Genomic DNA, 469,184 nt, shown 5'->3' with positions numbered 1-469,184 from the left:
CATTTTTATCAGCTCAGAAAGGAAAAGGTAAGAGGATTACAAATTTCCATATTTTAACACTTTTTAGATACTGACTTTGTCAGTATGTCATAATTATTCATTTACCTGAATTCAGTTATCCTTCATTTTATGCTTTCTATGAAAAATTTAATGCAGTTAAATATTTGTAATAGATTAAGTTTCTTTTACTGGAGAAATAAAAATATGTTAAACTTGATGTACATTTTTAAAGAACAACTTAGCTCTTTCTCCAAGATTGGAATTATGTAAGAGCTTCTATTTTTCTTCATGCCACCATATATATACCTACTATAAACCAATATGTCTGTTCTGTTTCTTTGTGATTTGAAGAAAAATATTAGATTTACATTTACATAAAACTTGCAGGTGAGTTAAACAAAACTAAGACCTCAGAGCTAGAATTTGGGAGACCTATAGTCTGGAAACCGCCTTCTTTAACATTTAAATTCCATTGTTTTTCAGTTTCTTCATTGATAACATTGGTAATAGCTACTACATCTACCAACATGAGAGCACTTTAAAAAAAAAGCACAATCAAAAGTATAATTTTTCAGCAATTACATGTTTTATAAGTTTTTCCATGTTTACTTAACCTTCTTAAATCCTGTAAAATTGTCAGTATTTCTGTCCGTCTAGAATTTCAGATTTACAGATACTTAACTAAAAGTTAAAATTACCTCTTCATACTTTAACTCTGCCCAGTTTATAATATAAAATTATTTTACAGGGGTGAGCATTTGGCCTAGCAGTTAAGATACCCACACCCCATTTCAGGGTGCCTGGCTCCCAATCCCAGCTCCCTGCCAGTGCAGACCCTCGGAGGCAGCAGGTGACCACTCAAATAGTTGTGTCCATGCCACCTACTCAGGAGTTGGGCTGAATTCCTGGCATGCTTTCGCTCTCACTCTCTGCAGATATCTCTGCCTCTCAAATAAATTGATAAATAAGTAAAATTATTTGGTGAATACAGGAGAGTCTAACTTAGAAAAACACAGAGGACTATTTGTTCAACACAACAAATTTCATTTTCTCATTATTGCCTTGAAATGCCCTTTCATACTCTATAGTTTTGTATTTACCTTTATTTGGGAGACAGAATTGTTCCTTTTAAGGTTAACTAGTCATGAATCCATGTGTCACTTTACTATATTATGCCCCATGTATAGTTTTTCACATTTCAAAAATTAATGTTGAATTAATCTGACTTAAGTCTTTGAAGTATTTGTTCATGTAAAATAAGTGTTTTGTTTTTTAAGGACCTCAAGGGCTCAGAATTGAATCAGTCATTGACCATACTCTTCATTAAAGACATCAATATCATTGATCAGAAAGGGCACACTTGTTCTGTTTTATTTTACCTTAAAGCTTTTATTCATCCCTGCCTATATTTCCAGTGCTCCTCGTTCCCTTACTGTATTTAATGTTTGTTCTCCATCTTCTATATTTTCTTGAAAACTTTGTAATGATATTTATTTTCTATAAGTTTTTAAAATGTTATATAAGTGATTGTGGGAATGGATTTCATTCTGTTTCCTAAACTATTAGGTTTTTAATACCTATCCATCTTACTTATACTAAGGTACTTCTAAAAAGCTTGTGGAAAAAGTGGAATTAAAATTAAGTTTATTTCAATGAAGAAGAAATTGAAATCCAGGCATACTTTTTTGTACCATGCGTTTACCATGAACTTTTTGAAGAACCCTTAATAGGCTGATTGGTGTATATTCTGCTGTATTCATATGCTGTAGCTTACAGTTTCCTCTCATTATAAATCCTTAGGTTGTTCCCACTTGTGTAAATTTGTACGTTTCCCTATGAACCGTCCCTGTAGTTTCTCTAATATGTATGTCCTGGAGGAGAATGGCTAGAGGTCTGAGGATATACGTATTTAACTTCAGTAAGGATGGTGGATTGTTCTCAGGAATGGTTTACCAGTTTTTTCCAACATGACAGTTTTATTTTCTTTACATCTTCAGTAGCACTTGTCATTTCGTGATTTTTGCTGATCTGGGTAAAAAATTGTATTCTTTCTTAATCTGTATTATCTGATTAATAATCAGAGTAGGTATATGCGTTTTAATCATTCTGGTTTTCTGTATATTGCCCAGACTTAAAATTTGTCTGTTTTTCTATTGAGTTTTTCTTTCTTGCTGATTACAGTATAAGAGTATACCAGATTATTCACTTGTCAGGTTCAGATGTTGGAAATAGTTTAGTCTCATAATTTCTGTTTTTTGTTTTTTGTTTTTTTTTTGTTTTTTTGTTTTTTTTTTTTTTGACAGGCAGAGTGGACAGTGAGAGAGAGAGACAGAGAGAGAAAGGTCTTCCTTTGCCGTTGGTTCACCCTCCAATGGCCGCCGCTGCAGCCGGCGCACCGCGCTGATCCTGGCAGGAGCCAGGAGCCAGGTGCTTTTTCCTGGTCTCCCATGGGGTGCAGGGCCCAAGCACCTGGGCCATCCTCCACTGCACTCCCTGGCCATAGCAGAGAGCTGGCCTGGAAGAGGGGCAACCGGGACAGAATCCGGCGCCCCGACCGGGACTAGAACCCGGTGTGCCGGCGCCGCAAGGTGGAGGATTAGCCTATTGAGCCACGGCGCCGGCTAGTCTCATAATTTCTTAATTCATATCTTTGGTGCCCTCCACAGACTAGAAATTCTCCATAGTTTTGTGTGTTTTTTATGTCTTGTTCTTTTTTTTTTTTTTTAAGATTTATTTATTTATTTGAGAAGCAGAGTTATAGACAGACAGGAGGGACAGAGATAGAAGTATTCCACCCACTGGTTCATTCCCCAGATGGCTGCAATGGCCAGAGCTGGACCTATCCAAAGCCAAGAGCCAGGAGCTTATTCCAGGTTCTCCCATGTGAGTGCAGGGGCCTAAGCACTTGGACCATCTTCTATTGCTTTCCTAGGCCATTAGCAGAGAGCTGGACCAGAAGTGGAGCAGCCAGGCCTTGAACTGGCGCCCATATGGGATGCCAGCGCTTCAGGCCGGGGCATCAACCCGCTGCACCACAGCTCCGGCCCTAATGTAGGTCTTTAATTGAGGTTAATTTTTGGATATAGTATGAGTTGTGAATGCAACATTTTCTCCATCTAGCCATTAATGGCAGGGGCGGGGGTCATGAGCAGAACCTTTTCCTTCTCTCTGTGGAAAAATGATCATGAGTTACACTCTCCTTAGCACTGTTTCTTTGGAGATCTACAGGGTTAATTTAATTAAGGAATGTTAGCTAATTACTAGGCAGTATTTTTTTTTTATTGTTAAAAAGAGCATAAGTTTTAAGACTTGTCCGAGTAAGGGATGTCTGTGGTGAATGAACTTGTGGGATCTGGGAGCCTACATTTAAAAGGGTTTTCATTAAGATGATGCCTTTTTTTTTTTTTTTTTTTTTTTTTTTTTTTTTTTTTGACAGGCAGAGTTAGATAGAGAAAGAGAGAAAGGTCTTCCCTCCAATGGTTCGCCCCATAATGGCTGCTGCGGCCAACACACCATGCTGATCCAAAGCCAGGTGCTTCTCCTGGTCTCCCATGCAGGTGCAGGGCCCAAGTACTTGGGCCATCCTCCACTGCCTTTCCGGACCACAGCAGAGAGCTGGCCTGCAAGAGGAGCTACTGGGACAGAACTAGCACCCCAACCAGGACTAGAACCTGGAGTACCGGCGCCACAGGCAGAGGATTAGCCAAGTGAGCCGCGGCGCCGGCCAAGATGATGCTTCCTGTAGCACAGAGGCCTTAGCTAAGGAAGACGTCCTTTGCATGTCATTTTTTACTGGGCTAGATCCTTTTAACACTCAAAGTACCCTTAGTGCCAAGTTACTTCCTTTTGGGTTTCGTGAGTATGAATGCCTGCTGAGCTTTCCAAGTAGAACTGCTGTCAATCTTCCTAACATCATCTGCTAAATAATCCATATTTTCTCCATTTTATTATATACCAAATGCCCATAAATATGAAATGGGGGGCCTCTGTTCTGTAATATTGATGTACGTCAGTTCCTTTCCCATTGCAACACCTGTCACTTTGAAAGATGTCTTCTCATCTGATAGTTAAACAACCTGCCTTTGTTCTGCTCTGTTAAAAATGTCTTAGCTGTTTGTAGAGTTTATTCTTCTGTGTAAATTTCAGTATCAGCTTATCACATGCCTTAAAATAAGCTGCTGAGGTTTTTGGTTATTTTTTTTTTAAGATTTATTTATTTATTTGAAAGTCAGAGTTACACAGAGAGAGAAGGAGAGGCAGAGAGAGAGAGAGGTCCCCCATCCACTGGTTCACTCCCCATTGGGCCATAATGGCCGGAGCTGTGCTGATCTGAAGCCAGGAGCTTCTTCCGGGTCTCCCATGCAGGTGTAGGGGCCCAAGGACTTGAGCGATCTTCTACTGCTTTCCCAGGCCATAGTGAAGAGCTGGATTGGAAGTGGAGGTCTCGAACCGGTGCCCATATGGAATGCTGGCATTGCAAGCAGCGGCTTTACCCATTACACCACAGCGCCGGCCCCTGCTAAGTTTTTTATTAGAATTGTGCTCAACTTATAATTTAGAAAGAATTGATATATATTTACATGGTAAAGTCATCCCATTTATATTAATTTGTCTTAATTTTTATGAATGCTGTGTTCTAATATTTTCTTGGGTTGTCTGTATGCAAACACATATAATGACACTTTATCTCTGTTTTTTAAAAAGGTTGATTATTTATTTGGAAGTCAGAAATATTCTGTCCACTATTTCATTCCTCAGGTGGCTGCAACAGCCAGGGTGGGGCCAGGCTGAAGCCAGGAGCTTCTTCCAGGTCTCTCACCTGGGTGGCAGGAGCCCAGGCACTTGGGCCATCTTCCACTGCTTTTCCCAGGTGCATTAGCAGGGAGCTGGATCGGAAATGGAGGAATGATGCCAGCTTTGTAGATGGTGGCTTAATCCACTACACCACAATGCTGCCCTGACAGCTTATCAATTCCTTTTCAGTCATACTTCATGTTCGCCTTTATTGATATGGCCAGGTTTTCATTCTACATTTGACATAACTGTGGTAGCAGTCATTTTATCTCATTTCTTCTTCAGAGTCTACAGCTTCTCTATTAAAATATGTTTGCTGTGAGTTTTATGCTAGTTAGTTTTCATCAACAGAAGATCCCTTTTAGTAATTTAAATCTACATTTGTTTAAGTGACCTGGTTTTTCACCTTCAGTAATGGTAATGTGGTAACATTTAATTTTTATTTGCCATGTTTATTTGAAAGACAGAGGGACAGAAAGATGGAGTGAGATCTCCTACCTGCTAATTTAATCCCCATATGCATGCAACAGCCAGTTCTGGTCCAGGCTGAAGCCAGGAGCCTAAAACTCAATCTGGATCTCCCACATGGATCACTTGTACCACCTATTGCCCTCCAGAGTATGCACTAGCAGGAAACTGTATTGGAAGTAGACTCAAACCAGGCACTCCAACACTGATTTTATTTTTATTGTTTTGTTTTGTTTTGTTTTTTGTTTTAAATGGCTGCTATGGCCAGCGCACTACGCTGATCCGAAGCCAGGAGCCAGGTGCCTCCTCCTGGTCTCCCATGTGGGTGCAGGGCCCAAGCACCTGGGCCATCCCTCCCCTGCCCTCCCGGGCCACAGCAGAGAGCTGGACCAGAAGAGGAGCAACCGGGACAGAATCCGGTGCCCCAATTGGGACCAGAACCCGGGGTGCCAGCGCCACAGGTGGAGGTCCAGCCCAGCAAGCAGCAAGCCGCCTCGCCAACCGATTTTATTATATTGAACCATTCTTGCATTTTTGATATATTGAACCATTGCTTGCATTTTTGATATGATTTTTTCAGTGAAATAATTTACTTTTCAAATATATAAATGACTGTAAAGATTATTAAATATATTATGCAGAAACCTGGCTATATACAGAAAAGACAGTATTGCCACATTTTGATGAATTTTCCCAGGAGAAAATAACTTAAAAAGAGGTACTGCATCGGCCGGCGCCACGGCTCACTAGGCTAATCCTCCACCTACGGCGCCAGCACACCGGGTTCTAGCCCTGGTCGGGGTGCCGGATTCTGTCCTGGTTGCCCCTCTTCCAGGCCAGCCCTCTGCTGTGGCCCAGGAGTGCAGTGGAGGATGGCCCAAGTGCTTGGGCCCTGCACCTGCATGAGAAACCAGGATAAGCACCTGGCTCCTGCCTTCGGATCAGTGCGGTGCGCCGGCTGCAGTGCGGCGGCCATTGGAGGGTGAACCAACGGCAAAGGAAGACCTTTCTCTCTGTCTCTCTCTCACTGTCCACTCTGCCTGTTTAAAAAAAAAAAAAAAAAAGGTACTGCATCATAGTCAGTTCTCAGTGTCTTGGAGAATTTAGAAGAACCTTTTCTGGGGGTTATCTGCAGTTAGTGTACTGTGAAAGGTGTCTGGCCATGAGAACTAAGTACCTATGTAACACAGCTGGAGGGAGTGGGCTGCTTGGGCTTTGCCACCTTGAAGCTCCCTGTGGCCATCCTCCAGCTCTTAGGAATAGGTCAAAACAGAACATCTATGTGTTCCTGTGATCCAGGGAACCAGACTTGAAAGAGCAAGGACTTAATCAGCACATGGTTCAGCAAACCACATACAGATTAAAAACTAGGCCAGCCATTTGTAAAATAAAAATAAGGTACAACAGGAGGCACTATGTTGAAGACAGCCTCAGGATGCCTCGTGTCCTTGTGCACAAGTGTGAACTGGTTGCTCCCGAAGAGTCCCTTGGAGAGGCAAGCACATTTCCTAGGAATTTCCTGGGAAAGACTACATGTGAAGTAAACTCTAAGATCTTGAGTGTCTCAGTTGAATATTTTTTGTATATAGAATTCCAGGTTGGCTGTTGTTTTTAAGAATGTGCACAAATTTCTCTGTAGTGTTTAGCTTCCATTGTGACTAAGAATTCTGTCTGAAGCCAGTTTGACTTTAACTTTTGCATGAGGCCTACTTTTTTTGTTTTGTTTTTTCCTCTTTCCAAAGAAAGTCTTCTTTGACCTCAGCATTTGTAAATTGTATAATAAGCCCATGTGAGTACATTTTCATACATTGTGCTGAACTCTTAAGTCCATTTAATTTGGAAATTCATATTCTTCAATTATAGAAACTTAATAATTTAATTTTTAACTCTGGAGGCCAGCATTATGACATAGTAGGTTAACCCTGTGCCTGCAACTCAGGCATCCCATATGGGTGCCAATTCAAGACCTGGCTGCTCCACTAACAATCCAGTTCCCTGCTAATGCACCTGATAAAGCATCAGAAGATGGCCCAAGTGCTTGGGCCCTGCCACCCACATGGGAGACCCAGAAGAATTTCTGGGCTCTTAGCCATTGCTGCCATCTGGGGAATGAACCAGCAGATGGAAGATAACTCTTTCTATGACTCTGCCTTTCAAGTAAATACATAATTTTTACATCTGAACATTACTTTTTAACATCTTTTGCTAGTTGAATCTTCCATTATCTAAGGACATCAATGATTATAAATCGTTTTGTTTTGAAGTTTCCATTTTCTTGATAATCTCCCCCAACCAGGGGTAGTGTGTGTGTGTGTGTGTTTTATCTGTCTTTCATGAGAGGCTTACCTTGGTCTTTTACCTGTTTAAGAACAAAAGACTGGCCGAAGCATTTGAGCTGGCATGTGGGGCTTGTTGACTGTGAATTTTATTAGGGTAAAAACTAGTTTGGAGATCATGGTACTAGGTTTGCTAATATTTCCCTGTGCTGAATATCCTGCCAGCCCCAGGCAGAATGAGCCACGAAGCCTACAGACTGGCCAGGAACACAAACCAGAGCCCCTTCACCTCAAGTAAGCAGATAGAGTGAAAAAGGGGAGAGGCACTGAGGACCACATTCTGGAGTTTCTTACCAATCAACTCACTCCTCCTCTGAGAAGCAGTTAGATGCCAGGAGTGCTATTGTAGGGAAAGTCTTTCATGTACCAGTGGATGGAGGATATTTTCTCTCTCCCTCTCTCCCTCTCCCTCTCCCTCTCCCTCTCCCTCTCCCTCTCCCTCTCCCTCTCCCTCTCCCTCTCCCTCCCTCATCCTCCTTCCCTCCCTCTATAGCTTTGCCTTTCAAATAAGTAAAATAAATCTTTAAAAAATAATTATTATACACTTAAGAGTATCTGGCATATAGTAAGGGCTCAGTGTACATGAACTGCTGTTAAGTGATAGGCACTTGTTAATTACTTTACCAAGATGTATTTTTAAAATAAAGATTTTATTTATTTTAAAGGCAGAGTGACAGAGAGAGGGAGAGACAGAAAAATCTTCCATTTGCTGGTTCACTCCCCAAATGGCCACAATGGTCAAGGCTAGACCAGGCTGAAGCCAGGAACCTGCAACTCCATCTGGGTCTCCTACGTGGATGCAGGGGCCCCAGCATGGGGCTTTTGCCAAAGCATCTGCTGCTGCTTTCCCAGACAAATAATAGGGAACTGGATTGGAAGTGGAGCAGCCAGGACTCAAACAGGTACCCATATGGGATGGCAGTATTGCAGGCAGCAGCTTAACTGCCAGCGCAAGATGTTTGCGTTAGGTGCTGTCTTTAAGAACTAACATACTGGCCGGCACCGCGGCTCACTTGGCTAATCCTCCGCCTGCGGCACCGGCCCCCCCGGTTCTAGTCCTGGTTGGGGCGCTGGATTCTGTCCCGGTTGCTCCTCTTCCAGTCCAGCTCTCTGCTGTGGCCCAGGAAGGCAGTGGAAGATGGCCCAAGCACTGCACCCGCATGGGAGACCAGGAAGAAGCACCTGGCTCCTGGCTTCGGATAGTGGCCATTTGGGGGGGTGAACCAACGGAAGGAAGACCTTTCTCCTCTCTGTCAGGAGACAGTGCAATACAGATCTCTCACATGGCTAGCAAGAAACCCAATTACTTCATCACTACTGCCTCCCAAGGTCTGCATTAGCAGAAAGCTCGAGTCAGGTTCCAGAGCCAGGAATCGAACCCAGGTACTCCAATATTGGATAGCACATGACTGTCGACCTCTCAGCCAAATACCCACCCTAGAATTTCTTTTTAGTGTTTACATTAGTAAATTAGTTGAAAATGTTTTACATATATTTTATTCTAATGACGTCAGTGGAGGTATAGTGATCCTTCAATTAAACTTTTGATTGACCACAAATATTCTCTTCTGTAATTTGAAAGTGGAATGCCCACATTTTAGTTACCTACACAACTGCTCAGAGCCCACATTTTCTAGCTGCCTGTTTCATAACTAAATTCTAGCCAACAGAATTAAGTGGAAGTGATGCATGTGACTTCTGGATGATGCCCTTAAAAGTACTAGGTCGTACCACAGGAATATAAAAAAATGTTCAACATCCGGGAAATGCACATTAACACCACAATCAGAGGCAAGTGTGTGGTGCAATGAATTAAGCAGCTGTCTGGGACCACTGTGTTCCATATCAGAGTGCCAATTCAAGTCCAACTTACTCCACTTTGATTCAGCTTCCTTCTAAATGCACCTGGATAGCAGATGTTAGCTCAAGGACCTGAGTCTGCCACCCATTTGGAAGACCCTGTTTTCTGGCTTTAGCCTGGCCCAGCCACAGCTATTGCAGGCATTTGGGGAGTGAACCAGAGCATAGAGAATCTGTCTCTATTACTCTGCCTTTCAAATCCTTTTTTTTTTTTTTTTTAAGCCACAATGAGTTGTCGCCTCCACCTATCAAAAAGACAAAAGATAGGGGCAGGTATTTGGTGCAGCAGCTGTGACCTGCTTTGGATGTCTGCTTCCCATATCAGAGTGCCTGGTTTGAATCTTGGCTCTTCTGCTTCCAATCCAGCTTCCTGCTCATGTGCACCCCAGGAGGCAGCAAGATGTTGGTTCAAGTAGTTGGATCCCTGCCACAGACATGGGAGACACAGGTTGAGTTCTAGACTCCTGGCTTTCAGCTGGTCTAGTGGAGCTGTTGGAAACAACTGGAGAGTGAACCAGCATATATATATTTGTCTCAAATTAAAAAAATGAAAATAGATAATAAGAAAGAACCTGCAGGGCAGGTGTTGTGGTATAGCCAATTAAGCCACCTGTACCAGAGTGCTTGGGATCACGTCCTGCCTTTGACTTCCAATCCAGCTTCCTGCTGATATGTCTAAGAGGCAGCAGATGATGGCTGAAGTACTTGGGTGCTTACCACCCACTTGAGGGACCTAGATGGAGTTCCTGGCTCTGGGCTTCCGACTGGCCCAGCCCTGGTTGTGTGGGCATTGGGGGGAATGAACCAGTAAATGGAAGATCTTACCCTCTGTCATGCTTGACTTTCAAATAAATCAAAATGAACAAGTAAACATTTTTAAAAATGGAGCTACTCTCTGATCCAGCAGTGTCACTACCGGGTATATACTCTAAAGAAATGAAATCACTCTGTCAAAGAGGTGTCTGCACCCCCATGTTCATTGCAGCACTATTCACAATAGTCATGATATACAGTCAAACTAAATGTTCATCAACAGATGAGTGGATAAAGAAAACATGATATATATATGCATATATACATATATATGTCTACACATATGATACACACAAAAAATAGAATACTCTTCAGGCTTTGAAAAGAAGGAAATCTGTCATTTGCAACAATGTGGAGGATATTATGTTGAGTGAAATAAGCCAGGCACAGAAAAACAAATACTGCACGATCTCAGTCGTGAGAGTACTTCAGAAAGTTCATGAAAAGGTGGACATTGGTACGGCAGGAAAGATGCCTCTTGGGATACGAACGCACCCCATAAAGAGTGCCTGGGTTCTTCCGTCCACTGGTGTACTCCCCCAAATGCCCGGCCAGGCTGAAGCCAGGAACCAAGAACTCCATTTGGGTGTCCCACATGGGTGGCAGGAATCCAAGCACTTGAGCCATCTGCTGCCTCCCAGGCGCATTAGCAGGGAGCAGAGGAGATGGAAGATGGATCAGCACAACCCCAAGTGGTGGTTTAACCCACCACCCCACAACACTCCCCCAAACTGGTCAATTCTTAACTGACTTCATCTCTGCTGAACTTAGCTAAAAGCAAGTATTGGTAGCCAACACTAACTCATACTCTGACCTGTCCTAAACCACCTCCCTGAGAACCACAGACATGATAATCTTCCAAGTTAACACAGGGACAGTTTCCCCATTACATTCAGGACGAGTCACCAGTCTTCCAGCCTGCAGAATGTTTACCTGCCCACCAATGCCATCCTCGTCTTGGATCTTCCTTAGTGTAGCACACCACTTTCCAGGACCCACTTTCTCCCTCAGGGCACACTCAAAGCTGCTAAAACAAAGAGATCAAGAAATACAGCAACAAAATCAAGGTGAACACTTTTCTGTGGCCTGACAGTGAGAGGCTTGCATGCTTGCAAGCTCGTCTTGTCCTCATGGGTTCACACAGCTTACTACCATTACAGCTGAGTACCAGCCGATGTGCAGGCAGAAGGGGAGGAAATCGCAGAAAGCAAGCAGCTTCTCTTAGGAATCTACCTAACCTAATACCTGTGTGGCACACAACTTGCCTAACTACAATGTCTTTGTGGAACAAAAATAGTCAAGGATACACCCAACGTGGCTGGCACTGTGGCATAGTAGCTTAAGCTTCCGCCTGCTGTGCCAGCATCCTGTATGGTTTGTGTCCCAGCTGCTCCACTTATGATCCAGCTCCCTGCTAATGCACCTGGAAAAGCAGCAGAGAATGGCCCAAGTGCTTGGGTCCCTGCACCCACACGGGAGACCCAAAAGAAGATCCTGGCTCCTGGCTTCGGATTGGCCCACCCTTGGCCTTTGTGGCCAGTTAGGAAGTGAACCAGCAGGTAGAAGACCTCTCTCTCTGTCTCTCCCTTGCTGTCTGCAACTCTCCCTCTCAAATAAGTAAATTTTTTTTAAAGATTTATTTATTTATTTGAAAGAGCTACACAGAGAGAGGAGAGGCAGAGAAAGAGTCTTCCATCCAATGGTTCACTCCCCAGATGGCCGCAATGGCTGGAGCAGCGCTGATCAGAAGCCAGGAGCCTCCTCCAGGTCTCCCACTCGGGTACAGGGGCCTAAGGACCTGGGTCATCTTCTACTGCTTTCCCAGGCCATAGCAGAGAGCTGGGTCAGAAGTGGAGCAGCCAGGTCTAGAACCAGTGCCCAAATAGGATGCCGGCGCTTTCAGGCCAGGGCATTAACCCACTGCGCCACAGCGCCGACCCCAAATAAGTAAATCGGTAAAAAAACAAACAAAAAAAACCAGGTGATACAATTACATAAACTCCCAACATTCTGTACAGTGAGCCACTTAATCTCTACCTACTGTTCAGATCTCATTATATTTATTACTTTTTCTGTTCTGTCTGATCCTAACATTTAATTTTGGTTCTCAAATGCTGTCCAAGTGGAAATCAGAATATTGATAGCATTTACCTTACAATATTGAGCCTTATACATTTTACTAAATTCCCAATAGCACCTCAATAACACACACATGCTGAACCTATTCATGTATAAACCGAATTTGTAGTCTAGAGCTATTTACATTTTGCAGAGATACCTCCTTGTAGACTAGGCTACATCCAAGATACTGTCGAGGCCGTCAGATCATACAGTTTTTCTGTTCTACTTAAGCTGTTCATATCCAAATGATCTGCGCCGCCACCTTCCCAAGCTCCTTTATCTGCCTGTATCCTCCTCCTCACTCCCGTGGACTCAGCGTTGGTCACCTAAGACCAGGCGCCGAGGGTTGGTTGCTAAGAGACAAGACGCTAGGAGGGTGGAGACGCTGCATTGCGACAAGTCTGGGAGCGAAAGCCAAAGGGGGCAGGCGAAGGCACAGGCGAGGCGAGGCGAGGCGGCTGCCCGTCGCTGCCGCGCCCGCGGCTCCCTCCCGCCGCGCAGGAGCTCGGCGCTCATTGGCTCCGCCGCTGTGGCGCTGGCCCGCGATTGGCGGAGCGCCCTCTGGCCGGCGCTCTCCCACCCCTCGGCGCTGGTTCCCGGCCGCTGCTACCAGCGCTCTAAGGTGGCGTGTGAGTGCGCCGCGCCGCCGGGGTGCGGGCTGGCTTGCGGGAGAGATTCAGGGTGTGAACGCGGGCGGTGCCGGCAACTGCAGGTGACAAAGGCGCAGCGAGGGCCGCCGCAGCCCTGTGGAGGTGAGCAAGACGCCGACGGAGCAGGAAGTGGAGCGAGGGGCGGTACCGCTCGCAGCCAGCCCGTCCCGCCGCGGCCGCTCGGCCACCACGGGGCAGGCTGGGCCGAAGGCGTGCTCCCCAAACGCCCCCTGACGCCCTGTCGCGCAGCCCGCAGCCCGCCGCGCTCCGGAAGCCCTCCGGCTCGCCAGCCCGGCAGCCAGTCCCGGCCGGAGGACCAGCGGAGGGCGTTCCGGGCCTGTGCCCCGTATCTGTGCTGCTTGGCCCCGCTGCCCCGCGCCTTTGTCTGCCCCTCGCCCGCTCCGCGCCCGCAGGGTGTCTGCGCCCACATGGGGAGGGGGTGGGAGCACCGCGAGGGGCTCGGGGTGCCCTGAGGACGCGCCGCGCACTTTGCCGCTGGGCCCAAGGTGTCAAGGGCTTTGATCGACTCATCCTGGGTTTGGGATGTGGTTTTACTTTGTTCTTCCCAAAACCCGCTGCCGCGGTCGTCGTTTGCGGTCAAGGTCGGGAAGCCTGCGCACAGGGCTTCTCTCCGGTCCAGGATGGCCCCGTGTTACCGTCACCCTCTGTTATGCCAAAGGCCTGTCACCTGCCCCTCTGGCCGGCTTCTCTTCCCTTGGCCACTGCCTAGGGGGAAAGTCTCTGTCCACAACAGCCTTTCTGTATTTGAAAAAAGAAAATAAAATTCAGATGTTGCGGACTTGTGTTGCAGGAGTGACTTGGCTTTATCAATACATACATAAGCCTATAAAGAATAGTTTATTAAACAAGTGCAATTTTATCGTTGTTAAATAGCATTTTACTTTAAGATTTTAAAACTTTATAACGTGAATGTGAGATTGATGAATAGTAGTAGTGTGATTTGAGCTTCGAACTTTTTCATATTGTCATTGTTTTTGATAAATTGATACCTTTTCCAGAATGAGGTGCACTGTGACAGCTCTTTCAAGGGAATTTTATTAGAGATTATCCGTCAGTACTATGCCTGTCATACTTACATTCAGACTGTAATGGAAGCTTGCTTTTTTTTGTTTTTTGTTTTGTTTTGGGTTTTGAAAGGAAGAGAGAGAGAGAGAGAAATCTCCCACCTACTGGTTTACTCCCCAGATGCCCTAACCAGCCAGGGCTGGGCCAAGCAGAAGCTTAGATCCAGGAATTCCACTTTGGCTTTCTACGGAGGCCCAACAAAATGATAGTAAAAGCACCTCATGTCCTAACACGCCTCCCAAATTGTGTAGAATGGAAAGTCATGCGCATACGAGGTAAGTAAGTGCAGAGTAGTGCTTTCTTCATTAGTAAGGATCCGGGTGTTTCAACAGTGCTGTTGATTTCTGTTAGGCATATTGATTAAATTGCCACTTGGGACACCCAGGTTTCATATTGGAGTGCCTGGTTTGGTTTTGGGTACCTGCTACTCAGTTCTGATCCAGCATTCCTGCTAATGCCCACCCTGCGAGGCAGTAGGTTATGGCTCGAATGCTTGGGTCTCTGCCACCTATGTGGGAGACCTGGATTGAGATCCCAGCTCCTGGTTTTGGCCTGGCCTAGCCCTGGCAATTGGAGACTTTGGGAAGTGAACCAGTGCGTGGAAGATCCTCCCCCAAATAGGATGAAAATAAATAAATAAAAACTTTGTTTTAAAAGTGTTGCAGGGGCGAGAGTTATGGCATAGTGGGTAAAGCTGCCGCCTAGAACGCTGGCATCCCATGTGGTGCTTGTTTGAGTCCCGTCCGCTTGTTTCTGATTCAGCTTCCTGCTGTTGCACCTGAGAGGCTGCAGATGATGGCTCAAATCCTTGGGTTTCTGGCTCCTGGCTTCAGCCTGGCCTAGCCCTGGCTATTTTGGGCCTTTGGGGGGAGTAGCCCAGCTGATGGAACATCTCTCTTCGTCTATCCCTTCCACCCAATCACCCTGCCTTTTAAAAACGTGGGTCTTATTTTCCTTATACTATCACTGCGATAATTGAAGCTCAGGTTGCACCATTCAAAGTGATAGAGCTGGCTCAATGGCTGACTCTTTGTACTCTTTGTTGGCAGCATACTGCATTGGAATGCTGCTGTCTTATCTATCGTGTTAATGAATCTGTTATTCTAGGACCTCTGGAATGGTAATCTGCTACAAACATGTAGTCCTTACTGTGTGCAAGGTAGCGCTTCCCACTTCTCCACAGCAGTCTGTAAGTAAGCAACTATTGGTTTTACAGATGAGGAAATCGAGGCACAGAGATTAACAAATTGGAACCAGATAATACTGTAAGTGATTGAACCAGCATTCAAAGTTGAACAGTCTGGCTACATAGTCTATATTTGGAACCACTATACTACGTTGGTGCTTCAAGGTATGTCTCTGGTTGAAAGCTATGGTTTTTAGAGTACTTAAGGATTCTCCTTTCTGTTTATTTTTTTTTTTTAAAGATTTATTTGAAAGGCAGAGCGACTGAGAGAGGGAGGGAGAAAGAAATCTTCCATCTGCTGGTTTACTCCCCAAATGACTGCAACAGCTGGGTTTGGGCCACCCTGAAGCTAGGAGCCAAGAACTCCTTCCTGGCTTCCCACATGAGTGGAAGAAGCCCAAGTACTGAGGCTGTCTTCCACTGCCTTCCCATTAATAGCAAGCTGAATCAAAAAATAGTACGCAGTACTTGAACCAGCACTTTGATATGGGATGCAAGCATCATAAGCAGCAGCCTAACTTGCTGTGCCACAATGTGGCCCCGTCATTCTTTGTTCCTTTTTAATGTTCACGCATAGACGTGTAGAATATCTTATTCCTACCTGATATCCCAGAGCAGTGTCCTATGTAAACAATTATATAATGTTAACCCGTTAAATCCTAAGTTTTAATTCTGAGACTATTTCAGCAACATTTATTTTGAAGTTACCATTAAGTGGTATATTTATTGCTCAAGCCTTTGTAGGTGTCCTGTGTTTAGGACAATGGGACATAATGAGTTAATCATAGTTAATTTTTATTGAGAGCTTACTACATTCCAACACCTGTGCTGTATTTTAACTATCTCAATCCTCAGAAGTAAATGCTATTATTTTATGCTACATCTAATTTTGAGGTGCCTTGTTGTCTTCAGAGTGCGTTCACATAGTAATCTCTGTTTCTCTCTCTGTCAGAGGTATAACCTTTGACTAATTTTTTTTTTAAATACTTATTTATTTGAAAGGCAGAGTCACACACACACACACACACACATCTGCCATCTTCCTGGTACACTCCCTAAATGGTCTTCGTGGCCAGGGCTGCACCAGACTGAAACCAGGAACCTGGAACTCTGCCTGGGTCTCCTACGTGACAGGGGCCCAAGTACTTGGGCCATCTTCCATTGCTTTTCCAGGTTCATTAGCCAGGATCTGGATTGGAAGCTGAGCTGTAGGGACTAGAACCAGCCCTCCAGTGTGGAATGTTGGCATCCTAAGGGGCAGCTTAACCCACAGTATCACAACACTGGCCCCATCACCTAATTCTATAGCTGCAGCTCAGTAAGGTTAGGTGACTTACCCTGACTAGCATGTGATAGAGCTAAAACTCAAACCAGAGCTTCAAGCTTTGTACATTGCCTTTTCCACTGTATTGGTTTTCAGTGTATCTTTGCTTTGTATGTCACATCTTAAAACAGATAATATTTTCCGATAAGAGCAGCTTATATTTGGAGGTTGTATTTCCAACCCAGAACCCAGTGTTACTTTTATCATAGATATGACTAGCCACAAACCTTTGGCTTTCTTTTCATTGGTCAATTTATGTTTCAACTGTAGGTACAATGCCTGCCACGTAGTGGAGTTTCAGTATATGTTTGAATAAAATAAGAAGTGTCTGATATAAACATTAGTATTAAAAGGTTGCTGAAATGTTCTAAATTTGAGTGAATACTTTATTTTCTCTCCTATAACTCAGCTTTCCCCTCCTTCATCTCAGAGTCAGAATTTTGTCCAAATGGTTTCACTGAATTATAACTAACTTAAAATGTATTAGGCTTGGCCAGTGCCGTGGCTCACTAGGCTAATCCTCTGCCTGCGGCGCCAGCACACCAGGTTATAGTCCGGGTCGGGGCGCCAGATTCTGTCCCGGTTGCCCCTCTTCCAGGCCAGCTCTCTGCTGTGGCCCGGGAGTGCAGTGGAGGATGGCCCAAGTGCTTGGACCCTGCACCCCATGGGAGACCAGGATAAGTACCTGGCTCCTGGCTTTGGATCAGCGCAATGCGCCAGCCGCAGCGGCCATTGGGGGATGAACCAACGGCAAAGGAAGACCTTTCTCTCTGTCTCCCTCTCTCTCACTGTCCACTCTGCTTGTCAAAAAAAAAAAAAAATGCATTAGGCTGTGTCCCTCCCAACCATAAACCATTATTCCCAACTCACTATCTCCCCAGTATTTCACTTCTATTGAATAGAAAGAGCATAGGTTTGAGAGTCAGTTTACTTGGGTTTGAATCCTTGCTTTGCCTCCTACTCTCTCTCACCTTGTACAAAACACATAACTTCTCTGAACCTCTTTCCTTGTCTTGTAAAATTGGGAGGCCACCTGTTTTATGGGGGTGTAATGAGAACTTCTTGAAATAACTTTTGAAAGACTTTGCACAGTTCCAGGCTCTTAGTAGATAATCAGTCAATAACAGCTGTTCTGTGTCCTTCCTCTGCCTCTCTCTGGCTCCTCTTTGCTTTGACTCTTAACCAAAATTATATTAATATGATAAAATCAGAGACCACATGGCCTGGCCATGCGTTTGTACATAGTTGAGGCTCACTAAATGTTGAACTGCGCCTATTTGGAATGTTATCAACGATGTATGTATGTATGTGAGAGAAAAAGAGAGAGCGAAAAGTCTTGGCCACCCTTGCTAAGATGAGGAGCACTAGTTATGTAACTCAAGGGCTCCTGGATTAAATTAAAGGTTGTGATGGGGAGCCAGGTGAAGAAGTATGGGAGGCCTCCGCTCTGCAGGAGTGAGTGAGTGAGTGAGTGTGTGTGTGTGTGTGTGTGTGTGTGAGGGCCTTTCTATATGAGTGTCAGCATGAGTGTATTTGAAGGTTGTAAAGATTAAAGTTCATCAAGCCAGTCATCACATTGCTTCTTTTTTTTGTTTTGTGGTTTTTTTGTTGTTTTTGTTTTTTGACAGGCAGAGTGGACAGTGAGAGAGAGAGACAGAGAGAAAGGTCTTCCTTTGCCGTTGGTTCACCCTCCAATGGCCGCCGCGGCTGGCGCGCTGCGGCTGGCGCGCCATGCTGATCCGAAGGCAGGAGCCAGGTACTTCTCCTGGTCTCCCATGGGGTGCAGGGCCCAAGCACTTGGGCCATCCTCCACTGCACTCCCTGGCCACAGCAGAGAGCTGGCCTGGAAGAGGGGCAACCGGGACAAAATCCGGCGCCCCGACCGGGACTAGAACCCAGTGTGCTGGCGCCGCAAGGTGGAGGATTAGCCTAGTGAGCCGCGGCGCCGGCCATCACATTGCTTCTAAAGACAAGGAAGAAGAGAAGAACTTCCCAAAGAAAAGTTATTTCAATTGACAGTTGTTATATAATCATCCCCACCTTTTATAACTAGGAATTCTACAGCACAGTAACAATGAATACGCTTTACCTAAAATGTCAGATTAACTTGATTTTTTAAATTTATTTATTTATTTATTTATTTATTTTTATTTTTTGACAGGCAGAGTGGACAGTGAGAGAGAGAGACAGAGAGAAAGGTCTTCCTTTGCCGTTGGTTCACCCTCCAATGGCCGCCGCGGCTGGCGCGCTGCGGCCGGCACACCGCGCTGATCCGATGGCAGGAGCCAGGAGCCAGGTGCTTTTCCTGGTCTCCCATGGGGTGCAGGGCCCAAGCACCTGGGCCATCCTCCACTGCACTCCCTGGCCACAGCAGAGAGCTGGCCTGGAAGAGGGGCAACCGGGATAGAATCCGGCGCCCCAACTGGGACTAGAACCCGGTGTGCCGGCGCCGCTAGGCGGAAGATTAGCCTAGTGAACCGCGGCGCTGGCAACTTGATTTTTTTAAACAAAAGATTTATTTATTTGAAAGGTAGTTACAAAAAGAGGGAGAAGCAGAAAGAGAGATCTTCCATCTGCTGGTTCGCTCCTCAAATGGCCACAACAGCTGGGGCTGGGCCTGGGCCTGGGCCTGGGCCTGGCCAAAGACAGGAGCTGGTAGCTTCATCCATGTTCTTCCACATGGGTGCAGGGGCCCAAGCGCTTGGACTGTCCTCCACTGCTTTCCCAGGCACAACAGCAGGGAGCCAGATTGGAAGTGGAGCAGCCAGGACTTAAAACAATCTATTTGGAATTTCGGCACTGCAGGCAGTAGCTTAATCTGCTGTAGCACAGTACCAGGCCCATGATTTTAAATTTCATTTTATTCCATCAGTAAAAAATCAATATGCTCAGCTTTCGCTGTAGCATCGACATTCACTAACAGACGAAAAGGGGAATATTGCTTAGGAATTGAATGAAATAATGATTCTTTTTATAACTAGCTATGTTTTAGGAGGCTTCTTTTTTTTTCTTGTAAGATTTATCTATTTATTTGAGAAGCAAAGTTACAGAGAGGGAGAGACAGAGTTCTTCCATTTGCTGGTTCACTTCCCAAATGGCCACAACAGTTGGAGCTAGGCTGATCCAAAGCCAGGAGCTTCTTTCTTGAGTGCAGGGGCCCAAGGACATGGGCCATCTTCCACTGCTTTCCCGTGCTATTAGTAAGGAGCTGGATTAGAAGTTTTAGCAGCTGGGATTCGAAATGGTATCCATATGGGTTACTGGTACTGCAGGCAGAGGCTTAGCCTACTACGCCACAGCACCAGCTCCAAAGAAGAATTTTTTACTTTTTTTATTCCATTATCTATGAATTGCTAATCAGCATATCAATCAAAAACACATAAGCAAGATAAATTGTATTCAGTCTTTTCCCCCCAATATTTTTTCTTTCCTTGTCCCTTTCTCTCTCTTTCTTTCTCTGTCGTTTCTCTCCCTCCCTCCCTCCCCCTCTCACTTTCTCTCTTCCTTCCTCCCTTTCTTATTTATTTAAAAGACTAAAGGGGCGAGGGCAGGGATCTTCCATTTTCTGGTTCACACCCCAAATGCTTGCAATAACCAGGTCTGAACCAGTCCAAAGCCACGAGCCAGGAACTCCATCCTGATTCCCACCATGGGTTGCAGGGACCCAAGCACTTGGGCCATCCTCTGCTGCCCTTCCAGGTACATTAGCGAGGAACTGGATCAGAAGTAGGAATAGCCAGCACACAAACCAGCACCCTGATAATGGCATGCCAGCAGCAGTAGCTTAATCTGCTACACCACAATAAAATGCTGCCTCTGCCTCTGTCTCTCTCTCTGTCTCTCTCTCTCTCTCTCTCTCTCCCCCTCTTAATTTGAAAGGCTAAGAGAAATAGATAGGGAGAAGAGAAAGATCTTCCATCTGCTGGTTTACTCTCCAGATGCCCACAACAGCCAGGACGGGGCCAAACTGAAGCCAGGAGCTTCAGTCTGGGTCTCCCATGTGGATGGCAGGGACCCATAAGCTTCAGCCATCACCTGCTGCCTCCCAGAGTACACTTTAGCAGGAAGCTGGAATTGGAAGTGGAGCTGGGACTGAATCCAGGCACTCCAATAAGGGATGCAGGTGTCCCATCCAGTTTCTTAACCACTGTGCCAAGTGCGTATCCCTCCTCCCCAGTATTTTATTACAAAATATTTGAACATCTAGCAGATTGTCAGAAATAATTTTACAGTGTACACCTATAAGCCCATCATCTAGATTCTGCCATTAATATATTTTTTCTTTTTTTTTTAAATTTTTTGACAGGCAGAATGGACAGTGAGAGAGAGACAGAGAGAAAGGTCTTCTTCCTTTGCCGTTGGTTCACCCTCCAATGGCTGCCACGGCCAGCGCGCTGCGGCCGGCGCACCGCGCTGATCCAAAGCCAGGAGCCAGGTGCTTCTCCTGGTCCTCCCATGTGGGTGGGTGCAGGGCCCAAGCACTTGGGCCATCCTCCACTGCACTCCCGGGCCACAGCAGAGAGCTGGACAGGAAGAGGAGCAACCGGGACAGAATCTGGCACCCTGACCGGGACTGGAACCCCGTGCGCTGGCGCCACAGGTGGAGGATTAGCCTTAGTGAGCCGTGGCGCTGGCCCCATTAATGTATTTTTCAAAGATTTATTTACTTATTTATTTGAAAGAGAGGGAGAAAATCTTCCATCTACTAGTTCACTGGAATAACTGGGGCTGGGCCAGGCTGAAGCCAGGATCTCTGTCAGCATCTCCCACATTGGTGGCAGGGACCCATAACCCAGGCCATTCTGTGCTGATTTCCCTGGTGCATTAGTAGGAAGCTGGATTGGGAAGCAGAGAAGCCAAGACTCAAACCAGCTGTCTGATGTGGAATACTGATGTCAAAAGTAGTGGCCTAACCTGCTGCACCACAATGCCAGCCCTTAGCGTTAATATTTTATTCTGCTTGTTTTTTTTTTTTTAATCACCTGTGTGTCTGTATCATTCTATACATCCATGTATTGATGTATGCTCAAATGTTTTTGTACTTGAAGGGATTTGGACTGTTAATTTTTGTTTATTTTAGGTTAGTTTTATTTTTCTTTTACTAGTTGCAAATAATTCTTAGGAATAAATTGTAACTGATTTATAATGCTCTAAAAACATTGGGATTTCCAGTGTAAATAAAGCTGTTTGTCTTCCTTACCCATAGTTTCTAAAGATGAGTCGTGAATATTCAGAGAACAACAATTTCCTGAACAATAACAACCAAATGGTGTTGGACATGATCCTTTATCCATTAATTGGCATCCCTCAGACCATCAACTGGGAAAGTGTGGCAAGGCTTGTGCCTGGATTAACACCCAAAGAGGTAAAGAATAGTTCCCCAGGTACCTTCTGCAAAAAACTTAGAAAAAGTGATCAATTTAAAGAAAGAACTAAGAGAGAAAGCAGTTGGACTGTTTATATATGCATATATGAATGTATATATGTATCTATGGTTTGACAAATGCAAAGTTTATAAATTATGTTACCCACCTGGTTTATTTAAATTCAACTTCATCTTGCATGTTAACAACAGCTGAAAAGTCATTAATATCTTTATTTAAGCATTTGGAGTTTTAGCAAAAAAAATCATTATTTATTCCACTGTATTGAAATGTTTCTCCTGTGTTTTCTAGTAATTTCATAGTTTTCAGGTGTTACATTAAGGTTTTTGATCCATTTTGAGTTGATTCTGGTATGGGTAGGGGGTTTGGCAAATTGTTTGCGCATTGCCATGAGCTTTTCAAAGCCTTCTTTTGCCACTTTTCCCCCCTTAGCCTCCTCTGAAGCTTACGTGGCACTGCACCATCAGTCACCTTCATTCAGTGCCTGTGCGTCTCTCCTCTGCCCTGTCCCTCTCCCACCTGCTATTGCTTGGTGCTGATTGAATTGTAAACAGAAAGCAGATGAGCACTGAAATTATGCTTTCATTTTGATGATGTATATGATTTTACTAAGGTGGGCCTCACAATCAAAATTTAAAATTTAAAAATCCTGATAGGGAATAATCCTGCAGTTCATCCCTGGACACTGTTGGAGAAGCATCTCAGGATTTCTGCTGTTAAAAGGAACCCTGAAGTGCTTGAATCACCTCAGTTCTAGAAGTAGAAATGACCAATTTACCTTCTTAGGAAGCTTAAGCATACTCAGAGCAAGTTACAAATTCAACAAAATCCCCATCAAATACTTCAGTGACATTCTCCGTAGGACTGGGCGGGGGGGAATCCCAAAATTCATATGATAGAAGCACAAAAGACCCCTAAATAGACAAAGCAGCCTTGAGCAAGAAGAACAAAGCTGGAGGCATCACAATACCTGATTTCAAAAAATGCTACAGAGCTATTGTAACAAATGCAGCATGGTACTGGCTTGAAAATAGGTAGACCAGTGGAACAGAATAGGTACCAAGGAATGAATCTGTGCCTCCATAGCCAACTGATTCTCAACAAAAGAGCCAAAAACATACATTGGAGAAATGACCCTCAATAAATGGTTCTGAGAAAACTGGATGTCCATATGTAGAAAATTGAAGATTGACCCCTCCCCACTGCCCTGCCCATCACAGACACTGAGGAAGTATGTGTTGAATAGTGAATGAATCAAGTTCTGTCTTCTGCTTTTACAGCTGAGAAAACTGGGACCCACAGAGACTACTTGCACTCAGACTCTTTTCTACTTAGTGCTTATATAAAAACTATTTTCTCTGTGCCTCACCATTTTTTAAATTTAATTTTAAAATTTTATTTAAACAGGCATACTGATTATATAATATTTAAGTCTGCGTGTAGACCTCTTTTAAATGCCTTTTTTACAAGGGTTACTTCATTTTCAAAGACCTAAACCTTGTGTAAACATATCTTTGTATTAACAGTAACCATGTAAATAATAATTACCTAAAATAGTGCTTGATATCTAGCAGGTACTTGGTAAGTATCTGTTTAATAAATGCATGCTTTGCACTTTCCTGATAGCTAATGCATGTTATTCATTGAATATATACACATGCACAGTCTATATTTCTCATTTTACACCCTTTAGATTACTTGGTCTGCTGTGTAACTTGCTGTCTACATTGATGTTGATAGAGATTTAAAATTGGATGCTATTGCAGTGTTGTTTGACTTAAGATCTACAGCAAAGAAGGCTCTTTTATATCATGACCTAGTAAACATGTAGAAATATTTTTGTAAGAGTGCTTATTTGTACTGTGCTTACTGTAGTCTTGATATTTTCTAATTATTTTTTAAAAATTTTTACTTATTTATATTTTATTTGAAAGGTAGACAGGCAGAGATCTGCCATCTACTCATGTATAACCCAAATGTCCTCAACAGGCAGGGCTGGGCCAGCCTAAAACCAAGAGCCGAGAACTCAGTCTGGGTCTCCCACATGGGTGACAGGGACCCAAGTATTTTAACACGACTCCCAGGATGTGCATTCTCAAGAAGCTAGAATGGAGAACATAGACAGGGCTGAAACCCAGACACTCAAATAGGGCATGTGGGCATCCCAAGCAGTGTTTTAACTGCTATACTAAATATGCCCTCCCCACTTTGAGAAAGAGAGAAATCTTCCATCTGGTGATTCTCCCCCCAAATGGAGGCAACAGCCAAGGATGGGCCAGACTGAAGCTAGGAGCCAGGAACTCCATCCTGGTCTCCCACATAGGCCTAAGGACTTGGGCCATCTTCCACTACTTTCTTAGGTGCATTAGCAGGGAGCTGGATTGGAATTGAAGCATCCTGGAATCATACCAGTGCTCATATGGGGTGCTGGCATCATTGTTACTCTGGGTTTTATAAACTGATTTCATGATCAACTAATAGGTTAAGGTAAAACTCTCCTAGAGCAAACTGTGATGAAATACTAACATATATGACTCTGAAGTGTTACCACAGTACATATTTTTTTAAAGATTTTATTTTTTACTTGAGAGTCAGAGTTACACAGAGAGAAGAGAGGCAGAGAGAGAGGTCTTACATCCAATGGTTCACTCCCCAGTTGGCCGCAGCGGCCGGAACTGCGCCGATCCGAAGCCTGGAGCCAGGAGCTTCTTCCGGATTTCCCACGTGGGTGCAGGGGCCCAAGGACTTGGACCATCTTCTACTGCTTTCTCAGGCCATAGCAGAGAGCTGGATCGGAAGTGGAGCAGCCAGGACTAGAACCGGCACCCATATGGGATGCTGGCGCTTCAAGCCAGGGCATTAACCCACTGCGCCACAGTGCCGGCCCCACCACAGTATATTTTGTATAAGGTCAATCTCACTGTTCGTGAAAACAGAGACTTTATTAGTAATTTTATTAAAGAAAATCTGATGTCATAAATCAGACACTTTTTTTTATTTTTTTATTTTTTGACAGGCAGAGTTAGACAGTGAGTGAGAGAGAGAGAAAGGTCTTCCTTCCATTGGTTCACCCCCTAAATGGCCACTACGGCCGGTGCACTGCGCCAATCCGAAGCCAGGAGCCAGGTACTTCCTCCTGGTCTCCCATGTGGGTGCAGGGCCCAAGCACTTGGGCCATCCTCCACTGCCTTCCCAGGCCACAGCAGAGAGCTGGCCTGGAAGAGGGGCAACCGGGACAGAATCCGGCGCCCCAACCGTGACTAGAACCCGGTGTGCCGGCGCCACAGGCGGAGGATTAGCCAAGTGAGCTGCGGCGCCGGCCAATCAGACACTTTTTAGTTTGCTTCCTATCAAAGTTTAGAATTTGGTTTTATTCTTAGTGTATATTCAGTTAATGTAAAAGTTTTTAGCAGAATTTTAGTATTATCAGCTAGTGATACATGTAGACTAAAAAGAAATATGATTGTCAAGAGTCTTTTTCTACAAGAAATTGAATATGTTATGCCTTTGGGTTAAAGCATATTTTTAAAAATTCTACCCTGAATAGATAAAAAATTCAGTTGTTACCAAATTAATATTTACTTAGAAAGTAATGATCGTAGAAAAGTGTCTTCAGATAGAAAGCAAGGGGGCTGGCGCTGTGATGTAGTAGGCTAAGCCTCTGCCTGCAGCGCCAGCATCCCATATGGGCCCCAGTTCAAGTCCCAGCTGCTCCTCTTCTGATCCAGGTCTCTGCTGATGGCCTGGGAAACCAGTAGAAGATATCCCAAGTGTGGGCCCCTGTACCCATGTAGGAGACCAGGAAGTAGCTCCTGGCTCCTGGCTTTGGATCACACAATTTTGGCCGTTGCAGCTATTTGGGGAGTGAAACAGCAGATGGAAAACTTTTCTCTCTGTGTCTCACTCTGTCTGTAACTCTACCTTTCAAATAAACAAATAAAATATTTTTTAGAAAAAGAAAATATGTTATCTCTCTTTTTTAAAAAGATTTATTTATTTAAAAGGTAGAATTAGAGAGAGGGGGAGGGACAGGGAGATAGAGCTCTTACATCCTCTGGTTGACTCTCCAAATGGCTATAATAGCGGGGAGCTGGGCCAGGCTGATGCCAGGAACCACGAGCTTATTCTGGGTCTGCCATGTGGGTGGCAGGGGCCCAAGCATTTGCGCCATCTTCTACTGCTTTCCCAGGTACATTAGCAGGGAATTGAATTCTTAGTGAAGCACCTGGGACATGAAACAGCACCCATGTGGGATGCTGGCATTATAGGTGGCAACTTCACCCACTGTACCACATTGGCCCCTGTTTTTTTTTTTTTTATTTAAAATGTTCATATTTTTTATTTAAAAAAATCCTGAATGGGTGAGCATTTGTACTAGTGGTCAAGACACCAGTTGAAATGCCTGCATCCCAGATCAGAGTGCCTGGGTTCAAGTCCCAACTGCTCCCTGCTAATACACACCGTTATAATAGAAAGCAGTGGTGAAGGCTCAAGTAGCTGGGTTCCTGCCAGCCACATAGGAGATCCAGATTGAGCTCCCAGCTTCTGCCAGGCCCAGCCCCAGCTGTTGAGGGCATTTTGGGAATGAACCTGCAGATGGAGGATAGCTCTGTCTCTCTGCTGCTGCTCAAATATAAATAGATAATAAAAATTTTAAAATCCTCCAAACCTCTTTATTTTTTTTTTCATGTTATGTCATAACAGTGTGCAAAACGGTTTGATGAGCTGAAAAGCAGTGGAAACTCGCCTGTTGACAACCAGTATAGTCCCCTCATGGCTGCTGGAGAGAGTCCCGTTGAAACCTTAGCCACATACATCAAATCCTCTCTTTTGGATACACAGGGAGACGTTCAGGAGACTGCAGTTGATCAGGATGCAGTTTCTAAGTCAGGTAAAATTTCAAAGTAAAATGTAGTACTTGGCCTATAATTCCATGGGATTTTATACATTCCTCTCAGCTTTTCTTTTTTTAAAGGCTAATATGACATTAATATTAGTTTTTGAATCTTCTTGAAAAACATTTAAAGTGTTATTATATAGGTCAGACACTATTACCAAAGCAAAGTGTTTACTGTATCAAAGTTTCCTACTCCAGTCTGTTGCCCTGGTTATCCTGTTTATCATTTACTATAAATATTCTTTTACTTTAAAGGAATTTCTAAAATGATTTATTTATTTGAAAGGCAGAGTGACAGAGAAAGAGATCTTCCATTCATTGCTCCAGTCCCTAAATGCCCATGACAGCAGGGTCTGAGTCAGACTGAAGCTAGGAGCAGGAATTCCATCCAGGTCTCCTGCATGGGTGGCAATAACCCAAGTACTTGGGCCATCATCTGCTGTATCCCAGGTGCATGAGTAGGAAGCTGGATTAGAAGCGGAGGCAGGACTCGATCCCAGGCACTTAGACGTGGGATGCAGGCATCCCAAGTGGCAGCTTAACCCACTGCTCCATAAGACCTTTCCTCTTTTAAAGGAATTTGACATATACTTTGTACTTCATTATCTTTTTCTTACTGAGAGTCTTGCTTATCTCTCATATAATCTTTTTTTTTAAGATTTATTTATTTATCATTTGAAAGGCAGAGTTACAGAGAAAAAGAGGGAAGAGATTTCCATCCTGTGGTTCACTCCTTCAAATGATTGCAGCAGCTGGAGTCAGGAGCTTCTTTGGGGTCTCTCACTTGGGTGGCAGGGGCCCAACTACTTGGACCATATTCTGCTGCTTTCTCAGGCATTTCCAGGGTGCTCAATCAGAAGTGGAGCAGCCAGGACTCGAACCAGTGCCCATACGGGATACCAGTGTTGCAGGCAGTGGCTTAACCTACTGTGTCACAGCGCCAGCCCTTCTCATGTAATCTTTTTTAAAGTTACTCTTTATTACAGTTAACAAGAGCTTCAAATGACACTGGCAGGGAGAAGAGAAATTTTCTGCAGTTTTATTAGAAATAATTGGTTTTAGAAAACCTTAATATGAATTATTTTATTCTCAGCAGCAGCAGAGTTTTGATATAAATATATTTGCTTCAGGAAGAGAAAACTGTGCCATTGGCTTCTGAACATTTGGTCCCTATTTGTACACGTCGCCTCAGTATTTGAAATCTGCTCTATAACATTAGCAATTTGTGATCCACTTTTTGATGCTATTTTTCAATATACTTTTAGAAATAGTAAGGGAAATGCCACCTGACAAATACAGTCTTTAAGTAGCCTTGAAATCATGCGTTTATAGTATTACCATTCAATAAGTAAAACCCATAATCAGCTAGAAATGCTAACCGGCACCCCTCCCTTTTTCTTTTTCTTTTTCTTTTTCCTTTCTTTGTATGTGTTTGTTTCTGTATTTAAGGAAGACATAGTATAGCTTCCACAAGGAATTGTTCTTCAGAAAGTGAAAATTGTACTACTCATAATGGTGGAGAAAAGACTGAAGAATCTGAAGGGTAGGAGGCTGGCTGTTTGCTAGATAAGATTTAATGTTCATATCAATGTTATAAAATATATTGTGATTTATTCATCAGTTACCATAATTTAGGAATTTCACATTACACAATGCTAAAACAATTGGAATCAGCTTAGTTCACATTTAGAACTGTAAATAGCTGCTTAAAACCTAAACATATGACTTACTCATGCTGTTGTTTAGTTGGACTATAGATTTACATGTTTACAAATTCACTTTCATATTTTGTCAGTACTAGCGATAACATCTATACATTAAATTTTGAAAAGTAAAGTATAACATCCCCCAAAAATCTGTTACTAGTTTTCCAATTTTACTACAGACTAGAAGTGTATTTTAGAACTATTTGAATATAATTACTCATAATTGAAACAGAATGTGTTTTTCAGTATGTTATTTTGATAGTTTTGTACTGTTCGTATATTGTAAACAAGTGTTTGCTTTGATGAGTTTTGATAAATGAGTACACCATATAACCATTGCCCAAATCAAGGGACAGAACATTTTCATCATCCCCTGAAAGTTTCTTTGTATACCTTTACTTTTGATAGATTTTTTTTAAATAGTAGGTTTACTAATACGTAATTCACATGTCATGAAATGTACTCTTGAAAAAGTCTGAAGATAGATAGTGGTGATGGTTGTGCAACAGTGTGACTATGCTTAATTCCCTGACCTGGACACTTAAAAATGGTTAAAATGGCAAATTTTACATTATGTATATTTTACTATAATAAAAAAGAATTACATCTTTATATAGTTCAGTGATTTTTAACTGGTAGGTTTGTGTGGCACTAAAATTTGCTAGTTTTTTTTTTAATTGGAATTATCTACTATTCCATATTTTCATCCAAAAAGCCATAGAAATTTTATGCTTTATTTTACCAGAAATTACCTGTTTATATTTGACCATAATTACCTTTAAAGAACAGTTTGTGAGAAGTTATTTGAATTATTTTCTGGTAGCCCAATTTTATTTCAAAAGTAATTTTTTATTAGACATTTGTGAAATTCAGTTAAACAAAATAAATTCACACTGTAGGCTAGTGTCTCTTTATTGTTTTCCTTTTGTGGTGGCGTGAAGGCAAATATGGGTCACACTGGTGATTCTTTTTGAGGTGATGCAATTTTCAAAAAAAGTAAATTCAAGCAGTATATGGTTTTTGAAGAAAACTTTCTAGTGCATCATCTAAACTAGTTCTTAAATTATTTTTAAATATGCAAATATATTGTCCTAGCAATTTTTAAGTGTATTTTTTATTTATACTTTTTGAATACATACCTAAAAGCAAAATTTCTTGCTATTAAAAATAAGCCATGCTAACTTTTAATTGGATTTGTCAATAAACCATTTAAACTGTTTTTCCTTTTTGTGAGTATGAAAATGTAGTATTTAACCATTATTTTCCTCTTACTCATAATCACTTAAAAATGCCATTTTATGTTCCTTGCAAAAATCAGAATGTATTAATTTATCTTGGTTAATTGGCATTGTTTTTATATATATTACATTTAATATATAACTGAAAAATAAATTTTAAACTGAAAATTAGTCCTTTAATAACAATATTTTTGTCTTATTAAGTCAGTAGCTTAGCAAAATTATTCTTAATCTTAGATACAAACAGGCTATCAAAATAATTTTGAAAAATTCTGAATGTCAAACTCTATAAAATTGTTGTTGGTCAGAATTTTCAAGAACTTCTTACTACCACTAACTGTTAATATTCGTGGCTCCTCTTCTGAAACTAATGATTTCATTTCTGTGTAATATTTTTTATGAAGGCCAAACATGGTGATCCATGTATGTGATGAAGCAAAAAACTTAAAAGAAGATTTTATTTGCCCACGAGATCTTTTGATATCAGAAATGAAGTACTTTGCTGAATATTTATCAATGGATGCCCAGCGCTGGGAAGAGGTGGACATTTCAGTTCATTGTGACGTTCATATTTTCAACTGGTTGATAAAATACGTTAAAAGGAACACTGAGGAGAATAAAGATTGTGAGATGCCCACTTTAGGTAAAAGACAATCTGTTGCTTATTTTGTAGCAAAATTTGTTTGTCACCTGATAGCTGTTTCAGGCCATAAGTGAAATGTAGAAAACTATTTGAACATTAGTATTTATGCTTATATCAGTAACAGCCTTTTAGGAAGCTGGTATCTCATTTTGTAAATTTACTTAAGAGTAAATTATGGCAAAGGTCTGTAGATTGGCTGTTCTCAACAACTGAGGTCCTGGAGACTCTTTTAGAAGGTCTGTAGGTCAAGACAGTTTGAGTAATGATTCCAGCATGTTATCGACATATGCTCAGGTGGTGCAGAAGCAATGATGAGTAAAACTGTTGGAGCTTTCTCCAGATCAAGGCAGGGAACTGGAGTCATTGTGGTCTTCAACATTAGGCACTCATAGTTAAAAAGGAAAAAAAAGAAAAGAAAACATCCAGTTTTGTTTAGGAATGTCCTTGATGAAACAGTAAAAAGTTACTAATTGTATTAATCTTGACCCTTGTATAGGCATTCTTGTAATACTCTGTGTGGTGGAAGGGGAAACTCACTTCTGCTGTATACCACTGTATCATGGTTGTCTCGAGGAATTGTTTGAGTCATGAGCTAACCTAGCCGCTTTTTTTTTAAGATTTATTTATTTATTTGAATGTCAGAGTTACAGAGAGAGGGCAGGAGAGACAGAGAAGAGATCTTCCATCTGCTGATTGACTCTCCAAAAGGCCACAATGGCCAGGGCTGGACCAGGCCAAAGTCAGGAGCCAGGAGTTTCCTCTAGGTCTCCCATGTGGGTGCAGGGGCCCAAACGCTTGGGCCATCCTCTGCTGTTTTCCCAGGCCACCAGCAGAGAGCTGGATTAGAAATAAAGCAGCTGGGACATGAGCTGGCACCAAATATAATGCCAGTGTCACAGGTGGTGGCTTTACCTACCACACCACAGTGCCAGCCCCCACCTAGCCACTTTTTAAGGACTAGAAAACCATTTTTACTTGAGAGAAATTGTGCTTATTCAAACACTTTCTTGAAAATAAATTAGTCATTTAAGTGAAAACAGTTGGCTGGTTATTTTTGTCAGTGGTAAAATTCTAGCTTTCAAGCCGGCACCGCGGCTCACTAGGCTAATCCTCCCCCTTGCGGCACCAGCACACCGGGTTCTAGTCCCGGTCGGGGCGCCGGATTCTGTCCCGGTTGCTCCTCTTCCAGGCCAGCTCTCTGCTGTGGCCCGGGAGTGCAGTGGAGGATGGCCCAAGTGCTTGGGCCCTGCACCCCATGGGAGACCAGGATAAGTACCTGGCTCCTGCCATCGGATCAGCGCGGTGCGGCGGCCATTGGAGGGTGAACCAACGGCAAAGGAAGACCTTTCTCTCTGCTCTCTCTCTCTGTCCACTCTGCCTGTCAAAAAAAAAAAAAAAAAAAAAAAAAAAAAAAAAAAAAAAAATTCTAGCTTTCAAATGAGAAATTAAAGTTTGCAGAACTTACCTGCTTCCAAGATCTGTCTACAGCTTCTCAGTAGTTTTCTGATGAGATTGGTGATCGTGTTAACAAATGAGATTATTTAAAGATAGATAGATAGAGTACAATGAAATGTCTTTTTAAAGATTTATTTTTCATTTATTTGAAAGACAGAGTTAGAGAGGAGGAGGGAAGAGAGAGAAAGGAGTGAGCGGCTGGGCCATTGTGAAGTCAGGGGCCAAGAGGTTCTTCCAGGTCTCCCCCATGGGTGCAGGGGCCTCAGGACTTGGGCCATCTGCCACTGCTTTCCCACCATAGCAGAGAGCTGAATCAGAAGTAGAGCAGCCAGGTCTCGAACCAGTGCCCATATGGGATGCCGGCACTGCAGATTGCGTTTTAACCACAACACTGGCCCTGCCAGCTGCCTTTTCCCTGAGTTCACCATTCCTATTTTGAGAAGGTTTAATCTAAAATTGTTATTTAGTGAAAGATTGGGATCACTTATTTTAAACATTGTCTTCCTAGTACAGGAAAAATTGCTAGTACTAAGCATTTAGAAGAATTGTTATTGTGTTGTAGTGGTGGAAACATTACAATATTTCCTTTTTCTTAAATATGCCTCATGGGAGATGACAGGTATACTCACACTACCATATCAGGCGTCACCCTCTTTCCTGCTCTGTGTGCCTGAAGGCTGACATTTCTGCAGGGGGAAATTTTTTACCTCTCAGGATCTTTTTAAATTAACTATTCATGGTGCCGGCGCTGTGGTGCAGTAGGTTAATCCTCCGCCTGCGGCATCCCATATGGGCACTGGGTTCAAGTCCCAGTTGCTCCTCTTCCAGTCCAGCTGTCTGCTGTGGCCTGGGAAAGCAGTAGAAGATGGCCCAAGTGCTTGGGCCCCTGCACCCACATGGGAGACCAGGAGGAAGCACCTGGCTCCTGGCTTCAGATCGGCGTAGCTCCGGCCGTTGCAGCCATTTGGGGAGTGAACAAACGGAAGGAAGACCTTTCTTTGCCTCTCTCACTGTCTGTAACTCTACCTGCCAAATAAATAAAAATCTTTAAAAATAATTTTAAAAAATAACTAAACTATTCTGTAACAAACGTTGAACTCCTTTTTAAATAACTTCACTTACAAGTGTGCTCATTAATCATTTTTTTAAATTTCTTTACTTTGACTTTTGCATGTGTTTATGGGCATTGCAAACCTAGACACCCTCCCCCACCCCGTCCCCTGTGTCCTGAATTCTATTACTTGATATGAATCCCATTTCAGGACAAATTTACTATGTGTATTCTTTATACTCTTAGTTTTAACACTGAATTTTCTTTTTTGTAACTATTTGTAAGCTATATGGCTTATAAAGTTTATATTAAATTGTCTTTATGAAAGTACATTCGCTTTAACGTGAAAAGGAGCCTGTTCTCAGGAGACTGAAATACAAATCAAAAGAAAATTTTTATTTTTTTCTCTCTTGTTTTTTAGAGCCAGGAAATGTCATTTCAATTCTTATATCTTCAGAGTTTTTGAAAATGGATTCATTGGTAAGTACTTATTAAATTTTTTTTTATTTTATTTTATTTATTTATTTATTTTTTTGACAGGCAGAGTGGACAGTGAGAGAAAGAGACAGAGAGAAAGGTCTTCCTTTTGCCATTGGTTCACCCTCCAAGGGTCGCCGCGGCCGGCGCACCGCACTGATCCGATGGCAGGAGCCAGGTACTCATCCTGGTCTCCTATGCGGGTGCAGGGCCCAAGTACTTGGGCCATCCTCCACTGCACTCCCGGGCCACAGCAGAGAGCTGGCCTGGAAGAGGGGCAACCGGGACAGAATCTGGCGCCCCGACCGGAACTAGAACCCGGTGTGCTGGCGCCGCAAGGCAGAGGATTAGCCTACTGAGTCGCAGCGCCGGCCAAATTTTATTTCTTTATTTATTTTGAGAGGCAGGGAGAGCCCCCATCCATTGGTTCACTCCCCAAATGTCCACAACGGCTAGGGCCAAGCCATGCTGAAACCAGGAACTGGGAACCCAAGCTGAATCTTCCATGTGGATGACAGGGATCCAGCTGCTTGAGCCATCACCTGCTGCCTCCCAGGATGCTCATTAGCAAGAAGCTGGAATCAGAAGCAGAGCTAAAACTTAACCTAGGCACTCCGAAGTGGGATGTGACCTTCCTGACTGGCAGTTTAACCCCTAGGCCAAGCACCTGCTTTGTTAGTATTAATAGAAAAGTAATGCTCGTCTATTCACTTGATTTTTTTTCTTCAAGTGTCTAGAAAATTCTAAAAATCTTAATAAAGTGGTTATTAATTCAAGAATATAATGTCATTAGAATAAATTTCTGCTTAGGGAGTACTTTGTTTTGTTGGTAAGAGGTTAAGACTAGTATAGTAGTATGTATTATTTGTTTGTTGTGCCTATAAAGTGAACAGTGCTCAAGGAGTATACAGAATTGACTTTGCCCCAAAAGAGGTTTTGCCCTACAACGAAATTAAATGAAAATTAATTGGAATATATTTGTTTTGCTATTTAAATAACTTCTTCAAGCATGTTTATATCTGTCTTTCATATAGTTCAGTGAATAAAGACCAAATATCCAACTATTAAACAACATAATTTTGTGTATCACAGAAGTAGATGTCTGTTGCTTAAGTGTATTGGATGAAACAAAGTTCAGTATACACATATATATTTCAAGCTCTAACATTTTTATTTTTATTTTTTGTTTCTTCATCATTCACATGATGTTTTATGATTTTGTGGTTAATACTTAAATATCTGCTTTTAGCTCCTGGTAAAATTCTACAGGGAAGAATATTCCTTTGCTATATTGGCAGATATGAAGTTTTCCTATTTGATTATTTGGAGCTTTTCTTTCCACTCCCTAACCCTGCTCATTTAGCCATCTGGTACGACTTGCTTTAGGGAATGGCTACAGAAGAAAAACAGAAACTGAAAGAGTCCTTACCCTTTGAGGATCTTTTTAAAGTTTTAAAATTTAAGCCCTAAAAATAACTTTTATGCCAAAAGTAAAACATTTTGGGAGAATACATGATTTATCCTCTTTACTGTTAAAGTAAATGTACCTCAGTTTGAAGAGAGAAGGAGAAAATCAGAGAGCAAACCCAGTAAAACTGAGAAAACCCTTAGTTGACTGAAATTTTACTTGGACTATCCAGAGAAATGGAGGCTTAAAATTATAACTAAGTTTGGCCAGCGCCGCGGCTCACTAGGCTAATCCTCCTCCTTGCGGCGCCGGCACACCAGGTTCTAGTCCCAGTCGGGGCGCCGGATTCTGTCCCGGTTGCCCCTCTTCCAGGCCAGCTCTCTGCTGTGGCCAGCGAGTGCAGTGGAGGATGGCCCAAGTCCTTGGGCCCTGCACCCGCATGGGAGACCAGGATAAGTACCTGGCTCCTGCCATCGGATCAGCGCGGTGCGCCGGCCGCAGCACTCCGGCCGCGGGGGCCATTGGAGGGTGAACCAACGGCAAAGGAAGACCTTTCTCTCTGTCTCTCTCTCTCATTGTCCACTTTGCCTGTCAAAAAAAAAAAAAAAAAAATTATAACTAAGTTTAATTACAGGAAATCACCTAGCCTTTCCACCTGAGTGTGTAGACCAAGATTCGTACCTGTCAAAACCATGAAAGATGAATTATTGTTGCACATATTTATAAAAGATTTATTTATTTGAAAGGCAGAGTTAGAGAGGGAGAGACAGAGAGAGAGGGAAATTTTCCATCTGCTGGTTCACTCCCCAAATCTGTATGTATGTTTTCACAGATTGGACCAGCTGCACCAGTTTGAACAGTGTAGATTAACCAAGTAGGTAAAACCTAGTTAGCTAGCAATATGTGGATTAGGCTGCTAATGAATTTAATGTTCAAAAGTATTGCTGTGACATTACCCTTGGTGCTACTTTTTTCAACATTATTTTGTGTTCTCTTTTTTTAGGTTGAACAATGTATTGAATATTGCCACAAAAATATGAATGCTATAGTAGCTACCCCATGCAACATGAACTGTATTAATGCAAATCTTCTTACACGTATAGCAGATCTGTTCACACACAATGAAGTTGATGATTTAAAGGATAAAAAAGATAAGTTTAGGAGGTAACTTTTAAAATTTAATTTTGAACCTACTGTTACTGTTTTAAGAAATTTATTCCTATTTTATTTTCTTGAAATTCTATTGTTAGAATATATTTAGAAATGTATTTCTATTTTATTTCAGTAAAGTGCAATTTACAGAGCCAACAGCTCAAGATAAAAAGTATTTTGTATAGTGACTATATGAGCAGATGACAGTAGTAAGTTACATTAGAACTTACTTAGAAGGGCCAGTGCTGTGGTATAGCAGGTAAAGCAGCCGCCTGCAGTGCCAGCATCCCATATGGGTGCTGGTTCGAGTCCCAGCCACTCCACTTGCGATCCAACTCTCCACTATGGCCAGGGAAAATAGTGGAAGATGGCCCAAGTGCTTAGGCCCCTGCACCCACATGAAAGACCCAAAAGAAGCCCCTGGCTCCTGGCTTCGGGTCAGATTGGCTTCAGCCATTGTGGCCATTTAGGGAGTGAGCCAGCAGTTAGAAGACCACACTTTCTGTCTCTCCCTCTCTCTGTCTGTAACACTACCTCTCAAATGAATAAATCCTTAAAAAATAAAAAGAAATAAATTTAAACATGGGTGAGGTTTGAAACCATGGAATTGGATGGGATTTCCTAGGGGAGTCGATAGTTAGTGTTTGCTGTGTCCTGTTCAAGAAATCTTTGTCTACCTTAAAATAGTGAAGATATTTTCCTGGCTTTTTAAAAAATTATTATTCATCTTTAGTGAATGTTTTTGTGTGGTATGAGGTAAGGTTCAACATTCATTTTTTCCCCCAAATAGATATGTGCTTAGCACAGCACCATATGAGTATGGTCAGAAGACCATCCTTTCCCTAAAAGCAGGTGACTACATGTGAAGTCCATTTCTGCATTCCCCATTTTGTTGTTGATTTCTCTGTTCTATCAGTAATATAATAGTTTTATATAATCTAATTGTTGTAGCTTTGCCTTTCTTCAAGACTGCTGTCCTGGCCATTATATGTCTTTTGCATTTCGTATAAATTTAAAATTTTTTAAAAATTTCATTTCTTTGCAAGGCAGAAAATTTTATTTCTTTGCAAGAGCTCCCATTTGCTGATTCATTTCTAAAATGCCTACAGCAGCCAGGGCTGGTCCAGGGCCAAATTTGGGTACTAGGAACTCAGTCTATATCTCCCACCTAGGTGGCAGGAACCTAACTACTTGAACCATTGCTGCTTCCTCGCTGGGTCCATATTAGCAGGAAGCTGGAACTGAAGCCAGGCACTCTTGTGTGGGACACGGGGTATCTTAATCGCTAGGCTAAACACCTACCCCTCTATGTAAATTTTACAATCAACTTGCCTATTCTCTTTCCCAGACACAAACCTACTGGAATTTGAGTTAAACATTGAATGTGTAGATTAATATAGGAAGATTTAACTTGTTCCTAAAAAGTATGTCCCTCCGCTTACTGCTTTCCTAGGCCATAGCAGAGAGCTGGATTGGAAGTGGAGCAGCCGGGTCTTGAACTGGCGTCCATATGGGATGCCCACAATGCAGGTGGTGGCTTTACCCACTATGCCGCAGCGCCGGCCCCTCTTTAATGTTTTTTAAAGATTTATGTATTTATATGAAAGATAGAGTTACAGAGAGAGAGATGGAGAGAGATTGATTCCATACACTGGTTCACTCCTGAAATGGCTGCAACCATTACGGCCTCAGTTGAAACCGCCTGGAACTCTATCCGGGTCACCCATGTGGGAGGTGGGGACCCAGGCACTCAGCCTTCTGCTGCTGCTTGTCCAGGTGCATTAGCAGAGAGCGGGATTAGAAGTGGAACAGCTGGAGCTGGAACCAGCACTCTTCTGGGATGCTGACATCACAAGTGGCAGCTTAAACTGCTGCACCACAATTGCCTGCTCCTAGTCTTTAAATTTTTAAAAAAGATTTATTTATTTATTTGAAAGAGTACAGAGAAAGAGAGAGATCCTCCATCCACTGGCTCATTCCCCCAAATGGCCACAATGACTTGCACTGGCCCAGGCTGAAGCCAGGAGCTTCCAGGTATCTGAAGTGGGTGAGGGGCCCAAGCACTTGGGCCATCTTCCACTGCTTCCCAGGTGTATTAGCAGGGAGCTGGATCAGAAGTGGAGCAGCCAGGACTTGAACTGGGATGCCATTTCACAGGTGGTGGCTTCACCTGCTCACTATACACAATGCCAGTCCCAAATTTTTTTCAGCAATATTTTAGAGTTTTTGGTGCAAAAGCTTTTATCTTTTTTTAAAAAATAAAATTTATTCCTAGGCATTTAATTTTTAAGGTTATAGTGCTAGTCTCACTTCATTTTCTAATTGTTAGCAAGAGAGTGTTGATAAAGGTTACCCAATATTTAGAGGTTCAACAGAGAAACAGCTTTTGAGGGACCTGAAGAGGAAGAGGAGCTGAAAGTAGAAGGGAGAGAAAAGGATGGAGTATTTCCAGGGAGGGAAAGCAATTAGGTGACCAAGTGTGTGGAACACTGGGGATGGAGATATAGCCAGTTGGCATTTAGTAAACATTTTTCCAGATATTTAGTCTGCTGAAAATTTTAGCAGTCACTATTGGGGATAGGTGGGGAGGGTTTTTTTTTTTTTGTGTGTGTGTGTGTGTGTGTTTTAAGGAGGTACTGTGAAACTGATGTAGTACAATAGGTTAAGCTGTTGCTTGTGAGGCTGGCATCCCATCTGAACACTGATTCGAGTCCTGGCTGCTCCACTTCCAATCCAGCTCCCTGCTGTTGTGCCTCGGAAAGCAGCAGAAGATGGCCCAAGTGCTTGGGCCCCTGTACCACGTGGGAGACCCTGATGGAGTTCCAGGCTCCCATATTTGGCCTGGCTCAGTCCTGACCATCAAGGTCATTTAGGGGATGGGGATGAATCAACTGATGGATGATCTCTCTCTGTTTCTCCCTCCCTTCCTCCCTCCCTCCCTCCCTCCATCTCTCTCTCTCTCTCTCTGTAACTCTGCCTTTCAAATAAATAAATCTTTCCCAAAAAATGGGGAAGTACTAGATTATATTTATATGCTAATCAGGATGATCCATTAGAGAAAGACATTGGTAATGCAGGGGATTATCTAAGAATTTAGTCCTTAATGGGAATGAGATAGAAAGGAATTATTCAAGAGCTAGCCACTTGAAAATGAGAATAGAACCATAAACCCAGACTTGGCCTTTAATAGCAGCAAACATCTAGGAAAAATGAAGGTAGTCAGGATGTACATTTGGAATTAATAATATATGTATAAGACTTCAAGTTCAGTTATATGAATAGTATACATAATAATATGGTTAATACTTTTTGACTGCTTAACCCTGTGCCCTATGCCTGGCACCCTGTAGAACCATATAATTTACCCCTCATAGACATTTAAGAGTTTGGAATCATTAGTCATATTTTGTAAAGGAGAAAACAGGTTCGGGGCTGACGCTGTGGCGCAGCAAGTTAACGCCCTGGCCTGAAGCGCCAGCATCCCATGTGGGCACCGGTTTGAGACCCAGCTGCTCCTCTTCCGATCCAGCTCTCTGCTGTGGCCTAAGATAGCAGTAGAAGATGGCCTAAGTCCTTGAGCCCCTGCACCCACGTGGGCGACCCAGAAGAAACTCCTGGCTCCTGGCTTCGGCTCGGCGCAGCTCCAGCTCTCTGCTGTGGCCTAAGATAGCAGTTGAAGATGGCCTAAGTCCTTGAGCCCCTGCACCCACGTGGGCGACCCAGAAGAAACTCCTGGCTCCTGGCTTCGGCTTGGCGCAGCTCCAGCCGTTGCAGCCATCTAGGGAGTGAACCAGCGGATGGAAGTCCTCTCCCTCTCTCCCTCTACCTCTCTCTGTAACTCTTTCAAATAAATAAAATAAATCTTTTTAAAAAAAGAAAGAAAACAGGTTCAGAGATGATAAATAAGATGTTAAAAATCACATACCTAGTTTTTGGTAGTCCCAGATTGTTAAATTCTCGAAATCTTTAATTTTGAATATTGTGGTTTAAGAACCGAGGGAAAGGTAGATATTTATCAATAATATTTCTGTTAGAAATAGATCAGGCAGCTCTCACTAGTAAGTTTGTTTTCTTAAAATATCAAAAATGTATTATAAGCCCCAAGAGTTCGTCTCTTTAAGGATTAGTTCATTTTACTGTATGCAGGTACAAATAGGTCAGTGTTTATTTTCATCACTGTAAAGTAAGTTTAATAAAGTACATACAGAGAATTAATTTGTTTTTTATTTGTTGGTAATAGTAAACTTTTTTGTAAGAAGATTGAAAGATTATTTGACACTGACTACTTGAATCCAGATTCGCGGAGTAATGCAGCAACTTTATATAGGTACAGTAATGTAATTTTTCTCCAGCATGTTCTATAAAATAGCTAGATTTTTAAATTCAATGCATTCAAAATTTTCTTCTTGGATTTTTGTATCTTCTTTGTGTTATAGATGCTGTTTGTGTAAGAAACTTTTAACAAAAGAAACAGAAAGAAGAATTCCTTGCATTCCTGGAAAAATCAATGTGGATCGACATGGAAATATCATCTATATTCACATAAGGTGTAGTAAAGATTAAAATATTGCTTTTTAATGTGAATTTCTAGTGTATTTATAAAAGCGTCACTACTCTTCTAAGGAATAAGATAAAATCTTTTAGTAAGGTGCTACTTTTTTTTTTTTTTTTTTTTTTTGATTTAACAGATAGAGTTAGACAGTGAGAGAGACAGAAAGGTCTTCCTTCCATTGGTTCACCCCCCAAAATGGTCGCTATGGCGGAGCTACGTCGATCCGAAGCCAGGAGCCAGGTGCTTCCTCCTGGTCTCCCATGCAGGTGCAGGGGCCCAAGCACTTGGGCCATCCTCCACTGCCAGCTGGACTGGAAGAGGAGCAACCAGGACTAGAACCCAAAACCTATATGGGATGCCGGCGCCGCAGGTGGAGAATTAACCAAGTGAGCCATGGCGCCGCCCTCGCAAAGTGCTACTTTTAAAACAAAGTGAGGGGTCAGCGCTGAGCCTTGGCTAATCCTCCGCCTGCGGCGCCGGTACCTCGGGTTCTAATCCCGGTCGGGGTGCCAGATTCTGTCCCGGTGGCTCCTCTTCCAGTCCAGCTCTCTGCTGTGGCCCGGGAAGGCAGTGGAGGATGGCCCAATATTAGTCTTGAAAGATGTTGTGATCAGTACCATTAAAACTTTTTGTTCATTAACAGATTTTAGTTATCTACATAAATTTTTTAAAGGTTTATTTATTTGAAAGGCAGTTACATAGAGAGACAGAAACATCCATTGGTTCAGTTCACAAATGGTCTCAACAGCTAGAACTGGGCCAGGCTGAAACCAGGAGTCTGGAATTCCATCTAGATCTCCCACATGGCAGACAGAGGCCCAGGCAAGGAGGTGAACTAGAAGTGGAACAACTAGAACTTGAACTTGCACTCATGTGGGATGCTGGCGTTGCTGGCAACAATTTAACCTGCACAATACTAACACCCCCTGCATAAATATATTGAATTCTACAAGAGAACCAAAATTACTTTCAGGAGAATTTTAGTGATTGAAGAAAATTGTTTTTGATATTAGATTTTTCCATTATGTAGTTTTTAAAAAGCTTTGTTTATTTGTTTGAAGGGCAGAGCATCTAAGAGAGGGAGAAGGAAATTTTTCTGTCTGTTGGTTCACACCTACATGGCTGCAACAGGCAGGTCTGGGCCAGGCTGAAGCTAGGAGCCAAGAACTGCCATGGGTAACAGGGGCCCAAGGACTTGGACCATCTTCTGCTACCTTCCTAGGCACCTTAGTAGGAAGCTAGATTAGAAGCTGAGTAGCTTGGACTCGACTGTCACTTTATGGGTAGCAAGCATCACAAGCAATGGCTTAACCCACTGTGCCTTGCCAGCCCCTCCATAATTTAATTTTTCCTTATACTTGGATACTATTAATATTCCATTCATATATAATATATATAATAATTCCCATATATGTTTAAAGCAAGTAAGTTGGCATAATGTCTCAGGAAAGCAGAAACCTGAATGATTAAGTGGACTAAAATATATCCAGTATATCTGTAGCAGTAGTATATTTCTATAAAACACCTGTAGTCAACTCTTAATATACAGCCTTTACGAATTATGTTGTAGGAGCAGGCATCTGACAAATAGTAAAGATACTGTGTGGGATCCCCACATTCCATTGGGTTCAAGTACTGGCTCTACTTTGGATTCCCGCCTCCTGTAAATGCACACTCTGGGAGGCAGTAGGTGATGATTCAAGTATTTGGATTCCTGCCGCCCACATAGGAGACCCAGATTGAGTTCCAGGCTCCTGGCTTCAGTCCAGCCCATTCCTGGCTGTTGCAAGCATTTGGGGAATGAACCAGCTGATAGGAAATCTCTATCTCCTTCTCTCTCTTCTCTGTGTCTCTCTGCCTTTCAAATAAAATGAAAAATAAATAAAAAGCATATGTATATATGTATATACTTACATAGAAAGTAGTAAAATAAGTGAAAAATATAGTATATAAATCAAAACTGGAAACAAGCTCCCTAAAATGTTAATTTTGGTGTTACCTTTGAATGATAGTATTGTGTGATAGTTTTAAGTTTTTTTGCTTGTTCTTTTTTCTGTATTAGAAATATATAGCATTTTTGGCTGGCGCCATGGCTCAATAGGCTAATCCTCTGCCTTGCGACGCCGGCACACTGGGTTCTAGTCCCGGTCGGGGCGCCGGATTCTGTCCCAGTTGCCCCTCTTCCAGGCCAGCTCTCTGCTGTGGCCAGGGAGTGCAGTGGAGGATGGCCCAAGTGCTTGGGCCCTGCACCCCATGGGAGACCAGGAGAAGCACCTGGCTCCTGCCATCGGATCAGCGCGGTGCACCGGGGGCGGCGGCCATTGGAGGGTGAACCAATGGCAAAGGAGGACCTTTCTCTCTGTCTCTCTCTCTCACTGTCCACTCTGCCTGTCAAAAATAAATAAATAAATAAATAAATAAAATTTAAAAAAAAGAAATATATAACATTTTTATTACAATATATAAGTGATATTTCATAAGTGAAACATTAAAAACAAATACAAGGAAATTTTTAATTGCCCTTAGTGTTAATAGTACAGTCAACCTTAATATGTTGTGTTTTTTCTATCAGTACAATAATTACACAATCTTCACTAGTTACTGTAAGCACCTGTAATTTCATACTTTTTTGTCATGATTTTTTTGAAAACTACTTTCATTCTGACAACAATAAGCATGAATATTAGTATGTGAAAAAAGTAATGGATATTAACGTGAACATCTATTTTTGTTGTTTTTTTCAAAGTATTTTCCTATAAGTCAGCAGTTGATGCAAACAAAAATTTGTCTTTAAATAACTTTAGTTAAATGTGCCTAATTTGTAATAAACATGATGACATTTTGTTACATGTTGAGCTAAGCATGATAGTAAAACTTAGAAAAGATTAAAACAGGGGTTTGAATAGAAATTGGAATTATTTTGATCATAGCAAATGTAGTTTTAAACCTTTATTTTTTTAACTTTATATTGTTATTTAAAATCTGGATTATCAAAGCCTGATTGTATAATATTATATCACTCAATTACTAGAAAACATGATTTGCAAATAATGCAAAGAAGTAATATACTAATTAAATGCTTAGAATCACCAATAATTAATAATGACCTGTCTTATATACAGTTAGAATAAAGTTTCCATTTAATGGCGTATGTGTAAGTCCCAACTGATGGTCCAATCAAGCTATGTTTAATTAATAATCCTTTTACTAGCTTAGCAAAATAGTTTGGCATTCAGCTTTTCATACCTTGTTCATTTGTCCACATAGTAAACAAACCCCCAAGTAAATTTTATTTACCTTTCTGTGTGGTCCACACCACACATGTATTTGGGGAATGTTCTTGAGAAAAAGTCACAAAGTTTAGAACATTTCTTCATATTGTTTGTTTGTAAAATAATGTAACATTGAGACTCTTTTCCCAGAGATAAGAGTTGGGATGTTCACGAGTATTTGAATAGTCTTTTTGAAGAATTAAAATCTTGGAGAGATGTATATTGGCGCTTGTGGGGAACAGTCAACTGGCTGACTTGTTCACGATGTTGTCAGGTAAGTTTTTTTAATTCAGTATCCTTCCCTGCAAACATTAAGAGCAAGTCTCTCAGATCTTCTGTTTAATAAATATGTTTGGATAATATCCAGCGTCTTTTTGAGAAACTAGTAGCAAAAGCAAGTGTCCTGTAAAATTTGCTTGCCTCGAGCTCCATTTATCTTGCCATGTTTCTTTTTTATGTTTCATTGCAGAAGTAGTCAATGCTTTGTCGAATTTTTAGAAAAGCAACAAGTCTTGGGGCATGTGCTATTGCACAGCTGTTTAAACTGCTGCCTATAGTGCTGGCATCCCTTATAGGTGCCAGTTCAAGTCCCACCTGCTTCGCTTCTGATCCAGCTGATTGCTAATGCACCTCCCTTCTTCTCTCTCTCTGTAGCTCTACATTTCAAATAAATAAATAACTCTTTAAAAAAAAAAGAAAGAAAAGCAACAAGTCTTAAATGACCAGATCCATTTTTTCAAAGGTTAAAAAGTAAAGAATCATTATTGCCTTTAATTTTTTCTAGCCAGACCTTATCTCCATTGCTCATAAAATTCTGTGGTAATTCAGAAGCACCTTTGCAGATAGGATGCTGTTGACTTGCACGCTTTTTGTTGTAACAATTGTAATCCCAAAAATATTTGTTAATTTTCTAATTAGGAAGTTTATATTAAAAAGCACAAGAAAGCTGTCTATTTAAAAGAATACAGAATAAATCCTTTTATAAGAATGGATGTCTATTATGTCAAAATCATTCCAATCAATCTTATGTATAAATCCAAAATTTTCTACATATGATTTTTTTTTTTATTTTGACAAGCAGAGTTAGTGAGAGAGAGAGACAGAAAGGTCTTCCTTTTCCATTGGTTCACCCCCAAAATGGCCGCTAAAGCCGGTGCGCTGCGCTGATCAGAAGCCAGGAGCCAGGTGCTTCCTCCTGGTCTCCCATGCGGGTGCAGGGCCCAAGTACTTGAGCCATCCTCCACTGCCTTCCCGGGCCACAGCAGAGAGCTGGACTGGAAGAGGAGCAATCGGGACTAGAACCCTGCGATCATATGGGATGCTGGCACCGCAGGTGGAGGATTAACCAAGTGAGCCACGGCGCCGGCCCTACATATGATTTCTTAAGTCTTCCTCCCCCTGTGTAATCTTTCCTCTTCTTTTCCTCTTCCTCCTCCTGCTCCCCCTCTTCATCAAGAAAGATTTATTTATTTGTTCGAAAAGTAGAGTTAACACAAAGGGAGAGATAGAGGGATGTCTTCTATCCACCGGTTCACTCTCCAAATGACCATAACAGCAGGGATGGGCCAAGCTGAAGCCAAGAACCTGAAACACCATCTGGGTTTCCCACACTTGTTCAGGGTCCCAAGGTCTTAGACCATTTTCCACTGCTTTCCCAGATGTTAGCACAGAGCTGGATTGGAAGTGGAGCAGCCAGGACTTGGACTGGCACTAAATGGGATGCCAGTGTTCGCAGCTGGCAGCTTAACCATGCCAGCCCCAGTAATTGTCTTCTTTCACTTGGGTAATTACTTACAGTAGAAAGAAGAAAGAATAGTTTATCAGAACTATCAGACTAACATTTCAAGCTACAAAGTCCCACCATAGACTGTCTGCACTCCCTCAGATTTAAAAAATCAGGTTTAGGGAGGCCAATATTGTGGAGTCACAGGTAAAGCCACTGCCTGTGATGCTGGCATCCCATATGGGCACCAGTTTGAATCCTAGCTGCTCTACTTCCGATCCTGCTAGTGCACCTGGGAAAGCAGCAGGTACTGCCATCCACGTGGGAGACCTGGAGGAAGCTCCTAGTCTTTCAAACAAGTAAATAAATCTCTGAAAAGAAAAGGCATGCTTATTGAAATTTAATTATGTTATATACATTAAAATTGATCTTTTTTATAAGATTTGCTAAATGCATACCCTGATGTAACTACTACCATCTTCAAAGCATATAGCATTTCCATCACCCTAAAACGTTTCCTTGTACTCCCTTAATCAATTCTTCCTGCCATGCCAGTCTGGCAACAACTGATCTTTTCCTGTCTCATAGTCTTGATTTTTCCAGAATGTCGCATAGATTCAGTCATGCAGCAGTTACCCTCTTGAGTGTAGCATCTTTCATTTAGCAAAATTGATCTGAATTGATCCATGTTGTTGCATGTCTCAGTTCTTTTTTATTGCTAAGTAGTAGACTATTATATATTCTTTTTTATTGCTAAGTAGTAGACTATATCACTGCTTATTCATTCACCGGTTGAAGGCCTTTGCAATGTTTCTTATTTGCGGCCATTATGAAGAGAACTTCTGTAAACAACTCCAGACAAGTTTTCCAGTGAACAGAGATTTTTTGTTTCTCTTGGATAATTATTTAGGAATAGGATGGCTGGGTTATATGGCAGATGTAATGTAAGTTTGCCATTCATCATGCCTAACGGTTTTCTTAAGTCACTGAACCATGCTGTATTGCTGCCAACAGTCTCTAACAGTTCTGGTTGTCCCATATCTCACTAGCACTTGATGTGGTCGGGCTGGTTTTTTTGCTGTTAATATAATCGTCAATTTTGTTTTTGTACTTGAATTTTTTACCAACTTACATACAGTTCTGAAACTGGACTATTTTATAATTATGCTTTGATAGGTGTTTTCACTCAAAATTCAAAAGTCATGCTGCAGCTGGTGCTGTGGCTCAATAGGCTAATCCTGCGCCTGCGGCAAAGGAAGACCTTTCTCTCTCTCTTTCTCCCACTGTCCACTCTGCCTGTCAAAAAAAAAAAAAAAAAAAAAAAAAAAAGTCATGCTGAAGTTTTCATTAATACTGATGATGAAGATTTACCTTACTGACTTTCTAAAATATGTTTTTATTTTTCATTGACAAATAGTGATTGTATATATTTACAGAGTTATAATGTGGCATTTCAGCACACATACACAGTGTGTAATGATCAGTCAGAATAATTGGTGTATTTGTTGCTTCAGGTATTTATTTCTTGTGTTGGGAATGTTCAAAATCCTCTGTACTTATTATTTTAAAATATTCAATTATTGTCAACATTAATATAATTAATATCATAATTATATTACTATGTAGCCTAATGTGATTAATATATATTTTTTAAAGATTTGTTTATTTTATTTGAAAGGCAGAGTTATAGAGAGAGGAGAGGGAGAGACAGAGAGAGATTTTCCATTTGCTGGTTCATTCCCCAAATGGCCACAACAGCTGGAGCTGGGCCAGACCAAAGCCAGGAGCCAGGAGCTTCATCCGGGTCTCCCACGTGGGTGCAGGGGCCCAAGCACTTGGTCCATCATCTGCTGCCTTTCCAGGTTAATTAGCAGGGAGCTGGATTGGAAGTGGAACAACCGGGACTCAAACCAGCGCCCATAGGGGATGCTGGTGCTCCATGTGGAGGCTTTACCTGCTACACCACAGTACCAACCCAAATATAATTAATATTAATATTGTTGTCAACCATAGTTATCCTGTGCTATAGAACATTAGTTGTTACTCCTCCCTATCTAGCTTCTGCCCTGCACCCATTAACTGTCCTGTCTGTAATCAGTCCCCCATACCCTTACTAGACTCTGATAAATAACCACTATTCTATATCCTCTACTTCTGTGAGATCAGTTTTTTGCTCCCATATGTAAGTGAGAACATGCACTATTTGTCTTTCTGTGCCTGACTTATTTCACTTAACATAATGTTGTCTGGCTTCGTCTACATTATTGCAAATGACAGGATTTCCTCCTCTTTTTAAGTTTGAATAATATTCTGATTGTGTATGTATCATATATTCTTTTTTTTTTTTTTTTAATTTTTTTTTACAGGCAGAGTGGACAGTGAGAGAGAGAGACAGAGAGAAAGGTCTTCCTTTGCCGTTGGTTCACCCTCCAATGGCCGCCGCGGCCGGCGTGCTGCAGCCGGCGCACCGCGCTGATCCGATGACAGGAGCCAGGTGCTTTTCCTGGTCTCCCATGGGGTGCAGGGCCCAAGCACCTGGGCCATCCTCCACTGCACTCCCTGGCCACAGCAGAGGGCTGGCCTGGAAGAGGGGCAACCGGGACAGAATCCGGTGCCCCGACCGGGACTAGAACCCGGTGTGCCGGCGCCGCTAGGCGGAGGATTAGCCTAGTGAGCCGCGGCGCCGGCTGTATCATATATTCTTTATCCATTCACTCATTGATTGACACTTAGGTTGATTCCATATTCTGGCTAGTGTGAATAATACTGCAGTGAAATGTCAGGGAATAATCAACCTAAGCAAATTTTATTTCATTTTTATTGGAAAAATTTTTAAGTGATTAGCTAATTATAAAAGTGAATATAGGCCGGCGCCGCGGCTCACTAGGCTAATCCTCCGCCTAGCGGCGCCGGCACACCAGGTTCTAGTCCTGGTCAGGGCGCCGGATTCTGTCCCGGTTGCCCCACTTCCAGGCCAGCTCTCTGCTGTGGCCAGGGAGTGCAGTGGAGGATGGCCCAAGTGCTTGGGCCCTGCACCCCATGGGAGACCAGGAAAAGCACCTGGCTCCTGGCTCCTGCCATCGGATCAGAGTAAACCAACGGCAAAGGAAGACCTTTCTCTCTGTCTCTCTCTCTCTCACTGTCCACTCTGCCTGTCAAAAAAAAAAAAAAAAAAAAAAAGTGAATATATATCAAGATCAGCTTAATTCATCTGAGTTTTTCTAAAAGTAGTTTTTGTTTCACTTTAAATATCTTTATTGAAGTATAATTACATGCCATAAATTCATATATTAAAGGTACACTGATTTTTTAATAAGTTTACAGAGGTGTGCAACAGTCATCACCATTCAATTTTAGTACATTTCCATCACTCCAAAAAGATTCTTTGTCATTCTTACTTCCACTTCATTCTCACCCCTAATCCATGGCAACCACTAATTTACTTTGAGTCTTAATGATTGCACATTTTCTGTACATTTCATCTAAATGAGACACACAGTACATGGTCTTCAGTAAAATAGTTGTTTTTTGTTTTTTGTTTTTAAGATTTTGTTTATTTATTTGAGAGGGAGAGACAGAAAGGTCTTCCCTCTGTTGGATCACCCCCAACTGCAACGGAGCTGCAACGGCCATAGCTGTGCCGATCCAAAGCTAGGAGCCAGGTGCCTCCTACTAGTCTTCCATGTGGGTGCAGGGGCCCAAGCACCTGGGCCACAGCAGAGAGCTGGATTGGAAGAGGGGCAGCCAGGACTAGAACTGCTGCCCATATGGGATGCCAGAGCCTCAGGCGGAGGATTGATCTACCGTGCCACAGCATCGGCCCCTGGTAAAATAGTTTTGAGATGTAATGATTTTGTTCTGTGAATAAAAATTGATTTTGTATGTTTGCTTTCTTCAGGATTTCCTCTGTATTGAGTTCTCACACTGTCAGTACCACTCAGAAACAGTGGTTTACCCTACGGCTTCAAGTTCGCTGAGCACAGTGGGCACCGGAATTTATCCCTGCTGTAACCAAAAGGTTCTTCGGTTTGACCCTACTCAGCTTACAAAGGTGAAGTTTACAGGTTGCCTTTTTGTAACTATATCTTCACTAACATTTTATTAAATCCTTTTCCCATTTTATTGTTTTTAAAGTATACATTTTATGTATCCACATAGAAAAGACTTCTAACAGTACATAAATAAGTATAGGGAAAAGTGGAAGTCCCTTGTTATACCTCTTCTCCATTCTCCATCTTGTCTTCAAAGTAAGGATGGTTAAATTCCTTCAGACCTTATTTTATACATTTTAGGAAAAAATTATTTCTAGGCTTTCGTGTTGGATAAGGGATCATATGACTCATATTATTCTGTAACTTTTCTTTCTTACACAACACACTTAGGTTATCCTTCTGTGTCATTCTTTTTAACTAATGTGAACTATTCCAAGCTGTGCATATATCATAAATGTAGTCATTCTGTTGATGAAAATTTAGGTTGTTTCCAGATTGATGAAATTATAGTGTTGCAGTAGTCATTATGGCACATATATCTTTTTTGAATTATTTTATTTGAAGGGCAGACAGAGACAGATAGATAGAGATCTCCCATCTGCCGGTTAATTCCCTAAATGCGCACAACAGCTGAAGATGGGCCAGGCCAAAGCCAGGAGCTGGAAACTCAATCCAGATCTCCCAGGTGGGTGGCAGGGACTCCAATTCTTGAGCCATCACTTGGCTGCCTCATAGGATGTACATTAGCTGGAAGCTGGAATTGGGCACAGAAGAGCCAGGACTCCTAAATGGGAAGTGGCATCCCAAGCAGCTTTTAAGTACTACACCAATTGCCCACCCTTTAAAATTTTTTTTTCTTTTTTTTTTTTTTTAGATTTTATTAATTTATTTGACAGGTAGAGTTATAGACAGTGAGAGAGAGAAAGAGACAGAGAAAAAGGTCTTCTTTCCATTGGTTCACTCCCCACATGGCTGCAATGGCCGGAGCTACAGCAATCCGAAGCCAGGATCCAGGTCTCCCATGCGGGTGCAGGGGTCCAAGCACTTGGGCCATCCTCCACTGCTTTCTCAGGCCACAGCAGAGAGCTGGACTGGAAGAGGAGCAACTGGGACTAGAACTGGCGCCCATATGGGATGCTGGCGCCAAAGGCGGAGGATTAACCTAGTGCACCACTGCGCTGGCCCCCACCCTTTAAAATTTTAAGCACCAAAGATGAGCCACACACTACAAGGAGGAGGATGGCATGTAACATTAGATAGTTTCTGCCTTCATGTAGATGACAGTTCAAGAAATAATCCAAATACCACAAAGGGGAAAAAAATGCACACGAAGAAATATTTGAAGACATATACATGGCCATAAATGTCAATTTTAGGCTGGTATGACCTGACTTGTAAAGTCAGAGAAAGCCTCAAGGGCCATTATAGAAAATCTGCATAGTTCAGGAAAAGGCTGGAGAGATAAGCAGATGTCAGGCTATGCAGGGACAGCACCTTGTAGCCCATGTTAAAATTTTTATCTCAAGCTCAAAATATTAGTTGCAGTGAAGAGAATGGCTTGTTGATGGGAGCCAGATATAAGAAGAAGTTATCACAGTAGTCATAGATGATGGGAGCTTCGAGTAAAGTAGTAGAGGTGAAGAAAAGTAGATGAATTCAGTACTTAAAGGTCAAATGGAAATGACTTGAATGGAGGGAGCAATCAAGCTTGACTCACTTTCTTGCTGGTGCTGCTGGAGAGATGGACAAACTACAGGTGAGAATTGGGTTTGGAGAGAAGCTTGTGAGTTCTGTTTTGGTGACTGAGTTAAGGTGCTTTCTGAAATAACGAGGCAGAGACTGTAAAAAGTGCCTTGGCCGGAGATTTATAAGTCTTGCAAACAAGTGATAATTAAAGGTAGCAGGTACAGTTGAGCATACGCACATACACAGACACACACAAATATAAATACGCAGGGCCTAAGTATGCAGCCTAGCAAAACTACATCTAGTGCCTGGATAAAGGTGCATGAACCTGTAAAGGAGAGTGAATGGTTGGAATCAACCAGAATAATGAGAGGAGAGCCATGGGTGTTGTCATGCAAGTAAAGAGAAAAATACTGAAAGAGGAAGTGTACCTGGTCTACAGTGCCGAATAGTGCTGAGAGATCAAACAGAATAGTGGGGAGGGCTGGCACTGTGGTATAGAAGGTTAAGTTCAGTGCCAGCATCCCATATAGGCACTGGTTCAAGTCTCAGCTGCTCCACTTTTTTTTTTAAAGCAACATAGTTTTCTTTCTTTTTCTTTTCTTTTTTTTTTTTTTTTTTTTTTTAAGATGTATTCTTTTATTTGAAAGTCAGAGTTACGCAGAGAAGGAGAGACAGAAAGAGAGAGGTCTTCCATCCGCTGGTTCACTTCCCAACTGGCTGCAATGGCCAGAGCTGTGCCGATCTGAACCCAGGAGCCAGGAGCTTCCTCTGGGTCTCCCACATGGGTACAGGGGCCCAAGGACCTGGGCCATCTTCCACCGCCTTCCCAGGGCACACCAGAGAGTCGGATTGGAAGTGGAGCAGCATCCATATGGGATGCCTGCTATGCCACAGCACTGGCCCCAGCTACTCCACTTCTAATCCACTTCCCTGCTGATGCATGTGGGACAGCAGATGACCCAAGTCCTTGGGCTCTTGCCACCCATGTGGGAGACCCAGGCGAAGCTCCAGGCTTCTGATGTCAGCTTGGCCCAGCCCCAGCCATTGTGGCCACTTGGGGAGTGAACCAGCAGATGGAAAATCTCTTTTTTTCTCTCCCTCCTTTTCTCTCTTTGTGTCTCTGCCTTTCAAATAAATACATCTTCAAAAAAATAATGGGGAAAATTTTGTTCTTTGGCTTTAGTAACCTGGAATACACAAACACGAAGAGCTGTTTAAGTGGAGTGCTAGACCCAAAAGTCAGGTTAATTTGGGTTGAAAAGTGAGTGGGAAGTGAGCAAATGGACACAGGGCAAACGAGAACTCTGAGAAAATTTGAGAAAGGAAGATGATAGATAGTAATGAGATTATGGGTATCTGTTTATAATTATGTTTCTGCTTTGTTCTGATGGGGAGACCTTCATGTTAGTGGGAAGGAGCCAGTTGAAAGGAAAGGTTGATAGTATAAGTTTATGAGAAGCCAGGGTAGAGTGGGATCCTAAGTGTGTGTTGCAGCATGAGTTTAGACAGGAGGAAGAAAAACACCTTCCTTAGAACAGGAGAGGAGAGGAGAATGGTTGCAGATCTTAGTAAAAACTGTTTTTGTTGTTTGAATGATAAGTCCTCTGTAATGCCTTTTCTGTTCTCTGTGAAGTAGAAAGTAAAGCCATCTGCTAAGAATGAGGGGGAAAGGAGAGTTTCAAGATTGGGGAAAGTATCAAAGGCCTAAAATAGGCTTTTGGTAAATAGGAGAGTAAATTTCCCAGAGAAAGGTTATGAATTACCAGGCAGTTTGAGAGAACCCATCAGAGGTTGGTAATCATAAATTTATAGTGGAGTCCAATATGCATTTTTATGTCACTCTGTCCAGCAGCCTTTGGGGGTGTCTTTGAATGCAGACAAAGAAAATGGATAGTTGAGTTCATTCAGAGTTGAGGGTTAGCCACATGGAAATGATGAAAGATGGGGGCAAAGAATTTGGGATGTTGGCAAAAATGTTACTGAATGATGGATCATGGAAATTTCTTTAAAATATTTATTTGAAAGGCAGAGTTACAGATAGAAAGGAAGAGAGAGAGAGAGCGATCCTCTCTCTGTTAGTTCACTCCCCAAATGCTGCAGTAACCAGGACTGAGCCAGGCTGAAGCCAGGAGCCAAGAACTACCTGGGTCTCCCACTTGGGTGGCAGGGATCCAAGTATTTGGACCATCTGCTGCTGCTTTTCCAGGTGCATTAGCAGGGATCTGAATTGGAAACAGAGCAGCCAAGTCTCAACTGGCGCTCCTGTAGGTTTCCAGCATTGCAGCTGACCTAACCCACTGTGCCACAACACTGACCCCTTGATCATGGAATTTAGGTGGACTAGGCTTTTTCATATCAATTAGCAATTGATATGTAATCAACAACTTTGATTAGTCAGGAATTTTATTGGTGAGGTAGTAGGTTATTCATGTAATGTTCATATTTAAAGTTTTGGTTACATGTTTTGCATATAAAGGTATTTAAGCTGAGCATGAGAATTTAAGCAAAATGTGATTCATTTTAATAAGCCTGATGTTAATTCATCTTTATTACTAATTTATCATTGCTGTATTTTTTCATAACATGATTTTTAGTTGTTGCATTTCTTTCAATCAAGTTGTTTCCATTTTGATTATCACATTTCCACATTGTTTTGAGCAAAATATAATCTTAAGTGTTGTAACATTTGGCTTGTTATTATCTCTTTATTACTTGTGTTAATTACATATACTCCATTTGTTGTGAAGCAATTCAGGAATAAATAGTAAACTGATAAGTCGTATATGACTTCATGGGTGTAGACTGAGATGTTGTCTTGGGCTACCTGAAAATCTACATAGCTCATATGGTGATTTATATTTCCAGCAAAGGCAGGCTAAGTAATTCAGACTGATCCTCCCATCAGGTGCAACTTAGAAAAAAGACTGAAATATAAAGACCATGTTAAAAGCATAAAACAAATAAGATAATGAAATAGTGTTAAGATACAGTAGGATACAGGAAGAGTAGGTATTTAGCATTTCAGTTAACCTACGAGTTGGGACACCCACATCCCATGTTGGAATACCTAGATTTTAGCCCCAACTGCAATCCCCATTTTAGCTTCTAACTAATGCACACTGTGGGAGGTAGCAGGTAATGGCCCAAGTATCTAGACCCCCTGCTACCTACATAGGATACTTGGATTGATTGTGTTCCTGGCTCTTAGGTTCTTGGCAGTTGAGGGTATTTGGAGAATGAGCCGATAAATGGGAGCTCTTGCCCTCTCTTCATGCCGCTGTCTTTGTTTCTTTTTCTTCCTTTCCCTTCCTCTCTCTCTTTCTCTCCTTTTCTTTTCTCTCCCTTTCTTTTCTTTTCTCTCCCTTTATTTTATTTTCTTTTCTTTTCTCTCCCTTTCTTTTCTTTTCTTTTCTTTTGACAGGCAGTTAGACAGTGAGAGAGAGACAGAGAGAAAGGTCTTCCTTCTGTTGGTTCCCTACCCCCCAAATGGCCACTACAGCCGGTGCACTGTGCTGATCTGAAGCCAGGAGCCAGGTGCTTCCTCCTGGTCTCCCATGCGGGTGCAGGGCCCAAGCACTTGGGCCATCCTCCACTGCCTTCCCGGGCCACAGCAGAGAGCTGGACTGGAAGAGGAGCAACTGGGACTAGAACCCAGCACCCATATGGGATGCCGGCGCTGCAGGTGGAGGATTAACCAAGTGAGCCACGGCGCCGGCCCATTTCTCTCCCTCTTTTCTTCTCTCTCTCCCTCAAGCTCAAATAAGCAAAGATCCAGGGGAGGATGGGAAACACAAAGAACTGAGCCAGTGTTCAGGGCCATTTTTGTTCTGGGGTTGGTTACCAATCTGAAAGGTAGCTTAGAGGATGGGTAAGCTTTTGGTGCCCTACCAGGATTTTTAGGTGTGGTTAGGGTCCAGAATCTGCCAAGAGTAGACTTTAATGAATAACATGCCCTCCCTTATACTTTGAGTAGGAATTCCAAATAAAAATGAATCAGAAGTGTGCCATCCCTTACCTCAAAAGCAGCCTGGTTTTAATTTATTTGAGTAATCTAGAAAATTTCAGATCTTGGGGGACCGGAGTTGTGACTCAGCAAGTTAAACAACTATTTGCAATACCAGCATCCCATTTAAGAGTGCTGGTTTGAGTCCTGGCTGCTCTACTTCCAGTCCAGCTCCCTGCTAATGCACCTGAGAAAGCAGTGGAAGATGTACTGCCTCTCAAATACTTGGGCCCCTGCCACCGAGGTGACAGACCCTAATGGAGGTCCTGGCTCCTGACTTCAGCGTGGTCCAGTCCCAGCTATAGCAGCCATTTGGGGAGTGAGACAGTGGATGGAAGATCTCTGTCTCTCCCTCTCTTCTCTGTCATTCTTCTTTTCAAATAAATAATTAAATTCTTTTTAAAAATTCAGGTCATGAATTTGGATTAAAGTAATCCTGGACTGCCACTATTTGCAGGTACCTGGCAGAAGCAGTAAATCCTCTTTGGAGAAATATAACATTATATTAAGCCTCAAATTATCTCTGCAAACAGTTTTTCTAACAAAATATTCAGCACACAAAAATAAGCTGGCATGGATGGAAACAGCTGAATTAGACAACAACAAAAAAACTATAGCTATTTGAATTATTGACATAGATTATAAAATAGCTTAAACTGATAGAAGCTAAACTCTGAAATTTTTGGCAGGGAATTATAAACTATAAAAAGTGACATAAAGAGTATCGATAAAAGTACTGTTAGAACTGAGGAATTCAGTGAGGAAGTTTAATCTTAGAGGCAAATTTAACAATGTAGGTGTGGCTGAAGAATTAATGAACTGAAAATAGGGCCAAAGGTAGGCATTTGACCTAGCAGTTAAGACGCCATTTGAGACACCCACATATCACAGGACCTGGGTTCAGTTCCCAGCTTTGGCTTCAGATTCCAGCTTCCTGCCTATGTGGACCCTGGGAGACAGCAGGTGACAATAGCACAAGTAGTTGGGTCCCTGCCACCCACACGAAAGACAAGGATTAGTTTCCACGTTCCATGCTTTGTTGTGGACATGTGGGGGATAAACTAGTGTGTGGGAACTCCACCTGACTCTTGTCTCTGCCTCTCAAATAATAAAAACAAAGTCAGAAGACACCATTCAAATTGAAGCACAAAGAAAGACTGATGAGAAAATGTGTGTTTGTGTGTGTATATATGTACATATAGATATAAAAACCAAGAAAGTACATGTCCAATTTTTTTCTTTAATGGTGTGTATATATATGTATATATGTATGTATACACAGACACACACACACACACATACATAACATGGAAATTACCCTCCTGCCATTTTAAATGTATAGTTCAGCATTAAGTAAATTCACGTTGTTATATACCCAATCTCCAGCACTCTTTTCGTTCTACAATACTGAAACTCTACCTGTTCAGCAATTCCCTGTTCTCCCTTCCTCCAGCCCCTAACATCCACCCTTGTATTTTTTGTCTCTATATATCTGATTACTCTAGGTACCTCATATAGTGGAATTTGCAATACTTGCCTTTTTGTGTAGAAGGGTCTGACCTTTTCATTGAATCCCCAACAGAAAAGAAAGAGAATGAATCAAAGGCCATTGTAGAAAGAATAGCTGAGACTACAGAATTATTGAAAGACATTAACTTTTATAGTTTCAAGTACTCCAGCAACTCTCAATATAAGAAATCTGTACCTACACATATCATAGTGAAAGTAGAGAAAACAAAAAAGAACATTTTATTTTATTTTTAGAAGGCTTTTATTTAATGAATACAAATTTCATATGTATAACTTTTAGGAATATAGTGGTTCTTCCCCCCATTCCCGCCTTCCTACCCCCACTCCCATCCCACCTCCTACACCCTCTCCCATCCCATTTTTCATTAAGTTTTGTTTTTCATTTACTTTATATGCAGAAGACCAATTCTATACTAAGTAAAGATTTCAACAGTTTGTACCCACACAGACACACAAAGTATAAATTACAGTTTGAAGACTAGTTTTACTGTTAATTCTCATAGTACGTCTCATTAAGGACAGTGGTCCTACATGGGGAGTAAGTGCACAGTGACTCCTGTTGTTGATTTAACAATTAACACTATTATTTTTGACGTCAGTGACCCCCGAAGCTCTTGACATGAACTCCCAAGGCTATGGAAGCCTTTTGTGACCACAGACTCCATCACTATTTAGACAGGGCTGTATGCAAAGTAGAAGCTCTCCCTTCAGAGAAAAATACATCCTTTTTTAATGGCCCCTTCTTTCCACTGGGGTCTCACAAAGATCCTTCATGTAGAACAGTTTTTACCACTGTGTCTTGGCTTTCCATGCCTGAAATGCTCTCATGGGATTTTCAGCCAGATCCAAATGCCTTAGAGGCTGATTCTGAGGTCAGAGTGCTATTTAGGGTGTTTGTCATTCTATGTGTCTGCTGTGTGGACTACATCCCATGTTGGAACTTTCTCTCCTTTTTTAATTCTATCGTTATTACCAGACACTGGTCTTATTTATATGATCCATTTGACACTTAAGCCTATCTATATGATCAATTCCAGACTGAATATGATCACTTTATCACAAAAGATGGGATTAGTACCACACAGCTTAATGGGATTTGGAGTCCCATGGCAAGTTTTTAGCTTCACTCTTAGGGTAAGTCCATGGGAGTGTGTTTCAAACTGTACAGCTCCTCCCTCTGTCATTCCCACTCTTACTTTTACCTGGGATCTATTTTTTTTTTTTTTTTTGACAGGCAGAGTGGACAGTGAGAGAGAGAGAGAGAGAGAGAAGTAGCAAAGAATGTTATTAAGATGTAGAGTTACATATCAATTATTTAATAATATAGAAAAATTTAAAGAATTGATATGAATATATGCTTTATAACTTTTAAAAATACCTGTTTATTTGAAGGCAACAGAGGAAGAGGTGGAGGGGAGAGAGATCGTCCATCCTTTGGTTCATTCCCCAAATGCCTACAACAGCCAAGGCTGGGCCAGTCCAAAACCAAGAGCGAGGAACTCTATTCAAGTTGCCCATGTGGCTATCCCACATGGATGGCAGAGACCCAAGTGTTAGAGCCATCATCTGCTGCCTTCCAGGCACATTAGCATGAATCTGTATTAGAAGCAGAGGAGCCAAGACTCAGACTGGCACTCCAGTATGGCATGTGGGCATCCCAAGCTACAGCTTAACCCACTGCACCAAAACGCCTATATAATTTTATAACCTTGATGTATAATTTTAAAACCTGTAACAATATAAGCAGGATGGTACAATGGAATTTAAAAGATCTTGCATTATCTCAGAAGGAGTTTTTTTTTTTTAAGATTTTATTTAGTTATTTAGTTATTTATTTAAATGACAGAGTTACAGAAAGAGGTAAACAGAGAGAAGAGAGATGGCGAACTTCCAGCCTCTGGTTCATTCCCTAAATTGCTGCAACTGCCAAGGCTATGCCAGGCTGAAGCTAGGAGCCTGGAACTCCATCTAGGTCTGCCATGAGGGTACCAGAGACCTAAGCCCTTGGGTCCCACTGCCACTGCTTTCCAGGTGCATTAGCAGGGAGCTGGATTGAAAGTGGAACAGCTGTGACTGTAACTAGTGCTCATATGGGATGCTGGTGTCACAGGTGGCTTAACCCATTCCACCACAATCAGAAGGGGAATATTAACTTAGACTTTGGTAAACCTGAAGGCTATGCATTGTAAGTTCTATAGTAACTACTTAAAAGAAGAATATATAAATTAATGTGTGGGGGGACGGGGTGGAAGTGGCGTTTTGGCACAGCAGTTTAAGCTACCACTTGTGACGCTGGAATTCCTTATTGGAATGCAAGCCTCAAGTTCTAGATTGGAGTGCAAGTCTCAAGTTCTAGCTTTCAGTCTGTTAATTCACCTGGGAAGGCAACACAAGATGGCCCAAGTACTTGGGCCACAGCCCCCCAACTTGGGAGACTAGGATGAAGCTCCTGGCTCTTGGCCCAGACCTGGCTGTATGGGGAGTAAACCAAGGATTGGAAGATGTCTCTATCTGTCTCTCTCTGTCCTCTCTTATCTCTGCCTTTCAAATAAATATTTTTTATAAATAAGTTAATGTGTATTATGGTAAGGAATGCAGTGATTTTTAAAAACCCAAAAGAAGAAAAAGAATACTGAATGATGCATTATGAGGTCAGATATGTGAACCCAAATATACCGGCTATTACATTAAATGTAAACAGTTAAAATAGTCCAGTAAAAAGACAATCAAAGTATGATGGGGAAATAGAAGAAAAACCTTACTATTTGGTGTTTCTAAGAGGTATATCTAAAACATAAGGATATAGAAAGATCTAAAAGAAAAGAAAAAGGTAGATCACACAACTTTATTAAAATAAAGCAAGGATAGCTTTGTTAGTATCAAACAAATAGATTTCAAGGCAAAAACAGTGCATGAGATAAAGAGGGTTATTTTATAATCACAAAAGGTTAATTTACCAAGAAAATACTTCTAAATTTGTACCTATTAATATGACCTTAAAATGCATAAAGCAGAAAATTAAGCCTACAAGAAGAGAACAATTTACAATAATAGTGGGAGATTTAAACATGCCTTAGTCAGTAATAGGTAACCCAAGCCAATAATGACAAAGTAAGCATATAGAAAATTAAACAAGTTGTATGTTTGTTAGATTAAGTTTGTCTATTAAAATAAGCAACATTACAGGATAAATTATTTTCAAGCATGAATAGAACATTTATAAAATTTATCCACTGGCCGGCGCCGTGGCTCAATAGGCTAATCTTCCACCTTGCGGCGCCAGCACACTGGGTTCTAGTCCCGGTCGGGGCACCAGATTCTGTCCCGGTTGCCCCTCTTCCAGGCCAGCTCTCTGCTGTGGCCAGGTAGTGCAGTGGAGGATGGCCCAGGTGCTTGGGCCCTGCACCCCATGGGAGACCAGGATAAGTACCTGGCTCCTGCCATCGGATCAGCGCGGTGCGCCAGCCGCAGCGTGCCGGCCGCAGCGGCCATTGGAGGGTGAACCAACGGCAAAAGGAAGACCTTTCTCTCTCTGTCTCTCTCTCTCACTGTCCACTCTGCCTGTCAAAATAAATAAATAAATAAATAAATTTAATCACACGCTGGATCATAAAACATAAGGTCTCAACAACTTTCAAAAGAGTAAGATCAATCATGTTGAATGTTTTTGTCTGCAGTCCATTTACGCTAGAAATCAATAAGGAAAGTAACTAGAAAACACCCATATGTTTTCCAGTTAGAAAATATATTTCCAAACTAATGTATCAGAGAGGAAATAAAATGAAATTGGGGCTGGTGCTGTGGTGTAGTGGGTAAAGCCTACAGTGCCGGCATCCCATATGGGCGCTAGTTTGAGTCCCGGCTGCTCCACTTCCTTTTTTTTTTTTTAAGATTTTACTTATTTTATTTGAGAGGTAGAGTTACAGACAGTGATAAGGAGAGGCAGAGAGAAAGATCTTCCTTCCATTGGCTCACCCCACAAATGGCTGCAACAGCCGGATCTGTGCCAATCCGAAACCAGGAGCCAGGCGCTTCTGGTCTCCCACATGGGTGCAAGGGCCCAAGCACCTGGGCCATCTTCTACTTTCCCACGCCATAGCAGAGAGCTGGATTGGAAGTAGAGCAGCCAGGACTAGAACCGGCACCCATATGGGATGCCAGCGCCACAGGCAGAGGATTAACCTATTGCGCCACAGCATCGGCCCTGCAGCTGCTCCACTTCCAATCCAGCTCTCTGCTAAGACCTGGGAAAGCAGTGGAAGATGGCCCCAGTCCTTGGGCCCCTGCACCCGCGTGGGAGACCTGGAAGAAGCTCCTGGCTCCTGGCTTCAGATTGGCGCAGCCCCGGCCATTGTGGCCAACTAGGGAATGAACCAGTGGGTAGACCTACCTACCTCTCTCTCTCTCTCTCTCTCTGCCTCTCCTTCTCTCTGTAACTCTGCCTTTCAAATAAATAAATCTTTAAATAAAAGCAAGTGGTATTTATTCGTATGATGGAATACTATACATTAAAGCAATGTTAATGTTACATGCAGTGGCATGGGTGAGTCATTTAATATGGAACAAAACAGGTAAGGCAAAACTAAATTAAATAGTGTTTGGGGATACATCATTATAAAAGGGTAAAAGCAAGGAAGTCATTACCATAAAAGTCAAGACAAAGTTTATCTTCTTGGGAGAAAAGAAGTGGAGTTGTGATGGGAAACGGGCCCATGGGCACTCCTGGAGTGTTCTGTTTCTCAGTGAGAGTGATTTTATGGATATTTGGATATTTGTTAAGTTTAATGCTTATGTTTAGTCTCCTTTCTGTATGAGGAGCACTTTTTCCTCAGGAGAAGTTACAGAGTAGTTTATTTGTAATAGACCAGGCAAAAACTAAAGGTTATAGTCATCTTGAAAAGTATTAGTAGGGGCAGGTGCTTGGCACATGGTTAAGATGCTACTTGGCATACCTGTGTCCCTTTTTGGAGTACCTGGGTTTCAGTCCCAGCTCTACTTCCAGTTCAGCTCTCTAATGATGTGCACCTTGGGAGGCAGCAGGTGATTGCTCAGGTGTTTGGGTCTCTACCACCCTCATGGAAGATCTGAACTGAATTCCAGTCTCTCAGCTTCAACTTGGCCCATCCCCAGCTGTTGAGGGCATCTGGGGAACCAGGAGATGAGAGATCTCTGTGTCTCTGTCTCTCTGCCTTTCAAGTAAATAAATTTTTTAAATAAATGAGTGTCTCTGTAGTAATCCAACCTCTCTAATTCAGTGTTTCTTATCTCGCAGGGCTGTAAAGTGAGGGACCACGTAGTTGCTCTTCGAGATCAAGGTGAAAGTGGGGATTTGCCGCCCTGTCTGACTACTAGAATACTGGACGATCTGCACGAGCACAAAGATGTCATTGTGGTGCCTTTTTCTAAAGATACAGTTAGGTGAGGGGAAATAAAAACAACAGCTACCAACACTATTGCAGCTTTACCCCGTGGCTCCCACTTCAGAATCTCCTAACCCCAAATGAATAGTGTCAGTCCTCAGAGGTTTCCATTATCTCGGACAGCCTAACTGAAATTACACGTTGGCTGATGGTAAGAGTCACAGATATTTGATAGGCAAAACACTTAAAAATGTTGGAGTTCTGGGGGAGGAAAAACTGGTGAAGAGTACTTGATTAGAAAGATTAAGACCTTAAATCCAGTTTTTGAGGGTTTGGGGCTTTTTCCCTCAAGTTGCTTAAACCTATCCAAAATGCTTGATTGATACAACTAGAAAAAAAGTCAAAGGTTGAGATCTTCTTTCCATAATTTTGAACCCCTTGAATTCTGTAAGTTCAGAATTCATTTCCATCGTTTTGAAGTCGCAGCAGGCTGTCAGTCTTGGGTGACTGGAGTCTTGAAAACTGCTGTTTTCAGAGCAGTACCCAATCAGGATGGTCCAGTCCATCACCTAGCAAATACAGTGTTTAGTGCAGTAGTGCTCCCCTATATGCAGTGACTTTTACTAGGGGAATCAGTGGATGAGTTAAGAAATGCAAATGTTGGAGTGGACATTTAGCCTAGTGATTAGTATGCCCACATCACATACTAGAGCTTCCTGGCTTGATCTGGCTCTGGCTCTTGACGTTGGCTTCCTACTCATGCAGACCCTGGAAGGCAGTGGAGATGGCTTAAGTAATTGGGTTTTCTGCTATGCATGTGGAAGACCTGGATTGAGTTCCTGGCTTCCATCTGGTCCTGCCACAACCATTGCAGGCATTGGGGGAGTGAAGCAGCAGATGGGAACACACTCTGTACGTGTGTGTGTGTGTGTGTATGGCTCACTCACTCTTTGCCTCTCAAATTTTTTTTTTTTTTTTTTTTTTTTTGCTAAGAGGGATAATGTATTAAGTTGTTCATTAACAGTCAGGGCTATGCTGATCAAGTCACCGTTTCCCATAGTGTCCATTTCACTTCAGGAGGTTTCCTTTTTGGTGTTCAGTCAGTTGTCACCAATCAGGGAAAACATATGGTATTTGTCCCTTTGGGACTGGCTTATTTCACTCAGCATGATGTGTTCCAGATTCCTCCATTTTGTTGCAAATGACTGGATTTCGTTGTTTCTTACTGCGGTATAGTATTCTAAAGAGTACATATCCCATAATTTCTTTATCCAGTCTACCGTTGATGGGCATTTAGGTTGGTTCCAGGTCTTAGCTATTGTGAATTGAGCTGCAATAAACATTAGGCTGCAGACCGCTTTTTTGTTTGCCAATTTATTTGCCTCTCAAATTTAACAAAAAAAAATTTAAATGTTGAGATGACATTGTTTGACATAGGAACTGTATTCTAAAGAGTAATTTATAAAACGTGTAGTAAAAAGATACATGTAAATTTTTAAGAAATTTAACACTTTTCCATAAATATGTCTTTGTTTCCAGTGATCCAGCAGTTGGCCCCTGTGATGAAAAGGGTTTAGAATGTGATGTTCTGCTGGAGCCAAGTACACCATGGGGCCCCAAAACTGGGGAGCTCAACGCTGTGAGTAACTTACTACATTTATTTTTGCTCTAATTGATGACATTTTCAGAAGCTGGGTCAGTTTAAGTTGAACTGTCAGGGCCAGCGCCGTGGCTCACTAGGTTAATCCTCCGCCTGTGGTGCCAGCATCCTAAATGGGCGCTGGGTTCTAGTCCCGGTTTCTCCTCTTCCAGTCCAGCTCTCTGCTGTGGCCTGGGATAGCAGTGGAAGATGGCCCAAGTCCTTGGGCCCCTGCACCTGCATGGGAGACCAAGAAGAAACTCCTGGCTCTTGGCTTCGGATCGGTGTAGCTCTGGCTGTTGCAGCCATTTTGAAAGTGAACCAGTAGAAGGAAGACCTTTCTCTCTGTCTCTCTCTCTCACTGTCTGTAAACTCTACCTGTCAATTAAATTTTAAAAAAAATGGAGCTGTCAGTCATAACAAGGTATCATGATAAGTTAATAGAACTGATGTAAAGGGCTGGTGCTATGGTGCAGGGTGTTAAACCACCACCTGCAGTGCCAGCATCCCATGTGGGCGCCAGTTTGAGTTCTGGCTGCTCCACTTTTTTTTTTTTTTTTTTTTTTTTTTTTTAAGATTTATTTATCTATTTGAGTCAGAGGCAGAGAGAGAGGGAAAGAGAGAAGTCTCCCATCCACTGGATCACTCCCCAGGTGGCTGCAATGGCCAGATCTGTGCCAAACTGAAGCCAGGAGTTAGGAGCTTCTTCCTGGTCTCTCATGCGGTGCAGGGGCCCAAGGACTTGCACCATCCTCCACTGCTTTCCCAGGTCACAGCAGAGAGCTGGATCAGAAGTGGAGCAGCTAAGACTTGAACCAGCGCCTTTATGGGATGCCGACACTGCAGGCGGCTTTACTTGCTACACCACAGCGCCGGCCCCTGCTCCGCTTCTGAACCAACTCCCTGCTAATGGCCTGGGAAAAACAGTGGAAGATGGCCCAAATGCTTGGACCCATGCTAACCATGTGGGAGATAAGATGAAGCTCCTGCCTTCTGCCTGGCTCAGCTCCAGCTGATGTAGTCATTTGGGGAGTGAACCAGCAGATGAAGATCTCTGTTTCTCCCTCTCTCTCCGAAACTCTGCCTTTCAAACAAATAAATAAATAAATCTTTTTAAAAAGAAGAGAGAGGGGGTGGGGATTGCTTAAAAAAAATGCAGGACTTTTGTGGTAATAGAACATATTCCTGGTCCTCAAGGAATTAATAACTAATAGATTTTTAACTTTTGCAAAATAAATATAACATAGTCTTAAGCATTTTTCTTATGGATAAATAATAACTTGTAGATTGACAATGTGATATAAAGGCTATTTTATTTCCTCCACGTTCTATAAACATTTCTCAATGTGAAATTCTTGTTTTTTTTTTTTTTATAGCAATCAGGATTATAGATAGATTTTTTTTTTTTTTTTTTTGGACAGGCAGAGTGGATAGTGAGAGAGAGAGACAGAGAGAAAGGTCTTCCTTTTGCCATTGGTTCACCCTCCAATGGCTGCCACGGCTGGCGCGCTGCAGCTGGCACACCACGCCTATCCGAAGGCAGGAGCCAGGCACTTCTCCTGGTCTCCCATGGGGTGCAGGGCCCAAGCACTTGGGCCATCCTCCACTGCCTTCCCGGGCCACAGCAGAGAGCTGGCCTGGAAGAGGGGCAACCGGGACAGAATCTGGAGCCCTGACCGGGACTAGAACCTGGTGTGCCGGCACCGCTAGGTGGATTAGCCTATTGAGCCGTGGCGCCAGCTAGATAGATTTTTCAAAAGATTATAAACAAAATTTTTAGAAGGACTTAATTTATTTATTTTGAAAGAGTATAACAGAGAGGGAGAGACAAAGACTCTTTGATCTGCTGGTTCATTCCCCAGATAGCCACATAGCCAGTGCTGGATCAGGCCAAATCAAGGAGCCAGGAGTTTCATCTGGTTCTCTCACATGAGTGGCATGGGCCCAAACACTTAGGCATCTTCTCCATGCTTTTCCCAGGCCATTAGCAGGGAGCTGGAATGGAAGTGACACACCAGTACACAAACCAGCACCCACATGGGATGCCGGTGCCGAAGACGGCAGCTTTACCTGCTATGCCCAGTGCCAGCCCCTCAAAACAAATATTTTTGAGGTGACCAAAAAGCTTTTATTCCTTTGACTCTTTTTGAGTCAAATTATAAAGAAAAATAAACATGTGAAAATAGTTTAAAAATAGGAGCAGACGTCTGTTGTAGTTATTAAGACACCTCTTTGTATACCCAAAGTCTTAAAGAGTGCCTGGTTTCAAGTACTCATTCCTTTTCCTGCATCTGGCTTCCTGCTAATGTGCACCCTGGGAGGCAACACATGATGGTTTAAGTGGTTGGGTTCCTGCCACCCGTGTGGGAGATCCAGATTGAGTTCCTAGCTCCCAGCTTTAGCCTGGCTCAAGGCCCCAGCTGTCGCAGGCATTTGGGGAATGAAGCAGCATATGAGAGATCTCTTGTCTGTTTCTTTCTCTCTCCCTGTGTCTCCCCCCTACTTCAAATTATATTATCTTTATATGTGATTTACTTATCCATTGGAAAGTGTTAATTGCTTTTTTCTTTTCTTTTCTTTTTTTAACTTCTACATCCTACTCCAGGCAGGGGATTTGGAGACTATACATTAGTTTCAACAAAGTTTTAAATTATATTTTTCTTTTTTAAAAAGATTTTTTTATTTATTTGAAAGGCAGAGTTACAGATAGGCAGAGGTACAGAGATAGAGAGAGGTCTTCCATCCACTGATTCACTCCCCAGATAGCAGCAACATCTGCAGCTGGGCTGATCTAAAGCCAGGAGCCAGGAGCTTCTTTTGATTCTCCCACGTGAATGCAGGGGCCCAAGAATTTGGGCCATATTCCACTGCTTTCCCGGGCCATGGCAGAGAGCTGGATCAGAAGCAGAGCAGCCGGGACTTGAACCAGGACCCATATGAGATGCTGGCAATGAAAGCAGCCACTTTACTCACTACACCACAGTGCCAGCCCCTTTAAATTATATTTCATCCTGGGAAGGAAGTATATTTGTAACTTTTGTAAACTCTTATACAACATCCATATGAAAATAAAAGGCTGCAGTCTGGGTAGGTGTTGATCTATTAATCTCCTATTTGTCTTATAGTTCTTGTCACTGAAAAACTGGACTCTGCAACTGGTAAGTGAGCAGTTGTATTAAACTTTCATGGATCTCTTTTTTCCTAAATTAAAGTTCAATTTCATAGAGTCATATCAATTTCTTATTTTAGTTTGGTTAAAGTCTATCTTCCTTTTCAGCTTCTCCAGTTTTCTACTTACTGAAAATGTCTTTGAATTGTTTAAAATAGAAACATGCTCCACTGTCTGCTGCTTAAACCACAGGTTTTTAAAGTCACTTTTGAATCACATTTAAGACATTGAACAAAGAAGCAAATCTGTTGAATTTTAACTATTTAGTTGTTTCATTAATTGATTGAGTGTTTTTCCTGTCTGCCTATACTATGCCATCTGCCATCAGTATTTGTAAGACTGGAATCCAAATTTGTATCACTGATGACAGACAATAGGGGGTAGATGGAGGAAACTATCTCACTATCAAGGAAAATACAGTTGAGTGACAGAGGTGCAGTTCAGCAAATACTGAGTACCTACTGTGCTAAGGTTCTGAGAAGGCAATAAATCAAAGTTGTTGTAGTATAATTGTGTCCTGACTAGAAATTCCTGCGATCATTTCCCAGATGCTGTACTACATAGGCAGTGCTGAGTTTAACAGCTTTTTGACTCATTGTCCAAAATAAATTTATATAGTATGTTTGGAATAATTCACAAGGGATGTGATAATGCATCTATAATCAATGTGTTCTGTTGTGGATATTTTTAAATTTAGAAACAACAGTCATTGTTTTCAGAAGAAGAAGAATATACCACTGGGTCTGAGGTCACCGAAGATGAAGTTGGTGATGAGGAAGAAGTAACCAGGAAACAAAGTACTGGCTTCTAAGGGAAACTCGAGTCTGTCGGTGAAGGGGTGGCTTTCTGAAGCCTGTAATGGGGAATTGGCTTTATATATGTACAAGATAAGGTACAACATAGACAGAAAGAGGAGAGGCTTCGTCAGGATTCCCTAACCATGTTACCAGCGTGAAATACTCACAAAGTTATAAAGAAAGTGCAGTGTACTGAGAAATAATCCTTCAGATTTGCACTTCAGGTGTAACCTAATGTTTCTCAGAATGTGTGACTCACATCAGATGAAATGTGACGTAAGTTTACCTGAGGTGATCAGGACTACACTCAAATGAACCATTAAGTAACATTCATAAAAATCCAGTTTCTAAAATATTAAAATCCTGATTATTATATAACTATGGTGAACTTCTATTATGATTTATCAACTTGTTAGCTCCAAGAATGGTTCAGAAGCCTTTGGCAATGACTCAGGTATTCATAGGCATTTGAGAATGTTAAGAGAAGATTGCAAAGATAGAAAACTGCTTAATGTCCTACAAGGCAGTAAGCCTATAATTAGAGTTGTCTTTTCCACTAGTCAGAATTAATTTGCCTTTCTGTTGGACATAAAAATCTGCAAGTTAACTTCACAGTGTCTGTATGTCAATTAGTAGTAAATAGCAAAATCAGGTACAAGGACATTTCCTTACAGAATTAAATAATTCTTGGGTAAGTCAATAAAACAATCCTCCAAATGCCATTGAAACAACACACTTCCCTCCCTTTATCTTCTATAATTTATTAAAGATTTATTTATTTATTTGAAAGGCAGAGTTACAGAGAGGCAGAGGCAGAGAGAGATCATCCATCCGCTGGTTCACTCCCCAAATGGCCGCAATGGCTAGAGCTGGGCCAGTCTGAAGCCAGGAGCTAGAAGCTTCCTCTGGGTCTCCCACACAGGTGCAGGAACCCAAACACTTGGGCCATTTTCTGCTGCTTTCCCAGGCCATAGCAGATAGCTAGATCGGAAGTGGAGCGGGGCCAGCACCATGGTGCAGTAGGTTAATCTTCCACCTGCGGCGCCAGCATCCCATATGGGTGCTGGTTCTACTCCTGGCTGTTCCACTTCCTATCCAGCTCTCAGCAGTGGCCTGGGAAAGCAGTAGAAGATGGCCAAAGTCCTTGGGCCCCTGCACCCAAGTGGGAGACCCAGAAGAAGCTTATGGAGGCTTTGGATTGGCGCAGCTCCAGCCGTTACAGCCATCTGGGGAGTGAACCAACGGATGGAAGACCTTTCTCTCTGTTTCTCCCTCTCACTGTCTGTAACTCTACCGCTCAAATAAAAAATAAAATAAAATCTTTATAAAAGATTCATTTAAAAAAAAAAGGAAGTGGAGCAGCCAGGTCTAGAACCAGCACCTATATGGTGTGCCGGCACTGCAGGGTACAGCTTTACCCACCACGCCACTGCTCCAGCCCCTATGCATACTTTAGATACAAGTTCTGTGTCAGTGATGTTTTGCAGATATTTTCTCCTAGTCTGTGACTTGCTTCAAATTTTTAAAAAGAGAGGCCGGTGCCGCGGCTCACAAGGCTAATCCTCCGCCTTGCGGCACTGGCACACCAGGTTCTAGTCCCGGTTGGGGTGCCGGATCTGTCCTGGTTGCCCCTCTTCCAGGCCAGCTCTCTGCTGTGGCATGGGAAGGCAGTGGAGGATGGCCCAAGTACTTGGGCCCTGCACCCCATGGGAGACCAGGATGAGTACCTGGCTCCTGCCATCGGATCAGCACAGTGCACCGGCTGCAGCGTGCCAGCCGTGCCAGCCATTTGAGGGTGAACCAACGGCAAAGGAAGATTTTTATTATTTTATTTTATTTTTTTACAGGCAGAGTGGACAGTGAGAGAGAGAGACAGAGAGAAAGGTCTTCCTTTGCCGTTGGTTCACCCTCTAATGGCCGCTGCGGCGGGTGTGCTATGGCCGGCGCACCGCACTGATCCGATGGCAGGAGCCAGGTGCTTCTCCTGGTCTCCCATGGGGTGCAGGGCCCAAGCACTTGGGCCATCCTCCACTGTACTCCCTGTGCCACAGCAGAGAGCTGGCCTGGAAGAGGGGCAACCGGGACAGAATCCGGCGCCCCGACCGGGACTAGAACCCGGTGGCAAAGGAAGATCTTTCTCTCTGTCTCTCTCTCTCACTGTCTACTCTGCCTATCAAAAAAAAAATTTTTTTTTTCAAAGATTGACTAATTTGAAAGGTAGAGCAACAGAGAGAGAGGGAGAAGCAAAAGAAGATCTTCCACCCACTGGTTCACTCCCCACATGGCTATAGTCAGCCAAATCTGGGCCAGGAAAAAGCCAGGAACCAGAAACTCCATCCTGGTCTCCCAGATAGGTAACAGGGGCCCAAGTGCTTGAACCATCTTCCACTGCCTTCCCGGGTGCCTTAGCTGGAAGTTGGATTGGAAGTAGAGTAGCCAGGGCTCAAACTAGTGCTCTAACAGAGGATTCCAGCCTCACAAATGACAGCTTAACACCCTGCACTCAACACGGGCCCCAAGCCTCTTAATTTTTTAGTAGTGTCTTCTGGAGAGAGAAAGTCTATAATCTTCTGTACTCCAATTTTTATTTTTTCCTTTTACGGTTCATGTTTTATAGCTCAGGCATCTTTGCCTGCCTCAAGGTAACGAAGATGTTCTGTGTGTTTTTCTAGAATTTCCTTGATTTTAGCTTTTTATATTTAAATCTGATCCCTTCCCAGTGAGTTTTTGTGTATTATGTGATTTAAGGGTCAAGCTTCCTATTTTCCCCACTTTGGTTGTCCTAATACCATTTATTAAAAAAATTGTTCTTTGCCTATTGGATTACTTTAGCACTTTTTCAAAAATCAGTTTACCATTTATATGTGGGACTATTCTGAACCTTGTTCTGTTCCACTGATTTTTTTAAAGATTTATTTATTTATTATTTGAAAGGCAGAGTTAAACAGAGGCAGAGAGAGAGAGAGAGGACTTCCATCCTCTGGTTCACTCCCCAGATGTCCGCAGTGGCTGGAGCTGTGCCAATCCAAAGCCAGGAGCCAAGAGATTCTTCCAGGTCTCCCACACCAATGCAGGGGTTCAAGGACTTGGGCCATCCTCCATTGCTTTCCCAGGCCATAGCAGAGAGCTAGATCAGAAGTGGAGCAGCTGGGTCTTGAACCAGCGACCGTATAGGATGCCGACACTGCAGGCGGCAATTTTACCTGCCAGGCCACATTGCCAGCCCCAATATAGTCCTTTGGAATGAATTTCTTTGGTTTAAAAAAAAAAATGTACTTCATTTATTTGGAAGTCAGAGTTAGAGAGGTATTCCATCCACTGGTTCACTATCCAGTGGCCACAGTGGCCACAGTGGCAGGGCCGAGTCAAGCTGAAGCCAGGAGCTTCATCCATGTCTCTCATGTGGGTGCAGGGGCCCAAGCACTATCTTCCGCTGCTTTCCCAGGCTCATTAACAGGGAGCTAGATCAGAAGTGGAGCAGCTGGGACTCTAATCTGCACCAATATGGATGCCAGTGTCACAGGTAGCAGCTTCACCCACTATGCCACAACACCAGCCCCTTTTGTAGTCTCTTAAAATGGAAGCTTAGGTTGTAGGCTTTTTACTTTTCTTATTTTATAATATAAGCATATAAAGCTGTCAGTTTTACTCTAACCATTGCTTTAACTGTTTTCCATGGATTATAATACAGCTTGTTACAGTTATTATTCACAAGAGAGAAAGAGATTTCTGTCTGCTGGTTCACTCGCAAAATGACTGCAGCAGCCAGGACTGGGCCAGGCTTAAGCCAGACCCAGAACTCAGTTGTGTCTCCCATGTGGATGCCAGGGACTCAAGCACTTGAACCACCACCTGCTGCCTTCCACGGTGTGCATTAGCTAGATTCAGAAGCAGAGCCAAGACTTAAACCCACGTGTGTGGCATCTCAAGTGGCATCTTAACCATTGCACATAGCACCCACCCCTGGATCTTTTATTGTTTCTATTTCTCTGTGTGAGTTTCTCTGTGTGCTTACTCTGTATGCCATTTTTCATTTAAACATATTTATAACTAGACCAGCACACAACCCCTCTTAGAATCAGTTTCTGTTGATTGCTTTTTGAGTGGGCCACACGTTTTGTTATCTATCTCATAACTTTTGATTGAAAAATTGGACATTGTGTGTTATCCTAATGTAGTCTGAAATGTCTTGTTCTTTGAAGCATTCTTGAGCTTCTTGTTCTGTTAGTTAGTTTATTTGGATAATTCAAACTGCAAAATCTGTCTCGCCCGTGTTGTACAGTAAGTGTCTCTACGCAATTGTTTTTGGGTTTCCTGATGTTGCTATGTAGCCTATGCCCAGGAGTCACTGCAGACTGTATAGTTTGGGACTCAGCCAAGCATTTGGACAGAATTTACATCCTGATTTTGGGGCTCACATTCCTAGTGGTTCCCCCTAGATTTCTAGTCGTTTTTGAAGTCCCAAGTCTGTCCTGTCCCACCTAAAGCCAGTAAGGTTCCTACTGTCTGAAACTTGAGCTGTGTGCAGGTGGAAAATTTTAGTCAAAGACACAAGCAGTTATCATATTTCACACCATGAACAGTTGAGTCTTACAAACATAGGCACCCTATACTACTTTACAATAAAAAGGCAGGCTTCCTAGGGTCTCCCATACACTTGTATAGCTTAATACTCCACTAGGAGACTAGATGGTTTATACTCACATTTTAGATTTCAGGTCTTCTGTGACCTTCTCGCTTTCAAAAATTTTCCCCTTTGTATTCGCAGCTTGTCTGTTGCTTTGAATTCTGTCATTTTGTCCCTGAAATGGCTAAGGCTGTGATTTCCTCCCTGAGTCAGGGAGGCTTGGGGAGTGCCTCTGGACCAGAGAGCTCCAGACTCACCCCTCTGACCTCAGGTGTCTCAACCACATACATACAACCTTCTGCCTGCCTTTGCTTCTCTGCCAGTATCTTCAGAGAGTTGTTTATAATATTTTTGTTCCACCTTGTAGTTTTTTCCTTTGGAAGGAATTGTCCAGCCTTTTTACAGCGCCATTATCAGATGTTCCACCAAATCATGTCTTTTAGCGATTTTATAACATATTAGGGGGTTCCAGGCTTGCCAGGCAGCAAATACATCTGTCTGGATTAGTAATTTTGCTTTTTTTTTAAAAAAAAAAGATTTATTTATTTATTTGAGAGGCAGAGTTACAGATAGAGGGAGAGATAGAGAGAGAGGTCTTCCATCCACTGGTTCACTCCCCAAATGGCCGCAACGGCCAGAGCTGGCCATTCCGAAGCCAGGAGCCAGGAACTTCTTCTGGGTTGTAGGGACCCAAGGACCTGGGCCAGCTTTTACTGCTTTCCCAGGCCATAAGCAGAGCTGGACTGGAAGAGGAGCAGCCTGGACTCGAATCAGTGCCCATGTGGGATGCTGATGCCACAGACTGTGGCTTTACCCACTACACCATAGTCAGCCCCAAAAGTTTCCCTTTTAAATGATATAGCAAAAATTGTGAAGGTGACTGCAAATAATTGATGTTTAGGGCATAGTTATCCAGGGTAGTATTCTTAGTATCTTACATTGTTTTTAGAGACATGCTTTGTCCTGCTTTTCTCCCCTTCTCTATTTTCCCTAAACTGTCTAAATTGTCAGCCAGAACAGTTTGGGAATATTGGCTCTAGGAATGCTTTAGTCCATCATATAATTCCTCCTAAGACTACTACTTCAGAGATCATTCCTGTCCTATCTCCTACTTAAGCAAAAGCCATTTAAAAAAAAATTTTTTTTTTGAAAGGCAGAGTGGACAGTGAGAGAGAGAGACAGGGAGAAAGGTCTTCCTTTTGCCGTTGGTTCACCCTCCAATGGCCACCGCGGCCGGCGTGCCACGCTGATCCGATGGCAGGAGCCAGGTACTTATCCTGGTCTCCCATGGGGTGCAGGGCCCAAGGACTTGGGCCATCCTCCACTGCCTTCCCATGCCACAGCAGAGAGCTGGCCTGGAAGAGGGGCAACCGGGACAGAATCCGGTGCCCTGACCGGGACTAGAACCCAGTGTGCCGACGCTGCAAGATGGAGGATTAGCCTAGTGAGCCGCGGCGCCAAAAATTTTTTATGTGAATTCTTTCTCCACCCATTCTCAAATTTTGTTTTTCTAGGCTATATTATTTTATATAAAACATTTTGGGATTAGAAAGCAATTCTACTGTTAACTTCAGAAAAATAAATATGAAGTTTTTTATTTATTTGAAAGTCAGAGTCACAGAGAGAGGGAGAGAGAGAATGTGCATGCAAGAGAGAGAAGCATAGAGAGAAAGCTTCCATCTGCTGGTTCACTCCCCAAAAGGCTGCAGTGGCAAGGGGCTGGCCAGGCTGAAGCCAGCAGCCGAGAGCTTCTCTAAGTCTCCCACATGGGTGCAGGGACCCAAGGACTTGGGCCATCTTCCACTGCTTTCCTAGGCCATAGCAGTGAGCTAGGTTGGAAGTGGAGTAGCCAGGACATGAACCGGTGCCCATATGGGATGCCGACACTGCACACGGCAGCTTTACCTGCTATGTCACAGCACTGACACCTAAAGCAATTTCAGTTTGACTTCTCCATATATTTTTATGCCCTGGGGCAATTTGTTAGTTTAAAAAAACAGTATTATCATAATGATTTTTTAGAGATTTTATTTATTTATTTGAAAGAGTTACAAAGAAAAAGAAGGAAAAGCAGAGGCAGAGAGGGAGAGCAAGCTTCCATCCACTGGTTCCCTCTCTCTCCAAATGGCTGCAGTGGCTGGGGCTGGGCCAGGCCAAAGCCAGGAGCCAGGAGCTTCTGGGATTCCCACAGGTACAGGGGCCTAAGGACTTGGGCCATCTTCTGCTTTTCCAGGCACATGAGAGCTGGATCAGAAGTGAAGCAGCGGGGACCCAAACTGTTGCCCATGTGGGATGCCTACACAGCAGATGGCGGCTTTACAAGCTGTGCCTTAGCACTGGCCCCTATTGTAATATTTTTGTTATTTAAAGGTAGCAAGTGAATTGAAGCAGTATGTGGGATCCATACTCATAACATTGACCTTCCATTATCAGGGAAAAAGGAGAAGCCAAAGAAGTTCACCAAACAACCAAAAAAACAAATATCTTCACCCTGTACTCAAAAGAAGGAAAAGGCATCAGAGAAGGTAACTAGAAATTATCCATTATTTTTCTAAAGCTTATAGGAAGAAATAGGCAAGCAAGTATAGCCAGGAAAAATCTGAAAAAGAATAATGAATACCACACTGAAAAGCCAGCAATGTAAAAATCAACCAAGTTTTTATAGACTGAGATTGAATGTCCATAAGATACACTGGCAGGTAAGAAAAGGAAGGTGAAGAACAATGTGTGGTGGCACAGTGTGCTACGGTTTGTGTAAAAGGGTAAGGGAATATACTTACGTATGAATTTTTTTTTTTTAACAGGCAGAGTGGACAGTGAGAGAGACAGAGAGAAAGGTCTTCCTTTGCCATTGGTTCACTCCCCAATGGCCGCCGCGGCCAGCGCGCTGCGGCCGGCGCACCGCGCTGATCCGATGGCAGGAGCCAGGTGCTTCTCCTGGTCTCCCATGGGGTGCAGGGCCCAAGTACTTGGGCCATCCTCCACTGCACTCCCTGGCCACAGCAGAGAGCTGGCCTGGAAGAGGGGCAACCGGGACAGAATCCAGTGCCCCGACCAGGACTAGAACCCGGTGTGCTGGCGCCGCAGGCGAAGAATTAGCCTATTGAGCCGCGGCACCAGCCCTTATGTATGAATTTTCATGTGTATATAGGAAATATCTCTGCAAAGCTACCTAAGAAATTGATAACATTGACTGCCTCTAAGGAAGGGAAATGAATGTGTATAAGACAGCAGTAAGAGGCTTTATATTATATCTACTATTTGAATCTTTTGAATTTTAAACCAGTGTTACTAAAAAAAATTATAAAAAGTAAATAAGTAGATTTTTAAGGTTAAGACAAATTCTGGTTTTGATGTTTAAAAATAATTATTTCCCTGGGGTTTTGAGGAAGGGTGAAATCCAGAAGGGACTAAGAGGGCAGTAGCCACCACAGCTGGCTCAAAGAGAGCCATGGGTTCTGAAAATGTGTGAAAGGCTGGTGCTGAGACTAGACCCACACAGTCACACTGGACAGGCTGTATATTCACCTTGTGTTAAGTATCACAGGCACACAAGTGGGTTAATTGTGAAAGAATGCATAAGCGTGAGACTCCCAGGTTGACAAATCGAATGGAGTTCAAATTCTAGGTCTGTATCTCCTTGGAGAAGTTTTTTAACTTCTCTGAACCTCTTTTATTATGGAAATAATAACAGTGCCTGTCTCAACTGATTGTTACAAAGTTTTAATGAAATAATACTTATAAATACTGCTGGTATTGTGTCTTGCACTCAGTAAATATAAATGCTATTATTAACTATAATACCAATCAGTAGGAATTTTCTAATTGGGCTTATTGTTGTCTGTTTTCTTCTAGTCATCTTCTAGAGATGCGTCTCCTTTTGTGTAAGTAATTACTCTGGAATCCAGCTGGATGTTCACTCTTAATGCAGCAGAATGCTGATATTTGTTCAATTTTTTTAATAGTGTGAGTATGCAGAAGAATAAGTGGGATGCCTCAAGATCCTTGAGATTCAACCAGGATGCACAAAGAGAAGATGGTGAGCCTTATTATTTGGGTAATGTACAAATGAGGTCTAAATAATATTGCATTTCATGAAGCACAAAGTCTTCCAAAAGTTCATTGAAAATGCAGAGTATGAAAAAACTGGGGCTGGTGTTGGGGCAAAATGGGTAAAACCGCTGCCTGCGGAGCCAATGCCATTATCACATATGGGCATCGGTTCAAGTCCTGGCTGCTCCCTTTCTGATCCAGCTCTCAGCTTATGGCCTGGGAAAGCAGTGGAAGATGGCCCAAATACTTGGGCCCCTACACCCTGTGGGAGACCAGGATGAAGATCCTGGTTCCTGGCTTCAGCCTGGCTAGCCCTAGTCATTGCAGCCATTTGGGGAGTGAACCAGCAGATGGAAGACCTCTCTCTCTCTCTCTCTCTCTCTCTCTAATTCTGACTTTCAAATAAATAAAATAAATGTTTAAAAAAAAGAGAAAAAAACTATGCATGAATTTCCAAATTTTTTGTAACAGAATGATCTTTTGTAAATTTTTTAAAAGATTTATTTATTTGAAAGGCAGAGTTACAGATAGAGGAGGATCTTCCATTCACTAGTTCATTCTCCAAATGGCTACAATGGAATCCAAGGGTCTGGAACTCAGTCTGGGTCTCCCGGTGGGTGGCAGGACCCCAAACGTTTGTGCCATCTTTCTCTGCCTTCCCAGGCGCAGTAACAGGTGCTGGATCAGAACTGGAGCAGCCAAGACTCAGATTGGCACCCATATGGAATGCCAGCATCACAGGCAGCAGTTTAACCCACTGCACCATAATGCCAGCCCCATAAATTAATCTTTTAATTCCATTTTCCCACAAAGTTTTTGAAGCCCCCTCATGCTGAATAACTTCAAAGATTCCATCTGGGATAGGCTCAAAATTTGCACTTTTCTTTTTGGAACCGACCAATTTCATTATTAGATAGTTCCAATGGATATAATGTATCAACGCATGCATCTGTGGTTTTGAAGTCTAAGACTGACTTTTGCCATTACTTTCATGTAAAGATGTCTGAATATGTTTTAGGCTCCTTTACAGCAATCAAGATTTCTCACAGTTAGCCACATATGAGTCATTTTGTCACTTGCTGCCTTAAATTATTCACAGATGCAAGTATATGTATGTGTCTGTAAAATAATATCAAGATATTTTCCAAAACCCTTGATGATTGCAGTCTTCCTAGTAAATAAATAAAAAGTAAAGTTTATTATTTTTTGCCTTCAGATCAGCGACGGATGTCTGAAATTACAGGGCACTTAATAAAAATGAGGTTGGGTGATCTGGACCGAGTCAAGTCGAAGGAAACAAAAGAGGTAATAGTGTACTGCACTTATGTAAGATATGCTTTCCTGCTGTTATTCTCAACAAGAAGAGTATAAAGATATTTTAGCAGAATTTAAGAGGAGTAATTTATTCATTTTCATATTATGTTTGGGTTAACCAGTTCATTTACATAAAAGTTTTCCACCATCTCTAATTTTCTTTTAAGGTTTACTTTATTTACTTGGAATTCAGAGTTATAGGATGGGGAAGGGAGAGAGAGAGATCTTCTATCTGCTTATTTACTCCCCAAGTGGCCACGACAGCTAGGGCAGGGCTAGGCCAAAGCCAGGAGCTAAGAGCTTCCTCCAGGTCTTCCATGTGGGTGTAGGAGCCCAAGTATTCAGGCCATCCTCTGCTGCCTTCCCAGGTGCATGAGCAGGGAGCTGGATCAGAAGTGGAGCAGCCAGGACTTGAACCAGTGCCCACATGGAAGCTGGCATTCCAGGCAGTGGCTTCACCTGCCATGCCATAACACCACCCCCTCCAACTCCTCTTACTATCCATGTCTATAGGTCCTCTATAACACATAATAAAGTATATCATATTAGATAGTGTGAGGTCACACAAACTTAGTTTAACTCTGCTTTGATGACTAAATGCTGGATATCCAGAGGGTGACTTTCTGAAAATGCTGATTTTAACCAACTGCATGTGGTGCTTGGAAGTCATCTCTAAGGTAAAATGCTACCCTGCTGAAAAAGGCTAGAAATACCTAAATTCTTACTAGAATTACATGTTAGTCATAATGTATTATCATTGTATTGGATTCATATATGCATCATAGTTCTTGCCCTAATTCTGTTATTTAAACAGTTATTACCCTATAACACTTTTAAAAGAAAACAGGAGAAAATCTTTGTAAGCTTGATTTAGGCAAGTATTTCTTATCTATAACACCAAAACCATGATCCATTAGAGGAAAAATGGACAAATTGAACTTCATCAAAATTTTTAAGTTCTTTTTGAGAATCACTACAAAGAGAATGAAGAGAATGGATATGCCATAAACTGAGAAGATATGCATAAAATACTTATTGAGAAAGACTTGTATCTGTAATATGTAAAGAACTCTTCCATACTCCATAATAAATAATCCAATAAAATATGTGGGGAAAAATAAACCAGATACCATGAAAAAATATTTAGATGACAAATATGCACAAAACATTAGGGAAATATAAATTAAACTTTAATAAGATACCATAATATAATAACTGTAATGTCTAAAGTTAAAAAAAAAATGGCATCAGCACTGTGCCATAGCAGGTAAAGCCACCGCCTGCAGTGCCAGTATCCCATATGGGCGCTGGTTCAAGTCCCGGCTGCTCTGCTTCCAATCCAGCTCTCTGCTGTGGCCTGGGAAAGTAGTAGAAGATGGCCCAAGTCCTTGGGTCCCTGTACCCATGTGGAGACCCAGAAGAAGCTCCTGGCTCCTGGCTTGGGATCAGCACAGCTCCACCCATTGCGGCCAATTAAGGAGTGAACCAGCAGATGGGAGACCTCTCTCTCCCTCTCCCTCTCCCTTTCCCTCCCTCCCTCCCTCTCCCTCCCTTCCCCCCGCCTCTCCTATCTCTGTGTAACTGTGACTTTCAAATAAATAAATAAATATTTTAAAAAATAAATAAATAAACTTAAAAAAATACTGGGGTGGGGTATTGTGGTACAGCAGGTTAAGCTACTGCTTGGAACACTCACATCCCATATCAGAGAGCCAGTTCAAGTCCTAGCTCCTCTTGTTCTGATCCAGCATCCTGACAATGCCCCTAGAAGGCAATAGATAAAGGCCAAAATAATTGGACCTCTGCCATCCATGTGGGATACCTGGAGACCCCATCCATGTGGGGTACCTGGCTCCTGGTTTTGACTGGCCCAACTTTAGCTTTTGGGGATATTTGGGAAATAACCAGCAGATGGAAGGTATCTATCTTTCTCCCTCTTGTCTCTCTTCCTCACCTCTTCCCTGTCCCACTCTCCCTCTCTGTTACTCTGCCTTTCGAATAAATATTTTTTAAAGATGCATGAAAAGGGCTGGCATTGTGGCAGTGAGTTAAGCCTCTGCCTACAACACTAGCGTCCCATATGAATACCAGTTTGAGGTCCTGGCTGCTCGACTTCCAATCCAGCTCCCTGCTGATGCACATGGGAAAGCAGTAGGAAATGGCCCCAGGACTTGGGCTCCTGCACCCACATGGGAGACAGGGAAGAAGCTCCTGGCTCTTGGCTTCTGCACCGCTAGCTGCAGCTATTGCAGCCATCTGAGGAGTGAGCCAGCGGGTGGAAGATCTCTCTCTGTGTTAAATAGTTGGTAAGGATGTGGCGCAAGTGGAATTCTCATATATAGCTACTAGGAATGCAAAAAATAGTTGCTTTGGAAAATAATTTGACAGTTTATTTTTCTATGTACTATGTATTTAATGCACACAATGGCCAGGGCTGGGCTGGGGCTGGAGCCAGGACCTGAAAATGCAAGCCAGGTGCCCTACATGGGTGGCAGGGACCCAATTACTTGAGCCATCATCCCTGCCTCCGAGGGTCTGCATTGCAGGAATTTGGAGTTAGGAGCTAGAACCAGGAGCTGAACCCAGGCATACCCCTATGGGAGACAGGTATCTCAACTACCAGGCTAAATAGCTGCTCTGGCAGTTTCTTGTATACATTTGGCATACAGGTCAGTTCTCACATGTTTCTAGTGGTTTTATTCATAATGACCAAAAACTAGAAACACTCTAGATGATATCATTTACCTGGTAAATAGGTAAACAATCTATACATATAAAAAAGAACAAACTCCTGATTCTTGCAGCAGCGTGAATGAATCTCCTCAACATTATGCTAAGTAGAAAAAAATCAAAAGGTTACATCTGTATGATTCCATTTATATAATGCTCTAACTGCAAAATTAGAGAGACTAGAAATAGTTCATTGGTTACAAGGAATTGATAGTAGTGGAAGGACTGACTGACAGGGGCATAAAGGGGTTTTCTTTTGTTAATAGAACTGTTCTTTGTCTTCATTATGGCAGTGGTCGCACAACTGTATGCATCTGTCGAAACCCAAAACTCTACACTAAAATGATGAATTTTACTATCTGTAAATCCTGCTAAAGCCTGAGTCTAAAAGATCAAAATAGAATTCTAAATTTAAAAATATGTAATTAAATAAATTATTGCTTCTATCAGTTCTGTGAGTGTAACTTTGCTTCTTTGTTCTACAGTTTGCAGGAGGTATTTATTCCAGGCTCGAAGCACAAATCAAGGCCTCAGTACCAGTCAGTGCACGGCAAAGCAGCTCAGAGAAAAGCACAAGGTAAAGCAGCATAAAATTCAGGACACCACTGGCTTTGTAGTTACATTTTTCATTTTTTTAGGGTAATTTATATGAACATTAGAAGCACATAATTTGATTTTTTAAATAAGATTTATATATTTATTTGAAAGGCAGCGCTACAGAGAGAGAGGGAAGGAGAGATGGAGAGAAAGAGGTCTTCCATCCACTGGTTCACTCCAAAAATGGTGTCTGAACCAGGCTATAAAGCCACGAGCCAGGAACTCTGTCCAGGTCCCCTGTGTGGGTGGCAAGGGCCCAAGCACTAGGGCCATCTTCCACCACTTTCCCAGGCATATTAGCAAAGAGCTGGATTGAATGTAGAGCAGCGAGGTCCTGAACTGGAGCTCATATGGGATGCTGGCATCTCAGGCAGCAGCTTAAGATGACACTGGCCTCCCTGAATTTGGTTTTATATGTTGATTCAGTGCATTTATCACAAACAAATTTTAACTTAAAAGTTAAGATTTTAAAAAGTTACATGCAGTGCTCGCTTCAGCAGCACATATACTAAAATTGGAATGATACAGAGATTAGAATGGCCCCTGCACAAGGATGACACGCAAATTCATGAAGCATTCCATATTTAAAAAAAAAAAAGTTATACGCATAAAATTTAATGAAAGTGTAGGGTTTAAATATTTTTTTACTGCTTATTGAGCTGTCTCCATTCTGAGTCAGCTACTGATGAAAATGTAAGCTGTAGGGGTGGACATTTAACTTATCAGTTAAGATGGCCATGTCCTACATCAGAATACCTGGGTTCAGTTCTTGGCTCTACCTCCTGAGTCCTACTTCCTGCTAATGCAGACCCTCAGTGGTAGCAGTGATGGCTCAGGTAATTGGGTTCCTACCACCCACATGGACAACCTGGCTCCTGGCTTCTATGCTGCCCAGCCCCAGCTATTGTGGGCATTTAGGCAATAGACCAGTAGATGGGAACTGCATATCTGTTTTCTGTCTCTCTGTCTAACTTCTCTCTGTCTCTATCTCCCCTTTCCTGTCTCTGCCTCTCAGCCACTCAAATAAATAAATATTTTAATTTTTATTTATTTATTTATTTATTTTTTGACAGGCAGAGTGGACAGTGAGAGAGAGAGAGATAGAGAGAAAGGTCTTCCTTTGCCGTTGGTTCACCCTCCAGTGGCCGGCACGGCCGGTGCACCACGCTGATCCGATGGCAGGAGCCAGGTACTTATCCTGGTCTCCCATGGGGTGCAGGGCCCAAGGACTTGGGCCATCCTCCACTGCACTCCCTGGCCACAGCAGAGAGCTGGCCTGGAAGAGGGGCAACCGGGACAGAATCCGGCGCCCTCAAATAAATAAATATTTTAAAAATATAAGCTTTAATGCTACTATAAATTAGTAGAATTTTTGTTCTATTTGTAGAATATATAATATAGCTGTATATAAATCACTGAAGTCTTTCCTGTCTGTGCCTTTATGATTTTTCTTAATAAAATTTAACTGGTGGCTCTGTGTCACTTTACATCACAAAAAAAATTTTTAGAGATTAACAGTTATTGAGACATGAGCATTATTATTAACAGATCCTAATCCCTTACCTGTAATTCAGAAATCCAGACACTTCAGCCATCAAAAAGTGTTGTTTTTTTTTTTTTCATTAATTTGTGGCATTGAGCTGCTGTGATGCCTTCTGTAATGTTTGTGTATCCCATTTAATGTAAATGTTCACTTGTTTCACTGGAGAAACTACAGCGTACACACTGTAGTATTGTCTCTCAAAAAAAAACCTCTAGATTCCAAAATAATAAAACTTACTCCAAAGGTTTTAGAAAATGCATGTTGAACTACATAAAGATCCATTGCACTTTGAATATACCAGGTAAACACAATCTGAAGCCATAACAACTTCCTGTTGTTTTAGAAGCAACTTTGACCTTCTTTTCTGTTTGAAAAAATCCAGGTCCAGAAGCCGTTTTGGTCAAGGACGTCCAGCATAAAGCACTTGAGATGACAGAAGGCATATTCCTAGACATCTGACACTGCTCCCCTCTTGAATGTCTTCAGAACAATGACTTCTAAATGTTTTTAAGTTATTTATGAATAATTATTCTTACAAGTCACGCAAATCATAATACGAAGAGAAATAGTTAAATTTTATGAAAATTGAATTGTAAATATGATACTTCTTAAATTTGATTTTCTTTTAGTATGATTCTAGACTATATAGGAAACAACTATTTATAAATTTACATAGTTAAGACTCCTAACATTTGTTATCCTTTATTTATTTCCGGGAGAAGAGGCCTAAACTAAGTGTTTGTGAAACCTTTATAAATTAAGGAACACAGCTGATAGTGTGTGCACTGGTGGTAGTGTGTCTTTGGGGCTGTCAGTCTTGGGATAGCTTTGAGACCTGCACTTTGTAGGATGAAATATCCAAGGATGCTGAGTTTGCATGAATATTAAGGAGTGATAGATCTTAAAACTGCATTAAAGTTTCAAGGATTAGGTATTTCAGTACTATGTTGGACAAAAGAGTTAATTTTACAATATTAGTTCAATTTTTATTCTTTTGGTTTTTAACATTTATATTGATCATCTGAGCTGGATTATTATCTTTCTTCTGTGATTAGTGCCATTCTGAATTTGTTAAAGTAACTGTTGATAGTTTCAAGTAAATCATTTCAGTCATATGAGCCACTCACCATACAGTTCTCAGGGCTCTTAAGACCCAACAGTATTTCTATAGCCATTCAAATAGCCCTTTAAGCAGTATGATTGCTAGTTACTTTAGAGATGTCTAAAAAAAATTCCCCAATACATTAAATGGGTAAAAAAATTCCATATATTTGAGAAGAATAAAAATGAAATTCTATTTTCTAGAGCATGTTTTAATTTTTCTAACCAGGCAGAAAGAGTGCTCAGGGAAAATTTTTTTCCAAATCATAAGCATATAATAAATTACATGTTTGGAATTTACTTGTGTAGGTCTGAAAAACCTTAAGATGCACTGTTTCTATTTTTAAATTTTCATTTACATCATAATTGAAATTTCTTAAAATGATCCAAAGAACATGCTTTGATAATGTGTAGCAATTTCTGTTACAACATTGAAATGTTACACTCAGTTTACATGTACAGAAATCATTACTTTCAGTGAGTATTTTAGTTGATAAATGAAGCTGAATGTTACATGTATGGCTTTGCCAAGGTTTTTGAGCTTCTGTTTGGAAGTTTTGTTCCAGTTTATGTTTGCTTCAGCTGTTTGATGCTTTGGAAATAGATTATACTGTTTTTATTTTCAAAAGAAAATGTTTTATAGTATATTTTATGTAAGCCCTGTAAAGTGCCACGTGTTGTTTTAGTTCACTGTTTCTCTAAGAATTCAGGTCTGTACATGTAAACAGTGCTGGGATGGTCACAACTAGAAGAGGAAAATATGCTCTTTTGATTTATAACTATTGATAAAAAGGCAAATTGCCTCACCCTGGGGGATGCTGTACCACTGAATGGAGTTTTACAAACTAGAACTTATCAAATTCTGATTCTTTTCAGAATGTGCTTTTTATTTTTATTTCTGTCTGTCTGCAACACATTGCACAGGTATCACATATATTTCTTGCAAACTCTTTATAGCATTTATTTTGCTAAATACTTTGAGGTTTTACCTTACATTCATTCTGAATTCACATTTCTTTAATTGAAATAAATGTTACTGACAAAATTGTTGGAAACGTCCTTGAACAGAATCATTCCATCTTCTCAGAAGAGGTCTGGGTTGGCTCTCGATTCTGCAAGTTTTGATGGAAAAGTGGCTGCATTACAAGATGAAACTTCTAGGATTGTTTCATTAGGCTGTTCTGGTAAAAATTCAGCAGGACGTTTCAGGTAAAACGCAGCAGAATAAAAGTAATCATATAACAGAGCTGATGCACACTGCACCTTGCTCTCCTTCCTCAGAGTGCTCAGCTGGGCGTTGGAACTGCACTAATTGCCATAGAAGCTGAGGCCGAAGCTCTGTCATGCTCATCTACTAAAGACAAATTTTAACATACAAACCCCAAAATGCCACTTTTGTGCTGTGTTTGGGATTATTTCCTCTGTCAGCCTTTATCTGTCCATTGAGTCACTACTTCACACCTGCAGGACAAAGGCCCTGGGGTACCTGGCCAGTCCAGTTCTAGTAGGCTGCTTCTTGCACTCTCATTTAAAGCTGACCCAGTAACAGCGAAAGAAAATAACAGGATTAATATTCATGCCCTCATGTTAGAGGGATTGAGTTGATTTTACCTTAAAATTCTTCTAAGATGAGAATTTGACATCACTTTTTCTGAAACGTGTGTTGCTACAACTAGTGTGTGTGTGTTGACAAAGATTCTTTGCTTGCCAACTTTTAGTTAGCTTCTGAACCTTCTCTTTTTCCCATTTGTGCACTTCCTTATAAAACCCAGTTAGCAAAGAACCCTACTAAATCAGTTGAACAAGAACCCCACTCCATTTTTGATACTTGGTCAAGTTCATCCTCCACTATTTGCTGGGTGGTAGCTGATTGCCCTTGGCCTGTCTTCAGCAGGCATACTGTTAGGTCAGTTTAGCCAGAATCCTCCACCCCTGATGTTTCCTCTTAGTAATTTTCCATCCACTATTGCCCACCCTGTTCTGTGGCTATAAATTCCCTCTTGCCTGTGTGTATTCAGACCTGAGCACAATCTTTCTGCCACTCAAGACCCCATTTGCAGTGGGCCCTATTCCTAGCACAGTGGTCCTACATAAAGTCATCCTTGCCATGCCTTAACAAGTATTGAATAGCCTTTTTCCTTAACTCTGTGTGTCTGTGTTTAGATAGGAGGCACCTAATATTTTGGTGGTTTCTATGGCATCATCTGAGACTTTTTTAAAAATCATTAAGTGTCTTGCCTTATTTAGACAGAAGAAGTGGCATTTGTAGAAAGAGCAAGACAGAAAAATGCTATTTGCTGAAATGTGGTAGTGACCCATGGCCTTTACACACAGGCTTTGTGAAGGACAGTGCATATGGCACAGTTTTCTAGCAGCTCTCCTTCCAAATTTGAGAAATTGTAAGTATCTTGGCTCTTACTATTTTTCTGTGATAAAAGCAGCTGTTATCAAACCAGAGGTAGTTATAGTTCAAATAGTTGCTATTTGTTGAATACTTAGTTTATGCTGAGGATGGTGCTATTTCTTTGAATGTGTTTTATGTCTTGTGGCCTCATAGTAAAAATCCAGAATTGGGTTATTATTGCAAGGTGTCCGGCGCATAACAAATCTTCCCAGGCAGACGAATCAATTAATTCACAGGCTTTTATTGGGATTCCGCTCCCAGGCGAGGTTCCCCGGTCCCAACAGAGGTGGGGGGCCAGGGAAATTGCGTGTCAGAGATTGGGAGGGCTCCATTTACAGATTCAGGGCATGGGGGTTAAAGGTTGAGGCGGGTCTGATCCTCATTGGTTGACCTTTAGACACCCGCAGGGACCTTGACAAGGACTTTTCTTCCCAGGAAGTACAGGTAGAGACTTCTCCATTCCCGGAAGTATAGGCCTTCCTTCTATGCAGATCCCAAAGCTACCAATTATTCTTATTTTATCTTAACTTTATTTTCACTTTACTTGAAAAGCAGAAAGATAGAGACAGAGATCTCCCATCTGCTGTCACTCCCCAAGTGCCTGCAACAGATGGGGCTAGGCCAGGCTGAAGCCAGAAGCCAGGACTCAGTCAGGGTCACCCACAAGGGTGACAGGGACTCTACCACTCAAGCCATCACCTGCTGCCTCCAAGTGTACCCACTAGCAGGAAGCTGAATTGGAAGCGGAGCCAGGACTTGAACCAGGTACTCTGATAAGGGATGTAAGTGTCCTAAGCAGCCCCTTAACCACTGAGGCAGACACCTGCCCCTATATAATTCTTGTAGGGAGAGAAGAAAATTTGGAAAGGTGAAGTAAGCCACACAGGGGGATTAGAAGCTGGGCCTGTCAGCACACTCTAACACCTTCATGAAACAATTTTTCCTTGAATTGTCTGAAACGTTCTCTGTAGAGTGCCTCTCAGCATACTGGCAGCTCCTTCAGACTCAAAGCAAGTGGCCCCCGCTTATTTCCTGCATCCCAGACCTGTTTGTTCAACTACCTGCTTGACATTTGTACTTGGAATACCCTAGGTATCTCTAACTTACCATGATCAAAATAGAACTTGAAAAATATCTTCCCATCTCCCCTCAATCCCAGCTTATTCAAGCCTGTTATTCCCCAGTTCAGTAAATGGTATTACTGCCCACCAAATGTACAATGCAAATATCTAAAAAATATTTCTATTCCTCTCTTTCCTTTACTTCCTACCTCCAGTTCATCAGCAAGTCCCGTACCTACTCGTCATCATTCACTTCTCTGTCACTACTGTCCCCACTCCTGGTACTAACATATTTTACATAATGCTACAAAAGCCTCCTAAGTAATTTTCCAACTTTCACTCTACCCTCTAATTTGTTAGGCACTAAGCAACTGTCATGCTTTTAAAAAGTAAATCACACTAATAGCATCCCATCAAAAAAAAAAAAAAAATAGCATCCCAGAAAAAAAAATCCAGTCCCTGTAATGGGTTTTCAAAATCCCACACCTAGCTGCCTCTTGCTTACTGTATTCCAGCCACGGCCTACACATTTCTCTAGTAAGCTAATTCCTGCCTGGCAGTTCCTTCACACTGGCTATCTCCCTCTCTCAAAGACTGTTCTAATTCAGTTTAGTTTGGATGCCTCTTCCTCACCAGAGGCTGTTCCTGTATGCCCAGTATAAAATAGCTACGCCAGTCATTCTTATCACATCGCCATAGTTTATTTCTGCCCACAGCTGACTTTCTTACTCTGACATTTCCCTTTCTCCCTTTGTTGGTTTGCAGTTTGTTTCCCACGCTAGAACAGGAGCTCCGCAAGAGCAGAGGCCTGGTCTTCTTGACCACACTGTGTCCCCCACCCCTAGAACAGCAATTAGAGCACCAGGAAACATGCCTCTGCAAGGTCATACTTGTGGGTGCTATCACCAAGATCGGGACCGTCCTCAGCCTAGAATCACTTTAATCTGCACTTCTTAGAGCCTTGACAGCTGTCAGCCTTGTCACGCCCAGTCTGTCTCGCACTATAGGAAGATGTGCCAGGTAAGTCTGGTGAGTGTGAAACAGGTGAGTTCTGCTGAAATCTGGGTTGAATAGAAAAATAAACTGGCCTCATGACCACCCTTTATTTTATTTATTTATTTATTTATTTATTTATTTTTTGACAGGCAGAGTGGACAGTGAGAGAGAGAGACAGAGAGAAAGGTCTTCCTTTGCCGTTGGTTCACCTTCCAATGGCCGGCGCACCGCGCTGATCCGAAGGCAGGAGCCAGGTGCTTCTCCTGGTCTCCCATGCGGGTGCAGGGCCCAAGCACTTGGGCCATCCTCCACTGCACTCCCGGGCCACAGCAGAGGGCTGGCCTGGAAGAGGGGCAACCGGGACTAGAACCCAGGGTGCCGGCGCCGCAAGGTGGAGGATTAGCCTAGTGAGCTGCGGCGCCGGCCTATTTATTTTTTTAAAAAGATTTTTTTTATTTGAAAGAGTTACAGAGAAAGGTAGAAACAGAGAGAGAGGTCTTCCATCCGCTGGTTCACTCCCCAGATGGCTGCAACAGCTGGAGCTGTGCCGATCAGGAGCCAGGAGCCTCTTCTGGGTCTCCAACACAGGTGCAGGGGCCCAAGGACATGGGCCATCTTCTGCTTTCCCAGGCCATAGCAGAGAGCTGGATCAGAAGAGGAGCAGCCAGGGGGCTGGCGCTGTGGCGCAGCAGGTTAACGCCCTGGCCTGAAGCGCCAGCATCCCATATGGGCACCGGTTCGAGACCCGGCTGCTCCACTTCCTGTCCAGCTCTCTGCTATGGCCCAGGATAGCAGTAGAAGATGGCCCAAGTCCTTGGGCCCCTGCACCCCCATGGGAGACCTGGAAGAAGCTCCTGGTTTTGGATCCACCCAACTCTGGCCATTTCAGCCATTTGGGGAGTGAACCAGGGGATGGAAGACCTCTCTCTCTGTCTCTCTCTCTCTCTCTCTCTACCTCTGCCTCTCCATAACTCTGCTTTTGAAATAAATAAATCTTAAAAAAAAAAAAAAAAGGCAATGCAAGTTGGATGGTGGTGATGGTTGCACGACAATGTGGATGTCACTGAATTGGACAAGAAGCTCAATTAACTCCAAGAGGATAAATGCAAAGAGATCCATAAACACACATATTGTAATAAAAATGCTGAAATCAAAGACAAGGAAAATCTTTGAAAGAGCAAGAGAAAGGTGTAATGAGACAGTGTATCCATGGAAACAGAATTCCAGTACAATCAATGGTTAACTTCTCATTAGGAGGAGGACAAGAAAACAGTGGAATAGCATTCAAAGTGCTTAAAGAAAACTGTCAGCTAAGAATTCTGTATTCAGGGGGTGGGTGCTATGGCATAACAGGTAAATCTGTCACCTGCAGTGCCGGCATCCCATATGGGCACCAGTTCGAGTCCTGGCTGCTCCACTTCCGATCCAGCTCTCTGCTATGGCCTGGGAAAGCAGTAGATGATGGCCCAAGTCCTTGGGCCTCTGCACCTGCATGGGAGACCCAGAAGAAGCTCCTGGCTCCTGGCTTCAGATCGGCGCAGCTCTGGCCATTGTGGCCATCTGGGGAGTGAACCAGCAGATGGAAGACCTCTCTCTCTCTGCCTCTCCTCTCTGTGTGTAACACTGACTTTCAAATAAATAAATAAATCTTTAAAAAATATTCAGGAGAACACATTTAGCCTAGTGCTTAGGATGTCAGAAATTCTACATCAGAATAATTGGGTTCAGTTCTCAGCTTCAGATCCTGATTCCAGCTTCTCACCAATGCAGACCCTGGAAGGCAACACGGATGGCTCAAGTAGCTGGGTTCCTGCCACGCATATAGGAGACCTGGATTGTGTGTTCCCAGCGCCTGGTTCTGGCCCCAGCCCGGCACTGGCCATTGTGGGCATTTGGGGGGTAAACCAGCAGATGGGAGTTTTATCTGAAGGTGTGTCTCTGTCTCCCGGTCCCTGCCCACCCTGTTTATTCGTATCTTCCTGAAAAAAAAATTTAAAAGAATACAAGATCTCAACTTTATGCAGTATATAGAAACACACTTTAGATTCAGAGACACAAATGAATTAAAAGATGGGAAAAATTTATCTTATAAACAGCCACCATTAGAAATCTGAAGTGACTATTCCAATACCAAAGTAGGCTGCAGAACAAACCAAAAATGTACTAAAGAGAAGTATTTTAGGGGCTTGCTGTTGTTTAAGCTGCCATCTGCAGCTCTGGCATCCTATATGGACACTGGTTCAAGTCCCAGCTGTACCTCTTCTGATCCAGCTCCCTGCTAATTTTGCCTAGAAAAGTAGTGGAAGATGGTCCAAGTTCTTGGGCCCCTGCACCCACATGAAAGTCCTGGAAGAAGCTCCTGGACCCTGGCTTGGGATCAGCACAGCTCTGGCCGTTGCAGCCATTTGGGGAGTAAACTGCAGATGGAAGACTTTTCTCTTTCTGTTTTTCCTTTTCTCTGTAACTCTGCCTTTTGAATGAATAAATAAATTTTTAAAAAAGAGCAACATTTTATAAAGATAAAAGTCAATCCATAAGGAAGATAGAACAATTATGTGTGACCCTAACAACAAGGCACCAATATTCATGAAGTATAAACTGTATGGGATGAAAGGAGAAAAACATATCAATAGTGGCTACAGGCTTTGATACTAAAGTTTCAGGAATGGATAGACCAGTATGCCAAAATGTAGACAAAGGTTACTTTAACAACACTGAAAAGCAATTAGACCTAATATACCTATAGAACACTCAACAAAGCAGAGTACCCATTCTTCAGGATAGAGCATATGCTAAGTCATAAAATAAACCTTAGTAAACTACAGGTTGGAAATAATGCAGTTCTCCACCCACAATGAAGTTAGAAATAAGAAAATTTTGGAAATACAGATATATAGAAATTGACACAGAGCCTATCAGGGGACATGAAAGAAATCACAAGAGAAATTAGAAAAGATTTTGAAATGAGTGAAAAATGAAGACATACCAAAATGTGTGGAATAGGCGAAAGCAGTGCCTACAGAGAAATTTGTAACTGTAAATAACTGTATAAAAAGAATTTCTTAAGAAAGGCTATAGGATGAGCAAGTCAGAAGACCTCAAGTATAACATGAGGACTACATTTAATAGTGTATTATATTGGCCGGCACCATGGCTAATCCTCTGCCTGCGGCACCGGCACCCTGAGTTCTAGTCCCGGTTGCCCCTCTTCCAGTCCAGCTCTCTGCTGTGGTCTGGAAGGGCAGTGGAGGATGGGCCAAGTGCTTGGGCCCTGCTCCCGCATGGGAGACCAGGAGGAAGCACCTGGTTCCTGGCTTTGGATCAGCACGGTGTGCCGGCCACAACAGCCATTGAGGGTGAACCAATGGAAAAGGAAGACCTTTCTCTCTGTCTCTGTCTCACACTGTCCACTCTGCTTGTCAAAAATTAAAAAAAAAAAAAAAAAAAAAAAAAAAAAAAAAAAGTAGTGTATTCAGAATCTTTGCTGAATGAGTAGATTATAGTCCTTCTTCCCACGGGGGTCAAAGAGGAATGGGTATCTATGTCAAATGGTGGATGATTTTGATTTGTTCCACCGTAGTAACCATTTAAAACATAAAGGGGCTGGCACTGTGGTGTAGCGGGTTAAGTCAGTGCAGTGCCGGCATCCTATATGGGCTGTTCTAGTCCCGGCTGCTCCACTGTTTTTTTTTTTTTTTTTTTAATCTGACAAAGAAAATACAGTGTTGTGGGGCCAGCATTAAGTCTCTGCCTACAGTGCTGGCATCCCATATGGATACCAGTTTGTATCCTGGCTGCTGCTCTTCTGATCCAGCTCCCTGCTAATGGACTGCTAATTTCCCTGCTGGGAAAGCAGCAGAAGATGGCCCAAATACTTGGACCCCTGCCACCCATGCGGGAGACCAAGTTGGAGCTCCTGGCTCCTGACTTGGCTTTGGCCTGGCCCAGTCCTGGCTGCTGCAGCCTTTTGAGGAGTAAACCGGAGCATGGATGATTGTCTCTCTTTCTTTCCCTTTCTGTAACTCTGCTTTTCAAGTAAATAAATTGATTTTTAAGAATAGTGTATAAAAGCACACAGAAGGAGAATAATAAATATAGGAATATAAGTGCATGACTAAGGGGATAGAAAAATAGAGAAAATCAACAAAACCAAAGGTTCTTTCCCTAAAAGATTTAAAAAATTTACAACTGTTTTAGCTCCACAAAGCAAAAAGTCTCAAATTACTAGAGCAATAGTGAAAGAAGGAAAGTTACAGAAATAAAAAGGCTTATGAAAGGGCACTGTAAACAAATGTATGCTGATAAATTAGATAATTTAGATGAAATAAGTTCCTTGAAAACACAAACTACTGAAACTGACTTAAAAAGAAAATTTGAATAGATCCATAACAAGTAAAGATATTGAATTATCTATGCACAAAAGAAAGCCCAGACACAAATAACTTCACAGGAGAATTCTGCTAAGCATTTGGGGAAAGTTAATACTAATTTTTCACAAACTCTTCCAAAATTTAGAAGAGAGAACTTAATCTATAAATTCAGTGTTACCTTAATAATAAAACTAGACAAAGATATTACAAGAAAAGGAAGCTGACAGAGCAATTTTAATTAACATGAATGCTAAAGTCCTCAACAAACACTAGCAAGCAGCATCCAGCAGCATAAAAAATTATACCATAACCAAGAGGGGTTTGTTCCAGAAATGTAAAGCTGATGTAACATCTGAAAATCAATTAATGTACCATATCAGTAGTATTTTCTTTAGCGCCTCCCAGTCATCTCAGTGGATGCAGGAAAGGTATTTGACAAAACCCAACACTCTTATGATTAAAAACTCAACAAAGTAGAGCAGAAGGGAATTTTCTCAACTTGATAAATAGTTTCTACAGAAAAATTGACAGCATTTATAATCCATGGTGAAACAATAGATGCTTTCCTGCTAAGATCAGGAGCAAGGCACTCAATATTTCCATTCAACTTTGTGCTAGAAGTTCTACCCAGGGCAATTAGGCCAGAAAATGACATAAAATGTGGCTAGATTGGAAAGGAAGTAAAGTGTATCTATTCAGAGATCATGTCCTATATATAGAACATTCTAAAAATCACTAAAAACTATTAGAGCAAGTAGAGTGCAGCAAGATTTCAGGATACCAACTCAATATGCAATTTATTTCTATATACATTAATGAAAAATTTAAAAATAAAATCCATTTACAGTAAAATTTTTAAATTAAAAATAGATTTAACAAAAGAAATATAAAACATTGTGAAAAATACACAAGATTGGTGAAAGAAATTAAAGATCTAAATAAACAGAAAGACGCCCCTATGTTCATAGATCAGAAGACTTAATACCATTGAGATGGTGACCTCAACTTGCTCCACAGATTCATCACAGTGCCTCTCAGGATCCTAGTTTACTTCTTTGTGGATACTAACAAACTGATCCTAAAATTCATATGGAGACTCACAGGAGCAAAAATAGCCAAAACAATTTTGAAAAAGAACAAAGAGGGGGCCAGCATTATGGCACAGCAGGTTAAATTGCTGCTTGCAATGCCAGCATCCCATATGGAACGCCAGTTGAGCCCCAGCTGCTCCACTTCCAATCCAGCTCACTGCTAATATGCCTAGGAAGGCATGGAAGATGGCCCAGGTGCTTAGGCCCTTGTCACCCAAGTGGAAGACTCTGATGGAGTTCCTGGTTCCTGGTTCGTAGTTTTGGCCTGGCCCAGCCCCAGCTGTTGTGGCCATTTGGGAAGTATGAACCAGCAATGAACCAGCAGATGGAACATCTCTCTCTTCACCACTCTGCCTTTCAAATAAGTAAATCTCTTAAAAAAAAAAAAAAAGATTTGCATTTTCTAATTTCCAGCCTTACTACAAAACTATAGTAATCAAGACAGTGTATTACTGACATAAAGACAGACAAATAGATCAGTGGAACTGACTAGAGAGTCCAGAAATAAAAAGTCAACTGATTTTCACCACAGATGCCAAGACCATCCACTAGGGGAAGAATGTGCTACAGATGGTGCTAGGAGAAGCAGACAGGCTCATGCAAAAGAATCAAGTTGGGGCCGGCCTGGAGGCTCACTAGGCTAATCCTCCACCTTCGGCGCTGGCACACCAGGTTCTAGTCCCAGTCGGGGCACTGGATTCTGTCCCGGTTGCCCCTCTTCCAGGCCAGCTCTCTGCTGTGGCCAGGGAGTGCAGTGGAGGATGGCCCAAGTGCTTGGGCCCTGCACCCCATGGGAGACCAGGAGGAAGTACCTGGCTCCTGGTTATTTGGTGGGTGAACCAACGGGAGGAAGACCTGTCTCTCTCTCACTGTCTAACTCTGCCTGTCCAAAAAAAAAAATTTTTTTTTAAATCAAGTTGGATTCTTACCTCATACCATATACTAAAATTAACATAAAATGGATCAAAGGGCACCACATTGTGACACACCGTATCCCATATCAGCGTGCCTATTTCAAGTCCCAGCCACTCTTTGGATCCACTTTCCTGCTAATGTGCCTGGAAAGGCAGCAGAAGATAGTTCAAATACTTGTGCCCCTGCACCGATGTAGGAGACATGATGGCGTTCCTGGCTCCTGGCTTCAGCGTGGGCCAGATCTGGTTATTGCCATTTGGGAGAATGAACCAGCAGATAGAAGCTAATCTCATCTCTCTCTCTGTCTCTCTGGCTTTCAAATATATAAATCAATCTTTTCAAAAAATGGAAAAAGAGGGACTATGTTGAGGTACAGCTAGGTATCCCATATGGGCACCAGTTATGTCCCAGGTGCTCCACTTCCATTCCAGCTCCCTGATCATGGAAAAGCAGCAGAATATGGCCCAAGAACTTGGGCCCCTGACACCAACATGGGAGACCCAGATGAAGCTCCTGGCTCCTGGCTTCAGCCTGCCCCAGCCCTGACTATTATGGCCAATTGGGGAGTGAACTAGCCGATAGAATATTTCTCTTTCCCTCTCTCTCTCTGGCTCTGACTTTCAAATAAAATCAATCTTTAAAAAAAAAATGGATAAAGACCCAAATGTAAGACTCAAAATTCTAAAACTTTCATACGAGGCCGGCGGTGCCTTGTGGCGCCGGCACACCGGGTTCTAGTCCTGGTCGGGGTGCCAGATTCTGTCCCGGTTACCCCTCTTCCAGGCCAGCTCTCTGTTGTGGCCTAGGAGTGCAGTGGAGGATGGCCCAAGTCCTTGGGCCCTGCACCCCATGGGAGACCAGGAGAAGCACGTGGCTCCTGCCATTGGATCAGCGTGGTGCGCCAGCCGCAGCGCGCCAGCCGCGGCGGCCATTGGAGGGTGAACCAACGACAAAGGAAGACCTTTCTCTCTGTCTCTCTCTCTCACTGTCCAATCTGCCTGTCAAAAAAAAAAAAAAAAAAAAAAAAAAAAAAAAAAAAAAAAAAACAAACAAAAAAAAAACTTTCATAGGAAAATCTTCATTACCTTGGGGTTGGCAATGAATTCTTCAACACTAAAAGCACAAGCAACAACAACAAAAAAGATAAATTGGACTTCAGCAAAGTAAAAACTTCTATACTTCAAGAGATGCTATCAGGGCCGGCATTATGGTGTAGTGGGTTAAGCTACCACCTGCAGCACTGGCATCCCATATGGGCGGTCAGTTCTAGTCCCAGCTGCTGCACTTCCAATCCAGCTCCCTGCTAACATGCCTCAGAAAGCAGTGAAGGATGGCTCAAGTGCTTGGAGCCCTGCACTCAAGAAGAAGCTCCTGGCTCCCAGCTTCAGCCTGGCCCAGCTAGCCATTGTGGCCATTTGGGGAGTGAAACAGCAGATGGGCCAACTTCCACTGCTTTTCCCAGGCTATTATCAAGGGTCAAGGGAGCTTGATCGGAAATGGAACAACCAGAATTTGAACCAGTGCCCATGTGGGATGCCACATCACAGACGGTGGCTTAACTCACTATGCCACAATACTGGCCCTGCTCAAATACTTTTACACAGATCTTCACAGCAGCACTATTCACAATGGCCAAAATGCGGAAAGAACCCAAATACCCATCGACTGAGAAGTGGATAAACAAAATGTGATGTCTTTGTACAGTGGAATATTCATCAGTCACACAAAGAAATGAAATACTGACACATGATATAACACAGATGAACCCTGAAAGCTTTATGCTAAGTGAAAGCAGCCAAGCCCAGAAAGTCACATACTGATGACTGTTTATAGGAAGTGTCCAGAATAGTTAAACCCCCAGCAACAGAAAGCAGGTAATAGATTCCTAGGGACTGGAAAGAGGGGGGATGGAGAATGACTGCTTGATGGATGTGAGGTTTGCTTTTTTTTTAGTTTTTTTTTTTTTTTTTTTTTTTTTTGAAAGACAAAATTACAGAGAGAGGTAGAGACAGAGAGAGAGGTCTTCCATCCACTGGTTCACTCCCTAGATGGTCACAACGGCCGGAGCCACGCCAATCCGAAGCCAGGAGCCAGGAGCTTCTTCCAGGTCTCCCACATGGGTGCAGGGGCCCAAGGACTTGGGCCATCCTCTACTGCTTTCCCAGGTCACAGCAGAGAACTGTGGATTGGAAGAGGAGCAGCTGGGACTAGAACCGGTGCCCATATGGAATGCTGGCGCTTCAGGCCAGGACTTTAACCTGCTGTGCCACAGCACTGGCCCCAGATGTGAGGTTTTCATTTGAGATGACCGAAGTGGTTTTTGAATCTGATAGAGGTGTTTGGTTGCACATTGTGAATGTATGAAATGCCACTGAATCGTGCACTTAAAATAGTTAGTTTTGTGTCATATGTATTTCACCACAGTTAATGGAGTGAAGGAGATACAGGCTGTAATGTGGATGAACCTTAAAAACATTTTGCTAAGTGAAGGAAGCCAGTCACAGAAATTCACATAGGATTCTACTTCTATGAAATGTACAGAAAGGGAAAATACATAGAGATAGAAAGTAGATTGATGGTTGCTTAGGCAGAAGAGGGGAGAACAAAGCAGGTGTTAGGGTGGTAGCTAAGGGGTACAGAATTTCTCTTTGAGGTGATGAAAATGTTCAAAGTTGACTGTGACCAAAGTTGCACAGCCCTGGGAATAAACGAGGGTACTCCAAGGAGTTCAAGGAAAAGTGGAATTAAAGGTATACGTTCACTTTGGTGCAAACATGTGTTTTCCATAGGACATGGGAGATGCATGTCATGGAAAAATTGCATAGATTTCAAAATTTCTTCCACCAAAATAAACTCATATGTTCCATTCCATTTTTCCAAAAACTCCATGAGGTTTTTTCATACTCAAAACCATTGGGTTGTATCACTTAAATGGGTGAATTGTAAGGTATGTGAATTACATCTCAACAAAACCATTTAAAATATTGCATTTTATTGTACTTGGGAAATAGAAATATAACCTGTAGTCTTACTAACTTATTGTAAGAGCTGTCATTTTTGTTATATTCTTGTGTTTACTTGTATATATCTATTCATCATGTCCAGTACAGAATTATCTGCTTTTTTTTTTAATAGATGGATAAACTGGCATGGCAACTTGTCTAAGGACAACAGAAAAAGTGATTTCATCAGCATACCCTTGAGGCCAGTAGGGCTGTATTAAACAAGTCGACACGTGCCTGGAAATCACTGGAATAGTGCCTAGCAAATAGTAAGTGCTTAAAAAATGTTAGCAAAGATGATGAGACCACATGAAAGACTTTTAGAAATAACTGTGTTGTGCTCATTCCCATTTTTGGCCTTGACTTGTGTTATTCCCCGACCAAGGTTGTTGTCCTGTTTCGCTGCTCGAGTGCCCCCTCAGCCTTACCTCCTTTGTGAGCCCGCTGACCGCCCCTTCTATGAACTGTACAGCACCACTGGGTTCCGAGGTTCTCGTTGCTTTCTTGTTGGTCTTGGCTCCCTGACCAGCTGTTATACACTATTAGAAATATTTGATTCCAATGACAAACATGGCAAATGTGACAGTGGTTCACATTTATTTTGAGTGGTGCGTTCATCTGTTAGTTGTTTTAGGCTACACACTTTATGTGGTTAATATACTTTCCAAAATTAAAAAAGAGAGAAAAAGTGAAATTTCAGTAAGGAAATATAGATAACTGTCAGAATTATTTTACATCAGAAACAAATACTTGAAGGGATCTCCCAAGTGGATGCGTTCCTAGCTATAATGCTCATTATGTGTGTAGTCACAGCCTCAGGGAAAGAAATCATATACTCTTCCCGTTAAGTAATGAACTGAATATTTTTTAAATGACACCTGGTTTTGTTCAATGACAGGTATTAATGCCTCTCAGTCAATGGCTCTGGAGGTGGGTCTAGCATTGGTATTTTTTAGAAGTTACCATGTGGCTCTATTGCACAGATGGGTTAAAAACCATTCTGTTGGGGCCAGTGTTGTGGCACAGCAGGTTAAGGCTCCACCGGCAAGCCAGTGTTCTAGTCCCGGCTGCTCCACTTCCAGTCCAGCTCTCTGCTAATGCACCTGGGAAAGCAGTGGGAGATGGTGTGAGTGTCTGGGCCCCTGCGCCCATGTGGGACACCTGGATGGAGTTCCAGGCTCATAGCCTTGGCCTGGCCCAGCGCTGGCTGAACTTAGGAAGTGAACCAGCGACTGGAAGATATCTCTCTCTCTCTCTCTCTCTCTCTCTCTCTCTCTCTCTCCATGTCTCTCCCTCTCTCTAACATTGCTTTTCAAATAAAATAAATCTTTAAAAAAAGAAAAAGAGGGGGCCAACACTGTAAAACAGTAGTTAAATGACCACCTGCAGTGCTGGCATCCCATATGGGCACTGGTTTGAGTCCCAGCTGCTCCTCTTCTGATCCATCTCTCTGCTAATAGCCTAGGAAAGCAGTGGAAGATGGTCTAAGTCCTTGCGCCTTGCGGTGCGAGATGTAGAAGAAGCTCATGGCCATTTGGGCTCCAAAGCTAGGAGCCAGGAGCTTCCTACAGGTCTTCCCAGGTGGGTGCAGGGGCCCAAGGACTTGAGCCATCTTCCACTGCTTTCCCAGGCCATAGCAGAGAGCTCGATCGGGAGTGGAGTAGCCGAGACTTAAACCGGTGCTCATATGGGATACAGGTACTGCAGGCTGGGGCTTTAATCCACTGCGCCACAGTGCCAGCCCCTCACTGATTTTTTTTTTCTTTTGATAGAAGACAAAACATTCCCAATACCTTCATCCTATCAGAGGTAATTCTGTATCCTTCTCTTTTTCTTCTTAGTATTTATTTGTCTGTCTATATTTGAAAATTGAGAGACAGGAACCGCCCATCTACTGGTTCACTCCCCAAATGTCCACAACAGCCAGAGCTGGGTCAGACTGAAATCAGGAGCTCCATCAGGGTCTCCCATGTGAGTGGCAGGAACTCAAGTACTTGAACCATTGCCTGATGCTTCCCAGGAAGTGTGCTAGCAGAAGGCTAGAGTCAGGAGTCACCAGGAGGGCTGCGCTGTGGCTCAGCGGGTTAAGTGACTGTTCAGGTCCTGGCTGCTCTGCTTCCAGTCCAGCTCCCTGCTAATGCACCTGGGAATGCTGCAGAGGATGACCCAAGTGCCTGGGCCCCTTCCAGCCACATGGGAGACCCAGAAGAAACTCCTGGCTTTTGGCTTCGACCTGGCCCAGCCCTGGCCACCCATTGCAGCCAGTTAGGGAGTGAACCAGCAGATGGAAGATCTCTGTCTCTCCCTCTCTCTCTCTGTAACTTTGACTTTCAAATAAATAAATAAATAAATAAATAAATCTTGGAAAAAAAAAAAAAGGAGTCGCCAGGATTCAAACCCAGGTACTCTGATATGGGATGCAGGGGTCTGAACTTCTGGGCCAAATGTCTACCCTCAGGCTATGGCATTTCTTTCCAATTTTTTAAAGTGTCTTTATTTATGGAAATTACTTTTGTAAAAAGGTTTATTTGTTTATTTGAAAGGCAGAATGACAGTTCATTCCTCAAATGGCTGCAACAACCAGAGCTGGGCCAATGTGAAGTCAGGAGCCTGGAACTGAATCTGGGTTTCCCGTATGAGTGGTAGGAACTCAAGTACTTGAGCCAACATGCACTGCTTCCCAGGCGCATTAGCAGGAATCTGGATTGGAAGCAAAGTAGCCAGGACTTGAACTGGTACTCAGATATGGGATGCAGGTGTCCCAAGCAGCACCTTAACCCACTGTACCACCCCTTAGTGAGCTTAACCTTGAGAATAAGGAGGAAAAGAGAGCAGAGAAAGATTTTTTAAATCTGTAAAAGATTTTTTAAAATCTGGCCAAAGGAAGGAAGAAAGGAAAAGCTTGTTTGAGACAGGAAAGTGAGGTGGAAAAGCTACTTGCTCAAGAGTAGCACAGGTAGGGGCTGGTGCCATGGCGCAGTAGGCTAATCCTCCGCCTGTGGCGCTGGCATCCCATATGGGCTCCGGTTCTAGTCCTGGCTGCTCCTCTTCCAATCCAGCTCTCTGCTGTGGCCTGGGAAAGCAGAAGATGGCCCAAGAGCTTGGGCCCCTGCACCCGCGAGGGAGACCCAGAAGAAGCACCTGGCTCCTGGCTTCGGATCGGCACAGCTCCAGCTGTTGCGGCCATCTGGGGAGTGAACCAACAGAAGGAAGACCTTTCTCTCTGTCTCTCCCTTTCACTGTCTGTTACTCTACCTCTTAAATAAATAAATAAAATCTTAAAAAAAAAAAAAAAAAAGAGTAGCACAGGTAAAAGGAAGCTGTATGCTGACAACAAGAGCAGACTTGTAAAGGCATTTCAGAGAGCTTTGAGACTGCTCCTCCCACCACAGGCCCAGAGGCCTAGAACAACATATTTCCATGGAAGCCCACAGTTCTTTTCATAGTTGGCCCAGACCTCCTTGGCATTTCCCTGTGTCTAGCTGGCAAGGCATTCTGGGACTTGAGCATTCAGGTGGGCCCGGGTGCAGCTGGTCCTGGCAGCAGACCTCGGCATGGTGCTGGTTTTGTAGGCATGCTGAATGAAAGAGTTATGGGGTTGTAGAAGCTTTCACAGAGATTCCAAAGAACGCCTAGGAGGTCAGGTGGGAGGGGTGTGCCACAGGCTGAGAGCCCCTGATAGCATGATTGCTAGTGATGCTGTGGAAGTGAGACCACAGCAGAGACCGCAGAAAGCTAGAGGCGCAAACGACATGAGACACCACCACGGAGAGCTGCAAGCAGTGCATCGGGAAGGCGTCGGAAGCCGCAGACAGCAGCGTGCAGCCTCAGAGAGCAGCCATGTGACCAGAGACCAGGGAAGCCATGGAGGTGTGGAGGCCTCCACCTAGCTTTCAAAGACTGTTTCAGGCATCCTGGGGGCCCGTGGAGAGACCTGTTGCAGGGGTGGAGCATGGCAGAAAGCACCCCCTAGGGCAACGCCAAGCAGAAATGTGGGGTTTGAGCTGCTGCAGAGTGTCCCCGCCAGGACAGCGCCCAGTGGACCTGCAGAGTTGAGATGCCAGCTGTGGGACTAAAGCATGGCCTGTGTCCACGAGAGCCACAGGGGCAAGACTGCCCCGACACAGTGGAGCCAGGATGCTGAGCGTGGAACTTTAGGATTGAATACTTCCCCTGCTCCTGGTCAGGCTTGCTTTTGTCCAGATAGTCCTTTCTTGTCTTTTTCTTTTTTTAAAAAAAAAGATTTATTTATTTATTTGAAAGGTAGAGTTACAGAGAGAGGGAGGGAAAGATAGAGAGCAAACTTCCATCCTTGGTCTACTCCCCAGATCGCCACAACAGCCCAAGCTGGGCCAGCCTGAAGCCAGTGGGTCTCCCACGTGGGGGGCAGGGGCCCAAGCACTTAAGCCATCTTCCTCTGCCTCCCCAGGTGCATTAGCAGGGAGCTGGATCAGAAATGGAGCAGCCAGGACTTAAACTGGCACCTATATGGGATGCTGGCACTGCAGGTGGGGGCTTTACTTGACATGCCACAGCACCAGCCCCCAGGCCTCACTCTTAAGTATGACAAATAACCAGGGAATATGAGAAAGAAACAGCATGACAGAGATATAAACAAGATGAACAAAAAAATGATCCAAAAGGGAAAAAAATTCAAGTAACGAAAGAAAACAAAAGATAGTTTTAAGAAGGGCCCTTAAGGGCTGGCACTGTGGGGTAGAAGGTTAAACTGCTGCCTGCAGTGCTGGTGTCCCATATGGGTGCCAGTGGGAGTCCTAGCTGCTCCACTTCCAATCCAGCTCCTTCCCAGTGAGCCTGGGAAAGCAGCAAAAGATGGCCCAAGTCCATGGGCCCCTGCACCCACATGGAAGACCCAGAAGAAAGTCCTGCCTCCTGGCTTCAGATCGGCCCAGTTCTGGCCACTGAGGCCATTTGGGAAGTGAACCAGTGGACGGGAGATCTTTGTTTTCTTTCTCTCCTTCTCTCCAGCCCTGCCTTTCAAATAAATAAGTAAATCTTTAAAAAATGTATTCTCAGAAAAATTCAAGATTTGTATTCATAAAATAAGTACAAGATGACATTTTTAAAAAATATTAGGAAAAAGCCCTTTTACTTACTGAGAAAATGCAATAATGGGCAAAATTGAGGAAATAACTGAAAATGTAAAAGAAAAATGATGGCAGGGATCTTTGGTTATTCACATGGAGGTTCAACTCAGGATGTTGAACATCCAACTAACAGGAGTTTCAGAAAATCAGAAGGGAAGATGTCATCAGTGAAATGATTCAAGGAAAATTCTAGAACCAAGAAACACAGATTTCTAGCTTGAGAGGAGCCCTCCAAACGCTCCGTCCATTGAATGGAGGGGGAGGGGCAGCCACAGACAGCTGAAAAAGGAATTTCAGTGAGTGAAACATTCCATGAAGACTTAGTTAATAACCTGTGGACATACTTGCCACTGATCTGCATCAGCCTGCAAAAATCACTTTTCTACTTTTTTTTTCAAAAGGCCTTACATATTTATTACGGAAACAACCCACTAGTCACAGCCGTGATCAAACAGGTCCAGCTGTCCAGACACTGGTGGCATTTCAGGTTGATGTGATTAGGGAGACAGTGACGCGGATCCAGCATAAAGCCGTGTGCCATCCATTCAAGCACCGTTCCTTTTAGAGCCAGCTTGGTTCTTCTCCAGTGTCTCCTCTTGGAGGTACACCTGACTTTATTACCAGTTTTCATCCGAATTCATGGGGGGAATGGAATGTCCTTGCTCATCTATCACCCTTCTTACCCACTCCCTTCGAACTAGACCTTGGGCCTTCACTGGACCACCCAGCTGGCCATCAGCTGAAGATGTGAATACATCTCTGTGAGTGCTGAGTCTGGGAAGACTGAAGACCAGACGGAATGAAATGCATGTTACAGGAAGCCAGCACTGACGGTCTATGTGAATCAGAGAGGCCAGGGACTGTGAGTGGTGTTTTGAATTGGTTATAGTTGAATTTAGAAAAACAAAATACAAATTTTTAAGTAGATTTATAAACCTACTATATATATAAATATATAAACACAATATAGAAAAAACATTCTTTTAACTTTCACCTACGCTTAAAAATGGAGACACTTAAAGAAATCTTTAAATATGGGTTCAGTTATATTTCAAGAAGCACTGTGTGCAGACGTTGTTGATTGTTGCCCAGCAATCATTCTCTTCTTTCTTTGCTAATGTAACTCCAGTTCTGTTCAGGTATTAAGTGGTCAAGTGCTTTTAAGGAAAGCTGGCCTTTCCCCAGCCCCAGGAGGCTGCTGCAATAAGTCACAGTGATGGAGAGAAATAGATCCAAGTGAATAGGTATAACCTTTCAGGACTCAAGTTGCTTAGGGGGATGAGAGAAGAGGAAAGAACAGGATAATGCACCTGTTTCTGGTAGATGATACATGTGAGTATTTACAATAACATTGTGCATAAGTAAGTACACGGAGAAGAATATTCAAGGCATCCCTTGCTGTCCAAACTCAAGACCCAAGAGAACCTCCACTTTGACTATGACCTTGTCTAAACAAGATAAGAGTTGGAGAACTCAGAGAGCTTCCATAGCCTTGGAAACTCATGACTGGAGCATAGGGAGATTACTGATGCCATAAACAGGAGTGTCAATTTGTAAAGTCAACAACAGGAGTCACTGTGCACTTACTCCTCATGTAGGATCTCTGTCTTTAATGTGCTGTACATTGAGATTTAATGCTATAACGAGTACTCAAACAGTATATTTCACTTGGTGTTTCTATGGGGGTGCAAACTTGAAATCTTTACTTAATGTATACTAAACTGATCTTCTGTAAAATAAAAAAGAAATTATCAATTCCCAACTTGACTCTCACTGGGATTAAACATGACAATAGGTCTGATCTGATTTCATCATCATTTAAAAAATCATCTATTATTTTTCACTTTATGTTTCTGTGTGGGAGCAAACTGTTGAAATCTTTACTTAATGTATGCTAAACTGATCTTCTGTAGATAAAGAGAATCGAAAATGAATCTTGATGTGAATGGAAGGGGAGAGGGAGTGGGAAAGGGGAGGGTTGCAGGTGGGAGGGACGTTATGGGGGGGAAACCATTGTAATCCATAAGCTGTACTTTGGAAATTTATATTAAATAAAAGTTTAAAAAAAAGAAAAGAAAAAAAAAGACCCAAAGAAATTCAGATTAATTTTCAGATTTGCTATTCAAACTCCTGCTATAGTCTAGTTGGAACTCAGTAACAAGTAGATTTGAATACAAGATCTCTTTAGATTCTTTACCTAAATGCAGAAACTGAAACTCAGCACTGGAGAGTAAGGGTATTTGTAGTATATTGTTGTTTTAAAAAACTTTTGTTTTGAGGCCAGCACTGTGGTATAGCAGGTAAAGCTGCTGCATGCCATGCTGGCATCCCATATGGGCACTGGTTCAAGTCCCAGCTGCTCCTCTTCCGATCCAGCTCTCTGCTATGGCCTGGGAAAGCAATAGAAGATGGCCTAAGTGCTTGGGCCCCTGCACCTGCGTGGGAGACATGGAAGAAGCTCCTGGCTCCTGGCTTCAGATCGGCCCAGCTCCAGCCATTGCAGCCATTTGGGGAGTAAACCAGCAGATGGAAGACCTCTCTCTGTCTCTCTGCCTCTCCCTCTGACTTTCAAATAAATAATAAATAAAAATTTTAACAACCTTTTGCTTTAACCTGTTTCCTTATAATATTTTAGGTTAAAATATTCTTTATTATTATATATGAATTTTATACATATGTCTATTTTAAATTATTCGAGTGGGTAACAGAGAGAGAGAAAAAAAGAGAGAGAAGAAGCAAGAGCTCCCATCTGCCGGATTACTCTCTAAATCCCTGCAGTGGTTGGGGCTGGGTGGCAGGAACCCAATTACCTGAGCCATTATCTCTGCCTCCCGGAGTCCGCATCAGCAGGAGACTGGCATGAGCAGCTGGAGCCAGCTGTTGAACCTGTGTGGGTCATGGTGTCTTCACTGCTAAGCTAAATGCATTCTGGTTTTTAGGGGGGGGGGGGGGGAGAACTGTTGATGCTGAAATCTGACCGCATGTTGATATTAATAATGTTAATAAAAGATCAAGACTCAGGGTATATCAGTTTAGGGGTCAAGTCTCCTGTTCCAGCTGACTCCAAGAGGTGACAGTTGTTCAGGTTGCATTTAAGCAGACACTGCTGGTCCATCTTCTGAAATTCCACTAGAGCTTTTTTTTTAAGATTTATTTATATAGCATAGCGGGCAAAGCCTCTGCCTGCAGTTCTGGCATCCCTTAGGAGCACCGGTTCATGTCTGGGCTGCTCCACTTTTTAAAAATATATATTATATTATATTATATTATATTATACTAATTAATAATTATATTAATTAATAATATAATATATTAATATATAAATATATTTTTAATATATATTTTTTGACAGGCAGAGTGGACAGTGAGAGAGAGAAAGAGAGAGAAAGGTCTTCCTTCCGTTGGTTCACCCCCCAAATGGCTGCTATGGCCTGCTTGCCAATCCGAAGGCAGGAGCCAGGTGCTTCTCCTGGTCTCCCATGGGGTGCAGGGCCCAAGGACTTGGGCCATCCTCCACTGCCTTCCCATGCCACAGCAGAGAGCTGGCCTGGAAGAGGGGCAACTGGGACAGAATCCGGCGCCCCGACCAGGGCTAGAACCTGGGGTGCCAGTGCCACAGGCGGAGGATTAGCCTAGTGAGCAGCGGTGCCGGCCTGCTCCACTTTTGATCCAGCTCTCTGCTAATGGCCTGGGAAAGCAGTGGAAGACGGCCCAAGTGCTTGGGCCCCTGCACCTGCATGGGAGACCCGGAAGAAGCTCCTGGCTCCTGGCTCTTGACTTTGGATTGGCCCAGCTCCATCTATTGAAGCCATCTGGGGAGTGGAACCAGTGGATGGAAGACCTCTCTGTAACTCTGCCTTTCAGATAAATAAATCTTAAAAAAAAATCACAAAATGCAGAAATAAACCCTTCAAGGAATCAATTGATGACTGAAGCACCTGGATCCCTGCCAGTCACCTGTGAGGTGGAGTTTGGGCTCCTGACTTTGGCCTGGCCCAGGGCCTAGTGGTTGTAGGTATTTGGGGAATGAACCAGCAGATGGGAGATCTCTCTCCATTTGTGTAGCTCTCCCTCTCCCTCAGGCTTTCAGATGAAAAACATTTTTTTCAGTGCAGAAACATGACTGTATCCTTTTCAGTGATGGGTTTCTGTAAGCCTTTAAAAAAATGTTTTCTTTCATCTATTTGAAAAGTGGTGGGGGAAAGAGGGAGGGAGAGAGAGAGAGAATGACTATGAATGAATCTCTTCCACCTGCTAATTCACTTCCCAAATGTCCATAGTCAGGGCTGGGCCAGGACAACACCAGGAGCCAGGAACTCCATCCTGGTCTCCTGTGCAGGTGGCACCTGCTGCCTCCAAGACACATTAACAGGGAGCTGGATCAGAAGCAGAGTAGCCAGGACTGCACCAGGTACTCTGATATGGGATATAACCCACTGGGCCTCCATGCCCTCCCCTGTAAAATTTCTTTTTTTTTTTCTCTTAAGATTGTAGTTATTTAAAAGGCAGAGTTACAGAAGGGGAGGGGGAGGGAGAATCATTCATCGGCTGGTTCATTCCTCAAATGGCCGCCAACAGCCAGGGCTGCTCCAGGCGGAAGCCAGGAGCTTCTTCCAGGACTTCCACATGGGTCTCCCACTTGGGCCATCCTCTGTTGATTTTCCAGGGAGCTGGATCGAAAGTGGAGCAGCCAGGATTCGAACTGGCGCCCATGTGGGTTGCCAGCACTGCAGACAGTGGCTTAACTGGCTGTGCAACAGTGCCAGTCCCAAGATTTAATTATGTATGGCATCAACCAAATGGGGAAAGTCAGGGCATGTTTCTCTTTGCGAATGGCAGGTGGTTTTCTCAAGCTTTTCTGTCTGGCTTTCTCTGAAGTGTGGCCCATGGAGCTTTTAAAAATACAGAGCTAACTATTAATCTGTCGACACTCTTGAAGGTCTTTTTTTTTTTTTTAATTTCTTATCTAATTCAGTGTGGGTTTTTTTTTAAGATTTATTTATTTATTTGAAAGAGTTACAGAGAGAGAAGGAGAGGCGCAGAGAGAGAGAGAGAGAGAGAGAGAGAGAGGTCCTCCATATGCTAGTTCACTCCCCAAATGGCCGTAACAGCCAGAGCTGGGCGCATCCTATCCCAGGAGCCAGGAGCTTCTTCTGGTCTCCCACATGCGTGCAGGGGCCCAAGGACTTGGGCCATCTTCTACTGCTTTCCCAGACAGCAGAGAGCTGGATCAGAAGAGGAGCAGCCAGGACTAGAACCGGAGCCTATATGGGATGCAGGCGCTGCAGGTGGCGGCTTTCCTGTCTGAAGGTCCTTTAAAATCAGCTTCCAACTCAATGTCAAACATTAATTTAAAAAGCTCGCTTTAGACACCTTTGTTGAAGGCCAGCTGATAAATACCCACTGGCGTAATGCGGTGGATTTTGTGAGTTGAGGGCCTCAGGAAGATGCCTTGTTTTTCACCAGAATTCCTCCATTTCAGAACTAGTGCTTCAGGACATTTTCCGACAGCAGGGGGCGCAGCTGCACCCACCTTCTGTGGCGTCTCCTAGGAGCGCAGGCTAACGAGCATGCGCAGCAGATTTCCATGAGGAATCAGCCGAGGCGCGAGCTCTTTGGCGCATGCGTACGCAGTTTCCGAAGAAATCAAGTGAGCCGCTTACAGACGCGAGGTTCGGGCGAGGCTTTTCGGAGCATGCGCTGTGGCGTCCGAACGCGCGTGAAGTCAGAATCTTAGATCTTTCCTTGGATTCCAGACTCCTGGAGGGCAGGCTTGGGTGTTCGTTTTATTGCAGGAGTTTTGGCATCTTTTTTCCGAGTATTTTTTCCAAATACGAACATAAAATATTTATTGACAGCAACCCACTAGCAAAGTAGACAAGGACTGGGCAATGAGTTCCCTGGAAACTAATTACAGACCTTAAACATTTGAAAAGATTAGCTTCAGTTTTAATAAGAAATGCAAAGTAGAACTACGATTTTTGCTCATCAGTTTGGCAGTGTGCGCTACATGGGAGGAGGTAAGAGCCGTAGGCTCTGAGTTATTCTGGTGGTGAGAGAGCCAAACGTGGCAACCCTTTGTGATTACCAAAATTAGCCTACATTTACACTTTTTTTTTAAGGGAAAGAGTTTACTGGGGGAAACCCAAAAGACCGGAGGGAAGGGTCGAAGAAGGAAGAAGAGGGAGATGGGGAGCGAGCCACGCCAATCCGAAGCCAGGAGCCAGGTGCTTCTCCTGGTCTCCCATGCGGGTGCAGGGCCCAAGCACTTGGGCCATCCTCCTCTGCACTCCTGGGCCACAGCAGAGAGCTGGCCTGGAAGAGGGGCAACCGGGACAGAATCCAGGAACCAGTCCTCTTGAAACTGCCAGGGGGTGGGCAGGGAAGTAGGAGCAGCAAACCCTATTAGGGTGGGGATGCAGCTGACACTGGTGGTTGGGCCATGTGGTCTCCTGGCTTCCAGCAGTGGTGGCAGGGGTCAGAGCCTAGGGTCGTGTCTGGGGTGTAGATAAGACTGCGCCATTTTCCTGGCATTCATCCCTTGTGTTTTTATAAAGCAGGAGTTGTATGGGATTACATTAACCCCAAAAGTCCAGGAGAGGTAGAGGGATAATGATCAGTCTTTAGAGCTAGTTCTTGCTGACATGGGGTGACGAAGTACTCTCTGCTGTCATGGGGCGATGTCTCAAGCCGCTGTCTCCTGGGGGGGAGCCGAGTATATCCCTGTAGCAGCATTTGATTGACTGCCTGGTTGGTGAAGGCCTTGGTTCATTCCATTATCACCTGCTGTAAACACTTAAACAGACACAGTAGTAAAAAAGTCAGGGTGAGAATAGTATCCAATGATCCTATGAGTGGCATTAACCAGGTAATGAGAGGATTGGAAATGTGGGGGGTCTCTGGACCCTTGTGAGGACTGTTTGATGGACATGGTCCAAAGCTAATCCCAACCAAGATGGGGAGAAAAGCCACTCATCTTTTGCAGGTAGAGAAATTCTGAAATCATACAGCATTAAGTGGGGGAGAGGACCATCCATACACACAGGTTGGGAGTAGAGCCATTGATGTTAGAGTAGAGGCTATGATTACAAAGGAATCAGGCCTCAGATGGGCTAGAACAAAAGACAGAGTCATCATTGGAAAACCTAAGAAAGCTGCTGTCTAAACCACAACTAAATCTGGTTGAGAGGCAAATAGAAACTGACGGAAGGGGCTGATAACAATCAGATGGGCTTTAAGGACTTGTCTGTTAGGGGGCCCAGACCTATCTATCTCTTCACATGGGGTACATCTTAAGGGGGGGTGTGAACCTCCTTGGGGAAGGCACCTGTTGACTGGCCTGGGAGGAGAGCTGGCCAGGTGAAGGCAGGTGGCAACTCTAACAGGAAATCTACAGCTCTGCCTGCAATGTTACTCACCCTACTTGGCCACCCCCTCAGCAGTGGTGGTCACTTTGGAAGCTGGGCTGAATGAAGGGCTTTTCAGCTTAGAGCCAGCAAGATCTGCGGCTCTGACCTGGGCGTCCTCCGACGCCAGGGCAATTCAGTTTCCAGTGATCCAGCTCCTAACTGGTGCAGCTGCAGGGCTCTTCATAAGCTGACTTCCGCTGAAACCTGGGCTTTCCACATTGAAAACCAATGCAGTGGCCTGGCCTGTTGGGTCTCCTGGAGGGCAGATCACTGTACAGAGTTCTTCTACACTTTGAGTGAACAACCTGCTTTTGGGAATTTTTCCTACAGATACACTTGATTGCATGTGAAATGAGGTGGTAAGAGATTATTGTTTGTAACAGCAAAATATGGGAAACTACCCAGGTATCCATCAGAGGACTGCTCTTTTTTTAAAATGGTGGTATGTATGCATGACGGAGCATTATAAAGCAATGAAAAACAAGGAGGTTCCCTATGTATTTCTATGGAAAGAACTCAGGATTTCTTGCTAAGATGAAAAGCCATGGTGCGAACAGTGTTGTAAGGTGTGCCTTTTGTGTGGGGTAGGAGAAGCGAGAGGGTTTGTTCTCTTGTGCCCACATTCTTTCTGGAAATGTGATTGGGCAAGTTCCCCAGCTCGTGCACACTGTGACTGCTGTGGAAACACTGGACTCACCGTCTGAGAAAGAACATTCATGATTAACTACAGGCTTGTAGAAAAAGGGACAAGTCATACTGAAGCCCAAATCCATCTCCCTGAACAGAAAGGGGTTGGGTATCTATGGAGTTTTGGCAAAGCAAAGAGACAGAAGACACTAGGTGCAGAGGCAAAGCCTGGGGTAGTCCTCTGAGCGTGTGCCATGCCCAGTCGTGTCATCTTTGAACACTGTGTGATGTGTCATCGCAGGTGCGCCAGTGTGCTTTACAACGACCCATAAGGTAACTGCTTACACGGAGTCCATCTGTGCAGGCTCCGTGACAAGGTTGGCTGCAGCCAGCTAGGTCGAGTTTTATCAGGGGTGCTGGAAAGAGAGCTCAGCATTTTTTTTTTTCAAAAGCAGCAGCTGTTGCAAGTTACTATGCAACAGGTGCAACAGGTAGGCAAAGAACTGTTACGGGCTGTTAGTATGTGAGGTACCCACAGGCATCTTGCTGGCAAGCATGGGGAGGAGGATCCTTTCCTCTTCCCAGTTTCAGAAATAACACATGAACCGAATTAATAATCATGGTTTCCTATGGGGTGGGCAGGATGGCAGAGGTAGTGTGAGAGACAGCTCTATTTTTGAATCACGTGAATGTTACCATTTAAAAACAAAAATAAGTAAAACTACAATAACTTTAAAAATTCAGAAATATAGTGTAAAAAGTGAAAAGTCTCCCATAAATCCACCTTGTAAAGGTAACCACACCTCGGGCCGGCGCCGCGGAGCCGGCACACCGGGTTCTAGTCCCGGTCGGGGCGCCAGATTCTGTCCCGGTTGCCCCTCTTCCAGGCCAGCCCTCTGCTGTGGCCAGGGAGTGCAGTGGAGGAAGGCCCAGGTGCTTGGGCCCTGCACCCCATGGGAGACCAGGAAAAGCACCTGGCTCCTGGCTCCTGCCACCGGATCAGCGCAGTGCGCCGGCCGCAGCGCGCCGGCCGCGGCGGCCATTGGAGGGTGAACCAACGGCAAAGGAAGACCTTTCTCTCTGTCTCTCTCACTGTCCACTCTGCCTGTCAAAAAAAAAAAAAAAAAAAAAAGGTAACCACACCTCTAACAGGTATATGTTCTCCCAATATCTTACTTGCTTTAGTCCTGAAAGTATTTTTTTAAAAATTACATTACTCACAGAAAACTATGCAATTTATGAGGGGACATAATAGTAAACTTAATCCCTTTGAAGCCATAATCCACATTAAGAAATATAGCATCATTAGTAATATGTATGAAACTCACAATTGCTTCTCTCCCATTCTCCAGTTTTTCCCTTACAGAATTCAGGAAAATTCTGAAAATATTTTTATTGTCTTTATCATTTCACTACTCAAATAATTCTGTTCATGGTTCAGTGGAACTTGATAAAAAATGGTATTGTAGGGGCCGGTGCTGTGGCACAGCGGGGTAGTGCCCTGACCTGAAGTGCCGGCATCCCATATGGGCACTGGTTCTAATCCCGGCAGCTCCACTTCCGATCCAGCTCTCTGCGATGCCCTGGGAAAGCAGTAGAAGATGGCCCAAGTCCTTAGGCCCCTGCACCCACGTGGGAGACCCAGAAGAAACTCCTGGCTTCAGATCGGTGCACTTAGACCATCCTTCACTGCTTTTCATGGGCACATTAGCAGGGAGCTGGGTTGGAAGAGGAGCCGCTGGGACATGAACCAGCGCGAATGAGATGTCAGCGTTGCAATCCGTGAATTGACCCACTATGCTACAACCCCAGCCCTAAGCACTATTTTATAAACTACTGAATTTTCTTTAACATGTTTTTACACAGTTTTCTTGGAATATTACGTTTAATTCACACTCCTACTTGCAGCATGTTTTCATCAGTACTTAAAACTGAAAGACTATATTTTGGGGCCAGTGCTGTGGCACAGCGGGTGAAGCCGCTGCCTGCAGTGCCAGCAATCCATATGGGCACCACTTCAAGTCCTGGCTGCTCCACTTCCGATCCAGCTCTCTGCTATGGCCTGGGAAAGTGGTAGAAGATGGCCCAAGTCCTTGGGTCCCTGCATCTACGTGAGAGACTTGGAGGAGGCTCCTGGCTCCTGGCTTTGGATCTGTGCAGTTCTGGCTGTTGCGGCCAACTGAGGAGTGAACCAGCAGATGGAAGCTCTCTCTCTCTCTCTGCCTCTCCTTCTCTATGTAACTCTGACTTTCAAATAAATTTTTAAAAAAAGACATATAAATGATAACAGTACAAATGATCAGAAGAAATTATGTTTAGAAGGTAGTAGAAGCACCAAATTTATATGTTGAGAAAAATTATCAAAAAGGAAACTCCACCTGCTACCAACTTGTTACTGGTGGATGAACCACTGAGTGGGGGCTTGGCCTCGCTTCCCACAGCAGAACCCCCGGCAGAGACAACGTTCGCAGCCTCTAAGGCTCAAGTTTCCAAAATAAAACCCCCAAAGAAGTCTCCCATCTGCCCCTTGAAAGTGGTTCCTACTGCCCGGTCCGGGATGTGGGTTGTTATAGGGATGGGAAGTGAGGAGGGGCCTTGAGAGGACGTGTAAAAGGCTCAGCCAAGAAACCCCGGGGGAAACTCGCCCCCTTGAGATGAGCTGCAGTGTCGCAGCACCGCTCCCTGGGTCGGAAGCACAAGGTCAGGAATTCCCCCAGGAACAGAAGAGCTAGGTCAGCCTTAATGTTTCCCAGGTGTCTCCGGAAGGGGTGGCATCAAGGCCAGTGTGTTTTTTGAAGTCCTTGGAATTTGGTCTTCAGATGTCCAAGAAGAGGTTTGTCCTCTCCCTGCAGCCCAGATACGCCCTTCCCAGAGCAGAAGAGGGGAGCAGGACCTCTGGAATGATGGCTCAGTGGTGGCCGAATCCTCAGCCGATCCTCCATCCGTAGGATCCTGTGGTAGAGCGCAGGAGGAGGTGACCTCAGAGTGTGCTGGCAGCTAAGATGCTGCGTCCCATCTTGTTTGCCTCTGGCTCTGGCCTCTGTCCAGCTTCCTGCTACTACAGATCTTGGGAGGCAACAAGGTGATGGCTCAAGTAATAGGGTTCCTACCACCGATGTGGGAGCCCTGACCGGAGTTCTCAGCTCCATGCTTCAGCCTGATCCAGCCCCAATCATTGTGGCCATTTGGGGAGTGAACCAGCAGACGGGAGATTCATTTTCTCTCTCTCTCTCTCTGCCTCCATCTCTCTCTCAAATAAAGTTTAAATAAATAAATAAATAAAATGTACCCTGGGGTGGGGGTGTGTGTGTGGATGTCGTGGCTAGTGTGGTTCAAGCAAGGAATTATTCACCCAGTTCTGGGAGGTTCTGATGTAGCATTGTTAGTACTCCCCTTCTGACACACTCTCTCAAAGCCGTTTTGGTCCCAGATAAATAGCGCGAGGTGGGTGGGTTTGCAAGTTTTTTGCAGTGGTTTCCAGGCTCTTCCTCTGAACGAAGGCGTCTGCGAGTTAGCGCCTGCTTCCTCCCTGGCATCAGTCTCCCAGATGAGGGCAGCGTTTCCGCTTCTGTAGCTCAGGGTTGCTCGTTCCATGGAAACCATCAGGTCATGAACCGATTACCTGGAAACCTTGCAGGCTGCAATGGCTCGCTAAGGTTCTAAATGCTGGCTTCATAAAAAGGCTAGCTGTAGGGGCCAGTGCTATGGCATAGCAGATAAAGCCAACGCCTGTGGTGCCAGCATCCCATATGGGCGCCAGCTCTAGTCCCGGCTGCTCCATTTCTGATCCAGCTCTCTGCTGTGGCCTGGGAAAGCAGTAGAAGATGGCCCAAGTCCTTGGGCTCCTGCAACCACGTGGGAGACCCAGAAGAAGCTCCTGACTTCGGATCGGCACATCTCCAGCCATGGTGGTCATCTGGGGAGTGAACCAGTGGATGGAAGACCTCTCTCTCTCTCTGCTTCTGCCTCTCTGTAACTGCCTTTCAAATAAATAAATAAATCTTTTTTTTTTTTTAAGGCTAACTGTAGATCATAAAACAAAGGTCTTTCATCAGAGCAGGCTTTCTTTTCTGTGGGCATTGCAATGAAGTAGTAGCCATTTATCATGGTGTTTTCTCCTTTCATCATCTGGTAAAAACAGGTGTTGACCATTAATGAAGAAAAAAAATTTCCATCCAGGCATGCTGTTACATATTATGGCTAGATGTTGATAAGTTTTGGTAATTTCTACTTTCTAAAGCGTGAAACAAAGTCTCCAGGCAGCCCTTCTAGCCAAACTGGGGAATAGCTCATCTCTAATCTGACAGCAGAGGCTGGAGAGAGCCTACTTAATGCCAGCAAGTCAGGTGGCTCTCATGTCCATGGCTCAGAAAAGGGGCAGTACGATGCTGGTGACAGCACTGTGTTGCCAGAGACCTAAGCCCAGTCAAACTGGCTGAAGCCAAAGAGGAAAGGGGTTGGCCCGCGGCTGCAAGCCCAGCTCCCAGCCTGCTCTGTGCACCAGGGGCTCCATAGAGCAGTCATTTGTTTTGCCCCTGCCTCTCAGCCCTGCTCTCTTCTGTGCTGTGTCTTGATCCTAATACCAATTGACCTGATTTTTTATTATTATTATTTATTTTATCTGAAAGAACGGGGGAGAGGCAGACAGATGGAAAGAGAGCTTCCATCTGCTGGTCCACTTCCCAAAATGCCCACAACAAGCCAGGGCTGGGCCAGGTTGAAGCCAGAAGCCCAGAACTCCATCCAGGGTCTCCACATGGGTGGCAGGATCCCAGGCTCTTGGGCCATCATCTGTGGCCTCCCAGGGTGTGCATCAGCCAGAAGCTGGATTAGAAGCAGTGCCGCCAGGACTTGAAGCCAGGCTCTCTGACACGAGGGATGCAGGTTGTGTCTGTTGACCCTTAAACTGTGGACTGTCTTGATCAGCAGGCCTGTGTCCCAAATCTACCCCTGGTTTCCCAATTCTGGTAGCTGTGACTAAGTCTTCTGGGTGTCCTCACCTCTCTTGTCATTCAGGGATCAGGTTTTCATCACTGGATTCCACCAGATCCCTTGGATCAAGGTCTTGAGAGCTAGGTGGGGATTCACGTGCATGCCCTGGCCCCCTCTGGAGCCCGTGTACTGTGGACACTCACCACGAGTACACACCCCCTGGCCACCACAGCAAAGGAGCCCAGAGGCAGGCAATGGGAGGTGAGGCAGGACTGCTAATCCTAGGAGAACTGAGGTCTGACCCAGCACGGCAGACGTCAGGAGCCTTACCCGCAAAGGGAACGCTCCATTCCTCCCTGGATGTCTCGTCTTCCCCTTAAGGCCATGTTAAGATGCAGATATTGGAGCGGGGCTGGGGTGCACCTGCACAGTGTGTGGACGGGCACCACTTCCCACAGATCTTGCCTAGTGCACCTCTTCATCTGGCTGTGACTCTGTAGCCTTTACCATAAACCTGTAATTTGAAGAAACAAAAAAGACACAGATAACTCTGAGGGTAGAAACACTTTAAGTTAAAATAAGGCATTCTTGTGAAGAATTTGAAAAGAAGTTTTGATAACAGAAGGAAATAAAAATTTCAGTGTTCTGGGGACACGAACAAGTGAACAAGTGGGTACAATTTTTTTTTATTTAAAGATTTTATTTTATTTGAGAGGTAGAGTTACAGATAGTGAGAGGGAGAGACAGAGATCTTCCTGCTGTTGGTTCACTCCCCAGTTGGCTGCAACGGTCGGAGCTGGGCTCATCTGAAGCCAGGAGCTTCTTCTGATCTCCCAAGTGGATTTAGGGGCCCAAAGACTTGGCCATCTTCTGCTGCTTTCCCAGGCCATAGCAGAGAGCTGGATTGGAAGTGGAGCAGCCGGGACTAGAACTGGTGCCCATATGGGATGCTGGTGCCATGGCGCTGGCCCCAGGTGGGTAAAAATTGAAAAGAGATTTCTGTGCTGGTTTTGTTTTTCCAGGACCTGCCATGTTCCTGGCCATTTTGCACATGAGTTTCCTTTCCTTTGTTCCATAAGCTTGGTTTTACCCCCCACCCCCAATGATTTATTTTATTTTGTTTTATTTGAAAGGCAGAGACAGAGAGAGAGACACAGAGATATCTTTCATCCACTGGTTCATCCCCAAATGGCCATAACAGGCAGGGCTGGGCTAGGCCAAAGCCAAGAGCTTGGAACTCCATTCAGGTCTTCCACGTGGGTGCAGGGGCCCAAACCCTTGGGCCATATTCTGCTGCTTTCCCAGGCCATTGGCAGAGAGCTGGATCAGAAGCAGAGCATCAGGGTCTTGAACCAGTGCTCCCATCTTGATGGCACTGGAGACGGTGGCCTAACCTGCTGTACCACGATGATGGCCCCCATAAATAATTTTTTAATTGTGATAACATATACATAAAATTTACCATTTTTACCATAAAATGTAATTGAGTAGTAGTAAGTGTATTCACATTATTGTGCAGCCATCACCATTCTCCATGTCTGGAATGTTTTCATCATCCCAGACTGAAACTCTGTAGCCATCACTGGTGGAGTCCCCACTTTCCCACGCCCTCCAGCCCCTGGGAACCAGCATTCTCTCCTGTGAGTTCGACTTCTAGGTACCACATGTAAGTGGAACTAGGCAGTATGTGCTCTTTTGTCTGTGGGTTACTTCACTTATCATAATGCCTACAGGATTTGCCCATGTTGTAGCATGAATCACAATCTCATTCTTTTTTTTTATTTTTTGACAGGTAGAGTTATAGACATGAGAGAGAGTTCACTTCCCAAATGACCATTATGGCTGGCACTGCGCCAGTCTGAAGCCAGGAGCCAGGTGCTTCCTCCTGGTCTCCCATGGGGGTACAGGGGCCCAAGCACCTGGGCCATCCTCCACTGCCTTCCTGGGCCACAGCAGAGAGCTGGACTGGAAGAGGAGCAACTGGGACTAGAACCTGGCACACATATGGGATGCTGGCACCACAGGTGGAGGATTAACCAAGTGAGCCACGGCGCTGGCACAATTTCATTCTTTTTAAGCCTGAGTAGTATTCATTGCGTGTACACACCCCATTTTATCTTTTCATCCACTGATGGACATTTGTGTTGTCTCCACCCTTTGATTACTATGAATAATCCTGCTATGAATGGGGGTGCACAATAGCTGTTTGGGTCCCTGCTTTCATTTCCTTTGTGTGCATGCCCAGAAGGGGAATTGCTGCATCACGGGGTAACTCTATAATTTTTTGAGGAGCTGCCAAGCTGTTTTTCCCAGCAACTGCACTATTTTACCCACCACCAATGCACAAAGCTTCCAATTTTTCCACATCTTCATCAATACTTGACTTTTCATTTTTTTCTAACCATCAGAATGGATGTGAAGTAATGTAACAATGTGGTTTTGATTTGTACTTCCCTAATCATCAGTGATATTGAACACTTTGGTGGTCATTTGTGTAATGTCTTGACAAATATCTATTGAAATCCTTTTCTCATTTAAGAATAATTATTTATCTTCACTTCAGTTGAAGGGCAGAGAGAGATCTTTCATCTCATGGTTCATTCCCCAAAAGCTCACTACAGCCTGGGCTGGCCTGGCTGAAGCCAGGAACCAGGAGCTCAGTCCAGAGCTCCCACTGAGCCATCATCTGCTGTCTCCCAGGGCACACATTAGCAGCAGGCTGGATATGTGCAAGAGCCGGGACACAAAGTAGCTTCTCTGACGGCATGCAGGGGTCCCAAGCGGCCTCTTAACCCTGAGGCCAGTTTGTATCCTGAGAGGCAGCAGACATGGCTCAAGTACTCGAGTCCCTGCACCCCATGAGGGAGACCTGGGTTGAATTCCCGGCTTCAGCCTGGCCCAGCAGCCTGCCCTGTGGCGTGCATTTGGGGAGTAAAGCAGGAAATGGAAGCTCTCTTTCTGTGTGCCACTCTACCTTTTAAATAAATGAATAAATAGGGAGTGAACCAGCAGGCAGAAAGTATCTCTCTCTGTCACTTTGCCTTTCAAATAAAGAAAATAAAACTAAGCTAAAATGAGGTTTGTTGTTGAGAAGGATGTTAACTGTGAGATTTTCATATGTGACCATTATTATGTTGAAGTAGTTTACTTCTGTTCTTCATTTGTTGAATGATTTATTTATTTATTTTAAAAGTTTTATTTATTTATTTTGAAAATTTGAGTTACAGAGAGAGGAAGTAATCTTACATCTGCTGGTTCACAACAGCCTACACTGGGCCAGGCCAAAGCCAGGAGCTGGAGCTCCATCCAGGTCACGCATGTGGGTGTCAGGGACCCGAACACTTGGGCCATCTTCCACTGCTTTCCCAGGCCATTAGCAGGGAGCTGGATCAGAAGAGGAGCAGCTGGGACACAAACCAGCACGTGTATGGGATGCCAGTGTCACACACAGTAACTTTACCTGGTATGTCACAACGCCAGCCCTGGTGATTGGCTTGATCAGGAAACAGTGTTCAATATTTCAAAATCTTTTTTATGCAACACTTGATAATGATATATGTGGTGGTTTTTAAAAATCTTCATTCTGTTAATGTGATGATGTGGTTGAGTTTTGTAAATTGAATCGTCCTCATATTCTAGGAGTAAATCTCACTTGGTCATGGAGTATAATCGTTTTCATTTGCTGCTAAATTTGTTAATGCTTTGTTGAGGATTTTTCGCATCAATATTCACAAGGAATATAGGCCTTTAGTCTTCTTGTAGTGCCTGTTTTAGTACCAGTGTAATGCCAATTTCATAGAGTGATTAATTTTTTGGAACAACCTGAGAAAGATTGTTCTTCTTTAAATGTTTGCTAGAGATCCCAGATGAAACCATCTCAGCCAGGGCTCTTCTTCTGTGGGAGCTTTTTCATTATCGATTCAATCTCACCAGAGGTCTATTTGGATTTTTCCTTTTCTTTATGATTTAATCCTGGTAGGTTCTGTGTTTTCAGGAATTCCTCCATTTCATCTAGGTAACACAGTCTTTTGGCATACAATTCCTGCTTTAGGATCTTCTTATATCTTTGTAGAATTGGTAGCGATGTCCCACTGCACATAATTTTTGAGCAGACATCTGTGGACACACACTGTGCTGGCCTGGAGACTCATCTGCATGAGACCCCACCGCCTCACAACGCTGACAGTCTACTGCATTTCAAATGTGATTTAGAGACCCAAGATGGATAACCCTTCACTTTCCAGAATCACATTAACTGTGCTTAGCAATTTAAGATGTTGATTCTCGAAGCTGAATTCAGTGGAAGCCCATATGATGCAGTGTGGACAGCATTCGGTGCTGCTGCTGCGTGGCCTCGCGCAGATCCCGGAGTCAGGAAGAGCGCAGGCAGCGCACTCGAGCCCAGCACTCCTCCCGCCCCACACTCGCACTCTGGCTCGGCCGGAGCCTTCCTTGCCTTTTTATCCCGGCGTGATGCACTGTTCTTAACGAGGCAGTTGATGGGACTTTACCTTTGTGAGTGCCCTTGTAACCGCCAGCAGTTCAACGTGGAATATCTCCTTCTCCCCCAAAATAGCCTGTGTGTAGACAAGGCCTAGGAACAAATTTGGGCTTTTAAAGTTTCGTTCTGGCAGCAGGAAAGAAGCAGTGGGAGGTGCACTCCGAGTTTTCACACGGGAGCCTTGGCTAGAGGAATCGTGCTGGCATCAACTGACTTCCGCCAGAAGTGGCTCAGTTGGTCAGATTTTCTGCGAAGCTGGCCTTGGCCTGAGCCCTCCCACAACTCTCTCTCTCTCTCTCTCAGACACACACACACACACACACACACACACACACAACTCACACTCATTCAACATGTATGGAATACATAAGTCCTGACTTTATGGGACAACCAAAGACAGAAGATGCTGCAGCCCCTCTTTGTGGGGAGAGCCAGTGTCGCTGCTGGGGCCCGCTTGTGGCCCATCCAGCATTCCCGTGTCCCCAGTGCACGGCGTAAGGAAGTGGGCATCTGAGCCGGATCGATGTCCTGGGGGTGGGGAGGGGGCAGCTGTCATGCGTGCGCTCGCTCTTGCCCGCTCTTCTGCCCAGCGTGCACGCAGCCTTCCTCCCTACCGGGCAGTTCCAGGCCCCGTCTTGGCAGCAGGGAAGCTGGGCCCCAACCTGCTGGCGCCCTGATCTTGGGCTTCCCAGCCCCCCAGTGTAAGAAATAAGTGTCTGTTCTTTGTGAATTACTCACTCTGTGGTCTTTTGTTACAGCAGCACAACAGAGGCCAAGATGCCTGCCCCCAGGCTCGCCCTGACTGCCGTGGTTGCAGCTGGCAGCAGCTGCTGTTGTCTTTTGTACCAATTTTTCTTCTCAGAAAAGCCTGACTCTACCCTCTCTGGGCCCTGGGTATCACTCACTCTTTTTTTTTTTTTTTTTTTTTTTTGGACAGGCAGAGTGGATAGTGAGGAGACAGAGGCAGAGAGAAAGGTCTTCCTTTTCCACTGGTTCACCCCACAATGGCCGCTGTGGCCGGCGCACCGTGCTGATCCGAAGCCAGGAGCCAGGTGCTTCCTCCTGGTCTCCCATGGGGTGCAGGGCCCAAGCACTTGGGCCATCCTCCATTGCCTTCCCGGGCCACAGCAGAGAGCTGGACTGGAAGAGGAGCAACCGGGACAGAATCCGGAGCCTGGACCGGGACTAGAACCCTGTGTGCCGGCGCCACAGGCAGAGGATTAACCTGGCGAGCCTCAGTGCCGGCCACTCACTCTTACCTGAAGTTAGGTCGGGGCAGGGGTCATCCTCACTCTGATCGTCTCCTCCCACTCCTGCTTCTTCAGCCATGGGGTAAGAACTTTCAGTTTGCTTGTGTGCCCAGGAAGTAGGTCCAAGAAGCAGCCTGGGGCACCCTCAGGAAGGGAGCTGGCTACTGACCCCAGGGCTCCTGGGAGAGAGTTTGTAAGAAGGAAGTAGAGGGGCCAGCACTGTGGCATAGTGGGTTAAAGCCCCAGCATGCAGCATTGGCATCCCATATGGGTACTGGTTCAAGTCCTAGCTGCTCCACTTCCAATACAGTTCCTTGCTAATGAGCCTGGGAAAACAGTGGAGGATGGCCCAAGTCCTTGGGCTCCTGCACTTACATGGAGACCTGGACAGAACACTCGGGACGCTGCCTCGTGGCTGCTCCCTACGCCTCTCAGAGGAGAAGCCAGACGAGTAGCAGCCTGGAGAGAAGTCAGTGGTTCCCCTGCCTCTGTGATGGGCTGGCAGGGGGCGCTCTGGTCTCCAGCCCCGCAGTTCCGTGGTTCTGTGATGTCACCGAAGAGAGAAGAATGGGGAGTTGGGCTCGGCTCCAGCTGCTCCGATTCCTCCCTCCTCTGGGTTTTGGTAGTTTTTGGGGTGAGGGGAGGTGAGCTGAGTGATCCACGTGTGTCCCAGCTCAGTCTCCCCTCTGGCCACCTCAGCCCCCACCACATTTATGGAGAGAAATTAGCCAGTGTGAGTCGACTCCACTGACAAGAGTATCTGTTAAGAAGCTGAACTGATCACAAGAGCAACAGTGAAAACAGCCTTTTACTCCCGTGTTTCTAGAAAAGCTAAGCAACAAGAAACTGCGTTCGAACTGGGCTGGAGAAGAGTATTTGGACAGTCTGCTGGCTGTGAGAGTGGACGCGTCTTCTAGCTAACCCTATGAGCTTTGAAACCACGGCATTCTCTTTCTTCGTCCTGCTTCTGATTTGCCTCATTTGCATCCTCCTTTTATTGGTGGTTTTTTTATATAAATGGTATAAGTCCATGCTGATAAATTGGGATCAGATTTCAAGTCACACTAGCAAATGTATCTAGAAGTAATGTACGAGGATTTGAGATAGAACGAGTAATAGCGCCATGGCTATCTATCTCCTCTCTCCGGGTCAGGGAGTAGAAATGCTGATGATCTCCTGTTTCACAGGGAAATCCTGACTCCCAGAACGCTCATGACGGTTCTGCTCCTTTGCTTGCAGTTTCCGAAGCAAGAAACGTGAAGAGACAGACAAAGTTCCGTGCGCAGATGCTAACGGAGGGGAAGATTGCTCAGCTGCCAATGTGGGGCCGATCGCCCCGGGAGACCAGGAGAAGTGAGTCTGTCCCTTCAGCCGCCCCTGGAAACGCACCTTGCCGCGTGGTGGTAGTGCCCGAGATGCATGCATTTTTAAAACGCTCATTGATTTCCCAGGATCCTGAGGCAAATGGTGGACTTGAACCCACCAGTGAGGCCCGGCATTCTTGTTCAGAGACGGAGCAGGGAAGTGGTGAACTTTGAAAACAGAGACGATGTGGAGGCAGAGGAGGAGGACAAAGCCAAAGACCCTGAGAATGCCGAGGAAGCCAGTCAAGAGGTGATTGCTCTCCTGCTGCCGGGGCACTTTGGGATTTCTGTTCCATTGGAAACGCGGTGTAACTTAGGCTTGCACCTGGAGTGAGTCCAGGGTCGGTGAGTCATTGAAACCCTTCTCCTCCTTAGCCTATCGGTTCGTGTCATTAAACCCACGACACCTGCCGGGCCTGGAGGCTTGCTAGTTCTTCATTCTTTTTGTTTTCCTGGCATCCCAGATCTTAGAGCTTGTAAAAGACCTTGGAGATCCTCTGGGGACCCAGCCCTGTCAGGTTACACGTGAGAAGTGGAAGCGAATTGCTGGCTTCTCACAGAGGCGGAGCGCGGGAGCAGACCCCAGGTCCCTGCTCCGGCTCCAGGCTTCTCAGCAGCTCAGTCCTTGGCAGGCCTGCTGAGCGCGCATCCATGGCTCCCGACAGGAACAACTCCTAGGCCCGCCCGCTGCTCTTGGGTTTCACTGCTGCATGGTGTCACGGGTGTCACCGCGGGTTATTTGAATATTGTCACTGTGGGCTTTTATAACCATAGAAATGTGAAACTGGGATCCTGATGGATGGTCGATGCTTTCCTATGTCATTAGAGTTGCAGTTTCTGTTCTTCCTTAAGAATGGACGTTTAACCCGTATTTTTGAAAAGCAGGGCTTGCTAGGTTCGTGAGTTGATCATTTGCACACTTTGTCCCATTCCGTTGCAGAAAACACACTTAACTGTCAGCAGAACTCCCTCAGCTTTGGAAAATCACAAGAGACCTCTAAAAGGGGTGACCTTCTCTAGGGAGGTGATTGTTGTGGATCTCGGGAACGAATACCCTGCGCCCCGAAGCTATACTCGGGAGCACAAGGAGAGAAAATGACGCAGGGGAAGGAAACGTAACCTTTGACAAACTTTGCAATGACTGAAGGTTCTAAGTCGTTCGGAAGTAGCAACATGAGAGGAATTAACAAATACAGATGGTGTTTTACCTTTGTGTACACAGTGGGCTGCGTGCAAAATTCTGTAAGGAAAGTGCTCAGAACTTGAATATAGTTTTTTAAAAACTCAAATCTGAGGTCAAGAAATTGATTATATTAAATGTCCTTAAAATTCTCTCTGCTCAAACACTGTTCTCATTTGTGAATGAAATCTTTGGCGTTTGCACCGACACCTGTTAGCCCCTATTCAAGGGCGCCTGTGAAGCAGTACGTGTTGTGGATGCTCTGACGCCAGGCATTCATGACCAAACAACGTTGTAGCTGCCATTCTGGAAGCTTCTGGAAGCTAGGTCCAGGGTCTCTCCTGCAGAATCCCCGCTGAACTGAGTCCTGCTTTTCACAGATGATGCAGCATACAGTGCACCGCCACCAACAGAGCATCCCGTCACTTTAGGCAAGCCCTGCACTGTTTTTTTTTTTTTTTTTCTTTTTTTGACAGGCAGAGTGGACAGTGAGAGAGAGTAACAGACAGAAAGGTCTTCCTTTGCCGTTGGTTCACCCTCCAATGGCTGCTGCGGCCGGCGCACCGCGCTGATCCGATGGCAGGAGCCAGGTACTTATCCTGGTCTCCCATGGGGTGCAGGGCCCAAAGACTCGGGCCATCCTCCACTGCACTCCCGGGCCACAGCAGAGAGCTGGCCTGGAAGAGGGGCAACCGGGACAGAATCCGGCGCCCCGACTGGGACTAGAACCCGGTGTGGCGGCGCTGCAAGGCGGAGGATTAGCCTAGTGAGCCGCGTCGCCGGCCCCTGCACTATTCTTGATTTCGGTAGTTCAACATTGGCTGTGCATCTGTGTGGATCCCCAGTAGAGAACATTACAGTAAACATTTGTACAACATGTAAGGGTCTGTGACAGACATAAAAAGCAGACAGTGCAGCACTGGGTTCCGGGAGCCAGCGCTCTGTCGCCTATATGCTAAGTTCCCAGGCAGTTGATGAGCAGTGGGGATGACTCCTGATATATGCCTCCTGCTAAGCACGGGGCACTGATGCCCTTGGGTGGGAGGGGCTCCCTGAGGACTGTGCCCTCTGCTGTGAGGAGGAGGAAAAAGGACGCAGCCCAACAAACAGGTAATAAAAGCAGATGGGGAAAGGCCTGAGCCGAGGCAAAGAGGTGAGGTTGGTGTTGCGGATGCTCGGGGTCAGGTTGGCGTGGAGAGTTGGGCGGCGGCGGGAGGGAGGGCAGCGGGAGGGTTCCTGTGAGCGCTGCAGGCTGGCGCTGCAGGGTGGCCCCGGGCGAGAGGGTTAGCCTCCAGCGGTTCTCTGTAAACATGTGGAATTTGGCCTTCCATTTGGTGATACATGTTAAATTTTCACTTTTTGTTGTAAAATGCACATAAAATTTATCATCTGCGATGCTTTGAGTGTACCCTCCAAGGGTCTGTTGCCGAAGGCCTGGGCCCCGGTGTGGCGATGCTAGGGCAGCAGAACCCTTAAGACGTGGGGCCTGGTGGGATGTGGTGAGGTCACAGGGTGCCGCCTCAGAAGGGATGCTCGCTGGTCTTGGGAGCTGGTCAAGAGAGCGGGTTGTTACAGAGAGAGGCCGCTGCTCCGCTTGGCCCCACAGGCGATTCCCTTCTGCTTCCCCACCAGATTATTATACAGCCAGGGGTCCCTCACCCGGGTGCTAGTGCTGTGCTGCTTGGGCCTTCCAGCTGCCAGAACTGTGAGCCAAACCAACCTCCTTGGAAGGCTCCCGGTCTCGGGTACCTTGTCCTAGCGCCAAAGGCGGCCTAAGACGCCACGGACACTGTCTGTAGGTGTGCAGGTCCATAGAATGACAGACGTTCACGCTGTGGTGCAGCCGTCCTCACAGCCACCCACAGGATGCTTCTCGTCTTGCACAACAAAACCCTGGACCCGCTAAGCACTGAGCTCCCCGCTCCTGCCTCTGTGTCCCTGGAGACCACGCTTCTGCTTTGCATGAACTTGACTCCTTCAGGAAACTCATGTAAGTGGATTCATACATGCAGGAGGGCTTCAAAACGTTTGTGGAAAATGGAATTAAAATTTAGTTTATTCTGGTGCAAAAAAAGGGAGGTCCATGCACATGTTTTCGTAGTATGTGTTTTTCATAAACTTTTCGACCTATGCGTGTGTCCTCCTGTGGCTGGCTTGTTTCACTTAGCATAACGTCCTCCAGGTTCACCCATGTGCCAGGTTAGTCTTTCCTTTTAAACTGGCATAGAGTTCCATTTGCATGGAGGTGTTACCACTTGTGTATAGCCCGTCATCTGTTGATGGACGCCTCGGTTGCTTCTGTCATTTGGTTATTATAAATGCTGCTATGAATATTTGAAATTTTAATCAAAGAAAGTTCAGACTTACTAGATAACAATTTATAGCTGTGTGTTCCTGTATGGTTTCCTGGTTTCATAACACATATCTGCATTTGTGTTTATGGAACTATATCACTTTGTCACAGCTGATGAGAAAAGAATAGAGGAGGAGTTAACACCTCAATGGTGCCTCTGTGTCAAGGTGAAGGTCAGTTTCCTGGTGACTGATTATACTCACCACGGATTTATAATAGAAAATGGTGGGAAAATTGACCATCAGTGCCCAGAATGCTATAGGCTCATGGAATTCCAGAAAGTGGTCAGTATCAAGACTATAATGTGAGGGGCTGGCGCTATGGCGCAGCGGGTTAGAGCCCCAGCCTGCAGTGCCGGCATCCCATATGGGTACCAGTTCAAGTCCCAGCTGCTCCACTTCCCATCCAGCTCTCTGCTATGGCCTGGGGAAGGAGTGCAAGATGGCCCAAGTCCTTGGGCTCTTAAACTCACGTGGAAGACCCAGAAGAAGCTCCTGGCTCCTGGCTTCAGATCAGCTCAGCTCTGGCCGTTGATGTCATTTGGGAAGTAAAGCAGCAAAGGGAAGACCTCTCTCCCTCTCTCTCTGGCTCTACCTCTCTCTGTAACTCTTTCAAATAAATAAAATAAATATTAAAAAAAGACTATAATATAAGCAGCAGTGCAGTCAAGTGGAATAGTAGCTTCTGTTACTAAATTTTTGTTTTTGTTTTGTTTAAGATGTATTTATGTTACTTGAAAGAGTAACAGAGAGGCGGAGGCAGAGACGGATAGAGAGGTGTCTTCCACCCACCTTGTCATTTATCCCCTAACTGGTAATGTTCATTTTAATTTTTAGCATTTTGTTAAGATGGTGTCAGATTTCTCTGCTGGGTAAAGTTAGTATTTTTTACTTTCTAAATTAATAACAAAGTTGGCATTCTACTGAAAGGTAGTGTTTTCCTTCTATTTATTTGTTCATTCATTCAAGCTATCAGAATGAATTCTTAGAGTCTTGTTTTATTCAGTGGATTGTGACCCTACCTACTACTGTGATTATTTATTTTTTCATGAATGGATTTTGATCTTATTTAATGAGTGGTATTTTTATGCAGGAATATACAAGCGTACTTGAAAAGGTTCATGGGTAATGGAATTAAATGATAAGTTTGTTTTAGTGCAAAACAATTTGAAATCATGAGTAATTTTTTTCATAACATGCATTTTCCAAAAATTTTTGAAGCAGCCATGTATAAAGTCATTTTCATCATAGGCATTCTCAGGATAGCACGTCGGGGAACAGGTCGGCGGGGCTGCAGGCGTGTCTTGTAGGTAGCCTCTAGATGCCCAGGAGCGCTGGTCACAGCCGTGTGCCGAGCCTCCCAGCGGACAGCACGGCCTCCTCAGGGCGGACCTGTGCGGCACAGCCGGCTGCCACACACAGGCCAGTCGTCGGCATGCGCAGCCGCCCATGTGCTAGCAAAACAAGCACCGAGTTTCCAACAAGAAGAGGACAGACAATTCAGTCTTTCAAAGCTATCTACAACTGAAGCCCCCGAGGTGAAGCAGCCTTGACGTTTCCACTTAGGATTCCAGCGGGTCCCGTACTGTGTCTCTCCAGGGCTGCTGTCATCCTGCACATGTTCACAGATCCTCAGACACTCAGTCCACAGGCTGCTGCCGTACACCCTCGTCTGCCGTGATCAAAACAGGCGCCAGCGCAGGACCCTGAGCGGCATCCAAAGATGCGGCAAACATGAACACTGTCCAAGTCAGTAAGCGTCTTTCCGTAGTGAATGTGTGACGGGGCTGGCAGTAATTACTTTTTGATGCTCCGATGTCCCAAATACAGGGTACACTCAAGTTAATGGCAGGGGCCGGCGCTGTGGTGAAGCGGGTTAACACCTCGGCCTGAAGCGCCGGCATCCCATAAGGGTGCCAGTTCTAGTCCCGGCTGCTCCACTTCCTATCCAGATCTCTGCTATGGCCTGGGAAAGCAGTAGAGGATGGCCCAAGTCCTTGGGCCCCTGTACCCACATGGAAGACCCAGAAGAAGCTCCTGGCTCCTGGCTTCAGATTGGTGCGGCTCCGGCCATTGTGGCCAATTGGAGAGTGAACCAGCAGATAGAAGACCTCTCTCTCTCTCTCTCTCTCTCTCTCTCTCTCTGCCTCTCCTCTCTCTGTGTAACTCTGACTTTCAAATAAATAAATATTTTTTAAAAAAGTTAATGGCAAATGCATATAAATAAAAAATACATGCATTTCAACATTTCTTGCACCAAAGTGCAAGAAAATACTTATTTCCATTTCCCATGATCTTTCTGAAGTTCCCGTGTCCTTAAGATTTATTGTCATTATTCCTTGAGCCTTTTCTTATTTTCTTTTTAAAGATGTTCCAGGTTCCTCTTGTACCTTCTTTGTCTCAGCCTTGGAATCAGACATTTCTCGGTGGAAAATGGTATTCAGAACCCAAGGCCTGTGCACAAGCTATGCCCACTGCTCCTAGATTGTCACTGTTTCTAGGTTGTCAGTTGACAGAGGTAGAAAATGCAGGTATGTATAATTACAGGTATGTACAAACACACACCTATCTACAGATGTAGATGTATGTATTAAGTATCTATTGTGAAATCAATTATTCCAGAACTTAGTAACTTAGATAATAATTTTGCATCATCCCTCATGGCTTATGTGGGCCAGCAATTCCACCTGGGCACAGTAGGGATGGCTTGTCTCTGCTTCGCAATGGTTGTGTCTTTAGAGTTAGAGGATGGAGTGGGGTCACCAGCTTGTTCCTCTGGTCAGGAGCCATGGCCTGGGCACCTGCCATGGCCCGTCCACTTGACTTGCTCTTCCTCGTGAAGTGACTGAGTTCAAGGGGAAGTATTGAGAGACAGAAACAGACCAGAGAACAAGGGGCATGCTGCATCCTTTTCACAGCCTAGCCTTGGAAGTCACCCAGCATCCTGTGATGTAGGGGTTAGAAGCAGTTCACCAAGGCCAGCCCACATGCAGGATCAGGAGATTATGCTTTACCTTATGAGGGGAAATGTGTTGTTAAAAAAAGCTGTGGACTACAATATCCACCTTGGTAGCTATCCTTATAAAAGACCATGAGCTCTTGCCATCGGGGTCTTACTGTTGGGTTAAAATTCCACCCAATAGAATTTAGTCCAGCTGCACCCCCTTCATATTTGCCACACTCTTCCATAATGAGAAACCGGGCTTCCCTGAGGCTCACCTTATGTGCTGCTCTGTTGAGACCCTTGTGTCACAATTCCAACAAACACAGGGCCAGGTATCCCTGGCTCCAGCACCACCAATTTCAGAGACTGAAATTGAAAATTGAAACTGAGTTGCGGACATCATGACACTTTACCCATACATATTTCCACATGCATCTCCAGAGAATGAGAACATTGTCCTTTGTAACCAAAAATACTGTGATCAGAAAGTCAAAGATTAATGCATTATCTTTTTTTAAAAAAATATTTATTTGAAAGAGTTACTCAGAGAGAGGAAGAGCGGCAGAGAGAGGGAGAGAAAGGTCTTCCATCCACTGGTTCATTCCCCAGATGGCCGCAATGGCTGGAGCTACACCCATCCAAAGCCAGGAGCCAGGAGCTTCTTCTGGGTCTCCAAAGGGTGCAGGGGCCCAAAGAATTGGGCCATCCTCTACTGCTTTCCCGGGTCATAGCAGAGAGCTGGATTGGAAGTAGAGCAGCCAGGACTTGAACCGGCACCCCATGGATGCCAGCGCTGCAGGTAGAGGCTCTACCCATTACGCCACAGCACTGGCCTGATGCCCTATCTAATATGGAGTTATGTCATTTTTATTTATTTTTTGACAGGGGAGCTAATGTTAGAACATTGTATTGCATTTCGTAGTCACATCTCTTCAGTCTTCATTTGCCACACATAAGATGGATTTTTAAGTGTCCAGGCCAGACCCGGTTTGCAGAATTTGCCTCAATTAGGTTTTTTCTGGCTGTTTTCTCTTGCTTAGGTTCAGTGGAAGCATGTGGGGTGGAACATTACACAGGTGTACTATTCACAGCGAAGTACACGCTTCTCTGTGCCATTGTGGGTGATGCTGTGTGTAGTCACATGGTTAAGGTGATCACTCACCAGACTGCTCCACTAGCAAGGTAACTTTGACCTTTTGTTATTAGTAAGTAAACTTAGGGGAAGTGGCCGGCGCCGTGGCTCAACAGGCTAATCCTCCGCCTTGCGGCGCCGGCACACCGGGTTCTAGTCCTGGTTGGGGTGCCGGATTCTGTCCCGGTTGCCCCTCTTCCAGGCCAGCTCTCTGCTATGGCCCGGGAGTGCAGTGGAGGATGGCCCAAGTGCTTGGGCCCTGCACCCCATGGGAGACCAGGATGGGTACCTGGCTCCGGGCTTCAGATCAGCGCAATGCGCCGCCCGCAGCGCGCTGGCCGCGGCGGCCATTGGAGGGTGAACCAACAGCAAAGGAAGACCTTTCTCTCTGTCTCTCTCTCTCACTGTCCACTCTGTCAAAAAAAAAAAAAAAAAAGAAAGAAAGAAAGAAACTTAGGGGAAGGATGATACCTTGAAGCTGTTGTGTGTGGGTGATTCTGTACCTGGCTGCACATTTCCTCCACCCCCCCCCCCTTCTGTTAAAGGGCCCTATAATTGCCTATCAGGTAAACAGCTCCCAGGCCCATAAGGACCACCAGGAAGGCCAGCCTACCTGACCTACATGACCTTCAAGCTGATTGGAGAGATTGGAGAAGCCTAACAGCGCCAATATCGGCTCTATCCTATAGAATTAGTGTTGCCTTGAATCAGCTATGCCTCCTCTGCCTGCCCTTTAAAAGGTGTGCTTGTAATTAGTCATGCGCACTGAAACCTGTCTCCGGTGCAGAACGCCGCGGCCCCACCCCCTACAGTGTGGACTTCCCACGACGAGTCCGCATGTGTGAATCTCTCTTCCCTAAAAACCATTTATCTATTGACTCAGTTTTTTAAGACAAATATTTTAATGAGAATTATATTAATGCTGGCGATTTTCATTATGAAATTACTTTGCTGATCAAATTATTTAGGCCGATTTAATTCTTTATTATCTATGTAAGGTATTTTCCACTTACCTGTTACTGAAATCATTTCCATTGGGGTCACTTTCTGTGTGTAAATACAACATTTTGGTGATTATAGCGTCTGCCTTTGAAGATTCCCTCTTCTCCTCTAGGTCCTAGTTGCACACCTGCAAGCCCGAACATGTCATGTTCTATCAGTAATATTCTTTAGGACTCTGCTAGAAGGTGAAGAACGGATTCACAAGAAAACGGTGCCCCAACTGCCATCCCAGTTCTGTGATACGGTGCAGTGTGAAAGGTGAGATCAAAAGGTCGCCTTGTTTCGGGGTCACTTGGAAGCAATCCGTTCACACAGCGTTGTCGCTCTGTGGAAGAGGACACTGGAATGAGCAGCTCCAGAAAGCAAAAGGAGGAAGTGCGCACGTTAGTCTATTGTTACTTATTTTTCAAAATTTAGTTGAAAGCTGACAGTGCGAGGGAGACACAGAAAGAGGCAAACAGCGCAAGACAAAGATCTTTCATCCACTGGTTTACTCCTCAAACTAACGGCCAGGGCTCCCACGTGGATGCAGGGGCCCAAGCACATGGGCTCTCCGAGGTGCATTAGCAAGGAGCTGGAGCGGAGCGGAGCGGCGGGGACTCAGGCTGCGCTGCGACATGGGATGCCAGTACAGCCAGCCTAACCTGCTGCACCGGAAAACACCGGGCCTGGTCGTCTCCTGGGTGAGCACAGCCCACAGGCAAAGGCAAAGCCCGGGTCACCAGCGGGGACCAGCCGCCCAGTACTCTTCCACGGTCCCAACCACTTTCGCTGCTAGATAAGCAACCACATCAACCTGACGAACGTTTTCAAACGGTTGGCGCAGGTTTAGCCAGAACGTGAGCCCTTGAAAGCACGCGTTAATACCCAGCTGAAGATGGTAAAGTCCGCCCAGCTCCAGAACAAGTGCTTGCAATCGCGTTCTTTCGTTACCTCCAAAGGATGGTTACATGCCCCAAAAATGTCCACGCTGCTGAAATAACCAGGCACGTAGTGCTACCTGGCCAGGTGTTGAGCGACTGTGCAAAATCGGCACTTTGCCAGAGGGCGGGCTGTGCATCGCGACCCGCGTGGCGAGGCGCGCGCACGGCGAACGGGATTCACCCGTTGGGGCTGTATCCCCGCGTTCCAGGTGCGCGGCCGCGGGCGACCCGGACCCGGACCCGGACCCGGATCCGCTCCTGAGCTCCTGTGACGGAGCCCGACAGCCCTCGGATGCCTGACGCAGGCCTCAGCGCCTCCTTCACCCAACCCCCGGAGCCCCCGGCCGGCCCAGGCGCCCTCCCGAGCCCGCCTCTCGGCACCCGGCCGCGGCCCGGGGCGCAGCGCCGCCGAGCGGGCGGGGCGGGCGGGGCGGGGCCGGGGGCGGGGATTTCTGGTACTTTCTGGGCACCGCGAACGCGCCGCTCCCGGATGCGCTGCAGCCGGCGCTGCAGCTGCCGCCGCGGGCCTCCCTTGTAGTGCGCCGAGGCCGCGCCGCCATGGCCAAGTGGGGCCAGGGGGATCCACGCTGGATCGTGGAGGAGCGGGAGGACGGGACCAACGTGAACAACTGGCACTGGTGCGGGCGCGCGGCCTCCTTGGCGAGCCGCGAGCGCGCGGGCTGGCGGGCTGGTGGGCGGGCTGGCGGGCGGGAGCCGAGCGCGGCGCCCTTGGGGGAGGGCGTGGGCCTCGCGGGTGCCTCCGGGGCCCGGCGGTGTCGCCTGCGCTGCTGTCGCCCGCCTCCCAAAGTTGTGTGGGCAGAGCGAGCGACTTCGGACATCCCCTTGGGTGCCGGCAGTCGGAGGCCCTCGGCTGTGCCCGCCGCCTTGCACGCCCGCTCGCCCGGTGCTTGTGCAGGGCCTGGGGCCGCCTTGGCCTGCCGTGCGCGAGCCTTTCTCGGCCTCCTCGAGCTCCGGGAAGGGATGCTCCCCGGCCCGGGCTGTGGGCCTAACAGGCCGCCGAGGCGGCGCGGGGCGGGTTCTCCGGGCAGGGCCGGGCCGTGCGTGTGCCTGGGCGGGGACCGGGAGCGCGGGCCCCACTCGCCCGGCCCTGGCACCATGGACAGGGCGCTGACTTCTCTCAGCTGGCCTCCGTCCCCTCAGGCGGGACCTTGGGGAAGAGTGCGTGTGTGTGGAAACGCTGGGTGATGGGTGCGGTGACTCCAGTTACTTAGCGGCAGCCACCCTGGCAGATGGCCCGGGCTTTGCCCATCCCGTTCCATGGGTGAGGCTGGAAGGGCCCGGCGCTTTACGTCGTGGGTCAGTAACACCCGGGGGAAGGTGCAGCGGGCTCCGGAGAGGGTAGTGGCCTGCGGGCTGGTGGCCGGCCCCCGGAGCGTCCCCTCAGGTCTGTGCCCATCTGGTCCCCGCAGGACGGAGCGCGACGCCACTCTGTGGTCCCGAGGGAAGCTTCGGGAGCTGCTGGTGGGCATCGTGGTGGAGAACGAGGCCGGCCGCTGCGAGGTCAGCGAGCTGAAGCAGGTGGACGGCGAGGCGTCGTGCAGCAGCCGCAAGGGAAGGCTGATTTTCTTCTACGAGTGGAACATCAAGCTGGGCTGGCGAGGTAAGCTGGCCCCGGGGGCCGGCAGGCGGTTCCCCAGCACTTGCTTGCTTTCTTTCTTTTTTTTTTTTTTTTTAATTTTTTGACAGGCAGAGTGGACAGTGAGAGAGAGAGAGAAAGGTCTTCCTTTGCTGTTGGTTCACCCTCCAGTGGTCGCCGCGGCTGGCGCGCTGCGGCCAGCGCACCGCGCTGATCCGATAGCAGGAGCCAGGAGCCAGGTGCTTTTCCTGGTCTCCCATGGGGTGCAGGGCCCAAGCACCTGGGCCATCCTCCACTGCACTCCCTGGCCACAGCAGAGAGCTGGCCTGGAAGAGGGGCAACCGGGACAGAATCCGGTGCCCCGACCGGGACTAGAACCCGGTGTGCCAGCGCTGCAAGGCGGAGGATTAGCCTAGTGAGCCGCGGCGCCGGCCCAGCACTTGCTTTCAGAACTGCTCCGGGCGCTCTGACCACAGCTGAGGGTGCTTGATCTGAGGCCCTGGCGTGCCGTTCTCTTGGCCCCCGGGCTGGACCCTTCTCTGCCTCACACCTGGGAACCCCGAGGCCCACCTGCCCGCCGCCTCCCGCAGGTCCTTGTCCCCAGGGAGGGAAGCCATCTCTCTCTCTCTCTCTCTCTCTCTCTCCCCCTCTCTCTCCCCCTCTCTCTCCCCCTCTCTCTCCCCCCCCTCCCCTGGGAAAGATGGCAACGTCTCCCCGGCCGTTCTTCCAAGGGCGCTGAGGCTGCTTGGGAGCCCTGTGGGAAATGGCGCCCTCTCTTCGGTATCTCTTTTTTTCCAAGAACTTCTTGGAGTCCCCTCATTCATGATTACTAAGGAGGGTAGGATATCGAAAAGGTCATGGAAAATGGTAATTATGGAAACACTAAAGACTGCAACATTGCACAAAGTATCAACACCTTTTTTTTAAAAAAGAAGTTATTGGGGCCGGCGCTGTGGCACCGTGGGTTAAAGTCCCAGCCTGCAGCACTGGCATCCCATATGGGTGCCGGTTCGAGTCCCAGCTGCTCCACTTCCAATCATGCTCCCTGCTAATATGTATGGGAAAGCAGCGGAGGATGGACCAAGTCCTTGGGCCCCTGCATCCACGTAGGAGATCTGGAAGAAGCCTCTGGCTTTGGATTGGCGCAGCTCAGCCATTGTGGCCAGTGGGGAGTGAACCAGTGGATGGAAGAGCTTTCTTTCTGTCTCTACCTCTCTGTGACTCTGTCTTTCAAATAAATTTAAAAAAAAAAGTTTTTTGAGAGACGCTTTCATGCTGTATGCAGTATTCTGATGTGGAACACTAGGGTGTTTTTTTAAGATTTATTTGAAAGAGTTTTTTAATTTTATTGTCCTTGAACTTTTGGGAGCCCTGCTGTTTTGTATCCTGGCCTCCCCCTCCTTTTCCTCATTCATCAGGGCAAGATTTTTTAATTTTTTTTGTAATGTTGCTTTATTGGGAGAGAATTGGCATAGCCTACATTCTTCTGGTTTTTTTTTTTTTTTTTTTTTTTTTTTTTTTTTTTTTTTTACAGAGTTATAGACAGAGAAAGGTCCTCTTCCATTGGTTCACTCCCCTAATGGCCACTACGGCCGGCACTATGCCAATCCGAAGCCAGGAGCCAGCTGCTTCCTCTCGGTCCCCCATTCGGGTGCAGGGACCCAAGCACTTGGGCCATCCTCTTTAAAGAATTACTTATTTGATAGAGAGAGAGGGGGAGAGAGAGGTCTTTTCATCGCTGGTTCACTCCCCAGATGACCGCAATGGCCAGAGCTGTGCCAATCTGAAGCCAGGATCCAGGAGTTTCTTCTAGGTCTCCCACGTGGGTACAGGGACCCAAGGACTTGAGCCATCTTCCACTGCTTTCCCAGGCCATAGCAGAGAGCTGGATAGGAAGTGGAACAACCAGGACTGGAACTGGTGCCCATATGGGAAGCCGGCGCAGCAGGTGGTGGCTTTACCCGCTGCACCACAGTGCTGGTCCCTGCATTCTGATGTTGAAAGAACCCACGGGCCGGCGCCGTGGCTTACTTGGCTAATCTTCCGCCTGCGGCGCCAGCACACCGGGTTCTAGTCCCAGTCGGGGCGCCAGATTCTGTCCCGGTTGCCCCTCTTCCAGGCCAACTCTCTGCTGTGGCCCGGGAGTGCAGTGGAGGATGGCCCCAGTATTTGGGCCCTGCACCCCATGGGAGACCAGGAGAAGCACCTGGCTCCTGGCTTCAGATCTGAAGCACACCAGCCGTTGCGGCCATTTGGGGGGTGAACCAACGGAAAAGGAAGACCTTTCTCTCAGTCTCTCTCACTCACTGTCCACTCTGCCTGTCAAAAAACCACGGTTCCCAGTATGTTTGCGTGTGCTCCAGCACTGCTGCCACTTTGAGAACATTTCAGCTGCAGAGGAAACCCTGTACCATTCGCAGGCACTCACTCCCCTCTTCCCCAGGCCCTGGCGGTGATGAATCTCTGCCATGGGTCTGCACTGAGCTTTTTCCTGTGCGGTAGGCCTGTCTGGGCCTGGCTGCCTTCTCTGCAGGGGTCTAGGGGTCACCACGGGTGGGGCAGCCTCCTGCTGGTCTGTGGATCTGCTGCATTTCCTTTGTCTATTGATGAGCCTCTGGGCATTCTAGTTGCTCCCACTTTGTGGTCTTTTGGCTAAATTTCTTCCCAAGGTGCTTAGCACCGGGCTGGACACATAGTGTAGGCCCCATAAATGTTGAAGTAGCTGAGGATATAGGGACCCAGGGAAGGGAGAGGAGAGGGGCACAGAGCTGGAGCACTGGGCTGTCTCGGAGTTTAGGCCTCAGCCTGCGCTCTGCGGCTTCCCTGCGGGGCTGCTAGCCCGCAGCCCGCCAAGGCTGCCTTGAGCCAGGCCGCAGCTGGGGAGGTGGTCAGCGAGCGGCAGCAGCCCGCCCTGCCCTCCGGCTGCGAGACACCTCCCGGCTGGGTCTTGGCAGGATCCGGTACCCACTGCCTCCCCACGGTAGGGAACCTTTGGCCTTGTGTGTCCTCCATGTCTCTTGGCCCAAAGCCCCAGGGAGCTCCTTTGGAGATAAGACCCAGGCACAGCCTGGAGGCAGGCAGAGGGCTTGGCTGCCCCTGGTGCCAGCCAGGAGCAGAAATCATTGTGCCTTCTGCCCTCCCCTCCCTTTGTGACCCTGCCCCTTCACGGGATCTGGTCCTCCTGCTTTGAGAACTCTGGGCCGGGAAGAGCGGCTGGAGCGGATGGGAGGGGCGCAGCCGGGCGGGGCAGCCTGGCCGGCAGCCAGTCGTGGCTTTGTCATGGAAGACCCCATTGGTTGCAGGTACAATTAAGGAATCTGGGGCCAAGCACAAGGGGTTGATTGAAATCCCCAACCTCTCCGAGGAGAATGAAGTCGACGACACTGAGGTATGCTGTGGACTTTGCTTCTTGAACGAGCTTGGGCGGTGGGCTCGGGCAGTCCCGGTGGGCTTCAGAGGAGCGCGGTTTGTGGGGAAGGGCTGCTCCCAAAGAAGCAGCGTGGGGCGGGACCAGGTGTGGTGCGGGGACAGGACACCACCTCCGGGAGGTCAGGGGAGCCTGTGTGCCCTGTAGTGTGCCCGCAGCCTGCGTGGCCGGCTATTGTCCTGTTGTCTCCCGGCTCAGCCTGTGGGTGGCGCCTGCGCACCGGGGCAGCGGCCGCCGTGTCCTCACCGAATGGTGTGACAGTGTTGTTGATTGTTGACCGTGTGTCCTGCAAAGGAGAAGTAGACCGTGGCCAGTGGCGGGGTCGGGGTTCAGCCTGCTGGAGGTCCCAGGGCCCTGGCTGGCTGTGGCCGGTTTCGCGCCTACTCTGGGTCTGGCACGCTCAGAGGCTCTCCGTCCTCTCCGGAGCGGGGCCATGGCTCGCCTCCCAGAACCCCAGAGCGCAGAGGCGCCCCAGGCTCAGATCTGGGCTTGAGTTTCCCGGCCACCACGGCTGCGGGCGCCTAGGCCAGCGCTGAGCTGGATCAGTGTGATGCAGGTCACGTGGGCGGTTTCCGAGTCTCACCTTGCAAGAAACAGGCGACGTTAATTGTACCACGTGGGAGGAATCCACCCACCCAGTCTCCCCTCCGGTGTGTGTGCTCTGCTTTGTAGGTGAACGTGAGTAAAAAGAAAGGCGATGGCGATGTCCTGAAGGAGCTCATGCGAACCGCAGGCACCGCCAGGGTCAGGGAGGCCCTTGGAGACTACCTGAAGGCGCTTAAGACGGGTAAAGGCGGCATCCCCGGAGGTGCACAGGGGCCCTGGCTGCTCACCCAGGGTGAGCTCGGGGCGGGGGCTGGGTTCCCGGGTTACAGTGAGAGCAGGGCAGGGCTCCAGAAACAACTCGCGCTGCAGGCACAGTGCTGGACTGGAAGGTGGGAGCTGGTTGGGGGTGGGGGCGATGGCGACTGAGCAGCAGTGCTGTGCGCGGCCCGCAGGGGTGAGAGCAGTCAGTCGCCTCTGGAATTACTGTTTCACGCCTGTCTGGAGGGGCTGCCCGCCTGTATGCTCCGTGCACTGCCGTATCTCCAGCACAAGGCCGGGGACGCAGTAGGTGCTTAATAAATCTTTGAGTAAGTGAATGAGTGGAAGTGCCCGCAGGGATTACAGGTACAGCTGAGGTAGACCTCGAAGTGAAGTCACCATTAGCCTCCACATTGCAGAGGCTGCCAGCGGGTACAATGGCTGCAGGGCCCATGGTGCCGTGCCTTCTCCTTGCTGGTGCTGCCCCTGTGGGTTGGAGTTGCCACCCTGCCTGCCGTGAGGCCGTGCTTGTGGCCAGCTAGCTTATGGGCTCGGCTGCCCTGCGGCCAGGCTTGGTGAGGCAGCGGTGACGCGACAGAGCGCCTGGCTTTGACAGTGAGCGGGACCACAGGGGAGTGGTTGCCTATGTGAAACTTAGCTTTTTGGAAAAGAACTTCTGGAAATTTGCTTTTTTTCTTTAAGATTTTGTTTATTTGAGAGGTAGAGTTAGAGACAGAATTGTCTTCCATCCGCTGGTTCATTCCCCAAATGGCTGCAGTGGCCAGAGCTGGGCCGATCCAGAGGCAGGAGCTTCTTCTGGGTCTCCTACACAGGTACAGGGGCCCAAGGCTTTGGGCCGTCTTCTACTGCTTTTCCAGGCCATAGCAGAGAGCTGGATCAAAAGCGGAGCAGCCGGGACTCGAACCAGCGCCCATATGGGATGCTGGCACTGCAGGTGGAGGATTAACCTGTGCCATGCTGCTGGCCCTTTGGCTGCTTTTTAAGAATTTGGTAAAAGTGAGGCATTTGGGCCGGCCCCGTGGCTTACTTGGCTAATCCTCTGCCTGTGGCACTAGCATCCCTCGTTCTAGTCCCGGTCAGGGCGCCGGATTCTGTCCCGGTTGCCCCTCTTCCAGTCCAGCTCTCTGCTGTGGTCCGGGAGGCAGTGGAGGATGGCCCAAGTCCTTGGGCCCTGCACCTGCATGGGAGACCAGGAGAAGCACCTGGCTCCTGGCTTTGGATCGGTGCAGCACCGGCCGTAGCGGCCATTTGGGGGGGTGAACCAGCAGAAGGAAGACCTCTCTCTCTGTCTAACTCTACCTAATAAAAAAAAAGTGAGGTATTTGAAAAAAGATACGGAAAAGACATTTATGGCCTTAGGACCTTTGTTGTTAATCATCAGTGGCTTTCTATATAAAAACACACAATGGTCTTAAAATTAGCAAAATGCTGTGGGAACTCAGTAAATACCAGTTCTGTCTTTGCACATGCTGCTCTGGGTTTCCTACTTTCCTCTGCTTGCCAGGGAGAAGGCCGTGACACAGCATTTCCTGTGTTTTTTGTAGAATTTACAATGGGAATGATTTTACCAACGAAAGCTCTGGCGACCCAGGAGGTGACAGTTAAGCGGAAACTGAGTGAGGATGCCATGCAGGTGGGACCTCGGGGCCCGAGCAGAGGGAGGGGGAGAGGAGGTGCTTAGCTGCCCAGCAGCGCTGGGGTGCCCTTAGTGAGGAGCGTGGGGCTGTATGAGTGGCAGGAGGCTTTGGTTCTTGATAGGAACGTGTGAACAGCCTTGTGGGATAGACAGCATCTGCCCACCCACCCAGCAGTGACACAGGCTGTCAGTCTTCCTCCTGTCCTGGAGGCTGGGACAGATGGACACTCTTTAGCCTCAAGTGTACTTGTCTTCCATACGCTTACCCGTGTGCCCCCCTGGGCCACATTTCCAGGTCCTGCTGGAATTAGGGGTGTGCGGCCATACACTGGGTGGGAGTGGATGGAGCTAACAGCTCCTGGCAACAGGGAGCCGTGTCCCAGGGCAGCAGCAGGACCTGGTGGTGCCAGGGAGGCTTTGCGTGCCCGTCCTGGTGTCTGGAAGGGACGGCAGGCAGCTGAGGCTGCTTTGCGGTTTGGTTGGGAAGACTGTAAAACCCGAGCAGCTCTTCGTGGGTGTGCTAACCCCCCCTCTAAACCTTTTTCCTTGGTGAGGCGCAGGCTTCGTCGCCGGCAGCGCTGGGAGTCAGGATCCCCACCGTGGCACTGCACATGACGGAGCTGTTTGATGCCACAGTGGAGCAGCTGTACAGCATCTTCACCGTCAAGGACGTAAGCACCACGGGCTGGCGGCGGGGGAAGCGTGCCGAGAGCAGAAAGCTGGGATGGTAGCGACAGAAATGCCTGAGGGCTTTGGAGTGATTTGAGGAGACAAAGGCAGATTTGGGGACTGTAGTGGCAGTGTGGGGGATACAGTGACTCCTCTCTGAGAGGAGGAAGCTTTTGTGTTTTCTGTACGTAAAGGCTACTATTCAGGATTTTTAAAAAAAACCCATCACTCAACCATAGCGATTGTTGCATTATTTCCACTTATTCTTACAGCATGTGGCTCAGTAACCTGTCTGCTGTGTTTTGTTTCATTAGTTGGTGCAACAATTTTCTAAATCTTCTGCTGTCTTAGAAGCTGAAAAGGGAGGGAAATTCCAAATGTTCGATGGGAACATCACTGGGGAGTATGTGGAACTGGTGAGTAGCCCGGGCAAAAGCCAGGAAGCTTTCTAACCTGCTCTGGTTTTATCTGAGTTCACAGAACCTTGAACCGTATTTGCTCTCAGGATAACGTAGACTGTAGTCTACACAGTATCTGTACCAAGTAAGGATGAAGGGGAAGCCTCAGCTTGCCAGTGCCTGTGCAATGCTTGTGCCTGTACAAGAGTGGGCCTTCTCCTGCCCAGGTCTGGCAGTTTCAGGCTCTGCTGACATCAGCACCCAGGTCACTTGTCTGTCACCTCACCCTGGACCCGAGCTATGTCCTGTTGCCAGTGTCCCTATACTCTGTGGTCCTTGATCTTACTGCTGTTAGCACACATTTGGTGGTTAAGACGAATCATCAGTGGTGCTGGAATGTAAAGAAAATGGAACTATGTTGTTCACTGATTGTTCGGGTACTATTTTTTTTAAAGCTATGTTTATTTGAAAGGCAGAGTTACAGAGAGGCAGAAGCAGAGGTTGGTCGGTCTTCCCCCACTGGTTCACCCCCAAGATGGCCGCAACGGCATCGATCCAAAGCCAGGAGCTTCATCTTCCTGGTTCTCCACGCAGGTGCAGAGGCCCAAGGACTTGGGCCATCCTCTGCAGCTTGCCCAGGAATAGAAGTGGAACAGCCGGGACTCGAACCAGTGCCCAAAAGGGATGCTGGCACTGCAGGCAGCAGTGGCTTTACCTGCTTTGCCACAGCACTGGCACTTTAAGATTTGAAAGGGAGAGAGAGTGTCTCCATCTGCTGGTTCACCCCCACAATATCCAGGGCCGGTACAGGAGCTTCTGGGGTTCCCACATGGGTGGCAAGGGCCCAAGTACTTGAGCCATATTGTACTGCTTTCCCCAGGCCATTAGCTGGGAACTGGAACAGCCAGGACAGAAACCTGTGCCCATATGGGATGCCTGCACTGTAGGCAGTGGCTCTATCTGCTATACCACAATGTCAGCTCCTACTTTGGGGTTTTAATGAAAGGGTGTATTTTATTGTGGATAGTATTTTAAAGTATGTTTTCAGTGGAATTTCTTGTTTGTTTTCAGTTAACAAATAGAAAGATCATCATGAAATGGAGATGTAGGAACTGGCCAGAAGGTATGTGAAGTGTCTTGTATGCATGAAGGTCCAACTCTAAGCTGGGTTTTTCTTCCCCTGCGAAAACCAGGTGTTGCAGTCTAAGCTTCCCTTTTCCTAATGCAGTGATCCGCTTCCTGTTTCTTTTCCAGAACACTATGCAACAGTTGCACTGAATTTTGTGCCTACTCTAGGACAAACAGAACTGCAACTGCACTGTAAAGGAGTTCCTGTCTGTAAAGAAGAGAACATGAAAATTTGTTGGCAGAAGCAGCATTTTGAAGAAATAAAAGGTTTACTGCAGCTGGCCACCCTGCATGGTTGATTAGCTTTTACGAGGGCATTACTTTTTGTAAGCAAAAAGTGTCATGTTTACCTCTTCCTTCAATATTAAGAAAGCAAACAAAACCTCTTAATTTATTTTATATTGGATGAAAATCTATGAACTTACATAGCATTTCGGGCATTGTCTGACTCTTTCTACTAAAACTAGGCCCCACAGTGAGTTTTCAGTAGCAAGCAGCCTGAGCCAAGGTGGTCGCCTCACCTTTTCCCTATCCTGTTTCTTCTGGAAATGCAATCCTAGCCTGAGCACAGGTGGTTGACGTTTCCCGAACTGCAGGTTGTCCTAGAACGCTCGCTTTCAGCTGTAGGCTAACTTGAAGGAGACAGAGAATAAATGGCATGTTGATGTTCTTCCTTTATTTGTAGGGTGTATGAGTTGTGTAGCTCTTCCTTAGTGAAACAGGGGTATGTTGACGGGAGGCCTGCTGGCGGTCTGTCCCCTTCTCCTTGCTGTGCTGGGTGGTCCTGCAGCAGTTACGGCTTTGGGGTGGACAAGACTGAAAAGGCAGAGGGTAAGTTACTCTGTTGGACTGCTGCAAACACTTGTCGGGAAGTACCAGATGGGTGGATCAGTGTTGCCCCTCCTCCACAGGTTACTCATTCTGAGCGGACTGAAGCAACATGTAAACAAATGAAAAGTCATCACAATCAGTTTTAATTAAGTGCACAGAATAGCAATCAGTCATGTCAATAAAAATAAAACAATTATTTTTACATCAAGTGTGCTTTATTTCCTCCACAGGTATTCTGTTAAATAAAGCACCATTTATATACTGCCAGGCCACAGCTAAAGAGGATTCTTTACAGAATCAAATTTCTTGTGGTTTTTCCGTATACAAGTAAACTTAATTTTGATAATAAGAACCACAGCGATCGGAGGCAATCTGCCTCTATTATAAGGTACAAAACTGGCACAGAGGACACCATATTATACACAGTAAAAATGCTGTAAGTTTAAATTACAACGTACAGGGCTAGGGAACCCTGCTCCTCCCGGACAGCCGTATTAAATGAAAGCCACTACAGTGAACTCTTAATTACATAAAACATCCATTATCTGATTGCCCTTTAGAAAGTATACTGAAGATGCAAGGTTTTCCATCTGGAGTTCTGCCTGACCAAGGATTAAGCCTATAAATCTATCTTGCCATTCAAGCAGAGAGCACTGGACAAATTGAAGCACAAAAACGAATAAGCAAAACTTATACAAACAGCATTGGGGGTGGGGAAGGGGCCTTAAAAGTAGACATGCTACATCTAATGTCAAGAAGCAGCTTGGTTGCCTTTGCTAGATATCCTTGTGACCACGTGGATTGTAGATTCAATGGTCCTGCACAGGGTATCTAAGATGTCCTGTTGCTGCATGTGACTAAAGAGTCCTCTGGAATGGCCACAACTGAGTGACAAAGCCGCCTCAGGGTCCTGAGAGGGCAGAGCCTGACCATCACAGCTTCTCAAGTCAGCTAAGTCAGACAGTACGGCAGAGATGGAAGTAGACGGGAACTCGGCGTCTTCCTCAGGTAGGGCAGAATCCTTGGAACAGTGGAGGTCTTTGAATTCTTTACAGTCTTCAAATCTACTGGTGTTGGACTGGTCTGCATGCTGGGACCTGATATTTGACATGTCTTCTGAAAACGAAGATGGAACTTCCATTCGGTATTCTTTAACAGAACTATTTTCAGGGGAAGGGAGATCTTGCTCAGTTCCGGGGTCGATAATGGAGGAGTCTCTTGTCTCATTGTCTGAAGTGCTAGTTGGGGTCAGCACCTCCCTGGCCTCTGTTTTCACGTCGCCCATGCAGCTGTCGACGGTGTGTTCCTCATCACTGCTTACTCGCCGCCTCTTCACAGGAGTGGCCCCTTCATCATCTGAAAACAAGATCACAAGGGGGAGTTCTCTGAAAGGGGTCATTACGATCACATGGGGGGAGGAGCAGTTTTGAGCACTTAAAGGTTGAGAGGTTCAACTGTTACACCAACTGTTTTCTTACCACCCCCCACCCTAAAGGTAACATCAATCTATAAAGTTAACCTTTAGTTTTTCTTTCTTTGGCTTCTTGCTCTTGGAGCGAGTTCCTCTGTTGTAGACAAGTCCTGCATTTGCTTAAAAGCTCTTGCAGAGTTGGAATGAGCGCGGGATTTAAGTGCTGGGGAGTGTGTACTGACAGGAGCAAGGCCAGCGCCCTCAGGTCCTACAAAAACCCAGACAGGACGTTGAAATGCTGAAGCCACCATTTTGACAGAACTGTTTTAAAATGTTAACTTTCATAAGCAGCCAGCCAGATCTCGCTGGCATTTTTAGGTGATGCTGTTTTACTTGACACAGGTATATAACCATGGTGGTAATGTCACAGTGAATGCTCAAGTAGTGCTTTTTGAAAATGGAACAGAAAAAATCAGTATGAGAAGGCAGACTTACAAATGCTATTTCTTAAAGACCTTTGCTTCACGAGAAACAGCCTTACGGAAATTAGTTTAAGTTCAATTCTGGTGGTCGTCAATAGTGCCGTTCTTCCCCATCTGGCCCTGTGACGTGTTCTGGCTGTACTTACCCTTATCCCTGAATTTCCACGGGGGTTCCACTCTGAGATGGCTGTCAGGGGAACCTATGGAGGGCACGGAATGCCCTAGGTTTAACCACTTTTAGGTCATTAATCTGTTTTGGTTATTCTGGAACTATGAGCAGTAATAGCAACATCACAGGTCATGTAACCCAAACACAGAACAAATGGAGATATGAGGGGTTTCTTAGTGCTTGTGTTGCCAAACATTTAATGACATTAGCTCATGTCTCAAAGTGAGAGAGAACGTGTGCTACGAGTATACAGAACACACAGGGAACATGTGCTTCTAAAAACTTGAATAGTGATAGCCGGCACCGTGGCTCACTTGACTAATCCTCTGCCTGTGGCACTGGCACTCTGGGTTCTAGTCCCAGTTGCCAGTCCAGCTCTCTGCTGTGGCCCGGGAGGGCAGTGGAGGATGGCCCACCTGCACGGGAGACCAGGAGGAAGCACCTGGCTCCTGATCGGCGCAGGGCGCCGGCTGTAGTTGGGAGTGAACCAACGGAAAAGGAAGACCTTTCTCTCTGTCTCTAACTCTGTCCAAAAAAAAAAAAAAAAAAACAACCAAAAAAAAACCTGAATAGTGAAAGTTTTGACAGTAAAATCATGAAAGCCAAATACAGGTTTAATTTAAGGAAAGTTCTGAACAAGTACAAGCCTACACCTCTATAGCCTTACCCCATTTAACGAAGCACTTGCTTTGGAAATTTCAACTCGGTTGGTGAAATCAGACTGTAAGTTCTGGTACTGATTGATCAAGTTTGTAATAAGGGTGCTGATCAAATTGGCACAATTTGCTTCAGAAAACACTTGACTTTGAACCTGAAAAAGATCAGAGACAAAACATTCTCCAAACGACCAATATGATCAAAGTGCAAACATAAGCAAGGGGCAGTGCCACATACCTTTAGAAGGAAATGTGTCATGAATGTGTAGACAATATTGTTGTTTAGAAAAGTTCTTTCATCCATTAGGATACATTTAATATATTCTGCAAAAACAGGATCTTCACACAAAAGCTTGATGCAGTTTTTTGACATGGCGGACTAAAGTGGGGAGAAGAAGCACTGATGGTTGAAGATGGAAGTAGCCAAGGACTTAGCACATTGCATATAGTGGATATCTGAAGTCACTTCAAATTCTGTTGGAAAAGCCACTTCTAACCCAGCTATTCAACTTTTGGTTTCAGCAAGTGTCCTCTCAGTACACTGAGCGGTTGCTAATTTGGACTGTGTAGGTGAGTGCTAGGGAAGACCCTGGATGGCAAGATTGAACAAAGATGCTTCCAGAGAAATGGCGGCTTTCTTACCCAGCACTGACACAGGTAACGAGGACTGGAAAAATGTGGCTATTGAATGAGAATGTTTTTTAGGGGCTCGATTAATGTACAAAAAGCAAATAACAGGAAAGACACAAATTTTAAGAATTAAAATCAACTTCTCAACCAGATGGTCAAACTTTATGAGCTCATTATCTATGGTAATTTGATTATTTGCAATACTTACAAGGGGAGAAGTAAAGGTATAAGACAAAGCTCTTTCATAATTACTTCCCTGCAGATTAGCAGGTCTGAATGTGAGGATTTTTTGCTGAAATGAGTTTTCCTGTTTTCAAATGGTCATGGCTCTTACAAGTAGTATATGTTTTTAAGGAGACAGCCTCCTTAGATTTGTATGTGTGCTTTAATCATGGATTATTTATATGAAAAAACTTTTTAAAAACAGAACAAAATGTTAAGACACTATGCCATGTGTATACTTAGATATTTCACTAGAGTTAGCTCATTAGAGTTAGTAAGTGAAGTAAACTGCTCACGGTCACCCAAGGAATCAGGAAATCGAGTGGGACCAAGCCCCAGACCTTCAGCTCTTAGTTCTGGGAAAATTCCATCCTAGGTACCAACAGCAGCAGCAGACAGGAAAGCAGAGAGCTTCTCCACTTTCCTGAATGCACTATTTAGCTACACATCAATGAGCAAGCTCTTTTCTGAATGCCTGCCATGTCCTAGGTCATGTAAGGTAAAACGCCTTGCAAAGATGTGATTCAAGAGGAGCTTACAGCTTGAGAACAGGAGACAGAAACAACCACAGGGCGAGACCTCTGCCTGCTGGGCAGCCGCACTACACTCACAGCCCTTGACAAACTATCATGTCAAGGAAGGTCAGCAAACCCACCTCTTCCTCTGGAGAAGGGGAGATAAACCAGACAGAAAACCAATGGCTTTCTTCAGGATTTTTTAAAAGAGTAGGGGATTCTCTGTCTCATCCAACAGATCCAATCTAGTTTCTCCCTCTCCCAGCCGTTCACCCTTCACAATTAAGCGAGCATTATTTCTATGCCCATTTGAGCTTAAGGAGCTGACTCTTTGGACACTCAAGGTAGAAGGGTAGTCTTCCTTGTGCTCAAAGAAACATGAAAAGACAAGTATATCACACCCTTGGAAAGTGACGGGTCAGGAAGAGATCAGAAACAGAAGGCTGTCACGGTTTCTGCTGGAACTTGTGCAATGGTGGGGAGGAGACAGAGCCAGAAGTAGCACAAGCCACCTTGCCCCAATAATCCCTCTTGGATTTTTCCCACAACTAGTGGCACTGACCTATAAATGAGAAATCCAATTATGAACTTACTTGAAATACCCTCTGTGATACAAGTCTACCAAAAGAATAATTTAAAAAAAACCTTGAAACTAGATGCCTACTGTCTGACAGTATTTCTATTCATCATATTTTACCTATCGAGATTCTAAAACCTAAAGCATACCCAGATTCCATGCAGTTAGCTTTCAACCCACTGCTCCCTAGATGAGTAGAAAGAGCACTTAAATGAGCAGACAGACCAAATCATCTGTAATTCATTTTCATTACCTGAGTCTGGCATAGCTCAGTCCAAAGTTTGGGGAACAGTGCAAGATGCAGTGGCAAACCTTCATAGGCAACTAGGACACCTAATATTTGAAAAGAAATCAGAATAGGTTATGATTATAAATTATACTACTGAGGTATTAAACTGCAGGTATTTATTTTAGCTATTTCTGGTCATAACTATGCATATTTTCTGCATTTTAAAGAAATGAATATAAACTAACTATAGGGGAAGAATTCATTCCAATGTTTTAGCCAGTGAAATAATCTAGAATGCACTTTCTTGACTGTCCTATACCCTCATTCCCAGGAGGACCTGAAGCAACTTAAACTCCCTCTTCCTTCTGGAGTATCAGAACTTTATCTGGGAAAATCAGTCACTGCAAGTGGCTCCAAAGCTGTTTTGGATTAAGGCACCACCCTGCACACTAGAAAGTTTTCACAGAGCAGCTAGACTTCAAGACTGAAAATGTGAAGAATTAGCAAACTTATCATTCCTTTTACCTTGTTTCTGCAAAGACAGGGAAAACTATCTTTGTGGTACATTTCTATAAACACTGCTCTGAGCCTACCAATTTCTAGCCTTGTCTCCAGGATCATTTGGGTGGACTGCACTTGACACTGAGTCCTATGTGGAACCACTATGCTTTTAAGTTCCCCTCCTATTTCAGATGTCAGCTCTGTCTCAAGGAGATCTGCTCCCTATCCTCAACCACCCCAACCTTCACTGTACGGAAGTGTCAGTACCACAGCCCTGAATACATTTCCGCGGCTCCTCATTCCCAGGGATAGATTATGATCAGGAAAACAGCAAAACACGAGCTATGCTCCTCCAGTTAAGAAATTAAGATCAAAAGTTCACAAACATTTTTGGGCCAATCAGTATTTTTAACTCTGAGGCTATAAAATCTGTTGCAACTGCTCAACTCTGCGGAGGCAGTGGGAGAAGCCATAAACAGATGCTAAATGAACGGCTGCAGCTGACTTCCAACAAAACCTTACATATGAAGACAAATTTCAATCTCAAAAATTTCATGTCACAAAATACTACTCCAGGTTTAAAAAAAAATCGGAAACCTGTTCTTAGCTGGCAGATAGCTGCTGATTTTATAAAAATAGGCAGCATGTGGACTATAGTCTGCGTGAGATCAAGCATTAGGGAACATCTTAAAAGGCAAGTCAGATCAGTATTCAGTTCTTTAGGATCCCTTTTGTGGGTAAGCCTGTATTTTATTGTCAAGATTTGTGAAGGCCAAAGGAAACATTACCGTTTCTCCCCTTTATCCTGACTGAATATGGTTGAGGTTGGAAGCATTTACACATCGTAATATCAGAATACACAGGAGCAAAATAGACATGCCAATCCAATCTGTGGCTATAGGAAGAGGGGGTTTGTGTTCCTGTATCGTAATTTCCCATAAAACTAGAGGAGGGGTAGGCAACTGTGGGCCTTAGGCCAAGTCTGACCCACAGCCTGTTTTTATTTGAGCCTATTAGCTAAAATAATGTGACAGCGACCACTTGTGGACTGTGAAGTCTACAATTTTTTGTGTCCCACTCATCACAGTCTGTCAACCCCTGAACTGATGCTGTTCTGACCTAATCTCTCTCAAGGAAAGCTAGCCCTATACTGTCATTTCCACTTCTCTGGTCTTTATTCTTTTCACCCCAAAATGACATATCCTTTACACTTGTACTCCACAAGTGCCAGCATGCCAACAATAGCAACACAGAAACCACTGCCACCACAGAGGCCTTCATGATCCCAAATCGTTTCTAAGTGGCATTCTGATCCAAGCAGCCATTGACTGACATCTACTGGGTCAATCACATTTCCCATCAACTTTAGGAGGTATTTTACCCTGACCCCTCCCGCACCCCTTCTGATGATGAAATTGGCTTAAGAGAGATGATGTCAAGTGTTCAGATTTATCTTGAAACAGTCAACAATGTGGTTCAGAGTCCATCCCAGGTTTATCAGATTCTAAAGCTCTTAATCCTTTGAATAATCAATGTGTAGCCAAACTTCAGTCATCTGTGTCTTATCTCCATGATTTTCTGTACATCTGCCCATCACCTGCACTACTGTTACTAGCATAGGAGATTAGCATGGTGTACCTGCTTATGATGCAGCATGAACCATACCTATTTACTAATACAGATAAGCGTCCCCTGGACCCTCCTGTATAACACATTCTAGAAACCCCCGGGCCACCCTGTGGAAGGCTAAACACACCCCCTTATAGTCCTGCCCCCCCCCTCTCAGAGCTACACCTTCTTTGGAAGGCTACCCCTTCACAGCAACAGCTTTATTCCCCCACAGCACCTTCCAAAGCACTGGGGACGAAGAACCCTTTGCCTCTGATTCAAGTTAGAAGCTAATACCTTTAACTCCACACACTCCTCCTCCATCTAAGGCAGCTTACTTCCTGGGTGTAAGGCAAAGGGAAATGGAATCACCTAAGTTCTCAGGCACATATCTAAGCCTTGCTCCAAGGAACAGGATGGACATGCCTAAAACATCCTGGCTTATGCACCCCTGACTTCAGGCATCCTCAACAAGGCATGGCCCACCCTGCCCTGTTCCCACCAATGAAGGAATACACAAAAATAAAAAATGTTCCAAATACATCCTTTTTCACTACTAACACCTCATACTGTAGAAAATGCTACATGTGTTGAAAGAGGTAAAAAAGTGTGTCAGATTATTTTGTATTGCCCATAGCTGCTATGAGAAAAAAATGTTTCATGTATATCTTTACTAGTTATGGTTTTTCCTGTCCAAATTGTGTTAAGGTTCTGTCCAATTGTCTACTAATGTGTTAAGCCCCTCCAAACATTATCCAGCAGAGGCAGAGGCCTTAGCCAGTGGATGAAAGCCATGACTAATGCACTCATAGGAGATGTGCGACATTTTAGCTCAAGAACAGGACTTTTTTGATCTGCCTAATTCCCCTTGTTTTGACTTCACACCAACTAAGCAACTGACTGTTGCTCATTCAGCTTCCCACATAGGTTATTGAAAGAAAACCATCTGATGGCCCAGCCATGGACTATTCAGATCCCTATGCCAGTTCTTTCTCCTGTATATTAACATATTAGTGACCAACCTCAGAACTATAAATGTCTCTTTGATGTGATTACCATGTGTTAACCTAGCATAACTGTGTTTGCTTTGGGTGAGCTGAAAAAGATGGCCTCTCATCTGTACCAGATACCATGACTAGTCAGTGCTGAGATCTATTAACCCCAAGAAGGCTTCTGAAAGAGTGAAGCAGTCACTCTTCCAGGCTGTACCACCCTGATACCACACAGAGGAAACATGGATCCAAGCAGTCCTTCCTGCAGACCTGAATTGTTACATTTGCTATTTGTACTAAATTTTTCATTTGAGAGATTTTGAAGACTTCAGATTTTCTAGATTCTTTATTACGTTATACGGAAAACGTCACTTTCTGTTAGTTCCATTAAGAAAAATTTCAAAACCAGTGTAACAAAAAGATGATAAAAGGAATTCCTGTTTTGTGGTTGAAAATGAAAAGTACTTAACTAAAATGATAGAAACCAAGGGATTTATTTTGTTTTGAGCATAACACTGTAGAGTTTGCACATAAAATATAGTACCCCCCAAAAAAACCCTGGTGTAATTAAAGAGTTTGCTCTACATACCACTATTCTATATTAAAGCCTTTCTTCCAATTACAAAACCAAAGTATAGTCATTACAAATAACTTAAACCTTAGTTAACAGAGAGCATCTCCTAAGTTCATCCTTAAATGATTAGTCTCTATCTTTTTCTGTATGCGTACTAACTGTGATCTCCCCTGTTTCTAAGAATCTGCCTGCTGTTTTCCAATTTTCTTCTTTTCATGTAACTGAAAGGCTGTTCCTGGCTTCTTGTTTTAATAGATCGGGTACTGCTGGGTCAGAGGTGTGAACATTCTGGCAATGTCAAATTTTCCCCCAATCAACTCTGACTAGTTCTCCATTATATCTCCTTTCCTCCAGACTGTTTTAAGTGGGGGCAATCTCTAAACTTTACTGAGTTTGAAATAAAAATAAATAAATAAAAGGTCAAGAGAGATAAATCATTGATGCTTTCTTTATAAATGCATGCGGCCAGCTTCTCCTTTGGTCACCAGACATTCACTGTGTGTGTAAACAGTCTGTTTATGTACTTTGTACATTTTGCTTGATGTTCTGCAATGTTTTACCAAAAGACTAAAAAAAGCTTTGTATACTGGCAATGTTAGTTATCTGTTAGATATGTATTTTTTCCATTCACCATTGTTTTATTTCAACTTATGGCACTTTTCACAATGTAGTATTTTCAATTTTTATGTAGTCAACATTTTTCACTTTCTTACTTATTTCTGGGATTTTTTGTTTGTTTTTGACAGGCAGAGTTAGACAGTGAGACAGAGAGAGACAGAGAGAAAGGTCTCCTTTTGCCGTTGGTTCACCCTCCAATGGCCGCTGTGGCAAGCACACCGCACTGATCCGTAGCCAGGAGCCAGGTACTTCCTCCTGGTCTCCCATGTGGGTGCAGTGCCCAAGCACTTGGGCCATCCTCCACTGCCTTCCCGGGACACAGCAGAGAGCTGGACTGGAAGAGGGACAAATGGGACAGAATCTGGTGCCCCAACTGGGACTAGAACCCTGGTGTGCTGGTGCCGCAGGCGGAGGATTAGCCTAATGAGCCGCGGCGCCGGCCTTATTTCTGGGATTTGAGTCCTATTCGACAGGGTCTTTTGTAAGGAGGTATCTATATGATCCCAAGTTTTTCTTTAGTATTTTACAGATATTTTTCCAAAATTAAATCTTTAGCCATCCTCTAATTAATTCTTATCAAAGGAATTAATTATAGGTACTAAAGATTTGTGTTTCCCCCACAGAAAGCTAGCCAATGATCTTAGTACCACCTCTTCTGCACTCATAGGATAGATCATTAATAGCATCTACCAAATTCTAGTGTATCCATATGTTTGCTGGGACTTTTTCTATTGTCTACCTAGGCATTTCTTTTCTAAATTAAATAGTGCTTTATTTTCCACTACAAATTGCTTTGTTCATTTTCATTTCATTTTGTTACTGTTGTTGGCTTTCATTTTTCCTATCATTATTTATGGCAAATCTATCCTTTTTTTCCCCCTGAAGATCTATTTATTTAAAAAAGAGGAAAATTTAAAGAGGAAAAAAGAGGGGAGACACACAGAGATCTCTTTGATCTGTTGGTTTACTCCTCAAATGCCCCAACAGCTGGGGCTAGCCCAGGCCCCAGCCAGGAGTCAGGAATTCTATCCAGGTCTCTTACATGAGTAGCAGGAATCCAAGTACTTGGATCATCATTAACTACTTCCCAGGGGCCTTAGGAGGAAGCCGGATTGGAGGCCCGAGTAGCTGGGACTCAAAACAGGCACAATGACACGGGATGTCGGTGTCCCAAGTGGCAGCTAAGCCTGTTGCATCCCATTACCTGGCCCTGTTGATGTTATTTCTACACCTGCACTACATGGTCTGAACCATCGTAGTTTACTTTTATGTAAGAAAGGGGAGAAAACACACCTATTTTTGCAAAAAGGATAAACCAAAAAATGAGCAACAGTGTTAGTTAAGGACAGTCTGTGAGAGTTATCAGTGTGTACCTGACACCGTTTTGAACTGCAAACTATATACAGGAATTCTAAAACAGTTTTTTATCTTTAATAAGTCTTCTAGAATGAGTGGTGTCACATCCTCCTTTTTTCTTTTTCCTGATTTTTTTCTGGAAACCTTGGCTATTTTAAAATATAAAAATACCGTGGCTTCAGTGCCACTGTGACTACAGATGGCAATGAGCAGTTTCAGTCACCCTCCCTGAACACACTCCACTTCTTCCCATCTCCTCTAACCACATCTCTGCCCCTCCTCCCTTCAACCCTAGCCATTTAGTTCTTGGTAACTCTGCAGTTGTTAATTGACAGTTATTACGTAATTCCCTGTTAGTGCCTAACAAATGGTAAGAAACCACTCAGTTACCTATAAAAACTTTTCCCCAACGCACTGGAAATAACTTAAATCCAGTGTAGCTCTTTGGACAATCTCCCTATTGGTCACAATATTCTAATTTCTGGACTTTGGACCAGCTATCCTCAAGGTTCAGATGATTCAGGAAGGATATAACTGATTTTAGCCTATCCCTTGGGCTTTCTGTTGCAAAGCAATCTCTTGGAAAAATTAAAGAAATTAAAACCCTTAACTCTTTTCCCCATTGTGGTTATTGGTGTGGATTTTGTTTTTTCCAGCCCTTTCCTGGGTGCCTCACTTTGGAAACAGTTCAGCTGAAAGAGTTCAACTTCGAATCCTGGGCCATAACCTATCTACTTTATAGGAAGGCATAAAGATGGCACTGCTCTTAGGTCTTTGTCTGACTTCTTACCTAAGACAATGTCTGTACTGGCTAGGATAAAACCAAGAATAATTTCTTTCTCCATTCCATTTGTGAAGTTTTTGATTTCTATCTAGGGCAGTGCCATCAGCTGTATTTGGCTATTTAGAATTTATTTATTTAAAAGATTTAGTTATTTATTTGAAAGGCAGAGGAGAGAATGAGCGAGCGACCGCAACAAAGGTGTGTTCCATCTACTGGTTCACTCCCCAAATGGCCACAAGGGCCAAGACTGGGCCAGACAAAAGCCTGAAATTGAAATTCCATCTGGGTCTCCCATATGAGTGCAGGGGCCCAGTTCTTGGGTCATCCTTCGGCTGCTTTCCCAGGCAAATTTGCAGGGAGCTGGATCAGAATGGAGCAGCTGGGATAAAAATTGGCACTGATATGGGATACTGATGTTGCAGGTGGCAGCTTAATCCACTGTGTCACCACGCTGGCCCTTGGCTATTTAAAATTTAATTAAAATAAACAAATTCCAATTTCCTTTGTTCTCAACACATACACCATATTGCAGATAGATAGTGGTGCACAGAAGACTTCCATCTTTGTAGAAAGTAATATAAAGTAGTGTGTTTTCAGAGAACTAAACTTTAAGAGGCAGCACCATAGGAGTGATGTGATATAAAACCTCATGAAAGGGGACTCAGCATGTTGGGTGGCTGGGTACCATGTCCTTTTCCTTCCTTCCATGTTTAATTTCCCTGAAAGTACACATTTGTGTTGACAGACAGTATCCCAAAGAGTAGAATATTAGGTGGTCAAAGCTGTTCAAGTAGCTAGAATAGCTCTTCATGTAACTTAGTCTACATCACATGAACTCAATCACCAAGAGCTTTTCCTAAGGTCTGCACACTTAATTCTAAGTCCTTCTCCTTATCTGGGAGCAACACTGCATTACTAGAATTCCTGGATATTTCCTCACACCTGATCACTGCCAATGACATGTTTTAGCTTTCTACCAAGTGCCATGAGTCAGGTGCACAGTCCTGTCTGAGGGTATCCTTATCCCTGCGGTGTTTGGACACCCTGAGTGTGCTCCTCAAAGGAGTATGTGTTAGTGGAACCTGTAAGAGGTGGTGTCTAGTGCAAGGTGGTTATTCCCCGGGACGACAGGGGAAAAGAGCAAGCCTGGTTCCTGCATCTCTCTGGCTTCCTGTCTTGCTGTATGCTACTCCTTCACTCTCATGGCTCTCATCTCATGATGCCATCTGTTAGGTTATGTTACGTCATCACCAGAAGGCCTTCAACAGAGGCCAAACCAATGGGGGCTCCCTCATCTTGGACTGCCAGCCTCCAAATGTGTGAGTTAAGCAAACCTCTTTTCTGTAAAAATTACCAGCTCGGGTACTTTATTACAACAGAAAACAAACTAACATACCTCCCACATCTTGGCATTTCAGCCACACATACATAAAACCAGCTGATTTTCACAGGTGCAAGGAACAACCTTTCAAATCTGAATATGCTCTCACCACTTACCAATAAGATGGTTTTTCTGAAGATTAATTTTCCCTGAAAGCTGTTACAACTTCCTCCTCCTTGGATAATGAGATCTAAGGTAGGGTCCCTTCTTTTGCCCTACCTGGAATGAACCAAAAACCTTTTCCATTTGAAGGCCAGGGGGTTGTGACTTGAGAAGGGGCGTATAGAGGGACTTTCAGAATATGTTAATACTTTCTGTCTTGATCTGGATGGTGGGTCCAGGGACGAATATTTAACTTCCTACCCTCTACAACAAAACAATGATATCAGGAGGGGGGATACACAGAGCCCTGGAAACTCTAGGGGTCCTAAGATATGGATGTTGGGAGTAGAGCTACATGTCTTCTAAAGATGTAGCAGCAAGAGGAAAATAACCCAACAGGAGGAGTTCTCTACCAACACTCAGGCACACCCTTGGAGATACAATATTAAGGAAGATGAGTTCTTTCTCCCCCTATATAATTTGTTGATGCTTTTGCTTGCTCTTTCTCAAACAGCCCCTTTGAAACTTTTCTTCTTTTTAGTCATCTATTGTATGAGACTTACCTCCTAATTACTCATATATGCACCTCTGCTTCACGCTGGCAAGCCTACCTGGCTTGCTCTTGTAATTGCCAGCTCCAAAGCACAGCTGGCGCTATAGAGCTCATCTCATCTTTAAGATCAGGGCTGGGGAAGTCCATCACTAAGCCTGCCTTCCTAAGCAGAGCAGTTTTTTTGGTTTTTTTTTTTTTTTTTTTTTTTTAAGCTTTGTTTTTCAAATTCTGCTGGGCATATGGTGGACTTGGGCTTCTACATACAGAAGTGATCAGCCCTACTCCACACTGCATTATAGGCCAGCTGAAACTCTGGGCAGAACTGTTCAATGGAAACCAGTAAGTTGGTGTTTTCTTAAGAAAAGTTAAAATGTTCCCAAGAATACTAATATTTTTAAACATCACTTTAAAAAAGAAAAAAAAAGGATTGTCTCATATTTTTTCTCCCCTTCCTGAATGTCTAGGGACTTAAAATAATTCAGTGGAATTTACTGCTCATCTTTTATACTTACTCAGCTTAACTAATGTTTCAGTAAATTTTTCACAGTTGATTGCAACTCGGCATAATAGATGGATGAATTGATGATAAGAAAAGAAGTAGTCTAGCAGCATACGATCATAAACGTCATCTTTGCCCTGAAGGTTAAAGATGATAAAATGGTTGCACTTAAATCGTATAATAAATTAAATAGCATATTTTGTGCAAATGTAATAAAATTTAACTAAAAAGCTGATTAAATCTTTAAATTCTATAAGAATCTAGTTTTAAATTCAAAATTTCTAGTAATGTTAAGATCTTAATTGTTATAAGTTTATTTGCAGTGTGCAAATGGCTATAAATTAATATTACCCATAATTTCTATATACTTGAATAACGTAAAATTACTGTAGGAATTTAAAATGTGACACTTTAGCTCTATAGACATATCATTAAGAAGAATGAATTAAATCTGATTTTGGAAATAGATTCAAAATTATTTCTAAAATGGTTACTATAGTGTTAATTAATTAATTATTTTCCATATTTTCTCTTATAAGAGCTTCTCAAGTATATGCAAGATAAAAGATGGTGGGCAAGAGAGTAAGAATGACATGTGGGTAAAGAAAGGGGAAAAAATTATTTATTAAAAAAAGTTGAAACTAATTATCGTGTCAATGTACCTTGTCTCTATAATTTAGAATTATCATTATTTTAGAGTAAGTGTTAGAAGACAGGAACCAGATTAAAAATGATTATAAATCTATCATTCAGTGATATTATGCTTAGGTCAAAAGAATATGATTTAAGGGCAGTAAAAGAGTCATTGATTATATGACCAAATTTAAAAATAGTAAGTACCTGACAACTTTTCAGATTTAGATATATGACCCATTTATAATTTAGCCTAGTGACAAAAACTAAGGCTGACTATTAAAGGATTTATTGAGGGGTGGAATATGAACTTACTACTTGTGCTTATTTTTGATTTTGTAAATAATCAACCAACATTTCAGAGCACTAAAAGGATAAAGTCCAAATGAGTCTAATCTTCTTAGGAGCCACAAAATGGTCACTTAAGTCTAATATACTGGTAACTGCCAGGGGGCGGATTTTAAATTACTTTGCACTACAGAACCATGATTTTCCTGGCACCCCAACATACCTTACTGGTTTCCACCATTGTGGGCAAGAGGCACATATTGAGTTCAGGGCGCGGAGGCCGAATATTGCTTTTCCCTCCTATTAGCTTGATATTTTCTCGACAAGGGAAATAAGGTCCAAGAGACACTAAGACATTAAAAGTGTACAGTAAGAATAAATGGAAAAAATAAATCTCCATGCTTCAGAGTGCAGAATGATTAAATGCCAACCATATTCAAGTACTGACGAGATGAATACGTACTTGGTATGTTACTGTGATGGTAAGTGCAATGGTTGTGCTGTAGAAATGGAACCAGAGTATGAAGAAAATCATGGGGACTCAAGAGAACAAGTTCCTTAAGGACATCTGAAAATTAAAACACAATTTGAGTTAAAAACCTGAAGTTATGTTCTACACGGTACTTTCAAACTCCAAACTGCTGTCAGAGTGGTATTATGGCAACCAGTTTTCATGATTCTAAAATTGCTTTATAGCTCCTGACACTGGGACAAATCCTGTCTAATGCTCAATCACACCTGGATCAGCAGTTACTAGCCACCACTTAGAAGTTTAAAATACTATTTTATCTCAACAGGATAAGTTTCATGGAGAAAGTAGTACAGTGAGAGAAACAGTTAATGCATACGCACTATGTGTTCTCATAAATTCAATCACAACTGTTTAGAAAGAAACCTAGGTTCACAGTTCTTTGGATCTGAGGGAGATAACCTACTTTAATTAATTCTGTTTTACGGGACAGGTGGATGGATTCTCATTGTCTCACCATACAGCATTTTTTTTTTTTTTTTTTTTGACAGAGTTAGACAGTGAGAGAGAGACAGACAGAGAGAAAGGTCTTCCTTTTTCTGTTGGTACACTCCCGAAATGGCCACCATGGTTGATGTGCTGTGGCCGGCGTGCTGCGCCGATCCAAAGCCAGGAGCCAGGTGCTTCCTCCTGGTCTCCCATGAGGATGCAGGGCCCAAGCACTTGGGCCATCCTCCACTGCCTTCCGGGGCCGCAGCAGAGAGCTGGCCTGGAAGAGGAGCAACCGGGACAGAATCCAGCACCCCGACCTGGACTAGAACCTGGGGTGCCGGCGCACAGGCGGAGGATTAGCCTAGTGAGCTGCGGTGCCAGCTCCTGGCATAATTTCTGGTGATTGGAGGTTATTGCTTGATGCCTGTCCTCTCTTACTGGGAAAGGGCAAAGAATGGAGGCCAGCAGTTCCACAGAACACCACGGCTGACTGCTGGCACAAGTTATTTGAGAAATCATCAACAATTATTGTTGCTTTAAAAGGTTTCTAATGTGGTAAAAAACTCATTATAAATTTAATATGGAGGGGTTGTATTTTAAAAGCCACAAATTATTTAAATAAATGTTCACTCAATAAAAAGGTAAAATGCTCAGAACCTAAGGACAGCTACTCAGAATTCTTTTTGGGCACAAAAACCTCAGTGAAATAATCACTTCAGTCCTTTACAATGTCAGTTCTACCTTGTAAACATTTATATGATTTTACCTTGCACTCAGAGCACTGTAAGATTTTAGTTTCAAGAAACCTATGGATAACCTAAGGTCAAAGGGCTCAGCCATAATATTAAGTGACCTTCCCACGACACCACTGATAGCTACTAGTGAGTTAAGAAACAGAACTTGATTTTCTTAGGAGTTGGTAAGCCAATGTGAATTACTCATAAAAAAATAAAATGTTTTCAAAACCCTGTAGATCTAATATCACATCTTACCAAAAAGGTCTCCACTAGAGTCATACACAAGTGCATGTTTAAGTAACTTACCTATGCAGGCGTTTCTAAGTTCTGGAGGGCTATAGGAATTAAGAAGAGTTAACAGTTTATGGGCAAATTCAATTCGTTCCTGCCACTGGATTAATGCTTGTTTCACATCTGCAAATATAAAACATGCATAAAAATATTTTAGAAATTAATCGTCACAATTTTTTTTCTTTTTCTATTATAAAATACAGAATGCTAAGCACTAAGAAATTCAAATTAATGTCATAAACAATTTTGGTCAAAGATAAATGACTATTTTCATGAGATGGCTATTACTATTAAACCTGCTTTACTTATTTAAGTTTCCTTTATTTGAAAGGCAAAGAGACAGACAGGAAGAGACAGAGACAGAGAGAAGGAGTGAAAGATCTTCCACATGCTAGTTCACTCCTCACATGCCCAAAACGGCTACAAATGGGCCAAGTTGTAACCAGGAGCCTGGAACTCCACCCTAGTCTCCTGTGTGGGCAGCAGGGGTCCAAGTACAGGGACCATCTTCAGCTGCTTTCTCATGCACATGAGCAGGAAGCTGGATCGGAAGTGGAGTATTTGGAACTCTAACTGATGCTTACATGGGATCAGGTGTCCAAGGCAGTGGCGTTAAGATGCTACACTACAACACCAGCCCATGATTTCTTAAAGCATTTATTTCAGCGTCACTAGAAATGCATGTAAATTCAGAAATCACACCTTATTACAAGGACATAAGCGTGCTACATATTATAGCTATTTCTTTTGAAACTAAAAATGATATAATCCAAGCCAGGGAAGTTTCCACTTGGAGAATCTTCACAAAACGCCCACCCAGTCACTGCTTGGCAACCTTTCCTAATCTTCCAAAAATTGCCATGTCCCAAAATCCTAATGGATGGCTTATTTTTCAGTACAGCATAAAGAAAACACACAAGAGCATTCCAGCTTTGCAGAAGTCATGAAGAACACTTCCTGCTGGCTACACAGCTTCACTCTCACCTTCCACACATAAATGAGAGAAAGAATCTTTCTTTCTTTAACAGGAGTATTAACAAAAATAAGTAGTATGGATGACCAAACCTTTTCTCTGAAGATATGGGCGTGTGGACTTCAAAACTGAAAGGAAAATTGACAGAAGTTCTACTAAGTCTCCAGTCACATGGCAAGCCGTAGCTTCATGATACATCATGTGTAATGTGTTGAAAGACTAGAAGGGATTTAAAAAAATGGAAAAGTTAATTTCACTTTTACTTCACTGAGCCACACAGTGGTTGTGTTCCTCTTCTATGATGTATGTGTTTAGAATCACCATGTGTATATATGTGTGTGCAATCCTATGTGCTTTCCATACACAAGCCATTCCCCCATCCAATTCATCTTCAGAGCTCGAATACTTTAGATTACTTAGACCCTGAGTTTTTCTATTGCATTTTACAAAGAAACATCCTTTCTCTAATCCTATTAAAGCAGTTCATCAATCTATAAATAATCAGTCACAATTAATTCCAAAATGCCTCACCTAGATGCTGTGACATCACCACATCTGAACAATGCACCTGCACAGTACTTAACCTGTAAGCTGTGAGGACAGTAACTCAATGCTGTGTCCCAGTTTCCAGCACAGCCTAACAACAGTAGACAGTCAAGAAGCTCTTCAGTGAAATGTTCACTGCTTCTCTTCATGGCCACAGCCAAGTTATTTGGCATTCCTCAAATACAACCAATTCTTCCTGGCCTCTGTGCTCATGAAGGCATTTACCTACTCTCCCACTTGCCCTTTCAACCCCAAATTCTTCAAAGTGTGATTTCAAAGATGTCTTCTTCCTATTCTATGTATTAGCTTAACAAACTATACTACTCCTTAATTCTTAAGGTACTCTTAGCATGTACTCTTATGTTTTACCTGCATGATGCTTTAAAACCATTTCGCACTATGGGAAGAAGGAACAGCAGATTTTAATCACCCGTGACAGTCTCACTGGATTCATCTGATAAAGCTAATCTCAGTGCTGTACTGTGTCAAATAACTGCCCTGTTTGGAAATTATATGTGCCCTTAGTTAAATCCCATGGGCTTCATATCTATCCTTACAACTGAAGAAAAAAAAAAAGTCTATTTCAAATGATTCTTGATGAAAATATTACAATGAGATAAACCCACAGTAAAACGCAGTAAATATTTACCTCAGTCATCAGGATTAACCCACGATTAAATACAACAAGAAGTCTGTCTTCATCAGATTCTAATAGTATTCTGAAGGCACTAGAAGAATAAAGTTCAGTTTGAGAACTCTGAATTAGAACAGAACAATTGGCTGATGAAAACACAGAAGTAAAACTTCAGTTTAAGCTCTCTGCTCTCTTAACTCCAGAAAAAGAAACTGCTACATTTGTTTTTTGGTAGTGCAGTACAGTTGAGAATCCCAGATATGAAAGTTGGAAATCAAAAATGCTCTAAAATTTGAAAACTTAATGGAGCATTTCAGATTTCCAGATTAGGGATGTTCAACTGGTAAAGCCTGTGCAAACATTCTAAAATCTAAAAAACTTGGAAAACTAACACTTATGGTCGTAAGCATTTGGGATAAGAGATATCTATCAGTATTTATCAAAGGAAGTAACACTGAGGGGCCAGCTGGCCCTGTGGCATAGAGTAGGTTAAGCTTCTGCCTGTAGTGCTGGCATCCCATACGGACACTAGTTCAAGTTCCAGCTGCTCCACTTTCAATCCAGCTTTATGCTAATGTGCCAAGGAAAACAGTGAAAGATAGCCCAAGTGCTTAGACCCCTGCATCTACTTGGGAAACACAAAAGAAGCTCCTGGTTCTGGATAGGCCCAGCTCTGGCTGTTGCAGCCATTTGGGGAGTGAACCAGTGGATCAAAGATCTCTCTGTCTCTCCCTCTGTGTCTTTAACTTTGCCTCTCAAATAAATACATAAATCTTAAAAAAAAAAGAAAAGAAAAAGGAAGTAACAATGCACACGCAAACTTTGTTCAAAAAAGGCAGAAAGGCCGCCCTTTGAGTAACTTAAAGAAACACTAGTTAGTATCTAGTCAACTTTAAAAAAAAAAAAAAAGATTTACTTATTTCTTTGGAATGCAGTTACAGAGAGGCAGTGGGAGAGAGAGAAAGAAATCTTTCTTCTGCCGGGTCACTCTCCAAATGGCCAGTATGACTGGAGCTGGTCCGAACTGAACCGAGGAGACAGGAGCCTCTTCTGGGTTTCCCATGCAGATGCAGGGGCCCAAGGACTTTGGCCATCTTATGCTGCTTTCTCAGACCATAGCAAAGAGCTGGATCGGAAGTGGAGCAGCTGGGACTCGAACCAGCACCCAATTGGGATGCCAGCACTGCAGGTGGCAGTTTTACCCCTGTACCACAGCGTCAGCCCCCTCTACTCAACTCCATGATGGTAGAAGACAGTTATGACAGGAATATTTTCAAAGTTTCAGTGTAAACAGTGTTGATTTTTGTAATGGATTTGTTTTTCTACATTGTTAAGTTCTGGCTAATAATACAATATATTATCAAAGCACCTATCAGGAAAGAAAGAACAACATAGGAGGAAAAATGAGAAAAAAAATAAAGGAGGAAAAAACGACAAAAAAAAATGTTGATCTTGAAAATAACTTATTAACCATTACCAAAGTAGTTCTATAAATGTTGTTTTACAAACCTTATTTTTTAATGAGCTTTAACTAGCAAACCTTGGGAAAAGAATACATAAAATTGATGCCAAAAATTTTAAATGATTCCTTTTAAAGAGTTCTGGCAAAGGCATAGTTAATTTCACTTGTGTACTTAGTGAAGATTCAAATTTAAAAGCTTTCTGAAGAAAATCATCGAAGATAACCTTATCTTGTGTTGATTAGTTTAAGATATCCCAGTGAGGTATATGATAAGGTATTGTTTAAAAAGTTCTGAGAATTACGACAGTCCTCCCATTGCAGAGAAGTAAGTTACTATATGAACCCCACGTGGCTTTACTACATTAAGATGTGTGCTTTACTACATTAGAATGTGTTTGGAGGCCAGTGCCGCGGCTTAATAGGCTAATCCTCCCTACTTGCGGCGCCAGCACACTAGGTCTAGTCCTGGTTGGGGCACCAGATTCTGTCCCGGTCACTCCTCTTCCTGTCCAGCTCTCTGCTGTGGCTCGGGAGTGCAGTGGAGGATGGCCCAAGTCCTTGGGCCCTGCACCCACATGGGAGACCAGGAGAAGCACCTGGCTCCTGGCTTCGGATCAGCGTGGTGCGCCGGCCACAGTGGCCACTGGGGGGTAAACCAATGGAAAAGGAAAACCTTTCTCTCTCTCTCTCTCTCACTGTCCATGCTGCCTGTTAAAAAAAAAAAAAATAGTGTGGCTGGTGCTGTAGCTTAGCGGGTAAAGCCACTGTCTGCAATGTTGGCATCCCCTATGGACGCCGGGAGAGTATCAGCTGCTCCACTTCCCATCCAGATCTCTGCTATGGCCTGGGAAAGCAGTAGAAGATGGCCCAAGTACTTGGGTCCCTGCATCCATGTGGGAGACCCAGAAGAAACTCTTGGTTCCTGGCTTTGGATCAGCACAGCTCCAGCCGTTGCGGCCATTTGGAGAGTGAACCGGTGGATGGAACTCTCTTTCTGCCTCTGCCTCTGCCTCTCTGTAACTCTGCATTTCAAATAATTTTTTTTTTAAAGTGTGCCTAAGAAAGGACATAATCTCTAAGTCTTAGACCTAATACAGAGAGGCATTTTAAGAAATTAGCCTGAGGGGCTGACACCATGGCACAGTGAGTAAAACTGATGCCAGCACTGTCGGCATCCCATATGGGCACCAATTCAAGTCCCAGCTGTTCCACTTCCGATCCAGCTCTCTGCTATGGCCTGGGAAAGCAGTGGAAGATGGTCCAAGTGCTTGGGCCCCTGCACCAGCAGGGGAGACTCAGAGAAAGCTCCTGGCTCCAGATTGGCCCAGCTCTGGCTGTTGTGGCCATTTGGGAGTGAAACAGCAGATGGAAGACTTCTCTCTTTTTCTCTACCTCTGATTCTCTGTAAATCTGCCTTTCAAATCAAGAAAGGAAGAGGAAGAGGAAGGGGAAGGGGAGGAGGAGGAAAAAGAAATTAGCCTGAACAAATTTCTACAGGTGAAGGGAATTAAGTGTAATCTATAGCAGTTCCTTTGCAGCCATTCAGTAACTTCTGTAGCTATGAACAATTAATTGTAAAATATACGTTTTGTTATTCTGGCCAATTCCTACAGAAAATAAAGCCAAACCCATAGATATGGGCAAACAAGAAGGAAAACCTAACAACAGATTTGACTAAAGATGGAGAACTCAGTTTCTGGAGGCCTCTACAACTGAACTACTCAAGTGTTAAGTTAGGATGAGCTGCCATAGAAAAGATAGTTCAAAGTTTGGGAAGATTGTACAGTAAGGGTCCCTGGAGCCCTAGGATCGTGATAAAACGACACAAAAATACAAACCAAAAGAAAAACTGCAAAAATTGCTCAAAATATGACTTCTTCCAATGTGTCTAAATGCACAGGCACTTCCCCAATAACCTTAATATGAAATTACTAAACTGTTATTAATAATATAAATTATTTCTCTTTTAATGTCAAAAGGATGGTCTCCATCTCCTCACTTGGAAAAACGAAACAAATGGCACACACAAAAAAACAACAGAAAACATTGTTATTACCTTATTAAAGTTGTCCAGCAGGAGCGGCCATCTAGGCAACGTAAGTAACAACTTATGGTTGTTTTCTTAAACTGCTTAATATCTTCTAGTTCTTCTTCTCTCATATCTGGTCTCTGAGCTATAAAGAGCTGCATCAGATTAAATAGTTCTTCCACTGCCTAAAAAAGGTAAATAAACATGATGAGGTTCTTTTAATCCTATAATACTGTAAAGCATCCACTTCTTACTTTTGAATGTTATACTCACTAGCCACTACTTAAAACTGCACTAATTACTAATTCTATTTTAAAGAAAAAAAAAAAAAAAAAAAAAAACCATAGGAGGATCTTTCAAAATCCATGGAAAATGCCCATTATAAAAATATGTGTGGATTTCAGAATTTTTTGCAGCAAAATACTTAGTTTCTTCTTACATTTTCCATGGAACTTTTTAAAAAACCCTCCCATTGTACACTAAAAAAAATCAAGAAATTTTAAAATCAAAGATTAGATGTTAAAAACTACAAGTAAATATAATTTTTAGTTTTAACATCATTTAAAGCACTAGTTCAAATCTGTATCCAGAGACAGGCTAGGCCAATTCTCTGTCCCTTTATATTTAATAAGGAGAAATCATTACTTTGTTAGAAAGATTTACATGTCTAAGTTATACTTGATTTAAAAGTGTTTCTGAGATAACTCTTTGTGATGAATGCTTAGTTGACATTCCTGATAGATGACATATAATAACTAATATTTTAGTAAAATCAATAGTTGTGATTTTCTAAATTCACTTATGTGCAGTTAGGTAAGGACTGCTTTTCAAACACGTATCTATGAACTGAAATCTTCAATTTTATACTTTATAGCAAAAACAGATGTAAGCACCATTTCTGTCAAAATCTATTAAGATTCTACCACAAAATGCATTACACGTCACTGACATCAAGGGCAAGCAACAACACAGGGAATAAGCATTCTAACTCACTTAACACTTGTCAGAGGTATATTCTATTCTAGCTATCATATTTAGTAATTAAAGTAGTATCCAGGAATAAAGGTTTTATATATGGAAAAAATCTAATATTAAATCTACAAATAGTCTGCAGAGCAAAAGGATCAGATTTAGACTGCATCCTTGTACCCTGACACTTCTTGGGCATTTCATTTACTTGGTTGTAGCTTCAGAAACAATAGGTACAGGCTTAGGATAAAATAGTGTCTAGCACATAGCCTAACAAAGCATGTAGATCTTCATAATGAATACCTATTAAAGTACTCAATTTTCCTAAACTGTACCACAGGGCAGACTTTTTTCATTTGGTACACATGAAAGTTATCTTTTCAAAACCACAAATTGAAAAAGGTAAATTCCATTATAGAAAACATTTTAACTTCAACCTAAGAAATATCTTCTACAAACATATGTGTATTCAAGAAAGCAAATATATATTAAGTACTAACTTAAAACCATTCTTCTATATTTTGTCACCATTTCCCACAAGGGGAAAACAGATTATTTCCAATCAGTTTTAGGATACAGATACAAGAGTAACAATTTTACTCACTCCAGGGTATTGGCTGGCATGTGGCGTAAGATTCTTAAAGGCCCACTGGATATTCTGGTGAGAAGCCAGTTGTCGAGTGAATGCAGGAGACTGCTCACAGCAGAGCCTCAGAATGCCGTAGTAGGCGGGCAGCATCCCACGGTTAAAAAGCACCACATCCTGATCATCATGGTCAGCAAGGATGTAATTGAAGGCAATGTTCTTGGTTACCACTGGGTTCTGAACAATAAGGCGGATATTCTCTGGACAGTCAGCACACACATTGTACCAAAATGAAAGCAAAGCCTGTTTATTGTGATTTGTAGCTATTGCTGGCTCAGAAAGTTTAGGCTGGAAAAGGTTCCACAAATCCATGAAATATGTGGAAAACATCAGCTTCTCAGTTTTGGAAATTAAACAGTAAGTCATAAAGCTAAAATAGGGCACTAGCTTTGTAGTGCCATGAACAGCAGCATCAACATAAAGTTTGGCTCTTGAGAGCAAACCAAGGAGCACGTTGTAGACCTGATGTAGGACTACTGTTGTGTCTGGACTGAGTGGAAGGTCACGGGTTGGGATGTGCAAAGACCTTGTTGACCGGAACATCTGGCGGAATGAATTGCTTGGTATAAGGGACACCAGAAGATAAGCTGCAGCTATAAAATGTAAAACAAAACTGTCAGATCCTTATAAGATATAAATAGACTGAAGAGCAGTCATTAAACACAAAGCCACTCTTCCCTTTAATAATTAAAATGAATATAAATTAAGGGACATGAACATCACTCTTAATATCTTTCTGCTTTACCCTTGGCCCTCAAAAACACTCCAAGGTGCGACAGAAACCACCAATACCTTTCATTCTGCCATCATTGTTTAAGTGGCAACTAATGCCATTAACACTTTTTTTTTTTACTTTGAGACATAGAGAGAGGTAGAGAGTTGCCCGTGCACAAAGCCATTGATGCACCCCTACCCCCACCACCAAATGCCTGTGATTACAGACTAGGCCAAGACCAAAACCAGGAGCCAGGAACTCAATTTGAGTCTTCTATGTGGGTAGCAGATACCTGTTACACATGAGCCATCATCCCTACCTCCCAGATTCTGCATTAGGAGGAAGCTGGCATCAGAAACTGGAGTCAGGTACTTGCATATGAGATGCTGGCATCTTAAACACAGGGTCAAATGCCCACCCTCAAACAGGCTTTTTAAAATTTTTTTTGAATTGTTTTTATTTATTTGAAAGGCAGAGAGAGAGAGAGAGACCTATCCACTGGTTCACTCCCCAAGTGCCTCCAACAACTGGGGCTGGGCCAGGCTGAAACCAGGAACCTGGAACTCAGAGTCACCCATATTGGTGGCAGGGGCACGAGTACTTGAGGCCATCACCTGCTACCTTCCAGTATTCACATTAGCAGGAAGCTAAAGGCAGCATCTTAACCTCTGTGCCAAATGCCTGGCTCCTCAGAAAGTTTTAAAATCTCTTGTTTGGCTTCCCCAAGATGTAGAATTGTAGTGGTTAATGTAATCTTTTATTTATTCTGAGCAAAGAATATGATTTCTAGAATAAAACAGCCCATGGAGACAGAAGATCCACCCAAAACTGCCTAGCATAGTTAAATTATTTAACATTTTATGGTCTTACATTTCTTCTTACTTGAAAGACTTTATCTTTCAATATACCTGAAAGCCATCATTAAGACTATTATAATTCTGAGCAGCTAATGACTTAACAGAATCCACTTCTAAAAGCAGATACTATGTGCAAGGTACTGAGATAGGTACTTTATAAAAATCTAATTTAGTCCTCATAATCAGCCTGGATATAAGTGATGGTAAATGGAAAAACCTGAATCTTACAGAGGCAAAGACAGATAAAGAAGAAGGGCCCAGATCAGGCTTTAAAAAACAATGGTAAAATACAATGAAGATAAAGACAATGGTAAAAACAAACATTAACAGTATTAACAAGAATTGCTAATGTTTATACAGTGTACACTACTGGACAGAATAACTATGTGGTAGGCAATGCTTTTACTATCCTAACCTTCATTCAGGCTTAATCTAGGACTACCCCAGATGTACACAGTTAGTGGCAGAGCTGGGATTCAAACCCATTCTGATGGGCTAAACCCAGAAACAACATCTGTCACAGATCCTTTCTAAGACTCTCATGCCTGAGACTTTTGGCTCTTTTCAAAACACCCACTACTAGTTCTATCTCCTGCCATTCTACCATAATTTGATACTTTCTCTATCATGCTGTCAAAGCAAATAAGTCATGGTTTCAAAAATCAATTATATTTTATTTTATAAATTAATTTCTTTTTTTTTTTTTTAATTTTTGACAGGCAGAGTGACAGTGAGAGACAGAGACAGAGAGAAAGGTCTTCCTTTTGCCATTGGTTCACCCTCCAATGGCCGCCCCACCGCGCTGATCCGATGGCAGGAGCCAGGTGCTTCTCCTGGTCTCCCATGGGGTGCAGGGCCCAAGCACTTGGGACATCCTCCACCGCACTCCAGGGCCATAGCAGAGACCTGGCCTCGAAGAGGGGCAACCGGGACAGAATCTGGCGCCCCGACTGGGACTAGAACCCGGTGTGCTGGCGCCGCAAGGCGGAGGATTAGCCTAGTGAGCCACGGCGCCGGCCATAAATTAATTTCAAATTAAAACTGTGCACAAACTCCATTTTTTGCATATGTCTTTATTTATATACTACTCTGGTTAGTTTGATATTTTTAGGCTTACTTTGGTATTGTTTCAAATGTAAGAATTTGGCATGTGGATATCACCCTGCTCAATTTCTGCAGAAAATAGCAATTGAGAAAAGTAACTTATAATTTTAAAAAGTTGGTTTAAGTTATACAGTATTACTTCAACAATTTAATAAGAATATTTTCCAACATACTAAAAAGTTGAAAAAAAAAAAGCTACTCAATGACATTTCGGCTTTGCTTCATCACATACCTAAGTGTGCCTTCATTTATATAAATAGCTGTATGCTTTTAAGCAAAAATAAATTCTGCTAGGGAGAAAAACACAATTTTGAAATTATGTTTGTGTTTGAGAACTGTTAAGAAAGTTAAACTGGAAAAAGAGACAATCTGTTAAAAACTGCTTTGTTATAATTTAAGAATACCTGCATCTATCTTTTTTATTATTATTATACAATGTTAACAATCATATGAGGCTACTAAAAAAGTTTATGGAAAAATGGAACTCAACTCAAAGTTAAAATTTATTTTGATGCAAAAAATTTTGAAATCCATGCATTTTTTCATGATATGTTTTCTATAAACTCTTTGAAGAACTTATAATTTTAAAATGATGAAATTTAGCAACTTTTTTCATAACTGAATTTTTAATTTTTCACAATTATAAATAATGCAATATGGTATTCATATACTGAATGACTTAAACCACAATCGATGAAATGGTTTTATCATGTTAAAGAGGCATCTGAATCCATAGTGTTGAACTTCAGTCTGTTGCATAATATTATGATGTCACTACAGTGCACAAGAATGCCATTTCCTCAGAATTGCAGGAGTAACTACATGCCTGGATTTCAAATTTTGGAGGAACAAAATAAAACTATTATTTTGATTCCATTTTCCATCAACTTTCTGAAATACTTTTGTATCAGGTGTAACAGTTGACTAAAAAGTTCTTTTTGGTTCAGCACAGACTTTTTTTTTTAATTGTTTTATGCTCAGGTTTCAGGACCAGCTGTTAAAAATATCCTGTTATGGGGTTAACTAAACTGGAAAGAAAAATAAGCCCATAAGCAGACTGCCAATGCCAACTCATGTGTCCTTTTTACTGATACATATTTCTCTCAATAAATGTTTTATTTTAGAACAGGTAATATCTGTACATCTCTCATCCAGTTTCTCCTACTGGTAACATATAGTCTCACTATAGTACATTTGTTGTAACTAAAGAACCAGCACTGGTATATTACTGTTAATGAAATTTCATACTGTATTTAAATTTCACTAGCTTTGCTTTAATGGTCTTTTAAAAAAAATTCTCCCAGAATCCCACCTAGGATATGTTCCTTTAGTCATATTGTCCTTTGAAATTTCCCTTTGCTATGACAGTTCCTCAGACCTTCCTTGCTTATGATGGCCTTGACAGCTTGCAAGCATTTCACAGAATGTCCCTCAAACTGCGTTTGTCTGACATTTACCATGGTTAAGACTTAGGTTGTGGGCTTTTGTAAAAATGTCCACAAAGATGAACTGATGAATAGCCCTTTTCATCACATTGTGTCAGGGGCACATGTTATCAACTTATCTGTGATGATGTTAACCTTAATCACTTGGCTGAGTGTTAATAACTATGAAGTTATTTGTTATGTTCTATAAAGTTACCCTGTGTTCTATTCTTTGGAAACTCATACTCAAGGACTTAGGAGTTAAAGCTACATTCTCTGGCAGGTGGAGGTGGGGAGGCACAGGGAAGTGTGTTACACTAAGTTATTTGCCATAATTTTTATCTGGGATATTCATTTCATCTGCATTTATTTTTACACATCATTTATTTTTATCAGTACAGGTTCATGGCACCTATTTTATACTCTGGGCTGTATGCCATGTTATTTAATTACTCTCCTTGTTCTAGCTTTAGCCATCGAAAGGTACTTTCAGGTTAGGTTCTGGGTTCCTTGGACATGCTCCCATGATTTTGTGTTTTGAGTACTCCCTTACTTTCTTCCACTACAAGATTCACTAAGTTCTTCTGGTATATACCTTGCTCTAGCCCTAAAATTATTTCTCCAAGGAACTGTGAATCCTTTTATTGGAGAATGATGTTCAGAATCCAACATCTGGGTTATGGGATTTGTTTTTTTTATTTTTTTTTTAAATTTTTTTATTTTTGACAGGCAGAGTGGACAGTGAGAGAGAGAGAGAGAGAGAGAGAGAGAGAGAGAGAGAAAGGTCTTCCTTTTGCCGTTGGTTCACCCTCCAGTGGCTGCCGCGACCGGCGCACCACGCTGATCCGATGGCAGGAGCCAGGTGTTTATCCTGGTCTCCCTTGGGGTGCAGGGCCCAAGTACTTGGGCCATCCTCCACTGCACTCCCTGGCCACAGCAAAGAGCTGGCCTGGAAGAGGGGCAACCGGGACAGAATCCGGCGCCCCGACCGGGACTAGAACCCGGTGTGCTGGCGCTGCAAGGCGGAGGATTAACCTGTTGAGCCACGGCGCCGGCCGTATGGAATTTGTTGATACCAGATTGTCAATGACTGTAGGCCCTTCTCAGCGGACAGCTTGAAAACACATTTTCAAAGATCAGAAAAATTTCAAAACTTAATAATTCTGATTTATTTTCTTTGAACTATCAAGATGAACATATTCTATTTATATACAAATAAGTTTAAATCCTGCAAAATAACTGCTTTTGATATTTGTCCATCTGTCTTCTAAGATCTTTATTCTTTACTGACTTGTGTACAATGGTGTTTAATATTTAACTCAAAATTTCAGTTAATATTATCTCTCAGATTATTTTATGCCCTTATTAGTATTTTACTCTTAGCTTCCTCAATAGTTACTTTTAAGGTAAAAGTTTCTGATATTTTACTCCCTTTCCTAATGTTGATTGTGCTTTGTCATTCTCTGAAAGAAACAAAAATGGAAGTGGTGATGTCACCCAAAGGATGCATGTTTTTCTCTCCTTTATGAAACAAAACACTGCAAATATTTGTAAAACAATGTTACATGTTTCAAAATACTGATAGAACTTTGGCCTTTGATAACGGATCTAAGAGCATAGCAAATGGGAATATCAGTTGTCTTAAAACAAAAACAAAAACCCTAAACTTGGAACAATAAACGGCTTGTTAAATTCTGAACATTTGACTTACAAGTCCTGACTCTAGGATAATTGTGAGCCAAAAGAAACCGCTCGACCCAGTTTTCCATATTCTGTAGGACCCAGCTGTGTGCCAGTTTATTTCGGGGTGTCTGTACTGCCAACCAATCCAGACACTGAGAAGGATTGTATTCAATCACCTACAAATAAAAATGACAAGAACAGAATATGAGGCCAACTGAATGAGCAGTTACTTTTTATACTTCTTTTTGGTATATGCCATTAAACACTTATAGCTGAAGTCATTTTTTGAAAACTAGAGTCTCAGTGAAGTTTTCTCTTTTTCCCATTTTCAAAGCTACTTTTTCTTACCAAAAGGAAATGTTCAGGAAAATCTATTCTCAAAATAAATTTAAAATAACCAAGGACTTCATAGGACAAACATGAGAACTCAATGACTAAGATCTCTTTACTTATAATTACTTTTTTTTTGACAGGCAGAGTGGACAGTGAGAGAGAGAGACAGAGAGAAAGGTCTTCCTTTTCCATTGGTTCACCCCCTCAATGGCCACTGCGGCCGGTGTGCTGTGGCTGGTGCACCAAACTGATCCGAAGCCAGGAGCCAGGTGCTTCCTCCTGTTCTCCCATGTGGGTGCAGAACCCAAGCACTTGGGCCATCCTCCACTGCACTCCTAGGCCACAGCAGAGAGCTGGACTGGAAGAGGGGCAACCAGGACAGAATCCGGCACCCAGACTGGGACTAGAACCCGGGGTGCCGGCGGTGCAGGAGGAGGAGGATTAGCCTAGTGAACCGTGGTGCCCGCCTAAACTTACAATTATTTAAAAGTTCTTTTAATTCTCTGAAGTTTTTCATCTTTATGTTTCTTATTTCATACTCAACTTACTACTCTTAAGTGAGAATGTGAGGTAGCTCACTGCACTTTTGGGGAGATTTTTTTTCATAGCAAAGGGGAATCTCAGGATCTGGAAAAGAGCAAAACATGGCCAACAGGCCCAATTCAACAGCTGCTTGTGTTTGCTGCTTTATGAGAATACAGCCATACCCACTCATTTACTTATTGTCTGGGGTTATTTTTAGGCTAAAACAGCAGACTTGAAGAGTTTCACAGAGGATGCATGGCTCATTAAAGCCTTAAGTATTTGCTGTTTGGCCCTTCAGAAAAAGGGTTGGCTGACCTTGGTCTAGAGTTTTTCCAACATTCTTTAAGGAGAAATTTTGTGATCACAGCAGTTAACTTGAAAGAAAGGAAGGGAGTGGTTGGTGCTTGCTCTATCATTTTTGTCAACTACTGGAAACATTTGTTACTTTTAGGGTTCCTACTTGCTTTCCAGAATCTTTTTTGAGGGCAGGGAAATGAGACCTTCACACTGGCTGAACTATTAGTTTTTAATATGGGAGACTGGCTAAAAACCTTCCTCCCTTCCCCAGCCCTTGTGACTAAAGCTCCTCTTTTTCCTTGAAACTGTGACTTACTAAAACCTTTTTGGGGGTACACAAATAAGAAGGTATTGATGCTTAAAATGGCAGTGGCTGCATTATAAAATGAAAAGGCTGCAGACATCCTGCAAAACTCACCTCCCAAATCCTTTGCAGAATGTAAGATGCGAAGGGAGGCATTCCTGGAGGTCCACCAGCAAATTCCATCAGCATCGTCAACAATTTAAAGAAAGGATTGGCGGCCTGTAAGACAGATGTGACTGTGTATTTAGATACACTGACAAACATGTATATATTAACTGCATACAGACATACACAGACATACACACCATGGAATGACTAAATTGGAAGAATTACCAGTTTGCATTACTTCAATGCTTATTTTTTTGTGGTAATTTCACTAAAAATCTACTCTCCTACTGATTTTCAAGTACACAATAATACATTGTTAACTAGTCACTGTGTTATACAACTGACCTCTTGAAATTAATCCATATCTAATAAAATATTGCACCCTTTGATCAATACCCCCTAACCTCCAAAATAAATCTTGTTAATTAGACAATCATATTCTATTAAAAACTTCCTGTATTGAGGCTGATGTGGCATACTCAGTATAAACTGCTACCTGCAACACCAGCATCAAGCAGGGACACCAGTTCATGTCCTGGATGCTCCCCTCCCCTGCTCCAGCTCACTGTTAAAAAGATCTGGGAAAGGCCCGTGCCACGGCTCACTAGGCTAATCCTCCGCCTGCGGCGCTGGCACCCCAGGTTCTAGTCCCGGTCGGGGTGCCGAATTCTGTTCCGGTTGCTCCTCTTCCAGTCCAGCTCTCTGCTGTGGCCTGGGAAGGCAGTGGAGGATGGCCCAAATGCTTGGGTTCTGCACCCGCATGGGAGAACAGGAGGAAGCACCTGACTCCTGGCCTTGAATCAGTGCAGCGCGCCAGCCGTAGCGGCCATTTGGGGGGTGAACCAATGGAAGGAAGACCTTTCTCTCTGTCTGTCTCTGTCTAACTCTGCCTGTCAAAAAAAAGAAAAAAAAAAAAAAAAAAAAAAAAGAAAAGAAAAAAAAAAATCTGGGAAAGCAGATGACCTAAATGGTTGGGCGCCTGCACCAGGGTGGCTGACCACGATGCAGCTCTAGCCTTTGGCATGGCCCAGCCCTGGTTATTGTCGCCATTTGGGGGATGAACCAAAGATGGAAGATTGATCTTTCTCTCTCCCTGTAACTCTGACTTTGAAATAAATATATAGATATTTTATTTTTTATTTTTTTTATTTTTATTTTTTTTGACAGGCAGAGTGGACAGTGAGAGAGAGAGACAGAGAGAAAGGTCTTCCTTTGCCGTTGGTTCACCCTCCAATGGCCGCCGCGGCCGGCGCGCTGCGGCCGGCGCACCGCGCTGATCCGATGGCAGGAGCCAGGAGCCAGGTGCTTTTCCTGGTCTCCCATGGGGTGCAGGGCCCAAGCACCTGGGCCATCCTCCACTGCACTCCTGGGCCACAGCAGAGGGCTGGCCTGGAAGAGGGGCAACCGGGACAGAATCCGGCGCCCCAACCGGGACTAGAACCCGGTGTGCCGGCGCCGCTAGGCGGAGGATTAGCCTAGTGAGCCGCGGCGCCGGCCTGAAATAAATATATAGATATTTTAAAAAAATTCTTGCATCAATCTTTGACCAAGAGCCAGGACTGCACCACACCCAATCTGAGTATCCAAAGTGGGTGCCAGAGATCCAAGTACTAGAGCCATCATCTGCAACCTCCCAGGGGTACACATTAGCAGGAAGCTAGAGTGGAAGTGGGAGAGATGGCACCTGAACCATGCACTTGGATATGGCATATGGGCAGCCTAAGTAGAGATTTAACTACTACAGCAAATGTATCTTGAAGGATACATGCACTGCTAAAGTAGTGGTGACATTCTCATATTCTACAAATACTTTCAAGGGCTGGTGTTGTGGCATAGTGGGTAAGGCCACCACATCCCATATGGGTACTGGTTTGAATCCCAGCTACTTCGCATCCCATCCAGCTCCTTGCTAATGGCCTGGTAGAGGATGGCCCAAGCGTCTACAGCCTTGCCACTCACATGGCAGGCCTGGAAGAACCCCTGGCCTCAGCCTGGCCCAGTGTTGGATGTTGGAGCCATCTGGAGACTGAACCAGCAGATCGAAGATTGTGTGTGTGTGTGTGTGTATGTGTGTGTCTGTCTCTCTCTCTTTGTAGCTCCTTCAATTTATAAACACTTATTTATTTATTTGAAAGGCAGAGTTACAAAGAGGTAGAGGCAGAGAGAGAGAGAGGGAGAGATCTTCCATTCACTGGTTCATTCCCCAATTAGGTATAATGGCTGGAGCTAGGCTGATCCAAAGCCAGGAGCCAGGAGCTTCTTCTGGGTCTCCCACATGGGTGCAGGGACCCAGGACTTGGGCCATCTTCTACTGCTTTCCCAGGCCATAACAGAGAGCTGTATCTGAAGAGGAGCAGCCAGGACTCAAACAGGCACCCATATGGGATGCCTGCATTGCAGATGGCAGCTTTACCGGCTACGCCACAGTGCCAGCCCTCTAAATAATTAAAAAAAAAAAAAAAAAGAAAAAGAAAAAAAACTTTCATGGGACTGGAGCTGTGGCACAAGCATCCCAAATGGGTGCTGGTTCAAGTCCTGGCTGTTCTGTTTCTGATCCAGATCCCTGCTAATGTGCCTTAGAAGACAGCAGAGGATGGCCTAAGTCCTTGGGCCCCGGTATTCATGGAGAGACCTGGAGGGAGCTCCTGGTTCCTGGCTTCGGCCTGGTCCAGCCCTAGCCATTATAGCCATTTGGGGAGTGAACCAGCAATGAAAGACCTCTCCTTGTCTCTCACACTCTCTTTGTAGCTCTGCTTTCTTAAATAATTAAAAAAGAGAGAGAGAGAGAGAATACTTTCATATGGTATTGCATTCTATTTTCCACAGAGTCCTAGAGTTAGTCTACTGTTTGAACTGGGCAGTGATGATGCATGATTCAAATCAAACATCTTCTAAGTTTAGCAGGTAAGAGCTGGTATTTCAGGTAAAGCCACCACCTGTGACACCAGCATCCCATAAAGGCGTTGGTTCCTGTCCTAGCTGCTCTGTTTTCCATCCAATCTCATTCTAATGGCCTGGGAAAAGCAGCAAAATGTAGCCCAAGTGTTCTGGGCCTGACACCCACATGGGAGACCCATATGAAACTCCTGGCTTTGGCCTGGGGCAGCCCTGGCCATTGCAGCCATCTGGGGAGTGACTCAACAGATGGAAGATCTCTGAATTCAAAATAAATAAATAAGTCTTAAAAAAAAAGAGCATTTAGATGGCACTCAGATATATTAAATTTATATGTATATATTTTATTAGGAAAACTGTATTACAGGAAGACATAATTCCATTTATTCAAATGACATACTAAAAAATAAGAAAGGCCCATTTCAAAATACTAACAGTGCTGACAATAGAGGGTTAAAGCCCTGGAAAGAAGCACCAGCATCTCATACAGGCGCTGGTTTAGTGCCGGCTGCTGCTTTTCCAATCCAGCTCTCTGCTATGGCCTGAGATAGCAGTAGAAGACGGCCCCAAAGCCTTGGGCCCCTGCACCTGAGTGGAAGACGCACCTGGCTCCTGACTTCAGATCGGCTCAGCTTTGGCTGTTGCAGCCATCTGGGGAGCGAACCAGTGGATGGAAGACCTCTCTCTGTCTCTACCTCTCTCTGTAACTCTTTCAAATAAATAAATCTTTAAAAGAAAAACATGAATAAATGTTTACCTACCTCAGGAGTCAACTTTGCTATTGATGTGAAGAGCATAGATACAATCTGGAAAAGAAAAAGGATTTCAGAATATTCTTTGCAAAATTAGTAAAAAATTTTAAAACTGTTTCTTAGAACTTACATGTTCTGCAAGTCGATTATTGTATCGACACAGGCTGAAAATCAGATTACAAGTTTGTCTTATATTGATGCCATCACGAATGTGTTGAAACAAGAAGGGAAATCCCTGTTAAAAGCAAAAGTTTTTCATTTAAGAACTGTTATTATTTTTACAATACCCAATTTGTCTAAAACTGGAGAAGTTATTACCTTGCCTCCTGTAAGTGCTGCCATATCAGTCTGTGATAATGTCAAATGCCTAAAAGAAAATATTAGTGGAAATAAATTTTTCTTCCCTCTGTATTACTTTATAGCTACTTATATTATGACATGCATCAAAATCATTGATTCAATTACATCTGTACCAACCCACTATTTTTAACGCTAATTTTGTTATTTTTTGCTATACTTCCTTGCTAAACATCTTCCAGGCAATTTCTCAAGATTGCAGGATTGGTAAATGGAAACCCAAATCCACTTTATCTCAATTTCAGTATCTCAATATTTTAATAAATTAAAACACCAGGATGGGTTTAATTTTATGTAGAGAACTGTTTGTTGTTGTTTTGACATAAGATCCTTCAAAACCAAGTGGAGTTTTAAGAAATACTACAGCTTTACTTCCCAGTTTAAAATTATTGCATACTTCAACATATTATAAAAATTCAGATACACAAAAATGGAACGGTGCAAGTATCCATCCCTTCACTTAGATTCAAATATACCAAAATCATAGCCATACTCTTATTTCATTTGTACCACCAACCACTCAGTATGTATTATTCTGAGACAAACTCCAGGTATTTTATCATTTAATCCATAAATCTCAGTACAAGTCTTAACAGATAAATCTTAAAAACAACCACAGTATTATCAGTCACACCTGAAATAAATTAACAATTCCTTACTATCATATAATATCCAGTGTACGAATCTCAAGTTCCTAAAAAAAATTTTATATAGTTACTTTGTTTGAACTCAAATAGTCCTTTGTTGTAAATGGTTGAAATGTCTTCTAAATCTTTTTATCTACTGGTTTCTCCTCCAACTGTTTTTCTGTTGCAATTTATCTGTTGAGGAAAGCAGGTAGTTTGTCCTGCAGTTTCCTGCAATTGTATTTTGCTGATTGTATCTTTGTAGTATGCTCTTAACATGTTCCTCTGTTCCCATGTATCTTGTAAAGTGGTAAGTAGATCTAGAGACTTGATCAAATCTAGATTTGACTTTTTAATCAAGGTTGTTTGTAGGTGGTGGTGCATACATTTAACCAGGAGGCACACAATCATTGTAACATTTTCAATCAATGATGATCACTGTTTAGATCCATTACTTTATTTGGTGTCACAAAACAGTGATACTCTAATTCCAACAGTCCTTGCTCATTTATTCACTTCAGTATATTTATCATAACAAACTTTTCTTGAGTCAACATTTGGTTGTCGTGAGGTATACTTCTTACAGGTAGGACAGATGCTTGATAGTCTTTATTTCTCAGTTTTCAAAATAATGATTTGATTTCCTAGTACATTTCAAAGGATGTCAACAAGTTTTTCAGATTTTCTTGTTAGGTACCATTATGAACTGATAGATAAAAATATCTGTTATGCTTTACAATCCTCTGTGATTCTTTCTCATCTATGGCAAGCAGAAACCTCCCTACAAGGGTTCACATTCCTTTACAATGACCTCAGACGTCTGAAACAGCCTCCTGGTTTTCCAAAATGAAGAAAACACTCCGAAATTCTCATTAATTTCATGTCCAAGACCCGGAACTGGCCATTTTCCCATGGAACGCAAATTCTTTCAGTAAGTAATGAGATTTATAGACTACTATCTACATGCTGGGGTACTTATTGATTCTGGGTTAGACAAGGTTACCAGGCCTTTTCAGAAAACAAAGGTAGGTAACATTTTCTGTTTAAGACAAAATACACCATGAACTCATACTGTATTTCCAATTCAAATGTAGTTTTAAAGAAATGATATAAATGATATAAAATCCCACAACTCTATTTATATCTATTTTCTTCCATTGCTGAAAATCTTGGCTGCTAATGACCTTAACAGTTACACATACTAATAGATGAGAATAATTCCAATTATATTAACAATATAACTACTCAAAAGGCTTACGATAGTTTTGTAATTCTTTTTGCCCTTCATGTATATCCCATTAGAAAATTACAGTTAATATGTTCTAAAGTCACTTTAGTACCTCTCCAGTGGCTATATTCCTTGTTTAATGTACCAATAGTTGCATTTATTTCACTGTGCTTTTGGCTTTTAGGGACTGTTTCTTATCCATTTATTTATTTATACAAAACATTTACAGGGTTCCAAAGTTAAGTTTATAAAACATTTTGGCAGGATTCCATTTCTGTCCCCTCCCCCTTGTTTTGCCTCCCACCACCAGCAGAAACCATTTTTCAAGATGTTTTTGATTTACAGTCAATTTTTGAGAGCTGGTAGATATGTTCTGTAAAGTGCTATAAACACTCAATCAGCAAATACCAAATCATTACTCCTAGGGGAATACAAAGTTAGCTTCCTGTGAGCCTCTAGTCACAATGTTTTCATCTACCAGTAATCCATTACTTTGTGTATGTATGTCTCTATTGAAGGATGCCTCATTTAACATATACTACTCAATACTGAATTCATGCCCACAGTATTATAATTCACACCTGTATGGAAATGATTTCACACACATATTTTCACTCTAAGGCACATTACAGCCTTCCTGAGCTCAAATGCTAGCCAGCACTTTAGCAATGCCCTTGGGGCCTTTTTAAACAGCAACATCAACATAGAAAAGCACAGCAAACATTATGAAAATTTCATTTGTTTACAATATGAAAACTGAAATGAGAAGGCAGATAATCAGTTTCTTTGACCTCAGTTGGGAAAATATATCAGGCAACTCAAGTTTCATCAATCTGCATAAACACAGGTTTAAATGACTACAATAGCTCCTCAAGTTCTGATTTTGGCATGACAAATGTTACCAAGAAGGTGAATTCACAAATAAGAAATCCACAAATAATGACATTGGCTGCTTACACATATGTGTTCTCCCATTGCCTTCCCTTACTTGAAATGCAGATACAACAGGCACTTTTCTCCACCTGGCTTTTTTCACTTAGTAATATAGAAATTTCTCCACAGCAGCAGAGTTAAATTCTGTTTTTCCTTCCTTTAGCTACAGAGCACTCAACTGAGTAGATAACAACTTTTCAACTAGCTTCCTTTTTGTGAATATTTGGCTGCTTCTAATCTTTTGTTATTAGAAACAGCTTTGCATATACATCTTTCCCTATTTTTGGGATAGGTCTCTAGAAGTAGAGTTGCTAGGTTAAGAGATAAATGTCCATATAATTTTGCTAGCTATTTTACTGTGTATTTTTCTTTAATGATTGTATCTAATATAACTCAGAGACGAAGTAAAAGTTAAGCTGAAAGGACTGAAATTCTTATACCACAAGAGTTGATGAACAGTATTATTATTCAAAAGAAATTATGTAATAACTGAATTAACAGTGACCAAACAATTAAGTAAAAGAATAAAATCAGACATGCTTTAAGCATTTTGAATGTTGAAGCATTTCACCTTTCTGAGCGAGACTGTTCAACCAAAAGAGCAACTAAAGCTATCATCTTTTCAAGGGCAGCGGGCCTGTATTTTTCTTCTGCCAGAGAGAGAATATCTTCTTCCTCTTCTTCTTCCTCCCCTTCTTCCTCTGACAACACTTCAACTTGAGGCTAAGTGAAACAAAGCTCAATTTCAATATGGTATTAGTTTGAACATCATATAGAGAATACAGGTATTCTTTTATATAACTACCAAGCAGATGGTGACAGGAGCATGGATCATGACAAATAATCACTGAAAGGCCTAATTCTAACATGAACAATCTAATCCACACTCAGGACACGTTTAGATTGAACTGGTAGAACTGGAAAGAACAATGTCATAAGGGATAAATCCTTGCAGTGCCTGGTTCCCATATGGGTGCCGGTTCGAGTCCTGGCTGCTCCACTTCTGATACAGCTCTTTGTGATAGCCTGGGAAAGCAGTGGAAGATAGCCAATTGCTTGGGCCCCTGTACCCACGTGGGAGACCCAGAAGAAGCTCCTGGCTTTGGATTGGCGCAGCTCCGGCCACAACTGGGGAGTGAACCAGTGGATGAAAGACCTCTCTCTCTCTGCCTCTCCTTCTCTCTGTGTAACTCTGACTTTCAAATAAATAAATAAATCTTAAAAAAAAAAAGAAAGAAAACACCAGCTCACATTTTCTGAAGCATTATAAGTTTATAAGGTTCAGCTCAGTGATCTGCCTGAAGATCAAAGCCCAACTCACTGTGATTTAAAATAAATTTCCCTAAGGTGCAAGTACCTTGTCTGTCAAATGTAGATAAAAACAGTACTCAGGGTTAAGAGAAAATTAACTTAGTGCAAACAGATCATGCAATCCAATGTGACTGTCATGGACAATATAAACTTCATGTGATACTTTAATATTACTAATAGAATGACCAGCTATCTAAATGTTTGGAACATTCTGGCAAACTCAATACAAAAGGCACACAAAATAAGACCACCAAAAACATTCACCAAATAACATACTGTTGGTAAGACCTCAAAGTAGTGGTGGCATGTTGCTGAAGTACATTTACTTTGTTCTAGGGCCTTACCAGTGAACTGGATTATTTGATTCTTCTCTTGCTATACTCATTTAAATGTGAAAAATATCAACCAGTTCTAGTATCTCATGACTTTGCATGATGCAAACTACTGAAAACATGGACTCTAAATCTCTAATTTAACAGAGAATTATACTTACATTTTCAGGTCCTTTGGTTCCCATGTAAAAATGTACCATTGTAGATATGGCTTGCAATGAAAGCAAAAACTGGCTCTAAAAATATTCAAATATAAAAAATTAATTCTAAGCACTGAAAACAAGTATGTAATCCCAGAAATAAACAAGATATAGTCTCACCTCTTCTTCACCCATTTTCGCAAATTCATAAAGGAAGGCAAAATACTCTGTAAGATGTTTACTGTGAGGTTTTACACCATGTTCCATAATTAATAACAGAGTTCTCACAAATCGAGTGACACATGAACGACCACCAATATCTTCTACTGAGGCGTCCATATCATCTGATCTAGAAAAAGAATCAAATGTGTCTTTTTAAAATTTTATTTTCATTTTATTTCAAAAGCACACACAGAAGAGAGTGATAGAGACAGGAAATTTGCACTAACGGTCCACTCCTCGGACGCCTACAACCATTAGAGTAGGACAGGCCAAAGCCAGGAACCAGAACACCATCCAGTTCTGCCATGTGGGTGGCAGAGGCCCAAATACTTGAGTCATTGTCCACTGCCTCCCAGGATGCACAACAGCAGAAAAGTTGGGTTAGAAGCAGAGTCAGGACACCAGGCACTCTGATATGGGATATGGGTATCCCAAGTAGTGACCTAACCTTTGTGCTAAATGCCTATCTACCACATTAAATATATCTCAGAGAACACATTAAGCCTAAGGATAGATATAATCTGGGAGGCAAAATATTTTTAAAGCCTAAATCTATCTCATTTATATTGTTTTGATGTTGAACACCCATTATAATAATATTAAGTACCTGCATTCCAATTATTGTGACTAGCAAAAATCAATCCAATTAAAAAGACTGATCCATATAGTTACTGTAGCGGATTTTACAGATACCCTTAAGTAAAAATAAAATTAAAAAAATAATTTTTAAAAGGATTTATTTATTTGAAAGTCAAGAGTTCCAGAGAGATCTTCTGTCTGCTGGTTTATTCTCCAGATGGCCTCACTGGTCAAAGCTGGGCAAGGCCGAAGTTAGGAGACAGTAGCTTCTTCCAGGTCTCCCACGTGTGTGGCAGGGGTCCAAGCACTTGGGCCATCTTCCACTGATTTTGCAGACCATTAGCAGGGAGCTGGATCGGAAATGGAGCAGCTGGGACATGAACTGGTGCCTACATGTGATGCTGGCATTGCAGGTAGCACTTTTACCAGATATACCACAATGCTGGCTCCATGTTTTCTCTTAACTTTTGTTTTTTAGATTTTTCAACACAAGAAATTAAATATTCCTGTGCTGACATTCAAAACTACTTTGTAGGCAGATCATCAAAAAATTTAGAAACATTTAACATTTGTTAGCAAAGCACTTCTTACCCATCTTCCATTCCTGGCTGCAGATACAGATGAGCATGCACAGGTCTCAGTCTCTGAATCACATGGATACATAAACGCTGAAACATCTGTGAAGATGTAACAACCCGAGAGTCAAGTACCAGCAGGTTTCAAAGACACTGATAACAAGATTCAAAGCTCTCTGCAACATTCTAAAGTTTTCTTGGAATCTCAACTACTGAAGAAGATGAGGCAAAGTCAGCACTAAACACAACATACAGTTTTATAATGGCAGGGGAAACCCAACAAATTACAGTTTCAGTAACACGGGTCACCAAAAACAAAGCTTTATAAAATCCTCTTAGCTAATGAAGATCCAGAGAAAGCAGTATTCAACATCTACCTCTTTGAGAAGAAAGGAATGGGGTATGGAAGCTAATTAGAGGGTCAAAAGCCAGGAGAAAGAAGTATGTTTTAAGTTTATTCAAAAGATGTATGGATTAAAAATGGCTGGAGAGTTTCTAAAAAAGACATACAAAAACTGAGGCATTGTGGCACCAAAAGTAAGACTGCCTCCTGCTATGCCAGCATCCCTTATGGGTACTGGTTTCAGTCCTGGTTGCTCCACTTCTGATCCAGCTCCCTGCTAATACACCTGCGAAAGCAGCAGCAGATAGCCCAAATGCTTGGGCTTCTGCAGTCATGTGGGAGACTCGAAAGAAGCTCCTGGCTCATGGTTTCAATCTGGCCAGAACGGGCCATTGCAGCTATCTGGAGAGTAAACCAGCAGATAAAGATTCTAATTGTGCCTTTCAAAAAAATAAAATAAACCTTAAAAAAAAAAAAAGACGAATGGCCAACATGTACATGGAAAGATATTCAATGTCATTACCAAAACCACTGTTCAGATAAACTTCATTTCCATTAGGATGATTAAAAAAGACAACAGCAAAATGGAATCCTCATATATTCATAGGAGGAATGTAACATGGTCCAGCTGCTGTGAAAACAGTTTAGTAAACCTGAATATGTTAAATGTAAGAGTGACTGACCATATTAACCAGCAAGTCCACTTTTAAGTAGGTACCCAAAGGAAAAGAAAGCATATGTCTGAAGAAATACTTGTAACACAAATGGTCACAGAGCTCAAAAAGTAGAAACATCTCAAATGTTCATCAACTGATGACTGGATAAACAAAATGTGGTATACCCATTCTATGAAATACTATTTGGCAAAAAAGGAAGTAAAGAAACATGCTGTAACAGATTACCCAGAAGAGAATGCAAAATTAAAGCAGCAAGTCATAAAAGATCACATACGGTATGATTCTACTTATATGTAAAGGTCAAAATAGGCAAGTTCATAGTGACAGAAAGTAGGTTACTGTCGAGCAATGAGGAGAAAAGAAGGGAAAAAAACAGACTGCTAATAGGTTAGGGGCTTCTTTTTGAGTTGATTAAAACTCTAAAACTAGATAGTTGGTAATGGCTCCAAGACTCTAAATATACTTAAAACCAATCAATTTTTTTTTTTTTGACAGGCAGAGTGGACAGTGAGAGAGAGAGACAGACAGAGAGAAAGGTCTTCCTTTTGCCGTTGGTTCACCCTCCAATGGCCGCTGCGGCCGGCGCACCGCGCTGATCCGAAGCCAGGAGCCAGGTGCTTCTGGTCTCCACGCGGGTGCAGGGCCCAAGGATTTGGGCCATCCTCCACTGCACTCCCGGGCCACAGCAGAGAGCTGGCCTGGAAGAGGGGCAACCGGGACAGAATCCGGCGCCCCGACCGGGACTAGAACCCAGTGTGCTGGCGCTGCAAGGCAGAGGATTAGCCTAGTGAGCCGTGGCGCTGGCAAAACCAATCAATTTTACACTTTGAAAGTTTAGGTGAATCTTAAAATGAAAGAATTGTATTCTCAGTAACATCTACAAAGTGAAATAATTCAAATTCAGTTTGGTTTCTGTATTATAAATGATTATACATTTTATTTTCACTGTCCAATTTTTTCAATGATGTAGGGAAAACAATGGATTCATTTGACCATTCAGATCTTGTTACAGAAATGAGTCACTTCCTATTCATTTATCTTTTGAGGCCCTTGTAGAGTACCCTGCCACAGTTAAAACATCTAAAGATCTCAGAAAGAATCAGTACAATTAATAAAGCATCCAAATAAGGAGAAGAACAGAAGTTTATAACTTATCTTCCTATGTCTAGGAAATGGTATTATAGAGAAATGTTGATGCTAAAAGAGGCTAGTAAAAACAATACTATAAAATGACTTCTATCATACGAGACCTTTTGGAATTATTTTCAATGTTAGTTAAAACAAAACATATTCGCAGGTAAACTTAGAATAATATAGTTCCTTCTCAAAATCATTCTTTCTTACCTGTCTCACAATTTGGTTAGGGCACTTAATTAGTATCTGCATTGGCCACCAGTCATCATCAGCCATGCGATCCAAAAACCACTGTAAGAAAATAAAGGATGATTTTAACAATCAACCAGCACTTGTAAATTAGGATAAAAATCCCATCAAGACTATTTCTAGGTGGTGTTCCAATTAATAAGGTCTTACCAGAAAAGTTTCTCTAATTGTTAGAAAGAAACCTTACTAACCAACTCCATGGATACCACTTATATCACAACACACTACTTGCTCAATAGCAACCTAGATCCTTATCATAATAAAATGGAGTACCCTTTTCCTCTTAGTCCTCATAAAAATCACACTTTGGAATCTATATGTCAGTGTAATTCATTTTCACTCTGTTAAAACAAATTTTTATCTAATTATGTTGAACCTCTGTATCTATCAAACAGCCATGAGGGGAAGAAGGGAAAGTAGAGGAACTTGCTGGATAACAAGATGATATAATCAGTTAAAGTCAGCATGTGGAAAATCCCATAGAACAGATGATATAAAAATGCCAAGGACAGGGCCGGCGCCGCGGCTCACTAGGCTAATCCTCCGCCTAGCGGCGCCGGCACACCGGGTTCTAGTCCCGGTTGGGGCGCCGGATTCTGTCCCGGTTGCCCCTCTTCCAGGCCAGCCCTCTGCTGTGGCCAGGGAGTGCAGTGGAGGATGGCCCAGGTGCTTGGACCCTGCACCCCATGGGAGACCAGGAAAAGCACCTGGCTCCTGGCTCCTGGCTCCTGCCATCGGATCAGCGCGGTGCGCCGGCCGCAGCACGCTGGCCGCGGCGGCCATTGGAGGGTGAACCAACGGCAAAGGAAGACCTTTCTGTCTGTCTCTCTCTCTCACTATCCACTCTGCCTGTCAAAAAAAAAAAAAAAAAAAAAAAAAAAAAAAAAAAAAAACAACAACAACAACAACAAAAAAAATGCCAAGGACAGAAAAATCAAAGTGCTATTATAGATGACAAATTCCTAAGACAAATGCAGAATGTGGACCTTGCTGGAATCCTAATTCAAACAAACCAACTGGTAAAAAGTATTTTTTTAGATAATTAGATAAATCTGAATGTAGAATAGGCATTAGATATAGGCAATCACTTCTAATTTCACTGGGAGTGAATGGAATTGTAGTACACATTTTTAAAAGGTGTCATTTGTTAATACAAACTGTGCTTATGGATACATAATATGATATTCAGGCTTGCTTTAAAACATTTCAGCTTGGGCCAGCACTGTAGTGCAGCAGGTTGTGGCACAGGAGGCTTAGCTATACGTGTGACAACAGTATTCCATATGGGCATGGGTTCTAGTCCCAGCTGCTCCACTTCCTAGCTTGCTCCTGGCTAATGTGCCTACAAAAGCAGTGAAAGATGGCCCAAGTATTCAGGCCCCTGAATCCATGTGGGGGACTTGGATGGAGCTCCAGGCTTCTGGCTAAGCCTGGCCCAGCATCAGCTATTGTGGCCATTTCGGGGTGAACCAGCAGATGGAAGATGTCTAACTCTGCTTTTCAAATAAAAAACTGTAAGTCTTTAAAAGAAAAAAAAAAAAAAAACACTGAAAACAAACAAACTTCAGTTGGTGGGGAGGCATTCTGGCCTACTGGTTAAGATGCTGAATGGGCCAGCATTGTAGTACTGTGGGTTAAGCCCCTGCCTGAGACATAAACATCCTATTTAGGCATGTCTGAGTCCCAGATACTCCATGTCAAACCTCAATTTGTTGTAAAATGGGCCTGAGAAAACAGTGGAAGATGGCCAAAGTACTTAGGCCCCTGCACTCACGTGGGAGACCTGAGGAAGTTCCAGGCTCTTGGCTTTGGCCTGGCCCCGCCCTGGCTGTTGTGGTCATTTGAAAAGTAAATCAGCAATGGAAGACCTCTCTGTATACCTCTCTCTTACTGTTATTCTGCCTGTCCAATAAATAAAGAAAGCTTCAAACAGACCCAAAAAAAAAAAAAAAAAAAGATGCTAAATGGGAAGCCTGTATCCCATAGATGAGTGCTTGGCTTTGAGTCACTGCCCTGTTCCTGATTCCAGCTTCCTGCTGGTACACACTCTGGAAGCCAGCAAATCATTAATCAAATAACTTTGAATCCACAAAACCACCTAGAAGACTTGGATTGAGTTCCTAGCCCAGAGCGAGCTGTGTGGGCATCTGGGGAGCAAACAAGCAGACAGGAATTCTTTTTGCTTATCTGTCTCTCAAATTCAGTAACAAAACAAACCAAGTATGGCAGGAAAGCAATGTGTGAAACCAGAATGAAAGAATATTATCTTCCCAAGTTGGGAAATAGGTGTACCTCAGTACAATATGACTTCCTACTTTTGTTCATGTTTCCAAATGTTCATTATAAAGTCTCAAAAAGTTACAGCATTGTATTTGAAATTTCTGCTAACATTCTATTATTTTATTATTATGAGGTATAACTAATTTTATTGACCATACAATATACTTCTATGTCCACTTCTGAAAAACCCTAACACCTATATTCCTGGGAAGGTTTTCATCTCTTTGGTTATGAATCAAAATTTACAATATTAGGATAGCAATATGGGTATGCTGGTGTTATTTGTGAGATTATCCCTTGAGATGCCATCTCTCTTAAAATGAGGGGAAATATAATTGGATATATATCTGAGACAGTAGCTTTATAGTTTTTTTTTTTTTTTTTTTTTTTTTAACAGGCAGAGTGGACAGCGAGAGAGAGAGAGAGACAGAGAGAAAGGTCTTCCTTTTGCCGTTGGTTCACCCTCCAATGGCCGCCGCGGCCAGCGCGCTGCGGCCGGCGCACCGCGCTGATCCGATGGCAGGAGCCAGGAGCCAGGTGCTTTTCCTGGTCTCCCATGGGGTGCAGGGCCCAAGCACCTGGGCCATCCTCCACTGCACTCCCTGGCCACAGCAGAGGGCTGGCCTGGAAGAGGGGCAACCGGGACAGAATCCGGCGCCCCGACCGGGACTAGAACCCGGTGTGCCGGCGCCGCTAGGTGGAGGATTAGCCTAGTGAGCTGCGGCGCTGGCCGCTTTATAGGTATTTTTTAAAGGAAGAGAGGGATAGAGGAAATGGGAAGATGCTGGCCAAGGTGAACACAGTTGCAGTTATAAAATGAAAAATGCTAATGATTTTACATAATGGCAGTGTGACAATAGTTACTACACTGTTTTTAAAATATGTTTTAATATTTATTTATTTGAAAGTCAAAGTTACACAAAAAGAGAAGGAGAGGCAGAGAGAAAGAGAAAGAGGTCTTCCATCTACTGGTTCAGTCCTCAGATGACCACAATGGCCAGAGCTATGCTGATCCGAAGCCAGGAGCCAGGAGCTTTTTCCAGATCTCTAAAGTGGGTGCAGAGGCCCAAGGACTTAGGCCACCTTCTACTGCTTTCCCAGGCCATAGCGGAGGGTTAGATCAAAAGTGGAGCAGCCAGGACTCGAACCAGCACCCATATGAGATGCCTGCACTGCAGGCAGCGGCTATATCAGCTATGCCACAGCACTAGCCCCATATTGTATTGTTTACTTGAAATTTACTGGGGAGATTTTTAAGTGTCCAAACACATGCATACACATACAGAGACATATGCAAAATAACGAAGCAGTGATGGATATGTTAATTTGATTCTGGCAAAAATTTCACAATGTGCATGTATAGCAAATCATCGCATACACTTTAAATACACACAATTTTTATTATACCTCAACAAAGCAGAAAAAAATCTTAAAAAAAATTTTTTTTTTGACAGGCAGAGTGGACAGTGAGAGAGAGAGACAGAGAGAAAGGTCTTCCTTTTCCAGTGGTTCACCCGTCAATGGCCACTGGCACGCTGCACTGATCCGAGGCCAGGAGCCAGGTGCTTCTCCTGGTCTCCCATGCGGGTGCAGGGCCCAAGCACTTGGGCCATCCTCCACTGCACTCCTGGGCCACAGCAGAGAGCTGGCCTGGAAGAGGAGCAACCAGGACAGAATCCGGCGCCCCGACCGGGGCTAGACCTAGTGTGCTGGCGCCGCAAGCAGGGAGGATTAGCCTATTAAGCCGCGGTGCTGGCCAAATCTTAAAAATTTAAATGTCCTATAATTTTTCCTTCCATGAGAAAAAAAACACAAAAATTTTTAAATAACTTAAAAAGCAATTCGATAATTAACATAACTGATTTAGTAGGTAAGATTTTAAGCTATGAATTATTTGTTGAATTTGTCATCTCACCTCACAAGCTGCTTGACTATTATTAAACTGTTTGGTCAATAATTCAATCCACTGAAGCATTGTGGGCTAAAAAACAAAAACAAAGTCAATCAAGGCCTAAGTACTTTTGAGTGAAAGATAAGAAACCCAAAACATAACTGATATTACAAGAAGATCCAGAAAATAAAACACATACCTTTTCTTTTGAATGAATAAATGTCTCTAGAACAAAGGAAGTACTTAACTGTAAGAAAGCAGAAAATCACACAAAAGTGACTTAGTTATTTTAAAGTAACAAAGTTTGACAACACGATCTAGAGTTTATATATTACCTTTGCTGTCATTAGTGACACAGCTTTGGGATCTGGTAACGTACTGGGAATACAACTACACAACTGCCACATAAACCTAGAAATAAAGAATAACAACTTGAGATCCTTACAGTGTGAGATTAAAAAACTAATTTAAAAAATCTACTACTGAATTTACCTAACTTACCCAAAATATGTGTGCTCAAAAATGTTTTTGTCTTGAAGAAACTGCATGTTATCATGCCAAATCCACTGAAGAAAAAAATTTTTAACATTAGATATCAGAATGCATACTTTACATTTCACCAATTTATTAGACAAGATTATCCTCTTAAAAAAAAACCAGAAAATAATCAAAAAATCTAGCTTATTTTGTTAAAATGATAAAGATTAACAGGTGTAATCACATTAAAATTTATAGTAAAAGTCAACTTTCTCACAGTTCTCAGTACCTAAATACATTTTCTTTATTTATTTGGGAAGCAAAGAGACAGAGATCTTGTCCACTAGTTCACTCCACAAATGCCCACAATGGCTGCAGCTGGGCCAAGCTGAGACTAGGAAATGGAAACTAAATCAGAGTTTCCCATGGGGTGGCAGGGACCCAACTATGTAAACCATCACATGCTGCCTCCCATGTAGCAGAAAGTTGGAACTGGGAGCAGGGCCAGGATTTGAATCCATGCCCTCTGATATGAGAGTAGATGTCCCAACCAGTAGCTTAACCACTAGACTACTAAACCCTCAATCCCTCAATAAATTTTAAGAATTTAAAACAGTCTAGCTTAAGAAACACTAAAGAAATAAACAAATATACATTTTGAAAGTTTTACTGAAAATTTTATAGGTTGTACACTGTGGTACAGCAGGTTAAACTGCTGTGTGAGATGCCCGCATCCTGAATCCAAGGGCCTCGGCCATCCTCCACTGCCTTCCTGGGCCACAGCAGAGAGCTGGACTGGAAGAGAGCTAGACAGAACCAGTGCCCCGACCGGGACTAGAACCCGGGGTGTTGGTGCTGCAGGCAGAGGATTAGCCTAGTGAGCCGCAGCGCCAGCCCACTTTTACCTGTCTTATGTCCATCTTACTAAGGATATTTGTAAGTACTCTTAAAGTCGACTTTGCAGTATAGGTCTTCATGTTGGGTAGAATGTATTTATATTGATTTTTTGTTGACACCCTGTTTTTTAGAGAAATAACAGACTTTGAAACTGTTGCTATAACAAAATTAACATACCTCTAGTAATTCTGATGAAACATCAAATTTGTATTCCCTGCCATTTTCTTCCTCTGGTTCCATGCGTTTATAAAACAGCATATATGCACTGTGGGTCTTTAAGAGCAAGACAAAATAAAAAGCATATTTTCATTTAGGATTTTAATTGTCAAGAAGACAACATAGAAGGAAAAATTATCATAGATAAAAAAGATTACCTTTTCAAAGGAGAAATCCATAAATTTATCTGTAACAGAATCATATGTCTTGGTCTGTTTAAAAGAACAAAAATTTTCCTTTTTTAAAAAGAATGCAGTATATTCAGCTATTATTGACATATAAATTAATAAACAGTACTTCATACTTCACAGTACCTTTGTAAAAATAGTTTTCAAGTAACACTGAATTTGTAAAAGTCCTATGTGCTTCACAAATTTGTATTCTAACACCACAATGGGTATATATCTTTTTGAGAACTGAATACCATCAAATTGAGACAGAATTATAACATTACTATCATAAAAGAAAACAAAAGAAGGTGTGGCAAAGAAATAGTTCGTCTGCTCGTAATTTCAATAAAAGTGGAAGTATAAATAAAAAATCTAATTTGAACTGTGTATCTTCAATGACATTATATATGATAAAAAAAGATTCCTAAATTACTCACAGGCTTCATAATTTATTTTGAGATCCCAAAATACTATCCATAAGAACCTCAACCAATGCCTCAAAAATTCTATGTTGTGCCTGAAAGCTAAAACTTTTTACAGAAATGGATTTGTCAGTATACACACTAAGCAGTTTAACTGATGGATGATAAGGAAAGAAGCATCAAAAAATCTGAGTTGACCAAAGACATCAGAAAAATGATTGAAACAGTAAAAAAGCAATAGAAAGCCAAAGAGAAAAGACAGTGCAACACGGGAAACATTCAGCATGCGTCTGGAATTTGAGTCAGGCAAGACATTAAGACCAACAGAAGGTGTAGAAGGAAGTGATACAAGAAATTTCAGTAGTGGGGTTTCTGGTGTCCTAAGGGCTGCCTTCTAAATGAGAAAAGATCATAATACTGGCAATCCTGGAGAATTCGAGATATGTTGTAAAAGAAAAGATGGCAAAAAAAAAAAAAAAAAAAAACCAGAAAAGCATCATCACAGACAGCATAATGTTAAGGAGGGACAGAGGTAGAAATTTTTGACAACCAAGATTCAAAATATTTTTTCCCAAGGTACTTTACCATAAAATGTTAAAAATTAAGAAAATAAAATGGACCTACAATTTGAAAAACTGCCTTTTAAGAGAAGAGCCTTGCAAAGTTTACTTGTTTCTTTTCTTTCTTGCTTTTTTTTCTAAAGGAAATGTCCTAGGAATAACACCTAGAGGTGCAAATGGTTTAGTGATCACTTGAATTGGTAACCAAATATTCACTTCCTCCCTCAATCCATTTCCAAGTTGTTAGCAGTTGGACTACTTTTCCCTGTCCACTTAAGATAGTAGACAAAAATACCAAGAAATAATAAGGAAGTCCTTCATTAAAATCCAGAAAGTTTATATATAGAAAAGTTGTTTTACAATGAACATGGTAATTAAGATTTAAAAAGAAAAGACTATCTGGTCTTCCCTGTGAAATGCACATGACAAATACTTGAGTTGTGAGATGCCAATAGGGTGTTTTTAATTATTTGAGAGGCAAGAGACAGAAGGAGAAAAAAGCTCCTATCTGATGGTTCACTTCCCTTTCTGCTTTGGGAAAAGCCAGAAATTCAATCCAGGTCTCCCACACGAATGGTAGGAACCCAATCACTTGAGCCATCATTGTTGTCTCCCAGGAGCTGCATTAACAGGAAACTGAAGTCAGAAACAGAAGCCTGGTATGGAAGACAGGTACTCTGATATGGAACAGGGGTGGGTATTTAACCACCAAGCCCAATGCCTACTACCAACAGGGTACTTTAAAACTCTTCAGAAAACTGGTGCGATGCAAGGATCAACTGTCTACTGAAAAGTGGAAGTATTACAGTCATGGTACAACCTAATTTTCTTTTTTTAACACCCTCGTTATGTAACGCAGATGTTCTTTTGCTACTCCATAACTACTATTCTTCAGGTTGCTGCTTCAATTACAGGAAAGTACTAAAAGGGGGCCCATATTGTGGCACAGCAGGTTAAAGCCCTGGCCTGAAGCAGCGGCATCCCATATGGGTGGCCGGTTCTAGTCCCATCTGTTCTTCCCAATCCAGCTCTCTGCTGTGGCCTGGAAAAGCAGTAGAAGATGGCCCAAGTCCATAGGCCCCTGCACCAACGTGGGAGACCCAGAAGAAGCTCTTGGCTCCTGGCTTTGTATTGGCAAAGCTCCAGCTGTTGCAGCTATCAGGGGAGTGAATCAGTGGATAGAAGACCTCTCTGTCTCTACCTCTCTCTGTAACTCTTTCAAATAAATAAAAAATAAATCTTAAGAAAAAAAAGTACTAAAAGGAACAATCTTTAAATTTTGGCTCAAGTCAAGTTTGTGGTTAAAAGTGTTCAGATTATCAGTAGAGAGTAATTTCTTTTTAGTTCTACAAAATTCATTGAGGAAACAATTTATTCGATTATAATTCTCACAGCGTAACTAAATTCCTGTTATCACTTTTTATTTAAACAGAAATAGCAATTTTTATACTTTCTAGTATATTCTGTGAATATATTCAACTTCTACAGAGTAAATACATTTTTATAATTAATCATAGCAAAGAAAGTTAAGTGATTCTGCTATTCGATTTTATGAGATGACAAAGCACTTAAAAAATAACAAATCACTTATACTTTCTGAATAAAACTTACCGTCATCTCTCCACCAAAACATTCAGAGGCAAGCTGAGCAGAATCAAAAGGTTTTACCTCAGCATCATTAAAAAGATACCTAAAATAGAGCATATAGTATTAATAAAGAAAATATACACTAAATACCTATAAATTATATCTAATACTTTAAAAACACTTAGAATACATACTGATGTGTTACAATTACAGATCAAATTACTTCAGGAGGTAATTCTAAGTTCTTCTTTGTATAACTCGAAATTACTAGAAACTGGACATAAGTTGTTTTAAGATTTATTTATTTGAAAAGCAGAGTTACAGAGAGCAAGAGTCAGAGAGAGAGAGAAAGGTCTTCTAGCTGCCGGTTCACTCCCCAGATGGCCTCAAGGGATCCAAAGCCAGGAGCCTGAGCCTCCTCTGAGCAAGACCATCTTCTACTGCTTTCGCAGGCCATAGCAGAGACCTGTATCAGGAGTGGAGCAGCTGGGACTCAAACTGGCATCCATATGGGATGCTGGCACTACAGGCGGCCATAGTGCCAGCCCCTGGACATGTAATTTTATAACATGGTCATAACCATCTTAAAATCATTTAGAACCTAGGACTAACAAACACAGGGGAAAAGAAAAGTTTGCCTTGTGACACAGCAGGTCTGCCATATCGACATTCCATATGGGCACTGCTTTGAGTCCCAGCTGTTCCACTTCTGATCCAGATCCCCACTAATGACCTGAGAAAAGCAGATAAGGATCACCCAAGTCCTTGGACCCCTGCACCCATGTGGGAGACATGGAGAAAGCTCCGGGTTCCTGGTTTCCGTCTGGCCAAGCCCAAGCCTTTGTGGCAATTCAGGAGTAAACTAGCAAATGGAAGACTTGTCTCTCTTTCTCTCTGTAAAGTTGCCTTTGAAATAAATAAATAAATCTTTAAAAAAAAACCTAGCATGTGAAATTTTTAGACATGAGAAATTTCGGAGATAAAGATGGAAGACCTCTCTCTCTCTTTGCCTCTCCTTCTCTCTCTGTGTAACTCTGACTTTCAAATATATAAATAAATCTTTAAAACAAAAAATAGTCACAGGAATATTCTCAAACACATAAGAAAAGCAAAAATACATCATGGACATGATGGCTGAAAGACTGAGAAATAACTGAATGAAACTATCCTAACTGCAGATCAAATATCAATTATACATTTTGTTCAAAGTGATATCCCACACTTAGAGTGCTATCTAGCAAACATATAGTTCCTACACCTAACAGCATCTGAAGAACAAAAACATCGTATTAGGGACTGATTTAATAACCTCTAACCATTAACCTGATAAAAGATGATAAAAACAGAGTGTGTGAGGGAGGCAGGCATTTAGACTATTGATTAAGATGCCTCTAATAATGCCTGTATTCTATATTGGAGTACCTGAGTTGATTTTTTTTTTTTTTTCCCAAAAAAAGATTGATTGATTTGAAAGGCAGAGTTACAGAAAGCAGAGGAAAAAAGAGAGAGAGAGAGAGAGAGAGAGAGAGAGAGAGAGAGAGAGAGAGAGGTCTTCCATCCAGTGACTCACTCCCCAGATAGCTGCAACAGCTGGAGCTGTGACAATACGAAGCCAGGAGCTTCTTCTGGGTCTCCCACATGGGTGCAGGGGCCCAAGAATTTGAGCCATCTTCTACTGCTTTTCCAGGCCATAGCAGAGAGCTGGATCAGAAGTGAAGCAGCTGGGATTCAAACTGCCACCCATATGGGATGCTGGCACTGTAGGCAACACCTTTACCTACTGCGCCACAGCTCCAGCCCAATGGGTACCTGAGTTATTTACCTGCTGCTGCCTCCTAACTCCAGGTCCTTGCTGGCTCAAGTAATTGGGTTTCTGCTACCACATGGAAGACCTAGATTGAGTTCCCAGCTCCTAGCATCTGCAGATCAATTGAGGCATTTGGGAAGTAAACTACCAGGTAATAGTTTTCTAAGTATGGGTCTCTCTCTCTCAAACAAACTTGAAGGGGGGAAAAAAACCTGCATAAGATAGCATGGTGAACAGAGCAGAGCAAAAAAGGAGGGAACTTCTAATGAGCACACATAAAAACTCTGTCGTCACCCTAGAGAAGGCAATTAATACAGACCTCACAGATAAGATTCAAGAGGCATTATACTGCCCATGAATCTCAAGTTGTATGCAAAACTTGGTGTGTGTTTCATTTTCCAGGAAAAGCATTCATCAAACTTGTAAGAGTCCAGACATCCACTTGAAAACTGCATCACTTTTCCTAATTTTACAAGAAGTTTCACAGAACTAAAATGTAGCAAATCTAAAAACTATCATAAATTTATACCTTGGAGTCAGAAAAAAGTTTTGAAAAATCTCAAGAAAAAGATTTTACACTCACCATTTATTGTTTTTATAAGCATGTGGATTAACGATATCTCGGATGAAGCTGTAATAGTGTCCACCATCTGCAGTTCCTGTGTGAACAGTCACTCCTATCAAGTCGTACTCATAGCTCTCTGTGTCTTTTGAGTGATCACTGACTTCCTTAAAACCTGAAATGATGTAAATAAAATGGCAGTAATTCTGCAAATTGCACACAGTGACTTCTTAGAATTTTTTTGTAATATATTTTATGTACAGAAATAGATAACTTTATATATAGATATAATATATATTAAACAGGTACAAAACAAATCTAACAGTCATCCACCACCCACAGTCTACCACTTTAAGAAACATGGCGTACAAATTGCTGGGAAACCAAATAGGTATAAAATTATGAACAAATTCAGTATAATTTATAAATATAGTAATCTGATTAATCTGACTGGTCTTTTTGAAATAGTATGATGTGCTTAATTTAACTCTTACTCTATTAGGAAATGGTCAAGCTAGCATTGTGGCATAGTGGGTAAACTGCTGCCTGTAATGCCAGCATCCAATATGGGTGCCAGTTCGTCACCTGGCTGCTCCAATTCCAATACAACTCCTTGTTAATGGCCTGGGAAAGTACTTGGGCCCTGCAATCAATGTGGAAAGTGAGGATGAAGCTTCTGATTCCTGCCTTTGGCCTGGCTGTTGCAGCCATCTGGGATGTAAACCAGTGGATGGAAGATCTATCTCTGCCTATCAAATAAATAAATAAAACTTAAGGGAAGAAAAAAGGAAAACGCATTTTTTTTTTTTTGACAGGCAGAGTTAGACAGTGAGAGAGAAACAGAGAGAAAGGTCTTCCTTTCTGCTGTTTTACCCCCAAATGGCTGCCTCGGCTGGCGTGCTGCACCGATCCAAAGCCACGCGCCAGGCGCTTCTTCCTGGTCTCCCATGTGGGTGTAGGGCCCAAGGACCTGGGCCATCCTGCACTGCACTCCCGGGCCACAGCAGAGAGCTGGACTGAAAGAGGAGCAACCGGGACACACCCCGGCGCTCCAACCGGGACTAGAACCTGGGGTGCCGGCGCCACAGGCAGAAGATTAGCTTAGTGAGCCATGTTGGTGGCCAGGGAACTGCATTCTTAAGTCCTGGTTTTAGGGGCTGGCATTATGGCATAGCAGGCTAAGATTCCTTCCTGTGGCGCCGGCCATCCCATAATGGCATTGTTGCTCCTCTTCTGATGCAGCTCTCTGCCATGGCCTGGGAAAGCAGTGGAAGAAAGCCCAAGTGCTTGGGCCCTGGCACCCATATGGAAGACCCAGAAGAAGCTCCTGGCTCTGGATTGGCTCAGCTCTGGCTGCTGTGGCCATCTGGGGAGTGAACCAGCAGATGGAAGACCTTTCTCTGTCTCTCTCTCTCTCACTATCTGTAACTCTGCCTCTCAAATAAATAAATAAAATCTTAAAAAAAAAAAACCAGATTATATTTAGGAACTACGAGAAGAAACAACAAATAAAAAACAGATTTCCCATCCTCAAAGATTTAAAATCTAAAAACTAATAAAAAAATAAGAAAAAAATAACAGAATAGGCTAGTAAATTTGAAGTTGTATGATTACTGATCTGCATCCCCATCATCATCATCACAAAGAAAGGAAAATGTACAATCAGTAGCAAAGAAATGAGAGCAGATTTTGTCAACTTGAGTGCACAGACTGAGGAGGCAAGAGAAGTGACAACTAGGTAAAGTGGTTGAGAAGTACAGGTGTGCTAATAATGACAGTACTGGGATCTGAATACATCACCTGACAGCTAACAGATTCTTTTATCTTTGCCTAAGTATCTGTCAGCTCCATGCAGGGGATCAAAATGAAAAAAAAGGCAGCAACTTGGGACAGCTGCATCCTCTTCTAGAGTGCTGGTCCAAGTCCTGGCTAGTCTGCCTCCTATACAACTCCCTGCTAATGCACCTGAGAAGCAGCACATGCAGGGAAGTCCCACAGGAGACCCACTTGGAGTTGCAGGCTCCTGGCTTCAGCCTGGCCCAGACCTGGCTGATGTGGCCATTTGGAGGTGAACCAGCAGATGTAAGACCTCCCTCTGTCTGTGTCTTTCAGAAAGAGAGAGGAGTCTACACTGTGGACCAGTGAGTCAAGCCACCACTTGCAAAGCCAGCATCCCATGAGTGCCAATCCAGAGTGCAATGCAGGATGGCCCAAGTGCTTGGAGGGCTCCTTCCACCCACATGGGAGACCCATGGCGTCCCAGGCTCCTAGCTTTGGCCTGGCCTAACCCCATCAATGCAATCATTTAGGGAGTAAACCAGCAGATGAAGATTTCTTTCTCTCCCTCTGTCTTTCAAATAAATAAACTATATCTTTAAAATAAAGTGAGAGGTCTAAAACATAGGCTGTACATATACACCAGTACTTTTAAATGTTTATTTTCATGCAAAGCAAAGTTTGAAATTCATGCATGGCTTTTTTTATAAATATTTACAAGACTCCTATATGTGTGGATTTCTGTTGTTTGTAAAAAAAAAAAAAGTATCTAGGGTCAGTGTGTGGCACAGCGAGTAAAGCAGCCACCTATAATGCCTGCACCCCATATAGGTGCCAGTTCAAATCCCAGTTGCTCTACTTCCAGTCCAGCTCCTTGCTGACGTGCCTGGTGAAGTAGTAGAGGATGGCTCAAGGGGCCACCCATGTAGGAGATGTGGCCCAGCCCCAAATATTGTGGTCTTTTGGGGAGGGAACCAGTGGATGGAAAATCAATCAATCTCTCTCCTCTCTCTAACTCCGCTTTTCAAATAATTAATCCTAAAAACAAAAAAGTCAACTGCTTTCCTGTATATCAGTATTAAAAAACTGGATATGAATTAAAAAATACAATACTAAAATTACAATATAAAATCTTTTAATTCTATGTTTCCACCAACATCTGTAATGCCTACTTAACTTGCACCCGTATATGTTTATGTGATTACAAACAGTCATACACACATACACAGTTTTTTAATGTATTCAATGATTGAATGATGTGGCATAGCAAGTTAAGCTGCTGCTTGTCTCTCTCACCCTGTCTCTAATTTTGCCTTTCAAATAAATAAGTCTTTTTTTTTTTTTTTTTTTTTTTTTTTTTTTTTTTTTTTTAAAGGCAGAGTGCACAGTGAGAGAGAGAGACAGAGAGAAAGCTCTTCCTTTTGCCGTTGGTTCACCCTCCAATGGTCGCCGCGCTGCGGCCAGCGCACCGCGCTGATGTGATGGCAGGAGCCAGGTACTTCTCCTGGTCTCCCATGGGGTGCAGGGCCCAAGCACTTGGGCCATCCTCCACTGCACTCCCTGGCCACAGCAGAGAGCTGGCCTGGAAGAGGGGCAACCAGGACAGAATCTGGCGCCCCAACCAGAACTGGAACCCAGTGTGCCGGCGCCGGAAGGCCGAGGATTAGCCTAGTGAGCTGCATCACCAGCCTCAAATAAATAAGACTTAAAAAAACAAAAATAATCAAGAGACAGAGACAGACTGACAACTCCTATCTGCTGGTTCACTACCAAAATACCTATAAAGGCCAAGGCTGAAGCTAAGAGTCATAACTAAATCCAGGTCTTCCATGTGAGTGGAAGGAACCAACTACTTGAGCCATCACCTGCTATCTCCCAGGGTCTGGAGTGGCAGGAAGCTGGAACTGTCAGCTTCCCAGATACCCTGAGACAGGAGCATCTTTACTAGGCCAACTGAATGTCTCCCTTTACTTGTAGTTTCAAGCTTACCTTGTCTACTGTGATATTTTCTGCAACTTTTTTTTTACAGGCAGAGTGGACAGTGAGAGAGACAGACAGAAAGGTCTTCCTTCCATTGGTTCACCCCCCCAAAATGGCTGATACAGCTGGCGTGCTGTGCCGATCCGAAGCCAGGAGCCAGGTGTTTTTCCTGGTCTCCCATGTAGGTGCAGGGCCCAAGGACTTGGGCCATCCTCCACTGCCTTCCCGGGTCACAGCAGAGAGCTGGACTGGAAGAGGAGCAACCGGGACAGAACCAGCGCACCAACCGGGACTAGAACCGAAGTACCAGCGCCGCAGGCGGAAGATTAGCCTAGTGAGCCAGGGCGCCAGCCTGAAACTTCTAAATATACTCAAATCCCAACCATAGCAGCAGATGTTTATCCTAGTGGGTAAGACGTCAGCTTTCTACATCAGAGTACCTGGGTTAAAATTCCTGGCTCAGGTTCTTGACTGCACAGTTTCCTGGTAAAGGCAGACTCTAAGACAGTGGTAATGGCTCAAGTCACTGGGGCCCTGCCATGTGCATGAACACTGCACGCTTGGCTCTAGGCTTCAGCCACAGCCAAGCCCTGTCTTTTCCTGGTATTCTGTGGGGGTGAACCAGCAAATCTATCTCAAATTAAAAAAAGTAAAATCCTTACTGTAAAAATTCCTTCCTTTAATGCTGTATGCCTTCATAGGTATCATTGCCAGTTCTCTCCTCTCGTCAAGGAAATATATTCTTCTCTTGAAACCATAATTGACATTCATTGTTTATACCTCTTCTCCCATTTAGTGAAAGGAAAACTTTTCAAGTGCTCAGTAAGTGCTAGGTATTAGAATTAAAGGTTAACACATAGTTCTCTTTCCTAAATCTTAGAATGGCTTCTTCAAATCTTTATAATTTAAATGAGAATTTTTTGTTCTAGATTTATTTATGAAGATTTCTTTACTTGAAAGGCAGAGTGCCACAGACGGCCACCAAACACCAGGATTGGACCAGACTGAAGCCAGGAGCCAGGAACTCCGTCCCGGTCTCCAACATGGGCAGCAGGGGCCCAAATATTTGGGCCATCCATCCTCTGCTGCCTTCCCGAGTACATTAGTCGGAAGATGGATTAGAAGCAGAGTTTCTGGGACTTGAACCAAAACTCTGATATGGGATGCCAGCATTGAAACTGGTGGCTTAATCTCTTGTGCCACAACACTGGCCCTCAGAAGTTTTTATTTATTTTTTTTTAAGATTTTATTTATTTATTTGAGAGGCAGAGTGGTTCACTCCTCAGTTGGCCACAACACTCTAAGCTGCACCCATCTGAAGTAAGGAGCCAGGAGCCTCTTCCACTCTCCCACATGGGTGCAGGGGCCCAAAGACTTGAGCCATCTTCCACTGCTTTCCCAGGCCACAGCAGAGAGCTGAATTGGAAGAGGAGCAGCCGGAACTAGAATCAGTGCCCATATGCGATGTCAGAGCTGCAGGCAGACGATTAACCTACTGCGCCATAATGCCGGCCCCAGCATAGTTTTTATACAAATAAAACATTGCCAGGACCCTTACTATGTAAAAAAGGACTTGTAATCAAGATCAAAAGAAAAAACTAGATCCATTGTTTTCTTCTCTTGCCAATTTCCATTCTTCTCCTTGTGATCCTTGAGGCACACATGCAAAAATTTGAAAACCACTTGTTTTAAGGAAGTTCATGAGGTAAGCCTCATCTTAAACTTGCTACAATCTGCCTTCATATTGCAACACCCAAATTAAACTGCCCTGATAATTCAAAAGACTTTCTTAGCATTATATTAGTTTCAGTTCCACTCTTACACAAACTGTTCTTTTCCTTTAATATTCAGTATTTATGATCATACTCTTGAGATCTTGAAATACTGACCCCACTGCTTACTCATCTGGCTTGCTGCTCAAGTCAGAAATGAGTCATTTGTGACTCCTCCTCCTTTCTCTCTAGTAGCAGACCAACTACAACATAAGCTTCAAGGGGACAGAGATTTCCAACAATGTATTCCCACTACTATGTGAATAGGATAAGTTATAGAGTGGATAGATGCTCATTAAAACATTCACCTTATTTATTTAAAAGAGAGTCACAGAGTGAGGGAGGGAGACAGACACAAAGAATTGATTGACTGAGTCCTTCCACCTGTTGGTTCATTCCCTCCCCCAAACTCTTTAACAGCCAAGAGGCAGGCCAGGTTGATGCCAAAAACTCCATCTAGGTCTCTCTCCCTTGTGCGTGGTAGTGGCCTAAGTACTAGGGACATCTTCTGATTCTTTCCCAAGTACATTAGCAGGGAGCTGGGTCAGAAGCGGATTAGCCCAGCCTCAAACCTGTGCTCTGATATGGGATGCCAGCATTGTAGGTGGTGGCTTACTTCACTGTGACATAACACCAGCCCTGGACACTAGCTTTGCATTCATTTATCCACTCATTCATTCAGTCATCGAGTCATATTAACTTTATATACTTCCCCCCATCCCTGCTGGCACCCTTTCTTGTGTAATTCTCTGTGGTTTACAGGACTGGCTTCCTCACACCTGCTTCATCATTCTCTAGCCTATTTTAGAATAACTTTTCCCAAATGGTCACCTAATCATGTTGTCTCCCTGTTTAAAAATCTTCAAATGCTTACATATTTGTGCAGGATTGACCTATTCCATCACAGTACCCGTCCCTATGACACACTGCTTTTACAAAATTCTCCTTTGTAAGATTCAGCGTAGCTTTGTTAACTGTCAAGTTGCGGAAACTTTAAGACCTTGTTATGGAGACTTTAAGAATAACCACAGATAAGGGGAAGAGATAGAAAATTACCTTCTTTCCTGTCACTCTTTCCCATAAGAAAATCTTCTGTGTAGGGTGTCATATCCAAACGTAACGGGAAGGAAAAGTGTGTATTCACTTTTTCTTTCATCATTGTGACCATATTAAATGTATACCTCATAGTATTGAAACTGAGAATGCGAGGTAATTTCTTAAAACATGCCCTGAAAGGCAAAAAAAAATTAAAAAACTGTCTTTAACTCTGTTCTACTTTTATTTACATTATACCTATTTCAATAATCGACTTAACTTTTATTCTAAATTGTAACTTTTATTAACATGACTTTTTCTATTCTTAATGGGCTTCTTATTAAAAATTAGTTTTAAATTGGACTGCAGTCAGTTATGACAAAGACATGCAAAGGGTGCTACAGAGGCACAAAAAGGAGAACATTACATATCGGATCCAAGGAGGGCTTTGGTTCAGTGTTTTCATTTCATCTTTAAATAACATATATCAAACTATTTGTAAGTACTTTATAAATTCCTATAAATAATGCTTCAATATTACTTATTTTTGTTAACTAGAAATGCAAAGTCTGGCTGTATCAGTTGCCAGATAAATGACCCTAAAGAATTTATTTAATCTCTTTGAGCTTAACTCCTGATTTGTAAAATGGACATTGAAGTTCTTACTTCACTATATTTGAAACATTGCCTAGCAAACAGATAGCATTCTCTAAGTGCCACCTCACATTACTCCTTGCAACAGTAGCAACAGCAATCAACTGGTCATCTAAATCTTATCATAACATATTGCAAGTTAAAAATGAAAAAAGTTGTTTAAACAAACTACATATAATCTTAGGTTTACAAAAATGTGAATTTCAAGGAACAGTTCCTCACTGTACACGGAAATTAAAAGAGGGTATGTTTAAATCAAGAGCTTAGTTTAAAAAAAAAATCAAATGTGTATAATGGTAAAGCATGAACTTTATCCTGAGAGTTTTGAGGAGCAATGAAAGAACTTATGGTAGTGAAAAAGCACGCATTGTGCCAGAGGATAAGAGAGAAACCAATCTGTCCAGACTGGAGTGTACATGACAAAGTCTGAGATATAAGTAAGACAGCAAAGCATTCTGAATCAAGTTAAGATATTTGGAAATCAATGTCAGTATAAACTGTTTGGGAGGCAGACAAAAGTACTAAGAATAATTTGGTTGATAAACAGAAATCTGAAGAACATGATCCTGTTGAAGATAATACCTACTTTGTTTACTTCTTCAATCAGCCTACTTCTGTTTTATTACAGGCATATGAAAGTACAGAGAGAGAGCACTAAGGACAGAATAGGTACTTCGCCTGGGAGAAATCAGGCAGATATTTTAGAAAAACAGCAAAATCCTAATAGTCTAAAGAAAGGAATGTTTAAAGATGCAGGGGATTTTCAAAAAGTATAGATTTGTTAAATAATTTATGCTCACTAGAGATTCTCTAGAAACCCTGACTCAGTCCTTTGATTATCTATTATACACAAAATATTCTTCTATAGTAGCTAACTTTTGACTGAATCTACTTTTAATTCTTAACTCAAACTCTATACCAATTTTCATGAAATGAATGTCTTTTTAATAACTGTGAAGTTATTCTTTCATTTGATTATGTCTATCTACAGTTTATCTGTCTTGCAATGACTTAATTAAGACCAAGCAAAATGCACAGCTTCTCGAAAAGCAGTTTTAGTATCTTATTGTGTCATGATTTTTCATTGTCTGCTTTCAAAATGCTCAGATCTTTTATCTAGAAAAAAAGTTTGATCCCAAAGCTTTTTCTACCTTCCATATTCTTTGCTCCCTTCAAAATTACCATTATTCTATAACAAATTCTAGTCTATACTCAATGCATGCACCCTTACAACTCAATCCACTCCTTTAACATGAAAAAACATACCACCAAATTAGCTTGTTGAAAAATCTCACGCTTTTATTCACCTGAAATTGTCTTTCACCTCTGCAAGCTATGTCAACTGAATATACTCTTGAGATTCTCTTTCCAATTTTGGGCTTACAATCCTACCCTGATTTTCTTTCTTTTTGCTTTTCTTCTGTCACCTTTTCCACTGAGTTTTAAGGAGGTTAGGTTTTTGCAATAGTTCTATCCCTGTCAGGAAGATATTCTGATGGCTTCAATCAATTATTCAGTTAATCCCAAAACTTAGAGGTCAATCATTGTATGTTAGCAATCTTCTTTTATTACTGGTTGATGAGAACTTTCTATTTCATGCAGGCAGCCCTTACCCTGGATTGCTTGTGTAAACAGGTTATTTCTATTCTCTACTTTTGTTCTTAAGTTACTCACTACATACACTTGTCTCTAAATCCAATTTCTACTTGTCATTCAATGTTCATCCATAGAACTGAAATCCTTACTCATGTCTTTAGTCTCATGCCTCCCATCTTATGGGTCTTAAGGGCCTCTCACTAGAGAGATTAAGAGGAGGGTGTTTTCGTTTGCAGGTAGACTCCACTGAGTGCACACAGAGTGGTAAACAACCAGAAGAACTTTGGTACACATATGATAAGTTACAAGGACACAAAAAAATTCAAGAACAAAATGTAAGGCTGCCTGAAAGTATACCGGAAAGTTTTGTATCAACCAATCTGCTGGGTTTTGTATCAATCTATAGAATTCTTTTTTCTTCATAAGGATATTGTCTGAAAAGAGAATTTCAGAGATTAAGACTGAAAAAAAAAAAGTAAATGTAAATCGTAACAAAATAAAAATAGGGGCTGGCACTGTGGTATGATGGGTTAAGTTGCTGCCAGAGACGCTGGCATCCAACATGGGTGCTGATTCAAGTCCCCACTGCTTCAATTCTGATCCAGCTCTCTGCTAATGTGCCTGGGAAAGCAGTATATGGGCCCTTCTGCCTAAGTGGGAGATCTGGAAGAAAATTTGTGGCTCCTGGCTTCGACCTGGTCCAGTCCCAGCAATTGCAACCATTTGGGGAGCGAACCCCCCTGCAAATTCTGACTTATAAATAAATAAAATAAATCTTTAAAAAAATAAATTTTTAAAAATAAAATGAAAAAATATTATAAAATGTTTGGTAAGCATTAGTAAAGCTAATAAGGCAATTTTACTTGAAGATAGCTTAACTATTATTCCTCAATAAATTCTCTGAAATATTTAAATTTTCAATCAATCTGCCAAACCACAAATAACCAAAACTAACATCAATATACACAGTGGAAGGCAAAGAAGAACTACCTTGAACATAATATCAAAAAACATGTCACCTTAACACCCTTCTATCAATATTTAACTGTGTTCCAAATCCTGGATCTCCTTCTGAATAGTCAAATATCTGGAGTATTCTTCTACCCAGATGCCTTAGAAAGAACTCAAATTCAGCCGGATTAACATTTGTATTCTTTTTGCATTCTATTTGTATTCTTTATCTTAAGAACCAGTATTGGCAAAATTTCATTATCCTTTCTGTGCCTCTAAGTCTCCATCTGTAAACCAGGGATGACAATATTATCTACTGCAAAGGAATGTGTTATCAGAATTAATTTAACTAAATTCTGTAAGTTCTGAGTATTTATTAAGTAATTTTTATGTAAGAATTAGCTATCATTACCTGAAAACAGATCACGAAACCTTGATACTTGAAAATCAATACAGATGATAAAAATGACCAATATCCTTATCTTCCATGTTTCTACTCCTAAAAATCTAGACTTTAAGTTCAGTGATTCCCATTTTCTTTTTATCAAGTATACAATAAAATAAATCACAATTCACTGAATAAGTGAAAAGCTACTACGTCAAACTGAGTTTCAAGCAGCTAATTTTACCTTAATCACATAATTTTCTTAAAAGCTTAATCTCAATTTATCCTTATTCTTTGATTTACTGGGCTGATTTATCAAAATGATACAAATTATATCTTCCAAAAGCATACCTTTTTTCAGCTCGTACTTTCTTTCCACAATGAGAACAAGTATACATGTTGTCACCCTCTAAAGTGTCCTTAATAGTAACTTCATCAAGAGATTCCTGTGTATAAAACCCATATTTAAAAGTTTCACATTACTGTTTACAGCATGAAACATTCAAAAGGCAGTAATCACAAGTTGGGAAGAATGCACATAGGAAAATAGATGTTTTAAAAAAGTGAATTCCTAACTTCAGTAAAAAATTGTCTTCCTTCACATTGAGAAAATACTTTATGAAATGCACTAGGGGCTGGTACAGTGGTGTAGTGGGTTAAGCCGCCACCTGCATCGCTGGCATCCCACAGGGGCACTGGTTCGAATTCTAGCTGCTCTACTTCTGATCCAGCTCCCTGCTAACGTGCCAGGGAAAGTTTTCCAAGATGCGCCCAGAGCATGGGCCCCTGCACCTGTGCAGGAGAGCCAGAAGAGGCTCTTGGCTCCTGACTTCAGTCTGATTCAGCTCTAGCCACGGTGGCCATTTGGTCAGTGAACCAGTAGATGGAAGACCTCTCTGTTTCTCCCTCGCTCTCTATATATATCTCTACCTTTCAAATAAAATAAGTCTTAAAAAAAATAAAGAAACTCACTAAACTTTTAAAATGAGTAAGTAAATTTTCACTGAGCAAAATTGAGCTTGGTGGCCTACCTTTAAATATTAGGTGAACAGCATATAAAAAAAAAACTACATGAAAATATTAAAAAATTCTTTCAGTATGAAAAAAATACCTGCTATGAAAAAAGGGTTGAAAGCATAAAGTCTAAAAACTATGAACACTTTTACTCACATAAATGTTCTTCATATCAGCGACCTGGCACCTCACAGTATAAAACTCTTCAGCAGTTTGACTAACGTGCTCACAATCCTGAACAATCAACAGTCAAAAATTATTAAGTTATAAATAATGTAAATTATAATAAATTTATAATAAACATATATTACGATTTCTAACAATCAAGAACAGGAATAATACTTACCAAGGACACAACATTGTTTGTAATTACACCTCCAAACAAGCTCTTGACAGTATTTTTCTTTAATGTAAAACAAACAAAAGTCAGTAACTAAAATGTAGGCAACTCTGCACAATTTCCAAAGAAACTTAAGTATTCACACACTAACCAGTTCTGGAGACATTTCTTCAATTTTGGTAATCAAATCAGTAAAAAATTCTGTCATATCCTTCTGCTCTCCAGTATTCAGAGGCTGCTTATCCATGGTGTACGTCTTACAGAAAGGCCTAGGATTATATGCTTTGCATTCACTCTCCTATAAAGAAAAACAAAAAAGGCGCAGGGGTGGGGTGGGGTATGATTCTGTCAAATAAAAATCTAAAAGTAACGACAAGATTCCTAAATGAATGAATAACAAAAACAAAACAGGTAGCAAATTTACAAAGGTTGGAAAATGCTCTCTTCTATTTCATTTTTATTTGCTGTTCATAACATTTTCAATTTAATGGTTTTGGTACCAGAAGATGCTTACACTGACCTCATGTATCTTTTTTGTGTGTGTGCTTGATATACCTTCCTGATTTTTATTTTTATTTCCAAGTAAGTAAGTTTGTATTGTTAACATTTGCAACAGACATAGGTAAGTGTGAAACATCCTTGTGCCAGTCTTGCAACAGTTCACCTTCTAAAAGTCTTTGTGAATGTGATCATGCACAGCTAAAACAGTACTTTGCCATTTTTCTCTTTTTCTTATTTTTGAAAGTAGAAAGCCATTTTCCTTCTTTCCTTTTCCCTCTCCTTCTCTCTCAGCTTCTTATGAAGATTTTCAGTATAAATTCAACAGTTTGTATCTATCCATGGGGTCTTCCTGCTGCAGCTGACTCTCTCCCATGGTCTGATACTCTTTCTCATATTTCTTCAGCTTCCTGGTTGGGACTTTAATATTGCAAGCTTGTTCCATCAATCTCCTTGCAATTTCCTCTGCCCTATATCTCTTCTGAAGCTGAACTCTGAAGAACTTCAAAGCACCTTCAAAATCAGCCTGCAAAAGGTCTTCCTTTGAGGTCTTTAGGAGAGCCAGGGCTATATGAAAGATGATATTCAAACCCTCACACAGAGCAGTAGGTCAATGTTGTGGAACACCATGCAGAGCAGGACTTGGCAGTGAAAAGGGTGAGAAACCACTGGAATGCATACATGTGAGCTTCCAGGTTCAGATCACAAAAATGGCTGTGCAGGTCTGGTAGCTGCTCCTGCATTAGTCTCTCAAACTGATAGAATTTGCAATGAAGATCTTTAAAGCTGTTTTTGCAGAGGTCTTGCAAACCAGTCATATATGACTTTCACCAAAACACAAAATGCTTGTTCCTCTGGCATATATAACAGCAACAGAGCAGTAAAAAATGACTGTCCTTGATAGTACCCAATGTCTTCATCACATACAGAGTACGCCTTGCAGATTTTGTACAGGGATTCTTCACCATCTCCTCCAGTATCTATCTTTCTTTCTTTATTTATTTTTTTGACAGGCAGAGTGGACAGTGAGAGAGAGAGACAAAAGTCTTTCTTTTGCTGTTGGTTCACCCTCCAATGGCTGCCACGCTGCGGCTAGCGCACCGCGCTGATCCGAAGGCAGGAGCCAGGTGCTTCTCCTGGTCTCCCATGCGGGTGCAGGGCCCAAGCACTTGGGCCATCCTCCACTGCACTCCCAGGCCACAGCAGAGAGCTGGCCTGGAAGAGGGGCAACCGGGACAGAATCCGGCGCCCTGACCGGGACTAGAACCCAGGGTGCCAGCGCCGCAGGCGGAGGATTAGCCTATTGAGCCGCGGCACCGGCCTCCAATAACTTTAAAGTAATCATGTGCAGGAAGCATATGGTGAATATCTCAAGTAATGACACTCTCCTGGGCTGAGTCCTTCATGATAAGAATTTGGTATCTATCCAGCATCATCGGATTGTCAGGACAGTCAGCTAATAACTGCCACCTATCTGCCCTTAATGCTTTAGGAACACCACTCTGCACCAGAGCAGACAGCCCTTTTGGCCGTGCACCAAGGTTACTATGCCATCTTCCTACCAATTCTCCCTAAAAATACAGGATATTCTCAGGACAATCCTTAGACACATCACCTGTTCCACTTGAGAGTTCATTATCACTCTCCTCATCTGCTTCATCCTCCTGGGGTGACATTGGTCCCCTTCCACTAGTATGAGTGACTGGCTCTTCCTTGTCAGACTCTCATTGTAGACTTACACCTCATATATTGCAGCTCCAGCACTGGTATGGCTGTTCCCCTCACACGAGCACCAGGAGCCAGCCATGTGGAGGAGCATGCAGGCCAGGAAGCATGAAGTGGGCGGCCCAAAGGCCATGCACCCTTGGAGGCACAGGGGCAGCAAGTGCCCGCATGGTTAAAGGCCAAAAAAAAGCTCATCTACTTTTAAGTCTAAGAATTGCTAGGATGGAATTTGGGACGAAAATAATTCAGATTTGTACTGTAAAGTATGAAACCTCCGCAGATAGTGTTTTTCCACAGAATGCTCTTAAAAATATTTTTTTAATTTTTATTTGAAAGGCAGAGACAAAGAAATCACTCATCAGATAATTCATTACTCAAGTCAGTAATGCCAAGGCTGGGCCAGGCAGAAGCCAGGAACTCAGATCTTAATCTGGGCCCCCCATATAAGTGACAGGGAACCAAGTACTTGAGCCATCACCTACTACCCCCCAGGGTGTACATTAGCAGGAAGTCAGAATCAGTAGCAGAACCAGGACTTGAACCCACATAGTCTGACAATGGATGCATGTGTCACAAGCAGCACTTAAATCACTATATCAAATGCTTGCTCCTAGTTTGTTTTTTATTGTTTTTTTTTTTTTTTTTTTTTTTTTGACAGGCAGAGTAGACAGTGAGAGAGACACAGAGAAAGGTCTTCCCTTTGCCGTTGGTTCACCCTCCAATGGCCACCGCGCTGATCCGATGGCAGGAGCCAGGTGCTTCTCCTGGTCTCCCATGGGGTGCAGGGCCCAAGCACTTGGGCCATCCTCCACTGCACTCCCGGGCCACAGCAGAGAGCTGGCCTGGAAGAGGGGCAACCGGGACAGAATCCGGTGCCCCGACCAGGACTAGAACCCGGTGTGCTGGCGCCGCAAGGTGGAGGATTAGCCTAGTGAACCGTGGCGCCGGCCACTCCTAGTTTTTTTTAAATAGTAACTTAACAATTTTCTGTCCCATCAAATGGTATATTCCAGCTCTGTAAAAAGGAGATTAAACATAGAATCAAGGGCTCACTAGGCAAATTTTTAAATTTTATTGGCAAGATCATTTACTGAGTACTTATTATCAGAAGCTGAAAACCAGTAATAAGTGACATAATCTCTATCACCAAGATTATAAGACAGATAACTCCATAAAAGAGGCGAAAACAGCAAAGGCATGGAGACTTGGAGACTTAGGTGAGGTTTGGAATCATCTCTTGGAGGAGATGAAAATGGAGCTGAAGGGTGACAATAGGAAGAGAATGAAGAAAAGTACTAAGAGAAGATTGAAGCAGGCAGAAAGAGCAACAGAACCAGCTGCACAAGTGGAAAAGCAGCAGTGACAGGCTCCAAATGGCTTTATAGTAATTACAGGTGAAGCTCGATATGCTGAGGAATAAGGGAAGAGGTTAAAGGGGACAGGCAAAAATCACAGAGGATATATACCACATTGATGAGCTTGAGTATCATTCTGTTTATAATGAGGAACCACCAGGTACTTTAATATTTTTTTAAAGCTTTATTTATTTGAAAGACAGAGTGACAGAGAGAAACAAAGAGATAGAAAGAGATCTTCCATCCGTTGGTTTACTTTTCAAATGACTATAACAGGTAGGGCTAGGCCAAGCAGAAGCCGGGAGTCAAGAACTCCATCTAGGTCTCCCACACAGCAGGGCCTCAAGTAGCAAAGCTGTCTTTGGCTGCTTTCCCAAGTACATTAGCAGGGAGAAGAATTGGAAATTGAGCAGCTGGGACTCAAACCAAAGCTTGGAAATGGGATGCTGGAGTTGTGGGTGGTGGTTTAACCAGCAGTGCCTCAATGCTCATACTAAACATCCGTTTCCCCTACCCCCCAGCCCACCCACTGGGAATTTTTAAACAGGGAAAGAGTAAGATTTGCAATTTAACCTTTTTTAGGATTTTAAGCTGGAATTAAGAGAGACAAAGAGAAATAAGAAATCTTCAGCCACAAAAGCAAGTAACTCTGTGATGGGAAAAGGTTCCGAAACAAGGAATACTGTAAAGGACAAATTAACAGAAAGTAGGGAACAGAGAGAAGTAATTGTGAAGTCATTAACAATAGAGGGCGACAAAGTTAATACAAAAAGTGAGAGTTTATAGTCAGGACAAAATCAGTACAGATGAATTTCACGTAACATTTTTAGCTTTTGTCATAGTTTTTGTCATTAGTTTTCACCAAATAATTCTTAAACATACCATTAAATAAGTGAACATTTTCTGAAGCTCCAGAAGAGTGGTTTTGTGCTTCATGTCTTCAGAATACTGGAAATCAAGAGAAAACTTTCTGTCAAAATACACTGATGGTATTAAATTAGACAAATTAGCAAAGTCTTACAATATGCCTAGAACTGTATTTTCATTATTTTAGCTATATGTAAGAAAAACAATGATACATTTCATTCTTATTTTAGGATTATGGCACGAAAAACTAAAATATATTATATAACCAGGATACTGAAGATTAAAAAACAATGCTTTCTAGATAAATACACATTTGGTACAGTGCTGATTTACAAGAATGAAAAACATGTCAGGTAGGCAAGAAACTGTTTCCCACAAATAAATACACACATTAAAAAAAATACATTTAATCGAGGTAGGTGTTTGGCACAGTGGTTAAGTTGCCAGTTTGGAGGCCCACATCCAGTATCAGTACCTGCGGTGCCCATATTCAGCTTCCTGATAACACGTACCCTGGAAGGCAGCTGATAGGCAGTTATGTCCCTGCCATTCTGTGGGAAATCCAGTTTGAGTTCCAGGCTCCTGGTTTTTGCCTGGCCCAGACTAAGCTGCTGTAGGTATTTGAGGGAATAAACCAGAGGATAAAGATCGCTGTTTTTCTGCCTTTCGAAACACTAGCATCTTTTCCTGAAATAGTGTTATCTTTTATGCTAAAAGGAAGAATACTAGGCAAGATCTCTGAAAACTGCCTAAATTTGAAATGTCGGTAACTGAACTTTAGCAATCTGGCTAGACTCACTGACCAGAGACTTAACTCTAAATACCAGGTTTCTAGCAAAGATCCATACTCAGGCCATACTATCTAGATATACAGTGTAAAATTAAAGTATTAGAAGAGACCTAGGAGCCAGCTTTGTGGTATGTAGGGGTAACATGCTGCCGTGGATGCTGGCATCCCATAAGCGCTGGTTCGAGTCCTGCCTGTTACATTTCCAATTCAGCTCCTTGATAACACACCTGGGAAAGCAGAAGGTAGTCTGAGTGCTTGGGCCCCTGCCACCTATGTGGGAGACAGAGATGGAGTTCCAAGCTCCTGGCTCTGACCTGGCCCAGCCCTGGCTACGTGGCCATTTCAGGAGTGAACCAGCAGATGGAAGATCTCTCTTTGTGTACTTCTGCCTTTCAAATAAAAGATTTACTTATTTATTTGAGAGGCAAAGATACAGAGAGAGAGAGAGAGAATCTTCTATCTGCTGGTTCACTACCCAAATGGCTGCATGGCTAGGGCTGGACTGGTCCAAAGCTGGAAACCAGGAGCTTCCTCTGGGTCTTCCACATGGGTGCAGGGACCCAAGCACTTGGACCATCTTTCACCAGTTCCTAGGTGTATTAGCAGGGAGCTGGATGGGTAATGGACTTGAACCAGTGCACGAATGGGACGCCAGTATTGCAGGCAGCAGCTTTACCTGCTATGCCACAATGCTGGCCCCCAAAAATAAGTGTTGGGGGAAAAAAAAAAAAAGAGAAAGAGGGAGAGGGAGAGAGAGAGGAGGAAGGAAGGAGGGAGAGGGAGATGGGGGCTGGTGCTAGGGCATAGAAGCTTAAGCCTCCACCTGTAGTGCCGATATCCCATATGGGCACAGGTTCCAGTCCCAGCTACTCCACTTCCAATCTAGCTCCCTGCTAATAAGCCCAGGAAAGCAACAGAAGAAGGCCCAAGTACTTGGGCCCCTGCACCCACATGGGAGATCTGGAGGAAGTTCCTGGCTCTGGCTTGGCCCAGCTCTAGCAGTTGCGGTCATGTGGGGAGTGAACCAGTGGATGGAAGATTCTCTCTCACTTTCTTTCTCCTTCTATCTCTGCCTTTCAAATAAATAAATAAATCTTTAAAAAGAGACTGACAAAGGTGTTAGCCCCATTATAAAATACTGTTAAACATCTGAATGACTGGTATTTCTATGGAATAATAAATCTCTAATAAGCCAGTTTTGTTAGGCTCTGCTGGTTAGAAGCTTATACTCCAACTGAAGACACAAGAACTAAAATAGAGATCTGTACAGAGCATAGTTGCCACAAATTTACTAATATTCAAACAAACTGCTAAAAGTAACTGCTAAATGTTCCTGGCTCATGAGAGGCTCAATTTCCCATGAGACTATTCAAGAATACTCATATGACAATTTTTAAACATATAACATGTGATATAGGCAAGTGTTAATTCAGACTATAAAAGGATATATAAAGCATTAGTAAGCTAAGAAAAGAAGTGCACAAATTCCTTAAAATCAAGCAGAAACAAGGAAAATTATTTAATGTGCAATTTTGAATAATATGAAAAATAAAAATATGTTTTCACTACTAAAAGAACCCTTGTGCATTGCTGTTAGGAACATAAAATGGTATAGCCCTTGTGGAAAATGTATGATAGCTCCCTAAAACACTAAACACAGAACTACAGTATAATCCAGCAATTCCACTTCTAAGTACAAATCCAAAAGCAGTGGAAGTAGAAACTTCGGTGTATTTATATGCACATGTTTATAACAGTCGTATCCACAATAGCCATACAATTGACCCAGTGTTCATGAACAAACAAATAGAGAAATAAAACATGCTGTAGTTGAAAGAATGTCAAGAAGTATGTGGAAAATCAAAGTAACAGATAAATTTAATTCTGGTATTAAAAAATGAAATCAATTCATACAAAAAATCTTTTACAAGTTCATGAAAGTGAGTATTATGAAAAAACTATGTGTCTATAGCCATACAACCCTAAACCCAACCGACCTGGTCTGAAAAAACTGCATAGATTTCAAAAAATTTTTATCAAAATAAACTTACATTTTAAAGATTTATTTATTTATTTGAAAGGCAGAGTTAACAGAGGAGAGACAGAGAAAGAGGTCTTCTATCGGCTGGTTTGTTCCCCCAAAGGCCAGAGCTGGGCTGATGTGAAGCCAGGAGCCAGGAGATTCTTCCAGGTCTCCTACATGGGTGCAGGAGCCTAAGGACTTGGGCCATTCTCCATTGCCTTACCGGGCGCAGGGAGCTGGATTGAAAGTGGAGCAGCTGACATCCATATGGGATGCCAGCGCCATAGTGTAATAGGCTTAACCTATTACACTGGCCCCTATGCTTACATTTTAATTTCATTTTTCCTTCAAACATTTAGAAGTACCCTCTTATATACAATAAATATTCAGCCTGAAAAAAAAAAATTCTGATACGTGCTACAGTGTAGGTAAACTTTAAGACATTATGCTACATGAAATACATTACTCATAAAAGGATTAATACTCTATGATTCTATTAAGATGAGATACCTAGATTAGTCAAATTCAAAGAAATGGAAAGCAGAATGGGCTGTGGAGAGGGGTAATGGGAAGTTAAGTGTGAGTACAGAGGTTCAGCTGCAGATTGAAACACAAATTGATGGTTCTAAAGCAATGTGAATGTACTTAATGTTACTTAAATATAAACATAAAAATAGTTAAAATGGCATATTTTATGCTGTGTAAATATTATCACAATTATTAAATACAGATAGCTTTCTGTCAGCATCAGAAAATAAAAATCTGTCAAGATTTTTCATTTAAAGAATCAAGTGCCCTCAAATCATATAATTCTATTCCTTAAGGATTTTCCATGTAGATCTAAGTCTGAATTTAGTTTTTCACCAAAAATATCATTTGTGAGACTATCTCTCAATTAGCCCATCTGAATGTTCTTTCTATTGATACTAATTCCTGCTGGTGCTACTAGTATCTTAAAGGTGGTCATTAATAAGAAAGAGAAATAAAGAATTATTACCGTCATTCCTATCCAGAAAGAAAATCACTGAAAACATGTTTTTTGTTTGCTACTGGTTTTATAAAACTATGCAGATAGGTTCACCATGGTTAGTCAAAAAATATTCCTTTAAATTAAATTAACCAGGCCGGCGCCGTGGCTCAATAGGCTAATCCTCCACCTTGCGGCGCCGGCACACCGGGTTCTAGTCCCGGTCGGGGCGCCGGATTCTGTCCCGGTTGCCCCTCTTCCAGGCCAGCTCTCTGCTATGGCCAGGGAGTGCAGTGGAGGATGGCCCAGGTGCTTGGGCCCTGCACCCCATGGGAGACCAGGAAAAGCACCTGGATCCTGGCTCCTGCCATCGGATCAGCGCGGTGCGCCGGCTGCAGCGGCGGCCATTGGAGGGTGAACCAACGGCAAAGGAAGACCTTTCTCTCTCTGTCTCTCTCTCTCACTGTCCACTCTGCCTGTCAAAAATAAAATAAAAAAAAAAAAAAAAAAAAAAAAAAATTTAAATTAAATTAACCAATTACTAATCTACCTTTTTCATCAATCTCCTGAGTTAATAAACCTAAAAATGTCAATATAACTGAAAACAAAATTCACAAACCTACTAGAGCACACTGTAAATTGGAGACTTTGAAGAGTAATTTAAACACATTAAAAGATTCAATGACAGTATAGAAAGCATTAGTACTTTGTTAGGGAAAAAAAAGCCCGGACATAAAAAGACACTATTGAGGAAAGTCAAAATCAGTACAAGCATAACTGCAGTTCACCAAAAAGGTATAAAACCAGTGCAGAGGGCAAACTGCAAAACAATCCATGCAAACAAAGATTAACCAAAGAAGAGGTAAACAAAAATAATATGGCACAGAGGTTACCCAATCTAGGTCCACAATCTCATTTACTGTGGGATATATAAAAAAGAAACAAGCTCTGTGATTCCAGGTATAACTTTACTTTTACCTCTTGCTGACTTTTCCGTATTATTAAAATCCATATTTTTACTGAAATAAATTAATTATATACAGTACTATGAGCAATCTACTAAAATGTAAAAGCAATTCAAATACATGTTAGCTAGCTTTGTAATCAGTGTTTCCTCTTTAATACATCAATTCTTTTCACAGACAATAGTTTACACAAGATATAATCAAGGTCTATAAACAAAATTTTAAAATTTGTTTTCACAATTTTGGTTTAGAAGTGAAGATGAATACCTTTGCAGTGAAGACGGCCTGCCTTGCCTCAGGTATCATATAAAGTTGCTGTATTGTGGAAGCCAAGTAACAAGTAGCTCCAAGGTTTGTCAGGCCAACAAACCTACATTCTGCACGGACATCTTCATGAGGCCAGTAGTCCCACTTGTAAGGTGCATGGGCTGCTGAAGAAAGAGGGAGGAAAGATGACCCCCCCAAAAAAAACTATTAGATAATGTACTTTTGCTTTTATTAACAGCCACTACTGTCATCAGTTGTCTGGATAATATATACAGAAAATTATATATGATAAATTTTCAAATTAGGTGTAAGAATGCATACAATTAATTTCCTAAAAATTCAAAGAATCATCCAAATTTAATTTCACTTCGAACTAAATCAATTATCTAAAAATTACCAAAGTATTTAAAATACTTATTAAAAAGTCCTTTCAGCTGGATTTTTTAAAAAATCAGTGTTTTTTAAAATTTGAATACAATCCAGCCAACAAAAGTTCATAATATGAAAGTGGCTGAAGAAAGAAAAGACTGCTTACACTGCATATGCTGGGCCATAACCCAGTTATGTATTAGCCTGTAGTTTTCAACTGATCCCTTCACCATCTCTACTAACAAATCATAAGCAGCAGCTCTTGAAGAATGTGATTTGCACTTTGGCTGTTGTCGATCTTTCAGACTAGGCAACAGAAACAGCAGATTGAAGATATCTCTCAAAAACTCCTGAGACAGGGGAAGAAAATACAAAAATTAATTATGTTACTACAACATAATAGTATATTCCAAATACAAAAAATAACTTAAACAGAGTAAACTGGATTATATACAAAACTACAATTTACTAAAATCATTCAAAAACTTAACAGCAGGGATGATATTGTGGCCCAGCAGATAAAGCCACCACCTGTGACAGAAGCATCCCACATGGGTATCAGTTTGAGTCTTGGCATTCCACTTCTGATGCAGTTCCTTGCTAATGCACCTGGGAAAGCAGAAGATGGCCCAAGTGCTTGGAGCCCTGTGCCCATTTGGGAGACCAAGAAGAATCTCCTGGATTCAGCTTAGAGCATCTCTGGTTTTTGTAGCCATTTAGAGCATGAACCAGCAGATGCAAGATTTCTATTTGTGTGTCTCTCTCTAAAGCTCTGCCTTTCAGATAATAAATCATAAAGACAAAAAAAAAAACAAAAAAACAAAAAAAAACCCTTACCAGTGACATCATATACATTATGTGAAATTCTTCCTAACATTTATTTCTCTTAGAAAAAGTGAGTGCCTAGCGATTACCTTTAATCTTTCCCTCTTAATATCCAACAGCTCATTGTTACAGATTATCCACATATAATGTTATTACTTTCCACTATTAAGTGACCAAAGATTTTAAGGCCTGAAAATCCTCATCTTAACTCCAGTACATGCTATAAAATGTCTCTGTATTTACTTTTCTCCTGATTTCACTATACTAACTTGCACTAAAGCAGCAAAAGAAGCAATGTTCGCACACTGAAGACTTACTAAGTGCCAGGCAGTGTTAAAAGGCTCTTAAATAAAATGCAGTAGAGGTTGAGAATTTGCCAGTCATTTCTCATAGAGTTAAGAGATGCCAGATCAGGAAGACACCAAGCCTTAACATCTTTACTACTGATGTTCAGACTGAATAGGTTTATCATACAACTTCAATATTTTAAGGGTATCAACCTCCAGATCTTCATTTTTAAATTTTTTTTTTTTTTTTTTTTACAGGCAGAGTGGACAGTGAGAGAGAGAGACAGAGAGAAAGGTCTTCCTTTGCCGTTGGTTCACCCTCCAATGGCCGGCGCACCGCGCTGATCCGAAGGCAGGAGCCAGGTACTTATCCTGGTCTCCCATGGGGTGCAGGGCCCAAGTACTTGGGCCATCCTCCACTGCACTCCCTGGCCACAGCAGAGAGCTGGCCTGGAAGAGAGGCAACCGGGACAGAATCTGGCGCCCCGACCGGGACTAGAACCCGGTGTGCCGGCGCCACAAGGTGGAGGATTAGCCTAGTGAGCTGCGGCGCCGGCCCAGATCTTCATTTTAAATATACTTTTCCATCAACTCACTCTGCCTGAGAAAGTGGGTGCAGGGTTATCTGTGCTACTTGCTCTTCCTTAATTGGCATTTCTTCCTGGATTTTTTACCATTTCCCTATACAACCCAAAAATTATGATCCAATGCCATGAAGTATAAATAAATCTTCCTGGGGTGCTGTGCAGAATAAAGACCAGACAATAAGAAAGAAACTTCATTACATTTTTAAATTTTTTTTTAATAAAAGTGAATTTACAAAGTGCAACTTTTGTATTGTTGTGGCTTCCCCCACAACCTCCCTCCCTCCCGGGGCCCTCCCCTCTCCCATCCCGCCCTTCATCGAGTTTCATTTTCAATTACCTTCATATACAGAAGATCAACTTAGTAAACACTAAGCAAGGATTTCAATAGGCTGCACTCACACAACCGCACAAGGTATAGGGTATTGTTCGACTAGTAGTGTTGTCTTTAAGTTTCATAGTAAAACACATTAAGGACAGAGATCCTATGTGGGGAGCCTGTACCCAGTGACTCCCGTTGTTGATTTAACAATTGGCACTCTTATTTATGATGTCAGCAAGCACCCGAGACTCTTGCTATGAGCTGTCTAGGATATGGAAGCCCCTTGAGTTCACCAACTCTGAACTTGTTCAGTCAAGGCCGTATCACAGTGGAGGTTCCTTCCTCCCTTCAGAGAAAGGCACCTCTCGCCTTGATGGCCTGTTCCTTCTGCTGGGGTCTTGTTCACCAGGATCTTTCATTTAGATTGTTTTTTCCCACCGTGTCATGGCTTTCCATGCCTGTGAGACTCTCATGGACCTTATAGCCAGATCCGAATGTCCCAAGGGTTGATTCTGAGGCAGGAGTGCTGTTTTGGGCGTTTGCCATTCTAGGAGTCTGCTTCCCCCGCAGGATCATTCTCTCCCTTTTAATTCTATCCTTCATTATTTCCTTACACTGGTCTTATTTGTGAGATCTCTTCGACACTTACCCTATCTTTTTGATCAGTTGTGTACTTATACTTATCACTTTACCAAGTGCCCTGGCATTGGTACCTGCCTCCTTGGTAAGACTGAGTTGAAATCCCCTGGCACATTTCTAGTTCCACCATTGGAGGTAAGTCTGAGTGAGCATGTGCCAAACTATATATCTCTTTCCTCTCTTATTCCCACTCCTATGTTTCACAGAGGTCACTTTTCTGTTAATTTTAAATGCCTAAGAATGATTGTGCATTGATTACAGAGTTCAACCAGTGGTCTTATGTAGAACAAACACAGCAACAACAACAATACTAAAAGGAATAAAATAGTAAGTTGTTCCTCAACAGTCTAGACAAGGGCTGATCATGTCATTGTCTCTCAAAGTGTCCATTTCCCTTCAATGGGTATCATTTTAGATGCTCGTTTAGTTGCCATCAATCAGGGAGAACATGATATTTGTCCCTTTTACACTGGCTTATTTCATTCGGCATGATGTTTTCCAGCTTCCTCCATTTTGTTGTAAATGCCCGGATTTCATTGTTTTTTTACTACTGTATAGTGTTCCATAGAGTACATATCCCATAGTTTCTTTATCCAGTCATCCGTTGATGGACATTTAGGTTGATTCCATGTCTTAGCTATTGTGAATTGAGCTGCAACAAATATTGAGGTGCAAATGGCTCTTTTCTTCTCCCCTTTAATTCCATTTGGGTATATTCCAAGGAGTGGGATGGCTGGGCCCTATGGTAGTACTATATTCAGGTTTCTGAGGACTCTCCAAACTGTCTTCGACAGTGGCTTTACCAGTTTGCATCCCTACCAACAGTGGATTAGTGTCCCTTTTTCGCACATCCTCGCCAGCATCTGTTGTTGGTTGATTTCTGTATGTAAGCCAATCTAACTGGAGTGTGGTGAAACCTCATTGTGGTTTTGATCTGCATTTCCCTGATGGCTAGGGATCCTGAGCAATTTTTCATGTGTCTGTTGGCCATTTGGATTTCCTCTTTTGAAAAATGTCTGTTAAGGTCCTTGGCCCATTTTTTTATGGGGTTGTTTTGATTCTGTGGTGTTTTTTTATCATTTTATAGATTCTAGTTGTTAATCCTTTATCTGTTGTGTAGTTTGCGAATAACGTCTCCCATTCTGTTGGTTGCACCTCTTCACTTTCCTCTTTCCTTTGCTGTTAAGAAACTCTTCAATTTGAGGTAATCCCATTTGTTTATTTTATCTTTGATTACTCGTGCCTCTGGGGTCTTCTCCAGGAGTTCTTCACCTGTTCCAACATCTTGAAGGGTTTCCCCTATGCTCTCAATAAGTTTCATGGTGTCGTGGCGCATTTCTAGTTCTTTGATCCATGTTGAGTGGATTTTTGTATAAGGTGTAAGGTAGGGGTCTTGCTTCATACTGTGACATGTAGACATCCAGTTTTCCCAGCACCATTTTCTGAAGAGGCTGTCCTTGTTCCAGGGGTTGGTTTTAGGTCATATGTCGAATATGAGTTGGTTATAGACGTTTGGATTGATCTCTGGTGTTTCTATTCTGTTCCATTGGTCTATCCATCTGTTTTTGTACCAGTACCAGGTTGTTTTGATTATAACTGCCCTGTAGTATGTCTTGAAGTCTGGAATTGTGATGCCTCCGGCCTGTTTTCACTGTAAAGGATTGCATTAGCTATTCTCGGTCTCCTGTTTCTCCATATTAAATTCAGCATCATTTTTTCTAAGTCTTTGAAGAATGACTTTGGTATTTTGATTGGTATTGCATTGAACTTGTAGATTGCTTTTGGGAGAATGGACATTTTGATGATATTGATTCTTCCAATCCATGAGCATGGCAGGTTTTTCCAATTTATTGTGTCGTCTTCTATTTCTTTCTTTAGTGTTTTGTAATTTTCATCATAGAGGTCTTTGACATCCTGGGTTAAATTTATTCCAAGGTACTTTATTGTTTTTGTGGCTATCATGAATGGGATTGATCATAGAAGTTCTTCCTCGGCCCTGGCATTATCTGTGTATACAAAGGCTGTTAATTTCTGAGCGTTGACTCTACTTTACCAAACTCTTCTATGAGTTCCAATAGTCTCTTATAGGAGTTTATCGGGTCCCCTATATATAGTATCATGTCATCTGCAAATAGGGATAGATTAACTTCCTCCTTTCCCATTTGTATCCCTTTAATTTCTTTTTCTTGCCTGATGGCCCTGGCTAACACTTCTAGGACCATATTAAATAGCAATGGTGAGAGTGGGCATCCCTGTCTGGTGCCAGTTTTCAGTGGAAATGCCTCCAACTTTTCCCCATTCAATATGATGCTGGCCAATGGTTTATCATAAACTGCCTTAATTGTGTTGAGGAATGTTCCTTCTTAGGAACATGCTTAGGGTTTTCATCATGAAAGGGTGTTGTATTTTGTCAAATGCTTTCTCTGCATCTATTGAGATAATCATATGATTTTTGTTTCTCAATTTATTAATGTGATGTATTACATTGATTGACTTTCGAATACTGAACCATCCCTGCATAACCAGGGATAAATCCCACTTGGTCCGGGTGAATGATCTTTCTGATGTGCAGTTGGATTCGGTTTGCCAGAATTTTGTTGAGTATTTTTGCATCTATGTTCATCAGGGAGATAGGTCTGTAGTTTTCTTTCTCTGTTGTGTCTTTTCCAGGCTTAGGAATTAAGGTGATATTGGCTTCATAGAAAGAATTTGGGAGGATTCCCTCCCTTTCAATCGTTTTGAATAATTTGAGAAGAACGGGGGTTAGTTGTTCTCTAAAGGTCTGGTAAAATTCAGCGGTGAAGCCATCCAGTCCTGGGCTCTTCTTTTTCGGTAGTGCGTTTATTACTGCTTCAATTTCTTCCATGGTTATGGGTCTGTTTAGATTTTCTATATCTTCACGGCTCAGTTTAGAAAGGTTGTATGTGTCCAGGAATCTATCCATTTCTTCCAGGTTCCCCAATTTGTTAGCATACAAATCTCTGTAGTGGTTTCTGATGATTCTTTTTATTTCTGTTGTGTCTGTTGTTACATTTCCATTACTATCTTTGATTTTACAGATTTGGGCCTTCTCGCTCCTTTTTTTGGTTAGTTGGGCCAATGGTGTGTCGATTTTGTTTATTTTTTCAAAGAACCAGCTCCTGGTTTTGTTGATCTTTTGTATTTTTTTTTGTTTCAATTCTGTTTATTTCTTCTCTGATCTTTAGTATTTCTTTCCTCCTTCTGGATTTGGGCTTGATTTGCTGCTGTTTTTCTAAATCCTTGAGGTGCATGGAGAGTTCATTTGTTTGGTTCCTTTCCAGCTTCTTGATGTAGGCACCAATTGCTATAAACTTTCCTCTTAGCACTGCTTTTGCTGTGTCCCACAGGTTTTGATAGGTTGTTACCATTTTCATTTGTTTCTAGAAATCTTTTGATTTCTCTTTTAATTTCTTCGATGACCCACTGTTCGTTTAGGATCATGTTATCCATTCTCCATGTTTGCATATGGTGTAGAGATTCTTGGGTTGTTGATTTCGAGTTTCACTGCGCTATGATCTGAGAAGCTGCATGGTATAGTTTCAATTTTTTGAATTTGTTGAGGCTCCCTTTATGCTCTAGCATATGCTCAATCCTAGAGAACATTCCATGTACTGGGGAAAAATATGTGAACTCTGTGTCTGTGGGGTGGAAGGTTCTGAAGATATCTATTAGGTCTATTTGGTCTATAGCGTCACTTAGCTCTGTTGTTCCCTTGTTGAATTTGTCTGGTTGATCTGTCCATTGGTGAGAGTGGGGTGTTGAAGTCCCCTGTTACTATTGTATTTGAATCTATATCTCCCTTCAAATCCTTTAGTAATTCTTTTGGGTAGCCAGACGCCCTGTAATTAGGTGCGTATACATTTATAATAGTAATGTCCTCCTGTTGGATAGATCCTTTAAACATTATATAGTGCCCTTGTCTCTTTTAATAGTTTTTATGTTAAAGTCTATTTTGTCTGATATCAGGATGGCCACACCAGCTCTTTTTTGATTTCTGTTACCTTGGAGTGTCTTTTTCCATCCTTTCACTTTCAGTCTGTGTGCATCTTTGCTGATAAGGTGTGTCTCCTGAAGGCAGCATATAGATAGATTCTCTTTCTTGATCCAATCAGCTAGTATATGTCTCTTGGTAGTAGAATAAAGACCATTCACATTCAGTGTGATTACTGTTAAGTACTGTCTTTTCCCCTTCATGTTTCCCGAAATGAGCTGTCTATGCATTTTGAACTTTGCTTGTAGGTTACTCTACATTTTTTTTTTTTGTAGTGAAGTTCTTGTTTTTCTATTTCTGTGTGCAGCATGTCTTTGAGCAAGTGTTGTAGGGTTGGACGCGTGGTTACAAATTCTTTCAGTTTCTGTTTGTCTTGGAAGATCTTTATTTCCTCTTCATTCATAAATGATAGCTTTGCCGGGTATAGTATTCAAGGTTGGCATTGTTTGTCTTTTAAAACTTGAAATATATCATGCCATTGTCTCCTTGCCTGTAGTGTTTATGATGAGAAGTCTGGGGTGAGTCTGATTAACTTACCCCTGAATGAGATTTGTCATTTTCCCTGGCACATTTTAGGATTTGTTCTTTGTGTGTCACTGAGCTGAGTGTTGCCACAATGTGGCGCGGTGAATTTCTCTTCTGGTCTACCCTGTTTGGAGTCCTGGCTATCTGTTGAATTTGCCTGTTGTTATCCAGCTGCCTTTGTTTGAAGTTTTCTGATATTATTTCATTGAAAACACCTTCCAATCCATTCTCTCTTTCCACACCCTCAGGGACTCCTATTATCCGAACATTACACTGTTTGATTGAATCTTGTAGTTCTCCAACCGTATTTTTTAATTTTTAATTTCTTCTTGTGTTTGAACGGATTATTTTATTATCTGGAAGTTTGTCTTCGAATTCTGATATTTGGTCTTCTATTTCATCTATATGATTTGCGAGTGATTCCATGGTATTTTTTTATACGGTCAACTGAGTTTTTCATTTCCAGTATTTCATTCTGGCTTCTCTCTAGGATCTCTAATCCTTGGGCTTGTTTTTCGTTCAGCTCTCAACACTGTTTCTCATTATTTCTAAGTAATCTGATTAATAATTTTCTGAATTCTTTTTCTGGCATGGTTTCAAATTCTTCTTCTTCAGCCTCTGTAATGGTTGGTTTGGCCTGCTCCATTGGCGAGTTTATGTGTTCTTCTATATTCTTATTGTGGCTTTTTGTTTTTTGGCATTCCATCTGGGTGGTTTTTCAGGTTGATTTCCCTCTGCTATAGGCTGCTGTGAGTCTGTATCAATATCCAGTGTAAGCAGGCTGCTCTGCCTTCCAGAGTGAGTTTGTTTATTTTTTACTTATTTATTTATTTATTTTTGTAACTTGAGTGGGCTGGTGTCAGGGCTTTGAGGTGCCAATCTCTGCCCCTTGGGGGCTGGTTTCCTTGTTCCTATGTTCACCCTTATGTGTCTGTGCCTGGGGTTCGTTGGTCAGCCACTCTCTCACTGCACCTCCTTTGTGAAGAGTGTCAAGTAGCTCCAGACCACCTTTGGACTCCGCCCCTGCTGCTTCCTGTTTTGGAGCAGAGGCCAGCCCCCTTTAAGCCTGAATGTAAACAAACAGGATGGCTGCACTCTGCCCACTGTAGCTCTGATTGTGGGTTGGGCAGCTCCTAAGGATCCTGGCATTTTTGATCCCTCAGTTCGTCCCCCTGGATCCTGCCCTCTTCCCACGGGCGCTATTCAAATTTTTTTTTCTGGTAACTTGAGTAGACTGGTATCAGGGCTTTGAACTGCCCTCCCTCGCTGCCCGCCCCTGCACGAGTGTCGTGTCGCTCCACTCCACCTTTGGGCGCTGCCTCCGAAGGTTAGTGCAGAGGCAGAGGCAGTTCTCCGTTAAGCCCAAATGTAAACACACACAAGATGGCTGCTTCCCGCCTGCTGCAGCTCCGACTTGGGGGAGGGTGGAGGCACCAAGGGATCCTGGCTTGTTTAGTCCCTCAATTAGTCCCTCTGAATCGCGCACTCTTTCTGCAGGTGCTACTCACTCTGTTCCGTTTTCGATTTCCTCCCCCTTTCAGTCGTGCGTGTCTCAGTGTCCATCCCAGGGTGGGTTGGGGGTGGGGAGGCGACACCTGTTGCAGCGGTGCTGGGCGAGCGCCCTGTATCACCTTGACTTCCAGCGCTGGTGCATACACACTCCTGCTGGCGTCCTGCACTTCAGGCTTCCGCGTCCTCCTCGCAGGCCCACCCTGTCTCCCCAGTTCCAGAAGGGCTTCCCTTTCCCCAAAACTACAAATTCTCACCCCTCTTTGGACCTTCCCTTCCCGGACCATCGGTGTGCTCCCTCCCTATTCCGCCATCTTCCCAAACTCCTCTTCATTACTTTTTTTTTTTTTTTTTTTTTTTTGACAGGCAGAGTGGATAGTGAGAGAGAGAGACAGAGAGAAAGGTCTTCCTTTTGCCGTTGGTTCACCCTCCAATGGCCGCCGCGGCCGGCATGCTGTGGCCGGCGCACTGCGCTGATCCGAAGGCAGGAGCCAGGTACTTATCCTGGTCTTCCAATGGGTGCAGGGCCCAAGGACTTGGGCCATCCTCCACTGCACTCCCTGGCCACAGCAGAGAGCTGGCCTGGAAGAGGGGCAACCAGGACAGAATCCGGTGCCCCGACCGGGACTAGAACCCGGTGTGCCGGCGCCGCAAGGCGGAGGATTAGCCTAGTGAGCCACGGCGCCGGCCTCTCTTCATTACCTTTAAAAAGGCTGGAATGTAAGGCTGGTCCGTGGCTACACTGTGGGAACTTAAGTACTAAGCAGTTCCCTACCCTGGCATAAATCTTTCCCACAGTGATAAAAAAGGCTCACTGCACCTAAGTATATATAGTTTATGCTGAACGCTTGTTTCCTCTAAAGCTTGGAGCTTCGGAGACTGTGGTCAGTTATGCAATATCATATGCCTATATAATACAAACCATGAAAAAAATCCACACTACTAGACTCAAGACTGCTCCCTTTGTAGGTACAACTTCACAAATGTGGCCAAACTCTTGGCTAGGGAAATTAATCATGTCCTGTGCAATGCCACTGGAAGAAATCTCTTTGAAAGCCTGAAGCTAGTTCTCTCCAGACTTTGTCCCATAAATCTCTTTTCCTTAATTTTCCTGAGTCATTCTGCTTTCATAAATCTTAGCCATGAATACAACTATAAGGTAAGCCTGTTTGTCCTAGTAAATCATCAAAACTGGGAGGTAGTCTTGGAAACTCAAGACAAACACACACACACACACACACACACACACTCTAAAAGATACCTAAGTATTTTTCCTCTTCCATTTTACTAGTATTAAAGAATGTGCATAATTTTGAGTTTGCAAAGAAAACTTTATTCAGTCAAGAAATCTGGAAAATTAAAGGGTTTATTTCATAGAGGTGACCCACTGAAAACATTATTTTAGAATTCAGAATTAAAATTATTTCCATGCAAACACAAAACAACGCATTTACTTGAAAAGGAAAATAAAGCCAAACTCATTCAAATATAATGAAATGGCTACTAAATTAAAAATGAACTACCTTTGACAAGCAGTTTAGATCTAGAAACTAAATGAATTCAACACCTGTAACTTCAATATTTTGATGAAAATATATTTATAGCCTGTGATAAAAACATTTTACTAGGAATACTAGGTTGGTAAGAGCATACTAAAATGAACAATAAATTAGTTTACCATTTTAGTTCATCAGGAAAGCAGTTGTCTTTTTTTTTTTTTTTTTGCAGTTGTCTCTTAAGAATAATATATATATAAGCTAACGAAAAAGTGTAGCAGATTAAGACACCTCCTGCAACACTGGCATCACCTATGGGCGCCAGTTCATGTTCCAGCTACTCTAATCCAGCTTCATACTAATGTGCCTGGAAAACCAGCATAAGATGCCTAAAGGACACGGGCCCCTGTCATTGCTGTGGGAAACCTGGACCAAGCTTCTAGTTTCTGGCTCTGGCCTGGCCCAGTCCCAGATGTTAAAGCCATTTGGAGAGTTAATCAGCAGATGGAAGACCCCTCTGACTCTTTCACTCTAAGTCTGTCTTTGAAATAACTGAATCCTTAAAAAAAAAAAGATATGTATGTAAACATACCCACTTGATGAATCATGTTAAAATCATTTGAAACTAAATAATACAATGTGCTCAAACTGCTGCTAAGAGAAAATTAAAAAATTTTAATGATAGGTCATAGAACTATTTTTTGACATGTAATTATAAAGAAGTTCAGAGAACTAAAAAGCATTCTTGAATGGAAGGTGCTTTGTTTATGATGGTTATAGAGGTTAGAAAACATAAGACTAGACACCTTGACTGACGGGAGTTCACCTTTAAGTTTATAGATTGTACCTTCTCTGTGTCCTCTTGTCATCCAAGGAGTGAGGGTCTGGCTCTCTATAGCACTCTTAAAGGGCATGAAACTATAAACACCTCCCAAAGGCCAAAGAATAGCCCTGATCAGACAACAAATATGCTAATAACTTAATCCTTTATATATATATTTTTTATTTATTTGAAAGAGTTAGATAGAGAGATAGAGACAGAGAGAGGGGTCTTCCATCCACTGGTTCACTCCCCGACATGGCCAAAACAACCATAGCTGCACTGACCCAAAGCCAGGAGCTTCTCCGGGTCTCCCACATGGGTGCAGGGACACAAGGACTTGAGCCATCTTATACTGCTTTCACAGGCCATAGCAGAGAGCTGGATCGGAAGAGGAGAAGCTGGGACTCAAACCTGTGCCCATTTGGGATGCTGGCACTTCAGGCCAGGACTTTAACCCATTGTGCCAAGCACCAGTCCCAATCCTGTATTTTTTTTTAACTTCTGTAACTTGAGAAAACAAAACTATGTCCAGTCCGATTTGTAAATGTTATATAAACAAGGTTTCTCAGAATCTGAATCGATACAAACAAGGCAAGAAGAGGATTAATGAACACTGTCACTTAGCTTAATAAGAGTCACCCAAAACTAGGTAAGACAAATCCTTCTCATTAATGCATACATTTTCAATGGTTTCATTTTAATATTTCATACTAATTTGGCAAACTCTGAAGTATCTTTCTTTTTTTTTAAGAGTTAGACAGTGAGAAAGGTCTTCCCTCCGTTGGTTCATTCCCCAAATGGCCGCCACAGCTGGAGCTACGCCAATCCAAAGCCAGAAGCCAGGTGCTTCCTCCTGGTGCTTTCCATGGGCAGGGGCCCATGGACTTGGGCCATCCTCCACAGGTCACAGCAGAGAGCTGGATCGGAAGAGGAGCAACTGGGACTAGAACCCGGCACCCATATGGGATACCAGCGCTGCAGGCGGAAGACTATCCAAGTGAGCCATGGCGCCGGCCACCAAACCAAAATCTTTATGGTGCTTGCAATGTTCTGTCGAAATAATCAATGTAACCATAACTAAATATGAGAAATTTAAGACAATATCACGTGACCACAGTAAAGCATATTTTATAAATTTACGTATTTTTATTGCACAGAAATTCAAGTGCAAAATAAAAAAAGTTTAAGAGAAATACATTTCGGCTGGCGCCGTGGCTCAATATGCTAATCCTCCCTGCCTGCGGCGCTGGCACACCAGGAGATAGTCCCGGTCAGGGTGCCGGATTCTGTACCAGTTGCTCCTCTTCCAGTCCAGCTCTCTGCTGTGACCCAGGAGTGCAGTGGAGGATGGCCCAGGAGCTTGGGCTCTGCACCCGCATGGGAGACCAGGAGAAACACGTGGCTCCTGGATTCAGATCAGCGCGATGCGCGGCTGCAGCAGCCATTGGGGGATGAACCAACGGCAAAGGAAGACCTTTCTCTCTTTTTTTTTTTTTTAATTTTTTGACAGGCAGAGTGGACAGTGAAAGAAAAGGAAGACCTTTCTCTCTCTCTCTCTCTCTCACTGTCCACTCTACCTGTCAAAAAATAAAAGAATAAAAAAAATACATTTCAATAATATGCTGTGAAAGAGTCAAAAAGAAATATTATGAGGGTATTAAGACAATGTAGGCCAGCGCCGCGGCTCAATAGGCTAATCTTCCGCCTAGTGGCGCCGGCATACCGGGTTCTAGTCCCGGTCGGGGCGCCGGATTCTGTCCCGGTTGCCCCTCTTCCAGGCCAGCTCTCTGCTGTGGCCAGGGAGTGCAGTGGAGGATGGCCCAAGTCCTTGGGCCCTGCACCCCATGGGAGACCAGGAGAAGTACCTGGCTCCTGGCTCCTGCCATCGGATCAGCGCGGTGCGCCGGCCGCGGCGGCCATTGGAGGGTGAACCAACGGCAAAGGAAGACCTTTCTCTCTGTCTCTCTCTCTCACTGTCCACTCTACCTGTCAAAAAAAAAAAAAAGAAAAAAAAAAAAAAAAAAGACAATGTAGCAGAGGCTGGTGCTGTGGCTTGGAGGGTAAAGCCGCTGCCTGCAGTGCCTGCATCCCATATGTGTGGTTCGAGACCTGGCTGCTCCACTTCCAATCCAGCTTTCTGCTATGGCCTGGAAAAGCGGTGGAAGATGACCCAATCCCTTGGGCCTCTGCACCTGCATGGGAGACCTGGAAGAAGCTCCTGGCTTCATATCAGCCCAGCTCCAACCGTTGCAGCCAATAGGGAAGTGAACCAGTGGATTGAAGTCCTCTCTTTCTCTGCCTCTACTTCTCCCTCTGTAACTCTGACTTTAAAATGAACAAACAACTCTTAAAGAAAAAGAAAACAATGTAGCAAAGTAAAATTTCAGGAAAAAGCGTTTTTATATTTAAAATGATGGTGATAAGGGGCTGGTGCTTGGCCTGGGGGATAAAGCTGCCGCCTGCAATGCTGTCATCCCGTATGGGCACCGGTTCAACTTCCACCTGCTCTACTTCTGATCCAGCTCTCTGCTAATGCACCTTAGAAAGCAGCAGAGGATGGCCCAAGTGATTGGGTCCCTACTTCTCTCCTACGTGGGAGACCCAGATGAAGTTCCTGGCTCCTAGCATCAGCCTGGTGCAGCCACTTTAGGAATGAACCAGTGGATGAAGATTTCTCTCTTTGTATCTCCCTCTCCCTCTGTGTAACTCTGCCTTTCAAATAAAATAAATCTTTGGAAAAAAAAAAAAAGAGAAAAGAAAATGACGGTGACAAATAAAAAATTGTGACAGCACTTAGATTTCATTATTTAACTTAAAAGAGCAACATAATTTTACCTTTCAAAATAACAGTTTCAGGGGCCAGTGCTGTGGCGCAGTGGGTTAATGCCCTGGCCTGAAGCATCGGCATCCCATATGGGCGCCGGTTAGAGGCCAGGCTGCTCCACTTCCAACCAGGCACTCTGCTATGGCCTGGGAAAGCAGCAGAAGATGGCCTGAGTCCTTGGGTCCCTGCAACAACATGGGAGAACCAGAGGAAGCTCCTGACTCCTGGCTTCAGATTGGTGCAGCTCCAACCGTTGCGGCCAATAGGGGAGTGAACCATTGGATGGAAGACCTCTCTCTCTCTGACTCTCTTCTCTCTGTGTAACTGACTTGCAAATTAATAAATGAATCTTTAAAAAGTTTCCAAAAACCCTGGATATATGTAATTTATAAATAGTTAAACTTGAAAAATTTAGAAATTTAAAATGGGGTAGGGGCAGTTAAGCTGCAGCCTGCAAAACTGTCATTCCACATGATTACTGGGTTAAGTCCCAGCTGCTCCACTTCCAATCCAGTTCCTTTCTAATGCACTTGAGAAATGAGCACAAGATGGCCAGGGTATTTGAGCTCCTGCCACATATACTCAAGAACCGGATGCTGCGCCATTTGGGGAGTGTACCAGCAAACAGAAGATCTCTTTTCTCTCTCTCTCCCTAAATAAATCAATCTGGGGGAAAAAAAAAATCCATGAAAAGATACCTAGATTAACTCAACAACCTGGAAGGAATCCGTAAACAATTCTAGTTCAAAGATCAATGTACTCTATTGCTTTTCCATCTCTTACCACACTAATTTTGCTAAGGCACATTCCTGACACTATTTCATCAAAAAACTTACCAAAGTTTAACTATCACAATGTTTTTGGCCCCCAAATTTCATACACTAAAATCTAAGCACTAACATGATGGTATTGGTAACTGAAGCCTTTGGGAGGTAATTAGGTCATGAGGGCTGTGCCTCAAGAATGAGATTAACGCCCATTAAAGACTTTAATCTTGTATTTCTCAACCTCTAAATTGTAAGAATATCTTCCCAGGGGCCAGCACTGTGCTGTAACAGGTAAAGACGCCACCTGCAGTGAGCATCCCATTTGGGTGCCGGTTCCAGTCCCGGATGCTCCTCTTCTGATCCAGCTCCCTGCTATGGCCTGTGAAAGCAGTAAAAGATGGCCCAAGTATTTGGGTCCCTGCACCTGTGTGGCAGACCCGGAGGAAACTCCTGGCTCCTGGCCTCGGATTGGCTCAGCTACAGCATTGTGTCCATCGGGGGAGTGAACCAGCAGACAGAAGACCTGTCTCTGTCTCCCTCTGTCTGTTTTTCTCTGCCTCTGCCTTTCAAATAAAATAATTAAATCTTTAAAAAAGAAAAATCTTTCTGTTCATAAGCTATCTAGTTTACAGCAGCCTAAACATAGACAGCAATATTTTTACAAAGAAAAATAATTTCCAGTGCTCAACATCTGGATTCATAGGTTCCCAAATTTACCTCCCAAATTTTCTCAAGCCAAATTGAATCACTCAATTTCCTGCACAAACTGAGTGCTTTCCTATGACTTAATTTTTACTCACATTCTTTCCTTAAATGCTATGGTTTCCTTTACTTTTCCACCTAAGAAAAACTACCCATTACAAATGTAGTACCTTATTCAAAGTTTTTCCTAATCATGTCAGTGTAATCCCTGAGGATATCTCTTAAAGAGCTCTTATTTTCTCCTGTGAATTACAAATATCATGAGCAGCTATTATTTGTGAAGGTACATACAAATTGTGGAAAATTGTAGATAAAGCAGGTTCTCAATCATTACAACAGATGCACTACTCAATTTTCAGTTCAAGAATCAGGAGCAGGTATTCATTCTAGTGGTTAACACTTCTTTGGTTCCATACTGGAGTACCTGGGTTCAATATCAGATTCCAGGTTCTAACTTCAGTTTCCTACTAGTGCACATCCTAGAAGGCAGTGATGATGGCTCTAATTACTGGTACCTGTCACCCATGTGGGAGACCTGGACTGAGTTCCTGACTCCTGGCTTTGGCTTGGCCCAGTCCAGCCATTGCAGGCACCAAGGAGGAACCAGTCAGCAGATAGCAGTGTATGTGAACTAACTCTCTGCCTCTCAAGGAAATAAAATTTAAAATTTCAAAGTGTCAGACGTGATACTTCAATCATCCATTCATTCAACAAATCTTTTATTAGATAATAGGCAGGGTATTAAAGAACAGTGTCTATATTTTCAAAGGGGAAAAAGAAGAAATCAGGAATTGAGGAAGGAGGAGGGAAGAAAGAAGTAATAACAGTTGTGGTGAAGTTGGTGGCAGAGACTGTTACAAACCTATAAAACCTAAAAAACTTACTATAAGGCTCTCTACAGAAAATTTCAGTGACTCCTGCACTAAGGTAAATTCTAGAAGAAAAATTCTAAAAGTTCTATTTGAGTAAGTGCCAGCTTTGTGGATCAGCAGATTAAACAACTGCCTGTAAAACCAGCATCCTTTATGAGCACCAGTTCAAGTCCCGGCTGTTCCCTATTAATGAACCTTGGATAGCAGCAGAGGATGGGCCAGGTCCTTGGGCCCCTGTACACGCATGGGAGATGTGAATATAATTCCAGACACTCAGCTTTTGTCTAATCCAGCCCTGGCCATTAAGGTCATTTCAGGAGTGAACCAGCAGATGAAAGCGCTCTCTCCCACTCGGTAACACTGCCTTTCAAATAAACAAACAAACCTCGGGGGAGCGCTGTGGCCCAGTGGGTTAACGCCCTGGCCCAAAGCACCAGCATCCCATATAGGCGCCGATTCTAGTCCCGGCTGCTCCTCTTCTGATCCAGCTCTCTGCTGTGGCCTGGGAAAGCAGTAGAAGATGGTCCAAGCCCTTGGGCCCCTGAACCTGCGTGGGAGACCCGGAAGAAGCTCTTGGCTCCTGGTTTTGGATCAGTCCAGCTCTGGCTGTTGTGGTCATTTGAAGAGTGAACTAGCAGAGGAAGACCTCTCTCTCTCTCTCTCTCTCTCTCTCTCTCTCTGCCTCTCTGTAACTCTGCCTTTCAAATAAATAAATAAATCTTAAAAAAAAAGGAACAAGTACTATATAAAAAGGACTATATATTAATTCCATTGTTTATGTCAGGATATTAATTAACAATATGGTATTAATTTGAAACATTCCATCTTATAGAAATACTACCAGCAAAGCAGTGATTTTTTTAAACAGATACTGTCAGAAAAATAAAAATTTGCTTTCACATTCTAAAAGCAGACCCAAGTTTTATATTTACAGGATTTAGTAAAAGTTCACTTTTCCTGGAGTGGTAAGTTTTGGCAAAATTTATAACCGTATGTTTTTAAAACTTAAGAAAATTCCACACACAATGCAATAATAACATTTTAGTTGTATTTCATATAGCTATCTGGATACCTTAACACATACCTGTCCTTCCCTTGAAAATTTGAATGGAGGTTTGTGTTTAATAACACTTGTTGCAAGCCTTAGGAGTCCTGTAAGCCCATCATCTTCTGTATTACCGTCTTGATGATCAAGGATCTCTCTACTATAAAAATAAATAAATAAAATACAAGTAAGACAGTAATTCATATAATTATGTCCTTCATCTTTACTCAACTACACAAATGTCAAATTTCACATCAAATTTTACCTTCGAATACAGTCAGCCAAATGTCTTGCCAAAGCATCTAAGTCAAGGAGCGTTGTCTTAATACAAAAGAAAACACCAAAGTCAAATAAAGAATAAATTTAGTAATATACAGATTATTAAAACAACAACAAAAATATTCTTCATAGATAACAAGGGCTTAGTCTCTGAAAACTGATTTAACATACATAGTTTTACATATTCCAATTAATATATATATGTCTGTGTGTATATATATCTGGTCTTACATATTTCAATAAATAAAATTATAGTTTTAAATGTGACAGTCCAAAAAAAGTCATTAATAAATTATGATAGTCAAAGTAATCTGAGAAGACAGTTTTTAAAAAATTTTTTTTCAAATATAATTCACACAGAATTCACTAAAATATGATTTTTTAAACTTTTATTTAATAAATATTAATTTACAAACTACAACTTTTGGATTATAGCGGCTTTTCCCCTCATAACCTCCCTCCCACAAAATATGCTTTTAAAACCACCTTTAAACTAGGCTTTAACAATAAACTAAAATCTACAATTTCTGAAAGCTTTAATTCTCATTAAAATGGCAACAAAATTAATAGAGACTCCACAAAATAGAACGTAGTCCAAGGTATTCTTAAATAAAATCTATCGCTATGTAGGATGAGCAATAAAGATCTCCTTAAATGGGCAAAAACAGAATTAAAAGTCAGTATCTTATCAATAACGTAAAATAAGTGAAGTGTTTTCAACATTTTACTAATTTTCCTCAAATTAAAAGAATATTTTAGGAATTCAAGTGTAAACTAGAAAGTAGAAAGTACAAACACTATAGGATTCTTCAATGTAATTGTATATACTGCACTTTTATTTGAATACATGAAAAAAATAAAGAGAAATGTTTCTTAAATATTGAACTTCATGTGTTGCTCATTTCTTCTGAATTATCTTGGATGTATTTTAGCTTGACTAAATTGATAAATGGGGAAAAAACAAGTATTTATAAAGTTTGTCTTTCAAATTGTTTTGGTTTAATGGAAATTCATATTAATCTAGTATAAATACATTGGATCACCAAAAACTGAGAATGTTTCCTTATTTATTTGAAAAGAAGAGTTACAGAGAGGGAGAGAGATATACCATCCACTAATTCACTACCCAGATTGTAGCACTAGCTGATGTTAGTCCAGTTCAAAGCCAGGTGCTTGAACTCCTGAGTCTCCTGCATGGGTACAGGGGCCCAAACACTTGGGCCATCTGTTGTTGCTTTTCCAAGTATATTAGCATGGAGCTGGATCAGAAGTCCAGCAGCTGTGCCTCACATGGGTGTTCATATGGGATGCCAGCATTCCAAGCAGCAGCTTAACCTACAGTACCACAACGTTGGTGCCTGACAATATTTCTTTAGCATAAAATAACTTCTATTTAACTCATATTTTACAGATTCAGGACTCCATATCCATACTTACTACAAAGAGCTATATATTTAAATCTAAAATCAAATTTTCATTTCCCATATAAGATTTTCAAACAAAAAATCTTACTCAGAAGAGATGAGCAACTACTTATAGGTACCAGATGTTTCAACTAAGATCAAAGTGAACACAAGAAAGGAATTAGAAAACAGAAAGGTACAAATAATTGAAAATTTATGACAGTACCAATTAGGTATACAGTAGAAAAATTCCCTTAAAAATAAGGATCAATAAAGTCATGAACATACAAGTGTATTATTCACATCTATTAACAAGTTGTATAATTTTTAGAACATACCTGACTAGCATCCTTTATATGAATGTTGTCTACTAATTTGCATAACAACCAAAAATACTCTTTACATCCAGGTTTTAACATTGGTTCCTCCTCATAGTCATCTGTCTATTAAAAAAATTATACATTGTAAAAACATTTAAAAAAATTTATATTTTGAAAATTATTTGCTTTATGAAATCAATCAATCCCTATAGATAGTATTCAAAAATCCAGGTGTCTGTTAATGATTGACATGAGAACTCTTAAGAAAACATCAGTCTCAAATTACTCACACTTAAGAAAGGAAGATGGAAGAAAATATAAATCCTATAATGTATCTTAGTTTTAGAATTGAACTTTTTCTATAAATGGGCTCTGAAATTTATAACGTGTAACAAGATTTGTGTAAATACTTGGGCAGTAAAGAAAATAAAATCTCAGAACACCGTAAGGCTAAAAAATACTGAATGGACAAGGAGTTACATTTTATGATGTTTCTGTCATTCAATTTATCAAAGGGTCCAGAACCCATTAAGAACAAATGTCATCGCCAAAACAGACCAACCAAAGGAGTCTAAATAGCTAAAATCAAAACAGACAACTTCTCCTACTAGTTTTAGCATGAACACTGTGTCACAAAGCTGTTACTTTAAATACTATATACTTCCTATCTTCTTCTTGGTAAATACTATATACAGTAACTGAGTACTCAAAAATACTACAATGATATATATGAGTACAGTGATAAACTTGAGGTAACAGAAATTATCAACACAGAAATCATACCTAAACACAGTAAAATCTTACCCTGATAGGTTTGAGTGCTTGAGCATCAGGAAGAAATTTCAACAATGTTGAGGCAGCCAGAAGCAGAAAAGAGCGATGGATTGAGTCTCCTCCATCTAGGCCTGACAGAGATAACTTATAGAGACCATTGCAAGATTCATGGCGAACGGCAGTCTAAATGAAAAAACAAGTTCCAGAGATAGTCTGAATTTGTATTAAAAAAATAATGTTAATATGCAACCAGAAATAACTGGGTGAATTCTTCACTAACATATTTTTATAATAACGCTTTAATCATATACACAAAAATGTAAAACAATATGATCAAATGAAGAACTTCAATGCATGCACTGATACATAAATTTTGCTTGGCAATTCCTAATTCTAGCCATAAAAATAAATCCAAAACCAAATAAACACAACAACAAACAGAAACAATAGGGATAGAAAGGAGGATATTATTAACTGTTCAAGTACTTGACAGGATAAAATACTGTCAGAAGTATAAACGACTTAGGAAGAACTTAATCAGATCACTTTACTGAATCAAAGGGAATTGCTCAACTATTACAAAGGTTACCTGGTACAGAGCCAGAACATATAGAGCATTCAACATGTGACTTTGCAAGATAAGTATGTCAGCATGAATTTAGGCTATTTCACCTGGGAATATGTGTGAACAAAATGAAGATGTGCCTACTGAAAATCATACTGGCCTCAGTATCAACATGGGAAGCAAAATATATTTGGCTTATTTATTTTTAGTCTCTCTTGCCTCTATTTGTAGTTAAATAGAAAAAGTAGCAGAACTTTTCTAAAACACAATGAACAAAATAAATGCTCAACCCTTCCAACCCACTGGGAACAAAAAGTTAAAAGCAAAATAATCACTCGCTAAGCATTTCAGAAAGACAAACACGAATGCTACAGAATATGTAACATTCAAATTTCTGTAATGTTCACAAGTCAAAAAACACTAGACTTTAAAGAATTAAACTGTGGTTTCTTTATGGAATCGCACATATTTGTTTCTTTTAGTTCTTTTGTTATTATCAATGCCAATAATCTGAAACATGTGAAGCATATTACATTTCAACTTCGATCTTTCTTACCTCAGGTATAAGGAGAGTCAATTTCTTTAGCCAATCTTGTAAATGATCACTATCAGCAAGGCTAGATTTCACCAAAGAACAGCAATGTGCCCAACTCACCAAGAGCCACATTGAATAATGTGACACTAAAGAAAAATAATAAGCATGACATTAAGAGATTATACTAAAAAAAGGCAATACAATGCTCATTATCTACACATATATTTGATATGTTTATTAAAAATTGACTTTATGAAACACTTACCTTCATGTCTAGACCTGTGATCAGACTGAGCTTTCAAAACTCTGTAAAAGTACAAATAAAACACCACTGATTAAATTCAGCAAAAAATTTTTCAAAAAAAATTTAAAAAACAACTGAATTTATCACCACATATGCCTTAACAATTATAACTTCTCTCTTAAAAACAGGTAACAAAGCTACATATAAGGTTTCAAAACATTCTGGAAAATGCATACTACAGAAGAACTATGCATGAATTTTAAAAAATTTACGCATTAAAACAAACATCTCTTAATTTTACTTTGCACTGAACTTCCTTTTTTTTTTTTTTTTTTTTTTTTTGACAGGCGAAGTGGACAGTGAAAGAGAGAGAGAGACAGAGAGAAAGGTCTTCCTTTGCCGTTGGTTCACCCTCCAACGGCCGCCGGGCTGGGCCATCATCCACTGCACTCCTGGGCCATAGCAGAGAGCTGGCCTGGAAGAGAGGCAACCAGGACAGAATCTGGCACCCCGACTGGGACTAGAACCCGGTGCGCTGGCGCCGCAGGCAGAGGATTAGCCTACTGAGCGGCAGCGCCAGCCTGCCGTGAACTTCTGAAGTAACCTACTAATCTATTCTATGGTCTTCATCATTTACTTAAAGTATCTACACCAAGTCAAATTAGTTAGTTACAGATAGATCTATTACACAGCATGGTGACTACACTCAATTAAAATGACTGTACATTTCAGCTGGTGCCGTGGATCACTAGGCTAATCCTCTGCCTGCGGTGCCCACACACTGGGTTCTAGTCCCGGTTGGGGCGCCAGTTCTGTCTGGGTTGCTCCTCTTCCAGTCCAGCTCTCTGCTATGGCCCAGAAGGCGGTGGAGGATGGCCCAGATCCTTGGGCCCTGCACCCGCATGGGAGACCAGGAGGAAGCATCTGGCTCCTGGCTTTGGATTGGCACAGTGCCGGCCATAGTGGCCATTTGGGGAGGCAACCAATGGAAGGAAGACCTTTCTCTCTGTCTAACTCTGCCTGTCCAAAAAAAAAAAAAAAAAAAAAAAGTGTGCATTTCAAAATGAAAGCAAAAGAATCATGAAATTTGATACAATAAACGCCAAATTATTTCAAACATAACAAAATTTGATAATAACATTAATTTAAATAAGTGAACTCTAGGGGCCAGCACTGTGGCGTAGCGGATAAAGCTGCCGCTTGCAGTGCCAGCATCCCATATAGGCACCGGATCCAGTCCTGGCTGCTGCCCGACTTCCCATCCAGGTCTCTGCTATGGCCTGGGAAAGCAGTAGAAGATGGCCCAAGTCTTTGGGCCCCTGCACCCCTGTGGGAGCCCCAGAAGAAGCTCCTGGCTTCGGATTGGTGCAGCTCCAGCAGTTGCGGCTAATTGGAGAGTGAACCAGCAGACCAGCAGATGGAAGACACCTCTCTCTCTCTCTCTCTCCGTAACTCCGACTTTCAAATAAATAAATAAATCTTTAAAAAAACATAAGTGAACTCTCCAAAAGGGCCCATGATTCATTTATTAAAAGAATGTATTAGAAAGACCAACTTTGCAGGTTCTAATGGTATAAAGTCTAAACTTTAATACCATAAAAATGTTGACATAAAATGCCCTTCTTTTGTATCTATCATGCCATTTTCTATAAGGAATGGTTAAAATTACATTAGTAGGGCTGGCGCATCTAACAACAAACAAATATATGAGAAGAAGCCTAAAAAATACTGTGTAGACTAAACTGTAAAACTTTAGGGCACAGTAAAATAATTTTTCTTATTGTCAAGAAATATCTTTAAAAGTCTTAAATAAATGTAACTAATACTGGCTGGCTCCGCGGCTCACTTGGCTAATCCTCCTCCTGTATTTAAAAATAAGCTAGTAGAGAAAACTGAAAAGTTTATATTATTTCACCAACATTTTTCCTTACGATATTTTTGTAAGTTAAATGGAAAATTTATTGCCTCAATTAAAGAAAAAATATATTGAAAGACTACAGTTTTTTGTTTTGTTTTTTTTTTTTTTGACAGCCAGAGTTAGACAGTGAGAGAGAGAGAGAGAAAGGTCTTCCTTTTCCATTGGATCACCCCCAAGTGGCCACTACAGCTGGTGTATTGTGGCCAGCGCACTGTGCCGATCTGAAGCCAGGAGCCAGGTGCTTCCTCCTGGTCTCCCATGCGGGTGCAGGGCCCAAGGATCTGGGCCATCCTCCACTGGACTCCCAGGCCACAGCAGAGAGCTGGACTGGAAGAGGAGCAACCGGGACAGAACCAGCACCCCCAACCAGGACTAGAACCCAGGGTGAAGGCGCCGCAGGCGGAGGATTAGCCTAGTGAGACGCGACTACAATTTAAGAAAACCAATGCATAATGATTATTTGCCTTAGAAATAAACCTTATTTTAGTAAGGAGTCCTAGGGGCCGGCAATGTGGCCTGGCACCTGTATAGTACCAGTATCCCACACACGCACCCAGAGTCCCGGCTGCTCCACTTCCAATCCAGCTCTCTTTCTATGGCATGGGAAAGCAGTGGAAGATGGCCCAAGTCCTCCCACATGCTAGAACCAGAAGAAGCTCCTATCTTCAAATTGGCCCAGCTCCAGCCATTGTGGCCACTGGGGGAGTAACCAGAGGACAGAAGACCTCTGTATCTACCTCTGCCTGTAACTCTGCCTTTCAAAGAAAGAAATATAAAGAGACAGGAAGAAAGGAAGGCAGGCAGGCAGAAAAGAAGGGAGAGAGGGAGGAAGGGAGGGAAAGGAAGAGAAAGAACGGAATAAAGGAAGATAAAGGAGCCCTAATCTCAACCATACCTACTTCATACAATTACTTTTTTTTTTTTTTGACAGGCAGAGTGGACAGTGAGAGAGAGACAGAGAGAAAGGTCTTTCTTTGCCATTGGATCACTCTCGAAGTGGCCGCTACAGCTGGCATATTGCAGCCGGCGCACTGCACCAATCCGAAGCCAGGAGCCAGGTGCCTCTCCTGGTCTCCCCTGCGGGTGCAGGGCCCAAGCACTTGGGCCATCCTCCACTGCACTCCCGGGCCACAGCAGAGAGCTGGACTGGAAGAGGAGCAACCGGGACTGAATCCGGCACCCGACTAGAACCTGGGGTGCCGGCGCCGCAGGTGGAGTAATTAGACTATTGAGCCGTGGTGCCGGCCTATAACAATTACCTCTCAAAAAGCAGCCAGCACCTCAGCTCACTTGGGAGACCAGGAGGAAACACCTGGCTCTTGGCTTCAGATAGGCGCAGTGCACCGGCTGTAGCGGCCATTTGGGGGATGAACCAACGGAAAGAAGACCTTTTTTTCTGTCTCTCTCTCACTAACTCTGCCTGTCCAAAAAAAAAAAAAAAAAAAAAAATCTCAAAAAGCAAGACTCACTCAGTTTAATGATATGAAGTAAGAGTTCCTGAGAGGTTAAAACCCATCAAACAAACATTTGGCCATGTTTCAGGTTTAGTTTGTATTGTGTCCGTATAATATATTTAATTTTAAGAACCAAGGGCAACCTTCTAATCTACCTGTCAAATCTGTATCAATTAGACCATTTTTATTAACACAGGTTGACTTCCTAGCAGTATATGAACGGAAGGGAAGGGCCTACGACAAGATTATGATGCAGGAACAAGGCCCGAGAAACTAGCAGGGATTGAGGGGGGCAAATTAATATTGCAAAGACTGTAATGAACACTATAGAAATGAAGTTGAGTTTACTTATTTACATAAGCAACATAAGTCTTCTGTGTACAATGGCAGATGTTACCCCACCATAATACCTACAGAATCTTAGAAGTATCACAATATATGTGACTATTTTAAGGCAGCGGTGGAGTTCCTTCCTCTGCCAAGAGCCATTTGATATTTACAACATTCATGGGCCACACAAAATAACTTGAAAATTAGCCTGCTGCAGATTTACTGAATTTAGAGTCCTGCCTGTGGTTGCCTGAGTAGGGCCAGACCAAATGATTTTGTGGGCCTTAACTGGCCCACAAGCTGGACATTCTCCATCCTGATAACTGGGCAAACAGTTAAGTTCCTGTGTATTATTCAGTAATTATCATACTTGGGTTTCTAGATTACCACAGTTGAATTATTGAATTTTTCTATAAGTAAAATCCCTTAAGATAGTACAAATTTAACTAAGCGGGAACATATTATATATGAAACTAAAATTTTCTTCCTTTTTCTATTTAGTTTGTAAAGTCTGAAGAAACCATATTATTATAAATATAGCCATGTATTATATATATAACACACATATATTATTATATATGTATTTCTGGCTCTGTTCACTGAGGGTCCCAGGTAATGACATACCAGTGCCAATGAATATATTAAGCACCCACATTTTCAACGTTCTCCACCAGTAAAAATTATTACTTCATAAAGAAGTGGCTAATGTCAGCAGTAAGGCAGAAAAGCTACAAGATGAGCTCAGCAGATATTGTACTGACATTTAAAAAAAGTATTCCCCAATGTCTTAAATAATGGAAGTCTGCCAAATGGATGTATGGACAAGCCTGAAATGTTCTCAATTGCTAACTGTTTCAATCTGAATGGAAGGAATAATGACATTAATGAACTGTAATATATTGAATGAAAAAAAAAATCCGTGCATCCAAATTAACAAAAATCCTTAAACAGGGCGCAAGACAAAAAGGTTCCTGCATAATAGGATGGTTGCTTAGGTTTGGGGCTGGCGCGATGCATAGCGAGTAAAGCCCACCTGCAGTGCAGGCATCCCATGTGGGCACCAGTACAAGTCCCGGCTGCTCCTCTTTCGATCCAGCTCTCTGCTATGGCCTGGGAAAGCCGTAGAAGATGGCCCAAGTCCTTGAGGCCCTGCACCCAGGTGGGAGACCCAGAGGAAGCTCCTGGCTTCAGATAGGTGCAGCCTCTGCTGTAGCAGCCAACTGGGGAGTGAAGCAGCGAATGGAAGACCTCTCTATCTCTGCCTCTGCCTCTCTGTGATTCTGCCTTTCCAATAAATAAATCTTAAAAAAAAATAGGATGTCAACTAATATATACAAAGGGAATACTAAGAGTTAGAAAACCACTTTTTGGAAAACATTATTAATTTTTTAAAGATTTATTTATTTATTCAGAAGGCAGAGAGATGAAGAGGAGAAAGAGAGATCTTCCAACCTCTGCTTCACTCCTCAAATGACCATCTGTAAAGGCCAGGGCTCCATCACACTGAACCAGAAGAAACTCTATCCTGGTCTCCTACATGCACACCAATGTCTCAAGTACTTAGGACATCTGGTGCTTTTCCCAGATGTATTAGCAGGAAGCTGGATGAGAAGCAGAGTAGCACCGTATCACGGAACACAGGTGTCACAAATGGTGGGTTGGCCCACCATGATGTAATACTGGCTCCTGTATTAATATTTAAATCAGACATCAATCATTAGTGAAATCTAAAACCAATGAATAAAAGTTTGACAGGGATCAGCTAATATACACAGCTGCAAACTTACCTTCCTACCGATTTTATTAACTGAAGAAAAACCTGAAAACTTACATAAGTCTGGAGGAAACTACATTAAATGATCAAAATTAACTTCATCATTAATGGTACAAATTGACACCATCAGGATGTACTAGGAATGACAACACATTATTACTAGGGACAGGTGTCTGACCTAGTGGTTAAGATGTCCACAACCCATATCACAGTGCCTGGGTTTGATTGCTGGCTCTGGATTCCAGTTCTTGTAATTTCAGTTTCCCGCCAGGGCAGACTGTGGACGGCAGCAGGTGGTGGCTCAAGCAATTGAGTCCCTGCCACCCACATGGATACTAGGGATTCAGTGTTTACCTCTGGGCTTCAGACCAGCATAGGCCTGGCCCTTTTGGGCATTCTGTGTGTAAAACACTACACCCTACATGTTGGAGTGCACATGTGCTCTTTTTCTCTCTACACACACACACACACACACACACACACACATTTCTACCTCTTGAATGAAAAAAAAAATTCACTAAATTAGGAAAACCCAAACTGAAAAACACTGTATAAATACTAGCCTATACGGGACCGCAGCTGAATATGCTAATCCTCCGCCTTGCGGCGCTGGCACACTGGGTTCTAGTCCCGGTAGGGGCGCCGGATTCTGTCCTGGTTGCTCCTCTTCCAGTCCAGCTCTTTGCTGTGGCCTGGGAGTGTAGTGGAGGATGGCCCAGGTCCTTGGGCCCCGTACCCGCATGAGACACCAGGAGAAGCACCTGGCTCCTTCCTTCGGATCAGTGCAGTGTGCCTGCCGCAGTGTGCCGGCCGCAGCGGCCATTGGAGGGTGAACCAACGGCAAAGGAAGACCTTTCTCTTTCTCTCTGTCTCTTTCTCTCACTGTCTAACTCTGCCTGTCAAAAATAAATAAATAAATAAAAAACACTGGCCTATATACCAGCACTGTGGCACAGCAGGTAAAGCTGCTGCCTGCAATGCCGGCATCCCATACAGACGCAGGTTCAAGTCCCAGCTACTCCACTTCCGATCCAGCTCTCTGCTATGGCATGGGAAAGTAGTACAAAATGGCTCAAGTCCTTGGGCCCCTGCATCCATGTAGGAGACCTGGAAAAAGATCAGCACAACTCCAACTGCTGCAGCCATCTGGGGAGTGAACCAGTAGATGGAAGGCCTCTCTAACTCTGTAACTCTTTCAAATAAATCTTTTTGTCACTCAATCTTTCTAATAAATTAATCTTAAAAAAAGTGTCTCTCATGGAAGGAAACTGAAGATATATGGCAACTAAATGAGATACATGATCCTGGACCAGGAAAAATACTGTTACGAAGACAATTAACGTAACACTTTGAATAAAGACTACGTATTAGTATCACTACTAAATGTTGTAAATTTGAAAATTTTTACTCCAGTTATTAAGATGATGGCTTTGATAGCCTGCATTGCGGTGCAGCAAGTTAAGCCACCACCTGTGATACCAGCATCCTGTATCAGAGCTCCAATTCAACTCCCAGCTGCTCCACTTCTGGTCCAGCTCCCTGCTAATACACCTGGAAAAGTAGCAAATGACAGGCTAAATACTTGGGCTCCTGCCACCACATGAGACACCAGGATCAAATTCCAGACTCCTGGATTCTGCTAGGCCCAGCCTCGAGAACTGTAGTTATTTGAGGGGGTAAAAAGACAGATGGAACATCTCTTATACTGCCTGTCACTTGGTCTTTCAAATAAATAACTTTTTTTTTAAATGAAGAAATTTGGGGGCTGGCACTGCGGTGTAGTGGTAAAGCTGCTGTCTGTGATGCTAACATCTCATTTGGGTGCCGGTTTGAGTCCCAGCTGCTCTACTTCCAATCTAGCTTCCTACTAACATGCCTAGAAAGCAGCAGAAGATGGCTCAAGTGTTGGGTCCCTGCATCCACATAGGAGGCCAGGAAGAAGCTCCTGGCCCCAGACTGAACCAGTTCCAGCTGTTTCAGCCATTTAGGGAATGAATCAGCAGACAGAAGATCTCTCTGCCTCTCCCTCTCTAACTCTGCCTTTCAAATAAAAATATAAAGGTTAAAAGAAAAAAAAGATGATGTCTTTGGTCTGAAAAGATAGATAATACATACAGAAAGCCTATGTTCATGAATGCTTCACAAATTTGGCAAAATGTTGACACTACAAAAATTTAGATGAAAATATGTAGGTTCCTTTTAATGTCTTAATTTTTGTTTAAAATTTTTCCAAAACAAAGCTTTAAAACACAATTTTCTTACTACAATATATACATACATTAAAAAAAGAAAATACATACCTAGGGGCCAGATTATCATATGTATAAGCAACAGACATAAGTCGCTGAATTAAACTGGTTCCTTGCACAAGAACGAGAAAAACCTTTAAAGAAAAAACATTTAAAGACATCTTTAAATAACAACCACATTTTAACCCACAATTCCAAATTACTTTAAGAATATCCTAAGAAATATTATTTATAAAATGCTGTGAAAACATCAAATATTAGAAAATCAGAATTGTATAACCACACTTAAGAACAGTAATTTTGGAGCTGGCACTGTGGCATAATGGGTTGAGTTGCTCTACCAGCAGGCCATTTGGGCACCAGTTCAAGACCAGCTGCTCCTCTTTTGATCCAGCTCTCTATTACCGTGCCTGGGAAAGTAGAGGAAGATGATCCAAGTACTTGGGCCCCTGCATCCATGTGGGAGACCGAAATGAAGCACCTGGTTCCTGGCTTTGGTTTGGCACAGCCCTAGCCATGGCAGCCATTTGGAGAATGAACCAGTGGAAGAATGGTTTCTCTTTCCCTGTCACTTTCTCTCCCTCTCTGCATCTCTACCTTTCAAATAAATACATACATCCTAAAAAATAATTTTACAAAGAAAATCCTGAAAATTTAAAAATAGATACAAAAATATTCTTTATATTTGTTCCATAGAATCTGATATTAAATTGGGCATAAAAATATTATATATTACATATGTCAGTGATTTTGGGGGGAATGAAGAAAACTTTTTGACTTTTGGATTAAGAATACATAAAAATAAAGCAGTGGCAGATTCCTCCATCACTTTTCAATAAACATATAAAATATAACAGGGATATAAGTATTCTAGATTCAAAATCCTATGGTTCAAGCAAATTAGCTGACTACGTTTCAAACTGCATGATGCTGATGAAAACTTGTCTGTTCTAGCTGTTTTTATCATAAAATTGAACAAAAGTAATTCATTAGTATATAATATCTGAGTCCCTTTCCACAGGTTTGAAACCATTCAGGATACATACTTGTAAGATACTGCTCCTAAGAGTTACTGCAGCAGAGCAAACAACTGCAGAAAGCCTGTAACACATATGTGTGTGTGTGTGTGTGTGTGTGTGTGTGTGTGTGTATATATGCGCAGATACTTCAAAATGCTAGTGGAAAAATGCAACTAAATTTATTTTGGTGTAAAAGTCTGAAATCCAATTTTTTAAATATTCCACATTTTTTCACCAACTTTCTAAAGACCCTTTCCACAATGTACTAAACAAGGAAAAAGCAGAGTAGCAGCTAACCATGTATCAGCACAATCAAGAAAGCTGCCAAAAAAGCAAATGTTTAGGCTACAAACTGAAATAAACTTTCTAAAAGGCTATTAAGAAAACAAATGGAGAACCAGTACTGTGGCTCAGCGTATTAGGCTGCCATTTGCCATGCCAACATTCCATATGGGTGCTGGTCCAAGTCCTAGTTGCTCCATTTCCAATCCAGCTCTCAGCTAATGAACCTGGGAAAGTAATTGAAGACGGCCCAAGTACATGAGCTTCTGACAACCAAGGGGGAGACCCAGATAAAGCACCTGGCTTCAGCCTGGCCCAGCCTTGTACACTGAAGCCATTTGTGGAGTGAACCAGTGGATGGAAGACAGATCTTTCCCTCTCTCTGTTCTCCACCCTCCCCTGCACCCATAATACCACCTTTCAAATAAAAAATAAATACATCTTAAAAATAAACACCTGGGGCCGACACTGTAGTGTAGTGGCTAAAGCCATGGCCTGCCTATTTAGGCAACAGTTCCACTCCTGGCTGCTCCATTTCCAATCCAACTCCCTGCTAATGTGCCTGGAAAAGCATTAGAGAACTACCCAAGTTCTTGGGCCCCTGTACCCATGTGGGAGTCCTGGATGAAGCTCCTGGCTCCAGGCTTCAGCCTGGCCCAGCCCTGGTTGCTACAGCTAATTGGTGAGTGAACCAGCAGAAGGAAGACACTCTCTGTCTCTCCCTCTCTAGTAAATATTAAAAAAAAAAAAAAAAAAAAAATCTAAATTTGTATATACAGGGCTGGCGCCATGGCTCACTCGGTTAATCCTCTGCCTGTGGTGCCGGCATCCCACATGGGCGTCGGTTCTAGCCCTGGTTGCTCTTCTTCCACTCCAGCTCTTTGCTGTGGCCCAGGAAGGCAGTGGAGGACTACCCAAGTGATTGGGCCTTGCGCCCGAATGGGAGATGAGGAGGAGGGACCTGGCTCCTGGCTTTGGTCAGCGTAGCTTTGGCCGTGGTGGCCATTTGGGGGGTGAAGCAACGGAAGGAAGACCTGTCTGTTTCTCTCTCTCAAAGGTTTCTAGGAAAGAAAGAAAGAAAGAAGGAAAGAAGGAAGGAAAGAAGGAAGGAAAGAAGGAAGGAAAGAAGGAAGGAAAGAAGGAAGGAAAGAAGGAAGGAAAGAAGGAAGGAAAGAAGGAAGGAAAGAAGGAAGGAAGGAAGGAAGGAAGGAAGGAAGGAAGGAAGGAAAGAAGGAAAGAAGGAAAGAAGGAAAGAAGGAAAGAAGGAAAGGAAAGGAAAGGAACCCCAAAATGGAATAATGCATGATTATAAATGCCTTAAACAACTAGTATTCTTCCTTATTACCTGCATGGTATCAAAATTAGATCATTTTGTCTCCAGAACTAATTCACCAAAAATTTTCACTTCAGAAGAACTTAGAAGGATGTATACACTGAGTGATGTATGATATGCACCTTTTCTGAACTACAAATATTGGCATGTGCACAGAAAAAAACCTCTGAAAAGGCAACATATAGATATTAATGGTAGTAACCCATGAATAGGGAGGAAGGTTTGACTATATATTCTGAAATCATTTTCAATTTGAAGGTAACTGCATATACTTTTAAAAAAATATTTATTTATTTGAAAGGCAGAGTTATAGAGAGGCGGGGGGAGGAGGTCTTCCATCCACTGGTTCATGCCCCAAATGCCCCAACAGCTGGAACTGCGCCGATCCAAAGCCAGGAGCCAGGAACTTCTTCCAGGTCTCCCACATGGGTGCAGGGGCCCAAGGACTTGGGCCATCTTCTGCTGCTTTCCCAGGCCATAGCAGAGAGCTGGGCTTGAACCAGCACCCATATGGAATGCCAGCACTGTAGGCGGTGGCTTTATCCACTATACCACAGTGCCGGACTCTGCATCTACTTTTAAAACAAGCCAAAACTGTGAAAACTCCATAAATGTCTGGATATATTTTATACGTATACTTACATGCATTTATCTAAAATCTCAAAAGAAAACCATAAACAGAGGTCAGTAAATACTGAAATTATTTAGTGAGTAAACAAAGTATTATACTTCACTTTAGCATTTATACTATAAACTTGAAAATTTATTCTGGAAAAACCTAACTGAAATCTCACTACAATGTAGGTTACTCAAGCAGTAATTCACAATAAACAACGTATAGAATTTGTTTAGATATTTTATTTCCCATAAATGTATTAGATATAAATAATCTGTAACACTGACAGAGATCACTTTTCCCATTTAACCCCACCAAATCCAAAAACAAAAGCATTTTCCAGGTTTCCATTTTTCAGATACACTATTTACAATTTATACTCCTAAATTCACAGTATTCCTCTATCAGTAACAATTCATTAACCTTGTGCAGGTATATGCTATTCTTAAAAAGTTACAGAATGAGAAAAAGATTACACTAGGAGCTCATTTTGACCTTTGTACTTTCTACTTCACCTACAAGATGTTGGAAAGGCAAATATTTGATTACATGAACAAAACCCATAGACAAAAAGAATTCTATTTTTATTCCTGGCTATTACACTACTTACTTTCAACTGTAAACCCACTCTGTCACACACAATTTCTATGAGGCCAGTGATAATATATTACAAACTAAATTCATCCTCTGCCAGCTGGCTTCCTAATAGGTTCTGTCAATCTGGGACAAGAGAAACTGTTCCCTTGCTTTTTCTGTCAGTACTGTTCCAGAAGTATTTTGTCCAGAAGAGGCAGGTGATTTCAGGCTTCAGCATTTTGGAGGCATTCCTTGGACTAACTTTGTAAGGTCCTCATTGAGAATCTCACAGCAACAGAGCAAACATCCTTTTTCTGAGAGTCTAAACCCCAGTTTAAGAGGATCCCTCACAAACTTCTACTCCCTGATAAACCTAACTATTTCATTCTATTTCCCAGTCTCTAGGCATGGTGGATGGCTCCTTCCTCCTTGTTTGAGTGACTTTACCATTCTCTTTTTATTTTTTTGGTCCTCCAACAAAATGCAAAATACATTCATATCATAAAATATCAAATGTCTATTTTAAATTTCTGATGCTGAAATAAATAACTAATATGGCTTCTGGTTTCCTGAATGAACCCTGACACTCTTGGTACATAAATTATCATATCTATGAATTCAATCCAAGTTTGATAACATTAAAATGAACCCTAATTCATTCCTGTATTTTGAATGATGACTGAAAAGCAATACTTTTTGATTGTTAATATTGTTAATTTTTTAGGAGTTGAATTGAGTGGAGATTCTGTGATAACTTAGTGAACAACATTTAACAGTAGTAAACCCAGTACACTGTAATCCAAAATTAAGCTGCCGTTCTAAAAAAGGATTTTATCTTTAGCATGAAATCTTAACACAATGTTTTAAATACTGCTTCCATTTTACAATTTGAGGTGTTGCATGGAAATTCTAAACTGATATATCATGTTGTACCATTCACAATATGCTTCAAATATAACAGTGCAGATTTGAATAGAGTCATGCATCACTTTCCTCTTAGAAATTGGGAGGTGCTGTGACCTCACCATTTCTGTACAATTAGATTATCATAATGCAAAGTAAAAAAAAAAAGAGAAGAAAGAAAAGCACTACTTTTCACGAATTAATACCATTTTAAAATGGGGACATCACTGCAGATACTCAGTCATAACTTAGTAACTTAGTATAACATTTCTTAAACATTACTATATTTCTTTGTGAGGACACAAGTAAAATTTGTCACTGTAATTTAGTACTAAAGCTTCTGCATTTTACCTCTGTTAATCGTGGTATATGAAGACCCTTGGCATGATCACCAGCAGCTTTCCTTGATTTGCTAGGCCAGGTCCTTTTTCTATGGCTTTCAGCTATACCAGACCAGGCAAAGACATCATGATAAGCTAAATCCAGATCAGATGGATCTACTGCAAACTGGCATATTAACTTCAGCAAGCAAGCAAGACAGTCTAGCTGCCACTGTGGATGAGAAGAAAAGGTCATTACCCCAATTTATTTTAATATGGTTATTATACACCCTTAAAATTGAAAGAAAATAAACATTATTGCTAGTACTTAATCCATGCATTCCATACAAATTTCACTACTCAAAGATTACAGTTACTAACAATGTAATCTTATCAACACAAAAAAAATTTATATACTGAAATGGTACATTTAATAAAACGGAAATGACTCCTTACTTTTGTAAAAGCATCATAAAAATGCACATAATACAGTTACTGAACTTTTGGAAAAATATACTACTCACGGTGTATAATTCTTTTTTTTTTTTGACAGGCTGAGTGGACAGTGAGAGAGAGAGACAGAGAGAAAGGCATTCCTTTGCCGTTGGTTCAACCTGCAATGGCCAACGCGGCTGGCGCACCGCGGCTGGCGCATCGCGCTGATCCGGTGGCAGGAGCCAGGTACTTATCCTGGTCTCCCATGGGGTGCAGGGCCCAAGCACATGGGCCATCCTCCACTGCACTCCCTGGCCACAGCAGAGAGCTGGCCTGGAAGAAGGGCAACCGGTAAAGAATCTGGCGCGCCGACTGGGACTAGAACCCGTGCCGGCGCCGGCCAGGGTGTATAATTCTAAAATAATTAAAATTAATAACTAATTTAATAAATAGATTGAACAATGAAATGATCAATTAAGATAAATTCTACAATTATTAGAGTAATTAAAATACTGACAAAGATACAGTTTAATCACAAATAAAATCACTCAAGAGACGAAGTATTATATGTTGTTTTTCCACACAAGTGGCACATACTCTTAGTTATTTTGGGACTCCAGGAAATTCTCAATTCTAGAAAATAATTCAGCTGAAAATCTTCCCATATGCTCATTAAAAATAAAGGAAATATCTCCTTAAAAATTAGTATAAAAATAAAATTTACAAATGACTTCAAGTTCAATATGAAAAGCTAAAAAATTTCTGCTAATTTAATTAGATTATCACTTATATGCAATATAAGAATTTCAGAGATTTCTCTACAATAATCTTGGATCACCTGTTCTGTTTCTAATATCAAGTGGTACACAGTATCCACAAACCAGGAAAGCATATTCCCCTCAATAACAGCAATACTATATTACTGAATTTTAAGAAAAGCACCGAGATAATTCGGAGAGGTAAGAACAGTCTTTACAAAAATGGTGATAGAGAAATTGGATAGGTATATGAAAGCAGAAACAAAAAACTTCAATCTTATTCTACACAAATAAAGTTAATATTAAATGCATTATAAACCTATAAGACAAACATATATAAAACACAAAGAAAACAGAGGAAGAGAATAATTTTTGCTCTTGGCAAAAAAATATTTCTTAGACTATGTAACAGTTTTATTAAAATTAAAAACTTCTCCCATTAAAAGACAATGTGGAGCCGGCGCCGCGGCTCACTAGGCTAATCCTCCGCCTTGCGGCGCCAGCACACCGGGTTCTAGTCCCGGTCGGGGCGCCGGATTCTGTCCTGGTTGCCCCTCTTCCAGGCCAGCTCTCTGCTGTGGACAGGGAAGGCAGTGGAGGATGGCCCAAGTGCTTGGGCCCTGCACCCCATGGGAGACCAGGAAAAGCACCTGGCTCCTTCCTTCGGATCAGCGCTGTGCGCTGGCCACAGCACGCTGGCCACGGTGGCCATTGGAGGGTGAACCAACGGCAAAGGAAGACCTTTCTCTCTGTCTCTATCTCTCACTGTCCACTCTGCCTGTCAAAAACAAAACAAAACAAAACAAAAAACAAAACATGTTTAATCTCATATGTCATTAGAAAAATACAAATCAAGGGCCATAACTGTGGAGCAGTGGGTTAACACCCTGGCCTGAAGCACTGACTTTTCCTAGCTGCTCCACTTCCTGTCCAGCTCTCTGCTATGGCCTGGGAAAGCAGTAGAAGATGCCCCAAGTCCTTGGGCCCCTGCACCCACGTGGGAGACCTGGAAGAAGCTCCTGGCTTTGGATCGGCACAGCTCTGGCCTTTGTGGCCAACTGGGGAGTGAACCATCAGATGGAAGTCCCCTCTCTCTGCCTCTCCTCTCTCTGTGCAACTCTGCCTCTCAAATAAATAAATAAATCTTCAAAAAAAAAAAAAAAAAGGAAAATTCAAATCAAAACTACAGATTACCACTTCACACCAACTACAATGGCTAAAATCAAAAGAAACAGGAACAGGCCTTAGCAAGAATCTGAAGAAACTAACTCTCACAAATCCCAGGTAGAAATATAAAATGATATAGCAGCTTTGTAAAAATGCTGTACAATTTCTTCAAAAGTTAAACAGAATTAATCAAGAACTAAGCATAGCACTCCTAGGTATACACTCAAAATATGACTGTTTGTAACAACATTATTGATAATAGTCCTGACAGAAGGACTGTTACTGTTAATCAACTGATCCATCACTCCCTCGCTAGATTCAACTGTGACTGAAGAGACATTTCACCAAATTAGATATATGAATGTACCTTTATTACTGGTTTATCCATGCTCAAAAAAGAACATGTAAAGATGCTCAAATTCAGCAGTATTAAAAAAATGGAAATCCAAAAATCAAAGACAGACACAGCTTAGCATCATGTAGACTACCATTAAAAAGAGTCAGCAAGGGAAAGTCAGGTATACCTCTTCTAGAAGGCATGCCCAAAAGAAGTGAAAACTTCCACGAGCACAAAAACTTACTACAGAAATGTTCACAACAGCCAAAAAGTAGAAAACAACTCAAACCCCTCCAGTACATGAATGATTAAACAAACCGCACCATATTCATAAAAAGGAATGAAATAACTAATAAATTAATGCTACTATGAAGAATGAACCTGGAAAGCATTATGCTAAATCAAAAAAGCTAGCCACAACCACATATTATACAGTATATAACGTCCAAATTAGGAAACAGCTTGGTGAAGCATTTTGGAGGTAATAAAGAGTGACTATGGGAGGTATGAAGATGCTTTCTGGCATTAGTGCTAATGGCTGTACAACTTTGTGAATACACTAAAATCCACTGAACTATACATGTAAGAAGACAATTTTTTATAATGAAATTATACCGAGGAAAATTTAAGAACTGCATTTCAGCTAAAGTTGTTTTAAATGAAAAAAATAAAGCTGCTTAAGCACAAGAATGATCTTGAATGAATAAATACTTCATAATATTAGGTTGCCCCTCTTCCAGCCCAGCTCTCTGCTGTGGCCCGGGAAGGCAGTGGAGGATGGCCCAAGTGCTTGGGCCCTGCACCCCATGGGAGACCAGGAGAAGCACCTGGCTCCTGGCTTCGGATCAGCGCGGTGCGCCGGCCGCAGCGTGCCAGCCGTGGCAGCCATTGGAGGGTAAACAAACGGCAAAAGGAAGACCTTTCTCTCTGTCTCTCTCTCTCTCTCTCACTGTCCACTCTGTCAAAAAAAAAAAAAAAAAAAAAAAAAAAAAAAAAAAAAAAAAAAAAAAACAAACTTTATTCATAAGCTTAAAAGCAGCATATAAGCAAAATTCCTATAGATGTTTCATACTTTTCCCACTTTGCCACAAAACTAAAGGTACCAAATCCATCTCAGATACTGATGGGATAATGAAGACATGATTAACAGAAAAACACTAGAAGAAATATGGGACGGAATTACAATGATTATTGTAATAGAGGTATATACTTCAAAAAAGAATCTGATGTAAAATTCATAAAAAATATTTAAAGAAAGTAATGGTAAGATTAACAAAATCTCACTAGTTAGCAATGATTTCTAAATATGTTCTCTCTCTCTGGACATTCAGCATCACATCACTGACCCATGATCCCTAACGTTACAAAGTAATTATAAAAAAAAAAGTAAGAAATTAAAACATGAATGCAATATTTGATAAGGCTAATAGGCAGTATCAAAAGTCAGGAAATAGACTTTTATATATAGTGCAAATTTGAACTGGGCTGCTTTGCATAAAGTTATGAAGTTTTCAGTTATAAAATAAGTTTTATCTTCCTGATGTTATGAACCTAAAGAATGGTGAAGTACTATTTTCAAAACATTTCCATTTGGTTGAGAACCAATACTTCTGCAAAGTATTTATTACCAATGTTCAACTGTCATAAACCTTTCAGAGGCTTACTTTTTTTTTTTTTAAAAAAAGATTTATTTATTTGAAAGAGTTACACAGAGAGAGGAGAGGCAGAGAGAGAGAGCGAGAGAGAGAGCGGTCTTCCATTGGATGGTTCACTCCCCAGTTGGCCACAACGGATGGAGCTGCACCGGTCCGAAGCCCCACACAGATACAGGGGCCCAAGCACTTGGGCCACCTTGTACTATTTCCTCAGGCCATAGGAGAGCTGGATCAGAAGTGGAGCAGCCAGGCCAGCGCCGCGGCTCACTAGGCTAATCCTCCGCCTGCGGCGCCGGCACCCCAGGTTCTAGTCCTGGTCGGGGTGCTGGATTCTGTCCCGGTTGCTCCTCTTCCAGTCCAGTTCTCCGCTGTGGCCCGGGAAGGCAGTGGAGGATGGCCCAAGTCACTGGGCCCTGCACCCACATGGGAGACCAGGAGGAAGCAACTGGTCTTCACTGGCCATAGTGGCCATCTGGGGGGTGAACCAATGGAAGGAAGACCTTTCTCTCTCTTATTGTCTAACTCTGCCTGTCAAAAAACAAAAACAAAAACAAAAGTGGAGCAGCCAGGACCAGAACCTGCACCCAAATGGGATGCTGGCGCTTTAGGCCAGGGCATTAACCCGTTGCACCACAGCGCCGTCCCCCAGAGGCTTACTTTCAACTGATGTATTTGTATTGATCTCACTGCAGATCAGAAATAAGGGTCTGGAAACATTTTTTAAACATCATCACTATAAAGGAAGAAAGGGTCAAAACAAAATGAAACAAGTAAAACAAAGAATGTTTCTGGGGCCAAAACTGTCGCCAGTGGGTTTAGTCTTATGTTGCAATGCCATTATTCCACACAGGAGCACTGAATTGAATCCCAGTGTACCCACTTCCAAACCAGCTCCCTGCTAATACATCCAGAAAAGCCCATGTACTAGGGCCCTTGCCACCCATGTGGAGAGACTCAAATGCTGGTCTGAGCTCCTGGCTTCAGCCTGGCCCAACCCTGGCTGTTGCAGCCATTTGGGAGTAAACCTGTGGATGGGAGATATCTCTTTCTGCCTTCCCCTTTCAAATAAAATAAATCTTTAAAAAATGTTTTCAAAAAGTTAGAGCATAAACCAATTTCTAGCTGCAAGCAAGATATAAGACTACAAAAGTAATAAATAATTTATCTATAGGAGAAAAATTTAATAAAATTACCCATGGTTCAGAATAACAAATCACAGCAATTCAGAATTTTTACAATTGGCATAAAGAAATTTCATTCCATAATATTTATCAAACTCTATTTTATTTTCTCTCTATTATATGCTATTCTCTATTAAAATGAATATATAATAGAAAGGTACTCTTGCTAATAGAAATGAAGAGCAGGGCTGGGGCTGTGGCACAGCAGGTTAAAACCCCTGGCTGTAGCGTCAGGATCCCATATGGGTCTGGTTCTAGTTCTAGCTGCTCCACTTCCAATCTAGCTCCCTATCAATGCGCCTGGGAAGCAGCAGAGGATGGCCCAAGTCCTTGGACCCCTACATCCATGTGGGATACCTGGAAGAAGCTCCTGGCTCTTGGCTTAAGATCAGCTCAGCCGCAGCCACTCCAGACATTTGAGGAGTGGATCAGCAGATAAAAGACCTCTCTCTTTCTCTGTCTCTACCTCTCTCTAACTCTTTCAAATAAAGTAAATCTTTCAAAAAAAAGTTCACAAAAACATATACTTTGTAAATGTCAACAAAAATTTTTTTAAAAAATGGAAGGGCTTGCAACTAATAAACATAGCAATCAGTTGGCATAGTGAATATTCACTTACCACAGTCCAAGATTCCTGCTCTTTAGGCTCTAGAATTCCAGAATTAAAGATTTCTAGTAACTGTTGAAGCCCTCCAGCAGCAACAAACTGTCAACAATTGTGAGATTAATGGTGAGAGAAAAGCAGCAGTAAAATGCAATGATAATCTGCTTCTTGATTTGGTATCTGATTATATGTAAAATACCAGATCTTTCATCTAGAAAATCATTCTGATTCAATTATTGAAATAGCATAAAAAAAACAAAGCCTACTTTTAATTATTTTTTAAAAATACTTGTATAAGTCCATAAACATATGCTTATATTCCATTAGGAATCCCAGACACCAGGATACTCTAACACCTTTCAATTGGGGACTAGGGAAGATCAGTATTAGAAACAGAAGTGTCAAAGCATTCCAGAAGCTCAGTTTACATTACTGTGATTTAGGGGCCCACGTTCTGGCACAGCACGTTAAGCCAACGCCTGTGATGCTGGCATTCCATATGAGTGCCACTTTGAGCCCCAGCTCCTCTGCTTCTGATCAACCACCCTGATAATGTACACCTGGGAAAGCAGGAGAAAACGGGCGAGTACTTAAAACCCTTCCATTCACACAGGAGACCCTGATGGAGTTCTTGGCTTCTGACCTCCATCAGGCCACTGTGGCTATTTGGGGAGGTAAACAGCAGATGGAAAATCTGTCTGTACCACCTTCTCTCCTTTTCTCTACACCACCCTCTCTGTAACTCTGCTTTTCAAATAAATAAATCTTAAAAAAAATTACTGTGATTTTGAGTAAAATGGAATTTTTAAACTATAATTTATTTTCATATAAAGAACAGTGGTATGAATTCTGGAAAACTAGAAAAATTATTTTTATCAATACATGGAAAAACAAATATAATCAAACCTTGCAACTCCAGGAATTTTTACTATTTTCTACTTGATCCTCACTTGAATCATCGGAATCTGGATAAAGATCACTGTAACTTCCCTGTGGGAAGGGCAAAAAATAAGTGCGGCAGAAAGAAAATTATAGAATGAAAAGACAATATACTTTTTATGTATTCTCCAGAGAGAATACAAACATTTAATGATAATAAAAAGGAAATTACCGTTGACTCTCTCCTTATTCGTCTGTTAGGTTTTCCCAGTGCTTCAATAATTTCCAGAGCATACAACAGCTTGTGGGCACTCTTAATTTTGAGAAGTTCTTTCCAATTAAGTCCATCATTACTCTTAATAAAAGAAAAACACCAAGTTTCACTGACACTACACAAAAAATATATGATTTGTACTACTGGTATGTTTAAAATACCAATTACTCATCAAATTTTAATAAAATAAATATACAAACAGTAGCATTGATGTATAATTTATTAACTTTCAAAACAGATGAAGGCATTTACCACCGTTCCCAATGAAATAATCACAGTCTAACCGTACTTTTAAAATATGGATTAACTAGTTAAATGTCTATATTTAATATATTAATACGCTACATATTAAAAACTTATATGGAAATGAACAGATTTAGAACCACTGCTATTTTCTACTGTAAACTTATGAAACATAATTGACAACACTCATCTTTGAAATGTTACAAGAATTACTCTGAGTCATCGTTAATCATTTTCTAGAGTCCATCTTTTATCACTTTTAAGTCATGAGATATAGAACCTTCTGTAATTTAATGGTAGTGCTCTAAATCATAAATGATAATTAGCATATTAGGACATTTGTTTTTCCATTCATTCTATAGGAGTTTTACTGGATTACTCCACAAAACACATACACACACACACCTTATCACATGTAAGGAAGAGAGTGCAGATTGGTACCTCCTCACATGGGGCACCAAATGTGAGAAAAAGAGGGCAACAATGAGGAGGCAGGGTACTCAGTCCCACCCCATTCCACCTAAGATATAAAAAAGCCCAGTCCCTGGAGGCTGGGTCCTCTGCCAGGTGTTCGGTCGTGTATGCTAGCAGTTGGTCGACCTCTGTGAGTTTATTTTCTCTGAATAAATTCAGTCTGGCTGCAAATTCGCACACTGCCTCCTCTCTATGCTGCCTTCTTTTCCTTACATTTGGTGCCTGGTATGAGGAGGCTCCACTCTGCAATATTTTCCTTGCATTACATGGCTTTAAAAGAAGTTTTTACTTTTATAGATGCCTTTACAAATGTATCCAACACTTATTGATATGAGAGGATGTCCCTATGGAAAAATTATCAAAAATGAGAATAGAATAGTTTTAAAAGTTAATGGAAAAATGGAACTAGAAGTTGATTGTGGGGCCAGCACTGTGGATTAGTAAGTTAAGCCTTCCCCTGCAGCGAGAGCATCCCATATGGGCACTGGTTCGTGTCCTCGCTACTCTTCTTCTGATTCAGCTCTCCGTTAATGGCCTGGGAAAGTAGTGGGCTCCTGCACCCACATGGGAGACCCAGAAGAAGCTCCAGGCTTCGGATCAACCCAGGTCTGGCCATTGTGGCCATTTGGAGAGTGAACCAGCAGATTGAAGACTTCTGTGTCTCTCCCTCTCTATATTTGGAAAAAGAAAAAAGTTTTGGTATAAAAATTTTTGGAAATCTAGCTTCTTTATAATATATATTTTTCATTGACTTTTTGGAGATCCATTGTATATTAAATTTTTTGCCTCATTTCCCCCATATTAAGTCAGTTTTCACTTAATTTTAAGCATCCCAACCAAGAACTGACACATCATTTCATCTCAGTGTATTTTCTCATATTACTTTTTCTAATAGAAAGTAGAGAAATACTCAAAACATAAAGTAATTTGAACAAACTATTATAAAAACAAATCCTATGTGAAATCTCAGTATCTTCTTTAAAAACAAATGCAAATTCTAATTTTCTAAAGATAATTTTAGAAAACACTTGCCTTGTATTTTGCCAATATTTTTATTCAACCTTACTATAAACAAATGATTATGATAAAATGGTACATTTCAAATTTATTGAAGGTATATGGGAAATATATAAGAAGAAGGTCAATAGGCAATTTCATTTACTGCCAATAGGAATGTCAACCAGCAACACACTCCAGGAGACTAAATGGCCTTATGGGCTCACCTGTTCATCTGAGATGTTCTGGAATGCCATCAACATGTTAGGACACGTAGGAAGAAGCATCAGTAGCTCCCAGACACGCCTAGACAAATTTTCTGCATGAAGATGAAGTTCTTCACATCTTAAACTCTACACAAATAAGAACAACTACTTTACCAATACAGATCAGAATAAAAAAGTTTAACTTAAAAGTTCGACATTTTTGCATAAAATCCTTTTACTTAACTTTACTTAATTTTTAGGTTTCCTTTGTGACAAAACATATCACATGTTAATAGAATTTATTCAACAAAAGAGAAATTTTATTATTAACATTTCTGAAATAAACTTTTCTCTGGGGAAGTTCACTTTCCTCAGAAAACTGTTCAGAGAGATGTGGAAAAATCTGTTTCATATGGACACTTAAATAAATCTCAGCACAACTGTCATCTACTTCCTATATATAGGTCACTTGGTTTTTGTTTTTGTTTTTGACAGGCAGAGTGGACAGTGAGAGAGAGAGACAGAGAGAAAGGTCTTCCTTTGCCGTTGGTTCACCCTCCAATGGCCGCTACACTGCGCTGATCCAAAAGAAGGAGCCAGGTGCTTCTCCTGGTCTCCCATGGGGTGCAGGGCCCAAGCACTTGGGCCATCCTCCACTGCCTTCCCGGGCCACAGTAGAGAGCCGGACTGGAAGAGGAGCAACCGGGACTAGAACCCAGTGCCCAAATGGAATGCTGGTGCCACAGGTGGAGGATTAACCGAGTGAGCCACGGCGCCAGCCCCAATACCCATCTTTTTTAAAAGACTAAGCTCCACAAAAAAAAATGGATTTTGATGGGGAAAAAAAGTCCTACTAGTTTGCATCACTAGGCTCTATTGTTAACTGAAAGGCACTTCAGAAGGACATACACAGTAAAGGTCCTTTATTATTATTATTATCATTATTATTATTTGAAAACTCCCATCAGGAGTTATCTTGTTCAAAATCTTGTTCAAGAAATTCCCATTTTCAGCCACAGTACTGCTATAAAAAAAGATTCAATAAAATGCTAAATTAATGAAATGTTTCCCCTCTGGTTTAGGGTTCACTCAGTCTAGGGCTTATTAACTGGTCTCCTTATCTCAGTCTTTGTTTCCTGTAATACATTCTCCATACTACCATCTAAACCTTGTTGCTAAAACCATGAAAAAGATCTTACACTGTTGTTCATATCATGATGACATCAATCCATTTTACAAAGAATAAAAATCATATAACGTTCCTTTGTGCTACAAGTTTAAAACTCCCTTTATCTGTTTTTTTTTTTTTTTTTTAAGATCTATTTATTTAAAAAGAGTAGTGACAAGGGAGATCTTCTACATGCTATTTTATGTCCCAAACGGTAGAAACAGCTAGGTAAGGACCAAATGGTAGCCAGGAGCCAGGAACTCCATCTTGGTCTCCCACATGGGTGACAGCAACTCAAGTACTTGGGCCATCTAACATTGCCTTCCCAGGAGCATTAGCAGAAAGCTGGATAAGAAGCCAAGTAACTAGAACTTAAACCAGCAATTTGATATGGGATATTGGTGTCACAAGAGCAGCTGAACCCACTGTACCACAAGACTGGTCCCTTGTCTGTGATTTTTAATTACAATGAGCTCAAAGCCCCATGAAACATGCCATTCACTTTTCTGTATTCTGAAACATTATCAGAACTGGATCTAATTTAAGCAATTTCCCTTTCACAAAATATTCTCCAAGTATTTGTTCACTCCCCCATGTCCTCTTAACACTGCACAGAAAAACAACATCCTCATGATAACCAGGGAGTTTTCTTTTTAAAATGCCAACAGAGTGCTGATGTGAAGGAAAAGCTCAGATAGTACATGTGGCATGAAATAAAAGAGGTGAGCAAACAGAGTTTCATGGGTACCTCTTAACGATTACACTACTTGGAAACTATGCTATAGGACAGAGGACTCAAACAACAGCTATCATGATTATAAGTGATCAAAAACACAATCAAAGAAATGGAAAATACACCTACTCTTCTAAAGGAAAAAAAAAAGAACAGCAGCTTAACAAAGAAAAAAAGACATGAAAGCACGATCATTTTATATGTCATGCAATCTCCAAACTGTGCTTCACTGGATAAGATATATGAACAAACAAGATTTTTTAAAGGCATTTTTTAAAAAGCCAGTGGACTGAAAATGACTCCTTTAGATAACGTTAAGCATTCTTGACTTTAAGTACCAACATTCTAATGGAAACCCATCAACTTTCTTCTCTAAAACAAACCACTTTCCTCAGCTCCAAATTTATATAGCCAACTGTTTCTTGACATCTATACTTGAGGTCCCTTTAACACCTAGAAAGATGTCCTTCATCTGAGATGGAGCTACCCAGCTGTTCAAGCCATCTCTGTGTTTGTCTTCCCCTCTTTGAATACCCCTAATTCAATCCACTAGACCAATTAACACTATTCCAACCTGGTACCCACTTTATTTCCACAGCTACTACTCTAGTACTCTAGGGCACTGTGACCTCCTTCCTGGACTAGTACATTACTTTCTCTACTGCTTTTGTTACTTTTGCCAAACAAATTTACCAGGTATGGTAGATTAAATGCTGTACACTTTCAGTAAAACGGAAATGGCTCTCCAGTCCACAAGTCTTACATCTTTTCACTCTACCTTTTTTTTGATAGGCAGAGTTAGAGAAAGAGAGAGAGAGAGAATGAATCTTCCTTCCATTGGTTCACCCCCCCAAATGGCCACTACAGTTGGAGCTACACTGATCCAAAGCCAGGAGCCAGATGCTTCCTCCTGATCTCCCAAGTGGGTGCAGTGCCCAAGCACTTGGGCCATCCTCCACTGCCTTCCTGGGCCACAGCAGAGAGCTGGACTGGAAGAGGAGCAACCGGGACAGAATTTGGCGCCCCAACCGGGACTAGAACCTGGGGTGCTGGTGCCACCGGCAGAGGATTAGCCAAGTGAACTGTGGCACCGGACACTCTACCTTTCTAACACCTCAGTGCTACATTCTACACTCCCATCAGCTTCCTTATTCTACCCACTAATTCTCTAACAATTTCTAGATCTGCCAAACACCTTTTATCCAGGGCTTCAAGAACCAAATTACTATATCCAAGACATTATTCATTCTTTTAACTGACTGTTCTTCATACTTCTGGATCAGACTGCATGTATGTAGACCCAGATAACCTCTAGACAAACGAAGATAGAAATGGGTCTCTTGTCAACCTATAATCCTCCAATAATATAGCAGGGCATGTTTCAAAGGTAGCACTTGCCTTATATGAAGCTACTTCTCTGTTACTTAACTTAAAACTTTCATCTGTTAATTACCTGTCTCCTACACTAGATTCAATAAAGGCTGAAACTGTATTTAATCATCCTTGTAAAACAATACTTGACTAAAACCATATGTATAGATCATATTAGGCATTTAAATAGGTAATAAATGAATAAATGAGTGCCTAAGTTTTATTCTTCTTAAGAGGTTACTGAGAAAATTCCCCACTCAACAAAAAGACAAATAAGATGTTTAAAATGAAATCTGATATAGTCACCTCACTATTTTCCACTGCAACTTTCCCTGATGGTGGTTTAAATGATGCAAGCATCTCTAATAAGTCAAACAGAGTAGTTAAATGAGGTTCTTGTAAAAGCAAAAGCATCGGAATGTTATCCTTCTGGGGAGGTGGCAAGCAAGATGCTGGCAGCTGAACACCTTCCCCTTTCCGTTCTCTCCTGGGTGCACCCAAAGATACAAACACCATCTGTAAAAATACCACAAACAGGAACAACGACAACAAATTACATATATTTAGTTTAGTTCAATAAAACAATAAATACACTTTAGATGAATTCACTTATAATTTTTATCTAACAGCAAAATAGAAATGAAACCATAATTTAAGTATGTACCTGCATATCCTTAAAACCAAGCTCATGAAGTGCTTTTTCATCATAATCGGTTGTTAACTCATGTCCAGATGAAATCATCCTAACAGGTCCCATGAGGCCTCCTGAAAGACAGCAAAATACAAGTCAACTTGTTTTAAGAGTTAACATACTAGCTGACAAGAACAATTAAGTCCATTGTATGTTGAACTTAAATGTAAATCTCAAAAGAGAGGTAGAGACAGAACTAAGCACACTTCCTGCTTACTTTCTATGGTCTAAGGTTAGCTTTAGGAAGAAAACATTACAAGAAAATTCTCTTTCAGTACAATTTTTTTTTAAAGTCAGAGTTACACACAGAGAGAAGGAGAAGCAGAGAGAGGGAGGGAGAAGGAAAAGGAGGGAGGGAGGGAGAGGGAGAGAGAGAGAGAGAGTGAGTGAGTCTTCCATCTGCTGGTTCACTCCGCAACTGGCCTCAACGGCCAGAGCTGTGCTAATCCTAAGCCGGAAGCCAGGAGCTTCTTCCGGGTCTCCCATATGGGTGCAGGGGCCAAAGGACTTGGGCCATCTTCTACCGCTTTCCCAGGCCATAGCAGGGAGCAGGATGGGAAGTGGAGCAGCTGAGACTCGAACCACCACACATAGAGGATGTCAGCACAGGAGGCGGCAGCTTTCCCGCTATGCCACATTATTGGCCCCCTTTCAGTACAATTATAACTAGATCAATTCTAGTTAACAAGATGAAAAATGCTGTAAGTGAAAAACATTCTAGGAGCTTTCTAAGAACTTACTGTGTTACCCCAGCAGTATACAATCTTTAATGCCCAAGCTACACAAGAAAAGCACTGTTTTTGGGAGCTAGCAATGAGACATAGAAGAAGCTCCTGGCTTTGGATCAGCCTAAATGTGCCTTAGCACCGATTTGGGTAGTGAACCAGCAGATGGGAGATTCTCTCTCGTTCTCTCTCTATATCTCTGCTTTTAAAATAAATAAATGAATCTTAAAAATGTATTCATAATGATTGATTTCCTTCTCCCCTAGTATTATCCACCAAAACAAAATAAAATATGGAAATTAGGAGCAGGGAGAGGGAACTTAACCTAGAGACATAAATCAGCTATAACCTTATACATCTATTAGCTCAATGAATAAACAATTATAATTTTAAAATGTTAAACAGCTAGCATAAATATTCCACTTATTACACTTTTCAGCATTCTACCCCAAAATTTTAATAATACTCATTCATACAGATAACTTCAGAATAATTTTACAAATTTTAAACAAAAATTCCATTGGAATATTGAAATATCGGCTGGCGCCACGGTTCACTAGGCTAATCCTCCGCCTGCAGCGCCGACAGTTCTAGTCCCCGTTGGAGCGCCACGATCTGTCCCGGTTGCTCCTCTTCCAGTCCAGCTCTCTGCTGTGGCCCAGGAGTGCAGTGGAGGATGGCCCAAGTGCTTGGGCCCTGCACCCACATGGGAGACCAGGAGGAAGCACCTGGCTCCTGGCGTTGGATTGGCGCAGTGCACCACACCAACCGTAGTAGCAGCCATTTGGGAGGTGAACCAATGGAAAGGAAGACCTTTCTCTCTGTTTCTCTCTATCACACTCTCTCACACTATCTCTGTCAAAAAAAAAAATATATATATATAAATTTACTTAATTTCTCTACAATATTTTATACACAGACACGATGCCAATCTCCATTTATTAGGCTGCTCATTTACATCTCAAAAAATTTTTCATATACTCATATTTGAAAAAGAGCCCACATGTTCATATTAACTATAATCGTGTTCTCTCGTCTAAGAGTTATACTTCATATATTTATTAAAATTGCTTTGTACAATACAATAGTAAATGAAAAACTCTTGGAGAGAATTCATATTATACTTCAAAAACTCCATGTAAAAATAGAATTAAAGTGTGAGGCTTTTTTTGCTTCATAGTTGACTCTGTACACTAATTGAGTATGCATGATTCTTTTTTTTTTTTCAACAGGGAACTGAGACAATCAGTTGCATACTGAGGATTATGAACTCCATCCGAAGTGAGATAGGCCTATACTTTTGAGTGTTTAATATGCACTACAATCTGTGTGCTAAACACTTCACACTGATTCCTAATCACCAAGAGTATAGTTATCAGGAGCTGGAACCTTTGGGGAGAGTGGGTGATGATGGCTCAGCCTCGATGAATGGGATTAGTGGCCTTATAAAAGAGGTTTAAGGGAGTATGAGGACAAAATAAGGAAGTATCAACACTTCAAACTCAATCTGCTGGCACCTTAAGTGGTAGACTTCTCAACCTCCAAAACTCTGATAAATGAACTTCTGTCTCATAAACAAAAGACAGTTTTTGATTTTCTGTTACAGCAGCCTGAATGGACTGTGACAACAAGTTAATGTTGATTAAAATGGTTGACAAGGATTGCACACAATAAATTGATCTAATTTCTTTTCCATTTTTTTTAAAACAAAGATTTATTTATTTGTTTGAAAGGCAGAGTTTTGCAGAAGAGAAGAGACAGAATAAAAGAGATCTTCCATTAGCTGGTCCACAAAAAAGACAGCAGCAATGGGTGGGGCTGGGCCAGATTAAGGCCAGGAGTAAGGAGCTTCTTCCGGGTCTTCCATATGGATGGCAGGGGCCCAAGCACCTGGGCTATCTCCTGCTGCTTTTCCCAGACCACCAGGAGGGAGTTGGATAGGAAGTAGAGCAGCCTACACACAAACCAGCACCCATACAGAATGTCAGCATTGTAAGCCAGTTTTACCCCACTATGATACAACCTAAGCCCCTCATTTACATTTTTTAAAGTTTCTTGTTTAATCTTTTCTTTTTCTTTTTCTTTTTTTGGCAGGCAGAGTGGACGGTGAGAGAGAGAGACAGAGAGAAAGGTCTTCCTTTGCTGTTGGTTCACCCTCCAATGGCCGCCGCAGCCAGCGCACTGCGCTGATCCGATGGCAGGAGCCAGGTGCTTCTCCTGGTCTCCCATGGGGTGCAGGGCCCAAGCACATGGGCCATCCTCCACTGCACTCCCTGGCCACAGCAGAGAGCTAGCCTGGAAGAGGGGCAACCGGGACAGAATCCGGCGCCCCGACCGGGACTAGAATCCGGTGTGCCGGCACCGCAAGGCGGAGAATTAGCCTAGTGAGCCCCAGCGCCGGCCTCTTGTTTAATCTTAAAAACTGACTATTCCTGGGGCCAGCCCTGGCTTGAAGTACTGGCATCCCATATGGGTGCTGCTTCTAGTCCTGGCTGATCCTCTTCCAATCCAGCTCTCTACTAATGAGCCTAGGAAAGCAGTGGAGGATGGCCCAACTTCTTGGGCCCCTGTGCCCACGGGGGAGACCAGGAAGAAGCTCCTGGCTCCTGGTTTCCAATCAGCCCAGCTCCAGCCATTGCGGTCATCTGGGAGTGAGCCAGCGGATGGAAGACTTTCCTATTTGTCTCTACCTCTCTCTGTAACTGTCTTTCAAATTAATAAAATACATCTTTAAAAAAAAATAAAACCTGGGCCGTTGCCGTGGCTCACTAGTCTAATCCTCCACCTGCAGCGCTGGCACCCCGAGTTCAAAGTCCTGGTTGGGGCGCCAGGTACTAGTCCCGGTTGCTCTTCTTCCAGTCCAGGTCAGCTCTCTGCTGTGGCCTGGGAGGGCAGCAGAGGATGGCCCAAGTACTTGGGTCCCTGCACCCACATGGGAGACCAGGAGAAGTACCCGGTTCCTGGCTTCAGATTGGCGCAGCGCTAGCCATAGCGGCCATTAGAGGAGTGAACCAACTGAAGGAGGACCTTTCTCTCTGTCTCTCAGTGTCTATAACTCTGTCTGGCTAAATAAATACATAAATAAAGACTATTCCTTCACAGTAATGAAAAGAATTCTTGTCTGTTAAAAAAAAATGACAACTTTAACATATCAAATGCTTCAAAATAAAAACAGGGAAATCAATTTTAAAATTCTTGGGTTATAATGTCATACTGAACAAAACACACATTTTGTTTCTACTCTTGAGAAATCCAAACCCATGAGTTACATAAACCTTTGATCTTCATAAAGTTAGTTGCCTCAGGTATTCACTGCCGTAATAAAAAACTGATAATACACTTAAAATTCTACATCCAGTGCAATTCTTCAAAAATGAACACAGAATATTTGTCCAGATACACACATACACATGGACAAAATCCATCACCTGACCATCTGCAGTACAAAGCTGGCGCTTTTAACATTTTTTTTTTTAATTTATCTGAGAGCAAGAACACACACACCTCTTCATTCACCAGATACATCTAACAGCTAGTCCTCAACCAAGCCAAAGCCAGGATCCCAGAATACATTTAAAATTTCCAGGTGTATAGCAGATCCAAGTACTTGAGCCATCATCAGCTGTTTTCCAGAGTGCACATCAGCAGGAAGCTGGAATCAGGAGTAGAGCCGGGACTCCTGGATTCAGCCTGGCCTAGCAATGGCAATTGCAGGCATGTGGGGGAGTGAACCAGTGGATGGAAGATCTCAGTCTCTGCCTTTCAAATAAAGTGAAAATAATAAATATGTATTTCTTAAAAAGATAAATTTATTGAAGCTGGTATTGTGGCACACACCAAGCTGCCACATGCAACACTGTCATCCCACAGTAGAATGAGATTTTGAGACCTAGCTTTTTTGTTTCCAATGCAGATTCCTGCTAACATACCTAGGAAAGCAGTGAAAGATGACGCACTCACTTGGGTCCCTAACACCCATATGGGAAACCTGGTTGGAGTTCTGGCTCCTGGCTTCAGCCTGGTATAGACCTGGCTATTGTGACCATTTGGGGAGTGAGCCACTGGATCAAGATTTCTCTTTGTCACTCCCTCTTTCTCTGTAGCTATGCCTTTCAAAATAAATAAATTGGAAAAAAAGGGGGGGGATTTATTTCAGTGCAAAAAAGCTGAAAAAAAAAAACCCACATGTATATGAGGTATCTTCAAAAAGTTTATGAAAAATGTATATTAGAAAAAAACATACACAGGTTTAAAGAAATTTTGCACCAAAATAAACATCTTTTAAGGCCATTCTCCATTAACTTTTTAAAGTACCTTCATGTGTGGCAGAAGAGATAAAGGAAGATAGGGCAAACAGAAAAAAATTATTTAATATAATCAAATGTATGTAACTGGGGGTAGGCATTTTGCACAGAATTAAAACATCTCTATGGGAGCCAAAAACAAATCCAAGCACTCCATTTTATACTTCAGATTCCTGCTAATGTGCACACTGTGCTACAGCAGATAATGGATCAAGTAGTCAGTTAGGTCACTGCCACCAATGTGGGTGACCTGAACTTGAGTTACATGCTTCTGCTTTTGCCTGGCCCAGCCACAGTTGTTAGATGCATCTAGAGAGTGAAAGTGGATAGAAAAGTTCTGTCTCACTCTCTCTGCATTTCAGATAAATTTTTTTTTAATTTTCTTTAAGCAATCTTTTTTTTTTTTTTTAATTTGATGGAATTGGACAGTGAGAGAGAGAGAGAGAGAGAGAGAGAGAAACAGAAAGGTCTTCCTTCTGTCGGTTCACCCCCAAATGGCCGCTACGGCCAGTGCTACGCCAATCCGAAGCCAGGAGTCAGGTGCTTCCTCCTGGTCTTCCATGTGAGTGCAGGCACCCAAGCACTTGGGCCATCCTCCACTGCCTTCCCAGGCCACAGCAGAGAGCTGGACTGGAAGAGGTGCAACCGGGACTAGAACCCGGACCCATATGGGATGCCGGCACCGCAGGTAGAGAGGATTAACCAAGTGAGCCACGGCGCCGGCTCCTTTTTTTTTTAAAATCAGATAAATTTTTTCACAAAAATTTGTTTTATTTATTTAAAAGGCAGAATTTACAGAGATGGAAGGCAGACAGAAATCTTCCATCTGCTAGTTTACTCCCCATTTAAAAGGCCACAATGGCCAGGGTTGGGCCAGATGGAGCTTAGGAGTCAGGAGCTTCCTCCAGGTCTCCCAGGCACATCAGCAGGGTGCTGGATTGGAAGTGGAGCAGCCAGGACTCAAACTGGTGTCCGTGTGGGATGCCAGCAAGGCAGGCAGCAGCTTTACCTTCTATGCCACAACACCAGCCCCAAAAATAAATTCTTAAAAAAGTAAGATTCTAAAGCAAAACTGCCTAAACAAGAATTAAAAAATGAAGCTGGCGCTGTGGCTCAATAGGCTAATCCTCTGCCTTGCGGCGCCGGCACACCGGGTTCTAGTCCCGGTCGGGGCACCGGATTCTGTCACGGTTGCTCCTCTTCCAGGCCAGCTCTCTGCTGTGGCCAGGGAGTGCAGTGGAGGATGGCCCAAGTCCTTGGGCCCTGCACCCGCATGGGAGACCAGGAGAAGCACCTGGCTCCTGCCTTCGGATCAGCGCAATGTGCCGGCCGCAGCGCGCCGGCAGCGGTGGCCATTGGAGGGTGAACCAACAGCAAAGGAAGACCTTTCTCTCTGTCTCTCTCACTGTCCACTCTGCCTGTCAAAAAATAAAAAATAAACATAAAAAGAATAAAAAAATGAACATCAAACTAGCTTTTCAAAAGATTTCGCATCATTTTGTACCAAAAATATTAATCATCCATATTTCATCTCAAGCATTTACAGTCATAACATTAGTCCCTTAGTAAAGGACACTGAAGATTATCGCTCTTAATACAGGAGGACCAAGGTCATAAAAAGTACATTTAAGAACTTTTAACATTTTTTTTTTGTTTCTAAACATATTTAAACCAAGCATTCAACATCTGTAATGCTTAGAATTAAAAGTGTTTCCGATTTTGGACATTTTTGGATTTTGGAGTATTTGTATACTCATTATCAGTTCAGCATCCCTAATCTGAATGTCATGGTACAAATCAAGAACTTCTGGACACTGGAGCACCCTGGATTTCAGAGTCACAAAATTCATCCTATTATTACTTCAGACCATTAAATTAGAGTGAAAATTAACAGCTTTCATGATTCTTCAATGGTTGTTTCTCTGATAAGTTCTTACTTTATGTACTGTGAAAATCCATTAGTCCTAACAAGCATGGAGGACTCCAACATATATTTTAGGCCCATATGAAAATTTTCCTAATATGATACTATTCTGGAAGAATGGAAAGACAGAGAAGTGGTTGAGGGCATACTATTTTCATGTGTTCAGGGAAAACATATCAAAATGGTAGAAATATAGTTTAAAAATAGGATAAACAGTGTATGTGAATATAATATACATAAAATATATTATTATATATATACTCATCAGTAACTCTAAAATTGCTTATGAAATAACTCCACAAAGTTTTTTGATGGCAATATCAAAAGTGTATAAACACAATTTTATGAGAAACAAATGAAGAATGTTTTCAAATAACATCTGAAACAATTCTTAGAAACTTTTTACCTTAAAAAAGAAAAAACAAACAAACAAACAAATAACAACAATGGTAACAGATGGAGAGGTGGGAGGGGGAAACCATAAATATGGTTTGTGAAACTTTAAAGTCACAGTTCAAAGTTGTTACTATCATTTCAATGTTTCTGAATCCTCTAAAAATTCATGTTGAAACTGAATTCCAAATAAAATACTATTTACACGTAGGTCAATAGGGCCTTTTGGGAAGTATTTAGGCCAATGGGGTTTTCCCCACATAAATAGGATCCTGCTTTTAATAATTAGTTTTACAGAAGAAAACTTGTCCCTTTACACCCTTCTGCCACTTGACGGCACTATCCTGGAAGTAGAGAGCTGGCCTCAACAGATGCCAATGCCATGTGCTTGTATTTCTCAGTCTCCCTAATTGTGACAAGTTTCTGTTTTTAAATTGCTCTGTGGTACTATTATAGCAACACAAAAAGACTAACAGAGTTGTTAGACAACAGGTTCTAGGAAACAAAAAATTTGAACTGTTGGACTTACCAGGAAACTCTCCCTTTCGGCTGCTTTGACCGAACTCCTGAAGTTGAGCTTGTTGATTTATTTGTTCTTTCTGTAAATTTTCATACCAATGAGTTACTTCAGCCCTAAGATCTGCTACCTGGTCACTAGGATACATTTCAATAGTCATCTGAAACATGAGATGCAACCAATTTAAAAATACAAAAAGAACAGATATTTGAACTGGGAAATGTTTTCAATTTGAAAATTAAAACTGTGTAATGAACTACCTTGTCAGGAAGTCCAGCTGGTTGGCATACAACCCGTAGCGGCAGAGACTGTTTATCGCTCAGCGCTTTCAAATGACTACTAATACCAGTGCCTTCAATTTGCCACTGTCTCAGATGATAGGCAAACCTAAAACACAGCAAAGAACACATACAGGAAGGGCATACTTTTAAACCATTTTAATTTACAGAAGGCTTTAATGTTTTACAAATTGGAAAGGTCCCCAAAAGGTACTAGCAACCTTCCATATTACTCTAAAGCATTAATCTAAATTTAGGTCCATTAGATTGACTCAAACTCAAATGTGTAAATATCGTTAAGAGGACCTGACAAAACAATCTCCAGGAAAAACTTCTGAGGAGCTGCAGGAAGGGGAACCATTAACAATAGTTTTTTAAAAGAGGAGGGGTAGAATAGAAGCAGCAGGAGGAATTTCAAAAAATCAATCTGGTAAATGAAATGTACAGCTATCATTCAGAAGAACAAAAAGACAGAAATCTCTTTCAGAGACAGCAATATATTCTAGTAAAAACATGATCCAGCCCAACAACATCTGAGAGTTGGTTTCATTCTGCTAAAGTCATAAATTAAAGAGAGTCCTACTACAAAGAAAGGAGGCATCTAGTAGGATTCTAAATACTTTTCAATTTTCTAACTTGTTTTCAACTGTTGAAGACAGGATCCAGGGTACCTGAATTTAATCAAGCAAAAACTCATGTCTACAACAAAACTCAATTCTGGAACAAAAGGATGAAAAATAAAGAAGTGAATGAGGTATGTCTTATTTCCTAGAAGTGATCCAGTTTCCAGGTTCTATGACGGAAGAAATGGTAGTCTTAAACAAGCTATTGAGTATTTCAAGACAACAGTTTTCCAATCCCAGAACTATCAACATTTTGAGCCCCAATAATTTGTTACTACCAGGCAGCAGCAAGGATGTTTACCATTACCCCTGGTCTCTACCCACCAAGACCAACAACATTCCTCATCCCAAGATGGGATCACCAAAAATTTCTCCGGACATTATCTACGGTGCCCTGGGACGACAATCACTTATGGCTGAGAACCACTATTTTTATAACCTTTAAGTTTTTATACCTTCCCCTTTTTAAAAAGAAAATCTTTTATGACATTATTTACTCTCATAATATAAGAAATGAACAAACACATGAAATACTTATTTTGTTTTTCAGGCTATAAATGTTAGGCAATTTTAAATTAGGAGCAGCATTAAGCACATAAAGCACGTAAGACTGTACAATGATATTGGACAAGAATTTGCACGAGATTACCTAGAGGAATTTTTCAAAACTACTGTTTTACTGTTTAGCTTTTTAAATATTCATTTTTATCCATTTCCTAGTTTCTCTACTAGTCACTGACAAAGTAGTTATTTATATACATTATTTAACATCAACATGAACAAATACAAAGATTTATTTCAAGTAGTCTACAATAAATATTTTAAATAAGCTAGAACAAAATTTATATACCTGAGAAGGGACTTTTAGACTTAAGTTCATTAAACTTACTGAACCCTCAGAAACTAATAAATTTTTAAAGATTTTTTAAATAAGCATTTATTTTAAAATCACTAGTAATAAAATGAAAGGATAAAGGGTCTGAGCCAACAGGATCAGTGTAGATTTTGGGAGCATATGTACCTTATCATTAACAGTAACTGTCTAACAGGAAGACAGCGATTAGAGGAGACTTTCATTTTCTATGCAGTGTTAATGCATAATCTGAATTTTATACTAAACATGTACTGATTTTCTGTTAACTTGAATAAGACATCAAATTTTTCTAACTTTTTTAAGGCAGTAAGAAGTTTCCATATGAAAACTTCAAGAGTTCCCTTACACATTCTTTAAAAAAAAAACACAAAGAATTATTTAAGAAGAACTGCAACAAATTACAATCAAAATCAAAGAATTTTGCAATGCCCAAATGTTTACAATCATGGAACCATGCTATTTATAAGGAATGTGGAGGATATCTTTATAAATTGGTATTTCCGGATATTTAAATAAAATACCTATAAGTTTCAACTGAATTACTGTTCAATATCAAACTAAGATCTGAAGTTGAAAGAAGTTATTAACAAATTTTTCAACACAGTTCTTAGTACTTTTACAATTACTCATAGTTAATGATCTTTAACAAACAGAATGTCTTAAAACTATCTACTCACCTTTCATATCAGTTGATATATTCATAAATGTTAATTTGCTTTATTTCTGTATTACACAGGGTATGTCTAAATTAATTATACAGATATTCATTAACACAGAATTTTTTGGTCATGTTTCCATGGTAAATGGAAATTCAAAATTAAAATACTGTCTCCTAGTCCAGGAAGAAAAAAAAACAGCAAATGAAACAAATGACTCAACTCGATTCAACTATGAAAGTTATTTGATGTTCTTGGTGAGAATTTTAGTGAAACTTTTTTTAGTGGTGATGTTCTGCCTTTTCAATCATAACTCAAACTTTCTTAGGGATTGAATTCTGTTCAGAGATTTGTATGCTTATTCATGCACATCTGCTGTCTGAGTCTAATGAGTTTTAAAGCTCTGCGATATCTACCAGGAACTTATATTGCCTATTCCAACATTGAAACGGGACATTTTCTAAACAAAAATCATGTCCATTACGGACGGTCCAACTTTGAAAAACTACATTTTCCTTGCCCCCAACAAAAACTTCAATTTAATTTTAAGAATACAGTTGAACATGTCAGCAATAAAATTGAAATTCATTTTAATGATAAACTATAAAAAAATTACCTTCTTCGAAATGCTTCCAGATGTGTCTTCAGCATAAGTAGTCCTCTTTCTATAACTGTAAGACTTGAGTGTGATTCCTGTTCAAGACTACTAGAAGCTATCATAAGACTTTCCATGCATTTACTAATAAATTCTTGTTCCTTCTCCAAACCTGTTTTCCCTGAAAGTCAGATGTTTACACATGTATATTAATCTGATGTTCTTGCTTAGCTAAATTAAATTTGAACTGTAACAAAATGTCCTCCCATAGAAACAGTCATCCATTAGATAATATTTCAAATCACTTACCATTAATATAATAGGAGTTAATATACTGGATAGCTGCTCGGCTGACATCACCAGATTGTGCTCTTAAAGCAATACCCCAAAATTGGTCCATACCACATAGCTAAGGAAGAAAAATATGACACCTCTAAGTTTTGTCTGTCATATGATACAACTCATCAGAGAATGTAAGAAGTGGCAGGAACCTAATTAATTTAGCCATCACTGTTACCTCCCAACGTCTACTTTAGCAGGAAGCTGAAGTTGGGACCCAGAGCTGGGATCTGAATCCAAAAATTCTGGGCATCTTAAGCAGCAAATGATGAATGCTTGCTCTTCAATTCTAATAATTTTTTAAAATATTTATTTATTTGAAAGGCAGAGTTACAGAGAGAGAGGCACGGACAGAGGGAAATCTTCCATCCATTAGTTCACTCCCCAGATGTCCACAACAGCCAACACTGGGCTAGGCTGAAGCCAGGAGCCAAGAGCTTCCTCCAAGTCTTCCATGTGGGTAAAGGGGTGCAAGCATTTGTGCATCTTTTGCTGCTTTTCCCAGTACATTATTAGGGAGCTGGATTGGAAGTGGTACAGCTGAGACAAGAACCAGCACCACAATGCTAGCCCCCTTAGTTTCAATCTTGAAAAACACATATTCACAAGGAGCTGACTATATATATAAGTATGCTTAACCCAAAAGTTTTATCTATGTAGTATGAAAAATTCATGTTCCCAAAACACACTACAAGGAATAAAACTAACACACATCTAATACTTCAGACAACAGTCTTTAAATACTTTCACATTCACCTTCATGTATTCACAGAAAATTAAAAAGACAGGCTAACCCAAGTTCTCACTCATATTTATGTTAACAATAAAATGCCAAAAATGGTTCCATTAAAAGCTACAGAAAAAGCAAGGAATGAAAACTCTCAAAAGATGAGCAAAGTGAAGATAACTGTCCAATAGGTGACTCAACAGTTTTAACATTAATATAGTCTACTTAAATACCAGTACTATCCGCTAATTAGAGCATGACTACTTCTTAACTAAATCAACATCTGTCTAATTTCAAATGTCTGCTTGCCAAACTGAGGCTTTCCACAATGACGATGAAAAATCAGCACCAAAAAGTTAAAATTTAAGGGCCAGCACTGTGGCATAGCGAGTAAAGCCACCGCTTGCAGTGCTGGCAACCCATGTGGGTGCCGGTTCAGGTCCCAGTTCCTACACTTCTGATTCAGCTCTGTTATGGCCTGGGAAAGTGGTGGAGAGTGGCCCAGGTCCTTGGGCCCCTGCACTCACATGGGAGACGCAGTGGAGGCTACTGGCTCCCAGCTTCTGATTGGCCCAGCTCCAGCTGTTGTGACCATCTGGCGAGTCAACCAGCAGATGGAAGACCTCTCTCTCCCTCCCTTCCCCTCCACCCTGCCTCTGCCTCTGCTTCTCTGCCTTTCAAGTAATTAAATAAGATCTTAGGAAAAAAAGCTATGAAAATATAAATTTATATTACAAAACATAAAAACTACTAATAACTAAGTGAAATGTAAAATGAGCAACATTTTCAAATCATAATTTGCATTTGTGTGTGTGTATGTGTGTAGGAGGTGGTCCAAGGATAAAGTATTCAATGATATCTGGCAGCCACCAAACCAGACAAATGTAACTCTAAGCCAAAGACCAGCAATTTGTAAAAGCATTCAGTTAATGAACTCATCCTCATGTCTCAAGGACAAAGATGACTTAGGTACATCCTAATCCAGAACTGAAATTAATAAGGAGAACTCTGGAGCTCAACTGCTAAGATCAACTTAAATGATTCCACAAACCAGTGGTGGGCATTTACCCTAGTGGTGAAGATACCAAATAAGATGTCCACATTCCACATTTGAGTAGCTGGGTTCAATCTCCAGCTCAAATTCTTGACTCAGTTTCTTGCTAATATTGACCCACACAAGCAGCAGTGGTGGCTCAAGTAATTGGGTTCCTGACACTCACAAGGGAGACCCAGAATGACGTCCCAGCTCCAGGCTTCCAACCTACTCAGCTCCACATGCTCTGGGCATTTAGAGAGTGAACCAGCAGGTGGGAACTAGTTTGCTTTTATTCTGTTTTTATCTCTCAAATACAGTTGAGTTTTTCTAAATAAGAGCATGGCCACACCAAATCGCATAAAAATCAAATTTGTGAAAAATCAACTGTTTTATATGTTTGATTTTGTTATATCGGAACTTCTAAGAGACTAAAAGAATACTCAGAGGACTCTTCTTTATAAATAAAAGGACAAGTAATAGGTTTATATTGAGTACAACTAAGAATATATTTGGGTAATAAAAAAAAAGTTTCGCCAAATTTGCTTTATAGAAGCTTTTGGGAGCTGTCATTGTGTCACAAGACGTTAAGTCACTGCCTGCAATGCCAGCATCCCATATGGACGTTGGTTTCAGTCTTGGCTGCTCCACTTCTGATCCAGCTCCCTGCTAGTGTGCCTGGGAAAGCAGAAGAGAATGGACCAAGTCCTAGGTCCCCTGCACCCACACTGCAGACCAGGACCTAGCTCCTGGCTTTAGCTTAGCCCAGCCCAGACATTACAGCCATTTGAGAAGTAAACCAGTAGATCGAAGTCTGATCTCTTGCTCTCCCCTCTTCCCTAGTGTAACTGCCTTTCAAGTAAATAAAAACATCTTTAAAAAAAAACAAAACTTCTAAAAATAAATGTTTTTAAAAACCTAACAAGCTGGGGCCGGCGCTATGGTGCAGTGGGTTAACGCCCTGGCCTAAAGCACCTGCATCCCATATGGGCACCAGTTCGAGACCCAGCTTCTCCTCTTCTAATCCAGCTCTCTGCTATGGCCTGGAAAGGCAGTAGAAGATGGTCCAAGACTTTGGGCCCCTGCATTTGCGTGGGAGACCCGGAGGAGGCTCCTGGCTTCGGATCAGTGCAGCTCCATCGGTTGCAGCCATTTGGGGAGTGAACCATCAAATGGAGGACCTCTCTCTCTCTCTCTGCCTCTTCTCTCTCTGTGTAACTAACTCTGACTTTCAAATAAATAAATAAATCTAAAAAAAAAAAAAAAAAAACCACTAACAAGCTAGGAAATGACGCTTGGTAGATGTTCTGAATACAAAACAGCAAATTCCACAAAATAATCAAATTAAACAAGCCCATACCTCAGAGTTTGAACCACCATCATAGGCACTGGTAGCCAATCGGGCCAAGTTACAAAGATGCTGAAATAGGTTTAAGCCAGTCATGCTAATCGTCTCAGGTTTTAGCTGGGGCATCTTGGAAAAAAAATGTAAATGTTAGTTTAGTGCGATAATTAAGTTAACGATTTTATTTTATTGAAGGTAGCAGATTTAATCTTATGGAAAACACCACAGAAGGAAAAGTATAAGTTTTAATGAAAATATTTTACATGGGCCGGTGCTTTGGTGTAGCAAGTAAAGCCGCTGCCTGCAGTGCCGGCATCCCATATGGACACCAGTTCGAGACCTGGCTCCTTTACTTCCTATCCAGCTCTCTGCTATGGCCTGGGAAATCAGAAGAAGATGGCCCAAGTCCTTGGGCCCCTGCACCCATGCCGGAGACCCAGAAGAAGCTCCTGGCTCCTGGCTTCGGACCGGGGCAGCTCTGGCCATTGAGGCCAATTGGGGAGTGAAACAATGGATGGAAGACCTCTCTCTTTCTCTCTTTGTGTAATCCTGACTTTCAAATAAATAAATCAATTTTTAAAAATTTATTTTACATTAAAATAATTACTGAAAATTCTTTTAATGCACTGTTGAAATTTGTCTGATACACGTTTCAGCTTTTAAAGTGTACAAACATAATTCAGAGGAAGTAGATATTTTATTATCTATTATATATTTATAATGTACATATCTATGAGATATTCAGCTACATACAGTTTGTTAAAATCAAGGCTTGAAATTTAAGAACCTGAAGTTCTATTTGTAGTTTGGTCTTGAAATAAACCTCCGTCACATACACTCAATTCCACCACAGAGACAATGTGAAAGCTCCTAGAGAGTCTGTATATTCTCAAAATAAAGCATGAAAATCATAAAGCCTATTGCTTTACTTTCACCGACTTTCAAATTTCATCTGTAATAGTTCACCTAGGAAAATTACCATCTTAACTAACTGTGGCCATCTGGTAAAGGGGAACAGTAAGTAGATCACCTTTACTACCCTGAGGACGCTTCCAAAAACACCATTCCAGGGATCCACAAATATGGAGACTGGCTTAAACACGTCCAAAGACTGACTCAAATCACAGCTATTTAACTAAGGAAGTCACAGAATATAGCTTTGCATATTTGTAGGTATGGGCACTACCACTGAAAATTGAATAATTATTAATTATTTTATTTAAAAAATAAACAAAAATCCCTTATCTTTAGTGCTGACATTTAAAGTGCAAAACTACAGCAAAATGCAAGTGGCAAAAATATTATGTAAAGACTGCTGAAAACAAGTAGATACGTCTACTTTTTCAAAAAGCTGTAAAAAAAATTAGCAACAAATGAACATAACAGAATCTGCATTAAAGGGAATGCAAAAACAAAAAAAGAAGAAGAAGAAATACAACTGAAAGAAATGTAATTACCTTCTCCAGGAAAAGATGCTTGTAGGTTTCCATTCCCATAGCATGCTGATCTTTACTTCGAACTTGGTTTAAAAACCAGTGGAGTGCGTCATCATAACACTCAGAATCTTCTACTAAACAATGCCATAAAATGTCGACTTGCTCTAAACTTAACCCTAGATTAAAATTAAAATTTTACTTTACTAAGCAAAAATCAATTATGTATCTTCTCTTAGGTGTATATGTTTATGCAATCATGGAAATTCATTTATTTATATTAAATATGTATAAAAGACTTTTATGTTAAGAATAATTCTTATAGTTTCCTATTTGGGAAACTGATTCCAGTACAAAGTTTTGTCTTAATTCATTACACTAGGAGCACCAATATAGTCAGAAATATAAAGGAGACATCTTACAGTATTTCAGAAAAAACACTGTCTAAAAATTTCACATAATTTATGCTTTCAAAATATATACATACATAACTTACCTGAAAGCATACAACCTGTAAGTAATTCTAAGAGTCATTTGGTCTAAAAACTCATCCTCTCTAAAATTTGAATTCTAGTAAAAATGGTTAGTATAGGTAATTACAAAATTTGAGGAGGCAGTTCTAGGTAGGGTCTGACAGTTATGAACAGAGTGCATACCATGTGAAAAGCTCATTCTCTGTTCAAAAAAGATAAATAATAAGTATTATTTTTAAAAACAATCAAAACTATAGGTAGTTTATAGTAAACTATAGGTAGTTTATAGGTATAGGTCTTCCTAAAACAAATGGAATACAGCAAGACTTAACCAGAAAAAAAACAAGATAAAGTCTGCTTGGTACTCGAATGCCCAAGAGTGGCAGAACGAAAAAACGAAGAACAAAAGTGATGGCATTATAGGTCAACACAAGTCTAAGCAAAGAGAAGATAATTCAACCAGTTAGAACAAAAGCATCACAAGGATTTCTATTTTGTATCATAAAGAATTCCAAAGTCTGGGGTGGTATGTCATAATCAAAGAAACAAAGTATGACTGAATCACAAGAAAGTTCTCTCTTTACTCAGAAAAACTGTTGATATTCCAGAATGTTAAAAAAAATCACCTCAGAGAATATTCATATGGTTGTAACAGCAGTCTAAGTTTTATCAGAAAGAAGAAAGTATTCTGACAACGGGGCTGGCGCTGTGATGCAGCGGGTTAAAGATGTAGCCTGCAGCGCCAACATCCCATACAGGTGTCGGTTTGAGTGTCGGCTGCTCTACTTCTGATCCAGCTCCCCCAGTGGAAGATGGCCAGAGCACATGGGTTCCTGCACCTGCATGGGAGACCTGGAGGAAGCTCCTGGCTCCTGGTTTCGGATCAGCTCAGCTCTGCCCGTTGCAGACGTTTGGGGAGCAAACCTGTGGATGGAAGACCTCTCTCTCTCTCTTTCTCTCTGTGTGTGTGTGTGTGTCTTTAAAATAAATAAAATGAATCTTTAAAAAAAAAAAAAGTATTCTGACAGTTTCTCAGAGACACAGCTAACCTATAGATTATCAGTACCACAAACTTGTACCCCTAACAGACAACATGAATAAATTACAACCACCCACCAGTCTATAACTTAAACATATTAAGAAACTAAGAAGAGGAGCTGGTATTGTGGCACAGCAGGTAAGCTGCCATGTGCTACACTGGCATCCCATAAAGGTTCCAGTTCGAGTCACAGCTGCTCCACTTACGTTCCAGCTCTTTGCTTATGGCCTGGGAAAGCAGCAGAGGATGGCCCAAGTGCTGGGGTCTTTGCACCCACACGGGAGACCTGGAATAAGCTCCTGGCTCCTGCTCCGCCCAGCCTAGGCAGTTGCAGCCATCTAAGAATTAAACCAGCACATGGAAGAGCGCTCTCTCTGTAGCTCTTTCAAATAAATGAATAATCTTTTAAAAAGACCAAAAAAAAAAAAAAAAAGAAAGAAAAGAAACTAAGAGGAGACAGATAAATGAAGAAAATAGAAGAGAATGCAGAAAAACTATCAAAGTTAAATACAGTAACTATATAACAACATAGTAGTGTCTTCATAATGGGATGATTCAAAACGTAACATACATTGTCACTGTCCTCAAGTTTTAAAAGACTAGAGTTATTAGTGTACTGAAAATCAGTATTGACATACTGGATACAATTATATATAAATTCAGAATAATCATGTTATACACAACAAGAACTGTGTCAAAAAGAGACAAACTTTGATGTGGAAGAACTGAAGTTTTTTTATTTGATTATATCTGGAGAGTAAATATTATAGACGTATACACAAAAAATCCACACTATGTAAAATAAAAAACATCAAATTTAACAATTTTATGAAATTATGCTGACAATGCTGGCTTTAGTTTGACTTCTTGTGTAAGACTGTTTTTCCTTTTACTTTCTGTTATACATTTCTTTTGTTGTTTCAGTCATAATGGGTACAATAAATGATGAAACAGACATTTCCTATCACGTTGGTATCACATTAGTGGCATTCGTTACAAACAGTATGAACATGACAAAGAAACACATGCTGTATCTCAAGCCTAGATACAGTCTTCAAGGAGCAATGACAACCTCTTTCAGGCTAGCAAACAACTGTCAGTCTGACTATATACATCAACCATAGCAAGACAGAAAGTCCTTCTAATAAACAAGGCTTATTTGACATAGATTCGCAAGAATGCTGAGAGTGAAGGACAATACAAACAATACAGCAAGAGAAAAGGAGCATCAGGCAAGAGAAACTGAACGTCCTCTTCCCTTGTGAAAATACATAGCATATGGATTTGGACATGGTCAACACTCTTGATTATACCTGAAAAATCACTGCTTTTTTTTTTTTTTAAAGTCTATCTATTAAGGAATCAGAATTTAAAATTAATTTAAATGAAATCCAAGCCCATAAATGCTTTTACAGCCTAAAAACCTAGTTAATTTTGAAGAGACAATTACCCCTGACAAAAGTTATAGCAAGAGTTCATAACAAAGTATATTAAGATGCAGTCAGAGTGAATATTTGGCAAACTGGTTTTGAGTCCTAGCTCTACTTCCAATTCCAGCTTCCAGCTAATGCATACCCTGTGCGGTAGCAGATTGCTTAAGAATTTGTGTCCCAGCCACCCATGTAGGAGACTAAGATTGAGTTCCAGGCCCATGGCTTCAGTCTGGCCAAGTACTAGCTGTTGAGGAAACATGGGGAATGAACTAGTAGATGAAAGATCTGTCTGTCTGCCTTTCAAATAAAAACAAAACAAAAATCGTCAGGGACTGGCATTTCGGTACAGTGAGTAAAGCTGCCATCTGTGATACCAGCACACGATATGGGCACTGGTTCGAGTCCTAGATACTTCACTTCTGATCTAGCTCCCTGCTAATGGCCTAGGAAAGCAGCAGAGGATGGCCCAAGTGGTTGGGCCCCTGCACCAATGTGGGAGACTTCTAATAAGCTCCTGGCTTCAGCTCTACCTGCTGTGGCCATTTGGGCAATGAACCAGTGGAAGAGCTCTTGCTCTGTAAACTAGGACATTCAAATAAATAAATCGTAAATTAAAAAGAGCCACCATTTTCAAAGATTGAAGCAAAAAGGGTACATATCAGGCTCATATTCATATTACCATTCATATTAAGAAAACAGTCAGTGTTTGGGAGTTTAAGAAACAGTCATGAAACACAGAAAATATTCTTAATATTAGACTTACAATCGTTAAGACTTGTAAGAAAACACCAATGGTGATATGCTTAATAAATGATCCAACACTTGAGAATATCTATTATAAGAGATCTTGCAAAAACAAATCTAAAATGTAAACAGACATCTGAACTGTTTTTAATAAACTGTCTAAATATTTACATAATTTATAAATGTACTTAGAGTAATCACTTCAGACACCTAAAAGGACAAGTTAAACTATAATCTTCCAAGGTCAAAACAAATTTTAATATATATGCATTAAAAAAAACTTACTGAAATGATCAGGTGATCCTAGAGTTGAAAATACACAAGTCAAGAACTGGAGTCGAACTTGAACTTCAGCACTATGACTGTACCTATAATTAAAAAATCACTAAAATTATTAAAAGATTCTATTTAAAAAATTATTTTTCAAGGTTTAATGGTACTGAAAACATAAACCAAAGTAGAAACCCATTTTAATAATTCAGAATTACTTAATAACTTTAGTTACAGAAAAAATTGTGCATGTAAGCTAAGCCTTCAATTTAAAATTTATGCTATTTGATGAATTATAAAATCTCCAAACTATAGAGTTCACCTTCAAATTAGATGAGGAAGTAAATAAAACATTATTCATACAAATGTCATTTTAAAATTATATAAATAATTTTAGAAGTAGAAAAACACATCCCTAAAAAATTACATTTCTTATCACTGACCCTATACTAACACAATATTCCTTAAGCAAGAAACATTAATATTCTACTTCCATAAATTTAATCCATAAATGTAGCTTCTATAAAAATGATGCTTTGGTGGTTATTTCAAATCTAAATAATTACATTTCTATATACACAGTCACAAGGAAAACCTATTAGTGGATGAGTTCACATGGTTTTGGAAGAACTCAGTTTATAGGCATTTGCAAAGTAATGGCACTTTATTGAACGGCATTTTATTAAAGTAAAAGTCTACTGGACAGGGAGGAAGCACCCGGCTCCTGGCTTCGGATTGGCACAGCGCTGGCCGTGGCAGCCATTAGGGGAGTGAACCATTGGAAGGAAGACCTTTCTCTCTGTCTCTCTGTCACTGTCTATAACTCTACCTGTCAAAAAAAAAAAAAAAAAAAAAAAGTCTATTGGAGAGGCCAGTGCCGTGGCTCACTTGGCTAATCCTCTACTTGCGGCGCCGGCACCCCAGGTTCTAATCCCGATTGGGATGCCAGATTCTGTTCCGGTTGCTCCTCTTCCAGTCCAGCTCTCCGCTGTGGCCTGGGAAGGCAGTGGAGGATGGCCGAAGTGCTTGGGCCCTGCACCTGCATAGGAGACCAGGAGGAAGAACCTAGCTCCTGGCTTCAGACCGGCCGTAGCGGCCATTTTGGAGGTGAACCAATGGAAGGAAGACCTTTCTCTCAGTCTCTCTAACTCTGCCTGTCAAACAAACAAACAAACAAAAAAGAAAAGTCTATTGGAGAAGAAGGATAGGTGATAGGTGAGAAGAGGCAGACAAAGGCCAGACTGTGGCCAGCCCATAAGGCCAAATGACGGGTTAGGCATTATAGATGGAACAGAAGTTACTGAAAGGGTGAGGTCTGTATTTTAAGATTCCTATAACAACATAGCGAACTGCATACTAAACAGTTTCTGTGATATCATAGTCTTCTAGTTCAGTTCCCCTGGCACCTGCACACTCCATCACTGAAACTGCAACAAGTTCCTAACTCCATGTTATAAATCAAAAAACAATAAATGTGAATGAATTTTTCAAACTTCTTTGCCAAACTAAGCCCTAATCAATATTAGAGAGTCAAAGAGCCTCTTAATTCATCTTATAATCTTCTGTAAACACAGAATTTCAAAAAGCTTCCCCAATGGGGCTGGCCATTATGGGGTAGCAGGTTATGCCTCCGCTTGTGACACTGGCATCTGATACGGGTGCCAGTTCATGCCCAGCTGTTCTACTTCCAATCCAGCTCCCTGCAAATGGCCTGAGAAAAACAGAAGATGGTACAACTGTTTTGGCCCCTGCCACCTATGTGGGAGACCTGAAACAAGTTCCTGGCTCTTGGCTTAGACCTGGCCCAGTCTTGGCCTTTGTAACCATCTAGGGAGTGAACAATCAGATGGCAGATCTGTCTCCTCTTCTCTCTCTGTAACTCTTTCAAAATAAGTGCCTTTTCTTTTTTTAAGATTTTATTTATCTGAGAGGTAGAGTTAGAGACAGTGAGAGGGAAAGACAGAGAGAAAAGTCTTGCATCTGCTGGTTCACTCCCCAGATGGCCAGGAAACAAGACAAAAACAGTCTCCCCATGGACATGAAACTTCAGTGACAGATACCTTTAAAAAACAAAAGAAATTTACAACATTCTCTTCTAGCTTCAGGGCTGACAAAGGCAGGGTTTTCCTCTAATGGTCACAGGATTCAAGAAATACAAAATCGGGGCCAGTGTTATGGTGCAGCGGGTTAAGCCAACACCTGCCAGCTTCCCATGAGGGCCAGCTCGCTTCCCTGACACTCCACTTCTAATCTAACTCCCTACTAATGCTCCTGGGGAGACAGCAGATGTCTCAAGTACTTGGGCCCCTGCCACCCATGTGGAAGATCAGGATGCAGTTCTGGGCTCCTGGCTTCAGCCTGCCATATCCTGGCCATCTGAGGAGTGAACCAGCACATGGAAGATCTCTTTCTCCTTTCCTCACTGTAACTTCGCCTTTCAATTAAGTTTTAGACATTTTTAAAAATACCACCTAATGTGCCTTTTAAGAAAAGAAGTATTGGGGCTGGCACTGTAGAACAGTAGGTAAAGCTGCTACCTGCGATACTGGCATTCCTTATGTGCACCAATTCACATCCTGGTTGCCTCATTTTCAATCCTGCTTCCTACTAAATGGTCCTGGGAAAAGAAGATGGCTCAAGTGTTTAGGGCACTGCTACCCACATGAGAGACCCAGATGAAGCTCCTGGCTTCATCCTGACCCAGCCCAGCTGTGGGTGTGGTGGCCATCTGAGGAGTACACCAGCAGATGGAAGATCTGTTTCTCCTTTTCTCTCTGTAATTCTTTCAAATAAATAATAAAATCTTTTAAAAGAATGAAGTATTATCTTTCATGTCATAACCCTATTTTTTCCTGGGCGAAAATCTCAGAACTTTCCTACTATAACCCCCAGTGAGGGGAAAAAAAGTGCCTGTGAGGTATGAACCCTGTATGTGTTAACAAAGAGTTTCAGTGAATGTTACAACTGTCTTACAGGCAGCACAAAGAAGTTACAATCAACAGTCCAGACACTATTCATCTGTGCTAAGATTTTATTTTCCTAAAATGCCATCTAACAAAGCAGACTAGAAGGTGGGAAGGATACTCTGGCATATCTTAGGAAAATTCAAAACTCATTTTCAAGGAGCACCTCTTTCTCACAGCAGAAACCCGCTTCTCCGAGCATCCTCTACTGGTTCCCCTAAGAAAGTGATTAATTTCCCTGTATTCAGTGCAATGAGAAGTCTTAGGCCTATATTCATCACTGAGAACCTGACATTGGATTTTCCTTCAGTACAATGATTTATTCCTTCAGTACATGATTTATCGATGTATACTGCTCCTCTCCTAAGTCAATTCTATCTGCCCTTCAAGTGTACAGGCTTGTGGCAATGGTGGAAGTTCTTTTATAAACTGGTGTTTATTTGTCTACATACAGATAATTTGAATTCCCTTCTTTTTTTGGACAGGCAGAGTGGACAGTGAGAGAGAGAGAGACAGAGAGAAAGGTTTTCATTTTGCCGTTGGTTCACCTTCCAATGGCTGCTGCGGCCGGCACTGTGCTGATCCGAAGGCAGGAGCCAGGTGCTTCTCCTGGTCTCCCATGCGGGTGCAGGACCCAAGCACTTGGGTCATCCTCCACTGCACTCCTGGGACACAGCAGAGAGTTGGACTGGAAGAGGAGCAACTGGGACAGAATCCGGCGCCCGACCAGGACTAGAACCCTGTGTGCCGGTGCCGCACAAAATTCTACAAAAGTTGAATTTTGATTCTTAAAAAGAGTACCTTTCAATAAATGTCAACAGTTGAGGCACTACGAACTTCTGATTCATAAAAACACCCACATTAAATGCATCTCAGAAGTGAAGGTAAACCAATGGAAAAATGCAACATGAACTTTTGTTGCATGAATTCTGGTAAAAATTACAAAAGCAACCTCAGCAAAGTCTTTCAGTCAAAAAAAAAAAAAAAAAAAAAACTGCTAGCCTTCTATTACAATTTTATACAATAAAACTTTGTTAATTTATTATATAAAACAGAAGTGGGAACACTGAAAAATTATCATTTAGAAAAAAGCAATCCACAAACTATTTAACCTGAGAGGTACTTACAGTGCATGTTTTTGTCTTCCTTCTCTTACAGTTTGAATGTAGTAAACCAAATTATCAAAAAAAAGCTTCATCATGTTCAGTTCTTTTTCTGCCCACCTGGCCCAATGATAAAAAAAATTATTTTAAATGGGGCAAGAAAATATATTCACTCTAGGACAGAAAAAAATTTTAAACAAATCTTAAAAAGTAAAAGCTCTAAATTATCAAAAATTTATGTTTTACTTATATTTGAATGATAGATACAAAGCACTTTTCCTTAATTTCTATGAATTTAAAGTATGCTGTGTTTTTATGTCAAAAGACTGAATATCTGGGACTGGGATGAAATGCCTGATAGAGTGATATTGTAAATGATTAACATAATTATATTAAAAATTATTTAGCATTTCATGTAAGGATAAACTATGTACATGCTTTGGATATTATTCTGCAGAACTCAGCAGTCTGATACAAAGGGACTTCAAAAACGTTTGTGGAAAAAGGGAATACAGAGGTAAGTTCATTTTGGTACAAAAACTCTGAAGTCCATAGTAATTTTTTTTGTAAAACTCATTTTCCATTAACTTTATTAATATATGTCTCATATAGAAGGCATGTGATAATAAATCATTGAATAAATCTTTCCTGTAATTGTTAATAATTTGCTTTTAACAATTTTTTAAATAAAATAAAGACCCAGATATTAAATTCCAAAATAATCTGGAAAACAATAAAGAAAGAAGTAATGATAAATATATTTAAAGATCTCAGGGTTCACAACTTCCCTAAATAACATAATGTATCTCACATAACACCTATTAGCACCATAACTGCTAAAATGTACAGAAAAAGAAAGAGCAAAATTCCAAAAAATTCTACAAGTTACATCATGTCTTGTTATACCGTGTATTTAAGACAAGTTACTCTGGCTTTACACTCAATGAAATGGTACAAGAAAATACTCAGTAAGATGTGAGTTTGAAACTGGTTCTAATACACATGGCTGCATATCTTTGGTCAAGTAACCTGACCTCTTAAAGTCAGCAAGCTGGTATCTTGAAAAATTATTAAGAAAAGTATCAAATGTTAAAATACGGATCATTAGCATGTACTCATTAGAGAGTATGTACCAAATGTTGAGTGCTGCTACAAATAATAGATCCATCATAAATGAGGCTTTTGTTATTACTGATGTCAACTAACCTCCAGAGCTCAGGGCTCTTTCACATCAAAGTATAACCAAAAAGAATTCTTTTAATGTTCATTAATCTTAAGTTCTCTGTAAATGTAAAGGAGTAATAATAAAGTGTCAAGATTATCCCTAATGAAGTGTTATATCTAGAACCAGTCTCTAGTAATGAGAAAAAAGATTCAAGAGTGTTTATTTTTTCTTCTGTAGTCCTCTGCTATGGCCATTTAAAATCATCTTCCTAAAAGTAGAGCATTAATTGCTATGGTATAAGACTCATACCACAAAGAATACAAAAGTCAAGTTTTTCTATAGGGGAAAGCGGCAGAGAAATCTAAGAAAACATTTAAACCACATGAAAGTCCTATTTCCTAAGTCAGAAAACACTGTTTAACTTATTTAAATCCTTAGTTAATAACCTAATTTGAAAAAATAAGCTTCAATATACATTTCATTTGTCTACTTACATTGTAATCCAATGTGTATCATAACTGCTCCCAAACTGCTGAAAAGTACCAAATAGTTTTGGAAGAAGACGAAGTGAAATTACTACTGATCTGAAACAACAAAAACAGGTATTTACAGAATAACTTTAACTACTATGAATGATTTTATATTTTATAGAAATTCAGCTGTTTGAAATTCTTGAATGTAAAAGGATTTAATAAATCTTACATATGAACATATTCCTTCCACAAACATTAAAATTTTTTTGCCCTTAAAGCGTAAGTTCACCTTATACATTCTGTCTCAAGAACCTAAGTTTTAAAACTTTGAGACTTGAAAATGAAAAATTAAAGATTGTGTTTCATGAAAGTATTTTTTAACAAGTTATCACTATTGCCTTTTTACAACTATTATCCAATGTGATCTGCATTCAAATTGACAATCACTGCCTTATGAGTCATGATAATAATGAAAACATACCACATACTCAAGTATGAAGGAATAGGAAAGAAAGAAAATCACTTTAAACTCCTGTGGTAGGTCTGAGTGTGCCTAACCTTTTAAAGGACCAGATGTGGGTAAGATATGGACACAAAAATCAGAGAAGTAGGAAATGACAGGCTACATAAGCCTTAAAAGAAGCAAGCCAGGAGCCAGCACTGGTGGAACAGAGAGTAAAGCCACTGCCTGCAACATCAGCATCTCATATGGCTGTGGGTTTCTGTTCTAACCCAGGTCCCTGATAGTAAATGGGAAAAGCAGCAGAAGATAGGCTCGCATTGGGCCTCCTGTCAGCCATGTGGGAGTCCTGCATGAAGATCCTGGCACCTAGCTTCAGCATGGTTCAGGGCTAGAAGTTGCAGCCGACTGGGGAGTGAATGACTGGATGGAAAAATATCTCTGCCTTTCCCTCTTTCAAAATTAATCAATCGATCTTAAAAAATAAATAAAGGCAGCAAGACAAATTCTAATAAGAAAATGATTTTTCTCTTTTTTTCCCTATTAAGCTTAGGAACCAATATTGCCTAATCAAGTTTTTCCTTTTTCTTTATAATTGGAGAGGCAGAGGATCAGACAGAAACACACACACAAAGAGCAAGCTTCCATCCACTGACTCACTCCCAGACACTGACAACAGTCAGGACTGGTTGGCCCAAAGTCAGGAACCCCATCATTTGAGCCTTCAATGTTGCCTCTCGATGTGCATTAGCAGGAAGATAAAATCTGGAGCCAGAGCCAGAACTGAAACTCAGGTATTTTGAAGTGGGACAAGACATAGCAATCTTAACCGCTAGGCTAAATGCCTTATCAGAAAGAATTTATTATAAAGAGAAAAGTTGGTACCCTACCTACAATTATAGTTCTGTAAGTACCAGGGAATGAAACAGAGTTGCAATTACTATTTGACTTTCTTCAGATTGCCTAAATTGTCAACAGAGAGGATAACTGCCTACAGCTTTACCTTAAGTAGAGCTTTTTTTCATCTACCACTACAGTGTGCTCCACCAGAACAAAAACTCTGTCTTATTCATTTAAAATCCAGTACATGTATTTGCTTTTAAAATAAAGCAAAGAAATTAATGCAAAATTTTCAAGGAAGGGGAAGAACAAAATTGTAAAGCACTACTTAAAGGTTATTAAGGATGAGAAGAGAGGCTGACGCTATGGCGTAGCAGGTGAAGCCACTGCCTGCAGTATCGGTATCCTATATGAGCACCAGGAGTCCTGGCTGCTCCACTTCTGATCCAGCTCCCTGCTAATGTGCCTTGGAAGGCATCAGAAGATGGCTCAGGACCTCTGCTCCAAGCAACTGGACCCAGAAGAAGCTCCTTGCTCCTGGCTTTGGCCTGATCCGGCCCTGGCCGTTGTAGTCATTTGGGGAATGAACCAGCAGATGGAAGATATCTTTCTCTCCCCTTTTCTCTGTATCTCTGCTTTGTATTCAAAAACAAACTTGAAATATACATATATTTTAAGTGCTGTGTAACAGTATTTAATATAGTAACCAAATCCAGATTCAAAGTGACCCCCTAATACTAAAATAGTTAACACAATAAATGAAATCACAAGAAAAATTATACAAAATATTGCTTTCAGAATGAAAATCACACATAAAATGGGAAACAACATATCCTGCTTACAGTAACAACATTTCAATGGTTAAGCACCTTACAAGACCAAATCTACCACAAGTGTTTCAATTAAAACTATATTGTGGGGCCAGCAAAGTGGTGCAGTAAGTTAATCCTCCACCTGCAGTGCCGGTATCCCATATGGGCGCCAGTTCTAGTCCTGGCTGCTCCTCTTCCAATCCAGCTCTCTGCTGTGGCCTGGGAAAGCAGTAGAAGATGGCCTAAGTCCTTGGGTCCCGGATACCTAGAAGAAGCTCCTGGCTTTGGATTGGCACAGCACCGGCCATTGCAGCCAATTGGGGAGTGAACCAAACGATGGAAGACCTCTCTCTGCCTCTCCTCTCTCTGTGAAACTCTTTCAAATAAACAAATCTTAAAAAACAAAAAACAGGCCGGCGCCGCGGCTCACTAGGCTAATCCTCCGCCTTGCGGTGCTGGCACACCGGGTTCTAGTCCCGGTCAGGGTGCCGGATTCTGTCCCGGTTGCCCCTCTTCCAGGCCAGCTCTCTGCTGTGGCCAGGGAGTGCAGTGGAGGATGGCCCAAGTCCTTGGGCCCTGCACCCCATGGGAGACCAGGATAAGTACCTGGCTCCTGCCATCGGATCAGTGCGGTGCGCTGGCCGCAGCGCGCCGGCGGCGGCGGCCATTGGAGGGTGAACCAACGGCAAAGGAAGACCTTTCTCTCTCTCACTGTCCACTCTGCCTGTCAAAAAAAAAAAAAGAAAAAAAAAAAACCACACACACACACACACAAAAAAACCTCAATATAAAAGTAGACCATTAGGGGCCAATGCAGTGGCTTAACAGGTAAAGCCACAGCCTGCAGAACCAGCATCCCATATAGGCACCGGTTCGAGTCTCAGTTGTTCTACTTCCAATCCAGCTCCCTGCCATTGTGCTTGGGATATCAACAGCAGATGGCCCAAGTACTTGGGTGCTGTGCCCGCATGGGATATCTGGATGAAGCCCCTGGCTTTAGCCTGGCACAGCCCTGGCAGTTATGACCATTCGGGGACTGAATCAGCAGATGAAGTTCTCTCTTTCTCTCTGTCTTTCCCTCTGTATAACTTTGCCTTTCAAATATATAATATATAAAAAAGGTAGACTGTTAAAAATTCAAACGACGCCGGCGCCGCGGCTCACTAGGCTAATCCTCCGCCTAGCGGCGCCGGCACACCGGGTTCTAGTCCCGGTCGGGGCGCCGGATTCTGTCCCGGTTGCCCCTCTTCCAGGCCAGCCCTCTGCTGTGGCCAGGGAGTGCAGTGGAGGATGGCCCAGGTGCTTGGGCCCTGCACCCCATGGGGAGACCAGGAAAAGCACCTGGCTCCTGGCTCCTGCCATCGGATCAGCGCGGTGCGCCGGCCGCAGCGCGCCGGCCGCGGCGGCCATTGGAGGGTGAACCAACGGCAAAAAGGAAGACCTTTCTCTCTGTCTCTCTCTCTCTCACTATCCACTCTGCCTGTCAAAAAAAAAAAAAAAAAAAAAAAAAAAAAAAAAAAATTCAAACGAATTTTGCTAAGAGTAAAAAAAAAAATTTAAGACTTATTTGAGGGGCTAGCACTGTGGCATAGTAGGTAAAACTGCCACAAGCAGTGCCAGCATCACATATAGGCGCCGGTTTGAGTCCCAGCTGCTCCACTTCCGATCCAGCTCTCTGCTATGGCCTGGGAAAGCAATAGAAAATGGCCCAAGTCCTTGCGCCCCTGCACCCACGTGGGAGACCCGGAAGAAGCTTCTGGATCCTGGCTCTGGATTGGCACACGACCGGCCATTGCAGTCAACTGGGGAATGAACCAGAGGATGGAAGAACTCTCTCTCGGCCTCTCCTTCTCTCTCTGTGTAACCCTTTCAAGTAAATAAATAAATCTTTAAAAAAAAAAAGTCTCTTAGTCTTTTAACTCTGCCTTTCAAATAAACAAATCCGGGAGTGGGGGGTGCATAAAAAAAGATTAAAAAAAGAAAAGAAAATTTCTTTAAGTACTTGAAAGAAATAAATCTCCTTTATTTTTGGTCAAATATAGAATTATGGTAAATGAGTTGAAGTTGCAGTTCCAACTGTTTGTTCCAACATAAGGAATGCCAACACCCTTGTGCATAATTCCTCTTTTACTATGATGGTAAAGATGCTTACATGAAAATCTTACTAGTTTCAACTGCTATACACTGGACATGTTACTAATTCCCATCACAGTGAGACTAGTGTTAATATGCAAATCCTCTGAGGAGTAAAGTTTGAACCCCAAATTAACTTCAACCTATCAGTTTTGTTTCCTAGATTTTCAATAAGCAAATAAGTATGATTAGAGCGCAAGGACCACATCGAGTGAAAAATGTTTACACTTCAACTTGGTAATGGAAAAACTAATGGTTAATAAAAAAAATTTCACAATGACAATTTTTCATTTTACATAGATTTTTTCCTTTTATCTCTTTTAAATTTCCCTATTTTAAATAGAAGTATGTGCTCACTATGGGAAAACTGAAAAACAGAATGGGGTAAAGAAGAAAAAAAATATCAACTCTCCCAGATATAACCACATTTTGGATATTACACTCTGGCCTTTTCTAGCTTTTTTTCAGTCAGAATTAACAGGGACACAGAGATAAAGATCCACTGGTTCACTCCTCAGATGGCCACAATGGCTGAGGCTGAGCCAGAAGCCTATTACCTTTTTCTTTTTAACAAATGGACATGTAAGTATAGGTTCTTATCATTTATTATGTAATTCTGAAAGCAGGACTCTTAATATATAGGATATTTCCTCTTTCAGATTCCTGGTTTATTTTTAAACATGTTATTGAAGGCCGGCGCCGCAGCTCACTAGGCTAATCCTCCGCCTTGCGGCGCCGGCACACCGGGTTCTAGTCCCGGTCAGGGCGCCGGATTCTGTCCCGGTTGCCCTTCTTCCAGGCCAGCTCTCTGCTGTGGCCAGGGAGTGCAGTGGAGGATGGCCCAAGTGCTTGGGCCCTGCACCCCATGGGAGACCAGGATAGGTACTTGGCTCCTGCCATCGGATCAGCGCGGTACGCCGGCCGCAGCGCGCTGGCCGTGGTGGCCATTGGAGGGTGAACCAACGGCAAAGGAAGACCTTTCTCTCTGTCTGTCTCTCTCTCACTGTCCACTCTGCCAAAACAACAACAACAACAACAAAAAACATGTTATTGAAGAAGTCCACAATTATTCATTCTACTGTCCGTTGGCATTTGGACAGCTAAACAAAGAATAATTAGTTATTTTAAATAGGGCAGGTTTATGCATTCTTAAATGTATGTTTAGCTACCATCTGGATATATTTTTGTTAAGCTCACACTTACAAGTGGAACTCCTCCGTCACAAGGTATGCAGTCTCACATACAAGAGTGTCAACTTATACAACCACTTTAAAAAAATTAATGCTTTCTTATAGACATTTTTCATTTAACTGTTATAAAACCTATATAAATGATGATATAACTAACAACTCAGTCATTAAAAGCATTCTTTTTAAAGAAAATATTCTTTTTAAAGAAAATATGCCAAATGAGTAAAGTGATCCACTAATAAAATCCTATTATTGGTTTCTTAATTCTACATGAACAAGCATTTTTTCTATTGTCACTGTTCAAATCATAGCACATTTTCTTAATTCAATTAGGGCAAAGTATTTTGTGGCATGTATTTAATAAAATTAGATATTTATAGCAGGCTTAGGCAAGGCTGAAAATTAGTTAACTGAGTTGTCTAACTCATACTACAGAGAATAACATATTATCAAAGCAATAGAAACCAAGGAAAGAATGAAATTGTCCCAAAGGAATAGCACTGAAAATCAAGAAACTTGAAATCATTCAAGCCCCGATGCAAAGTATAGAAATATTTGGTAGAATACATATATGAGAAGAAACTTTAACTTCTTTTTTCAAGCCATCTTATTAACTCACAGGTTAACAGATGTACATACTTAACATACACAACTACATAACTAACCCAATTTTTACTACAAAAGTTGAGACACAGAAGACTCACTCAAATAGAAAACCAATGCCATTATCAAAATGCTTATATTTTAGCTTGTATATTTTAATTCTAATTTAGCCTCCTTTAAATAAAACATGAGATAGTTTATTTGAAAAAAGTAATGACCATTATTATCCAAGAATGCGTAAGTTTTTTTATTATCCATTTCTCATGGAAAGGATCTAAGCAACAGTACTGAAAACTCACCACTGTGATAAAATATTAGTCTCATGAGAGAAACATCTCTAAACCTAATATGAAAACCACAATTACAAAAAAAATACATTAAATACTATGTAAACACCACAACAAGTCAGTAGAATGCACAAAAGAAACTTTGTCGAATGAAATTTTATAAACTTCTCTTTACCTGTTGTTCCCTAAGTTTTCCAGGCAGCCTTCAATGAATCTCATTCGAATCTGTCTGTCTGTAAACCAACATACTAAGGAACAAAGAAGTTTCTCTGCTTCGTTTATTAACCCTTCAGAAAGATTAACCTATAAAAAATATATATGAAGTCATTTATCTTGATTGCACTTTGCTATAATTTTGTATTCTTTTCATTTTATTATATAACTTACCGCATCATCATCTTGGACTATATCCCACAACAAAGTGTTTCCTTTCTTGCAAACATTATCTAAATTGATGTCTGTAACAGCATTACTGTTAAACTGATGTTTATGAACAGCAGGTCCTAAGGGGGCAAAACACAGGACATTAGCATAATTGCAGCTGAAATTAGGAATTAGAGCATTCACCAAATTAACATGAAAGCAAATGCTTTTTAAAAATAAAACTCTGGAGTGGCGCTATGGCGCAGTAGGTTAATCATCTGCCTGTGGGGCCGGCATCCCATATGGATGCTAGTCCTACTCCCGGCTGCTCCTCTTCTGATGCAGCTCTCTGCTATGGCCTGGGAAAGCAGCAGAGGATGGGCCCCTGCATCCATGTGGGGGACCTGGAAGAAGCTCCCGGTTCCCGGCTTCAGATGGGCCCAGCTCCATTAGTTGCGGCCATTTGGGGAGTGAGTCAACAAAGGGAAGACCTTTTTCTGTCTCTCCCTCTCATTGTCTATAACACTATCTCTCAAATAAATAAAAAATATTTAAAAAATAAAGCTATTCTTAGATCACAAAATAACAATATAACACTAACATGTCAACGAAAACTATATAAATACTTGAAACTCAAAATAAAGATAACAAATAATCTGAATTAATCTTTCAACCAAGGGGCACTCCTCTAAATATCAGGGGTGGGAATTGTACTGAACAACTCATGAAATCATGCAGAATTGGGGCCGGCCCTGTGGCGTATAGCGGGTAAAGCCACTGCCTGCAGTGCTGGCATTCCATATGGGCATCAGTTTGAGTCCCGGCTGTTCCACCTCCCATCTAGCTCTCTGCTGTGGCTTGGGAAAGCAGTAGAAGATGGCCCAAGTCCTTAGGCCCCTGCACCCATGTGGGAGACCCAGAAGAAGCTCCTGGCTTCTGGCTTCAGATCACTGCAGCTCTGGCCGTTGCAGAAATCTGGGGATTGAAACAGCAGATGGAAGACCTCTCTCTCTCTCTCTCTGCCTTTCCTTCTCTCTCTGTAACTCTGACTTTCAAATAAATAAATAAATCTTTTTTTTTTTTTTTTAAATCATGTGGTATGGCCCTGCAAGGCAACCACAGGCAGGACTTCAAATTCAACAAATCTGGGGCCAGCGCTATGGTGCAGTGGGTTAAAGTCCTGGCATGAAGCACCGGCATCCATATGGATGCCGGTTCTAGTCCCAGCTGCTCTTCTTCCAATCCAGCTTTCTGCTGTGGTCTGGGAAAGCAGTAGAAGATGGCCCGAGTCCTTGGGCCCCTGAACCCACGTGGGAGACCCCAAGGGAGACCCTGCTTCGGATCAGCGCAGCTCCGGCCCTTGCGGTCATCTGGGGAGTGAACCATTTGGATGGAGGACCTTTCTTTCTACCTCTCCTCTCTCTGTGTAACTCTTTCAAATAAGTAAGTCTTTAGAAAAAAAAAAAAAAAAGAAAGAAAGAAATTCAACAAATCTACAGCAGACTAATTTATAAATTGATAATTTTGTAAGGCCTGTCAATATTATAAATATCCAAATGAACCATAGCAGAAAAGTTTCTACCCCTGCAAATGATCTTCTATATAGTCTCTAACTCCTACATTTTAACTATTTGTATTAGATTATTTACTCAAACTATTCAATTGTATTAAAGTTTCTACTATAATAAATCCAGACATTCCAAGTGCCAAAATGCTATTGTTTTATTCTTTTTAAACAGCTTTTCCATAAAATTTACTAATTGAATTGTATATATAGAATGATTTCATTCAATTCAGAATTCTATGACCAGCACCACAATCCAGTTTTAGAACATTTTCATCACTTCAAAATGTTCTCTTCTACCTATTAAATCCCTGATCTCATTCCCTGGTCCTAATATATTTTACTGTCCCCATAAATTTGTCTTTTCTAGAAATTTCAGGTAAAAACAATTAGTCAATATGCAGTATTTTATGTCTGGCTTTTGTCACTTAGCATATGTCTAAGGCTTACCCATACTGAAGCATCTTATCAATAGTGTATTCCTTGAAATTAAAGAATATTCCATTATATAGAAATAGCACATTTTATCTACACATTGACAAGTTAAGGGACATTTGGATAGTGTGGTTTTTTTTGCCAACTGTAAATAACACAAATATAACATCTGTGTAACAAGTCTTTATATAGTCCTATGCTTTACCTTCTCTTGAGTAAATACTCTGGAACAGAATTACTGGATTATATAGTGTACGTACTTGTATGCTTAATATTCCGAGAAATCATCAAACTGTTTTCCAAAGTGTTCCTGCCATCATATATTCCCAACGGAAGCATATGAGAATTCACATTGCCTGTTCATCACATCCTCCTCAACACTTTAATATGGTCATTCTTTAACGTCACCCATTTTATAAAAAAATTTCAGCTATTTTAATAGGTGTGTAGGGGAATCTGTGGTTCTTATTTACATTACCCTAAAGATGTTCAGTATCTTTTCATGTGCTTCCTAGCCATTAAATCACTTACTACTTTGTAAATCATAATACTTCTTAATTAGGTTGTGTCACTACTGAATTAGAACAGTTTTTACATATCCTGAATATAAGCTGTTTATTAGATAAAGTTTCAAATCTTTCTTCCAGTCTGTGACTTGTCTTTGGTTTTTATGTTGTAGAGGGCAGTTTGTTCTGGTATTTCTCAAACTTAAATTTCAATAAAGTAAAACATACATAATCAAGATAGAAAATATTCCCCTACCCTTCCAAGATGTATTTATTCTGGGGAGTGAAACAGTAGATGAAGACCTTTCTCTCTGTCTCTACCTCTCTCTAACTCTGCCTCTCAAAAAACTAAATAAAATCATTAAAAAAAAAAAGATTAACTTATTTGGAAGGCAGAGAGAGAGAGAGATCAATCTTCATCTGCTGGCTCACTTCTGAATGGCCACAACAGTTAGGGGCTGGGAGAGACAAAAGCCAGGAGGCTGGAACTCCATTTAGTCTCCTACATGGACAGCTGGGACCCAAGTACTTCAACCATCTTCTGTTGCTTTCCCAAAGACATTAGCTGGGAGTTAGGATCAGAAGTGGAGCAACTGGGACTCAACTAGCATCCATATGGAATATCAGCATTGTAGGTAGCAGATTAACCCACTGTATCATAATGTCTGCTCAAGATGCAGAAAACTTCTAGGAAAAGTTCCTTCATGTCCCTTCAAAATTAATCCCTACTCCCCAAATACTAGACAATTACTGAGATCCCTAACATTACAAACTACTTTTGATGGTTACAGAGCTACAAACAAGTATATAAATTTAATAAATATGGCATCAATTTCAATCTAATGTCTTCATCTTAACCTATTCATTTCTCTACAATCACAACAATAAGAAAGGCAAGGTGACCTTATCTAGATTGAATACAAAAAAATAAATGAAATCAATATGTTGCTGCTCAAGTCTACAAGTTAGGACTCCAAGTCTGATCATGATATGCATGCAGAAACCAAATCCATCAGGTTTCTTGTATTGCAATGTACCAACATGCACATCCCATTTCTAAAGTTAGCACGTGCTCATAGCGCCTAACCTTGCAGGAAGTAGGATAGAAGTCTTCACTGTTTTTCCATTTCTTATTCCCTTTCCTCTTGAATCATCTACTGACCTTTAATCTACTCCATCCTCTATTCTTCAAAGTCTGATCAGGTCCTATTGCTTTAAATTGATTTAAATAATAATTCTTCATTTTATTCCCACAGATCAAAGAAACACTTTACCCTGGTTATTTTCCCACAACCCTCCCTTCTGTCTGTATGGATTTTACTAGCCTATTTATTTCATATAAATAGGACCATGTAATACATCATCTTTTGGGGCCAGCGCTTTGGTATAGTAGGTTAAGCCTCTGCCTGCTCACAGGCAGACTACATGGGTGCCAGTTCATATCCCGGCTGCTCCTCTTTAAATTCAGCTCTCAGCTTATGGTCTGGTAAAGCACTGGAAGATGGCCCAAGTGTTTGGGCCCCTGCACCCATGTAGGAGAGCCAGAGGAAGCTCTTGACTCATGGCTTTGACTCGGCCCAGCTCTGGCCACTGCAGCCATTTGGGGAGTGAACCAGTGGATGGAAGACCTCTCTCTCTGTAAATGTCTCTAAAATAAATAAATAAATTTATTAAAAAAAAAAAAAAAACTATCTCTTGGGGGCTGGCGCTGTGGTGTAGCAGGTAAAGCTGCCGCCTGCAGTGCCGGCATCCCATATGGGCGCCAGTTCGAGACCCAGCTGCTCCACTTCCTATCTAGCTCTCTGCTATGGCCTGGGAAAGCAGAAGATGGCCCAAGTGCTTAGGCCCCTGCACCCACATGGGTGACCTGGAAGAAGCTCCTCACAGCCAACTGGGGATTGAACCAGCGGATGGAAGACCTCTCTCTCTCTGCCTCTCCTTCCCTCTCTGTAAATCTTTCAATTAAATAAATAAATTTAAAAAAAAAAAAAAAAACTATCTTTTGTGATCTCTTTTTACTTTTAGGTCCAAAGATTTTTGATTATACAATTTAATACAGCCATTTATTTTCTAAAATATAAAGCTATCATTTTCTTAATATACTACTGATATATATTTCCTTTCCCAATTAATACCTCTGGATAGAACTGCAAGAATACTTAGGATCATTTCAACCCTCTACATGAATATGAAACTTACGTTGCCAAAAACATTTAAGCACCATCATATCAAATGTTGGTTCCTTTTAACAATGTAATTTAAGTTATTCTTTCAAAAATGGTAGTAAATATATTTTACTTACTATACAACCTTACCTTGACTGAGATGTTCATGATAGATCGAGGCTAAATTGGGAAGATGCTGTTGGAGATGAGATGTTAATTCTGCATGTGAATTAATCTGAACTAGCTCCTCTTCACAGCCAGACTCTTCACCATCAAAATCAGCCATATTTTTTTCTGATTTTGCACTGACCTGGGAGCTACTACAGCTGACATCATCTGCACTTAGCATATCATCAACCATGTGCCTGAAACACAGAAAAAGGCATTAGATGTAATTAAAAACCTAAACATACACAAAAAATACTTAAAATTTTTGGCACTATTAACATTCAAACTACATCAGTTTATTTATTTATTTATTTAGAAAGGCAGAGTTAGACAGTGAGTGAGAGAGAGAGAAAGGTCTTCCTTTTGCCGTTGGTTCACCCCCCAAGTGGCCGCTACAGCCAGCGTGTTGTGGCCGGCGCACTGCGCCGATCTGAAGCCAGGAGCCAGGTACTTCCTCCTAGTCTGCCATGCGGGTGCAGGGCCCAAGGATCTGGGCCATCCTCCACTGCACTTCCGGGCCACAGCAGAGAGCTGGACTGGAAGAGGGGTAACCGGGACAGAATCTGGCACCCCGACTGGGACTAGAAGCCGGGGTGCTGGCGCCGCAGGCAGAGGATTAACCTAGTGAGCCGCGGCGCCGGCCCCAGTTTATTTTTTTTAAACAAGATTGAGAGTTATATTGCACAAAAACAAAAAAGCACCCAATGTTAAACCCATGTAATAATTTTACAACATACACATATGTTATCAGCTTTCATAAATTAAACACATTGACACATCTCACTATAACTTCAAATAGAACTATTTTAAGACAGATCAATAATACTGTCACAAATTATTTTATAAACTCAAAGTCACAATGCAGAACTAGAAAGTTTACATTTGTTCATGCAGCTGCAGGATCATGTGAAAAATACTAAAAAACATTTTAATCTAGTCTGCCATCTAGATGGAGTTAATAACAATGGGGGAATGTTTAACTCAACAAACACATCATTAAGCACTCATATCTAAAACATTGTACTAGGTTGTGCTCTAAAGGATATAGACAATGGAATAAAAAATGAATTCAACTTTTGGTTTTATTGAGAGTCACACAAACAGTACCATTTACACAGAATACAAAAAGGACTGAAATTTTAAGTCATTAGATCATCTAGGGCAGTGAGTAGAGGGTGGGTGTCAAGACTGACTGTATGCTCCAAATGAACCATATTGCATCTCAGTTGCAGAATAAATCGACTGCTTTGCCTTCATGATGAACTGTCCTCAGGACAATTTTGAATAGTCATATCTATAAAGTCAGACAATAAACTAGTGGCTCTCAATTGATTTCAGCCCACAGGACGGATATGTGCCAATGCAGAGAAACCTTCCTGTTTCTAACAACTAGGGTGGTACTACTTGTATCTAGAGATTAAGGGTCACTTTAGCTGTTAAACACTCTTAGGCCGGCACCGCGGCTCAACAGGCTAATCCTCCACCTGTGGCGCCGGCACCCCGGGTTCTTGTCCCGGTTGCTCCTCTTCCAGTCCAGCTCTCTGCTGTGGCCCAGGAGTGCAGTGGAGGATGGCCCAAGTCCATGGGCCCTGCACCCGCATGGGAGACCAGGGGAAGTACCTGGCTCTTGGCTTCGGATCAGCGTGGTGCGCCAGCCACAGCAGCATTGGGGGGTGAACCAACGGAAAAGGAACACCTTTCTCTCTTTCTCTCTCACTGTCCACTCTGCCGGTCAAAAAAATTAAAAAAAGAAAAAAAAAACAAACAAAAAACACAACTCTGTAATGTATGTGACAGCATTCACAATGGTGCAAATTCAAAACAAAGAATATCTGGCCACAAATGTCAATAGTACCCTAGTTGAAAAATATTGCTTTTAAACTAAGATGTTCTATGGGTAAGAAAGAGGTTAACACATGTGGATATACAGTAAACACAGAAACAATTAAAATGAATTCTGGCCAATTGTCAACTCCAGAAAAATTCATCCTGGTTAACCAAATTCATGTTTCATCAACTAAGTATACTGTTTGTATGACAACAGCAAATAGCAGCAAACATTCGGTGAACACTTAATCCTGTGCGAGGATATCAGCCCATGAAATCACCTTAATAAATCCATGAGACAGGTACTGCCACTCCCATCTTGGAGATCACAAAACTGAAGGAAAGAAAAATTAACTACTTCATCCACCACAAAACTGTAACTAAGTGAATATGGATGCCAGCTCATGTTCCAGCTGCTACACTTTCGATGTGGGTCCGTGCTAAGGGCCAGAGAAAGAAAAGCAACAGAAGATGCCCAAGTGTTTGGACCCCTGCAACCCACATGGGAGACCTGAAAGTACCTCCTGGCTCCAAGCTGTTGGCACTGTCTGGAGAGTCAAACAGCAGGTAGACAGTCTCTGTCTCTACCCCCAACTTCTGTAACTCTATTAAATAAATAAATGAATGAATTTTTCTTAAAAAAAGAAAAAAGGCAGATGTTAAGGCACAGTAGGTTAAGCTGACACTTAACAACACTGGCATCCCATATCAGAGTACCGGTTGAGTCCCAGCTACTTGACTTCCAACCCAGCTCCCCAATGTGCCTAGGAAATCAACTGAAGACAGCCCAAGTACATGGTCACCCATGTGGGAGACCCAGATGGAGTTCCACTTTCAGGTAGCAGCCTGGACCTGCACTGGTTGTGGCCATTTGAGGAGTGAACTAGCAGATGGAAAATCTAAATCTTAAAAAAAAAAAAAAAAAACTTTAAAAAATGCAAATATAAGACACACAGTGAACTTAATAACTTACCAAAAAATGGGAAAAAACCCGTTTTACTGATTACTTTTGAAAATCTCTTAAAATAATATTGGTTAAACACAATATAATTAATCTCATCTCCACCCCTTTTAATATGCATGCACTATTTATGACTTGGATTTGTAGTATTTATATTCATATTACCATTGATTAGCATTGGTCTAGAATGAACTACAATGTAATAAATATAGACTTTAATATCTTCCTAAAGGAAACATAAGTTCAGTATTTCTTTTTAAACAGGCTTACCCATCATGGTGGTGATGATGGTGGTGATGGTGGTGGTGGTGGTGATGCTGTGGACCAATAAACTGCCGACAATTAAATAATTCATTCCCAATAGTCTCCCCAAGGAAGTCCCCAGTTCGTGTGATACAAGTCTCCTGAGTCCCTTGTGCTATATGAGCAGCATTTATTTCCCCTGAAATATCATGCTCTGGGTCTTCAGAGTGTGAACAAGCATCTAGTATTCGTATTCGATTATCCACCGATGGTAACGACTCAGCATTAAAAACCAGGTCCTTTCCTGTTCCATTGCTTGTCCCATTTCTTTCAGATGGGCCTTGGGAATCTAAGCAAATGCCTGCTTGACTTTCTAATTTTCTATTCCGAAGCTCTGTACCACAGCTGTTTTTGGGAGGATTATGACTGTGGTCATCATCTTCATCTTCTTCTTTCAGGGCTTCCATATCCGCAATGTCTTCTGACTGGACTTCACTACCAGGACTCCCAGCTGACTGGCTTGCATGACTAGAATTGACCTCATTGCTAGATCCATCACTGTGTCCACTACTGCTACCAGGACCACTGCTTCCATCTTCACCACTGTTGGCTGTTTCATCGGAACTTCCCTGCATGGATTCCTGTAGTTGAAAACAAATTGCTTTAGATAAATATCCAAACTAGTAGAAAGAAGCAACTGACACTAACACACTGAGCTTATTCAGCTATCACACTTATCATATTCCTCAGAACAATATAAAAGGAAATTAAATATTCAACATCAAAAATACAACTTTTAAAGGAAAGTCCTTGGGGCTGGCGCTATGGTGGTGAAGTGGGTTAAAGCACCGGCCTGCAGCGACAGCATTCCACATGGGTGCCAGTTGAGTCCCAGCTGTTCTACTTCTGATTCAGTTCCCTGTTAATTTGCCTGGGAAGGTGGTGGAGAATGGTCCACGTGCTTGGATCTCTGCTTCCACATGGAGATCTGGAAGAAGCTCCTGGCTTTAGCCTGGTCCAGCCCCAGTTGCTGCAATCATTTGAGGAGTAAACCACCCGATGGGAGACCTCTTTCTCTGTCTCTACCTCTCTTAGTACTCTACCTTTCAAATAAATAAATGAAATCTTAACAACAACAAAAATAGAAAGACCTTAACATGGATTGTGTTAGTAGTCCCAGTTAAAACGATAAATACAGCAAAAAACACTTTAAAGGAAGAGGGAGAAAAAATCTATACTTTATACCTCTGTATCTGAAAGTCGCTGTTGCACATGTTTGGTTCTATTAATGAGCTGCTCATCCATTTCGATGTCACTGCCTCCGCTCTGATGTGTATCACTGTTGTCACTGCTTTGAGGACTCGCTGCAGGTGACCCTATATAAAACAGATGTTTATTTTTACTTAGTATAAACATGGAGTCAACAAAAAGGCCTTATTCTTTGATTCTCTGAGCTATTTAGCAAAGATTTCTCCTAAGTGGCCAAAAATACAATCTCTAAATATGTTAACATTTGCCAATTATTTCTAAAGATACATGAGTATATAATTTCAATTAAAAGTCAACATACTCATGATTCTATGCAAAATGGCTAAGATGGTTACTAGCTAAATCTTCTGAAAATAAAATTAATGCTAATGTATAAAATCAACTAACTTTAGAAGACCACAAAAATAAAAAGCTGTCATCATATTGCAATGCATTTCAACTTACAAGGTGATGGAGCTGCTCTTCTCAGCTCTTCTTCCTCTGAAGGCAAAGAAAAAAATAAGAGAAATATTCAAGTGACTGATCTTCTTTGGGACTGCATATCAGCTGTTTGTATTACATAATCAACAATTACAGGTAGGGAAACCTACAATAATAATTCAAGTCCCTGAACACCTAAAGCAGTTGTTGCTGGTGTTTGCACAGAAAATCCTAAGAACAGAATAGTTTATGACATGAGACAAAAATTGGGTGTGGATTAAGATTTTGGAAAACCTTGAAAGCTATATATAAAGATCTCCATAAAGCATCTGATACGGTTAAAAACAACTGTAAAGTAGAAAACACAAAAAAGCGTCCTCCATTTTTGAGTATATCCTACTCTGAAAATCGATACAAGCTTTTTTTTTTTTTTTTAACAAAATCTCCAAAGTTTTTAGGAAATAAAGACTTTAAAAAAAAAAACATTAAAGATGACAAAATTCAGTAACTACTGAAACTATGTAACTGACCTTTATCTGAAAGATGAACCAAAACCATGAAGTAACTACAGTTCATTATCCCATTCATATTACTCTGCCTCCCAACCCAACTTATTTAAGAATTAAGATTGAATTGTGAGTATAGCCTGAGCAACCCTTATATGAAATGCTTAAAGCCAGAAGTGTTTCAGATGTCAGAATACTTAAATAAACATAATTAAAATAGCCTGGGAATGAGACCCAAATCTAAACACAGAATCCATTTATTCTTCACATATACTTTATACACAGGACGAAAAGGGAATTTCTTTCATATAGTATTTTCAGTGTGCCTCTGTTTTAGTATAACCCCATACATGAGGTTAGGTGTAAAACACCTCACTTCTGGCATCATGTCAGCACTCAACACTCTGGACTTTGGAGCACTTCAGATTCAGGGTGCTCAATCTTTATTAAAGCAGTTCAGATTTCAGACATTAAGAATACAGGTGCTCAAGCTGTATTAGTAAAAAATACTTAGACTCATAAGCACTGAACAACTAAGTTCAAACACAGAGCACTACTAACCTTTCTTATTTCCAATGGGAATATTAGTGTTCAATAAAGATGCAAATGAACTCTGCTTAGATAGCTGAGCCTTAGCTGCTAGTGCATTATTCCACAATGCTTTAATTAACATTGATGCCAAGTACAATGTCTAAAAAGAGATTAAAGTTGGAGGCAAGTAAGTAAGATCATAATATTTTTTTTTTATCTAACTGAAATGACAACACTAATAAACTACAAATTAAGTTCTCTGAATCACAAATAAATGTTCACTTTACTCAGGAAAAAAAAACACCATTATGTTTTGAATGTATTACCTGTTCAGTATGAACACTTGGTTCAAGAGCTGAAACCAGATTAAGAAGATGTCTGAGTGGTACAGGATCCAAATTCTTGATTAGTGAAGGAAATAAGTCATGTATATATCGACTACAATGTTTCAACTAGAAAACAAAGAGACAGTAGTAAAAATTAATTGCCCTGCATAACTACTCTGATACAAAAAAGTTACAGAGTTTGAAAAGTCAAAAAGCTGGCCAATACCCTAAAATTTTAATTTTTTGCTAAAATACTAATGAATACCATAAATAACAAGATAAAAGTTAAAGTAATTATCTTGAAAAAAAAATAAGTTGCTATGTTGGACCTAAACAGGACTATCTATCTTGGAACTGGCGTTGTTGCCTAGAGAGTAAAGCCACCCCATGGATTGGAATTGGAACAGTGGGGACTCGAGCCAGTGTCCACATGGGATGCCTGCACAGCAGACAATGGCTTTACCTGCTACACCATAGCATCAGCCCAAAAACTTAATCTTTAAAAAAATATAAAAACAGGAGCCAGTGTTGTGGCATAATGGGTTAAGGTGCTCCCTGTAGCAGTGGCATCTCATATGGGTGCCGGTTTTAGTCTTAATTGCTCCACTTCCAATCCAGCTCCCTGCTAACCTGCCTGAGAAAAGCAATGGAGGATGACCCAAGTGTTTGGGTTCCTGCACCTATGTGGGAGACCCAGTAGCCTTTTGGGAAGTGAACCATCAAATGGAAGACCTCTCTCTGTGTCTGTAACTCTGCCTCTCTGTAAGTCTGCCTTTCAAATAAATAAAATAAATCTTTAACACACACACACACATACAAAGTGGGGGTGGGCTGTGTAAAAGCAGTTTTGTATGGGACTATGGACACTATAAAAATTAAAATTAGATTAACACCTTAAGAATGTTAATTATAATCTCCATACTTAACATAGATGAATATTAAAAGGGAATAAAAATGTTTCCCTTATAAAAATTCAACTAAATACAAAATGGTGATAAAGTGGGAAAAAGCAGGCCAATAACACTTATTTATAAACAAATGGCAACATGACAAGAAATTTTTTGCTCTTTATTCGTAATTACTTTAAATGTAAATGGTTTAAACTCCCCAATCAAAACAGAGACCTGGCAGAATTGATTTTTTACAACTTTCCATTTTTTTTTTAAATCAGTTGAACCAAGAAGCTAATTATATATCCAGACAAACAGGATGAAAGTAAAACTAGAAAAGGATATTCCATGCAACCAGTGAACATTAAGAATCAAATAAGGGAATTTATAGATGTGGAATAAAATGTTGGCTGAATATCTACCCACAGACACCAATTTAAACAGATATACATGTACCAATGAGGACCACAGGGCCTAGTTTCAGAACAGTTAAGACAAGACATACTGATGAAGGCAAGAGAAGACACAAGGTTGTCTGTATCACCCCTCCCAAATCCAAAAAGCCATGTCAAAGAGAACTTCTTGCTGCTTGGGGGAGAGAAAAGGAACTGAGGCCAGACCCACAATGGTAAAACCCCATGCTGGGCACAGCCATACAGTTCCTGCCCACAGGCCCGAACTCCTATAGTAACACTCTAGAATTGAGTTAGCCAAGACAAGGAATTGTCTCCGCCACTCATCCCCCAACCATGGGCAGAAAAGCATAAAGGACGACCACCAACTGGACAGGAGAGTAGGAATATGGATGTTCGCAACAGCCTTATAAAGAAGGGAACTAAGCCCACAGTAACTGCTACTAAGTCTCTCAAAAATCAATCTTAAACTAAATGCCTGGGCCGGTGCCGTGGCTCACTTGGTTAATCCTCCGCCTGTGGCGCCAGCATCCCATATGGGCACTGATTCTAGTACCGGTTGCTCCTCTTCCAGTCCAGCTCTCTGCTGTGGCCCGGGAGGGCAATGAAGGATGGCCCAGGTGCTTGGGCCCCTGCACCCACATGGGAGACCAGGAAGAGGCACAAGGCTCCTGGCTTCTGATCGGCACAGCACCAATCATAGCGGCCATTTGGGGAATGAATCAACGGAGGGAAGAACTTTCGCTGCCTCTCTCTCACTGTCTATAACTCTGTCAAATAAAAAAAAATTATTAAACTAAATACCCACTTCTAGACTATGCCTTAAATGTCCTAAAATAATGGTAGTTTATTAAATAGATCAAACCACATATGGAAATCAAAGAAAATTTATTGAAAAATTACCATGAACCATCTAGGAATTCAGTTAAGTCTCAAGACAAACAATTATAAATCATCTAAAATTTTATATATATGGATTTCCATCACTAAGCTTAAGGGAAGAAAATAAATGAAGGAAATTGAGTATACTGGAAGAAATTATTACATATAATAGCAATCAAAAATAAAATGAAAAATTTTAATAAGCTTACCATATAATAAAAATTTACATACAAATAACTTTTAAAAGATTAATGATGCAAAAGGAAAAGGCATATCTTGCTTGTACAAGTTAAAACTATATCTCTCTGCAAGTTAATCATTATCACAATGAAAACTTTTTTAATGATAAAATTTACATGAAAAATAAACAAGCCAGACAATTCTGAAAAAATGAGGAAGTACTAGATTTTTAAATACTAGAAAGATGCAAATAAAAAAATAAATTTTATTGAAGTGTCAGAAATAAATGTTATAGGACTGGGAAGGTCTGATTACTGTGGTATGGTTAAAAGCCATAGATAATATGTAAAAGCATGTTCATAACTATGGCAATAATGAAGTACTATTATAGGTCAGTATAAAAAGTCAAGAAACTGACCTAGTTATGTTACGTGACTACTCACTTAAAAAAAAAAAAAAAAAACTCAACGAATGGAATTAAGACAAAGAAGTAACAAAAAAACAGAGTGGGGGCAGGAAAGGATATATACATAATACCTTAAGTTCATATTACAGCAGGGTCAGATTAAAATTTTAAAATGCAACAAAGACCTATAAGAAGAAACTAACAAGAACTTCCTTAAAAGTCTTAGAATGGAAGAAGGATTTCAAGCCATGAAGCAACATCCACAAGCATAAAAGAAACTCAACCGCAGATATGAAGCCACAAATTTTAAACTGACCCAAAACAAACAAACAAACAAACAAACAACACACACCTAAGGAAAGGAAAAGATAACATCAAACAAGATATGGTAATAAATGATAATCATAAACAAAAGACCAATTTCATTGAATATATAAAAACTCACAAAACAATGAAACTAATAAATGGCAAAACTATGAACAGATAGTCCAAAAAAAAAAACAAAAATGGTTCTCAACTATAAGATTTGCAAGCTCATTAATAAAAGAAACATAAATTTAAGATACCATTTTTTCACCCTTTAGATTAGCAAAGATCAAAAAGTTAATGATAGAATGTACTGAAATGGCCATCAGAAAAGTGAAACTCCCACACCAGAAACTAACACAAGGATATCATGCATGTGATTTAACCTAGCAATTTTATTTATAAAGCGAATTTATCCTCCATCAAAGTTTTGCAAAGTTTTACGTATTATAACACCGTAATAAAAAAGATTGTGAAAAGAAAATGCCCATGAATGAGAATTAATTACGACACATATATAATGAAATACTATATAGCCTTAAAGAATAAGAAAGCAAATAATGAGGTAAAATCTCCAGAATAAATTACATCAAAAAAGCCAAGTCTGTGTCTGTATGTTTGTGAGGGATAAAAAAAGCATAATTAGCTATTTATACAGAAAGTATGTGATATAAATGAGGATAAGAATTGCATGCCTTGCATACGGAGGAAGAAGCACAAAATGTTTAATACATACCCTTTTATAATTTACTTTTTGGATTTTTGAATTGTAGAAATATGCCTCTTGAAAAACACTAAAAAGGGTGAAAATCCAGTATAATAGAGAAAAATATACCAACACAAACAAAAAAATTTCAGCATAGAAAAACAGATGGCATAAATGAGAAGAGAAAAATATCTCTTTGTTAAACCAAGACAGTTTCCTAAAGAAGTTCTAATTGACTGACACCCTTCAATTCCAATAGTAACACAGGATGATATGGACCCTGAAGCCAAACTAAAGAGCATCCATGGCCAGTTTTCCCACATCTTGATCTCCTCAGCTATAAAATGTGGATAATGAGAGAATCTACCTCCAGGTATAAAAACTATATATAAACAACACATATGACCTGTTAATATTACCTGTGCTGCAGCCCAAATACAGTCAATATGCTGAGTGCTCAGTCGCCCTTCCGCTGCCAAAAAATTCAAAATAACTTGGCACTGTTTGATAATCTGGAAAAGAGAAACTTGAAATAGTAATTAAAAAAAATATTTTCTTTATACAACACAGAAACCATGTTACTGTCCACAAACCTCAATATGTAAGTTTGGTCCAAATATATGTTCCACCACATTGTTGCTAATAAGCCAGTCTGCCAGTTCTTTTGCAATGGACCTGAAGTCAAATAACAAGAACAGTTTATATTACAATTTTTATTACCCTTTCTTATATCTAAAAGCAGACTTAGTTGAAAACTAAATCTGTTCCCATACAAGTTGTAACAAGGTAGTTCTATATAATTGTTCCCAGTACTACAAAGCATAACTAAAATGAAATATGTAACAAATGAAAATATTCCCGGGGCTGGTGCTGTGGCACAGCAGGTTAAAGCCCTGGCCTAAAGCGCCGGCTTCCCATATGGGCGCCAGTTCTAGTCCCAGCTGCTCCTCTTCCAATACAGCTCCCTGCTATGGCCTGGGATAGCAGTATTGGGCTTCTGTTACCCACATGGGAGACCCAGATGGAGTTTCAGATCCCAGGCTTTGGCCTGGACAGCCCTAGCAGTTGCTGCCATTTAGGAAGTGAACCAGCGGATAGAAGATCTCTTTATCTCAGTCTCTCCCTCTTGCTCTGTCACTCTTTCAAATAAATAAATAAATTTTTAACAAATAAAAGGGAGTGATATACTGATATACACTACAACATGAACAAACCTCAAAGAGTAGGGAAAAAATATGCTAAGTAAAAAGAAGCCAGATGAAAAACCACTATCATATGATTCCATTTATATGAAGTATCAAAACAAATGCAGAGACAGAAATTAGGATTAAGTGTAGGCATCCAGTACAAATAAGTAAAAGCGATCCTTTTGAAGTGATGGAAATGTCCAGCTCTCTGCTGTGGCCCGGGAAGGCAGTGGAAGATGGCCTAAGTGCTTGGGTGCCTGTACCCACATGGGAGACCAGGAAGAAGCACCTGGCTCCTGGCTTCAGATTGGCGCAGTGCCAGCCGTAATGGCCATTTGGGGAGCGAACCAACAGAAGGAAGACCTTTCTCTCTTTCTGTCTCACTGTCTAACTCTACCTGTCAAATAAAAAACAAACAAATAAATAAATAAATTCTCCTGTATAAACAGTATCCTTCAGCATTTTCTGATAAGTAATACTGTATTGTTGGTATATGCCTTTTTTTTTAAGATTTATTTATTTGAAAGGCAGAATTAGAGAGCGAAAAAAGAGAGAAAGAGAGAGAGAGAGAAATATCTTCCACCCATTGGTTCACTCCCCATGACTGCAGAAGCCAGAGCTGGGCCAAGTCAAAGCGAAGAGCCAGGAGTTTCTTCCAGGTCTTTCATGCAGGTACAGGGGCCCGAGTACTCAGGCCCTCTTCCGCTGCTCTCCCAGGCACATTAGCAGGGAGCTGGATTGGAAGTTGAACAGCCAGAACTCAAACCAGCACTCACGTGGGATGCCAGCACTCAAACCAGCATCCACAAGGGATGCCAGCACTGCAGGCGGTGGCTTCACCCACAGCACCGGCCCTGGTAAACACTTTTAAAAAACAAGTACTTCAATATATTACTCTGAAAGTGTAATAAAGACTATAACTTGAAACCATGAGGCAAAAAATTTTCATTAAACACTTCAATTCTATTGAAGTTACAATCATATTTACCAAGTGAACAACTACAAATTAATGCTCCTACTTACGTTTCTGTGTCTGATACCAATGATTCATTATTGCACACATCATTGAAGGTATGAAGTTGATTCTATGATTAAAGAAAATAAATTAAAGATTTTCCCAAAATATTCTTGTATGTTACCAAGTGTCAGGAAGCACAATAAACTGTTCCAGATACATAGATAATAACTGATGAGATGATTATAAAATAAAACCAGAGATATATAAATACTTCCCAATTTTAGTAAGACCATTGCCTTTAACATATAAAATACTAAATAAACTTCCCAAGTAGTATTTATTCATTATTACACTAAACATACTACAGAAAACAAAGCTATAGGAAAAAACAGAAATTTAATACAAAATAATAGGCAATGTCATTAGAAGCGTAAAGTTTCAGTAAAGTCTCCCTGGATAAACCCAGTTTGTCTAGAAAAATGTCACAAAGTATTTTGTATATTTACAATGTCCAGTGCAAGGCAAAATTTAGCTACTTTAGATCATCAGTTTAGCTGCACCATATAAAAAAGGCAAGAGGACTAAAGCAAATGAGGACTGAAGCAACCCAGAAAAGGAGATCCATTCTAGGATGCAGCTACAAGAATGCAGATCCATGATACTAGGTATTCCTCCAGCCCTACCTACCAAGAGAAGTGAAGAATATAAAATCTTATGTGATTTCACACCCATTTAAAACAGTATTTAATACTATCAAAACAAACAAGGTATTATGCTTAGTCAAATATGCCTGACGGCTTTTGCCTGGGCAAATTAACCATTTATAATCCCCTTTGATTGTTTTTCTTTTAATGTAAAAATATAATTTTTAAAAATGGTAAAAGGGTTACATCTCAAAATCAACAAACCCAAGGTATAAATCTTAAAATGTATGAATCAAGGCCTCAGTCTCCTCATACTTAAGGAAAATATAGAAATTATTTGTAAAATCTATTTAAAGTCATCCATTTAAAAATGCTTATTAACACAATGCCTAACACAAACAGCTTCAAATCAGTGTATTTCTGATATTATGGAAGACAAATTTAAAAAGATCAAAAATAAAGCAAATGTAACTTACTGTTATCTGACTTAATCCAGCCAATCTCATAGTCAAAGTAGGTGACATAAAGTATTTAAAGGCAAGATCTAAGCTTTCTTTATCAAAGCATAGTGTTGTATCCAATGGTTCTTTCACTGTGCTCCACATTAAGTCAGCCATGTTACGAGCCGCACTCTGTCGTAACTCCTGATCAGAGAGTTTGCACAAATACCTAAAATGATTCAAAAGTAGATAATCCACAAAAATTCAAGTCACTGATAACACTCAATAATCCAGAAATATTCCTTTATTCCATACCTTTGTACTCTTAAGTACTATAAAACCCAGAATCTTTAGACTTAACATTCTCAATTTAAACTAAAGCCCGACTTGAATCGGCAATTGCAAAAAGCCAAGTCATTTACCATAGGATTCTATACTTCAGGCAAAACCTAACTTTATTATTCTCTAATACTTTTCATATTTACAGTTCTAGTTTCAGTAAATTTCCACTGAATTTATATATACAACAGTCCCCTACCCTAATATAGCTAAAATCTTTTAATGTGCACATTTCAAATATACATTTTTTTGCTCCCAATACCCACACACATCTGATTTTCCTTTCAGACATCAAATAACCTTTTGGCTACTTTCTACTCTTTTGTCCCAACACATCATTTGGGACCTATAACAAACTGCAAAATGGCCACAAACTCCGCTGGTCAGTCAATAAAGAAGTTTACACAATGTGACGGCTACTCTTCACATCAGGAGGTGTTACATATTTTCCACCTCCTTGAATCCAGACTTTTGTCGTTTAATACCCTTTGGCCAATGTGCCATTAATAGATATGACATAAGCAGAAGTTTGAAAAGCCTTTCAGGTTGCCCTCTATTGCTGGGAAGTCTTCTACCACCAAAAGGAGGAATCTTAGTTAGCTGCATGAAAATGTCTGAAACCCCTACTGACAGTAAGCCAACTACAAAATCCATGTGAGTTCCCCACTTCCCAATTAGACTGCCAATCAGTCTAAGTCAAGTCTAAGTGGGTTATTCTAGACCATCCAATTTCAGCCAAGTCTAGTCAGATCAGTAAAACTGCTTAGTCAACCGAAGAACTATTAGAAGTAACAAATGTCATTCCATTTTTGGGGGTTGTCCTCTCACACAGCAAAGCAGCTGAGACAGGGTTCCATCCTACACTTAACTCTATCTTTAATTATTTTTATTTATTTGAAAGGCAGTGACAGAGAAAAAGAGAGGAAGACAGATCTTCTGCCTGACTGTTCACTCTTAAAATACCCTGGACTCAGCACTCAATCCAGATATCCCATGTGGGTGGCAGGGACACAGTAGTTATGCCATCACCTGCTGCCTCCCGGGGTGCACATTAGGAGGAAGCTGGTTAGTAAACAGCATTAAGATTCAAACCCAGGCATCCCAATTTGGATGGTGGGAGTCCAAAGCCACAGCTTAACAAATACCACAATGTTTTCCCCACTGTTCTCTTTCCACATTCTCTCCCCAGGTGATCTCATTCACACCATTGGTTTTTAAGTATAGTCTTTATTGCTGACAATGCTTAAACAATACTATCCTGAACTACAGGCTCACACTCCCAATTTACCAATACCACCAGCACAAGCATCTCCAAGCTTTCTCCTGGTCTTTAACATCTCAGTTCATGACAATCACAGTACTAAAGAAAATCAGGGAAGAGGGTTGCTAATGTCATCCAAATTTTTAACCCATAATTACCACCTTTTAGTCGTTATCCTAGCTTCTACTGTAGCCCCACTATAATTTTTTTTTTTTTTTTTTTTTTTTTTTTGGACAGGCAGAGTGGACAGTGAGAGAGAGAGACAGAGAGAAAGGTCTTCCTTTTGCCGTTGGTTCACCCTCCAATGGCTGCCGCGGCCGGCGCGCTGCAGCCGGCGCACCGCGCTGATCCGATGGCAGGAGCCAGGAGCCAGGTGCTTTTCCTGGTCTCCCATGGGGTGCAGAGCCCAAGCACCTGGGCCATCCTCCACTGCACTCCCTGACCACAGCAGAGGGCTGGCCTGGAAGAGGAGCAACCAGGACAGAATCTGGCGCCCCGACCGGGACTAGAACCCGGTGTGCCGGCGCCGCAAGGCGGAGGATTAGCCTAGTGAGCCGCGGCGCCGGCCCACCCCACTATAATTTATGATGAACTTAAAGAGCAGTGATCCTTTAAAAAAAATGACTAATCTGTTGAAAACTCTTCAATAAATTCTCATTGCTAAAATTAAATCCAAACTCCTTACAGTGGCCTGCAAGGTCCTGAATGATCTGCCTCTGCTTATTTACCCCTATCTCATATCATAATTATACACTCTTAAGTATGATCCACACCAATCTGCTTCCAGTTTGTGGTATGTCATACTCTTTGCAACTTCAAGCCTATTACCTTACCATGTTCCTTCTACCTGGACTACCTCCTTCTGATCATTTGATAATCCATGTCCTTAAAATGTTACCTTTCAGAAGGGCATCATAATCCCTATCACATTATCTTACTTGCACAGCATTCATCACTATCTGATATTTTTTCCAACAACTCAAACAGTACTGAGAAAATAGTAAGCACTGAAACCGTCATGAATGAGAAAATAGGAAGAAGAACATAAATGTTATCAAGAAATAAAAATCCTAGAACTGTGACAGATCATACTAAAGTCTAACCGATATAACCCTTTCACCATCTCCTTAGGTCTGTTTTAAGTTAAAGTTCACCAAACTCAAGTATCACCCCTTCCTCAATGAGATCTTCCTCATCCCCTTACGTAAAATTATAACTCACTCTCTAGAAGTCTTTTATTTTAAATACTTTATTTATTTATTTATTTGAGAGGTAGTTACAGATAGAGAGAGGGAGAGCTAAAGACAGATTTCCCACCCGGCATTTCACTCCCCAAATGGCTGTAATTTTCATTGGCTAGAGCTGAGCCAATCTGAAGCCAGGAGCCAGAAGCCAGGAGCTTCTTCTGGGTCTCTAACGTGGATACAGGGGCCCAAGCACTTGGGCCATCTTCTGCTGCTTTCCCAAGAAGAGGAAGAAAAAGAGGAACAGCTGGGGTGTGAACAGGTGCCTATATGGGATGCTGGTGCTGCAGGCTACAGCACTGGCCCCTTTCTAGAATTCCCAATCCAAGTTTGCTGCCATTTATTCTGTGATGCTTAGCACTTTCTGGTGTACTGTTATCATTCACGTACTTATTTTATAAATAGGTAACATTTAAATCGATGTTCTCAGCAATAATCCCAGTGCCTTGAACTTAGTACTAGACACTGTATATTTGTTCATTGAATAAACACATTAACAGTGGAATAACAATTATTAATTTCTAACTTTTAATGTATTTAAAATAAAATTCTAAAAAGCAAACATTAAATATAAAGCTCCACAAGTACATTAAAAATACCACCCTTGAAACTGTTACCTGAAATTTTCCCTAAAGGATGTGACTGTAAGAGAACTTTAAACAATGTAATTCTCTCATAAAACTGTTCAAATACATTGAAACTGACAGAAAGGAGATTTTATACTTACCGGATAACATAAGTTCTAAAAGGTATAATGTGCTGCATGACAGCAGGGATATGGAGCCATATTCTAATCTATAAAAACAAAAGATGACATTAATGTATAATGAATATCTATATTTTGCTACTTCATACAATGTAGATTTTATTATCAATTTTGAAACAGATAAACAATACAGGGATTACATGTGGATCAGGTTTTAACCTATGTACAAATACATGCAAATTCAAACTCAAGACTTAGCAGTAGTTTCTCACCAAAGAGCAAAAAAGTCTATCCCAGTGACAGCCTTTTACTTAAAAAATATTTATTTACTTGAAACATTCAGCAACAGAGAGAACTTCAATCTCCTGGTTCACTCCCCGAATGCCCACAATAGCCAGGGCTAAGCCAGGCTGAAGTCCAAATCCTAGAACTCAACCCAGGTGTCCTATATGGGTAGCAAGAACCCAAACCTGCTGCCTTTCAGGATGTGCATTACCAAGAAATCAGATTAGAAATGGATACAGGACTTGAACCCAGGCGCTCCAACAGGATGTGGGTACTGCAGGTGGCGCCTCACCCAAGGCACTGTAACACCTGTCACCCAAGTAATATCTTCTAACTAGATGACACCAACACCAAAAAACAAACTTTTTTTTTTTTTAACAAACTCTTGGTTTTTAATAAACCATCTCATCCTTGGCTTCTAATCACCTCAATATCCAACTAATACAAATATTTATAATCACACAGTGATAACAATATCAGCAACTATTTCTCAAAATAAGCTTATTGTTAAGTATCCTTCACCTGAGTTATAACAATAGTTACAATAAATCTCCTTCCTTTTGTCTACACAGTATTATAACCTTGTTCTAGGGGCTGGCACTGTGGCACAGTGGGTTATTCCTCCACCTACAACGCTGGCATTACATACGGGTGCCACCTATAATCCTGGCTGGTCTTCTTCCGATCCAGCTAACTCACTGTGGTGGCCTGGGAGAGCAATGGGCGATGGTGGGCCCCTGTACCCACATGGGAGACCTGGAAGAAGTTCTTGGCTCCTGGCTTTGGATTGGCTCAGCTCCAGCAATTGTGGCATTTGGGGAGTGAATCAGCAGATGGAGGACTTTTCTCTTGGTGTTTCCCTCTACCTCTCATAAATTAAATAAATAAAAAGAATCTTTTAAAAAAGAGAGAGAACCTAGTTCAAGATCTAACGTACTTTCATTATATTAGTTTTACTCTCACATTAAGCCCTAACTTAGTAAATTGATACAAAACAAACATGGGAATGCACAATGTATGGCATTACTGTAACTGAATAAAAGATACCTATAAAAATCCTATAGCAACTACTATATTAATGGTGAAATGTTACAACTTTTTCTTTTTATACTATAAAAACAAGACTTTAATTTCAATTGAACTGAAGGTCCTAGACAGTAAGACAAGAAATTTAAACAAAAATCATAGAACTATAACAGAAGAATTAAAACTGGTATTACAATGAGTTAGTATGATTGTAGAAAAAAGAGTTAAGGCTTTGCCTGCAGTGCTGGCATCCCCTATGGGTGTTGGTTCCAGTCCAGGCTGCTCCATTTCCAATCTAGCTCCCTGCTAACATTCCTGAGAAAGCAAGTGTGTGGGTCTCTGCACCCGTATGGGAGATCCAGAAGAAGCTCCTGGCTTCCTGGGGCTTTGGCCTGGCCTAGCTCCAGGCACAGCCATTGCATACATTTGGGTAGTGAATTAGCAAATGGAAGATCTCTCTCTCTCTCTCTCTCTCTCTCCTCTTCTCTATCTCTGATTTTCAAATAAATAAATCTTTGAAATTTAGTGAGAGAGAGAGAAAACAAGAGCAATCCAGTGAAACTCCTTATTTAAAAAAAGAAAAGAAAAAAATCCAAAATAACTTTCAGTTAAACTTGTTGCAGTTAATGAATTTATCAAGACTGCTGCTTGAAAAGGCAAAACAAATAGATACACACATATACACAAATATTTCAAACTGTTCAAGGAAAAATTGAATTAAATCAGTATGAGTTTATTTCTGTTCAGAAACAATTTTGAAGAATAGACAATTGTGCTGGCTACTCCACTATTTTTTTTTTAATAATTTTAACATTTTTTAGAAGATTTATCTATTTATTTGAAAGGGAGAGTTAAAGAGAAGCAGAGTCAGAGATCTTCCATCCTCTGGTTCACTCTCCAAATGGCTGCAATGGCCGGAGCTGAGCCTATCCAAAGTCCGGTGCCAGAAGCTTCTTCCAGGTCTCCCACATGGGTGCAGGGGCCCCAGGATTTGGGCCATCTTCCATTGCTTTCCCAGGCACATTAGCAGGGAGCTAGATCGGAAGTGCAGCAGCCAGGACTAGAACCAGTGCTTATATGGGATGCAGCACTGCAGGTAGCAGCTCAATCCACTACACCACAGCACCAGACTCAGCTATTCCACTTATGCACCTGGGAAGGCAGCAGCAGATGGTCCAAGCACTACAGACAAGAGTTCTTGGCTTTGTCCTGGCCCAGTTCTTTCCCAACTATTTCATTCATTTTGGGAGTGAACCAACAGATGGAAGATCTCGATCTCGATTCTCTCTCTCTGGCTGTTACATAAATAAATCTTTTAAAAACAAACTCAACCTGGTTTTTTTAATACGCATTTTCCATGAAAAGAAAAATTTGCAGGGCTGGCGCTGTGGCATAGCAGGTGAAGCCACCACCTGCAGTACCGGCATCCCATATGGGTGCTGGTTCAAGTCCTGGCTGCTCTACTTCCAATCCAGCTCTCTGCTGTTGCCTGAGAAAGCAATGGAAGATGGTCCAAGTGCTTAGGACCCTGCACCAACATGGAAGACCCAGAAGAAGCTCCTGGCTTCTAGCTTCAGATTGGTGCAGCGCAGCTCTGGCCGTTCCTGCCAACTGGGGAGTGAACCAGTGGATGGAAGACCTTCCTCTCTCTCTCTCTCTCTCTCTCTCTGTGTAACTCAGACTTTCAAATAAATAAAGAAATCTTAAAAAAAGAAATTTGCAACAAAATAGTTATTTTAGTTGCATTTTTTTACTAACTTCTAGAAATGTATGTATACATCCCAAGTGAAAAAAAAGAAAATCTAAAATAATTTTCAGTTAAACTTTATGCAATTAATAAGTTTAGCAAGACAGCTGCTTGGAAAGTAGTGAAAAACATACTCTACAATACCATTATAAAACATCATATACCTAGGATCCAGAAGAAAAATATATTACTTACACATTAAAATAAAGATAATGGTAACAGAAATCAAACAACAAGCAAATCAGTTAACATTTACCATACTTATAGAAGACTAAATAATGTAAAAATGACAGTTTTCCTAAATTGATGCACAGGTTCAGTGTAACCCAAGCAAGTCTTACGTGAACTTTAGAAGCTGATTCCAAGCACAAAGGTACAAGAGTCAAAACCCTCAAGAAAAAATAGCATGGAGAGATGAGCATTTGGCGCAGCAGTTAAAATGCTACTTGGGACACTCATATCCCATATTACAGTATCTGAGTTACAGTTATGGCTTCAGTTTTGATTCCAGCCTCTGGCTAATTCACACCCTGGGAGGTAGCAGGTAATGGCTCAAGTAGTTGATTCCCTGCCACCCAGTGGCAGATCCCTATTAGCCTCCTGGCTTCACCTAGCCCCAGCACATGCTGTTGTGGCAATCTGGGGAGAGAACCTGGGATTGGAAGCTGTGCAGTTCAGATAAAAAACAAAAATCAAAAATACAGGAAAAACAGCAAGGAAGTTCCTCTTTTCTTACTAGATAGCACAACTTCTTCAAAGCTCTAGAAGTTAAGATGGTATGGGGGCTGGCGCCGCGGCTCACTAGGCTAATCCTCTGCCTGCGGCACCAGCACACCAGGTTCTAGTCCCGGTCGGAGCACCGGATTCTGTCCTGGTTGCTCCTCTTCCTGTCCAGCTCTCTGCTGTGGCCCGGGAAGGCAGTGGAGGATGGCCCAAGTGCTTGGGCCCTGCACCCACATGGGAGACCAGGAAAAGCACCTGGCTCCTGCCTTCGGATCAGTGCGGTGCGCCGGCCGCAGCGTACCAGCCGCGGCGGCCATTGGAGGGTGAACCAACGGCAAAAGGAAGACCTTTCTCTCTGTCTCTCTCTCTCTCTCACTGTCCACTCTACCTGTCCAAAAAAAAAAAATGGTATGGGAACAGTACAAGATTAAGCCAACAGGATAACAGACTAGGCTAGAGAGCTCAGACACAGGCACATAAAGATACCCATTAATTTAAAAAAAAAAAAAAAACACCATAGTATAACAAAGTTACTATATTTATGATCAACAGCATTAGCAAAATAGATATCCATATATGGTGAAGAAAATGAATCTTGATCCCTCCTCCTCACTAAATAAAAAAATTTATTTGAAAAGCAGTTACAGAGAAGATAGAAAGTGATCTTCCATCAGCTGCTTCACTCCCTAAATGGATGTGACAGTCAGGGCTCAACCAGACCAAAGCCAGGAGCTCCATCTGAGTGTTCACATGCATGATCCAAGTATTTGGGCCACCTTCTTCTGCCTTTCCAGGCACACTAGCAGAGACCTAGATAGTGAAGCAGCCACAATGCAAACTGTCTCTCTGATAAGGAATGCCAGCATTTCTGGTGGCAGCTTAATCCACTGCACCACAATACCAGCTCCACACACTATACAGAATTATAAGCCTTCTTCAAAATCACACAGTGTCTAAGTAAAATATCAACAAAGCATTTTAGCTACTCTTAAGTATTTTAATTTTCCCCCAGGAGTGAAATTGAACAGTTTCTTCTCAAATAAATAAGTTAAATCAAAATAGAGTTAAATACTTAATAGCTAAAATGAGCAACAGATACCAATTACTAAGTGCTTACTATTTATCAAGCACTACAATACTAGCCTTAAATCTCTCATCTAATTTTAAACTTCACAACAATCCTCCAAGGTATTTACCATCCATCATTCCCCTTGTGCAAACAACATTTAGGTTTAGAGTTAGGTTTCAAATATAATCATGAATCAAAAAACCTTACTATTACATGCTACACTGCACTGTATAATAATTTTTTCAACCAATCAGAAAGCATGGAATTTTAAAAATAAAAAATGACCTTGATACAATCCTTTCAAATATGCAAACACGAAGGTCTAGATACTCAAATTTTGTATAATGCCAGTGCTCTTTCCAGAGCACTGCAAAGTGTGTCACTAGAAACAATGCAACAAAATACTTGATGTTATTCATCTTATTATACACTTTACTTAAATAATTATACAAGAACTCAGGTTTTTGCAAAGTTACATTTAACCTTTGCTATACCAGTTTTCTGAATGATTATCTGAACAGTCAGTAAAGGCTAAATTTTAATATACAGGTAGTAAAAATTACTTATCATTTCCTTCATAATTACCATGCTTCAGAGTACTGCCAATCACAATATATAAAGGAACTGAATTTTTAAAAAATGTTTATTTGAAAGGCACAGTGATAAGAGCCAGCACTGTGGCATAGTGAATAAAGCAGCCACCTGTAGTGCTGGCAACCCTTATGGGCGCTGGTTTGAGTCCCTCAATCCAGCTCTCTAGGCCTGGAAAAGCAGTAGAAAATGGCCCAAGTGGGCAAGTCCTTGGACCCCTGCACCTGCATAGGAGACCCAGAAGAAGATCCTGGCTCCTGGCTTCAGATCAGCCCAGCTCCAGCTGCTGCAGCCATTTGGAGAGTGAATCAGCAGATGGAATACCCCTCTCTCTCCCTGCCTCTGTATAACTTTATCTTTCAAATAAACAGATTTTTTTTTTTTAAAAGGAAAGAAAAAGAAAGACACAGTGATAGAGAGACAAACAGACAAATCTTCTATCCACTGGTTTACTCCCCAAATGGCTTCCAAAAGAACCAGGAACTCCATACAGGCCTCCCATATGGCTGGCAAGAGCCCAAGCACTTCTTCCATCTACCACTGCCTTCCGAAGACGAATAGCAGGGAACTGGATCGGAAGTAAAGCAGCTGGGAGTGAAACTCCTATGGGATGCCAGCATTGGCCACCACAGGCACTGGCTTAACCTGCTGTGCCACAACACCAGCCCAAGAATTGACTTTTTATAAAGGCAAAAAGAAATTGTTTTTTGTACATCTTTGTTGTACATCTTGTACACTGTACATCTTTGCTTGAAATACAGACACACTGATCTAGTACCTCTAGTACCCTAGGTTAAATATCACCATTCTCCCAGAAAAAACTTGTAGACAAGGAAAGCTAAAAATTGACGTGAAAGTTTTTTGTGTTGACACTTTAGATAAAAAATATAAAACCACTAATTTTATTACAAAGATCTTTTTCAAAATAGAATCCAGAGGCAGGCAACTGCTCTAACAGCTTAAGACACCATTTGGGATGTCACCTTCCCAACTCAAAATGCCTGAGTTCAAGTTCTGACTCTGTTCCTGATTCCAGCTTCCTGTTTATGTACAAAGGAACACACAGCTGATGGCTTAAGTGGTTGGCTCTCTGACACCTATGTAAGACTGAGTTTCCAGCAGACAAGAAGTCTCTTTCTTGTCTCTCAAAAATAAATCTTCCAAATATAATATAGAAAAACAGTCACTGTATATGCTAATCATTCAAAATCCCACTTTTTTAAAAGGACTTAAAATTCACGCTACTGTATGCTAGAAATTGCTACCAAGATTTAAAACAATACTTACATTAGACACAACTGTAATAAATGCATGTGCTATAAGAAATGGCAAAGTTTCAGGAGTTCCATATTCAAAGCAATCCTTCATGAGAGAAAGGCCATTTTTTCCACAAAACAAACAAACGTAACGAAGCAAATGCAATGGTACTTCTACATCCTGAGAAAATAAACAAGATATATTTTAAAACACTAGGGATAATTTTTGTTTAATTAGCAATAAAGACACTGATCACACATTAAAATAAACCCAAGAATATATGAACTAAAAGCAAAGTTTTCCATGAACCTTAGAATGAAAAAAATAACTTACATTCATATCACAGAATGCCCCTAGTATGTTACTTTCTTGAGTTGATATATCCTAATAAAAAATAAACAAAATAAGGTTACAACTACCAAATGACAAATTTCCTAAAAGACTATTTTTCATAAAATGATAACAGATTTTCCAATTGCTTCTCATCATGACACGTCAATAACATCCCAAGGCTACCTCTCCACATATTTTGTCTTCTTAAACAAAAGCTATTTTAACCTTCCCTTAAAGAGCAGGTTAATTTTTTTTCTTTAAAGATTTCTTTATTTACCTGAAAATAAAAGTTACAGAGAAAGAGGGACAGACAGAGAGCTTCGATCTGCTGGTTCACTCCCCAAATGGCTGCAATGACGAGGGCTGGACCAGGCCAAACCAGCAGCCTGGAGCTTCATCCAGGTCTCCTATGTGAGTACAGGAACCCAAGTACTCGGATCATCTTTCGCAGCTTTCCCAGGCACATCAGCAGGAAGCTGGAACGGAAGTAGAGCAGCCAGGATTCAAACATGCATCCATATGGGATACAAGCATTACAGACGGCACCTTGACCTGCTGTGCCACAGCACCATCCATAGGGTAATCCTTATAAAAATGCATTGTAGCCTAAGTAAGTGGTTTTAAAATGACATTCTTCAATTTCTACATAGGTATATTCAAGCATTCTACATGCAAGATTAAAACAACCCAAAGCATACTCATCCATTGCCAGTAAAGGTACAAATTGCTAGGATCTTTTTGGAAGGCAATTTGGCAAAATATATCATTTGAAATGTAAATTCCATTTAACCCTAATGAAATAACCAGAGAAGTGTTGGAACTGTATGTGTAATGATGTTCAGTGAAACTATAACACTCCAAAATTAGAAACAACTGACATTCATCACAGGTTACATAAATGGTGGCAGAATCATACAGAGTCTTGTAGACCTTAAGATACTAAGATGAGGGGCTGGCGCTGTGCTATAATAGGCTAAGCCGCCACCTGCAATACCAGTATATGGAAGCCAGTTCAAGTCCTGGTTGCTCCACTTCCAATCCAGCTCCCTACTTATGTACCTGGGAAAGCAGCAGAGAATGGCCTAAGTCCTTGGGCCCCTGCACCTATATGGGAGATCCAGAAGAGGCCCCTAGCTCAGCTCTGGCCATGGAGGCTACCTGAGGAGTAAACCAGTAGATAGATGATCATTCTCTCTATAACTCTGCCTTTCAAATAAAATAAATCTTTGAAATAAAAAAAAAAAAAGACATTAAGGAGAAATGAGGGATAGGCGAGTTCTGGTGTTGTGGTGCAATGGAGTAAGCCACCACCTGCAACAACAGCATCCCACATGAACACCTGTTGCACTCATAGCGCTCCTTGCTAATATGCCTCAGAGGACAGCACAGGTGCTTGGCTCCTGCCACCACAATGAAGTCCAGGATGTAGTACCAGGTTCTTGAGTTTGGCCTGGCCCAGCCCTGGCCATTGCACCTACTTGGGAACTGAGCCAGTGGATGGCAGACATTTCTGTCTCTTACTGACTCTCTAATTCTACCATTCAAATAAATAAATCTTTTTTTTTTTTTTTTAAGTAAATTAGCATGAGAGATCTTTTGGGGAAAATATTCTGTTTTTTCTTTATTAAATATTTTATTTTATTTTACTTGAAAGGCAGAGTTACAGAGGCTGGCACCATGGCGCAGTAGGTTAATCCTCCACCTGCATTAACGGCACCCCATATGGGTGTCAGTCCTAGTCCCACTGCTCTTCTTCCAATCCGGCTCTCTGCTGTGGCCTGGGAAAGCAGTGGAAGATGGCCTAAGTGCTTGGGCCCCTGAACCTGTGTACGAGACTGGGAAGGGGCTTCTGGCTCCCAGCTTCGGATTAGCACAGCTCCGGCCATTGCGGCCATTTGGGGAGTGAACTGACAGAGGGAAGACCTTTCTCTCTGTCTCTTCCTCTCACTGTCTGTAAATCTACATCTCAAATAAATAAATAAAATCTTTAAAAAAAAGTAAGAAAAGCAGAGTTACAGAGAGGTAGAGGCAGAAGAGAGAGAGAGAGAGAAGTCTTCCTGGTTCACTCCCCAAATGGCGGCATTGGCCGGAACGAAGCTGATTAGCAGGTAGGAGCCAGGAGCTCCTTCCAGGTTTCCAATGTGGGGCACAGTCTACTTTCCCAGGCCATACCAGAGAGCTAGACCAGGAATGGAGCACCCGGACTCGAACAGGCGCCCATATAGTGGAGGCTTTACTCTCTACACCACAGTACCAACCCCGACAATATAAATATTCTAAAATCACTATGTGGTGATGGCTCCACCACTAAAATTCAATGTACATGTTACATAATTTGTACAGTCTACAGGTTGTACTCTGAAAAGCCGTTAAAGCATAAATATGAAAATATGCTTTTTCATATGAAAAAGCAAAGAAGATAATAAAGTATCACACTATATTATACTCTGTTAAACAGAATTAATAGGGACAGTGCCGTAGTTCACTTGACTAACCCTCCACCTGCGGCGCCAGCATCCCATATGGGCTCCGGGTTCTAGTTCCGGCAGTTCCTCTTCCAGTCCAGCTCTCTGCTGTAGACTGGGAAGGCAGTGGAGTATGGCCCAAGTATTTGGGCCCTGCACCCGCATGGGAGACCAGGATGAAGCACCTGGCTCCTGGCTTCGGATCGGCACAGCACCGGCCGTAGCGGCCATTTAGGGGGTGAACCAGTGGAAGGAAGACCTTTCTCTCTGTCTCTTTCTAACTCTGTTAAATAAAAAAAATAATAAAAATTAAAAAAAAACAGAATAATTAATGATCATTATGATCTAATGTTCACAATTTCTTTAACATGTGCAAGTATCTGAACTAAACTGGCAACAATGTTTCTTCAAGGAAAAGACAAAAAAGGAGAAATTGAAAGCTTTGAATATCTATAGTCTGTAGATTCTGTTTTTATTTATCACACTAAAAATGCTGCTTTCATAATCAGAAAGCTACTTTCACGTGAAAAGAGCTGCCAAAGAAACAGATTCATTCACAGCCATTATGTATTTTACATAAAGTTTAAACTATTGAAATATTTCAAAATCTGACTAAAAGGAACCACACTAAACTCTCAGAACATTCCAAAATAAAGTCCTTAGAGAAACCAAAACATTCACCAAATAAAAACTTAATTCTCCTAAATCTTCATTCAAGCCTCTCTCACAGCAGCCACAACTAAAGTTTCAAGTTTTTTTAAGAAGCTTGTCTTTGGCAGGCGCCACGGCTCAATAGGCTAACCCTCCGCCTTGCAGCGCCGGCACACCGGGTTCTAGTCCCGGTCGGGGCGCCGGATTCTGTCCCGGTTGCCCCCCTTCCAGGCCAGCTCTCTGCTGTGGCCTGGGAGTGCAGTAGAGGATGGCCGAAGTGCTTGGGCCCTGCACCCCATGGGAGACCAGGAGAAGCACCTGGCTACTGCCTTCGGATCAGTGCGATGCGCGCCGGCCGCAGCGGCCATTGGAGGGTGGACCAAGGGTAAAAGGAAGACCTTTCTCTGTCTCTCTCTCTCACTGTCCACTCTGCCTGTCAAAAAATAAATAAATAAATAAAAGAAGCTTGTCTTCAAAAAGTACAAAATTTAAGAACTCCTATAAAACTGTTAAACACAGGGGCTAGCACTGTAGTTTAACAGGATAGGCCACCACCTATAGTGCCAGCAGCCCAAGTGGGTCCCGGTTTGATTCCCGCTTTTGCTCCTCTTCCAATCCAGCTCCCTGCTAATGCACCTGGGAAAGTAGCAAAGGATGGCACAAGTACCTGGTGCCCTGCACCTACGTAGGAGACCCAGAAGAAGCTCCTGGCTTCAGTCTGGCCCAGCTCCAGCTGTTGCAGCCATCTGGGGCGTGAACCAGTAGATGGGAGACCTCTCTGTCTCCCCTTCTCTCTAACTCTGCCTTTCAAATAAAATAAATAAACCTTTCAAAAAACTGCTAAATATAGATTTGTGGACTAGGTGTTATACAGGAATATCAGAAATTTCTAGTGACTAACAGATGTTACTAGAAAATTAGCTAACAGATTTCTATCCTCATACACGACACGTTACTCAAGGACTTGGTAAATAGTTTCAATACTCAGAGAAACATGTTGGGGATGCACTGTGGTATAGGTGGTGACACTGCTGCCTACAGTGCTAGCATCGCATTTGGGCACCACTTCTGACCCAGTTCCCTGCTAATGCACCTGGGAAAGCAGCAGAGGATGGCCCAGGTGCTTGGGCCCCTGCACCTACATGGGAGACCCAGAAATAGCTCCCGGCTTCAGCCTGGTCAAGCCCCAGTCCTGGCCATTGCAAACCAATAAATGGAAGATCTTTCTTGCTCTCCTTCTGTCTTTCAAATAAAAAACCTTAAGAGAGCTGGGTGTTGCCAGTTCACATTCCTATTCTGATACATCCTAAAGTAGTATTATCATCTCAATTTTATTACTATATGGAGCTAACACAGATATGTAGGGAACATTAGGGACAAAACAAGTCTCACTCAAAGATAAAATCAACAATATTGTTCTTTCAAAAACTGTAAGTTTATGTAACCCCTCAAAAAGGCTCTGAGACTTGGCAGTAACTTTAAAGAGGATTTCGTATTTTGTTTTTATAAAACTTCACATTTAGAAAATAAGATAATGTGGTAGGAATGTGGCATAGCAGTTAACTCATCTCCTGGGACAACCACATCCCCTATTTGTGTCCTAGTTACTCCACTTCCTATCCAGCTTCTTGCTAACGTGCACCCTGGGAAGGCAGCAAATGATGGCTCAAATACTTGGGTCCCTGTCACCCAAGTAGGAGACTTGGATTCAGTTCAGGGCTCCTAGCCCTGCCTGGCTACTGCAGGTATCTGGGAGTGAGCCAGATCTTTCTCTCTTATTTTCAAATAAAAATGAAAATAAAGGGGTCAGCAGTGACATTAGTGGGTTAGTCCTCCGCCTGCAGGAACAGCATCCCATATAGGCACTGACTCTGGTCCCAGATACTCCACTTCCAATCTGGCTCTCTGCTATGGCCTGGGAAAGCAGTAGAAAATGCCCCAAACACTTGGGACCCTTCACCCGCATGGCAGGCACAGAAGAAGCTCCTGGCTTCGGATCAGCTCAGCTCCAGCCATTGCAGCCATTTGGGGAGTGAACCAGTGGATGGAAGACCTTTCTTTCCATCTCACTGCCTGTGGCTCTACCGCTCAAATAAATAAAATCTTATAAAAAACAAAATGAAAATAAAAATGGCACTGTGGTGCAGTGGGTTAAAGCCCTGGCCTGCAGCACCAGCATTCCACATATCCCATTAGAGTCCCAGCTACTCCATTTCCAATCCAGTTCCCTCCTAATGTGCCTGGGAAAGCAGCAGAGGATGGCCCAAGTGCTTGGAACCCTGCAACTACATGGGAACCCCGAAGAAGCTCTTGGTTCCTGGCTTTGGATCGGCTCAGCTCCGACAGTCGCAGCCATTTGGAGAGTGAATCAGTGGACTGAAGAACTCTCTCTCTCTGCCTCTCTCTATAACTCTTTCAAATAAATAAAATAAATCTTAAAAAAAAGGAAAAAATTTAAAAAGATGATACCACTCTACTTTTAGAAATATGTCTGTTACTTGAAAAGAGCAAACAGGGGCTGGTGTAGTGGTATATTGAGTTAGGCTGCCAGATCCGATATGGGTACCAGTTTGAGACCCAGTTGATCCATTCATGTTAATGCTAATAGGAAAGCAATGGAAGATGACCTTCATGCCTGGATCCCTGCATCCATGTGGGAGACGCAGAAGAAACTCCTGGCTTCTATCTGGCACAGTCCTGCCTATTTTGGCCATTTGGGGAGTGAATCAGCAAATAGAAGCCCTCTTTACTCTCCTCTGTCTCACCCCCTTTTTCTGTAACTCTCCCTTTCAAATAAATAACTAAATCTTTAAAAATGCAACTAGTCTCCCACTTTTATCCTGAATTAGTACTATTTATTCCTAATTATTCATTATCAATGTTGGGAGGGAAGATTGGAAAAAGAGAGGAAAAAAGGAGGTGAAGAAGGGACTCCAAGTTCCCATCTTATTCTTTATAACAAAAGAATTAGTTCATCATGATCAAGAAGCAATTAGAATCCTGGATTGAAGGATTTTTCCTCTTCTATAACAAAGGGTTTTAGGTTTTCAAAATTACACTAATACAACTTTTTTCTCTTTTCTAACATTGTTTTGGCCAAGTTATACCTCTTAATAATTAAAAATCAAAATTAAAGGTTTTATCAGGAAAGAACAGCAAAACAGTACAACGGAGAGAACACATAAATTATCTTCTCCAAGAAAAGTGGGATCACCCAGAAGAAGCTCCTGGCTTCAGCCTGGCCTAGCCCGAGCCACTGTGGCCATCTGGGGAGTGAACCAGCAGATGGAAGATTGAGCTCTCTCTCTCTCCCTACACCTAACTCTGCCTTTAAAATAAATAAATAAATATTTAGAAAAAGAAAAAAAGAAATTAATTAGAACTCTGAGAAACTGATTACAAACAGAACACTAACAAAACATAGAATTTTGTACAGGAGATTCCTCCTTTTACCTATATGAGTTTTTCATTAGAATTTTATATCTAAGACCTCATGAAACCATTTCTTTTAACCAAATAGCCATACTGAACAAGAATGTAATTCTTCAAGAATATTAAATATTGTATTCTTCAAGAATAGTAATAGTGAAGCAATTTCCCAAAAAAGGAAAGAGCAGAGAGGAGTGTAACTATATACCTATATAATATATGCCTATATTTAAAGAATAACATTTTTTGGAGCTGGCGCTATGGGGCAGTGTAAAGCCCTGGTCTGAAGTGCCAGCATCCGATATGGGTGCAGGTTCCAGTCCTGGCTGCTCCTCTTCCGATCCAGCTCTCTGTTATGGCCTGAGAAAGCAGTACAAGATGGCCCAAGTCCTTGGGCCCCTGCGCCCAATAAGGAGAACCAAAAGAAGCTCTTGGCTCCAGACTTCAAATCAGCTCAGCTCTGGCCGTTGTGGCAACTTGGGGAGTGAACCAGCCAATGGAAGACCTGTTTCTCTTTCTCTACCTCTCTGTGTAACTCTTTCAAATAAAATAAATCATTAAAAAAAAAGATTAACATTTTTGAAAAAGCAACAGGAAAATAAAATCACCCAAAAAATCTACTGGTAGGCAAGCTGATTTTAGGAACAAACTAGCAAATGTCATGTTGCTTAGTTGTATCATTGAAAAATCTTTAAATTTATTTCTTTATGCAGTTTCCCATATTTAGGCCTCTATCAAGCTGTTTCCAGTATCTTTCAAATACTAATTTAAAAAGATGTATTTTTTTACTTGAAAAGCAGAGTTTTAAAAACAGAGAGGAGGCCAGTGCCGCGGCTCACTAGGCTAATCCTCCACCTGCGGCTCCGGCACACAGGGTTCTAGTCCCGGTTGCTCCTCTTCCAGTCCAGCTCTCTGCTATGGCCGGGTAGGGCAGTGGAGGATGGCCCAAGTGCTTGGGCCCTGCACCGCATGGGAGACCAGAAGGAAGCACCTGGCTCCTGGCTTCGGATCAGCACAGTGCACCAGCCGCAGCTGTCACTTGGGGGGTGAACCACCACAAAAGGAAGACCTTTCTCTCTGTCTCTGTCTCTCTCTCACTGTCCACTCTGCCTGTCAAAAAAAACAAAACAAAAAAAACCAAAACAAAACAAAACAAAAAAAAAAACAACCCACAGAGAGGGAAGGCCAGTGCTGTGGCATAGCAGGTAAAGATACCACCTACAGTGCCAGCATCCCATATGGGTGCCAGTTTGAGTTCCGGATGCCCCACTTCCAATCCAGCTCTCTGCTATGACCTCTGCTACAACTGCCATGTACTAGAGAATAAAGAGCCATGTAGAGACCCCAACAAGTCAGCCAGCATCAAATGCTAGACACACACCTGAGACACAGGCCTTCCCATGCCTCCAACTCTCAAAGAAACGCAGCTACACAATTGAGTCCAGGCAAAACTGACAAACGCACTATGCAACACACCCACTGAGGCAACTGTGAAAATTCTGTAGCAACTGTTAACTCAATAATAAGTTACAATAAAACTATCCCAATCACTTCTTTCTAGAAAAAGAACATATTATTTAAGTAAGGTAGGTTACTATACCGCTGGGAACACTTGTAAAAATATTAGTAGTAGAGTCAAGTATTTTAACTAACAAAAGAAAACACTATTATTTAAATTTACTAGGGACACTTATTTAGCTCAGTGGTTATGATGCTGCTTAGAACATCCACATCCCATATCAGGGTGCCTAGGTTTGACTCCTGTACTGCTCCCAAATCCAGGTTCCTGCTAATATTCACCCTGGAAGGTAGCAATAACAACTTAAGTACTTAGGTTTTGACTTCAGCTTATCTCATTCAAGGTTGCTCCAAGCCTTGAGGAATTAAACAGCAGACAACAGTGCATGCATTGTCTCTATGCCTTGCAAACAAATTAAATTTTTTCTATAAACTACCCATTACATGTTTTACCCTTCTTTCCTGATGAAGGGAAATGACAGTCTGAAACTTATGTTTCTAAGAATGAAATTTAAAATTCAATGTGTTTCTTTTTTCTTGACCCTAATTTATGATAGAGCCACAATAAAGCACAGACCTACATTAACAAAATGTTCACATCACTAACAGTTTGAGTTCAACTTAAAAATCTTTCCTTAACAGAACTATCTGACCAAATTTTCAATACAAACCGCTGCGAAGTGTTCTAGAGAAAAACCAGAATAACTATGCTAACAGGTGCTGGCGCTGTGACATAGCAGGTTAAAGTCCCAGCCTGCAGCGCCGGCATCCCACATGGGCACCAGCATAAGTCCCGGCAGCTCCACTTCTGATCCAGCTCTCTTTTGTGGCCTGGGAAAGCAATAGAAGATGGCCCAAATCCTTGGGCTCCTGCACCCACGTGGGAAACCTGGAAAAAGCTCCTGGTTCCTGGCTTCAGATCAGCTCAGCTATGGCCATTGTGGTCATCTGGGGAGTGAACCAGCGGAATGGAAGACCTCTCTCTGACTCTACTTCTCTCTGTAACTCTTTCAAATAAATAAAGCTTAAAAAATAACTTAGCTAAGAGTGATTTTTACAGATTTTTCTCATCAATGGTAACTATCTTCACATTCATTCCTAAGTGAGCAAGACTGCCAAACTAACTATAAACCGGCATTTCCAAACATTCAGAATACCTACGTTTTACATACCTCTATAGTAGGATGAGTATTATGCTTGTAAGCAGTATATAAGGGAAACTGAATCTGAAAAATTTTTGCTACACATAGTAAGAGTTTTTCCTTCTCATCTGTATTCCATAAACTAAAAGGATCAGAACTCTTTGAAGATTCCTCCTCAGTCAGATTACAAATTCTTGTAGAGTTCAATTTTTTTTCTATTGATTTTTGTCTGTCTATACTTCCTTCATTACACTCTCTATCTATATTCAGTGGTTCTTCTGCTTGATTACTCTCATCTTGCCACGTGGAATCTATGTTAATAGTAGTACAGTGTTTACAAAGCTGGTCCCGGAGCACTTGAACTTGGGCAATCACTAAGTTAATAAGTGCACACACTACTTGGTTAAAAATCTCCAAATGCTTATATTCCTTGAAGCAGCATAGACATTGCCTATAAGAGAAAAAAAATTCAATAAATAAAAAACTTCCTACAGAGACAACAATTACAATTTTTTATATATAAAAAAAAAAACAAGTAAGCAAACATTAAAATCTTTTTGTTTGAAAGCTTCAGTTTTTATTTCCCCTGTTCCACTGGGGTAACAGCATAGTAACATAAAAAGACAGCATCATACCAACAATTAAAACTTTAGTTAGAGTTAGGTCACCACCATGTTAGGTTTACAGCTACTGTTCTCAGTGTAATATATTTATCTGTTCTTCTACACAAGTAACTATTTGAGAACAAAAATCACAGCATATTTCCTTGCTTCTCCAGTGTTGAGTACTCAATGTATTAATAAGTATTAGGAAACTGACTGTAATAAATTCCCGTAATAGGAAAGCTATTTAATGCAAGGGCTTTATTTATTAATAAAATGGTTACATTTTAAAATTAATAATTTGCTTGATGGCTACCTGGAAGCGAGATGTACCAACCCTACTGACAAATCAAAAGTATTTGAGGACACCAAATATACACAAATAGTCTTCTGATTCAGTGAAAGATAAAACTAAATGATAAAAAAGTATTGCGGACAGTGTTGTAGCATAGGTTAAATCGCCACCTGCGATGCTGTCATCCCAAGTGGGCACTAGTTCAATTCCCAGCTGCTTCACTTCCAATCCAACTCCCTAATATGTCTGGGAAAGGAGTGGAGTATGGCCCAAGCCCCTGGAACCCTGCTCCTAGGTGTGAGATCCCAATGAAGCTCCTGGCTCCTGGCCTAGCTCCTGCTATTGCAGCCATTTTAGGGAAGATTTCCGCCCCGCCCCACAACTCAGCCTTTCAAACAAAATAAATCTTAAAAAAAAAAAAATTTTCACACAAATCTTAGATATGTCCAATTAGTAGCGTAACACATGAAGCATCATGGATAACGGAGTCTAGTGAATCAATCAATAAATAATACACAAATTAGTACCTGGTTTTAATATTATTTATAGCCAATGATGGATGACAGTTTATGTAAACATTACTTATAATTTGTAACTAGTATTATTAAAACAAATCAAAACATCTATACTGTAAGACAAAATAGATCACCAATTTCCCATATGACCATACAGAAATAATTTCCGTAGGTGTACTAAATTTGAAGTATGACCACAAATGCTTTGATATTCTGAATCATTTAAAAACTGAAGTCTTCCTTTCCTCCCCTTGTATGTGGATGGAACCTGCTTCTAATAAATAGAATATGGTGGAAATGACAACCTGTGACATCTGAGACGAGATCACAAAAAACATTGTCACAGAGGAAAATCCATAAATGGAAAGTTATTTATATGTTCTAAAGATGCAGGGTTTTAAGAACTGATTTTTACATAAAGAATACTCTTGACTGTTATAATGTTGTTAAGACTTTTCCACCAAAGAAAGACACTACCACTTCTGCCTGGCTCTCTTTGGATCACTCATTCTGGGGAAAGCCAGCTATCGTACTGTAACAACACTCAAGAAGCCAGCAAAGAACTGAGGCCTTCCTACTCCTACTATCCAGTACTAACTTGACAACCAAGGAGAGGGAGCCAACTTGGAAGCAGATCATCCAGTCCAACAGAAGCCTTTAGATGACTGCAACCTGGCCAACATCTTCAATGAAACTTCACTGGAAACTTGAGCCAGAACCCAGACACAACCAGCTAAACCACTCCCAAAATTCCTGACCAACTAAAATCTAAATAATAATACATATTGTTTTTAAGATACTACTTTTGGAACAATTTGTTACACAGTAATCAATAACTGATACATCACATCTGTTTTCTCAGTTGTAAAATCAAAAAGTCATGGGGCTGGTATTGTGGCGTGCCCATAAGAGACACCACCTGTGATGCCAGTATCCCATATGGGTGCCAGTTCATGTCCCGGCTGCTCCAGTTCCAATCCAGCTCCCTACTAATGGCCAAGAAAAAGTAGTAGAGGATGGACAAGTGTTTGGGCCCTTGCTTAGGACACATGGAAGAAAGTCCTGGCTTTGTCCTGGCCCAGTGCTGGCCTTTGGGACCATCTGGAGAGCGAACCGTCTCTCCCTGTTTCTCTGTAATTCTCACTTTCTGTGGGGAGCAAACCGGACTGGACTGAGTTACTGGAATTAAGACTTATTCTATGCATCTGCTCTCCCACAATATGGCGATGGGAGAGAAGTAAACAGCTTCCGCACAGCTGCCTCCAGTTCAGCTAATAAACTGTAGGACTTGCTCCTGATTGGAGGAGAGCAGCGTACTCGGCGTGTGGGCAGCCGAGTTAGGATTGGCGGAGGAGGACTATAAAGGAGGAGAGAGACGGCATGCACCAGGAACATCTAAGGGGAACATCTAGCTGAAGGAACACCTGTGCAGCCCCCCAGAGAACCGGCCGGCGGTGTGCCGCTCCCCTGCGGAAGTGGGGAATGTGGCCAGGGGGAACTGCCCTTCCACGGAGGTGGAAGGGATAGTAGCCAACCCGGGAAGAACCAGCAGCAAACCCGGGGAGGGCCGAGCAGACAGAAAGAACAGCGCAGGGTTCAGTGTTGCTCCTCCACGAAGAGGGGGAGCGACAACTTTCAAATAAATAAATAAGGGGCCAGAGCTGTGGCAGAGCAGGTAAAGCTGCTGCCTGCAGTGCAGGCATCCCATATGGGCGACGGTTCAAGTCCTGTCTGCTCCACTTCCGATCCACCTCTCTGCTATGGCCTGGGAAAGCAGTAGAAGATGGCCCAAGTCCTTGGGCCCCTCCACCCATGTGGGAGACCCTGAACAAACTCCTGGCTCCTGGCTTCCGATCGGTGCAACTCCAACCATTGCAGCCAACTGGGGAGTGAAACAGCGGATGGAAGACCTCTCTCTCTCTCTGCCTCTCCTTCTCTGTGTAACTCTGACTTTCGAATAAATAAATAAATCTTTAAAAATAAATGAATAAATCTTTAAACAAACCAATAATGACAAAAAAACCCTATCCCTCTTATCTCTGTCACTCTACCTTTCAAATAAATAAATCTTTTTAAAAAAATGAAAGGGTCATTAAGACCTCATACAGCTTTAAAATTCTGTGACATCACAAATTCTACAAGAAAAGTGAATATATTGTTCCTAGTTCTTCCGATTAGAAGCTTTAATGTTCATATAAGTCAGCTTCCAAGTGAGAAGTCATAAAAACGTCAGTGTCTTGGTGCCAACACTGTGGCACAGCAGGTTAAAGCCCATATGGGCTCCAGCTGTTCCTCTTCAGATTCAGCCTGGGATAGCAGTGGAAGTTGGCCCAAGTCCTTGGGCCCCTGCGCCCAAGTAGGAGACCTGAAAGAAGCTCCTGGCTCCTGGCTTCGGATCAGCGCAGCTCCGGCCGCTGCGGCCAATTGGGGAGTGAACCAGCGGATGGAAGATCTCTCTCTCTCTGTAACTCTTTCAAATAAATAAAATAAATCGTTAAACATAAATAAAGAAGCTTGGATATTTTTTAAAATAGGGGAAAAATAAAATACATATTTTGAAAAATTACTAGAAATGGGCATAAAACTACTTGGTAGCTGACTAGGAAACTAATCTTCAAAGATAAAAACAGAGGCAAGTGTTTGGTACAGTGGTTAAGACACTACTTGGGATGCGCTCAAGTACATAAATAAAATCTTAAAAAAAATAAAAACAAAACAGATGTCTCCAAAGGCATAGATGAATCACATGGAATAAAAATAGGAGGACTAAATGAAAGGTACAACTAAAATCTGCAGATTTCTATCCAAGAGATCCAGGATTCTATTCCTACTTCACTCAAGAAAGTTTTTTCTGCATGTAAAATGGAACACCAGATACCAAAGCAAACAGCATGATTAAAAAACTGAGAGCCAGGGCCGGCTTGGTGGAGTAGCAGGTAAAGCCACCACCTGTGATGCTGGTATCCCATACGGGTGCCAATTCAAGTCCTAGTTGCTCCGCTTCCTATACAGGTCCCTGCTAATGTGCCTGGAAAAGTTGCAGACGATGATCCAAATCCTTGGGCCCCTGCCACCTATGTGGGAGACTTGGAAGAAGCTCTGGCTTATGATTAGCTCAACTTCAGCTACGGCAGCCATTTGGGGAGTGATCCAGCAGATGGAAGATCTCTCTCTATGACCCTGCCTTTTAAATAAATAAATAAATAAATCTTAATAATAAAAAAAGAAAGAAACTGAAAGCCACAGAACTACAGAACTTTAATTATGACTGGTAAACCTCCTTCTAAGTAACCTCCTCTGTCCAAGACCTAGATTAACACAGCTCAGGGTAAAGATTGAAAAATAGTTTTCTTAAAATATCAACAGTCCAAGAGAAAAGCACACTTATCCCCAGTAAGAAAGCCTACTCACCATTTTACTATCACACAGTACAGGCTAACATTTGAGATGTTCTATGCACATAGCACTTAGGTTCACTCTCTACCACCTCTCTCTTAAACATGAAAGGATAGACAAGAATAGTATGATCCTCAAGAAACACCTTCATCACCAAAGGCAAATAAAAACTCAGAATTTAAACTAGAGTTCTTTAATCTACATAAATATACATTATATATAAATTTTGTAAAATACAAGATTTACAATTTAAAAATAGAAGCACACAATTTGTAAAATTCAACAGAAATCCAGAAGGTAATAATTAAGTTATCTTCCAAAAAGTAGAACACAGACTGTTAATAAAAAAGAAAAGGACATAATCAACAAAGAAGATAAAATAGCTAACAAATAAAGAGTTATAGGAAGACTGAATAGAAATTGTGGAAGTGAGAAAATGAGGAAATAAAAATTTTCAAAACTGAAAGGCCCACCAAAAATAACTTTCATCATGAAATTTTTAAAGCTGAGGAGGGATAAAAATCCTAAAAGCTATCAGAATAAGAGCAACCAGGGGAGCTGGCGCTGTGGTACAGCAGGTTAAAGCCGCAGTCTTTAGCGTCGGTTCAAGTCCCGGCTGCTCCACTTTCGATCCAGCTCTCTGCTATGGCCTGGGAAAACAGTGGAAGATGGCCCAAGTGGATGGGGCTTCTGCACCCGCGTGGGAGACCCAGAGGAAGTACCAGGCTCCTGGCTTCAGATCAGCTCAGCTCCAGCCGTTGCAGCCATTTGGGGAGTGAACCAGCAGATGGAGGACCTTCTTCTGTTTCTCCTTCTCACTGTGTATTACTTTACCTCTCAAAGAAATAAATAAAATCTTTTTTTTTAAAGAGCAACCAGGAAAACCTCAGGAATAAAAATAGTGAATACTTCTCCAAAGCAATATTAGAATCTAAAATAGAATGTAGAATTTCACATTTCTCTAGGAAAGTATTTTCCACTTAACTTCTGGATCCAACAAAAACAATAGGCCTAAGAGTAAAAAAAGACATTTTAGATCTGAAAGGTCCAAAAAACATTTGTCTCCCATGTATCCTTTCTCAGAAAAGACACCTTCCTAACAAAACAAGTGAAACAAGAAAAATGACAAAAAGGAATTCAGGAACTTGCAGATCTAATAGAAGAGAAAAGTAAAGGGAATTTCAATGGTGAAATCTGAAGGAAAAACAGCCGTTTAATAACCCAAGGGAGAAATCAATACAAACCGAGGCAGGAGGTTAAAGACCAAATGAGACTTAAGAAAGTCACTGAGTAACGCCATAAAAACTAGTAATAGGGGCTGGCGCTGTGGCATAGTGGGTGAAGCTGCCACCTGCAGTGCCCAAATCCCATATGGGCACCGGTTCGAGACCTGGCTGCTCCACTTCTGATCCACCTCTGTACCATGGCCTAGGAAAACACTAGAAGATGGCCTAACTACTTGGGCCCCTGGGAAGACTGGTAGGGGGCCCCTGGCTTCAAATCGGCACAGCTCCGGTCATTGCGGCCAACTGGGGAGTGAACCAGCAGATGGAAGACCTCCTTCTCTGTAACTATGACGTTCAAATAAATAAATAAATCTTTAAAAAAATTAATAAAAAGAATTGGAGAATTCACAACAGTGATCCATACATTACAATTCTGTCACAAGAAACACAAGTCAGTAGACATGAAACAAACCACACAATCATCTTTTTTGCTTGTCCCTAAGTGGTATTTTTATTTTTAGAAATATTCAAATACTGATGTAACTATACTGAAAGGATGAGGATGAATAAATCTTCATTTATCATAAAAGTTCATACCTTATGCCCAAAATTGATAAACAAAGCAACATCAGCACAATAACATTATTTCAGAACATGCAGGTTATTACCAAAATCAATACCCTAAAAGAGTTGAAAATAAAAAGGGAGCTGCAGGCCGGCACCGCGGCTCAATAGGCTAATCCTCCGCCTGTGGCCCTGGCACCCCAGGTTCTAGTCCCGGTCGGAGCACCGGATTCTGTCCCGGTTGCTCCTCTTCCTGTCCAGCTCTCTGCTGTGGCCTGGGAAGGCAGTGGAGGATGGCCCAAGTCCTTGGGCTCTGCACCCGCATGGGAGATCAGGAGAGGCACCTGGCTCCTGCCTTCGGATCAGTGCGGTGCACCGGCCACAGCGGCCATTAGGGGGTGAACCAACAGAAAAGGAAGACCTTTCTCTGTCTCTCTCTCACTGTCCAGTCTGCCTGTCCAAAAGAAAAAAAAAAAGGGAGCTGCAGAGACAGGAGAAAAAAGAACCTACCAGTGAAAGTGAAATTACTTCCAAGCAGGTTTCTAAAATTCCAACTATCAGAACATCCCATATAGGCACCAGTTTGAGTGCCAGTTGTTTCACTTCTGATCCAGCTCCCTGATAACAGCCTAAGAAAGCAGCAGAATATGGCCCAGGGGCTTAGGCCCCTACACCCACATGGGAGACAAATATGAAGATCCTGTCTCCTGGCTTCCACCTGGTCCAGCCCTGACTGTTGTGGGCATCTGGGAAGTGAACCAGTAGATGGAAGATCTATCTCTCTGCCTATCTCTCTCTCTGTAACTCTGCCTTTCAAATAAATTTTTTTTTTTTTTTACAAGCAGAGTGGACAGTGAGAGAGACAGAGAGAAAGGTCTTCCTTTGCCGTTGGTTCACCCTCCAATGGCCGCCGCGGCCGGTGCGCTGGGCTGGCGCACGGCGCTGATCCAAAGGCAGGAGCCAGATGCTTCTCCTGGTCTCCCATGGGGTGCAGGGCCCAAGCACTTGGGACATCCTCCACTGCACTCCCGGGCCATAGCAGAGAGCTGGCCTGGTCGAGGGGCAACCAGGACAGAATCCGGCACCCCGACGGGGACTAGAACCCGGTGTGCCGGCACCGCTAGGTGGAGGATTAGCCTAGTGAGCCGCGGCGCCGGCCATAAATAAATCTTTAAAAAAAAAAAAAATCAATATTTTCACCTCTGTGTTATTTCCATGAGGGGCTCTTCAAAAAGTTCATGGAAAATGCATATTTGAAAACCCTGCAGATTCCAAAAACTTTCTACACAAAAGTGATCTTTCAATTTCATCATTACCCAAACAGAATTACATGTTGCCCAACTAAGTGGCATGTGTTTACATTTAAAAATATTTAACAATAAAAATTTCTGAATGCCTAGCACAAAAGGTAGTTTCAATTAAAAACAAACAGTAAACACTCATGAAGAACCTACAGATAAAACGAAATTATTTCCAAGCTGGGTTCTAGAATTCCAACTGTCTAGATATACTCCAGTGGGTCTAACATCATTTTACCTATCCTGCTACTCATGAAAGCATGAAACAACTATGAATTAACTCTTTTCCATCTTGGCAAAAAGTATTTTATAAGCTAACTCCTCAAAAGCACTACTTTAAACAGTGGTCAGTCAATATCCAAATCCTAATGCTCAAATTTTTTTCTTACTATCATTTATTTTTGAATGATCCAAAATTATACATATTTATGGGGTACAATGTGATGTTTTGATTTAAGTATACACTGTGGAATGATCAAGTCAGAGTAGCATATCCATTACTTCAAACATTTATCTTATGTGCTTTAAACATTAAAAAAGTCCTCTCTTCTAGCTATTATGAAATATGTAATATATTATTAACTATAGTCATCCCACTGTGCAAATGAACAGCGGAACCAATTTCTTGATGCTAAAAAAGGGAGAGCTGTAAAGAGACGAACAATTCTTTAATCTATTCAAAAGCAATAGCTTCCAAAACTGTTCTAATAAGTAAAGCTTATCGAAACAATTAAAAGTAAAATTAATAGCTTTAAACATTAAGCACAGATGGCAGGTAAAAAGATAGTATTTTTCAGCCTAAAAGATCTGACACAATTTCACACTGAATGGCATCCAGAGTTCTTACAGAAGAAAAATCTTGAAATAAAGTTAAAAAACAGACAGGTAGGAGACACCAAGGAATTCTGAATGCTTGCTAAAGTATGTGTAACTTACAAGATAAAAACCTAAGACTATTTTGCAATCAGCTTATGGACAGGTGTTTGGCCCAGTGGTTAACAGGTCACTTGGGATGTCCACATCCCATATTGGAGTGCCTAAGTTGAAGTTCCAGCTTCCAGGTAACGCATATCCGAACAGGGAGCAAGTGATGGTTCAAGTAATTGGGTCCCTAACACCCATGTGTGAGACCCAGACATAGTTCCTCACTCCCAGCTTCAGCCTGGCCCAGACCCGGCTGTCCCAGGCATTTGGAGAATAAAGCAAAAATTAAAAAAAAAAAGTAATTTTTTTTCAAAAAGTCAATAAACTACAGTAACATTTCCAACTTAAAGGATACGCTGTAGTTCACGTGCATCTGTCATAATCCCTATTCCTTTCATACTTTAATGTACTTTCCCTATTTCTATTATTATTCAACTTATTCTTTCACTCCTCCATTCTCTGAATCATTTTCCACATACTCTATTACAATTTACTAAGATGATCAAAATAATGAATTCCTGCAAAGCCAACCTACATAAGTAACTTCCCTGATATAACAGACACAAAAAATGAGTGGCAACAATGACTACTATATAGCAGTTAAAAATCATGGCACGAACACTTATTTAATGACATGAAGCAATATTACATGAAAAAGTCAGATGATAAAAATCACAGTTCCGGGGCCAGCGCCGAGGCTCACTTGGCTAATCCTCCGCCTGCAGTGCCGGCATCCCACATGGGCGCCAGGTTCTAGTCCCGGTTGCCCCTCTTCCAGTCCAGCTCTCTGCTCTGGCCCGGGAGGGCAGTGGAGGATGGCCCAAGTGCTTGGGCCCCTGCACCTACATGGGAGATCAGGAAGAAGCACCTGGCTCCTGGCTTCGGATCGGCACAGCACCGTCCATAGCAGCCATCTGGGGGAGTTAACCTACAGAAGGAAGAGCTTTCTCTCTCTCTCTATCTCTACAACTCTACCTGTCAAATAAAAAAAAAAATCACAGTTCCAAAATCTTAAACTATAATTATTCACAATCTCACACCAAAGAGTTACACAAAAAGGTATCAGTAGTTACTGGAGTGGGGAGGGTGTCAGTATATTAATTTTTAACTAATCTTCTGAAAGCTCTTTTTCCCATAAATTTGAAATATATGTAACGCTTGTATATTCTCATCAACACAATGTTTTAAGTAACAAAGTAACATTTATCTAATAGTCTCATCAGTACACTAGAATGAAGAATTATTTTCAACTGATAATCTTATGTAAATTATAACACTTCTATGAAAAAATTTTCAAAAAACATTTTGAGGTCTGGCAGTTAAGATACTGATGCCCAAGATCAGAGTGCCTGGGTTTGATAACTGTTTCCAGCTTCCTACACAAACAGACTCCGGGATGCAGTGATAGTAACTGAGTTCCTGCTGCCCACTTGGGAGACCTGACTGCACTCCCAGCTCCTGTCCCAGCAGTTGCTGCCATTTAGGAAGTGAAATCAGAAGATAAGAGTACTTTTGGGCTCTTGTTCTCTGTCTCCAAGTAAGTAATCTAAATTTTTTAAAAAACTGAGAAACTTTATAAAAAAAAAGGTTGTGGTTCAATAGCACACTAAGTTACACTTATGGACTCCCAGGTCCATGGGCCTCAAGTGCCCCTTTTGTAGAGTAACTGTGCTCCATTAATAGCTGCTTACCCCTACAAGAATCCTAACAGCCTAGACTATTTTCTGATGCCCAGGGAATTACTTAGGGGTCAAGGGCATGAAAAGTAGGCAAACTTGTTACTCAATGTGATCCAACTAGATATTCTATTTTCACCTCTTCTCCTTTCTATCAGCATGAACAATTAATACAGTAATATTCCACTTTTATAACAACCACCTAAAAATTGTTCATACTGACATATGAACAGAATCATAAACATTACAAATTGTGTTGTCCAGTTTGGTCCTTCGTGCTTTGGTTTATATACCCTGAGTTTTTATTTCATTTTCCAAATAAACTTTAATTTAAAAACACATTAATTGAAGTTCTTTTTTCAAATACTACACTAAGCACAATCTCAGATAGTAGCAACTTTATCATTCTAACTTCACAAATGAGGAAATTAGAGTTTATACTACCTAATTATTTCATGATCATCCAATCCATGTGATGCAGCAGATACCCAGACCTTTCTGGGCCAAAGACACATTGTTAATGACTACACCCCAGGGAAATATGACAAAGCAGAAGCTCTCAATAGTTTGGGTCAAACACTGAGATATTCTGATGAAATCTGTGAATTATTGCCTATAACTATTCACGACAAAATTCCCTTTGTAATTTATTCCCACTTAGAGATTCCAGGTTAAAATTACCTAATATGGGGGCATTAACAATATGCATTTAGAATAAAAATAGTCTAGGAATGGAGAAAATATAACTCCTGGCCGGCGCCGCGGCTCACTAGGCTAATCCTCCGCCTAGCGGCGCCGGCACACCGGGTTCTAGTCCCGGTCGGGGCACCGGATTCTGTCCCGGTTGCCCCTCTTCCAGGCCAGCCCTCTGCTGTGGCCCGGGAGTGCAGTGGAGGATGGCCCAGGTGCTTGGGCCCTGCACCCCATGGGAGACCAGGAAAAGCACCTGGCTCCTGGCTCCTGCCATCGGATCAGCGCGGTGCGCCGGCCGCATCGCGCTGGCCGCGGCGGCCATTGGAGGGTGAACCAATGGCAAAGGAAGACCTTTCTCTCTGTCTCTCTCTCTCTCACTGTCCACTCTGCCTGTCAAAAAAAAAAAAAAAAAAAAAAAAAAAAATATAACTCCTACCTCAGCTCCATGAGTAACTAGTGGTCAGACTTCAGGAAGATTATTTTATTTCTCTGGGTTTTATTTAGTGGCACATCAATAGATGATGAAAATAGAAGTGTAGGTTTTCTCTACTGTAACCTTTTGCCACATAGCTGTACTTATGATAAATACATTTAAAACTATGGGGCAGGCATCTGGCCCAACAGTTAAAACACTGCCTGGGAAGCCCACATCCCATTTCAGAATGCTGGTTCAAGTCCTGGCTTCTTCGTGTCCAATTCCAGTTTCCTGCTAATTTGCATCCCAAAAGGCAGCAGATGACATGTTCAAAGCGTTGGGTCCTTGCTACCAACATGGGACACCTGGATTGAGTTCTAGGCTCAGGGCTTCAGCCAGGCCCAGCCCTAGCTGTTGTGTGCATTTGGAGAGAACCATCAGATGGAAGATCTCTGTCTGCCAGACTCTGTCTTTCTCTCTCTCTCTCTCTGCTTTTCATATAAAATGAAAATAAAAAATTGTAGAAACTAGAACTCAAATGCAGTATTTTCCAACAAATCATTTTAACAACTAACATAATATTTTGAAATATAATTTTTTTCTGCCAAGGGCCACTTGGATATTTATTAACATCATTCACAGGACATACACAATTAAAAAAAAAATTTTTTTTTTTTAATTTATTTGAAAATAGTTACAGAGGAAGAGAGAGAGAGGGAGAGAGGTCTTGCATCCACTGGTTCACTCCCCAGGTGACAGCAACGACTGGAGCTGCACCAATCCAAAGCCAGGAGCCAGGAGCTTCTTCCCAGTCTCCCACACGGGTGCGTGGGCCCAAGCACTTGGGCCATCTTCTACTGCTTTCCCAGGCCATAGCAGAGAGCTGGATCGGAAGCAGAGCGGTCAGGACTCAAGCTGGCACCCATATGGGATGCCGGTACTGCAGGCAGCAGCTTTACCTGCTACACCACAGCACTGGCCTCATACAAAATTATCAACTTAAAAATTAGCCTACTAGGGGCCAGCACTATGACATAGTAGGTTAAGCCTTTGCCTGCAGTGCCAGCATCCCATGTGAGTTCCAGTTCGAGTTCCTGCTGCTCCACTTCCTACCCAGCTCCCTGCTAATGGCCTAGGGAAGCAGTCAAAAATGGCCCAAGTGCTTGGACTCCTGTACCTACGTGGGAAACCCAGAAGTTGTTCCTGGCTTCAGATCAGCCCAGCTCCGGCTATTGTGGCCATTTGGGGAATGAACCAACGAACAGAAGACCTTTCTGTCTCTCCCTCTCTGTGTAACTCTGCCTCTCAAATAAATAAATCTTTAAAAAAAAAAAAATTTACCCTGCTATAGATTTACTGAGTTTGGGTCCTGCCTATGGATGCCCTCTGAAGAACCAGACCAAATGATTTCATAGGCCTTATATGGGTCAGATGTTCACTACCCAGACCTAGTTCATCTGTAAAATAAAAGGAGCAACAACCACTGATTAACTTAGTGAAAAGAAATTCAGCTTGTTGAAACTGGAAAAGAGAGGCAAAAAATAATAAGAAAGCAGTTTTAAATAATTAAAACCTACAAACTCTTCTGGACAAATAGAAGAAAAAATTTTTTGGAAAAGATTAATACTGTAGAAAAATACTTGAAATTTAACCATTCTGCTAAACTTTATGAACACGTAGATGTATGTCTCATAATATCATTCCATTTAATGTTAATTGATCACTGTATACAATGCTTCAAACATTCTCACCCATAAAGATTTCAGAAAACTAAGAAATTTAAATTGGACAGGCAAAAAAGTGAAAAGAATTACCAGTCATGATCTACTAAAATCATGTTCAGGGATGGGTTCCATAAATCCTTTTTGTAATATTTGATTATATTAACAACTGAGATTCCTTAGGTTTTATTCATCATGTTCTTAATATACACATTATTCAGAAATAATATAATACAAATGTATATAATTATTTTAGAAACTGAGCAAACGTCAACTGGTTTCACAGCATCAGCAATCATAATACTTTTTTTAAAAAAGCATTAAGTAGGACTGGAGCTATGACGTAGTAGGTTAAGCCTCCATCTGTGGTGCTGCATTCCCATATGGGCACCAGTTCGAATTCTAGCTGTTGCACTTCCAATCTAGCTCCCAGCTAATGGCCTGGGAAAACAGTGGAAGATGGCCGAAGTGCTTGGGCCCCTGCACCTGCATGGGAGACCCAGAGGAAGCTCCTGGCTCCTGGCTTCGGATCAGCCCACTCTGGCCACTGTGGCCATTTGGGGAATGAACCAGCAAATGAAGGACCTCTTTCTCTGTCTCACCCTCTCTTTGTCCATAATTCTGCCTTTCAAATACATAAATAAATCTTTAAAAAATAAATAAAAAAGCATGTTTGTTATAAGCCTTTGGCCATGTGACAAAACTTCTTTACTCTCTAAAAATAATTTTTTTCACAATTCTAGTCCCTCTCAAATTCTTAAATAATGATGGAGAACCAATCTTTATGTTGCTGTTTTGAAAACAGAACAATGTGGGGCCCAGGTGCTGTGGCAACAGCAGGGTAAGCTACCACCTGCAATGTCAACATCCCATATGGGTGCCAGATGGAGTCCTGGCTGCTCTACTTCTGATCCAGAGCCCTACTAATGCACCTGGGAAAGCCCAAGTCCCTACGACCCTGCATCCAAATGGAAGGCCTAGATGAAGCTCCTGGCTCTTAGCCTCAGCCTGGCCCAGCCCTGGCCATTGCGACCATTTGGGAAGTGAACCAGCAGATGGAGGCTCTCTTCACCCTCATCAACCCCCCGGTGTAATCTGATTTTCAAATAAAATAAATAAATCTTAAAAAAAGAACCAGAACTATGATCAGCCTCTTCAGTAAGGAGGAAAGAAGATTTAATATTGATCAACTGTCACTTTTTAAAATACCTCTCCAGCTTTTTAAATGTTTTTGTGTATTAATTTGTAAGGCAGAGAAAAAGAGAGCTCCCATAAGATGGTTAACTCCCCTAAATGCCCAAAATAGTGGCCAGGAACTAGGAACAATGAAGGTAGGAACAATGAAGGTCTCACAAATGTGTTGCAAGAACCCAATTATTTAAGCCATTGCTCCTACCTCACGAAATTTACATTAGCAGGAAGCTGGAGTCAGGAACCAGAGACCAGTATCAATCCCAGATGCTCTGATAGGGGATACAAGCAGGGTTCTTTTTTTTTTTTTTTTTTTTTTTTTTGACAGGCAGAGTGGACAGTGAGAGAGAGAGACAGAGAGAAAGGTCTTCCTTTGCCGTTGGTTCACCCTCCAATGGCCGCCGCTGCAGCCGGCGCACCGCGCTGATCCTGGCAGGAGCCAGGAGCCAGGTGCTTTTCCTGGTCTCCCATGGGGTGCAGGGCCCAAGCACCTGGGCCATCCTCCACTGCACTCCCTGGCCATAGCAGAGAGCTGGCCTGGAAGAGGGGCAACCGGGACAGAATCCGGCGCCCCAACTGGGACTAGAACCCGGTGTGCCGGCGCCGCAAGGTGGAGGATTAGCCTATTGAGCCACGGCGCCGGCTAAGCAGGGTTCTTAATCAGTGTTTCAGCTGCTAGGCCAAATATCAGCTGCTGACAATCATCTAATGATAAAGGCATCCAATTCAAAATCCTAAAGGAAAATTTCATCATAAACAATGCAATATAAAAAACAGCTCACAAGGATGCATACCTCTGTGTCCAGGAATTGATATAAGCAAATATTTTGAGAGTATGTTCTTTTCGGAGCTGTAGTCCATCACCACCTTCTATATCTGATACTGAAATGAAGCACAAATAAGGAATTTTTGAAATTATGAAAAATGCTAAACCAATATTAAATTCAAACTTTAAAATAAAACTTGGACTTGCATTTCAGATATTTTCTTTGGTGAAAGCAAAGAATTCTTTAATTACTGACTAATTTGAGTTTAAGAACAGATTTTTGACAGATGGAATGTGGAGAATACACTTCACCAGTTATTCTGGTATTATCCCTTAACTCCACATCCACCCTCTGTTTTGTGCTTTGTGATGCTGACACTTGGGCCTGGAGAGCTACATTCTTCATTTCTAGCTGACTTCCAGAGCTGATAAGGAAGACCAGAAGGCAGGAGAAAAGAGATCAAGGACTAGTTAACCTGTCGTATCTGAAATCTTGACCCTCAGCAAAGATTCTAGCCTCCAGCTTCTCTTAGCATTCCAAAAACCAGTCTTATGGCATCCCTCTAAAGAGGTACTAGCAGCAGTCAGTCAAGATCCTTTCCCTGAAATCTTTGCTTCCTGCACAGGGCCCTCCTTTATGATACTAGATTCCAAAAATGTTTGTCCTTTGTTTTGCTAGCCTTAGGGAAGATCAGCTGCGTCCCCACTTATCATAATCTCTGATTTTCCTTGACCTCTCTTATCTTTATAAATACCGAACCTATGTATAATCACTCCATTTTGTGAAGTTCCCTCTTCAATTTCCTGATTGTACTCTAACATACTGGCATTTCATATGCAATATGTCACTATGAAAGGAATGTGAAGTCAGAGAAACTGTATAAACATAATTTGGTTAATGGTCAAAATGAGCCTTCTATTACAGAATGCTTAATTATACAAGATTAGGGTTCAGCACATTTTTCTGTAAAGGTAGAGAAAGAAAATACTTTAGGCTTTGCAGGCCATATAGTCTGTCCAACTATACAACTCTTCACCGTTTCATGAAAGTAAATGCAGATATAAGTAAATGGGCAAGGCCATGTTAAAACAAACAGCTGGTTAGATATGGCTCACAGGCTAAACAAAAGCCAACAAGATAATATAACCCAACATTCAAATCTCCACCATGTCCAGAAGTCATTTATGCATTTACATTTTTTTCCTTTTTTAAAGATTTTATTTATTTGAAAGGCAGAGTTGCAGAGCGAGAGAGAGAGAGACAGAATCTTCCATCCACTGGTTCACTCCTCAAATGGCCACAATAGCCGGAGCTGGGCTGATCGGATGCCAGGAGCCATTGTGGTCATCAGGGGAGTGAACCAATAAATGGAAGATATATCTCTTTCTCTCTCACCCTAACTCTGCCTTTCAAGTAAATAAGTAAATCTTTCACAAAAAGGTAAGAAGGAAGAGAGAGAGAACAGGCCGAAGTACATGCCAAACAAAATACCAGGATTTTAGGAACTAAATCACACCACCAACCATCAGGGAGAAGAGAAGACCCTGACAACAAAAAACTAGCAACCTAGACAGAGTAAGATACAGTAGGAAGGGAGCCGGCGCTGTGGTGCAGCAGGTTAATGCCTCAGGCATCCCATATGGGCGCCAGGTTCTAGTCCCAGCTGCTCCACTTCCGATCCAGCTCTCTGCTGTGGCCTGGCAAAGCAATACAAGATGGAACAAGTCCTTGGGCCCCTGCATCTGCGAGGGAGACCCGGAAGAAGCTCCTGGCTCCTGGCTGCAGATCAGCGCAGCTCTGGCTGTTGTGGCCAGTTGGGGAAAGAACCAGCGGATGGAAGATCCCTCTTCCTCTCCCTCTCCCTCTCTTTGCCTCTCCTTTCTCTGTGTACTCTGACTTTCAAATAAATAAATCTTAAAGATACAATAGGAGAATGAGATGAGGTACCTACTAAAAATAAGCCCCTAGATTATTTGATGTCAGAAAGAAGGGCCATTGTACACAATCCCAAGTTTTCCTTCTTTAATCATTAACAGTGCCTAATAACACAGAAAACAATGCTACTGCAACCACCATAACCTTCTCTAACATGAAACATGCAGGATATACATTCTAGAAAAAGCATGTGTGGCTAGAAATTCATCCTAACCACGGCCTACCAGGCAGCCTAACAGCTAACCTACACAAGTTTTCCAAATCATTTCACTACATCTACCCAGAACCAACCAGAAAGGTAAGGAAAGAACATCATTATCAGAGCCAGAAAGCCGAGAACTCTCCAGATGCAGTTAATACTATATGTAAACAGCAAAAGACAGGGAACTGGCGCTGTGGCATAATAGGTTAAGCATCCACCTGCAGCGCCAGCATCCCATATAGATGCTGTTTCGACTCCCAGATGCTTCTCTTCTGGTCCAACTCTCTGCTTGATGGCCTGGGAAAGCAGCAGCAGATGACTCAAAGTGCTTGGGCCCCTGCACCCACTTGGGAGACTGGGAAGAAGCTCCTGGCTCCTGGCTTCGGACTGGCTCAGCTCCAGCCACTGCGGCTATTTAGGGAATGAACCAGCAGATCGAAGACCCCTCTCTCTGTCTCTCCTTCTGTCTGTAACTCTGCCTGTCAAATAAATAAACCTTTAAAAATATATATAGCAAAAGACAAAGGGCCATTTGTCCAAGATCAGGCAAAAGACCAGGCTACTATTTTCACCATTTCTATTCAACACTGTATTCTAAGTTTTAGAGCAATTAAGCAGTAAAAAGAAATTTAGACAAGAAAGAAGTACATATAACATCAACCAGAAAACCTTAAAGATTCCACAGTAACAGAACAATGAATTCAACAAAGATACAAAAGTCAACACACAAATCAGATGTAGTTCCACACACTAAACAATGGACAATTCTTAATTTTTGAAAATTAAAAAAAAAAAAAAAAAAGGCCCACCAGATGCTGAGAAAGGACAGTTAAGGTCCTTTTTTTTTTTTTTTTTTAATTTACTTATTTAATTGAAGTCAGAGATAAAGGGAAAGAGATCTTCCATCTGCTTGTTCACTCCCTTAATAGCCAAAACTGCCAGGGCTGGGCCAGGCTGAAGCCAGGAGCCAGGAGCCTCTTTCGGGAATCTCATGTGGATGCAGGGCCCCAACCCCTTGGGCCATCGTCCACTGCTTTCCCAATCATATTAGCAGGTCCCTGCACACAACATGGGAGATGTAGATGAAGCTCCAGTCTCCTGGCTTTGGCCTGGTCCAGCCCTGGCAGTTGTGGCCATCTGAGGAACAAATCAGCAGATAGAGTATCTGAATCTCAAAACTCAATCTCTCTGTCTCACTCTGCCTTTCAAAGAAAGAAATGGAAAAATGCATTAACAAGAGCATCAAAAAGAATAAAAAACTCGTGGAAAGCAGGAAAGTAACAGACCTCTAACACTGCAATCTACAAAATGTTGCTGAAATAAATTTTTTAAGACACAAATATACAGAAGTAAACCCCATGTTCATGGACTGGAAGACTTAATCTTCTTAAATGTTAATACCAACCAAAGCAATCTAGAGAGTCAATTCAATACCTATGAAAATCTTAACCTTTTTTGCAGAAATAGACAAATCCACTGAAATTCACACAGATTCTCAAGGAATTCCAAAGAGTCAAAACAATTTCAAACAGGACAAAAACAATTTTAAACAGGACAAAGTTGGAGGACTCTCACCTCCTGATTTCAAAACCTAACAATTCCACAATGAGATATCACATCATATCCATTAACAAGGTTACTATTAAAAACAGAAAATAAGAGTTGGTGAGGATGTAGTGAAATCAAGTCCTTGTACACTATTGACAGGAATGTAAAATGGTACACCATTGTGGAAAACAGTACAAAGGTTCCTAAAAAACATAAAATTCAAATTACCATCCAATAATTGCACTTCTGGATATAACATTGAAAAGAACTGAAGCAAAATCTCAGAGATATTTGTAAACCCATATTCATAGCAGCACTATTCACAATAGCCAAGAGTTGGAGGCAACCTGAATGTCCATCAACAAATAAATGGATAAACAAAAACTACTGTGTATTCTTACTACGAAATTACTCAGCCTTAAAAAGGTATGAAATTGGGGCCGGTGTTACAGTGGGTAAAGCTGCTGCCTGCAGTGCCAGCATCCCATATAGGTGCCGGTTTGATTCCCAGATGCTCCACTTCCGATCTCTGCTATGGCCTGGTAAAGCAGAAGATGGCCCAAGTCCTTGGGCCCCTGCAGCCTCATGGGAGACCCCGAAGGGGCTCCTGGCTCCTGGCTTCAGATCAGCGCAGCTCTGGCCATTGTCGCCAATTGGGGAATGAACCAGCAAGAGGAAGACCTCTGTCTCCTTCTGTCTTTACCTCTCAAGTAAATAAATAAATTCTTTTTTTTTTTTTTTTTTTTTTTTGACAGGCAGAGTGGACAGTGTGAGAGAGAGACAGAGAGAGAAAGGTCTTCCTTTTGCCGTTGGTTCACCCTCCAATGGCCGCCGCTGCAGCCGGCGCACCGCGCTGATCCGATGGCAGGAGCCAGGATCCAGGTGCTTTTCCTGGTCTCCCATGGGGTGCAGGGCCCAAGCACCTGGGCCATCCTCCACTGCACTCCCTGGCCATAGCAGAGAGCTGGCCTGGAAGAGGGGCAACCGGGACAGAATCCGGCGCCCCGACCGGGACTAGAACCCGGTGTGCCGGCGCCGCAAGGCGGAGGATTAGCCTGTTGAGCCACGGCGCCGGCCAAAATAAATTCTTAAAAATTTTTTAATTGGAGCTGGGCTGTGATGCAGCTGGTTAACACCCTGGCCTGAAGCACTGGCAACCCATATGGGCGTTGGTTCAAGATCCAGCTGCTCCACTTCTGATCCAGCTCTCTGCTATGGTCTGAGAAAGCAATAGAAGTTTGATGGCCCAAGTCCTTGGGCCCCTGCACCCGCATGGGAAACCCAGAAGAAGCTCCTGGCTCCGGATCGGTGGCACAGCTCCAGCCATTGCAGCCAACTGCGGAGTGAACCATCAGATCGAAGACTGATTTTCTCTCTCTCTCTGCCTCTCCTCTCTCCGTGTAACTCTTTCAAATAAATCAATCTTTTAAAATTTTTTAAATTAATTAAAATAAGTCAATTACAAAAAGACAAATACTTGTTTGATTCCACTATTACGAACTACCTAAAGTACTCAAACTGAGAAAAAGGGTAGCTGCCAGAAGCTGGGGGAGGGAAAACAGAGAACTGTTAAATGGGTAGTTTCTGCTTTTGCCAGATTAAAAGGTTCTAGAGATCTATTGCATAGCAATGTGAATCTTTTTTTTTTTAAAAGCTGGGCTGGTCTGAAGACAGGACTCGAACAGGCACCCATATGGGCTGCTGCCACCAAAGGCAGAGGCTTAACCTACCTCAACACAGTGTCAGCTCATGAATATTCTTTTTTTTTTTTTTTAAGATTTATTTATGCCGGCACCGCGGCTCACTTGGCTAATCCTCCGCCTGCGGCACCGGCACCCCGTGTTCTAGTCCCGGTTGGGGTGCTGGATTCTGTCCCAGTTGCTCCTCTTCCAGTCCAGCTCTCTGCTGTGGCCCGGGAGTGCAGTGGAGGATGGCCCAAGTGCTTGGGCCCTGCACCCACATTGGAGGCAAGGAGGAAGCACCTGGCTCCTGGCTTCAGATCACCCCAAACTGGGGGGTGAACCAATGGAAAAAGGAAGACCTTTCTCTCTCTCTAACTCTGCCTGTCAAAAAAAATTTTTATTTATTTAACTTGAAAGAGTTACAAAGAGGCAGAGGCAAAGAGAAAGGAGTCTTCTATCCTGTGGTTTACTCCCCCAATGGCTGGAAACGGCAGGAGCTGGGCTGATCCGAAGCCAGGAGCCAGGAGCTTCCGAAGCCAGGAGCCAGGAGCTTCCTCCAGGTCTCCCATGTGAGTGCAGGGGCCCAAGGGCTTGGGCCATCTTCTACTGCTTTGCCAGGCCATAGCAGAGAGCTGGATCGGAAGTGGAGCAGTCCGGACACTAATCAACGACCATTTGGGATACTGGCACTGCAGGAGGCAGCTTTACCTCAAGCAAAGGCCCCCATGAATATTCTTAACACAATTAAACTGTATGATTTAAAACAGTTAAGATGGAGGCTGGCATTGTGGTGTGGCGGGCAAAGCTGCCATCTGTGATGCTGGCATCCCATATGGGTGCAGGTTTGTGTCCTGGCTGCTCTACTTTTTTTTTTTTTTTTTTTTTTGACAGGCAGAGTGGACAGTGAGAGAAAGAGAGAGAGAGAAAGGTCTTCCTTTGCCGCTGGTTCACCCTCCAATGGCCACCCCGGCCAGCGCTGCGGCAAACACACCGGGCTGATCTGAAGGCAGGAGCCAGGTACTTATCCTGGTCTCCCATGGGGTGCAGGGCCCAAGTACCTGGGCCATCCTCCACTGCACTCCCTGGCCACAGCAGAGAGCTGGCCTGGAAGAGGGGCAACCTGGACAGAATCCGGTGCCCCAATCGGGACTAGAACCCGGTGTGCCCGCACCGCAAGGCAGAGGATTAGCCTAGTGAGCTGCGGCGCCGGCCTACTTCTTTTTTTTTTTTTTTTTTTAAGATTCATTTATTTGGGGCTGGTGCTATGGTGCAGCGGGTTAACGCCCTGGCCTGAAGCGCTGGCATCCCATATGGGCACCAGTTCAAGAGCCGGCAGTTCCACTTCCAGCCCAGCTCTCTGCTATGGCCTGGGAAAGCAGTAGAGGATGGCCCAAGTCCTTGGGCCTCTGCATCCGTGTAGAAGACCTGAAAGAAGCAGCTCCTGGCTCTGGATCGGCACAGCTCCAGCCACTGCAGCCAATTGGGGAGTGAACCACTGGAAGGAAGACCTCTCTCTCTACTTCTCCTTCTCTCTCTGTGTAATTCTAACTTTCAAGTAAATAAATAAATCTTAAAAAAGAAAACAAAAATAACAACAAAAAAAAGGCGAGGCAGAGGGTGCGGGGGGAAGAGGTCTTCCTTCCACTGGTTCACTCTCCAGATAGCCACAATGGCTGGAGATGCACCAATCTGAAGCCAGGAGCTTCTTCCAGGTCTCCCACGCGGGTGCAGGGGCCCAAGGACTTGGGTCACTTTCAACTGCTTTCCCAAGCCATAGCAGAGAGCTGGATTGGAAGTGGAGCAGCTGGGTCTCAATACAGGATGCCGGCAAGCAGGCAGTGGCTTTAACCGGTACACCACAGCGCCGGCCCCGGCTGCTCTACTTCTGATGCATCTTCTTGCTAATAGCCAGGAAAAAGCAGCAGAGGATGGCCCAAGTGTTTGGGCCCCTGCCAGCTACATGGGAGACCAGGATGAAACTCCTGGCTCCTGGCTTTGGCCTGGACAAGCCCTGGCTCTAGCAGCCATTTGGGAAGTGAAGTAGTACATGGAAGGTCTCTCTCTCTCCCTCTCTCTCTAACTCTTTTAAAAGATTTTTTTTAATGGTTAAGATGACAAATTTAATGTTATGTAATTTTTACCCCAATTAAAATTTTTATATTTTTTAAAGATTTATTTATTTATTTGAAAGGCAGAGTTGGGTGGGGGGGAGTCAAAGATCCATCTGCTGGTTCACTCTCCAGATGGCCACAATGGCCAGGGCAGGGCCAGGCAGAAGCCAGATTTTTCAAAGATAAGCCTAGAATGTCACTAATAGAAACCACTGATCTTCAGAAATTAGATTAAAAACAGAGATCCATTAAAGCCCATGGAGTAATGAAAATACAAATGAACAATGAAGGAAGGAGGGGAGGGATGGAAGAGAATAAAGGTAGGCAGGCAGCTTGACCCAGAAATCCTTCCAGCACTGCCTACAGAGAAACTCTATTCCAACTAAAATCAATGACCTGGACCACTACCTAGTCAGTGAAAAAAGAAAAGCATTGTGGGGAAACTGTCAACAAAAAAGCAAAGACCAAAGAAACAACAAAATGAGCCCAACAGAAGAGCTAAAAAGAGAGGCAGAAGAAAACAGTGCTGGGAAATACCTAGTGTGTTAGGGATATGCCCAAAATACACCAAAAACCAAAGGAAGTTCAACAGAGAGAGAAAATGTAACCACCTTAAATACTGCATAAGATAAAGGGATGGGAATGGGGTGAAAAAACTGGCTCAGGACCAGCACTGTAGCGTAGTGGGCTAAGCCTCTGCCTGCTGTGCCTGCACCCAATATGGGCACCAGTTCAAGTCCTGACTGCTCCTTTGCCGACCAGCTCTTTGCTATGGCCTGAGAAAGCAGTAGAAGATGGTTGAAATGCCTGGGCCTACATGGAGAGACCCAGAAGCGGGTCCTTGCTTCAGAACAGCCTAGCTCCGACCACTAAAGCCATCTGGAGAGTGAAACAGCGGATGGAAGACCTCTCTGTCTCTCCCTCTGTTTGTAACTTTGCCTCTCAAATAAATAAAATCTTTAACAAAAAAAAAAAAGAAAAAAGAAAAAAAAAGAAAGAAAGGAAGAAGGGGCCAGCGCGGTGGCTCACTTGGCTAATCCTCCACTTGCGGTGCCAGCATCCCTTATGGATGCCAGTTCTAGTCCTGGTTGCTCCTCTTCCAGTCCAGCTCTCTGCTGTGGCCTGGGAGGGCAGTGGAGGACGGTCCAAGTGCTTGGGCCCTGCACCTGCATGGGAGACCAGGAGGAAGCACCTGGCTTCAGATCAGCCAGCCACGGCAACCATTTAGGGAGTGAACCAACGGAAAAGGAAGACCTCTCTGTGTCTCTCTCTCGTTCGCTATTTTTGCCTGTCAAAAAAAAAAAAAAAAAAAAAAAAAAAAAGCTGGTAATGAAGCTAATAAATTTAAGCTTGGGGGCCGGCGCTGTGGCATAGCAGGTAAAGCCGCCACCTGCAGTGCCGGCATCCCATATGGGTGCCACTACAAGTCCTGGCTGCTCCACTTCTCACCCAGCTGTTATGGCCTGGGAAAGCAGTAGAAGATGGCCTAAGTCTTTGGGCCCCTGCACCTACATGGGAGGCCTGGAAGTAGCTCCTGGCTCCTGGCTTTGGATCAGGGCAGCTCCAGTCATTGCAGCCAATTGGAGAATGAACCAGCTGATGGAAGATCTCTCTTTCTGCCTCTCCTTCTCTTTCTCTGTGTAATTCTTTCAAATAAATAAATCTTTTAAAATAAATAAATAAATTTAAGCTTTGACTGACTAATACAACATACTGCATTCAGAATACCCTATAAAACAGTCATAAATGATATAAGACATGCTGCTCTAGTGGTAGAATGCTAAATAATCAGTAATAGACCTGGAGTTAAAAACATTTAAAAAGCTATTTAAGGGGCCGGTGCTGTGGTGAGGCAGGTTAACACCCTGGCCTGAAGTGCCGGCATCCCATATGGGTGCCGATTCAAGCCCTGGCTGCTCCACTTCCCATCTAGCTCTCTGCTATGGTCTGAGAGAGGGTGGAAGATGGCCCACATGAGAGACCCGGAGGAGGCTCCTGGCTCCAGATCGGCGCAGCTCCGGCCATTGTGGCCAAATGAGGAGTGAACCAGCAGATGAAAGACCTTTCTTTCTCTCTGCCTCTCCTTCTTGTTCTGTGTGGCTCTGACTTTCAAATAAATATATAAATCTTAAAAAGAAAAAGCTATTTAAAGGACTAATTATACAAAAATAAGCCCATTAAGAAAGGTATATAAACTTGGATGATAAGACAACTTTTAAGATGGAATATTTTATTCATAATTGAAATTTTTCACACTAGAAGTTTCACTAAAAGTTCCAAGGAGTAACAAGAATAACAAAAATTTTTAAAAATTAAAAGAGTTACCTCAAAGTGGGAGGGGGCAGGGGAGGAAACCAATGGCACAAAGTGAGAACAAAACAGTAATCAAAGAATCTGATTATTCCTCTAATTCTAATAATAAAAGTACAGGAACAAGAGGAGACAGGAAAACATTAAATTCTACAAGAATAAAATGAGTTTCTTCAATAAGTAGCTAAAGCAAAACAAAACCAATAGGATAGAGAGAGGAATCGGGCCAGTGCCATGGCACAGTAAGTTAATCCTCGGCCTGTGGCACCAGCATCCCATATGGGCGCCAGTTCTAGTCCTGGCTGCCCCTCTTCCAAACCAGCTCTCTGCTTTGGCCTGGGAAATTAGTAGAAGATGGCCCAAGTGCTTGGGCCCCTGCACACTAATGGGAGACCCGGAAGAAGCTCCTAGCTCCTGGCTTCGGATTGGCGCAGCTCCAGCTATTGTGGCCATCTGAGGAGTGAACCAATGGAATGAAGATCTTTGTCTCTGTCTCTCTGTCTGTAACTCTACATCTCAAATAAATGAATAAAATCTTAAAAAAAAAAAAAAAAGAGGAATCAAGTTCAAAGAAATCTTAAGAAATAAACAAGCATCATCACTGAGCTACACTGAGTCCGCTCTAACTTCAAAGAAGTCAGGCTTAAATTGAAAATATAAAGGTATGGGCCATTATGGTGGCACATTGGGTTAAGCTGGCAGCCCACACAGGCACTGGTTCAGGTCCTGGCTGCACCACTTCCAATTCAACTTCCTAATAATGAGCATGGTAAAGCAGCAGAAGATGCACCTCAAAATTTACACCCCTGTCACTCACGTGTAAGACCCAGAAGCTACTTCTGGTTTTGGCCTTGGCCCAGCCCCAGCCTTTGCAGCAATTTGGGGAAGATCTTTCTGTGGCTCCCTCTCTCTCGTAACACTGTCTTTCAAATAAATAATTTTTTAAAAGAAGAAAGGAAAGAAGGAAGGGAGAGAGGGAGAAAAAAAAAGCAATCTTTAAAAATAAAGGAGCAGGGGCCGGTGATGTGGCTCAGCGAGTTAATGCCCTGGCCTGAAGCGCCACCATTCCATATGGGCGCTGGTTCTAGTCCCAGCAGCTCCTCTTCTGATCAAGCTCTCAGCTATGGCCTAGGAAAGCAAAGATGGCCCAAGTCCTTGGGCCCCTGCCCCCATGTGGGAGACCCACAAGAAGCTCCTGGCTTCAGATCAGCACAGCTCCGGCCACTGCAGTCAATTGGGGAGTGAACCATAGGATGGAAGACCTCTCTCTCTGCCTCTCCTCTCTCTGTGTAACTCTGACTTTCAAATAAATAAATCTTTAAATAAATAAATAAAGGAGCAGGTGTTTTGGTACAGCACATTAAGCCACTGTTTGGGATGTCTCAATGCCATATCAGATTCCCAGTTTGAATTCTGGCTACTCTGCTTCCAGTCCAGCTCCCTAATATGCCTAGCAAAAAGCAGAAGATGACTCAGGTACTTGGGCCCTTGCCAGTTCCATGGAAGACCTGGATGGAGTTCTAGGTTCCTGACTTAGGCCTGGTCCAGCCCCTCCTGTTGTGGCCATTTGGGGAATGAACCAGCAGATTGAAGCACTCGCTCACTCTTATCTCTCCCACTCCCTCCCTCTCCAACATTCAAGTAAAGAATAAATCTTTAAAATAAATGTATAGGGACCGGTGATGTGGCATAGTGGGTAAAACTGCCACCTGCAGTGCCAGCATCCCATATGGGCACCAGCTCAAGTTCTGACTGGCTCCACTTCCGCTCCAGCTCTATGCTATGGCCTGCAAAAGCAGTAGAGGATGGCCCAAGCCTTAGGCCCCTGCACCCATGTGGGAGACCTAGAAGCAGCTCCTGGCTCCTTATCAGCGCAGCTCCGACTGTTGCAGCCATCTAGGGAGTGAACCAGCAGATGGAAGACCTCTCTCTCTCTCTCTCTGCCTCTCCTTCTCTCTGTGTAACTTTTTTTTTTTTTAAAGATTTTTATTTGTTTATTTGAGAGTTAGAGTCACAGACACGAGAAGAAGAGACAGAGAGAGAGAAGAGAGGTCTTCCATCCACTGGCTTATTACTCCACAACAGCTGGAGCTGCACCGATCCGAAGCCAGGAGCTAGGAGCCTCCTCTGGTCTCCCACACGGGTGCAGGGACCCAAGGAACCTGGGTCATCCTCCACCGCTTTCCCAGGCCATGGCAGAGAGTCAGATCAGAAAGAAGTGAAGCAGATGGGACTAGAGCCAGCACCCATATGGGATGCCAGCACCGCAGGCAGAGGATTAACCTACTACACCACAGCGCTGGCCCCCTCTTTCAAGTAAAATAAAAAAAAATTGTTTAAAAACAAATGAAATAAAAGCATAATAAGAAATATATATATTACAAGGGCCGGCGCTGTGGCGCAGCAGGTTAAAGCCCTGGCCTGAAGCACCGGCACCCCATATGGGTGCCAGTTCTAGTCCAGGCTGCTCCTTTTCTGATTCAGCTCCCTCCCATGGCCTGGGAAAGCACTGGAAGATGGCCCAAGTGGAAGACTGGAAGAAACACCGGGCTCCTGCCTTTGGATCAGCACAGCTCCAGCCACTGCAACCATCTGGGGAGTGAACCAGTGGATGGAAAACCTCTCTCTGTGTCTCCACCTCTCTCTATAACTCTTTCAAATAAATAAAATAAATCTTTAAATATATCTATATATATTACAAAAACCCAGTAGACTCGAAAGTGGCTGCAACATATAAGGCAAGCAGAATCCAACAAATTAGTACATTCATGTAACCAAACACAAAAGGCAAAATAAAATGATGAGGAGTACTTTATTCAAAAAGCCTTAAAGGAGGGGCAGGTGTTGTGGAGCACAGCGTTAAGTAAGCTATGGTTTACAATACCAGCATCCCATATCAGAGCACCACTGCAAATCCTGGCTGCTCCACTTCCGATGCAGTTCCCTGTTGATGTGCCTGAGAAAACAGCCGAAGGCCCAAGGACAAAGGACCATGCCACCCATGTGAGAAACCAGGATGAAGATTATGGCTTCAGCCTCACACAGCCTCAGCTAGTGAGGGCATGTGGGGAGTGAACCAGAGGATGGCTGCATCTTTCTCTCTCCCTATCACTCTGCCTTTACAATAAATAAACCCTTAAAAAAAAAAAAGAAAAAAAAGATAGGCTGACGTTGTGGAACTGTGGGGTTGAGCTACTGCAATGAGTGCCAGTTGAGTCTCAGCTACTCCACTGCTGATCCAGCTCCCAGCTCCTTGCTAATGTACATGGGAAAGCAGAACCTTCTTGGACCCTTGCCACCCACATGAGACCTGCAGGGAATTCCTGGCTCTTGGTTTCTGCCTGGCCTAGTCCCAGCTGTTGCAGTCATTTGCAGAGTAAACCAGCAGATGGAAAATATCTATCCTCACCACATACACACTTCCTCCCTCTGTAACTCTGCCTTCAAATAAATCTTTAACAACAAAAATGTCCACTGAATAAGTTATGTCCATACACAGAATTCTAGTCAGCAATATGAAGAAACAGTTTCCTAATAAACTGTAAGTAACTTACTACCATATGCTAAATGAGAAGTATATCTGGATAAGCAGGAAAATGCCATATAGAAGTATACAGTTTACTTCCATTTTAATAACACAGCAAAAATAAATACCTAAACTTATGTGGCACACCAATAGTTGCACGGGTGCAGAGTTAGTGGTGGGTTTGACTATCAATGTCCATGGGTGATGATGGGATTACAGAAATGTTCAACTGGAGCCAAAGCTGTGGCACAGTGGGTTAAAGCCCTGGCCTGCAGCGCTGGCAAATGGGCACTGGTTTGAATCCCAGCTGCTCCACTTCTGACCCAAGCTCCCTGCTAATGCGCCTGGGCAAGCAGCTATGCCACAGCGCCGGCCCCAAGAGAATTGATTTTTAAAAGATCCCAAGGTGATTACATGTGTATTAAAGTTCCAGAATCAAGATATATAAAAAAGTAAAGTACTTCAAAATAGTTTCTAGTGTGAGAAAATCACTAACCAAGATCTAGATTAAAGAGGCAAGCAAAGTAATAAATCAGGATGAGCATCGTGGCAGAGAAGTTGAGACACTGTTTGGGGCATGCCCTCTGCATTTAAGAAAGACTTAGTAGGCCTTTGTCCCTGCATGATTTTGTAGCATCATGCATTAGTGACTTGAATCACTAAGTTATGCGGATTTCCCCAATGCTGATACATTTCATTACACAATATTAAGAAATGACATCAGGGGCCCACCCTGGGGAATAGTGGGTTAAGACTCCACCTGCGGTGCCAGTTCCAGTCCCAGCAGCCCCACTTCTAATCCGGCTCTCTTTTATGGCCTGGGAGAGCAGTGGAAAATGGCCTGGGAGAGTAGTGGAAAATGGCCCAAGTGCTTAGGCCCTTGCACCCACATGGAAGACCAGGAAAAAGTTCCTGGATCCTGGCTTCAGATCAGCCCAGCTCCAGCTGTTGCAGCCATTTAGGGAGTGAACCAGTGGATGGAAAACTGCTCACCCATGCACTGTGTGTGTGTGTGTGTGTGTGTGAAATTCTGCCTTTCAAATAAATCAAAGTCCAAAGCAAAGCAAGCTTGAACACTCCACAGTCACCAGTGACCACTCATTTGGCCATGAATATACAAGACAGCAAGATACAGGGTTTACTATGCACATCAAAACCAACAAGCACCAGATCAAACAGGCTGTGAAAAATCTGACACTGATGTGGATAACATCAATACTCTGACCAACCCTGATAGAGGAAAGTGTATGTTCACATCTGGCTTCTGATTATGATGCTTTGAATGTTACCAACAAAACTGGGATTATTTAAACTGAGTTTGGCTACATAATTCTGAATATATTACCTGATCTTGGGGGAAACCCTTAGTAATCCCATCAAAGCCATCAGAAAAATCCTTCAGTACCAGGCAGCTTCAAGCTCACAGTGTCAGTAAAAGTTTCCCAAAATCCCTATTTTGCTTAGAAACTCAAATTTTAATCACTGGAAACTAACATTGTCAGTCTTACATATGTGCTTGTTCTGTGTATTCAAAAACTGTCAAATATCCGTATCTGGATTACCTTGTTGAGTCAATCATTCTTTCAAACAGAAATGATATTCCATAAGGAAAAATCAACTAGTTCAAGTCTGCATCATGTACAGGAAGCCATCGTACTGCAGTACACAGTAGTAACACCCTATCTGTACTCCTCATTTCATCACAGAGAGTATCAAGACATGTACACAATGTCTCATATTTAATAAAATTAATTTTCACAGTTTCATCAAGGACATCGAGTAATTATTTTTAATACCATGTGTTTGGCAATGAAGAATACATTGACCACTTAGTACCACTGCCATGTTCATGCAAAGTGGCCAGCAATTTTATCTACTATGCCTTCATGTTATCAATGAAAAGGTCAACACAATGAAAAAGGCAAATAATCTTATCTTGCAGATCACTTGACATGCTTTCTAGGATCCCCAAAGATTCACAGATTATACTTTCAGAATCACTGAAGGAGCCAGATGAAAACACAGATTTAGTAATACAGAAGCATCTGAAGTAAGACATCCCAACTGGAAAGAAATTAAAACACAGATATGAAATTATGTAGAGAAATCCTAACCACCAAAACAAAACAAAAAATAAAACCAATTCAAAAGGTCACAACATAGCAATAACAATCCAAAAGTAATACAGAAAGCAATTTCATTTATAATAGGTATTTGTATTTAATAGGTATAAAACCTGGGGCTGGCACTGTGGCACAGCAGTTTAACCCATCATCTGCAATAACAGCATCCCATATGGGTGCCATTTGAGTCTAGCTGTTCCACTTCTAATCCAGCTCCCAATGCACCTGGGAAAGCAGCAGAGGATGGCTCAAGTGCTTGGGCCCCTGCACCCACATAGGAGATCGGAAGAAGCTCCTGGATCCTGACTCCTGACTCCAGACCGGCCCAGTCCCGGCCTTTGCGGCCATTTGGGGAGTGAACCAACAGATGGAAGATCTGTATCTCTCCCTGCTCCTCCTAACTCTGCCTTTCAAATAAATAAAATCTTTAAAAAAATTCATAACTTACACTCTGAAAATTACAAAAATACAACCTAAATGGGGGACAGCATTTCAGTGTAGCAGGTAAAGCCACTGACGGATTCTGTCCCAGTTGCCCCTCTTCCAGGCCAGCTCTCTGCTGTGGCCAGGGAGCGCAGTGGAGGATGGCCCAAGTGCTTGGGCCCTGCACCCCATGGGAGACCAGGATAAGTACCTGGCTCCTGCCATCGGATCAGCACGGTGCGCCGGCCGCAGCGTGCCGGCCGCGGCAGCCATTGGAGGGTGAACCAACGGCAAAGGAAGCTCTGTCTCTCTCACTGTCCACTCTGCCTGTCAAAAATAAAATAAAATAAAATAAAAGATTTCTTTGTTTGTTTGTTTATTTCAAAGTCAGAGGTACAGAGAGAAAGAGAGCTTCCATCTGCTGGTTCACTACCCAGGCGGCCGTGAAGGCCTGAGTTAGGCCAAGCCAAAGCCAGGAATTTCATTCCGGTCTCCCATGTGAGTGCAGGAACCCAAACACTTGAGCCATCTTCCGCTGCTTTTCCCAAACCATTAGCAGGGAACTAGATGGGAAGTGGAGCAGACAGACAGGATATGAACTGGCATCCACATGGGATGCCAACATCACAGGTGGCCACTGAACCCTCTATGCCACAAGACCTACAAAGCCTTTAATAATCAGAATATGAGGCCATATTCTGTGGAGTAGCGGGTAAAGTTGCCACTTGCAGTGCCAGCATACCATATATGGGTGCCAGTTCGAGTCCTGGCTGCTCCGCTTCCTATCTAGCTCTCTGCCACGGCCTGGGAAAGCAGTAGATGTTCCAAGTCCTTGGGCCCCTGCACTCAGTGGGAGACCTGGAAGAAGCCCCTGGCTGCTGGCTTCAGATAAGCTCAGCTCTGGCCATTGCAGTCATTTTGGGAGTGAACAAGAGGATGGAAGACATCTCTCTCTCTGCCCCTGCCTCTCTGTAACTCTTTCACATAAGTAAAATAAATCTTTAAAAAATATAAATAATCAGAATATGGTCCATGGGTCTAAGCCACAGTTACCTGAATAAAAAAAGTACCTCCCTATTTTGTCTCACCATGATTCAGAGCTGGTATAATATACACTCTTAAGCTTTTAACTTATTTGAAAGGCAGAGACAAAAATCTTCAATCCACTGGTTCATTCTTCTTAACCACTAGCCCAAAAGCCCACTCTATCACACATTTTAAACAACCCACAGACCTCTTAGTCAAAACCAATACTCTGTGTGTTTGTGTGTGTGTTTTATTAGGAAGGAAAATAGAGAAGAGAGATATCCCATCCACTCCTTCACTCCCTAAGTGCCCCCAACAGCCAGAACTTGGCTAGGCCAAACACAGGAGCTGGGAACTCAATCTAGGTCTCCCACATGGGTAGCAGGAACCCAAAAACTTGAGCGATAACTTGCTGCCTCCCAGGGTACATATAAGCAGGAAGTCAGAATTGGGAGCCAAGCTGGAACCTGAACCCAGACACTCCTACCTGGGATGTAGGCATCCTAAGCAGGGGGCTTAACAGCTGCACCAAACACCTGTCCCTCAAAATAGATACTTTAAAGACTGTAAGGCTATATGTTTACGCTCTAATTCTAGGATAATACTTTTATTTTTTAAATCTTACCTGTTAGATTTCCTTTCAGATATACTATGAGCTCCATGGCAAACGAATCTCATAAACCTTATGAAAGATGACAAACTACTACTACCCAATGTCCATCAGTATGGGATCAATTAGGTTACAGTAGTACCAAATAATGAAAAATTACATGGACGCCAATAGAAGTCATGCTATAAATGCACATTCACATGAAAACATGTCTACATCATCAAGACATCACACAGGAACACAGTAGCCATTAACTTACATAAAATAGCATAATTGAGAAAAAAACAGATGTTTACCAAAATATGAATTATTTCTTTAGTAAGTAATTCTTCTTTTCATCTAGTTTCTATACTGTTTCTCAAAAAAAGCAGGTACCCAAGGTGAGCATTGTAGTACAGCAGATTAATGGGATACTTGAGATACCCACATCCTTATCAGAGTGCTGAAGATGGAGTCCCACCTCTGATTCCAATCTAGCTTCCTGCTAATGCACATGGCAGGCAGCATATGATGGCCCAAGTAATTGGGTTCGTCACCTACACAGTAGACCCAGATTAGTTCTTGGTCCCTCTCTGTATCTCCCTCTCCATCACTCTGCCTTTCAAATAAAGTAAATATTTAAAAAGGGAGTGGAGGCAGCAAAGTGGCACAGTGTGCTGAGCCACTGCTTATGATTCCTCTATTGGAGCATCCTCTATCAAAGTGCCAATTCAGACCCCAGCTGCTTTACTTCCAATCCAACCCCTGCCAGTATTATGCCTTACAACATTCCTGGAAAAGCAGAAGATGGCCCCCAAGAGTCTGGGTCTTGCCACCCATGTGAGAGTTCCTGGCTCCTGGCCTGGCTTCAGTCTGGTCCATCCCCAGCCATTGTGGCGACTTGGGGAGTGAACAAGTAGATGGAAAATAATAGATTGATCTCCTTCCCTCCCTGTCTCTCCCATCTATCCATTCTACCTTTCAAATAAATAAAATCTTTTTCAAAAGAAAACAAAATTGCTAGAGATTTAAGAGGGGGCTCACAAAGAAATTGAACACCGAGGCTAGAAAAATCAATTTGGAGCCAAACTTCTCAATGTATACACCAGGCTAAGAAGTTAGGTCTAATATCCTTTTTTTAAAATTCTTCCAGCAATGAAGAGCTATGACAGCTATAAGCAGCTTATATGATTATCATACACTGTATTTCAGATAATCAACTCTGAAAAAGCTGCTGTAAAACATAAAAGAAATTTAAACTATAATTAATCAATAAAAAGGGAAATAACAATCTATGAAATAGGACCAAATGTTGTTGGAGCTGGCACCGTGGCGCAGTGGGTTGAAGCCCCAGCATCCCATATGGATGCCAGTTTGAGTCGGGCTGCTCCTCTTTTGATCCAGCTCTCTGCTATGCCCTGGGAAAGCAGTAGAGGATGGCCCAACTCCTTGAGCCCCTGCACCTGCACAGGAGACCCGGAAAAGGCTGGGTCCTGGCTTTGAATCAGCAGCTCAGCTCTGGCCGTTACAGTTATTTAGGGAGTGAACCAATGGAATGGAAGACTCTCTCTCTGGCTCTACCTCTGTAACTGTCTTTCAAATAAATAAGATAATTAAAAAAAAAAAAAAAGATCAAATGTTGATACAGTTATCCCTCACTATACTGGAGGAACTGATTCCAGGACCCCTTCCCAATTCACAGATGCCTAGGTCCCATATATAAGATAGCATAGTATTTGCACATAATGTATACAAATCTACTAGATAATCAACAATATCTAATACAATATTGAAGCTATATGGTTATGACACTGTTTTGGGAATGACAAGTCTGTACATGGTTAGTACTGATACCGGTTTTTTTCTTCCTCAAATATCTGTCAATGTGCAGCTGCCTGAATCTATGGACATAGAACCCTCAAGTATGGAGGGCTGACTGTACTTTATCAAAGAACAGCGCCTGTAACAAAATCTGCAGAGGGGTCAGTGTTCTGGCACAGCGGTTTAAACCACCACTTGAGACACTGGCGTCTGAAACTGGAGCCCCAATTCAAGCCCCACCTTCCAATCCAGCTTCCTATTAAAGCACCTGGGAAAGCAGAAGATGGCTCAAGTGCTTGGGCCCCTGCCATCCATGTGGGAGACCAGGATGGAGTTCCTGGCTTTGGCCTGGCCCAGACCTAGCTGTCATTGTAATTTGGAGAGTGAACCAGCAGTTAAACCTCTGTCTGTATCACTCTGCCTTTCAAATGAGTAAAAAAAAAATTTCAATATTAGACAGAAACATGTTCTTTAAAAAATTAAGGTGAAAAACAAATTAATATAAATAAATATTTGAAATGCAGAGTTGGGGGGGGGGAGAGAGACAGCGAGCGAGCGAGCGCGCGCGATCTTCCTCTGCTGGTTCACTCCTCAAATGACCCCAACAGCCAGGGCTGGGCCAGGCTGAACCTAGGATCCAGGAGCTTCTTCCAGGTCTCCCACCTGGGTGCAGGGGCCCAAGCACTTGGGCCATCTTCTGCTGCTTTCCCAGGCCTATAAGCAGGGAGCTGGACTGGAAATGAAGCAGCTGGGACTTGAAACGACGGCCACATGAGATGCAGGCTTATAGGTGGTGGCTTTACCTACTCTACCACAAGGCCAGCCCCTAAATAAATAAAATAAATCTTAACCAAAACAAAAAACAATAAACTAGCAGATGGGCGGGCTCTCTGCCTCTCACATAAAATTTTAATTTGGTGAGGAAAATTACTAAACATATTAGATGAAACAAGCTGAATATTAAAACTACATATATCTCGGCCAGCGCTGCAGCTCACTAGGCTAATCCTCCGCCTTGCGGCGCCGGCACACCGGGTTCTAGTCCCGGTCGGGGCGCCGGATTCTGTCCAGGTTGCCCCTCTTCCAGGCCAGCTCTCTGCTGTGGCCAGGGAGTGCAGTGGAGGATGGCCCAAGTGCTTGGGCCCTGCACCCCATAGGAGACCAGGATAAGTACCTGGCTCCTGCCATCGGATCAGCGCAGTGCGCCGGCCGTGGCGGCCATTGGAGGGTGAACCAACGGCAAAGGAAGACCTTTCTCTCTCTCACTGTCCACTCTGCCTGTCAAAAAAAAAAAAAAAGAAAAACTACATATCTCTCATTATCAACTTTAAAACTGTAAATGTGTACATAAAAGGATGAGAAATACTTCAGGGTCCACAGGAGTCACCACAAAATGGTCAGTTACAGGTGATTTAAACTTATATAGTTTTTGCCTACAATGAGAATATGCAACCTTATAATTTGTAGAAAAAAATCAGACTAAGTGAAAAACAGAAATGCTGCCTAGGTGTGGGGGCATTTGGCACAGTAGATAAGTTGCCTGCATCCAACACTGGAGTGCCTGGTTCAAGTGTCTGCTATACCACTTGTGATTCAGCTTCTCGCTAATGTACACCCTGAGAGGCAAACAGATCATGGTTCAATACTCTGGTCCCTGCCACCCATGTGTGAGACCCAGATGGAGTTCTCAGCTTATGGCTTCAACCTGGTCCAGCCCGGCTGTTGTGAGCATTTAAGAGAGTTCACTAGCAAATAGATAAATAATCTCTCTCCCACCATCCCACCCCCTCTACCACTCAAAATAAAAACAAATTAATTTAAAAAGATAGCCCAGTTCAGTTCGCTAAGATCTGTCAAAATTGGTCAAGGCACTATTGTTAGGTTTCCAACTTTCTGAAAATAAAGTAATTCTTAGTAAAGCACAATCTACACATAATATATAACTATAAAGTAGATATACAGATACTTCATTAAGCATACAAAAAACAGTTAACATGTTTCATAAATAAAGTGCTAAAGCTAGTTATCAATAGTTATTCCAGGGGTAGGCATCTGGACTAGTGGTTAAGCCACCAAGTTGGAACAACAGCATCCCATATCATAATGACTAGGTTCAATACCAGCTCCACTCCTGACTGCAATCTCCTGCTAAAGCACACACTAATAGGTAGCAGGTAATGGCTCAATTGGTTGGGTCCCTTGACACCCACATAGGAGAACCTGGATGAAATGCCCGGCTTCTGAGGCTGGCTCTGAGGCATACCAGGTTAAACCGCTGCCTATAGTACTGGTATCCCATATGGGCGCCAGCTGCTCCACTTCCCCAATCCAGCTCCCTGCTAATGTGTCTGGGAAGGCAGCAGAAGATGGCCCAGGTCTCTGGGATCCTGCCTGCCACCAACGTGGGAAATCTGGAAAATCTCCTGGCTTTGTTTGGCCCAGCCCCAGGCTTTTTGATCATTTGGGGAGTAAACCCGTAGATGGAAGATTTTGCTCTGTCTCTCCTCTCTGTAACTTTTGACTTCCAAATACATCTTTAAACTAAAAAAAAAAAAAAAAAAAAAAAAATTCCTAGCTTCTGGCTTCAGTCTGGCTGAGCTACATGCACTGTGAGCTTAGGGGAAGTAAACCAGTGGATGGGAGCTGTCTCTGTCCAACTGTCTTTCTCTCTCAAATAAATACACTGCACGTTTTAGTGTTTAATGGTTTTTAAGTTACTTTATGAAGGTTTTTGAATTGAGACTGTGAATAAGCCACAGCCTGAGGCGCTGGCATCCCGGTACAGGTGCTGGTTCCAGTCCCAGCTGCTCCACTTCAGATCCAGCTCCCTGCTAATGTGTCTGGGAAAGCAGCTGAAGATGGCCCAAGTACTCTGGACCCTGAACCCTCATGGAAGACATGGAAGTTCAGGACTCCTGGCTTCAGATTGGCCCAGCTCCAGCCAATGCAGCCATTTGGAGAGTGAACCAGCACGTAGAATTTATCTCTAACTTTACCATTAGTAAACAAAAAAAGAGTAATTTACCAGTGGAAAATCCACAAATTGAGATTGCGTATTAACTAAAATGAAGTTTCCCAAATCGATGAAGTAATTCTAAATGTCTACCAAAAATGTTACTAATGATTTTGTACCTATTTTGCAGACAAATATATGAAGATTCTCAATCAGCTCCATTTGCCAGTTTCTAAATTTCTACTACAATCAAGGAGGAATTACGCTTTAATTTTTTGAAAATACATAACATAGTAATTTTTTTTAACTTCGCTGAATAGTGTACTCACAGTGTCTTTCATCAGAATAAATCATGGGCCAGCATTGTGGTCCAGCACGTTAAGCTACCACCTTTAACGCCAGAATCCTATGTGGGCATCAAGGAGACCCAGACCCTTAGGTCTGGCCCAACCTCAGCTGTTGTAGTCATTTGGAGAGTGAACTAGCAGATGGAAGATCTCTTCCTGTGTCTAACTGTTCCTTTCAAAAAAAAAAATAATAAATCTTTAAAATAAATAACTGAAACAGAACAGAATTATACTACAAATACAGATGTCAGATATCCAAGTTGACTACTTAACTAAGCAGGTGACCTGTTCTTTGGCAAGTCATTTATCTTTTTTGAAGTTCAGTTTCTTCACTTTTAATGCAGACACACCAATACTTAAGCCTGCCTATCAAATGAATTGTCCATTTTGGACAATCTGGTAAGTTATAATTTAGAAGAGTGATGTAAATTTAAAGAAACTTCTGCTTTGCTCTCAAGAGAAATTTACTTTCCCAAGGTAAATAATCATCTCAATCCACTAGTGAGATAGTTTGCTGTGGTAATAGCCCAAAGCACAACTTTGGGCCTTCAACTTCTCACCAACATTCAGAAATGTTTTTGGCTTAGTAAATTGGTTCATAAAAATTAACTACAGGGGCCAGCACTGTGGCATAGTAGGCTAAGCATCTGCTTGTGGCACTGGCATCCCATATGGTATCCCAGCTGTTCCTCTTCCGATTCAGCTCTCTCCAGTTCCGATCCAGCTCTCCGGGAAAGCAGCAAAAGATGGCCCACGTGCTTTGGGGCCCCTGCACCCAGGTGGAAGACTGGAAGAAGCTCCTGGCTCCCGTTGGCCCAGCTCCAGCCACTGCAGTCACCTGGAGAGTGAACCAATGGATGGACGACCTTTCTCTGTCTCTCCCTCTATCTTTAACTCTCTCTCTCAAATAAATAAATAAATCTTTAACAAAAAAAAAGTAACCACAAAAGCAATTAACACAGAAAATTCAACGGAATAATCAAATCAATGCAACCCCACAAACTGACAAAATTTACTCAATACTCCCAAGCTTTATTTTTAAATTCCAACATTAAAGCCAAATGTTGTCTTGAAACAGCTTCAATTTTCAGGTTATCTTTCAAGGCCCTATTTTAAAGGCGAGTTGAGGGGGCAGGCGCCTAACGTGGTTCCACTGACAGATTTCAATGGGCCCTTAACCTGTTGACAAAATCCTGTCTGTACACCTATGTTTCCATGGTGAGCATTCACAGCTTTAGAATCTCAGCAAGACGAGAGATATAACTAGTAACATAAATGCTTTCACCAAAAAGTGATGGCAAAAAAAAAGTTGTACACACTTTTTAAAACCAATTTTTATTTTAATTCTATTACACTGTGCCAAATTTTAAACATTCCACATGAAGTCATTACAACAGGTCTCTGAGTACTACCATAGAACCCCACTATCCACATTATGTCTACCCTTTCTTCACACCAAAATTTTTATACACTTAAAGGTGTATCAAGGCAGACTTAAGAATGATGAGTGTAATCTCAAAGAAACAGGTTTTTGTTCTTTAAATAATTCTTTTTCAATATGAAAAGCACCACACAAAAGTATATATAATTTCTTCTCTTGGTTGCTAAAAAAGTATGGGGTGCTATACTGAACAATTAATTTTGAGCACATTTGGGGACTTCAATTACTAATCAAATATGAATTGGTGATTATCTTTGCCCAACCTATGGAGGAAAAAGGACAGACTTCTAACATAATTTTGTGAACCAAATTACTCAAAAAAAGTCAACTTTGATTCAACAAGTTTTATGAAGTTTTATGTATCACAGTCATGAATAAAAGATATTGTGGTGAGATATAGTAATACCCTTTGCTTTCAGGTAACTTAAAAGTATTGTTTGTAATACAGGAACTGCACGAAGAAAAAATGAAAGCAATTTTAAAACTACTAAGGGTGGGGGAAAAAGTACAACCTGCAATAGCTTGATATAAACTACATATAAAATTGTCGAATAATTTTTTTAAAAAAGGACGAATCACTGTGAGATGAGGGGTTAGGAGGTAGATTTTTAAACTGAGCCTTAGAGGAAATATTAAGAAACTAACTCATTTATATGAAATCCTTCATTTGCACATTAAAACAGGTTTCTTAGAAGTTCTAGATGGCCAAATTTCATGAATCTTGTTAAAGTGTTCTTACCTAAATGTAATAAAAGCTAAATTCTCTTTCAAATATCTGTATTTCTAACTCTCCATAAAACCAATGCATTTTGGGGTACTTGTCGCCAAAGCACTAGCATCATTCAATCTTCAACAGGACTTTTTGCTGGAATCCAGATGCCATCTCCTTTCAAAAGGAGAAATTAACAGACTTTTATTTCTTTAGATACCATGTTTAAAATTTTCCTAAAGTTTAAAATTTAAAAATCAACACATTTTAGATTTTTTCTGAAATATATTAGAGAGCAAGCCATCCCTTCTCCAATCTGAAAATAAAATCACAATCTCACAACTTTTATCTGAACTACAAGATACATTTATGGAAATTAAGAACTGAGGACTCATGATTACCACCATAAAGGATCTCAAAATACAAATAATCTCGAAAATTTAGGATGACACAAATATTTGATACTGTAATTGAAACAGGAGGTGAAAAAGCCTACTTCAACCTGTCAGAAGGTAAACACAGTTTAAAGTACATTAGAACCCTCAACTTTTCTTAATGCCTTTGGTGCCTACAGTGAAATTCAAACACAAATAAAATTCAAACAGAAAGAGGACAGTTCAATTTCCAAACCAGCTGTTTGAGGGAAGCTTATTAGAAAACATAAATTCCACACAGAATAAATTGAAAACCCACGTAAACTATCTGTAAATCAGTATTTTCCCATCAATCAAATTTTTATAAACTGATCTTTTCATCTAATTCACCTTTTCCAACTAGGCCGTTGGGCCCAGAAGTAGCTGACTTGCAATATGTCTTGTTTAAGCTGAGATACCATGTTGTAAGGGTCGGGGATAAAATAAAAAGGAACTGGCCATGAAAAAATTAATGTACTTTTTTTTTTTAATTACAAAAGGTGTAAGAAATAATGCATTTCATTCTAGGACACAGGCCATGGCTACCCCGAGATGGTAATGCCAGGCTCTTCTCAGGAATTTACCTTTAATACGACGAAGCGTACGCGAAAAAGAAACATCATTAACTAATTTATATTTTTAAAAGGGTATAAGGGTTCAGATCATCACTATCCCAGTTCATTTTCAGCTATTTAAGGGCTGGCAGAAGGTTTTAATACGCCCACACACCCCCAAGGGAGGGAAAAGAACCACCACCCTCCTTCCGACGAGTTTAATGAAAATTAGCAGGTAAGAGAGGCCTCGGCAGCACGCTGGAAATCAAAGAGGGCGGCCGGAGGGCTCGGACTGCGGAGCAAAGGCTCGTCCTCCGAGCCCACCTCGCCTCACCTTCCCCGCAGGACGAGGGGGCGAGGGGCTCATTATGCCGACGTTAATTGACACCTGTAATGAGGAAACTTTCCGAGAGCCGAGAGCGCTCAGGCCTGCCCGGCCCGCAGCTCCGCGGCGGCCGCCTCTCGGGCGCCCAGGTAACCGGGCCGGCCTGGGCCCGAGGCGCCGCGCCGGCCGCGCCACCGCGCACCTTCCCGGGCGCTAGGCCCGCACGCCGCCCGGCGTCGCCTCCCGCAGGCCGCGGAGCCCGGGAAGGCCGGGAAGCGGCGCGGGGACCCCAAGCCCTGCACCCCGACAGGCCGCCGGCGCGGCTACTTACTTTCATTTAACACCTCCACCAGGTCTGCGCAGTTCTCGCACATCGTTCGGCCGCCGCCCCCCCCCTCCCCCGCTTCGGATCGCACTGACTGATCCCTACCGGCGGGGGGGAGGGGAGAGAGGCGGAGGAGGGGGCCGGCCGGCCGGCGGGGCGGGGAGGCGACGAGGGCGGGCGGCGGCGGGGACGGGGCGGGGAGCAGGAGAATGGGGGAGGGGGCCGGCGGTCCCCGGAGCGGGCGGGGGAGAGGAGGGGGGCGAGGGGAGGTGCGCAGGCCGGAGGGGCGCCGAGGCGCCGGCGGCGGGGAAGGGGGGAAGGACGGGGGAGGGAGGAGGGAGGGGGCGGGTGGGGAGAGAAGCAGCAGAGTCACTTCACCGACCAGACGCCGCGGCCGCCGCCGCTGCCGCCGCCATTTTAATAGCGCGCTCGGGCTGCGCTCGGCTCTTTCCGCCCGGGCGAAGGAGCCGAGGAGAGGCGCCTCGCGCTCTCATTCCTCCGCCTCCCTCCCTCTGCTCTCCTCCCGCCCTCCCACCTTCCCTCCGCACACACGCCGCACGCTCCACACCCCGCCGTGGCCGGCTCGCCGCCCTCCCTTTCCTCTTCCGTCCGGCTTCCCCGCCCTTGGTCCACCCCCTCCGCGCGCTCGTCCACCCCGCCCAGCCCGGATCTCTGTCAGCGGCCGGAAGGGAAACGCGAAGCCAGCGCGGCCGCGGGGGGAGTCCGGGTGAGTCGGAGAAGATGGCGGAGGCGCCGTGCGGGTCGCGGTTGCGCGGCGTCGCCCACCGCGGCCCGCTGCACCGACGCGGAGAGCCGCTGGCGGGACCGGGGCACTTGCGCCGCCCTGTCCCCCGCCCCTGCGCCTCGCCGTTTATCCTCGGGGCCCTCGAAGGGGCTTGGGCGCTGCTTTCTCGCGGGTCCCCCGCCCCTGCGCTCCGGCCTTCGGGTTGGGGGAAGCCGTTGAGGTCAACGGGGGTGCGGGGCCGGGGCGACGCGGCAGCCAAGGCTCGGGCTCGGCCCTCTCCCCCGTGGGGCTCAAGAGTGGAACAGCCCAGGGCCCGGCCTAACCTGCCTCGGGATTTATCGCTGCCCCGGGAGTCTGAGGCTCATCGGTCCCGAAGCAGGAAGACACCTTGATGGCACCAGAAATGGCGGGGTAGTGTTGACATGGCAGCTCCTCGTCCTCACGCAAGGGGGCCCTTCGCCATGTGCCAGTTCACGCTGGCCCCTGAAATGGCGTGGGCTGCGCTCGGCGGGAGAGCGCACGACCAGGATGTTAAAATGAGAAGCGAAGAACAGGTGAGGGAAGGGGCACGAGCTGGAGCCCGGCGGTGCCGCTAGTGGGGAAGGCGCTCTCCCACCTGCCTCGCCCCCACCTGTTTACGCAGAGATGCGACTGCACAGCCCTGCAGGGGGTGTCCACCGTGTCCTCAGAAAGGTAGCCAAGGCACCATTTCAGGCAGGGCTCAAGGAGTTTTTTCACACCCGGCTCGGCTTGCCTCCGCCACCTTCCCTGCATGCTTTGCCATGTTGCACCAAGTTGGTAGCGTTTCTCCCTGAACCTGCCTTAGGTGATTCTTGGGTGCCTTCATCTTCCTTATCTTTCCCACAAAATTCCGGCTTCTTGAATTTGGACTCTGTAGCAGAGTCCATCCAACAGCTGTTCCCAACCACTCCTCTTCCCTGCCAACTGGACCCAACAGTTTTCCAGGTGATAACAAGGAGAATGTGATTGTTTAAAAACAAACATGGCCATCTGATTTTTCTACCACTACCCATGTAATTGAGTTCTTACCCATGGTATCCAAGCAGAAATCTGCAGGGTGGGTATTTTAAGAAGAATTGCTCTTTCCTATTTAAAAGATCAGCTAATAGGCCTTTTATACCCTTGTCTTCCTTCCGCCTAAAACATAATCTTGATGCACAAAGAAATGTCCAGTTTGTAATTTTTTTAAACCATGAAACCACAAATAGGATAAAAGCTAACTACATTTGGTAATGCAGAATAATAAAGTGTGGGTCTCTGGTGCATTTTTTGAACAGCTGCCTATCCTCAGACTGCTTATATGAGAAAAATAAATATTTTTCTTTTAGTCATTTCTAGATTTCCATTACTTGTAACTAAACACATTCCTCACTCCTGATTATTTGTTTCTGTCAACTATGCTTTTAACACCATGCAGGGGAACCAGCGTTGTAGCATGGCAGTTCAAGCTGCTCCACTTCCAGTCCAGCTCCCAGCTAATGGCCTGGGAAAAGCAGTAGAAGATGACCTGAGTGTTTGGAGCCCTGTGCTGACTGGGAAACCTAGGAGAGGCTCCTGACTCCTGGTCTCTGGGTAGGCCAGCCCTAGCTATTGTGGCCCTCTGGGGAGTGAACCAGCAAATTGAAGACTTCTCTTGACCTCTCTCTCTCTCACTCTGAATTTCAAATAAATCTTTAAAAAAAGATACCCGGGGCCGGCATTGTGGCGCAGCAGGTTAACACCTTGGCCTGAAGTGCCAGCATCCCATGTGGGCGCCGGTTCTAGTCCCGGCTGCTCCACTTCCAGTCCAGCTCTCTGCTATGGCCTGGGAAAGCAGTAGAAGATGGACCAAGTCCTTGGGACCCTGCACCCACTTGGGAGACTCGGAAGAAGCTCCTGGCTCCTGGCTTCAGATCAGCATAGCTCCGGCCGTTGCGGCCATTTGGGGAGTGAACCAGCGGATGGAAGACCTCTCTGTCTCTACCTCTCTGTGTAACTCTGTCTTTCAAATAAATAAATCTTAAAAAAAAAAAAAAGATTAAACCCATAGAGAACTACTATGCCTATGGATGTAAGTTGTTTCCTTCCTGTTTTCTTTTTCCCCCTTAAAAATATAAACTGCCTTTCTTTTCTGAGCTTGTCTGTGCCTTCATCCATACATCATCATGCCTTGAAAAATTGAGCAAAACAAAGACTTTCTGCATGCAGCCAGATGAAAGGAAGGAAAGTGTCAAAATTAGGATAATGTGAAATGTTCAGTATAGTAGATAGCTTTATACCTTGGTCATCATAAATAAGAAGATACATAGATTTGTTTTTAATAATTGTTTATTTGAAAGAGATCTTCCATCCCCTAGTTCATTTTCCAGATGGCCACAATGAAACCAGAAGCCTCATCCTGTTCACCCACATGGCTACCGGTTCCATCTTCCAGAAGTGGAGCAACCAGGACAGGAACCAATCCCCATGTGAGATGCTGGTTCACAGGCAGTGGCTTAACCTGATAATACACCTCAACGCTGGCCCTTAAAAAAAATTTTTTTTTTAATTTTTTTTAACAGAGTGGACAGTGAGTTCACCCTCCAATGGCCGCTGCGGCACATCGCGCTGATCTGAAGCCAGGAGCCAGGTGCTTCTCCTGGTCTCCCATGCAGGTGCAGGGCCCAAAGATTTGGGCCATCCTCCACTGCACTCCCAGGCCATAGTAGAAAGCTGGCCTGGAAGAGGGGCAACCGCGACAGAATCCGACACCCCGACCGGGACTAGAACCCAGTGTGCTGGTGACACAGGCGGAGGATTAGCCTGTTGAGCCGCGGTGCCGGCCAAATCTTTATTTTTTAAAACTAACGGCCCGGCGCCGTGGCTCACTTGGGTGATCCTCCGCCTATGGCGCCGGCACTCCGGATTCTAGTCCCGGTTGCTCCTCTTCCAGTCCAGCTCTCTGCTGTGGCCTGGGAGGGCAGTGGAGGATGGCCCAGGTCCTTGGGCCCTGCACCCGCATGGGAGACCAGGAGGAAGCACCTGGCTCATGGCTTCGGATTGGCGCAGCACGCCAGCCATAGCGGCCATTTGGGGGGTGAACCAATGGAAAAAGAAGACCTTTCTCTTTCTCTCACTAACTTTGCTTGTTTTAAAATGGTTTGAGAATGTAAAGAATTATGTGTTCATTGTTCTGCAAGCATCTACCTCAGGGCTCAATAAACTTTCTCCATAAAAGGCAGATAGTAAATTTGGGGTAGGGGACATATAGATCTGTTACCACATTTCTCAACTATTAATATGAAAGCACCCATATATAATACACAACAGAATAAGTGTGGTGTTGTTCAAATAAAACTTTATGGGTTTTCAAATTTGTATGATTTTCATGTGTCAAAATATGATTTTTTTCTACCATTTAAAATATAAAAACCATCCTACCTGACAAGCTGTACAAAATATATTACAGGCCAGATTTGGGCTGTGAGCTATAGTTTACCAGTCTTACCTACCTGTACCGATTGTTAGACCAAGGCATAGAAGTCATGAAAAACAAGGTCATCTGCCTCCTAACTAGACTCTGCTCGTCTATGCTAAGTTGGTATGTTCTATGCATTCTAAAAGAATCATGAGGGACCAGCATGGTGGTACAGCGTGTACTAAGCCACTGCCACCTGAGCTCCAGTGATAATGCAGCTCCTTGCTACTGTTGCCTGGGAAAGCAGAAGACGGCCCAAGTCTTTGGGCCTCTTCCACTCACAGAGGGACCTAGATGGAACTGAAGGCTCCTGGCTTCAGGTTGACCCAGTGCCAGCCACTTTGGCCATTCTGTCTCTGCAACTCTGCCTTTTAAATACGAAATTAAATGTTTAAAAAATAAATAGGAGCCTGCAGCATGGCGTAGTGGGCTAAGCCTCCATATGGATGATGGTTCCAGTACCGGCTGCTCCACTTCCAATCCAGCTCTCCACTATGGCCTGGGAAAGGTAGGGCCTGCACTGCATGGGAAACCCAGAAGAAGCTCCTGGCTCCTGGCTTCAAATTGGCTCAGCTCCAGCCGTTGCAGCCATTTGGGGAGTGAACCAGCAGATGAAAGACCTTTCTCTGCCTCTCTGTAACTCCACCTTTCAAATAAATAAATCTTTAAAATATATACATATATAAAATAATAAAAAATAAGTAAATTCAAGAATGATGAAACTGTGCAAAATAACTCTCAAGTTCTTGTGAATTCGAAGATCAAACCCAATAATCAGCAGTGTCCAGTCTACCTTTGGTAGCTAGATGATTGGTAAGCATGTTTTTAGTATTTTGTTTACATGTCTCCCTCTAGTGGTAGAACTATTATTTGAGTAAAATATGATCTACAATATGAAATTTCTGTCTAGTTCGTAGTATATTCCTAAGCACTTGTTTGAAAAGCAATCCCATATAAACAACTTTGGAAAATTAATACTTAGAATTATTTTTCCTTCTTAGCATTCTGGTTGTTGCTGTTGGACAAAGAATTTTAACCTTTTTATTGTCCCTAAAGTTTGAGGTTAAAGCTTGCTGTTACTAACCACTAAGCACCAACATCATATACTTTAAAAACAGGAAAGAGAAGGCAAAGTGATAATGGCCTCTGTTGGCTTTGATGCCTCCAAACAAAGAATGCCATAAGACAACAAGTGAAAATAGTTTGTTTCTATGTCATCCTAAAACTGGTAGCAGAGTGGAGAAGTGAGACAGGAAATGGGGGAGGGTTATTTAAACAAGGATTCATTATAAAGCCCTTTACTCCTGAGTGTAATAGGAGTTTAATCCTTAATCTCATTGAGAAACTACATACTAGTATAAAACATATGCTTCAAAATTGTCTCACTCACACCCCTCTCTAGTCATACACTGAGTATCACAACAGGGACAGGTTGTAGAAAGCAAAACAGGCTCCTCTTTGCTCAGGAAGTCAGAGAAAAACCTTAGGCATACAAATTTAGGTGCTAGCTGTTGAAAGTCCAGCCATTGCCCACTTAAGTGATAACTAGGGGATACAGGCCAACTACTGACAGTATCTGGTGTATTCTGTTTTGAATACAGATATTATATCTTGAGTAGCAGCTTTCATCCTGAAACAAAGCCTGATAGCAAAAAGCAGAAGCCAGCCATTGAAGATGGCAAAATGAAAGAGAAAATTTGTGTTACCAGTGACTTTGCTGAGCAGCTGACCAGCTAGCAACCGTCTATTTGCTATATAAGATCTTTTGGCCATTAACAAAAAGTCTGGAAAATACTACTCAAATTTTTGTGGCCCAGTGCAGTTATTAGAATAACATAGACATGGGGCCGGCGCCATGGCTCACTTGGTTAATCCTCCGCCTGTGGTGCCGGCATCCCATATGGGCTCCGGGTTCTAGTCCCGGCTCTGCTGTGGCCCGGGAAGGCAGTGGAGTATGGCCCAAGTGCTTGGGCCCCTGTACCTGCGTGGGAGATCAGGAAGAAGCACCTGGCTCCTGGCTTCAGATCGGCATAGCGCCAGCCATAGCGGCCATTTCAGAGGTGAACCAATGGAAGGAAGACCTTCCTATCTCTCTCACTGTATATAACTCTACCCGTCAAAAAAAAAAAAAAAAGACTAATGCCCCCACCAAGATGTCCCTGTCCTAACCTCCAAGATCTGTGAATATGGGGCTTCACATGGCAAAAGGGACTCTGCAAGTGAGATTGAATTTAGGACATTGAGACGAGTAGTCTGGATTATTCAGGTGGGCTCAGTATTGACCTTAAAAACAGCCTTTCCCAGCTGCGTTCAGAGAGAGCTATAACTGTATAAGAACGGTCTAAAAGATGCAACATTGCTGGTTTTGAAGACAGTGGAAGGATGCTAGATGCCAACAAATGTGGATAAACTCTAGAGAAGCTGGAAAAGACAAGGTCACTCAGCCTACAGCAGTGACCATAGCACTGCTGACGACACTAATCTTAGCCCAGGGAGATCCAGGTTGGACTGCTAGCATAGGGGACACTAAAATAAATGGTTTGGGGCAGGTGTTAGGTGCAGCAGAATGAGCCACTACTTGGCCTGCATCCCCATACAATTCCTAGGATTGAGTCCTGCCTCTGCTTCCAATCCAGCTGCCTGCTCGTATTCCTGGAACAGCAATCGAGGCCTCAAGTACTTGGGTCACTACCTCTTGTTCAGGAGACCTGAATGGAGTTCTAGGCTCCTGTCTTCAGCCTGGCCCAGCCCTGGCCATTGTGGCCATTTGGGGGAGTGAGCCGCCAATGGATGGAAGATATTCTCTCTCTCTCTCTCTCATTGCTTTTCAGATGAATAAAATGTTTGAAGAACAACAGTTGCTGGATGTGACAATTTGCAAATGGATCCTCTGTGTGCTGGATCTTTTTCTCACTCCTACATTGGCTTTGTTTATTCTCACCCACCTCTGAACACTGCAGGGGCCAGGGCTGAGTGCTCCACTGAACCTCATGGACTTTTTAGGTGATTGTCTCCAGCCCTATGGTTTGAAATATAGCCTAACTACTGAATTCATATCTCTAACTGAATCTAAGTATCATGACATGAAATTTTTGCATACATAATGAGAATTTCTTTAAAGATTCATTAATTCTATTTGAAAGGCTGAGTGAGAGAGAGATAGGGAGAGACAGAGAGGAAAGATCTGCCATCCGCTGATTCCCTCCACAAATGCCAACAATGGCTGGGCCTCAGCCAGGCCAAAGCTGGGAGTCCAGCATTCCCTCCTGGTCTCTCATGTGTGGCAGGAACTCAAGTAGTTGGATCGTCATCTGCTGCCTCTCAGGTGCTTAAGCAGGAAGCTGGATCCAAAGTGAAGTGTGGAGAAGCTGGGGCTTGAGCTAGTATGGGGTACAGGTGTTCTAAGTAGCACTTAACCCACTACATCACAATGCCCTCACTTCTAATGAGTATTTCAAACTTAACAGGTCCAAACTGGAATTTAGAATTATTTCTACCAAACATGCTCCTTTCCCAGTCTATCTCTTTTTAGTAAATGACAACTTTATTTAGCCAGCTGCTTAGGCCAGAAATCTTGACTTCTTTTCTCTCACACTCCATCAACAGTGCAAATCCTATTGGACTGGCTTTCCAAACACATCTAGAATCTGACTACTTCTATTCTATTACGAGTTGTAGTCACTCCTGCCTGGATTATAAATTGAATATGATTTCTCTGACAAAAACCTCCAGTGGCTTCTATTGTTCAAAATAAAATGCATAGCCCTTGCTATGACCTTTAAAATCCCTACATGATCTGACCCCTGATCATCTCTGACCTTGGTTCTCCATCCATCTTCTAACTCATTCCACCCTGGCCACATTAAACCCATTGCTGTTGCTCTAAGAATGATTTTCAGCCAAAGACATTTTCTCCTCAGGAAATCTTTGTCAAATGCCTGCAGACATGTGAGGTTGTCCCAGCTGGGGAAGGGGCCTGCTTCTGGCATCCCATGAGGACAGGCCCGGGATACTGCTGACATCTTACCACTCACAGAACGGCCCATGCAGCAAAGCAGGCTCCTACCCCAAATGTTGCCTGTGCCAGAGTTGAGATAGCCGGCATAGTACATCATGGATGTTCTGCCTTCAGACCTTTGTGCTCATGGCTCCATCTTCCCTGAATGCTTTTCTCTAGGTTGTCACATGGCTTACTTCCTGACTTGCTATGCAGACATCACCTGCAGGCATTCCATATGCCTGTGATGAATACGATGGTTTCTTAGCCATTCTCTACTCCCACTAGAATCTGTTCCAAAGGAACTCAACCTCTTATTTTTCCTCCTTTCTTGTAACCTGAGCATGCAGGATGTGTGGTGGCTCAATGGCCATTTAGCTAAATCATTTGAGGACATTGGGTTAGATGCTTTCTTTAAAGTCTGTAATTCTGAATTATGAAGAATTCCCTAGTATAAATGTGATCTGGACTAAACAGTTTTAACTGTTCTATAAATCTTCTTTTTCAAAAAGATTTCTTTATTTTCAAAGTCAGAGTTACAGAGAAAGACAATCCTGGTACACTCCCTAGCCTACCACAATGATCAGCACAAAGCCAGGCTGAAGCCAGGAGCCAGGAGCTTCATTTAAGTCTCTCATGTGGATGGCAGGGGGCCAAGCACTTTAGCCATCCTCTACTGCTTTCCTCAAGCCCACTAGCAGGGAGCTGCATCAGAAGTAGAGCAGCCAGGACCCATAGGCAGCAGCTTTCACACATCACCTGCCTCAATCTGCTGCCTTTCTATAGCATGAAGCAGAGCTATCTTTGGTAACTTAAATTCAGCATTAGGCAGAATATCACGTTAGAGTACTGAGCTACATACAGTAATTTCCCTCAATTCATACTAGAAGATGAAGATCTAGAAATTACTCTTCTTTTCTTGGTGATCAAGACAAATAGATGTGTCAAATTTCACTGGTGATTCAGGGAACAAGATTCCATCTAGCCTTATTAGGAGTTATTGCCCTGGCAAGATGAGAATCATGGAGCTCTCATTATGGCCTTGAAACAGTTCAAAGTTTGATTAATGTGTCTAACTGCCCCTCCACATTTTGGAGCCTATTTATGACAGTTCTTAAATTGTTCACCATAGCTCAAGAGCAGAACACTTTGCCACAGATCAACACTTACCCGAGAATGTACTCTACAGTCAAACCTGTCCCTTGTCATACCAGCTCTCTTCATTTCTGTGTATTTTGTCTTTGGATTTATTTATTTTGAAAGTTAGAGATGGAGAGAAATCTTCCACCCACTGGTTCACTCCCCAGATGGCTGCGGCAGCCAGCACTGGTCCAGGCCAAAGCCATGTGCTTCATCTGGGTCTCCCACTGGGATGGCAGGAGCCTTAACACTTGAGCCATCTTCCACTGCTTTTCCCAGGCTATTAGTAGGCAGCTGGATCACAAGTGAACATGAACCATTGCCCATATGCGATGCCAGCATCCACAAGTGGCAGCTTAACCCACTATGCCATGTCACTGGCCCCAAACCTTTGTCTTAATTTTACTTTTATCCTTCATGACCTCAATCTGTGCCTTTTTCTTCTTTCTTATTTTCCGTTATCAAAGCCTGAGTAAATAAATATTTTCATGTGAGCATTGGGTTTTTCTTTAGCTTCCATAGATGAGACTTTTTTTTCTCCCTCTGATCCTATTAGAAATTTAGTAAAAACTTTCAAGCTACTGCTTTCAAGAATAGCTAAAAATGTGTCGCAAATTCCATCATTGCTTTGTGTTTTTTTGTTGCTGAAATAAATGGAAGCAGGATGCAGAAACTCAGCAAGACTACACTTCTGGAAGTCTCTTTTCTCTCTTTAGTAACTCTGCCTTTCAAATAAATAAGTAAATCCTTTTTATAAAAAATCAGTGTAAAAGTAGAGTTATGTCAAGGATGCTTATTGAGCCATCCAGTGCTTACATTGCTAAAACTTTCCCAACACAAATTTGCCAATGAGGAGTGAATAAATAATATTAAAAAATTAAATGGCAAATTGAACTAAAAGATAAAGCATTGACAGGCATTTGACTCAGCAACCAAGACACCAGTTAAGATGTCTACATCCCTGGGGCCGATGCTGTGGTGCCCTGACCTGAAGCACCGGCGTCCCATATGGGCACCAGTTGGAGATCCAGCTGCTCCACTTCCGATCTGGCTCTCTGCTGTGGCCTGGGAAAGCAGTAAAAGATGTCCCAAGTCCTTGGGCCCTTACACCTGAGTGGGAGACCCGGAAGAAAGTCCAACCATTGTGGCCAATTGGGGAGTGAACCATTGGATGGAAGACCTCTGACTCTCTTTTTTATAAAAAAAACAAAACTAAATCACTTACAGAAGCAACACTTTTAAAAAGATGCCTACATCCCTTACTGGAATGCCTGGGTTCCAATTCTGACTTCAGCTTCTGGCCAATGCAGACACTGGGAGACAGCAGATGATAGCTCAAGTAATTGTGTTGCTGCAAGCGACACACACAAAAAACTCCTATATGCATTCATTCCCTTAAATGCCTACAATGGCCAGGGCTCAATCAGAATGAAGTCAAGAGCTAGAAACTCCATCCATATCTCACATGAAGGTGGCAAGAACTCAACTACTTGGCCCACTGCAGCTGTCTCTTGTGGTCTGCATTAAAAGGAATACTGGAACCAAGACCTGGAGCAGGGAGACAAACCCAAGCACTTCAATGTGTGAATTAGGCATCTTAGTGTCTTCACTACTAGGCCCAACTCACATGCTAACACTAGTCCTATCACCAGATACAGTCAGAAGCCTTTAGTTTTGTTCTTATAATCAATGATTATCTCATAACATTCAAAGTGCTTCTGTTTCCTTGATTGATACTAAAGCTATGTACTTTAGTAGTATACTTTTTTTTTCCCCAAAGAGTTATTTACTTACTTGAAAGTCAGTTACACACACAGAGGAGAGGCAGAGAGAGTCTTCCATTCACTAGTTCACTCCCCAATTGGCCACAATGGCCGGAGCTGTGCCGATCTGAAGTCAAAAGCCAAGAGCTTCTTCTGGGTCTCTCATGGGGGTGCAGGGGCCCAAGGACTTGGACCATCTTCTACTGCCTTCCCAGGCCATAGCAGAGAGCAGGATTGGAAATAGAGCAGCCAGGTCTTGAACTGGCACCCATACGGGATGCCGGCACTGCAGGCGGCGGCTTTACCTGCTACACCACAGCGCTGGCCCTTATTAACTTTTATTATTTTAAAATTAAAGTCACAGTCAACTTATCATTGAAGAAACTGTGCCAGATAAAAATAAGCAAAAAGAACATTGCATAATCCTTCCAACAAAAGTGCCAATCCATTGTTAATGTTTTCTCAGTCTTTTTTTCTTAGGATTTATTTATTTGAAAGGCAGAGTTAGAGAAGGACAGAGATCTCCCATTTGTTGGTTCACCCAGTAAATGGCTGTGAAGGTTGGTTGGGGGCTGAGCCAGGCCAAAGCCAGGAACTGCATCCAGTGGGTGGCAGGGGCACACTGCAGGGAACAGAACAGGAAATGGGGCAGTTTGCGCTGTCACCCAGGATGAGAACAGGATGGAGTTTCTACTTATAGGCTTCCATGTGAAACAGTCCTGGCTGTTGCAGGCATTTTGGGAATGAACCAGCAGATGAGGAGTTGCCTCTTCCTTTCAAACAGATGAAAATACGCATTAAAAAAAAAAAAAAAAAACTCCAGTATTTCATCTGTAAAGTTCAAATGTAAGCAGTTTTTCCATGGAGCAAGTCCTTTTTTCCTTTACAGAGAGAAAGGTCTTCCTTTTGCCGTTGGTTCACCCTCCAATGGCAAGAGCCAGGTACTCATCCTGGTCTCCCATGGGGTGCAGGACCCAAGGACTTGGGCCATCCTCCACTGCACTCCCTGGCCACAGCAGAGAGCTGGCCTGGAAGAGGGGCAACCTGGACAGAATCCGGCACCCCGACAGGGACTGGAACCCGGTATGCCGGCGCCACAAGGCGGAGGATTAGCCTAGTGAGCCGCAGCGCCGGCCAGGATGTTTATTTGACAACAGCAAGGCACCAGGCACTGCAGCTGCATCTCAGCTCATTTAGTACTATGAGGTGTTCCTTGGACTTTGCAGTCCTGAGTGGAAGCTTTCTTCCTCTTTGTCATCTAAGAGGTATTGCTGAAATTCCAGCAACTCCATTTGGTATTGGGGTATTATCCAGAAGGTGATAGGAAAAAAAAAATGCACATTTTTGGGGTCCCAGTTATGTAAATCTCCACTCCAAGTGTTAGACTGGTTAACTTGACTTCACTCACATGACAATGAAATGATAGTTCCTGTAATATATATCCTATTAAACATAAGCACTTTCCCGCCTGCAGCGCTGGTACCTCAGGTTCTAGTCCCGGTTGGGGTGCCAGATTTTGTCCTGGTTGCTCCTCTTCCAGTCCAGCTCTCTGCTGTTGCCCGGGAAGGCAGTGGAGGATGGCCCAAGTGCTTGGGCCTGCACCCACATGGAAGACCAGGAGGAAGCACCTGGCTCCTGATCGGCGCAGTGTGCCGGCCACTTGGGGGGTAAACCAACGGAATACCTTTCTCTCTAACTCTGCCTGTTAAAAAAACACGACAGCAGGGGCTGCCATCTTGCATAGCAGGTAGAGCCACTGCCTTTGACACTGGCATCCCATATGGCCAATGGTTTGTGTCCCAGCTGCCTTTTTTTTTCAGATCTTATTTATTTAAAACGCAGAGTTACAGAACTGGAAGCAGAGGCAAAGAAAGGTTTTCTATCCACTGGTTCACTCCCCAGATGCCTGCAACATCCGGACTAAAACTTGCACCCGTAAGAGATGCTGGCACTTCATGCAGTGGTTTTACCCACTATACCACAGCGCCAGCTCCAACTGTTGTTTTGATCTAGCTCCCTGCTAATGACATAGGGAAAGCAGAGGAAATTATTCGGCGTCCTGGGAAATCCTGCACCCATAAGGGAGAGTAGTATGGAGTTTTGTGCTCCTGGCTTTGGCCTGGCCCAGCCCTGGCCATTGCCGTCATTTGGAAAGTGAACCAGTGGATGGAAGACCAGTCTCTGCTTTTCAAATAAACCAACCTTAACAGAAAATGAAATAAATATGAGTGAAATTTCTAGGCCTCCAGAATACTGGCAGGGGCCTGGGTAGTTGGGCCATCATCTGCAACTTTCTCAGGTGTACTAGCACAGAGCTGATTCAGAAGCAGAGCAGCCGGGATTCTAACCAGCATTCACATGCGATGCCAGCAATACACACACCAGGCTAACCCACTATGCCACAATATCAGCCCCTTGCTAATCTCAATAACCTAAGAAAATATCAAATATAAATACTTAAATATATGTAAAAAATTTATCTAGAAAGTAACCAAATTTAAAGAAAACAAAAAAAGAAAAAATAAAAGAGCCACAAAACTAAAAAATTCTGACTACCAACCAATGCAAACCATGAACCTAAACTTGAATACCTTGGAAAAATATTAAGCCACATTTACATGAGTTGGGGAAATCTGAGTTAGAACCTGATACAATACGGCATTACTCTTGCATTGTTCTTATAAGAGTGTATACCAGGGGCTGGTGCCGTGGCTCACTTGGTTAATCCTCCACCTGTGGCGCCGACATCCCATATGGTCGCCAGTTCTAGTCCAGGCTGCTCCCCTTCCAATACAGCTCTCTGCTGTGACCTGGGAAAGCAGTAGAAGGTGGCTCAAATGCTTGGGCCTCTGCAGCTGTATGGGAAACCAGGAAGAAGCCCCGGCTCCTGGCTTCAAATTAGCACAGCTCCGGCCACGGCAGCCATTTGGGGAGTGAACCAATGGAAGGAAGAGCTTTCTCTCTATCTCCCTGTCTATAACTCTATCTCTCAAATAAATAAATAAATAAATAAAATATTTAAAAAAACATATGCCAAAGACAAAGTACATATGGTAGAAAAAGTACAAGACATCATTTCATTCTTGCTTGCCTCAAATCAAATGTCTGCACCATATGCATAAGCCCACCAAAGTAGATTAAGTAGAGCCAGTGTATGACACAGTGTGTTAAGCCACCACTTGTGATGCTTGCATCCTGCGTGGGTGACAGTTCATCCTGGCTACTCCACTTTTGACCCAGCTCTGTGCAAATGAGCCTGGGAAAGCAAAAGAGGAGGACCCAAATGCTTAGGCCCCTATACCCACATGAAGGAACCAGATGACAGATCTCTAACTTTCAAACAAATGAAAAATTTGAAAAAATTAAGTGAAAATGAAGGGCAGCCTGAATATGAACTCAGCCTTGGTCTCTGTACTGCTTTAATTCACATCTAAGACAGCCCTAAATGCTGTAACATTATTTAACATACCATGCAGAATGAGACACACTACCAGCTAACAGTATCTTTGGTGAGTCTTACAACCCATGACATGGTTAGAGCAACCTCTTCTTTTTATGTATTTTCGTTTACTTGTTCACACTTTAAGATGACCTATGATCTGGTTTCTACAGAACAGAAGCTATCAGGAGCACTTCATTTTAAGCACCTGCCTGCAGGCTCTTACCTGAGAAATCACACTGTATGTCATCTGACAAGCTTCATTTTAAAATGTTACTTGAATGCTTATACACAACCATCCTCATTAGTACAGGAATAACTTTTGAGCCAATAAAGGGAAAATTAATGTAAACCAAGTTTATTTTGCTTTTAAGTAGTGTTCTTAAAGCACTACAGCCTGGTAAACAATGTAAATTAGTATAAGTCATCTCAAAAGCCAGAGTTTTGTTTTGTTTGTTTTTTAATGAGTTGTTAAAAAGATGCAGGCTATTCTAACAGGATAAATATTTTTAACCATTTCACTTCGAGTTAATGAAGGCTCACAAATGAGCAACACTCCTCATTGAGGAAAACAAAAAGCTGTTGTCGACAAGCGACAGCACACACACACAAAAACAAAAAGAACTGTGTAAAAATAACTAACTGTGTTCCCATATTTTTTGAAGTCGCTTTACAATGGGATGATATGCACATGATCTTGCTGCAAACTTGTCATACAGACTTGTAATACACATAGTCTAGAGAAACGATTCAGTCCAAGAGGTGCTAACTTTAGACAATGCAGCACTATAATCCTTTTAACAACGCAATTTGTTTTACTCACTTTTCTTCTAGGCTGAAATACAGGCTAGAAAGAAAATGCTCCCTAATTAAAAATCGGTATTGTTTACAGGAAAAATTGTATAATTTTTGCATCAGAATTTACAAGTATATGCTCAAACTGAATTTGCCTCCTCCCCCCAGACCAGCCACAAAATGGGCATGAAGTAAAATTTTAAAAATGCCTTAATTTTCAACTTCATGCAAACTAAATAAAGATGACCAAAACAAAAGCTTAAACAATGGAAGGATATTTCACAGAAAATTTCTTATACAAAAAACACATAAGAAAAAGGGCCACTAGGTGACATTTTAATTTACAAATTGGCATCATTTTGGTCGACAAATATCCAGATGCTGTTTTATACTGCCAACAAGAGTTGCAGAGAAAAAAAAAAAATAAACCCAGCATAATTTTGGATTTTAATCACACATTTCTTCCGGAATTTCATGTGGATTAAGGATGCCAGGGACAGACATTTGAAGTTTATGTTTCTCTTCCTGAGCCTGTCGAAGAGCTGTTTCTCTTTCTTCCAAAAACAGATCAGACGTGTCCTCACCTGCAAATTCCTGTGGAAACAGATAGTTGAAACATTAACAGAGTAAACTTCAACCTGCCTTTCGAAAAAGAAAACTGTGGGAGCCCACTATGAGGCATAGTGGGTTAAGCCTGGCTTTGCCTAATTCAACCCTATCTACTGTAGCCAGTAAGAGAGTGATAATGCACATTAAAACACATTAAAAAATGAAAAAAATCTTAAAAAAAAAAAAAAGGACTATTTATGGGCACCAGTTCAAGTCCTTGGTGCTCCAAATCTGACCCAGCTCCATGCCTATGTGCCTGGGAAAGCAGAAGATGGACCAAGGACTCCTGTCGCCTGGATTCAGAAGCCTTGCCATTGAGGCCATGTAGAGTAGAAACCTCCGGAGGCAAGATCTCTCATTTCTTTGTGGTCCTCTCCCCACTCTCTCTAATTCTTTCAAATAAATACTTTAAAACCCACTATTATTTGCTAATATACATATATTTCTTCTTTAAAAGCCTGAGTGAGAGAAAAGAGCGAGAGAGACAAAAATTGACCAGTATCTTCCATCCTGATCACTCCCCAAATGGCTGCAATGGCCAGAACTGGGCCCATCTGAAGCCAGGATCTAGGAGTCTCTTCAGATCTCCCACATGGGTGCATGGGCACAAGTACTTGGACCTTCCTCGGTTGTCCTCCCAGGCAAATTAGCAGGGAGCTAGTTCGGAAGTCAAGCAGCCAGGACTAGAACTGGCATCCTTATGGAATGCTGGTGCTGCAGGTGGTGGCTTTACATGATATGCTACAGTGTCAGCCCCTATTAGCTAATATTATACATTTAAGCAAAATGAACTGTAGGGGTGGCTGGTGCTATGGGATAGTGGGTAAAGTTGCCACCTGCAGTGATGACATCCCATATAGGCACTGTCTGAAACCTGTCTGTTCCACTTCCGATCCAGACCCCACTACCATCATCTCCTTTTCTCTCTGTGTAACTCTGACTTTCAAATAAATAAATAAATCTTGTAAAAAAGGTAAAAGATTAAAGATTAAAAAAACTATTTTTTGGGGGGAAAAAATTGAAGATATTACAAAAACAATTCTTACTTCATAGTCATGGATAAATAAGCTCCCTTCAAACAACATTCTGATTGAGTCTCAGAGTCCTTGATCTCTAAGACCGTAGTTTTTTGGTTTTTATTTTTTTTTTTTGTTTGTTTGGTTTTTTTTAGGACAGGCAGAGTGCACAGTGAGAGAAAGGTCTTCCTTCCATTGTTCACCCCCCAAATGGCTGCTGCAGCTGGCGCGCTGCGCCGATCCAAATCCAGGAGCCAGGTGCTTCTTCCTGGTCTCCCATGTGGGTGTGGGTGCCCAAGCACTTGGGCCATCCTCCATTGCACTCTCTGGACATAGCAGAGAGCTGGCCTGGAAGGGGGGCAACCAGGAAGACCGTAGTATTTTAAATCTTTATTCATTTTATGTTATTAATGAAGTGATTCTTTTTCCAACGCAACAATTAATTAATCCTATTTAGCTTAACATTTCTGCAACAGCAAATAAATACATACCTTTATCTGTACTAAGAAATCCCTTAGATGTTCCTTGAAAGCAGGAATATCCTGATTTAAGCTGAAAAGTCCTGTCACAAAGAGCTTCACTTGAGCACTACAAATCAAAACACAATGTTTAAACAATCATTTTTAAACTAGAAACTTTGGAAGCAATAATTTTAAGAATTTAAGATTTCATAAAAAATTGTTTACTCTTGTAAATGAGGGAATGCAGATTTAAGGAGATTAGCCACATATTCCTGAATAAACATCTGGTTGTTCACTGGGTTCCCAGGATTTAATGGTGTACTTATTTTGCCTTCTTCAACCAAATTAAACATATATGCAAGTATTGATGCATGCATTGTTAAACCTGTGGATAAGAAAATTATTAGTAACTCTTAAGATATAATAGAGCAATGAAAGACTTAACATTTAAATGGCTTCAAATTCTTACCAGCAGTATGTGAGGTGTCTGTCACAACAGAAAAGATATGCTGAAGAATATCACAGAAATAAGTCTGATAGAAACTCTGGGCAGCAGCTTCTTCTTGTGCAACATTTTGTAAGAGTGTAAAAAGTATTTGTAAGCCTGAAAGATGTAGAGCACCAAAATGAAGTTATTATAGACTTTAATCATGCAAACAAAACCATGACAACAAAATTGAGACATCTTCAAGAAAGTTCAAAGGAAATGTGTTTTATGAAAAAACTACAAGTGATTCCAGAATTACATTACAGAAAAATAAACTCACAATGACTTGCTACAACATGTCAACAGGATCTAAGCACTAAAAAGGGTAAGACATTTGTTTGAAAAGAGATCTCATGAAAACAAGGTGAATTCTACCAAAATTGAATGAAAACCAAAATCAAATTTATGTTGAAGTCTCAGTGGAAGAACCATGAAATCACTGATTCTTAATGCAAAGTTTATTGTCACAAAGCAATCAGCAGCTTGCAAATAAGTAACTCATTTTCTGTGTGCATCTATGGGAGGCTATTTTTTATAGGGGAGAAGGCTATTAAAGCTTCAGTTCTAGGGGCAAGTATCATGGCACAATGAGTTAAGCCTGACTTGCAATGCTGGCATCCCAGAATCTCGGCTACTCCATTTCGGATGACCCAAGTTCTTGGGTCCTGGCCTCCCATGTGCAAGATGAGCATGGAGTCCCTGGCTCCTGACAGGTGGCTGCAGCCGTTTGGGTACTAAAACAGTAGACTCGTCCCTCCACCCTGATGGCAGGTGGTCTCCCTTTCAAATAAATACACCAGGGGAAAAAAATCTGAAATTTTTATTCCCTCCACAGAACACACATAACTAATTCTGAGCCAAAATAACATGTCTTCTACCAACATTGGTAAGAGCTTTTCAGGGCTGGCACCGTGGCCTAGCGGGAAAAGCTGCTGCCTGCAGTGCCGGCATCCCATATGGGCGCCGGTTCAAGTCCTGGCTGCTCCACTTCCAATCCAGCACTCAGCTATGGCCTGGGAAAGCAGTAGAAGATGGCCCAAATTCTTGGGCCCCTGATCTGTGTGGGAGACCTGAAGGAAGCTCCTGGCTTCGGATCGGCCCAGCTCCAGACATTGTGGCCAACTGGGGACTGAACCAGCAGATGGAAGACCTCTCTCTCTCTGCCTCTCTGCCTTTCAAATAAATAAGTAAATAAATCTTTAAAAAAAAAAAAGGAGCTTTTCAAAATTGCCTAATACTAGACAAACTTAAATTTATAAACTTGTTCTTTTTACAAAAAAAATCTATTTGTTTGAAAGAATTAGAGAATTAGAGAGAGGGAGGTCTTCCATCCACTGGTTCACACTGCAATGGCTAGGAGTCAGCCATGCCAAATTCAGAGCTTCATATTAGTTTTGCAGAAAAAGCTGGATAGGAAGTGTGGCAGCCGGGACCGAAGAGCTCTCATATGGGATGCCGGCACTGAGCCCTATCATATACTTTTTAATAATCAGCTATTCAGTCCTGAAACCACCTTTGTGGCTTTTAACAGTCCTAAGTATCATAGTATTTCTTCTTATATGTATCAAAACATACTGAACAACAAGTTCTGGGTTGCAAAAGAACATTTATTGTTTGCACTGTTTATAAAGTCTTTGTCCACAAGAATGCCACAAAAACTTCTTTTAAGAAGAGATGTGTCTGCAGCGAATTCACAACAGCTAAGATATGCAATTGGCCGGTGCTGTGGCTCACTAGGCTAATCCTCTGCCTTGCGGCGCCGGCACACCGGGTTCTAGTCCACTCAGGGTGCCGGATTCTGCCCCGGTTGCCCCTCTTCCAGGCCAGCTCTCTGCTGTGGCCAGGGAGTGCAGTGGAGGATGGCCCAAGTGCTTGGGCCCTGCACCCCTTGGGAGACCAGGATGAGTACCTGGCTCCTGCCATCGGATCAGCGCGTTGCGCCGGCCGCGAGGGCCATTGGGGGGGGGTCACCCAACGGCAAGGGAAGCCCTTTCTCTCTTTCTCTCTCTCTCACTATCCACTCTGTCAAAAGAAAAAAAAAAAAAAGAAAAAAAAAGAACACAGATATGAAATCAACCCAGGTGTCCATCAACTGATGACTGGATAAAGAAATTACAGTATATATAATGCATGGGATATTACTGAAAAAAGAATGAAAGTAGTAATAGATAAAATAAAAACATAGGTAACTATTAGTAATGTGTAGGAATGAAATCGAAATTTTCAGCTTTGATCCCTTTACAGCCCTTGTCTCTACTGTTGAGGAACAGTGTTTTTTTCTTCTTACTATGTGAATTCTTTACTTAGTGTAGGGTTAATCTTATGAGTATAAACTAGACTGAGTGTAGATCATCTCAAAATTAAAGGAATGGGAAAGGAAGGAGGAAGGAAAGTGGGAGCATGGATAAAGTGAGGGTAGTGTGGTAAGTATTACTAGCTCCTAAATCTGTATATGGGAAAACATGAAATTTGTTCACCTTAAGAAAAATAAGAGAGAGCTCGATTGGAAGTGAAGCAGCCAGGACTCAAAGCAGTGCCCATATGGGATGTTAGCATCACAAGCAACAGCTTTACCCACTATGCCACAATGCTGGTCTCCATCCACAAATTTAATTATTTCGTGCCCTAATTAAGAAGAATGATGATTCACAGCAGAAATGATACCCCAAGGATTTGGGCCATCTTCTACTGCTTTCCCAGGCCATAGCAAAGAGGTGGATCAGAAGTAGAGAAGACGGGACTTGAACCGGCACCCATGAGATGCTGGCTCTTCAGGCCAGGGCTTTAACCCGCTCTGTTGCAGTGAAAGCCCTTGGTTATCTTTGCTTATAAAAGTATCTTGAACTTCACAGAGCTCTTAGTTGACGATAAAGTCTGTGTTCTTCTCTTTTCCATATAGTGGTGAAGTTTTATCAAACAACTATCCTTAAGAATACATAAAGTAGCTCCAAGCCAACCCTGTTATCTATGGGGCATATTTTATGTTCGAAGGACATTAGTACATGTCTTTAGAAACTACATATAAAATATCAAACCCTCTGTGTACTATGCTTTTTCCTTCATCTATGATATAAATTTAAAAATTAGGCACAGTAAGAGATTATAACAACAATGCTAATAGAAATTACCACCATTAATACTCTTCTGTTTGTAGTGATTATTAAAAAGGTAATTTGAATAGACTGCAAATTGAAAACAGAGATTCCAAGTAACTAATGAGCTGGAAGCTCATACAGTCTGGGAAGCCCCTGCTTCCCATGTGGGAGACCCAGAGAAAGTCCTAGCTTCCGGCTTTGGCTTGCTCCAGCCACAGCCATTGAGACCATCTGGGGAGTGAATCAGCAGGTAAAAGTTCTAACTCTTTCAAATACGTAAGTGAGCAATTTATTTTTGGTAACACGGTAGATCAGAGAGGGAGAATACAATGTACGTTTTTAAAATGGAAGGCAGATGAACAAAAGGACATCTTTTCTATGTATTTACCTGTATCTGCAACATTCCTCATAGTATGTTTGAAAGCCCAAATGATGGAATCCAGAACAAGCTTAAACTGTGCAGGTGGAATAGCTAGAAATGCTGGGAAACAATGAGAATTGACAGCTTGAAGTAGTAAGAAAAAGTTTGTTCTGTGTTCAGGATATTCTTCAAAGTCCTAAAAATAAATAATGGGGATAAAACATTTCATCACCTTAGTTCTGTTAAATGGGAAGCAACAGTCAAGCCTTAATTCAGTATGATTGGTGTTGTCCTCTTACCCTGTAATATACTGCTTCCTAAGAGAAACTCAAACAAAAGAGTTTCACATTTATTAAAAAATTAAATAACTAAGACTGTATGCATGAATTATCAAATTGAAAAATGAAAGTCACCTTATTAAATGAAGAGAGGTCATCAAAACCACATAAAAATACCAAATTCTTGAGATTATCACCAATTTTGGTTTTGTTACTTTGGGACCACTATATTAAAAGTTAGCAACTGTGTAAATCTGTACACATACATCAAAGCTTTTCTCTTCAGGAATAATGTATTTTTCAATTTATTATCGGCAAATTATTCATGTTTCTAACTGAAAATCTGGACTGCATTTTCATTTATTTAAACCTATAAATACAATTTAATCCTTAAAAAAATAAAGGCTGATATGCTGCAAGTTTAATACATGCTAGGTGTTTCAAAGTTAAAATGTATTTTCCTTTCCTGATTTGGAAATTCAAATATTTAACTCCAGGGCCTTAAAACTACAATACTCTCAGATAACAATGACACTTTCAAGAGTTAAGGATATAGAGCAACATTTTTCATTATGTAATTAAAATGTAAATCACATACCTTATTTATCATATTCAATGTGCATTCAAAAACAGCATCAAATATTTGAGGTATTTCAGCTGTTATATGTCCTCCTAATTTGTTGACAATAATGGCCATGGTACTAAGCACTTCTGGTTCTCTAGCAGCTGGGACATTTCTCTGATAATCAATGAGAACTGCATCCAACAGAGGAGGAACAAAATTTTCAGCTACCTGTTGGGGTAATAAAAAATAAGGAAAATCAGATTTAATCCAGGCACTTGCTATCATAACAACTAGGTTATTCTTATCAAAAGATTTAGGTTGATCAAATCTGCTGAAAATGGGAGATCCTGTGTGTTTATCAGGTTTGTCTACATTAAACAAGTTACCAGAGAAAGAAAGATTAGGATCAGTCATGGATACAGTGTAGTTCAAATATATTCTAAAGAAAGTGAAGGGGCCAGTGTTGTGGTCCAGCAGGTTAAGCCACTGCTTGCAACAATAACATTCCTTACCAGAGGACAGTTTCAAGTCCTGGCTGCTCAGTTTCTGAACCAGCTCCCTGCCATCTGTTCCTGGGAAAGCAGAAGTATTTGGGCCCTTACCACTCACTTGGAAGACTGGTTTGGGCCTGGCCCAGGCCTGGCTGTTGTAGCCATTTGGTAAACTCTCTCCCTAACTCTGAGTTTCAAATAAATAAATAATTAACAAACAACAGTTCTCTACTAAGACACAAAAAATACAACCCATGTTGTTATAGTAGTGTCCAATAATACAAAACAATATTTGAAAGATAATTTCTAATTACTACCCATTTGGTGTCTCTAAAACTAGAATGGACTCATTTCCACCAACACTGACTTTCGCTACAAACCAGTTTTTAAAATACATCCTTGAATTTACTCCCTAAAACATAAACTTACCTGATTCCTTTTTTACTACGGTGCTCACAAAATTTGTCCAAGTTACTGTAAATTTAAAATCTTAGAATTCCTTCAATTCATCCTATCTTCTATTTCCAATTTCGAAATACACTTCCGATGACATAAAACACTTTTTTTTTTTTTTTTTTTGACAGGCAGAGTGGACAGTGAGAGAGACAGACAGAGAGAAAGGTCTTCCTTTTCCATTGGTTCATCCCCCAATGGCCGCTACAGCTGGCGCACTGCGATGATCCGAAGGCAGGAGCCAGGAGCCAGGTGCTTTTCCTGGTCTCCCATGGGGTGCAGGGCCCAAGCACTTGGGCCATCCTCCACTGCACTCCTGGGCCACAGCAGAGAGCTGGCCTGGAAGAGGGGCAACTGGGACAGAATCCGGCACCCCGACCGGGACTAGAACCCGGTGTGCCGGTGCCGCAAGGCGGAGGATTAGCCTAGTGAGCCGAGGTGCCGGCTAAAACACACTTTCAAAACCTTTTAATGCTCAGTTTAGCTCCTTTAAAAACACTTTGTGAGTTACACTTCAACAAATATCCTGAAAAATATTTCCTTATCAAGGAGCAGTATCAGAATTTTAGGGGTACAAGTCAGAAGATACCCCTCTCTCTTGCTGTTTATCAAATATAAGAAATAAAAAAAAAAAAAAAAACAAGGAAAAACTTGAAAATTTTCATGAATCATACACTGAAAAAAATTTAATTTTTTAAAAGATTTACTTACTTACTTATTTATTTATTTATTTATCTGAAAGCCAGAGTTCTTCTATTTGCCAGTTTACCCCTCAAACTGGCCGCAACTGCTGGAGCTGAGCTATCTGAAGCCAGGTGCCTAGAGCTTCTTCTGATTCTCCCATGTGGGAGCCCAAGGACTTGGGCCATCTTCTGTTGCTTTCCCAGGCACATTAGCAGTGAGCTGGATCGAAAGCGGGGCACCCAGGACACAAACAGGCGCCCATATGGGATGCCAGCACTGCAGGTATTGGCTTTACCCACTACCCCACAGCGTGGGCCCAGCATAAGGGACTTTCTTACTGAATAGGCAATCTATGGAAAGTTTTGTAGTTGTACAATTAATCTCAAAATTGTGATATACAAAAATTGCACATAGGTTAAATCTAAATTGTTTCCTACATACCCACAGAAATTGTAATGAGCTCTTTATCTTATATTAAGTAGCTATAAAATAATCAAACATAGACATCTACATTATATTCAAATTGGCAATACACACATATAAAGAGATAAACATATTTTGGAGAATGAGTCATTATAATAAAAAGCCAAGAAACCCAAAACATCTCTCTTACCATTTGTGGATCATTGGACCGGCTTACCCAACCAGATATCAACTTTAATGTTTCCCTTTTTACTGTTCGCATACTTCTAATCAATGGTTGCTTTGTAACCATTTCACCTAAGAAACATAAACAAGTAGAATCTAACTCACCAAATAAAATTTACAGTGATACCATTTACTATTACAAAAATTTAAAGCTAAAGGTATATAAAATTTAAAAGGAAAGTAATTATTAAGAATAATCTTAAAAGGGGACATCCAACTGTTGAAAAAAGAAAACATCAGGGGTAATATGGTACATGGGAAAGTTGATTTAAACCTGTCAGAAATACTGACTGGTTAACCTAAACCAGTGAAGATAAAACATTTTTGTACATATAGCATTATATTACCTACCATTAGCCTGAATAGCTGCAGAAATATTTTCACTGAGGCACTTGTACACATTAAGCATATCTAGGTAAATTCTTCCAAGCTGAATTACAAAAGGGTGTCCAACAGCTTTACAAGCTCTCACATTTGTCTTCAATATGCTACCAAGCTGTTTGACTGTTTCAGGATCTTTCAGTATATCCACATTCTGCAAAGACAAAAACAAACCCCATCACTTGAGAATTACCCATAACTACTCAATGAAAACCCAGTACCTTCTCTACACAAACCCTTACAATCCTATATGATAAAACATACACAGAACATTTCAATTACCAAAAATGACTAAAACATTCAAATTTTCACATAAACAATTAAGAAAAGTTTTTTGAGAGAGGGCAGGCATTAGGCACAGTGGTTAGATACTTGTTGCGTTATCTTTTATCGGAATAACTGGTTTGAGTCTTGCTCTTTCATTTCTGATCCAGCTTCCTCCCTAATGTGCACCCTAGGAGGCATCAAGATTATGGCTTAAGTGCTTGGGCACCCACCACCCGTATGCACAACTGAGATTGAGTGGCTGGCCTTGGGTGCTGGGGAGTAAACCAGCAGATGAAGATTTCTGACTGCCTGTCTCTCTCTCTGTCTGCCTTTCAGACAAAAGAAAACGGAAATATTAATTTTTTCAAAAATCACTTATGGATCAGGAATATGCATATATGGTATATATCAAAAGTACAAAAATCACATTTGCAAATTTCTTCTTCAATTCCAACTAAAACTTACTTTGGTTGCCTGCTGGATTATACTATCCCACACTTGATTGGGGAGCAGCATGTATTTTTCAATCAGATGTTCTTGGACTGTCTGGTCTGTTTGTGCACCAATCATGTAGCCCACAGCTTCATAAAATGTATGAACCTATTTTAAAAAGCAGACTTTGCTTACACTTATGCATTTTGGTAAAGAAAATCACACAACACACTCACTCTATATTACATAGGACAATAGTCTAGCAAACCAACTGTTAAGTTTCTGGCTTGCTATGAAAGGTCAACACAAAAACTTACAATTAATTTAACTGTAGGATTTTATTTCCATTAAATTCTTATTAATACAGGGATCACTTTCTAAAAATTACATGCTTAGCATTTTACATACCTGTTGAGGCTGAAGATCACAAATGATAGTGTTAATGTTGTTCAAAATTTCATCAATAAATGGCATTACTTCTCCAACCTGGACTTGAACAAAATGCCTGCGGCACTTCTGAGCTATTTTAATAAAAGTATCACAAGCCATGTCCTGGACTCCATCATGGGTCTCTAATAAAATAAAAACATTCATCTATTTTGCTCAATTAAAAAAAAATTAAAACATATTGAATTAAATGAATAATTTACCATGCATGAATTCAAACAGCTTGTTAACTACAGTCTTCAAAAATTTCCAGTGAGCTCTCAAAAATCTTGGATATTGACCTACTATGTACATGATATTTGATGCAATAATAGCTTTATTATCTTTCCCTCTTTTCTGTTCACATAATCCTAATAGATCCTGTAAAATAAGACAATTTTAAGTCATTTATCTTAACAAAGTATTTTATGGCTATAGTTCACATATATTCTTTGCTTACCTTTATAACAGTAACAAGAAATCGTTTTTCATCCTCTTCATGCATGGCTCCACTAATGGAGCCTATTGCCCAACACAATGTATTCAAATTTTTCCATGACCACTCTGTCCCATTCACTTGATTGTGAAGCTTTTCAGTCATTATTCTTTCTGTATCTACATAATCCAGATGAGTAAGATAAACTACAAAGAAAAATTTCAGATGTTTCAATTGCAAAACACAATGAGCCAGAAACTTTTATTAAAAAAAGTAAATTAATAAAAATGGCTACTTTAAAACATCAGTGTACCCCATTTTCTGAAAATTATTCCCATCTCAAAGTAGGTTTTAACTTACCTAATGTTTCTCTCATATTTTTATACAAATTTATGGAATCTGTATCCTTCATGAATTCTCTCACAACTTCTCCCTGATCATTTTCTACAACCAATACTTCCTCTGGTTTCGCCATACGACTAACCATCAATAAACGGACCTATCCAACAAGAAGACAATTAAGAAAATCTGTTAGCTATATGCTATTAGCCACAAATGTAGAAACTTAGGGGGAAAACTCAAGGCATGTACTTAAATTACCATGCCAAAAAAAAATTTCCAGAAAAGTTAAAAAGATATTTAATGCTATTACTTGATCACATAAAAAACGTGAACTATAAAGGCAAAAATTTAAATTTCATTGCAACAGTTTCCTGTGTCTCTTTTCCACATTCTCTATCAATGCAAAAGTGAAAGGCCAATGAACTTGCATGCCCAACAAATTCTCAAGTGATGTTGATGATGCAAGGACAGAAACTGCTTCTGAAAATCATGGCCAAATCAAATTCTTTCTGGTTCCAGCTTTCACAATTCCTGCAGAAGTTGTTGGATCCTTTTGGCAGCTTATTAATTTAGATAGATTAGCCAGATTAAAAGGATCTACATATAGCAATCAAAACCACAGTAAGCATCAGGAAGAATACATACCTTGGATAACACTGGCAGATAGAGCTGTCTCCTGGGGGGAACATCAAAATGTTGAGTTCCTGACAGCAATGGAGAGGCAGATGTAGAAAATGGGCTCTCTCTATAGAGTTCAGCTGCCAAGTGATTCCAGTATTCAAGACAAATCTTAAAGATTTCAGTTTCTTCAACTTCTGATACCAGCAACATATAATGAAGAGCCTGTAAGACCAAAAGTGTTAATTTGTATTTACTATCAAATCTCAAAATTACCTTCCACTTGCTACTTTAATTGGAAATTAATGTTTTATTTCATACATCTTTGATTTCATTACTTACTCAAATCTATGAACTCTGAAAACAAATGGTGCTTTTTCTGACATATGCCACCATACTTCCAACAACCTCCTAAAAAGTTGATCATTATGTATTATAATCAAATAGCTTAAAAACATTGTTTGTAAAAGTCCTTTGATGATAGCCAAAGTGCAGAAATAATCCAAATGTTTAAAGGTAAATTGATAAATAAGATGTTATGTTCATATAATAGAATATAATTGATAAGAATATAACAGAGGAATCTTTAAATACATCAAACTGACACAGAAACCATACACAAAAGTCACAGGCTGTATGATCTAAATTTAGATGAAAAAAGCAGAACAGCTAAGTCCACTGGCAGAAACCAACTAAATGGTTTATAGTGGTTGAGGAAAACTACAGAGATAATGATTAGTTTGAGGGGTACACAATCTCCTTCAGGGTTGATGAAAACTGTTTTGAAATAGATATTAATACTTATACAAAAAATGCTACTTGACTGCATACACCCAAATGGATAAACTTATGTGAATGCCTCAATTAATTATAAAATATTTTTGGACATTTAGCTTGTAAAGTTACATGTGTAATATTGTTTAGGAATTTATTTTTATGAGAAATTAGTAGACACAGCCTTATGCAGAAAATTAGAAACTCAGCTTATTGACTGTATTTGAAAACTGACAAAATATATTATTTGTGTGTGTATATGTATATATGCACACACACGAATATATACATATGTATATACGCATATATACACGCATATATACACACATACATAGATATACACATATATACATACATTCATACACACACACACACACACACACACACACACACACAGGGAAAGTAACAGGCATCATATTTTTGAGTTTTTTTAATACAGAAAAGCATTTCAGAACCCAAAGACTCCAAAAAGCCTACCTCCATGAGTGTTTCCCTGAGATTTAATCTTTTTTCTATAAGTTGACCGTGTTCCTTAAGAAAGGTGCAGAGAAACAAACTGAGGTTTTGAATAAAGTTCTGTTCGTCATCTTTTCCATTTGAATATGCTAGTCGAATATTGGTATTTAAAGGAAGCATCTGTAAATTAAAATAAATACTTAAAAATTAAAACAAAAATATTTTTGAAAAATTAAACACTATAATTTAAACCTGTAAGCCTACACAATACACATTTATTAATATTAAGCCATAAGAGGACTCCTCATTCTGTTATGCCTCCTTTTATTTCTCTGTGACCTAGGTTTTCGATTTTCTCCAAAAAGAAAGGTTACAGGGAAACTAGCTCTATTATAGTCTTTCAATTTTTCCATCAGACTTTTCCTTTCTCAGCGACAATGAAAACGTTTCCCAATATCTAGTCTGATCTCTGCAGCAAGATAAAGCTTGTAAATTCTGGAGAAAATACATTGTTGGGGCTGGCACTGTTGTGTAGTAGGTTAAGCTTCTGCACAGCATCCATATTGGTGCTGGTTCAAGACCCAACTGCTCCACTTCCAATCCAACTCCCTGCTAATGGTCTGGGAAAGCAGTGGAAGATGGTCCAAGTCCTTGGGCCCTTGCACCCACATGGGAGACCGCAAAAACGCTCATGACTCTTGGCTTCGGATCAGCTCAGCTATAGCTGTTGTGGCCATTTGGGGAGTGAACCAGCAGATGTAAGATTTCTCTCTCTATAACTCGGTTTCTCAAAGAAACAAATCTTAATTTTAAAAAATGTATTCTTTTGACACACCTAAAACCTTTACTTCAAGTAATTTTCAGTTCCCATTAAAAACTTCTGTTTTACTACTGATTTTATAGAAACACAATATTTCAGAGTTGGCGCCTTGGCCTGCAGCGCCGGCATCCCATATGGGTGCCAGCTCGAGACCTGGCTGCTCCATTTCCTATCTAGCTCTCTGCTATGGCCTGGGACTGCAGTAGAAGATGGCCCAAGTCCTTGGGACCTGCACCCGTGTGGGAGACCCAGAGGAAGCTCCTGGCTTTGGATCGGCACAGCTTCAGCCACTGCAACCAACTGGGGAGTGAACCATCAGATGGAAGACCTCTCTCTCTCTCTCTCGAACTCTTTCAAATAAATAAATCTTAAAAAAATAAAAACACAATATCTCAATACACTTGATGTGTAACACATGGAGGTAAAATATCTGAACTTGAATCCAACATTTTCTAAGGCACAAAAATGGTTCCATTTTCAAGATAGCAGACTATTACCTGTTTTAGCTGCATCATTGTCAGTGTAAATAGCGTTACAAATTGTTCCTCATATTGGCTTACACTCACACCAGCAATCTCGGTGAGGCACTTCAGAGAGACATTTCGAAACATTGGAACATTCAGGAACTATATTTTTAAAAAAGAGAAACATAAAATTAAATAGCTGAAGCACATGATGCTTAAGATAAACATTTTAAGGAAAGGAAAAGATTTAACAATCAGAAACAAGTTAGCAGTCAAATAGGTAAGTGAATGATATGCCTTATTTTAGAGATTATTTTAAGGAAATTCCATCATCTAAGGAATACTATGAATTTGGAGAAAATATATAAGTGGCAAAGCTATCAGTGGGTGGCAGTTTGGTAAGCATTAAAAGCCTTAGCCTATTACATTCTATTCATAAGACACCTATAAAGACTTAAATTGAACAATAACTATACCACTTACAGTAACATTTAATTAAATATATGTCCTAGAAATAGTTGCAGAATTGAAAACTTGAGACTTAATGGGATAGAAATAGACATATATGGGCCATGAGTATCTATTCAAGTCCTGCCTGCTCTGCTTCCAATCTAGCTGTTTATGCATTTGGCAAAACAGTACAAGACTAGTACGGAATATTGGGCTGCTGGCTTTGGCTTGAAACAGTCCCTGCAGTTAGGGCCATTTGGGGGATGAACCAATAGACAGAAGAGATATGTCTCTTTTTCTCTGTAACTCTGCCTATTTTTCAAGTAATAAATCTTTTAAAAAAGGACATGTCTATTGACCTGCTAATTCCATTTTAAACAAATTTACTGGAAGGAAATGCTTGATATGAGTATAAATATCCTATATACACAAGAATGTAGCTGAGAGTGAAGGGGTGACTGGTTAAGTGGCTGAACTGTTGGGATGCAAACATTCCTTTTTTTTTTTTTTAAAGAGTATCATGGTTTAGGTCCTGCCTCTTCCCAAGATTCCCCAGCTTCTGGGAAGTAGCAGGTAATGCTTCAAGTAAGTGGGATGCCTAAACTGAGGTCCAGTCTAGGCCCTTGAGGGCAATCTGAGAAATGACCCAACAGAAGGGAGCAGTTTGTCTCTTTCCCAGCCTCTCAAATAAATGAAAAACAGAAAAGGTGACTAAATATAATCAAGTCTGTCATTTAAATTAAATGAAATTATAGGATATAAGTGGCAGAATCACAGAATTTGACTCATTTCAATTACTAGCTATAATTATGGAAACATTCCTTTTGTGCACTGTCACCTCAGAAACACTGGCTATGCAGAAAGATCTTTACAACTTAAAAGGATATATACAAGTAAGCAGTAACAAAATATATTCATACTACCTTATAAATTAATGTGCTAATTAACTTGGTCTCAAAAATATATCCCAGTGGAATCCAGTTCAGAAACCTGAGCAGTGTTTCCAAGGTTGCATGTACAAGTGGAGCATTTTGAGAATTTTCCTGTAATAAAAACACATCTGTAAATATTATTTTCCTATAACTTATTTTTGAAAATGAAACTAAGGGCAGGCACTTCAGTTCCATACATTAAATTTCTAATTAAGGCACATCCTGGGAGGCGGCAGTGATGGCTGAAGTAACTGGTTTCTTGTCACTCAAATAGAAGACACAGATTGAGTTTCCCAGCTCCTGGTTTTGGCCTTGCCCTAACCTCAGCTGCTGCAAGCATTTGGGGAGTGACCCAGCAGCTAGGCACACAGCCTCTTAGGGCTTGGTTTTGAAATAAAAAACAAATTAAGAGCACTTACCATCACAAACTGACACAGCTGAAATATCTGTGAGAACTCATTGCACATGCTTAAAAAAAGAATAACAGGTTCCAATTTAGAAGACAAATAAACACCACATTTATATACTAATAAAATCATTAAAAATTTCATGATTTTAATGACCTGTCATCAGTCAGAACTTGAGTGACTTCAATTTCAACACACTTAAAGTACCAATCAAAAGCAAGCTGTTAAAACTACAAACACTAAGGCCAGTTTTGGCACAGCGGGTTGGGTTCCTGCCTGAAATACTGGCATCCCACTGGTCAAGTCCCAGCTACTCCAGTTCTAATCCAGCTCCCAGCTAATGCACCACAGAGGGCAGCAGAAGATGCTGGGTACCTGCCACTATGTGGGAGACCTGAATGAATTCCAGGTCCTGGTTTCACCTGTCCCAGTCCAGGCTGTTGTGTCCATCTGGGAAATGAACAGGTGGATGGCTATTAGACATTCTCTCTTTCTCTCTCCATCTCTGACTGTAACTCTGCCATTCAAAAAATAATTCTTTAAAAACAAACCCAAAAGCACTCTCTAATTCTCACCTAAAAGGACTACTGTCAAAAAAAAAAAAAACAAAAACAAAAAAACAAAACTTCATTTCTTAGGAGTTTGGTTTTTTGACACATTTACTCTTATTTTATCCCTTCAATAATCTCTCAAGTTTTCTCAAGTTTTGTTCTCTTTAATGCACATACTTGAAAGAAAACTCTCCAAACAAAATAGCATTACATAGAGTAGCTCCTCCCTTCCCCAAAAGGAGGTATGTTCCAATCCCTAGTGGTTGCCTGAAACCATGAATAATACTGAGCCCCTATATATTCTACCTATTTCCATATACAGACTTGTGATAAAGTATCAATTAGTATGTAGTTTACATATTAAGTATACAAAAAACATACAGATTAACAATAATATAAGGCACTAAAAAGTTATGATTGCAGTTTCTCTCAATATCTTATTGCAACCACTAACAGCTTCTCTTTGGCATATTCAAATTGCCAGCATGGTTACTCTTGCACTGTAAGCACTAATACCATAAAAGACTATTTGAAACTCTAGATAGCTACAATCTGATTAAAGGGTAAGTAGCAGCTCATCCTCATACAATGTGGATACGCTGAATGAAAGAATGATTCTTATCTTGGGTGGGACAAGGGACAAATTTCAACCCATAACTCGGAATTATGTGCAATTTAGATTTACAGCAAGACAGAAATCTGCTGGTTCACTCTCCAAAAGACTGCCCCAGCCAGGGCTGGGCCAAGTCAAAGCCAGGAGCCTGGAACTCCTGTGTGGCAGGGGCCCAAGTACTTGGGCCATCTTTTCCTGCTTTCCTAGGCACATCTGCAGGAAGCTGGATCAGAAGCAGAGTAGCCAGGAGGCCAGGGGCTAACATGGCACACCAGTGTCCCATGTAACGGTTAACCTACTATACCACAACACTGGCCCGTTATTATGTTTCAAAGTATTTTGCATTTAGTATTTTCAGCCATGTTTGACAGCAGGCAATTGAAACAATGGAAAAACAAATGACAGATAAAGGGAGAACTAATGTACAGCCCAAACCCCAAAATGTGCTCACAATAATTCAGAGAAAAAATGATAAATCCTTTAGCTTATTTAGCAAAATCTTGTATTCTTAAAGAATAAAACAAATTTGTTACTAAATGGAAGAAATGTATATATACTTTATTATTTTTTTTTTTAAATGAGAAGTAGAGAAGCCGGGACATGAACTGGCACCCATATTGGATGCCAGTGCCACAAGTGGCGGCTTAGCTCACTATGCCATAGCTAGCTCCATCTCATTTCTAATTTTAAGGGGAATGTTTTCAGTACTTTGTGATTAAATATCATTTATATTATATTATTTATTTATTTGAAAGTCAGAGTTATACAGAAAGAGGAGAGGTAGGGAGAGAGAGCTTTCATCCACTGGTTCACTCCTAAATTGGCTGTTGTAATGGCCAGAGCTGTGCCAATCTGGAGCCAGGAGCCAGGAACTTTTTCCAGGTATCGCATGCGGGTGCAGGGGCCCAAGGACTTGGGCCATCCTCCACTGCTTTCCCAGGCCACAGCAGAGAGCTGGATCGGAGGAGGAGCAGCTAGGACCAGAACCGGTGTCCATATGGGAATATGGGACACCAGCGCCACAGGCAGAGGAGTAACCTACTGCACTCTGACGCCAGCCCCTTGGGCCATCTTCTACTGCTTTCCCAGGTCATAGTGGAGAGCTGGATTGGAAGTGGAGCAACTGGGACTTGAATCGGCTTCCATATGGGATGCTGGGATTGTAGGCAGCGGCTTTACCCACTATGCCACAGCACCAGCCCTAGTGTACAAATAGTTTAACCTGGTATACTACTAAAGGTCAAACTGGCATGTTTAATTATTGGAGAACTGACAAGAAATAGACATAATAAGAATTCAGCTGGGGCTGGTGTTGTAGCATAGTGGTGTTAAACTGCAGTTTGCAATCCTGGCATCCCATATGTGCACCAGTGTCCCAGCTGCTCCACCTCTCATCCAATTCCCCGATAACAGCCTGGGAAAAGCATCAGAAGATGTCCCAAGTGTCGGGGTTCTACTACCCACGTGGAAAACCCAGATAAAGTGCTTGGCTTTAGCCTGGCTCAGTGCTGATCATTATGGCTACCTGGGGAATGAATCAGCAGACGGAAGATCTCTCCTCTCTCTATATATATATCTCTTTCAAATAAATAAATGAATCCTTAAAAAAAAAAACTCAGCTGACATATGGATGTAAGTGATTTCCTTGAAACCTTTAAAGAGATCTGAAAGATGTATGGTATCTTTAACACTTCTCAACCCTCCAGGATTTAGATTAAAGCAATTTAGGACTATTTCTTTATTTGTAGTCAAACTACAGGTAACTTACAACATTAGCCATCACAGTTCTGTGAACATTTAAAATTTATTTTTAAATTGCTGGAAATAGTTTAACAAATTATTTTTAAATACTAAACAAAATTACTTGCCTGTCTTTTAAATGCTTAGCTTTCACTTGAGTTATCTGTCCACTAGAGAAATCAAATACTTCTTCACTCAAAAGCTTAAGTATCACCATATTATTCTGACAAAGACTTTCACTGGTCCTACTTGCTCCAACAATGTCACTGATGAAAGTTGGCCAATGTTTGGGCCATTCTTGTTTCAGTATCTAAAATAAGACATTAAATGTTAATTTCATTCATTCTGAAAAGGTAAATAGAGTAATTCTCAAATAAACACATACTACTAAAATCTGGAGTAAATATGCAAAATTTTCAATTCCTCTCATTTTATATAATACAGTTCTCTGCCTTAAAACACCTCATAGCTCCATTCATTATTCTAAATTAATGGTCTCCTCTAGCTCTAGTATGTATACACATCAACATTTAGTGTACAGATATGTGTAATTTATCCAAGAAACTCTTACTTAAGTGACAACAGGTGGGCAAGAAGATTACTGAATGGAATTTGGACTTTGAAATTGAAAGGCTCTACACATGCAAATTAGCAAGTGAGGACACTGCAAATAGGGACTGAATATCTTTTAACAAAAGCTAGAAAAGTATGGACTGGGATGCTAGCGATCTTTCAGGTATTCTCTAGTAATACGTTCTAACATGCTAAGTGGCTATCTTCTGTGGAAAAAAAGGGAGACATTACTCTAGAAAACAGGAAAATAAAATTCTACATAGGAATTATACAAAAAGCTTGAAGTTTCTCAAAGGTTCCAAAATGCTGTCACAGTAAAAAATTAATGGACTCCCAATATGGAGCCCAAATCACAATAGTATTTGATGATCCCTACCATGGCAAAATATTCAAGATGTTCATCTCCTTTATTTGATAAAGTAAGCTTTAACATTTAGTTCAAAATAAGAATAACTAAAGCATTTAATTTTCCTAAGAAAAGCAATTAATTAAATTAAAGCTTACCTGAACAAGAATCATATTTAACTTTCCAATATACACCTTTTCCTTCTGAAGGGGGGAAAAAAAGACAAAATAAGGAGCTAAAATAGGTCTCAAAGGAATATAAAATAAGATATTCTCCTGGGAGATAATTATAAATGGTACTGTAAATATGCACGTTCATACATCTATGACAGAAGTAAGATCTAAACAAAGAGTTAATTAATATTTAGATGATTCTGCATGCTCAGGATAATTTACCAAAAAAAATTTACCTCTACACAAGTTGGATCAGATGACGTCTTGATAATGAGGCCAACAACATATTTTTTAATTCCTATTCAAACAGGAGGGGGGGAAACAGAATGGATTAAAAGCTGATCTGATTTTTTTTAAATCCATAAATACCTTATTATATATTTCTAAAATGATCTTATATTTTTATAACATGCTACAAGATTTTAAGAACCCAGTGCAGAGGGCACAGTTAAATCAGATTAACAGATTAAACATGCCAAAAGTATTTGTAAGTGAATTTAGTCTGGCTGCTATTCATATTTTAAAATTTTTCATTTCTTCATTAACTTAACACTACAGACTTAACAATTCCTGACCATTACCTTGTTTTTTTGAATATTTATTTATTTGAAAGGCAGAGTTATAGAGAGGAGAGGCAAAGAAAGAAAGAGAGAGAGAGAGAGGTCTTCCAACTGCTGGTTCACTCCCCAGATGCCACAACAGCCAGAGCTGCACTAATCCAAAGCCAGGAGCCTCTTGTGATCCAGTTCTCTGCTATGGCCTGGGAAAGCAGTCGAAGATGGCCCAGAAGCTTTGGTCCCTGCACCCACATGGGGGACCTGGAAGAAGCTCCTGCGTCTACCTCTCTGTTAACTCTGCCTTTCAAATGAATAAATAAATCAGAGGAAACAGGCCATTTCCCCATGTCCCAAACAAAACTTCTAAAAAAAATACTAATTTAGGGGTTGGCACGGTGGTGGTACACTGGATTAAGCCCTGCTTCTGATCCACCTCCCAGAGAGTTCCAGGCTCCTGGATTTGGACTGGATGAGCCACAGATATTGCTGCAGTTTGGGGAATAAACGGTACATGAAAGATGTCTCTCTGTATTTCAAATAAATGTTTTTTAAAAATTAATAACAAGAGACCAGTGTTGTGGCATAGTATGATGGACTAACACCTGAAGTGCCAGCATCCCACAGGGGCACCAGTTTGTATCTCTGCTGCTCCACTTCTGATCCATTTCTGTCGGTGTGCCTGGGAAAAGAGGATGGCCTGGACCTTGGTCCCTTCACCCAAATGGGAGATCTGGATGAGGCTCCTGGCTTCAATCTCAGCCAGCCCGGACCATTGCGGTCATTTGGGCAGTGAACCAGTGGATGGAGAATCCTCTCTGTCTCTTTTCTCTACCTCTGTCTTTCCTCCTCAATAACTTTGATATAAATAAATGAAATTAAAAAAAAAAAACACTGGGAATTATAGGAAGTTTTCCATAACTGTTTTTAAACTGTGGAAAAAGTTTATAGTACAATAAAGCCCCACAAAAGGGTTAATGACCAAACGAAAATCTAAAACCTAATTAGTGTTAATATGCATGTTAGAGAAATGTTGAACTGTCCACCAGGCATCAACCTTTCTTAACTGTTGTTTTAAGTTACAAATACAATAATGACTAAACGAAAGAGAACCGTTTACATTTTAAAAAGTCAAGTCAACCCTAGGCAAAGGGCACAATACAAACTGTTGCAGATAAGATACAGAAATGAATGCTAAAACTAACTGGCAAACCTTAGAGGAAAAGTAGAGTATCTTTATAGTGTCAAATTGAAATACATCAAATACAATGGGAAAACATGTAAATAGAAAACCCAGTAGGAACTCATACAGCTTATCATAACTTATATAGCTTAATTATAAATGAGCGATAAAACACACTGACAACATGTATTGCTTGGTAAAATGGACTGTTAAGGCCATTAACACTTTGATGGTATTCTAGCTTAAAAAAAAAAAAAAAAAAAAAAAAAAAGGAGAAATTCAATTGAATCTTGAAAGAAACATCAAAGAAACCCAAACCAAAACATACTCTACAGACACAACTCATTAGACAAGAACCTGGCACAGGGGTTAAGTTGCTATTTGGAATGCCCCCATAATCAGAGTCCCTGCCCCACTTCTGATCCAGCTTCCTGATAACCCACACCCAAGGATGGCTCAGATACTTGAATCCTAGCCACAATTGTGGGAGACCTGGATTGAGTTCTAGGCTCCTGTCTTCATATTGGCCCAGCCTCAGCCATGGACATTTAGGGAGTGACTAAGAGCATGAAAGGTATCTCTTTCACATACAGTGAAAATAAATTCCTAAAAAAATTTTTAAAATTCACAAAAAATACATAAAAACAAACTAAAACTGGTGCTAGCACTGTGGCGCAGCGGGTTAAAGCCCTGGCCTGAAGCACTGGCATCCCATATGGGCACAGGTTCAAGACCCGGCTGCTCTTCTTCCGATCCAGCTCTCTGCTATGGCCTGGGAAAGCAGTAGAAGATGCCCCAAGTCCTTGAGCCCCTACACCCAGGTGGGAGACCAGGAGGAAGCTCCTGGCTTCAGATCTGCGCAGCTCTGGCCGTTGCGGCCATTTGGGGAGTGAACTATCGGATGGAAGACCTCTTTCACTCTCTATCTCTCCCCCTCCTTCTTCTCTCTCTCTGTGTAACTCTTTTAAATAAATAAATAAATCTTCAAAAAAGAAAAAAAAAACTTTAAAATGAAACAAAACTAAACACAACTCATAAGAACTATGAAGATGCTGAAAAAGAAAAAAAAAAGGAATACAGAATTGTCCAAAGACTGAGACAAAGTAATTAAACATAATGTAGACCCCAGTAAAGCTTTAAGAGAACCTGTTCCTGAACACCTGGCTATCTTTCTCTCTCTTACAGTCTCCTTCTCCCTCTTTTCCATCTACACCCCCTTCCATCTGGTATGTTGGGCTCCCCCAATAAACCCTTTCCCTTAAAAAAATAAATAAATGTACTGTAGAATATAAAAGGACGTTTGGGAGAAAATTTGTGAAATGTATTAAGAACTACAGTTCAGTTAATATTGAAGCACGAGCCAGCACTGTGGTGTACCGGGCAAAGCCGCCACCTGTAGTTCCCACATCCCATATGCGTGCCAGTTCCAGTCGTGGCTGCTCCACTTCCAATCCAGCTCTCTGCAATGGCCTAGGAAAGCAGTAGAAGATGGCCCAAATCCTTGGGCCCCTCCAACTGTGTGGGAGATGCAGAAGAAGCTCCTGGCTCCTGGCATGGGATCAAGCGCAACTCCGGCCATTGTGGCCATTTGAGAAGTAAACCAGCAGATGAAAGACTTCTGTCTCTCTCTCTGCCTCTCCTTCTCTCTGTGTGTAACTCTGACTTTCAAATATATAACTTAAAAAAAATTGATGCAATATAATTATTCTTGGTTTTGACAACTCCACTACAATTATCTAAAGTCCATAATGTTAGGAAAAAGTTTATATGGTCTAAGGGAATTCGATTTTCCTGAAAATATCGCTTTTAAGGATTATTTGAGGGGCTGGTGCTGTGGCGCAGCAGGTTAACGCCCTGGTTTGAAGCACTGGCAACCCATATGGGCGCAGGTTCAAGACCCGGCTGCTCCTCTTCTGATCCAGCTCTCTGCTCTGGCCTGGGAAAGCAGTAGAAGATGGCCCAAGTGTTTGGGCCCCCACTACCCACATAGGAGATTGGGATGAAGCTTCTGGCTCCTGGTTTCAGCCTAGCCAGTGCTGGTCCCTTTGTGGTCATCTGGGGAGTGAACCAGATAGAAGATCTCTCCCTCTCTCTCAGTAACTCAAGCCTTTCAAATAAATAAATCTTGATTTTTTTCCCCCAAGGAATTCATGTACCAAACAACAGTGCCCAACAGCCAACCAGTCTCACTATGGATTAAAAAAATCAACCTCCAAAAGCTGTAGACTAAATCTTTTTTTTTTTTTTTTTTTTTTTTGACAGGCAGGGTTAGTTAGAGACAGAGAGAGAGGTCTTCCTTCTGTTGGTTCACCCCCCAAATGGCTGCTATGGCCAGCGTGCTGCACCAATCTGAAGCCAGGAGCCAGGTGCTTCCTCCCAGTCTCCCAATGCAGGTGCAGGACCCAAGCACTTGGGCTGTCCTCCACTGCCTTCCCGGGCTACAGCAGAGAGCTGGACTGGAAGAGGAGCAACTGGGACTAGAACCCAGGGTGCCAGCGCTGCGGGCGGAGGATTAGCCTAGTGAGCTGCAGTGCCAGCCTAAATCTTATAAACTGATTTCATTGTGGTGATGCAAGGTGTTAGGCACAGTGGTTAAGATGCACTGGGACACCCACATCACACATCACAGTGCCAGTTCAAGTACCAGCTACTCCACTTCTGGTTCAACCCCCAAGGTACGTAAGATGCTCCAAGTCCTTTGGGCCCCTGCCACCCATCTTAGACACCCAGACAGTGTTAAAGACTCCTAGTTTTGGCCTAGCCCAGCCCCAAATATGGCAGGTGCTAGGAAAGTAAACAACTGGTTCCAGGATCTCTCTCTTTCAAATAAACTAAACTTTAAAAACAAAAACACAAAACTAAACTTGTGGTTTTGAACTTGTGAACAGATTTACAGAGAACCGCAAAAAATATATCCTCTTTTATAACCCACAACTCATTGATCACTATTTTCTTGCCACAGTGACATTCCCCAGTATGAGTTTTGAAACATACAAGAAGGAATAGGATGCCTAACAGTCAAATAGGACTGAAGACTTGAAAAAAATCTTAAAGCATAAGACATGGGAAAAAAAAATAGCCATCCCTGCACCTATGCAGACATTTGGAGAGCTAACCAGAAGCTGGAAGACCTCTATCATTCTGCCATTCCAACAAAATAAATAATTTTTATAAAATACAGAAACAAAAAAATAGTTAAGTTAAATAGCCAATATAAATTCGCATCTGAGTACTGTTAACTTCAGCTAACTATAAAGATAAGAAAGAAATCCCATCTTGACTTACAAGATACACATTATCTTCCATGTTATTTACAAAGCAGTGAAGACTTTTATCTCTTAGGAATGCTTTGCAAGTATCAGATACATAATTACAGGGTCAAAGATATACAGATGTGTTACTAATCCTGATCTTTATTATGAACAGGATTCACCAAACCCCTTAAAAATACTGAGGACAAGCCACTTTTAAATACTACATGCGAATGGTGTCATATTCCTATGGAAGCAAAAAATCCTACTTTTAAACTTTAAGTCATTAAATTCTTTTAAAGATTTTTATTTTTTATTTGAGAGGTAGAATTACAGACAGTGAAAGGGAGAGACAGAGAAAAAGGTCTTCCTTCTGTTGGTTCACTTTCCAAATGGCCACAATGGCCAGTGCTGCACCGATGTGAAGCCAGGAGCCAGGTGCTTCCTTCCAGGGTCCCATGCAAGTGAAGCAAACACTTGGGCCATCCTCCACTGCTTTCCCAGGCCACAGCAGAGAGCTGGATTGAAAGAGGAGCAGCCGGGACTAGAACCAGCTCCCATATGGGATGCCAGCGCTGCTGGCTGAGGATTAACCTACTGCGCCAAGGTGCTAGCCCCTAAGACATTAATTTCACATTAGACTATTTTCCTGTCATAAATTGTAATGCAGTTAGGTAAAATGCTGTATTTGGTTGAGAAAAATGCATTTATAGACAAATTATTAAAATGTAAGTTAAAAAAGTAGCACATTCCAACTCCTATCCCTCACAAAAGCTAGTTATTGTATCCCATGAAAACAAGTCTGGGATGGGTGTTTGGCCCATTTGGTAAGCCACTGATTTAGAAGATACCTGTATCCCACATCAGACTACCCGGCATACCCAACTCTGGCAGCCAATGGTGATGTCTCAAATAGTTGGTAGCCTGAGAGAGAGCTGGATTGAGTTCCTGGTTCCCAGCTTTAACCTAATACAGAGGCAGTTGTTGTGGGCGATGAGCCAGTGGATGAGAGCTCTTATTCTCTGATTTTCAAATAATTTATAATTTTTTAAAAAGAATACCTCAGCACATTATCACCAACATACAATCCAATCTCAACTAGAAATATTCCCAGTATAGAGATCTGCTTACTGTAGGATACATAAAAATGTAAATTTAGCCTATTATTCAATCAACAGCACTTATAGTTTAAAAACTTATTACAAACATCTGTCCATGTAAACCACCAGTATTATTATTATTATTATTATTATTATTATTTTTTGACAGGCAGAGTGGACAGTGAGAGAGAGAGACAGAAAGAAAAGTCTTCCTTTGCTGTTGGTTCACCCTCCAATGGCTGCCGCGGCCGGCGCACTGCACTGATCCGATGGCAGGAGCCAGGTACTTATCCTGGTCTCCCATGGGGTGCAGGGCCCAAGGACTTGGGCCATCCTCCACTGCACTCCTAGGCCACAGCAAAGAGATGGCCTGGAAGAGGGGCAACCGGAACAGAATCCGGCGCCCGACCGGGACTAGAACCTGGTGTGCCGGCACCGCAAGGCAGAGGATTAGCCTAGTGAGCCGGGGCGCTGGCCAGTATTAATCTTAAGACATGTCCAAGGGAATGCAGGTTACTATTCCTGCACTTTACTCAGTATGAGAACAAACAGCAAAACAGACATAAATCTATGGCAAGAGTCCTTGTTCTAGGGATCCCATAGACAGGCTAAAAGCAAACTATCTTTTGTTACCTGCATATATGATAAGTAAGAGGAACAGATCTCTGAAATATTCATCAATCTTTTTTAAAAAAAATATTTAGTGGTATAGCTGGTAAAGCCGTTGCCTGCATCTTAAAAAAAAAACTTGGCCGGCGCAGCAGCTCACTAGGCTAATCCTCCACCTTGCGACACCGGCACATCTGGTTCTCGTCCCGGTCGGGGTGCCGGATTCTGTCCGGGTTGCCCCTCTTCCAGGCCAGCTCTCTGCTGTGGCCCAGGAGTGCAGTGGAGGATGGCCCAGGTCCTTGGGCCCTGCACCCCATGGGAGACCAGGAGAAGCACCTGGCTCCTGCCTTGGGATCAGCGTGGTACGCCGGCTGCAGCACACCAGCCATGGTGGTCATTGGAGGGTGAACCAACGGCAAAAGGAAGACCTTTCTCTCTGTCTCTCTCTCTCACTATCCACTCTGCCTTTAAAAAAAAAAAAAAAAAGGTAATTGGGGCCGGCGTTGTAGCACTTACAATCCAGTGCCCTGCTAACATGAGTGGGAACAGCAGAAGAGGTCTAGGGCTCCTGCATGCATGTGGGAGACACAGATGAAGGTCCTGATTTCAGTATGGCATAGCCCAGATTTGTGGCTATTTAGGGAGTGAACCAGTGCATGGAAGACACAGACCATCTATGCACTCCCACTGGCTGGTTCACATTCCTAATGCTGGCATCAAGCCAAGCCTAAGACATAGGCATAAAAGACCAACTACTTGAGTCATCATCACTTGCTGCCTCCCAAGGGCACATTAGCAGAAAGCTGGAACTTGGAGTAGACCTGCGACTCAAACCCAGGCATTCTGCCATAAATGTAGGTGTCCCAATCGATGTCTACAATAGCTATGACAAAGAGCTGCTCTCATTTTTCCTTTTTTGAAGTTAAAAAAATTTTTATTTATTCATTCATTTGAGAAAAGTGGGGGAGAAGGAGGGAGATAGAAAACCCATCTGCTGTTTCACCCCCCAAATACCTATAATATAAAATGCTCACAGTTAGGCCAGGCCAAAGCTGAGAGCCAGGACCTCAAACTTGGTCTGCTGGCTGGCAGAGACCTAACCAATTGAGTCTTCATCTCCTGCCTCCTGGGTTTGCAAACACCAGGTAGCCAGAGTCAGTCAAGAACTGAACCTAGGTACTCCAATATATGATGCACGCATTCAGCATCGTCAACAGTGAAAAGAACCCAAACATCCATCACGAAATGAGTAAAGATGTGATATTATTCAGTCTTTTAAAAAGAGTGAAGTTCTGATATATGTTCTAACATGTATGAGTTTTGAAAACTAAGCAAAATAATGCAGACAGTTATATGACACTATTCAAATAAGATATGAAAAACAGGCGAACTCACAGACAAAATAGGAATTACTTAGGCTTCATAGACAAGGATAACTTGCAGATAGTTATTAATGTGTACTGTTTCCATCTCATAAAACAACTCCCAAAGACAGTGATGGCTATACAATACTGTAAATGTGAATAATGTGATAACACTCAATTTTACACACATTAAGCCTAGTAGCTAAGACCCCAGTTGAGATGCCCACATCCTACATCAGAGTACTAGGGTCTGATGCTCAGCTCTGGCTCCTGTCTCTTGCTTCATGCTGGTATAGATGCAAGGAGGCAATGATGACAGCCCAAGATATTGGTTTCCTGCCACTCATGTGCAAGACCTGAATGGGACTTCTAACTTCTGCCAGCTGTGAAAAGAAAATGGGAGCTCACTTACCCCCTCTCCCTCCCACTTTCTCTTCAGGAGATAATGGAACCACTACAGTTTAACATACTACCAACAAATAATCAGAAATTAAAACTGAACAAAAACCAAAAAAACCCATCACTTAGAATCTTATATTCTGAAATACCACAAAACATTGCTACAATGAAAGAAAACCTACATAAATGAAGAGATACAGTGCTCATAGACCAAATATTTTTGTTAGGATGTCAGTTTTCTCCAAACAGACCTACAGATCCAAAGTAATCAACTGAAATTTCTGCAAAATTATTGTTATAATTTTCCAGCTTAATGTAAAAACCCTTATATGAAGGCAAATATCCAACAGTAATTTCAAGCCTTACTTCAGAAAGCAAGAGAGTAATTTGGCCTCAAGACATAGTGGATTAGAAGAATGCAAGAGAGGAAGAGAAACAGACACACAAGAGACCTTCAAAAAATTTCAGTGAAACATATATATTGAAAAAACCGTGGACAGGCGCTGCGGCTCACTAAGCTAATCCTCCGCCTGTGGCGCAGGTACCCCAGGTTCTAGTCCCAGTTGGGACGCCAGATTCTGTCCCGGTTGCTCCTCTTCCAGTCCAGCTCTTCCCGCTGTGGCCCGGGAAGGCAGTGGAGCATGGCCCAAGTGCTTGGACCCTGCACCCACATGGGAGACCAGGAGGAAGCACCTGGCTCCTGGCTTCGGATCGGCGCAGCGTCAGCCGTTGCAGCCATTTGGGGGGTGAACCAACGGAAGGAAGACCTTTCTTTCTCTCTGTCTCTCTCTCACTGTCTAACTCTGCCTATATTAAAAAAAAGTGTGAATTTCACTTTTTGCATGAAGATAAATTTTGTTTCCAATTTCCTATGCTCTTTGAAGTATGGGAGGGAGGACAAAAATAATCTTACCAATAAATGGTAATCTTATCAAAAAATCAAATACCAAGTGTAAAAAATAATTCTGGGTGCCGGTGCCAAGGCTAATCCTCCGCCTTGTGGCGCCAGCACACCGGGTTCTAGTCCCGTCGGGGCGCCGGATTCTGTCCCGGTTGCCCCTCTTCCAAGCCAGCTCTCTGCTGTGGCCAGGGAGTGCAGTGGAGGATGGCCCAAGTCCTTGGGCCCTGCATCCCACGGGAGACCAGGATAAGTACGTGGCTCCTGCCATTGGATCACCGCAGTGCGCCGGCCATGGCAGCCACTGGAGGGTGAACCAACGGCAAAGGAAGACCTTTCTGTCTGTCTCTCTCTCTCACTGTCCACTCTGCCTGTCAAAAAAAAAAATTTAAACAATTTAAGCAATGTAGGAACTGTGGAGCAATGGTTAAGCCACTGCTAGGAGCGCCTGGTTAGAGTCCCAGCTACCACACCTGGAAAGCAGCAGATTATGGGCCAGGTTTCAGCCACCATGTGGGAGACCCAGGTACAGTTCTTGGCTCCTGGCATCAGACTGTACTCATCTCAGCTGCTATGGACATTTGGGGAGTGAACCAGAATGAAGATTTTCCTCTTTCTTCTGTTACTTAGCCTTTAAATAAATATTTTGTGTGTGTGTGAAGATTTATTTATTTGAGAGTCAGAGTTTACACAGAAAGGAGAGAGGGAGAGAGAGAGGTCTTCCAAATGATGGTTCACGCCCCATCTGGCCGCAATGGCTGGAGCTGCACAGATCTGAAGCTAGGAGCCAGGAGTTTCTTCTGGGTCTCCCACGCGGGTGCAGGGGCCCAAGGACTTGGGCCATTTTTACTGCTTTCCCAGGCCATAGCAGAGAGCTGGATTGAAAGAGGTGCAGCCAGGACTAGAACCAATGCCTAAATGGGATGCCGGTACTTCAGGCCAGGGCTTTATTCCACTGCACCACAGCACCGGGCCCCCAAACAAGACTATTTTCAAAAAAATTTTAAATTTAAAATTTCAGGAGAATCTGATACTAATACACAGTAACTGGTGAAACACAGGTATTTCCTAGAAAAAGGTAGCACACACATGCTATTTATTGACACTCAGCACTCAGAAGTTGGGGCTATACATATTAGGTTCAATCCCCAAAACCTTATACCACAGTAAAGACGCAAAGAGATAAAATTATTTACCCAAGGCTATCACTGCAAAAAAGAGCACTAAACAAAACTTTCTGGATGATTAACTTGTATATGTTAACTTCCTAAATGAAGACATGCAACTGTACAACTCTGAAACTTTAATGGCCCAACTGTTTTCTTTTTTAAAGATTTATTTATTTGAAAGGCTAGAGGTATGGAGAGGCAGAGGCAAAGGCAGTGAGAGAAGTCTTTTATCCGCTGGTTCACTCCCCAGATGGCTGCAACGGGTGCAGCTGTGCCAATCCGAAGCCAGGAACCAGCAGTTTCCTCCAGGTCTCCCACATAGAGGCCCAAGGACTTGGGCCATCTTCCACTTCTTTCCCAGGTCTTAGCAGAGAGCTGGATTAGAAGTGGAGCAGCCAGGACTTGAACTACCCCCATAAGGGATGCCAGCACTGCAGGTGGTGGCTTTACTCGCTACACCACAGCACCGGCCCCACCAACTGCTTCTAACATTCAAGCTTCCAACCATGACTTCAAAAAATCCAAATCACTTTGAATTTTTCCCATAAATTTTCCACTCCTTTGTTCTGTCAGCAAGTTTCTATCTAATAAAGTCAAATGACCTATTATGTTACCAGATTAAAACATGACTCACTGGTTTAAATAAAAGGTACAAACACATCTGCATACAAAATTTATTTATTAATTTAAAAGGCAGAAAGAGATAGAGGTCTCCCATCCACTAGTTCACACCCTAAATGCCTGCCAACAGCTGGGGCTGGGCCAGTCTGAAAGGCATGAGCCAGCGACTCAATCCAGGTCTCCCAGGGTACACAACAGGAAGCTGGAATTGGAACAGGAGCTTGGATGTCGTGAACCTAGAACCTCAATATGGGACCATCCCAAGTAGATGCCTTAACTGCTGCACCCAACATCTACCCTTAGATTCAGTTTTTGTTTCTGGAAAGGAACAAGAGACACTCTCCTGCCACTTCTTTATGGTTTGAATTTCCTAACCACATTCTATTTTTATAAAGGAAGAGGGGATTACCTGGATCATAACTCAAAGAATCTATACCACTGGCAGTCACAATGCCTTTAATACTTCAAGGAACAGCTACCACTCCTTATTCAAATTTCTTCTATTTCACGTATTAAAAATTTCAGGTGACCTTCTTTAAGTCAAAAATATTTACTCGAGATGGCACTTAGCCTAGAAGTTAAGATATTTATATCCCCCTTCAGAGTGCCTGGGTTCGATGCCAGGCTCTGGCTCTACCTTCCTGCCAATACAGACCTTGGGAGACAGTATAGTAAGTAACTCAAGTAATTAGGTCTCTGCCACACTCATAAAGACGTAGATTGCATTTCCAGCTCCTGGCTCCAGCGTCTTGCCTAGTTTGGCACTGTCATGGGAGTGTACCAAGCAGCAGATGGCAGCTCTGTCTTAAATAATGATAAATGGGGGCGGCCGGCACCGCGGCTCACTAGGCTAATCCTCCACCTGTGGCGTCGGCACTGTCCCGGCTGCTCCTCTTCCAGTCCAGCTCTGCTGTGGCCCGGGAAGGCAGTGGATGGAGGATGGACCAAGTGCTTGGGCCCTGCACCCGCATGGGAGACCAGGAGGAAGCACCTGGCTCCTGGCTCCAGATTGGCACAGCTCCTGCAATAGCGGCCATTTGGGGAGTGAACCAACAGAAAGGAGACCTTTCTCTCTCTCTTACTGTCTATCACTCCACCTGTGAACGAAGGAAAGGAAAGGAAAGGAAGAAAGAAAGATGGGGCCAGTGTTGTCATGTTGCAGGTAAAGTTACCATCTGCATCGTTGGTGTCCCACATGGAGCCAGTTCATGTTCCAGCTGCTACACTTCTGCTCCAGCTCCCTGTTAATGGCCCGGGAAAAGCAGTGCACAATGGTCCAAGTGTTTGGGGCCCTACATGAAGCTTCTGGCTTCCATCTGACCTTGCCCTAGCTGTTGTGGCCATCTGGGGAGTGAACCAGCGGATTTTGGTCTTCCCCCCTTCCTGCCTCTGTTTCAAATAAATAAATCTTAAAAACAAACAAACAAACAAACAAACAAACAAAAAAAACCAGTGAAATAAAGCATTTAAAATATAAAAAAATTAGAGTATTGGCCTATAACTTACCTAAAGAAATAGTTCTTTTAAAGAATGTGGGAGATAAAATTATATACACACATCTATGAGTACTTCAAGTTGTTCATGGAAAAAGCATATTATGAAAAACCTATGCAGAGCTCAAAAATATTCTTTTAAAATATTTATTTATTTATTTGAAAGGCAGAAGCAGAGAGAGGACATCCACCAACTGGATCACTCCCCAAATGGCCTCAATGGCCAGAGCTGGGATGATCCAAAGCCAGGAGCCAGGAGCTTCTTCTGGGTCTCCCACATGGGTGCCGGAGCCGAAGGACTTGGGTCATTTTCTACTGCTTTCCCAGGCCATAGCAGAGAGCTAGATCAGAAGTGGAGCAGCTGGGACTTGAACCAGTGCCCTTACTGGATGTCGGCACTGCAGGTAGCAGCTTTTTACCCACTATGCCACCCAACTCGACTAAATTGCCAGTTCCTGGCATTGACTCTCTCTCACCCCACACGAGGCCTTTTGGGCATATATACGGTGAGGAAATCAGTGGATGGCAGCACTCTGATACATGGAGTTTCTCTATTTTGCAAATGACTTATAAAAAATTTTTGGTTAGTCAAAATTTCTTATCTCTCCCCATATATGTACATTTCATTTATGTATCAGCATGGGAATTGCTAAGACCAAAAGATACCATTGCCATTAACAATAAAGCAAAAAATGTCAAATCTTAAAAAATGTCAAATCAAATGGCCTGTACTTTTTTCAGTAACAAATCATTACATTGATAAATCAGTTAAATTATATAAATCTAAAAGCTGGAAAAAAGCTCTAACAAAAAAAAAAATTTTATATAAGCCTAGGTGATCAGGAGATACCAAAGTATTTAAAAACAAAAGGACTTAAAAAATAGCCGGCGCTGCGGCTCAATAGGCTAATCCTCCGCCTGCGGCACTGGCATACTGGGTTCTAGTCCCAGTCAGGGCGCCGGATTCTGTCCTGGTCGCTCCTCTTCCAGTCCAGCTCTCTGCTGTGACCCGGGAGTGCAGTGGAGGACAGCCCAAGTGCTTGGGCCCTACACCCACATGGGAGACCAGGAGCACCTGGCTCCTGGCTTCGGATCGGCGTGGTGCACCGGCCAGCAGCGGCGGCCATTGGAGGGTGAATCAACAGAAAAAAAAGGAAGACCTTTCTCTCTGTCTCTCTCTCTCACTGTCCACTCTGCCTGTCAAAAAAGAAAAAGAAACACTGCCATGGATACTTCAGTATCTATGGCAGGCCATGGCCAAAGTTAAATCTGTGGCTCAAATCGCAAGTATAAAACAGCAGTAAAGGAACATGAAAGGATACCAAAAATCCTTAAGGGTAAAGATGATGTTTTGAAGGATCTTTTTAGGTCATAATCAAATTGTAGTTATTAATTTCTCAACAGAAATAAAATATGATCTAAAATGGTTTCAAACTATAAAAAAAAGTAATGGTTTAACTTCTTGGGAGGAAGGGAGACAGCATTCTTAACCTATGGCCTATAGATTTTTATGGCCACTGGAATTCTTGTCTCGCTCACCTCTCAATGTGCTAAAAAGATTTCAACGTTTAAGTCAGACTTCCTGAGTAAAAATCCAGGTCACTACCCTATCACAAAGACAACATGAGAAAGTAGGTAAAGGACAACACGCTAAAGATTAATAATTAAAGGGCCCTATTTTAAATGAAAATTCCAGCAGTTATATCATTACAAAGTTCTGGGGCCGGCGCTGTGGCATAGCAGGTAAAGCTGTCGCCTGCAGTGCCAGCATCACATATGGGAATCAGTTCACATACCAGCTGTTCCACTTCCAATCCAGCTCTCTGCTGTGGCCTGGGAAAGCAGCAGGCATTGGCCCAAGTCCTTGAGCCCCTGCACCTGGATGGGAGACCCGGAAGAAACTCCTGGCCCCTTGTCTTCAGATTGGCCTGGCTCCAGCTGTTATGGCCACTTGGGGAGTGAACCAGTGGGTGGAAAAGTTCCTCCCTGCTCCACCTCTCTGTAACTCTGCCTTTCCAGTTATATTAAAAAAAAAAAAAAAAACAACAACAACAACAAAAACACACACACACAACAAAACCCCACACACAGTCTACTCATTATCTTTCACAGCTAAATAAATATACATAAAGGGCAGCATGAGACAACTGAAAATGTACCATGGAATTCTGAGAGATCAACCTTATCCTCAAAGTTTTTTTCTTCTAAAACTTATTTGATAAACCAAAGTGACAGACAGATCTTCCACCTGTTTGCTGGTTTACTCCCAAGTGCCCACAACAGCCAAGGTCGAGCCAGGAATGGGCCAGACCCAAGTCAAGAGCCAGAAACTCCATCCACATTCATCCTGTGGATGCCAGGAACCCAAGAAGTTGGGCCATAATCTTATGCTTCCCATGCACATTAGCAGGAAGCTGGATTAGAAGTAGAGGCAGGACATTCCAGGCACTCTAATATGGGATATAGGAATCCTAAGCAGTGCCTTAACCCACTGTTTTACAACACCTGCCATGCCAACATGCCAGCTCCTCAGGTTTCTTAAACTAGGACAATTTCTGCCAAGGTAGTATAGAAAGAAAAGTTAAATAGCTAAAAAGTTAAAAGTTAAATAAATTCTTAATTTTAGCAGTCCACCTCTCATAGGCACCCTGAAAATGAAAAAAGTAAAAAGTCTTAGGATTTCATGTATTTAGTTTCCCTGGTGCCATATTAAATTTACTTATTATTCTATATAATAGTTATTAGTTCACAATTAAATAAAACCTACCTTGCCCTATGATGAAAGTAGTATTCTCCATTAAATAGCAAACTACTAAAGATCTATTTCTATCACCCAAACACTCAATTGTAATTATAATAAAAATATAGTTGCTTAAATATTTTCCTACCTTCACACTGGTTTCTCGGAAGAATCTTCCACCTTGTTTTTATCACGTTTTCCAAAATTTGTAGTCCATAATACTGAAAATTGGACAATAGAAGTATGTGAATATATTGCTATAGGACTGGCAACTCTCAGGATTCACAAATGGACAGACATTTACACATTCACATCTAAAGTTTCAAAAACAATATGCTACCAAGTTTAATTACATATATTAAACAAGGATCTATTCACCCATATACTGAGTTTTCATGCATTTTCCTCATTTTACTGTTTACTACTCTATGTAACGTCCTGCTGTTTATACATGCTCACACCAGGAGGAAAAAAACAAATAGAAAGCCCTTTAGCAGCCAAATGGGCTTATCTGTAGAAGAAGAAACAGCAGCCAGATATGAATTCACAGCATAAATGACTGCCCATAGGCTCACGTACTTTTACACGACCAGGCTCCTAAAAATTTAGCAGTTTGGATGCTATCAAGCTTCCTACCATCCTCAAGGAGTTGTAAGCTTTTGGTCAAATATTAAAGTATTGCCACAGATACTTTCTATACAAAGGGTTTATAAGCATCACTGGTGTGTTATTTAAGGAGCAGCAAGACAACCCATGGGTTTATTTTAAATTTATTCCCACCCTTATAGTTGCTATTTCTACTAATTTAAAGATAAACTTTTGTGCACAGTCAAAATATTACACAAATCCATGTTGCAATCTGTATCTACCTTTCAGGTATTCCTTCCTAAATACAAAAGTTGTAACTAAAAGTATAAAACAAAGTTTAAAAAAAAAGAGATACCACTTCCAGGCCATTTTGTCCCTCCTGCTGATTACTCACTCTAAACAGTCAACAATGTTTACAAGAATTTATAATACTCCAAGAGTCACTACTTAAAATTGTAACTATGACCAATTAGTGTGGATAGGCAGGAGGAAGAAAAAGGACAAAAATGTGGTAAATTTCAACTGTAACAATTAGGGAAGAATCGGCTACAATACCTGAAAGGTAAACTCACTGATATAGACATATAACCTCAGATTGCAAGTTTTGGCTGAGAATAAGAGTTCATCTTTAAAATGGTTAGTCATTACACAATAAAATAGGAGCATTAGTATTTCAACCAAAGGGATCATGTGAATGCTCGTTTTATCCAAAGCACAATATAGACTGTCCCAAACTACATTGTGCTCAAACAGTGAATGTTTTTGCTGTTTTCTTTGATTTTAACATTTCATACTTTTCAGGAAAATTTTGCCATTTCAACTGAAATCCTATATTTGCAGAACATTCCTTAAAGACTTATAAAATAAAAACAAGGCCAAAGTAAAATTCTGAAATTACAAATTTGATACCATTAAAAAGTTTCATAATCAGCAGTAAATAGTGAAGCTTTCTATCTATAAATCTAGTTATTAGAAATGTAAATAAACAAAACAACCAAAAATAAAACAAAAACCCCAAAGTTTCTGATTCATTGAAATTTCAATTTTATAGGCACAAAAACAGATTGCCAAAGATTTAATAAGTCAAAGCAGTGTACTGCTTATTACACTGAATCTTTTCTCTTCCTAATATTTAAGCAATTAAAGACTCTGAAACACTAACCAGTTAGAAATGACAATCTTCAAGATGAATTTCACTTTCCTTAATCAAAACTACCTTTTTAAAACTATTCTTTACTGCTAACTTGCATTCATTTACTTCTTTCTTACTGTCTGATACTGTTATCTCAAACATCTATTTGCTAACCTGTATACCTTTCTCAAACTATAAAAAGGTAGTGTAAGCTCACTGAAGGCATAAATCATATTTCATCTTTCTGTCAAGAAGGTTGAGCTAGGGAGCACAGTAAAAGCTTCACATAAATTAGGTGAAAGAATACAAATACCTCCATCATAATATCCTAAACCCAACCTCTCTTGGACATAAAGACTCTCTGCATATGAAACTAAACAGAGAATTCACATCCCTTTGAAAAAATTATTTTTTTCAAAAATCTGAAATGACAGCCAAATCCGAACGTCAATGATAAATGACTACTTTGGAAACATCCATAAATAATCCAAACCTTCTAAAGAATTACACTTCTGTTTTACATGTCAGAACTTGAGAATCCACTGCTGAGTTATGAAGATGAGGGACAGGTAACAGCAAAGACTAAATGAAAAATAAATGCATGAAATGATCCCTATGGTAGAAATTTCTACTGAGCCCTTAAAAATACTTATTTTATGCATTGAATTCCCCTTTCCCCTCCCACCACCCATGAAACAAAAACAATTGATGAACAGAATTCAGTTAAAGGGAATCAAAAGGGTAGACCTTGTGGAGGCCTGCCGTCAAAGCCTAGCTGTGTCAGTTGCACAGGAAGACACCCCTTTTCTTCCTATTACAAGCAATCAACATAATGGAACATTATGATTAATATCAGGTAGTGTTAACATCTTTAAAGAAAAAAAAATGATTGCATAAAAGCCAAATGTCATAGTGCATAAATTTAGCACCAAATCATTTGTAATTTATGTAAATTGAAGAATTCTTTACCTGTTGCTTTCTTTCTGTTCCTCTAATCATCTCATTTTTCACAAGACAAATTTGAGATTTTAAAAATACTGTTGATAAATCAACTTAAACATTAGTAATGTCTGTCAGTATAAAAAGCAAAATTTACCAGGCAAGCAAACAGGCATACACTGTTATGTTACTTAAGGTTAGCACTTTGAGGAAGTTCTGGACTGTAATTTTGCCCTAAAATTTACAAGATGTCAAAACTAATTAATATTTTAAAACTGTTATTTAACACAGTCTGATTTCAGAAACAGATGTGAACATGGCTATGGTCTGTTTTAACACAATGTATAAGAAGTGGAAACCTTTTGTGTATTAAACAGAATGCCATGTAGTTCATTTTATTACTTTAAGGCAGTTTAAAGAGAAGCGTGAATCATCAAGCCTAAAACAGTCAAAACACATTTTGATCAACCCTTCTGTTCAAACTTAAGAAAAAAGGACCCGAATTATAACATTTTCAATTGCGAACAAAAACTGAGTGCTGTCCCATTAAAAAGCATTGGTACCATGGAGTAAAGTTTTAAGCTGTTCACACAACTTGGTGTTGGAGGTGCCTATCCTGTATTATATTGATTACTTGCCCAAAATAATTCCTCTGATATTAGGTTTCATCTCTGAATAACATTCAGAATTTACGCTACTTGAGACTTGTAGACATATTCTACAAAGAAGAAAAAAACAAAACAAAACAACAACCCCAAAAAAAAAAAAAAAAAAAAAAAGCCACCTTGCATACTAGTCCCAATCTCAAAACTTCATTCATAATTCTTAGGACTATTTGCAAGAATTAATCTTATGTTTAAGACGAAATTTTGAAGTTAACAATATAAAGTGATTTGAGATAACAAATGCTCATATTAAAAATGAGATACCTTCCTCAAAGTTTATGACTGGAAGAAAAAATAATGGATTTTAAAACCACCACTTGCTTACTTTCGTGTTCATATTCTGTGAAAATTCCAAAATTGTGTCGACTCTTGTCCACGCATCAGGATGCTCCTTTAAGTGTGTCAGTACTTCTTGAGCCATTCTTTGCTAAAATATTACACAAAAAGATTTTTTAAGCTAACTTGTTCTTTTGAATGATTCATTACAATTAAAGAGTGAGCAAGGCACAAATTGTAACATGACATGATTCTATCAACTTCTGGAAACATTTAAGAAATAACAGACTTCTACAGAAACCAGTAAAAGTGTGATAAACATCAATCATAAACTTTAACTATAAAATGAAAAAGTTTATTTCTTTCAAATAGAATAGTCTTTTCTGAGTAAGTCTGGCTTATCTGACATTCTCAAAAATGAATTCAAATTCAACCAAAGCTAATGAAAAGCTCCTCTGAAGCAGAAGTTTTTAGCACTTAACAATCAACATACAACAGTTCCCACCTACTTAAGTATACAGGGGTATACTCTTGCTTTATGAAAGGTTATCAATGGGCCAGCGCTGTGGCATATTGGGTAAAGCCACTGCCCACAGTGCCAGCATCCCATATGGGCGGCTGGATCAAGTCCCAGCTGCTCCACTTCCAATACAGCTCCCTGCTAATGAACCTTGGAAAGCAGCAGATGGCCCACGTACTGGGGCTCCTGAACCCACATGGAAGACCCAGAGGGGGCTCCTAGCTTCTGGCTTCAGCCTGGCCCAGCCCTGGCCATTGCAGCCATTTGGGGAGTGAACCAGCAGTCTGAAGATCTTTCTCTCGGCCTCTCTGTAACTCTGCCTTTCAAATAAATAAATAAATCTAAAAAAATACCAAAAGTTTTTTTTTTTTTTTTGAAAGGCAGAGTTAGACAGTGAGAGAGACAGAGAGAAAGGTCTTCCTTTTTCCGTTGGTTTACCTCGCAAGTGGCCGCTACAGCCAGAGCGCTGCGCCGATCCGAAGCCAGGAGCCAGGTGCTTCCTCCTGGTCTCCCATGTGGGTGCAGGGCCCAAGGACCTGGGCCATCCTCCACTGCCTTCCCAGGCCACAGCAGAGAGCTGGACAGGAAGAGGAGCAACTGGGACAGAATCTGGCGCACCAACCAGGACTAGAACCCGGGGGATTAGCCTAGTGAGCCGCGGCCCCGGCCAAAAAAAAAAACTTTAATAAGACCTCTCTAACCAAGAAAACCAAGCCTAAATCCCAAATACCTACAGAAATATAAAAAATGAATTAAATTACAACTTTTTTCAAAAAGATAGACTAAATTTACTGTAACTATACTTTTCCCACTCTGAAATTCTACTAATTTCATATCAAATTCTATTTATTTTATAAAATATTTTCTTGCTTTCATATTTTTAAAATGCAAATTTAGAAATAATATAAAGCCTGGAGCCAGGGTTGTGGCACAGTGGGTTAAGTTGCCATCTGTGACGCTGGCATCCTATGCTGGCTGTGTTGGCTAGGGGCCCTGCCTGCTCCGCTTCTTATCCAGCACCCTGCTAATGCACCAGAGAAGGAAACAGAAGATGGCCCCAGTGTTTGGGCCCTTGCCACCAGTGTGGGAGATCTGGATGGAGTCCAGGCTCCCAGCTCTGATCTGGCCCAGCCCTAGACAATGAAGCCATCCAACAAATGACCCAGTGGAGGGAAGATCTCTTTGTCTCTCTGCCTTATTTCAAATAAATAAAAATCAAGAAATATTATATCTATTTCATCTAAAATTAACAAGTATTAACATTTTACTTTAAAAAAAAAGGTTTGAATTTACTTTGTCCTTTCTTGCCCATATCTTCACTGCATATGTATGAATTTATGAACAGTTTTATGGCTACCAAATTTTACATTACTAGCATACTGTCAATTTTCTTCTGCAATTTGCTCTTTCCATTCAACATAGTTTTAAAGATCCACCCATGGGAACATTATATACCTAGTTTTTTCTGTACCATTTTAAGCATTTTACCAAAAGCTTTTAATTCTACTGACATTTTTTTTTCAATTAAGCAACAGCCTAATCTTCACTTTCTCACCTTTAAAGGTTATTTCAAAACAATGAGAATTCTACGCAGGTACTTCTTCTGACTATCATCATTTATTTCAATCTCTGAACAAATCATGTTCTTCCCAGTTAGTTCTAACTTTACTCTCTGAAGTTACTTTTTGTATTTGCATCCTTATGTCTTCCTTGCTTTGGCGTAATCCCACCATCCTTACATAACATTCTTTATTAACTTGAAACCCCAATGGGGTTTTAAAAAAAACAGACAAAAGGAACTAAAGAGGGAGAAAATCTAGCATCTCCCTGTGCTACTAACTGAATGGCGAAAGTATTTTAGTTGCTAAGCAATAGATTAAAGAGTTCAAGATACTTTAACAGAACACAATATTGAAGAAAACATCCAACTCTTCCCCTATCTTTTTTGTCCTCTTGCTGTCTACTTAACTAAAAATAGAATGTTTGTTAACAGAAAGTAGTCCTGACAGTGCCAAATATCCCACTACACTACTCATTCAGGCAAAAATTCTGTATATAGATTAAAAATTACCCTTCTAATTCTCCCTCTTCATCCTTAAAAAGTTACCTGCAGCTGACTTTGAAAGTTTAATTAACATGATAAATTTTGTCATTATCCTGAGATTAGCAAAATCAAATTTAAGAAACCACACCACATGTTGAAACAATGAGTTTACATAACATGATACATTTTTTCACTACTGCTAAATGTTAAACAGAATTGTCTTCCATAAATCAGGTGCAGTAAAAGATGTTTTACAAACCTCACTACTAATCTGCCTGTCTCTTGCAAGGAAGAACATCTGTATACAGAATTCTAGAGCAATGACTGAAGAAGTTCCCCAGAATTAAATACACTTCTAACACTAAAAACATGTTTTCCACTTCAGTTCTCTTTTCTTTTGAAATAAGACCACCCCCGCTCCAGGGAGGTGGTATATGAAAGGCAGACATATTTAGAACATTTAAAGATAGGACTTCAAGCCACCTAAGGAGTTAAATGGCTTTAAGCTCAAAATCTTAGTTTCTTCACTTATACTATAACAAGCAATTTACTGATTATTTTTATGCAACTGATTTGTCACATGACATATAATTAGGCCTAACATTCTTTTTACTTTTGGGAGACTTATCTATTGCACTTATAAGTAAAAACACCTATCATTTCTCTAATCTTTTTATTAAGTCAACTTTAAAACAAACCATTAAATCTTTTAATATTGTGAAATATTATTAAAAACTTACTAGAATATATTCTCGATAAAATAATCATTATTTCTCAGTTACCAGCCTAGAACACTGGTCTATGTTGGTTTATTCACACCTTTTATATGTTGTGAATTAGGTTAAAGAGTGAAGATTAAACAGGATTAGCAACTCAATCAAGTAAAAAAAAATTAAATATCCTTCTAGTGACTGTAGACTTGAGTTCATTAACAACATTCAAAGCCGAATCCAACCTTACTTCATGTTTTTCAACCTTATTTTCATACTTTCTTCCAGAAACTGCAGCTTTCCATGAATCCATGTTGGAAGAAATGAAGCTAAAAGTTCCATGTTCAATGTATAACATAAGGGAACAACTGCATGACATGTAATATATACCAAAGGAATAACTTTTTCAAGAATATTTTTGGAGATTACATATTGATCAAGTGCCTCCAAGAATACAGACCTGAACTGAAAAACAGAATCAGCAGAGTAATTTTTTTTCACTCTCATAAATTCCACAGCCCTTTCTTTTTAGTGCTCTTTTATTATAAGGAAACTAGTAGTGCTAATTTCACAAGATAAAAACAATTATGCTGGGTGTAGCAAGTAAAGCCGTTGGCATCCCCTATAGGCACAGGTTCAAGTTCTGGCTGCTCCACTTCCAATCCAGCTCCTGCTAATGTGACTATGAAAGCAGCGAAAAACGGTCCAAGTGTTTGGGCCCCTGCACCACATGGGAGACCAGAAGGAACCTCTTGGCTCCTGGCTTCAGCCTGGTCCAGCCCTGGCCACTGTGGCCATTTGGGGAGTGAACCAGAAGATGGAAGAGCTCTCTCTCTAACTCTACCTTTCAAATAAATAAATCTCAAATGCATACACACACACACACACACACACGCGCGCGCGCGCGCATAGTATTTATATGCCATGCATTTTGGATTATCTATGTAAAAGATACCATATCCACCTCTGAGGTCTCTAAAAACTATGATAGTGAATATGCATTTAACTATCTTGACAATATAAATAGCTCCACATCTACTAGCTGTGTATCATCTAACGAGGAATCTAACATTTTGGCAACGAATTTGTGCTATATTTCACCTTAAAAATCAATTTCTGATCCAACTATAGAAATTTTTACTCATTTAGAGCTGAGTTTAGCTCTGTAAGATAAAGATTCAAGATTGCTCACTTTCTTGTAATATACACAACTTGAAACCACACATTCTTATCTCACTTATCTTTTAATTGGGTGAGAAAAAAATGCTTGACCAAAACATGGCTTATGTATATAATTCTCTACCTTAACAGTAGCACTTTTACAAGGGCACAAAATTCAAACAAAAAAGTACTCTATTAATGGATTTTTAAACAAATATATCCATAAAGTACTTTCATAATTTAAATGCATCTGAAAAAAGAATCATGAAGTCCAAACATACTAAGTATATACAAAGGTACATACAACCTGCAATACCTACAAAGCATTTAACATGTATTAAACAGAGTAAAAGTTCCTGAAATACCAAACAAGTATAATGACAAAGCATCCCACTCCAACCATGTTAAATAACACAGTTTTTTCTCCTGACCAATTCTTATTAATTTTAAGAGGGGTCTTCAAAAAGTTCGTGGAAATTGATATTATGAAAAAATGCTGGATTTCAAAACATTTGCATCTAAATAAACGTGTTTTAATACTACGTTTCCACCAAATTTTTGAAGTATCCCTGTATATCCCAAATTCATATAAACCACAGATTTTCTTTTTAAAAGATGATAGCTTTAAATTTGATTCTAAACACAACAACTTTGTTACACAATGTAATTATGTTATTGTTTTGTTTAGCTACTTTACCTGGGCTCCTTCTCCATGGTATAAGCAATTCACCACATTGTCTAAAAGGTTGATATCCAGTTTTTGGCTGAAATCAAGCAGCTGGCGAGCTGCATGGTCTGCTAACATTGTCATAATTGCTGGCATAGATTACTGAAAATAAAGGAAAAAAATTGAAGCTGTCTATGAGGTTTTGGTTATCAGAAACCTACAAATTATTTCAAACATATTTTTACAAATAACTGGAGTGCCTTAAAAGACCACCTAATTAGTAACAACAGGAACTAAGAGCAAGTAACAGAAGCTAAATTACTTAACTACTCGTCACTAGGGTCCTTTTAACTTTGCTAGCCTTTTTTAGGCCTACCTTGTACCTCTCCCTTCTAAATTTTAGTCTAATAAAAAGCACATTTATAAAATGTTTATTAGGGTTTTAGGGCCCTAAAAACTAATACAGCTGTAAGTCCTGATCCCAAATTCTTAAACAGTTTAACAAGTGGAGGTGGGTTTTTCTTCCTATATAGCATTTTTTGGATAGCTCAGTAAAAGCTCACTCCACATTATCTTAATTTTTAATATATGTCGAAGAAAGTATTAAATATGGATATAGGGGGTGGTATTGTGGTGCAATGCATTAAGCAGCTGCCTGCAACTCCAACACCCGCATCCCATAAGGGCACCAGCTGAGTCCTAGCTGCTCTACTTCCAATTCAGCTCCCTGCTAATGTGGTTGGCAAAGCAGTGGAGGATGACCCAAGTGCTATGCCCCCGCACTCCCTTTGGAGATCAAGATGGAGTTCCAAGAAGCTCCTGGCTTCAGCCTGGCCCAGCCTGCGCTGTTGTGGCCATTTGGGGGAGAGAACCAGCAGATGGAAGCTCACTTGCTCTTTTCTCCCTCTCTCTAACAATGCCTGTCAAATAAATAAATAAATCTTAAAAAATTTTAAGTAAATGTGGATGTAAAATTTCCTATTGTTTAGGATGTAAAAATGTATTTCTTGGTCATATGCTTTCCTTGAATAAATGGTCTAGAAAAAAATGCTTATGGCAATATACCAACCAAGATTTTCAAAAATTTCCAGGTATTCACTGGCAAGGCAAAAGTTTTATAAAAACTTGCCAATTTCAAAATAAAAATAAATTCTATCTTAACAGAAAAGTGAGCTGCCTCAAACAGAGGTACTGGGTAAAAACTGTTCATATGCAATGCTATCCTTTTAAGAGCACACTGGCAGACATGCACATTTTTAGATGCCCAGAACTATAAAAATATTTTCTCTGCTTTTTCTTCAAAGTCAATGCCACTGACATCTGTTTGTAAACTTTTTTGGGGGTCAAGATGCCTTGGAATCAGAGAACATAACAGCTCTAGCCAAATTTTGTATAAAGTCAACAAGGATTCAAGATATCCTGAAAGCCATTTGTGAAACCCATGGGTTGATGTACAGTATTTAGCAGTTAACAGGTTAGAAGGTCATTGCCACTTCTCCTTTTGAGATCAGAAACGTCTGGACAAACCAATCTGATGAAAAAAGGCATCATTTCTTGGCCACTTTATAGCAGTTTAAAAACATTCTTAATAATGGAGGCAAATTTATTGTAAACACTTTATCTTAAAGATAATTTCAGTCACAATAAATTAAAGTCCACAATGAGTCACCTAGGTTAAGTATAATGTAAAAATCAAAAAATTAATGTGTACAAGGAACTTTTTAAATTCCTCTATAATCTTTTGGTTGTTTATTGGCAATTAAAACGATGTTAAGATTTCAAACGTTTTAGTTGCAGATATTAAACATGCTTTAGAACACAACTCCTGTTATACACCACATATAAAAACTTAGTTCCAAATAAGATACACTTGTATATATTCCACTAATAAATGTAAAAATTTTCCTATACCTTCTAGCGCCTTACTATTTTAAAAGATTAGAACAATTTAAAAATTGAGGCTTAAAGCCAATGTCCACAAAGCAGCAAGACCTAGACTTCAAAAATGGGGGGGGGGGGGGAGTTTAAACTAACTTTTCTCCAATTCACTCCTAACCTGTTAAAAATTTCAAATCAAAACAAAGAACTAAAGTGTCTCTGTAAAGTTTCTCTTTCAAGTACACTGTTCTTAAGAGTTCACCGTGCTACATTATTTTGTCATCCCTATTGAAACTACCGGCTATCTTCGAAATGACCTATCTATTCTTGAACTGTACGTAGTACAGAAATGGCGGCTCTGTGGTCAACGCCAAGCACAGTTAGTCCCCCCCAAATCAACAGCTTCCAAAGCATTCTTTCCACTACCAGCAGTGTAGCACAAGTCAAAGATACACAAATCAGGCAGACAGCAACCAGTCATGGAGGGAGGAGTAACCAGAAACACTGTTTTCTCCATGGGTGCCCCTCGACCCTAAATCCATTCACTGGATAGCATACTAGGGATTATCCAGCAAGGCTGTGACTTTTCAAGTAACTACCAAGATCCCTCGGCCGCCACTGCAAACTGAATAGGCAGGCTGCTACGCACTGCCAGCTCCCGGATCAAAACCAGAAAATCACTTAATACTAACTCCACATCAGGTGCAAAAACAAGCCGCTACAAGGCGAGAGACTGCTGCTAGGGTGTGTGGGCCATCGGCTGCTCCATTGAGTAGAAACACACCTCACTAGGGCCCGCCCTCCTTCGCTTCCCACCCGAAGCGATCCGCAGCGCTTCTAACTATAGCGCACGGGAGCACGCACTCACCCCGCCCATACTCGTAGGAGGCATTTAGACCTGGCGCCTTAAGTTCACCGCCCCTTTCTCTCTGCAGCATGGCCTCTGCGTGATCGGAGGCGGTGCGGGCCGGGCAAGTATTTAATGCTTCCTCCACTATACCACTCCCCCCCCCCCCCGACTCCCGAACTCAAAAAGGCAGCAAAACGAAGGAGAAATCAGGGCTTCGTCCACAGCACGCTGCCAGCAATAAATGATTCGACCGACACACTCGAGCCCTCAGAAAGAAGCTACAACACTAAGCCATCTTTGCAGAGCCCTAAAAAAATTAACTAATCTACCCTACTTCTCATCCTAACCTGCAAAAAACAGGAAGGCTTTGGAGCTTCCTTGCAGGAGAAGCAGGGACTCGGCAGCCCCTCCCTCCCCCATCCCAAGCTCTCCACCGAGGGGGCCACGTGATGCAGGCGGACGTTTCAATGCTGCTGCACTAAATATTTCTGGAAACTTCCACTCCTAATCATTTACGGAGCTGTTCCTGAAATCACCCCAACTTCTCCCCAGCCCACCGGGCTGGGGAAGTCCTTCCACACCCGCGCCGGGCCCCGCTTCACTACCACGCTGCTCGCCTTCCCCCACCGCCACCCGCACACGCGAAATGACCCAGCAAGCGCTCTCCTCCCGCGGCCGCCTCCCCGCCTCCATCCCCCCAGCGGCAGAAGCGGCTTCATTCAATCGCAGGCTCCGCCGTGGGCTCGGCGCGCCCCCGGCCCGCCAGCCGCCGCCTCCCGGGCTCGCCGCCCGCGGCCACCACCGCGCCCCACGCCGGCCTCCTCCCGCCCGGCCGCGCCGCCGCCGCCCGCCCCTGGCCCCGAAGACACAGTCGACTTACCCAGAAATTGAACCAACTGCTTCTTCCTTCCTTGTCGGGGATTAGGACGAGGGAAGGTGGGGAGGGGGAAGAGGGGAGGAAATCAAGGTGGGTTTCACAGTTTTCCCACCTTAAAAAAGGGAAATTAAAAAACGAGAAGGGCGAAAAAAAAAAAAGCTCAATAATATTTACTATCTCAGGGACACCTCCCCCCCAACACACGCACACACACACACCCGCCCCCCCAAAAAAGGGGAATTAATCTGTAGAATAAATGCTCCCGCCCGGCTGGGGAGTGAAGAAAGGGGGAGGGGAACCGGGTGAAGTCCCAAAGATTCAGCCCCAGGGGGACCCTCCAGCCACAGGCGGCAGCAGGAGCGGCAGGAGTAGGGGCTGTAGAGTCCACACGGCCGGGGGACGCTCTGCTGCCAGTTGCAGTCCAACTCCCCCTACCAAAACACGGCTCCCTCTCTCACGCGGCTCCGGCGCTGGGCCCCCCCACCCAGGCTCGCCTAAACTTTCCCCCCTTCTCTTGCTCCTCAGCGACTGGTGGTTCCCCCCTCCCCCTCTGGGTGGTTGCACGGACTGCAGCAGCAAAGACTGGAACAAGCACCGCCGCCCGGGCTGTAGCTACTGTTGCTCTTGCTGATGCTGTAGCTCCCGCTGCTCCTGCCGCGGCCGCTGCAGCCGCTTCTCCCCCTCCTCCTAGTGCCTCAAACTCGGAACCGGTTGAAACCGGTTCAGACTGGGAGATTCCATCTCGGTTGAGTTTTCAGCCCATGGCGCCGCGGAGCGTTTGGAACCTGGGCCTCCGCCCCCAGGCCGCCCGCTCATTGGCCGGTTCCAGCCATGGCCGCGACATCAGCCTATCTCTTATTGGCCCGGACACCCGTCAATTCCACCTCAAGGCTCCACAAGAGCCTGCCGCTTCGGCCCCCGCCTCCTTCCAGCAGCGATTTGCCCGCAAAGTGGGGGAGGGGAAGAGAGGCGGGTCGAAAAGGAGCGGGGAGGGGGGGGTGGAGGAGGAGGAGGTGGGACGAAGGGCTGAGTCGAACAGAGAAGAGAGCGAAGAGAAGCCACGTGGAAGATTGGTTCGAGCGAGCTGTCAATCAGACACAGCCCGCCCTCGACTTCCCGTCCTCCTCCTGCCGCACCCCCTCCCATTGCTTAGCTCGCAGGCCCTGCCTTTCCGGCCCGCTCATTGGCTGGGCGCCTTTAGTGACGGAGAGGGTGGGGCGCAGCTCGTGAGCTGGTGGCGGCGCAAGTTTGAGCGCGCAGCGCGGCAGCCCGCGTTCGCTCTTCCGCCCCCGGAGCTGCGCTGGCCCGCCCCCGCCGGCTCCCGCCAACTTGAAGGGCCCGGAGCCCTCCAGGATCAGGACCCACCCCTTGAGGGAGTACTGCGCTCAGAAGAGGGAGGGCACACCCAGTTATTTAAGTTGAAGAAGGGTGGGAAAAAGAGGCGAAGAGAAGCCGCTGGAGGCCCCAGACCCCTCTGGTTCACTTTGGAGACGTGGGCGCCAAAGCCGGGGAGTCGAGGATGAGAAAGGCCCGGAAAGACGTTGGCGCGAGATGGGATGCGTTCACTTTTGGCGCCTCCCGATTCTGGAAAAGGTATCCAAGTAGTTCTTGGGCAAGTCGGCTTCACTTTTTGACTGTGTCTCCTGGGCTGGAATTTTGCTCCTTCAACAACCAACCTATTCTAAAAACTAAAACACTGTAGACCCTATAATTGGCTAAACGTTAGATATTTTTACTGGATAACCTTGCGTGTCAAATGCTCCCCACTTGGTGCCCTTGGCCTGCCACACTTTTTTCCTTCATCATCACCAAGCAAGTAGTGGTTTCTGTGAGAGTAGAGTGTCTGTTGTTTGTCCCCAAGCGTCTCTAAATCAGCTGTTCAGGTTGTTCTTGCCTAAGTGCAAGTAGCCTACCAACATGCACCAGGTGCGTTGTGCTACTGAAAGCTGGAGACATTGTTTAAGTCAACACAATTTTCTTTGAGAGGTAGAGTTAGAGAGAGAGGGAGACACAGAAGGGTCTTTCATCCCCTGGTTCACTCCCCAAATGGCCCCAAAGGCCCAAGCTGAGCTGATCCCAAAGCCAGGAGCCAGGAGCTTCTTCTGGGTCTCCCACGTGGGTGCAGGGGCCCAAGCACTTGGGTCATTGTCCGCTGCTTCCCCAGGCCATACCCGGGAGCTGGCTCCGAAGAGGATCAGCGGGGACACGCTGGTAGCCATATGGGAGGCCAGCACTTCAGCCCGAGGATTAGGCTACTATGGCCTACTATGGCCACAGCATAATTTCCTTCAGCAATGGTTAACACCAAAGCATCAATAAGAGGTGACCCCGCCCCTTCCAATAAAGAAAAACCCAATAGCAAAAACATTCTTATATGGGCCAAGATGATATTGGATGACTTTAAGACCTAAGATTTTTATCCATTGTCTAACATATAATATCAAACCATAGTTAACATTATATTACCAGAAAAACTGAGCCTGTCCTGCTTTCTAAAGTTCATCCCCCATCCCATTTTTAACTCTTGGACTAGGCCACACTGATTTTTTTGGGTGGCAAAATAGGAATAAAAACCTAGTAGGAAAAGGCCATGGCTTTGCAGAGTGTGACTGCACCTCTTGGGCCTCAATTTCTTTCTCATCCATGTTAATGAAGATGATATCAGCCATGTTTCTGGAGAGCACCAATCTGCCCCTTTTCCTTACAATGTTGATCTCTCAAGTTGGAGTTGAAAGACCAAAATGGTGGGGGGGAGGGGGCACTGTGGCACAGCGGGTTAATACCCTGGCCTGAAGCGCGGGTATCCCATATGGGCATCAGTTCTAGTCCTGTCTGCTCTTCTTCTGATCCGGCTCTCTGCTGTGGCCTGGGAAAGCTGTGGAGGATGTCCTTGGGCCCCTGCACCCAAGTGGGAGACCCGGAAGGAACTCCTGGCTTCGGATCAGCACAGCTCCAGCCGGCCGTTGCGGCCACCTGGGGAGTGAACCATCGATGGAAGACCTCTTCCTTTGTCTCTACCTCTCTCTGTAATTCTGTCTTTCAAATAAATAAAATAAATCTTAAAAAAAAAAAAAAAAAAGACCAAATGGGGGCCAGCATATGGGATGCTGGTGTTGCGCTCAGCGGCTTAACTCACCACACCACTGCACCAGCCTCATTGTTAGCCATTCTTATACTTGGTTTTCATTACTACTTCACAGTCTGATCTACCTGTCAGGTGCTCTGTTTGATCCTGACAGTGAGTGACAGGGCTGTTTTGTGAGACAGTGCTTGATGACTCAGTTCATCCAAGGCGGCTAAACTGCCCTCTATTGAGAACCACTGAAATAGATTCCCTAACTTTGCTAGGTTCTTTGAAAATCCAAATATCTGACAGAAGAGTTTTTATTGTTGTTGTTAGAATCTGTTTTGTTTGTTATATGAGAATGAGGCTCTGAAACATACTTTTCTGGCAAAGATTTATCTATTTACTTGAAAGGCAGTTAGAGAGAGTGTGGGAGATACATCTTCCATCCACTGGTTCTCTCCTCAAATGTCCAAAACATCCAGAGCTGTGCCAGATGAAAGCCAGGAGCCAGGAACTCCATCTGCATTTCCCATGTGGATGGCAGGAGCCCAAGCACTTGGGCCATCTTCCATTGCCTTCCCCAGTGCCTTAGGAGAGAGCTGGATTGGAAGCATAGCAGCCAGTACTCAAACCAGTGCTCCAATATGGGATGGCTTAAGCCGCTGTGCCACAATACCAGCAGCTGAAAAACATAATTTTGATAGATTATCAAAACTTAATAATGTATTACTACTGTTGTCTGTCTTTAAGCATGATGACAATTGTCGCGTCCCTCGACCAGCAAGGAAGACACGACCCGAACTCTTCTTCCAGCAGTTTATTCAGGAACCTCTTTCAAACTTCTACTACCGCGCCCTTTCCTCTCCCCTCCCTCTTATAGCCATCAGCGCACCAATCAAAAGCAGCCAAGTGGCAAGCATTGATTGGTACAGCAATGCGGAAGCCGGAAGGGAGCTCAAACATCTCCTTATTAGGAGATGTTTGTTTCTCGCCAGTCCTTCCGGGGGAAAGGAGCCGGCGCCATCTTTAGGGCGCCGTGCAATGGCTCCCCACAGACAATTACTCAATATTTTTTTTGTGATCAGAAAACTAGAGTACCAGGCAGACAGACAATGTAGGGCACTCAGAACCATCAAATAGTAAGAATTAAAGAAAATGTAACAGACCTAGTGTGGAGGGATGTCTAGTAGCTTTTCTTCTTTTGATTAGTCAAAGTCACAGAATTTCATATCTGGTAGTATCCGCTCATGAACATGAATTTCCAGGAGTTCTTATGATTACAAAAACTAAAGAGATTTTAGTTCATTAATTCCATAAATATTTGTTAAGTACAACTAATAACCCACTTCAGTGTCCCTAACTTAAAGGAATTTATAGATGGAGAGAAATTGAAAGTCTAATTTCATGCCATTTCCAACACGCTTCTCCTACAGATTTGCCCAGTACAGAATATGGTAACTCCATCCTTCCAGTCACTAAGGACAAAACTCACAGAGTCATCCTTTTCACCTCTCTCAAATGCTCCAGTCGAATACTGTGACAAGTCCTCTTGACTCCACTTTCAAAATATCTTAAGAATCTGGCCTGCTGTTGTGGCATAATGGGTTAGGCCACCAACTGTGACACTGGCATCCTATATGGGTGCTGGTTTGGTGCTGGCTGCTCTGCTTCTGATCCAGCTCCCTGTGAATGTGCCTGGGAAAGCACGGAAGGATAGCCCAGGGGCTTGGGCCTCTGCACCAAGTAGGAGACCCGGAAGAAGCTCCAGACTCTGGGATCCTGGCTTTGGCCTGGCACAGTCCTGGCTGCATCAGCCATTGAAGAAAGAATCCCTCTCTCTCTCTGTAACTCTGCCTTTCCCAAATAAATAAATAAATCTTAAAAAAAAAAAAGTCTAACTAGGAGACATTTTCAATTCTTACAACTGAAGGAGCAGGGCATGCTTCTGGCATCTAGTTGATGGGGGCCAGGGATGCTGTCAAACATCTTATAATACACAGGATGTTCCCTTACACAACAGAGAACCATTCAGCCCAAAATGTCAATAGGACAGAGGTTGAGATATAAAATATTTGAAGTTATCCCTGGCCCAGGAGAGGAGGATGAAAAAAAGACACACACACACAAAAATCCTAAAGAAAGCAAGCTGGGCCAGCACTATGACTCATTGGGTTAAGCCAATGTGTGCAATGCTGGCATCCCATATGGACACTGGTTAGAGATGTGGCTGCTCCACTTCCCATCCAGATCCCTGCTAATGCACTTGGGGAAGCAGAAGAAAGTGGCTCAAGTCCTTGGGCCCCTGCCACCCACGTGGGAGACCTGGAAGAAGCTCCTGGCGCCTGGCTTCTGCTTGGTCCAGCCCCAGCTATTGCGGCCATTTGGGGAGTGAGCCAGCAGTTGGAAGATCTCTGTCTTTCCTCTGTCTCTTTGTAACTCTGACTCTCAAATAAATAAATACATCTTAAAAAAAAAATAAAAAACAGAACAAGCTAAACTTGAACAAGATCAGTGCTTCTGCAACTTCACTGCAAATAGGAATCACAAGGGCACCTATGGGAATGCAGATTCTGGTGTGCTAAGTCTGAGGCAGGGCCTGAGATTCTGCATTTCCAAATAACACCCAGGTAATGCTGACGCTGACAGATCATGAACCACACTTAGATTAAAGCAGCACAGATTATGCCTCTGTGGGGTAGGATGGGGACAAAGATCCTTTAAGAATTTGTACTGAGGAGGCCGGTGCAGTGGCACAGTAGGTTAATCCTCCACCTGTGGCGCCGGCATCCCATATGGGTGCCGGTTCTTGTCCCAGCTGCTCCTCTTCCAATCCAGCTCTCTGCTTATGGCCTGGGAAAGCAGTAGAAGATGGCCCAAGTCCTTGGGCCCCTGCACCCACGTGGGAGACCAGAAGAAGCTCCTGGCTTCGGATCAGCACAGCTACTGCCATTGCGGCTATTTGGGGAGTGAACCACTGGACGGAAGACCTCTCTATTTCTCCCTCTCACTGTCTGTAACTCTATCTCTCAAATAAAGAAATAAAATCTTAAAAAAAATTGTACTGAGAAGACCCAAAAAACAAGTGTGAGGCAGGGTATGTGCAAGTTTGTACTGGGCTCATAAAAAACGCTGTTTTTGGGTGCTCTGTATTTTGTAATTCTTTTCTCCTGGGAGAGGTTTTAAAATGTATTTCTAGAGCATAAGAAATTCGTATCTGAAGAGATCAAATCAACATCATAAATGTGTCAGTAGAAAAATCTCAGTACTTCATTCTGCCTTCAGGTGGTGGTATATTTTTTAAAGGAAATTTTTGTTTTTGTTTTGGAAAGGCAGAGAGAGAGAGAGAGAGAGAATGAGAGAGAAAGATGATTTTCCAGCTACTGGTTCACTCCCCAAAGACCCAGAACAACAGTAGCTGGCCAAGAAGCAACCAGGAGCCAAGAACTCTACCCAGGGCTCTCACCTGCTGCTTCCTAGGGAATGCATTAGCAGGAAGTTTGAATTGGAAGTGGAGCTGAAACTCAAACACTGGCACTCTGATATGGCATGTGGGTATCAAGTGGATCTTTTTAAAGATTGATTTATTTGGGCCGGCCCCGCAGCTCACTAGGCTAATCCTCTGCCTTGCAGCACCAGCACACTGGGTTCTAGTCTCGGTCGGGGCGCCGGATTCTGTCCCAGTTGCCCCTCTTCCAGGCCAGCTCTCTGCTGTGGCCAGGGAGTGCACTGGAGGATGGCCCAAGTCCTTGGGCCCTGCACCCCATGGGAGACCAGGATAAGTACCTGGCTCCTGCCATCGGATCAGCGTGGTGCGCCGGCCACGGCGGCCATTGGAGGGTGAACCAACGGCAAAAGGAAGACCTTTCTCTCTGTCTCTCTTTCTCACTGTCCACTCTGCCTGTCAAAGAAAAAAAAGAAAAAAAAAAGATTGATTTATTTGAAAGAGAGAGAAGGAGGAGAGACAGAGAGATCTTCCATCTGCTGGTTCACTCCCCAAATGGCTGCAATGACTGGGGCTGGGCCAGGCTGAAGACAGGAGCCTCTTCCAGGTCTCCAATGTGGTACAGGGGCCCAAGGATTTGGGCCATCTTCCACTGCTTTCACAGTAATTAGCAAGGAGCTGGCTCAGAAGAGGAGCAGCTAGGACATGAAGCAGTGCCCATATGGGATGCCAGCACCACAATGCTGGCCCTGAGAGAGAGGTCTTCCATCCGTTGGTTCACTCCCCAAATGGCTACAACAGCCAGGGCTGGGCCTGGCTGAAGACAGTAACCAGGCTCTTCTTCCAGGTCTCCCACATGGGTACAGGGGCCCAAGCACTTGGGCCATCTTCCACTGCTTTTCCCAGGCACATTAGCAGGGAGTTGGATTGGAAGTACAGCACCTGGGATTTGAACCAGCACGCATATGGGATGCTGCCACTGTAGGCCGTGGCTTAACACACTGCACCACAGTGCCAGCCTAACAAGTATATTTAACCACTACACCAAATGCCCACCGTGGTGTCATGTTTAAACCCATTCAAGCTGATTTCTACATACTTACTGAGAATGTCCAATCTCATAGCAGATAGACCACAAACCCAGACAGATCAGAAGGTGAAGGCAATAATAAAACAGCATATACAGCATTGGCTAACATTTACGGAGTGCTTATTTTTTTTTAAGATTTTATTTATTCATTTGAGAGGTAGAGTTACAGACAGTGAGAGGGAGTGACAGAGAGAAAGATCTTCCTTCCATTGGTTCACTCCCCAAATGGCTGCAATGGCTGGAGCTGCGCTAATCCGAAGCCAGGAGCCAAGAGCTTCTTCCCGGTCTCCCACACAGGTGCAGGGGCCCAAGAACATGAGCCATCTTCTACTGCTTCCCCAGGCCATAGCAGAGAGCTGGATGAGAAGTGGAGCAGCCGGGTATTGAACCGGTGCCCATATGGGATGCCAGCGCTTCAGGCCAGGGCGTTAACCCGCTGCACCACAGCGCCGGCCCCTGGAGTGCTTATTATGTGCCAGAAACTTGCCTAAGTAAACACTTGTTGATTTTTATAAATTTAATTTTCACAACAACCCAATTTTATAGGACCTGTTATTTTTGCCATATTAATATAGGGAAATGGGCACAGAAAGGATATCTGAAAAGAAAATGAAAAGGATACACTTAAAAATAAATACATAAAAATTGAGAGAATTAAAGAAAGGGAGAGATTCTATCCTCTAAAAGGATTGGAATATGTACATATAATGTTTTTTTAAAGAATAAAAAAACCTAAGTTGGAAATTTTCAGATTCTCTTACAGTGTATTCCAGAGCTATGGCCAAAATCACAAAGGAAAATTTAATGGGTTAAGCCACCACCTGCAACACCAGCATCCCCCATGGGCATTGGTTCGTGTCCCAGCTGTTCCACTTTCGATCCAGCTCCCTGCTAATGCACCTGAGAAAGCAGCAGAGGATGGCCCAAGTGCTGAGGCCCCTGCACTCACATAGGAGACCACTGGCTCTAGGCATCCGCCTGGCCCAGCCCTGGCTGTTAAGGTCATTTGGAAAGTGAACCATCTGATGGAAGATCTTTTTCTCTGTCTCTCCAACTCCAACTTTCAAATAAATAAATATTTGAAAAAATTAACAAGAGTAGAAATTTAGCTCAGATGATCAACTCTGCTCTGATTTCCTGCTAATGCAGACACTGGGAGGCAGCAGTGATGACTCAAATACTTGGGTTCGGTTACCTTCCTCCAAGCTTTGGCCTGCCCCAAGCCCCAGCTGTTGTGGGCATTTGGGAGTGAACCAGTAAGTGGCAGATCTCTGTCTCTATCTTGGTCGCTCTCTCCAGCTCTCTCAAATACATAAAACAAGAAAAAAAATTTAAGAGAATAAATTCTAGAAGTTAACTATCTTTTAACCATTCTATTACCCAGAGAAGTGTTATAAAAACAAGGGTTATTTCAGTAACAGTTACCACATGGGGCTGGTGCTGTAGCATAGTGGGCTAAGCCTCTGCCTGCAGTGCCGGCATCCCCTGTGGGCTCTAGTTTGTGTCCCGGCTGCTCCTCTTCCAATCCAGCTCTCTGATATGGCCTGGGAAAGCAGTGAAAGCCAGCCCAGGTGCTTGGGCCCCTGCACCCGAATGGGAGACTTGAAAGAAGCTCCTGGCTTCAGATCGGCTCAGCTCTGACTGTTTTGGCCATATGGAGAGTGACCCAGCAGATGGAAGACCGATCTCTCTCTCTCTCTCTCTCTCTCTCTCTCTCTCTCTCTCTGCCTCTGTCTATAAAGTTGACCTCTCAAATAAATAAAATCTTAAAAAAGTACCACATTTACTGAGGCTTTTTTTTTTTCTTAAAGATGTGTTTGTTTATTTGAAAGGCTGAGCTACAGAGAAGCAGAGGCTGAAACAGCCTCTGAAGACATACCTATGGCTGAAACACTCCACAATGGCTGAAACAGCTGGAGCTGGGCTGATCTGAAGCCTGGAGCCAGGAGTTTCCTCCCCATTTCCCACGCAGGTGCAGGTGCCCAAAGACTTGGCCCATCTTCCATAGCTTTCCCAGTCCATAGCAGAGAGCTGGATCAGAAGTGGAGCAGCCAGCTCTCGAACCAGTGCCCATATAGGATGTTGGCACTACAGGCTGCAGCTTTACCTGCTATGTGGCAGCACCAGCCCCAGAAGCATTTCCTTTTAATTGCCACATTCAAGGAATATTTTATATATTTTTAAAGATTTTTTGAAAGTTTTTTGAATTTTCATTTGAAAGGCGAGTTACAGACAAAAAGGGAGAGACAGAAAGAGATTTTCCATGTACTGGCTCATTCTCCAAATGGCTGCAGCAGCTTGGGTTTTGCTAGGTCAAAGCCAGGAGCCAGGAGTTTTTTTCAGGTCTCCCACATGGGTGGCAGGGCCCAGGTACTTGGGCCATTTTTCCATGCTTTCCTAGGTCATCAGCAGAGAGCTAGACTGGAAGTGAAGCATCCAGGACTTGCACCAGTACCCATATGGGATGTTGGCATGGCAGACGGCAGCTTAAATCACTGTGCCATAACACTGGTCCTGGAATAGTTTTTTTTTTTTATTTTAATTTATTTGAGAGGCAAAGTTACAGAGAGAGGGAGAGACAGAGACCTTCTGTCTGCTGGTTCACTCCCCTAATGGCTGCAATGATCGGAGTTAGGCTGATCTGAAGCCATTTCAAGTCCTGGCTGCTCCACTTCCCATCCAGCTCTCTGCTATGGCCTGGGAAAGCAGTAGAAGATGGCACAAGTGTTTGGGTCCCTTCCCCCATGTGGGAGACCTGGAAGAAGCTCCTGGCTCCTGGCTTCAGTACTTATATCAAAGTTGCACTAAAAGTTGTTTGCCTAATAATTCAAGTATAGGTTTTGTGTAGAACCTAAATATAATTTCTGAAGGCACTACACAGACTTTGCTTTCCAGATTGTGTTTACATCATGACAAGCAGCACTTCTTTCTTCTTACTGGGTAACAATAGAATTCCCCAATCAGGATTTTGCAGTGAATTTGGGAAGAGGAGAGCACGAGGTGAGCAAATACAATGGGGACAGGGCTGCATGAAGCTGAGGGTGAAGCAGAGGGGCAGGCAACACTGAAACAGCTGGGCCGCCATGGCTGGTGGGGATGTGCAGTCCCAGGCTGGAAGGCATGGGCTTAGCAGGGACCATATGCTCCCCAGGAGGCTGAGTCAAAACAAGCCTACGGAAGCGCCAGACTGCGGAAATAGAAAGCAGTGCTGGGTTGGCCCTCCGAGCCAGTGAGGTGGGAGACAGAGAGGATCCCAGACATCGTGACCCACGTGGCATCTGCATCCTACCAGGCAGAAGCATCAGCTTTGTGACAGACTGATGGGCTCCATTTAAGGAAGTTGGGAGTGCTTTTGAATGACATCAGAGTATACAGTTCCAGCTTCTCGCCAGCTCACCAGGATCAAAACCCGAGGTCACAGGCAAAGGTTTGTCCTCCAGTGGAAGGGGGAGATGGGTGGGTCAGGAGAACATGAAAGCTGTTCGACACCCAGTCTGTAGTCCAGGAGTGTTGAGAGGCCCCAGAGCCCTGCACCTTCTCCAGCCTCTTCACAATCCAGACTGGTCTACGACAGCCTGGGTTTTCTGAGGAGTGGATGCACCCACTGTCTGGGCAGGAGAGGACTGGAGGCCGTTCGGCGGAGCGCCTCCCTCAGTCCCAGCACAAGCACGTATCCAGCCTTGCTGTGGCTTCAGCTCTGGTGCCGGAGACAAATACCAAGATACAAACTAAATCTTTGCAGTCAGTCAGCCTATGGCAGACCTGCAGAGGGCACGTGGACATTTAAATGCCTTCCCCATATTCTTCCACCAGAAGAGTTCACCTATTCCCAACACCTCATTGAGGATGTCGAATGGGCCTGTTTGGGTTCCAGCCTCCTGTTATTCCTATGGCTGAATCCCCAAGGCAGGAGAAATGCGTGCTCTTCCATACACTGGCACTGGGAAGAGAAAAAAAAGCTTCCCTTTCCACTCCATCAAGACCTTTCCACCCCTCCAACTGTAGCTCTCTGCAGAGAGTACCGCGAGGACTGTAGGCAGCCCTCAGGCCATTGAAGACAGCTCCCAAAAGATTTAGCTTCGAGTCGTGGCCTTCAGGGAAGCAGAACTGAGACAGGGCAAGAGTTATTTCTCCTCTCTAGTTCTTCTCACAGGTGAGTGGTGTGTATGTACTGGGGGTGGGAGTGGGGGCGGAGAGAATGCTTTTAGGCAGCTAAGGTTTAGCGGAAGTGAAAGATCTGCAAACATATTCCTTGTGAGATGAAGGTGGGGGTTGGGAGGAAGGGTGGCTAAGAGAGAAGAGGACCACTAAAGGGACAGAAAGAGTGACAGAGGCCAGCTCCATCTGCCTGTCCTGGGATCTAGAGAAAGAACTACAATCCCACGCCAGTCTAGGAAGGCAACTGACAGAACGTGACAGTGAGGTTTTTGGTGGGATAGCATGAGAGAACCTACTTGTATCGGCCCCAGTGAACACGTACTCCCTGCAGACTGGTGCATGATGTACCTTCATTGGTTGCTCAAGGCTGCAAACACACAACTTACGCTGTGGAAGTAACTTGCATACACACAAGATTTACTCAGGGGACAAAAACACCTTCATTTATGAAATCCACATTTGTATTCCTATTTCTGCTCCTAAAGGAGATATATGAGCCTACAGTAACTCCGAAGGTTCCATAAAAAAGTGACTTTGGCAGTTACAAATACTATTTTTATATAGGTTATCACATTTTTTTAAAAGATGTATTTATTTATTTGAAAGGCAGAATTAGTGAGGAGAGACAAAGACAGAGCTATCTTCCATCCACTGTTTCACTCCCCTGCACCAGCCCTGCAACTCTAACTTTTTAAAAGAATGTAACCAGGGCTGGGGCTGTGGCATAGCGGGTAAAGCTGCTGCCTGCAGTGCAGGCATCCCATGTGGGCGCCAGTTCGACTTCTGGTTGCTCCACTTCCAATCTAGCTCCCTGCTAATGCACCTGGGAAGGCAGTGGAGGATGGCCCAAGTCCTTGGGCCCCTGCACCTGAGTGGAAGAGCCTGAAGAAGCTCCTGGTTTCAGATCATCTCAGCTCCAGCCATTGTGGCCGTCTGAAGAGTGAACCAGGGAAAGGAAGACCTTTCTCTCTCTCTCTTTCTGCCTCTGCCTCTCTGGAACTCTACATTTCAAATAAATTAAAAAAAAAATTAGAGTTGCAAAACAAGACAGTGTAAACTCTGCCATTTGTGAAATGATCACACTACTGGAGGGCTCCTTTCTGGCCCAGTGATACTTCTTAGCCTGTGCACATTCCTTTCTGTGGGGAGCAACCGGACTAGACTGAGTTACTGGAATTAAGACTTATTCTATGCATCTGCTCTCCCACAATATGGCGCTAGGAGAGAAGTAAACAGCTTCCGCACAGCTGCCTCCAGTTCAACCAATAAACTGTAGGACTTGCTCCTGATTGGAGAGCAGCGTACTCGGCGTGTGGGCAGCCGAGTTGGGATTGGCGGAGGAGGACTATAAAGGAGGAGAGAGACGGCATGCACCAGGAACATCTATGGGGAACATCTAAGGGAACCCGTGCAGCCCCCGAGAAAGCCGGCCGGCGGTGTGCCGCTCCCCTGCGGAAGTGGGGAATGCGGCCAGGGGGAACTGCCCTTCCACAGAGGTGGAAGGGATAGTAGCCAACCCGGGAAGAACCAGCAGCAAACCCGGGGAGGGCCGAGCAGATGAAAGAACAGCGCAGGGCCCTGTGTCGTTCCTCCACGAAGAGGGGGAGCGACACTTTCTCTTTGTAGATTAAAGCATGGTAAGAGAAATGCAATCTTTCTTTCTCACTGGGAATTTTCTGAAAATGTAGCTTAATTATTCATTCATTCATTTAACTAATATTGTGTTGTGTGCTATGCTGGGGTTGGAGATACAAACGAGAACAATTTTTTACTTTCCTGGGCAGAAAAGGACCAAATGATAAAAATGCTTTCTTCAGATGTGATTTTTCTATAACTGTATCTATAATAGGTTTTTTAATTGACTCAGGTTTATTTATTTTTATCTACTTGACAGGTAATGAGAGAGAGAGAGATCTTCTATCCATTAATTTATGCCCCAAATATCCACAACAGCCAGCCAGGGCTGGGTCAGGCTGAAGCCAGGAGACAGGCTCTCCATCCCGGTCTCCCATGTGGGTGTCAGGGACGCAAGCACTTGAGTCATGACGCACTGCCTCCCAGGATACATTAGCAGGAAGCTGGATGGGAAGCAGAGTAGCGCTCCTATGTGGGGTGTTCAAGTAGCAGTTTAACCCACTAAGCCACAACACCTGCTCCTCTATGACAGAAAAGAATCACATGTAGTTTCAGCAATTTGATGTTTAAATTTGCTAAAATTAGTTAACTTTCAAAAATGTTATCCTTAACAACTATGGATTTGTTTAGTTGTGTTGCTGGCTTTTTTTTTAATATACACTAGTTTTGTCTTGTTTTTAATTATCTTAGAACAAATCTTTGAAAAATATCTCAAATTCACTTGGTTACAAGTATTTATTGAGGCTGGTGCTGTGGCACAGTGGGTAAGCTGCTGCCTGCAATGCCAGCAACCCATATGGGTGCCAGTTTGAATCTGGCTGCTCCACTTCTGATCCTGTTCCCTGCTAACACATCTGGGAAAGCAAGGGAAGATGACCCAAATGCTTGGGCCCCTGCTACTCACATGGAGACCTGGACTGAGTTCCAGGCCCCTGGATTCAGCCTGGTCCAGTTCTGGTTGTTGCAGGCATTTAGAGAGTGAACCTGTGGATGGAAGATCTTTCTCTCTCTGCCTTTTTTTTTTTTTTTAAGATTTATTTATTTATTTGAAAGTCACAGTTACACAGAGAGAGAGAGTGAGGAAAAGTCTTCCATCCAATGGTTCACTCCTCGATTGGCTGCAACGGCCAGAGCTGTGCCCTTCTGAAGCCAGGAGCTTCTTCTGGGTTTTCTCTGCCTTTCAGATAAATGAAAAATAAATAAAAATTCTTAAAAGAGACTCTGTGGGGATTAATTCACATAAAAGAGTACTTCGGGTCTGGTGCTGTGGTGTAGCAGGCTAAGCCTCTGCCTGCGGCGCTGGCATCCCATATGGGCACTGATTCGTTCCTGGCTGCTCCTCTTCCAATTCAGCTCTCTACTATAGCCTGGGAAAGCAGTAGAAGATGGCCCAAGTGCTTGGGCTCCTGCACTCTTCATGGGAAACCCTGAAGAAGCTCCTGACTCCTGGCTAGGGATTGGCCCAACTCCAGCCATTGTGGCGATTTGGGGAGTGAACCAGTGGATGGAAGACCTTTCTCTGTCTCTCCCTCTCTGTAACTTTAACTCTCAAATAAATACATAAATAAATAAAATCTTAACCAAAAAAAGGGTATTTCAAAAAGTTCACAGGAAAATAAAATGGAAAGTTAATGCATTTTTCCATGAACTTCATATATCTCCCATATACATCTTCAGATGCTATTCCAAGCATGAGAATAATTTAAGGGAAGATAAGCAAGGTGAACTGGGGATTCTGAAAGGAATTCAGAGTGGCTGGAATGACTGGAAGATAGGGAATGAACAAGAAAAAGCAGCAAGGACAGTTCCAGCTGGATAATTTGGATTTTATCCTAAACACAATGGTGACTCATTGAAGCATTTTAGGAAAAGGAGTAATTTGATTAGATTGCAGAAAGAAATTGTGAAGAACAGATCTGAAGCAAGACTTTGGACAAGGAGACATATGTGGTAGAGTGATATTGCAGAAAACCAACAGATAGTTAGTTGGTGATGGCCTGAAATAATATAGTGGCACTGAGGATGGCAGGAAGTGGGAAGATTCAAGAAATGTTAGGGGTCAGAATTGTCACAACTTGGTGGCTCATTGACTGTGCATCTTCCCTTCTCAATCAAGTAATAAACTTTCAAAGGGCATAACCTCTGCTGTATATGGCTTTGCATTCTATTAAATTACCTCTGGTGCCTACCTATAGATGAGGTGTTCAATAAGCCTTTGTTGGATTAATAAATGAATGAATGGATGAAACGTTCTAACTATGCACATGGTAAAGCTGACAAGCTCTTCTCTTTCAAATGCAACAAAACAAACGAAAAACTCACATAAATGTATAGGAGACTCTGCAGTGTTTGGTGAGGAAATCAGTCACCTTAGGCTGGAAAGAGGATAGAAGAATCTAGCCTGTGGAGAGTACTACTATCAAAGAAGGAAAACAAAATAATTTATGAAAGTGCCTACTAAAGGAGACTCTTAACAAATTCTTATTCTAAGGTCAGTGCTTAAAGAGATCTCATTTTATGTGATTTAGACAAAGATTAAAGTATGTACAACCAGCCACTTAGAATCACATCACACAGAGACCCTTAGTCCAACTCAGGGTAAAAGTACGCTAGCATATGATGCATCTATTTGGAGAAATGTTGCCACTTAAAATGTCAGAACTGTCAGGAACGGTGTCCTGTGCTTTCTGTACAGGAAAATCCTGTATATTTTTCAAATTCCTTCTGGCAATTTTGTTTTAAGATTTAGTGATTTTGGCCAGCGCAGCGGCTTACTTGGCTAATCCTCCACCTATGGCGCCGGCACCCTGGGTTCTAGTCCTGATTGGGGCGCCGGATTCTGTCCCGGTTGCTCCTCTTCCACTCCAGCTCTCTGCTATTGCCCAGGAAGGCAGTGAAGGATGGCCCAAGTGCTTGGGCCCTGCATCTGCATAGGAGACCAGGAGGAAGAACCTGGCTCCTAGCTTTGGATTGGCATAGCACGCCAGCCATGGCGGCCATTTGTGGGGTGAAGCAACGGAAAAAGGAAGACTTTTCTCTCTGTCTCTCTCTCTCACTGTCTAACTCTGCCTGTCAAAAAAAAAAAAAAAAGATTTATTTGAAAGTCAGAGTTACACAGAGAGGGAGAGAGGGATAGAGAGAGAGGTGTCTTCTGTGTGATGGTTCACTCTCAATTGGCCACAATGGTTGGAGCTGCACCAATCTGAAGCCAGGAGCCAGGAGCTTCCTCCAGATCTCCCACATGGGTGCAGGGACCCAAAGGCTTGGGCCATCTTCTACTGCTTTCTCAGGCCATAGCAGAGAGCTGGATCTGAAGTGGAGCAGCCGGGACTCCAACCGGCACCCATATGGGATGCCAGCACTGTAGGCAGAGGCTTTACCTGCTATGCCACTCCGCTGGTCCCCTGGAAATCTTGTAACTCATAAAATATTAAACAACCATTCCTGAAGTTATAGGGCAAACTGACCCACAAAATGATGTGTCAGGTGTGGGGCAGGAGGTGGTTATAACTTATCAACAACCTATTAGAGGAGATCAGCAATAATCTTAACAATTAACATGACACTTTTTAAAATTTATTTATTTACTCATTTTTTTATTATATTTTAAGATTTTTAAAAAATTTATTTGAAAGAGTTACAGAGAGAGGTAGAGACAGAGAGAGATCTTCTACCCGCTGGTTCAATCCCCAGATGGCCGCAACAGCTGGAGTTATGCTGATCCGAAGCCAGGAGCTTCTTCTGGGTCTTCCACGAGGATGCAGAGGCCCAAGGACTTGGGCCATCTGCTACTGCTTTCCCAGACCATAGCAGAGAGCTGGATTGGAAGAGAAGCAGCCGGGACTAGAACCGGCGCCCATATGGGATGCTGGCACTTCAGGCCAGGGTGTTAACCCACTGCGCCACAGCACCGGCCACTTATTTATTTATTTTTAAAGATTTATTTATTTATTTATTTGAAAGTCAGAGTTACACACAGAGAGAAGGAGAGGCAGAGAGAGACAGAGACAGAGAGAGGTCTTCCATTGATGGTTCACTCCCCAATTGGCCACAATGGCTGGAGCTGTGTCAATCTGAAGCTAGTCAGGAGTTTTTTCCAGGTCTCCCACACAGGTGCAGGGGCTGAAGGACTTGGGCCATCTTCTACTGCTTTCTCAGGCCATAGCAGAGAGCTGGATCAGAAGTGGAGCAGCTGGGACTCGAAGCGGTGCCCGTATGGGATGCTGTCATTACAGGTGGTGGCTTTACCTGCTACACCACAATGCTAGCCCCAACGTAACACTTTTAATTTGTGCTTCAACCTTTACTTACTTATTTCTATAATCAAATAAGTGATAACAACATCTTACATTTCAAAGTTCAATATTCTCAGAAATATTTTCAAACAAGGTCCTAATCAATCATATACACAAACAGGAAACAAAGTCCCAAGGTCTAATTTCTCCATTTGCATAATTCTTAGTGGAAAACTGGGAAAGGAGCAGAAATTATTTGTTTAGAACATGGGCGCAATCTATCACATAGTAACAAATGAAAAAGTACATTACAAAACACAAATATGAACTTAACAAAATCAGTTTTTCTTTTTCTTTTTAAAGATTTATTTATTTTATTTGAAAGTCAGAGTTACACAGAGAGAGGAGAGGCAGAGGCAGAGAGAGAGAGAGAAAGAGAGAGAGGACTTCCATACATTGGTTCACTCCCCAATTGGCCGCAATGGCCGGAGCTGTGCTGATCCAAAGCCAGGAGCCAGGAACTTCTTTCCAGGTCTCCCACACAGGTGCAGGGTCCCAAGGACTTGGGCCATCTTCTACTGCTTTCCTAGGCCACAGCAGAGAGCTGCATCGGAAGAGGAGGAGCCGGAACCAGAACTGGCGCCCATGTGGGATGCCGGCGCTTCAGGTTAACCCACTGTGCCACAGTGCCAGCCCCAACAAAATCAGTTTTTCAAGAAGAAAGACTATTATAGCCACCATATTTTGTGAGCAAAATTAACTCTAAGGTCTTGAATGCAATTATACTTTCCTAAAAACATTGAAAAACACAGAAAGGATAAAAGATTAGACTAGTTTGGATTATTTTGTTCAAATTTTTATTTTAATTGAAAAATAAATGCTTCACCATATGAGATCTCAATTCATTAATTTTGTAGTCTCAAATTTTGTGTGCTTCTCCATCCAGAAGTTTTTTTTTTTCTTCTTAAGGTTTATTTATTTGTTAAAAGGCAGAGTGGAGAGGGAGGGAGGGAGGGGGGAGGGAGGGAGGGAGAGAGAGAGAAAGAAATCTTCCATATGGTGGTCCATTCCCCCAGATGGCCACAATAGCCTAGGCTGGGCCAGGCTGAAACCAGGAATCTGGAACTCCATCCATGCCTCTCACGTGAGTGTCAGGGATTCAGCACTTGGGCATTTTTTGATGCTTTCCCAGGCACACTACTAGGAAGCTACATCAGAGGTGGAGCAGCCAGGGCTTAAACTTATGCTTTGATATGGGATGTTGATATTGCAAGCATTGGCTTAACTTACTATGCTACATGCATGTCCCTCCCCTTTATTTTTTAACATTTATTTATTTGAAAGGCAGAGTTTCAGAGAGGCAGAGAGAGGTGGGAGGGGAGGGAGAGAAAGAGAGAGAGAGAGAGAGAGAGAGAGAGAGAGGTCTTCCATCTGCTGGTTCACTCCCCAAATGGCTGCAAAAGCTGGAGCTGGGTGGATCCCAAGCCAGAAGCCAGGAGCTTCTTCCAGGTCTCCCATGCAGGTACAGGGACCCAAGGAATTGGGCCACTTTCACTGCTTTCCTAGGCCACAGCAAAGAGCTGGATTGGAAGTAGAGCAGCTGGGACTCAAACTGGTGCCCAGATGGGATGCTAGCGCTGCAGGCAGCAGCTTTACCAGCTACATCACAGTACCAGTCCCATGACTTCCCCCTTTAAAAAAAGACTTATTATGTTGTGGCGTAGCTGGTAAAGCCACCACCTGTGATGCTGGCATCCGATATGGGCTCCAGTTCATGTTCTGCCTGCTCCACTTCCGATCTAGTTCCCTGCTACAGCCTGAGAAAGCAGTAGAAGATGGCCCAAATGCATGGGCCCCTATACCCTCATGGGAGACCTGGAAGAAGCTCCTGGCTCCAGACAGGTCCAGCTCCAGCCATTGTGGCCACTTGGAGAGTGAACCAGCAAATGGAAGGTCTCTTTCTTTTTTCTTTTTTAATTTTTATTTATTTATATGAGAGGTAGAGTACAGAGAGAGAGAGAGGTCTTCCATCCGATGGGTCACTCCCCAACTGGCTGCAAAGGCTGGAGCTGTGCCGATCCAAAGCCAGGAGCCAGGAGCTTCTTCTGGGTCTCCCACGTGGGTGCAGGAGCCCAAGGACTTGGGCCATCATCCACTGCTTTCCCAGGCCATAGCAGAGACCTTTTTCCCACCATCCCCCTGCAACGGCCGCAGAGTCCATGCCATTCATGGCTGGACCATCTCAGACCAAGATGGCTCCCCACAAGCCTCCCAATGGCCTGCCGGAAGGTCTCTTTCTTCCTCCCTCTCTCTGTAACTCTGCGTTTCAAATAAATCTTTAGACAAGATTTATTTATCTGAAAGAGTTGGGGGGGGGGCATGAATTTTTATTCATTCAGATTTACACAGCTTGAAGCACCACATTTGTTATCTAAAGCACAAAGTATTTAAAAAAAAAAGGAGGTTTCTTGGGGCTAGCGCTGTGGTGTTGTGGGTAAAGCCGCCACCTGCAGTTCCATTATCCCATATGGGCACTTGTTTGAGTCCTGGCTGCTCCACTTCTGATCCAGCTCTCTGCTATGGCCTGGGAAAGCAGTAGAAGATGGCCCAAGTCCTTGGGCCCCTGTACCCGTGTGGGAGACCTGGAAGAAGCTCCTGGCTCCTGGCTTCAGATTGGTGCAGCTCTGGCCATTGCAGCCAATTGGGGAGTGAACCAGCGGATGGAAGATCTCTCCTCCTTCTCTCTCTGCCTCTGCCTCTCTGTAACTCTGCCTTTCAGATAAATATTTTTTTTAAAGAGGCTTCTTTCCCTTTTTAAGAATGTCACAAGAAGGGAAGGAGATCATTCCTCCCTAAAATCAAAAGTTTATGAACAGAGATTCAAAACTTTATTACTCAATACCTGTATCAGTAGTAATGTCAAATTCTTTACAAGATGCAAAACTGAATAAAAGTAATTCCAGGGCTTTATATACTGTATTATAATTGTTACAGTTATTTTGGTAAGACAAACAAAATCTGTTGTTATATTATTTTGAGTCAATTAAATTTGGCTAAGTACACTGAGCAGCTATTGTTGGAATGGAGGTTTCCTAGTGATGGTACAATAGCACCACTTTATGAACTGTGGCTTGAATTGACTTCTAGACAGTTAAGGCAGCCAGCCAATTACTGTAGAAATCACACTAAATACAATAAAAGTTGGCTGTATCACACTAAATACAATAAAAGTTGGCTGTACTTTGATATTCTTGTTTCCACATTTGCTTTTGCTACTCTGCCAGAAATGCACACTTGCTTATTTTAGGGGTAAAGTTCTTTGAGGACTCTCCTAAGAAGATAACAGTGAGGTCTGAGCAGTGAGTAGGGTGGAGGCAGTTGAATTAGAGTGGAATGAAGAATGTGTGGCTGGGGCCGGCACTGGGAAGCACTGAGCTAGAATGCTGACTGAGTTGCCAGCATCCCATACCAGAGAGCCTGTTAGAGTCCCGGCTGCTCCACTTGCAACCAGCTCCCTGCTATGGCCTGGGAAAACAGCATAAGATGGCCCAAGTGCTTGGGCCCCTGCTCCCCACACGGGAGACCAGGAAGAAGTTTCTGGTTCCTGACTTTGGCCTGGCCCAGTCCTGGCCATTATAGCCATTTGGGGAGTGAACCAGTGGATGGAAGATCTCTCTCTCTCTCTCTCTCTCTCTCTCTGGAACACTGCCTTTCAAATAAATAAATAATTTTTTTTTAAAAAAAGAAAAGACCACGTGGCCCTCTACATGTGGGTCCTTGGAGTTATCTCCCCAGAGTTCCAGGGTTTGATTCTCCTCTACAGTAACATTTTATCGACAAGTATTAGGACCTCTCCACAGAGGTGAATACCTTAAAAATGCTCAATACTCTGTAGCTGAAGTGGTCTGTAAATTTGCAGTTCTGAAGTAAATAGGATATATTCTTGAGAAAAATGTAAGAGAGTATGCCACTCCAATCATTTATGTTAGAGTCTATTTGAAGATAACTGATGATTATTTGCTTGGAGTTCATCTATTCATTCGGCAAACTCTCACCACCGTTATTCATAACCACTACAAAAATCCCCTTACCTTTCTATGGCAGCTATGTAGTTTTAACAAATTGATTATTTCTCCTGCTCCAAATCTTTCAATAGAAGCCTAATGTTTTTATCAAGCCCATCAGTGTTAACAAGTTTTATCAAATATATTTGTCTTCAGGGCCCCTGAAGATGGTTCTCCCTCCTCTCTCCCCTCAGGTCAGCCATGCTAGTCTTTTGGCTACCCAAAACAAACCTACCTACCTACCTTCCTTCCTTCCTTCCTTTGATTTATGTATTTATTTGAAAGGCAGAGTTACAGAGAGGCAGAGACAGAGAGAGAAAGAAAGGTCTTTCACCTGCTGGTTCATTTCCCAGATGGCCATAATGGCCAGAACTGAGCCAATCCAAAGCCACGAACTTTTTCCAGGTTTCCCACACAGGTGCAGGAGGACTTGAGACTTCTTCCCAAGGACTTGGGCCATCTTCCACTGCTTTCCCAGGACATAGCAGAGAGCTGGATCGGAAGTAGAGCAGCTGGGACTTGAACTGGCACCCATGTGGGATGCTGGCACTACAGGCAGTGGCTTTACCTGCTATGTCACAGTGCTAGCCCCACAAAACCCTTTTCTTAGGGCAGGCAGTTGCCTCTGGCTGCAACACTTTCTTCATAATTTTGGCTAAAGTAATTCAAATGATATTCAATTCTCACTTTAAACCCACTTCTTACAGGAGGCTGTCTCTGATTCTCTGTATAGTGTCACTGTACTTTCTATTCTATTTCTTCTTCTCAGTCATCCCCTTGTAATTAATATCTGTTCAGTGTCTATCTCTTCTGCTAGACTGTCAACAAGGGTCACAGGCCCTTTCAGTGCTCCACAGCAGGAAGAGTACTTGGCCAAATAGCAGGTGCTCAATAGACTTTGTTGAGTGAATGGACACCACATGCCAGCAATGGTGCTGGGCACTGAGGAGGATCACAGAGATGACCAAGACAGGGACCGGACTTTTAAACTATGACCACAGAACACAGGGCTTGGAAGGGAAATGGGAACCTGGTGCCCTGGGGGAAGGGAGGAGGCAAGGATCAATGGGCAGAAAACAGGAAAACAAGCATTTCCACTCGCCCCGTGCCAGGTTCTGAACTAAAACCTTTGTGACATTCTCTCTCTGATGCAATGGCTCTCATGACTGCCATTCTCTTAGGGGTGGTGAAGTAACTTGTCCAAGGCCACAGCCAACTTATCCAGGTCTTCTGGCTCCAAGCAAGAAGCTATACATGCACGCACACCAGTAGACACAGTGAGTTCCTGTGGGAGCGTGTCCAGCCACTGTCCCGTGCCTGTCAACAATTGCAGAAGGGGCACATAATTGCCAATTTAACTGTAATCCCCCACATTTTAAAAAATAGACAATGCATTCTCATGTTTCATGGCTGACACATTTAAAACAATGAGCAGGTTCAGCTACTCATTTCCCACTCCTGTCTCCTACTGTTTCAGACCAAGATCCCCAAAGATACACCCTTGCTATAAGTTCCTAATGCATTATTTTAGATTTTGAATGTATAAATATATATTTTCTTATTTTGCCCCTTTTTTATCCACAAAATGTAGCATACCATACACATTGTTTTGCATGTTGTTATTACTGTTTTAAAGATTTATTTATTTGAAAGTCAGAGTTGCAGAGAGAGAGATAAAGAGAGAGACACAGAGAGAGGTATCTTCCATCCACTGGTTCCCTTCTCAAATGGTCATAACAGCTGAGCCTAGGCCAGGGCAAAGCCATGAACTCCAGTTGAATCTCTTATGTGGGTGGCAGCCTCCTATGTGCTTGGGTCATTTTGCACTGCCTTCCCAGACACATTAGCAGGGAGCTGGACTGGAAATGGAGCAGCCAGGATTTGAACCAGTGCTCATATGGGTTGCTGGCCTCACAGGGAACAGTTGAACCAGCTATGCCACAACATCAGCCCCTGTTGTTGCTGTTACTGTTTTCAGTTAGTGATCTATCTTGAAACTCTTTCATTACCAGCACTTTGTTCCTTCTACATGGCATACTATTCCATTTAGTGGATACATTACAATTTATTTAGCTACTTCCCTATTATGGATCATTTGGATTGTTTCCAACTTTTTTGCTCTATTACAAACAATGCTGCAATGAGTAACCTTGTCCATAGATAAATTAGCACACATGCAAACATAGCTGCAGGATAAATTTTAGGAGTGGTAGTGCCAGGTCAAAGGGCATATGCATTTGTAATTTTGACAGCTATTGCCAAACTGCCCTCTGTATGATTAAATCAATTTACATTCTCACCAGTGGGGCATGGAATACATGTTTTCCCACAGTCTCTCAGTACACAGTGTTAACACATTTGTGCTGATTTGCCAGTCTGATGGGTAGAGAATAGCACTACAGCATGTTTCTCGTTGTGAGCAGAGTTGAGCGTTTTCCCTTATGTTTAAGAGCTCCTATTTCCTTCCCTCTGAACTGTTTACTCATATACTGTGTCCATTTTTCTCTTGGTTTTTTTCTCTGGGTTTAGTAGTCACTTTTTCTATAGAGGGAGATTTTGGCCAACGTCAAAAACATGTATTGGATACCATGTAAAGATATTCAAAAGAAGAGGATAATCTATCATTATTTGAACATAGTTAAAAACTGATCCAGATTGCAGCTGGTACTGTATTGTTGCAGGTTAAGCAGCTGCCAATGGCACCTGCATCCCATATGACCACCAGTTTGAGTTCTGGCTGCTCCACTTCTGATCCATGTGCCTGGGAAGGCAATGGAAGATGGTACAAGTACTTGGGCTCCACATGTGGGACCTGGGTGGAGTTCCTGGCTTCGGCACGGCCTAGCCTGGGCTGTTGCAGCCATTTGGGGAGTGAACCGGCAAATGGAAAATTGGTCTCTCTTTTCTTCTCGCTTTTTTTTTTTTTAAAGATTGATTTTGAAAGAGTTACAGAGAGCAAAGGGAGAGACAAATAGAGAGGTCGTCCATCTGCTGGTTCACTCCCCAGATGGCCACAATGCCCAGGGCAGGACTAGGCCAAAGCCAGGAGCCAGGAACTTCATGTGGGTCTCCGATGTCAGTGGCAGGGGCCCAAGCACTTGAGCCATCCTCTGCTGCTTTCCTAGGTGCATTAGCAGGGAGCTTGATCAGAAGTGGAGCAGCCAGGAATTGAAACGGTGCCCATAGGGGATGCTGGTGCTGCAGGTGGAGGCTCAACCAACTACACCACAGCACCAGCCAGGTGTTTCTTCCTCTTTGTAATTCTGCTTTTCAAATATATAAAAACAATTTTTTTTAGAAAAAAATCAACTCAGATTAATAAAATTCATTTTATTAATGAATATTAATAAAGAAATAAAGAAATAAAGGAAATGGAAAATAGTGCGGGGACCACTAAGAAGAAATAGGATAGGACCACCCTGTGGTATGGCGGTTAAAGCCACTGCCTGCAGTGCTGGCATCCCATATGGGTGCCAGTTCGTGTCCTGCTTGCTCCACTTATGACCCAGCTCATTGCTAATGTACCTGGAAAAGCAGCAGAGGGTGGCCCAAGTCCTTGGGTCCCTGCACCCAATTTGGAGACCCACAAGAAGCTCCAGGCTCCTGACTTTGGTCTGGCCCCGCCCTAGCTCTTGTAGCTATTTGTGGAGTGAATCAGCAGATGGAAGATTTCTTTTTCTCTGTCTCTTGGTCTCTCTGTAACTCTGACTTTCTTTTTTCTTTTCTTTCTTTCTTTTTTTAACAGGCAGAGTGGACAGTGAGAGAGAGAGACAGAGAGAAAGGTCTTCCTTCCATTAGTTCACCCTCCAATGGCCGCTGTGGCTGGCGCACTGAGGCCAGCGTACCGCGTTGATCCGAAGGCAGGAGCCAGGTGCTTCTCCTGGTCTCCCATGCGGGTGCAGGGCCCAAGGACCTGGGCCGTCCTCCACTGCACTCCCTGGCCACAGCAGAGAGCTGGCCTGGAAGAGGAGCAACCGGGACAGAATCCGGTGCCCCAACTGGGACTAGAACCCAGTGTGCCAGCGCCGCAGGCGGAGGATTAGCCTATTGAGCTGCATCGCTGGCCAACTCTGACTTTCAAATAAATAACAAATAAATATTTTAAAAAGAAGAAATAGGACAATATATATACTTAAAGATTATTTCTTTTTATTTTTTTAAAAAGATTTATTTATTTGTTTGAAAGACAGACTTACAGAGAGGCAAAGAGAGAGAGGCCTTCCATCTGCTAGTTCACTCTCCAGATGGCTGCAATGGCCAGAGCTGTACCAACCCGAAGCTAGGAGACAGGAGCTTCCTCCAGATCTCTCACATGGGTGCAGGGGTCCAAGGACCTGTGCCATCTTTCCACTGCTCTTCCAGGCCATAGCAGAGAGCTAGATTTGAAGTGGAGCAGCTGGGACTCGAACCAGTGCCCATATGGGATGCCAGCACTGCAGGCAGTGGCCCTACCCACTATGCCATAGTGCTGGCCCCAGATTATTTCTGTATATGAGGATAATTCAAAATAAAATTAAAAATTGATTTCAGTGCAAAAAAAAATTTTGAAACCTATGTATAGCTTTTTTATAATATGCATTTCCATTAACTTTGAAGACCCTCACATGCATGATTTCCTTCAATGGAATTTATTGAACACCTGCTATGGGTCAAGAGCATAATGAAAAAAATATTACTTTTATGGTTGTTAGGAGGACAAATTATTAAATATAAAATGTCTTCAATGATGTCTAACCCAAAGTAAGTGCTGACTAAATGTTAGTTATTAGTATTGATTTTTCAAATGCAAAATGCTTTTATCTGTGCAAAAGTTTTAACCTAGATATACACATGTGTTTTGTACATAAATGTATATATAAATAGAAAGTAAATATAACAAAATATTAACAGTTGGTGACTATGAAAGAGTTATCTGGTTGTGAACTACATTTTTCTTGCAACTTTTCTATAGATTTGAAAAAAATCTTTAAAGTTAGATGCCAAAGTATATCTATATTTGTACCTTAATTTTTTATTTTACAGGTATTGCTTTTTTTTTTAAGACTATAACATGGAGCCGGCGCCGTGGCTCAACAGGCTAATCCTCCGCCTTGCGTTGCCGGCATACCAGGTTCTAGTCCCGGTCGGGGCGCTGGATTCTGTCCCAGTTGCCCCCCTTCCAGGCCAGCTCTCTGCTGTGGCCAGGGAGTGCAGTGGAGGATGGCCCAAGTCCTTGGGCCCTGCACCCCATGGGAGACCAGGAAAAGCACCTGGCTCCTGGCTTCAGATCAGTGCGGTGCGCTGGCCGCAGTGCGCCGGCCGCAGCAGCCATTGGAGGGTGAACCAATGGCAAAGGAAGACCTTTCTCTCTCTCTCTCACTGTCCACTCTGCCTGTCAAAATAAATAAATAAATAAATAAACTATAACATGGGGTGGGCAACATGGCTAGTGGATTAAGCTGAGGCTTGGGACACCTACATCCCTTATGAGTGCATGGGACTGAGTCCCACTTCCTCTTTCAATCCACCTTCCTGCTAATACACCTGGGAGAGAGCAGATGATGGCTCAAATACCTCAATTACTTGGATACCTGCCAGCCATATGGGAGACCCAGATGGTGTTTCAGGATCCTGGCTTTGGCCTAGTCCAGCCCTGGCTGTTATTGGTATTTAGGGGAGTAAAGCAGTAGATGGAAGATCTCCCTGTCTCTCTCTTTCCATCACTGTCTTTCAAATAACTAAATTACTTTTAAAAGGGTACAATGCACACACACCTACACACAAAAGTATACATAGATGCAACCCCCCCATAAATAATAGAGTGCTTAATTCAGAATTACAGTTACTTTAATTTTTAGTTTCCTGACTACTGTATATTTATTAGCAACTGAATTTCCTCATTGTGAATTACCTTTTTGTATTCTAAACCTTCCTTTTATTGGTTTGGTTTTTGTTAAATAAACACTTATTTATTTATTTATTTGAAAGGCAGTTACAGAGAGGGACAGGCAGATGCAGTGAAAAAGAGATCTTCTTTACTGCCAGTACTGTGGCAGACTAAACCTCCACCTGTGACATCCATATGGGTGTCCCATATGAGCACCAGTTCGAGTCCTGGCTGCTCCACTTCCCATCTAGTTTTCTGCTTATGGCCTGGGAATGCAATGGAAGATGGCCCAAGTGCTTGGGTCGCTGAAGAAACTCCTGGCTTTGGATCAGCTCAGCCCTGGTGGTTGCAGCCATTTGGGGAGTCAATCAGTGGATGGAAGACCTTTCTGTCTCTCCTTCTCTCTGTAACTCTGCCTCTCAAATAAAATCTTTTTTTTAAAAAAGAGAGATTTTCCATCTGCTAGTTCACTTCCCAAATGGCTACAACAGCCAGAGTTGGGCCACGCTGAAGCCAGAAGCTTCATCCAGGTCTCCCACATGGGTGCAGGGGCCAAGTACTTGGGCCACCTTCCCCTGCTTTCCCAGACACATTAGTGGGGAACTGGATTGGAAGTGGAGCAGCCAGGACTTGAACAGGCACCAATATGGGATATGAGCATTGCAGGCAGTGGCTCAACCTGCTGTGCTACAACCCTGGCCCCCAAACTTTTCTTTTTTTTTTTTTTCTTT

General features: G+C 42.1%; 5 protein-coding genes, 2 long non-coding RNA genes, 2 other non-coding genes and 2 pseudogenes across 29 annotated transcripts; 7 read left to right on the top strand and 4 right to left on the bottom strand.

Annotated features, from left to right (window-relative positions):
* The first annotated feature begins 12,962 nt into the window (after positions 1-12,962).
* Positions 12,963-84,785, top strand: SANBR (SANT and BTB domain regulator of CSR). Of its 7 annotated transcripts, none has more exons than XM_008254366.4 (22): positions 12,963-13,144; positions 15,345-15,479; positions 21,845-22,003; positions 26,727-26,913; positions 28,369-28,462; positions 30,268-30,506; positions 33,434-33,492; positions 35,901-36,061; positions 40,290-40,376; positions 40,486-40,596; positions 44,024-44,147; positions 49,495-49,647; positions 62,083-62,228; positions 63,710-63,809; positions 66,935-66,967; positions 67,676-67,775; positions 74,836-74,927; positions 76,258-76,286; positions 76,368-76,441; positions 77,672-77,760; positions 80,985-81,076; positions 83,022-84,785. In XM_008254366.4, exons 3-22 carry the CDS (start codon positions 21,854-21,856, stop codon positions 83,056-83,058), a joined length of 2,157 nt encoding a protein of 718 aa, XP_008252588.2. In that variant the 5' UTR covers positions 12,963-13,144; positions 15,345-15,479; positions 21,845-21,853; the 3' UTR covers positions 83,059-84,785. The 7 variants fall into 7 exon arrangements, with proteins under 7 accessions (XP_008252588.2, XP_051694348.2, XP_002709899.2 ...); XM_051838388.2 differs by lacking the exon at positions 15,345-15,479 and adding an exon at positions 14,201-14,403 and having other exon boundaries at positions 12,984-13,144; XM_002709853.5 differs by lacking the exon at positions 15,345-15,479 and having other exon boundaries at positions 12,984-13,144.
* On the top strand, positions 81,581-81,684 carry LOC127490411 (U6 spliceosomal RNA). Its single transcript, XR_007918370.2, has one exon. It is a non-coding gene; the product is annotated as a U6 spliceosomal RNA (small nuclear RNA).
* Positions 84,786-121,999: 37,214 nt separating the features above from the next.
* Positions 122,000-124,103, top strand: C2H2orf74 (chromosome 2 C2orf74 homolog). 3 transcript variants are annotated; one of them, XM_070069082.1, is made up of 5 exons: positions 122,000-122,139; positions 122,233-122,300; positions 122,646-122,759; positions 122,858-123,020; positions 123,711-124,103. In XM_070069082.1, the coding sequence occupies exons 4-5, from the start codon at positions 122,871-122,873 to the stop codon at positions 123,867-123,869; spliced, it is 309 nt and encodes a 102-aa protein (XP_069925183.1). In that variant the 5' UTR covers positions 122,000-122,139; positions 122,233-122,300; positions 122,646-122,759; positions 122,858-122,870; the 3' UTR covers positions 123,870-124,103. The 3 variants fall into 3 exon arrangements, with proteins under 3 accessions (XP_069925183.1, XP_008252585.2, XP_069925184.1); XM_008254363.3 differs by having other exon boundaries at positions 122,233-122,426; XM_070069083.1 differs by lacking the exon at positions 122,000-122,139 and having other exon boundaries at positions 122,269-122,406.
* An 8,637-nt stretch (positions 124,104-132,740) lies between these two features.
* On the top strand, positions 132,741-143,016 carry AHSA2P (Putative activator of 90 kDa heat shock protein ATPase homolog 2). Of its 2 annotated transcripts, none has more exons than XM_002709692.5 (9): positions 132,741-132,941; positions 133,734-133,924; positions 137,203-137,288; positions 138,000-138,114; positions 139,697-139,785; positions 140,349-140,459; positions 140,772-140,873; positions 141,927-141,978; positions 142,110-143,016. In XM_002709692.5, the coding sequence occupies exons 1-9, from the start codon at positions 132,862-132,864 to the stop codon at positions 142,280-142,282; spliced, it is 999 nt and encodes a 332-aa protein (XP_002709738.2). In that variant the 5' UTR covers positions 132,741-132,861; the 3' UTR covers positions 142,283-143,016. The 2 variants fall into 2 exon arrangements, with proteins under 2 accessions (XP_002709738.2, XP_008252582.2); XM_008254360.4 differs by having other exon boundaries at positions 140,343-140,459.
* USP34 (ubiquitin specific peptidase 34) lies at positions 142,937-378,134 on the bottom strand. Of its 10 annotated transcripts, none has more exons than XM_051838286.2 (81): positions 377,530-378,134; positions 351,188-351,275; positions 335,908-336,328; positions 326,673-326,723; positions 326,370-326,519; positions 319,663-319,730; positions 316,128-316,320; positions 315,073-315,134; positions 313,456-313,537; positions 313,282-313,374; positions 309,080-309,205; positions 308,784-308,913; positions 307,741-307,776; positions 307,273-307,403; positions 306,055-306,668; positions 302,979-303,193; positions 298,183-298,298; positions 297,971-298,098; positions 291,492-291,581; positions 289,857-289,952; positions 285,782-285,864; positions 281,832-281,986; positions 280,390-280,503; positions 277,240-277,339; positions 276,952-277,111; positions 274,165-274,291; positions 273,917-274,064; positions 266,015-266,115; positions 265,657-265,866; positions 262,100-262,225; positions 260,118-260,240; positions 259,913-259,996; positions 259,022-259,108; positions 252,901-253,101; positions 247,872-247,954; positions 247,042-247,122; positions 240,117-240,157; positions 239,873-239,997; positions 238,782-238,934; positions 237,996-238,100; positions 236,241-236,296; positions 236,015-236,135; positions 218,910-219,093; positions 218,375-218,535; positions 213,378-213,443; positions 209,069-209,215; positions 208,924-208,980; positions 208,734-208,811; positions 207,915-208,009; positions 203,999-204,171; positions 197,436-197,589; positions 195,070-195,148; positions 192,465-192,518; positions 192,268-192,363; positions 191,218-191,282; positions 191,052-191,127; positions 190,916-190,963; positions 190,741-190,806; positions 186,507-186,587; positions 184,159-184,244; positions 182,947-183,115; positions 182,788-182,862; positions 181,555-181,706; positions 178,158-178,206; positions 177,970-178,074; positions 177,849-177,893; positions 174,199-174,303; positions 172,654-172,801; positions 166,801-167,435; positions 165,255-165,412; positions 161,752-161,830; positions 160,649-160,775; positions 159,599-159,706; positions 158,058-158,162; positions 157,818-157,942; positions 156,687-156,810; positions 147,730-147,809; positions 145,771-145,911; positions 145,544-145,687; positions 144,334-144,493; positions 142,937-144,170 (listed from the first exon to the last, which is right to left on the bottom strand). In XM_051838286.2, the coding sequence occupies exons 1-81, from the start codon at positions 377,570-377,572 to the stop codon at positions 143,566-143,568; spliced, it is 10,722 nt and encodes a 3,573-aa protein (XP_051694246.1). In that variant the 5' UTR covers positions 377,573-378,134; the 3' UTR covers positions 142,937-143,565. The 10 variants fall into 10 exon arrangements, 9 of the variants coding, with proteins under 9 accessions (XP_051694246.1, XP_069925180.1, XP_051694250.1 ...); XM_070069079.1 differs by lacking the exon at positions 377,530-378,134 and adding an exon at positions 375,937-376,083; XM_051838290.2 differs by lacking the exon at positions 377,530-378,134 and adding an exon at positions 373,739-374,594.
* LOC138848613 (rab GTPase-activating protein 1-like pseudogene) lies at positions 209,366-210,372 on the bottom strand (annotated as a pseudogene).
* On the top strand, positions 378,112-379,959 carry LOC138848614 (uncharacterized). Its single transcript, XR_011386629.1, has 2 exons — positions 378,112-378,250; positions 379,707-379,959. It is a non-coding gene; the product is annotated as an uncharacterized lncRNA (long non-coding RNA).
* Positions 379,960-392,406: 12,447 nt separating this feature from the next.
* On the bottom strand, positions 392,407-441,809 carry XPO1 (exportin 1). Of its 3 annotated transcripts, none has more exons than XM_051838278.2 (26): positions 440,900-441,706; positions 437,322-437,453; positions 432,239-432,340; positions 431,279-431,308; positions 428,738-428,810; positions 413,445-413,506; positions 413,194-413,238; positions 412,245-412,426; positions 409,225-409,273; positions 408,797-408,916; positions 407,457-407,585; positions 406,161-406,319; positions 404,937-405,134; positions 404,310-404,448; positions 403,974-404,155; positions 403,738-403,894; positions 403,496-403,659; positions 403,121-403,255; positions 402,359-402,542; positions 401,973-402,079; positions 399,765-399,959; positions 398,916-399,084; positions 395,415-395,549; positions 395,171-395,330; positions 394,976-395,072; positions 392,407-393,453 (listed from the first exon to the last, which is right to left on the bottom strand). In XM_051838278.2, exons 2-26 carry the CDS (start codon positions 437,445-437,447, stop codon positions 393,307-393,309), a joined length of 3,246 nt encoding a protein of 1,081 aa, XP_051694238.1. In that variant the 5' UTR covers positions 437,448-437,453; positions 440,900-441,706; the 3' UTR covers positions 392,407-393,306. The 3 variants fall into 3 exon arrangements, with proteins under 3 accessions (XP_051694238.1, XP_069925182.1, XP_002709898.1); XM_070069081.1 differs by lacking the exon at positions 431,279-431,308 and adding an exon at positions 431,057-431,120 and having other exon boundaries at positions 440,900-441,585; XM_002709852.5 differs by lacking the exon at positions 431,279-431,308 and having other exon boundaries at positions 440,900-441,809.
* Positions 396,977-397,108, bottom strand: LOC127490463 (small nucleolar RNA SNORA40). Its single transcript, XR_007918412.1, has one exon. It is a non-coding gene; the product is annotated as a small nucleolar RNA SNORA40 (small nucleolar RNA).
* On the top strand, positions 417,811-417,952 carry LOC127490464 (small nucleolar RNA SNORA40; annotated as a pseudogene).
* Positions 441,810-442,124: 315 nt separating the features above from the next.
* Positions 442,125-445,855, top strand: LOC138848615 (uncharacterized). Its single transcript, XR_011386630.1, has 2 exons — positions 442,125-442,489; positions 445,397-445,855. It is a non-coding gene; the product is annotated as an uncharacterized lncRNA (long non-coding RNA).
* Positions 445,856-469,184: the final 23,329 nt, after the last annotated feature.

This window comes from Oryctolagus cuniculus, chromosome 2 (genome assembly GCF_964237555.1).
Source record: "Oryctolagus cuniculus chromosome 2, mOryCun1.1, whole genome shotgun sequence".
In the NCBI taxonomy this organism is placed as follows: Eukaryota; Metazoa; Chordata; class Mammalia; order Lagomorpha; family Leporidae; genus Oryctolagus; species Oryctolagus cuniculus.
Note: the sequence above shows the minus strand (reverse complement) of the source record. Positions and strands in the feature narration are given on the sequence as shown.

Bases quoted from the DNA above. Each gene is read 5' to 3' on its own strand.
- AHSA2P (XM_008254360.4), top strand. From the start codon at position 132,862: ATGGCCAAGTGGGGCCAGGGGGATCCACGCTGGATCGTGGAGGAGCGG. The intron at 132,942-133,733 runs GTGCGGGCGCGC...TGGTCCCCGCAG, and splicing joins AACGTGAACAACTGGCACTG to GACGGAGCGCGACGCCACTC. The intron at 141,979-142,109 runs GTATGTGAAGTG...TTTCTTTTCCAG, and splicing joins ATGTAGGAACTGGCCAGAAG to AACACTATGCAACAGTTGCA.
- XPO1 (XM_051838278.2), bottom strand. From the start codon at position 437,447: ATGCCAGCAATTATGACAATGTTAGCAGACCATGCAGCTCGCCAGCTG. The intron at 407,586-408,796 runs GTAGTATGAATA...TTAAAAATATAG, and splicing joins TTAGCACATTAATTTATAAG to TTCCTGAATGTTCCAATGTT. The intron at 403,256-403,495 runs GTATGTAAAATG...TTTTTAAAATAG, and splicing joins GTGATCTTCAGCCTCAACAG to GTTCATACATTTTATGAAGC.
- SANBR (XM_008254366.4), top strand. From the start codon at position 21,854: ATGAGTCGTGAATATTCAGAGAACAACAATTTCCTGAACAATAACAAC. The intron at 33,493-35,900 runs GTAAGTACTTAT...CTCTTTTTTTAG, and splicing joins TTTTGAAAATGGATTCATTG to GTTGAACAATGTATTGAATA. The intron at 36,062-40,289 runs GTAACTTTTAAA...TGTTGGTAATAG, and splicing joins AAAAAAGATAAGTTTAGGAG to TAAACTTTTTTGTAAGAAGA.
- C2H2orf74 (XM_008254363.3), top strand. From the start codon at position 122,332: ATGAGCTTTGAAACCACGGCATTCTCTTTCTTCGTCCTGCTTCTGATT. The intron at 122,427-122,645 runs GTATAAGTCCAT...CTTTGCTTGCAG, and splicing joins GTGGTTTTTTTATATAAATG to TTTCCGAAGCAAGAAACGTG. The intron at 123,021-123,710 runs GTGATTGCTCTC...ATTCCGTTGCAG, and splicing joins CCGAGGAAGCCAGTCAAGAG to AAAACACACTTAACTGTCAG.
- USP34 (XM_051838286.2), bottom strand. From the start codon at position 377,572: ATGTGCGAGAACTGCGCAGACCTGGTGGAGGTGTTAAATGAAA. The intron at 218,536-218,909 runs GTAAGCAGTCTT...TTTCTTCAGCAG, and splicing joins TATGGCCCAGCATATGCAGT to CCCATGCACCTTACAAGTGG. The intron at 157,943-158,057 runs GTACGTATTCAT...TTAATGTCTTAG, and splicing joins CCATCACAGTAACATACCAA to TGTCTCTTGGACCTTATTTC.